Raw genomic sequence first — 434,001 nt, 5'->3', positions numbered from 1 at the left:
ATAGAAAGTCTTAGGAAACGGCCATGGGTTTTGGTTACTGTCTAGATAGAAACAGGCTGCATCACTGGGCCGGGCACAGTGGCTCACATCTGTAATCTCAGCACTTTGGGAGGCCGAGGTAAGAGGATCATCTGAGGCCAGGAGTTTGAGACCAGCCTGGGCAACATAGCAAGACACTGTCTCTATTTAAAAAACAAACAGGCCGGGATTGGTAGCTCACACCTGTAATCCCAGCACTTTGGGAGGCTGAGGCGGGCAGATCACTTGAGGTCAGGAGTTTGAGAGCAGCCTGGCCAACATGGTGAAACCCCATCTCTACTAAAAATACAAAAATGAGCCAGGCGTAGTGGTGCATGCCTGTAACCCCAGCTACTCAGGGGGCTGAGGCAGGAGACTCGCTTGAACCTGGGAGGCAGAGGTTGCAGTGAGCTGAGATTGTGCCACTGCACTCCAGCCTGGGTGACAGAATAAGAGTCTGTTTCAAAACAACAACAACAATGACAACAAAACTGTAAAAAACAAACAGGCTGTGTCTCCAGCAAAGGACAAATGGTTATGTAAACAGTGATGCAGCCATAAGGAGCACTTTTGTTTTTTGAGACAGGGTCTTGCTCTGTTGCCCAGGTTGGAGTGCAGTGATGCCATCACGGCTCACTGCAGCCTTGACTACCCAGGCTCAAGCAATTCTCCTACCTCAGCCTTTCTGAATAGTTGGGACCACAGGTGCTGCCACCACACCTGGCTAATTTTCAAATTATTTGTAGAGATGTGGTCTTACTATGTTGCCCAGGCTTGTCTCAAACTCCTGGCCTCAAGTGATCCTCCCGCCTCAGACTCCCAAAGTGCTGGGATTACTGGCATGGGCTACTGTGCCTGGCCTGGGGCACACTCTTATGTCCTAAGCAAGAACACTAGTTGTGAATATTTTGGAGCGATGTGGAAAATAAGGGACAAAAGTCAAGTGGGAAATTGTGCAAGTGCTGCCGGGCTTACAGCCAGGCAGGATGACGCGTGCCCCGGATAGAGGTAGGAGGGCTGCAGCGCACAGCCAGGTGGGGCTATGGCATCTTAGTCCAAAGCTGTTTCTCCCAGGGCTTTCTCATCCCAGCTCTGAAGCCACAAGCCTGCAAGTCATCTGAAATCCTGTCGTCACCACATCCTCTTGGCTCCCTTCACTTCTTGACATCCCCACAGTTCTCCCTCTGGCCCTAGGCACCTTCATCTCTCACCTCCTTTATCACAGAAGCCTCCCAAGGGGTGTCCTGATTTCCCAAGGCCATCTGTATTAGTCTGTTCTCACACCGCTATAAGGACATACCTGGGACTAGGTAATTTATAAAGGAAAGCAGTTTAATTGACTCACAGTTCAACACGGCTGGGGAGGCCTCAGGAAACTTATGATCATGGCAGAAGGAGAAGCAAACACATCCTTCTTCACATGGCAGCAGGAAAGAGAAGGGCCAAGCAAAAGGGGGAAAGCCCCTTATAAAACTATCAGATCTGTGAGAATTCATTCACTATCACGAGAACAGCACGGGGAAAACCGCCCCCATGATTCAATTACCTCCCACGGGGCCCCTCCCACCACACGTGGGGATTATGGGAACTACAATTCAAGCCGAGACTTGGGTGGAGACACCGTCAAACTGTATTACCATCCTTCTCCATCCTGGAATGCCTACGCTGTTCCCCACTTAAAGATTTGACTTCCTGGCTCCCCTGGCCTGGACGCTCCAGGCCTCTGTATGTCCGGTGGCTCCACAGACTACCCAGAGGGCCCTTCTTACAGTGCGGCCACCCCTCTTGCCCCCATTATTTACCACCTCAGCCTGCTTGTCTTTTTCACGGTTCTATCCCTCTCTGAAATCCTCACTGTTATTTGTTTATTCCCAATCTCCCCCACTAGCCAGCATTACTCAAGGGCTTACCACGTGCAGGACACTGCTTTAAGCATTTTACATAGAACCCATTTAGTGCACCTCAAAATCCTACCAGGTGAGTATAATCATGGTTCCTGTTTTACAGACGAGGAAAGTGGGGCACCGAGCTAAGCACCGTACTCCCACGTCACGTGGCTCCAAAATGGCAAAGCTGGGGTTTGAACTTGGGGGCTCCCAGCCCAGAGCCTGGACCCCTAATTACTAAATGATCCTACCTGAAACTACTGATGCACTAAAAACTGACTTTTTTTTGAGACAGCATCTTGCTCTGTCGCCCAGGTTGGAGTGCAGTGGTGCAATCTCGGCTCACTGCAACCTCCGCCTCCCGGGTTCAAGCTATTCTCGTGCCTCAGCCTCCTGAGTAGTTGGGATTACAGGTGTGAGCCACCACGTCCACCTGATTTTTGTATTTTTAGTAAAGACAGGATTATGCCATGTTGGCCAGGCTGGTCTTGAACTCCTGACCTCAGGTGATCCACCCTCCTCCATCTCCTAAAGTGCTGGGATTACAGGCGTGAGCCACCACACCTGGCCAAAAAACGGACATCTTACTTACTTTTTGAAGATTCAAATTGTCTTGAGGAGCAGCCAGTGTCCTGCTCACTCCAGTGCTGGGGAGCAGGACCCCGGGCACCCCTACCCCTACCAAGCTTTTATTGCCTTTAGTGATTTGGGGCATGCGTCTTGACCTGTTTTTCCCTGGACCTAGGATAAACCAGGCTGTTGTTAACAGAGTTCTGGTTTTTGTTGAAGCTCTCAAAATATCGAATCCATAAGCTTGTTTTCCTTATTTAATTCTCACCAGAGTCTCATGGCATGGAGACCCCCCTAGCTAGCACCGATGGCATTGAAACTGTGGCAGTGCCTCTGCTTGCAAAAAATAGGGGATCAGCGCCTATTTGGGTTCTATTTTTATTAAAACCACATTAGCTTGTTTCTATCGGGGCAATTAAAGTGTCGAGGCCTGATGCTCTGCAGGAGCTGTGGAGGAGGCGCTTTCTTGAGAGAAACTGTTCTCAGGCGGAGAACTTTCTTTTCAAAAGGATCCCTGGGGGCTGAAGTCTCAGGCTTATTCTCAGCCCCAGGTGGGTTTTCTTAGTGGATAATTTGGTAACATCCTCTGCAGCTGGGCTTGAGTTAATGCGGTTGAAGATCACCTAATTTTCCCCCTTCCTTTTTCTTTGTCTGATTTTGTAACTCACAGTCTAAAGGCTTCCAACCTGCTCCAGCAAATGTTAATTCGGTTCACACCTTGCCAAGTGTGAAATTTCACCCAGCACAGCTGTGCAGACGCATTTCTGTTTCTACCCTGGCACCTTCAAATCAGCTAAACCCACTCAAACTGGGCTCTGTCCTCGTTCCACGCCGGGATGGGCACAACCTGCTGGTTAGGGTGTGTCCCCACGACACGACCCTGTGCATCTTAACACGGCAGCACACTCTGGAACTTGACAGCTTGCAATTCGGAAGCCATGATTGGAGCATGTGTTAGGCTCCGTGCTCTGTGCTCTGGAGGACTCAGTAGGTCTGGGGTGGGTGCTGGAATCTGTAGTTCTAGCAAATTCACAGGTGGTGCTGATGCAGCTGGCCTGGGGACCACACCTTTGAGAACCACTGTGGTGGGGTTTATTTATTTATTTTTTTTGAGATGGAGTCTTGGTCTGTCGCCCAGGCTGGAGTGCAGTGGCATGATCTGGGCTCACTGCAACTCCACCTCCCGGGTTTAAGCGAGTCTCCTGCCTCAGCCTCCCGAGTAGCTGGGACTACAGGCCACGCCACCATGCCTGGCTATTTTTTGTATTTTTAGTGGAGACGGGGTTTTGCCATGTTGGCAAGGCTGGTCTCGAACTCCTGACCTCAAGTGATCCATCTTGGCCTCCCAAAGTGCTGGGATTACAGGCATGAGTCACTGTAGCCAGTTCCTGTTATGGACTTTTGCTTAAATGTGACCTTCCCTGGAGGCCCTCCAGTCACACACAGCCTGACTTGGAAGGTGGCCCTGCCAACGGCTCTCAAGGCAATGTGTATGGCCCATCCTGGGCTCACACTTGTGATGATCTAATAATGTCCTCCCACTCCCTGACCGTCAGCTCTACCCCTACGGCCAGCTCTATCATATTCACCCCTCAAAGGATCTGCTCTCTGCCTCCTCCCCACTCCCTCATCTCCTGTCACTCTCATCCACACCTCTGCCACCCAGGCCTGCTTTTGTTCCTTAAAGCAGGCCAACCAAGCCACACACTTCTCACCTTTTCCTGCCCCAGGACCTCCTCTCACTGCTCGGAATGATGACCTCCTCTGGGCTCTTCACCCAGCCAGCTCTGCATCTTTCCTCAGAGAGCCCCTCTTTGGACTCACTAAAGAAGGTCCCCGAAAGCCGGGCAAAGTGGCTCACACCTGTAATCCCAATGCTTTGGGAGGCTGAGGTGGGATGATTGCTTGAAGCCAGGAGTTCTAGACCAGCCTGGGCAACATAGTGAGACCTCCGTCTCTATAAAAATTAAGAATAAGAAAAATTAGCCAGATGTGGTGGCGCACACCAGTAGTACTAGCTACTTGGGAGGCTGAGGCGTGGAGATCGCTTGAGCCCAAGAGTTCAAAGCTGCAGTGAGCTAGGGTTGTGCCACTGCACTCAAGGCTGAGTGACAGAGCGAGACTCTGTCTTTATTTACACACGCCCTTTAATTCACCTCACAGATCTTATTGCAATCCCGTTTATAGTCCGCCTTGCCCTTTACAGGGTAAACTCCACAGGGCAGTGAGGGATGACCATTCCACTCCCGACTTCAGACCCTCACTGGAGGGGCGAATGAATGAGTGAATGAGTGGGATTAATTTCTGCTGTTAGTGAAATTCACAGAAGAAGAAGCCAGAAAACAGCCAAGCCTGCCCTGCAGGGGACTGGTTGAACTGTGTAGCCTCTGCTTTCTCGGATTCTCCCTTCCTCCGGACCAACCATGAGCCACCCATCACCTGTATTGAGCAAGGCAGTTGGGGGTGAGGCAGAGAGAAGGAGGCAAGAGAGTTTTTGCAACAGCCAGAGCTGCAGATTAGACACATGTAATCAATCCGGAGAGCCACACGGTGTTCTGCCAACTGAGATACACAGATTAAACAGACCGAGGGCCCCTGAGGCAAAATGCCATGCAAAATAACTTTTCAAAAATAGCAGCTTGCAATCTCGGGAATGAGCACGGGTTGTCAATGACATGAGCAGTCTTTTGAAACAGAAGGAGGAGTCCTGTTTTTACGGCAGATAATGGTGATATGACATAGGCATAGGTTGGGCCAATTTTGCCAAAGGAGACACTTAGAAGGGATAGCGAGTCCTATAGAAATGGTGTTGGAAGGACCAGGACTGAAGCGAGAGACGCCTGATAGTGCAGTGGGAACAGGGGATGGTGAGTCCTATAGAAATGGTGTTGGGAGGACCAGGACTGAAGCGAGAGACGCCTGATAGTGCGGTGGGAAGAGGCTGCCCTGGCCTGCTCTGTTGCTCATTGCACAGTGGAGCAGAGCAGAGAAGAGCCGGATCTCAGGATCAGCCCAACCTGGGTTCCAGCCCTGGGCCCAGCACTGGTTGCTGTGTGACCTTCGGCGCGCACTTAACCTCACGGAGTCTATTTCTTTCTCTGTAAAAGGGGGATAACAATAATTTATCTCTTAGGGTTTTTGTGGAAATTAAATGAGATAATACATATAAAATTAGCTGGGCATTGTGGCAGGCACCTGTAATCCCCGCTACTCAGGAGGCTGAGGCAGGAGAATGGCTAGAACCTGGAAGGCGTAGGTTGCAGTGAGCTGAGATGGTGCCACTGCACTCCAGTCTGGGTGACAGAGTGAGACTCTGTCTCCACAAAAAAAAAAAAAAGAACACCTGTAAATCAGTAAAAAGATAAACAATCCAGTAGAACAATGGGCAAAACATGTAAACAGGCATTTCACAAAAGAGGAAGCATAAATGGCCAACGAATATATTTTAAAACCAGGGCCTGTTGTGGGGTGGGGGGAGGGGGGAGGGAAAGCATTAGGAGATATACCTAATGTAAATGATGAGTTAATGGGTGTAGCACACCAACATGGCACATGTATACATACGTAACAAACCCGCACGTTGTGCACATGTACCCTAGAACTTAAAGTATAATAAAAAAGTAATAATACAGAAAAAAAAAAAATTTAGCCAGGTGTGGCGTTGCATGCCTGTAATCCCAGTGATTCAGGAGGCTGAGGCAGGAGGATCACTTGAGGCAAGGAGTTCAAGACTAGCCTGGGAAATACAGCAAGATCCTGTCTCTAAATAAGTAAAAGAAGTCAGGTGTGGTGGCATGTACCTATAGTCCCAGCTAGTCGGGAGGCTGAGGTGGGAGGACTGCTTGAGCCTAGGAGTTCAAGGCTGCAATGAGCTATGATCCCACAACTGCACTCCAGCCTGGGTGACACAGGGAGACCTTGTCTCTAAGGAAAAATTAAAAAAGATACTACAAAGAAAATTAAAAGACAAGCTACAGAATGGGAGAATTTTGCAACACAGATAACTGACAAAGGATTAGTATAAAGAACACCTATACTGGCCAGGCACAGTGGTTCATGCCTGTAACCCCAGCACTTTGGGAGGCCGAGGTGGGTGGATCACCCGAGGTCAGGAGTTTGTGACCAGCCTGGCCAACATGGTGAAACCCTGTCTCTACCAAAAATACAAAAATTAGCTGGGCATTGTGGCAGGCACCTGTAATCCCGGCTACTCAGGAGGCTGAGGCAGGAGAATCGCTAGAACCCTGAAGGCTTAGGTTGCAGTGAGCTGAGATGGCACCACTGCACTCCAGCCTGGGTGACAGAGCAAGACTCTGTCTCCAAAAAAAAAAAAAAAAAAGATCACCTATAAATCAGTAAAAAGATAAACAATCCAGTAGAACAATGGGCAAAACATGTAAACAGGCATTTCACAAAAGAGGAAGCATAAATGGCCAATGAATATATTTTAAAATGTGCAACTCATTAGTACTCAGAAAAATGCAAATCAGAATCACATTTATATATATAAATTCTTTTGTGATAGAGTCTCATTCTGTCACCCAGGCTGCAGTGCAGTGGTATGATCAAGGCTCACTGTAGTCCTGAGCTGCTATACTCAAGCAGTCCCCCTGCCTCAGCTTCCCATGTACCTGGGACCACAGGTGCATCCCACCATGCCTGGCTTTTTTTTTTTTTTAAAGTAAAGATGGGGGTCTTGCTATATTTCCCAGACTGGTCTCAAGCAATCCTCCCATTCTGGCTTCTTAAAGTAGTGAGATTATAGGTGTGAGCCACTGTGCTCGGCCACAGTGAGATATTTTTAAATACCCATTAAATTGGCAAAAAAAAAGAATTCTAATAATGGAAACTCTTATACACTGTTGATGGGTGAATAAAGTCGTGTGATTTGGCGGAAGCTTGTGAAGTAGAGCACTGGCAGACCCTATAAGCCAGCACTTTCACTTGGGTGTTCATCCCAGAGGAATGTGTGCTGTGTAAGAATCTGCACAGTGACAATGTTTGTAATAGAAAAAAAGCTTGGAAATGGACCAAATGTCTGCTGATAAGAGAACACTTATAGAAGTTGTGGCATGTTCCCACAATAGAATAATATACAGCAGTAAAAATGAGCTGCGATGACATGATTGAAAATTAAAATTGAGTGAAAGAAGCAAGATGCAGCTGACTGCATGCAACAGGAACTTAGTTTTACAAAGTTTGAAAAAAAACCAGGCCTGGCACGGTGGCTCACACCTGTAATCCCAGCACTTTGGGAGGCCAAGGCAGGTGGATCACCTGAGGTCAGGAGTTTGAGACCAGCCTGGCCAACATGGTGAAACCCTGTCTCTCCTAAAAATACAAAAATGAGCCAGGCGTGGTGACACACGCCTGTAATCTCAGCTACTTGGGAGGCTGAGGCAGGAGAATCGCTTGAACTCAGGAGGCAGAGATTGCAGTGGCCGAGATTGCGCCATTGCACTCCAGCCTAGGCAACAAGAGTGAAAATCTGTCTCAAAAACAAACAAACCAAAAAACAAAAAATCAGGCCAGGCACAGTGGCACATCCCTGTAATCCCAGCACTTCGGTAGGCCGAGGCAGGTAGATCATCTGAGATCAGGAGTTTGAGACCAGTCTGGCCAACATGGTGAAACCCTATCTCTACTAAAAATACAAAAATTAGCTGGGCGTGGTGGTGTGTGCCTGTAATCCCAGCTACTCGCGGGAGGCTGAGGCAGGAGAATCATTTGAACCCAGGAGGCAGAGCTTGCAGTGAGCCAAGATCATGCCACTGTACTCCAGTCTGTGTGACAGAGCAAGACTCCATTTCAAAACAAAACAAAACAAAAAAAAACCCACCAAAATAATATATTCACTAGATATAAAAACTAAGGAAGTAATAAACATAAAATCCAGGATAATGATTACTCTGGGGGTAGAGGGTAGCAGAGAAACTATGCAGGAGGCAATGATCATGTTCTCAACTTAAATTAGTGGAAGTTGGTGGGTGTTCATTGTATTACACCACTTCATAACATACAGATATGTTACATATATTCTTGGCATGTATCAAATGTAAAATAATAAAAAGTATATATATGTGTATATATATGTGTGTGTGTATATATGTATGTGTGTATGTGTGTCTGTGTGTATATATATACACATATATTTTAAGACCGAGTCTCACTCTGTCATCCAGGCTGGAGTGCAATGGCACAGTCTCGGCTCACTGCAACCTCTGCCAGCTGGATTCAAGCAAATCTCAAGCCTCAGCCTCCCAAGTAGCTGTGACTACAGGCGCAAGCCACCACGCCCAGCTAATTTTTGTATTTTTAGTAGAGACAGGGTTTCACCATGTTGGCCAGGCTAGTCTCGAACTCCTGACCTCAGGTGATCCATCTGCCTTGGCCTCCCAAAGTGCTGGGATTACATGAGCCACCGCGCCTGGCCAAAAAGTATACATATTTTTAACAGCCCTGGAATAGTTCATCCTTCTGGGCCCCTTCGACTCTAGGCTATGATTTCTGAGCCGCTGTGTAGCAGCTCCCAGTTTAGGGAGATTTGATAACATCTCCACAGCCTCCACCATGTGGCTACCCTTGTATTAGTTTATTTGATTTTGCAGCGAATGACTGTCAGGGGCTTGAAGATGTAACCTCTTTCCTGTGAGGTTTGCTCTGAGACGTGAGTCCCTGAGGAACCTTGCCACATCATGCGGATGACATGAGGAGGTGGGTATGCATGAGCTGTAATTAAGCAAAGCAATAGTTTCATCTTCATTTAACTCAGCTGAACACTTTGTTCTTTCCACAGATACGTATACAATAACCTGTGACACATTGTTCTTCTATTTTTTTTTCTATTTGAAGTGGCAGAAGAACCCTTTAAAATCACAAAGGCTCTTTAATTTTTTTTTTTTTTCAATTAGCCAGGCACGGTGGCACATGCCCGTAATCCCAGTGACTCCTGGAGGTTGAGGCAGGAGGATCCCTTGAGATCAGGAGTTCAAGACCAGCCTGGGTAATATAGCAAGACCCTGTCTCTAAATAAATAGAATAAGCCAGGCATGGTGGCATGCACCTGTAGTCCCAGCTAGTCGGGAGGCTGAGGTGGGAGGATTGCTTTGTCTATGAAAATTAGAGTCCTTGAAAATGGAGTGAGGTTTTAGTTTTTATCGATTTCTTTTGAAAAAATGCCTTAAACATTGGAGAACTGGATTTTCAATCCTGGCCATACACAAACATGATGTGTTATATGGCTCCCCACTCCCTAAAAATCTTTAAAATGATCTAGGAATTCAGGTGGTAGGATCCTCTGAAATGTTGATCAAGGTCTGAGCTGGCTCAAAACCTGAGAAAAGACTTCTTGGACTGCTGAACTATTTAAAAAGAAGCATGCTGGCACGTTGGCTCACGCCTGTGGTCCCAGCTATTCAGGAGGCTGAGACGAGAGAATCACTTGAACCTGGGAGGCAGAGGTTGCAGTGTGTCGAGATCGCGCCACTGCACTCCAGCCTGGGAAAGAGTGAGACTCCACCTCAAAAAAAAAAGTAAATAAATCAAAATAAATAAATAAATAAAAGAAGCACATTACTTCATGTTTACCTAGCATCTCGGATAAAGAAATCAGAGTGAACATGAAATGCTAAATTAGAAAACAAGTGTCCTTTGAAACAGTTTTTAAAATGTTCTGCTCCTGGACCAAAGAGATAGCTGAGTGCCAAGTCCTCTCAGTCCTGTTAAGATAAGGCCACTCTCTGGGAACAACCATTGTCATCTCTCTCCTCCATGACTGGCAATGCTGGTTTTTAATACCAGTGTCTGCCTCCAGTCTAACAAGTCTCAAAACAAATCCCAAGCACACTTTCCCTTCTTCTTCTTCTTTTTTTTTTTGAGACAAACTCTTCTTCACGCTGTGGCCCAGGCTGGAGTGCAGTAGTGTGATCTCTGCTCACTGCAGCCTCTGCCTTTCAGGTTCAAACAATTCTCGTGACCCAGACTCCCAAGTAGCTGGAACTACAGGCGCACGCCACCACACCTGGCTAATTTTTGTATTTTTAGTGGACACAGGGTTTCACCATGCTGGCTAGGTTGGTCTCAAACTCCTGACATCAAGTGATCCACCCACTTCAGCCTCCCAAAGTGCTGGGATTACAGGTGTGAGTCACCGCGCCTGGCTATTTTCCCTTCAATGAATGACACTTTCTTGTATGTGCCTCATTTGCTGCACTTGAATCTATACTCCTTAGCTACCTGTTTGCTTTCCTGTGTCCAAAGAAAAGAAAATGCCCTCAAGGAAGAATTTCTGTTGCACAAAAGGAGACATACAAGTCATGTGAGAATCAAATAAACTTTTTTTTTTAAACCTGGAAATAAACTTCTTTCTCAAGGGTGATACAGGATCAGAAAGTGTTGTAAAGGCTTGAAACTCTGGGTTCTTTCTTTTTTTCTTTCTCTGTTCCTTCCTTCCTCCCTTCCTCCCCCTTCCTTCTTTCCTTTCTTCCTTCCTTCCTTTCTCTCCTCCTTCCTCCCTTCCTCCCCCTTCCTTCCTTCCTTCTTCTTTCCCTCCCTCCTTCCTTCCCTTCTCTTTTTCTTTCTTCTTTCTCTCTCTCTTCCTCTTTCTTTCTCTCCCTTCCTTCCTTCTTTTTCTTTCTTCTTTCTTTTTTCTTTCCTTTCTTTCTTTCTTTTTTTTTTTTTTGAGACAGGGTCTTACTCCCTTCACTCAGGCTGGAGTTCAGTGGCGTTACCACTGCTCACTGTAGCCTCAACTTATCCGGGCTCAAGCAGTCCTCCCATCTTAGCCTCCTGAGTAGCTGGGACCACAGGCATGAGCCACCACGCTCAGCTAATTTTTTATTTTTTGTAGAGGCGAGGTCTTACCATGTTGGCCAGGCTGGTCTCAAACACCCAGGCTCAAGCTATCCTCCTGCTGCAGCCTCCCAAAGTGCTGGGATTATAGGCAGGAGCCACCTCACTCGGCCTGATTTTTTCTTTGTCCTGAGCCACGGGTGGGAGATGTTTGCAGGATGAGCTGATTCCATGTGCTCCATTATGAATTCTGAAACACTGGCGTTCCCAGGCACTATTTTCAGAGCTATGCTGACACTTAATCATGTTGGTGTAGAAAGCCGTGCTTGTTTTAAACTCATTTAGACACAGAGAAAATTAGCTAGAGAGCGCCAGAAGAGAAAGGGGGAGAAAATCAAGTTATTGCTGTCAAAGAGAAAGAATGCTAAAAGTTCTAAGTAAAATCAGAGGCCTTTTCCTGTCAGTCGCAAGTACTAGGGGAAAAGTAAAAAATTTCAATGAAAGGCAAATATTCGACCAGGCACAGTGCCTCACGCCTGTAATCCCAGCATTTTGGGAGGCCGAGGCGGGTGGATCACCTGAGGTCAGGAGTTCAAGACCAGCTTGGCCAAGATGGCGAAACCCTGTCTCTACTAATAATGTTAAAATTAGCCAGGCGTGGTGGCAGACACCTGTAATCTCAGCTACTCAGGAGTCTGAGGCAGGAGAATCGCTTGAACCCGGGAGGCAGAGGTTGCAGTGAGCTGAGATTGTGCCATTGCACTCCAGCCTAGGCAACAGAGCAAGACTCCATCTCAAAAAAATAAATAAATAAAAATAAAAAATTAAATTAAATTAAATTAAAAAGAAAGAAAAGCAAATATTCTTTCGCTTCTTGATGAGCTTACCAGTAGTTTCATCCTATGCAAGCTCCAACTGGCCCCAGTGCGCCTGCCTTAATGCAGTGAAACCTTTCCAATAAGCTGAACTACTGAATTAATGTAGCAAAGAGTCTGATGCAGTTTTGCTTTAAAAAATAATTGCCCTCTAAGTGCAATGTGGGACTTTGGATTGGATTCTGAAACAGGAAAAGGACATTTATGGAAAATCTGGTGAAATCTGCATAAAGCCCATGGTTTAGTTAAAAGTGTTGTAGCAATGTTAACTTCTTAGTGGTGATAAATGTACCATGATTATGTAAGACGTTAGGGAAAGCTGGGTGAAGGATATATGGGAACTCTCCGTCTTACCTTTACAACTGCTCTATAAATCTAAAATTATTTCTAAAATCAAAAGTTTGGCTGGGTGCAGTGGCTCATACCTGTAATTCCAGCACTTTGGGAGGTAAAGATGGATGGATCACTTGAGTTCAGGAGTTTGAGACCCACCTGGGCAACATAGCGAGACCCTGTCTCTGCAAAAAATAAAAAAAAAAATTAGCCGGTGTGGTGCTGCATGCCTGTAATTCCAGCTACTCCAGAGGCTGAGGTGGGAGAATCGCTTGAGCCTGGGAGTTAGAGGTCAGAGTGTGCTGAGATCGCACCACTGCACTCCAGCCTGGGTGACAGAGCGAGACACTGCCTCGAGAAAAAAAAAAAAAAGTTTAATGAATGATGCTTACTTTGTTGATTTGACTTTATCTTGAAAAGGCAGATACAGAAAGGAGACCTCTGTTTCTGGGTGTGTCCTCATTTGCAGCTTTCCCTAGACCACAAGGTTGGCAACGGGACAGCGTAGCCCGGGAGGAGAATGCTGCTATGCCAAAGTAAGGTTGCTTGGCAAGCAAGTTGTGTCTGGCTGCACTGTGTCTCCTTTGATTAACTAGGCAGAAAAGCAGAAGCCTAGAAGAACAAAATGAGCTCAAACAAAAGCAGGCTGGGCCTGTCACCTATATTAGTCATTTGCTCTCAGGAAAAGAGTGACTCTACTTTTTTCCAGACTTGTCCTTGATTCACTGTACATTTTATTTGTTACTATTAAGGATGAGAAATTTTCTCCTCCTCATTCAAAAGGATAATATCAAGAGTTAGCAAATGACACACACACACACACACACACACACAGACACAGACACAGATTTAGCAACAGAATTCCAGCTTTCAGATACCTTTCCTTAGGTTTAGAACATTGACTTTGTTATCTTTCAAACATATGTTTCTATGTGTACTCAATATTAAAAATTTATCAGCCAGGCACGGTGGCTCACGCCTGTAATCCGAGCACTCTGGGATGACAAGGCAGGTGGACTGATTGAGCTCAGGAGTTTGAGACCAGACTGGACTACATACTGAGACCTCGTCTCTACAAAAAATACAAAAATTAGCCAGGCATGGTGGCACATGCCTGTAATTCCAGTTACTTGGGGGGCTGAGGTGGGAGGATTGTTTAAGCCTGGGAGGTCAAGGCTGCAGTGAGCCGTGATTGGGCCACTGCACTCCAGCTTGGGTGGCAAAGTGATACCTTGTCTCAAAAATAAAATAAAATGACCTAAAAATCTGCCTTCACTAGATAAGGAATGTTGAAATTATACTTCTTAGACTAGTTCTTACAGTTGGCCTGGTGCGGTGGCTCATGCCTGTAATCCCAGCACTTTGGGAGGCTGAGGCGGGTGGATTATCAGGTCAGGAGATCGAGACCATCCTGGCTAACATGGTGAAACCTTGTCTCTATTAAAAATACAAAAATTAGCTGGATGTGGTGGCACACACCTGTAATCCCAGCTACTCAGGAGGCTGAGGCAGAACTGCTTGAACCCAGGAGGCAGAGGTTGCAGTGAGCTGAGATCACACCACTGCACTCCAGAGCAAGCTCTGTCTAACAAAAAAAAAAAAAAAAAAAAAAATCTTACAGTTAAGCATCTACCTTACATTTTATAGATTTTTCTCCTGAACACAAAAATATCTGTTTGAGAAATATATATACGGCCTCTGCAGTTATTTTCTTTTGCCAAGGTCAGTTTAAAATATTACATTTTCATGTAGACACAATTGTTTCGAGCATAAAGAACAAAAGCTCTCTTGGGGCCGGGCACGGTGGCTCACGCCTGTAATCCCAGCACTTTGGGAGGCCGAGGCGGGTGGATCACGAGGTCAGGAGATCAAGACCATCCTGGTTAACACGGTGAAACCCCGTCTCCACTAAAAATACAAAAAATTAGCAGGGTGCGGTGGCGGGCGCCTGTAGTCCCAGCTACTCGGGAGGCTGAGGCAGGAGAATGGCATGAACCCGGGAGGCCAAGCTTGCAGTGAGCAGAGATCGCGCCACTGCACTCCAGCCTGGGCAACAGAGCAAGACTCCGTCTCAAAAAAAAAAAAAAAAAGAAAAACAAAAAAAAGATCTCTTGGAGTTTCTTGAAGGATGGGAGGGGGACAGAACAGACAGACACAGAGTAGAACTGACTGCTTTTTGAACTTGAGTCACTCAGTGCTTCTGCATGCCAGTTTCACTAGTTCAGACACAGTATTCCAGAAACCTCGGGTTCAGAGGTGCTGAGAGATTAGTGAGCTCTGTAAGATGCTCAGAATTCTTAGGGAGAAGGTGGACTTTTTATTTAAAATAAGAAACAAATTATTTCTGCCATGCAAGCAATAAAGAAATTCAACATCAGATTAGCAGGGTAAAGATGACTTTTTTTTTTTTTTTTTTGAGATGGAGTCTTGCTCTGTCACCAAGCCTGGAGTGCAGTGGCGTGATCTCAGCTCACTGCAACCTCTGTCCCCTGGGTTCAAGTGATTCTCCTGCCTCAGCCTCCCGAGTAGCTGGGATTACAGGCGCCCACCATCATGCCTGGTTAATTTTTGTATTTTCAGTAGAGACAGGTTTCACTGTTGGCCAGACTGGTCTCAAACTTCTGACCTCAAGTTATCCACCTGCCTTGACCTCCCGAAGTGCTGGGATTACAGGCATGAGCCACCGCACCGGGCCCAAAGATTAGTTTTTAACAAAGTGTGCTGGGATAACTGGGTAGCCTTTTTCTCTGAGATGGGAGGGTCTTGAGCAGAGAATCGACAAGATTGGATATACTTTTTAACAAGAGCACTTTGGCTGCTATGGTGAGAAGAGTCTGAAGATGGAGTGCAGGGTGAATGCAGGGAGGCAGTTGGGGGTGACCCCAAAACTCCAGGAAAGAAACGGTAGGGGCCTGGCCCGAGTGACAGCACCACAGGTGATGGGGAGGGGGCCGGATGCTGCAAATGATTTGAGGTAAACCCAAAAGATATGGAGAGTGAGAAGAGGAAGGTCAGGGGGGACATAGCGTTTTTGTTCTGAGCAATAGGGAAGGATGGAGTTGTGAAAAATGGAGATGGGAAACATCAGAGGAGGAGCAGGCCGCGGGGAAGTGGAAACATCAAGCAGGGGATTGGATACAAGTCTGGAGTTGGAGGGAGCGATCTGAGGTGGAGATAGGAATTTGGGAACCATCAGTGTGGCGATGGGGAGGCATGGACAGCCCAGAGCCACCCAAATCCAGAGGTCACGAACAGCAGGAGGAATCAACAGAGACAGAGTCTTGCCCCACTGCTCCTGGCAGCCCACATTGTCCCTGGGAAAAACCTATATACGCTGAGGTCTTCTGTCTATAAGGCTATAGTCATGTGGGAACAGAGTGCTTCAGGGGAAAGGGCACAATCTTTACTCCCTGGAGTTTGACAGCAATTTGGTATTTGAGCCTATTTGTTGTGTTTTTTGAAAAATTAACCTCTTGAAGGGACCAAATCAAAATCTAAACGACCAACTGGAGGGCTGCTGGGGAGAGGGGAAGTCCGACAGGCTTGAAGGCAGATCTGTAATTGAAAATGGGTTCAAAAGCTACATGTAATATTATCTGTTCAAAATGTAAAATAGGGGCTAAATTTTGGACATGAATACCTACATATTCCTGACACATGGCCCCTGAGGAATTTCTTTTTTTTAGGAAGTAGGAAAAAAATGGCAGCAGACTTAGAGTTGACTTTAAATATAAAGCTATGTGTGAAAAGGATGATGCCAAACGTTAAATAATATGCTTTTCTTGCTCTATGAATGGTTTCTGGGGCCCTAGCTATATATAAATGCTGCAGTAGTAATGGAAATCTCATCTTCCTAGGACACAGCACCCTCCTACAGAGAATGTACCTCCTATTTATGTGTACCACACAAGCAAAAGAGCAGCTGCTAAAACATGGATTTGTGCATTACTGTCAAATATGATCAAAGATACAATTCTGATAGCTTTGATGATTATCTGTAGTACTAGTGTCAGAAAGAGCACTTGTACAGAACATATTCATGTACAAAGCCAATCATTTATTTAGCACTAAAATCAAATTATAAAAACATCAATTCCATCTTAAAACAGGCATTTTAAAAGCATTTCTGTGGTTCTAAGTTTGCATCAAGACAGTCTAAGTTTGCATCTGCACAATCTGGATACCCAAATCCCTCTATAATTTCCAAAGACAAAGACAATTTTTGCTAGTTGTGGGGTGTCGGGGGAAGCAGTGATGCCCTGCAAGCAGTCTAATGGGCCCAGGGAACACTGTTTCTTTCTCAACCTGAGGTTGCATCCTTGATCTCCAGGAAAAGAGATTAGTGCTTGCTTAACCAGGTTCCTAGTAAATGGTCAGGGATCTTCTATGCAATAATGTTGCAAAATTTACTGAAGAGGAAAAAAAAGCACAACGGAGGCTTCTTGCCCATTTACACTCGCAATGTTAGATTTCGAAAACAGGGCCCTTCATAGTCAGCAACCAAGTCCTGACTTCCGGATGTAATGCAGGCTGGTTAACACCCCTTAATAACTACTTTGCAATTCCAAATGACTCCCTGACAGCTTTTCTAGACAGGGAGTGGAATAAGTGTGCGGGTGCTTTTAGGCTCTCAGAGGCAAAAACAAGCTCAATTTAACCATTTCCCTTCCGGGTTGACTTCTGAGTTATGCAGATTCCAGTTCATTAAGCCCTGAGTACAGAGTATGAGGCCAACATCTTTTCTTTAGTAAAAGCCATGCCATTCATCTGCCTTTCCCTTTTTCTCCTTTATCTGGGCGACTGTTTTTGGAAACTGGGGTAACTCCCTGCAGGCAGGCAGCAGGAGATATCTCCAAGTCAGGCCGGCAAGGTGGGGTGCTATCCTCTGTACAACCATGAGGAAGATGAGGCAAATAAGATCAAGAGAGCATTTTGTGAACAGGCGATGACCCAGTTTGTTACCTGTGCTTTGTGGCTAGTGAAGGTGTCCAAACTCCCAGACACAAAGAATCCCAGTTGCAACTCTACTGTGATATATCATATAGCAATGATTCTTACTTAGGAAGGACTTTGATTTCTCCTTGGCCGTGGGTTTTTGGGTTAAAGGGCCTGGGCTGTGGGTCAGCAGGGTGGGACGGTCCTGGAAGACTCACAGAGCCAGGGACACCCACATCCTCCAGCATGTCCAGTTCCCTATAATTCTCTATGGCCACAGGAAATAAGTCATGAAATGGGGCAGGATTCTGGTTCTGTACAAGGTCTGCCAGCTCCTATCAAGGACACATGGAGGGATACGTCTACAAGGAGCCATTCTGTGTTCTTCCGGCCTTCAGTCTTCCATATCAGTGAATTTTCTCTTCTTGTAATTCTGAACGAGGTTGGAAGCTGTGATCTGAGAAGCCTGCCCCTTCTCCCAACACTGAAAGTCATTCAGTCCATTCTGCCCTATTTGAAATAAGCCCCTCTCCATCTCGTCTAGCCTGGCTACCAGGGCTGAAGTGTCTTCGTTGTAAGCGTTCTGTGACGAGTCCATGATGCGGCGAAAACGTCCAATAAAAGTCTGGAAAACAAGGGAGTGAGAAGTCAGGGTTGACCTTACACCCCACAAAGTCATATCCATTTTTATCTCAGAACATTTAAATGGCATGAAAAGAAAGAATGATGTGTAGGACTCAGAAGGAGGTCTGAATTCCCCCTAGCACCCAAGTAAGTTATCGCACATTGCTAAGCCTCAATTTCCTCGTCTGTGAAGTGGATTGTTACGAAAATCCAGTAAATTGTTAAGAAAACCAATGAATACATGTAATGCACCTAGCAAATGGCTAGCACACAGCAAGGTCCTTGAGAAGCATCACCTATTATTGTCATTAGTAGCAAATGCTTCTGTTCCAAGAGGCAGAAATGATGGTTTCTTCTAACAGTAACGGAATAAAAAATAATTACGAAAAATTAAAATAAGGTTATACCATAAAGGCTGGGAACAGATGTATAACATTGTTTTGTCCTGGAAAAGTAATAACAATATGAGTTATTGTTTATTACACAGCATTACATAGTTTTACCACAACTCTATAATTTTGGCATTATTATCATCTCCATCAATTCTTACAGGTGAATTGATGTCTAGAGAGGTCAAGTAGCTTGACCAAGTCATATTGCTAGTTCATGGCAGGGCCAAGCCCTAACCCCAGAACAAAGGAAGGAAACAACCCAATAACTCTTGTATTTCCAACAGGAACCCTCAGGCCAGGCCTGGGACTGTGTATCTAAGTGCCTGTCACCTGTAATGCACCATCGCCCTTTTTTTCTCTTTTTTCTTTTTAATAGAGATGGGATCTCACTATATTGCCCAGGTTGGTCTTGAACTCCTGGGCTCAGCGACCCTCCCACCTTGGCCTCCCAAAGTGCTGGGATTACAGGTGTGAGCCACCATGCCTGGCCATCATCACCCTTTCCTCATTTCCTAGAGTTCCTGCTGGCCTCAGCAAGCAAATATGAGGAGTGGCAGACAAGTCATATTAAAAAAAAGTAGATGTGTGTGTGTGTATATATATATGTGTATATATATATAATGGGCAGACAGTGTAACTGTAGGCTGACCTGGAATAATAAACTAAATTTACAAGTCATACACTGTCCTGGGTAAAAGTAGTATCTGTGGCTGGCTCTTGAGACAAGTGCAGCACCACAGGTTTTCACACCCATTACTTGCCTGCAGCAGAGACTGGGAAATGTCTGCATTCTCGGGACTGTCAAAATGCAGGAGTTGGGAGCCAAACCCGTAGAAATGGGGCCCCATTTTGTGGAGGTCCACCACATTGGGATCCGCACTGAACACAGTCCTCCAACCCTCTTGGTAGATCTTGGGGAGTTCCACAGAAAGGATCCGTCGCTTGTTGTCAAAAAGTCCTTTTGCCAGCCACAAGGGTAGTTCAAGCTTGGAACCCTGCAGCATGCACAAATGTAGATTTTAAAAACGGACAAGTAACATAGTAAATGTGTGTGACGAAAAGGAAATACACATCGCCTGCGCAATACTGCCTTTTCTCTTTAGGGGAGTGGCTGTCAAGCACAGAAGACCTGGTCGTGACTTGAAGCAATGAAGTGTGTGGGCTGAAGTTTTATGTGATGATGGAATGGAGAGAGAAAATGGATTTATATAACAAAAACATGGTGGAGAACAAAAATGTAGGATAAGTGAGAGTTTTCTAACTAACACATATAAAAATTGTCCAATTGTAGACACTTCAGAGCTATAGTAAACATTTCCTTTTTCTTTGAATATTCAATATTTATTCTAAATATCCACTTGCCGAGTGCCTGCTATGTACTAAGCACCCTATTGGATGCTAGGGGTCAGAAAGAAAAATAAGATCAACCTGAGCTTGGGTGGCAGCCCCTTTCCATCCCACTTCACAGCTTCAGAGATGACAGCACACATGTCTCTAGTTTTTAAAGCCTCAATAGAATTAGAAAACAAGATGAGGTGGTCATGACAGACCAGAAATTAAGAGTCATAAATCTCCAAAAAATCAAAGGCAAACAACTGGATTGAATGAAGCAATAAGAGCCGAAACTCTCACAAGGGAGAACTGTTGCAAAAAGATGGGAGCAGCTTTGTGGGTGTGGAAGCAGAGCTTTTGGCAAACTGCACAAGACTAGACAGACCAATATTGAGTTCAAGGCTGCCAACACCACCAGGACATGAGGGCCTAAGATCTGAGAAAGAAGGGAAGGAAGTAAGCCCACTATTTGACACCGAATAGCAGAGAAATCAGGCGCCAACTTTAAGATAAATTTAAAAATCAGATGGAAATTCCAGAACTGAAAAATACAATAATTGAACCTAAGAAGTCAATAGATTAAATCAAATTTAACATGTTTACTGGATTGGATTTGGATGAAGAGAGGGCTGTGAATGAGAAAAGGTCAATAGAAAATATTCAGACTAAAGTATCTAGAGAAAAAACAGAGAAGAGCCTAAGAGATGTATGAAATAAGGTGTAAAAGAAAGAAAAAGTTCAACGTGTATGTAATTTGATGGGGAGGAGGGACAGATTGAGGCAAAATAAATGTCTGAAGAGATAATAGCTATATATTATCCAAAATTAAAAAAAGGTATCAAACCACAGATTCAAGGAACATTATGAATAACAAGTATTAATAGAATAAATACTAATAAAATCACAACTAGGCATATATTACCTGAATTGTGAGACCAAAGACAGAGAAAATCTTAAAAACAGCTGTAGATGGGAGTGAGGAACACACTCCCTTTAAAGAAGGAACATTAAGAGTTAAACCCAACTTTTTGGCCAGGGCCGGTGGCTCACGCCTGTAATCCCAACGAAAGGTGAAGCCGGCTGGGCTTCTGGGTTGGGTGGGGACTTGGCGAACTCTTCTGTCTAGCCAAAGGATTGTAAATGCACCAATCAGTGCTCGGTATCTAGCTAAAGGTTTGTAAACACACAAATCAGCACTCTGTAAAAACAGACCAATCAGCACTCTGTAAAACGGACCAATCAGCACTCTGTAAAATGGACCATCAGCTCTCTGTAAAATGGACCAATCAGCAAGATGTGGGTGGGGCCAAATAAGGGAATAAAAGCAGGCCACCCAGCCACCAGCAGCAACCTGCTTGGGTCCCCTTCCACGCTGTGGAAACTTTGTTCTTTAGCTCTTCACGGTAAGTCTTGCTGCTGCTCACTCTTTGGATCCGCACTACCTTCATGAGCTGTAAACACTCACTGCAAAGGTCTGCAGCTTCACTCCTGAAGCCAGCGAGACCACGAACCCACCAGAAGGAAGAAACTCTGGACACATCTGAACATCTAAAGGAACAAACTCCGGACACACCACCTTTAAGAACCGTAACACTCACCACAAGGGTCTGCGGCTTCATTCTTGAAGTCAGCGAGACCAGCGAGACCAAGAACCCACCTGAAGGAACCAATTTCAGACACACCAATACTTTGGGAGGCCAAGGCGGGCAAATCACCTGGGCTTAGGGGTTCGAGACGGGCCTGACCAACATGGTGAAACCCCGTTTCTACTAAAAATACAAAAATTAGCCAGGCATAGTGGTGGGTGCCTGTAATCCTAGCTACTCAGGAGGCTGAGGCAGGAGACTCGCTTGAACCCAGGAGGCAGAGGTTACAGTGAGCCGAGATCACACCATTGTACTCCAACCTGGGCGACAGAGCAAGACTCCGTCTCAACAACAACAACAACAACAACAAAAAAAAAAAGCCAACTTCTTAACAGAAACTGTGGAAGCCGCAAAACAATGGAAATGGAATTTTTTTTTAATGTGCTAAAAGAACATAACTGCGAGTGTAAAATCTTATACCCAGTGAAAATATCCTTTAAAAGTAAAAGTGAAATAAAGGCATTTCCATAGAGAAAGTATGCAGGAAAGAGTTAACACAGTAGGCCTGAGACTGCTATCTTAGCAAGGCCTGCTTGCAAGGTTGGCCCTTGGTTGGCATTTGGGAACTTGGATTTCAGGAGGATTCTCATCCGTCCTAGAACTGATGAGAGTGTGCCTGAACTGTTTGTGCAAACAATGTGATTTATGTTGAACACCTGCTTTCCCTCTGGAAGTCTGAATTTTGGTCTGTGCTAGACAGAAAGTGCCACATGAACAGCCTCCAATAAAACCCTGAAGACTGAGTGTTTAACAAGCTTCCCTGGTAGACAGTATTTCAAACATTTTATCAGAATTCAAATTACTGGAGAATTTAAGTGCATCCTGTGTGACTCCACTAGGAGAGGACTCTTGGAAGCTTGTGCCTGGTCTCCTCCAGACTTTACTCCATGCAACCTTTCCCTCTGCTGATTCTGCTTTATATCCTTTTGATGTAATAAATCTTAACCATGAGTGTGACTATATGCTGAGTCCTTTGAGTCCTCTTAGTGAATCATCAAATCTGGGTTGGTCTTGGGCATCTGTGACACAGACAGAAACTGAGACTTATCACCAGAAGATCCAGAATAAGGGAATTCTGAAGAGAGAATGCAAACGATTCCAGAGAGAACTATGGAAATGCAAAAAGGAAAAACGAGTCATGAAAAGAATATATAAATGGGTATATAATAATAATGTTTTACAGGGGTTTTCAATGAGTCAAACTAGAATACATCACAATAACACAAGAGGAAAAATGTGTTTACGTGTTCTAAGATTCTAGTCATTTCTGTGAAGTCGTGAAAGTAGTAACTTATATAACATTCTTTTTAGTCAGAAATGATTGTGTAATATATTTAAGGCAGCCACTAAAATAACATAATATATAACTAAATAAACTAATAAAAAGGTAAATGAATAATAAATTTGATTAATGCAAAAGAAGTCAAGAAAGGACAGAAAAGGAAAGCTAAAACAGATGGGACATAAGAAAACAGTAAGAAGGTAAAAATGAACACAAATATGTCCATAATTAAATGTAAATGGATTAAATATAACAATTAAAAATCAGCACACTGAACACAAAACAAAACCCAACTATATGCTGCAGAAAAGAGACATACCTTAAATATGAAGACACAGAAAAATTAAAAATAGGATTAAAAATGTCATGTAAACACGAATCAAAAGACAGAAGCATTATTAAAGATAAAGAGAGACGTGGCAATAATAAAAGGGTCATTATGTCTACCAGAAAATTATTAATATTTGTCTAAATTAACAGAAGCAAAAGGATAAATAGACTAATCCATAATCATAATGGAGACTTTAACATTTTTTTTAATCAATTTTTTTTTTTTTTCAGAGAGGGGGTCTTCTTCTGTCACCCAGGCTGGAGTGCAGTGGTTTTCTAGGCTCAAGTAATCCTCTTGCCTCAGTCTCCTGAGTAGGTGGGACTATAGGCATGTGCCACCAGACTCAGCTAATTTTTCAATTTTTCCTACAGACAGGGTCTTGCTATGTTCCTTAGGCTGATCTCAAACTCCTGGCCTCGAGTGATGCTCTCACCTCCACCTCCCAAAGTGCTAGGGTTACAGGCAGGCGCCACCATGCCTGGTCCACATGTTTTTCAGGATAAAAAAAAAAGTAGAAAAAAAAATCGCAAGGATAGAGAATATCTCAACAAAACAATTAACAAATGAGCTAATTTACACATACAGATTATTTATTGCACACTATGACTTCCCATAGACATCTTTTCAAGTCCACACAGAATGGTTAAATTGGTCTTATGCTTTGCCATAGAGCAAGTCTCAGCAACTTTCAAGACTGAAATCATGCAGACTGTTTTCTGGCCACGGTGGAATTGAGCTAGAAATAAAAAATGTAAATGACCAAATCTCAAAATGTTTGAAATTAAGCACTAGTCTTCTAAATACCTACAGGTCAAAAAAGAAATCACAATAAAAATTAAACAGTATTTTAAAATTTTTATTTATTTATTTTTGAGACAGTATCTTGCTCTGTCACCTAGGCTGGAGTGCAGTGGTGTGATTACGGCTCACTGCAGTACTGACCCTCCAAGGCTTAAGTGATCCTCTTGCCTCAGCTTCCTGAGTAGCTGCGACCACAGGTGTGTGCCACCATGCTTGGCTTTTTAAAAAAAATTTTTTGTAGAGATGGGGACGCATTATGTTGCCTAGGCTGGTCTTGAACTCCTGGGCTCAAGTGATCCTCCTGCCTCTACCTCCCAGTGTTGGGTCTACAGGTGTGAGCCACCATGCCTGGCCTAAAAAGTATTTTTAGTTCATTGATAATGAAAATATAACACATCAAAACTTATGAAATGCAATTAAAGTTGTACTTAAAAGAAATGAATAGCTATGAATGTATAAAAGAAGATTGAAAAATTAATGACCTAGGTTTCCATCTCAAAATGTGTGTCTGTGTGTGGTGGGGGAATTAAGCCCAAATAAAGTAGAAGGGAAGAACTAATTAAGAAACTAATGACCTAAAAAACAAAGGTACAAAAGTGAAAACTAACAGAGTCCTAAGTTAGTTCTTTTAAAAGAATAAAAACATTGATAGACTCCTGGCAAGGGTAATCAAGAAAGGGAGAACACAATTTATTGATATTAAAAATAAAAATAAGGACACCACTGTAATCCTACTGACATTAAAAAAATAGTAAAGGAAATTCTGAACATTGTACTGATACCATTGAAAATTTAGACCAAAAAAAAAAAAAATTAGCTGGGCATGGTGGCATGTACCTGCAATCCCAGCCACGTAGGTGGCTGAGGTGGGAGGATCACTGGAGCCTAGGAGGTCAAGGCTGCAGTGAGCTGTATCACACCACTGCACTCCAGCCTGGGCAACAGAGCAAGACCCTGTCTCAAAAAAAAAATAGATAAGGTCAAAGTTTTGGTTAAAAACCAAATATACCAAAACTAACACAAGAAGAAATCAAGTCTGAATAATCCTATAAATGAAATTAAATGTCATACAAACTTTCCTACACAAATCTCCCATGCAGAAGGATTCTAAAGATTTAATGTAGACACTCTGCACTCAAAGAAGTGGAACATGACTCCCTACTCCTTCAGTGTGACAGTGATAATGACTTCCATGCAAAGAGTACAGTATGAAAAAGTGGAGAAACCTAATGAACATTACCTCTGCCAAGGTTCAAATGAACAGTAAAAAGTCCTGTTGATAGTAGGCACCCTTAATATGTGATGAAAATGGCATTTTACCTCTGTGGTCTTCCTCCCTAAAGCTGATAATCAAGTCTAATGCTGAGAAAAAAAGAATAAAAAACAAAAACAAAGAACGCTGGGTGAGGTGGCTTACGCCGGTAATCCCAGTACTTTGGGAGGCTGAGGTGGGTGGATCACTTGAAGTCAGGAGTTCCAGACCAGCCTGGCCAACCTGGTGAAACCTCGTCTCTACTAAAAATACAAAAATTAGCTGGGTGTGGTGGTGGGCGCCTGTAATCTCAGCTACTTGGGAGGCTGAGGCAGGAGAATCGTTTGAACCCAGGAGATGGAGGAGGCTGCAGTGAGCTGAGATTATGCCACTGCACTCTGGCCTGGATGACAGGGCAACTCCGTGTCAAAAAAACAAAAAAATCAAAACCAAAAACAAAACTACCCCCAAACCAAAGATTTCCAATTGAGGAACACTTTACGAAATACCTGACCACCGCTCCACAAAACCGTCGAGGTCATTAGAACAAGGAGGTCTGATTAACTGTCACAACCAAGAGAAGGCTAAGGAAACATGTCTACTAAATGCAGTATGGTATCCTAGGTGGAATCCTGGAATAGAAAAAGGACATTAACTAAAAACTAAGGAAATATGAATTAAGTATGGGCAGCATAGCGCCATGTTTACCAGTGTGTATGGGAACGAAATCCTAATCTGCTAGGATGAAAGTCAACAGATAATGTCTACATTAAAAAAAAAACAACCCAACAAGGTAAGTTTAAGAATATTATTTAGAAATATGAAGATGAATCTTGAAGACACCACTAAAAAAGGTACATGAGCCCTGTGGACTTGGAGGCGGAAGTGGGAAAAGGAAGGCAGGGCCTGCTATTTTTTCGTATAAATCTTTTGGTACTATTTGACTTTTTTTTTTCTTTTTTTTTTTTGCGATGGAGTCTCACTCTGTCGCCAGGCTGGAGTGCAGTGGCACAATCTCGGCTCACTGCAACCTCTGCCTCCTGGGTTCAAGAAATTCTCCTGCCTCAGCCTCCAGAGTAGCTGAGATTACAGGCGCCTGCCACCACACCCAGCTTTCTAGTAGAGATGGGGTTTCACGGTGTTGGCCAGGATGGTCTGGATCTCTTGACCTCAGGATCCGCCCGCCTCAGCCTCCCAAAGTGCTGGGATTACAGACGTGAGCCACCGCACCCGGCCTATTTGACTTTTAAAAAGTTGGTTATGTATTACTTTGATAAAAATTAATTTGAAACAGACCAAACAAAAAACATCGTTCTAAACAAAACTTAGGTGAAACAGGATATCCAAATTAATCATTACAAGCCATATTCCTGGGACAATTTTATATTTGAAGCCATACGGCCTTGGGTTCCGAATCCCAGCTCACCACTAACTGAAGCCCTGGCCGAGTGACCCAATCTTTCTGGTTGTTGAAGGATTAAAGGGAAAAGCTTACTCCCCACACCCAACCATGCTGCCACTACGTAAGCCCTCAGTAGGGCTTACTGATCCTGTCATCATTATGCAGGAATACGTTTAGCAACTTGGGGTTCCTACTTATCACATGCTCTTACAGAACCCAAAGCTGTTTTAAGGCAAACATGATCAGAACTCTAATTCTTAAGTATTCAGCTGGAGCCAATCTTTAAGCATTCAACACACGTTGGAGGGGGTAAGGAGAAGACACTAATTTCGACAGTTTCAAAAAAGAAATCAATGTTGGAGGCTGCCTGGCGACTTAGGATAAATGTAGTTTCACCACAGATGGCGAACAACAAGTCTGGAGACCACCCCAAGCGCGACGGGACCCCCGCGGAGTTTCCAAGAAGTCGTTAGCGCCTTCGGCCCTGGCTCCTCGAAAACTACAAATCCCAAAGGGCAGCGCGCCCCGACGCGGCGTCCCAGGGCCGCGGGGCCCGCCGGGAGCTGCAGTCTTTCCGGGCGGGACCCCGCACCAAAGGCTCACCTGTGGGACCGCGTTGTCAGTCTCGGCGCCTGCGCTCCGCTCCAGGAAGAAAGCGCCAAGGCGAGGCATGGCGGTCTCCGTGCGCACCGACAGCTTCTCGTGGGACATCAGGATGTCGTCCAAAGAAAGAAAGTTCTCCTCAGGCCCCAGCGCACCCGACTCCACTCGGAAATAAGCCTCCGACATGGCGGCCACTTGAGCTTCTCCGCTTCCACTCGCGTGATTCGGAGGAGCCTCAGGAGTTAGGTGTGTACAAGACGGGGAAGCGGAAACCGGGCAGATGGTTGGGGTCAGGAAAGTGGATTGAAACTCGTTTCCCGCGCCTGGGGACGCATCAGACAGGAGCAGTCGATTCGGGCGGTACCGCCCAGGCAGAAGCAATCGATCAAGTCTGCAGCTTTAGAGCAGCGGGACACGGCTGGGGAGCGGTAGGTGGGGGCGCCGGAAGTTCTCTTCCCTCCGCTTGTTGCACGGTGTGGGAACTTTACGAAGAAGCTGGAACGCTCGTTGAAGCTCCTGGACCCATTTGTACTGGATTGTGTTCATGTGATCCTTAACTATTTATATGAAATTAAAAACACTTTGCAACACTTTTAGGAGTTTAAAATAAAGGCATCTTGTGCCCTTCACTCCAGGCCTAAGTCCGACCCTTTCCTACAGTTTTTTTTCACTATGCAACTCCGTTAATCTTAGTATTTGAAATAAACGTTAAACAAACAAAAACTTCCAGCACTATCCCCAGCGAGTTATGGTCTAGATGATGAACTAGTGTGTTGTATTTTGTTAGTATTTTGGTGGGGGTTGGACGGGGTGGGTAGAGGGGTGGAGCACTAGACTGCATATGGCTTGCGAAGGTTGTGAGTATACTTCGGGGTGTCTTAGCTCATCATCAACTCACAATCTCCTTTTGTGGCTCTGAATTTAAATCCCTAAAAATGGAAATCCCATTGGTCCAGTTTATCGATTGGTCCAGGCAGGCCACAATGGTCATAGATCTCCAGCCACCCTATAGATGGGGGTGCCTGTGTTGGGTGCGATCACTCTCCAGTGACCAGGGGAAGGACCATGGTCGCATAGTACCAGGTTTGGTGGCTCTCCTCAGTCTGGGCTATGGGTGGCGGCAGATTGTTGAGAGATGCACTATAGAACTTACTTCGTCTAGAGCATTTCTGGGGCTACTGGAGCCGGGAGTAAAGGGTGTGTGTGAAGGGAGGTGTGTATTAACCATGGATTTTAGTTTCTGTTTTCTGTATTTGATGATGCTTTGACATCTTGGAGCCTTGGGGACCTGGGGAGGAATTGCCCCTTTCAGAGTTAGCTAATTCCTAGAGATAGCAAACAACTTGCTTGTCAACATCCCTTTCATATACAAACCAACCAACCCAAGCCTATATCCCCACACCATCTTTATCCATCTCACACACCAATATTTTCCCTGCCCCAAGTCACTGTAATAAACCACCCCATGGCCAAGTACCAGACAACTAAAATTCACCCCTATATCCCAGAGCTTGCCAACATTATTCAAATTATTCAATCCTAAGCTTGCTCAGACTTCCCTTCCCTGCCTCGCCCATTCCTTCCCACGGCAATAAAGGCTCTGGGCTTTCTCCTCGCTCCCTCTACCTCCTCATTGACCCTAATACTTTCTCGTGTGGCCATAGGCACAGCCCCTTCTCTTGAGAACTATAATAAAACTTTCAAAGGCATTGGCCACTAACTCATTGATTGTCATCACCCAGTCACCTTTATAAATGAAATTCTGAGGACAATGAAAACAAGGTGCAGTGGGGTGGAAAGGAATGTCCAAACTGTGGAAAATCTTGGTACCATTCTAAGGAGTTAGGCCATTCCATAGAAAATGGGAGGAAAATGTAAGGTTTGGGGGCAAATAATAACATAAATCTGGGCTTCAGGAAGAGAATTCCAGCAGTAGATAAAGAAGAGAGAGATTAGATTCTTGTAAGCTGTTCAGTGGGCAGTATTTGGCAAACAATTGGATATAGGAAGTGAAGTATACAGAGTAGTCAAAAGATTCAAGTTTTGAACGTGGTTGACCAGGTGGATGGACATGTCATGAATAGATACACAGAACACAGGAATAGGGGCAGCTGGAGGGAAGGGATGAGTTCAGTTTGGGACACATGGTGTCCAGGAGCTAGTAGACAGGAAGGTCTGCAGCCCAGTGGAGAAAGCAGCCTAGAAGCTTTAGCGAGGAGGCACACTGAGAGGCAGTTATATGAAGGTTTTTTCCTTTTTCATATTTTAAATGTTCAGTTTGTGATACAGTCCAATGTAAAAATAAACACAATCTGCAGTGATAATTTAGAATTTCTCTGATGACATGGATATACGGTACTGGATGTAGTTTGAGATAGAAATATAATTTGGCTAATTGAAGGCAATGTTATTTACTGCCAAGGAGAGTAAGCTATTTTTTATGCTGATATAATTAAAATAGATGCATACTGATTTACTGATGCCAAAGAAAGGCATTATTTTTGTACAAAGACCAGAATACTGGCTCCAAACTCAAATACCACTATTATTTTAATAATAAAGTAACAGGCCAATGTTTAACATAAAATCAGATTGCCTTGTTTGTCTTACTTAATGCCTTGGCTCATCGTGAAACTATCATTGTGTATATATTGTTACTCTATTCAAACTGTCCTCTCCTTGAACTAATAAACAAGTGAATAAATCAGAAAAAGGTGAAGTTAGCGAATGGTTCAGCTTATGATGCTGAACTGCATCAATTCATTTAACAAAAGTGGCATGTGGTTTTCAAGCATAGATATGTGTTAATAGCTTAAATCCTAAGAGCCAGGAGTATCTCTGTTCTCTGAGAAAGGTGTGTTCCTTGGCACCCAGCCAACCAATGTACCAGTATTATGCTGAACAGAATTGCATTATACTGATAATATTCACCATATATTTGATATATTTACAATATACAAAATTTAGTATTCTGAAAAGTGTCTGCTGGATCCTTGAAAACAGAGTATTTTTTTCATTGTAATCCTTTCAAGATTTCGGAATCATAGAACTGCAGTGTTTTAGAACTTAGAACAAGTGTTTTGGTGAACAGGGCAGGGGCCTCTTTAGCTTTTATGACTTGCCCTCAAAAGTCATAGCCTCCAAAGAACACATAGGCTTTAGATGAGCAAAACCTCAATCAGCTTTACATCTGTTCTTTTGAATACCAGTGCTTTCTAAATTTCTTTCATTGAGTGGGGAGGTTGTGGTGCAAGTGACAGAAATGCAAATCTGGGGGTGGGGAGAAAAAGAAGAAATATGAAAAACTGTACACATGGTTCATTGAAAGAAAAAAGAAATGTATTGGGCGCCATCCTTCCAGTTGCTTGGTCAGGTCAAAATTTGGGGGTTATCCTTGATCTCCTCCCCTAACCCTTACACTTTGTAATGGCCCGTCAGCTAAATGGCCCATCAGCAAATGTTGACTTAACATTCATATTTCTAGAATCTGACCATTTCTCATCATTCTGGTTTAAGCCACCATCATCTCTTGCTTGAATTTTTGCGTTAGCTCTCTAGTCTCCTTGCTTTTGCCCATGACCTCCCTATTGTTCCTTAAGCACCCCAGACACACTTGGTCCTCAGTGCTTTGCATTGTCTGTTCCACTACCTGAATTGTGTTTCTCTTGGATTTCCACATGGCTTGTCCCTTTCAGGTCTTTACTTAAAAGTCACTGTCTCGATGAGGTCTTCCCTGGCCACCCTATCTAAAATTTAAACTATTTAACAAAATTTTAACAACTCACACACTTGATGTCCCCTGCTATGGTTTGACTGTATCCCCCAAAATTCATGCGTTGGAAACTTAATCCCCAATACAATAATGTTGGGATGTGAGTTCTAATGGGAAGTGTTTAGATCATGAGGGCTTTACCCTCAAGAATGGATTGATGCCATTATAGAAAGGGATTGGGGGAGTGGGTTCTCTCTACACATGCCATGTGAGGACACAGAATTTGTCCCCCTATTGGCCCTTCTGACTTCCACCATGTGAGGACAGCAAGAAGGCCCTCATCAGTCGCTGGTGCCTTGATCTTGGACTTCCCAGCCTCCAGAATTAGAAGAGAATAAATTTCTGTTCTTTAGAAATTACCCAGTCTCAGCTATTCTGTTACAGCAGCACAGAATGGACTAAGACACCCCCTTTTCCCTTCAGTACTGATCAGTCTCTAACTATATATTTTACTTATCTTGTTTATTTTACTTTATTATTTTTCTTTTGAGGAGTTTCTCCCTTGTTGCCCAGGCTGGAGTGCAATGGCACAATCTCTGCTCACTGCAACCTCCACCACCAGGGTTCAAGTGATTCTCCTGCCTCAGCCTCCCGAGTAGCTGGGATTACAGGCATCAGCCACCATGCCCCGCTAACTTGTATTTTTAGTAGAGATGGGGTTTCACCATGTTGGCCAGGCTGGTCTCGAACTCCTGACCTCAAGTGATCTGCCCACCTCGGCCTCCCAAAGTGCTGGCATTACTGGTGTGAGCCACCTTGCCCGGCCTTTTATCTTGTTTATTGTCTGTCACCTCTACTAAAACATTAGCTCCATGAGGGTGGGGATATTTTTTAGTCTCTTTTTCACTGCTGTATCCCCACTGCCTAGTATGTATTAGGCACTTTGTAAATATTTATTGAGTGATTTAGTGTCTCTTTATTTAGAGCAGTGATATTAAATTTCCTTTAAAACATTAAGTAAATAATAGTACAGATGATATGTAAATATTAGAGTGGTTACAAAATGTAGCAGTAAAACACTGAAAATACTAAGTTAAAGTGACTAAAAAATAATTCGCCGGGCGCGTTGGCTCATGCCTGTAATTCCAGCATTTTGGGAGGCTGAGGCGGGTAGATCACAAGGTCAGGAGTTCAAGATCAGCCTGGCCAGCCTGGTGAAACCCCTCTCTACTAAATATACAAAAAATTAGCCGAGCATGGTAGTGCGCACCTGTAGTCCCAGCTACTCGGGAGGCTGAGGCAGGAGAATTGCTTGAACCCGGCAGGCGGAGGTTGCAGTGAGCTGAGGTCATGTCACTGCACTCCATCCTGGGCCACAGAGGGAGACTCTGTCTCAAAAAAAAAAAAAAAAAAAAAAAAAAAAAAAAAAAAAAAAAGATTGCCAAGGTACGTGTTAATCACAATATAATTCTGTAGATCCATGCATGAGCTTAAGTCATTAATATGATGAAAGTTCATTGATTGGGCTCCAGTAATGTAGATTTTGTTGAGTTTTGGTAGAACTGTACTGAATTTTACCTTTATATCAACTATAAAAAAGGAATGCTTAAGCAAATAAAATTTTAAATGGCTTAGTTCCCTACCTATGAAGAATTTCCAGCAGCCGTTTCTACTCAATTGCTGTGTTACTTCAGGAAGCCAACAGGCCTGAGTAGGGCCCAATTTTTACCACTTTAATTGGCTTTGTAACTTTGGGTGAGTTACCTCTCAGAAGCTTCTGTATCTGTAAAATGGAGAAAATGATAGTAGCTCACAGAGTTGTGGCGCAGGTGGGACAAATAAGCTAATACACAGTTGGCCCTTGAACAATGAGAAGGTCAGGGCACTGACCCCTACACAGTCAAAAATCTACATATAACATTTTAAATTAAAAAAATTATTTTTAAAATTTTTATAGAGGTGGGATCTTGCTATGTTGCCCAGGCTGGTCTCGAATGCCTGGCCTCAAGCAATCCTCCTACCTCAGCCTCCCAAAGTGCTGGGATTATAGGTGTGAGCCACTGCACCTGGCTTACATATAACTTTTGACTTCCCAAAAACTTAGCTACTACTAGCCTGCTGTTGACCAGAAGCCTTATTGATAACAGTTGATTAACAGATATTTTGCATGTTATATGTATTATATACAGAAGCCTTACTAAACAGTTGATTAACAGATTTTTTGCATGTTATATGTATTATATACCGTATTCTTACAATAAAGTAAGCCAAATAAAAGAAAATGTGAAGAAAACCATAAGGAAGAGGAAATACATTTACTATTCATTGAGTGGAAGTGAGTCATGATAAAGGCCTTCATCCTTGTCGTCTTCTTGTTGTGTAGACTGAGAAGGAGGAAGAAGAGGAAGGATTGATCTTGCTATCTCAGGGGTAGCCAAGGGAGAAGAAGTGGAGGATCTGCAAGGGGAGGCAGGAGAGTCAGACACATATGGTATAATTTTTTTTTTTTTTGAAATGGAGTCTCGCTCTGTTGCCCAGGCTGGGGTGCAGTGGCACAATCTCGGCTCACTGCAAGCTCCGCCTCCCGGGTTCACGCCATTCTCCTGCCTCAGCCTCTGGAGTAGCTGGGACTACAGGCGCCTGCCACCACGCCTGGCTAATTTTTTGTATTTTTAGTACAGACAGGGTTTCACTGTGGTCTCGATCTCCTGACCTTGTGATTTGCCCACCTCGGCCTCCCAAAGTGCTGGGATTGCAGGCATGAGCCACCGCATCCGGCCTAACCTTTGTATTTTTAGTAGAGACGGGGTTTTACCATGTTGGTAAGGCTGGTCTCAAACTCCTGACCTCATTATCCGCCCGCCTTGGCCTCCCAAAGTGCTGCGATTACAGGCGTGAGCCACCATGCCCGGCCCATGGTATAACTTTTATTGAAAAAAGCTTCACGTATAAGTGGGGACTCATGCAGTTCAAATCAACCAGTGTTATTCAAGGGTCAGCTGTACACACAGCACTGAGCTCAGGGCCTAGCCCACAATAAGAGCTCAATCAATGTCCTTCTTATCATCATTATTCATATGTTTGTTTAGTGCTGCATCCTCAGCACCTCAGAGAATACCTGGCACATAGCAAGCACTCAAGGAACATTTGTTAAATAGCTGTCATTATTGATGATCATCCTTGGTCTAGGCTTGGCTACACTTGTCTCCCCTTCAATTCCAGTTACCAAATATACCTGAAGCTGATAAAGTATTGTTCTCCAACTTTTTCCTGCAAAAAATCAGGTGGAATTTATCTCCTATGAGATCAAATTATTACAGTTTTTTGTGTGTTTTGAAATTACAGTACCATGTTTGAAATCTTACTATGTAAGATTAATAGATCTAAATCATTGGAGTTCATTTTTACATAATTTAAATGTTCTTTTAGTTGAGCTATTTCTTGAGCACTGCTCCAAAACGCCTTCCATGAGATCAAAATAAATTGATGGGCATGATGCGACCTTGTGTGTGGGTAGCACCAATTTTAGATTCTTCCCACAGTCTTCAGCAGCACTAACAGGAATTGTTAACCCATCTTATATATTGAGAGATATTGCATGTGTGTGTATGTGCGTGTGTGTGTGTGTCCCTCTTAACTTGCAAAGAAGTAGCGATTGCATCATTATAAGAGAGGTACCTGTTAATTCAACTTCATCAGGCAGGGCTGGTTTCTCTGAGGCCTCTCTCCTTGCATGCAGATGGCTGTTGTCTCGCTGCGTGCTCACATGGCTGTTCCTCTGTGTGCATGCATCCTTGGAGTCTTTCTCTTCTTCTAAAACACTGGTCATATTGGATTGGAGCTCCACCCTTATGATCTCATTTAACCTTAATTACCATTTTAAAGGACTCTGTATCCAAATTTGGTCACATTAAAGGTTAGGGCTTCAAACTATAAGTGTTGAGGGGACACAAAACACAGTTCATAACTATCTCGTCTCTATCTTCATGTTCTGAAACTTTTTTAAAGTTTATTTTTGAATTTTGAATTGGCAAATAATAATGATATATATACATACATATACATATATATGTATAGTGCAATGTGATAACTTGATACATGTGATATTTCTTCATCGTTGCCTTGAGACATAGTTTCCCAAGAGCAAAGGTTGGCTAGAGAGGTCTGACTGAAAACAAGCACACACACTACCTCCCTACTTCCTGCCTCAAATCTCCTTACACAATACATTCTGTCTGTCAGTGGGCATTTGATATGTACATATGAAACCCACAAAAACAGGAACACAATAAAGAGGGCCACCAGAAGACCAGAAGGGTACAGGAATTCCTGCAGGATAGAAAGCAGACAGATCCGATTGACAGAAAACCTGGAGCAAAGATGAACACAGCTTAACCAAAGGTAGGCAAATGACTACTAAGGAAGTGAGAGCAGTTTAGGGATATTCCCAGCTTAGTCAACAGATACCTGGAGCAGCAGCAGGTGCTGGCACAAGAGATGGAAGAGCTGTATTCACAAGAGCCAGGTCAGGACTTGCTTCCACCGTACAAACTAAAATGGGAAGGATAACGCGATGATTAGCACAGCCCCTGTACTAGAATGACATGAATTTGTGAGGAATTTTGCATTTTTCATAGTACCACCCCACAAATCCCATACAAATCACAAAGATCACAAAGGTGAAAATGTACATTTTTACAGTGGAGAGATCTGGGGTCACCACTCTATGCAAACAATGAAACCTAACCTGTTAATAACAGGATGACCTGACATGACGTACTTACAGATATCATGCAGTATGTATACTGAATCACCTAGGAAGTATTTGTGCCTAAATATTTAACCTGAATCCAATTAAGCATCAAAACCTAATTTTACATGGAATATGAAGGTAAGGGAGGGGGATTTGAGAAGAAGTTCAATGTCACCAAGAGGAAACAAGCACACAAAATCAGAATGTATTTTACAAGGGCAATGCTAGTAAAATACTATCTCAGGGAATCCATAACTGTAAGACCCTTGTTAATGACCTCAGAAAGACTTAGGATGGTGCTTTGCGCTCTCTTAGTTACACAAAGAGCTAAGAATCTAAAGGGCATGCCTCCTAGCACCTCTCAGCTAGACAGCAATGCTTCGAGGACTCCTGAGGGTGTAACTGTACAGCAGCTTCACAGGGAGCCCAAGAAGGGCAGATCTCAAAGAGCCCAGTCTGATGTCACAATGGGATAAGACTTCGGCAGAGTCTTGGAAAGGGGTGCATGTTTTGCATGTGAGAGAAAGGCAAATTATCGGTGGCCAGAGGGCAGACCATGGCAGTTTTAAAAACAGGCCGGATATGGTGGCTTATGCCTAATAATCCTAGCATTTTGTGAGGCAGAGGTGGGAGGATCGCTTGAGCCCTGGAGTTTGAGAACAGCCTGGGCAACATGGTGAGATCCTGTCTCTACAAAAAATCCAAAAATTAGCCAGGTATGGTGGTGTGTGTGCCTGTAGTCCCAGCTACTTGGGAGGCTGAGGTGGGAGGATCGCCTGACCCCAGAAGGTTGAGGCTGCAGTGAGCTGTGACTGTGCCACTGCGTTCCAGCCTGGGTGACAGAAAAACAACAACAAAAAACCCAAAAATCAAAAACATAGCTGCAAATTCTCTGAATCTGGGTGGGCTTTGTCACAGAGCATAATGGGAGCGACAACAGAGCCTGATGGAAGTGATGCTGTGTGACTCCTGATACTGGGTCATAAAAAGTAATGCAGCTCCTGTCCTGTTCAGAGTCAGGAGTCAGGATGTAAGAAAACTGACCACTCTGAGGCCATGCTAGCCAGGGAGGCTACATGGACATGCTCTGGTGGCCAGTCCCAGCTAATCACAGCCTTCCTGCCATCCCAACCAAAGTCTCAGACATAAGTGTACAGAAGCCATCTTGGAGCCTCCAGACCAGTTCATATGACAAGTGGATACCACCAAGTCACCCTGTCAATGTCATGTGAAAAAGAAGAATTGCTTAACTGGGCTCTGCCTGAATTCACGATCGACAAAATTGTAAAATATAATAAATAATCCTTTTAGACCAATAAAGTTTTGGAGTGTTTTTTTCCTTAAATCTTTATATAGACTTCTAGAACAGAATTTGGCTCTCCAAAAAGTCAATGTCATGGGTGGGGGATGGGGAAAATGGGGGGGGGTGGTGTCTGTTTAAAGTGCTGTAACAATCAAATGCAAGGATTTGGCCTTGATTGGCTTCTGGTTCAAAAAAGTAGATTACAGGTACTTTGGGGACAACTGAGGAGACTTGCACACAGACCATTACATAGTATTTTTAGGAAATTACTGTGAATTATGTATTAGCCTGTTTTTGCACTGCTATAAATAACTTCCCTGAGACTGGATAATTTATAAAGGAAAGAGGTTTAATTGACTCACAGTTGTGCATGGCTGGGGAGGCCTCAGGAAACTTACAATCATGACAGAGGGGGAAGCAGTCACCTTCTTCACAAGGCAGCAGGAGGGAGAAGAGAGAAGGAAAAAACTGTCACTTTTCACACCATCAGATCTTGTGAGAACTCACTCACTATCATGAGAGCAGCATGGGGGAAAACTGCCCCCATGATCCAATCACCTCCCTTCCTTGACCCATGGGGATTACAATTCAAGATGAGATTTGGGTGGGGACATAGAGCCAAACCATATCAATTATGTTAGATATGATCATGGTTTTATGGTCATGTAGAAAAATGTCTATTTGTAGGAGATACTGGTGTATATAGGTCAAGTGTCATTATGATTGCAACTTACTTTACAATGGATCAGCAAAACAATTATACACACACACGTACATGAAGCAAATATAGCAAAAAGCTAACAACTATTTGAATCTAGGTACTAAGTATACACATGTTCACTATGCCAGCCTTTCAACTTTTCTGTGGGTGAAGATTTTCATAATAAAAAGCTGAGAAAAAAAGATCAGAGAAAATTAACTCATAAAAATGTTTCCAAATTCAGTAGTCATGAAGACAATGTAAATTAAAACCCAAATTCAATACCACCCACCAGAATGGCTAAAATGAAAAGGACAGAAAAGCGTTGGCAAGGCTGTGAATCAAGTGGAACCTCCTCACGGAAGTGTAAAATGGTCCAACCACTGTGGAAAACTGTTGGCTGTGGCTACTAAAGCCAACATATGTAAACATATTGCATAATTATTATAGAGGTACTTGTTCATCCAAGTTTTGTTTTTCTGTGTTTTCAATCCCACAAAATTACCCTTTCCTACCATTCCTATATTTTCAGATTTTTCTGATAACTTGATAAGTAATTTATTCCCTGGCCTGATAGTGGGTTTCTCTCAGTCCAAATGAATGGGGTGGTGAGCAGATTCATTAGTTTGAGGAGAAAATGGGGGAAACAGCTTTTATTTACTCATCAAGATGTTTAGGTGCCTATTAGATGCATTGGGGCTGCAAACCTGTACATAAAGATGAGTATGATATGTCCTGGACTGTTAGGGAGGTCAGTCAGCACCCAGGGGAGAACCTGGTAACATGAGGTGACAAAAGCAACAATAGGCGGGTGTAGTGGCTCCTGCCTATAATCCCAGAACTTTGGGAGGCTGAGGCAGAAGGATCACTTGAGCCCAGGAGTTTGGGACCAACCTGGGCAACATAGCAAGATCCCATCTATAAAAATAATTTTTTAATAAAATTATCTGAGTGTGGTGATGCATGCCTGTAGTAGCAGCTGCTCAGGAGGTTGAGGTGGGAGGACCACTTGAACCCAGGAGGTTGAGGCTGCAATGAGCTGTGAACATGCCACACCACTACACTTCAGCTTGGGCAACAGAGCAAGACTTTAAAAAAAAGCAATGATAGAGCCATGTCCAAAATGTATGGAGGTTCAGAAGGCATGGTGAATTCTCAGCTGGATGTAAGAGGGGTTTACAATGTTTTAGAGGAAGGATCATCAGAATAGGGCCTTAGAGTATGAATAGGACTTTCCAGGCCCAAGGATCAACATCAAGCAAAGATGTGGGATTGTGCAAGTTCAGGACAAAGCATCTCTCCTTTCAAACCAGTCCCTCTTTTTGCTTTGCATTTCCTGGTTAATGGCTCCACCATCTACCCAATGACCTGTATCTATGAGACTGATGCGCTGCCTACTGTGCTAAAGAAGCAACTAACCTGTATCTTTATATGGCAAGTAACATAAAAATCCAATTTGAACTGGCTTAAAGAATAAGGGGGTTTCTAGGCTTTATAACAGGAGAGTCAAGGACTTCATGGTTGGTTGATCCAGTAGCCCAAGGATACCACTGGGGATCTATCCATGCTTTGGTCTGCTTAAGGTCAGCTCCAGTCTATGGCTTATTTTCCTGGGGCCTTGGGTCACAAGATGGTTGCCAATTAAGTCAGGTCTATCCACCTCCCTGTTCTTGTCAAGTGGGAAAGGGAACTTCAGTCCCAGTATTCCAATAAAGAGTTCTGGCATTCACTGATTGGCAGATTTAGATCACATTGTCACTCCTGAACCAAAAACTACAGTGACAGCCATGGAATGTGCTAATTAGTGTAAGTCAGTCCAGGCCCATCTCTAAAGCTAAGGCAGAGTTCAGTTTCTCCAAAGCACATGGGCTGTACAACAAGAGAGGTTGGGAGATTGTGTTGAGTGACAATCTGGAAGCTCTTAGGAAGAAGGAAGCTGGGTAGAAAACAAATAACTGTTCATTGCAGTTACTACATGCAATGAACAAATAAATGTTCATTTCGATTACTAGCTGCAATTCAGGAGCCTGGGAAGAATTTGGTATTTCTTACTCTCTTACCTCCCCACATCCAACCAGTCAACAAATTCTGCTGATTCTACCTTCTTGTTATTATATTATCTGCCCAACTGCCTTTGTTCAAGCCATCATAATTTCTCACTCATGCGCTTAAAATGCCTTCTAATTGGTGTCCCTGCCTCTACTGTCTCCTCGCTCCGGAGTTCCTTTGGACAACTCTGATAGTGATCTTCCTACTCCCAGGTTCTGATCCTGTTACTCCCCTGCTTATGACCCAAATGGCTTCCCACTGGTTACAGAATAAATTCTGAATTCCTGGATAAGTCAATTCCTGGGGGTCACGTCTTTCATGTTACATGTATTAGTCTGCTAGAGTCATAACAACGTATCACAGACTGAGTGGCTTAACAACAGAAATTAGTTTTCCCACAGTTCTGGAGGCTGGAAGTCCAATATCAAGGTGTCCACAGGGTTTGTTTCTGGTGAGGCCTCCCATCTTGGCTTGCAGATGGCCACCTTCTCGCTCCATCCTCACATAACCTTTCCTCTGTGCATGCTCTTCCATGGAGTCTCTTTCTCTTCTTTTAAGACACCAGTCACGTTGGGTTAGGGCTCCACCCTTATGATGTCATTTAACCTTAATTACCTTTTTAAGGATGCTATCTCCAAATATAGTCATTGGGAATTAGGGCTTCAAACTATGAATTTAGGGAGAGCATAATATAATCCATAACAACCGGGTTTCTATCTTCATCCTCTGATATTTATTTTTTATTTAATTTAAATTAAATTTATTTTTTTGAGACGGAGTCTCACTCCATCACCAAGGCTGGAGTGCAGTGGTGCACTCTGCTCACTGCAACTTCCACCACCTGGGTTCAAGCGATTCTCCTGCCTCAGCCTCCCAAGTAGCTGGGACTACAGGTGCATGTCACCACACCCAGCTATTTTTTTTTTTTGTATTTTTAGTAGAGACAGGGTTTCACCATGTTGGCCAGGCTGGTCTTGAGCTCCTGACCTCAAATGATCCACCTGTCTCGGCCTCCCAAAGTGCTGGGATTACAGGCATGAGCCACCATACCTGGCCCTTTTTAAAATTTTTAATTGACAAATAATAATGGTGTATATTTATGGGATACAATGTAATGATTTGATACATGTGACACTTCCTCATTTCTGCCCTGGGATATAGTTTCTCAAAAGCAAAGGTTGGCCAGAGATGTCTGACTGAACACAAGCACATACACTACCTCCCTACTTCCTGCCTCAAATCTCCTTACACAACACATTCTGTCTCTCTGTGAGTATTTCCTATGTACACATGAAACCCACAAAAACACATGAACAAAATAAAGAGGGCCACCAGAAGACAAGAAGGATACAGGAATTTCTGGAGGATAGAGAGCAGGTGAGATCTGATTGACAGCAAATCTGGAGCAAAGATGAACACGGCTTAACCAAAGGTAGGCAAAATGACCACCAAGGAGTGGGAGCCGTTCAGGGATATTTTAAGCCTAAGTCAACAGACATCTGGAGCAGGAGCAGGTGCTGGCACAAGAGATAGAAGAGCTGTATTTGAAGTTGTCCTCACAGGGTTAACAAGAGTTCTGGACAGAAATATAGTTATAATTAAGCATTAGTCAGGCTGCAATTTGACTCTTTTCCTTGTAGCCAAAATTCATGGAGCACTAGATATTGATCATTTGTATCCCCATTGTTTCTACAGATGAAATTTCTGATGTTAGAATCATAAGGGTTTTGTTTAAGAATGACTTAAATAGATTCTTAATTCTAGTGGAGTAGCTGGTGCCAACCAGTTCAAAGATCCCACAGAGGAACCCAATCAATGTACAGATACAGTTTCTTTATCTCCCTGCCCCATGATGTCACCCTGGACTCGCTGACCTATTGACCATCTCCACACTTTGGCCCATTCCAAAACCCTTGACATCCCTAGCCCCAAACTCCTCAGGGAGACAGATTTGGGATTTTCTCCTGTCTTATTATTTGGCGGCCCTATGATTAAACCTCTTTCTCTGCTGCAACACAACGTCTTAGCATATTGACTTACCACGTGCATCAGGCAAAAAACCGATTACAGTTACAAATTCACGAGAGCCAGGGCAGGACATGCATGCTTCCATAGCACAGACTAAAATTGGAAGGACGCCAATTGGATTAGCATGGTCCCTGCACAAGGATGACATGAATTTTTGAAGCATTTCGTATTTTTCCTGGTATCACCCCACAAATTCCATGACAATCACAAGGAAGAAAATGTACATTTTTACAATGGAGAGGCCTGGGGGTCACCACCATATGCAAGCGATGGAACCTAACGTATTAATAGTAGGACAACCTGACATGATATACCTATAGATATCATGCAGTATAATGTATTCAAAATCACCTACAAAGTATTCTTGCCAAAATATTCAACCTTAATCAAATCAAGCCTCTAGACCCAATTTTGCAGGAAATATGGAGGTGAGGGAAGGGGATTTGAAAAAAGTTAAATGACACCAAGAGGAAACAAGAAGACAAAATCAGAATGGGGAACATTCTGCAAGAGTAATACTAGGAAAATAGTCTCAGGAAGTCCAGTACCTAACTGTAAGACCCTTGTTAATGGCCTCAGAAAGACTTAAAATGGTGCTTTTTGTGTGTCCTCTTAGTTATATCCAAAATTCCTGAAGAATCCAAAGGGCATGCCTCTTAGCCCATGTCAGCTAGACAGTAACACTTCTAAGACTTCTACAGCAGCCTCACGGGGAGCCCATGATAAAGAACGGCGGATCTCAAATGGTCTGAGCCTGGTGTCCTAATGGAATGAGAGTCTGGAGGAATCTTGGAAAAAGGTGTTTGTTTTGCATGTGAGAAAAAGGCAAATTATTTGTGACTGAAGAACAGATCACTGCAGCTTTAAAAATGTAGCTGCAAATTCTTTGCATCTGGGTGGGCTTTGTGACTGCTTCAAACAACAGAGCCTGATGGAAGTGACACTGTGTGACTCCTGATACTGGGTCATAAAAGGTAGCGTGGCTCCTGTTCTGGTCTCCAAAACACTCGTCCTCAGAGCCAGGAGACAGGATGTAAGGAAACTGACAATTCTGAGGCCATGCTAGCCAGAGAGGCTACATGGACATGCTCTGGTGGACAGTCCCAGCTGATCATAGCCTTCCTGCCATCCCAACCAAGGTCTTGGACATGAGTGTGCAGAAGCCATCTTGGAGCCTCCAGACCAGTCTATATGACAAGTGGATACCACCAAGTGACCCTGTCAATGTCATGTGAAAAAGAAGAATCACTTGACTGGGCCCTGCCTGATTATGATCGACAAAATTGTAAAATATAATAAAATAATTGTTTTAAGCCACTAAGGTTTTGGGGTTTTAAAAAATTTTATATAGATAACTGGAACAGAATTTGGCTCTCCAAAAAACCAATGTCATGGGTGGGAGGTGGGGAAAATGAGGGATCTGTTAAAAGTGCTATAACAGTCAAATGCAAGGATTTGGCCTTGATTAGCTTCTGGTTCAAAAAAGTAGATTACAGGTACTTTGGGGACAACTGAGGAGACTTGCACACAGACTGTTACATAGTATTTTAAGGAAATTATTGTTAATTGTGTTATATATGATCATGGTTTTATGGTTATGTAGAAAAATATCTATTTCTAGGAGATACTGGTGTAATTATGAGTCAAGTGTAATTATGATTGCAACTTCCTTTACAATGGATCAGCAAAACAATTATATATATGTATGTGTGTGTATATATATATATATATATATACACACACACGCACAAGAAGCAAATATAGCAAAAGGCTAACAATTGTTTAAATCTAGGTACTAAGTATATGCATTTTCATTATGCCAGCCTTTCAACTTTTCTGTGTTTTAAGATTTTCATAATAAAAAGCTGAGAAAAAAAGAGCATAGAAAATTTGACTCATAAAAATGCCTCCAACTTCATTAGTCATGAAGAAAATTTAAATTAAAACCCAAATGCAATACCACCCACAAGAATGGCTAAAATGAAAAGGACAGAAAAGCGTTGGCAAGGCTGTGAATCAAGTGGAACACCCTCACAGAAGTGTAAAATGGTCCAATCACTGTAGAAAACTGTTGGCCATATCTTCTAAAGCCAACATGTAGCTACCCTATGACCCAACAACTCCCATTCCAAAAGAAGTCCATACATATGTTCATCAAAATATATGAGTAAGTACTACTAACAATAGCCTCAAGCTGAAAACTACCCAAATGTACATCAACAGGAAAAGGAATAGATAAATGTTTTTGTTCATAAAATGGAATGCTATACATCAACAAGCATGAAGAAACCACAACCACACAGAACAAGGTGGATTAATCTCACAAACACGCTACATGAAAGAAGTCAGATATGAAAGAATGATTCCATTGATAATATTTTAATAAAGTAGAGATAATATTTTAATCAAATAATATTTAATAAACCTACAGTAATAGATGTTAAGGCAATGATTACCCTTGGAGGTGCAGTGACTGGAAGGAGATGCAAGTCCCCCAGTTGTTCTGTTTCTTGATCTTGGTGCTGGTTATAAGGATGTGTTAACTTTGAGCAACTTTCCAATATATGCTACATTTTAATACAAAGTTAAGAAAAATAAAAGAAGAAGATCTTCTCCCACATATGCTGACTCAGAAGTTGTCATTACCTTCCCCACCCCCACCACCAGGATAAAGCCTTGAGTAGAGGTCTCTGAAATGGGACTTCTGAAACTGGGACCAAAGAAGGAGGGAGATATTTCAGGTAAGTTACAATGACCCTGAGAGCTCCTCTCACTCAGAAGGCAAACATATTATCCTTTCCTAATTTAGTGGTCTGTCATTAGGAGACCCAATATTTACTTTTGAACTACAAAATAGATAAATGATAGATGGACTGATATAGACAGATATTCAATTACAACTTCCAATGATAAGTATTAATAGATACCTAAGAATTATCAACAGTTGGGAAACACAACACACACACAAAAGCATCAAACTCAACAAATAGGAAAATGAGTATCCAAAAAACAGAATTCATAAAGCAATCAAGACTTTAAAATAATTATAATTAATATTATCAGAGAGAAGAAACTGCTAATAAATAAACCACTCTCTTTTTGGAAATTAAAAATATTAAAAATATTATCACCACCATAAAATAAACCCTCCACAACTTAATAGGTAGGGTACATAGCAGAATAGACTCAGCTGAAAATGAGCTAAAAGATCAAGTTGAGAGATTTTCCAACCTCCTGAATAGCTGGGATTACAAGCGTGTATCACCATGTCTGGCTAATTTTTGTATTTTTGGTAGAGATGGGGTTTCATCATGTTGGCCAGGCTGGTCTTGAACTCCTGGACTCAAGTGATCTGCCTGCCTTTGCCTCCCAAAGTGCTGGGATTACAGGCGTGAGCCACCGCACCTGGCCATTCCCCCCGAGTGTTGACGAAATCTTTTGAGACTGGGGACCATGTCTTTTTTCATCTTTGATTCTCCAGTTTGTGGCAGGGTGCTTAGCCCTTAGTAGTTATTCAATAGGTGTTGAATGAGTCATCTAGAGCAGTCAAATTCAGAGACAGAATGTGGAATGATGGTGGCTAGGGGATGGGTGGTGGAGGGGAGAATGGGGAATTATTTTTTAGGGAGTACAGAGTTTCAGCTTGGGAAGATTAAAAAGTCCTAGAGAAGGATGTTAGTAATAGTTGTACAATGTGAATGTACTTAATGCCACTGAACTCTACTCTTAAAATGGTTAAAATGGTAAATTTTATGTTATGCATCTTTTTACCACCATTACATTTTTTAAAAATGTTGAATAAATGATGGTGTGACAGGCAGAATAATTGTTCTCCCCAAAGATGTCCGAGTCATAGTTCCTGGAACCTGGGAATCTATTATGTTACCCATCAAAGGATAATTAAGGTTACAGATGGAATTAAAGTTGCTAATCAGTTGAGTTTGAGGTGAAGAGATTATACCGGGTCATTTGTGTCAGCCCAATGGACTCACACTGATTCTTCTAAGTGAAAGAGGGAGGCAAGAGCAGAAGACAGGGGTTTGGAGATGCAACATTGCTGGATTTGAAGATAGAGGAAGGGCCATGACCCAAGGAATGTAGGTGGCCTCTAGAAGGTGGAAACAGCAAGGAAATGGATTATCCAGAATCACGCAGCTCTGCTGACACCGTGATTTTAGCCCAGTGAGACCCATCTCAGACTTTTGCCCCCTAGAACTGTAAGATAATAAATTTATATAGTTGTAAACCACTAAGTGGGTGATAATTTGTTATTGCAATAATAAGAAATGAATACAAATGGCAATGACATGATTAGAAAAAGTTTTTATGTATAAGAACATTCCATTTTTATTATTATGAACTACTTCAGGCACACCAAAAAGGCATATTTATCTGAATGCCTATATATCCAGGTCTGCACAACACACAAAGAGTAAGCAATTAAAATGCAAACCTGACTCTTTTCTCCTTAAAACCATCAATCGTCCCTGCAGCCTGCAGGAGAGAGCCTAAATCTTTGCTTCTAACTGGGCTCCTGCCTACAGCTTTGGCCTAATCCTCTGCCTGCCCCTCTGGAAATGCTGAATTTCTGGCATTCTCACTCAAGTTTATTCATGCAGTTCCCTCTGCCTGGAGTGCCTTCACTCCTCAGCTCAGATGTTCTCTCCTCCTCAAGGCATTCTCTAACCTCCAGCTTCAACTAAATTCCTCTTCTCTCTATACTGTAGATACAGCATCTGCTCTAGATTGTTATCCTAGTACTTACTGCAATACAATGAAGTTATTTCAACTCTGTTGCTACACTGCAAGCTCCTTGAAGACAGGAGCAGTACTAGCATTTGGGGACTGTTTGCTAAAATGTCTCAACTGAAGCATTCCCTAGATACTTAAAAGAAATGTGAAATGAGCCCAATTTTGTTTTAAAAACACAGCCTGAAGAATTTGGTTGAATAAAAAATAGTAATATTATCTAACTTTGATACATAAAAAGATAATATAGTACTTTTCTATTTTTACAAAGCCACTTTTTAGTTCTATAAATTTGGTTTCATTTTAAGCAAAGTTTAAACTTATCTCAAAATTTAGCAACTATAACCAGAATATATTCTTTTTTCACCTTTCAGGCTAGCAATGATATTTAAAGTTTGAGAAGACAATATATTGGATAGGATTATAAATTGAGTCAAACTCTTTGGAGGGCAATTCAGCACTGTCAAAATGTTAAGTGAATATACTCTTTGATGCAGCAATTCTATTTCTAGAATTTTTTTCTGTAACACCCTGCACATGTGTGAAAAGATATGTATAAGGATATTCATTGAAGCATTGTTTCTAATAGCAAAAGATTGAAATCAACTAAAGGCCTATCAATAGGACACTAGCAAAATAAATTTTGGTGATTTTACTATGGAACACTACAAAGCCATTAAAAACATGAGGTTGATCTAAGTTGCTGTTCTGATATGACCCCCAGGTAATATATTAAGTGAGAAAAAACACTGTGATAAGTAAGAAAAAGAAATAGAAAGCATACAGTTTGAGAAGAAATAAAACTGTTCCTATTTGTAGGAGAAATAGTGACAACGCCAAATGCTGGTGAGGATGCAAAGAAACTGGATTGCTGATGGGAACATAAAATGGTACAATCACTCTGGAAAACAGATTGGTAATTTCTTATAAAATTAAATATGCAATTACTATATGACCTAGTAATTGTACTCTTGGGCATTAATCCCAGAGAAATGAGAACTTATGTTCATGCAAAAACTTGTACATGAATGCTCCTGGAAACTTTATTCATAATAATCCAAATCTGGAAACAACCTAGATGTCCTTCAACAGGTTGATGGCTAAACAAACTGTAGTACATTCATATCATGGAATATTATTCATCAATAAAAAGGAATAAGCTATTGCATGACTAATAGTTGTGCATTTATTATGCAACAACTTGGATGAATCTCCAGGAAATTGTGTTGGGAGAAAAAAAAGCCAATACCAAAAGATAATACACTGCATATTTTAATTTATATAACATTTCTGAAAAGACAAAATTTCGGAAATGGAGAATAGATTGGTGGTTTCCAGGGGGTTCAGGATGGGGGAAGGGACAGGGAAAAGCTGGGTATGGTTATAAAAGGGAAACATAAGAGATCCCTATTGGGATGGAACTGTTCTGAACTTTGACTGTGGTGGTGGATCCCAAACCTACGCATATGATAAAATTGTATAAAGATAAGTACATATATAAAAGAGTACCAGTAAAAGTGGGGAAATCTGAATAAGGTCAATGGATTATATCAACGTCAATATCCTGGTTGTGATATTGTACAACAGTTTTGCAAGATGTTACCATTGGGGGAAACTGGATAAAGAGTACCCAGGTCTCCCTATATTACAGTGAGTCCTTGAGTTACAATGGTTTGATACTATTTTTCCAACTTTACCATGCTGTGAAAGTGATACCTATTTAGTAGAAACCTACTTCAAATTTTGAATCTTGATCCTTTCTCGGGCTAGTGATATGCAGTATGATACTCTCTTTTGATGCTGGGCAAGGGGGAGTGAGCCGCAGCTCCCAGTCAGCTGTGCCACCATGAGGGTAACTAACCAATATTCTACAGGGTCTTGTCTTGCCAGATGATTTTGCCCAAATGTAGGCTAATGTAACTGCTCTAAGCATGTTTAAGGTAGGCTAGGCTAAGCCATGATGTTTAGTAGGTTAGGTGTATTAAAAGCATTTCTGACTTATTATATTTTCAACTCATGATGGGTCTACTGCGATGTAACCCCATCATAAGTCTACGAGTGTCTATATTTCTTTTTTTTCTTTTTTTTTTTTTTTTTGAGATGGAGTCTCGCTCCGTCGCCCAGGCTGGAGTGCAGTGGCACAATCTCGGCTCACTGCAAGCTCTGCCTCCCAGGTTCACGCCATTCTCCTGCCTCAGCCTCCCGAGTAGCTGGGACTACAGATGCCCACCGCCACGCCCAGCTAATTTTTTGTATTTTTAGTAGAGATGCGGTTTCACCGTATTAGCCAGGATGGTCTTGATCTCCTGACCTCGTGATACACCTGCCTTGGCCTCCCAAAGTACTGGGATTACAGGCGTGAGCCACTGCACCTGGCCAAGTGTCTGTATTTCTTATATTTGCAATATGAACCAACAAATACCTTTAAAAGTTTAATTTAAAAAATCAAGGTACAGAACAATGTGTGTAGCATACTACTACTTCTGTAAAAACGGGGGCTATATATTTATAACTGTGCTTGTATTAGCATATACTATTTCTAGAAATCTATTAATAAAAATGGTAATAGTGGCTTCCTCTAGGGAGGAGAACTAAGAACCTGAGGGTCAAGGGAGGAGGGAGACTTACTTTCCACTGTATTTTTTTTTTGCATGGTTTAACTTTTAAAACCTGTGCATGTATTGTTTTTACATTTAAAACTCGAAAAAACTGTAAAGCAAATGTGAAATTTAAATAATTTTTTGTAATGAATGCAAAGATGAGAGCTTACAAACCATCAGTTTATGTACCACAGTGATCCTACGCCCCTTTCGGTGGGGGACATCAGGGCTTTAATAGTAGGAGAAGGAACAGAACCCAGGCTAGTGCCAGCAATATGTACCTACCTCAGAAGGCCACCTGAATCTCCTGATTAATAAGTTTGGGGTGGGAAGGGGTGTCACTGTACCCCATGAAGTGACAAAGCACGGTTCCCCAACATTCTGCTACTGGATGTATAGATGGCTCTGTGACTCCACTATAAATCACCATGATTGAGCTCCAGGGGAGCTTTTATCTTCTGAAATATCATTACACATAATTTAAATTTTTAAATCATTAATTTCTGAAATATCATTACACATAATTTAAATTTTTAAATCATTAATCAGCCCAGCCACATAGGTGTTCTTATGCATTAACGTGTTGAGCTGGAGGGTGTGCTGTAGGTAAAGCAGACTCACGCTTCAGCAGGAATCAGGAATGCCCCCTGACAATTCTGATCCCTTGAAGTGAAGCTACTTATAGCTGTCTGATCCTGAGAAACAGGCCCGGTTGCCTGTTTGCTTTATTTATGACGATCAATATCACATCACTATCACTGAGTTCTTTCAACTTCCTTACAGCTTATCCTGTTCACCTAATATTTGTTGGTGAAACCTCTTTTTAGGAGATAAAGGTTTTTACTTAATGAAAATAGAAAAATTAACTAAAGAGTCTATAAAAATACGCTTAAAAAAATCCTGCATCCCACACTATCTCCATAAACGCAAGACAATGTAATGCAGTTGAAATTTAAAATGTGAGACTTAAAGTACAGAAAGTATAGTTTGATTCCATGCTAAACAGATTAAGCATGTATTTTAGAAAAAAGACACTTTTTCCCTCCACCCATCTCCAATGCCATGAAAGATCTAAAATATTTCAGACCTGAAATATGCTCAAATCTGTCAGCACTAGCAGTTGGAAAAGCAATGCAAATAGAACATTACACCTCCCCAAAACCTACTGTTCTCATTCTTACCACACAACAAACCTCGTTACAGACCATGAAAAACAGACGCCTTGTCAATTGTACTGATGCTAATACCAAAAAAAAAAAAAAAAGTGTTTAATGCCAGAAACTGAGCAATCTGTTTTCTTGTAAGCAATGCAGTGTGAAAAAAATATATAGAAAACTGGTACATTTGGCAGCTAGCGCATTTAAGAAATAGTGCACAAAAAACAGGAGGACTGGGCACGGTGGCTCATGCCTATAATCCAAGCACTTTGGGAGGGGGAGGCGGGTGAATACTTGAGCCCAGGAATTCGAGACCAGCCTGGGCAACATGGTGAAACCCCACCTCTATTTTTAAAAAATTAGCTGGGTGTGTGGCGCACACCTGTAGTACAAAAAACTCGGGAGGCTAAGATGGAAGGATTGCTTGAGCCTGGGAAGTTGAGGCTGCAGTGAGCTGTGATCACGCCACTGCACTCCAGCCTGGGCAATAGAGTGAGATCTTGTCTCAAAAAAACAAAAAACAAAAAAACAGGAGAGAAGAAACAGATCTCTGATTTACTGAAAAATGCATGATTTTTATAAGGTCTCTTGTGAATGGAAAACCTTCCCAGCTTTGTAGGAGTTAGATCATTGACGCACCTTGGTATTTAAGAATAAGGCCAGGCTTAGGCAAAACTGAATCCTGTGGACTGTGAGGATGTGTGTGTGTGAGAGGGTACTATGTTCAGTGTCCCATTTGGATAATGAATTCTGTCACTGAGAATTGGCTGCTCCATTAAAGATCTCTGATAACCGCCCCTCTTTAGCCTGCTTAATTCTCAGAGGCTGTGTGGGAAGAGTCATCTTTCCTGGGACACCAAAATCATGCCCTGTGCATGTGGAGTTTTCCTGGTGATGATGCCCTTGGCTGCTTGTGCTGGTGTCCTGGTTTTGGGGATGCTAGCTGGGTCTATGTGTGGGAAGAGTCATCTTTCCTGGGACACCAAAATCATGCCCTGTGCAGGTGGAGTTTCCCTGGTGATAATGCCCTTGGCTGCTTGTGCTGTGTCCTGGTTTTGGGGATGCTAGATGGGTCTATGTCTGGGATGACCAACTGTCCCAGTTTGCTCAGGACTGAGAAGTTTCTTGGGACACAAGACTTTTAGTGTTAAAATTGAGCCGTTCCCACCCACAATAGCCTAAAAGGCAGAACTAACTCAAGGGTCCATTGATGAATAAATGAGCAAACAAAATGTGGAATATTATTCAGCTTGCAAAAGGAAAGAAATTCTGACACATGCTACAACATAGAGGAACCCCGAGGACATTATGCTACATGAAATAAGCCAGTCACAAAAGGACAAATGCTATATGATTCCACCTATAGGAGGTACTTAGAGTAGTCAGATTTATAGAGGCAGAGAGGAGATGGTTGCCAGGGGCTGGGGAGAGGGGAAATGGGGAATTAGTGTATAATGTGTGCAGTTTTAGTTTGGAAAGATGAAAAGTTCTAGAGATTGATGGTGGTGATGTTTGCACAATGACACCACAGACCAGCATGCTTGAAAGCCATTAGAATGATAAATGTTATGACATATACGTTTCACTACTATTAAAAATTTAAACCTAGTCCCAGGCAAACTGGGACAGTTGGCCACTCATGTCTTACACCTGCCTGCCTTTTCTCCTCCATCCCTCCAACAGATAGATATAACTCGGGATGCTGCTTACTCAGTGTGGTCTCATCTGTGGCAGATTTCATGGTCTCAGCTCCCGTTATACGAAAGGGCAGGTTCTGAAGCATGGAATTCCACTTTCCCTCTAGCCCTGGACACAGCTGATTGGATGGGCAAACCCCTGTTCCAAGCAGAGCACAACTCATGGGCTTGGCTTGAAAGGATGAACTGAACCAATCAGAGTCCTCCCTTGAATACTGGTTGACACAAAGTACAGTTGCAGCTGACATGGACACTGGAGTGGAGAAACAGAAACAGGTTAGTGTGGTGGCTCACACCTGTAATCCCAGCACTTTGGGAGGCCGAGGGGGGCAGATCATCTGAGGTCAGGAGTTTTAGACCAGCCTGGCCAACATGGCGAAACCCCGTCTCTACTAAAAATACAAAAATTAGCCAGGCATGGTAGTGGGTGCCTGTAATCCAGCTACTTAGGAGGCTGAAGCAGGAGAATCACTTGAGCCCAGGAGGAGGAGGTTGCAGTGAGCCGAGATCGCAGGACTGCACTCCAGCCTGGGTGACAGGGTGAGACCCCATCTCCAAAAAAAAAAAAGATACAGTGGCTCAGGAAATATCCCTGTCATAGGTTTAGCAAAGCATAGAAAAGACTCTGGTGGTAACACGTAGTGTATATGTACGTGTAGATATATAATATATATAATATATATTATATATATATTATATATTATATATATAATATATATATAATATATATAATATATATTATATATATAATATATATTATACATAGATGCATATATAAAATATAGATGCATATATAAAATAACAATAGATGCATATATAATATATAGATGCATATATAAAATAACAATACTATTTGAAGCTTTGCTATACGATTTTTTTCCCCCAACAGAAGATCCATATACCTTGTTACCGCTCTGACTATCTCATTTTCTGTCAGTTTCCACCCACATCCTCTCCTCTCCAAGCTCAGCCACAGTTATTATTGCCCTTAGCCCTTTGTGCCTGGGGTTCACTTCCTAGCAGGGTCTCCCTGTTGGCCCCAGTGAATTGAATTTCATCTCATGCTCACTGAGCCTCTACTAGATGTCATATACTGTGCCAAGCACTGCATATGCATGACCTCATTTTCACCTGCATAACAACTCTCTGTGGTGGGTACTGTTATTTTCCTCATTTTACAAATTAGGAATTTACCTGCTATGATTTGAAAGTGTCCTACAAAGTTCATGTCTTGGAAGCTTAATCCTCAATGCAATAGTGTTAAGAGGCAGAAACTTTAAGAAGAGATTAGGTCATGAAGGCTCTGCCCTCATCTGTGGATTAACCCAGGAGAGTGGGTTTGTTATAAAAGCAAGTTCAGTCCTCTTCCTGTGTGCCTGGGTGCTCTTTTGCCCTTCCACCTTCTGCCATGGGATGACACAGCAAGAAGGCCCTCACCAGATACCAGCACCTTGATCTTGGACTTCCCAGCCTCCAGAACTGTGAGAAAATAAATTTCTGTTCTTTATAAATTACCCAGTCTCTGGTTACTCTGTTACAGCAGCACGAAATAGACTAAGATATTACCCAAGATCTCACAGCTCATAAGTGGTTGACCTTGGATTCAAAACACAAGTCTATTGAAGTTCATTACTTGTGCTCTTCATCACTACATCACACTGGTATCTGCTTAGAAGAATTAATGACTTGAACCAGTAAAAAAAAGTTCTATGGAATTAAATTAATACATTTTTCTTACAGAGGCTGTGATATGAAGAAAGATATGCTGTAAGTTTTCTGTATCTACTAATTGGATTTATAATCTCAAGGCATTTTGTAATTAAATACAAGTTCCCAAAATTTCCACAAAGAGAAACGTAACTTATATAGTTCTGAGCTGTTCTTCCAGCCATATACCAAAATGCAATCTTTCTAATCACTGTGTGACAATGCTTAAGCACTGCTTAGTAATATATTGTACCACATGGCTTTGTGTCAGCATTTCTGAGTCATGGCTGTGTACCTATAACAGTCAAGTGACATATGCTCTAATGGGGTCTGACTCACTTAAATAAGTGCATTAACTTGACAAGTTTGATTTTATAAAACTGAAGAGGACTCTCTGAGTTCTGAGTTTTTTTCACCTCTATATAAAACTATGGTATGAGTTCAAAAATATCCCTATGACGCTGTGTGGCCTTAACCATTGCTTAACTCCTCTCCTTTTTCATCTTGAATTAAATTTCTCAAACATATAGTGTGCCCTTGCTGTGTCCACCTCTTGCTCCACACTCACTTCTCCATCCCCTGAGACTGTATTCTGGCTTCTGCTCCCTCCATGTCACTGAACTTACCCACGACCTCCTACACCATTTTCAGATCTTACCTGACTTGGTTTCTCTGCAGAATTTGATGCGATTTGGCTCTCTATTCTTCCTGACATTTTCTCTCCTCTTGCATTCCACTATGGCATTCCACCTTGGTACTTCTCTTACCTTTTGCTAGTTTTTGGTCTCTCTTGCTGGTCACATTTTTTCTTCTCTTTTGGTGAGGATATAGTATCCTTACTCCCCTTTCTCTTTCTTGTCTACACACATCCCTAGATGATCTCATCAGCTGTCATGGCTTCCAATATGACCTACGTGGTGGTGACTCCCAGGTTGATGCCTCCTGAATTCACACCAACATTCCAATCACCCCTATATGGATGGCTAAGGCCACTTAAACTCTACCAAGTCCCAGAAGTGAATTTATTATCTTCCTTTATTCTTATGTCCATGAATGGTGCCATCTCCCTATTACCCACAATAAAACCTAAAAGTCCCTTTAGATGTTTTCTACTTTGTCCTCCACATCCAACCAGTCACCATGTCTTGTTGCTTCTAATTCCTAAACATCTGGGGACTCCATAATCTCCTTTCTGAGTATTGATCATGTTTCACCTGAAACATTGAGCTATCTCCATAAAGAGTCTCTTAATTGAACTCACCATCTGTCTCATTTCCATGAATCTATCCTCCACCCTTCTGCCTTGGGGATCTTTCTAATGTAACCTGAATAAGTCTTAGGATGCCCAATGCCCATCTGAACTTGATGTGGTATTCAAAGTACTATACCCCAATGACCAAAGGTAATTTAAAACACTTTCAATTTTCACTTATATATCTGGAAAAACATCAAAAGAGGTCCTATTCTTAGTCCTAGACACTGCCTCCCTAAATCCTTTTTCCCAGTTATGCATTAATTTAAAGAACAAGGTAAATTTATATACACTGGCCTGAAAAGCTAAAGTGATTGGTATACTCTTAAGTAAAAAACACAAGTTGGCTGGGTGTGGTGGCTCATGCCTGTAATCCCAGCACTTTGGGAGGCTGAGGCGGGCGGATCATGAGGTCAGGAGTTTCAGACCAGCCTGGCCAATATGGTGAAACCCCATCTCTACTAAAAATACAAAAAAACTAGCCAGTTGTGGTGGCTTGCACCTGTAGTCCCAGCTACTCAGGAGGCTGAGGCAGGAGAATTGCTTGAACCCAGGAGGCAGAGGTTGCAGTGAGCTGAGATTGCGCCACTGCACTCCAGCCTGGGCAGTAGAGGGAGACTCCAACTAAAAAAACGAACAAACAAACAAAAAACCAACAACAAAAACACAAGTTGAAGACAAAGATGTATATAAAAATTCCATTTTTGTTTTCCAAAAAGTGCATGTGGGCTGAGCGTGGTGGCTCATGCCTGTAATCCCAGCACTTTGGGAGGCTGAGGCAGGCAGATCACTTGAGCTCAGGAGTTGCAAGACCAGCCTGGCCAATATGGTGAAACCCTGTCTCTACTAAAAACATAAAAATTACCCAGGTGTGGTGGTGTGCGCCTGTATACCAGCTACTCGGGAGGCTGAGGCAAAAGAATCGCTTGAACCTGGGAGGCGGAGTTTGCAGTGAGCCGAGATTGTGCCACTGCACTCCAGCCTGGGCAACACAAGAACACTCTGTCTCAAGAAAAAAAATAAAATAAAAAGTGTATGTGGAATCCACCCCACCTGCTCACCACTGGGTGCCTGTGCACATTGTCCATTGGATGCCACCAGTGCCCCTGTGCATCACTGGGGAGACCTAAAGACAGCATGCCCCTCCTGCCACCAGCACCCATGCAGGGATTGACCCCTGCCACCTGCCACTGCTGATGTGCAGCATCCAGGGTCCTGAGGAGAAGCCCACCCCACCTGTTGCTGCTGGTACTAGTGTGCATTGTCTGAGGCCTGGGGATAGATCTGCTCCACCCACCACTACCGGCATATGCACACACCATCAGGGGACCTGAAGACAGTTGTGTTCCACCTGCCACTGGCATCCACACATGTTGTCTGGGAGCTTGTGCATTGACCCACCCTGCCCACTCCACTGGTATCTGTGCATGCCATGTAGGGGCCTGAGGACAGGCCCACCCTTACCCACCACCACAACAACTGGCACCTGAGAACTGGCCTGCTGGCTGTTTCTATTCCCAGCAAAGCCTCACCACAGCCTCTACTAACAACCATGGTCTAAGCCACTGAAGAACTCACAGATATCACTGATGCTGATTATAGTTTACAAAATCACATGGCAACTATACCACTGTGTCCATCCAGAATCACAGCCAAAGCACTCTACCCAACCAACACTATAGTTAAATCTATATGAAAAAGTCTTCGTATGACAGCCAATTCATAAAATTGGATGAAACAGCTATTACACCAGAAGCATAGACATCAACATAAGGACATAAGAAACATGAAAAGGCAAGAAAACATGACCACTGCAAAGGAAAGCAATAACTCTCCAGTAGTGGATCCCTCAAAAAAGGAAGTTTATGAAGTGCCTGAAAAAGAATTCAAGATAATGATATTAAAGAAACTCAGTGAGATATGAGAGAACACAGATAAACAATGCAAAGAAATCAGAAAAACAATTTATGATCTGAATTAGAAATTCAAAAAAGAGATAGATGTAATTTAAAAAAGAGAGAAAACAGAAATGCTGGGCTGAAGAATTTATTGAATAATATAAAAAATACAATTGAAAAACTTCAACAATAGACAAGATCAAACATAAGAATTTCTGATTTCAAAGACAGGCCTTTTGAAATAACCCAACCAGACAAAAAGAAAGAAATAAATAAGATAGAATAAAAAACAACAAAAACAAGCCTACATGATATATGGCATAACATAATGTGACCAAATATTTAATTTTTAGGAATTCCACAAGAAGAAAAGATAGGCAAAGTCATAGAAAGCCTATTTAACTAAATAAAAGCTGAAAACTTCCCAAGTCTTGCAAGACATATAGACATCTAGATATAGGAAGCTTGAAGATCACCAAATAGATTCAACCCAAAAAGGGTTTCTCCAAGACATATTATTGTCAAACTGTCAAACGTCAAAGACAAAACGAGATTTCAAAAAACAGCAAAAGCATCACATCACATATAAAGGAAATTCCTATCACACTAACAGTTGATTTCTCAGCAGAAACCTTACAGGCCAGGAGAGACTGGAATGATATATTCAAAGTGCTAAGAGAGGCAGAGATGGAGCAAGGTGGTGAAATAGAAGGCTCCACTGATTGTCCTTCCCACAAGGACATCAATTTAACAACTACCCATATACAAGAAACGAAAAAAAAACCTTCATAAGAACCAAAATCAGATGAGTGCTCATGGTACCTGATTTTAACTTTGTATCACTGAACAAGGCACTGAAGAGGTAGAAAAAAAAACAGTCTTAAATCTCTGACACCACCTCTCCTTAACTCCTGGTAGTAGCGGCGACGTGGTGTGGTCAGTGTTACTATGTGCTGGAGGAGGGACAGCACAGCAATTGTAAGGCACTAAACTCAGTGCTGTCCTGTTATGGCAGAAAGGAAAGCCAGACCAAACTCAGCTGATGCCCACCCAGGGAGGGAGCATTTAAACCAGCCCTAGCCAGAAGGGAATAGCTGATCCCAGTGGTCAGAACTTGAGTTCCTACAAACCCCACCACTGTGGGCTAAAGTACTCAAGAGCTCTAAATAAAGTTGAAAGGCAGTCTAGGCCACAAGAACTGCAACTTTTAGGTGAGTTCTAGTGCTAAACTTGGCCCACAGCCAGTAGACTGGGTGCAGGAGGGGGACACACAACCTATTGACACACCAGCTGGGGCGGCTAAGGGGGTGCTGGCACCACCCTTCCCCTAGCCCCAGGCTACACAGCTCTCCAAAAGAGATCCTCCCTTCTGCCTGAGGAGAGGAGAGGGAAGAGTGGGGAGGATTTTGTCTTGTATCTATCTTGGATACCAGCTCAGCCATGAGAGGATAGGGCACCAGAGTTGTGAGGCCCCAGTTCCAGGGCCTAGCTTCCAGATGATATTTCTAGACATATCCTGGGCCAAAGGGGAACCTACTGTCTTGAAGGGAAGGACCCAGTCATGGCAGCATTCATCACCTGCTAACTGAAGAGCCCTTGGGCCTTGAGTAACCACCGTGATACCCACATACTATGTCAAGGGCCTTGGGTAAGACTTTGAGACTTGCTGGCTTCAAGTGAGACTCAGCACATTCCCATGGTGGCTATGGGGCAATACTTCTGCTTGAGAAAAGCAGAGGAAAAAGTAAAGGGGACTTTGTCTTGCACTTTAAGTACCAGCTCAGCCACATTGGGGTGGAGCACCAAGCAGGTTCTTGGAGTCCCTGATTCCAGGACTAGGCTCTTGGATGACATTTCTGGACCTTTACTGGGCCAAAGAGAAGCCCACTGCCCTGAAGGGTGAGTCCCAGCCCAGGCAGCATTCACCACAAGCTGACTGAAGAGTGCTTGGGCGTTAAGGGAACATCAGCAGTAGTCTGGCAGTACTCCCCCACGGGCCTGTGGTAGTGGTGGCCATGGGATGAGGCTTCTCTGCTTTTGGAAAGGGGAGAGAAGAGTAGGAAGGACTATGTCTTGTAGTTTGAGTGCCAGCTCAGCTGCAGTGCGGTAGAACACCAGGTAGACTTCTAAGGTTTTTGACTCTAGTCCCTGGTTCCTGGACAGCACCTCTTGATCCACCTGGGGCCTGGGGGGACTCATTGCCCTGAAGGGAGGATCATAGGACTGGCTTTGCCACCTGCTGATTTTAGAGCCCCAGAGCCTTGAGCAAACATAAACAGTAGCCAGGGAGTATTTCCTTGGGCAAGACCCAGTGCTGTGCTGGCTTTAGGGCTGACCCAGCACAGTCACAGTGGTGGTGGCCATGGAGGTGCTTGTGTCACTCCACCTCCAGCTCTAGGTGGCTAAGAAGAGAGAGAGAGACTCTGTTTGGGAGAAAGTAAGGGAAGAGAATAAGAATCTCTGTTTGGTAATCCAGAGAATTCTCCTAGATCTTGTCCAAGACCATCAAGGCAGTGCCTCCACAAATCTGCAAGAACCACAGTGTTACTGGGCTTTGGGTGCCCCCTAAAGCAGATCCAGCTTAGATCACAACATCCAAGACCTTTTAAACATATGGAAAGCCCTCTCAAGAAAGATGGGTATGAACAAGCCCAAACTGTGAAGACTATAATAAATACCTAACTTTTCAATGCTCAGACACAGACACACATCTACAACTATCAAGATGATCCAGGAAAACATGACCTCACCAAATGAACTAAATAAGCCACCAGAGACCAATTCTGGAGAAAGAGAGAAAAGTGACCTTTCCGACAGAGAAATCAAAATAGCTATTTTGAGGAAACTCAACGAAATTAAAGATAACACAGAGAAGAAACTCAGAATTCTATCAGATAAATTTACCAAAGAGATTGAAATAATTAAAAAGAATTAAGCAGAAATTATTGAGCTGAACAACACAATTGGCATACTGAAGAATTCATCAGACTCTTTCAATAGCAGAATTAATCAAGCAGAAGGAAGAATTATTGAGCTTGAAGATAGGTTATTTGAAAATACAGCCAGAGGAGTTAAAGAAAAAAGAATAAAAAACAGTGAAGCACACCTACAGAATCTAGAATATAGCCTCAAAAGGGTAAATCTAAGGGTTATTGGCCTTAAAAAGAGGTTGAGAAAGAGATGGCATAGAAAGTTTATTCAAAGCAATAATAACAGAGAACTTCCCAAACCTATAGAAAGCTATCAAAGTGCTAAAGGAAAACAACAACACATCTGTCAACCAAGATTACTGTGGCAAGCAAAGCTGTTTTTCCCAGAGAAGCAAACATTGAGGGAATTTATTATCACTAGACCAGTCCTACAAGAAATGTTTAAGGGAGTCCTATATCTGGAAGTGAAGGACAATATCTACCACCATAAAAACACATGAACATGTAAAACTCGCAGGTAGAGCAGATATACAAATGAGAAAGAGAAAAGAGTCAAATGTTACCACTACAGAAAATTACAAAATCACAATCATAAACAATAACAGAGGAAGAAAGAAACAAAGGATATATAAAACAACCAGAAAACAATTAACAAAATGACAGGCATAAGTTCTCATCTATCAGTAATAACCTTGAATATAAATGGGTTGAATACCCCACTTAAAAGATACAGACTGCTGAATGGATTAAAAAAAGAATGACCTAAGTCTATGCTGCTGACAAGAAACTCACTTTACCCATATAGACACATATAGATTGAAAGTGACTTCACCCAAATAGACACATATAGACTGAAAGTGAAAGGATGGGAAAAGATATTCCTCAAAGACAGAAACCAAAAGCAAGTAAGAGTATCTATACTTACCTCAGATAAACAGACTTTAAGTCAATAACTGCAAAAAGAGCCAAACCAATTAGACAGGAGAAAGAAATAAAGGGCATCCGAATTGGTAAAGAGGAAGTCAAACTGTTACTGTTCACTGATAAAATGATTGTATACCTAGAAAATCCTAAAGGCTCATCCAAAAAGCTTCTAGATCTGATAAATGAATTCAGTAAAGTTTCAGGGTACAAAATCAATGTACACAAATCAGTAGCACTGGTATCCACCAACAATGACCAAGCTGAGAATCAAATCAAGAACTCAACCCCTTTTACAATAGCTGCAAAAAATTAAAATACTTAGGAATATACCTAACCAAGGGGGTGAAAAATCTATACAAGGAAAACAATAAAACACTGCTGAAAGAAATCATAAACAACACAAACAAATGGAAACACATCCCATGCTCATGGATGAGTAGAATCAATATTGTGAAAATGACCTTACTGCCAAAAGCAATCTACAAATTCAATGCAATTCCCATCAAAATACCATCATCATTCTTTACAGAACTAGAAAAAAAAATCCTAAAATTCATATGGAACCAAAAAAGAGCCTGCATAAATAAAGCAAGACTAAGCAAAAGGAACAAATCTGGAGGCATCACATTACCCAGCTTCAAACTATACTACAAGGCTATAGTCACCAAAACAGCATGTATAAAAATAGGCATGTAGACCAACAGAATATAATAGAGAACCCAGAAATAATGCCAAATACTTACAGCCAACTGATCTTTGACAAAGCAAACAAAAACATAAAGTGGGGAAAGGACATCCTATTCAACAAATGGTGCTGGGCTAATTGGCAAGCCACATGTAGAAGAATGAAGCTGAATCCTCATCTCTTACCTCATACAAAAATCCACTCAAGATGGATCAAAGACTTAAATCTTAGACCTGAAACCATAAAAATTCTAGAAGATAACATTGGAGAAATTCTTCTGGACATTGGCTTAGGCAAAGAGTTCATGATCAAGAAACAAAAAACAAATGCAACAAAACAAAGATAAATAGATGGAACCTAATTAAACTAAAAAGCTCCTGCACAGCAAAAGAAATAATCAGCAGAGTAAACAGACAACTTACAGAGTGGGAGAAAATATCCACAAACTATGCATCCAACAATATCCAGGAAATAGCCTCAAAAGGGCAAATCAAGATCCTGGATATTGTCCAGGATCTACAAGGAACTCAAACAAATCAGCAAGAAAAGAACAAATAATCCCATCAAAAAGTGAGCAAAGGAAGTGAATAGACAATTCTCAAAAGAAGATATACAAATGGACAACAAACATATGAAAAAATACTCAACATCACTAATTATCAGTGAAATGCAAATCAAAACCACAGTGAGATACCGCCTGACTCCTGCAAGAATGGCCATAATTAAAATATATATAAAAAATAGATGTTTGTGGATGTGGTGAAAAGGGAACACTTTTACACTCCTGGTAGAAATATAAACTAGTACAACCACTATGGAAAGCAGTATGGAGATTCTTTAAAGAACTAAAAGTAGAACTACCATTTGATCCAGCAATCCCACTAACAGGTATCTACCAAGAGGAAAATAAGTCATTTTATGAAAAAGACACTTGCACACACATGTTTATGGTGGCACAATTGCAAAAATATGGAACCAGCGTAAATGCCCATCAACCAACAAGTGGATAAAGAAAATGTGGTTTATATATACCATGGAATACTACTCGGCCATAAAAAGGAACAACTAGTGGGAACTAAGCTATGAGGATGCAAAGGCCTAACAATGATATAATGGACTCTGGGGACCCAGGGGGGAGAGTGGGAGGAGGGTGAGAGATAAAAGACTACATATTGGGTACAGTGTACACTGCTCAGGTGACGGGTGCAACAAAATCTCAGAAATCACCACTAAAGAACTTTTTCATGTAACCAAACACCACCTGTTCCACCAAAAACTATTGAAATTTTAAAAATAAAATTTAAAAATTAAAAAAACTGTAAAAAGAGCCAAAGAACATTATTATATAATGACAAAGAGATCAATTTAACAAGAGGATATAACAATTCTAAATATATATGCACCTAACCCTGGAGCAGCCAGATATACAAAGCAAATGTTATTCGATCTAAAGGGAGAGAGAAACCGGGCACAGTGGCTCTCGCCTGGGATCCCAGCACTTTGGGAGGCTGAGGTGAGGTGGGCGAATCACTTGAGGAGGCTGAGGAGTTTGAGACCAGCCTGGCCTACATAGTGAAACCCCATCTCTACTAAAAAATAAACTAAATAAACTGAAATAAAATAAAATAAAAGGAGAGATAGACTCTAATACAATAGTAGCTGGGAACTTCAACCCCACTCCCGTGTTGGACATATCATCTAGAAAAAAAAAATCAACAAGGAAATATTGTGTTTTTTGTTTTGTTTTGTTTTTCTGAGATGGAATCTTGTTCTGTCGCCCAGGCTGGAGTACAGTGGCATGATCTTGGCTGACTGCAACCTCCGCCTCCAGGGTTCAAGTGATTTCTGGCTAATTTTTGTATTTTTTAGTAGAGATGGGGTTTCACCATGTTGGCCAGGCTGGTTTCTAACTCCTGACCTCAATGATCCACCTGCCTCAGCTTCCCAAAGTGCTGGGATTACAGGTGTGAGCCACAGCGCCTGGCCTCAACAAACTTTTAAAAATCAAAATCTTGTCATGTATCTACTCAGACCACACTTGGAATAAAACTAGAAATCAATACCAAGAGGAACTCTGGAAACTGCACAAATACATGGAAATTAAACAACATGCTCCTGAATGACCACTGGGTTAATGAAGAAATTAAGAAGAAAAAAAAATTGAAATAAATGAAAATGGAAACACAACATACCTATGGGATACAGAAAAACAGTGCTAAGAGGGAAGTTTATAGTAATAAATGCCTACATCAACAAAAGTAGAAATATTTCAAATAAGCAATCTAAGGATGCACCTCAAGGAAGTGGAAAAACAAAAACAAACCAAATCCAAAATTAGAAGAAGGAAAGAAATAATGAAGAACAGAGCAGAAGTAAACAATATCAAGACAATATCAAGCAATACAATATCAAGCAATACAATCAACCAATGAAATGTAAAGCTGGTTTTTTGAAAGGATAAACAAAATGGATAAACTGCTAGCTAGACTAATCAAGAAAAATAAGAAAGAAGACCCAAAGAAACAAAATCAGGAATGAAAAAGGAGACATTGCAACGGATTACCACAGAAATAAGAAAGATCATTAGAGACTATTATGAACAACTATATGCTAACGAATTGGAAAAGCAAATTGTTTTGGGAGGAAGTGGATAAATTCCTGGACACATACAACTTACCAAGATTGAATAAGGAAGAAGTAGAAAACCTGAACAGACCAATAATGAGAAATGAGATCGAATCAATAATGAAAAGTCTCCTAAACAAAGCAAAGCACAGGACAAGATTGCTCTACTGCTGAATACTACCAAACTTATAGAGAACTAATACTAATACTTTTCAAACAATTTTTAAAAATTGAATGGGAGAAAATTATTCCTGACTCATTCTATGAGGCCAGCATTACCCTGATATCAAAACCAGATAGGGACACAACAAAATAAGAAAACTACAAGCCACTATCTCTGATGAATATAGATGCAAAAATCCTCAACAAAATACTAGCAAACTGAGTCCAACAGCACATCAAAAAGATAGTACAGTGATCAAGCCATATTTATTCAGGGATGCAAGAATGGTTTAACATGTGCCAATCAATAAATATGATATATCATGTCAACAGAACGAAGGACAAAAACCATATGATCATCTCACTAGATGCAGAGAACGCATTTGATAAAATTCAACATTCCCTCATGATGAAAACTCTTAACAAATTAGGCATAAAAGAAACATACTTCAACATAATGAAGGCCACATATGATAAACCCGTACCTAACATCCTACTGAAAGGAGAAAAGCTGACAGCCTTTCTCTGTGAACTGGAACAAGACAAGGATGCCCAGTTCCACCATATTATTCAACATGGCACTGGAAGTCCTTGCCAGAGCAATCAGACAAGAGAAAGGAATGAAGTGCATCCATTTGGAAAAAAGGAAGTCAAAATGTCCTTCTTTGCAGAAAGTACTCTTATATATAGAAAAACCCATCAAAAAACTCAGAATTGATAAACAAATTTAGTAAAGTTGCAGGATACAAAATCAACTTATAACAATCAGTAGCATTTCTGGCTGGGCATGGTGGCTCATGCCTGTAATCCCAGCACTTTGGGAGGCCAAGGTGGGTGGATCACCTGAAGTCAGGAGTTCAAGACCAGCCTGGCCAACGTGATGAAACTCTGTCTCTACAAAAATACAAAAATTAGCCAGGCATGATGGTGGGTGCCTATAATCCCAGCTACTCAGGAGGCTGAGGTGGAAGAATTACTTGAACCCAGGAGGTGGAGTTTTCAGTGAGCCAAGATTGTGTCATTGCACTCCAGACTGGGTGACAGAGTGAGATTACATTTCAAAAAAAAAAAAAAAAAATCAGCATTTCTAAACACCAATAATGAACTAGCTGAAAAAGAAATTGAGAAGCAATCCCCCATCTACAATAGCTACAAAAAAGTAAATAAAATACCTAGGAATAAATTTAACCAAGGAGGTGAAAGACCCCCACAATGACAACTACAAAACACTGATGAAAGAAATTGAAGAGAACACAAACAAATGGAAAGACATCATGTGCCCATGAATAAGAAGAATTTATATTATTAAAATAACTATACTACACAAAGCAATCTATAGATTCAATGCAATCCCTATAAAATACCAATAACATTCTTCACAGATATAGAAAGAAAATTGTAAATTTTTCTGGAACCACAAAAGAACTTGACCTTGAATATTCAAAGCAATCCTGAGTAAAAAGAACAAAGCTGGAGGCATCACACTACCTGACTTCAAAATATAGCACAAAGCTATAGTAAACAAAACAGCCTAATATTGGAATAAAAGCAGACACATAGGCCAAAGGAACACAATAGAATACCCAGAAATAAACCCACCTATTTACAGACAACTGATTTTCAACAAAGGTGTCAAAAACATACACTGGGGAAAGCACAGTCTCTTTAATAAATGGGAAATGCTGGGAAAACTGGATATCTATATGCACAAGAATGAAACTAGATCCCTGTCTCTCACTAGATATAAAAATTAACTAAGAAGGGATTAAAAACTTAAACATAAGACTCAAAACTATAAAACTACAAGAAGAAAACATAGAGAAAATGCGTTAGAACATTGGTCTAGAGCCTAGACAAAGGTTTTATGGCAAAGACTTCAAAAGCACAGGCAACAAAACCAAAAATAGGCAAATAGGACTATATTAAACTAAAAAGCTTCTGCACAGCAAAGAAAACAATCAACAGAGTGAAGAGACAACCTGTAGAATGGGAGAAAATGTTTTCAAAATATTCATCCAACAAGGAACTAATATCCAGAATATAGAAGGAACTCAAACAATCAACAATAAAAACAAAAACAAAACAAAATAATCCCATTAAAAATTGGACAAAGACATATGGAATAGACATTTCTCAAAAGAAGACATATGAATGGCCAACATATCTATGCAAAAATGCTCAACATCACTAATAATCAGAGAAATGCAAATCAAAACCACGATGAGAAAACAGCTCACCCCAGTTAGAATGGCTATTACCAAGAAGATGAAAAATAGCAAATGCTGGTGAGAATGCAGAGAAAAGGGAACTCTTATACACTGTTCATAGGAATGTAAATTAGTACAGCCATTACAGAAGACACTGAAAACTTCTTAAGAAACAAAAAATCGAACTACCATAAAATCCAGCAATCCCACTACTGGGCACTTACCCAAAGGAAAGGAAATCAGTATATCAAAGGGATACCTGCACCCTCATGTTTATTGCAGCACTATTCACAATAGCCAAGATATGGAATCAACCTCAGAGTTCATCAGTGGATGAATGGATAGACAAAATGTGATACATGCACACACACACACACACACACACACACACACACACACACACACACACACACACACACACACTGAAATACTGTTCAGCCATTTGCAGCAGCATGGATGAAACTGGAGGTTGTTATGCTAAGTGAAATAAGCCAGGCACAGAAAGACAGATATTGCATGTTCTCACTCATATGTGGGTGCTAAAAAAGTTCATCTCATGAAGGTAGAGAGTAGAATGACGGCTATTGTTGCGGGAAGTCAGAGACCCCGAACAGAGAGACTGGCTGAAGCCATGGCAGAAGAATGTAAATTTTGAAGATTTCATGAATATTTATTAGTTCCCCAAATTAATACTTTTATAATTTCTTACGCCTGTCCTTACTGCAATCTCTGAACATAAATTGTGAAGATTTCATGGACATTTATCACTTCCCCAATCAATACTCTTGTCATTTCCTATGCCTGTCTTTACTTTAATCTCCTAATCCTGTCGTCTTCATAAGCTGAGGATGTATGTTGCCTCAGGACCCTGTGATGATTGCATTAACTGCACAAATTGTTTAAACAATATGAAATCTGGGCACCTTGAGAAAAGAACAGGATAACAGCAGTGTTCAGGGAACAAGGGAGATAACCATTAGGTCTGGCTGCCTGAGAGCTGAGTGGAACAGAGCCATATTTCTCTTCTTTCAAAAGCAAATAGGAGAAATATCGCTGAATTCTTTTTCTCAGCAAGGAACAGCCCTGAGAAAGAGAATGCGTCCCTAGGGGGTAGGTCTCTGAAATGGCCGCTCTGGGAATGTCTGTCTTTTACAGTTGTAGATAAGGGATGAAATAAGCCCCGATCTCCGGTAGCGCTCCCAGGCCTATTAGGAAAAGGAAATTCATAATCCTATCTACTCAGAAGGCTAAGGCAGGAGAATTGCTTGAATCTGGGGGCGGAGGTTGTGGTGAACTGAGACTGTGCCACCCTACTCCAGCCTGGGCAACAGGTGCGAAAATGCATCTCAAAAATAAACAAAATAAAATAAAATAAGAAAGATAAGAGGAAACACATGCTGAATGCCTACTGTACAGGTGGGCATTGAGCTAGGTCAAGATGGTACCTGTCATAATCTTGGTGCTCCTCTCCTTGAAAACAGCTCTGCCCTAGTCCTGTGCAGAGGGATCAGTCACTTTCCACACTATGAAACTCCACTCCTGGACCACTGATGCCCCAACCAGGGATGAGAGCCAACTCCAGATCACCCCACCCCTGGAGGATCAGCAGGCTGTGAAAGGCCCCACTGAAAACGTTCCACCCAATCAGGGTTGATGGTGATTAGCTGGGCATATCAGATTCTCTGCAGAGAATTTTAACTCAAAAATACAAGGGGAGACAGGGTTAGCGGCAAAAGCAGAAGACAGAAAGATGCATGGCAGGAGCCCATCAGGCACAGATTGCCATGAATAAACAGAAGCAATGAAGTAGAGAAAGGTGCAGAGTGGAGAAGGAGGTTGGATGGGAAAGGGGTGAGGACTGACCCAAACAAGGGCAGCGAGAGGGAAGAGGGAGGCAAAATATTCTGCTCTCAGAGCCGGGCTGCACTCTTACTACTACATGGGTTGCCATCAGGCCCAGCTGTGGCTGTTTCTGTGCAGTCTGGTAGGCAGGACCTGGCTGGGTGTATCTGATCTTTCTGCTGCAGATGCCTTCATGATAAACCCCTAATAAATCACCTGATAAGCCTTCATGATAAGCTTCTTAAAGCTTCATGATAAGCCTTTATGTTAAGCTTCATAAGGCTTCATGATAAGCCTTCACATTAAACCCCAATAAATCGTCTTTGGTCCTCCAAAGCCTGCCTAATACAGGGGCTCCACTTTGCCACCTGGGTTAAAATTTTCTCAGGCACTTGGAGGTGCCCAGGAGTGAAATGGCCTACAAGGTGGTGGAGCTGGGCTGTGAACTCAGTTTCCAAAGCTCGTGTGGTGTGGCTCTGTTCATGGCATCCTAATGTCTAATGCCTTAATTGATAAGGCAATGAATAAAGCTAACTGAGTCAACTGCAGCCTCTTCCCAGGTTATGCAATGCAGGCTCTTATTCAATACAGGCTGTTTTTATAAATCATATGTTTCCCTTTGCAGAAGACTACAACTCTTCGGTAATCTTCAGGACGGTACCAGATGGTATCCCAACCCCTGTGTGTATGTAGCCAGCTCAGTTCAACTTGGTGACAGTGATATAGGAGGCAAGGAGGACAGAAAACGACTAGATTATATCTATGGTTTGGTATTGTATGATTAAGTCATCGTTTTGTCTGCCCTGAACCTCTTTCTCCCTCCTCTTTCTTGAAAATTAATGGTTTATTTATAATTGATGCATAATTGTATATATTTATGGGGTATCATTTGATGTTTCTGTGCATGTATACATTTGCACAATGATCAAATCAGGCTAATTGCCATATCCATCACTTTCAACATTTATCATTTCTTTGCGATGACAACATTCAAAATATTATCTTTTAGCTATCTTGAAATAGACACTACATTGTTTTTTGCTGTAGTCACCCTACTGTGTAATAGAACACCAGAACTTATTCTTCCTGTCTAACTGTAATTTTGTACCCATTGACCAACCTCTTCTGGTACCCCTCCTTCTCTCTACTCTCTCCAGCCTCTGGTAAGCACTATTCTACTCTCTACTTCTATTAAATCAACTATTTAAGATTCCACATATGAGTGAGATCATGCAGTGTCTGTGTTTTTGTGCCTGGCTTATTTCAGTTAACATAATGTCCTCTGGGTTAATTTATATTGCTGCAAATGACAGGATTTCCTTCTGTTTTGTGGCTGAATAGTATTCCATTGTGTATATCTAGCACATTTATTTTATCCATTCATCTCTTGATGTACACCCAGGTTGATTCCATATCATGGTCATTGTGAATAGTTCTGCAATAAACATGGGGGTGCAGATGTCTCTTCATTGCACTGATTTCCTTTCCTTTGGATAAATTCCCAGTAATAGGATTGCTGGATCATATGGTAGTTCTATTTTTAATTTTTTGAGGAACTTCCATACTTTTTTCCATAACGGCCATACTAATCTACATTCCGACCAACAGTGTATAAGCATTCCCTTTTCTCTGCATCCTCGCCAGCGTTTGCTATTTTTTGTCTTTTTTATAACAGCCATTTAACTGGGATGAAGTGATATTTCATCATGGTTTTGATTTGCACTTCTCTGATGATTAGTGATGTTGAGCATTTTTTCATATACCTGTTGGCCATTTGTGTGTCTCCTTTGGAGAAATGTCTATTCAGGTCTTTTTTCCATTTTAAAAATCACATTATTTGGGGATTTTTGCTTTGAGTTCCTTATATATTCTGGATATGAACCCCTCGTCAGATGTATAATTTGCAAGTTCTTTCTCCCAATCTGTAGGTTGTCTCTTCATTTTATGGTTTTCTTTGCTGTGCAGAAGCTTTTTAGCTTGAGGTAATCTCATTTGTCTGTTTTTGTTGCCTGTGCTTTTGAGGTTTTATTTTTTAAAAAAGCCTCGCCCAGTTCAATATCATGAAGAATTTCTTCTAGTAGTTTCTTCTAGTAGTTCCTGGTCTTACATTTAACACGCTAGTCCATTTAGAACTGATTTTTGCATGAAACATGCTTCTCTGTCCACACCAGCAATGTGGTTTGAATGGGAGCTGGCAATTGCAGACTCCAGACTCCTGGCTAGAGTTAAATTGGATCGGGAATGGGTATCTGCTCTTTCTTCTTTCCTACATCCTGGGAAAATAATGATAGCCCCATCCTATTCACCTTTCATTAGTCCAGGCATGGACCAGTCCAAGGCCAGGCCAATCAGAGCACTTCTCTGGGTTTGTCAACTTGGAGCTAATGAGGATGTTCAAACGTGTGGAGAATGTTCACTCCCTCCACTCCCTTCACTCCACTCCTTCCACCAAAAAAAAAAAAAAAAAAAAAGTGGAAAAATCAATTTGTAACATAAAATTAATATCTTAATCATTTTAGATGCATAATTCAGTAGTGCTAAGTTCTGATTGTTTCACGTTGCTGTGTAGACAATCTCCAGAACTCTTTTCAGCTTGCAAAATGGAAACTCTGTAGCCATTAAACATCTTCCCATTTCCCCTTCCCCTCAGTCCCTAGTAACCACCATTCTACTTTACTCTACGAATTTGACTATTCTAAGTACCTCATATGAGTGCAATCATACAAAATCCATAGTTTTGTAGTTCTCATTTACACTAAAAGAATGATTTTAAGAAAAGAAACTCTACTGAACTGAAATTGCTTACAGTTTATAAATTCTCCGAATATATTATAGTCTGATTATTTAACTGCTGTAGGATGATCAGTCCTATTTTACTTTTTGGAATTTCCCAAATGAGCCATGGTAGACAGCCTCTTCATTAATCTTCATAATGACTGTACCAGATGGTATCCTGAGTCCTATGTGGATGTAACCAGCTCAGTTTCAACTTAATTACAGTTCTGCTTCAGTGGCTGAATCTGTGCACTAGCCGTCCTTCAGTGAGGACAATTTGCCCCCGGGGGACACCTGGTAATGTTTGGAGACATTTTTGGCCATCATAACTGGGGGACGGTGCTGCTGAACATCCTGCTGTACTCTTCAGCAAGGAATTACCCAGTGAAAATGTCCACAGTATCACAGTTCAGAAATCCTGATCTACACTGTAGTGATGTTTCTCTGCTTCACACTGACCACGATTTTCCAATCAAGGAATCATAAGGAACATAATGGAACTGAAAAGCATCTGCTTGTCCCGAAAAGAGACCTAGGGAGGTTCTAACTGCTTCAGTCTACAACCAACAAAAAGATTTCTGAACGGTCCTTTTCCCTGTTTAGTGATTCCCAGACTTCACCTTAGGTGAAAGTTTTATAACCTTTTCCCACATCTTACTTTAAATTTGTGGCATTTTGTGAAAGAAACCACAAATTGTACCAGTATTCTGGTTTTTTTGGAGAGAACTTTTTGGTTAGAATTCCTTCTTTTAGTTATTATGCAAGATTCAAACTCTCCCTCTCAAGCGGTCTGGAAGATGAATATAATCCACAAATTTATTTCTTTGCAGCAAAAATATCTCCACATTAGTACTACCATGTAGCAATTAATCCAAAATATATAGTGCCCAGATAACTCTCTCTACTTGGTAGCCAACGTCTTGCAATAGAAATCTTCAAAATTCCAAGTACTAGTATTTCCCTGATTTCCCAGAAGAGGAAGTGAAACTAGGCATGTTAGATGTTATTTAACAGTCTAATTTAGAAGTAATCAAGAGAAGTCCCGGAATCTAATAAGCTAGTTAGCAACCAAATGAATCCCTGAGTTTAAGTTAGATACCTAGTGATGTAGTTAACTTTTCTGTATTGTTAAACAAAAATCCTGGGAGGCCACTGTTTTGGGCTGAGCTCCTACACTGTGACCCCAACAGACCAGACCAAACCAAAATGGAATCACTCATGCTAAATGCCAATAATTAAACTGAAACATTAAGGAAGCAGGGAGATTCCAAACAGACCAGTTTCTCCTGAAAACATGGGATTCCAGTCTATCTGAGTTAGCACAGTAGGAAGGTTTCCTCTGCTTCAACCCTTCCAAAAAAGTAACCAGAAGTGACCTGATGTTAACCAATCAGTCCTTTTTTTCTTTTCTTGAGACAGGGTCTCCTTCTGTCACCGAGGCTGAAATGCAATGGTGTGATCACGGTTCACTCCACCTCCCAGGCTCAAGTGATCCTCCCACCTCAGCCTCCTGAGTAGCTGGGACCACAGGCAGGTGCCATCATGCCCAGCTAATTTTTAAATTTTTCGTTAGAGACAGAGTTTCCTTATGTTGCCCAGGATGGTCTCGAACTCCTGGGATCCAGTCATCCTCCCTCCTTGTTCTCCCAAAGTGCTTGGATTACAGCATGAGCTACCATGCCCAGCCTCAGAGTGTTTTTATGATGTTTTGTTTCCTTGGTCTCCCTGTGACTTAGGGCAAGTACGGCTACCCCCTCTTAGGAGAGGACACTAAAGGCCTGAGTGTCCCGTCTGAGGTCCTCAGTCACTCCAGGACAGAGGCCCAAACAGAAGTCAGATCTTGGGCTGTTGAAGTTGCCCTTTGTTTATCCTGAGGGCACGACTGCTGTGTTTACAGATTATCACATAGGGATTTTAAGAAGTATAATGGGCTAAGTTTCTTCTTCAGATGCGTAAAAGAATCTGCCACCCAGGTGCCTGAAGGTGTGGTACCTGGGCAACTAAAGGGCTATGGGTAATCAATTTATTCCCAGAGTTAGGGTTGGAAAAGCTCGAAGAGTATGATGAAAATGTAAGTAGTGTGTGCTAGACTTCTAGACTGTGAAATCAGCAAAATCTCAGAAAAGCATAGAAAACATAAAGGACTTTAAAGAGGTGCATCCTCTCTGCTGTTGGTTTTCATCTGAGCTGTCATTCAAAGGCAGCCCTCTGTAGAGAAACGACCCTGGACTCAGTAAGTAGCAAGGTTTAGGGAAGCACACAGTCCCTGAATGATCAATCTGGCAGTCGCTTGCCTTGTATTCTTTTAGAAGTTAAAAATCTTTCTGAAAGGTGCTGGGTGAATTGTGCCTTTGTGATTTGTTTGGTGGTGCTCTGAAAATTCCTTGTCTCCGTTCCTAATTTTAGAGCCAGCAGCTGTCACTGCTTTGTTCTAACAAGTCAGTAATTTTCCATTCCCCTTGCTTCCTTGGATTTCCTTTCTATATCTAATCACTCACTCTGCAGGGGCTTCTAACTTGGTCTTCTCACTTAAAAATTTTTATTATTAATTTTTAAATTTATAATTGGACCTTGTCATTTTTTTTAACCCCAAAGAAGTATGTGCATGTCACATAGTCTGTCATTTGGTATTTTGTTATTTCTGTAAGTTAGTAATTGCTTTTATTTTATTTTATTTTTGTATTTTTAGTAGAGACGGGGTTTTGCCATGTTGGCCAGGCTGATCTCGAACTCCGGACCTCAAGTGATTCTCCCACCTCAACTTTCCAGTGTTGGGTTTACAGGCTTGCCCACCGTGCCAAGCCTAGTAATTGCTTTTAAAAAGTTAAAGTATTACCTTTTATTTTACCCGTATACACTGTACTTATATAAACCTTCTTACAGTGTGTGATAGACACAAAATTTTATCATGAAATGTTATGGCATTCAGTGTTTGTGTGTGTGTGTGTGTGTGTGTGTGTTTTGAGACGGAGTCTCACTCTATCGCCAGGCTGGAGTGCAGTGACGCGATCTCGGCTCACTGCAAACTCCTCCTCCTGGGTTCACGCCATTCTCCTGCCTCAGCCTCCCAAGTAGCTGGGACTACAGGCGCCCGCCACCGCACCTGGCTAATTTTTTTGTATTTTTAGTAGAGACGGGGTTTCACTGGTTTAGCCAGGATGGTTTCGATCTCCTGACCTCGTGATCCGCCCGTCTTGGCCTCCCAAAGTGCTAGGATTACAGGCGTGAGCCACCGTGCCCAGCCGGCATTCAGTGTTTTTTATCTTCATTGCAGCAGGGTTGCTTTTGTTTGTTTCTTATTTGACCATTTATTTATTTTTAGGATCACATGGGTACCAACAGAATTCCTTGAAGGTGTTTTGCAGGTGGTATCATAACTTTATTTTTCTATTTTAATTTTGCAGTAGTCTGGGATTTGCTTCAAATTAATCCAGATGGAGGGGAAGGGGATGTAGGTTAATGAAACAAGACTGGCCATGGTAACTGTTGACGTGGATCGTGGGAGCATGGTCGTTCGTTATGCTACTCTGTCTACCTTTGGGTATGCTGGAAGTTTTCCATTATAAAAAGCTCTGAAGATTTTTACATCAAGATTATTTCTAATAATCTTCCTTTAATTAAGATAAACTCATTGTACAAATATTGCCATCTATAGGTGGAAAATATATTTCTTTTGATTTGGATAGGCTGCAACATCAAAAAAAGGAAAAAAATTATTGTAATCTTAATCTCTAATCTGACTCTGAAATATTATTAATGTTACTACTCTTTTCTCAAAACTCGCCATTAATATGAATCACTAGGTATAACGCACATAAATTTCTTTATAATCTCTGTTCTATAGATCAGTAAAATTCATGTTTGAAAAAGGTCAAATTACATTTTAGCATAAAGGCTCAGGACTTCTTAAAAAATGACTTGTGATTTTTGAAGGTTTGAAAACTCCAAATTAGAATATAATTTAAAAATGTAGTTTTGACCCTTTACATATTTTTGATGACTTGAGAATGTATCTGTATTTTAAGTCTCATATTCATGTGAACTTGACATTTTCACACAGGTCCACAGAACAGAAAGTTGCTGCTTTCAAATTTGGGGAAAATATAAGAGAAACTTCTTTAAATCATATAGAGTAGACAAAGATACCTTATGAATACCAGAAACAAGTGACAAAAATAAATACCCTAGGGGTTAAGCAGAATGTTCTGGATATCGAACTTGAAGCTTATGAGCATTGTTTGTTTGTTTGTTTGTTTTTTGGTTTTTTTTTTAGATGGAGTCTCACTCTGTCACCCAGGCTGGAGTGCAGTGGCATGATCTCAGCTCGCTGCAACCTCCACCTCCCGGTTCAAGGGATTCTCCTGCCTGGGTTCAAGCGATTCTCGTGCCTCAGTCTCCTAAGTAGCTGGGACTACAGGTGCACGCCATCACACCTGGCTAACTTTTGTATTTTGAGTAGAGACAGGGTTTCACCACGTTGGCCAGGCTGGTATTGAAATCCTGACCTCAAGTGATCCGCCCACCTCGGCCTCCCGAGGTGCTGGGATTACAGGTGTGAGCCACCCCGCCTGCCCGGCCTAAAGCATGTGATCATTCTGATACCAAGATAAGCACAGAGTTGCCATTAGAGCATATTTCAGGCCTCCCTTCCTGTCCTGTGGTTACAGTTGCATGTTCACTCAATCCTCCATTGTATTTTGAAGAATAAATTGTACTCTACATAGTTGTTGTGCCTTTCAGATACAATTTATAATACAGTTAGGCCTATTAAAATTCCAAGAGTAACAACCTTTTCCAAGATGACCTTGCCCAACATTTTTGTGTTATTAATTGTGTCTGTAGGACCACATCTGCCCCCTTCTGCTCTGACAAGGTATTCTGAGAAGGACAGAGTTGCACTCAGTAATGAAAACATGTTACACGGATCCTGTAAGCCAAATCTATTGACCAGGAGAGTTGGGACACATACTTTCACATTTTCTGGAACAACTTGTACTTTCTGGAAAAACCTATATAACTGGCTGGCCCAGGCTCTCTTATTAGAATTTCTAATATTTTAGGGTGACAGCTCATTTTAAGGGACCGCATCACACTGTCAGACTGTCAGGGTCTTCTTGGATGTGATACCAACAGCACAGGCAACAAAGAAGAAACAGGTAAATTGGGCTAAAATAAAAATTTAAAACTTTTGTGCATCAAAGGATGCCATCAACAGAGTGAAAAGGAAATTAATGAAATGGGAGAAAATGTCTGCAAATCATGTATCTTAAAAGACGCTAATATCCAGAACACTTTTTAAAAACCACTATAACTCAACAACAACAAAAAAACCAAGTAACCAGATTTAAAAATGGACAAAGGACTTGAATCGATATTTATCTAAAGAAGACATAGACACGTACCCATTTAGCACATGAAAAGATGCTTGGTGTCATTAACCATTAGGGGGATGCAAATCAAAACCACAATGAGATACCACCTCACACCCATTAGGAAGTCTATTATAGAAAGAAAAGAAAACAGACAAACAAGCAAAAACCCAACACAGAATATAAGTGTTGATGAGGATGTGGAGAAATTGGAAGCCTTGTGGGCTGCTGGTGGGAGTGTGAAATGATGCAGCTGCTATGGAAAACAAGATGGCCGTTCCTCAAAAAATTAAACATAGATTTACCATATGACCCAGCAATTCCACTTCCGGGTATATACCCAAAAGAGCTGAAACAGATTGGGACTGGAACAGATATTTGTAAACCAATGTTCATAGCTGTAGTAATCACAAATAGCCGAAAGGTAGAAGCGACCCTAGTTGAATGAATGGATAAACTGAATGTGGTTTATAAGCACAATGGAACATTATTCAGCCTTAAAATAGAAGGAAATTCTGACACATACTATAACGTGGATAAACCTTCAGGATGTTATGCTAAGTGAAATAAGCCAATAACAAAAAGGCAAATAGTGTATGATTCCACTAACATAAGGTACCTAGTCTAATTCACAGAGACAAAAAGTAGGATGGTGGGTGCCAGGGGCTGGGGAGAGGGGGAATGAGGAGTTAGTGTTTAATAAATGCAGAATTTCAGTTTTGCAAGATTAAAAAGTTCTGGAGATGGATGGTGGTGATGACTGCACAATTCTGTGAATGTACTTAATGCTACTGAACTATACACTTAAGATGGTTAAAATGGTAAATTTCATGTCATGTAAATTTTACAACTAAAAATAAAATAAATTTAAAAACGTAAAATAAACTTGAACAAAATTTGCAAATAAAAAAATTGGTTGTTGAAAAAGGACTGATTTTTGAGACAGACAACTTCTAAAATAAATGTTACTTAATTTATTTTAGAAGTTAATAGTTATCATGTTAATTCTTATCAATTTTGAGACAATGCTTTTTAACAGCATCCTCAGAATTTCTCTATGTGCCTAGCAGTGTACCAGATACCGCTGTGGATGGTGTAGGTACATGAAAGATTAGCTTAGCCTTCCAGGAGAGACAATCTTGGTGGGAAAATAAGATGTGTATAAAAAAAGTGAGTAAACAGCAAAGACTGCATGACACTAAGCTTTATATGAGTGTTAGAGATAAGAAGTTTAAGAGAGAAGAGAAGGCTGGGGCCGATGGCTTACACCTATAATCCCAGCACTTTGGGAGGCCGGGGCAGGCGGATCACTTGAGGCCAGGAGTTCGAGACCAGCCTGGCCATCATGGCGAAACCCCATCTCTACTAAAAACACAAAAATTAGCCAGGTGTGAGGGCAGGTGCCTGTAATCCCATCTACTCTGGAGGCTGAGGCATGAGAATTGAGAATTGCTCGAACCCAGGAGGCAGAGGTTGCAGTGAGCCGAGATCACAACACTGCACTCCAGTCTGGGCATCAGAGTGAGACTGTCTCAAAAAAAAAAAAAAAAAAAGAAAGAAAGAAAGAAAGAAAAGAAAGAAAAAGAAAAAAAGTTCCACGGGGACAGGGCGGAGGGAATGAAGAGGGGCGGTGCTGTCTAGGGGTGAAAAGGACCTAAAATTGAGAAGTATGACAAATCTTGACATTGCTGTGAATTTATATAATGTAGTGCAGAAAATAACAAATACCATAGGAAAGCCAAGAAGTAATAAAGACAGCTAAACACTGGCACCTGAGTGGCCATGCAAATCAATGGGACAGACTAGAGGGCTCACAAAAACCCAAAAGATGATGTTTTTTGATAACATGGCGTTTCAAATCAGTAGGGAAAAGGTAGATTATTTAATAAGTGGGTTGGGAAATTTTTATGTTGAATTCCAATGTACTCTTCCCACCCAAATATGTTCCAAACAGAGCAAAAATTTCAATACCGTAAAACCATTAAAAGTACTTGAAAAAATGTTAGAAAAAAAGAGTGTTTTTAAAATCTTGAAGTCAGGAATATTTTTCCAAGCTAGATTGAAAATCAAGGAGCCTTAAAGAAAAAGACTGATAAATTTTACTATATAAAGGTTAAAACATATGCACGGGAAAAACTTACATCACAGATTTATGGTATAAACTATGTATTTATATATATTTAGAGACAAGGTCTCACTCTGTCACCCAGGCTGGTAGCCATACTCACTGCAGTGAGTTTGAGCTCATTGCAGCCTCAAACCCCTGGGCTCAAGCAATCCTCCCACCCCAGCCTCCTGAGTATCTTTGACTACAGGTGCATGCTAATGCGCTCGGCTAATTTTTAAAATTTTTTTCATTTTTATTTTAGAGAACAGGGTCTCAAACTCCTGAGATTACAGGGATGAGCCCCTTTACTTGGCGTTAATTAAACATTTTTTTTTAGGCTGGGCACAGTGGCTTACACCTATAATCCCAGCACTTTCGGGGGCCAGGGTGGGCAGATCGCCTGAGTCCAGAAGTTTGAGAATAGCCTGGGCAACATGGCAAAACCCTATCTCTATGAAAAATAAGAAAAGTTAGCTGGGTATGGTGGTGCAAGCCTGTAGCCCCAGCTATTCAGGAGGCTAAGGTGGGAGGATTGCTTGAGTCCAGGAGGTGGAGATTGCAGTGAGCCGTGACTGCACCACTGCACCCCAGCCTGGGTGATAGAGTGAGACCCTGTCTCAAAAATTAAATAAATAAATAAATTTTTTTAATGGCATGATCTATTTTAAAGGGTTTATTTAATACATAACCGGTTCCTGTTGATTAGTAAGTTCAACAAATCAGTAGAAAAATGGACAAAGTGCAAGAATAAGCAGCCCTAGAAAAAGAAGCAAAAATGGCTTATGATGTCTGACTGAAAAAAAAAGACTTATAAACTCTTACTGAAAGAAAAAAATAGCATTAATTTTTTTACGTACCAGAATGGCAAAGATAGAGACGTCAATGATACATGCATGAGGGGGACAAACACTCATATATTGACTGAAGAAACCAGTGGATTTGGGCTGTGGGTTGGGAAAGGTAGTTTAAATACAATTTTTTTTTTTTTTTTTTTGAGACGGAGTCTCTCTGTCGCCCAGGCTGGAGTTCAGTGGTGCGATCTTGGCTCACTGCAAGCTCCGCCTCCCGGGTTCACGCCATTCTCCTGCCTCAGCCTCCCGAGTAGCTGGGACTACAGGCGCCTGCCACCACGCCCGGCTAATTTTTTGTATTTTTAGTAGAGATGGGGTTTCACCGTGTTAGCCAGGATGGTCTCAATCTCCTGACCTCGTGATCCACCTGCCTCGGCCTCCCAAAGTGCTGGGATTACAGGCGTGAGCCACCGTGCCCAGCCTTTAATACCATTTTTAATATGAGACAGAGGAAGAAAGATTTTGAACGAGAGAAGTTCCAGCGCTGTGTGGAAGGAAGACAGTCACCTTACTTGGGTTAGTTGAGGGAGATATTGTAGGGATGTTGTGGGGGAAACATTTAACTGGGCCTGGAAAAATGGGAAGGTTTTGAAAAGAAGAGAGGAAGAGCCTTCTGAGTTTGAAACAATGTCTAACTTAAATTCTACATTTTCTTTTTCTTTTCATCCTTTTTTTTTTCCTGAGACAGTCTTGCTCTCTCACCCAGGCTGGAGTGCAGTGGTACGATCTTGGCTTACTGCAACCTCTGTCCCCCAGGTTCAAGTGATTCTCTTGCCTCAACCTCTCGAGTAGCTGAGATTACAGGCGCATTCCACCACACTCAGCTAATATTCGTATTTTAGTAGAGATAAGGTTTCACCATGTTGGCCAGGCCAGTCTTGAACTCCTGACCACAGGTGATCCGCCTGCCTCGGCCTCCTAAAGTGCTGGGATTACAGGCATGAGCCACTGCACCCGGCCTAAATTCTACATTTTCAAAAACTGAATCAAGCTGGGAGGTTGAAAAGCTCTTTTATTAAACAGAGTAGGGCCGTGGAAACAACAGAATATTCTAAAATCTCAACATTCTTTTGGCTTTCACATCACAAGAACTAAGTTCTGCGAGCAGCCAAAAAAAGAACTCTCTGGGGACTTGGTCATAAGAAGTTCCAAGGCAATTTCCGATGTGCGCCGTCCCTCCAGTCTTGATCCCTTGGGATGCAATGGGAAAAACTCCTAACTAAATACCAGATCAGCTGCCTCTAGCCACAGCTGTGCTACCAAAGGTGGTGCGGGCGACTCACCAACCCCTACTTCTGCAAACTGAGGGAACTGGACCATCCGAGCTCTGTCCTTTCCAATGCCAAAATTATCCATTGTGGCCTTGACCACCTGTTGTCAGGGCTAGAGCAGAAACAGTGACTGTGGTTTTCCCGGCGGCAACAATATGGAGCGCAGTCCAGGTTTGAGGAAAGGGAAGGAAAGGAGAGAAGGAGCCTTCTGCTGGCTATTATTCTTTTTTATTTTTTGAGACAGAGTCCCCAGGCTGGAGTGCAGTGGTGTAATCTCTGCTCACTGCAACCTCTGCCTCCCAGGTTCAAGCAATTCTTGTGCCTCAGCCTCCCAAGTAGCTGGGATTACAGGTGTATGCCACCAGGCCTAGCTAATTTTTGTATTTTTAGTGGAGAGGAGGTTTCGCCATGTTGGCCAGGCTGGTCTCGAACTCTTGACCTCAAGTAATCCTTCCACTTCGGCCTCCCTAAGTGCTAGGATTACAGGCATGAGACACCACACCCAGCCCACAAACTATTATTCTTTCTTTTTTTCTTTTTCTTTTCTTTTCTTTTCTTTTTTTTTTTTTTTTTTGAGATAGAATTTCACTCTTGTGGCCCTGGCTGGAGTACAATGGCACGATCTTGGCTCACTGCAACCTCCGCCTCCCGGGTTCAAGCGATTCTCCTGTCTCAGCCTCCCAAGTAGCTGGGATTACAGGTACCTGCCACCACATCCAGCTAAGTTTTTTATTTTATTTATTTTTTATTTTTTTATTTTTAGTAGAGACAGGATTTCATCATGTTGGCCAGGCTGGTCTCAAACTCCTGATCTCAGGTGATATGCCCACCTCGGCCTCCCAAAGTGCTGGGATTACAGGTATGAGCCACCGTGCCAGCCCACAGAATATTATTCTAAGTGAAATAACTCAGGAATGGAAAACTAAACATCGTATGTTCTCATTCAAAACTGGGAGCTAAGCTATGAGGATGCAAAGGCATAAGAATGATACAATGGACTTTGGGGACTCTGGGTAGTGGGGGAAGGGTGGGTTGGAGGTGAGGGATAAAAGACTACAAATTGGGTTCAGTGTATACTGCTCAGGTGGTGGGTGTGCCAAAATCTCACAAATCACTACTAAAGAACTTACTCATGTAACCAAATACCACCTGTTCCCCAAAAACATGAAAATAATTTTTCTCTTTCCACAGTGGGGAGTGGCCCCACCCTGCCCGTTAGGGAAGGACAAAATTCTCCCCTGGGAGAAAAGTCTGAATGAGACAAGCAGATGTCCATTGTCTGTTCACATGGAAATCCTTCTCCATCCAGGCATTTCCTCTGGCTCAAAACTGTTCTGTAACTTCATGCACATTGTGCAATCACATTGCCAGGTGTGCTCCTGAAAACTCATCTGTACTATAAGTAGTGAGGCCTATTTTCATCTTCCCAAACAAAAGAGTTTAGGGTCGTGTGTTGGTCATCTTTCAAAAATAGTTGTAGGCTGGGCACTGTGGCTCATGTCTATAATCCCAGCACTTTGGGAGGCCGAGGTGGGAGGATTGCTTGAGCCCAGGAGTTTGAGACCCCATCTCTACAAAAAATAAAAATAAAAGTAGCTGGGTGTGGTGGCACACACCTGTAGTCCTCACTCCTTGGGAGGCTGAGGTGGGAGGACTGCTTGAGGTAGGAATTCAAGGCTGCAGTGAGCCAAGATTGCACCGCTGCACTCCAGCCTGGGCAACAAAGCAAGACACTGTCTCTTTAAAAATTAGTAAATAATTATGATTACAGTTTTCCACTCTGAAGCTTGGATTTCTTGGACTTCCATTTAGAATTCAAGCTTACCAACACAAATTTTTGAGAACATCTTCAAATGGATTAATAAGGCTTAAACGCCATCTATGTCAAGAGCTTTATCTTTGTCAACTTGATTTATTTTTCAAGTCAAGAGACTTGGAGTTTAAATCCCAGCTGCCTCTCTGTGCCACCTGACGCCTCTGGGCCTCTGTAACATAGCAGTTTTAGAGGATTGGTTGGTTTACTTTTTTTTTTTTGAGACCTGGTCTCACTCTGTCTCCCAGGCTGGAGTGCAATAGCCTAATCTTGGCTCACTGCAACCTCCGCCTCCCAACTGCAATCTCCGCCTCCCAGGTTCAAGTGATTCTCCTGCCTCAGCCTCCCAAGGAACTAGGACTACAGGACTACAGGTGTGCACCACCACACCTGGCTAATTTTTTTTTTTTTTTTTTTTTTTAGTAGAGACAGGTTACCATGTTGGCCAGGCTGGTCTAGAACTCCTTGCCTCAAGTGATCCACCCGCCTTGGCCTCCCAAAGTGCTGGGATTACAGGTGTGAGCCACTGCGCCCGGCCTGGTTGGTTTGCTTTTAAAGCAACAGAGACTTTCCATTGCATGAAATCTTACCTTTGAGCTCCAAGACAAAACCGGTGCTAAGGCTGAAAAGGGCCTTGTTTAGTCTCCTGGGTTCACTCAGGTCTGTAAGAGGCTGCAAGGGAAGCCAGAGAATGGCTAGAAGCCCAAGTTTCAGAGATGAGGAAATAACGCTCCAAACACGGTCACCCAGCAACAGTGGCACCTCCTGCACGGCCCATCGGCTGTGACAGTTCATTTCACAGAGGGGATGAGTTTGCCACTTTGCCTCATTGGAAATGCGGCCGATGAAAAAGCCACCTGACATCAATGAAGAAAAGGCACCGAAACAAAACAGCTAACATGTTAATTAAAGTTTTAACATTTGCAACAAGTTGACAAAAACAAGCAGTTTTTTCTTTTTCTTTTCTACAGCAGTTACTCCTATAAACAGCGATCAGAAACCAGGGAAAGCGCTTCGGCTTTTGAGCACGTTTCTCTTGCTGTTTGCAAATAGCTTCTCCGCCAAGGAATCGTCAGCATAAAAACCTTTTACCTTAATTTTCTTGAGTGCCACGTTCAGGCGGCTTGAGGAAGCGTCAATATAGAATGCGGCGAGCAAGATTGCCCCCTGCCGGCAGAAATGATCGTCGCACGGAAGCACCAGTGTGGCATTTGGTTGACGGGGCTGCTTGGGGGAGGACAGAAATATTTAACTTTCTTGGGCGATGCATAGGTGACAACGTTTATGTGGTCACCACAGGAAACGAATGAGAGCTTCACATTCACCCAGTTGAGAAAAAAAATGTTCCCATGTCTACTGCAACTGTCCTGGAATTCTCTGTACCTCTGGAGTGAGGTGTGTTGTTCAGTGAATGATACTTTAAATAATAATATTTTTCTTATAATAAAATTTAAAATATTAAATTAAATATTAATGTTTAATAAAATAAATATTCTATCATATTATTATAAATAATATTTTAAATAATATATAAAACAACATTTTAAATAATATATTTTTAAGCTCATCGTCTTGTGAAATAGAAGCTCTAAAAAGACATTTTATTGGAGATCCACACCATCCTGGCTAACACGGTGAAACCCCGTCTCTACTAAAAATACAAAAACATTAGCCGGGCATGGTGGCGGGCGCTTGTAGTCCCAGCTACTCGGGAGGCTGAAGTAGGAGAATGGCGTGAACCTGGGAGGAGGAGCTTGCAGTGAGCCGAGATCGCGCCACTGCACTCCAGCCTGGGCAACAGAGTAAGACTCCGTCTCAGACAAAAAAAAAAAATACATTTTATTGATTTATGGTTTATTAAATTCTTTTTTTTTCGAGATGGAGTGTCACTCTGTCACCCAGGCTGGAGTGCAGTAGTGCAAGGTCAGCTCACTGCAACCTCCCCTCCCGGATTCAAGTGATTCACTGACTTAGCCTTTTGAGTAGCTGGGACTACAGGCGCGCGCCACCACACCCGGCTAATTTTCGTATTTAGTAGAGATGGAGTTTCACCATGTTGGCAAGGCTGGTCTCCAACTCCTGACCTCAAGTGATCTGCCCGCCTCGGCCTCCCAGAGTGCTGGGATTACAGGCGTGAGCCAATGCACCCGGTCTATGGTTTATTCAATTTTAAAGAGCAATCCAACACATAACTTCTTTTACAAAACATGTTGCTTTGAGGGCCACTGGAGTAACTAGCCCCCTCATATGGGAATAAGATGTCGATAATGGCCAGTTTTTACCCAGCATTGCTTCTACCCAGGGCCAGACTCGGTGTTGTGAATACAAGGATGTTCACCACGCCCCTCACCTTGGAGACTGCCAACCTAGTAGTTAGCTTATAGCATGTTCTTTCCATTTTTAAAACATGCCCGATGACTATCTCTTACATCCTTACCATTCTGAGAGATTGCAGCACTTATGCAGATCGGTAGGTCATTATTTTCCAACAGATGTTTTTTCTTTTTCTTTTTCTTTTTTCTTTTCTTTTCTTTCTTTTTCTTTTTTTTTTTTTTTTTTTTTTGAGACAGGGTCTCGTTCTGTTGCCCCAAGCTGGAGTGCAGTGGCGCTATCTCAGCTCACTGCAACCGCCGCCTCCCAGGTTCAAGCGATTCTCTGACTTAGCGTCCCAAGTAGCTGGGACTTCAGGTGCGCACCACCATGCGGGGCTAATTTTTGTATTTTTAGTAGAGATGGGGTCTTGCCATGTTGGCCAGGCTGGTCTCAAACACCTAATCTGAAGTGATCTGCCCGCCTCAGCCTCCCAAAGACCAACAGATGTTTTTTCAAGATATTTGTAATTGAGAACGCACACACTTTGAAGTCAGGCGTATCTGGATTTGCATCCCAGCTCCCCTGCTTACCGGCTGTGTGGCCTTGGGCACGTCATTTAAGCTCTCTAGGCCTCAGCTGCCTCATCTTTAACATTCTCCTCATATGGTTGTTGTGAGAATTAAATGGGTGACTATGTGTTAACACATTGAGTTCAGAGTTTGGCCCATAGGAAAAATAAATATTGGTATAAGTATTTCAATATTTAGATTAAGTGTATTTTTTTTTGAGACAGGGTCTCGCTCTGTGGTCCAGGCTGGAGTGCAGTGGTGCAATCTCAGCTCACTGCAGCCTCGACCTTCTGGACTCAAGTGATTCTCCCACCTTGGTCTCCTGAGTAACTGGGACCAAAGGCACATACCATCATGCCTGGCTTTTTTTTTTTTTTTTTTTTTTTTTTTAAGATGGAGTCTCTGTCACCCAGGCTGGAGTGCAGTGGCGCGATCTTAGTGCACCACAACCTTTGGCTCACTGCAACCTCTGCCTCCCAGGTTAAAGTGATTCTCCTGCCTCGACCTCCCGAGTAGCTAGGACTACAGGCATGCACCACCGCACCTGGCTAATTTTTTGTAATTTTGGTGGAAATGGGGTTTCACTGTGTTGGCCAGGCTGGTCTCGAACTCCTGGCCTCAAGTGATCTGTCTGCCTCAGCCTCCAAAGTGCTGGGATTACAGGTGTGAGCAACCATGCCTGGCCTATGCCTGGCTATTTTAAAAATTCCTTTTGTAGAGATGGGGTTCTCACTATTTTTCCCAGGCTGGTCTTGAACTCCTGAGCTCATGCGATCCTTCTGCCTTGGCCTCTCAAAGTGCTGGGACTACAGACATGAACCACCATGCCTGCCCGGATTAAATATATTAAACTGGCTTTGTTCCCTGACTTGTAGAATGGGACTTGGTTGTCACAAGAGTATTTCCAGAAGTTTTGCCTTTTATTGTGCAAGCTTTTTATAGCCACTTTGACCTTTCCTACTCAGGCAAACAAGTCTGCTTCATCCCGGTTTTCTAGTTCTCAAGTGAGGGAAGTGGCTACCTCACTCCTGGAGAGGTCACACCAGGTAAGTTTGTACACTCATAGAGGCCCCTCGATGTCCTTGAATTTGACACTGGTGCCAGAGTCTATACCATTTTGGTTTATCTAAATAACCAGTGCTCCATGGGCTCTAATTTTTCTGAGGCTGAGAAGGGCTATTTGAAAATTGTTGGCATAGCTCTTTCTGGATGTTAAGGGATTGCTTTTCTTTTTTTTTTTTTTTTTTTTTTTTGGTGAGATAGAGTCTTTTCTGTGTCATCCAGGCTGGAGTGCAGCGGCATGATCTCAGCTCACTGCAATCTCCGCCTCCCAGGTTCAAGCGATTCTCCTTCCTCAGCCTCCTGAGTAGCATGTGCCATAACGCCTGGCTAATTTTTGTATTTTTAGTAGAGAGGGGGTTTTGTCATGTTGGCCAGGCTGGTCTCAAACTCCTGACCTCAGTGATCTGCCCACCTCGGCCTCCCAAAGTGTTGGTGTTACAGGCATGAGCCACCATGCCCACCCAAGGGATCACTTTCGAAGCAGCTTCCTTTGCTTGGGGGAAAATCTACAGGATAGGCCCGTTAGTCACACAAATATAAAAGGTTCTTGGTAACAACTGTGTCGTGGCTCATAACCAGAATACCGATGCTTCAGACCAAGATATCCTGTCAAGCCACAAGAATGGTGGAGGCATCTTTAGCCTGACTGTGTCCTTACAGGGTTAGAGGGCGCTGGGCCTTAAAGATCCATTCAGGCTGCCCTGTCTCTAAACAGGTGATTTGTTCTTGGGGGATTTGGGTGCCCATGTCTGGCCCGCAGATCAGGAGCAGAGGCTGACCCAAGCAGGAAGAATGGGGGAGTGGAACCAGGCAGGGGTGCCAGGGGCCCTGAGCTGGGAGTGAGGGCCCTCTCTCTGGAGGGAAAGGGGGCTATTCTTGGCCTTCACAAGGGACATTGACCAAGGCACTCCTGCGGCTGATAGTTAGGCTGACCTGTCAATCAGGGAAGAGAGAGATTCAAGGAGAGACAGACCTCTGAGTCCACTAAAGCAGACTCTCCAGAGCCATAACTGGGAACCTAATTTCTCAAACCAGAGCCACAGGGTGGGGACATTGCTTGGACTGAGTGCTTCACAGCCTTGGCTGCATTTTAGAATCATTAGGGGAGCTTTAAAAAACACAGATGCAGCCGGGTGCCGTGGTTCACGCCTGTAATCCCAGCACTTTGGGAGGCCGAGGCAGGCGGATCACTTGAGGTCAGGAGTTCTAGACCAGTCTGCACAACATGGCGAGATACCTGTCTCTACTAAAACTACAAAAATTAGCCGGGCATGGTGGTGTGTGCCTGCAGCCTCAGCAGCTCAGGAGGCTAAGGCAGGGGAATCACTGGCACCGGGGAGATGGAGGATGCAGTGAGTGGAGATGGCACCACTGCACTCCAGCCTGGGCAAAAGAGCGAGACTCTGTCTCAAAAAACAAACAAAACAAGAAAACTACAGATGCCCAGTATATACCTCAAATGATAATGGAAAACAGATACCAAACATGTGTACACTCACGTTCATAGTGGCACTACTCACAATAGCCACAAAAGGCGGAAATAACCCTAATGTCCATCAACGAATGAATGAATAAAAAATTGTGGTGCACCCAATACTATTCACCTGTAAAAAGGAACGAAGGCTGACTCATGCTGCAACAAGGTGGAACCATGGAGCATTAAGCCAAGTAAAAGAAGCGATGGAAAAGGTCACATTTTTTATGATTCCTTTTCTATGAAATATCCAGCGTAGTTAAATCCACAAAGAGAGGACCGGGCGCGGTGGCTCACGCCTGTAATTCTAGCACTTTGGGAGGCCAAGGCAGGTGGATCACGAGGTCAGGAGATCAAGACCATCCTGGCTAACACGGTGAAACCCCATCTCTACTAAAAATACAAAAAATTAGCTGGGCGTGGTGTTGGACGCCTGTAGTCCCAGCTACTTGGGAGGCTGAGGCAGGAGAATGGCGTGAACCCAGGAGGCGGAGCCTGCAGTGAGCCGAGATCGTGCCACTGCACTCCAGCTTGGGAGACAGAGTGAGACTCTGTCTCAAAAAATAAATAAATAAATAAATAAAATAAAATAAAATAAATCCATAACAAGAGAAAGCAGATTTGTGGTCACCAGGGATTGGGGGAAGGTGGAATGGGCAGTGGCTGTTTAATGGGTACACAGGGTCTTATTTTGGGGGTGATAAAAATGTTTTGAAACCAAGTAGAGGGGGTGGTTGTGTGAATGTGCTAAATGCCACTGCATTGTTCACTTTAAAATGGTTAATTTTATGCTATGTGAATTTCACTTCAATTTTAAAATTTTACGCTATGTGAATTTCACTTCAATTTTAAAATTTTATGCTATGTGAATTTCACTTCAATTTAAAAAAATCATGATATTTTAAAAGCATATGAATGCCCAAGCCCCACTGTAGCCCCATGAAACCTGAGTCTCTGGGGGTGGAGCCAGACATGAAGGAATCTCCCAGGTGCAGCCAGGCTGAGAGCCACACTCACAGGGGATTTGTTGCAGATGGGCTCACACCTGCTCCTTTTTCAGGTCTTATTCAGGTGTCCTCTCCCTAGAAAGTTGTTTTCAAGGGAGCCCCCTCCTCCACCACCTCACCACTCAGCGGGGTGACACACCCCTTCCCCCCACACTTCATCACACCCAGGACAGGCTTCTTCCTGAGCACCCTGAACTCAGTTGCCACCATCTGTTACCCCTCACCCTCATCCCAGATCACAAGCTTTCTTAGGGCGGGCACCATCCTTCCTTCTATTTCAGTTTCTCCAGGACTTGGCACAGAGGGGAGCCTAAGAAATGTTGCGTGAATGACTGACTGAGTGAAGGAATAAATAACAGTGATAAATGACTTTGTGAGTGAATCGGTGAATGAATAAATGAATGAATGAGTGATTGAATGGAAGGTTCACAAGTACCTTGTAGCATTTCTTTCATCCATGTAGCTTGCCCAGAGCTTTCAAAACAACTTACGAAACATTCTTTTGGGAGCAGGACTTTGATTTCTGTTACATATTTATTTCTGCAAAATTGAGTAGCTTTACCGCTGGCAGATAGAAGGTGTTCCCAATTTCTTTTCTTTCTTTCTTTTCTTTTTCTTTTTTTTTTTTTTTGAAACAGAGTTTCACTCTTGTTGCCCAGGCTGGAGTGCAATGGCACGATCTCAGCTCACCACAACCTCCACCTCCCAGGTTCAAGCGATTCTCCTGCCTCTGCCTCCGGAGTAGCTGGGATTACAGGCATGTGCCACGACGCCCGGCTAATTTTGTATTTTTAGTAGAGATGGGGTTTCTCCATGTTGGTCAGGCTGGTCTTGAACTCCAGACCCCAGGTGATCTGCCTGCCTCGGCCTCCCAAAGTGCTGGGATTACAGGCGTGAGCCACTGCCTCCGGCCAGGTGTTCCCAATTTCTTAATCGTCAAGCATCTCTTGCCATGACATCCAGCCTCTGCACACTGGACTCACCTGGGGGGGTTTTAAAGCCATACTGATGCCTGGGTCTCACATCCAATGTCTGAGTCAATTAGTCTGGGGTAGTCAGAATGGCAGTTATTAAAAAGTCAAGAAACAACAGATGCTGGCAAAGCTGTGGAGAAATAGGAACGCTTTTACATTGTTGGTGGGAGTGTAAATTAATTCCACCACTGTGGACGGCAGTGTGGCTATTCCTCAAGGATCTAGAACCAGAAATATTTGACCCAGCAATCCCATTACTGGGTATATACCCAAAGGAATATAAATCATTATATTATAAAGATACATGCACATGTATGTTTATTGCAGCCCTATTCACAATAGCGAAGACTTGGAACAAACCCAAATGCCCATCAATGACAGACTGGATAAAGAAAACGTGGTACATATACACCATGGAATACTATGTAGCCATAAAAAGCAGTGAGATCATGTTCTTTGCAGTGACATAGATAAAGCTGGAAGCCATCATCCTCAGCAAACTAACACAGGAACAGAAAACCAAACACCTCTATATTCTCACTCATAAGTGGGAGATGAACAATGAGAATACATGGACACGGGGAGGGGAACAACACACACGGGGCCTGTTGATGGGGCAGGGGAGGGAGAGCGTCAGGACTAATAGCTAATGCATGCTGGGCTTAATACCCACATAATGGGTTGATGGGTACAGCAAACCACCATGGCACATGTTTACCTATGTAACAAACCTGCATGTTCTGCACATGTATCCCGGAACCTAAAATAAAATAAAATTTTTTTTAAAAAATTGGTCTTGGGTGTGACCATGGCATGGAAGATTCTAAAAGCCCTTAGATGACTCTAATGTGCCTCCAAGATCACAAACCACTGCATTAATGCTTGGTTGCAGTTTTCTTAGTTTTTTTTTTTTTTTAAATAGAGACTGGGTCTTGCTCTGTCACTCAGGCTAGAGTGCAGTGGCACAATCATGTTCACTGCAGCCTTGATCTCCTGGGCTCAAGCAATCCTCCCACCTCAGCCTCCAGAGTAGCTGGGACTACAGGCGTGTGCCACTACGCCTGGCTACTTTTATTTTTAAAGTCGCAAGCCATTCAGAAGCTGACTCTAATGTTCCCTTATGTGGAAACAGAAGGATATTCAGCACAACCATGGTAGATGCTTGATTTTGCTCTAGAATTTGATGCCATTTCTTTGAGTCTTATTATATTTGGGCCTGAAAGCTGGTAGCTTGTTGGGATTATAGGCGTGAGTCACACAGCCTGACCCCACTTGCTCTTGCACAATAGTTTAAGGCTGCCAAAGTGAGAAATTTTTAGGAGCTTGATAAAGCTGGAGGCTTATCTTTCTCTCTTTCCTAGTCTGTAAATAAACAGAGCAAGGTGAAGCCAGCATCATAATGTGACATTCCAAGCTTTTCATAGTCACTTAGATAACAATCTATTAAAATTTTATATTTATAGCTAAAACATCTTTTTTAGCTCCATGTGTTTGATTTGTTAAAATTATTATACCTTGCTTTTGAAGAAACAAAATGCCTAACCTCCATGTTTTGGTTAAATAAGCTTAAATATTTGTTGTTTTGGGTGATATTTTGTTGGCAATGTTTGTTGTTTCTCTTAGTACAATGTGACAAAGTAATCCACTTCAATATTCATGACTAATTCTTAAATTAGATATGGTTCTGTCTAATGACTTCACAAATACTAGCTTTCCTTAGTTTGGATTTTAAAAATTATTATGGTAAAAAACACATTACATAAAATCGATCATAACATAAAATCGACTACTTTATCATAGATTTTTTTATTTATTAAAAAAAAATTTTTTTTGAGACAGAGTCTCACTCTATTACCCAGGTTGGAGTGCAGTGGAGCGGTCTCAGTTCACTGCAGCTTCAACCTCCTGGACTCAAGCAATCCTCTCACCTCAGCCTCCCAAGTAGCTGGGACCACCATGCCTTGCTATTTATTTATTTATATTTTTTGTAGAGACAGGGTTTCACCATGTTGCCCAGACTGGTTAACCATTTTAAAGTGTATGACTTAGGCCTGTTAAATACATTCTCAATGTTTTGCAACTATCATCACTATCTAGCTCCAGAACTTTTTCATCACTCCTGTACCCCATTAAGCAGTCATTCTCCATTCTCTCTCCACAGGATTCCATTTATATAAAATTTCCAGAACAGGCAAATCCACAGATGCAGAAAGCAGATTAGTGGTTGCTGGCAGGGTGGGGATGGGGAGAAACAGGGAATGGCTGTTAATGGGGATGGGATTTTTTTATTTTCTTTTCCTTTTCTTTTCTTTTTTTCTTTTTTTGGAGACAGAGTCTCGTGCTGTCACCCAGGTTACAGTGCAGTGGCGCCATCTCGGCTAACTGCAACCTCCACCTCCTGGGCTCAAGCGATCCTCCCACCTCAGCCTCCCAAGTAGCCGGGACTACAGCTGTGCATCGGCACATCCGGCTAATTTTTGTATTTTTAGTAGAGATGGGATTTCATCATATTGGCCAGGCTGGTCTCAAACTCCTTACCTCAGGTGATCCTCCCACTTCAGCCTCCCAAAGTGCTGGGATTAAAGGCATGTGCCACCACCTGGCCAAGGGATGGAGTTTTTTCAATGGTAATAAAAATGTTCTGGCCAGGCATGGTGGCTCATGCCTGTAATCCCAGCACTTTGGGAAGCCAAGGTGGGCGGATCACCTGAGGTCAGGAGTTCGAGACCAGCCTGACCAACATTGAGAAACCCCATCTCTACCAAAAATACAAAATTAGCCAGGCATGGTGGTACATGCCTGTATTCCCAGCTACTCGGGAGGCTGAGGCAGGAGAATCACTTGAACCCAGGAGGCGGAGGTTGTGGTGAGCCGAGATCGAGCCACTGCACTCCAGCCCAGGCAACAAGAGCGAAACTCCGTCTCAAAAAATAAAAATAAAAATAAAATAAAAATGTTCTAAAACTGGTTATAGTGATGGATGCATCAACCTGTGAATATGGTAAAAAAAACACTCATTTTTGCACCTTAAGTGGGTAAATTGTATGGTGGGATGTGAATTATATCTCAGTATATCTGCTTTTTAACAAAACCAACAAAACACCTTATGTCTAACTTGTTGAGCTCCAAATAAGCCTTGGAGTTGTGATATTTATTGTTTTGCTAAAGTGTTTGACTCTGGGGAGTTTAACAAAATGGGCACCTCGCCTCAGGCAGCTCTCGAAGGGAAAACTAAGTTCCTCATCCCTACTTCTTGGGCAGACTTAATTGACTGCTGTATTTTATTTTTCTTACTCCCAGAGTGTTTTAAGAGTAGGCATTTTCCTCTGAGTAGAGCTCTAGTGTTATCCATGAGTTTTTATATGGAGTGTTTTTATTAGCATTATTTCCCAAATATCTTATAAATGTATTTTTGCTCTAGAGTAGTTCCATAGAAAGGTTTGACATTCTCAAACGTCTTTCTGCATCTACTTTTTCTTTTATTTTATTTGTTGCCAACTACAAAAGACATCCAATGCTTCTACTTTTAACTTATTTCTTGCATTCTTGCATTATGATCAGGAATATGACTGTACAATTTCCAATTTGTTATATACAATGGGCTTTCCTTTCTATTTTATCTCATTGTGTCAAGAACACTTAACATGAGAGCTACCCTCTTAATAGATTTTAAAGTGTACAACACAATACTGTTATTTATAGCTACATTGTTATACAGCGGATCTCTGGAACTTTTTCCTCTTGAATAACTGAAATTTTATATCCATTGACTAGCAGCTCCCCATTCCCTCCTCCCTCCAGCCTCTGGCAACCACCATTTTATTCTTTCTTTCTATGAGTTTTACATCATATAAGTAGAATCATGTATTTGTCCTTCTGTGATTCGCTTATTTCTCTTGGCATCCTGTTCTCCAGGTTCATCCATGTTGTCACATGACAGGATTTCTTTATTTTAAAGGCAGAATAATATTCCATTGTATGTATTATTCATTTACTTAGAGACAGGATCTTGCTCTGTCACCCAGGCTGGAGTGCAGTGGCGTGATCTCGGCACACTGCAACCTCTGCCTTCCAGGCTCAGGTGATCCTCCTGCCTCAGCCTCCCAAGTAGCTGGGACTACAGGTGCTCACCACCACACCTGGCTAATTTTTTGTATTTTTAGTAGAGACGGGGTTTCACCATGTTGGCCGGGCTGGTCTTGAACTCCTGGCCTCAAGTGATCCGCCCGACTTAGCCTCCCAAAGTGCTGGGATTACAGGCATGAACCACGACTCTGGCCTCCATTGTATGTATATACCACATTTGTTTACCCATTCATCAGTGGACACCGTTATACCTTTTTCCATTTAATTGAAAAGAAGTCTACTCTTTTCAAACATTCTAAATGTTCTACAGTTCAGAACATTTAGTCATTATATTCTCCTCCTGTGTAATATCCTTATTTTCTTTTCTCTATTTAGTCCAACAAAGACTGAAACAAGTGGGTGAAAGTCTACCACCACTGTTGTATTTTTATTAATTTGTCTTAGTTATTCCCTCCAATTTTACATATGGAACAGGATGCTAAAATGGGACTCTCGTTTTGGCTTCAGCTGAGACTCCAAAGTGGAGTGAGATCAGTGCAACAGATGCCAGGAACTCTACCTCCTAAATTGGGGAGCTAGATTGCCTATGTAGGACATGCTGACGGGCTGTAAAAATGACTAATCCCACAAGGCGGAGTAAATGAGATAAAGTACAAAGATAATTTATAGGAGATTTATATGGTAAAAATTTTCTGCCATTGTTAAAAGCTGTACTTTTGAAGAACAATAATATGCAAAAAAGATCGTAACATACTATTAATGGGAAAAAAGCACAGGACACAAAACTATATGCTTAATCCTAATTGTATGAAATACACGTACAGAAAAAAGACAGGAAACAAATAACCTAATTAGGACTTCAGGTACTTTTTCTTTTCTTCTTGACATTTGTCTGAATTTTAGAAATTTTCTGCAATAAATATGTGTTGGTTTCTTTTTAAAAATCTTTTTTTTTTTTTTTTTTTTTGAGATGGAGTCTCTCTCTGTCACCCAGGCCAGAGTGCAGTGGTGCGATCTCAGCTCACTGCAACCTCCGCGTCCGGGTTCAAGTGATTCTCTTGCCTCAGCCTCCCGAGTAGCTGGGATTACAGGCATATGCCACTGCTTCTGGCTAATTTTTGTATTTTTAGTAGAGATGAGGTTCCATCATGTTGGCCAGGCTGGTCTCAAATTCCTGACCTCAAGTGATCTGCCTGCCTCGGCCTCCCAAAGTGTTGGGATTACAGGCATGAGCCACTGTGCCTGGTCATTTTCAATCATTTTTGAGATTAGAAAAAAATACTTTTAAAAAGATAATTCAAATATCCAAATAATCACCTTTTTTTGCTACCTTTGCTCTCCAGCTTACAACCAATATATGAATGAAAAGCAATTGATTTGGGATCAGTCTTCCTCTTACGCAAAGTCCCAGAGGTAGGTTGGTGGGCCAACAACCTGGCTTCATTAGCAGCAGGTTTAACAGTAGCTTCTGTTGCTTGTTTTCCCAGTAAATGGCCAGAATATTCCAAAAGGATGCGTCAAGTTTGCCTACTTTGTTCTCGTATATTTATTTGCAGTTGATGCTGGGACCAATGCAGTAGTTGTAGCTTTATGTTTAATTACAGCTGAGAAATTCAGTTGCCATAGATACGGAGGGCTAGGATGATGTTACTGTTGCCATTTGCCTCACGAGATGGTTAAAATTGACCTTTAAAAATCTAAGCTTAATTATCTTTACTGCCATAGTAGGCCTCCTGGGGCTGTACCTTATGAAGTCATATTTTGACAATCATTTCCTTCTTTTTTCATCATTAAACCTTATCTTCTGGATATGCCATGAAATGCACATGGGGCCTCTCTAAATTGCACATTTTCCAAATTCACACAAGACTGAAAACTGTATTTGCATCCTGCCTTTTCCCTGGAGAAGAAGGAGCTGAAGGAGGTCCCAGGAAGACTTACTGGCTTATTTCCAACGGGCTCATCTGTCAGGGGCAAAAAAATGGGGGTAGGAGATTGGGGGTGGAGTGAAGATTTTGATGATCCTAGGTGCACCCCATCTCTTCCTCAACACAGCACTATCTTGTTATATACGTGCTCTGGAAAATAGGTTCTATAATGAAGTTTGCTGTGATTTGAAACATTAAGCATCCTCAGAAGTCAGGCGATGCACCAGCCATGCTCACACACTGCATGCCTGTGTGCACAGCTGCAGAGCCCCTGACTCCACCAGGAGCTTCTGCTGGTCCACAAGCAGTTGAATGCATGTCTTCATTCATTCATTCTTTGAACAAATGTCCTAGAAACTGAGGATATAGCAATGAACAAGAGAGACAAGGACACTAGCTTTATAGATCTGCTTTGAATGGGGGAGGCTGAACTAATACTCTCAGAAGCAACTCTACAATCTCCCTGGTAGGTGCTATGAGAGAAGAACACAGGGTGCCATAAGAACCTCTTTCTTTCCTTTCTCTTTCTCTCTTTTTTCTTTTCTTTCTTTCTTTCTTTTTCTTTCTTTCTTTCTTTCTTCCTTTCTGTCTCTCTCTCTTTCTTTTTTTTTTCTTTCTTTCTTTCTTTTTATTTGAGATGGAGTCTTGCTCTGTCACCCAGGCTGGAGTGCAGTGGTGCAATCTTGGCTCACTGCGACCTCTGCCTCCCAGGTTCAAGCAATTCTCCTGCCTCAGCCTTCCAAGTAGCTGTGATTACAGGCACCCGCCATCACGCCCAATTAATTTTTGTATTTTTAGTAAAGATGGGGTTTCACCATGCTGGCCAGGCTGGTCTTGAATTCCTGACCTCAGGTGATCTGCCCACCTCAGCCTCCCAAGGTGCTGGGATTATAGGTTTGAGCCACCGCGCCTGGCCAAGAACTTATTTCTGATCTATGGCATGAGTTATGGGTTTTAGGTGGCCTCTCCCAGGAGGTGACATTTCAATTAAGACCTGAATGATGGCACTCCAGATTTTCTATATAGGAGATGTTTCAGGACAGTATTCAGAGTAGATGAAAGGGGTTGAAGCTGTATGTCTTTGAGAAAACAACGATTACCATCAGGAAAGGAAGGTGATGGATAAGGGCTCCTCAGATACACCTTTATCTCAATACAGGGCATGACAAATAAGGTATTCAAAGAGCAAGTGCAAATGCCCTGAGGTCAGTCTCCTAGTGGGATATTTGGATAAAAGATCTAAAACCAAATTATCAACACTGTAAACCAGTGATTCTTCTTGGTCTCAGGACCCCTTTACTCTATACAAATTATTGAGAACTCCAAAGAACTTATATTTATACAGATTATATCTACCAAAAATAAAATACCTATTGGAAATTAAAACTGAGGCCAGGTGTGGAGGCTCACAACTGTAGTCCCAACACGTTGGGAGGAGGAGGCATAGGCAGGAGGATTGCTTGAGCCCAGTGATGGAGGCTGCAATGACCTATGATTGTATCACCGTGCTATAACCTGGTGGGGACAGAGTGAGACCCTGTGTCTTTAAAAAAAAAAAAAAAAGGCTGGGCACAGTGGCTCATACTTGTAATCCCAGACAGATCACTGGAGTTCGAGGCTAGCCTGGGCAGCATAGTGAGACCCTATCTCTCCAAAATATACCAAAAAAAAAAAAAAAAAAAAAAAGCTAGGCGTGGAGTTGTGGGGCTGTAGCCCCAGTTACTTGGGAAGCTGAGGTGAAGAGATCACTTGAGCCCGGGAGGCAGAGGCTGCTGTGAGCCCCTGCACTCCAGCCTGGGCTACAGCGCAAGACTCTTACCTCAAGGAAAAAATAAACTGAGAAAGTTTAAAAACCATTATTTATTAATTCTTCTAAAAATAATAAACCAACTACATATTAACACAACATTTTTTTGTGGAAAATACATTTTCCACAAAATATATTTTGGGCAAATAAATTTTGGGCAAAGTGTAGCATTATTTTACATTTTTATCAATATTCTAAATATCTGGCTTAATAGAAGACAACTGAATTCTTATATCGGCCTCTACATTTAACCTCTTGTAATATGTTATTATTTAGTTGAAGTATATTGTTACAGTCTGAATTATGTCCCCACTACCTCAGAATGTGACTGTATTTGGACATTGGGTCTTTACAGGTATAATTAAGTTGAAAATGAAAATATTAGGGTGGACCCTAATCCACTATGACTGGTGTCCTTATCAGAGGAGGATGTTTGGACCCCGGCACAGAGAGAAGACCACATACAGACACCAGAAGCATGCAGACATCAGAAGCCAACGAGGGAGGTCTCAGGAGAAACCAGCCCTTGGGATACCCTGATCTTGGACTTTCAGCCTCTAGAATTGTGAGAAAATAAATCTGTGCTCTTTAAGCTACCTGGTCTGTGGTACTTTGTTAGGGCAGCTCTATCAGGCTGATGTATACATGAAGAAAATTTGGCCTCATGCAGATAGGTGTAGTTGGAAAAGTTCAGATATTTTAATGGCCTTTTTAGATCATTGTAGACAGCCTTCTTTGAGTATACCCAAACTTTTTTTTTTTTTTTGAGATGGAGTCTTGCTCTATCTCCCGGGCTGGAGTGCAGTGGCACAATCTCAGCTCACCGCAACCTCCTCCTCCTGGGTTCAACCAATTCTCCTGCCTCAGCCTCCTGAGTAGCTGGGATTACAGATGCACACCACCATGACCGGCTAATTTTTGTATTTTTAGCAGAGGCAGGGTTTCACCATGTTGGCCAGGCTGGTCTTGAACTCCTGACCTCAGGTGATCTGTCCACCTCAGTTTCCCAAAGTGCTGGGATTATAGGCGTGAGCCACCATGCCCTGCCCGACCATACTGAAACTTGACAATTGATGCTTTATCTTATAGGTTAGCTGCATGTGGACTCTGAAGCCACGTCAATGACTTTTTCATATTCTCTTATATTAAAATCCATTATTTTGCTTTGCTTTCTTTTTTTGTCTTTTGAGACGGAGTCTCACTTTGTTGCCCAGGCTGGAGTGCAGTGGCGCAATCTCGGCTTACTGCAACCTCTGCCTCCCAGGCTTAAGCTACTCTCCTGCCTCAGCCTCCTGTGTAGCTGGGATTACAGGCCTGCACCACCATGCCTGGCTAATTTTTGTATTTTTAGTAGAGACAGGACTTCGCCATGCTGGCCAGGTTAGTCTCGGACTCCTGACCTCAGGTTATCCACCCTCCTCTGCCTCCCAACGTGCTGGGATTGCAGGCATGAGCCGCTGTACCCAGCCTGCACTTGCTCTTTCGATGGATCTTTACTCATGCATGGTTTTGTCACATTGTGTTTTGGTCATTTGGAAAATATCAGTTCGTGGAGTGATGCAGATTTTCCAAATGTTATACAAAATTTAAAACTCATGTTTGGTAATGTCACCACCAATCTCATCAGAAAAGTATGTAAAGTATTGGAAAGTGCCCACACTTACAGTGGTGGATACAAGTTTCCCAAATGCTAATTTTCATTTGAAAGCCCAACTTTTATCATTGCCAACAAATATTTCAGTTGTTCTCCTTGAAGTGACGGCTCATTCCTTTTATTTTCAAGAAAATGTCGACCAAATACCCAAGTCTGAGTAACCATGGTTTGTCTGTCAGTCATTCTTTTAAGTAAAAATGAAGTTCCATCACCAAGGGGGCTGGGAGGCTGGCAGCTCAGGCACAGAGTATGCTGCCTGGAGGTAACCATTGTCCTCCAATTTGCAGAAGGGCTTCCCATTTCATCACACAGAATATTAAAAAATCATGTACTCCAAAGTCAAGATGTCATAGAATTAATCATCTTAATGGTTTCATCACAGATATTTTTAAGTGTAACTGGCTTTTCCTCTCTCCATGAGGTGTACTGTGGTGAAAAAACAAGCCAAGTTCAGCTTTGGATTCCTGGCCTGTCTGTTTTACTTTCAAAATAGACCTTGAATCTGACCACTTCTCACTAAAACCCACTTTTGCCCCCCGGCTTGAGCCTCCACCATCTCCTCGGATTGCTGCAGAGGCTTTCAGACTGAAGTCCCCCCTCCACCACTGTAGCCCATTTCAAGCTATTCTCCACCCAGCAACCTCCTCCCCTGAACACCCTCTCCAAAACAGCACACACACACCATCCCTAGTCTGGCTTTAGTTTTCTTCCCAGAACTTTAGAAGGTGAGCTCCCTCAGGAAGGACTTTGTTTGGTGCATCTGTCTAGAGCCATGTCCGGCCCCTAGTAGTTGCTCAATAAACATTGGGTGAATGAAAAAGAGAATGCCCAAGAGTGCCAGTTCCCAGCAACACCTCCCCTAACTAAATGTGAAAAAGACTCCCCTCCTTTTGCTTTTCCTCTCTCCCTCCATCCTTGTGCTTTTGGGCCAGGTCTGGTGCTTGACCTTGGGAATATAAAGGCAAATAAAACACATAGCCCCTCCGTTCGGGAACCTCCTGTTCCAGTGCAGAGGACAGAACCAATTTTATCCACTGAGCCACAAGCTATTCTGATGTGATTCAGTGGATAAAATCCCAGGGCTTGGGGTGGCAGAAACCTGGCTTCAAAGCCTGGGTCTTAATCTTTCTGAGCCTCAGTTTCCTCATCTGTAAAACGGCAATAATTGTTCATTGTGAAAATTAAATAATAACATAATTAGATGTTTTGCATATTGATTATTAATGGTAGCTGTTTTTAAGTGGTGGAGGTGGAATTCATGTCTTGAGGACTAGATTTTTTTTTTTTTTTTTTTAGACAGGGTCTTGCTCTGTCACCCAGGCTGAAGTGCAGTGGTGCGATGTCAGCTCACTGCAACCTCCGCCTCCCGGGCCCAAGTGTTCTTCATGCCTCAGCCTCCTGAGTAGTTGGGACTTCAGACGTGCGCTACAATGTCCGGCTAATTTTTGTATTTTCAGTAGAGACAGGGTTTCCCCATGTTGGCCAGGCTAGTCTCAAACTCCTGAACTCAAGTAATCTGCCTGCTTTGGCCTCCCAAAGTACTGGGATTACAAGCATGAGCCACCGGGCCTGACTGAGGACTAGATTTTTTAAAAACACACCCAGAGAATTCACCAGAGAGGTGGGTACAGGGGTGGAGACAGGGTAGGAGAACTTCGGGGAGCAAGGCACGTGGGCCCATGTCTGGGGTCTTGCTGACATGGTGAAATGCAGTGTGGTGAGTGGCTGAGGTCCAGAGGGTCTGGGATGGTGCTAGACGGGTTGGCAGGAGCTGGTGACCAGGCCTAGGGGGCCTCTTGCCAGCAGGCAGGGAGGGGAGACCTAGGCAAAGCTGCCTGGAGCCAGATGTCTGGCAGCAAGGTGGAGGGTGGATTGGAGGAGGCAGGGAGACCAGTGAGGGGCAGGACCCACAGGATGCCATAAGGGTGAGGACAGGGGCAGGGTGGCAGACAAGGAGGCTGGGGAAGAAAACTGCACTGGGAAGAAACTCAAGCACCGTGCTGAGAACTGGGACACTCTTCCTGCCTTTCCCCCATCTCTTGCAACTGTCAATTGAGGTACACAGGGGTAAGCTCCAAGCCCCCCAGTGGATGCCTGAAACCATGAATAGTACCAAACTCCATAGAGACGAATATATAGCTTTGATAAAGTTAAATTTATAAATTAGACACAGTAAGAGATTAACAACAATAATAAAATAGAACAATTATCTGGACACAGCGGCTCACGCCTGTAATCCCAGCACTTTGGGAAGCCAATGCGGGTGGATCACTTGAGGTCAGGAGTTGGAGACCAGCTTGGCCAACATGGTGAAACCCCATGTCTACTAAAAATACAAAAATTAACCAGGCATGTGGCGCACATCTGTAATCCCAGCTACTCAGGAGGCTGAGGCAGGAGAATCGCTTGAACTTGGGAGGTGAAGGTTGCAGTGAGCTGAGATCGTGCCACTGCACTCCAGCCTGGGTGGCAGAGTGAGATTCTGTCTTAGAAAAATAAATAAATAAAATAGAGAAATTATAACAATATACTGTAATAAAAGTTATGTGAATGTGGACTGTCTCTCTCTCAAAATATCTTATTGTCCTGGACTTGCCCTTTTTCTTGTGATGAAGAAGGGGTGGAGCAGGGTGGTGCGAGATTTCGTTACTACTCAGAAGGATGCATCATTTCAAACTTACAAATTGTTTATTTCTGGAATTGTTCATTTAATAGTTTTGGACCATTGTTGACTGTGGGTAACTGAAACCATGGACAAGATGCGGTGGGGGGTGGCTACTGTATTTGTTGCCTGGAATTTCCTGTCCCTCCTGTCTATCTCAGTAAGATGATATGGGTAATCCAGGATGTCTATTTCTGCAATGAGGCAGAATATTTTAACAGCCAGTCTGACAGATGGGTCCCTGGTCTCTTAACGTTGCTTTATTTTACAGCGAGGGACACATGGAGCCCTTCGTTATTTAGTTAGTTTAGACGCATCACACTTGGTTCTAAAAAAATACCTCCTTCTAACTTTTATTCAATAAGTGCTTATTGGCAGATAAATGTTAAAGATATCGTATATTGTTTGAAACACAATAATCTTTGTTACTAATTATTTGTAATACAATGCTCTTAAAATTAACTGTGCTCCTCTGAGCTCCACAGAAAGGCCAGAAGCACTACAGCCTGCCTTCCGCAAATGTTCCTTATTGTATAAAAGTAACACATGCCTATGAAAGAAAGCACAAAATTAAATGGAGTCAAAAGTAAAAGATCTCTATCTCCTCCCCACCATCCCTGCATTCTTAACCCACCCCTCAGAGAGGAGGCTGTAGCCTGACAGACATTTTCTATGTATATCTTTTTATAATGTAGTTTTTAAAAAACCAGAAATGAGCTCACACTCTATTTCCTGTTTTGTAGCTTGCTTTTCTCTTCAACAATAGATCGCCTTTTGGAGGTCCAGGCATTGAATTGCACCCCATTCTATGTTTTGGCAGAAGAGTCCTCTCTATGCGGAGTTTTTTCTTACAGGGAAGGGTGGCCTTGAGCCCAGCCATCGTTAGTAGAAAAAGCAGACTTCAAATACACTAACTTAATTTGCAAGGGGATCCTTGGAAAAACGGCAGTTTTTGTCCTTTGTAGCGCATCAGCCTGTGGCTGGATATGTGCCTGGAACTCATGGAAACTCCAAGTGTCCCCAGGCAGCAAGGGGTCCCAGGAGGAACTGGGCAATGGCCAGCCCCAGAGAGCAGAAATGGGGTTTGTGGCTAGATCCGATTCTTACTGTAGGGGATCCTCAGAGCCCAAATAGAACATATTTAGATGCGTTTTCCATTTCCTCCAGGGCTTTCACCATTGATATCCGGAAATAGAATGGCAAGTTGATTTATGTCAAGGAAAAGTTCCTCCCAGGAAAACTCATTGTAGCATTCACTCAGCAGGCTCTAGCAAATATGTTTCTTTGGTGTAATAGGTTAGCTTGTGGAACACAAAGAAAATCCTTGTTGACAAAAAGAGTCAAAGTCTGTAGAATGTTTGATGAGATTTATTCTGAGCCAAATATGAGTGACCCTGAGAACATGTGTCCAAGGTGGTCAGGCTTGGTTTTATACATTTTAGCGAGATATAAGACATCAATTAATACACATAAGATGTATATTGCCCTGGTCCAGAAAGGCAGGACAACTAAGGGTTTCCAGGTCATAGGTGGATTCAAAGATTTTCAAATTGGCAATCAGTCGAAAGACTTACTATCTAGGACCAGGCACAGTGGCTCACGCCTGTAATCCCAGCATTTTGGGAGGCTGAGGTGGGTGGACCACTTGAGGCCAGGAGTTCAAGGTCAACCTGGCCAACACGGTGAAACCCCATGTCTACTGAAAATACAAAAATTAGCTGGGCATGGTGGCACATGCCTGTAATCCCAGCTACTCAGGAGGCAGAGACAGGAGAATCGTTTGAATCCAGGAGGCAGAGGTTGCAGTGAGCCGAGATCTCACCACTGCACTCCAGCCTGGGTGACAGAGTGAGACTAAGTCTAAAAAAAAAAAAAAAAATTTACTATCTACAGACCTGGAATCAATAGAAAGGAATGTCTGGGTTATAGTAAGGGATTGTAGAGACCAAGGTTTTATAATGTCATGCAGATAAAGCCTCCAGGTACTAGGCTTTGTAGAGAATAGATTGTGTTTCTTATCAGACTTAAAGAGTCTGTTCTGTCAGTCTTAAGGTCTGTGTTGATATTAATGCTGGTCAGCTGGGCCTGAATTCCAGAAGGGAGGAGGGTATAATGAAGCCTGTCAGCCTGTCTGATTCCCATCCATGGCCCAAGCTAGTTTTTCAGATTAACTTTGGAATGTCTTTAGCTGAAAGGAGGGGTCCATTCAGATGGTTGGGGGGCTTAGAATTTTACTTTTGGTTTACATTCTCCCCCTTCTGGCCAAAATTTGCCGGAGGCAACATCAATGGTGACCAAACTTTTATTTTGTCCCACAGTGTAGCCGGGTTGACATGGCTGCCCGCCCCAGGTCCATCTTGTCCCTTGGTGGGATCCCTATGGCCAAGGGACTTCAAGTCAAAAGACTTAACAGTCAATTTAAATGTTCTAGGCCAGATGAGAATGGACATGGACTGGCATTCATTAACCCTCACATTTTTTTTTCTTTTTTTTTGAGATGGAGTCTCGCTCTGTCGCCCAAGCTGGAGTGCAGCGGCGCGATCTCGGCTCACTGCAAGCTCTGCCCCCCCGGGTTCACGCCATTCTCCTGCCTCAGCCCCCTGAGCAGCTGGGACTACAGGTGCCCACCACCACGTCCGGCTAATTTTTTGTATTTTTAGTAGAGACAGGGTTTCACCTTGTTAGCCAGGATGGTCTGGATCTCCTGACCTCGTGATCCGCCTGCCTCGGCCTCCCAAAGTGCTGGGATTATAGGCGTGAGCCACCGCGCCCAGCCAATCCTCACATTTTTTAAAGTAATATAAAAGCCAACAAACAAAATGCCAAAGGCAGGGTTATAAAATTCACTTATCTTTAACTTCTGTGCATTGAGCTACTGTAATCTTGGTTTTAGTTAAACAATTAGCTATACAAAACACAAACATTGTTAAAATCTTTTAAGCTGGCCGGGCGTGGTGGCTCACGGCTGTAATCCCAGCACTTCGGGAGGCTGAGGCGGGTGGATCACAAGGTCAGGAGATAGAGACCATCCTGGCTAACATGGTGAAACCCCGTCTCTACTAAAAATACAAAAAATTAGCCAGGCGTGGTGGCGGGCACCTGTAGTCCGAGCTGACTCAGGAGGCTGAGACAGGAGAACGGCGTGAACCCGGGAGGCGGAGCTTGCAGTGAGCTGAGATCGTTACCAGTGCACTCCAGCCTGGGTGACAGAGTAAGACTCCGTCTCAAAAAAAAATAAAAACAAAAAACCTCCTAAGCTGAGGCATTTAGAGACTTTTGTTGTGCTACAATGCTTTTTTGTGATCTTTTAGTAATTTGTCCTAAGGTGGCTGATGTAAAAAATTTTTTAAATATATATCTATCTGCATAAACTCATAACTGGGTGTATTATACTCAGGAGGTGTTGTCATAAGGTATCTTTATATCCTTTTAGTAATAATTTTCTTTTAATTCTATAGGAAGCAGGAATTGTTTATGGTTGGGATGAATGAAAAGGTGCCATGAATCCAGTAACCCAGGAGGCAGAATCCCTTATTTTACCTGCTGTTTAGGCATCTGTGTACCCATCCTTGATTTGGAGGGTCTGAACTAACTCTATCCCTCAAAACCAGCCCTTACAATCTCATGATTTTGGAGGACCAGGCATTGAATTGGACCCCATTCCGTTTTGGTGGAACACCTCTTCCACGATAGTCCCTGGGACTAGAGGTGGTGTGCTGGTAGAGTTTTAGCAGTAGGGCATTTACAGTAAGAAACAAATGGGCCCCAGGGGGATTCCAAATAAGGGAGATTCACAGACTTTGTCCAATCATGTCTGGTCTTCAGAATCCCATGATTCTGGTTTTCCGGGAAGAAGCACAACTATGAGAGATAAATAACATTAATAATTTGACAATCAAAAGAGAATCCATGTGTCAGATCAGAAAAAAAGGAACCTATTTCATTAGGGTGCCAACTAAAAACATTTAGAAAATGATATCCTGATACTCTCTAGAGGATTACTGTAGCCAAGAAATAATTCACTGTTCAATCTTCACTCAAAAACAAATGTCAGGGCTGGAATCTAGTATCAGGTGTTATAATTTTTCTTTGAAACAATTTATCTTTCTCTAACCCTCCTTTTCTACTAAAGAGAAACTATAGTAAGACCAATTTGTGTGCAAAATAAGTTTTAGGCTTATTATACTTGGCCTGATTATTTACATAAAATGCAGCAATGATTGATTGGCCATATAGGCTCTTTTAAGGTTGGCTTTGCTGGAACTTTAACTAAAAATATGTTATTCTAGGCAAAGCGTTGGTAGAATAACCAACGTCTCCAATTGTTTTGTTTTACAAGAAAAAAGACTCTTACTAAACTTATGCAAATAACGATATTGATATAAAATCAGAATACTCATGAACAGTTTCCCAATTTTGGAGAACTCAGGTAGAGAGAAACGTAAATTTGCTCACAAAAATATTCTTTACCCAATTGCTCTAAACTATAAATAACTCAGAATAAAAAGATTTCCTTGACTCGCCTTTAACCAGAGCAGCAGGCTTCCAAACAAGATGTTGTTTGTTCACCTTGGAACTGCCATTCACAAGTCAAGCAGCTCTTGTCAGATGAGAGCTGTTTATCAGGCACTGTAAAATCTACCAGCTGCTTACATGGTTAGATCAGTCCTAGGGGAAAAAGAGGCTCCCTGCTCATGAATACCTCCACTTTGCATCCCCAGGTAGCAAGATCCTATATAAACCATTTTTTATCATGGAACTATTTTGGGCACCATTATTTTCATTAGCATACGGGAAGTTTTGGTTAACATCCCATAGCAAGGCAGTAAATGTCCCTCAAGTAGAAATTCTCTACTCCAGAGTCTCAGTAATTGTCATTGGGAGGTGCTCACAGCTTTTGCCATAAGCCCCAGTGAACACTCCACAAAGAGCTATCAGTGGAGGATTTGTCCCAACCAGTACTCCAGCTTTTACCCAATATTCTGTGGGCTCAGGCATTCTTACTAGTTCCCATTTAGTGTGTCCAATGAGCATTTCTCAAAGGGCAGTGATATGGTTTGGCTGTGTCCCCGCCCAAATCTCATCTTGAATTGTAGCTCCCATAATTCCTACATGTCGTGGGAGGGACATCGTGGGAGGTAATTGAATCATGGGGTGGGTCTTTCCCGTGCTGTTCTCTTGATAGTGAACAAGTCTCATGAGATCTGATGGTTTTATAAAGTGGAGTTCCCCTGCGCACATGCTCTTTGCCTGCTACCATGTAAGACATGACTTTGCTCCTCTTTCACCTTCTGCCATGATTGTGAGGCCTCCTGAGCCATGTGGAACTGTGAGTCCATTAAACCTCTTTCCTTTATAAATTATCCAGTCTTAGGTATGTCTTTATTAGTAGTGTGAGAACAGACTAATACAGGTACATTTACGTGCCTTCAGTTTTATAGTACTAGGTAGGAGAAACATCCCCCAGTCAGATACGATACCCATTTTCATAAGACATTTAGGTAAGGGAGTTGCAACTATATTACATAAAGCCTGTTTAAACATCTCAAATTTCATAATCCTATAAATCTTTACATTCTTATGTTCTGGAACCAGGGACTTTTCTTCTCCACCCCCAAACTATTTTACCTTTTCTGGTGAAAAAGGACTTGGGTTCCCAGCAGGGAGTTGAGCCAAGGGACTCAGACTCTTTTGTGAATTTTTTATCTTAATTTGTGTCAGTATTGCTTCAGGCAATGTCAGCTTTCTCATTATAACCTTTGCCTCTTGATTTTTCTCAAATCTCCCCAATCTGGGGCACATGCAGAAAACTAGTGTGGGGCCCTTGAATGTTGGTGTCACAGGCGTTTGAACCAGAGCTACTCCATCTTTAATAGGGGATGAGTAAAATTAGGCTGAGACCTGCTGGACTGCATTCTTAGGAGACTAAGGCATTCTTAGTCACAAGATGAGATAGGAGGTCAGCACAAGATACAGGTCATAAAGACCCTGCTGATAAAACAGGTTGCAGTAAAGAAGCCGGCTAAAACCCACCAAAACCAAGATGGTGACAAGAGTGACCGCTGGTCATCCTCACTGCTACACTCCCACCAGTGCCATGACAGTTTACAGGTGCCATGGCAACATCAGGAAGTTACCCTATGTGGTCTAAAAAGGGGAAGCATGAATAATCCACCCCTTGTATAGCATATCATCAAGAAATAACCATAAAAATGGGCAACCAACAGCCCTCGGGTCTGCTCTGACTGTGGTGTAGCCATTCTTTATTCCTTTACTTTCTTAATAAACTTGCTTTCACTTTACACTATGGACTCACCTCGAATTCTTTTTTGCATGGGATCCAAGAACCCCCTCTTGGGGTCTGGATCTGGACCCCTTTCCAGTAACATTGGGAGACCAGCAGTGGCTCCCTTTGGTTCACCCAAGCTTTGGTAAATGTTGTAAAGACCTTTGTTTTAACCTCCATCAATTTTCATTTTATTTATTTCATTTCTTAATGGCCATCTAAAGATTTTCACCCTTCTGGAACTAGTCTTTTGAGTCTCTTTTGCCTTTCCCATTTTTTTTGTTAATTAATGTTTTATTAGCATCTATAAGACCCATGAGGGACAGCAAATTTGGTAAGGCTTCTCAATCAGTCATTTGATTGTGCAGGAGTAATGTCACCTGGGGTTCCCATGTAGAAGGGGCCCCCTAACCATGGCATTTACCATGACCTGGGAAAGGCATATTCACTGGGAGAATATCCTGATCACCATAAAGCCAGGCCCACATGGTTTGCATATGAAGCATACCAGCTGCTTCATCTGGGGTGCTCCACTTGGCATTTTATAGAGAAAGTTAGGAAGTCCACTTCTCAGGGTAAACAGACCTTACAGTGGCATTTATCCAGTCTACTAGGCTGGTTGTTCTCTCAGGAATAACCTCCTATGTGTCTGAATCACATATACTCATCAGAGATTGTTCAATAGTGAGCTGTGGGTCCTGCATCAACCCAAACATGCTCTTTCATTCTGTAGCATTTGAAATTATAGATATGGTCCTTAAAGTAGTTATTTTTACAACCCATTACAGTAAAGGTTTCTCAGGAAACTGATGATACCAATCTACAAAGTGGAACAATTATTTTACATTATACCCTCCGATTTTCATAGTTACTTGGTTTTGCCCTTCCCCCACACTGACTATCATCTTGGTATAATAACTACAGGTCTCAGAGGTAACTTTTGTTGCCCTGGCTTAATCTTAACTTTCGTGGGTAGCTACGAGGCTAGTGGCCTGACCTGAGAGAGACCCACATCTGAGCTTGGTCCAGCCTTAAGGCCCAATTCAGCACTCTTTGACTTTCATTTTGGCTATTACAGATAACAACAATCAGTTGAATATTTTGTTTTTTCCTTATTAGTCTGCATTTCCTTATACGTCCAGTGAACTAACTTCCCGGGAGTAGGAGTATGATCCATCTCTAAATTCCACAGTAACCTTTACCTTTAGTAACTGAATGCAGCCCAGCTGCAGCCCCTAAAGATGGGTTGACCACATGGCCACCCAAGAGTCAAAGCTTTCTCATATCTCACCTTTAAAAATTTCTCTTTATTCATTTAGTTTTGTGTAGATAATTTTCCCTTTACTTAAATAGATAGCCTCTAAACTAAAAAAAAAAAAAAAATTACGTTTTCTTTAACAAAAGCCACATCCTGTGTTTTTATAAACTTCACCCAAAACACGTTTTATTTTTTAACTCTTAGTAGCCAAAATTCCCAATGAGAAAAAAAGAGGATTACTTAATTTAACATAATGTGACTTTAAGATTTTAAATTACTGAAGAAAATGTTTGAGATTATATTTACCAAATTAATCTTACCAAATATTACTAAAGTCATGTGAACTAAAAGGCATCTGAGCTAGCTGTTATTAGTCTGATAAACACTTATTTTAAGCCAACTGATTAGAGCTCTTTTTATAGTTTGGTAGTGAAATATTACTTCCACATGACATATATAAGCATATAGACACAGCAGACATACAAAGGCAGATCCCATAAGATTTTTCATTTGCCTGTTTCCAAAAATTATCTCCCTTACATTAGACTATTTAAAAAAATTATAGGAGCCAACAAAATTTGAAAGAGAGAGTCCGCATCTGAGGCCTTCCCAAAAGGGAGAAAGAGCTGAGGCAGTGGAGTATGGCAGAAGTTGAACTTGTGAGATATCAATCTGAAGAATTTTTAAAAAAAAACGGATTATGGAATTTAAAAATTTAAAACTTCTTGAATTAAGAATAAGTCAATATTTTAAATAAAATCTTATTCTAACCAATCCTTTAGTTTTGTATTGGCGTATTTTTGAATATCAAAGTCCAATTTCTAGAAAGACTGTTATATTTCCCTTTTTTTAATTTCAATTTTTATTTTTTGAGATGGAGTCTCACTCTGTCACCCAGGCTGGAGTGCAGTGGCATGATCTCGGCTCACTGCAACCTCCACCTCCAGGGTACAAGTGATTCTCCTGCCTCAGCCTCCCAAGTAGCTGGGATTACAGGCGACTGCCACCACGCCAAGCTAATTTTTGTATTTTTAGTAGAGATGGAGTTTCACCAGGTTTTGCAGGCTGGTCTCAAACTTCTGACCTCAGGTGATCCACCCACCTCGGCCTCCCAAAGTGCTGGGATTACAGGCGTGAGCCACCGCATCCAGCTATATATTACCCTTTTAATTATAGCCAACTTAATCATAACATTTTAAAAATAAATTCTTTTTTGGCTGGGTGCGGTGGCTCACACCTGTAATCCCAGCACTTTTGGAGGCCGAGGCAGGTGGATCACGAGGTCAGGAGATCAAGACCATCCTGGCTAACACGGTGAAACCCTGTCTCTACTAAAAAAATACAAAAAAAAATAGCTGGGTGTGGTGGCAGGCGCCTGTAGTCCCAGCTACTTGGGAGGCTGAGGCAGGAGAATGGCGTGAACCCGGGAGGCGGCGCTTACAGCGAGCCGAGATCGCGCCACGGCACTCCAGCCCAGGCAACAGAATGAGACTCCGTCTCAAAAAAAAAAAAATTCCTTTTTTACTAACCTTATTATAACTTACACGGATCATTCATAACATGCTTGGGCTTTCTGGTTTGTCCTAAACATCCCTCTTTCTTCTTTTTTTTTTTTTTTGAGATGGAGTCTGGCTCTGTCACCCAGGCTGGAATGCAGTGGCGCGACCTTGGCTCACTGCAACCTCCGCCTCTCGGGTTCAAGTGATTCTCATGTCTCATTCAAGTGATTCTCATGCCTCAGCCTCCTGAGTAGCTGGGATTACAGGCGCCCACCACCAAGACTGGCTAATTTTTGTATTTTTAGTAGAGAGAGGGTTTTGCCATGTTGGCCAGGCTGGTCTTGAACTTCTGACCTCAGTTGATCTGCCTGCCTCGGCCCCCTAAAGTGCTGGGATTACAGGCATGAGCCACTGTGCTTAGCCAACATCCCTCTTTTTTAAACAACCAGTCATTTTATTTTAAGACAAAAATTCGCAATATACAATTCTCTGTCATATAAAGTTATTTTTCTTTTAACCTTTCTTACCAAAAGTAGCTCTTTATATCTATAACTTTCTTTAAGTATCTTTTATTTTTCTGGTTCCTTTCATCTTGTTTTATATATAACCTTTAAATGACCTTTGAATTAGGCAGAAATTATTTACCTTTTAACAAGAGTACTTTCTTTAGAAAAAGGTTTTCCTATAATCTTTTACATTTGAAATTACTCAGACATTTAATGAATACCTATTTTTTAATATAACCTTAGATTCTACATTATATGATGTTTGTTTATAAGCATTTATTCCATTATATTTACCTGAGTACTTATTTTATTTTTAATAGTTTACCTAGATTATTTATGAAAGCTGTGATAGTCATCATTTAAAGTTATTTTTCTGTTAACAACCTTTATGGCCTGTGAATTTCACATGTTTATATAAGTAAGAAACTTAAGGTTAAATATATGGGCATTTTACCAATAACATAGGATTTAGTTGTTTTCACTGAACCAGTGATATTAAATGTCTTATTTATAAAAAATTACACAAGCAGGGCAGGTGTGGTGGCTCACACCTATAATCCCAGCACTTTGGGAGCCTGAGGCAGGTGGGTCACCTGAGGTCAGGAGTTTGAGACCAGCCTGGCCAACATCACAAAACCCTGTCTCTACTAAAAATACAACAATTAGCCAGGTGTGGTGGAGTGTGCCTGTAGTCCCAGCTACTCAGGAGGCTGAGGCAGGAGACGTTTGAACCTGGGAGGCTAAGGTTGCAGTGAGCCAAGATTGCACCACTGCACTCTAGCCTGGGCAACAGAGTGAGATTCTGTCTCAAAAAAAAAAAAAAAAAATTACACAAGCAAAGAATCATTCTGTCATGGGCTGGCTTCATACTTTTCTAGCCCTTATGTCAAATTTTGACACAGTATAGTGTTTAGCAGAGATAAGTATGAAACTGCTTAATAAACGCAAACAAAAAGTGCTGACAATTCTTAAGACATTCCTAATACTACTTTACCAATAATTTCAAAGCTTCAAGGTCATAGGCAGATTCAAAGATTTTCTGATTGGCAATTGGTTGAAAGAGTTATTATCTGAAGACCTGGAATCAATAGGAAGGAATGTCTGGGTTATAATAGGGGTTGTAGAGACGAAGGTTTTATGCAGATGAAGCCTCCAGGTAGCAGGCTTCAGAAAGAATAGATCGTAAATGTTTCTTACCAGACTTAAAGAGTCTGTTCTATCAGTCTTACGGTCTGTTGATATCAGTACTGGTCAGCTGAGTCTGAATTCCAAGAGAGAAAGGTATAATGAGGCCTGTCTGACTCCCCCTTCTCTTCATGGCCTGAGCTAGTTTTTCAGGTTAACTTTGGAATGTCCTGTTCATTCAGATGGTTAACAAGCTTAGAATTTTATTTTTGGTTTATATCCTTTACACTTGCATATGGATAATGGTACAACAATGTTTACTACAGGATTATTTGTTAATATTTTAGAAACTGGCAACAATGCAAATGTCCATGGGCAGGGGAATGAATCAATAAATTGAGGTGTGTTTATGGGATAGAATACTTGACAGCAATGAAAATGAATGGACCAGATCTTGAAATAATGATGAAAGAGCAAGCAGTAGGCCAGGCGTGGTGGCTCACAACTGTAATCCCAGCACTTTGGGAGGCCGGGGCAGGCGGATCATTTGAGGTCAGGAGTTTGAGACCAGCCTGGCCAACATGGTGAAACCCTATCTCTACTAAAAATACAAAAAATTAGCCAGGCGTGGTGGCAGGCACCTGTAATCCCAGCTACTTGGGAGGCTGAAGCAGGAAAATTGCTTGAACCTGGGAGGCAGAGGTTGCAGTGAGCCAATTTGCCACTGCACTCCAGCCTGGGTGACAGAGTGAGACGTCATCTCAAAAAAAAAAAAAGAAAAAAAGAAAAAAAAAAGAGCAAGCAGCAGAATGATATGTATGGTGTGAGCCCATTTTAAAAACACACACAATGCAGCATGTTGCTTATGGATACATGTAATTTGTAGTAAAAGTGTAAAAACAGCAGTGTTGTTGTTGTAGTCATGACCTTGGGGAGGGAGAAAGGAAAAATACGGCCTGTCTGGGCCATGCTAGAGACTTCACCTTCACCAATGATGTCAATTTCTTTCTTTTTTTTGAAATGTTAGAGGAATTTATTATATTATATTATTTATTAGAGTCTCCTTTTTTTTCCTTTTATTTTTTCTCAGCTTTATTGAGGTATAATTGACAAATGAAAATTGTGTATATTTGGCCAGGCATGGTAGCTCACGCTTGTAATCCCAGCATTTTGGGAGGCCAAGGCACGTGGCTCACCTGAGGTCAGGAGTTTGAGACCAGCCTGGCCAACATGGAGAAACCCCATCTCTACTAAAAATACAAAAATTAGCTGGACATGGTGGTGCGCTCCTGTAATCTCAGCTACTGGGGAGGCTGAGGCAGGAGAATCACTTGAACCAGGTAGGTGGAAGTTGCAGTGAGCCAGGAGATGGCGCCACTGTACTCCAGCCTGGTGACAGAGCAAGACTCCGTCTCAAAAAAAAAAATTGTGTATATTTACAGTGTACAATGTGATCTTTAAATATATGTATATGTTGTGAAATGATTATACCACAATTAAGTAAATTAACATATCCATGATCTCACATAGTTATCTTTGTGTGTGGTGAGAACATTCAATATCTCCTGTCTTAGTAATTTTCAATAACGTAATATATTATTATTAACTATAGCAACCATACTGTACAATAGATCTCCAGGTATTCATCCTGCCTAACTCAAATTTTTGTACTCTTTGAGCAACATCTCCCGAGGTCCCCACCCCCAGCCCCTGGCAACCACCATTCTGTTCTCTGCTCCTGAGTTTGATTTTTTTTAGATTCCACATATAAACAAGATCATGCAGCATTTGTCATTCTGTGTCTGGCTTATTTCATTTAGCATAATATCCTACAGATTCGTTCATGTAGTTGAAAATAAATTTTCTAAACCCATAGCCAACATTATACTTAATGGGAAAAGTTGAGAGCATTACCCCTGAGAACTGGAACAAGACAAGGGTGCACACTTTCACCACTTTTATTCAACACAGTACTGGAAGTTCTAGGCAGAGCAATCAGACAAGAGATGCTCTTTATTTCTTTAAAGGAGATATTTATTTCTTTATTTCTCTCCACTTCAAATCAGTAAAGTGGAAGTCAAACTGTCACTGTTTGCTGATGATATGATTATATACCTAGAAAACCCTAAAGACTCATCTAAAAACCTCCTAGAGCTAATAAATGAATTCAGTAAAGTTTCAGGATACAAAATTAATGTACACAAATTAGTAGCACTGCTATACACCAACAATGACCAAGCCGAGAATCAAATTAAGAACTCAACCCCTTTTTACAATAGCTATAATAGCTACAAAAAAACTAAAATACTTAGGAATATACCTAACCAAGGAGGCAAAAGACCTCTACAAGGAAAACTACAAAACACTGCTGAAAGAAATCATAGATGACACAAACAAATGGAAACATATCCCATACTCATGGATGGGTAGAATCAATACTGTGAAAATGACCAAACTGCCCAAAGCAATCTACAAATTTAATGCAATGCCCATGAGAATGCCACCATCATTCTTCACAGAACAGAAAAAAACAATCCTAAAACTCATATGGAACCAAAAAAGAGCCCACATAGCCAAAGCAAGACTAAGCAAAAAGAACAAACCTGGAGGCATCACATTACCCAGCTTCAAACTATACTATCAGGCTATAGTCACCAAAACAGCATGGTACTGGTATAAAAATAGGCACACAGACCAATGGAACAGAATAAAGAACCCAGAAACAAAGCCAAATACTTACAGCCAACTAATCTTCAACAAAGCCAATGAAAACATAAAGTGGAGAAAGGACATCCTATTCAACAAATGGTGCTGGGATAATTGGCAAGCCACATGTAGAAGAATGAAACTGCATCCTCATCTTTCACCTTATACAAAAGTCAACTCAATATGGATCAAAGACTTAAATATAAGACCTGAAACCATAAAAATCCTAGAAGATAACATCAGAAAAACCCTTCTAGACATTGTATTAGGCAAAGACTTCTTGAGCAAGAACCCAAAGCAAATGCAACAAAAACAAAGTTAAATAGATGGGACTTAATTAAACTAAAAAGCTTCTGCACAGCAAAATAATAATAATAATGACAATAATAATAATCAGCAGACTAAACAGACAACCCACAGAGTGAGAGAAAATCTTTGCAAGCTATGCATCTGACAAAGGACTAATATCCAGAATCTACAAGGAACTCAAACAAATCATCAAGAAAAAAACCAAACAATCCCATCAAAAAGTAGGCTAAGAACATGAACAGACAATTCTCAAAAGAAGGTATACAAACGACCAACAAACATATGAAAAAATGCTCAACATCACTAATTATCAGGGAAATGCAAATCAAAACCCACAATGCAATACCACCCTACTCCTGCAAGAATGGCCGTAATAAAAAAAATAAAAAATTAATAGATGTTGGCATGGATGTGATAAAAAGGGAACACTTTTACACTGTTGGTTGGAATGTAAACTTTCCACTATGGAAAGCAAAGTGAAGATTCCTTAAAGAACTAAAAGTAGATCTACCATTTGATCCAGCAATGCCACTACTGAGTATCTACCCAGAGGAAAAGAAGTCATTATACAAAAAAGATACTTGCACATGCATGTTTATAGCAGCACAATTTACAATTGCAAAAATATGGAACCAACCCAAATTTCCATCAATCAACAAGTGGATAAAGAAAATGTTATATACATATATATATGTATGTATATAAAATGTTATATATATACACATACATATATGTATATAAAATGTTATATATATGTACATACATATATATGTATATAAAATGTTATATATATACATACATATATATATATTATGAGTGGATAAAAAGGAAGGAAATAATGAGCATTCGCAGCAACCTGGATGGAATTGGAGACCATTATTCTAAGTGAAGTAATCAGGAATGGAAAACCAAACATCATATGTTCTCACTTATAACTGGGAGCTGATGTACGTGGATGCAAAGGCATAAGAATGACACAGGGGACTTTGGGGACTCAGGGAAAAGGGGCAGTGAGGGATAAAAGACTACACATTGGGTACAGTTCATACTGTTCAGGTGATGGGTGAACCAAAATCTCAGAAATCACCACTAAAGAACATATCCATGTTTAAAAAAAAGAAAGAAAATGAATTGTCTTCTTTCTTAAGGCTGAATAGCATTCTATTGTGTGTATATGTACTATTTTTTTTTTCCATTCATCCATTGATGAACACTTAGGTTGCTTTCATATCTTGGCTATTGTGAATAATACTGCAATGAACACAGGAGTGCAGATATCTCGTTGATACAGTGATTTCATTTGTATACACACCCAGAAGTGGGATTGCTGGATCATAGGGTAGTTCTATTTTTAATATTTTGAGGAACTTCCATATTTCTTCCCATAATGGGTTTTATATTCCCACCAATAGTGTACAAGGTTTCCTTTTTTTCCACATCCTTGCCAACACTTGTTAGTTTTTGTCTTTTTGATAGTAACAGGTATGAGGTGATTTATAGTTTTGATTTGCATTTCTCTGATGATTAGTGATGTTGAACATTTTTTCCATATACCTGTGGGCCATTTGTGTATCTTCTTTTGAGAAATGTCTATTTCAGGTTCTTTGTCAATTTTTTTTTTTTTTTTTTTTTTAGTGGAATTTCTGTTTATTTACTTTAAATCATCTTAGTAATTACTTGAATTTTACATTTCCAGAAGTCCTTCCAAGGTAGTTTAGATATTTTGCCTTATGTTAATGGATTGAAATTATTATCTGACCATTGTTCAGGCCTATCTGGTTCTTTCCAGATAACTCTCTATGCAGATAAGTGCCTGCTTATAGCCAATAGGATATATACCCCATAGCATTGTAAGTTAAAACTCGTGCCTCCTTTCTGTGCACTATCTACATTGAGTTTTGTTTTTTTTTTTTTTTTTTTTTTTCTTTTATTGTAATTATTATTATTATTATTATTATTATACTTTAGGTTTTATGGTACATGTGCCCAATGTGCAGTAAGTTACATATGTATACATGTGCCATGCTGGTGCACTGCACCCACCAACTCATCATCTAGCATTAGGTATATCTCCCAATGTTATCCCTCCCCCCTCCCCCCAACCCACAACAGTCCCTGAAGTGTGATGTTCCCCTTCCTGTGTCCATGTGTTCTCATTGTTCAATTCCCACCTATCAGTGAGAATATGCGGTGTTTGGTTTTTTGTTCTTGCGATAGTTTACTGAGAATGATGATTTCCAATTTCATCCATGTCCCTACAAAGGACATGAACTCATCATTTCTTATGGCTGCATAGTATTCCATGGTGTAGATGTGCCACATTTTCTTAATCCAGTCTATCATTGTTGGACATTTGGGTTGGTTCCAAGTCTTTGCTATTGTGAATAATGCCGCAATAAACATACGTGTGCATGTGTCTTTATAGCAGCATGATTTATAGTCCTTTGGGTATATACCCAGTAATGGGATGGCTGGGTCGAATGGAATTTCTAGTTCTAGATCCCTGAGGAATCGCCACACTGACTTCCACAAGGGTTGAACTAGTTTACAGTCCCACCAACAGTGTAAAAGTGTTCCTATTTCTCCACATCCTCTCCAGCACCTGTTGTTTCCTGACTTTTTAATGATCGCCATTCTAACTGGTGTGAGATGGTATCTCATTGTGGTTTTGATTTGCATTTCTCTGATGGCCAGTGATGGTGAGCATTTTTTCATGTGTCTTTTGGCTGCATAAATGTCTTCTTTTGAGAAGTGTCTGTTCATGTCCTTCGCCCACTTTTTGATGGGGTTGTTTGTTTTTTTCTTGTAAATTTGTTGGAGTTCATTGTAGATTCTGGATATTAGCCCTTTGTCAGATGAGTAGGTTGCGAAAATTTTCTCCCATTTTGTAGGTTGCCTGTTCACTCTGATGGTAGTTTCCTTTGCTGTGCAGAAGCTCTTTAGTTTAATTAGATCCCATTTGTCAATTTTGGCTTTTGTTGCCATTGCTTTTGGTGTTTTAGACATGAAGTCCTTGCCCATGCCTATGTCCTGAATGGTATTGCCTAGGTTTTCTTCTAGGGTTTTTATGGTTTTAGGTCTAACATTTAAGTCTTTAATCCATCTTGAATTGATTTTTGTATAAGGTGTAAGGAAGGGATCCAGTTTCAGCTTTCTACATATGGCTAGCCAGTTTTCCCAGCACCATTTATTAAATAGGGAATCCTTTCCCCATTTCTTGTTTTTCTCAGGTTTGTCAAAGATCAGATGGTTGTAGATATGTGGCATTATTTCTGACGGCTCTGTTCTGTTCCATTGATCTATATCTCTGTTTTGGTACCAGTACCATGCTGTTTTGGTTACTGTAGCCTTGTAGTATAGTTTGAAGTCAGGTAGCGTGATGCCTCCAGCTTTGTTCTTTTGGCTTAGGATTGACTTGGCGATGCGGGCTCTTTTTTGGTTCCATATGAACTTTAAAGTAGTTTTTTCCAATTCTGTGAAGAAAGTCATTGGTAGCTTGATGGGGATGGCATTGAATCTGTAAATTACCTTGGGAAGGATGGCCATTTTCATGATATTGATTCTTCCTACCCATGAGCATGGAATGTTCTTCCATTTGTTTGTATCCTCTTTTATTTCCTTGAGCAGTGGTTTGTAGTTCTCCTTGAAGAGGTCTTTCACATCCCTTGTAAGTTGGATTCCTAGGTATTTTATTCTCTTTGAAGCAATTGTGAATGGGAGTTCACTCATGATTTGGCTCTCTGTTTGTCTGTTATTGATGTATAAGAATGCTTGTGATTTTTGCACATTGATTTTGTATCCTGAGACTTTGCTGAAGTTGCTTATCAGCTTAAGGAGATTTTGGGCTGAGACAATGGGGTTTTCTAGATATACTATCATGTCATCTGCAAACAGGGACAATTTGACTTCCTCTTTTCCTAATTGAATACCCTTGATTTCCTTCTCCTGCCTAATTGCCCTGGCCAGAACTTCCAACACTATGTTGAATAGAAGTGGCGAGAGAGGGCATCCCTGTCTTGTGCCAGTTTTCAAAGGGAATGCTTTCAGTTTTTGCCCATTCAGTATGATATTGGCTGTGGGTTTGTCATAAATAGCTCTTATTATTTTGAGATACGTCCCATCAATTCCTAATTTATTGAGAGTTTTTAGCATGAAGGGTTGTTGAATTTTGTCAAAGGCCTTTTCTGCATCTATTGAGATAATCATGTGGTTTTTGTCTTTGGTTCTGTTTATATGCTGGATTACATTTATTGATTTGCGTATATTGAACCAGCCTTGCATCCCAGGGATGAAGCCCACTTGATCATGGTGGATAAGCTTTTTGATGTGCTGCTGGATTCTGTTTGCCAGTATTTTATTGAGGATTTTTGCATCAATGTTCATCAAGGATATTGGTCTAAAATTCTCTTTTTTTGTTGTGTCTCTGCCAGGCTTTGGTATCAGGATGATGCTGGCCTCATAAAATGAGTTAGGGAGGATTCCCTCTTTTTCTATTGATTGGAATAGTTTCAGAAGGAATGGTACCAGCTCCTCCTTGTACCTCTGGTAGAATTCGGCTGTGAACCCATCTGGTCCTGGACTTTTTTTGGTTGGTAAGCTATTGATTATTGCCATAATTTCAGCTCCTGTTATTGGTCTATTCAGAGATTGAACTTCTTCTTGGTTTAGTCTTGGGAGGGTGTATGTGTTGAGGAATTTATCCATTTCTTCTAGATTTTCTAGTTTATTTGCATAGAGGTGTTTGTAATATTCTCTGATGGTAGTTTGTATTTCTGTGGGATCGGTGGTGATATCCCCTTTATCATTTTTTATTGCATCTATTTGATTCTTCTCTCTTTTTTTCTTTATTAATCTTGCTAGCGGTCTATCAATTTTGTTGATCCTTTCAAAAAACCAGCTCCTGGATTCATTGATTTTTTGAAGGTTTTTTTGTGTCTCTATTTCCTTCAGTTCTGCTCTGATTTTAGTTATTTCTTGCCTTCTGCTAGCTTTTGAATGTGTTTGCTCTTGCTTTTCTAGTTCTTTTAATTGTGATGTTAGGGTGTCAATTTTGGATCTTTCCTGCTTTCTCTTGTGGGCATTTAGTGCTATAAATTTCCCTCTACACACTGCTTTGAATGCATCCCAGAGATTCTGGTATGTTGTGTCTTGGTTCTCGTTGGTTTCAAAGAACATCTTTATTTCTGCCTTCATTTCGTTATGTACCCAGTAGTCATTTAGGAGCAGGTTGTTCAGTTTCCACGTAGTTGAGCGGTTTTGAGTGAGATTCTTAATCCTGAGTTCTAGCTTGATTGCACTGTGATCTGAGAGACAGTTTGTTACAATTTCTGTTCTTTTACATTTATTGAGGAGAGCTTTACTTCCAAGGATATGGTCAATTTTGGAATAGGTGTGGTGTGGTGCTGAAAAAAATGTATATTCTGTTGATTTGGGGTGGAGAGTTCTGTAGATGTCTATTAGGTCTGCTTGGTGCAGAGCTGAGTTCAATTCCTGGGTATCCTTGCTGACTTTCTGTCTCGTTGATCTGTCTAATGTTGACAGTGGGGTGTTAAAGTCTCCCATTATTAATGTGTGGGAGTCTAAGTCTCTTTGTAGGTCACTCAGGACTTGCTTTATGAATCTGGGTGCTCCTGTATTGGGTGCATATATATTTAGGATAGTTAGCTCTTCTTGTTGAATTAATCCCTTTACCATTATGTAATGGCCTTCTTTGTCTCTTTTGATCTTTGTTGGTTTAAAGTCTGTTTTATCAGAGACTAGGATTGCAACCCCTGCCTTTTTTTGTTTTCCATTTGCTTGGTAGATCTTCCTCCATCCTTTTATTTTGAGCCTATGTGTGTCTCTGCACGTGAGATGGGTTTCCTGAATACAGCACACTGATGGGTCTTGAGTCTTTATCCAATTTGCCAGTCTGTGTCTTTTAATTGGACCATTTAGTCCATTTACATTTAAAGTTAATATTGTTATGTGTGAATTTGATCCTGTCATTATGATGTTAGCTCGATGTTTTGCTCGTTAGTTGATGCAGTCTCTTCCTAGTCTCGATGTTCTTTACATTTCGGTATGATTTTGCAGTGGCTGGTACCGGTTGTGCCTTTCCATGTTTAGCGCTTCCTTCAAGAGCTCTTTTAGGGCAGGCCTGGTGGTGACAAAATCTCTCAGCATTTGCTTGTCTGTAAAGTGTTTTATTTCTCCTTCACTTATGAAGCTTAGTTTGGCAGGATATGAAATTCTGGGTTGAAAATTCTTTTCTTTAAGAATGTTGAATATTGGCCCCCACTCTCTTCTGGCTTGTAGGGTTTCTGCCGAGAGATCCGCTGTTAGTCTGATGGGCTTCCCTTTGATGGTAACCCGTCCTTTCTCTCTGGCTGCCCTTAACATTTTTTCCTTCATTTCAACTTTGGTGAATCTGACAATTATGTGTCTTGGAGTTGCTCTTCTCGAAGAGTATCTTTGTGGCGTTCTCTGTATTTCCTGAATCTGAATGTTGGCCTGCCTTGCTAGATTGGGGAAGTTCTCCTGGATAATATCCTGCAGAGTGTTTTCCAACTTGTTTCCATTCTCCCCATCACTTTCAGGTACACCAATCAGACGTAGATTTGGTCTTTTCACATAGTCCCACATTTCTTGGAGGCTTTGCTCGTTTCTTTTTATTCTTTTTTCTCTAAACTTCCCTTCTCGCTTCATTTCATTCATTTCATCTTCCAGGGCTGATACCCTTTCTTCCATTTGATCGCATCGGCTCCTGAGGCTTCTGCATTCTTCACGTAGTTCTCGAGCCTTGGTTTTCAGCTCCATCAGCTCCTTTAAGCACTTCTCTGTATTGGTTATTCTAGTTATACATTCTTCTAAATTTTTTTCAAAGTTTTCAACTTCTTTGCCTTTGGATTGAATATCCTCCCGTAGCTCGGAGTAATTTGATCGTCTGAAGCCTTCTTCTCTCAGCTCGTCAAAGTCATTCTCCATCCAGCTTTGTTCCGTTGCTGGTGAGGAACTGCGTTCCTTTGGAGGAGGAGAGGTACTCTGGTTTTTAGAGTTTCCAGTTTTTCTGCTCTGTTTTTTCCCCATCTTTGTGGTTTTATCTACTTTTGGTCTTTGATGATGGTGATGTACAGATGGGTTTTTGGTGTGGATGTCCTTTCTGTTAGTTTTCCTTCTAACAGACAGAACCCTCAGCTGCAGGTCTGTTGGAGTACCTGGCCGGCCGTGTGAGGTGTCAGTCTGCCCCTGCTGGGGGGTGCCTCCCAGTTAGGCTGCTCGGGGGTCAGGGGTCAGGGACCCACTTGAGGAGGCAGTCAGCCCGTTCTCAGATCTCCAGCTGCGTGCTGGGAGAACCACTGCTCTCCTCACAGCTGTCAGACAGGGACATTTCAGTCTGCAGAGGTTACTGCTGTCTTTTTGTTTGTCTGTGCCCTGCCCCCAGAGGTGGAGCCTACAGAGGCAGGCAGGCCTCCTTGAGCTGTGGTGGGCTCCACCCAGTTCAAGCTTCCCGGCTGCTTTGTTTACCTAAATGAGCCTGGGCAATGGCGGGCGCCCCTCCCCCAGCCTCGCTGCCGACTTGCTGCTTGATCTCAGACTGCTGTGCTAGCAATCAGCGAGACTCCGTGGGCGTAGGACCCTCTGAGCCAGGTGCGGGCTATACTCTCCTGGGGCACCGTTTCCTAAGCCCGTCGGAAAAGCACAGTATTCGGGTGGGAGTGGCCCGATTTTCCAGGTGCCGTCTGTCACCCCTGGAAGGGGAACTCCCTGACCCCTTGCGCTTCCCCAGTGAGGCAATGCCTCGCCCCTGCTTCGGCTGGCGCACGGTGCGCTCACCCACTGACCTGCGCCCACTGTCTGGCACTCCCTAGTGAGATGAACACGGTACCTCAGATGGAAATGCAGAAATCACCCGTCTTCTGCGTCGCTCGCGCTGGGAGCTGTAGACCGGAGCTGTTCCTATTCGGCCATCTTTCTCTTTGTCAATTTTTTAATTGGGTGATTTATTTTCTCGTTATTGAGTTGTTTGAGTTTCTTATGTATTTTGGATATTAACCTCTTATCAGAATGTATGGTTTGAAAATATTTTTTCCCATTCCATAGTTGTCTCTTTACTCTGTTGGTTTTTTTATCTTTTTTATTTTATTATTATTTTTTTTTTGAGATGGAGTCTTCACTCTTGTTGCTCAGGCTGGAGTGCAATGGCGCAATCTCGGCTCACTGCAACCTTCGCCTCCCAGGTTCAAGCTATTCTCCTGCCTCAGCCTCCCGAGTAGCTGGGATTACAGGCATGCGCCACCACGCCCGGCTAATTTTGTATTTTTAGTAGAGACAGGCTTTCTCCATGTTGGTCAGGCTGGTCTTGAACTCCCAACCTCAGGTGATCCACCCACCTCGGCCTCCCAAAGTGCTGGGATTACAGGTGTGAGCCACCGTGCCCGGCCCTGTTTTGTTTTCTTTCTTGTGAAAAACAAACAAACAAACAAATAAACAAAAATGCTTTTTAGTTTGATGCAATCTCATTTGTCTATTTTGGCTTTTGTTGCCTGTGTTTTCAAGTCAAATCTAAAAAATCATCACCCAGGCCAATGTCAAGAAGTTTTCCTTTATGTTTTTGTCTAATAGTTTTATAGTTTAAGGTCTTAAGTTTAAGTCTCTAATCCATTTTGAATTTATTTTTATGTGGTATGAGATAATGGCCTAATTTTATTCTTCTACATGTGGACATCCAATTTTCCCAAGACCATTTATTGAAAAGACTATTCTTTTCCTATTGCATGTTCTTGCCACCTTTGTTGAAGATAAATTGACCATAAATGTATAAATTTATTCCTGGGTGCTCTATTCTGTTCTATTGGTCTATATGTCTATTTTATGGTACCATACATATATTTTGAAGTCAGATAGTGTGATGTCTCCAGTTTTGTTCTTTTTATTTAAGATTGCTTTGGCTATTCAGGGTCTTTTGTGGTTCCATATCAATTTCAGGATTTTTTTTCCATTTGTATGAAAAATGTCACTGGAGCTATCTCCTGATGCCATGTAAGACATGCCTTGCTTCCCCTTGGCCCTCCACCATGATTGTAAGTTTCCTGAGGCATCCCCAGCCATGCAGAACTGTGAGTCAATTAAACCTCTTTTGTTTATAAATTTAAAAAAAAGAAAAGAAAAATGTCATTGGAATTTTGATAGGGATTGCATTTGATCTATAGATTGCATGGAACTTTTAACAATATTAATTCTTTCAATCCATGAATATAGGGTATCTTTCCATTTATTTGTGTCTTCTTCATTTTTTTCAGCAACATTTTATAGTTTTTAGCGTACAGATCATTCACCTCCTTGGTTAAATTTATTCCTAAGTAATTTTTATGCTATTATACATGGGATTGTTTTCTTGATTTCTTTTTTAGATAGTTTATTGTTAGTGGACAGAAATGCTACTGGTTTTTGTATGTTGATTTTATATCCTGCCACTCTACTGAATTTGTTTATTAGTCCTAACAGGTTTTTTTTTTCTGCTTTCCTGAGGCTCAAACCTAACAGTTTTTTTGGTAGAATCTTTAGGGTTTTCTATATATATAAAGTCATGTCATCTTCCAACAGAGACAAACTTACTTCTTTCTTTCTGATCTGGATGCTTTTTATTTCTTTTTCTTGCCTAGTTTTTCTGGCTAGGACCTCCAGTACTATTAATATATTTAATTGAAATGGTAAAAGTGGGCATCCTTGTCTTGTTCCTGATCCTAGAGGAAAAGCTTTCAGCTTTTCACTGTTGAGTATGATATTAGTTGTGGACTTGATAAATAATATTATCTCATAATATGACTTTTATTATACTGAGCTATATTCCTTCTATACTTAATTTGTTGTGTTTTTTTAATCATGAAAGGGTGTTGAATTTTTTTGAATGCTTTTCTCCATGTATCAATATGATAACAATTTCTATGCTTCATTCTGTTAACGTGGTATATCAGATTTATAGACTTGTGGTTGATGAACCATCCTTGCATTCCAGAGGTAAATCCTACTAGATGATGGTGAATGAAAGAAACCTGTGCTGTTCTCCTTGGAGAAGAAGAGGAACATGATTGGGGAAGGACCAATAAGGGGCTTCATATATACTCCGTGGTGACATTCTAACATAATTCATAAACTGGGTTGCAGGTACCTCAGAATGTTGTTGCTTTTGTGTTTATGCTGTTTTTGATACACATTAAATGTATTCTTTTGTATATACAAAATGTTCCACAATGTGTTTTTATAAAAACTCTATGAACATTAACCATGATGAAACACAAGTTTACTCTAACAAATAATTGTTTTCCAATGACTGCTGCTGTTTTTATTGTTGAAAAGACCTTACTGGCACTAGTCATTGATCAGACTTGGAATTAAAATGCTTAGGCATGAAAGATACTCCAAGCGCAAGACCTGTGGATCAGTAAGGGTTTTTTTGGTCAGAAGCAACAGAAACTGTCTCTGACTAGCATGCGGAAAAGAAATGTGCTGATGGGATTTGAGATAGAACATAGAAGCTCCAACTCTCAGGGAGGAAGAGCTCCTGATGTGGCAGCAGAGCCAACAGAACCTGCTGTTGGCCTAGCGTGGCAGCTCCAGCTGTTACACTCTTTCTGTCCCCTGGCTCAAGACTCAAATCCAGAGATGAGGGAATCTGGCAGGGCTGGTTGCAGGTTTACCCTGGGCCTGTGGGACTATCAGGTCTGCATGGCATTATAGCTCCAACTCACAAAAATGAGGGGAAGGTTAAAAGAGGTTCAGTGAAGTGTAAAAACAGTGATGAAAAACAGAAGTGTAAATACCGTAACTCAGAAAAAGAGTGGCTGAAGACTCTAATGTGAATCACTTTCACTGGGACATATGAATCTGAGAGTAGGATGAGTTCAAGCAAGCAGCCAAAAACTTGAGTGAATAAAGCCAAACAATAGAAACCAAAAATCCAAAAGTACAAACAGTAAGCACAATGACTACCTGGAAATTATGTTTTGCTCGACTGGGCATCCATTAGTCCAGCTTTGAGTGTGTACTATATTGTGAGGCTCTGCCCCTTCAGCTTTGAGCATCACTGCAGACTAGGTGATCTGAGACGACCTCTCACTGCAAAACAGTGCAGAGGACACACTCTTTGAGTTATCCTTGCTCCCACTAACTTTAGGAGAAGATTCCGAGAAAAATGAGCTGCTAACCTCTGGGAGAGGAGGGGTTGCCTTAGGGGCAGCAGCACAGCTGTTAAAACACTTTACCAGCGGAGAGGGTAGGAAGCCAAGCCACAGTCCCTGGTTAGTGGCGCACTCTGGTGACCAGTAGAGGCAGAAGCAACTTCTGTCAGGAAGAAAATGTATCCAAGTTAGAGCCCTAGATTAGGAACAAAAAATGAATTCACAATTATTAGGAAGGCACACAGGAAATGCAAGCCACGTTGTGTGAGAGTAGATGAAACTAAAAACATTTGGAATCCTCCTCTCCCCCAAATAGCACATCTTGGAAATGTTGAATACCAAATATAAAGCAGATATATATGAAATGGTTGCAGAAATAATGGATGGAATGACACAGATGAGCTCCTGACAAGATGCAACCAGAAACAAACAGGGAGACTTAAAAACATGTCTTCTAGAAATAAAAAAATTGAATGTTGAATTTTTTAAAATCTCCAGAGGATGGTTGAACAGAAAATTAGACAAAGATGAAGAGAGAATTAATAAACTGGAAGATATGTCTATGGTAATCACCCAAAATACAACACAAAGTGATAAAAAATTAAAATATGAAGGCTTTGATGAGATATATGAAGGATAGAATGAGAAATTCTAACATATATCTATTTGAAATCCCAAAAGTATAGACAGCCTGAAGATGAGGCAATATTTGCAAAGATAAAGGCTGAGATTGTTTCAGAACTTATGAAAAAATATAAATACACAAAGCTAGAAAGTATAATATATCCTAAAATAATAAATTCAAAATAAATTAATGCTTAAAGTATCATAGTAAAACCATAGTACACCAAAAATGAAAGAAGTTCTTAACAGGGGCCAGAGGAAAAGGACAGAGCACCTATAATGGAAAAACAATTGGATTTCAGAGAGACCTTAAACAATGGTACTCAGAAGACAGAGAAAAAGCACCCCCAGAGAACTGACAGAAAATAACTCTTAACCTAGAGTTGTATACCCACAAAACTATTTTTCAGAAAGGGATACCAAAAAAAACATCTTTACATTAGGAAAAACAAAAACATTTGTCATCAAGAAGCTTGTACTAAAGAAATTTCTAAAGACTATTCAGGGAAGAGATATTCAAATCTAAATAATTATTATCTGAACAAAATGATAAAGTATAATGTATGGAACTAAAATATGGAATGAGAGCATGAGCAGAAGTTTAAAGTATTTTAAGTTTGTAGTATTATCATGAAAGAGTTAAGATAGTAATTAATGTTAGAGGTGATTAAGTTAAATGTGTATTTCGAATGTTCATTGCAGCACTATTCACAATAGCAAAGACATGGAGTCAACCTAAATGCCCATTAATGATAAATTGGATTTTTAAAATGTGGTACATATATACCATGGAATATACACAATGCAATACCATGTAACCATAAAAAAGAATGATACCATGTCTTTTGTAGAAACAAACATGGATGGAGCTGGAGGCCATTATCCTTAGCAAACCAATGCAGGAACAGAAAACCAAATACCGCATGTTCTCACTTATAAATGGGAGCTAAATGGTGAGAATACATGAACACCAAGAGGGGGGCAACAGACACTGGGGCCTTCTTGAGGGTGAGAGGTGGGAGGAGGGAGAGGAGCAGAAAAAATAAATCAATAATCCCAATAAACATAAGAGGAGTATGCGTATCAATTAAAAAGACAGAGGCCCGGCACGGTGGCTCACGCCTATAATGCCAGCACTGTGGAAGCCTGAGACAGGTGGATCGCTTGAGCTCAAGAGTTCAAGACCAGCCTGGGCAACATGGCAAAACCCTGACTCTCCAAAAAAAAAAAAAAAATTATCCAGGAGGATCACTTGAGCCCAGGAGGTTGAGGTTGCAGTGAGCCGAGATCGCATCATTGTACTCCATTTTATAAAACTGTTATGACCAGAGGCTTTCAGGAACCTACTCTTGTTATTTCCCCAAGGAACAAAAGTTCAGTACTCATTAATTCAGTGTTTGTCAGGACTTTATAAAACATAGCTACAGCGAATGATGAGAATCAACCGTAGTTCAATTTACCAAGAATAGTTGACAATTCTAAACTTGTGTATCTGGGCGAAAATAGCTTCAAAACACATAAAGCAAAAATTGCTATAACTATAGGGAGAAATGGGCAAATTCACTAGTATAATAGGAGGCACCTTTCTGAATGATCGATAGGTCAAGTAGACAAAAAATCAGGAATAATTCAGAAAATTTGAATAGCACAGTCAACAAGTTTGAGGATAATTGACAGATAGAGACAGTACATTTTCCTCAAGCAAACATGGTACAGGTACAACAATTCTTATCACATATTAGGCCACAAAGCACGTCTCAGAGATTTTGAAGATTTGTATTACACAGATCACATTCTCCAACCAACTGGGTTAGAAGTCTGTATCAAAAAGGTAAATAAAACTAGTCATATGTTTGGGAAATTTAAGAACACATTTGTAAGTAGCTCAAGAGTCAAACAATAATCACAATGGAAATATAAAAATAGAACTGAATGATTAGGAAATCACAAGGTATCAAAAGTTAAGAGCTACAGAGAAATGGTACTTAGGGGAAAAACAATGCCTTAAAGACTTATATTAGAAAGGAGGGCTAAAGTTAACACACTAAATGCCAGCTAAAAATTTTAGGAAAATAGGCCAGGCGTGGTGGCTCACGCCTATAATCCCAGCACTTTGGGAGGTCGAGGTGGGTGGATCATGAGGTCAACAGTTTGAGACCAATCTGATGAACATGGTGAAACCCTGTCTCTACTAAAAATACAAAAATTAGCCAGGAGGCTGAGGCGGGAGAATTGCTTGAATCTGGGAGGTGGAGGTCGCAGTGAGCCAAGATCACGCCACTGCACTCCCGCCTGGGCAACAGAGCGACACTCTGTCTAAAAAATAATAATAATAATAATAATTAGGAAAATAACACAAACTCAAAGAAGGTAGAATAAGTCAGACAATAAAAGATACGGGCAGAAAATAATAAACTAGAAAACTAAGTACCAAGAGAAGTTCAACAAAGAAATGTATACATTGATATGTGCTGGAGTCACATTGGAGACTTGTGACAAATGATGCTGGCATAACTAAGTATCCACACCATGCACAAAAAATGAATCCATACAGGTTGAGGACTCACATGTGAAAAACAAGACTTCAAGGGTTTGAGAAGAAGATAGAGTAGAATAGATCTCTGATGCTGAGCTACAGAAGAATTTCTTAAACAAGACACAAAGAGTCCTAACTGAATAAGACGAATACATGTGAGTTCATGAAAATTAAGACTTCTGGTCTTAAGTAGAGACGGGGTTTCACCGTGTTAGCCAGGATGGTCTCGATCTCCTGACCTCGTGATCCGCCCGTCTCGGCCTCCCAAAGTGCTGGGATTACAGGCGAGAGCCACCGCGCCTGGCCGGATACAGGTATTAAGCAAAGAACAACCAAATGAGAAACACATTCTGGGCCACCATGTTCTCACCTGGAAAGCTCAGGAAATGCCTTTGTCCTGCCAGGGTAACTGGGGATTGTGAGGGAGGAAACATATGGTAATGAAAGCTCTTTGAGGGCCGGGTGCAGTGGCTCATATCTATATAATTGCTAATGCTTTGGGAGGTTTAGGTGGGAGGATCACTTGAGCCCAAGAGTTCGAGACCAGTGTGGGCAACACAGTGAGACCCCATCTCTTCAAAAAAATATAATATGAAAAATTAGCCAGACCTGGTGGCACAGGCTTGTAGTTCCAGCTACTTGGGAGGCCGAGGCTGGAGGATCACTTGAGCCCAGGTGTTCGAGGCTGCAGTGAGCTATGATTGCACCACTGTACTTTAGCCTGGACAACAGAGCAAGATCCTGTCTCTAAAAATAATAAAAAATAAAAATTTAAAATACAGCTCTTTGAGACCTGTGATGTGCAACAAATTGAAGAATCAACTCCCACTTCTCCCACTGCCAAAAATTTTCTGTTCTTGTAGCAGAAGCCAATGCCCCCGCCCCCCTGCCCAGGGTTAAAGGTGAGGGAGGGTGGTGAAGCTGGCAGGACATCAGGGGAACATGGGGGAAGGAGGTAGCCACTCCCTTTGGACTCAGGCCTCACTTTATTATTATTATTATTTTGAGACAGGCTGTCACTCTGTCGCCCAGGCTGTAGTGCAGTGGTGCGATCTCAGCTCACTGCAACCTTCACCTCAGCTTCCCAAATACCTGGGACTATAGGCGTGTGCCACCACGCCTGGCTAAATTTTTGTATTTTTGGTAAAAGGCAGGGTCTCACCATGTTACCCAGGCTGGCCTCAAACTCCTGAGCTCAAGTAATTTGCCTGCCTCGGCTTCGTGAAGTGCTGGGATTATAGGCGTGAGCCACCGTGCCCAGCCAGGCTCCACTTTCTCACCAGCCTTCCTGCCTTCCACCAGCCATTCATCTACCCATCCAGTAAGGATCTTCTGAGCGTCTGCACCAGAGGCCTGCGCACCCACCCTCCCTCTGTGGCTTTGTGGAATTAACATCTTACCTCAACCTTGTCAACACTTCTCCAGTCCTGGCATTTGGGCTCAAACCAAAGCTGCTCACAGTGGCTGGAGTGGCAGACCCCATCTGGGCCTCTGGTTTGGCAGAGCCTGTCTGGTAGCTTAGATTGGACCCGGAAACTGAGAGGCTAAAGAAAACTGAGCTAAGTCTGAAAGAAACCACCCTGGGAGTGTAAGATGCTGACAGGGACTGGAAATTCCAAACCCACCCCAGTTGTGGGCTTCCTCAGTCCAGTCTGACAAGCATGTGTGGACACAGGGCGGGCGCTGAGTGGGGTAGACAGACCGTGGCCACGACCAGAGAGGACTTTGTAATCCAGCAAAAAGCTTGCCTTCTTAGACTAGGAGAGAGCCTGGCTTCCAGAAGAGCCCTGCCAAGGCTAAGCAACAAGGAGGCCTTTCATCCTAGCTCCTCCTAAGTCCCCATGTCCAGACAGTTGCTTGGTGGTGCCATGGTAACCGTGATGCCACAGTGGAACATTCTTCCCAAGGCAGTAGAAGAAATCCTTCTGTTGAACTCTACTGTGTCAGGCCAGCCTGAGTTCATTTCTCCTTGAGCAGGAACAGTTCATGGACGAACTCTGAGGACCATTCTGAGGACAAGAGGCATCCAGTGTCATGAGTGGAACATGGTGACTTAGAACTGTGCACATGGGTTCCTTGGGCTTCTGTGCATTGCTTGACAGCTGTGTGACCTTGGACTGGCTACTCGATGTCTCTGAGTATCAGTTTCTGAATCTGTAAAATGGTGATAACTAGAGTGTCTACTTCCTACCGCGGTGGTGCAAATGAACTAAGCTAAATGCTTGGGCTGTGCCTATGTAAAGATACAGGCTATTGGCAGGGCACGGTGGCTCACGCCGGTAATCCCAGCATTTTGGGAGACTGAGGCGGGTGGATCACCTGAGGTCAGAAGTTCGAGACCAGCCTGGCCAACATGGCGAAACCCCATCTGTACTAAAAATACAAAAATTAGCTGGGCGTGGTGGCACACATCTGTAGTCCCAGCTACTCAGGAAGCTGAGGCAGGAGAATCGCTTGAACCTGGGAGGCAGAGGTTGCCGTGAGCCGAGCTGGTGCCACTGCACTCCAGCCTGCCAATAGAGCGAGACTCAGTCTCAAAATAAAATAAAATAAAATAAAATAAACAGGCTGTTAACAGTTAACAGAAGCCCTAGCATTCTTTTAGCCAGCAGAGTTTAGAAGGGTAAAACCACAGCAGAAGCATTAATCCCAGGGTGGGCTTCCACTAAAACTCTACTTTTCTTTCAGCAGCATTTTATGGCTACAGAGTTAAGGCAAGGGTTGAATTCCACGAGTCAAAAAGCAGCCCTTTTCAGAGACCCAACTCTCTGGGGTGCTCAGGGGCTTGGGCTGGATTGAGAAGAAAACTGACAAGAGTAAGCTGCCTTCTCTTCTTGGGCCATCTCACAAACCACAGTGCGGGCCAACTGGTCCTGCCTCTTTACTACACAGAATCAAGCACTAGGGATGTGACAGGTCAGTGCCCTACATCTTGGAACCTTTGTTGGTGGAAAGAAGGGGAGCCTCCGATGTTTGGGAGGGAACATGTGTGTTTGGGAAAAGGATGGAAAAAAGAGGCTTAGAAAACTCCCCATGTGTTTGGGAAGAGGATGGAGTCATTGGGTTTTGTTTCCCCAGCTGCCCATGGTGTCCGCAGCGGGTCTCTCTGGGGATGGCAAGATGCGAGGGGTGCTCCTGGTGCTGCTCGGCCTTCTCTACTCTTCCACCAGTGAGTGTGCTGCTTTCCTCCCTCTGACCTTAGCTGCACATGTGGCACAGAAGGGGATCATCCAGGAAGATGAAGTGGTCCTTAACGTCCAAGGAGGGGCTCAGGGAAGATGACTCACGGCACTTTGCACTGGGCGGCCTGCATTGGTGGCAGGAACCAGGCAAAGAAGTGAATCATGGGATGTGGATGGAGGAAACTAAAGTCAGGGCCAATCCTTAGGGTGGGAGTGTGGTTAGGAAAATAAGGCCCTCTGGGTACAGGGGTGAGCGAGAAGCCTGCCTCTTCACTCGCAGCCCCTGCCCTGTCCTTCCTGGAGAATACTGCTCTTTTGCAAACTACAACCCCCAACTGCAGGGCTGGTCCCGGGAGCAGGGGGCTTCTACTGCTGCAGGTGTCTTGGAGGCGGCCACAGCCTCAGATGGCAGAAGTGGCAGCTGCGGTCACCTCCTCCCTTGACCTCTAGGCTGCCCAGGACTAAGAATTCCAGCCTACAGAGGGGAGGCGGAGAGGAGACAGCTAGCTAAAGTAGGCTGTGTCCCACCTTGCTGCCATCTCAGCCAGCCCTGCCCTGCCTGCCTGGAATTAGATGGGAGACATGAGAAAGTCCACACACACCCTCACACACACACGTGCACACACACACGCACACACATACTCACACACGCACAGACACACGCACACACATGCACACACACATGCACACACACTCACACACATACACGCGCACACACACATGCACACACACACACGCACACACACACATGCACACACATAGAGGGGAGTCCTCCAGCTCCCTCAGTCTCCTGCAGCTCTCTGTTTTCTTGCAGCCCCAGGGAGACCAGGAGATACCCAGAAAACACAGAAAGGTCCTCTCCCTCCTTAAAAACTCACAGCTAAGGGGCCAAGACAAGCATTTCATCTCTGGGTCAGATTTCCTCATTACATCTTGGCTTTCCAAGGGTTTTGTAAGGTCAGATAAACTAGCCAACTAGAGCTTTGAAAAAGCAAAAGTCATCACACACTTATAAGCTCTTGTGGGGTTAGGGAAGGTTGGTAAATGCCTTGCACCGTAGATTGCCAATGTCCCAAAAAGAAATCAGACCAAAGATAAGGAATCTTGTCTCTAGTGGTTCTGATGCACTTAGTGAACTTCCAGACATCTTGCTAAAATCAGTCTGTCATTGTTCCAGCAAAGTCACCAAGTGTCAATTAATGGAGATGTCTGGTCATATGATGCTCCATCATGGAGAGGTCCTTTAATGATAATTCTGTATGTTACAATCAGTTCTTAGGGTCATGGTTTGGAAACTGTTTTTGGTGCTCATATGCAAGGTTGCCCCCAGGGGGAAGCCCTCCGAGACTTTATGTCCTGGGCAGAATTCATGCCCCCTCCTCTTATACCTTGGGCACACTCCCTGTGTCACATATCCCTCTATATGGCCATCACTCTTCAGCATGTCACTCTGATGGGCTCCTGAAATCCATCCTTGGAATCCCAGGCCCTACCTCAGCACCTGCCAGGGCTGAGTGTGGTTGGATGCATGGCTGAAAAAGGAGTCACTGGTCGGGCGCGGTGGCTCACGCCTGTAATCCCAGCACTTTGGGAGGCCAAGGCAGGCAGATCACTTGAGGTGAGGAGTTCAAGACCAGCCTGGCCAACATGGCAAAACCTCATCTCTGCTAAAAATAGAAAAATTAGCTGGGCATTGTGCCGTGCGTCTATAATCCCAGCTACTCGGGAGGCTGAGGCGGGGAGTCGCTTGAACCCGGGAGGCAGAGGTTGCAGTGAGCCGAGATTGCACCATTGCACTCCAGCCGGGCAACAGAGTGAGACTCCATCTTAAAAATATATAAAAATAAAAAATAAAAAAGGGAATACACAAGGTCACACATACTACTAGCCATCACAGTGATGACATCCTGTAGCCTCTGGAAAATTCTACTGTACATTAATGAAGAGAGCAAAAATGCAAATAATGTCTTCACATTCTTATGAAAATAGTTTCAAAGCTGGGCGCAGTGGCTCATGCCTGTAATCCCAACACTTTGGGAGGCTGAGGAGGGAGGATCTCTTGAGCTAGGGGGCTCCGGATCATCCTGGGAACATAGCAAGACCTCATCTCTTCTAAAAATAAAAGGATTTAGCCGGGGGTGGTGGCAGGCGCCTGTAGTCACAACTACTCCAGAGGCTGAGGCAGGAGAATTGCTTGAACCCAGGAGGTTGAGGCCACAGGGAGCTATGATCCCACCACTGCACTCTAGCCTGGGCAACACAATGAGATCCTGTCTCAAAAAAGAAAAAAAAAAAAAAAAGAAAAGAAAAGAAAATGAAAATAGGTTTAACCTTGCAGATCCCAAAAGTGTGTTGAGGACTCCCAGGGGTCCCAGACTAGGCTTTGAGAACTGCTGATGAATACGAAAGGTGGCAGACACTGCCAAAGTGTACCATTATGTGTTCAATAGATGAGAGTTTTTATTTGTAGTCTAACATAATTTTGGGATTCAAAAATGTCACTAAGCATCTTTTAGGGTGAAGAAGACACACTAGGCAAAATAAAGAAAAGGGGTTGCAGATAGCGTTAGTGATGATCGAGACAGACAGCCCGCAGGAGAGAGGGTCCTGAGGTCTCCTTGCCCCGGCAGTGAGGCTCCGCACCTGCTCCTCAGGTTGTGGCGTCCAGAAAGCTTCTGTTTTCTACGGTCCTGACCCCAAGGAGGGCTTGGTCAGCAGCATGGAGTTCCCGTGGGTGGTGTCGCTGCAGGACTCCCAGTACACACACCTGGCTTTCGGCTGCATCCTGAGCGAGTTCTGGGTCCTCAGCATCGCATCCGCCATTCAGAACAGGCCAGTGCCCCTGCCTTTGGGGCCCGCAGCATCGCTGGGGGTGAGGGTGGGGGCGGCCCTGTTTCCTGCTCAGCCTGGGGAGGCCCTGAAAGGTGCATTCTGGGGGACAGGGCTTTTTACCAGCTCAGCACTTGCTCTGTTGTAAGCCCTAAATTCACCAGTTGCCAAGGCTGATCTCTGCTGTGAGGACTGCAGGCCTTGCAACGGAAAAATGAAATGATGAGTCCTCCATTCAATGCAGGTGGGATATTCTTTCTGATTTTACTGCTATCACAGAGGCACTGGCTCCTAACACTAGGGTCCCTACCACTTATCAACTGTTCAGCCAGTCAGTAGGAGCCCTTACCTTAAAACACGTGGGCCTTACAAACGTTACTGCCACAAATACATGTACACAGAGAAAAGCCTCGAAAAAAATACAGAAGCGCTTTTAAGAGTGCTTATCTCTGAATGCTCAGAACGCACGATTTCTACTTTCTTCTTTTAGCTTCTCTGTATTCTGCAAATTCTATAGTACAAATATGCATTCTTTTAAACCAGGGAAAATCATAAATATTATTAAAAGAATAATGTTTTTGGTAAATATTTCCCACTCTTTGACCCAGTGACTTCATTTTTGGGAATCAACATTAAGGAAATAATTTCAACCACTGGAAAATTTGTATGTACAAAGCTGTTCCTAGGATGGTTAATTACACACAAAACACTGAAAAGAAACCTAATGTCCCACTATTGCGATGAAATTATAATTTTTCATATATATACATGCTATACATATAACTATATATTATACATAATATATAGTGTATACTATACATGTAATTATATACTATACTCTATTATATGTAATATACATGATATTGTAATATATGTATATATGTATATGGAATATCTATGTATACAATATTATATGTAACATATAGTATATAATCTATAATTACGTATATACACACACAGAGTATTGGGGAGAGAGTATAATGACTATAATTGGCTAAATAAATTATAAATCCTCGATGGAATATTATGCAGCTGGTGAATAGTTTAACATAGGATTTGTATTTTTAATTAAAAATACATGTGCAGCCGGGTGCAGTGGCTCACACCTGTAATCCCAGCACTTTGGGAGGCTGAGATGGGCGGATCACTTGAGGTCAAGAGTTCCCGTGAGACCAGCCTGATCAACATGGCAAAAACCTGTCTCTACTAAAAAATACAAAAATTACCCGGGCATAGTGGCATACACCTGTAATCACAGCTACTCAGAAGGCCGAGACAGGAGAATCACTTGAACCTGGGAGGTGGAGGTTGCAGTGAGCTAAGATTGTGCCACTGCACTCCAGCCTGGGTGACAGAGTGAGACTCCATGTCAAAAAAAAAAGTATGTAGTAAAATGTTCACAAGAAACCAAAGAATGTACAGTGAAAAGCAGCTCCTTCCCTCCCCCGCCCCCTAGTTTTTCTCCCTTGAGCCACATTCTGTCACCAATTTCTTGCCTATTCCTTCTTAAATACTCAAAGCACTCATGGATATCTATGTACCTATAGGTCTGGCTATATTGATTCTTATATCTATTGACAGAGAATTTTCTTTTTCCTTGTATTAGTCTACTTAGGCTGCCATAACAAATACCACAGACTGGGTGGCTTAAACAAGAGACATTTATTTCTCACAGTTTTGGAGGCTGGAAGTCTGAGATCCAGGTGTCAGTAGATTTGGTTTCTCCTGAGGCCTCTCTCCTGGGCTTGCAGACGGCCACCTTCTCGCTGTGTCCTCACATGGCCTCCCCTCTGTGCCTGTGCACTCTTGGTGTCTCTTTCTCTTCTTATAGGGATACCAGTCCTCTTAGATTACAGCCCCAGCCTTATACCTCATTTAATCTTAATTATCTCCTTAAAGGCCCTATCTCCAAATATATGGTCAAATTGGGGGTTAGGACTTCAACCTACAGATTTTCAAGAGAACGCAATTAAGTTCATAACACACTCCTGACACACCCACAATGCAACTGGTAGCACATCATACACATTAATTCACTCACGGCCTTTTCTCACTTTATCATAAATTTTGGAGACCTTTTCTTATTGGCACGTAAAGGGCTAATGCATTCTTTTTTCAGCTGCACAATAGCCTGTTATGGAAGTAACATAACTACACAGTCCTCTGTTAATGGAAATTTAGGCTGTTTCCAATCTTTTACTACTGCCAAAAATGCTGCAACAGACATACTTGTACATGCATTATTTCACACACATGCAAGTGTACCATAGTGTAGACATCCCAGGAGTAGAAAGACTGGGCTAAAAAAGACATGCATTTAAAATCCTGAGAGCTACTGCCAACTAGCCCTCCATGGAAGTTCTGTTTTCTATGTAGTGTTTTCATTATGGCTATTTTCTATCTGGTCCATTCTTTTGGTTTTGATTTTCTCTTTGACTCAAGGGTTTTATTAAAGTCAGAGCTTTATATTTTAATTTTTTATAATTTAATTTTATTTTGAGACAATCTTGCTCTGTTGCCCAGGCTGCAGTACAGCAGTATGATCTCAGCTCACTGCAATCTCCGTCTCCTGGATTCAAGCAATCCTCTTGCCTCAGACTCCCGAGTAGCTGGGACTACAGGTGCATGCCACCATGCCCAGCTAATTTTTGTATTTTTAGTAGAGATGAAGTTTTGCCATGATGGCCAGGCTGGTCTCGAAATCCTGGTCTCAGGTGATCCACCCACCTTGGCATCCCAAAGTGCTGGGATTATAGACGTGAGCCATCATGTGTGGCCAAGACAGAGTTTTAAAATGTCCAGGTGCTAGGGTTTTTTGTTTTGTTTTCTAACATTATTGAATTATACCACGTGGTGATCTATTTAGGATTTGTTGAGGTTGTCCTGTCTGTCTACTATGGGTGGTCTATGTGAATATTTTCACAGGTAAATTAAAAAGTTCATTCTCCATGCTTGGTGTAAAATTCAATATATAAAATTGGACAAGGAAGTCTACTTGATCTGTCCTAGACTGTCAGAGGTGAATTAAGATCACCTACCAGCCAGGTGCAATAACTCACACCTGTAATGCCAGTACTTTGGTTAGACAATACAGCCAAACTTAATTAAGATGACCTAATCTTTGTTAGTCTGGATGTCCAAGGATTCCTTCTTTGTCACTCAAGTCCAGCAACTTTACTAGTTGTGCTGGATTTCCCCAACCTGCCCCTTCAGATCAACTCTACTCTTCTACCCTGCCAGGCCCCAGGAGGCTCACCTGTATGGGTTATACCAGTGGTCTTTCTTGCCTTCTGGATTCCAATTGGTTTTGGCCAACATGCATAAAAGAGGCAAGGGATCAGAGGGAGTTTGGAAAGTGAAGTCAGTGTCCTTATTCCTCTGAGGGCTACTGCATATTGGTTGCTGGTTGGCCGCTTTTACCAGCTAAGTGACCCACTCCACACAGCTCCGTCTGATCACATCCTCCCCTCACCTAGAGCCCAGGGACAGTGTCAGCACAGCGTTGTTACCTCAGCAGGAGCTGCCTATAGCATGCAGTGCCCAGCGCTGTCCTTGTGGTTTCCCTGCATCCTGCCAAGACCTTTGTAGAGTCCCTTTATTAAACTCACCCCAATTTATCTTGTTTGAGTAGAACATTTATTTCCTGTTGGGACCTGACCAGAACTATGTCTCAGTGTTAACTACTCCAAACTATAGAGATAGTGGACACTCAACACTACTGGAGATAGGTTAGCTGTCTCCAAACTATAGATTCAAGTCTTAGTTCTGAAAAGTTTTCTTAAATCATATCTTGAAATATTTTTCCTGTTTCATCATTTTGGTTACTTTCTTTGTGGTCAGCTGGTCCTCCTGTGCCTGCCTTATCTTTCATTTTCCTCTCAAGCCTTTAAAAATCTTTGTTAATTTTCATTTCATTTTGGTCACATTTCTCAATGCCCCTAATTGTGTTTTCTGTGGGCCCTATTCTCCTTTATGCTGCTTTTGATTTGGCCTTCATTTTGGTGATGGTCTTGTTTCTTTTCTTTTCGCTTCTTTGCGGAGAACATGCTCAGCAAGCTTTTTCTGAGCTCTGTGGCAGTCAGTGTCATCTATAACTCTTGCACTCCTGCCATCCTTCTTTTCATCAGCCCTTCCTTTGACTCTGAGATTTGGATTCTTTAGCGTCTCTTGGTTTTATGGTGTTTGTGTTTGTTCCTGATTCTCATAGTTTCTTGGGTGATTCCCAAGAGGAGAAAGGGAAAACACCCAACTCAATTCTATTGTTATTAGAACTTCAATTTCTCCAAAATGTATTTACAGAATATATAATAAGGAAAGATGCCTATTTTAAGTGTAAATACTAAAAGCAGGAGTCAAGATGACATCTTTGGTAGAACTGCAATTACTACTTTTGCAAACTACAATATGTAAAAAAAAAAAAAACCTATTCATAGAAAAAACATTAATCAGCAATAACATGTTAACAGATTTTCTTTAGTGGTGGGGCAAATGGTGTTAAGATTAAAGAATCTCCAGGATTCTGCAGGCTCACAAAAGAGGGCACAAGCCTAGGGGTTCATAAAAGATTTCCTAGAAACTTGAGTCCAAAGGGGTGAGGAAGAATTAACACAGGGAGTATGAGCTGGATGAGTGTTCCAGGCTGAAAAAACTTCAATGGGAAAACAGGGAAGTGTGAAGCTTCTTTGCTGTCTTGGCTTCTCAGGATTCCCTTGCTCTCTCTCCAGGAAGGACATTGTCGTTATAGTGGGTATAAGTAACATGGATCCCAGCAAGATTGCTCACACAGAGTATCCAGTCGATACCATCATCATCCATGAGGACTTTGATAACAACTCCATGAGCAACAACATAGCCCTCCTGAAGACAGACACAGCAATGCATTTTGGCAACCTGGTCCAGTCCATCTGCTTCCTCGGCAGAATGCTGCATACACCACCAGTCTTGCAGAACTGCTGGGTGTCAGGATGGAATCCCACATCTGCAGTTAAGGCATTCCTCCTCCCAGAGGAGGCTGCGTGTGTGCTGGCAGTGGGGGTGACCTGGATAATCCAATCTAGGGCCTATCTTAATTTAATAATGGAGCTTGCTTGAGGTTCTAGAGTTTGGCTGAAACCCTTACCTAATCAGTCAAGACTCCCAGGGCTTTCTCTTTCTGTGGCCATTCTTCTTTTTTTTTTTTTTTTGAGACAGGGTCTTTTCATGCAGTGGTGCCATCATGGCTCACTGCAGCCTTGAACTCCTGGGCTCAAGTGATCCTCCTGCCTCAGCCCCGAGTAGCTGGGACTACAGGCACATGTCACCATGCCTGGTTAATTGTTTTAAATTTATTTTTTGTGGAAATGGGGTCTTGCTATGTTGCCCAGGCTGTTATCGAACTCCTGGGCTCAAGCAAGTCTCCCACCTCGGCCTTCCAAAGTGTTGGGATTACAGGAGTGAGCCACTGCGCTCATCCAGTGGCCATTCTTACATCACGTTGGTCCTTTACCCTCTAGCCCTACACCAAAACTGGAAGTACAGAGGCAGTGGACACCCTGGAATGAGTACAAGGGTACAGAGAGGTGAGGGGATGTTAGTTCCCGAACTAGGGCTGATTGTCCTCTTGTCTAAGCCATCCTTGTTTTCTTTCATTTTGGGGAAAGAAAGAAACAAGGAAATGGATACTCTCTAGAAGAGGAGGAAGGGTGTTCTCTGCCTGTTTGCACATTCAAGTTCAAAGTGGAGGTAGTTTTCAATAAAAACTCAGTCACAGGTTCTTATTTCTATGAAAAAAAGGGATTTATAAGAACATTTCTGGCAGGGCACAGCGGCTCATGCCTGTAATCCCAGCACTTAGGGAAGCCAAGGCAGGTGGATCACTTGAGGTCAGGAGTTCGAGACCAGCCTGGCCAACATGGTGAAACTCCATCTCTATTAAAAATACCAAAATTAGCTGGGCGTTGTGGTGCATGCCTATAATCCCAGCTACTCCGGAAGCTGAGGCAGGAGAATTGCTTGAACCCGAAAGGCAGAAGTTGCAGTGAGCCAAGATCACACCACTGTACTCCAGCCTGCGTGGCAGAACAAGACTCCAACTCAAAAAAAAAAAAAATTCTCACTCTCATTTGGCTATATGAGTGGGAGTTGTGTTGACATAGGGGACTGCCTTCTCGTTAATAATCCCTGGGCTCTCTGTTGCATGGTCCAGACAGGAAATCACATGACGATGAGTGTCCTGAGAAAAATCTTCGTGAAAGATCTTGACATGTGTCCCCTACACAAACTCCAGAAGACAGAATGCGGCAGCCACACGAAAGAGGAAACCAAGACTGCCTGCTTGGTAAGAACATCATGGAGTAGAAGCTAAGTGTTGCGAGTAAGACTTGGTCACATCCAGGGAAGCCTCAGGACTCCCCCTCCCTAGATGGGGAGCTCTGTGAGGGCAGGGACTAGGACTTGGGATGAGTGGCTGTCTCTGGAGTGAATAGCACTTGGCAGACAGTATGCGCTCAATAAAAATCTGCTGAATGAACTAACCAGTCACGATTTTCAGTGTAACATGATGAAGCTTGTCTAAGTCACAGGTGCTTTTTAACTAGCCAAAAATTTGAAAGTCTGAGTCCAAACCACACAGGCCGATATGCTTGGAGCAGGTTTACAGTGTGGGGCTGCTGTATTCAGCTTCTAGGGAACCTAGACTCCCCTCTGATGCTATCAGTTATTGGGTTTTTCTTCTCTGAGAAGCCCTGCCCTCCACCCAGATGAGGGCTGTACAGATGTGGCTGTCCTACTGCCTCAAAAAAAAATGTGTAGAAGTCACACACACCTGGTTCAGGCCCCTTCATATCCAAATCTGGAGAAAGTGTGGCTTACTAGGGTCACACAGTCAATAAAAGTTACAGCAAAGACAAGGACCTAGGTCTACCAGATATCCAGATAGCGTTTATCTCCTCTACTCTACAATTGCTTTTCTAAGAGGCTTATCACACACTCTCCTCTAAATAACCTTCAGGACACCTGATGGGGAATTTTTTTTTTCCCCATAGGATCCAGAAAGGCAGGATTTTTAGAGCAAGGGGAAAAAATACATATATACAGATAATTTTTTTAAAAGGCATTTTATTGCAAAACACGAAGGACTGCCTCTCATTAAGAAATATGTTTGCCCTTCCAAAGTTCGTGTAACATCTATTGAGTGCCTACTTTGTACTGGGTCCTCTGCCAGGTGGGGGATCTTAACAATTTCTTAAATTAGATAATGTGTTAAAATACAGTGTAGATATAGCTTTTTAACAAAATTCTGCCCTTAACCATTCCATCAAACAAGTATCATACTTCCTCAGATCTAAGATGCTGCCAATTATAGAATGCACCACCATTTTTTGTAATCCCAAGAAAGAAAAAAATGCTGCCAGTTAAACTCTGACGTCAACTGATTAAAAGACACACCCTAATTTCAAAGATGTTGATTTCTAACTGTATCTTAGACGCAATGGAATATTCTAAGCTATTTCTACTCTAAGTGACCATCTTTTAAAATCTAACTGCAAAGTTCAGGTTGGTTTTTAACTGTGACACACCTCTAAACAGGCCTTCATTTTTGAACAGAATTATGCTTGCACACCATTTAATGGTGACCTGTCCCCGTAGAATCCTCTGTCTTGGAAATATGTTCTCATGTCCAGAGGTCTTCAAAGCCACAATTCCCACATGTAGAATCAACCACCAGGTTCAGAATCTGCCTATGGGTTTCCCTGAAACCCAACAAAAGCAGAATCACTCTGCACTCACCCATCCTGCCTTTATTCTACCAATGTTAGGGCTGTTGCTGAATGTCAAGGGAAGAGATCACACAATGAAAGACCCCACTCTGGGCTGTGGCCGCTCCCTTGGGAGATGAGGTAGGGTAGCTCCAGAGGGGCACCTGGAGCTGTTCGCCTCTGCCTCTTGTGCTTCAGAAGTCGCAGCCCCTACAGGATTATGGGGAAGAGAAAAAGCGTATATGCTGTGCCCAGGTGTGTGGAACAGTGACCTGCAAAACCACGCCATAGCTGAGGACATCTACCAATCACTCATCCAATCATTTGTCCTAAATCACATTCTTTTTCTTGCTCTGGCTATACCACTACAGTTAAGACAAACTGTGAATGGGACTGATGAAAGGGGGAACCACGTCATTCTTGGCCAGGGAGCCCCCATGACCTAGGCAGACATAGTGACGTGCACACAAGGGCCTGTTCACCAGTTAATTGAAAAGTCAAGAGTGCCACACTAAAGCACCCCCTTCCATCCAAGGAGAGGCACAGAATGAAGTCCTCAAGGCCTTCCTCACATGTCTGGCCTTGGCCTGCTGAGAGATCACCAGGGAATCATGGCAGCTTTGCAGCACGGCCTCCTCGCTGCCCTGCCCGCGGAGTTGCTCCTTTCTTTTCCCACTGGTCTTCATCTCTGTTCTGGTGGCTTCCTTGGAAAAGAGGAGCTTTATTGAAAGAGAATACCCCGCTGGGCATGGTGGCTCATGCCTAATCCCAGCACTTTGAGAGGCCGAGGCGGGCAGATCACCTGAAGTTAGAAGATTAAGACCAGCCTGGCCAACATCGTGAAACCCCATCTCTACTAAAAATACAGAAATTAGGCCAGGTGCAGTGGCTCACGCCTGTAATCCCAACACTTTGGGAGGCTGAGGCGGGTGGATCACGAGGTCAGGAGTTTGAGACCAGCCTGGCCAACATGGTGAAACCCCATCTCCACTAAAAATTAAAATTAGCCAGGTGTGGTGGTGGGCGCCTGTAATCCCAGCTACTGGGGAGGCTGAGGTAGGAGAATCGCTTGAACCCAGGAGGAGGAGGTTGCAGTGAGCCGAGATCATGTCACTGCACTCTAGCATGGGGGACAGAGCAAGACTCCATCTCAAAAAAAAAAAAAAAAAAAAAAATTAGCTGGGCATGGTGGTGCACAGCTGTAGCCCCAGCTAGTCGAGAGGTTGAGGTGGGAGAATTGCTTGAATCCCGGAGGTGGAGGTTGCAGTGAGCCAAGATTGCACCACTGCACTCCAGCCTTGGGGACAGAGAAAGAAAGAGAGAAAGAAAGAAAGAGAGAAAGAGAGAGAGAGAGAGAAATACCCAAGACAGACCACACACTCAGGCCTCGGATGTAAGGGGGTGAGGTGGCTGCTCTTCTGCCTTTCTGCTGCTCCTGGTTGAGTCTGTTCAAATTGTTTCCTGTTGTTAATTGCAGCCCCATTCTGTGTCTCAGTCCAAACCGCGAGAGCAACATGTCATTGCCCGGGCCTTTCAGCCAGGCAGGCCACACAGGTCAGAAGTGGCTGGCTAGCCGGGGGATGACCACCCCCTTCTCGGACCAAGATGGGCCACGGGAGGGGCACGAATTCCTTTGAGAGGAGACCTAGGGGTGTGGGGTCTGGGCAGGTAAGGTAAATGATACCTAGTAGTTGCCTTGTTGCTTTTCCCATTTTCCCCAACTTTTCAGAAAAATGATGGCCTTTATAGAGACATCCAGATGATGGTAGCTAATATTCTATGGAGTGTTTGCCGTGTGCCAGGCACTGTGCTGTGCTCAGCACGTGTTACAGGCATTAACTGTGTTCCCACTTTGGCTCAGAGAGGATTTGGTCACTTGCCAGGGTCCCATATCTAGCTAACGATGCCAAGCTTCTACTCCCTCACTTTAAGTTAGGTAAAGTGTATGTGGCAGAATTCCCAAGTCCCAGAGGACTGCTCCGTTGGGAGTAGGGAAGACCAAGAGCACGGCCAGCCAGGCTGGTGAGCAGCTGCCAGGTGGCAGGAAGTGGCTTAAACTAAGGGTCAAAGCAAGGCAGACAGGAGGAGGGAAAATGTGAGCATTTCAGGACAAAACAGAAACAAACACCAACATTTCAGGAATGAGAAGCCAGAAGAGAGGGAAGGTTTGGCCAAAGGACTGGAAAGGGGCAAGAAAATGAAATATGAACCAGGAAGCTATAGGCAATCAGCAGAAGTCCACAGCTAATTTGCATAATAAAAGGAAAAGTCATCTTGTTGGAATTTGTGGTGGTGGCTACCTAGATTTGAAATCGTATCCTATAATTTGCCCCATTTCCAGTGAGAACCAGCGTAAAACATTTCTAGAACAAACAGTATATTGCACAAGGATAGATTTACAACAAAAACTAGTTTTTCTAAGACTTGAAGCCTTCTGCCTTTTATCACAGGGGGACCCAGGAAGCCCAATGATGTGCCAGCTACAGCAGTTCGATCTGTGGGTTCTGAGAGGAGTCCTGAACTTCGGTGGTGAGACGTGCCCTGGCCTGTTTCTGTACACCAAGGTGGAAGACTACAGCAAATGGATCACATCCAAGGCTGAGAGGGCCGGCCCTCCCCTGTCCTCACTCCACCACTGGGAAAAGTTGACTTCTTTCTCCCACCATGGACCAAATGCCGCCATGACACAGAAGACATATTCTGATTCTGAACTGGGCCATGTTGGATCATACTTGCAGGGACAAAGAAGGACCATCACGCATTCACAACTAGGAAACAGCTCTAGAGATAGTCTAGATGTTAGGGAGAAGGGTGTAAAGGAATCAGGCAGGTCTCCTGAGGTGTCTGTACAACCCTTATACTATGACTATTACGGTGGGGAGGTGGGGGAAGGTAGGATTTTTGCAGGTCAGAACAGGTTGCATCAGCCCGAAGAAATCATCTTGGTTTCCTTTGTGCTTGTTTTCTTTTGCAGCAGTATCTAGTCTAGGAGCTACCCCACCAAACTGAAGAGTAAGCTCAGAATGCTGAGTGCCAGGCATTCACCATGCTGTTTTGGTGTCTGTTTTCGATAGTTGCACACTGGGGCTGCCACAGATAAGCCCACGGCATACACTGGGCTGGCTCTCCCTCCTCTGTCTCTTTCCCAGGTGTGGGAAGGTCACTTTCATTATGCTTGTGAACTAAATGCTGGCTAACAAGTGTCAAACCATTAGAGTGCTCTGTGGTTCTTTCAGTGGTTAACAGTTCCAAGGGCCAGGCTGTGAAAACACTCCCCATGGGCAGATGTGGCCCAGGAGATGATGCTCAGCCTGGCTGGGGTGTTGGGAACACCAGGCAGACAGGGAACAGTGAGAGAAGCCCGTGACTAGAAAGGAGCTGATTACTTTAATAGGTCATGTCATGGTCTGTAAGCCGTGGCCTGCCTCTGGCTACTTCCCAGCAAGGTAATCTGCCTGCAACTGCTCATTGGTTATTTTCATTCGATTCCAAGCCTTACAATAGCCTTTTAAGGACATCTGCAAAAAAAAAAAAAAAGAAAAAAAAAGAAAAAGACAAAGATAAAGGAGAGGGGGGAGAAGGTCACTTGGGGAAAACTGATTGTGGCTACTCAGAATGCAGCCCTCATCCAGCCCCGTGATGGTGCAGGCAACCCTGTGTGGGGCAGCATGTCCTTCATCCATGCTGCTGTGCAGGGGCCACCAACGGGCAGCACCCACCGGAAGATTTTTCTATGGAGCATGTTTCTTCTGTTCAGTAAAGTGAGAAGTTGCATGTTCCTGCCACGATTCTGCTACTTCTCAGCTTCGGATCTGAGGGGCCCAAGTTTGGATCCTAATTCACTCTCTGCTGCAAAATGGCCGCAGGAGACACAGGAGAAAGTAACATAGGAAATGGGAGCCAGGGTCTAGATGTGAAAACGCCAAGGTCCCAGTTTTCCAAGTGACCTGACTGGCTTTCTAAGCTACTCTGATGATGTCCTGCATGACCTCAGTTTGCAGCCTGGCCATGGCAGCCTAGGTGCTTGTCTTTCTTCTGACACCAGCATATGGTTTCCCATTGCCCATTTATCTCCCACAGCTCACAGGAGCAAGGGTGCTTCCTGTCACATGGTACCATATTCAAAGTCTGCGGGATTCGTTCAAAAGCAGAAAGATCCATGGCGACTGTGTACATGCATGGAATGAGGTCCTGAGTGATATTAAAAAATCCATCACTATCTCATTTTTAAAAAAACTGACTTCTCCATGTATAAAGTAGCAATCACTAAATTACCAGTGCAGAGGGATTCAGAAACTTCTAGAATTCATTAAGATAACAAGCAACTAAAAACACACTATTACTACAGAGTTTCTCCCTGAAAATGGAAAAGACACTGCCCCTAAAAATGCAAAAGGGGGAACTTTAAAAAAAAAAAAAATCATCCTTCATCTTGCTTTAATAGTTAAAGCAACTGCTGAGGTTTCTCCCAGAAATTACATATCCAAACATCTGTATTCTTAGCCCGAAGAACAAAATCCTAAATGAAAACGTTGAAGACATAAAAGACTGCCCATCTCGGGGCTCCCTGTGGCTCACCTCTGCTATCTCCACTTTCCTTTCCCACATCCTGATGCTCTTCTCCAGGTCCCCATTTAAGATCTTCTCCCGGACGTAAGTCATCACCTGTGGCGCCCGGAACTCGGCCAGCTGCTTCCGGAGCCTCTTGTTCACTGCCTCGGCTTTGGCCCGGTCCTGGGTTGGGAAGGACCAGTTACACCCAGGGAACCCCAGCCGCTCTTGCTTTGAGAACTCACTGGCCCTGCCATCTCTCCCCATTGTTCCAATAGAGTTCCAAAAATAATGTTTACATTTTCAAAGAGGTTAGGGAGGGGTGGGAATCACAAGATTCTGATTTTTTTCCCAAACATATTTTAAGCCAGTTCAGAAACACCTAGTGCAGTCTAAATAGTCTTGTTTCTTTCATTCCTTTCCCTTTTCCTTTCCTTTCCTTCCCTCCTTCCCCTTCCTCTCCTTTATTAAGGAATATGTTGTACTTATTTTGACTTCTTAGGGTTTTTCTGTGTGTGAAAAATTGTGTATTTAAGTATACATTGATCAGACTCAATTCACTTCCATGTCTTTTTTAATTATAAGATATATATATAACATAAAATTTATCATCTTAACCATTTTTAACTATACAGTTCTGTGGCATTAAGTACATTCACATTAAGTACATTCACCACCATCCATCTCCAGAACTCTTTTTGTCTTGTAAAACAGAAATTCTGTACCCATTATACAATCACTCCTCCTTCCCTCCTCTCCCAGCCCCTGGCACCCACCATTCCACTTTCTGTCTCTATGAATTTGACTACTCTGGGTACCTCATATAAGTAGAATCAAACAGTATTTGTCCTTTTGTAACTGGCTTATTTCACTTAGCATAATGTCCTTAAGTTTCCTACACATGGTAGTATGTGTCAGAATGTCCTTCCTTTCTAAGGTGGAATGATTTTCCGTTGTATGGCTATACCACATTTTATTTATTTTGTTTATCCATTCATCCATCGATAGACACTTGGGTTGCTTCCACTTCTTGGCTATTGTGAAGAATGGTGCTGTCAACATGGGTGTACAAAAATTTGTTCAATTCCCTTCTCAATTCTTTTGGGTATATTCTCAGATGCAGAATGGCTAGAACCTATGGTAATTCAATTTTGTGAGTAATTCTTGTCTTTTAAATATTTATTTAAAAAATTATCATACAGTAAAATTAATTAGCCCTTTTAATAGAATGCATTTTTTTTAAATTAACATCAGCTGGGGACAGTGGCTCACGCCTGTAATCCCAGCACTTTGGGAGGCTAAGGCGGGCGGATCACTTAAGGTCAGGAGTTTGAGACCAGCCTGGCCAACATGGTGAAACCCCGTCTCTACTAAAAATACAAAACTGAGTCGGGCATGGTAGCTTAGGCCTGTAAACCCAGCTACTTGGGAGGCTGAGGCAGGAGAATTGCTTGAACCCTGGAGGTGGAGGTTGCAGTGAGCTGAGATCACGACGCTGCACTCCAGCCTGAGTGATAGAGCGAAACTCTGTCTCAAAAAAAAAATTTTTTTTTAAAATTTAACATTATCCTTTTAACTTGTATTTTACTCATTCTTTTGTTTAGGCAATACATTCAGTTCAAATGATACACTGTGGCAAGCTCCCATCCCACTCCTGTCACCCCGTCAGGAAGGTCTCCTGCCCAGAAGCATACACTGTTTTTAGGTTTTGTGCATCCTTCCAGAAATCTAGGCTTATACAAACATGTTTCCTTTTTTTGACCTAAATAGTAGCATACTCTATTCACTTTTATTCATTCAGATGTTTTCACTCAATAAATCTTGAAGATCTTTGTGTATCAGCACATGAAGAATTTACTCATTCTTTTTAAGCTGCATAATTTTCCACATGGATGTATCATAATTTAACAATTCTCCCACAGTCACTTAACTGTTTAATCTCTTGCTATTACAATAAACAATGCTGTAATTACTAACTATCTGGGTATACATCATATTATCATTATGCAAGTGAATCAGTAGGATAAACTGCTAAAAGTGAAATTGCTTGTTCCAGGGCAGTGGTTCTCAACCAGAGGCAATTTTACCCCCAAGGGGACATTTGGCAATGCCTAAAGACATTTTTTTGGGAATTAGAGGGGTGCTGCTGTCATCTAGTAGGTAGAGGCCAGCGATGCTACTGAAAACCCTATGATACGCAAGACATCCCCCTACAAGAAAGAATTATCCAGCCCCAAATGTCAATAATGTGTTTAGGGTGCAAAACCCAGCCTTAAGCATATGTGCATGTTAATGTTTGGTAAGCCATGCTAAATTCCCCCTTATAATAATAAAGACAATTACACTTCTGCAGTAATGTTTGAGACTGCCGGTTTTCCCTCATTCTCTCACTACAGTTTTATCGACTCTTTGATCTTTATCAATCTAAGAGAAGGAAAATAATATCCCAGCATAGCTTTCTTTTGTATTCCTTGTATTTGAGTGAGGTAGAACATTTTTCACATTTCAGTTTTTTAGCTTTTCAGTAAACTCTTGACAACTTTTGTCCATTTTTTCTATTATTAGTTTTTTCTTGTTGATCTGTAGAAGTTATTTATTTGGAGTTATTAGCTCCTTGTGGTTTTAGATACATTTTTCCTTTTGACTTTGCTTATGATCATTTTTGCTATGCAAAAAACTTTCATTTTTATATAACTCACTTTATTGATGTCATGGTTTCTAGGTTTTATATTTTGAAAGACCTCTTCATTTCAAGATTATATTAAAAATTTTCCCAGTATTTATTTTAGGATTTTAATGGTTTTATTACTTACATTTAAATCTCTGATATACCTGAATTAATTTCAGCGTAAGATATAGTTCCAACTTAATTTTTTCCTTAATGGTTACCCAGTTACCCCAGTTACCCCATGTCATTTATTCAATAATCTGGCTGTCCCTTGATCAATGCCATGCCACTTTTATCATAAAGGTATCAATATCAAAGCTTTATCAAATATTTATATACTTATGTGATCTGTATCAGGGCTAATTATAGGACCTTATAAATTTTTCTTTGATCTTCCAGCCTATTCCTGAGCGTGTTTTAAATATTGTAACTTTGTAACTTATTTCACTATCTGATAGGGCTAGTCTTCTCATTTACTCATTCAGAATTTGGGGATACTCTTTTTTTTACCCCCCAAAGGAATTTTTGAGTCAGTTGATTTAGATCCTTAACAACAAACAAATAAAAAAACCTTCCTTAGTATTTTAATTGGAATATCATATTTCACAGATCAACTTAAAGAGAACTAACATTTTTATTATGTTGAATCTTCCCAATATGGTATTGTCTTTTAATTCCTTGCTTCACAAAGCACAATCTGTGGCACTAGAAACACTTGGGAGCTGCAGACTCCCAGGCTGCCTACCCTAGACTTAACCACTCAGAATCTGCATTTTAACAAGATCCCCAGGTAATTGGTTTGCACCTTCCATTGTTTCAATACACTATAAAACAAACCAATAATTTAATTTTTATTAACTTGTTTTCAGAATGCAATAAAAAATGGTCAAGTGTTCAGTGAATAGCTCCTGTCTATTTAGCCTAAACAAACAACTGTGGAGAGACCCAAAGATGTGGGCAGAACCATCAATGCATACTCCTGTCCAGATGGTGATTTGAGAATACCTAAGATAAATATAATGAAGTAGCAAGAACGAAGGCATTAAAACATAAGTACTACAGTTGTGCGGGACATGCTGAGAAGACCAGAGACTATGATCCCCACCCAGCAACCCACTTGTAAAGCAGCAATGTCACTACGGGAAAAGTTGTCCACTGTCCCACCCCAGTTCCAGGGCAGCAGTGCAGAAGTTTTGCCCAGGGAGAGAGGCTGTGTATTTGTCTGTTTTCACACTGCTATAAAGAATTACCCAAGACTGGACAATTTTATAAAGAAAAGAAGATTTGATTGACTCACAGTTCTGCATGGCTAGGGGGGCCTCAGGAAACTTACAATCATGGTGGAAAGTGAAGGAGAAGCAAGGCACATTTTCACAAGGTAGCAGGAGTGAGAGCACATGCAGGGGAAACTGTCACTTTAAAAACCATCAGATCTCGTGAGAACTCCCTCATTATCATGAGAACAGCATTGGGTAAACTGCCCCCATGATCCAATCACCTTCCACCAGGTCCCTCCTTTGACAAATGGGAATTACAATTTGAGATGAGACTTGTGTGGGGACACAGAGCCAAACAAAATCAGGCTGTAAATCAGAGGGCTCTGGAATGCTGCCCAAGGGGACTCACTTTATTTGGAAGAGAGATGGGGAGCTCATGCCTAAGAACTGTGTGGGAAACAATGGAGTTTTTTAAGGTAAGCAATTTAGAGGAGGCTGGTAGTTCCATAACATTAGTAGCAGCAAGTAAAATAATAAACCAGCTATATGTTTAACAGAACAGCAAAAGAGACCACTAAGAAGAGCCCTCTGAGAGTTGGAGCAAGCCTCAAAGACTGGCAACACCTTGCCCCTGCAAAGGGTCCTGACTTTAATTGGATCAGAATGTAAAACAATTAATGTCTCAGGGTATTGTTGAAAGCAATAGAGCAATTAGCTAACAATTAATGAAGGCTGATGGCCGAGTGTGATGCCAATAGAGAAGACCAGCTGTAAGCTTAGTAGGAAGATGCAGAGTCAAAGAGAACTCAGCAGAAGCAACAATTATCCCTGGTCATCAGGGTGATTGTATCCATGACTAAGGCTGTACCATGTGAGGAGAAACATTAGAGAGTACTAACAGCAGGGGAATAGATCTAGTTTACTGATCTAGTCCAGCCAAGTCACTAAACAAGTAACAAGCAAAAACAATGACAAGCCCAAGAAAGGGATGGGAGGGACCAATATCAAGAATTGCTATATCACCTAAAATATACAGCTTCCAACGAAAATTATGAGATAGGCAAAGAAATAGGAAAGCATGATCCACCCAGGGAAGGCAAAATAAACTGCCTTTGAGGGACAGCAGATGGTGGACTTAGCAGACAAAGTCTTCAGAGGAGCTATTCAAAGAACCAAAGGAAACCATGTTTAAAGAATTAAAGTAATAATGATAATGTCTCATCAAGTAAAGAAAATCAATAAAGAGGTAGAAATTCATTTTTTAAAACACAGAAAATCTGGAATCTTTTCAATATGATGACTAAAATGAAAAATTCACCACAGGAGATTGGCAGCAGATTTAAGCCAGTAGAATAAAGCATCAGTAAACTTGTAGATTGATAGAGATTATGCAGATTGGAGGAGCAGAGAGAAAAAAGAACTAAGAAAAATTAACAGTCTCAGAGAAATGTGGAACACCACTAAGTGTACCAACATACAGGTAATGGGAGTAACAGAGAGAGAAAAGAAAAAGGAGTAGAAAAAATTATTCAGATATAATGGCTGAAAATTTCCCTAATTTGTTGAAAAACAGTAAGCTACACATACAAAGGGCTCAGCAAACTCCAAACAGAAGAAATGCCAATAAATCCACACCCAGACTCATCATACTCAAAATGTTAAATGGCAAAGCAAAGAGAAAATATTGAAAACAGCAAGAGAAAACAATTCATTACATACAAGGGAAGCCCAACAAGATTAACAGCTGACTTCTCATCAGAAACAATGAAGGCTGGAAGGCAATGGGCTGAAAGAAAAAAAACCCTGCCACTCAAGAATATTATATCCTCAAAATGATCTTTCAAAATGAAAGCCAGCAATCAACACACTCAGATCTTGGTTTCCAATGTCATTCTCAAATAAAAGACACCAAGCCTCCTTGGAGAAATGGTGGATTCTAGGACTGAGGCAGAAAATATCTAAGATGAGCCTAGAGCATCTTCTGATGCCAGAAAGGAAGTGCTCAAAAAAAAAAAAAAAAAGCCATAAAGATGAAGAGAGTCAAAGGGACACCAAATTCAACTGAAAGAGCTCCCAATGGCCAACCTGGAACAATTTGAGCAACAAAATAAATAATGTAATACAGTCACATGCCACAGAAAACATTTCGGTCAACAATGAACCACTTAATGAAGATGGTCCCATAAGATTATAACGCCGTATCTTTACTGTACCTTTTCTATGTTTAGGTATGTTTGGATACACAAATACTTAGCATTGTATTATAATTTCCTACAGCATTCAGTACAATAACATGCTTTTGTACATAGCCTAGGTGTGTAGTAGGCTACACCATCTAGGTATACCATCATAGAGTACACTCTGTAGTGTTCACACAGTGATGAAATTGCCTAACAATGCATTTCTCAGAATGTATCCCCATCATTAAACAATGCATGGCTTATGATATTATAAGCCAACATACAAAACAAATATCTGGCCGGGCGTGGGGCTCACGCTTGTAATCCCAGCACTTTGGGAGGCTGAGGTGGGCGGATCATGAGGTCAGGAGATTGAGACCATCCTGGCTAACATGGTGAAACCCTGTGTCTACTAAAAATACAAAAAAATTAGCCAGGTGTGGTGGCAGGTGCCTGTAGTCCCAGCTACTCGGAGAGGCTGAGGCAGGAGAATGGCGTGAACCCAGGAAGTGGAGGTTGCAGTGAGCCGAGATCGCACCACTGCACTCCAGCCTGGGCAACAGAGCGAGACTCTGTCTCAAAAAATAAAAAAAAATAAAATAAAAATCTATGAGTGGAAACTGATATAAATAAATGATGTTAAAAATAAATAAATGGGGGAGAATAGATAAATCTCCTATACAGAAGAATTCCAAATAAATTATGTGGAGCATAAATCCCCACTCCTTAAGTATGGACTGTACATAATGACTTCCTTCTGAAGACTACAGTATGGAAAGGAGGGAGAGTAACTTCACAGTGAAGAAATCTGTAACATACTATCCATCTAGGTGATCAAGGTTCACATCAATGATGAGTCATGTTGACAGCAGACTCCCTTGATATGATGTGATGTGAATGGCACTTTATGTCTGTGGCCTTCCTCCTCAAAACACATAAACCCCAATGTAATTATGAGAAAAACATCAAACAAATCCCAGTGGAGGAACATTCTACAAAAACCTGACAAGTACTCCTCAAAACTGTCAAGGTCATCAACATCAAGGAAATTCCGAGAAACTGTCTCAGCCAAGAGGAGCTTAAGGAGACATAGCAGTAAATGTAATGTGGATATACTGGGTGGGATCCTGGAACAGTTAAAGGACGTCAGGTAAGAACTAAGGAAATGTGACAAAAGCACAGACTTTGGTTAATAATACTGTATCAATACTGGTTCATTAACTGTAATAAACACATTGTACTGAGGTAAGAGGTTAAAATAAGGGAAACTGGGTAGGAGGTATATGTTGGTTCTCTGTACTATCTTCACAATTTTCCTGTAAAGCTAAAATTTCTAAAATAAAAAGTTTATTTTTGAAAAAAAAAGGAAAAATAAAGACATTCCCAGATTAACAGAAACCTACAGAAGTCATTGCTGGCAGACCTGCCTTACAAGAAATACTACAGGAAGTTCTTCAAGCTGAAAACAAGTGATACCAGACAGGAATATGAAATTGACATTAAAAAAGTAGTGCAAATAAAATTAACTGTATAATAGGTAATTATAAAAGACAGTATAATTGCATATTTCTTCACTTAACTGATTTAAAAAGCAAATGTATAAAAATACATATTTAATTGTATTTGGGGAACTATAACATATAAACATGGAGTGTAATTGACAGTAACAGCACAAAGGAGGCAGGCTGAAACAAAGCTGTGTTTGCATAAGAAACACCAGATAGTAACTCAAATTCACAGGAAGAAATGTAAATAAAAAGGTTAATATGATAAACTCTGTGAACATATTTCATCTCCTTTCTTCTTTCAGCTTTTGAACTCCTCGCTCACACTACTTAAAAAATTAACTCAAAATCGATTATAAAACCTAAACATAAGAGCTAAAATTATAAAACTCTTAAAAGAAGACAGAGGAGTAAATCTTCATGATATTGGGTAAGGCAATGGTTTCTTATATATGACACCAAAAGCACAAGCTCAAAAGAAAAAAATGGATAAATTGCACTTGTATCAAAATTAAAAACGTTTGTGTTGCAGACAAAACTATCAAGAAAGTGAAAGAAAATCCACAGAATGGGAGAAAATATTTGTGAATCTTATACAGATGATCCTTGACTTACAATGGATCAACTTAAGTTTTTTTTTAATTTTAAGATAGTGCAAAAACAATACACATTCAGTAGAAACCATACTTCAAGTACCGATATAACCCTTCTGTTTTTCACTTTCAGTACAGTGTTTGATAAATTACATGAGACATTCAACATCCTATTATAAAACAGACTTTGTGTTCGATGATTTTTCCCAGTTGTAGGCTAATGTAAGTGTTGTGAGCACATTTAAGATAGGCTAGGCTAAGCTATAATGTTGAGTAGGTCAGGTATGTTAAATGCATTTTTAACTTATGATATTTTCAACTTACAATGGGTAAGTTAAAAAGATAAATAACCCAATTATAAACTAAGCAAAGGACTTGACTAGACATTTCTCAAACAAAGATAAGCACATGGCCAATAAGCACATGAAAAGATGCTCCACGTCATTAGGGAAATTCAAATAAAAACCACAACGAGCTATCACTTCATACCAAGTAGGATGGCCATTGTTTTAAAAAAACTGAGAATAACAAAGATGTACAGAAACTGGAACCCTCTCATACACTGTGGGAATACAAAATGGGGCAGCCACTTTCAAAAACAGGCTGGTAGTTTTTCTAGGTGTTAGACATAGAATTACCATGAATAACCCACAATTCCACTTTCAGGTGTATGTCCAAGAGAAAAGAAAACACGTCAAGGGAAAAGAAAATATGTATCCACAGAAAAACTTGTACCAGAATGTTCATATCAGGATGACTCATGAAAATCCCAAAGTGGAAACCCAAATGTCCACCAACTGATGAATGGATAAATAAAATGTGGTCTATCCACACAATGAAATGTTATTCAGCCATAAAAATAAACAAATGATACATGATACAAGTGAACCTTGAAATGTTATTCCAAGTGAAAAAAGCCACTCATAAAAGACCACATATTGTATAATCTCTTTTAAACGAAATGTCCAGAATAGGCAAATCCACAGAGGCAGAAAGTAGATTAGTGGCCACCAAGAGCTAGAGGGTGGGAGTGGAGTGTGGGGAATGGATAAGGATCTTTTCTTTCCTTTTTTCTTTTCTTTTCCTTTCCTTTCTTTCCCTCCTTCCTTCCTTCCTTTCCTTTCTTTCCTCTTTCCTTTCTTTCTTTCTTTCTTCTTTCTTTTTATAAATAAATGTATTTAAGTAGTTTTTTTGTTTTGTTTTGTTTTGTTTTGAGACAGAGTCTCGCTCTGTCGCTGAGGCTGGAGTGCAGTGGCGTGATCTTGGCTCACTGCAACCTCCACCTCCTGGGCTCAAGCAATTCTCCTGCCTCAGCCTCCCAAGTAGATGGGACTACAGGTGCCCACCACCACACCTGGCTAATTTTTGTATTTTCAGTAAGGCGGGGTTTCACCATGTTGGCCAGGCTGGTCTTGAACTCCTGACCTCAAATGATCTGCCTGCCTCAGCTTCCCAAAGTGCTAGGATTACAGGGTGAGCCACTGCACCTGTCCTGTGGGGAAGGATTTCTAATGGGTGCAGGGCTTTTTCTAGGATGATGAAAATGTCCTAAAATTATCGTGTTGATGGTTACACAACTCTGTGAATATATTATAATCCACTGAACTGTACACTTTAAATGGGTGATTATATGGTATATAAATTAAATCCCAATAAAGCTATTTTCAAAACGTTAACAAGAAAACTAAAATATACTAAGCAGTGAATGTCAGGCTTTAAAAAAAATCAATTTTAAGTTTTACTTGTAATCTAATAACTATCAACACAAGGAAAAAATAAATAAGGACCACAGCAATTCTGCATTAAGAGAGTTCACAGGTTTTTGCTTTAACTTTGCTACTTGCCACTCTGTACTGAGATTGGGGGTTTTTTTTCAGAAGGTATTGGTTCTCCATCGAGAAAATGATGTGCATGTTTTGACAAAACTTAGATGTGAATAATCCTGTGGCTTTGGGGCTACTGAAGGCAAATTTGGGGCCACACAAGACAATGACACTAATAATCATACAAACAGTTTTAGAGGTTGACAAGGCGTCATTATATGTGGTCCTCTCTAGCCACTGCAACAAGGGCAGTAGATCTGTTTCACAGATGTGGAAACAGTCCTGTCTTTTTAAAAGCTTGTTCAAGACGAGCAATTGGCAGCACCAAAACCTGATGCCAGGCCTTCTGATCACGAGTCCAGCACTCTTTCTCCTGCACCCTCCCCAAAAAGTTCTCTTTGCATCACATCCTATGTGCATTTAAGTTAGGGAAATTCAGCTGTCAATGCTCAGCAAAGTAATGAGGGAGGTAAATTGCAATTTACACAGGCAAGGAGCTCAGATGACTCCATTCACCTCTTCACACAGTGACCACAGGCCTTGGAGTGAGCCCAGGAGAGAGGTCACAGGTCTGCTGTCCTTCAGCTGGTTTCTGCTACAGGCTACTCAGGATGTTAAGTGTCCAGCCTGGGTATCAGGCGAGATGTCATATGGTTATGACCTCTCTCTCTCTCTCTTCCTCTCTCTCTTTCCTCTCTCTCTCTCTCTCTTCCTCTCTCTTTCCTCTCTCTCTCTGTCTCCCCTTTACATCAAACATTCTATTTTGGCACATGTACTTTTTTTCCTATCAGGTACATTACTACATGCATTAAACATTTTTCCTGGGGTTGTAGACATGAAACATTGAATACTGTACTTTATAGGTCACGTAAGGAATTCCCAAATGTTATTTGGACTCTACGAAATTTTTGTTTTCTGAGATGACTGTAGAACCCAACCCAGCAGTAAAATGCGACACACCTGGACCGTAGGTCTCCAGGTGCCACTTTGTGCTTTGATGTCCCAGAGCTATTTTGATTTTTATGGTCTAGGCTTTTCTAGATAAACCAGCAAGGTGGCTTAGATCTTGATGGACCTTGACTCAAGCCCTTATAAACACAAGGAGACAAACATCAGAAATACCACATTTTGCCCTCTCCTACCTCCTCTACTTGTAGTGTTTCTTTTTCAATTTTTTCAAGTAGTTCTTTTCTCAGCAAGATCTCCTTGTCCAGATTGATGTATATTTCCATTGCCTTGTGAAGCTTGCTCTGAAATATAATAACACAGCAAGTCTTGAGCTAAGATGACCTCTCAGAACCGCAGGAAGGGGAGACAGCTCTTTGTTAATGAACAGAAAAGCAGGACCATCCAGAAAGTCCAAATTGCCTTTCTCACGGTTGCCCAGATTTTCCAAATCCTGATGTCTGAGAACTGGTGGGGGAGGAGAGGACCTTGGAGTCTTGTCCTCAGCTGGAGAGGCAAAGAAGTCAGGCACACGGGGACCTAAATCCTGCCCCACTACTCACTAAGGAGATCTTTGGGGAGGTCCCAGAACCTCTCTAAACTTGGGTCCAGTCACCATGTAGGGTTGTGGAGAGGCTTACAGGAGACAGCCTGGTAGAGTGCTGAGCACAGTGCCTGGCACATGGAGAACATTTGACAAACAGCTGCCATGACTATCTCATGTGGACGGAGAGTGGGGAATACCCCTCATGAGGTGGGTGCTACTGCTATCTCCATTTATAGGTGAGAGAACTGACCTTTAGGGAGGTAAAACCATTTCCCCAAGGTCACAGAGACCCGGGGGAGCCGGGAATTGAGCCCATACAGTGAGATTCCACAGCCCACAGGCTCCACCACCGTCTCATCGCCTAACGAGGCTGGGCCTGCTAGTTTTAGAGGAGTCCTGCAGGAGCACAGCCTTGCAGATTCCCACTGCATCATCTGCCCTTCACCGGCTCCTGCAGGCCTCACCCCTGCTTCTTAGATTGGCCCCCTTTTGACCACTCTCTCTCAGTGGGGAAGAGTCAGCCAGAGGAGCTGGGATGTGCTTTGCTGGGCAGAGGAGTGGGCCAAGGGAAAGACGCAGTGATTTGGGGAGCTGGCTCAACAAACCCTGAAAACCCACCCACCAGGCGCCAGTCCCTGCACCAAGCACTGGTCAGCGAAGCAAACTAGGCTCTGCCACCAGAAGGCTGGCTCACAGCCCGGACAGTAGGGGAGGGGCAGTAAAATAATTTCAAGAAGAAATGTAAGACTGCAATTGTGCCAAGCTGTGAGAATGCCAGGACAGTGGTCAGAGAAGGTGTTCCTGAAAAAAAAAATGTATATATATATATATATATATATATATATATATATATATATGCTGGAAAGAGAGCTGAAAGGTTGAGTCAGTATGTCTAGGTGAAGAGGGAAGAGAACATTCCAAGCTAAGGAAAGAACCGAGGAGAGGAGGATCTAACAGGAGCTGGGAGAGTGGGTAGAGAGCAGCAGGGCCACAGTCAAAGTGAAGGCAGGAGGAGGGGGCAAGGGCATTGCCCCAGGGTGTCAAAACAGAGGAGCCTAGAACCACCTGCCCGGGGGACCTTCTGGCACCCAGGGGCCATTCTCTTCCCCACTCCTATTTTCAGGCCTCCCTTCTTTAAGGCTCATTTCCTGTTCCATGTCCTGCAGGAAAATTGCTCTGCTAAGGAAAGCAAAAGTGAATGAGACCACACTGACCGGGTCAGGTGTGGGGCCGGGGAGACGCAGCAGGACTTTGCTGCAAATCCAGCAATTCAGGTGGGAGGAAGGAGAGCGGAGGGAAGACAAGCGGTCACCAACTTAGAGCGGCAAGGCAGGAAGGAATGGAGGTACAAGAGCAGCAGCGAGGCCATCACTGGCTCTGCTGGGGCAGGTCTCCACGAAGGCTGATGAGAGCGAAATTGGTGACGCTGAGTCAAGATGTGGGTCCCTTGAGGAGGCCACTTCTGTAAAGGACTGCATTCACTTTCTATTGCTATGTAACAAATTACCACAGACTTTTGTGGCTTAGAGCCACACCCATTTATTATCTCACAGCTTCCATAGGCTGGAAGTCTGCGCACAGTGTGGCCGGATTCTCCCCTATGGTCGCATCTGGCTGAAATCAAGGTGTCCGCCAGGGCTGTGGTTCTTGTCAAGGGCTCAGGGTCCTCTTCCAAGCTCATTTATTGTTGGCAGAAGGCACTTCCTTGAAGCTGTAGGACCAAGGCCCTTGTTTTCTTTTGGGCTGTCAGCAGGAGGTCGCTCTCAGCTCCCAGAGGCCCTTCTTGAATCCCTTCCATGTGGCCCCTCTGTCTTCAAGCCCACAATGGAGAAGACCTCCTCCAGCCATTTCTCCTCATGCTTCACATCTATGACTTCCTCTTCCAGAGAAACTCTGTTCTTTCAAAGGACTCGTGTGATTAGGTCAGGCCCAAGTGGGTGATCTCCCTGTCTGTAGATCAACTGTGCCATACAGTATAACCGAATCATAGAACACAACAGAACTTAACCGAATCCATCATATTCACAGTCCTGGCCAGAGATTATACAGGGTGTAGACACCAAGGGCCAGGGAGTCTTGGGGACATCTTAGAATTCTACCTACAAGGCCCCAGATCACTAGTTTACAGGCAGTCTGGAGTGACTCATCACAGCTGTAGTCACATGCTTACATTTTACCAGACTCCACCAGGCAAGGCTTGAGGGCATAAAGTCAGAGAAAAAGCTGCCACCCTGACTCAGGCTCACACATGAAACTCACAGAAGAGAAAAGCTCATTTCTGCCTGGTGCTGTCTAAATGGTATACCCTTAGCACTCAGCCTGGTGCCTACCCTCGTGGAGGTATTGGTACTTTTGGTATAGAGGAAAATTATTCTGCATGTCTTTAACAAGGTTTCATACTTTGGTGTTTGATATTTATTTCTTTATTTTCATTTTCTGATTGCCGGGAGAATGAATGTTTCATATTTATATCAAAGTGGCCCCTCCTGTCACCCTCCCACCCCTACCAAATACACACCTGTTCTGCAAGCAGTTCATTCAACAATATTGGCTAAGCACCTGCTTTAGCCAGGCACTGTCCTTGATGCTGGGGACATAACACATACTAGACAGAGCACCATCCTGGTGACACAAAACTTGCCTCCAAGAGGTGAAGAATCTTGCCCAGATGAAGCACCTCCCGCAGCAGAGCCCCCATTCAAGCACAGGCAAGGTCTGACTCCACAACTCAGTTGTTCTGCCTCCATTTCCCCCAGGAATGGCTCTCACTCTGCCCACTGTGGCCTGTGCTGCTGATCTCGGATACTGCAAGCAGTCTGCACTGTGTGTTTAGACCCATCCCAAAGAGGTCAGTCCTTGCAACCTGGCAGTTTGATTTTAAAAATCAGTAGCTCCATTTCTAAAACCCTTGGCTTTTCCCCCACAAGACCAGGCAGGCCCTGTGCTGCTTAATTGATTCCAAAGGATAAGATCGAGGTCCAATGTGATCAAGTACAACCTGCTCTCCAGGCAGTGAGGGCCTGGGAGTCACAGGAATTGGCTTCTTCTATAAATAACAGTGATCAGATAAGCTAAAAACTGATGAGAGAAGCTAAAAGTAGAAGATCTGTTGGATGTTTATGGCACATAAATTTCAGAATGCCAGCACATTGTTTTCTACATACTTTATGCTGGAAAAGGCAGTTGAGTGGGATACACACTGAGTTAGGTGGGATGAATACTGGACTGGGAGTCCCAGCTCTGTCAGTAACTTGTTGCTTGAATTTGGCCGATACTCTGCATTTTTTTTTTTTTTTTTTTTTGAGACAGAGTCTTGTTCTGTTGCCCAGGCTGGAGTGCAATGGCATGATCTCAGCTCACTGCAACCTCTGCCCCCCGGGGGTTCAAGCAATCCTTATGCCTCAGCCTCCCAAGTAGCTGAGATTACAGGTGTGCACCATCACACCCAGATAATGTTTTGTATTTTTAGTAGAGACGGGGTTTTGCCATGTTGGCCAGGCTGGTCTTGAACTCCTGGCCTCAGGTGATGTGCCTGCCTAGGCCTCCCAAAGTGCTGGGATTGCAGGTGTGAGCTACTGTGCCCTGTCTACTCTGCATCTTTGACCCTCGGTTTTTTCATTTGTAAAAGGAAAATGTTGAACAAAATAAACCTGGTCTAAAGACATTCATATTCACATTTTTAAACTGTGTGGGCCAAATAAAGCCCACCTGCGAGCTACCTAAGCCCACAGCCACCGTTGCCACCTGGGCACTATGTGAGGGATCGGCAAAACTTTTCTGTAAGGACCAGATAGTAAATATTTTAGGTTTTGCAAGCCCAGAAGCAAAATTGTGGGTATTGTGTACCTATATTAACAAGAGAAAAAAATCCTACCAATATTTTATTGATTCAATTCAAAATATAATAACTGAGTACAATACTTTAGAATATAGGTCTACTAATGAAAGAAATGGAATTTCTGGGGAAGAAACCAATTTTGCTTCATTTAGTTTCAAGTTAGTGTTTTCTATAATCAAACTGGTTATAAAGGTTCTTCTGTAATATCATTCTTAGCTCACAGGGCAGTGGGTGGGGACACACTGGCCTGCAGTTGCTGAATACTGCATTAGATGGTCTCTAGTAGGGTGACCAGATGGCCTAGTCTGCTGGGGCCAGGCCCTTTGTGTGCCTATAGTCTCTGCTTAATTATTAATAGTGCCTCTTTTCCCTCCCAAAAGGGTTCTGTTTGGATGATAAATTATTTAGTAGTTTTCTGATTTATAGCTAAGACTGCTTTCCTTTGCAAGGTTTTAAGCAGGAAAGTGCTTATAATGTGCTCAAATTAAACAGGGCTCTAAATGTGGTTAGTTCTCAAAACTCACCATGCATAAAAATCACTTGGGGAATTAACAACAACAATAAAAAACAAAACAAAATAAATAAGAGGCATGGCCCTCACCTCCTAATTCAATTAGTCAGGGTGGGACTAGGCATCTATCTATCTATCTATCTATCTATCTATCTATCTATCTATCTATCTATATGTTTGCTTGTTTTTTAAAGAAAAACTCTGGTTCTCATGCACAGCCAGGGTTGTGGGAGCATTCAGGGAATTTTAGGACACATGGCTTGACAGCGAGGGGGCACCTAAGTGCTGTGTGAAACTGGAATGCACAAGAACCTCCCTGTGGCCAGAAAGGTGAGTGTGGAAAGCCTTGGGGGAGCCCTAGGCATCAGGGATGGCCTTACTTTGTAGGCATTGAGAACCTGCAGAGTGTTTCCAGATGACAGCTTTAGCTGGGTCAGTTCTTGATTCCTTGCCTCAATTGTCTCGAGAAATTGAGCGTTCTCTATCTTCAACTGCTGAAAATCAACATCATGAAGGGCCTCACCCACCTCTTCCTTCTAGAGCTCAGAAAGATGAAGGAAAAGATGATACGTCAGTTGTGATTCTGAATGTATGGCTCACATCTTGCAACTCTTGACAAGACTTTGGAGGTCAGTCATCATTCAGTCATTCAACAAACACATATTGGGCATCTGTTTGGTCCCAGGCATGGTGTTAGGCACTGGGTATAGAGATTTAAGTAAATACAATGTTCCCTGGCCCCAGGCAGTGCATATGAGGGTTTACCAACAAGCCATTGACTCAACAGTGTGGTGCAGTGGGATGTGTTGTTCAGGGGGAATGTGGGGGAGTGGGGGCAGAGGGCACACAGAAGTCCCTAAGCCAGGCCAGGGGAGGAAGAAAGACCGAGTCACGCACAGAGGGCATCCCACAGTGGCTGGTGCCTAAACAGGGCTATGAAGGAGGAGTAAGAATCAGGCCATTTAAAAGTTGTTTTTAACATGAAAAACCCAGGACAAGCAGCCCACAGATTTCCCCCTCCTTTGATCATCTGATATTTCTGCACTGCAGTGCATGAGTGTATAAGGTTCCCTCCCTGACCTGGCCCACCTTACCAGCCCTGCCAGGTCTATGCCATTTTATATCTGTGGTAGACAACGGCCCAACTTGGGAACTGCTGTTCCTCACTCCCACGCCTCACTCATGCTGTCTGTCTTGTCTCCTGAGATTCATCTTCTTCCCCTTCCCAAAACAACACAACTTCCTTAAGCCCCAATACAACCATTCCTCCAGCTCCAATGCTCCCAACCTGTTTTCCACACCAGAGGGTGATCCCTCTCTCTGCTGAGCCCCTGGAAGCTTTAGCTCTGTGGTCCTTGGTATGTAGCTTCTGTATACAATTACACATACACACCTTTTCTCATGACACTGCTGCCCACTAGTCTATGAGCTTGCAAGGGCAAGGCCCGTGTCTGTGTTATCTCTGTGTAGCAGCAGCATTAAGGTTAAAGATCATCCATCTACTCCCCATCTCCAGCTTAAAGCCCCTCTTCAAGATGCCCATGCTTGCACGAACCTCCAAGTACCAGGAACTGACAATCTGCAGACAGCTCCACTGGGACCAGTCACTGCAGAATTTTTTCTTGCACTGAACTCAAATCTCCTTCCATGACACCTCCATCCACAGCCCCAGCTCTGCTCTCCCTTCCTGCTGCAACGCTGAGCACTTGGAGACAGTGGCTGTGGCCCTCCTGGGCCCTCTCTCCTTGGGCACATCAGTCCCAGGCTCTTGGATATGGTTTCTATTCCTGACATCTGGCTTGCTCTCCAATGTGAACTCAGTTTACCAATTCTTTCAAGGGTAGGGCTCAGCCTGTGACACGACACTCCAGGTAGGGGCTGCTCAGACAGCGTAGAGAAAGGCTACCCTTTCCTTGGTCTGGGCACTGTGTTTCTATGAATGCAGCCTAGGCCATAGCATCACCACCACCTGAGCTGACTTTATCAGGTACTCTACGGCTAAGCCATCCTGTACCTGAGCAGATATTTTGGGGGGTCAAAAGTGCAGGGTGTTACACTTGTCCTTCGTCACTTCATGCTGTTAAATCTGTCCCAGCTTGCTGAGGTCTTTCTGGATCCCAAGTCACTCAAGCAATAGTCTCCCAACATGTTAATTCTTCTGCCCAGTTTTGTGTCCTTTTCAGTAGCCCCCTTTGATGAGCATGCCACCAGTGCCCAAATTCAAGTTAATAATAAAAATATTGAGCTAGGAAAGGATGGAACCATGTTTGCCTTACTGCCTTTCATCAGGAGCCATTAGGGTCAGCTGACGGCGATGCTAGACACACCAAAGCACATATAACTGTGCCACCAGGCCATATTCCCAGAAAGGGCCAACAAGTATGTCTTGAGGGTCTTTTAAATTCACGCCAACTCTGTCTACAGAAAACCTCTGATTTGCCTGCACAGTCATCGTATGAGTTTCCTATTGCTGCTGTAAAAAATCACCACAAACCTGGTGGTTTTAATGCAAATTTATTATCTTACAGTTCTGGAGGTCAGGAGTCTGAAATGGGTTGGGAGGCTCAAATCAGGATCTCAGCAGGGCTGCATTTCTCCCCAAGGCTCTAGGGGAGACTCTGTTTCCTTGTCATTTCCAGCTTCTACAGGCTGTCTGCAGTCCTTGACTCCTGGCCCCTTCTCCCTATCATGAAAGCTCATCACGCTGATCTCTGCTTCTGTTATCATAGCTTCTCCCACCCTCCTGCTTCCCACTGATAAGGAGGGAGATTATATAGGGCCCACCCAGGTAATTCAAGACCATCTCCCCATCTCAAGATCCTAAATTAGTCACATCTGCAAAATCCTTTTTGCCATGTAAGTTAATGTATTCACAGATTCCAGGAATTAGGATATGGATATTTTGGGGTGGGGGTGGGAACCTTATTCAGCCTACCACGGTAACCTTAAAAAGAAACAGAGAGAGAGAAAAAGGACCACATACTTGCCTCAATTGTAAAAGCATTTTTTTCCTCTGAACTTTGAGAGAAACATTTTTCAAACGTAATTTCTCCTTCATATTATCCTAAAACATAAAGGCATATTTTAATGCATTTAATCCATTTCTCTCCTTTTTCCCATTGGTTTGAAAAGTGGATGGTTCTGGGGCTACAAACCAAACCTTGAGCCCTAACATTCTGTCACTTATTTTAGGTCCTTTTACTTCTACTCAAGCTGGGGCTGGTATGAAATTTCATGACCAAGAAGCAGAGGACACTGGTTTTGCACCATGCAAATTTTATATTGTTTTCAAATTCAAGATTATTTGGGTGTATGCTACTGTAGGGGCCTTTCCTGACAAAATGATCTTACAATTTTTTGGTCTTGTATTCCCAAGGTAGTTTACATAATTTTTATTACTCTTAACATATTAGGGTTAGTAACCCTACCTTGTCTCCAGAATCTAAAGCTTGATGTGTTGTAAAAATCTCTGGAAATGAAGGTTACCCCCCGCCCCCAAATTCTCCTTTTTTCTCATAACTGCCCAAGGTCCATCTCCTGATAACAAAGGATCTCAAAGAGCTTGAGATTCATTCACCCTGTAATCCCAGCACTTTGGGAGGCCAAGGTGGGTGGACTGTTGGAGCCCAAGAGTTCAAGACCAGCCTGGGCAACACAGTTGAGACCTCATCTCTATAACAATTTTTTTAAAGGTTTTTTTTTAAATTTTGAAAAAGAGATTTACCTGTCCTACTCCACAGTTACCTCTCTAGACAGGCTGGACCAGACCGGTCTCATACCTTTCTCAAGAAAATATATCAGATCTTGAAACAAATAACAAAACAAAAAACAGAGATCAATCTGAGGTACTGTTAATATACCTCCTGCCTGGCTGGTGTTAGCCTTGATAAACACGCATTTATTTATTTATTTATTTTTTCTGAGACAGAGTCTTGCTCTGTTGCCCAGGCTGGAGTGCAATGGCGTGATCTCAGCTCACTGCAACCTCCGCCTCCCAGGTTCAAGCGATTCTCCTGCCTCAGCCTCCCGAGCAGCTGGGATTACAGGCACAAACACCTCGCCCAGCTAATTTCTGTATTTTTAGTAGAGATGGGGTTTTACCATGTTGGCCAGGCTGGTCCTCCAGCTCAGATGATCCGCCCACCTCAGCCTCCCAAAGTGCTGGGATTACAGGCGTGAGCCACTGCACCCAGCCATAAACATACATTTTAAAACATGCATATACACATACACTTTCGGGGATGCAAAGAAAATCCGCATATGTGGGCAACATTTATGGTGGACCAAAGGGAGCTAGGCTGCTTCACATGGATGATTTCCATAACATCCCTGTAAGAATGTTTTTTCCCTTTCTAAGCTCTGTCTGCCAACTCACCCTCCGGCGGTTCATGTCCTCAATGTATTTCATTACTTTCTGAGTGGCCAAAATACTCCCTTTCTTCTTGGATATGGCTTTTAGAATATCTTTTTCAAACTCATGCACTGCTCTCGAAACTTCACTCCATCGAATTTCAGCCTCCTCAATGATCGCCTGGGGGAGTCAGCACAAAGAGAGAAGAATGTTTCCAGCAATCTTCAAGGATGTGTCCTCTAAGAAAACCTAAGTTCCCAGGCCTCTTTGTGTCCCAAAATATTATGTTTCTTCTCAGTCTTAGGAACATATCCTTAAGATACAAACTTGACTATATCAATGTTATTAGTTAAAAGCATTCTTCAAAAAAATAGAATCCATAAAAAGAGAGCAAACAAAAACAGGTGTCAGGTATCTATCTTTTTTTTTTTTTGAGATGGAGTCTCACTCTATTGCCCAGGCTGGAGTGCAGTGACACAATCTCAGCTCACTGCAATCTCCGCCTCCTGGGTTCAAGCAATTCTCCTGCCTCGGCCTCCTGAGTAGCTGGGATTACAGGCACCCACCACCATGCCTGGCTAATTTATGTATTTTTAGTAGAGAAGGGGTTTCACCAAGTTGGCCCAGCTGGTCTTGAACTCCTCACCTCAGGTGATCCGCCCACCCGGGCCTCCAAAAGTGCTGGGACTACAGGCATGAGCCACCGGGCCTGGCCAAAGTATCTATCTAAATATGTACTTCCATATTTGAAATTACTTACCCATTAAAAGTATCTGGAAGGATGTACATCAAAACATGAACGACAGTTACATCTAGAGGGATGGATTAGTGGGGAAATAAAGAGGCACTCTTATTATACTTCTGTTAGTTAAAAAAAAAAAGACGTTATATTTCCAAGCCTGAGTATTGGGGGGAAAAATGGAAAAAAAAATAAAGAAGATATTATAAAGTCAGGTATGGTGCCTGTAGTCCCAGCTGCTCAGGAGGCTGAGGCAAGAGGATTGCTGGAGGCCAGAAGTTCGAGGCTGTAGTGTACTATGATTGCGACCGCGAATAGCCACTGCACTCCAGCCTGAGCAACACAGCGAGGCCCCATCTCTTAAAAATAAAAAAAAGATGTTATAAAATGAATATATGTATTGACATAAAGAGATGTTGTTAAGTGAAAAATACAGTTTACAAAATAACATGACACTATTTTTTAGAAGAAATTCATATATGCATAGAAAATTATCTAAACTGTAGGAGGTAAATGGAAAGTCAACAGAAATTACCTCTGAGTGGTAAATTGTGAAAGTTTTCAAATGTTCTTTTAGCTTAACTGTATTTTTCAACATTCTACAACATAGATTGCCTTGAAATAAGAACACGCACACACATACATATTACTATAAAAAATAAAATGGAATGGTATCTGTAGCCAGATTGCAAATCATCCTAGTTCAGACTTTTTTTCTGGACACCAAGAAGCAAAAGCATTTTCACTGGCTGGCCTCAGGCTCCAGCCTCTTCCCAGCCCCATCATCTCCACATGGTAGAACATCAATCCACCTGAAACACTGCTTTCAACACGTTGCTCTCCTACTCAAGTATCCTCAGTGGGGTCCAGCTTTCTAAGACATCAAAGATAAACTCCTTGGCATGGCTGTCAAGAAATCATTGCCTTACTCAACCTGACTTCCTAAAGCAGCCTCCAAAGTAGCCTCTTCTCTAATCACACCGGCCTCCTCAATGTCATGAGCTCATCATGCTTGTGCCCACCTCCACTGCCTTGCCCATGTCATTCTCCTTACCTGGGGTGCCCTTCTTTCCCTGTGCATTAAACAGATGCCATCATTCTTCAAGATCATGCCAAGTCCCTTTTAAGCCCTACCTCCTCAACAAATTCTTTTTGACCGCTCTAGCCCATACTGATCTCTGATCTCTGCACTTGATGCTTACATTGCACAACCTAGCGGGTCAGGATAATGCTACCACATCCCAAGCTCCTTTAACTTGCTAGAATTCAACAATGCATGTTTGGAAGGAGAGACAGGAGGGGTGAGAGAGCAGGATCAGTTGATGTGATACAGACAGTTGCATCAATGGGAGACATGCGTCTACTGACTGGTCCCTCTTGAGACGAGTGTGATTCTGTGAATGCCCACATTTAGAAACAGAAAAACAGAAAACTTTGGAAATAGAACAGAAGTATCTACTTTTCATACAACATGGCCCTCAAATGCAAGCCAACAACGTCATCCTGTGGGCAACCGAATTAACCATGATGTTTCTTCTCTGGAGGAAACCGACTGTATTGGACTCACTAAGAGACACTACTGTATTGGTCTGTAACAGGGCATGAACCGTGGGCACGTGTGCCGTATAGAAATGCTGACCTAGGGGCCGGGCGCGATGGCTCACGCCTGTAATCCCAGCACTTTGGGAGGCTGAGGCGGGTGGATCATGAGGTCAGGAAATCGAGGCCATCCTGGCTAATATGGTGAAACCCCATCTCTACTAAAAATACAAAAAAAAATTAGCCGGGTGTTGTGGCGGCAGGAGCCTGTAGTCCCAGCTACTAGGGAGGCTGAGGCAGGAGAATGGTGTGAATCTGGGAGGCGGAGCTGGGATCGCACCACTGCACTCCAGCCTGGGCAACTGAGCAAGACTCCGACTCAAAAAAAAAAAAAAAGAAAAGAAAGAAATGCTGACCTAGGGACTTTTTACTCAATTCACTGTGATGGTTAATATTAGGTGTCAACTGTCAACTTGACTGGATTCAGGATGCCTAGATGGCTGGTAAAGTATTGTTTCTGGGTGTGTCTGTGAGGATGTTGCCAGAAGAGACTGATATTTGAGTCAGTGGACGGTGGGGGAAGATCCACCCTCAATGTGGGTGGGCACCATCCAATTGGCTGCCAGAGCAGCTAGAGCAAAGCAGGTGGAAGAAGGTGGACAAGCTTGTGTACTGAGTCTTCTGGCTCTCCCTCTTCTTCCCATGCCCGACAATTGCTTCTGCTCCTCCTGCCCTCGGACATCAGACTCCAGGTTCTTTGCCTTTAGACCCTTGGACTTGTACCAGCGTCTTCCTGGGGGCTCTAGGGCCTTCGGCCATGGACTGAAGGCTGCACCGTTGGCTTCCCTGGTTTTGAAGCTTTCAGACTTGGACTGAGCCACTATCAGCTTCTCTCTTCTCCCAGCCTGCAGACAGCCGATCGATTGTGTGGGACTTTGCCTTGTAATCTCCCTAATTAACTCCCTTTCATATATACATGTATGCTCTTGGTTCTGTCCCTCTCAAGAACCCTAATACACTGACTTAAACCTCAAACCCCTTGTTTCATTAAGAAATTATTGTAGGCCCGGTGCAGTGGCTCATGCCTGTAATCCCAGCACTCTGGGAGGCCGAGGCAGGCAGATCATGAGGTCAGGAGATCAAGACCATCAGCTAATACGGTGAAAACCTCGTCTCTACCAAAAATACAAAAAAATTAGCTGGGTGTGGTGGTGGGCACCTGTAGTCCCAGCTACTCGGGAGGCTGAGGCAGGAGAATGGCGTGAACCCGGGAGGCGGAGCTTGCAGTGAGCTGAGATCACGCCACTGCACTCCAGCCTGGGCAACAGAGCGAGACTCCATCTCAAAAAAAAAAAAAAAGAAATTACTGTAAAATTTTAAGAGCATTTAGGGTTATCATGGTTATGTCTTCTAAAAGAATTCATATATTAAAGATATATACTGAAATATGTACAGAAATTCACTAGGATTTACTTCCTAGTAACCCAGCCAGATGAAGGGAAAGCTATCAACCAAAACAGGCCATATGTTGATGATCATTGCACCCAGGTGTCGAATACATAGGGGTTTGTTGTGCTAGCCTCTCTACATTCGTGTATTTTTGAAATTTCCCGTTAAAAAAATGTTCAAAAATGTGTTGTCCCCACAAGCAGGTGGTAAGTTCCTTGAAGATAGGCCCTGGATTCACTTCATCCTACTTGTGTTTCTTCCAAAGCCCCAACAATCACATGAACCCACTCTAGGTACCTCTCAATGGGGTAGAGGTGGGGAGCCCAGACAGGACAGGCTGCGCTGGGAGGAAGGTGTACCTCGTGATGCTGCAGGTCGCGTTCCGCATTTGCCCTCGTGTGTTGTAAGTCATCCTTCATGTCCTCCACCTCCTTTTGTACCAGCTCAAGTTTTTGGTCGGCAGTCAGGCCTACCCCACGGTCCATACCGGTCCGGGATTTGGATCTACGCCTGCCTCGAAACTGCAACCCAAGAGAAACAAAGCCATTGTCAAAGAGGAATTGGTAATGAACCAGCCCAAGATAGGCATCAGAATGATCCTCTGACCTGCTAGAAGTTCCCTAGAGTGACAGCCAGGGAGAACAAATTCGTGGTAAAAGGATGCTGGATATTAGGCCTGAGCTGACATTTATTTCTCAAGTCATCCTAAGCCCCTGCACTAAATACTTCAAAGGCCTATGTTTGACAATGAAGTGAAAATAAATAAGGGTAAACGTCTTGAAGGTGGAAAGGCTGTGAACCTGCTACAGACTAGCATTCAAGTCAAAGACAGGGGAAAGCTCAGAGGTACTTCCTGAGCTGAACACAGGAAAGAAACTGCATCCGTGGGGGACTGTGTTCAGCAAAACAGACAAACAAACATCTTGGACTTTCTATGCATTTAAGGCAAAGGTCAGAAGTGGGTGGTCCAGGGTACATATGGGTTTCCTTGGCCCTCAAAGGATAAGCCTACACAGATAACCCCTTTGAGACAAGGGCCTGTGCTAGGCCCACTTTCCTCATTTAGGTGGCTGGCTGGGCCTTGTAAACAGTTGAGTCCCTCAATTTAAATGAATTCTTTTTCTTTTTTTTTTAATTTTTTTGAGACAGAGTCTTGCTCTGTTTCCCAGGCTGGAGTGTAGCAGTGTGATCACAGCTCACTGCAGCCTCAAACTCCTGGGCTCAAGCAATCCTCCCACCTCAGCCTCCCAAGTAGCTAAAACTACAGGTGCATGTCACCACATCTGGCTAATTTAAGAATTTTCTTTTGTAAAGATGGGGTCTTGCAACATTGCCCAGGCAGGTCTCGAAATCCTGGTCTCATGTGATCCTCCCACCTTAGCTTCCCAAAGCACTGGGACAGGCCTGACCCACTGCACCTAGCCAAAGGGAATTCTTTCAAGTAAACTAAGATATGCTGGGAGAATCAATCCACTATTAACTGAACCCAATTTCTTTCACAGTCACTTGAAAGAGAAACCCTAGAGGGCAAAGAAAAATCAAAAGTAAAACAGGGAGAAGGTCCCATGGTCAATTGGCCACAGAGGGCGCACCAAAGGCAGATATACAAATACCACTTGCATTTAAGGTGACATACAAAAAAAGAATGATCTAGATCTCCATTGTGTACCTGTGCATAATCTGCTGCTGATATTTTAATTTCTGATAATCGTGGAGGTCGCTGATCCCTGGGCTCCAGTTTAGCGTAATATTTCTCAAACATCTCAGTCTCGGTTTTCAGAGCAGAGTTGACATAGCTGCAAGACAGGGTACCTGAGTAAGTTCTAGTAATAAGAGTTTAAACCTCAAATAACTAGTGTTTAATAACTAGTGGACCTGCAAAACCCCTTAGCCTCTTGGTGCCTTAGTTTCCTCACCTATAAAATGGGTATAAGAATAGCACTTAACTTTTAGGGTTCCAATAAGGAAGACAAAGCCTCTGGCACAGTGCCTGACACATAGTAAGTGCTATATATTTGATATTTTTATTAATATGTTTAATGAGCCACAAAATTCAGAACACTAGTATTACATTGAAAATTCTCATAGGTTTCATCTTCAAGTACCATTGAACCCATGTGGGAGATTATTTCTGAATTACTATATATTATATATACATATATATTTTTTTTTATTTGTTTAAGAGACAGGTTCTTACTCTGTTGCACTCATTGTAACCTTGAACTCCTGGGATCAAGCAATCCTCCTGCCTCAGCCTCCCAAGTAGCTAGGACTGCAGGTGCACAATGCCATGCCTGGCTAATTTAAAATTTTTTTTGTAGAGGTGGTATCTTGCTATGTTGTCAAGGCTGGTCATGAACTCCTGGCCTAAAGTGTTCCTCCCACTTGGTTTCCCAAAGTGCTGAGATTACAGGCAATAATAGCCACTGTGCCCAACCTGAATTACTATATTCTTGAAGTTAAACACACCCACAATCTTCAGATGTTTCCTTTGGTTTATGTTTTTCAGTTCTTTTATTTCCAGTACCCAATAGATGAAAAGTATCAACCGGAAGTTTATCATAAACTCTGGAAAACTTTGAACAGAGGAAGAGATAACATACCTAGTTTATCCTGTATATGCCAAGATTATAACCTTTTTAACTTCTTAACTTCTCATATGTGTGTATGTGTGTGTGTGTTACACACACATATGTATGTATATGTATATAAGAGAGAGAGAACAACTTTGATGTTTTCATGTGTTATTAATCTATTAGGTTGGTACAAAAGTAATTGCAGTTTTTGCTACTACTTTTAATAATTCCTGTTTGGCTGAATTTTAAGACTAGTGGGGCCAGGTGTGGTGGCTCACACCTGTAATCCCAGCACTTTGGGAAGCCGAGGCAGGTGGATCACCTGAGGTCAGGAGTTTGAGACCAGCCTGATCAACATTGTGAAACCCCATCTCTACTAAAAGTACAAAAATTAGCTGGGTGTGGTGGCAGGTGCCTGTAATCCCAGCTATTCGGGGGTCTCAGGCAGGAGAATCACTTGAACCTGGGAGGCGGAGGTTGCAGTGAGCCGAGATCATGCCATTGTACTTCAGCCTGGGCGACAGAGTGAGTGAGATTCCGTATCAAAAACAAAACAAAACAAAACAAACTAGTGGAAAAGCCTGAATGGAAAACACAATCTATCAAAGTAGCTTGCTTTTTCAGCATATATCATGCTCCAGGTGTACGTAGTCTGTGGAGTCACACCTGAGTTTGAATCCCAGCACTACCACTGACTAACTGTGTGAACTTAGGGAAGTGACTTCACCTCTGTGTCTTTGTTTCCTTACCCACTTCCTAGGGTTGCAGTGTCATCATATGAGATCATATATGTAAATGCATGGTACATAGAAACACTCAAAAATGAGAGCTATTAGTAATAATACCTCAGTTCTGACCTAAAGTATTTGTAGATGTATAGAAGTAACATCTAGTCAGCTGCTAGAGCTAGGATATTCTGTGCAAGACCAGTAAGTTGTACAACTAATCTTAACTACATCATGGAATCTTTATATCCAATTTACTTGCTATAGTAGTAGATATAAAGCAGACTGCAAAATAAAATAAAATAAAATAAACGCAGACTATTGGGCCATTCTTTACTGTCCATCTCCATGCTTATATCCAGGTTCAGGCACACATTGCCTCATACTAAAACCATCTCAATAGCTTGCTTTCTATTCTGCTGCCGTGTTAGTTTTATCATAGAATTTTTTTTTTTTTTTTTTTGAGGCTTAGTCACTTAGTCCCTCTCTTGCCCAGGCTGGGGTTCTCGGCTCACTGCAACCTCCCCCTCCCAAGTTCAAGTGATTCTCCTGCCTCAGCCTCCAGAGCAGATGGGATTACAGGCACGCGCCACCACGCCTGGCTAATTTATGTATCTTTAGTAGATATGCGGTTTCACCATGTTGGCCAGGCTGGTCTCGAACTCCTGACCTCAAGTGATCCGTCCGCCTCGGCCTCCTAAAGTGCTGAGATTACAGGCGTGAGCCACCGCGCCCGGCCTTATCACAGAATCTTAGCATCAGAAAAGGGCTTAGAAGTCACCTGGTCCAAATTGCCGCTGTAGAATTGTGGATCAGCTAAGCACACCGTCTGGCACGAGAGAGACTCATCCGGCTGAAATTCTCACTTCCCCAATTACCCTCTGGGCTTCCCACCACCGGCCTCATCCCCTCGCCCCACCACCAGGTTCTAGCTCCACCAACGGCTTGTCGGCTCAGTGGTGGTGGAGTAAAGAGTAAAGTCTCTTTACTCGCAGGAGTAAAGAGGCAAAGTCTCCCCAGTGCTCAGTGAGGGCTTGGATCTTGTCCATGCTGGTCCCCAGGTCCGAAGCCGCCCGGGAAGGAGGGCCCAGGAGGAAGAGGGGCGGCCCCCAGGCGCGGGCCGCGGTACCTGAGCTCCTCCACCAGCCCGCACAGCTGGATAACAGGCAGCTCCAGCTCCGACCCTTCATGGGAGTCGGAGAGGACGCTCTCGGACTCATCATCAGTCATCACTCTGCCGAAGCGGCCCCTGCCAATGCCGTGTGCCCAGGAGCTCCGAGTGCCGGCGGCCACGCGTCACTCCGGCTGCGACGCGGTGGCGAGTTGCCCGGGCGACCGGACGCGAGAAAAGGGGTGGGGCTTCTGGTGGCCCCTCCCCGCGCTGCCCCGCCCGTCTCCGTGCGGACCCAGCCAGGTTGCTGGCCCTGAGCGCACACCTAAGCGCGTTCAGTTTCACTTCTTTAACAATAACTCTTAAACTGATAGTAATAATAGCAGCTGCTGTTTCGCAGCACTTACTGTGTCCTTGGCAGCGTGTTAAGCATAGTTTATGAAAACCTTCGCCACAACCTTGTAATGGTATCTATCAATCTCTCCATTCTCCCAATAAGGAAACTGGGGCCCAGAAAATTAACACGTTTTATCAGAGTGTCCTTCTTCCTCTGTCCCACTGGGAGGCCCCTGCTCTGTTCACCACCTGGTGCTTCCTACATGCTAACAGCAGCTCCTTCTCAGATATTAACATCCTGCATTTCTGGAAGGAAAAAACGTGGCTGATAAAAATGGGTATACATTCAAGAGACATCCCTAAATAGTTACTGAATATCTACTGTGTCCTTAGTATCCTAGGGGGAATACCTGGGAAAGACCATTCTGATCCTCAAGGAGCTTCCAATTAAATGAGTGAAACAGCCTCTAAACAAGCCGCTGGAACCTGGGGTGCTGACAGCAACATCATGCGTCACACTGTGCATCGTAGTCATCTCCTTAAATCCTCAAAACAGTCTGGTACAATTGGTATTATCGCCGTCATCTTACAGATCAGAAAACCAAGGAATGGAGTAGCTTAGGTTCCATTCCACTCAAGAATGGAATCAAGCTCCGGTGGAACCCAAAGTCCATGCTGTTAACTTCTACGCTGATGTGGGACATGGTAAGGATCAGGGAGGCAACACGGGAGCTCTCTCTCTGCTCCCCATCGGGATGAAAGAGGACAGAGGGCAGGACGGGGAGACTTCTCCTAGGGAGGGTGAGCTCTGGATGTGCTTAGAAAGCAAGCTGTGATAAAGTGTTTGGGGTGCAGGTCAGCCCCCTTCCCCTGCAAGGGGCATGCATTAGCATTAACAGGCACTCCCTAGATCTGAGGGAGGGTTTTTGTTTTGCTGCTCAGGGTGCACAAGGTTGGAGCCAGAGTAGAATCACTGGAGATGACAGCAGAGAGCTGGAGCCCTACCACCTTCTCTCTGGCGGTAGGCCTCTTTAGGTTCTAGGGACAATGCAGACCACATTTAGCAATACTTAATATGTCCATATACAAGGTGACACAAATGGATGCTATCCCCAGGTGACATAAATAGATGCCAGCTCCAAGTGAACCCAGAGCAAGAACGGGCTCTGTAGCAAGTCGAGGCTATGATGCAAACAGCCCTGCCAACTGAGCTGTGTGATACAACAGACTCTATGGCATCGGGGGTGTCAGTGGTGGAAAAAGATGCAGCAGGAATTTTAAAGCAAGACCCAGCAGGAGAATCACAACAAAGGACCCAGGATTCTGAAACAAGACCATGCAATCCACAGCAGAGAATTGCGTGTCTTTTGAGAAATAACTCCTGGCCTGTTACTATACCCTGGTAGAGACAGAACACTGGATATATGGGGTACCAAGTGACCATGCATCCAGTCCTGCCCTCTACCAGCTGAGTTATTAAGTAGGACAGGCCCGGCCTCAGTCCATTGCAAATGGAAATGGTTAATCCAGGATTGGGCTCCAGCAGGACCAGAGAGCATGAGTAAGCTGCATGAGCAGGTAGCCCAGACCAACATGGCACTCACCGCATTTGCACCAGGATCCGTCCCCTAGCTCAAATTTATGACTATATTTGCAGGGGCTTGGGGAGTTCATGACCACCTGGAAGAGAAGGCAAAGGCTTGAGCTCAGTTTACAGATGGGGGCTGGCTTGGAAGCCAAAAACGGACAGTGGCTGCATTACAACCACTTCACGAAAGGTAGTGAAAGACAGTAGAGAGGGAAAGCTTCACAACTGGCAGAGTTGTAATTGGTGGTGCGGCTGGTCATCTATTTTGTGTGGAGAGAGAAATGGCCCCAGGGGACACATCTAATTGGAAACTTTGTTCTTCTCTTTTTTTTGGAAGGGAGAGTTTATTTTTACTTTTTTGAGACAGGATCACACTCTGCTGCCCAGGCTGGAGTGCGGTGCAGTGGCACGATCATAGATCAATGCAGCCTTGAACTCCTGGGCTCAATCGATCCTCCCACCTCAGCTTCCGGAGTAGCTGGGACTACAGAGGCATGCCACCATGCCTGGCTAATTTTTTTTTCTTTCTCTCTCTGTTTTTTGTTTTGTTTTGTTTTTTGTTTTTTGTTTTTCTGTAGAAATGGGGGTCTCGCTATGTTGCCCATGTTAGTCTGGAACTCTACCCTTCAGCGATCCTCCTGCCTCAGCCTCTCAAAGTGTTGGGATCACAGGCATTAGCCACTGTACCTGGCCTAATTGGCATCATGGACTCAAAGACTCCCGATCAGGCTGGCTGGAACTTTGTTAGCGCCGTGCTTTGATCTGGGATGCCTGCTCCCTGGCCCTCACCCCGTCCTCTCCCAGATGTCATCACAGTAGGAGGCTGTCCTTGTCTACTCCAGCTTCCTCTCCTTTGTCCATCACAGACGCTTTCCCCAAGAAAGAGATCTCTTCATGTCTAATTTTATCTTGGTTTGGAGGACTCAAACCAACACAAAGAATAAATTTCAATCTTAAAGATATTATTCTAATTTGGTAACATATTACATGTATGAACTAAAATTTGCATTTGCCAAACAAAAATATTGTTTGGATCACCTTGCTGGTCAGGCTGCTTTACATGTTTTAAAAATTGTGGTTAAAAAATAAATAACATGGCCGGGCGCAGGGGCTCACGCCTCTAAATCCCAGCACTTTGGGAGGCTGAGGCAGGTGAAAAGAAAAAGAAAAAAATAATAACATAAAATTTACCATCTTTTTTTTTTTAGATGGATTCTCACTCTTGTTGCCCAGGCTGGAGGGCAATGGCGTGATCTCAGCTCACTGCAACCTCCACCTCCTGGGTTCAGGCGATTCTCCTGCCCCAGCCTCCCGAGTAGCTGGGATTACAGGCACCTGCCACTATGCCTGAGTAATTTTTTGTATTTTTAGTAGAGATGGGGTTTCACCATGTTGGTCAGGCTGGTCTCAAACTCTTGACCTCGTGATCCACCCGCCTTGGCCTCCCGAAGTGCTGGGATTAGAGGCTTGAGCCACCACACCCGGCCTGTAAAATTTACCATCTTAACCACTTCTTTTTTTTTTTGAGATGGAGTCTCGCTCTGTCGCCCCGGCTGGAGTGCAGTGGTGCGATCTCGGCTCACTGCAAGCTCCCCCTTCCGGGTTCACACCATTCTCCTTCCTCAGCCTCCCGAGTAGCTGGGACTACAGGCACTCGCCACCACGCCCAGCTAATTTTTTGTATTTTTAGTAGAGACGGGGTTTCACCGTGTTAACCAGGATAGTCCCGATCTCCTGACCTCGTGATCCGCCGGCCTCGGCCTCCCAAAGTGCTGGGATTACAGGCGTGAGTCACAGCGCCCAGCCCATCTTAACCACTTCTAAATGTACAATACAGTAGTGTTAAGTATGTTCACATGGTTGTGCAACCAATCCCCAGAACTTTTTTGTCTTGCAAAATGGAAACTCTATATTCATTATAAAACTCTATACCTGCTTCCCCCTCCCTCCAGTTCCTGGCAACCACAGTTCTACTTTCTGTCTCTATGAATTTGACTACTCTAGGTACCTTACATTAGCAGGGTCATACACTGTCATCTTTTTGTGACTGGCTTATTTCACTTAGCATGTCTTTAAGGTTCATTTGTATGGCAGCATGTGTCAGAATTTCTTTTCTTTTTAAGGCTTAATAATATTCTGTTGTATAGATATACCACATTTTGTTTATCCATTCATCCGTTGATGGACACTTGAATTGCTTCCATCACTGCCTTAATTTTTTATTTATTTATTTATTTATTTTGTGAGATGGAGTCTCACTCTGTTGCCCAGGCTGGAATACAATGGCGCCATCTCGGCTCACTGCAACCTCTGCCTCCCGGGTTCAAGCGATTCTCCTGCCTCAGCCTCCTGAGTAGCTGGGATTACAGGCACATGCCACCACACCCAGCTAATTTTTGTATTTTTAGTAGAGACGGGGTTTCACCATGTTGGTCAGGCTGATCTCGAACTCCTGACTCGTGATCTGCCCGCCTTCGCCTACCAAACTGCTAGGATTACAGGCGTGAACCACCGCACCCGGCCACTGCCTTAGCTTTAAAACACAAATTAAAATTCCAAAAAAGTCACACAGAATAACAAAACTGAAGTAACTCAAGTTCCATTTCTTTGTCTTTGCAATCACTGTACTATCATCACTTATTTTGAACCATTGTTCAAATGCAAGAATATATTATACCACAGGAGCTGGAGATGAGAACTTTACCCAAAACAAGCCCAAACTTTTCCAAACCTATAGGAACTTATTCACAAAATAAATGAGTGTAAATGAGTCTGTGAGTTTCAGGGGATGATTGTATAGCAAGGAGTTCTCTGAATCGAAATATGCCAATTTGAAGCCAAAATGTGTATCATAAAAGCTCAACATTAACTGTAGCAGTTATTTAGGACTTAGACCCACACATGATTTTTGGGGGGAGGAGAATTTTGTTGCTGACATTGTTTAGAATTGCCAACACCTAGTAATAATTTTTAAAAGACCAACTTTTGGTTGATTTTATTATTGTTTTAAAGGTCTTTATGCACATTGCAATTCTAAATTATTTCCTACACCGTAGGTAGAACCTCCCGCTGCCCTGCTCTTAGTACACCATTGAGAAGTGACAACTCCTTTGGCGACAGCTGTCCTAGTACTGTGGACTTTCTCTGTAAGGAAAGGCATAGGAGGGGTTACTACAGGAGGGGTTTCACATACCAAATGAGGGGTCTCCAGACTGTCATCAGATGAGCTTATTGAGGCTCTGGAGTTTGGGGGCAAGGGGCTGACATCTGCCTTATGCCCCAAGAAGTTAAAAGTAGAGGCTGGAGGGATATGTACATCTGAGCGGGAGGCAGGGACAAGGGCTCCCAGGGAGCAGGCTGCTCTGACACCAAGACGGGGCAAGATAAAGGATTTTCACAGGTCAGATGTCTTCACAGAAAGAGGATGGAGGCATATTATAAAATGCAGAAGATCAAGAGGAATCTTAAGAAAAAACACTGTGGGATCAGGGAATCAGTGGGATTCATCAGTGGCAGAATCATTAGGGAACCCACAGTAGACCTTGGGAGTGAGAAGCTTTGGGGCACAAGCTGGTCACAAGAGCATAAGCCCGAAATCACTGCTGTCATGTGAGACCTCCTCTGCCTCTTAACGTCTCCCCTTGTTCTCTCGGGCTCTACCCTGGAAAATCCAGAGGCAACAGAGTGGAGAAGAGGAGGGGAGAAAAGCAAGATGGGAAAAGGAGACTGAGGCTGATCTGAGCTGGGTATCTCATCCAGTTATTAATCCTGAAAACCTCCATATCCCAGGGAGAGCTCCAGAGACGTGGATCTGAAAAAGGAAATAAACAGATCCTGGCTCAATCCTCAATCAGTAGAGTCTGTCACAGCTGAGCAACATATATTGCTTTAATCGATGTTAAGGAAGAATTGAGTTAGTAAGGAAGAGGGATATTTCAAATATTGGCAAACAAAAAAATAATAGTAATAACAGCCAACATTCGAGTGCTTTGTCCCCTAACCCTGTAAAATAAGTACTATTGTAACCAAGTATCCCAGCCTCAAAATGTGTTTTAAAACATTTTTCCCTTCTTGCTTCCAGCCTGGAAACATACTTTGAAACTTTTTGTTTTGCCTTTTCCCACCAGCCACTTCTATGAACAGTACTCACTTATCTAATTATGTGCTTGCTTAGAAATTCCAGGGATCGATTTTGAAACAAGCCAGGCAGAGAGACCCAGTTGCGGAACCCTCTGATTAGGGGGAGTTAGGAGCAGTTAGCCCACCACTACTGCAGTCAGGATGATGCAAACCGGTCCTCCAGACAGGCGATGACTCAAGATAACAGGACCTCCTGCTGCACCACTCCCGTGTGTTTCCCTCACCTTTTTCCTTCTTAAACCCCTTCACTCAGCTCAGAAAGTTAGAATGGTCTTTCAGAGGCATGGGCCTGGCCATTCCCCAACTGCTAGCATTTGAATAAAGTTGCTTTCCTTTCACCACAACTCGCTTCTCATGTTTTTGGCCTCCAAGCGGCGACCAGCTGGACTCGGCCAGTTACACTATTACTCACCTCATTTGTATAGGTGAGGAAGTGAAAGCCAGAGAGGCGATGTGAATTACTTAGTCAAACAGCAGGTGACATGCAGAGCTAGAGCCAAAAGCTTGTACCTTTAATCGTTACTCATTCCTTCCCATCCCAGTCCTTCTCCTATCCATCCAAAGCCATTCCCACTAAGGTATTGGAAGAGTTCATTGAGATTACATTTAACCATGTACCAGGCATGGAGCAAGCTCTGGGTTATTATTTTCCTAGATTAAAGGCCTGACTATGCAAATGTGCATGTCTAAAATGTAAGAAGCTTAGTACATTTTCCTTTGTACTGCCTTCTCTTGATATTTTCCTTTGTATTGTCTTTCCTTGATCCAGCTCATCTTCAGAAGTGAGGAGGAGACAGAAAAAATATTTGAAGAAATAATGGCTGAATTTTTCCACATTTGATGAAAATTACAAACCTATAGATCTAAGAAGCTCAACCAACCTCATATAACAATAAACATGAGGAAAATGACACCAAAGAAATCATAACTAAATTGCTTACAACTAGGGATAAACAGAAAACCTTAGAAGCAGCCAGGGAAAAAAAAAAAAGACACAGTATATACAAAGAATCAAAGATTAAAATGATAGCAGATTTCTTATAGGTAACAATTCAAGCTGGTAGAGTTCTGAAAGAAAAAAAAACACATGTCAAACTAGAATACTTTACACAGCAAAAATATCCTTTAAAAATAAAGACAAAATAAATATTTTTTTCAGATATTCAAAAGCTTGAAAGAATTTGTTGCCAGAAGAGCTTCACTATACAAGATATGTTAAAGGACGTCCTTCAGACAGGAAGAAGATGATACCAGATGGAAATCTGGATCAACACAAAGAAACGAGGAGCACTAGAAATGGTAATTAAGTGGATAAGTAAATATATTTCTCTCATTATTTAATTCTCTTTGAAAGATAAATAACTGTTTATATAACAAAAATTATGGCTTATAGAGTTTACAACATTTACATTGTAGCTAAGCATGGTGGCTCATGCCTGTAATCCCGGCACTTTGGGAGGCAGAGGCCAGTGGATCACTTGAGGTCAGGAGTTTGAGATCAGCCTGACCAACATGGTGAAACCTCGTCCGTACTAAAAAAAAATATGAAATTAGCCAGGCGTGGTGGCACATGCCTGTAATCTCAGCTACTTGGGAGTCTGAGGCAGGAGAATTGCTTGAACCCAGGAGGCAGAGGTTGCAGTGAGCCGCGATCGGGCCATTGCATTCCAGCTAGGGTGACAAGGGCAAAAAACTCCATCTCAAAAGAAAGAAAGAAAGAAAGAAAGAAAGAAAGAAAGAAAGAAAGAAAAAAAAAAAATTTACATTGTAGAGTTTATAAGTGAAATGTATGACAATGACAGTAGAGGAGAAATGGGAGTGTGACGGTATAAAGTTCTTACACTATACATAAAGTGGTATAATAACCCTTGAAGATAGACTGTACTAAGTTAAAGAAATGTACCATAAACCCCAAAGCAATGACAAAAATGACACAGCAAAGACATAAAACTAAAAGAGCAGCTTTAACTCTAGACTGAATGTCTAGACAACGTGGTAGACAGAATAATGGCCCACAAAGATATCCAGGTTCTAATCATTGGAACCTACGAATATTACCTTGTAAAGGGGGAAAAGGTCTTAACAATTTTAGCGATTAAGTTAAAGGTCTTAAAATGGAGTGGTTATCCTGGATTATGTAAGTGGGCCCTAAAAGCAATCACAAGTGTCCTTACAAGAGGGAGGCAGAAGGAGATTCCACTACAGAAGAGAGAAAGCAATGTGACAACCTCAGCAGACAGAGACTTGAAGATGCTGTGCTGTGGACTTTGAAGATGGAGGAGAGGGCCTAGGAGACAATGCAAGGAATGAAGCTCTAGAAACTGGAGAATTCTCCCCGTAAGCCTCTAGAGAAAATACAGCCCTGCTGAGTGAGACCCATTTTGGACTTCTGGCCTCTGGAACTATAAGAGAATAAATTTGTGTTGTTTTAAGCCACAAAGTTTGTGGCAATATATCACAATAGCCTATGAAACTAATACAGCTAAGTCAACAAAGGAGATAAAGTGGAATTATAAAATATTCGAATGGATCCAAAAGAAGGCAGAAAAAGGAAAACATAAACAAAAAGAACAAATAGAAGCAAAGCAATAAAGAAAAAATAGATAAGTTGGACTTGTTAAACACTTTTGTGCTTCATAGAACACCATCAAGAAAGTGAAAAGACAATCCATAGAATGAGAGAAAAATTGCAAATCATATATATGATGAGAGATTTATATCCAGGATACATAAAGAACTATTATTACAACTCAATAATTAAAAGATAAGCAAATAGGCCAGGCGCAGTGGCTCACGCCGGTAATCCCAGCATTTTGGGAGGCTGAGGCGGGCAGATCACTTGAGGTGAGGAGTTCAAAACCAGCCTGGCCAACATGGTGAAACCCTGTCTCTACTAAAAATACAAAATTTAGCCAGGTGTGGTGGCGGACATCACTTCAACCCGGGAGGCGGAAGTTGCAGTGAGCCGAGATCGCGCCATTGCATTCCAGCCTGGCATCAAGAGTGAAACTCCGTCTCAAAAAAGTAATAAATAAATAAGCAAATGATTTGAATGGACATTTCTCCAAAAAAGATATACAAGTGATCAATAAGCACATGAAAAGATGCCCAACATCATTAGTCATCATGGAAGCATAATATATAATAAAACATATATAATTAAAAAGACAGATAAAAACAAGTATCAGTAAGAATATGGAGAAATTGGAACCCTCATAAACTGCTGGTGGGAATGGAAAATGGTGCAGCTCCTTTGGAAAACAAAGTTTGGTCATTCCCAAAAGGCTAAACATAGAGTTACCATATGATCCACCAATTCTACTCCTAGGATCTACTCAAAAGAAATTAAAACACACATCCATGCATGAACTTGTACATGAATGTGCACAGTGGTATTATTTAAACTGACCAAAAAGTGGAAACAACACAAATGTCTATCAACTGATGAGCAGATGAACAAATGTTGTATCTATAAAATGTAATATTATTTGGCAATAAAAAACGAATGAAGTATGGATACATACAACAAGGACAAAGCGTGGAAACATTACGATAAGTAAAAAGAAAGAAAATCACAAAGGACCACATATTGTATGATTTTATGTATATGAAATGTCAAAAATAAGCAGATACGTGGAGACAAGAAATAGATTAGTGGTTGTTTATGGCTGGGGTAGGGAAAATGAGGGATAAGTGATGAATAAGGCATGTGGAGTTTCTTCTGGGGTAAGAAAAACGTTCTAAAATTGATTGGGGTGATAGATGCACAACTTTTGAATATAGTAACAGTCACTGAATTTACTCTTTAAGTGGGTGAATTGTTAAGTATGTGAATTATATATCAATAAAGCTGTTTTTAAAAAAGAATAAGTAGAAAATATCAAGATGGTAAATTAAAATCCAACCATATCAATAATTACATCAAACGTAATTGGTCTAAACATTCTAATTAAAAGGCAAAGCTTATCTGATTGAATGAAAAAGCAAAACCTAAATACATGCTGCCTATAAAAAATACACTTTAAATATAAAGACACAAGTGGGTTAAAAGTAAAAGGGAAAAAGATACAAACACTAGTCAAACAATAATACAAACACTAAAGAAAGGTGAAGTAATTATGTTAATATCAGACATAGTAGATTTCAGAACAAAGGATATTACCTGTAATAAAGAGGGTCAATTTATAATAATAAAGGGATAAATTCATAAAGACATGATATTTATGCATCCAATAAGAGAGCTTCAAAATCCATGAAGCAAAAACCAATAGAACTGCAAGAAGAAACAAACAGACGAATTCACAATTAAAGATTTCAAAGATATCAACACCAATCTCTCAAAAACTGATAGGCTAAATGGACATAAAAATAAGTAAGGAAATAGAAGACTTGAGCAGCTTTATTAACTGAAGTGTCCTAATGGACATTTCTAAAACACTCCACCCAACAACAGCAGAACTCACATTCTTTCCAAGTGCACACAGAACATTACTAAGAAGACAATATTTGTAAAACAATAAATTCAATACATTTAAAAGTACTTGCCATACAAAGTACGTTCTCTCACCGCAATAGAATTAAATTAGAAATGAAACAGAAAGACATTTGGAAAAACCTCTAATATTTAGAAACAAGATAACACACTCAAATCACAAATAGGTTAAAAAAACAATAAGGAAATTAGAAAGTACTTTAAATTGAATAAAAATTAAACACCATATATTAAAATCAATAGTACGCATCCAAAGCAGTATTTAGACACAAATTTAAAATGCTAAAATGCCTGTACTGCAGAGAGAGAGAGAGAGACCACCTTCATGGATCACAGCGCTAAATATTAAGCTATACAGTTATCCTGTAATTAATCTGTAGAGTCAATGCAATTGTAATTAAAATCCCATCAGACTTTATTTTTGTGAATTGATAAGCTGATTCTAACAGCCACACGGAAATTCAAAGAACAAAGAAAAAACAACTTTAGAAGAAAGAACAAAGGAAGAGGAAGAGCAAACTTGAATGACTTACATTACCTGACTGTAAGACTTGTTATAATGCTACAGTAATTGAGACAGCATGGCATTGGTGACAAATCAACAATAGATCAATGGAATAAAATAGAGTCCAGAAACAAATCCACACATATATATAAGCCATGGAATGCCATACATCATCCAAAAAAAAAAAAAGGGGGGAAAGGAATGAACTATGGACGCAGGCAAGAACATGCATAAATCTCAAAATAGTTTGAGTGAAAGAGGTCAGATTTTAGAAAGAGTATGTGCTGTACAATTCTATTTGTATAAAATTCTAGAAAGTGTAAACTAATTTACAATGATGAAAAGCAGATTAATGGCTGCTTGAGATATGGAGGGGGCAGGGAATATGGTGGAGGGGATCACACAGGGGCACAAGGAAACTTTTGGGAGTGATTTCATGGGTGTAAACACATATCAAAACTTATCATCCAGGTGTGGTGGCTCACGCCTGTAACCCCAGCACTTTGGGAGACCAAGGCAGGCAGATCACGAGGTCAAGAGATCTAGACCATCCTGGCCAACATGGTGAAACCCTGTCTCTACTAAAAATACAAAACTTAGCTGGGTGTGGTGGCATGCGCCTGTAGTCCCAGCTACTTGGGAGGCTAAGGCAGGAGAATCACTTGAACCAGGGAGGCAAAGGTTGCAGTAAGCCAAGATTGCACCACTGCACTCCAGCCTGGTGACAGAGCAAGACTCCCTCTCAAAAAAAAAAAAAAAAAAAAGCTTTATCAAGTTGTACACTGTGCAATATTTATATACCTGCAGTTGTTTTATTTCAATTACACCTCAATAAAGCTGTAAAGCAAAGAAATAAACATGTTGTCTTCTCTACTCCAGCCTTGTCTACATCTAACCACCTACTCAACATCTGTACTTGCATGTGTAATGGACACGTAAAACTTAACATACCTCCACTAAATTCATGACTTTTCCCCTCCCTCCAAACCCATTCTTCCCCATCTCAGTATCTGACAACTTCATCCTTCCAGGACAACTTCATTACTCCTTCCAACAAACCTGGGAGTAATCCTTGACTAACTCTTAACTCTCCTCTTTCTCTACCTCCACATCTGATCTATAAGCAGATCCCACTGGCCCAACCTTCAGAGTAAAGCTAGAACTTGACCTCTTCTTATTACTACAACCACCCCAGTCCAAGCCACCATCATCTTTTGTCTACATTATTGCAGTTATCTCCTCACTCTGCAGTTTGTTGTAGGTCAATAAAACCGCAAGACGAGGCCGGGCGCAATGGCTCATGCCTATAATCCCACCACTTTGGGAGGCCGAGGTGGGCAGATCACCTGAGGTCAGGAGTTCAAGACCAGCCTGACCAACATGGTGAAACCCCATCTCTACTAAAAATACAAAAATTAGCCAGGTATGGTGTCACATTTCTGTAATCCCAGGTACTTGGGAGGCTGAAGCAGGAGAATTGCTTGAACCAGGGAGGCAGAGGTTGCAGTGACCCAAGATCACGCCACTGCACTCCAGCCTGGGCAACAGAGTTAGCCTGTCTCAAAAAACAAAAAAACAAAAACAAAAACAAGAAACACCTGAAAGAAGAAAAAGAGGAGGGGAAGGGGGAGGAGAAGAAAAGGAAGAGTAAGAAGAGGGGAAGGGAAGGAAGGGAAAGAAAGGAAGAAGGAAGGAAGGAAAGAAGGAAGGAAGGGAGGGAGGGAAATGCTGCCAAATCCCAAATTCTCATCCCCTTTTGTTCTCACCTCCACCTCCTGTAGTGCATTCGCCACACAACAGCCAAAGGGATCCTGTTAAACCTAAGTTAGATTATGCCTCTTCCTAACAGAGCCTTCCAATGACTTCTCAACACATTCAGAGTAAAACCCAAAGTGCTTTACTGTGGCTGACCTTGTCTATCACCCAGCTATTTCCTCTCTGACCTCGTCTCCTACCCCGACCCCTTCACTTAGTCCTTTCTAGTCACACTGGTCTCCTGGCTGTTTCTCAGTCGTGACAGGCATCCTCCTGCCTCCCAGCCTTCATCCCGGCAGTTCCTCTGCCTGGACACTCTTCCCCCAGACAAACACATGGCTTATCCCTTCACCTCCTTCAGATTCAATTATCTTCCAAGGAGGTCTCCTCCTTTCTGCCCGCTTCTCGGTCCTGGCAACTTAGCAAGCAAAGTTGTTTGATTTTTAAAGCAAGCACCAAGAATACAAAGTCAGTATGTTTCCAGGCGTTCTGTTCCTAGCAGAAGAGTTCATACAAATATGGTTATCACCACATCAGCTCTTCGCCTGTGCTGCTGATTTTCCCTGTACCCCTTCAAATCACCACCCCACCCATCCGTGTGCTAGTGATGCTCCCTCCCTCAACCCCCTTCGCCATAATCCTGTCCCCCCCGCCCTAAGCCCTGGGAGGCTGGTTCCTGTGGACTCCATTTCCCAGGCTCCCTTGCGGCTGACTTTGGGTTGGTTTCAGCCAATAAGAGGCATCCAAGAAGACAGGAGGGCGGGAAGGGAGAGCTCCCTGTGTATTTCTTCTCTGCTTTCCCACCCCAGTTTTGGCGGCGCACAGCCTCTCCTTGATCATACCTCGTGTCTGGCTGTCCCTCACGCACAGTGCCAGCCGTGCTGGACTCTGGTTTTATTATCCCTCCCCTTCCCCGTCTCACCTAGAATTACCTGGAATGCTGCTGGTCCCTGGGTGCCACAACCATCTTCGCAGGTTCCCTTATTCACAGTCCCCTGTGAATGTAAACAGTCCCATCACTAAGGTCTCTTCAGCTGAACGGAGTAGGGTTCTGTTTCCTACAGGACCCCTACTAATAAATACACCTGGACTCCACCTACCTGAGGATTTCACGTCAGCTCCAAAAACTACCTGTTTGCCCTCTAGACAGAGGTTCACTGTGCAAATATCCCTCGAAAAGATGACTATTGAATATAAAGTCACTCTAAGCTGTAGGGTATCGGCTTCTTTTCTTGGAGCCAGGCTTTGTAAAGGGAGGTGGGTAGTAACAGGTGTCTCAAAGAAGTGGGAAAGGGGATGCCTTGGAGATAGGGGAGTCAGGAGCAGATCGTGTTTAAAGGGCCCAGGGTTCCAGCCCTGGCTTGGCTACTGGTAATTACTTTGGTAATAACTTAATGTTTTTGTGCCTTAGTGTCCACTTCTGTAAAGTGGGGATGACATTTTAAGCATTTACCCTATGCATGTTGCAAGGATATCATCAGGCTAATATACCATCAAATGGGATAAAGTAAGAAGAGGCAGCAGTTTGGAAAGTATGACACCAAGATGGGCACCCCAGCACCTCCTCCTCTGAGAGGAGCCACTGCCCCAGTTTGGCAGCAGTCTATAGTAGATTACTATCTGAGAAACTAAGTCAGCTTGCAGGCTTTAAGTGATAATAATGATAATTTAATTGTCATTGTTATTTCTTAATATATTTATTACCAATTAGGTAATATTATTATTGCTTAATAAAAAACACTTATAACAAGTGTTGTTTCAGGTACTATATTTCTCGAGTGCTAGCTGTGTGCCCAACGCTGTGCTAAGCACCTTCTGCACATTATCTCATTTCATCAGCATAATGATTCTGCGAGATACAGGTACCTGCATTAGCCTCGTTTTACTCATACGCAGACTGAGGTTCAGAGAAGTTAAGCAACTTGTCCAAGGTCACGTAGCCATTCGGGATGGGGCCAAAATTCAAATCCAGGCTTATCCCACATTGCTGTGTCTTTTCCACAAATCCGCACTGTTAGAGCAGGGGTTCTCAGTGAGTTGGCAAGAAAGATTTGGCCCCCTCCCCCCAGGCGACATTTGGCAATGTCTGAGGCATTTTTGTTTGTCCTAACTGAGGGGGTGAGATTGGCATTTCATGGGTGGAGCCAGAGATGCTGTGTGTATTAGTTTACTAGGGCTGCTGTAACGAATTACCATAAGAACAACAGAAATGTATCATCTCACAGTTCCGGAGGCCAGAAGTCTGGAGGCAAGGTGTCTGCATGGCCACTCTCCCTCTGAAGGCTCTAGGAGGAATCTTTTCTTGCCTCTTCCTAGCTTCTGGTGGCTCCTGGCAACCTTGTCATTCCTTAGATTGTAGCTACATCACTCCAATCTCTGCCTCCATCTTTGCATGGATTTCTTCCCTGTGGCTTTGTGTGTCCCCTCCTCTTCTTATAAGGACACCAGTCATAAGATTTATTTTTCTTTAATTGACAAATAATAATTGTACATCATTAGATTTACAGCCAACCCTAAACCCAGAATTCTTTCATCTTGAGATCCTTAGCTAATTGCATCTGCTAAGACCCTTGTTCCAGAGTCACAGTTACTATTTATTGAGTGCTAGCTGTATGCTCAACACTGTGCTAAGCACAGTCTATGCATTATCTCATTTCATTAGCCTGAGGATTCTGTGAAATTCAGGTACCTTCATTAACCTCCGTTTTACTCACAGGGAGGCTGAGGTTCCAAGAAATTAAGCAACTTGCTGAAGGTCACATAGCTATTCCCAGGGTGGGGCTGAAATCAGACCAGATGGGTATGAATTTTGGAAGAAAACTATTCAACTCGCTACACTGCTGAACACCCTTCAATACACAGAACAGCTCCCACAGCAAAGAATTATCTGGCCCCAAATGTCAGTAGTGCTGAGGTTGAGAAACCCTGCTTCAGAGCGGCATTTCTTCTCTGTCAAGCAATGAGAATTGCCTCTGCTTATCTCGACAGCTACAAACAGAAAGGGGCTCAGAGTGGGTGAGGCCGCCCTCTCTGAGTGAGTCCAGAGGCCACCCTTTCCTGCCCACTCAGTCCCTCCACCTTTCTGGGCCCATTTCCTCTGATTTAGCCTCCAGTATCTTTATGGGGATGTTGTTCCTGCCTGCATTTTTGCGGGATTTTATGTTTTGAACAATAGGGTCTGATCCATTCTAAGTATTAAGCTTCAACCATAAGTAAGAAGTACCTGGCCTCTTCTTTCCCAAATGGGAAGCTGCTCAAAAATCAGATAAAGGGACCAGGTGCAGTGGCTCATGCCTGTAATTCCAGCACTTTGGGAAGCCAAGGTGGCAGAAACACTTGACGTCAGAAGTTGGAGACCAGCCTGGGCAATAAAGTGAGACCTTGTCTCTACAAAAAAAAAAAAAAAATTTTAATCCACTGGCCATGGTGGCATGCACCTGTAGTCCCAGCTACTTGAGAGACTGAGGCAAGAGGATCACTCGAGTCCAGGAATTTGAAGCTGCAGTGAGCTATGATCACGCTACTGCACTCTAGCCTGGGCAACAGAGCAAGACCGTGTCTCTAAAAACAAACAAAAACAACACAATATCGGATAAATGAAATCAGGCTCACGGGCAAGTTGTGAAAATTATCATCTGATGGCTGCCAGAGACCCTGTCTCTACCAAAAATAAAATAAAGAAAAAGACTCGTTCAGTCTTCCAACAAATATTTATTGAGCAACTGCTATGTGCTTGGTCCTGGACATGCAGCAGTGAGCAGCAAAGCTGATGGTGTTCCTGCTCACATGGAGCTTCCACTCTGATATAGACCATTACAATTTAGGGTGATAAATGCTGTAATGGAAGAAGTTCAAGGTGTACCAGATTTCAAGGCACCAGGGAAGGTTTCCTGGAGTAAGTAAGGTCTTAGCTGAGATGTGAAGAGCGAGGTGAATTCAAATCCAGGTGAGCCAAACTCCACCACAACCTTAGCCCCCAAGCAAAGGCCAAGGGAAGAGTGGTATTTAGAAAGGGAAGAGCTTGTGCAAAGGCCCAGAGAGAAAAGAGAGCACATTTGAAGAATTGAAGGAAAGTCTGTCTATGCTTCACTATTTTATTTTATTATTTTATTTTATTTTATTTTTGAGACAGTGTCTCACTGTGTTGCCCAGGCTGGAGTGTAGTGGTGCAATCATAGCTCACTGTATCCTCGAACTCCTGGGTTCAAGTGATCTGCCCACCTCAGCCTCCCAAGTAGCTGAGATTACAGACGCACACCACCATGCCTGGCTAATTTTTGTTTTGTTTTTGTTTTGTTTTGTTTCGTAGAGACAGGGTCTTGCTATATTGCCCAGGCTAATCTCAAAATCCTAGCCTCAGGCGATCCTCTGGTCTTGGCCTCCCAAAGTGCTGGGATTACAGGTGTGAGCCACCACGTCCAGCTGATTCACCCTTTTAGAAAAAAAAAAAAAAAGCTGAGATGGTGATTACTAATATCTACCTTTTGGTTTTTCTCCCCGTTATCTGGGGGCTCCCTTTGACCTTCCTTTCTACTGTGAGCTGTTTGGATATTTTCTTTTCTTTTCTTTTCTTTTCTTTGAGACAGAGTCTTGCTCTGTTGCTCATGCTGGAGTGCAGTGGCGTGATCTCAGCTCACTGCAACCTCCACCTCCCAAGTTCAAGCAATTCTTGTGCCTCAGCCTCCCGAGTAGCTGGAATTGCAGGTGTGCACCACCATGCCCAGCTAAATTTTGCATTTTTTGTAGAGACAGGGTTTCACTATGTGGGCCAGGCTGGTCTTGAACTCCTGACCTCAAGTTATCCACCTGCCTCGGCCTCCCAAAGTGCTGGGGTTACAGGCATAAGCCACCGAGCCCAGCTGGATGGTTTCTCTTGGTGTTCATGTTGAACTTGGTTCTCTTTTTCCTGAAGTTACAGGGACTCATGTCTAGGCCTGACCTAGGCCAGGACAAAGCCTTTGGACCTCATTTAGAGAGGGACATCAGGCATCTTTGGTGTCTAGAAATTACTTAGTCCCAGCGAGGATGAGGCAGAGGTGCAAAGTCCCCAGAAAGCGTCGGAGCTGGGGCCTGTTCACTGACAAGGTAGTTCCTATTTTAAAAATCAGAATCAGAGACCAGGAGCCATAGTCGTTACCTGTGTCTCCTGTTTCCTCTGGATCTTAGAGGAACAAAGGGATGAGGAGCCTGGCCTTGGGAGTTTGGAGGTGACCTGCATTCAAATCCTGCCCCAGCCACTTATTAGTTGTGTGATGTGAAGCAAGTCACCTCACCTCTCCAACCTCATTCCTCATAACCATGATGCTGTCCCCTCAGGGTTATGCCTGTGTGTTACAGATGGGTCACTGGACCATTCTCCTAAGGGTTCAGCACAGGGCTTGGCACCCAAAAAGAGCCCAGTCCTTTGGGTTCATTTCTTTCTCATCTCTGAACCCAGCCTCCTCCTTCATCAGGTTTCCAGGGAGGCTCACTAGAGAAAGCAGGAAGTGGGAAAAGAGAACAGTTCTTCCGTTAGGGTATTCATTTTTTATTAAAGAATTACAGGCCGGGCATGGTGGCTCATGCCAGTAATCCCAGCACTTTGGGAGGCCGAAGAGGGCAGATCAGTTGAGGTCAGGAGTTCAAGACCAGCCTGGCCAACATGGTAAAACCCTGTCTCTACTAAAAATACAAAAATTAGCTGGGCATGGTGGTACGCACCTGTAGTCCAAGCTACTCGGGAGGCTGAGGCAGGAGAATCGCTTCAACCTAGGAGGCAGAGGTTGCAGTGAGCCGAGATCACACCACGGCACTCTAGCCTGGGCAACACAGTGAGACTCAATCTCAAAAAAAAAAAAAAAAAGAAAAAGAAAAAGAAAAAAAGAATTACGTACAAGAAGCTGCATGCAAATTATAAGTACAACTTGACATAATTTCAAAAACTGAGTGCACTGTGTAACCTGCATGTGGTTGAAGAAACAGAACATTGCCAGTGCCTCAGAAGCCCCTCAAATACTCCTTCACTGTCACCACCACCCCCAAGGGTGACCACTACCCTGACTTCTGAAGCGGACATTAGTGTTGCCTGCCTTTCTATTTATGATACCTAGAATCACGCAGTGCATTCTCCTTTGTGACTGGCTTCGTTCATTCAACATCATGTTAATGAGAGTTATCCACTTTGATGAAGGTTAATTATAGATCGTTCGTGCTTGTTGCTGTACAGTATTCCATTTTGTTTATCCGTTCCACTGTTGATGAGTATCTGGGGAGTTCCCAGTTTGGGGCTATTGCAGTAAGCACTGCTATGATGACTCCAGTGTGTGTGTGTATGTCTTTCAGTGAGCACACAGACACATCTCTGCTAGCTATACACTTAGGAGTAGAATTGCTAGGTCATAAAACGTTCCACTTTAGTAGCTGCTGCCAATAGTTGTCCAGGGTGATTATACCAGGCACTCACTTAAAAAAAAAAAAAAAAATCAGTGACGGGAGGCACTGTGCCCTCTTTCCCCAACAGTCAATCATTTGTTCAACCCATTTATGGAACTCCAATCTGTGCCAGGCCCAGGCCAGGGTGGGTAATTGGAATGCTCAGGTGGAAAGGCAGGGGCTAGTGCTGGCTTCATGTGCCCTGAGATCCATTCCTCACCCTTCTCCTCCCTTGTGTCTGTGAGTGTTGTGGTAGTGGGTGGGTGGGTGGATCAGGAGTCGAGGTTGGCGCCGAGCCCTTCAGGCTGGGTTTCCCAGGCCCCAGGGTCAGGTGGACGGTGCTGCCTAGAGCCCAGCAGGTAGGAGAATGGAAGAAGCTTACAGGCTGTGGCTGCGTCTCTTCCATGGGGTGCAGTAGCGTCACCTGTCTCCTTGTTCCTGCAGCCATGGGGGAGGGGAAGACAGCAGTGGCTTCCTACTGTCGTGCCTCTTTGGTTTCCCCACTCTTCCATCACCTGGGTATCCAATTTCCTACAATCACCGCCAGTTTTAGATGCTTTTAGAATAGTTTCTCTCTTTCTGATTAGACACTCACTGATCCTGGCAGGGACCACCAGGGCCAGTGGGGAGATCTCCAGGCAAAAGGCCAAGTCTCATTCACTAAGACCATTCCACTGGTGGTGGCAGACCCAGGGGGATGATGGAGGGCCTAGATAAGCTCTAGATTGCCTGGGGAATCACCAAAAGGATGGCTGCCAAATAAGTGCAGTAGCTCCTCTCAGACCAAGAAGCAATATGGGGAGGCCGCCTTCTGTCCTGCTGGCCAAGGCTGCTCCCTCCAAGGCATCCCTCTGTTTGGTTCTGTGGACCGGAGGTCCACGGGCCAGTCCTCAGTGTGAATTGCCTGGGATGGCTTCCTGGATAGACAGTAGCCCCAGGAGTGGAGAATGGCATCTTAGACCTCATGGTATTCCCAGTGCTTTATGCATAGTAGGTAATAACAATAATTCACATGTGAGCATTTACTATATGTAGGCACTGTTCTGAGCACTTAGCGTGTCTTAACTTATTAAGCATGTATTGTTGTCATCCCATTTTACAAATCAAAAAACTGGAGCACAAGGACTTAAAGTAACTGGTACCCAGTCAATATTTGTTGATGACAATAGCATCAATAATTAGTGTAGCAGAGAGCTTTAAAATACTGGCTTTGGAATTCCAAGGACAATGGTTCAAATCTGAGTTCTGTCCCTTGCTAGTGTGGAAACTTCTTTAGTTTCCTTCATTCTTGTAAAATAAAAATAATGATGCCCACCTGACCAGGTTCCTGGGAGGATTAAATAAGGAATGAGCATTAGTGAAGTAGTATGTGTGTGTGAGTGTGTGTGTTTGTACATACATATATACATGCACACACATAACACAAAATTGTCCTTTAACACATGTACGTTACACTTCAATTTTTTTCAGTTGTATACTTATTTGTTTATAATTAGTAATAACCTGAAAGCAAGTCATAACCTTCAGCTTTAACAAATTAACAATTAGCTCAATTTATCTGATAAAATAATATATATGATGAATTTGCCTATGATAATTTAGACCTTTGCCTCTAGTCATAAATTGCCCCTTTGGGGATCACATTAATAATCCCAATGTATGAAATATATTTTTAACACTGCATTATTTTTAACTTTTTATGTTGAAATAGTTTCAGGTGCAAAATAGAATAAAGAATTGCCATACACAGATTCTCCAAATTCCCCAAATGTTAACATTTCACTGCCTTTGTTATGTCATTCTTTCTCTGCTTCTCTCTCTGTTTTTTTCTGAAACATTGAAGAGTAACTTACAAATCCAATGGCTCTTTATTCCTAAATACTTTGGCGTATATTTCCTAGAAATGAGGACATTTTCTTAAAAGGTTATAAAAACCCAAGATATTAACATTGATATAATAGCATTATCTAATTAGATAACTTATTTAAATTTTGTCAGCTGGGCGCTGTGGCTCACACCTACGATCTCAACACTTTGGGAGGCCGAAGCAGGTGGATCACCTGAGGTCAGGAGTTTGAGACCAGCCTAGCCAACATGGTGAAACCGTGTCTCTACTAAAAATACAAATAAAAATAAAAATAAATAGCCAGGTGTGGTGGCACATGCCTGTAATCCCACCTACTCATCTACTGGGGAGGCTGAGACAGGAGAATCGCTTGCACCTGGGAGGCGGAGGTTCCAGTAAGCTGAGATTGCGCCATTGCATTCCAACCTGGGCAATGAGAGGACAAAACTCCATCTCAAAACAAAGAAAAAAAATTGTCAGTTGTCCTACTAATATCCTTTAGAGTACAATAAATGAATGGATTTTTCTGTTCCAGGATTTTGTTTCGTTGTCATGTCTTTTTAGCATTCTTTGATCTGGAGCAGTTCATTGGTCTTTGTCTTGTGACTCTGACATTTTTGAAGAGTAAAGGCCAGTTATTTTTGAACAGTGCTTCTCGATTTGGGCTTGTCTGATGCTTCCTCGTGATCTGAGTCAGGTTCTGCATTGTGGGCAGGAATACCACCAAAGTGAAGCATCATTCTCAGTGCAGTGCATCAGGAGGCATTTGATATCTATGTGGTGATTTTCACTTTGATCACTTGGTTAGATGGTGTCTGCCAGATTTCTCTACTGTAAAATTACTGTTTTTCCTTTGTAATTTATAAATATCTTGTGGGAAGACACTTTGAGTCTATGTAAATATCCTGTTTCTCATCGTACTTTCACCCACCTGTTTCAGCATTCATTGGTGATGCTTGCCTAAATACATTGTTACTATGACAGCTGTCAAATGATGATTTTTCTAATTCCATCATTCCTTTTACATTTCGTAGTCAGGATTCTACACTTATTTTTATCAGTATCGATAAAAAATTTTATGCTATAAGCTATAATCTCTTACTACCATTATTCCATTTGATGCTCAAATTGTGCCAAATTGGGCCAATGGGAGCCCCTTCAAGCTGGCTCCTGTGTCCTTTTGACATGTTCCCATCAATTTTTGTATACTCACTTACTTTTGGCAAGCTAGATGTGCATCTATATTTCCCTTATCCAAATCTGGAATCAGCCATTTCTCCAAACATTCCTGGTTCTTTTTGGTAGAGAATTTATACCTCAACTTTTAAAAAAGGAAGAAGCATGAGGAGGAGGAGGAAGAGGAAGAGGAGGAGGAGGACGAGGAGGAGGAGGAGGACGAGGAGAAGGAGGAGGAGGAGAAATGCCCAAATTAAGAATTATACACATTGCAGTATATTTTAAGTGTTTACATTTTATAAAACCAATGGTTTTTAACCACCACCCACAAAAAGTGATGCACGTATAATTGTGTTCCCCCATAAGATAGTTAAAAAAAGTCTATGTTTGAGGTTCTTCTTGAATGTTGGTTCGAATAACCTCTCTTCCTCCCCATCACACTCCATGATGGGCCTATCTTAGTGATACTCAAATGGGGAGGTATAGGGAATTCTGCAGTGTCACGGTGAACCTCAGGGAGCTCTGCTTGAGTTCTCTGAACCCTGACTTTGACCTCCAAATCCAGGCCAGCTTTAAAAAGGTATCTGTTTTATATATTGGTATATTGGGATTTTGAATTTTATTTAATTTATTTTTTGAGACAGGGTCTCACTGTGTCACCCCAGCTGGAGTGCAGTGGCACAATCATAGCTCACTGCAACCTTGGACTCTTGGGCTCAAGCAATTCTTCCACTGCAGCCTCCTGAGTAGCTGGAACTATAGGCACGTGCCACCACTCCCAGCCAATTTTTTAATTTTTATTTTGCAGAGATGGGGTCTTGCTATGTTGCCCAGGTTGGTCTCAAGGGAACCTCCTGGCCTCCTGACCTCAAGGGAACCTCCACCTCAGCCTTTCAGTCACTGGGATTATGGTCATGAGCCACCATGTCTGACCTGGTGTATTGGGATTTCACTTTGTTTTGCTTGGGGAAGTTTGCAGGGAGTGGGGTGGGGAAGGTGGTTAAGAAGGGCCAAGATATCTGATTTCAAATCTTGGCTCTGGCAAGTGACTTAACATCTCTATGGATCAGCCTCCTCATCTGTAAAATGGGGATGCGGTGCCTCCAGAGGATCTTGCAGAGGGTGACATTATTCAGTGCAGCCACTGGCACATAAAAGCTGTAGATATGATGTTGGTGGTTGTCATGACTTCACATAAAGGCTGTGGCCTTTGGAGACATCTACCCATTCTTAGATTCATTGCTTAAAATGATCCCTGAGAACCCCCACTACCCCCAGGGATTGTTGTTCACAAGTATCTCTCATGGCCCAGACCTGCAAGACCTCCATGCTGACCTGACGTTAGTCAAGCACCTGTATGCGTCTGTGCATCAGGCATCTGTGTCAGTCAGGACACTTTCTGGTGCAAATGACAGAATTCCAACGCCTGTCAAGTTAAACAAAACAAGGATCTATAGGCTCTTCCTTCACCTTCAGGCATGGCTGGATTCAGGGACACAATTAATGATATCACCAAGTTACCAACTCTCTTCATCTCTTCTGGACTCAGTTTTCCTCTGTGTTGGCTTCACCTTGAGGCAGGCTCTTGTGCGGCAGCAAGATGTTCGATGGCCACGGGCTCATATCCCACCAGCTGTGCAACCCCCAAAAGGAGAGAGTGGCTTTTTCCCGTCTGCAACTGTCTCAGGACTGATGCTTATTGGTCTGCTTGGGTCACGTGCCATCTCTGAACCAATCCCAGGTCATGTGCTGTGCTGGATCACTTCTGTTTGCCTCTCGATAGCCACTCTCCACCTTTTCCACCCTGCTCTGTGCCTTGGGAGGGTGACCCTTAGAGATGACAAAAATAAGCTCCCCTGCCTTCTGGGTTTAGGTTGGGTTCAGCAAATGGGAGGCACAGGAAGGAGACTGGAGGGCAAGAAGAATAAGGTCAGAGTGTGCGTTTTCCAGCTACTTCCCTCCCATGTCTCCATGCACTGGCTGTGTGTGTCCACTGAAGGTTGCAGCTCCTGCCAAGGTGCTTTCTTCATACAGCACCATGCTTCATGGGTCCAGTAATCCCTCCTTTCTTGCCCCTTCAGATTCGGGAGATGATGGCTTCCTGCTATTATTGCAAGACCCAAGACAGTGCACCAACTCTTGTTTGTTTCCCTAGATCCTGCCTTCACCTTAGTAAAGAGACCCTTTATAACACTCTCCTCAGTGACAGAGTTGAATGTGCCACCTATGTCCTGCTAATACAAATGCTCACTTCTGGAGAACAGGTGAGGTCTGCCTTAACGGACCACAAAAAGAAGAGACAGAACAGTGCTACCGGAAAGGGAGCATCAAAGTGCTTTGTAAACCTCCAAGCATCAGACCATGTTGTGGGTCAGTATGGAAAGTCAGAGTCCTTTTTTTTTTTTTTTGAAACAGAGTCTTACTCTGTCGCCCAGGCTGGAGTGCAGTGGCGTGATCTGGGCTCACTGCAACCTCTGCCTTCCGGGTTCAAGCAATTCTCCTGCCTCAGCCTCCCAAGTAGCTAGGACTACAGGCTTGTGCCACCACACCCAGCTAATTTCTGTATTTCTCTTTAGTAGATACGGGGTTTTACCATGTTGACCAGGCTGGTCTTGAACTCCCCACCTCATGATCCACCTACCTCGGCCTCCCAAAGTGCTGGGATTACAGGCATGAGCCACTGCATCCAGCCTCTTTTGTTTTTGTTTGTTTGTTTGGGGGTTTTTGTTTGTTTGTTTGTTTTGAGACACAGTCGCACTCTGCCGTCCAGGCTGGAGTGCAGTGGTATGATCTTAGCTCACTGCAACCTCTGCCACCCAGATTCAAGTGATTCTCCTGCCTCAGCCTCCCGAGTAACTGAAATTATAGGCACGCACCACCACACCAGCTAATTTTTTGTATTTTTGGTAGGGATGGGGTTTCACCATGTTGGCCAGGCTGGTCTCAAACTCCTGGCCTCAAGTGATCTCCCCACCTTAGCCTCCCAAAGTGCTGGGATTACAGGCGTGAGCCACCCAGCCTGGCCCAGAGTTCCTTTTAATCTTGGTTTCATCCTCCTTCCTCTGAGCTTCACCAAATGACGGAACAAGGAAGGAAACTGGGTTTGGAGTCCCCTCTCCTATCTCCCTCTCTCTTATATTTCCCACTAGCTGTGTGACCTGAGCAAGCTTTTCTGAGCCTCTCTTAAATGAAGAAGCATTGCCTGCTTCCCCCATATGGTTGTGAACAGAATGAGATAAAATGATGGCCATGGGGTAGGATGCTGGCATCTAGAGTTCCCTGGTCACTGTGTGTTAAAACCTCAGGACTTTGTGACACTCTCAGGTGTCCCCTTCCTCCTTGTTTGTGATTCCTCTTGTTTCCATTGTGGCTACGGAAGATTCTAGTCCTCTGCCAGCCACTTTCTGCATGACCTTAGAGAAGACCACCTATACCTCCCATCCACTACTTGCTGGTATGTTATGAAGATCAAAAGTGATGACACACTTTCACGGTCTTTCTGTCTCACCCCAACCTGCAGGAGGCCAAAAGCTCCTTGAAGGCAGGGATGTCATCTCTTTTGTCCCCTGTATTATCCCCCTGCCGAGGAGAGAGCAGCACAGACCAAGTGCCCAATAAGCAGGTACTGAATGAACCAAGCCAAACAGAAATCAAGAAAGACCTGGTCATTGCTGTTGTTTTACTCCTGGATATTAAAAAGCAAAATGGGCGGGACACGGTGGCTCAGCCTGTAATCCCAGCACTTTGGGAGGCCGAGGCGGGTGGATCATCTGAGGTCAGGAGATCGAGACCAGCCTGGCCAACATGGTGAAACCCCATCTCTACTAAAACAAAAATTAGCTGGGCATGGTGGCGCACACCTGTAATCCCAGCTACTCGGGAGGCTGAGACAGGAGGATCACTTGAACCCAGGAGGCGGAGGTTGCAGTGACCTGAGATTGCACCATTGCACTCCAGCCTGGGCAACAAGAGCAAAGCTCAGCCTCAAAAAAAAAAAAAGCAAAATGGAGAAATGTAAAAACAGGGTTACAAACTGCCCAAATGGCCAGCCTCGCTGTGGGTGATAATAATAATATCACCTACACTACAGGCTTGTTTCAAGATTGAAATGAGATCATGTACGGAAGGCAATGGGCACGGTACCACCCTGGAGCCAACATTGGGTGGATTCACTGGGAAGGAGTGACTTGGAAGACCAGCGCCTGGCTGACAGGCCAACATGGGCTGAGCATATCTCTGTCCCTGCCAGTCTGGCACTCGCTGCTGAGTTAATAGTGGATCTCAAGGAGGGAGGCTGTTGTTTTGGAGGAAGTTGTGTCTCTCTGTTTCCCTCAGGAGGGACACTGTGGCTGATAAAAAGGCAAAGAGAGGCTGGGTGTGGTGGCTTATGCCTGTAATCCCAGCACTTTGGGAGGCCAAGGTGGGAGAATCACTTGAGGTCAGGGGTTCGAGACCAGCCTGGCCAACATGGCAAAACCCCATCTCTACTGAAAATACAAAAATTAGCTGGCTGTGGTGGTGCATGCCTGTAATTTCAGCTATGCGGGAGGCTGAGGCAGGAGAATCACTTGAATCCGGGAGGTGGAAGTTGCAGTGAGCCAAGACTACACCGCTGCACTCCAACCTGGGTGACAGAGTGATACTCTGTCTCAAAAAAAAAAAAAAAAAAAAGCAAACAGAGACTGTGGGTTGGACTGAGAGGACACTAGACTCAGCTGCTACAGCATCTGATGAATGATCTAATCTGTCTGGGCCTCAGTCTCCTCATCTGGAAAATGGAGATATTTACAACAGTTCCATCTACTTCACAAGTCATCCTGGGGAGCAAATTTTAAAAATGGCTAGAATTAGGAGCTCCTGGAAAATATAAGGTCCCTAAAGAAGCTCAAGGGATCATTAAAACCTTTCCCTCCCTCCAAAACACACTTAGGCCCGAGGGCCCCCAGAGCCTCATTTCCAAGACACTTCCCCTACTCTCCGCCATCCCTTCCTCTCACCCTTTGCTCTAATCAATGAACCTTGCACAACTTCCCCAGGCTGGCTGCAAGAGAACTCTGTGCAAAGGCCTGGATTGAAATGTCCCTGGTTTCTATTGATCTGGAAGGGACTCCTCCTCTAGGATTGCTGAAACGGGGCACCCCGCAGGCGACAGCTCCGCAGGCAGCTCCTGTGAAGGGAGGAGAGGAGCCATCTCCACCCTCCTGGAAAGTGAGTCACCCTGTCAACATGCCCTTCTGACATCACAGCTGGTTCTACCAGATCCCCCTAGAGCTGAGGCCTGCTCTTGCCAAGCCGGCCCTTGCCAACCCTGGCCCTCCTCCCTTCTCTGGAATCAAGCAGAAGACACAAACGGACCAGGCCAGAACTACCAGGACCCCAGAACCCCATGCTATTCAAAAGTCTTCCCAATGATCACCTTTGTAAAACAAAAACAATGATTACTGAATAACACAGGGTAAAAAGAGAAAATTTCCCCTCCCTGCCCGCCATCCCGGTCCACCACCCAGAGAAACCATTATTAATAGCTCAGTGTGGAAACATTCCAGATTTTGTCTAATGCATATTCAATGTTTAAAATTAACATTTAATTTTGCAACTAATACAGAAATCTTTCTCTTTTGAGGAAAAAAAAAAATGAAGCATAGCAAAATCTGCTTTGACCTTTACCCACCACCTGAATCCACTCTTGCCACAGCCCGTGGGTTATCTCCACCTTTCTCTATGTGCTTTTATGTGCACATATGTCTATGTCCATGGGAAATAGAAAGCTGTATTTTGTGTACATGTGTTTTATATAAATGCTGACATATATCACACCTATTATTTGCCAGTCCCAGTCTTACCGAGTCTAAGGATCTCTTCAATGTTGGACATACACAGCTACCTTGTTCTAAGCATGTCAATGGTATTCTTTTACATGAATATATCAACATTTATTTATCCTTTTCTTATTGATAAATATTTAGGTTGTTTCCAATTTTTCTTACATCTTTTATAAAAAATTTTTTCAACTTTGACCAAATTCATTCATGTTCATGGTATTAATAAATCAAATAATACAAGGCTTATAGAAAAAAATCAGTAATCAACCCCCAATTACATCCACTGCTGAGTCCTGCTCTGGTAAGAAAACGACTTGCCACTTTCAGGCCAGGCATGGTGGCTTAAGCCTGTAATTCCAGCACTTTGGAAGGCCAAGGCAGGCGGATCACCTGAGGCCAGGAGCTCCAGACTAGTCTGGGCAACATGGTGAAACCCCACCTCTACTAAAAATACACACACACAAAAAAATTAGCCAGGCATGGAGGGGTGGGGGCGGGCACCTGTAGTCCCAACTATTCCAGAAGCTGAGGCAGGAGAATTGCTTGAACTCAGAAAGTGGAGGCTGCAGTGAGCCCAGATCGCACCACTGCACTCTAGCCTGGGGGACAGAGCCAGACCCTATCTCAAAAAAAAAAAAAAGAAAAGAAAAAAAAGGGAAAGGAAAATGACTTGCCACTTTCAGCTGTTTCTTCTGGTACTTACCTCCATATTTACAAATACGATGCTAATATATCTTTCTTGATTTCTCAACCTTAGGCATGATTGACTGCCTTCCTATTGTGGTGGAAGTGGATTTAATGCTTTACATTCACCACCCCACCAACTTGTCTCCCCTCTCTCAATTATTCCCATATAATAGTTTTCTAGTTAAATCAGTATCCCCTGTTTACATTATTGTAACCATAGAACTACTTTTTCCTGCCAAACAGTGGTTCTCTACTTTAACTGCACATTGAACCACACAGGGAGTTTTAAACAATCTCAGAGCCCAGCCCACACCCTAGATCTAGTCAACCAGGCTGTCTGGGAGTGGGGTCCAGGTATTAGGATGTTTTGACACTCCCAAAGGGATTCCAATGTTCAGCCAAGAGCAAGAACCACTGTTGCTAAGCCACGTATGATTACGTTGTTTTCTTTGTTTAATATTTCCTCTGGGAAGTATTTTTTTACACCTGCTTATATTTCTATGTTTCTATCACAAATTATTTTAAAACTCTCCAACAGAAGTGTAAAATCCCTCTAGATGTTATTGTCTACACTGTCAAGCACGACGTCATTTAGAAATTCCATTTCCCACAAGGATGCTCTGGGGCCATCCTACTCCACTACAGTAAGCTTATTCTGTCTGTGTGGCCCTCCCACAGCTCTCTCTCTTTCTTCTGTGTTGCTTTCTGTATTTCCTGGGTCTCTTGTCTTTCTCTTTCTTGATACTCTCTTCTTTTTGGTAGAGCAGATCCTCTAGTAGCTTTCTGAGAAAGGGTGCATGGGAGTATATTTTTTGAGACCTTGTATGTCTGAAAATGTTTTTATGCTACCCTCAAACTTGATGGACTGAGGCTTCGGCTTGGAATTCTAGAATTCTAGAGTTGAAAATTCTAGAGTTGGAAATTATTTTTTCTAAGAATTTTTGAAACCATTACATTTGGGCTCCCATTGTGTATTTGGAGAAGTCCAATGCCATTCTCATTCCTGATCTTGTGTGTAAATTCTGTATTGTCTTTATAGAAGTTCTTGGGCTGTTCTCTTTAATTTGTGTAGTCTGAAGTTTTGTGATGATATGACTCTATTTTATTCATTTTTCTGGGCACTTGATAGTTCCTTTCAACCTGAAAGTCATGTTCTTGAAAAATTGTTTTTAGACAGTGTCTCACTCTGTCACCCAGGCTGAAGTGCAGTGGCACAATCACAGCTCACTGAAACCTCCACCTCCTGGGCTCAGATGATCCTACTATATCAGCCTCCTGAGTAGCTGGGACTACAGATGTGTGCTACCATGCCTGGCTAATTTTTATTATTTTTAGTAAAGATGGGTTTTTGCCATGTTGCCCAGGCTGGTCTTGAACTCCTGGGCTCAAGCCATCTGCCTATTTTAGCCTCCCAAAGTGCTGGGATTACAGGTGTGAGAAAAAATTTTTATGAATTAGTCTTATAACAATTTTCTGTACCCCCTATTTTCTTTTTCTGAAATTTCTATTAGTTGTATCTTGGACCTCTTGGATATTTTTCTTTTCTATTTTTATCTCTTTCTATCTCTCTTCTTATCCTACTTTTGAAGGATTTCTTTAACTTTTCCTGCCTCAAAGTCCCATGGAATGTTTTATTTCTACTTTCACATTTTTCATTTACAAGAACTCTTTCTTGTCTTTGATTGCTTGTTGTAGCAGACATTGTTGGTGCCCTATCCACAAATCCTTGCCATTAGCTCCTGCATACAGCCCAAGGCTATTTTCTGTAAATATCTATGACTGTCTGCACAAGGGCTGTTTTCTTCCAAGTAGCATCCTCAGCCTGAGTACAGGACAAGCTGGAAGAAAGTAAGGTCAATTCCCTTAGAAGCAGTTGGTGGATTTTTGCCCATTGATTGGGATGCTTCTGCAGCAAGTTCTACACCATCTCTTGGAGTTTCCTAGTAAGATTAAGCTCCAACTGTCCACACGCTAACTGGCTGGATAGCACACCTTTCATTGGCTTCCCTCACTTCCCTATCTCACTTCCCCAATCCTCAACTTGTATTTTCTGGGAATACCGGCCAAAATTTACTTATATTGGAATCATTGTCTCAGAGTCTGCTGCTGGGGAAACTCAAACCAAGATACCCTGATATGGTTTGGATGTGTGTCCCCATCCAAATCTCATGTAGAATTGTAATCCCCAGTGTTGAAGGTGGGGCCGGGAGGGAAGTGACTGGATCATGGGGGCTGATTTCCCCGCTTGGTACTGTATAGTGAGTGAGTTCTCATGAGATCTGGTTGTTTAAAGTGTGTAGCATCTCCCCCATCTCTCTCTTGCTCCTTGCTCTGGCCATGAAATATGTCCCTGCTTTCCCTTCGCCTACCACCATGATTATAATCTTCCCAAGGCCTTCCCAGAAGCAGAAGCCCCTATGCTACCAGTATAACCTGCAGAACTCTGAGCCAATTAAACCTCTTTTCTTTATAAATTACCCATATCAGGTATTTCTTTATAGCAGTGCAAGAATGGCTGCCCCTCCTTTTTAAAAGTAAAATCTTATTCTTGTCTTATGGATGCAATAGCTCATTATTTCTGTAAGGATATGAATTATAGTGAGATCTAGCTTTTTTTTTTTTTTTTTTTTTTTTTGAGACAGAGTCTCACTCTGTTGCCCAGGCTGGAGTGCAGTGGCGCAATCTCGGCTCACTGCGAGCTCCACCTACCGGGTTCACACCATTCTCCTGCCTCAGCCTCCTGAGTAGCTGGGACTACAGGTGCCCGCCACCACACCCGGCTAATTTTTTGTGTTTTTTAGTAGAGACAGGGTTTCACAGTGTTAGCCAGGATGGTCTCGATCTCCTGACCTGGTGATGCACCCACCACAGCCTCCCAAAGTGCTAGGATTACAGGAGATCTAACTTTTTAAAAAGGCACACACCTGCTTCTATGTGGGGAACTTAACTTGGCCCATAATATCTAGGCTAATATTCTGAGTCTTCTCTAGTGATAATTCTCCAGTCTCCTGCTGAGGAAGGATATGTGCCTGGCTGGCAGCATCCTTAGAGCCAAGGAAGGGCTAGGGTTCACACAGACTTTCACATATCATCCCCGTTTTTAGTATAGTGTCCCCCCTCCCTTCTTCCATGTCTAGTGTCTTATTTTTTTGAGATGACGTTTCTCTCTTGTTGCTCAGGCTGGAGTGCAATGGCACCATATCGGCTCACTGCAACCTCTACCTCCCAGGTTCAAGTGATTCTCTTGCCTCAGCCTCACAGGTAGCTGGGATTACAGGTGCCTGCCACCACGCCTGGCTAATTTTTTGTATTTTTAGTAGAGATGGGGTTTCACCATGTTGACCAGGCTGGTCTCAAACTCCTGACCTCAAGTGATCCACCCGCCTTGGCTTCCCAAAGTGTTGGGATTACAGGCATGAGCCACTGCACCCAGCCTCTAGTGTCCTTAAGTCTCATTCTTCTGTAGAACAAATTTCTGGCAAGGTCAGGAAGGGGTAGTTGCCCGGCTGCCCCAGATTTGAAAGGGGATCCAAGTGGTTATTCCAGCTATAATTGCTATGCAAAAAATCACCCCAAACTAATTAAAATAAAAACACTGATTCTACTGTCTCATACTTTCTGTGGCTGAAGAATTTGGGAAGGGCTCAGCTGGGTGGTTCTAGTTTTGGATCTCTCATGCTGTTGCAGCCAAACAATGATTGAAGCTGGATTAGCATGCCACTGGCAAAGCATCTATCTCTCTTTCTCTGAAGTTTCAGGTCTTCTCCATGTGGTTCCTCCATATGAGCTATTTTAAGCTTCCTTACAGTATGGCAGTGTCAGGGCAGTCAAACTGTTCACATGGAGGTTTATAGTTTTAGCACGAGAGTTCCAGCCTTGGAAATTATGCACCACCACTTCCACTGAATTCTATTGTTATAAATGAGTCAGTTGAATTGAGCCTACCTCAACTCAAGGGGAGGGGACCTAGACTATATCTCTCAAGAGGAGGAATGTCACAGTCACACTGTGGAATAGCATGTGGAATGGGAGATATTTGTAGTGGCTAACTCTGGAAAACATAATCTCCACAGTGGTCTCACCACCTCTTATATGGCGTTCCTAGTCATACTTCTGTTTTCAAGCCCATTCCACCTCTGTCTTAGTCCATTTTGTATTGCAAAAGCAGAATACTATAGACTTGGTAATTCATAAAGAAAATAAATGTATTTAGCTCACAGTTCTGGAGGCTGGGAAGTCCAAGAGCATGGTGCAAGCATCTAGTGAGGGCCTTTGGGCACCATCATCCGTGACAGAAGGCGAAAAGGCAAGACAGTATGAGAGCAAGAGGGGGACAAACTAGATTTTACAACAAGCTCACTTTTGTAGTAATGAACCCACCCCTGTGACAATAACACAATCCATTCATAAGAGCAGAGAGTCCTCATAACCTAATCACCTCTGATTAGACCCCACCTCCCAACACTGTTGCACTGGGGATTAAGTTTCCAACACAAGGTCTTTGGGGGACACATTTAAATCATAACAACCTCCAACACATCATCCTGACTAAATTTCTGGCATTTGGGGTTTTAGTCCATAGATCTTTCTATTTCTTGTGGGGAGACCCCTTGTACAGGTGTGCAGGTTGGGCAGCACATGGTGGAACCATATCTTAGGGGTGCCATTCACCTTGTAAACATTTTTCCTTTGTCGACTTATTATGATAATGTTCCAGCAGGTAGCAGTAAAGGGTGGGAGGAACAGCATATTATATCACTTTCCCACTAGATGGATGTCAAGCATCTAGAGGAAAGGAAGACACTTCTCCATGCAAAGACTACAGGCTAACAGGTACACTGACTGCTGGTTGACATTTCCTTCTGCAGGCATTTTCAGCTCTACCAAACTCACCTGCTTTCCACCTTCCAAAAATTTGTTTAAAATGCTCATCTGCGGCCAGGCACGGTGGCTTACGCCTGTAATCCCAGCACTTTGGGAGGCCAAGGAGGGCGGATCATGAGGTCAGGAGATCAAGACCATCCTGGCTAACATGGTGAAACCCCGTCTCTACTAAAAATACAAAAAATTAGCTGGGCATGGTGGTGGGCACCTGTAGTCCCAGCTACTCGGGAGGCTGAGACAGGAGAATGGCGTGAATCCGGGAGGCGGAGCTTGCAGTGAGACGAGATCGTGTCACTGCACTCCAGCCTGGGCGACAGAGAGAGACTCCGTCTCAAAAAAAAAAAACCCAAAAACAAAACTCTCATCTGCTATTTTCCTGGCTCTGCTTCATTTTGTTTCTTTTGTGAATTTATACCTTTTTAGTTCATTGACTCTGATTTTGGTTGGGCTTTGGGAGGGGGCAGACAAAAATGAATGCCTTCAATCTATGAAGTGAAAGTGCGATGTTTTCCATTTTTCCCCCAGTGTAGATTGCTGCAATGATGCTTCCCTACACATGTGAGTATTCATACACCTTTGTACAGTTTACGTTTACAAAAATGGATTGTGCTGTGTACATATCATTGGACAATTCGCTTTTTTTCACTTAATATATTCTGGACATCTTTCAATGTCAGCATATACAGATTTATCTTATTCTTTATGAAAGCTGCATAATGTTCCAAGGTAGGGACAGAAATCCTATTCCAGAGGAGAGAAAAAAGAAAAAAATACCCGTTCATCATTCCTTATCCCCCAGTGGGTGGGGATGACAGCAGGGCAGGCATCTCTGCTGTCAAGGAGCAGGATTTGGTGGGTGGGAATGGGTTGCACATAGTTTTAATCATATCTTTGCCTCTGTATTTACATAATTAGAGTTATAGTGTGGACACCTCAGATTCTGATTTTTTCCCTTTGGCTTTTTTCCTATAAACCATGATTTCTCAACTGTGGCACTGTTGACATTTTGGACCAGATAATTCTTTGTTGCAGAAGCTGTCCCGTGCATTACAGGAAGTTTAGTACATCATGGCCTCCACCAGTAGATACCCACCACTTTCCCATTGGTGACAATAAAAAATGTCTCGATTCATTGCTTAATGTGCCCCAGGGAAACAAATCACCCCCTATTGAAAACCACTGCTATAAACTGATCTGAAGACCTCTTAGCAATCTACAATGCAGTTAGTAAAAACCCAGTTTTTACTTCTTGTGTTTCTGTCACAACTAGTTATTTATTAATTGGGGAGAACATACTTTCTCAGCACTCTATTCCTCTGTGCGCTCAGATAAGGGGTTCATTTCTCTTAACTTACTCTTGAGTTTTGTTTCCTGTCAAATTTATTTGGTGGCTTTCTTTCAAAGAATGTCAAAAAACTCAAATGTAATACATATTTATTGTGGAAAATTGGAAGATACAGACAAGCTCAGGGAAGAAAACTTTAAAATGTCCTTAAACCCCCTTGAGATAACCACTGATAACATAATTTTGGTCATTATTCTTGTTTTTTTTTTTTTAGACAGAGTTTCACTCTTGTCACCCAGGCTGGAGTGCAATGGCACAATCTTGGCTCACTGCAACCTCAGCCTCCCAGATTCAAGCAATTCTCCTGCCTCAGCCTCCCGAGTAGCTAGGATTACAGGTGCCCGCCACCACACGCAGCTAATGTTTGTATTTTTAGTAGAGACAGAGTTTCACCATGTTGGCCAGACTGGTCTTGAACTCCTGACCTCAGGTCGTCTGCCCTCCTTGGCCTCCCAAAGTGCTGAGATTACAGGCGTGAACCACCGCTCCCGGCCCCATTATTCCTGTTTTTTAAGAGATGGGGTCTTTCCATGTTGCCCAAGCTGAAGGGCAGTGGCTATTCACAAGCACGATCATGGCACACTATAACCTCAAACTCCTGGCCTCAAGCAGTCCTCCCACCTCAGCCTCTCAAGTAGCTGAGACTATAGGCACATGCCACCGCACCTGGCTATGTGATTATTTTTGTAGCCTTTTAGTTTTTTTCTCTCTCTTCTTCTGTGTAGAATGTAAGCATCCATGTATACACACACACACACATTTGTATAAAATTTTAAGGAAAACCCTTCTTCTCCAGGTCCTAACATTGTAATGTCTCCCCCTGCTTTAAGTTCCCAGAGTACTTTGCAATCCCTTCTCATTTGTGCATCCAGGTGTCTCCACCTTATAGCTCAAGTTCTGGTGTCTATGGTGATTAAGGCCATCACTTATTGGTATCTTTTTTTTGAGACATAGTCGCACTCTGTCGTCCAGGCTAGAGTGCAGTGGCGTAATCTTGGCTCACTGTGACCTCCACGTCCCAGGTTCATGTGATTCTCCTGCCTCAGTCTCCCAAGTAGCTGGGATTACAGGCGCCTGCCACCATGCCCGGCCAAGTTTTGTATTTTTAGTAGAGACAGGGTTTCATCATGTTGGCCAGGCTGGTCTTGAACTGCTGACCTCAAGTGATCCACCTGCCTCGGCCTCCCAAAGTGCTGGGATTACAGGCATGATTATTGGTATCATTTTTGAAATACAGCAAATAACTCCTGTTCCCTTTCAAAGTATAACTTTAAGAACATTAAAAATGCAACTGTTATATAAGTAAGCATGCACCCAAGATATATATAACTTGTTAATGGGGGACCCAGCAGGATGGTAAAGATTAGTGCAAAAGAGAATTAGAGGGAAAAGGGTTATATAGTCCATCAAGAAAGACACACTAAAATCAGTTTGTTAGGTTAGAGACAAAACTGATTAATAGCCAACAGGGCAAATAAAACAGTAATCTTTGGGGTTCTCTTTTCTGCTAGACAAAAATCATTTGCATCTCTATCAAACAAAATTCTACAAATTAGCACATAACTTTATAGAATCTGGGCCCCAGTCAACAGTAAAGTTGAAGTCCAACAAAGGTACGTCCCTCAGATTATGAAACAATCCAGGAGTGGTCTGTTAAGCAATGCCCAGCATGCACTGAAGCGACACGCAGTCTTCTTCTTGCCTTATTTGCCACGTTTGGGATCATTTTTCTCAATATCCCCTAGTTCCCCAAGCACATTCTGCACAGTATTTCCCTAAGGGAAAGTGGACAAGATTTCTGTGGTTCCTTGTCATCTCTCATTTTCCTCTCCTCTACCCACACTCTAAGAAGGTGAGACCAGTCCCCAGGGACCTGGGTATTTCCAATTAGTTACTGCACCTGGCCTGGCTTCCTCTTCCATATGGCCTTCCTTCCTTCCTTCGTTTTGCTTTCCTTCCTTCCTTCTTTCCTTCCCTCCTTTTCATTTCTCTCTCCCTCCCACCTTTCCTTTCCTTCCCTCCCTTCCTCCCTCCCTCCCTTCCTTCTCTCCTTCCCTCCTTCCCTTCCACCTTTTCTTTCCTCCCTAACTCCCTTCCTTCCTATCTTTCTTTTCTCTATCCTTCCCTTTTTCCTTCCTTCTTTCTTCCCCTCTTCCCTCATTTCCTCCCTCCCTTTCTTCCTCCTCTCCCTTCCTTTCTTTTCTTCCTCCTTCATTCTTCCCTCCCTCCCCTCACTCCCCTCCCTCCTTCTTTCTTTTTTTTTTTTTTTGGTGGACTGTGGCTCTGTCACCCAGGCTGTAGTGCAGTGGCACAATCTCAGCTCACCACAACCTCTGCCTCCTGGGTTCAAGCAATTCTCATGCCTCAGCCTCCAGAATAGCTGGGATTACAGGTGCATACCCCAACACCCAGCTGATTTTTGTATGTTTAGTAGAGATGGGGTTTCACCATGTTGGCCAGGCTGGTCTTGAACTCCTGACCTCAAGTGATCTGCCCGCCTCAGCCTCCAAGTGCTGAGATTACAGGTGTGAGCCACCACACTGGCCCCTCCTTCCTCCTTCGTGTTCTTTCCTTTCTTCCTCCTACCTTCTTCCTTCTCTCCCCCTCTGTCTCCCTCCCTGCCTTCCTTTCTTCCTTCTTCCCTTCTTGCTTTCATTTTTATGAATGTATAACTTTTATGGAGATATAATTCACATACCAAAGTGTACAATTCAATGGGTTTTTTTAAGTATATTCACAGAGTTGCACAATCAGTTTTAAAACATATTCATCACCCTAAAAAGAAACTCTATACCCAATACAGTCAGTCCCCATTTCTGCCCAGTCCGCAGCAACCTATAATCCACATTCTGTCCCTGTGGATTTGTCTATTCTGTCCATTCTGTATAAATGGAACCATACAACATGTGGGCCTTTTGTGTCTGGTTTCTTTCACTTAGCACAATATTTTCAAGGTTCATCCATGTCATAGAATGGATCAGTACTTCATTCCTTTTTATTGTCATGTAATAGTCTAGAGGATAGATATACCAGGTTTTACGTATCCATTAATTAGTTGATGGGCATATGAGTTGTTTTCACTCTTTGGCTATTTTGAAAAATCCTGCTATAAACATAAATTACAAGTTTTGGAGGGGACTTAAGTTTTAATTTCTCTTGAGTATAATATACCTAGGGTGAAGTTTCTGGCCCATGTGGTAACTGTGTTTAACCTTTCTAGGAACTACCAAGCTGTTTTCCAAAGTGGCTGCACCATTTTGCATCCCCACCAGCCCTGAATGTATAAGGGTTCTAATTTCTCCACATCTTGTTAACACTTGTTACTATCTATCTTTTTTATTACAGCCATCCTAGTGGGCTAGAAGTGATATCTCATTGTGGTTTTGTGGCCTTGCTTCTTAAACCAATCTTGCACAGACACCAATTTTGCACACAATCAGAGGCACCCAGCACCGTGGCATCAGGTTATAAATTTCCATTCATGGATTAAGTCTGATCAATGAGTGAAGACTGCCTTTCTGAGCCATCCCACAGGTGGGGGGTCTCAAAGGGGTACGGCCGCTACACCAAGCCCTGCCCACCATGGGGAGAGAATCTAGAATGATGCTCTTTTGGCCACATCAGGATCAAGTTCTTGCAGTAAATAGCAGCAGTAAGTGCCACGGTTTGTAACATGAGGCAGGAGACAGAGGAATGCAGCCTGGCCCTGGGCTGGGCCCCCTCGAGGAGGTCCGAGACCTCCCTATGTCATTTGAGGCCTGCCCAAAACAAAATGACCTCCTTCACCACCCTGCCATACTGTCAGAGATTCCACCACATTCCCAGAGGTAAGTAAATAAGTTGCCACCTTTTAAAAATGTGAATCCTTCTGGGAGGGGTAAGTATCTTGCAAGAAGTCCATACCTTATTGTGAATTAGCTTATCAGATGCCAACCCACACCCTGCAGGGACAGGACTCAGAGGAAGTGGGAGTTTTGAGTCATTGGGAAGGGTGGGAACAGGATATGAGGGAGCTCTGGTAGAAAAGGGGCAGCAATGCTCAAGAGGTGACATTTCAGGATGCCAAGATGGGGCCAGAATTGGGTCAATGGGGCTCAGGGAAGGTTTTCATCTTCATTCATCAATGGACAGTGGTAATGATTCATTTATTATATGTCACACATTGTGCTAAGTGCTTTGCATACAATTTTTCTATTTTATTTATTTAACAAACACTTATATAGCACCATGTGCCACCACCTACCTCTCAAACCCCACATGCCACATCTTGTTAGCTTCCCCTAAAATATGATTCCCGAATCTGAGCATTTCTCACCACCTTCCCAACCATCCTCCTCACTTTCCTGGTTTCCTGCAGGTCTCCCGGCTGGTGACTCTGCTTCCACATTTGCAGTTAGAGCAATCTTTTATAAAGCAATATCTCTCCTGCATTTAACATGTGCCAATGGCTTCCTATCTTGATCACTACTGTAGTCCTCACAATAGGGTGCTACTTGAACCATCCCTCTTACCTGGCTGACATTATTTGCCTACTGGCTCAGCCACAGGACACCTCCTGTTCCTCCAACACACCAGCATGCTTCTTGCAGGGCCATTGCAATTACTATCGTGTTCTCCCTAGAACATTCTTCCCCCAGAATCTGCCTTGCTGATGCCTTCACTTCTTCAAGTCTCAGCTTAAATGTCACCTTCTCAGAGAGACCTTTCTTAACACTGCCTCCTCCATCTCAAAGAGTCCTGTATTGCCAGCTTGCTCACTGTCAGAAAAGAGGGTTACAAATATAGAAAGGAAGAAAACTAGAATGAGTTCTATGGTGTTAGATTGGAATTGGAGGCATGAAATGTACTCATAGTTTTCAATATACACAAATACAGAAATAAATAGATGTATAAATGTGTGTCTGCGTGTGTATGTTATTGAATGTATACATACATATATTCTCTAGCTCAGCCTGGGAGCAGCAATAGTTCAATAACAATGAGCACACTCATGCCCTGATGTTGGCTTCTAAACACTAGTCTCCACTAAAAGGAATCAGGATCCCTTTGAGCAATGGTTGATTCCAGGGCTGGAACAGGAAAAGTACAAGATGAACCAGGAGCAAATTTTGTGCCAAAAACAAGAAAGCGATCAGAGGACGATAGGACAGGTAAAATGGATTCAGGAACCAGTTGGAAAGGGCTCCCACCAGCAAATAGAAATGATTTGAGCATCAAAATAACTCATGATAATAATGGATTATAACTCATTGAATAAAATAGGCATCCATGAGTCCATAATAATATAAATAACTGCTGGGCCTGGTGGCTCACCTCTGCAATCCCAGCACTTTGGGAGGACAAGGTGGGTGGATTACTTGAGCCCAGGAGTTCAAGACCAGCCTGTGCAACATACAAAGACCCCCATAGCTACAAACAATTTTTTAAAATTTAGCCGGGCATAGTGGCAAGCGCCTGTGGTTCCAGCTACTTGGGAGGCTGAGGTGGGAGGATCGCTTGAGCTTGGGAGGTCAAGGCTGTAGTGAACAGTGATCGTGTCACTGCACTCCAGGCTGGGCAACAGAGCAAGTCTCTGTCTCAAAAAACAAACAAAAGGCTGGGTGCTGTGGCTCACGCCTGTAATCCCACACTTTGGGAGGCCAAGGCAGGCGGATCACGAGGTCAGGAGATTGAGACCATCCTGGCTAACACGGTGAAACCCCGTCTCTACTAAAAAAATACAAAAAAATTAATCAGGTGTGGTGGCAGGCACCTGTAGTCCCAGCTACTTGGGAGGCTGAGGTAGGAGAATGGTGTGAATCCAGGAGGCAGAGCTTGCAGTGAGCCGAGATTGCGCCACTGCACTCCAGCCTGGGCGACAGAGCAAGACTCCATCTCAAAAAAAATAAAAAGGAAACAACAACAACAAAAAACCAATAATATAAATAATTAAACAGAAAGTTTGATGAGGACTAGGATAATTACATAGTTTTCAAAATGCCTTAACCCTTCTTTTCTAGGTCTTTGTAGTCAGAATTTTTTTAATAAAAAAAAATTAAACAAAGAAAATACCTCAGTCCCAAATATGTGTTCATTAAAAACATAAAAGGGCCAGGCACAGTGGCTCACGCCTGTAATCCCAGCACTGTGGAAGGCCGAGGAGGGCGGATCACAAGGTGAGGAGTTCGAGACCAGCCTGGCCAACATGGTGAAACCCCGTCTCTACTAAAAATACAAAAAAAATTAGCTGGGTGTGGTGGCAGGCACCTGTAATCCCAGCTACTTGAGAGGCTGAGGCAGGAGAATTGCTTGAACCTGGGAGGCGGAGGTTGCAGTGAGCTGAGATCGCACCACTGCACTCCAGCCCGGGTGACAGTACGAGACTCTGTTAAAAAAAAAAAAAAAAAAAAAAAAAAAACATAAAAAGAGTCACTTTACAGTAAAGAAATCTGGCATACACTACCCTGATAATCAACTAATTGAAGTTAATATCTTCAGTAATGGGACCAAGAAAACTGTATGCCACCTGGTAGGATGCAATGAGAAGAACACAGCTTTATTTCTGTGATATTTCTGCCAGAGATGCATAATCTGAATCTAATTATGAAGAAACATCAGATAACCCCATTCAGGAATATATCACAAAATAACTCACAAATAATCCTCAAAAAGACACTAAAAAGCTGTCATAAATGAAAAGAGATTTTAAAAAATGACCACTAAATGGTGCATGTGGTTACTAAGGGGATCTTTTTGCTCCAAAGCAGTGGTCCCCAACCTTTTTGGCACCAGGGACTGGGTTTGTAGAAGACAATTTGGGGGTGGGGGGATGATTTGGGGATGAAACTGTTCCACCTCAGATCATCAGGCATTAGTTAGATTCCCTTAAGAAGGCTGGGCATGGTAACTCATGCCTATAATCTCAGCACTTTGGGAGGCCGAGGTGGGTGGATCACCTGAGGTCAGGAGTTCGAGACCAGCCTGGCCAACATGGTGAAACCCCGTTTCTACTAATAATACAAAAATTGGCTGAGGGTGGTGGTGCACACCTGTAATCCCAGCTACTCAAGAGGCTGAGGCAGCAGAATCGCTTGAACCTGGGAGGCGGAGGTTGCGGTGAGCTGAGATCACGCCACTGCACTCCAGCCTGGATGACAGAGTGAGACTCCATCTCAAAAAAAGAAAAAATCCCATAAGGAGCATGCAACCTAGATCCCTTGCATGTGCGGTTCACAGTAGGGTTCGAGTTCCTATGAGAATCTAATGCACCATGATCTAACAGGAGGCGGAACTTAGGTGGTAATGTTTGCTCACCTACCGCTCACCTCCTGCTGTGCAGCCTGGTTCCTAACAGGCCATGGACTGGTACCGATCCACAGCCCTGGGGTTAGGGACCCCTCCTCTAAAGGACATTATTTAGGCAAATGACAAACTAGGATAGACTCTAAGGATTAGATGGTCATAATGTATAGGTGTTGACAGAATGACACAATTCTGCCAATCAGGACAAGCTCCTGCTTCACTGAAAGATGAATCTCTCAATGACACTGATGTCCAATGTGGTGGCAACCACTGCCGTCTTTTCCTAATTGTCTTTCTCTACTGTCATCTCTGTCTCTTCCACTTTCTCTATGGAGGGATTGATCATACCTTAGGCGTGTAGAGTTTTGATCTTCTTGGGATTGATTGTGTTTTCTGATCATCCATGGGAACTTCTGCTATACTCTGTGCTCTTGTGGGCATCAGAGCTGACAAAGGGCCCATCACTAATGTAGCAGGATGAGCCGCGGACAAAACCCCTCAGACACTGGGTTAAAGAAAGTGGCTTTATTCGGCTGGGAGTTTCCTCCCTGGCTTGGGAACAGGCAGGACTAGGATCCGAGGTTTCCATGTCATCCTCTAGTCAAACAGGAAGACTTCTACAAGCATCCAGAATGGTGTGCTTCCTAAAACAAAAAGTAGAGCTTGCATGTGCAACTTCGTTTAGTTTCATTTAGTTTTTCTTCAGGATAGAGAAGCTAGTGTCTGTTGGGGGATATTAAATGTCACCAAATCCCAGGCTCAGAGTCTTCTGAACAGAAGGCCTAAGGGGAGGAAGAGTACGGGCTGGAACACAGGAGGAAAAGTCCAAACTCAAGAGGAGTCCTCCACATTTTTTTTGCCTGCAACAATCAGAGCAGCTAGCCTTTCTGGGGAGCAAATTTTCCTGCTTCAAAATAACAGCAACTGTAATGTGACTAGCACATGTCTGATTTCCACTGGTGACAAAGTCACAGGTACTGCTAATACTGCCATGTTTTGTTTTGTATTGTATTTTTTTTTTTACTATATCCATAATGGGAGAGAGGAAATGCTAAATTTTATTTAGAGGTTGGTGAATAATGACGTAATTTTTTTGTGTCTGAATTTATGAACCCACTGAGTTCTCACTACTGACCTAGGTTGAGGACCTCTGGGTTAGTGTGTGCTGAGTCTAAAAGCCCAGAGATCACTGTAGGAAAGACCCCTGGGGGAAAATCCAGGGAGGAGCTGGCTTAACTCAGGACAAAGGCTGTGGGCACCCAGACAAGAGTGTAGATGGGAGTGGCCATCTGGAGAGGAAGCCAGTTGCACTTGGTTGGGGTTGGGGAGTGGTGGGGGGGGATGTGGGAGCTGTTGGTGATTCTGGGAAATTTGGTTGGGATAAGAGATACTGTGGGCCGGGTGCAGAGGCTCATGCTTATAATACCAGCACTTTGGGAGGCCAAAGCAGGAGGATCACTTGAGCCCAGGAGTTTGAGACCAGCCCGGGCAACATGGCAAAACTGTCTCTGCATAAATTGGCTGGGCATGATGATGTGCACCTGTAGTCTCAGTTACTTGGGAGGCTGAGGTGGGAGGATCACTTGAGTCTGGGAGATTGAGGCTGCAGTGAGCCATGATCGAGCTACTGCACTCCAGCCTAGGTGACAGAGCAAGATCCTGTCTCATAAAAATAAATAGATAGATAAATACATAAATAAAATAAAGAGATACTATGGAAGAGCAGTTTGGCAGGAAAATGATGAGTGTTTTTGAAGTTTGATGGCTTTGCCAGGGTCTATGGGAGACTGTCACTGCAGCGTCAGCCCACACCCCTCCAAATGCCCACTCCAACCAGGCAGAAGTGGGTGTGTCCATCAGGAAAGTACTGTTTGCCCTTCAAAGTAGCCCCTCCACTTTTGTATCTCTTGAAACTCCAGGATTAAGGCTGCATTCACCAGACTTCTTACTTCTTTTCCTGTTTAAGATTTAAATCCCTTTGCAATAGCTGTTAGTTAAATTTTAGTCTAAAGAGATTAATTCATCCTTCCCTGAGAATATTAGAGTTTCAGTTCACTGAGTTTCATTGCAGGGGTGGGGGGTGGGCAGGAGTGCTAAAATGTGCCCTTTTCTCCAGCCAGGCAAGACTGAATAAGAGGGGTCCCCCACAGGAGCACCAGCAGAAAATTCCCATTCCTCTGGCTCTGTTGCCCAGGACAGGCTCTGGCACATTCCCACCACCCCCCTCAGGGGCATTCTCTGGTTGGAGGACAGAGTGGGTCACACAGTAAGGATGACTAGGACAAAAAAGAATAAGAAAGTGATATTCCTAAGGAATTTACGTGCACATGTACCCTGGGGGAGTGCAGCCAATTTGGCCTTAATATATATATTTTATTCACCTGTCTGGTGCCTCAGAGAAACCCAAAGGTAAGAGTCCAGCACTCTAGTAAATTAAACTAAATTTGGCCTGCGGACATCTCCGTACTTGAGTCTTTATATAATGAACTGCAACCTACTTTGTAGGTAAACCGACTGAAATCCTAACTTAGGAGTCTACTATTGTAACAAACAGCTGAGTCTCAGCCAATCACAGCAGCCAAGCTTCAGTCAATCACAGGCGCCCCACTGATCAGACCACGTTCAAATAAGGCAAGAGCTGAGCTGCAACCAACCCAACTGCTTGTGTACCTCATTTGTTTTCTGTCCATAAATGTTGCCTGACCACGGTCAGGTCAGAGTTCTCTATACCTATTCTGGTTCTAAGGGCTCCCTGATTCTAGAATCGTTCTTTCCTCCATTAAACTCTGCTAAATTTAATTTGTCTAAAGTTTTTCTCTTAGCAATTCCCCATAAACTCCTTGGATTACAGAGAGAACTCAAGACCCTACGTCCCTACCCTCTGTCCTTTCCTAGCTGGTGTAAAGCCCCCATTAACCCACAAGTTATTGAGGGGAGGGTTAGGATGGTCAACAGCCTGAAAACCTTGGTTTGTTTCCCCCCAATTATGAAAGTAAAATCTATGCTTCCAAGACCCCTAAGCATGTAATGCATTTCCTTCCAGTTCTTTTCGTATGCATTTGTTACATACCTGAAATTTTATCTAAGTGTAGGTATAGGCTGGGCGCGGTGGCTCAGGCCTGTAATTCCAGCACTTTGGGAGGCTGAGGCTGGCAGATCACCTGAGGTCAGGAGTTCAAGACCAGCCTGGCCAATGTGGTGAAAACCCTGTCTCTACTAAAAATACAAAAATTAGCCGCGCATGGTGGCAGGCTCCTGTAGTCCCAGCTACTTGGGAGACTGAGGCAGGAGACTCGCTTGAACCCGGGAGGCGGAGGTTGCAGTGAGCCAAGATTGTGCCATTGCACTCCAGCCTGGGCAACAGAACAAGACTCCGTCTCAAAAAACAAACAAACAAACAAAACACACAAACAAGCAAAAAAACTATAGGTATGCACTGGTGTCCTGCTTTGAAACAAAGCAAAGCAAAACAAAATAATAGGTTGTATCATCTATTCTTATTGCATAGAAAAAGGCCTGGAAGGATACAAACCAAACTGTGGAAATGTGGAAGGCAAAGAAGGACAAGTTTCACTTTTTACCTGACTGACTCTTGAATTTCTTGAAAAATATTAATTTTTAAGAAAAAATTATTCATGGCACTTTTGTTAAAGAGGGTAAGGCAGACTTTATCCAAATGAGGGTCATGGCGACAGGTATAGGGACCACTGCAAGGAGTTTTGCAGTGAGTGACAGAGACCATACTCAACAGCTACTCCAACAAGAACACGTAGGCATTTATAACTAAGGAACAGAGTCGGGGTCAGTGGACAGAAAGTTACTAAGAGGATACATCAGGGACAAGGGGTTTCTGGCTAAATTGACTTGATAGAATTATTGCTGAAGGCAGGCCAGGGTAATAGGATATCGAAGGTGATCAGATGGCAAAGGTAGTGATTTGTTGCTCAACCGATTAACAGCATTCTTGCTCAAAGTAGATTCAACAAGGACGAGAGGGAAGTCCAAGATCAAGCTTATTATAAAGGACTCAGGAGCCTGAGTAAAGTTTTCATCAAAGGAGACAGTCTTTGTTATTAACCACGCACTACTGCAGGAGTTTCCCATTGCTGCTGTAGCAAATTGCCACAAACTTAGCGGCTTTAAGCAACACAAATTTATTCCAAACGGGTCTCGTTGGACTACAATCAAAGTGTTGGCAGGGCTACAGTGCTCCTCTACGGGAGAATCCGTTTTCTTGCCTTTTTCAGCTTCTAGAGGTGGTCTATGTTTCTTGGCACCACCCCCCTTCCATCTTCAAAGCCAGCAATCACATCATTCTGACCACCGCTTCATCAACACATCTACTTCTCTGACATCCCGCCTCTCTCTTTCACTTTATGGGGACCCTCGTGAGTGTATTAAATCAACCTGGATGCTCCGTGATGATTTTCTATCTCAAAATCCTTAATTTAAGCACATCTGCAAAGTTTGTTTTTCCATGTAAGGTAACATATTTACAGATTCTGGGGAAGAGTAAATGTACATCTTTTTTTTTTTTTTTTTTTTTGAAATGGAGCCTCATTCTGTCTCCCAGGCTGGAGTGCAATGGCACAATCTTGGCTCACTACAATCTCCACCTCCCAGGTTCAAACAATTCTCCTGCCTCAGCTTCCCAAGTAGCTGGAATTATAGGTGCATGCCACCACACTCAGCAAATTTCTGTATTTTTAGTAGAGACAGGGTTTCACTATGTTGTCCAGGCTGGTCTCGAACTCCTGACTTCAGGTGATCCACCCACCTCAGCATCCCAAAGTGCTGGGATTACAGGCATGAGCCACTGTGCCCAGCCATAAGTGTGTATCTTTGAGGTAGGGGAAGGACATTATTCTGCTTACCACAATTACCTGTACAATTTTTTTTTTTGAGACGGAGTTTCACTCTTGTGGCCCAGGCTGAAGTGCAATGGTGCAATCTCAGCTCACTGCAACCTCCGCCTCCTGGGTTCAAGCGATTCTTCTGCCTCAGCCTCCCAAGTAGCTGTGGTTACAGGCATGCTTCCACCATGCCCAGCTAATTTTTTGTATTTTTAATAGAGATGGGGTTTCACCATGTTGGCCTCAGGTGATCCACCCATCTCAGCCTCCCAAAGTGCTGGGATTACAGGCGTGAACCACCACACCTGGCCACAAATTTTTAACACTTATTTATTTATCTATTTATTTTTGGAGACAGGAGCTTGCTCTGTGATTCAGGCTGGAGTGCAATGGCATGACCATAGCTCACTGCAGCCTCGAACTCCTGGGCTCAAACAATCCACCGGTTTCAGCCTCCTGAGTAGCTAAGACTATAGGCTTGCACCAACATGCCCAGCTAATTTTTTAAATTTTATTGTAGAGATGGGGTCTCTCAATGTTGCCCAGGCTGGTTTCAAACTCCTGGCCTCAAGAGATCCTCCCACCTCGGCCTCCCAAAGTGCTGGGATTACAGGCATGAACCACCATACCCAGCTCTCCTATTTAAAAATCTTGTATCCTAGAATTTTTCCACTGCTAAAAATTCCTCATAATCACGCTTTTTAGTAATGCCTAATATTTCACTGTAGAGAATGTATCACAATTTATTTAGCTGGTCCCCCAGCTTGTGATAATTACATCATTTTACATTTTCATGATTAAAGATAATGATTATCATGCGGAATGTCTGTGGGCCTTTGCAGGACATACTGAATCAGAAAAGGGTTAAGGAAAGTGACTTGGTGGTCAGAAAGATCAGAGCTCAAATCCAGGCTCTGCCTCAGTTGATCATTGTCATTGGAGTCTTGGTTTCCTCCTCTGCACAAAGGGGACCCTTACAAGAGCTCCAACCTCATAGATTTCTAAAAACAGCTATGTTGAGATAAAATTCACATAAGATAAATCCATCCATTTGAAGTCTAAATTCAATGATTTTTAGCCACATACAGTTTTGGCAGGATTCAATGATGTAGAATCATTATGTGTGTGATGAACACACAAATTGCCATCACGATTAATAATTCTTTGTTCGTAATTTTCATTTTTTTTTTAGGCTAAGTTCTTGAGAAGTATCAATGCAGGATAAAAGCCTATAAACTTCTCAAATGTTTTGAAAGTAGGCTTGTGAAGATAGGTGGCCTTCAGTGGGATTTTAAAATGTGCTTTTGTTTTTTGGATTTTTGGTGTTTGGACAGAATTTGGGGGCATTGGAGGTGGTATGAAAGTGTTGAGTTATTTGATTCAAAATACCCTCTTTCATTCCCTTTTGTTGCACCACTGAATTATACTCACCCTCAAACTGCACACACAGAGTACTGAGGGGAAGTCACTTCTAATTCACGGACCCTCCCTGCCTGGCACCTCCCCCGCAGAGTCACCACCCTATCCCTCTTCATATCCAAGTGAGACTCCTTCAGTGAGGGTTGCATGAGTACCATTTCCAATTGCCCACCTTAACTCAAGCCAAGCCAGTTTCATGGCGGATGGGCAAAGAAATGAGAGGCAGGGGTCTCTGCCAATTCTATGGGGTGCCCACCCAACCACCCAGCAAACCACAGAAACATTCCATTTGGCCATGGGTGGACTGACTGCAGGTTTTAGGGCTAAGTTAGTATGGCGTCAGCCAAATCCAGGAGTGTGTTGCACCAGAGTGGTGTGTGGGTGAATCCTCAGGCATCCCGCAGGTGTGGGAGCTGGTTATGTGAGATGGGTGTGGGCTACATGCTGAGGGATGAGAGGAAGGTGCACGGAGGGTGGGTGAGGTCAGAGGTGGGCGAGGGTGGAGGTGAGGAATGAGGCCCCAGCCGAGGTTGGACATAGTAGTTAAACCAGTGGTTTGGAATCATTTTTGGGTCATGGCCTCCTTTGAGAATCTGATATATGCTAAGGAAAGAATGGACACACACACACACGCACATGCTCACACACACACACACACACACACACACATAAACCCACAAATTCTGCATATTGTGTCAGGGGTTCCCAGAACTCGGGAAATTCATCCAAGGACTGGAATTAAGAATCTCTGGTCTGGTCTAGTTCACAGGGACTTGTCAGAAACAAATCCTAAAGCTGCATTAAGAGCTTGAGGATATTTATGTATTCTAGAGTGAAAGAGATTTAGAAAGGTTTGCAGGTTCAGGAATTAAATTCCAAAGTCCACTTTTTCCATTAATTTTTTTTTCTAGTTTTTATTTTGAAAATTTTCAAACTGTACCAAAAAGTTGCAAGCTCATGTACTCTTCAACTACATCCACTAATTATCAAAATTTTCCCCCAGTTCCTCCTCAGTCTATGCATCCTTATGCCCTCAGAAACCCACATTTTTCTGGAGAACAATTTGAGACTAAGTTGCAAATATTGATTCTTCATCTCTACACACTTGGCATTTAACTCCTAAAATTATGGGATTCTCCTGCATAACTAAATACAATGATCATACTCACAAAATTTAACATTGATACAATATAACATTGTGTAATATACATTAACATTGTGTAATATACATCCTATATTCAAATTTCCCCTGCAGTACCCTTCTATTAGGTTGGTGCAAAAGTAATTGTGGTTTTCGCCATTACTTTCAATTGAATTTCAATAACTTTTGCGCCAGCCCAATATGAGCTGTATTCTTTCTCTTTCCCTCCTTTCCTTTCTACTTTAAAAAAAATCCAGACTCTAATTCAGAATCATACACTTCATCTAGTTATATCTCTCAGTCTTCAGTAATCAAGAATACGAATCCAGGGTTTCGTTTGGTTTTGTTTCTCCTAGTGACATTGACATTTTTGAAGAACCCAGGCTAGCTGTTTGGCAGAATGTCGCCCAGCTTGGATTTTCTGATGGTGTCCTTATTATTAGATTCAGGTTAAATGTTTTGGCAGGAGTACCACATGGGGGAGGTGTCCCTTCTCAGTGCATCACATCAGAGGATCAGTTGGTTCCCTACTGATGAGAAGTTTGGACCATGGGTAAGGTGGTGACCTCGCTTCCCCTTGGTAATTCCTAAGTCATCTGTGGGGTAGCACTGTATTCACTGAAGATCTCTGACTGCGGCAAATGCTGGGAGAGTCAGTGGTGAGCGCCCACACTCTGTCCTTGCTCTTGTGCTGTTTTTACAAGGGAGGGGACAGACAATAAACCAGGAAACAAATAATGACAAGATATGCAGTTTTATGAAGGATGTGGATAGGGTGCTGAGATAGAGAAGTATCAACTCTAGAGAAAGTGATCTTTAAGGTGAGACTTGAGCTGGGGGCATGCCTGTAGTCCCAAATCCTCGGGAGGCTGAGGTGGGAAGATCGTTTGAGCCCAGGAGTTCTGGGCTGTAGTACGCAATGCCAATCAGGTGTCCACACTAAGTTTGGCATCAACTATGATGACCTCCTGGGGCTGGGGGACCACGGTTGCCAGGTGGCAAACAGCACGTCAAAACTCCCGTGTGGATCAGTAGTGGGATCACGCCTGTGAATAGCCACCGCACTCCAGCCTGGGCAATATAGAGACACCCTATTTCTAAAAAAATACTACTAATAAAGAAAAAGGTGAAATTTGAATAGGAAAAAGGAGTTGCCCTTGGGAAGGTGGCATGGAGGAGTCAGGGGTGGCTCCTAGTTAAGCTTGGAGGATGGAAGGAACCAAAAGATGGATGCACGGTGGTCTCAGGGAGGGACGAATGATCAGAGAAAGGCCCTGGGCCTGGGAATAATCATATTGAACACATAGTATCTTAATAGTGAACACCATCCTAAGTGTTTCACATGGTTTACCTTGTTTAATTCTCCTTGCAGCCCTGTGAAGTGAGTGTTATTACTGGTTTTATGCTGTAGCATCTGTGACACAGAGAGGTTGCGTAATTGCCCTAAGGTCACACAGCTTCTAAGTAGCAGCGCTGGATAGATCTGACTCCACAGACTGTGCTCTTAGCTGTGTCAAGGAGGAAGGCCCAGGGTTTCATCCAGAAAACAGAATGTGAAAAAGGACTGGAATGAAAGCAACCTGTACTGGGTGCAGAGGTGCTGTCGACAAAGGATGAGGGATGGGAAAGGAAGACAGAATAAAGGCCTAGAAGATCAAAGGAGAAGGGTGTTCAGGGCTGCAGGCAGCACTGGAAGCCAGGCCAGCTCAGCTGACCGCCTACTCTCGGTACATCCCCAACCCCAGCCTGTCCCTTCAGGTCGGATTTGCAATTCTCCTGCTCTCCCTCCTCCTAAACGCAAACCAGAGATTTACACTCTCAAAGTCTCTCCCCACAAATGACTTATTAATCACAAAGGGAAAAATTGTAACTTTGCAGTAGCACAACCTGGCCAACGCCAGCTTAACCAAGTGACTAAAGTGGATATTCAGGGAAGGCTCTGGAAGGGCATTTGGGAGAAGTGTAGAAAGGTTTTGTGAGGAGGACTCTGAATGACGGGGGTAGGAAGCCTTGGGGACTGAGGAGTCTACCCTAACAGGGCAGGGTCCAGAGAGGGAGCGGGGTATGTCTCGGGGGAAGGGAGAAGTATTGAGGTGGGGGAGGTTCTGAGGTTTGAGTGAGGCCCTGGGGAGGGACTTGACAGTTTGGGTGACAGGAGGGTCAGAATAGGGTCAGTATGGGAGGTGTTGGGTGGGTAAAAGCTGGGTGAGTGCAGGGCTGGGGGTAGGGTCTCCAAGGACAGTGAAAGAGTCGGGACTCGCGGGCGAGGGCTCTAGGGCAACGGCCAGTGGAAGGGGGGCTCCTGTGGCATGAAGTCAGGCCAGCCCGAGGGTGAGGCGATTTGGACAGTCCGACCTGTGGCGGGCGGGAGGGCGAGGGTGGCGGAGGGCGCGAGGTAGGCGGTGGGGCGTGCCGGGGCGGGGCCAGGGCGGGGCCGGCACCGCCCGGCGGGTCCCCCCGCGCTCCAGGGGGCGCTGTGAGCCTGGGCGGCCCCAGGCCGGGCGGCGGCCGCTCCCAGTGAGCGCGGCCCCTTTTCCGGGTTTCCTCCGCCTCCTCCTCCTCTCCTCCTTCTTCTCCGCTGCCGCCGCCGCTGCCCCTTTCCCGGCCGGTGGCTGCCGCTGCCGGTGCCGCCGCCGCCGCCTCCTGGGGGCCGCGAGCCGAGCGGAGACCGCCGCGGAGCGCGAGCGCCGCCCGCCCCGCCGCCCCACCGGCCGCTCCAGGGCCCGGCCGGCTCGGCCGGCGCCCCCCGCGCCCCCAGCCCGCCCGCCCCCGCGGGCCCGGCCTGGCGCGGCCGCCCGCCGCCGCGCTCCTCCTCCTCCTCCTCCAGTGCCCGGCGGCCCGCTGCCTCCTCCGCCCGCCGCCCCGCGTCCCCCGCCGCGCCGCCGCCGCCACCCTCTGCGCCCCGCGCCGCCCCCCGGTCCCGCCCGCCATGCCTGGCCCGGCCGCGGGCAGCAGGGCCCGGGTCTACGCCGAGGTGAACAGCCTGAGGAGCCGCGAGTACTGGGACTACGAGGCTCACGTCCCAAGCTGGGGGTAAAGCCGCCGCCGCCCCCCGCCGGGCCCGCTGACCCCTGCCCCCGCCCGGCCACCCCCTGCGAACCGCACTCGGGCCGGGTGGTGTCTCCCGCCGACCCCTCCGCGGGCTCACAGGGAAGCAGAGGTCCCGCTCTCGCACATGTCCTCATGTTCCTCTTCCCTCTCCTTTACCCCCGTTTCGTCCCTTTCTCCCCGCTTTGCGCACCCCTTTCCCCCAAGGAATGCTTTTTTACTCGGGGAGACTTGTGGGGTCCAGGGATCGACGCCGGGTGGAAGTGAGGGAGCAGCCCTTCCTCACACTTCTGGGTTTCCACTGGGGTGGGAAGTCAACAGCTGTCCTTTGGAGCTATTAAAATGCCCTGCCTTTTAGGTTTTCTGAGATGAGGTGGTGGAAGGAAATTTTTTAAAGACGTCCAGATTTTTAAAACAGGCACTCTCTACCTTCAAGATGTGAAACGGGAAGCAGGTGCTGGGGAGCCGCGGGGCACAGGGGGCACCCTCTAGGCCTTCAGGACGGGTGCTTTGCTCGCCCCTCTGGATTGGCTCAGAGCGTTGCCTTCCTGCCCCATCTTCCCAAGTTGGGAGAGACCAATTAGGTTAGGAGCTCTGCAGAGTGAAGGGAGCCAAGATTACGTCGTGGCTTTCATTTAGGGAATGAGTTGTGACGTGATGTATAGACACTTCCAAGTGTTTGCCTGGTGGAAGCGGCTGAATGACGTGTACAGTGGGCATAGGCTTGGTTAACCCCCAGTCCTGGCATTTATGTGTGTCTCTTCCTTTTACAGTAATCAAGATGATTACCAACTGGTTCGAAAACTTGGTCGGGGAAAATATAGTGAAGTATTTGAGGCCATTAATATCACCAACAATGAGAGAGTGGTTGTAAAAATCCTGAAGGTGAGTGTCCTATGAGTGGTATGTAACATTTTTCTCCCCACAGGGCAAAAGGTTGTAAGGTACCCCAGTCACATTCTATAATGGGCAATGCAAGCTTGAATTTAATTTAATTTATTTGTTTAGAGTCAGAGTCTCACTCTGTCACCCAGGCTGGAGTGCAGATCATAGTTCACTGCAGCCTTCAACTCCTGGGCTCAAGTGATCCATCTCAGCCTCCCAAGTAGCTGGGACTACAGGTGAATGCCACCACGCCCAGCTATTTTTAAAATTTTTTTGTAGAGTCAGGGTCTGGTCATGTTGCTCAGGCTGGTCTTAAACTCCTGAGCTCAAGCAGTCCTCCAAAAGGACTCCTTGCAGGCCTCCTATAGTTGCTGGGATTAGAGGCGTGAGCCACTGTGCCCAGCCCACGCTCAAATTTTATTTATCTGATGTCCCTTCATTACTTCTTTTTCCACCCCATTTTCCTGTGAACTTTCAAGAAAATGTGCAGACATCACAAATCTAAGTTCAATTCTAAGTTCAGTAAAGTGTTTGTTCTAAAATGTAAATTCCCTAAAGCAAAAATTCCAAAAGGGCTCCATTTGTTAGAAAATAAATAGGTATTCAAAAGACAGAAAAGCCATTCTCAATTTAAGGGCTCCCTGAGCACTGTGTTTGTTACTCTTGGTGCGTGTTCTATGTTATTCCAGAAAGAAAGTTGGAAAAAATTGGAGCGACTTCAGAAATGTATTTCAAGCCCAAGTGGAAGGAAATTCTTTAGCGGATAATCACTTGTTTTTTTCCTTTGGCAGTAAAGTTTCAGGTGGGATGGATATAGTGCACCAGTAGTGCTGAGAAGCCTTGTTGGGAAGCCAGAGAGCCATTGTTGCTCATCAGCTAGTAAAAATGTGGAAGAGTTCATGTATAATTACTAAAGTAATAATTGGAACAAAACTATCTTAATACATGGTTTAGCAATGAGTTTAATAATGATACGCCTTTTGTTATCTATTTGATGAAGATGATTTTAATGAGCATGAAGGGTCGGCTAAGTTTTCCTTCTGGTAACTGATTGTGTAGCTTTAATAATGTTTTATAGGGTATAGTAAAAAGTAGTTCTTAGAATCTGTGATGGGTCCTCGTTATTGCCAGATCATTTCATGTGGGTACATGTCATTTAGTGAGAGATTGAGAAGACGGAAGAGTGATGTAAGCACTTTGCATACATGTGATTTCCAGTGTGGCCCTTTTGCAGAGGTTCTGTGGACTAAGAATGTGGTATTGAAAAGCTGTTTATGTGTGTTAGGGCAGCTGGTATAGGTAATCCCTGTTTAATGTGAGGGGTCAGGCTTATGCTTTCTGGTAACCATCTTTCAGAAAAAATGATTAACTCCATCACTCAAAACATCCTAGCCTAGTGATGAAGGAGCAGAATTGCAGTAAAGAGAAATAGACAAAGTTATTTGTGTTCTCAGACACACTGGGGCTGAGAAGTGAGGAACTGATGTTGAAGATACTGAGTGTGACTCCTCTCTTCCCTGAATATGAATTGCATTTATGAAGTCACAAGGTGGTTTGTTTGTTTTTTTAAGTCACAGGGAAATTACCTTAGAAAGCCATACATTAGCTTTATGTATATAAGCATAAGTTTTCAATAAGCTGCTTCAAATCTAAGAAATAAGCAAAACGTAAATTAAAATTAGGAATATCCATATTCCACTGCTGTATATTCAGAAGAATGAATTGCTGACTCTAAAGCAATTCCAGAAAAATGTCTGAACTTCTGTGCTATGGCAGCATTTTTAGAGTAAGTGTACGATTTTCTGTGGTGCTTTTTTTTTTTTAAAGGAACAGCATTCAGGTGTATGTATAAATACCAGCATGTTCATTTAGGAGAGCATCACATTGCTGCTTCATCATCCAAAGAGCTTCATAGGCTCTAGCTTTCCCCCTATTCTAAAGATTCTTGGCATATGTTAGGAAACCCAGTATGTAAGCTGCTGCAGGTTATCTTTACAAATGGGAGACCTAGGCACAAAGGAACCTACCTAGTGTCATTATGTTGAATGACCATTAGCCAGAACTCCTGTTTCCTATTTCTTCATATCTCTTACTGTTCATTTTAGCATTGGATTGTAGGATCTGAACGTTGAGCACAGGAACAGGTACCAGTGTCCTGGAATCAGACTTGGGAGGCCCCTAGTTAATGAAATGTTTCTTGTTTCTTCTTGACGTTGTTTGTTTTCACAGTGCAGCCTAAACCGCTAGTGAAAACTAGACTCACTTCTTTATGTTTTTTAAAGCCCAGTGGCATTTCTATCCAGGTTTTGTTCCTGTCTGAAGGATGGGGTAATATATCACTAATGGCATTATTGTGGTTTTCTTGTTTTGTGAATTAAAAGTATTACTTTTTAAAAAGAACAGGGGAACAGGGTCTTTAGCCAAAGTTGTGTTTCTTTATTCAAATAAGTTGAAGTTATGACTAATAGCTACTATTGTGGTGCTTGGTCGTAGGAAATTAGGTCCTTAACAGACTACCTGCTGCTCATAACTTGGAAGAATCTAGAACAGCCTTCCTTTTTGTATAAGCTGTATTTTAGCTGCAGGATTGTATTATGCGCACAGTGACCAAGATAGAGGGTGCCTTTCTTGAGGACAGGCGGTCTTTCTTTTGTAGTCAGTAACGTTTCGTATCAGTTCTTTGCAATATGTGAGAACGGGTGGATGATGAGTGACTACAGAGGAATTTTATATCATTTAATTTGCATTAGTAGATTTCCAGGTATTGATCAAAAAATGAGCTACTAAGAAGTTTTAGGAATTTAGAAACTGGTGAGCAAAATTTTACTGTCTGTCCCCAAGTGGTATTCTGTGGCTAAAATCTTAAAACTTTCCAATCAATAGAGAGGTTGTATCTTTTTTTGACAAATTGTTTTGAGGAGGAGAGAAAAAGGAGGAGGAAAATGGTAAGAGTTTATATGGCAGGGCAGAAAGCTACATTAGTGCCAAAAGTTTCATCTTTTGATTTTGAAAAAATCAATTCTTCATTTCCTTTGTAGTACCTCTTAGAAAAGTGTACACAGAAGTAAAAGTGGCCACCTTTGACAACTTTTAGTATTTTATGAACACTGCCTGTGTGTGTAGATTTCAGTACTTCTTGGGGTCCTTGGGATCTTTCAAATTAAAGTGCTATTTCTTGAATAAAAGTTAAGAGCAACACTATTTTTAAAAAACAGCATTTTGAACCAGTGCTAAAATGACTTGGAAATTCCCATATAAGGCTTCCTCTTAGAGGTCTTATTTTGTAAACAGATTGACTATCCATTTTCCCCCAGATATTAATTATTTAGCTTTAAACAAAGGATGGCGGTATTAAAATTTTGCTTTTTAAGCATGTTTAGCATATTTGCAGATATTTTTTAAGTTCTGTGTTGTCAGTAGGTAGTGTTAAAAAGGATGGGCATTGGTTATACATCTTTGTTAGTAGCTTCATCGTGAGTTGGTGATCTTTATATTATATCAGAATGGTGCTTTCCTCTTTATTTCCTCTTTACTTCTCCTGTGGTAAGTTTTTTACCCTCCTAAATTTAGGCGTGTGTATGAAGACATCTTCCTGAAACAACACATTAGTGGTATTCGGCTAAGTTTTTGGTACATTCTAATTTTCACTAATGTCTCATGGTATAAAAGTAGTGAAAACAGTATTACTAAAGTATTGCTAACATTAAAAATAATGTTAAAAATTGTATGTGAACTAGGCTGTTTCCAGCATTGTAGTGGGGAGTCACAGATTAAGAGTGCAGTTAACCTGTGTCAAACAGAATCGCAGAATGCGGGCACTTAGAAACCATTAGAACCCAGGCCCTTTTTACAAATCAACCAAGACCCAGAGAAAGGATGTATACGCTCAGCGTCATGTAGTCAGGGATTGGAAGCACTCTGTGTAGGACGCTGTGTACCTGTCCTGAAGTCTTGGTAGATGCAAGGAGCATAATTAGGACATTAGCTGGGATGTTTGAATTTGTGATGTACTGATCTGTACTGGAAGAATTGAGGAGCACTCACCAGGAGTCAAATGGAGTTACTTCGTTTCTAATGATTTTTGGAGTTATTTTTCTCAAAGGAAGTGTTTGACTTTGGTAAGTTGCTAGTTGAAGTGTGGAATCCAAGAGTCCTAGAGGGCTGTAGGGACCCAGGCAGGCGTTGTCTATGGTTAGTATCCACAGCAGCATGTTTAATGCTTAAATAAAATGCTACTTTATTCTCTTGAAGCCTCAATAAATAGTGTTTTTATGCTTTTTTTTTTTTTTTTTTTAACCCATAGAGTTCCTCCAAGTCTCAGCATGATCACTTGGCAGATTTGGAGATTAATAGTTTAATAGTTTTATCCCTTTAATATATGAGTTTATTTGAGAGCAAACCACGTGTGAAAAGAATACCTTGATATAGTGTGCCCATTTTCATGTATAAAGCAGGGCTCCAGATAGTTTCTAGAGTTTAATTTCAGGATCTGCCATCTCATCATCAGGGTGGTGTAGTGTAAGAAGTGCTGTAAATGAGAGGGCAGAAGGCTTGAGTTCCAGAACTAGCTTCTTCATTGATACCCACTTGACTGTTTTCTCATCTATGAAATAAGCATACATTTCCTGCTTAAGTCACAGGGTTGTTAGGAAAGTCAGATAAACTGTAGACAGATAGGTAGAGAGATTGATTGTCATGTTTTACTTATCTACAAAATGCTTTTCTTTCCTGAGAGAGTATGGCCTAGGAAGTGGTCTGCCTGGTTTCAGGTGTTAGTTCCAACTGTAGATGCTCTGTGACGTCGAACAATTACTTCTCTGTGCCTTGGTGTCCTTCCTCAAGTAAAACTGTTAATAGTGCTCATCTAAGATGATTAAATGTGCTTAAAACAGTGCCTGGCCTGAGAGATCAATAAAGTATAGTGGTAATAACAATATTACATTTGGGTCATGCGAGTGATTTTAGAGGCAGAAACAATAGTAGAAAGGGTTATAGTGTTCTCCTGATGAGATTCAAAGGGTCTGCTCTATGCCTTGCCTTTAAAAAAAAAAATTGTGTGAAAATACATATAACATAGGGTAGGCACGGTGCCTCACATCTGTAATCCCAGCCCTTTGGTAGGCCGAGGCAGGCGGATCACCTGAGGTCAGGAGTTCGAGACCAGCCTGGCCAACCTGGTGTAACTCCGTCTCTACTAAAAATACAAAAAATTAGCTGGGCATCGTGGCGGGCGCCTGTAATCCCAGCTACTCAGGAAGCTAAGGCAGGAGAATCGCTTGAACCTGGGAGGCAGAGGTTGCAGTTGGCCGAGATTGCACCATTGCACTCCAGCCTGGGCAACAAGAGTGAAACTCGTCTAAAAAAAATAATATAACATAAAATTTACCATCTTAACCATTCTTAAGTGTGCAGTTCAGTGGGTAATGTTGTGCAACCATCACTACCATCCATCTCCATAACTCTTCATCTTGTAAGATGGAAACTATCCATTAAACAATAACTACCTATTTCTCCCTTCCCCATTTCCTGGCAACAACCATCTTACTGTTTCTATGAATTTGACTACTCCAGGTACCTCATAGAAGTGGAATTGTACAGTATTTATCCTTTTGTGGCTGTATGATTTTGCACAGCATAATGTCCTCCAGGTTTATCACGGTTGCATGCGTCAGAATTTCCTTCCACTTTAAGGCTACGTAATTTTCCATTGTATGTATATACCACATTTTGTTAGCCATTCATCCATCAGTGGATGGGTTGCTTCCATGTTTTAGCTATTGTGAATAATGCTGCTTTGAATGTGAGTGTACAAATATCTCCTGAAGACCCTGCTTCACTTCTTTTGGGTATAGACCAAGAAGTGGAATTGCTGGATCATAAGGTAATTCTATGTTTAATGTTTTGAGGAACTTTCCATAGTGGCTATACCATTTTACATTCTGACTGCAGTGTACAAGTGTGGCTGTTTCTCCACATCCTCGCCAACGCTTCTTTTCTGTTTTTTTTGATAGCAGCTATCCTGACTTGGGTGAGGTAGTATCTGATTATCATTTTGAATTTATGCCTTGTCTTTTAAAATAATTTTTAACTCCTGAGAGTAAACAATTACCCTCAAGGAGTAGATCATGTAATTGGGGTGATGAAACTTGAAAGAGGAAAAGTTTTCTGTGATGAAATAACATTGCTCAGATAATATTTTTATTTAGGTCAAGTGCAGTGGGTTTTAGGGATGCCACCAGGGTAGTGAATTACATGCCATCATCCAGGCTGAACTTTCTTTTTACTCTGTCCTTCTGCATTCCTGGCAACCATTGTTCATTGCAGGTGATGAATTTAATATCTTGGTGGAGCAGTTGTTAGTTTGGTAGTAGAGTAAAAGTAACCCCAAATTTCAGAGCTAGGAACTGTAGATATGTTCCTGCCTGTCTTGAATTTGTCAGTTCAGTTGTTCTTTTTTTCACCACTTTGTCTATTAGACTTCAAGTTAACAAAAAATTTTTTTTATTGGTTTGGACAATAGCTAAACTGATTGAGTTTGAATCTTTTAAACAGTCTCTGAATTGGAATAAATGAACCCCAGATGGAGACTTTTTCTAGCATGCAGAGTGAAATTGTGAGATCGTTGTGGAAATATATGTATTTTCTCCATTTTGTGTAACTGGTGGTGAACGGCTACAGGCTCTGGACAGGAGAGTCAAGGCATCCTTATTTCTGTAAAACTAGGTTTATTTTCCTTAGGATACCAACAATCCTCCCTTATAAATCCTAACTTTTTATCTCTGATTCACATTAAAAGGATCACTTTCAGCTCCTCAGAGCTCATTGGTTTAGTTTCTCGAGCATCTCTCCAGTTCAGAGGAATAAACTGAGGCTGAAGGGATCTACCTGTAGCTTAGTTTTTGATGGTTTGGAGGGAAGTGTCCTGGACTGTGGGTCTGTCACCTTCCTTTTTTATCATTTCTTGGTCTTTTGTCAGCATGTGAGGACTCTAGCTGCCTTTGTGACTTGGGACTCCTTTGTGCCACCTTCAGAGTTGCCCTGCTATTCCCAGTCTCTAGTTTGGGAAGTTTAAGTTAGACACCTGGTGGGCAGCAAAATATGCTTCAGTTGCTATGCCAGATACCTTTAGATGTATTGAGAGATAGGGTCATCTTAACTGGGTTGTCCAGGCCTGACCTGTTGCTGAATAACCGGAGAGCAATGCAAGACTTTACATGGGGCAGCGTCATAAAGGCAACTAATGGGTTGTCCCTGTAAGGAGTTAGGAGTACTGTTAGGATTAGAGGGTTTTTGGTGGATATAGGCCTCTGGCTGCGGGTTTTTTTCCTCTCTGTTACCGCTCTTAAAAATCTATAGCTGCTTTCCAGTATTGGATGACAAATCTAGAATTTTCTTACATTGAAAGGCATTGACTAAACTGGTAGCATTGGCTGAATTTATAAGTATAAGATAGCCAGCTTTGGCCGGGCGCAGTCGCTCACGCCTGTAATCCCAGCACTTTTGGAGGCTGAGGCAGGGGGGATCACCTGAGGTCAGGAGGAGATCACCCTGGCCAACATGGTGAAACCCCGTCTCTACTAAAAATACAAAAAAATTAGCTGGGCTTGGGGGCGCACACCTGTAGTCCCAGCTACTTGGGAGGCTGAGGCAGGAGAATTGTTTGAACCTGTGAGGCGGAGGGTGCAGTGAGCTGAGATTGCGCCACTGTGCTCCAGCCTGGGCCACGGAGTGAGACTCCGTCTCAAAAAAAAAAAAAAAAAAAAGCCAGTTTTTATGTTTCTTTTAACTTCTTAACATAATTTTGGACTTAAAAAAAGTTGCAGGAATTCCCATATCTGTTTCACCCAGACTCCTCAAATGTTAACATTTGCTTTATCCTTCTCTTTCTCTCTCATATACACACACATATATGTACATATATACACACCTATATAATAACATTTATGTTGTGTATTTCTTCCTGACGTGCTTGAGAGTAAATCATAGTCATCCCTAAATACTTCGGTATGCATTTCCTAAAAATAGAATTTCTTACATAACCCTACAATGCCATAATAAAAAATTAGAAGATAACCATTGATGCATTGCTGTTAGCTAATCTACAGCTCTCATTCACATTTGCCAGCTATCCTTATAATGTTCTTTATAGCAAAGGAAAATCCCAGATTACATGATTATATTCAGTTGTAGTCATGTGTTACATTCAGTTGTCACATTTTAAAAGTCTGAAACAGTTGCTCAGTTTGTTTCATGAATGGCATTGACATGTTTGATCTTACAGGCCAGTTATTTTGTAGTGTGTCCTTCCCTGGCTATTTTTTAATCGGATTGTACAGTGCTTTTTTTCCCCAAAGTTTCGAGCTCCCTCGTTAATGAAAAAGGGACTAAGGAGTAAGGTTTCTAAGTGGAGTTGGGGAACATACACAGCAGCCACATCTGCTCTCCTGGGAACCCTGGCACAGCGGGCGGAGAGCGGGTATCATCAGGGCAGCTGGCTCACAAGGACGCAGCGAGAGCCCAGCCTGTCAGTCGAGCCCCCTGTTATAGGTGATGCAAGTGCTCTTGTTTCATAGTCCTCTCCTTGTCTGTTTTGTTATGTGTTCAAAGCTGTATCTTAGTGACCAACAAAAGATGAAGGTTTCTCTGGCATGTGTGTATGTTATATTTTCCCCCTCCCCTCCCCTTCCCCACCCCACACACAGGCAAAAAAAGTCTTGCTTTATTATTTCTTGGCAAATCCATTGGCCTCTCTTTGCCTCTGCTATTATAACAGTGTCTCAGTGATAAAATACTCTTTTTTCCTTAGTTACGTTTCTCCCGTTAGCCACACTTGGGAAACAAAAGCACTGTGGCAAGAGTATAGCATGCAGTCAGACTGCCCAGCTTCCAGCTTTGATTCCTGCCCCTCTCTGCCGTGGGCTCTGTGATCTTGGGCAGATAGCTCACCTCTGCTACATAAGGACTTTGTGAGGATTCACAATGACTTATTAAATAATAAATTACTAAAAATATGAAAATAACACTATCATTTATTAGGTGCTTACTGTGTTCTGGTCACCATTCTGAGTGCCTTATAAAGCATACTTGATTATGATAGACTTACTTTTTCAGAACTGTTTCTATTCTTCAAACTCTTTAGCTCATTTAAGACAAGGAGTAATATGTATAATGAGAGTAATTATTTTTAAAGCCTTTAATCTTTCCAGCAGACTGAAAAGTTAGATAGAAGTGTTCAGTCACTGTTGTATCAGATTGATTTCTCCTTTCCTGATTCAACATTTCTTTCTTCAGGAATGGGATCTGTTGGGAAACATTAACTGGCTCTGTGCGGATTTCAGATTCTAGATATTAAGGAAATGGGAGTGGTGACAGGAAATGAGAGCCAGCAGCTGGGAAGCAAGTTTGTAACCTGATGTCAGTGAACTGGTCTTTCACTCCTGAAAGACAAAATTACATGTAACTCATTGGAAGAGCAGGTGTCTCACCATTTTGTTTCAGTTTTTCCATTTGTGAGTGCATGATATACAGCTGTTCAGAGCTATATTTTCCACTTGGCAGTTATCTAGTAAGCACAAGTTTTATTTTTAAAGTGTGATATGGGTATTCAAAATTTTTAAGTGCCCTCAATGTAACTACTTAAAGATCTTGACACATAAGCTGTATGAGTCTGTAAATTATTTAACTTAATGTTAAAGGTTCTTATGGGCAAGCCCATTCTATTTCAGTTTTTTCTCTTCAAATTTAGGCACACTCTTTAACACAACAGAATGTACAAGATAGCATACTATCCATCTGATTGGCTAACATTGTTTTAAAGTTTTATTTATTACTTCAAAAGGAGTCTCACTTCTGATTACTCTTGTGTATTTAAGCCAGTGAAGAAAAAGAAGATAAAACGAGAGGTTAAGATTCTGGAGAACCTTCGTGGTGGAACAAATATCATTAAGCTGATTGACACTGTAAAGGACCCCGTGGTAGGTGCCAAATGGTTGGGGGAGTATACTAGTAGACTGGGGTGTGGATATGGGGGGTTGTTTAACACACAGAACCTCACGTAATGATACAGTGGGGGTGGTGGTGTTTGTCTTAACTACTGACTGGTTTGAAAACCAGAAAAAAGTCATGGTGGCCCAGTGATAAAACAGCTACCACCACTGCGATGGAACCTTAAAGTGTACAGAGAAAAATCCCTTTTCTGGGTTTGTACTTCACTATTTTGATTCAGCCCACAAATGTTTGCTGAATGTCTCCTTTAAGCCCCAGCCTTTTTCCAGTTTTGAAAGTTCGTTACTGCCAATTTGTGTTACTTTACCTCATTTAAGTAAGCATGACATTTGAAAATCTGGGTTTACACAAGGAAAGAATGAATATCTCCACGTGGACGCCTGGCATAAAGGTCTGAGCAGGTCCCAGCTCCACTGACCCTTTGAAGAAGTCTTCTTCTTTCCCTTAAATCAGCATATGCCATTAGGGCTCACGTTGCATATGTAGATAGACTAAAATATTTTTGTCAGTGCTTAGTTTGTAGCCATTTTAAATGTGCTGTTTAATTTTGTTTTCTCTCCCTAGGGAGTAACTTAACCTTAGGTGTTTTTGATTAGCTAAGGTTGGAGACACCTCACCTCCCCACTTTTGTACCCCTTCTTGTCCCGTTGCCGTTCTCCACCTGCTCTACCTCAGATATTTCCCTGTTATCCTCCCACGATAGTTTTGTTTATTAAAGAAATAGGTTTTTGCTTCTGGCTGCTAAAGACATCCTGATAATAATATAATAGCTAACATGCATTGAGTGCTTACTATGTGCTGGGCACATTCCAAGTGCCCAACTGTGCCATGTCACTCACATGTCTTCACAACAGCCCATTGGGGTGGGTGGGTACCATTTATTGTTTACATTGTACAGATGAGAAAACCGTAGTTTGCAGAGGTGAAAAAATTCACTCAAGATTACACAGTATTGTTGAAGCGTAAGGAAAGTTTTTCCTTCTGGACCCTGAGAAGACTGAGAAAGGAAGGGATGGTTGTATACCAGATTGTAACTAATTGGCCTTTAAGATATCCTGTCCTTTTAGCACAAATTGATTTTATAATGACTAGTTCTGGACTGCCTCATGTTTGAAAATGGGCTACATTAGAAATGAGTACCCATTGAAAAATGAGCACCATGTAAAAATAGGAATTTCAGAATAATTTTTAAAATGTGAGTCAGTATGTGGTATACCAGGAGCATCTTTGTTTTGCTTTTTCTTTAAGTTAGCAGAACTTAATTTGTTAAAGTATGTGTATGTTTTACATGATATGTAAGACAAGTAAGTTGAAGATGACAAAAATCAACAGGGCCCCCTTGTCTATTAGAAGGTCAGGCTTACTCCACAGCCTGTAGAGAGAAGTGGTAATATTGATGAAACCCTTACAGCTTTGGGCTGGTGAAGAATTTTTAATCATGGTTGCTACTGGGGCTGCTGTTTGGACTCTTGAGTTGTCCTCGCAGAGATCTGCATGCTGCCCTGTGGCCTGTTTCCTAGGTAACTTTCACATGGTTCTTGAGCAAAAGATTTCTAGGTGATTTTTTTTTCTATAACCCCTTAAGTCCCTACTTTCTCCCAATTTTGAAAGCTTATTACTGCCAATTAGCGTTATTTTACTTCAATTAAGGAATCCTGTTATTTGAAAATCTAGATTTACATAAGATGATATTGAACATTTTTGTACTCATTGGATTAAAGATTATAGTGCTTTAAAAATACTTGATTATATATGAGTTTTTAGGAACAGGTCTGCTTGATGAGACAATCTTTAATGGTCTCTAGCCAAGGCAATAATATTATAGTATAGCTTATTGATAATATCACGGATGGTTATATTTTCCTTTTGGACCCCCAAAAGACCTATGATACATTCCCACAACCTATGATAATTCTGTCAAGTGCAATTCTGGCTTGCTTAACTAAGATGAAAATGTGTCACTTTTTTTGTATATGGCAGACTGGAACACTGCAGGGTATAAATCCTCACATAACCTTTGAAGATTGGTTAAGGCCATTGGTAGGTTATTCGGAGAATACATTCCTCTTAAAACTTTTTATTATGAAATTTTCAACCATTTTCAAAAGTCAATGAAAAATGTAATGAACTTCCTTCACACACGACCCAACTTGAGCAGTTAATCAGCTGTGGCCGACCTTGTTTCACCTACACTCCCACCACTTCCCACCTCCCACTATGCCCAGTTATTTTGAAGCAAATTCTGGAAATCATAACATTTCAAGAGAATACTTTTCTTGACAGGCTGTCCCTGATGAGTGAATCCCTGTGTTATCTAAGTAGGATTTGGGGATGGGCCATTTTGGCAGAAGCAGATTACATTGATTATTGTTTGGGTACTTAAAAAGCATTAATATTCTCTTTTACAGTCAAAGACACCAGCTTTGGTATTTGAATATATCAATAATACAGATTTTAAGGTGCGTATGCTTTTCTTTCTGGCATGGGGTTAACGGGGTGAGGGGGAGCTGGTGATAAATACTGTGTACTCCAGAACCCAAGGGGCCAGGGCTGTCATTGGTGAGAGGAGGAAATAACAAATTGGGTTCCTTAAAGCATGAGTGCAGGATGCAGAAAGTGGCTAGGGTTCTTGCATTAGATGAAATTACTTAATCACCCTTTGCCTTGCCTACTCCAGGAGTAGCTGCTCGGCTGGGTCTAAAGCTAATGCCTCATCTGTAACACTCCTGTTTTAGACAGCATAGCTTTAGTTGTATGTTAACTTTGACTTTTGTACGAAATCTTACTTTGCCTAGGGGAAGGGATAGACTGATTCAACGCCCTTGTGAAAAGAAGCAATGCATTGGATTCAGTGCTGTCAAATAACGAGTGTGTGTTTGTGCACGTGACATACAAAGAAATGATTCAGAAAAACCAGAGTCAGTGCTTTAGAAGAGCCCTATCGGGTTTTTTACATTTTCTTATAAAGTAAATTATTTTAGACATTGAAGTGTTCTTTTAAAATCATGGTTTTAAACTCGTTTTTCACAAAATTTATTGTTCAAACATTAAAACCTTAATATCAAGTTTTTTGGGGTTAGGCGTACTAGACATGGTGGAAACCCTTTTTTAGTGTGTAATTTAAAAACCAATATACAAACAAAATAGTAGTGTTGATTTTCAGGGGCATTTGGAAGACTTGTAGTTGATTTTAACTCTGTCAGTGAATAAGAGACTTGTGATTTTGTTGTGACAGGAGCTAGAGACAAAACTAAATCAGCAGTTGAAAGATGTTGGTATCAGGACGGATGGTTCTGGATGAAAGTAAGAGAACCTTATTCTCACACTTCTTTTTTTTTTTTGAGATGGAGTTTCGCTCTTGTCACCCAGGCTGGAGTGCAGTGGTGTGATCTCGGCTCACTGCAACCTCTATCTCCCAGGTTCAAGCGATTCTCCTGCGTCAGCCTCCCAAGTAGCTGAGATTACAGGCATGCACTACTACCCCCAGCTATTTTTTTTTTTTTTTTTTTTTTTTTTTTTTTTTAAGTAGAGATGGGGTTTCACCATGTTGGCCAGGCTAGTCTCGAACTCCTGACCTCAGGTGATCCACCCGCCTCGGCCTCCCAGAGGGCTGGGATTATAGGTGTGAGCCACTATCACGCCCGGCCTAATTTTTCTTAATCACTCTAAAATGACTAAAACAAGGTTAATTAGTGAAAAGTAAGCAAAAGAAGATATTTTGACTTATAAAACAATAAGGAAGTTTTATGTGTAGTATAGCACTTCCCACATGTGACAGATTTTCTTGTTAATGTGACTCCTTACAGGTGAAATTAGCAGTGAACTCTGAAAAGCAGGGTGTAAATTTTTTCATTCAGTAGCATAACAGCGCTTAGCTGGTAGGGTACTATGCTGTTAGGTGTAGCTGATCCTATGAATCACCCAGGTTTATCCAGGTATATGTGAGTGGGAATGTGTGTGCATGTCTTAGAAAACCAGATGGGCTTTAATGAAACCAAATATTTTCCTAGTGCAAAAGTTGAAAGGCTTATCTGAATGGAACTTCGTAGTGTAATTCCCCAAGTTTTAAATGCCTGGGCTTCATTAATGAGTTTTTACCAATTGTCTAGCTACATGTGTAAAATTTCACCTCAGCATTTTGTGGGGTTTTTTTTGTTTTGTTTTTTTGAGATGGAGCCTCGCTCCGTCGCCTAGGCTGGAGTGCAATAGTGCGATCTCGGCTCACTGCAACCTCCCCCTCCCAGGTTCAATCAATTCTCCTGCTTCGGCCTCCCAAGTAGCTGGGACTACAGGCGTGCACCACCACACCTGGCTAATTTTTTTTTTATTTTTTTATTTTTTTATTTTTTTTTTGTATATTTAGTAGAAACGGGGTTTTACCATGTTAGCCAGGATGGTCTCGATGGCTTACCTCGTGATCCACCTGCCTTGGCCTCCCAAAGTGCTGGGATTACAGGCGTGAGCCACCGCGCCTAGCCCATTTTCTGTTTCTTAAAGTGACATCTGCTCTGTTGATTTAACAACTGCTGAAGATCAGTTAGTGGGAATTCTGATTTCTTAGAGAAGTTCTCTCTGGGATCTTAGCCCTCAAAGGGGGTGTTTCATACATTCTCTCGTAGCTTTCTTTAAAGGGATTATGGGAAATTAATGTTTTTTTGAAGCTTGTATATCTGAAGTCATTTTTATTTTGTCCTGCCAATTAATGTATTTGCTAGGGTATAGAATTTTAGGTTATAATTCATAATTTCCTTGATTTTGAAGAGATTGTTCCAGTATTACCACTGAAGCCATTCTAGTTTCATCTTATTTGACGGTTTTGTTTTTGTTTTTTTCCTCTGGAAGCTTTTAGGATTTTCTCATTTCCAGTCTTCTGAAATTTCACAATGACGTGCCTTCGTATGGGTCCCTTTTATCTTTTGTTCTGCATACTTGCTGGGCTTTTTCCCCTGTGTTTTGGAAAAATATTTTTAATGTTCTTTGATTTTTCTCCCCTTTCTTCTTTGTTCTCACTTTCCAGAACTCATTCAAATGTTAGACTTCACATCTTACAGCTCCATTTTGGTCTCGGAACTTTTTAAAATAGTATCCTGTTCTTTTATGTTTTATGTAATACCTTCTATTTTCTCACTAAGAATATTGTATTTTTTCCCTTCATACTTTTTCTCTATTTTTCTTTGTGTGTGAGTTTTTGTTATTTTGTTATTCTGTCTCTGAAATATCATGGTTTTTGAATGTCTGCTCATTGCTCTAAAGAACCATCAGCCCCTGTCTCAAGGATGCAGGCTTGGCTGCTGGTATCTTAGCCTCACGTTGAGGAGAACCATGGAGAGTGTTGTGCAGACTTCACCTAATTCTCCAGTTTTCAGTGTGGCATCTTATATTCATTTTCCTGTTTCCAGTGCACTCTGTTTCCTCTCTTAGACCAACATTGGAGGTCCCCTGTCCTGAACCTTTCTGAGGTTGTTCAGTTTGCAGCTGTTTGCTTTTGGCCCCGCTTTCGCTGTTGGCAGAGACATGTTTTCTAGCTTCACAATGTTGTTTCTCCTATCCTCTTAGTTCTTACGATTTAATCTCCCTGCTCCTTTTACGGTTATTTTAGAGGAGTTTCAGGTAGAGCAGAGGTGTTTGATCTGCCTTGTTTAACTGGAGGTCCCCTTCGAATGTTCAAGCCATGACATTTTAATCAAGAGATCATTAAATATCAGATGGCAGATGCGTATTTTTGAAGAGCAAATCATGGCAGGAAAATTATATTCTTTTCCAGATAGTGTGGCAGGCCACAAACAGAAAATCATTTAGTTCATTGTCGTGATGTCTTTAGTCTTTTTGTTTTGTCCTGTGTCCATCTTATTAGGAAAGTTTGTGTTTTTTGTCTTTTTTAATTTTAGTGTAAAGTATATTAATAACTGGTTTTAAGGTTATCACCCAGAGAGTGTTCGTCCCTCATTAATACCAGGGTACATTAACAGTGATGCAGCCCGCAGCCCATTCTTTTCAGTATTTTATATTTGTGCAATGGATTATAAATTTTGATCTATAATTTTATTTTGTCATAGGGTCCTTCTCTAAGTTTGTTATCAAGGTTATACTATATAAGATAGATTGGGTAGCTTTTCCTCTTCCTATTCTCTGAAAGTTTATTTAAGATAGGTATTATATGGGTAGATGTCTTTCAAGGATGGGAGGAAGACTTTGAACTATACTTTCCTTTTTAAAACATAGGTTAAAGTTTATCCCGGTTTTCTGTCTCTTCTTGAGTCTATTTGGATAATGTATATTTTATTCACTTTCAATTTGATTGACAAAGAATTCTCTTAGGACTTAAAAACTATACTGTTGACTGGTCACAAAAAAAAAAACTCTGGAGTATCTGTAGTTATCCTTTCCTTCACATTTTCAAGTAGTATTTGTGCCTTTACTCCTTTTGTTTTTAAATCAGTCTTGCTAGAGATCTGTCGTTAATCTTTTAAAAGAACCAGCTTTTTGGTTTTATTGCTCAGTTATTGTTTTTGTTTTTCTCTTTCTGCTCCTATCTTATTTTTCTTCTTCCTTCCTTCAACTTTATTGGGCTTTCAGTGGTTTTCTTCTTCATTTCTTGAGTTGAATTAAACTCATTGGATTCTGTTTCTCTTTTTCTTTTTTTTTTGAGACGGAGTCTCGCTCCATTGCCCAGGCTGGAGTGCAGTGGCGCAGTCTTGGCTCACTGCAACCTCTGTCTCCTGGGTTCAAGTGATTCTCCTGCCTCAGCCTCCTGAGTAGCTGGGATTACAGGCGTGTGCCACCATGCCCGGCTAATTTTTGTATTTTTAGTACAGACGAGGTTTCACCATGTTGGTCAGGCTGGTCTTGAACTGCTGACCTCATGATCCACCCGCCTTGGCCTCCCAAAGTGCTGGGATTACAGGTGTGGGCCACCACGCCTGGCCTTGATTTTGTTTTTCTTGACAATACATGTGCTTAAGTTTGTACAACCCTAAGCATCATTTTACCTGTATCCCATGGTTATGGAACTCACTTCTGGATAGTTTTCAAACTAGAAGTGCAAACTGCAACATTGTGAATTTGCATTTTTCTCCGAAGACTTTTTACTTGGAAAATTGGAAAGAGTAGCACAATCAGTATATATCCTTCACCTAGATTTACCGGTTGTTACTGTTTTGCCACATTTGCAGTTATTTCTCTCCCTGTCCCCTAACTCTCTCTTCTCTTTCTTTTTTTTTTCTTTTTGAGACGGAGTCTCGATCTCTAACCCAGGCTGGAGTGCAGTGACCTGATCTTGGCTCACTGTAACCTCCGCCTCCTGGGTTCAAGCGTTTCTCCTGCCTCAGCCTCCTGAGTAGCTGGGACTACAGGCGTGCACCACCACACCCAGCTAATTTTTTGTATTTTTAGTAGAGACAGGGTTCCACCATGTTGACCAGGCTGGTCTTGAAACCCTTAACCTCAGGTGATCTGCCCACCTTGGCCTCCCAAAATGCTGGGATTACAGGCGTGAGCCACCATGCCCAGCCTCTCCTTTCTATTTCTATTTTATCTTTTTGCTGAGTCATTTTTAATTAAGTTGCAGACATCATTATGATACGTCACTTGGAAATACGCTAGCACTGAAACCAGGCTGTTTTCCTATGCAAACGGCAATACTCTTAGTATAGCAAAGAAATTTAATATTTACACAATAATGCCATCTAAGATAAGTTCATACTCAAAAGTTTCTCTATAATTATTGTTTCAGTAATGTTCTTTATAGCTGTGTGTTTGTGAATGTATGATCCAGGATCCAGTTGAATTTTTTAAAAATTTGATTGCACTATGTTCAGAGAACATGACCTATATAATGTTAATTATTTGGAATTTGTTGATGGTTGCTTTGTAACTTCAGTACATGATCATTTTTTATATTAAGTGTGTTAATTTAGTTCAGAATTATGGCCTACTAATTTTTTTCTTTGTATTTCACTTTATGGTAGAGGTATTGGTTTGGTCAGTTTCTCCTTAAAATCAGCAGTTTTTATGCTTCATATATGCCAAAACCGTAATCAAGATATTTTAGAACAAGACAAAACTTCGAAACGAATGAATGAGAAAAGTCAGTCTCTAAGAGTTGGAATTAATAATTGTAGCAACCTCCCATACTTAAAAGTGTCTCAGGCTGGGTGCGGTGGCTCATGCCTGTAATCCCAGCACTTTGGGAGGCCAAAGCAGGCAGATCACCTGAGGTCAGGAGTTAGAGACCAGCCTGGCCAACATGGCGAAACCCCATCTCTACTAAAAATACAAAAAAATTCGGCGGGCCGTTGTGCACGCCTGTAGTCCCAGCTACTCAGGAGGCGGAGGTAGGAGAATCACTTGAACCCGAGGGGGCGGAGGTTGCAGTGAGCAGAGATCTTGCCATTGCACTCCAGCCTGGGCAACAGAATGAGACTCCATCTCAATTGAAAGAAAAAAAAAGCGTCTCAAGAGAAGCTAAGGTACTATTTTGAAATACAAAAAAAAAAGAAAAGGCGGGGTGGGGGGAGCAGGGAGGGATAGCATTGGGAGATATACCTAATGCTAGATGACGAGTTAGTGGGTACAGCGCACCAGCATGACACATGTATACATATGTAACTAACCTGCACGTTGCGCACATGTATCCTAAAACCTAAAGTATAATAATAATAAATAAAAAAAAAAAAAAAAGATTTCGATAAGACATTCCAAATGGGCTCCATCCTAAGAAGCTGGTAGAATCATATTGATATTTGGAGAATTTCTAAATCACTCACATAGAGGTAAATCACCACTTAGTAAATAATGTGAGGCCTTGTTAATTCTGTTAGAGGTTGAGTTTACAGACTAAATAGTTTCCTTAATTGGAGAAACAAATTGTACTTTTATATTATGTCATGTATGTTACTATAGGTTGTTAACATTATTTTGTCATTTCCTTGTAGGAAAATAAGTGACATTTTCAGGGGATTTGTAATAACTTTGATCTGCTTGATTAAAGATTTATTCTACTTCCTTAAATTTCTAAAAACATTGACCTCGGTTTTATTCTGAAACTTAGAGGTTACATGTAAACAATTCTTAAACCTGATGACTGCCACAGTAAATACCTCTTTTGCTTGGACTTTATATATCCCACCACTTTTTCTTTTTTCTGCACGTGACAGGGATTTATGGGCATAGACTGAGCTGTGTATATCAGGGAATGTGCACACACTGTGTGGCTTGAGAGTTTGGTGTGTCGGTGATTCCCACATCTGGCAGGTGACCAGAGCTGCCTGGGAAGCTGTCTTATAAAAGTGTGAATCTTCCTGAAGGTCATGGTTGGGCATGGGGTCTTCGAATCTATGGCTCATGGTGATGCAGCTGAATCGCACTTGGAGTCTGAACAGCTGTGTGTATGCCTACGGTAGCAGTGAGGCCCACCTGTGGCCATGCCTTTGTGGGTGTCTGTGGTTTTACACCATGGAGGCCCTGAGTCTGATGACCAAATTACAATTTCTGCCATGCTCCTCCTCAGACTTTTTGGAGCTAATTAAAAGGCCCAGGAAATTTCCACCTTTTAAGTCATTTATTTTTTGAAAATGTAACCAAAGCTGACTTCCTGCCAGCATTTTGCAGTGGATTGTTTAATAATGTTCTCCCCATGGCTGGCTAAGAAGAAGGGAGAGAAAGTGTGGTTCTTGTGACGTTTCTCTTTCTAATGTGTCATGGACTCTTGGTACTTCTGTTTCTTGGAAGAGTGCTTCTGTTTTGTTCCATTGGCTGTGAACATTGTAAAAACATGTATGCAAGACAGAGCTGCCATACATGGTGTTTGGTGTATGAAGCACTTTTCTGCTGTGTGAGGACTTCATATGTGGTTGGAGTTCAGTGTAGGAAATGGGTGTGGTACTGAGTGAGTTGTTCAGTGGGCCCTTGGCATACTTGGGTGGTGGGGAGAGTTCAGAGATCTTTTATCACCAAATCTGATGACTCTGCCACCAGCCACTGTACCCATTTCTCCCTGTTGTGTATGCCACAAAGCACACAGCAGAATGAGGAGTCACCCTGAGAACCTGAGGTTACCACCAGTCCCTGTGTGAGGAATGTTAACTCTGGGGACGCTGTGTTCTTAATGGTGTCCTGTGCACAGCCACGTTGGGAGAGTCAGTGGCATGGAGATAGAGAAGGGAGATATCATTGTCAGCTATGTAGAAAGCAGACAGGTTGGTTTTGGCTTCACAGGCTAAGGTGGAGTGGGGCTAGAGAGGGAAGAGTGGAGGCAGCAAACACGGGCTTGTTTTGTCAGAGTTGGGGACTCCTGGGGGTACAGTGAAGAACAGAGCTACAAAAGTCGGAGGAAGCCAGACTGTGGACCCTGCATAGTCTTGAATTTTAGGTCCAGGCGGTTAAATGTTACAGATGTAATTTGGTCTCCTCCTACCCAGAGATCCTGAGAAGTGAGGGTGAATGGCAGCCAGTCACTTGGGTCTTTGTAATATCTTAGTCCTAAACACCAGTGTACAACTGGTGTCTTTTGAATTAAATTGTTAATGGTTTTTGTAGCTAGAAATACTGTGTTGGCAGTCCAGAGACATTTATTTTTATGGCTTACACCATTTATACAGATGCATGGTGTAGGTACCACATGATGAGGAAAGCCTTCCACAGATAAAAGTCCTAATGAGATAGCCCATGTTAGTTTTCTGGAAATAAAATATTCCAGCCCTCTAAGGGTTAGAAAATTAGATCTTTTCTCTTTCATAGCGTATTTATTGACTTGAAGTTCAATTTAGCATAGTCTCTGTGAGTGATTTCCTTAACTCACAGAGGAGGAGCTGCTTTGACAACCAAGAGATGGCATCTTAAGCCTCTGTCTTTACATTCAAGCTGTCAGTGTGCAGCCAAGTCCTGGCTAAGAAGCCTTCTTGCAGCAGAGCTGGGAGAAGAACAAAAAGCTTGGGTGTGTGTTACATAGCTGAAGCTCTCCTGAGCAGAAGTGGTGGCTTGTTGGCGTTGTTCTGCCTGAATGGGGATCAGCTGTAGCCAGGGCCAGCTACCCAACCCCACAACACCATGTACTGGCCTGTGCATTTCATTCCCTGCGCTGCCCTGAGGTTGATGAAATCAAATATTTTTCCTAAGCTGGAAGGGGGAATTACTCTTACCTAAAGGGGGAAACTTGAGAAAGCAAAGACCTGGTATTCTTAGAAAATGTTAAATTTGGTTCTTGGCAAATTTGATGTTTTTATTAAATTTTTTTGAACATTATATGTGGATCAAAAATATAAAATGGTAGACAGTGAAAAGTCTCTTTTATTCCCCTGTATTCCAGCTGCCTATTCCTTTACACATATATACGTGAAACCAGTTTTTATTACTTCTGTATCATTTTTGCAGATACAGAAAATATGGATGTATAGTTTTATTTTCCCCCTTATTACACAGACACATTATATACACTGTTCTGTGTTCCCTGGAGAGATTCCCTACATTGCTTGAGTCTCTCTTCCAATAGAAGAACAAGAGAAGTTTAATAAAGGTGTGTTTCTTAATTTTATAGAAAGCATGGCTTGGATTGATGAGAAAACAGATTTACATGGATTTGATTGGATATCAAAGATAATGAGAGTTCCTGACAAGGGTTTATGATGCTTTTAATGAAGCTTGTAGCATTAATGTATTCTGACTCTTAGAAATTTTTTAAAAACTCCCAGTGAGTGGGTCTTTGGATTATCAATAATGAAAACTTCCATTTGCCTATCAGTTTTGCCAGTGATCATTTTTGATACCCCTGTCTTTTTTCACTCCTAAGACATCGGTTGTTGCCTGTGAAATGTTCTTTTTTTCCCGCCTGGAGTTGGTTTCCAGGGAGCAGAGGGTATAGATTTTTTTGTAAGCTCTTGCCATCTGCAAATGCTGTAGCACCTCCTTTTTCCTTTTTTTTTTTTTTTTTTGGAGAACAGCCTGTGTCGCCACTGTTTTACCACAGTAGCCCATGAAGTTCTTCAGAGCTCTGCCATCCACTCAGAACCCACTTCTCTAGAGTATACTGTGGTGTTACAGTGGGGTTAGTTTTCTTGATGTTCAGTAAGAATGTGAAGACAGACAACTTAGACTTCACAGTGGTGTAATGGTGGTTAGTAATTGTAATTGGCAAAATCACAGAGCATTAAATAGGAAAGATCTGAGTTGGCTTAAATGTTTTTCTCCCTTGAAATTCCTTCCTTTTTTTTTTTTTTCTTCTCTTCTGATGATTAAAATATAAAACCTTCATCTTTAGTCTTCCCATTTATTTCAGATCAGGTAGTAAAAAAGTCATGGTATTCCTTAGTCACTTAAGTATCAGATAAGCTTAGAGAATGGCCTGCACTTAGGATGACAAGATGCAGTGAGACTAAATTAACTTTGTTTTCTGGAATCTGTTTCAGCAACTCTACCAGATCCTGACAGACTTTGATATCCGGTTTTATATGTATGAACTACTTAAAGTAAGTGGTATTCATAAACCGTTAATTTTTTTCAGGCCTGTTCATTAAAAGATAAGTTTTTGAGAGAACAAAGAGAACTCAAGCAGAATGTTTCTTGATACCCAGAGGATTTAGTGAAGTTTTTAAACTTATATTGAGGCCTCCATTGAGGAATCTTCACATAGAAACTTTCCAGTGGAACTGGGAAAAAAGTGGCCAAGTCAAGGGGTACCAGGGACATTATACCTTAGAACCTCCCATAGCTCTTGTTGGTCCGTATGTTTTCTCTTTGCTGCTTTATTAATACCTACTGTGAATGTAACAAATCACCCCAAACTTAATGACTTTTAAAAAATGATTATTGTTTCTTATAATTGAGTTAGCCAGGTGATGCTTTAGGTCTCAGTTGACTTGACTGGGGCAGGATGGTCCAGGATGGCCTCATTCACAATCTAGGACCACAGCTGGGGCAGCAGGGATAGTTGAGGTCTCATCCTCCAGCCCGTGAAGTTCATGCTGCTTCCCATGGTGGTCCTCCTGGGGTTCCTAGCAGCAGAGAGAGGGAAACCTCAATGTATAGGCACTTTTCAATCCTCTACCTGTGTCACATTTGCTAATAACCCTGTTGGCCAAAGCAAATCACATGGCCAAGCCTAGCTTCAAAGCGTGGAAAAACCGACTCCACTCTTGATGGGAAAAGCATTGAATATGTAGGCATATTATAGAGAGACATGCCTACAGGGGTGGCAGGCATTTGCAGCCATCTTTCCTTGCCATGTGTCGTCATCCCCTTCTTGCATGAGTCTTCCTACCCTACCCCTGTAGCCCTGGCTCGTTAATGCAAGGAGAAGTGATGGGGAGAATGTCTAAGAGACTTACTAATCCCAAGCACAGTGAAATTTGAAGAATTACTGGTTGGTGGAGGAATGATCATTTTGTTTGTCTAGATAAGCACTTAAAGGAATGCTTAGTTTGTAAAATGGAATACACCCATGGGTCCTAGATTTTTGTGTCCTGGATCACTAAGAACCTAATGAAAACTATGAACTGCCTCCAAAAATGCATGTATTAATATGCAGTCTTGTGAAAAGTTTTAGGGTAGTTGTAGATCTTAAGAACAGTTCTATGAAATGAATGTGTTTTAATAAGAACTTGTACGCACCACTTTTTATTAGAGAAAGCTGAGGTGGTGGATTTAAGGTTCACTCTTATGACTAATGGGTCTTCCTTTTTGTCAGTAAGATCAGAAAGATGAAAAAGGTCGAGCTTGATTTATCCCACGTTTCTCCATGTCTTCTCTAGACTAAAATTGAAGCATTGGTGTGGATAAAATTTGCAGTGCCATGATCCTGTGAACTGTCAGGCTAGCTCCTTTCCTGGAGGTGCTTCCCAAGTACTCCCATGCACTCTCACCCCATGAGAGCTACAGTTCAAATCTCACAGTTGGTTATTTTTAAGTAAGATGGTTTGAGATTTTGTGTTATTTAACCATCAGCCAAAGCTAAAGTTGTATAAGCTAGCCTGCCCTCAGGTCCCATAAAGACATCCAGCTAATGCAGGTCTTCCCAGGTGGACATGTGGATGTCACTCAATGTCTGATGTCCTTTCTGCTTTCTGGAGGTAGCAGCTAGGCAGTAAGGACATACACACTTATTTTTGCTAATGAGACGTAGAATCCCAGATGAAACTTGAAAAACGTCTTTCATGCTTAATGGTCAGAAACTGTACCAGATTTTAAAACTGAAATAATTCCCCAAAGAATTTCAAAGCATGTCAGTAACTCCATAGGGAGTCCGACTAGGAAACTTGGCAAAAGAATTAATTACCTTACTGTATTTGTTCAGTCTTTGCTTTCATTGAGTATTTTTCACATGCCAGGTATTGTGGTCTTAATTAGTTTATTCCTTTGGACAAAGAGTAGGCAATATAGCAGAATCAACACTTGGTAAATTTTCTCTTTGAAAAGAAAAAATAAGAGTGGGGAAGACTAAATATTTAACTCCTTTGAAAATGTAGAGGCAACTGAGGGCTGCAGTGTGATGACTCAGTGACTCAACCTGATCTCCTGATTCAGATTCAAGGAGGTCTGCCCTCACAACCCCTGGTTTCATAAAGCACTGCCACAAAGGCACTTTGGAATCTTGCTACAGTTATTGTAAAACAGAGGGAAAAAATTGAAGTAGAATGTAAGTGAAGTGAATAAATCTTAAACATAGTCTTTTGGATGTTTGTGTATGTAAGACTTTCACCCAGATTTACACAGGACAATGATATCCAGTATAGTTAGTAACCACTGCCCATAGGTAGCTATTTAAATTAAGTGAAATTCAAAATTTAGTTGCTGGCCAGACTTGGTGGCTCACGCCTATAAATCCCAATGCTTTGGGAGGCCAAGGCAGGTTGATTGCTTGAGCTCAGGAGTTCCAGACCAGCCTGGGCAACATGGCAAAGCCCCGTAGCTATCAAAAAATATATATATACGTATATATATATATACGTATATATATATATGCATGCGCCAGGTGTAGTGGTGCATGCCTATGGTTCCAGCTACTCAGGAGGTGGAGGTGGGAGGATCCACTTGAGCCTGCGAGGCAGAGGTTGCAGTGAGCTGAGATCATGCCACTGTACTCTAGCCTGGGCAACAGAGCAAGGCCCTGTACAAAAAAATAAAATAATAAAATAAAATTTAGTTCCCTAGTCACACTAGGCACATTTCAAGTGCTCAGTGGCCTCATGTGGCTAGTGGCTACCATATTATAGAGTGCAGGAATAGAATATTTCCGTCATTGCAGAAAGTTGTATTGGACAGGGCTGGTAGAGGATATTGTGAACATCCTGCAGGGCTCTCTTGTGTTCTTCTGTTCAGTGTCTCCTCTGAAGATTATATCTTTATATGTATCCCCCATAGTTTAGTAGTGCCTGTTCTTGATCTTCAAATAACAAGCATTCTTTCTTTTTTTTTTTTTTTTTTTTTTTTTTTGGAGACAGAGTTTATGTCGCCCAGGCTGGAGTGCGGTGGCACGATCTCGGCTCACTGCAACCTCCACCTCCCAGGTTCAAGCAATTCTCCTGCCTCGGCCTCCTGAGTAGTTGGGATTACAGGCATGCACCACCACACCTGGCTAATTTTTGTATTTGTAGTAGAAACGGGGTTTCACCCTGTTGGTCAGGCTGGTCTCAAAACTCCTGACCTCGTGATCTGCCCGCCTCAGCCTCCCAAACTGCTGGGATTACAGGCGTGAGCCACCGTGCCTGTCCATTACAAGCATTCTATATTGTATACTCTTGGTTCAGGGAAAAGCACAGATCGAGGGAGCTTATTCCTGGAATGCTAATCCTAGGGCTCATTCTCTGCCTTGTATACTCCTCCAGCATGAAGAAGTCCATTCCAGTGTCCTCGAGAGTCTAGTTTATTGCTTCTCATCCAGGTCAAGCTTGTCCCCCAGGGGACATTGGGCAAAATCTGGAACCATTTTTGGTTGTTAAAACTGGAGGGGGGCTCTACTGGTAGGTAGAGGAGAGGACAGGGATTCTAGTTGAGGAGTATTTCATTGACCTTGTGTAGGATTCAGGTGCTTGTTAAGATTAGCCAAAGGTCCTGAATTTGAAGTTTATGAATATAGTTATTATGTTAGGCAAGGGAGATTTAGAAGCAAATTTTTACATTTAAAAAAATGGAGCTTAACAATCTAATAAATGATTGAAAGATTTGAATCAGCATTTCTCCAAAGAAGATTTAGAATGGCCAGTAGACACATAAAAAGATGTTCCACTTCATCACTCATTATGGAAATAAAAATCAAAACCACATGGAGATACCACTTTACACCCACCAGAAAAGCTATAATCAAAAAGTTGAACAATGACAGGTGTTGATGAGAATGTGGAGAAACTTAAACCCTCAGGTTGCTGGTGGGAGTAAGTGATGCAGCCACTTTGGAAGATAATTAGGCAGTTTCTTAAAAGTTTAAACACAAACTTAGCATACAACCCAGCACTTCCACCCCTAGGAATCTACCCAAGGCAAATGAAAGCATGAGTGGAAACAACCCAAATGTCCATCAACTAGTAGTGGAATACTACTCAGCAAGGAAAAACAACTTGGATGAATCTCAGAAACAGTATACTGAGTGAAAGAAGGTAGACAAAGCACTATGTATGTATGATTTCGTTTTGTGAATGTACAGAAAAGGCAATTCTCTACCAGCAAATAGCAGGTCAGTGGTTGTGGGCAGGGCACGGAGGGGTTGGGAGAAGTTAGGAGAGGGGATTGACTATAGACAAGCTCAAGAAAAATTTTAGGAGTGATGGAGATGTTCTAAAACTGGATTGTGGTAATGGTTGCACAGCTCTTTAAATTTATGAAAAACCATTATATACGTAAAATCTTATCTGCATATCAGCCATCTTATACAAAGCAATTTTCTCCCTTGGAATAATAACGTAATGATAATTCTTTTTTTTTTTTTTTTTTTTTTTTTTGTGAGACCCGCTTTGTTGCCCAGGCTGAAGTGCAATGGCTCCATCTCGGCTCACTGCAACCTCCGCCTCTCAGGTTCAGGCAATTCTCGTGCCTTAGCCCCATAAGTAGCTGGGACTAGAGGTGCCCACCTCCTCACCTGGCTAATTTTTTGTATTTTTAGTAGAGATGGAGTTTCGCCATGTTGGCCAGGCTGGTCTTGAATTCCTGACCTGAAGTGATCTGCCTGCCTCCAAAAGTTCTGGGATTACAGGCATGAGCACCATGCCTGGCCTCATAATGATAATTCTTAAAGGCTAGCTGGCTCAGGGATTATATTAAGGAAAATACTAATGCTTGGTCATCTGGAAAACCCACGTGGGACCCTTGTGTACAAAATAAGCCATACTGAAAGATATATTTGAATGTCATTCTTCATGTCCACATAGATGCTGGTCTGTCCTTTGAACCATTATGAGAGGTGACTCCAGTGAGGTTCCAAAGTCTAGTTTATCATTTCACACGCACACCACCCCTCTTCCCACTGCCCGTCTTTTTTGCCCAGGCTGGAGTGCAGTGGCACCATCTCAGCTCACTGCAGTCTCCACCTCCCAGGTTCAAGCAGTTCTTCTGCCTCAGCCCAGTCGAGTAGCTGGGATTACAGGCGCGCACCACCACGCCCGGCTAACTTTTGTATTTTTAGTATAGCCGTATTGCCCAAGCTAGCTTCGAACTCCTGACCTCAAGTGATCCACCTGCCTCGGCCTCCCAAAGTGCTGGGATTACAGGCATGAGTCACTGTGCCTGGCCTCATCCCCCCGCCCCTTTTAAAGAAATCTTCCTCGGCTAGGCACAGTGGCTCACACCTGTAATCCCAGTACTTTGGGAGGCTGAGGCGGGCGGATCACGAGGTCGGGAGATGGAGATCATCCTGGCTAACACGGTGAAACCCCGTCTCTACTAAAAATACAAAAAATTAGCCAGGCGTGGTGGCAGGCACTTGTAGTCCTAGCTACTCGGGAGGCTGAGGCAGGAGAATGGCATGAACCCGCGAGGCGGAGCTTGCAGTGAGCCGAGATTGCACCACTGCACTCCAGCCTGGGCAACAGAGTGAAACTCCATCTCAAAAAAAAAAGAAGAAAGAAATCTTCCTCATAGCCCTTGCCATTCCCTTCATACCCTCTTTCCAGCAGCTGTAGTGTGTGGAGAGAGCAAGGGGTGCCTTCTGAAGCACGCTTTTTTTCTCTTTCATTACAGGCAGCAAGCTGCCCCTTGGGGGACTGTATTCAAGTCAAGGTGTCACAAACAATAAGACTATGCTTGTGTTGGGGGATGGTAGAGGGGTTGCTTACTATTATCTGTGCTTTCTTACCTAATAGGCTCTGGATTACTGCCACAGCAAGGGAATCATGCACAGGGATGTGAAACCTCACAATGTCATGATAGATCACCAACAGAAAAAGGTACCATTACAGCCAGGCAGCAACAAGCTTGATTAAAAGGCTTAGAGCAGACCAAAAAGCTGTCCAGTGCCATGATGCTTTCTGTAGACTCATGGTGGGTTTTTTGGCCAACTTTCGTTACTGTGATTTCTCCCATCTCCATTGTGGATTTCTACTTTGTATAGCGTAGTACACAAGGAAAGTAGACGGTTTAACTATAGTGACTAACTATAGTCACTTGTTTATTTTGGTCATAGTTTTCTGGAGGGCCTCAGAAAGAAAGCACAGCCAGTGGTTTCTGCTTCATTTCTTGACGACCCGCAGACCAATCTGCCTGGCCTTAAAAGAACACTTGGGTCCTTCCTCTTTTTGATATCCAGCTCTGCTGGCCCTAATCAGTGAGTAAATGGATCATCTAGTATTAGACAAATAAATCATTAGAGCAGTGCTTCAGTCCTGGAGTGAGATGTGTGTCCCCAGCCCTTTCACTGACGCCTGGAGCTTACAACGAAAAGCTATGAATGATGGGAGAATGTGTTACCAAGTGTAACTGCCTACAGTTTCTGAATGTAGGCAGAAAAAAAGGTTGAGCTCTGTTGATCTAGAGAGAGGGATGAACCAGGATAATTTAAATTTTTTTCAAAAAGCATTTCAAGTGTTCTGCTCCAAAAATGAACTCTTGCACGGTTGCTGAAAATGTAATTTTTAAGCCAGTGCACCTGCTCACATTTTTTGTGTGGCCAAATGATTGTTACCTAATGTGATGTGGCCTTGTTCTAAGGCATAGGCGTCTAGAAACACTCCTTTCACATGTTTTTTTCTGTCCTATTTGTAGCTGCGACTGATAGATTGGGGTCTGGCAGAATTCTATCATCCTGCTCAGGAGTACAATGTTCGTGTAGCCTCAAGGTACTTCAAGGGACCAGAGCTCCTCGTGGACTATCAGGTAAACTTGTTAGCAGAGCTGTTCTGGGTGATTTATACTTGCTTGGGGCTTTTCTGGTTTGCTGTTTATCTAGTCAGTTTGGATACACTCAAAACCCAGCCATTATTTCACCCTAAAATGCTGATTTTAGTTTTTTCTCAGCTAGTTTTTTGGGAGGACAGAGAAGTTTTTAAATCTAAAATATCTGCGAAGGTTAAATGAAGACTAGAAATTCAGATCATAGTCTAGGAGCCAGGAAGTTAAAAAAAATTTTTTTTTTAAATAAATTGTGGCCATACCACCCTAAACACGCCCAATCTCGTCTAAAAAAGAAATTTATGTCAGAAAAATGGATTTCTAATACCCTTGGCTAATGGGTTGTCCTTATTGCCTCAGATGTATGATTATAGCTTGGACATGTGGAGTTTGGGCTGTATGTTAGCAAGCATGATCTTTCGAAGGGAACCGTTCTTCCATGGACAGGACAACTATGACCAGGTGAGCAAACGCTATCTGGTTCTTATTTATTTGGGGGTGAATGCCAAAAAAATAGCATCCTTAGATAGGAATACTGTCTTTGAGCCACTAAATGTCACTCAGTGTCTGCATATGAGCTTTTCTTCAAGATAAAGATCGCACAGAATTTTGTGCTTACCAGGTCCGCAGAAGTAGAGGCAGATAATGCTATCTATGCCAAACTTCCAAAGTGAATCTGTGAAGAAGTCAGGCACCTCCTTGTCTGATAAAACTAGATTTGAGTCATTAGATTGTGATGCCCTGTACTGGTCCACCTCTAGAAGATTATTATCATAAGTCGTATTATTTTAAAGGCAGTTTGGAAATTTGCATTCATGTGAACTTCTTGTCCTTGGGTCTGTCTGCCTGCCCTGGACTCAGGTTTGTATCTCGTTCCTAGAGGTTTAGTGGTGTGGAAGTCTTCTGATTCCTTGGTGCAGTGTCCTCACGGGCTCACAGTGTGTTCTGTGCTCAGTGATTTGGTCAGTTTGTTTTGTGTTTCAGCTTGTTCGCATTGCCAAGGTTCTGGGTACAGAAGAACTGTATGGGTATCTGAAGAAATATCACATAGACCTAGATCCACACTTCAACGATATCCTGGGACAGTAAGTAAGAGAGAGAGAGAGAGAGAGTACTTTACCTTACCCCGTTTCAGAAGTGGAAAGGTTAGCCAAAATCACTTTCTTTTCCTGTTCTAATTATAGTAAAATGGAAATAGCCGTCTTTTTTCCTATGCATATTTTCTTTTAACTTACTGAGATATTTGGACTTTATGTCTTTTAATCATTTTACTTCTCTGAGAGATAACCTATTAATAGAAAAGGTAAAACAAAAATCATAATGTTACAGAAAAAAGTTTTCTGGTACAGCATAAGCTTATTTTTAATGGCCAAACTTGGAGAGCGATGATTCTTTGAGTAAGAGACTTAGTTTGTTTTTTATTATATTTTATTTTATTTACTTCATACCTCTTCAAGATGGAGAGACTTACAATTTCTTCTTGTTCTCTGGAATGGATTTTCTATACAATAGCAAATTTTAAAGCACATTGAGTTTTCAGGTACAGTGCAATAATGTTGAGAAGTAAACATTTTGTTAACAGTTTTCAAACAGTATTTTATGGAACCTCCCTGTTTCTGAGGCTAGCCCTGGGAAATATATCTGCTGACCAATAAAAATTACCCACTCTTCTGCATGCCACCCAGAATTGGCTAAAAGTCTACAGCATAAAAAATAATTAGAAAGGTTCCACATATTCTAAATCAGATATAGAAGTTTTACCTAGTTGTGTTTTTCTAATCACAGAGCACCATTGTGTTTCAGGATGCTATGCTGTAACTATGGGGCAGTAGGGCAGGCACCAGTTAGAGATTTAACAAGCTTGTAATCAGTACATTCTGAGATTTTGTTGGCGTTAGCCCTAGTAGATAAGGATTCTTGTTGAATTTAGTCTCTGATTACTAATGCTTCATTTTTCTTCTCAGACATTCACGGAAACGCTGGGAAAACTTTATCCATAGTGAGAACAGACACCTCGTCAGCCCTGAGGCCCTAGATCTTCTGGACAAACTTCTGCGATACGACCATCAACAGAGACTGACTGCCAAAGAGGCCATGGAGCACCCATACTTCTGTGAGTCTCCAGGGACTGTGTTCAGGGAGTAATTCATTCAAGAGAACATATCTTCCACTCTTTGTCTTTGAGACCAGTCAGGAGAAGTCTAGGGTATTTGGATTGGATTATTCCTAGAATTTGGCCTCATTTATTGTAGATGATTGAGACAACTTTGCAGATCCGTTTCTTGATCACCAAAGGTGTTTGCTTATTCACTGAATGTATCTCCCTGGAGTTCAAGCTGTTTGACTACTCCCCGTTACCCTGAGTTAATAGATCGCAAGTTTCTAAAATTTGTTTTCAAACATACATATATTTGTGTGGAAACCTAATTGAAGATTATTTCTCCCCTCAGAAAACTAGTAATTAGTTAAAAGTAGTAAGATAACTATCGTATGTTTTGAAAGAAGGAGATGAACAGATGGATGGACGAAAGGAATTTGAGGAAAGGGAAGTAGGTGTGGAGAGGCCTCACTGAAATCTTGCCTGAGCTGCTCACTTAGGAGTGTGTGCGGATTCACTTTGTCTGGTTGCTTATTGTTCTGCGTGTCTTTCCACTGATAACGTGTGTTTCAAATAAACTTCCTGCTATTATCAGTCTCCTTCCTGGGAGCAGGGAGGTTGAGAGGCTTACCTCAGTTCGCTTTCTGAATCAAGATGGAAACGTTCAACCCTTAAAGTCGTTGTCTCTGGCTTAACAAACATGCTGTCTTTCCCTCTCCTTTGATTTCCTCTGGAAATGAACTAAATTCTTGCCTGAAGAATGTGTCGCTGTGGTCTTGAGCCTGTGGCCCGTATGCATAAGGGAGACCGCAAATGGAAAAGCCTTCAGCCTTCTAGACCTCAGCCCCAGGGAACTCAGATGTCCCCGCCCCAGTGTCTGGCACAGAAAGCTGTTTTTACCCGAGTTAGATCAAATTAGGAATACTGATGTTTATGACATGTCATTAATGATCTTTCTGCTTTTCTGAATATATGTCATACTTCAATTAAAAAAATTTCAAACTATGGTTGCTTAAAATGGATAGGTCTTCTGATGGCTCTTTTTACTCACCTTTCCTTTGAAGTGCTTGTTATTCTACATGTTTTGAAGAAATTAGGGGTTAGAGATGATATTAATATTGAAAGAAAATAAATGTAGAAATTTGAACAGTGGGAATTAGGGTTTCTATGCCTCTTAGCAGTTGAGTCTGTACTCCGAGGAAGTGTAAGAGTTGACTGCAATAACAATTTCCCTGATCATTTTTCAGTGTTTGGTTTTTATACGGCTGGAATTCCGTGATTTCCGTCTCTCCTGTTGCCCCCCTGACCCTGGCTTGCCCATCAGTCTGTCTCTCTTTCAGTTGAAAGGGTGGGTGGGTTTGCCATGGGCTTCTCTCAGCACTCACCACCCTGATTGCCTGACTTTCCTCCTGCTTTCTTGCAGACCCTGTGGTGAAGGAGCAGTCCCAGCCTTGTGCAGACAATGCTGTGCTTTCCAGTGGTCTCACGGCAGCACGATGAAGACTGGAAAGCGACGGGTAATGCGGCATTGATGCTTGCCAATAAAACCAACCAACCAAACACAAACCTTGAAGGAAAACTACAGTGTGATAAAAAGAAATTCTTATCATTCCTTCTAAATGCAAAGAAGAGTAAAGACCTAAAAGTCTGTCAAAAAGCAAGAAAGAAACTCCCCAGTGCTAGTCTCCAGGGAGCTGTCACTGTGGCAGCATGGGGATGCACCTAGTTCAGGATCTGAAGGAGCTCTGCCTTTGGAATGCATGGGAGATAGAGACTCGGAGTTGTTGTACATATACCTTTGTTTAACAGGGCACCACTGTTGAATTAACCCATTCAGTCAACAAGCTCTGAATGTCTGACTTCCTATCTATTCCATTGTGGTCTGGGTTTCCTTTGGTGAAATTCAGGCTCAAGTCTTAGCGAAATGTCAGCAGTCTATACTGACACACCAGCCTCATTTACAAAAAGGAGATATTAAAACAGTGACAGTATTTTTTTTTTAAGCTCTTTACAAATCCATGTTTTATGTATTTTTTAATGACATGAGCTCTCCAGGAAATGTACCTCATCCCCGCAGTTTTCCTCCAAGTGGATTCATTTGGGAGCAAACTGCAGTCACTTTCACAAGAGTCCTCTTTGATGTCAGGAGGGATCACGAAACCTTGCAATGCCATGAACTGGTTGGTCCATGGTTATCATCAAAAGTTCCATGCTAAGTGCATAACTTGGAGCTCACTATAACCTTTGTTGATTTGCCTAACCATAAAATCTTGTTGCTATTTTTTTGTTGCTTTTTCTTTTTTTTTTTTTTTTTTTTTTGGCAGGCTTGTAAGGAGAACTTCACCATTTCCCAGCACATCCCTATGTGTGCGCCTATTTTAATGCACCTCTCTGAAACAGACCTTTTTGTTCACAACCATAACTAAAGCTGGAAAGTCAGTCTTCAGGCAAGGCGAGGGAGGAAAACATCCCATTAGAATTTTTTCAGGAAAGACTTACCGAAAAAAATCTCTCTCTCCCACCTCCTTTTATCCCCATGAGACACAGTTTCCCACTGTAATCAGGGTAATATGCATTTGTAAGTTCTGATATGTGCTACATTTATGTGATGGCAAAGATAAGTCTGTCTTGCATGCAGGTACTAGAGTTGTGTGGGCAGGGCCATCTGAAACTCAAGCAACTGAGAGGAATATACAAGGGGCTTGGGGAAGAAAATGGTGCTCCCAGAGCAAGTGTTGGATCCATTGTGCAAACCTTCATGTTAGCAGAGAAAGCTAGAATTTGTTTAAACAAAAATAGGGCTGATTTCATTTTGGGGACTCAGCAGCAACATGGTTTATAGGCAGTCCCCTCACCCCAGCTGCAGGGCCATGCCACAGCTCTGGGGACTTCACACACCTAGGCTAGAACTAGAGGTGTCTACCACATCACCCTTTAGGATTTCTTTATTAACTATTTAATAATGCCATACATTTTTATAAGGTTAGATGTTTGTTCGAAACATTTGTTTACATTCCATATTCCAATAAAATCTTATTGGTATTGGTAGCAGGTCCTATCTCTAAATGTAGATTCTATTTTTGTCGTTTGGTCTGTGGGAACTTAAAATACAAATGAAACTCCTCTTATTATAGAGTTGAGTTTATAGAGTAAAAAATAAATAAGATCCCAAAGCCAAGAAATGCATTCAGTTAAGGTTCTCATACCAGTGCTGCCTGCTTGCATTGCACATTCTGTATACTAATGTAAACATTTGTTCTACCTGAAAATCAAAAGCAAGATGTGAGCTCTTGGCTAAACCTATATTGATATGTCAGGCAGCAAAACTCAGCGTTTGAGATTATCAAAAGCCTTCTAATGTGCCCTTATAGGCAATCCTGAAGCATTGGTTATCATCAGGGAGATGTGCCACTGCGTGTCTTTCCTGCTCCCCCTCCAATCTCCTTTATCACCCCACTCCTCAGCCCTCCCTTTTTTTTTTTTAAGTTGCCTGTCTGGACCAGGCAAGAGGAGCCTACTAGAGGGTCTTGGTGAAGCGGTAACTCCATTCCTTTCCCTTGGGTCCCCCAAAGGTAATAAAAGTACCTGGAGGAGAAGAGTCAGGTGATTGACCTCTCCCTGTCTCTCTGACGGTGATGTAGGTGCAGACACCGCCTGCCTGCCTTGTCCTGGGGTTTTGTAACTGCAGCTTTGACACAGGCATTCTTCCTTTGAAGCACACAGCTTGCTTTTCCAGCACCTAGACTTTTACCTCTCTTCATGCCTTAGACTTAGACCATAACTGGGCTTGAAATGCTCACCCCTTCCTGGGTCTGGTCTTGGCACCTAGGCCATTCTTTTCCAAACTGAAGTGAGTCCAGTTTCAGACCGTCTCTTTTCCTGTCTCCAAAAACCATTTTTGTTTCCAAACCTAGCTCCCCCGAAATTTTAAGACTATTTACGTAGATTCAGAGATGGTCTTGGAGAGTTCCAAAAGGGGTGTGTATGTGTCTGTGTGTGTGTCTGAGTGTCTAATATTTAGACTAAACCATGGTAAATGTATGCACCCAGTATCCTTTTCAGTTAGCATATTCTTTCTTAAACTCATCTCAGTACTTTTCATTTGTTTGCTTCATTATCTTAAACAGGTTAAAAGTGCCTATGATAAGGACTTAATTATTTCCTAAAGAAAAGCAAAAAATGTGGGGAACAGGGTAGTGTTATACTATCATCTCAGGTACTGCCTATGTTCAAGAACATAGACCTGGTATGGTGAGAACAAAAGGTTCCTATGCCAAATCCAGATGGCTATATCATTTGTTGGCTACAAGTGAGCCTGACTGCAAGGTTTGCTTCTGCCGAGAAATCCCATGGTGAGAGTAGAACTCATGAAGTGCTGAGTCATATTTGCACCTCTGGTGTGGTGGCAGTTCACTCTCCCCTGGATGCTGTCAGCTGGCCTTGCTTTCGTCCTATCCCTGTAGGCAGGGTAGGTGGCTGGGTAGGAGAAGCTATTGAGTGTATGATGCAGACCAAGCTTTCCTGGGCCTTCTCACCAACTAGAGAAGCGCTGATGTCGTTCATTGAGGCACTTAAACACCAGTCACTCAGCCAGGCCTCCTCCCAGACATTCTGTAACATGTCAGCACTCACAAGGTTTAAAGCAAATGTGTTCCCTTGCAGAGAGGAAGGTGCCCTCAGACTGATAGATTAGAGGAGACAGACAAACTCATAATCCTTGGGGACTTGAAGAGAGTGGCTAGGGGAGGGGCTGTTAAAAGAAAAGGGACCAATAAGAAAAACCATCTAAAAGTAGCTCTTGAGGAGGAAATTTACTTCTTGAGGGGATAAATTAGAGGGTACCAAGTTTATGTTCTGGAATGTACCCTGGGGAGGGCGCTGCCTGCTGGATTGGTCCCAGTGGACTGAAAGGTGGTGCTCTCGAGTCAGGTGCTGAGTCCTGGAGAGAGCTGGGTGCCTCGGGGCTAATGGTCTGTGCCTACTCAGGGAAATGACAGGTTCTCCCAGGTGCTCTGTTGATAAGGATGGAAGCAGAACTACTTTGAGACACAAGCAGCGATTGGAAGAGTTTTTTTATATGAACTGAAATAGATCTAAGAGAGCCCAGTTAACAGTTTCCTTTAATGCCAGTTCAGATTAAATGGTTACTTTAGGAACCTGTGTTACTGTGTGAGCACCCACAGGAACAAGCAAACTTATTTCCTACAAATAAATGATGGGATAATAACTGATCAGAGTCACAGTCGTTTCAATATAAACCCTTCCGAAAGCAAAAGCAGGGACCACATGAGCACACAAGAAGCCAAAGTTTGTCAGTGATCTTAATAAATTAAGACTGAGTAACATCCTGCCTTTAGAAAAAAATAACCCTGAGGTGGAGACCAGGGCAGGGGAGGTGGCGGAGAAGCATCGGGCCAGATCAACCGCTAATAACATGCTTCTGAGCTATGTGGATGTGTAAATGAAAACACCCCCAACTAGGTATTGTAGAGGCTGGAAAAAGATGTGATGGGATTATACAGGTGATGCATATTTTTGTGTTGAGACTCAACAATGCTACAAATGTGATACTTAACCCTGAACTGCATGTATTGGGGATTGTTTTTTAAAAAGAAAAACAACAACTTTGAATCAATAAATTAACAGTTTTTCACTTGCTGGCTCTTCTTGCTGTAAATGGTGACTAAGAGGTTGGGACAGAAATCTTGACAACTAGTGGAAAACTTGGATAATCTTCAAGGACCATGGAGCCTTCTGTTTCCTTCTGTTTGCAGAAAAGCAACACTGCCTGGGTTGTGATCCTTTACAAGTGACTACTTCAGACACAATTGGCCACCTCTGTATCACTGGATGACTGATGTATGATTTATGTGCTGCTGCCCTTAGAGGGAAGAAAAATGCCATGTTAAATCCTGTTTTCTTAAATAAAAATGTTGACAATAACCAGCCTTCCCAAGTGGGAGACAAACCATTGCTATGAGGACCTTAACTTGTATTTCCTGTCTCTTTGGGGAGAGGGGAGGGATAAACCTTGAACTGCAAAGATGTGTGTTGCACCTTGATGTGAAAACTTTCCTTTGGCAGAAGTGGGGCTAGAGTGGTGTCCTGTTGGAAGTGTTCCGTTTTTATGTACTTGCTTCTGAGTCACGCCACTCAGACACCTGCCTCTTGAGATTGACTGTTTTAGTGCATGACTTTAACCTTGTGGCCCGGTGCTCTGCATTTGTGAAACACTGTCCCTAGCCCCATTCCTTGTAGTACATGCTATTATTTGGCAGGTGGTGGTATCTTTAATTAGTGTGCTTTCTTCTCACTGAGCCTCTGAAGTTGGGTGCTTGGAATCAGCTGAAGTGTTTAAAGGCAAATATAGTCATTTCTTTCTTAACCTTATGCACCATGCAGCCCTTCTCAAATCAAATACTACGCAGTGGAACCCTTCCTTTACCCAAAGAAAGTTTTCATGAAATGATTTTGTGTGTGTGACAGCTTCCCAGGTGCATAGTCCTTCCTGAGTACTGTAGTGCTGTTCTGGGAGGCACTGCTTCTAGAATTCCGCTGCCGGCATCTCACCACCCACTTGCTATGCTGGACCTGGAAGGAGAAATGAGGTTTTCAGGCCATGCCAGGCAGCTAGCTGTTTCCAGGGGAGAGTTAAAAATATTTGAGTTCACTTACTGCTCTTTATTAGTGGACTCAGCCCTTTTTCTGAGTAAATACAGACCCCGTCTTAGTCCTAAGACACCTCAGATAAATCAGGTCAGGTCTGAGGGGGACCTAGAACTGACTGCTGAATTTCTAGCTTGACTGGCACAGAATGGTCAAGAGTCTCCGAGGCTTCTCCATCAGCACCCTGGACCCGAGGGATGGGGTAGGGTTGAAGACCTGGTCACAACACACGTGGTGCCCAGAGCACCCGTCCTGTGACAGAAGGCCGTGCTAGAGACCATCTCTGTCATGATAATCAGAAAAGGAAGGCAGAGGGTACTGATGGAAACCTGAACTCAGCAAGTTCTCACAGGGTTCTCCACCAAGTGGCATGGGAGGGCCGAGCTTGCATTCTAGCACAGGCCCTCCTACACGTGGAGGCCTCCCCTCGCCCGCTCAGGTTGATTAATGACGTCTTTCCCTCCTCCCGTCTCTTTCCCCAGGTCTGTTGCGGTTCTCCCACTTTTCCATAAGCAGAACAAGAACCAAATCAAACGTCTTAACGCGTATAGAGAGATCACGTTCCGTGAGCAGACACAAAACGGTGGCAGGTTTGGCGAGCACGAACTAGACCAAGCGAAGGGCAGCCCACCACCGTATATCAAACCTCACTTCCGAATGTAAAAGGCTCACTTGCCTTTGGCTTCCTGTTGACTTCTTCCCGACCCAGAAAGCATGGGGAATGTGAAGGGTATGCAGAATGTTGGTTACTGTTGCTCCCCGAGCCCCTCAACTCGTCCCGTGGCCGCCTGTTTTTCCAGCAAACCACGCTAACTAGCTGACCACAGACTCCACAGTGGGGGGACGGGGGCAGTATGTGGCATGGCGGCAGTTACATATTATTATTTTAAAAGTATATATTATTGAATAAAAGGTTTTAAAAGAAACGTATGGAGAGTTTTCAGTATGGAAAGGGCCATGAACTGAGACCTGTGACTCAGGATGAGACAAAAACGCATTCGTGCCAGGTTCTAACCAGACAAAGCAGGGGAGGTCCCTGGGGCAAGGCGGGCCAGTTTTCATTTTTGTTTTTAAACAGTCTTGCTCTGTCATGGAGGCTGGAGTGCAGTGGCGCAACCATAACTCACTACAGCCTCGGCCTCCTGGCCTCAAGTGATCCTCCTGCTTCAGCCTCCTGAGTAGCTGGGATTACAGGTGCATGCCACCACACCTGACAAGTTTTCTTAAGTTTTTTTTTTTGTAGAAATGGTCTCGCCATGTGGCCCAGGCTGGTCTCAAACTCCTGACTCAAGTGATCCTCTCTCCTAGTCCCCCTAAAGTGCTGGGACTACATAGAGGTGTGAGCCACCACACAGCCAAGGAGGGCCCGTTTGTAAGGACTCTTCCAGAGCTGAGTGGTGTTAAGAGGTACACAGTGAACCAGTCCTAGGAATGGGGACACATGGATAGCTGAAACAGACTCAGCCAGGAAAGTGGGGCTTTGCCTTGAACACATTCCAACTGGCCAGCATCTCCCTGGCCTCTCCTTCAAATGAGAGTTGCCTCCTGTGAATGCAGGAAGATGCCTTGGCCCTTTCTTGGTTGCCCCTTTGCTCCCGTCTCCACATTTCATCCCATCTCAATCCTGTCTTCTCAGCACCCGCTACTGAAGAAAGGCCCCATCTTGGAGGCTGGTTGAGTCTGCTGTCCTGAGGCAGGAGAGGGGTCTGGGTGTCTGATCTGAGGGCTGCTTTTGACCACACATTCGGAAGCACCCATGAACTGGAAGGAAAAGCGGACACTCAGCGAGCTAGAACAGAAGCACTGGTTGTATTTGTTAAATGGGAGAAACCCAGTGCTACAAATGAGACTTCGCTGGCTCCCATGGTCCTCAGCTCAAGACAGTGATGCCAGGGCAGGTGAAAGCAATGGCCATGACCTTGTCCTGGCTGCTGGTTTGTGTCCTCCCACTGCCTGTAGGACAGCAGAAGCTATGGGCAGATCTAGACACCCAAGCCACTGGATGGCGCGCCAGTTAGGTCTCCACAAAAGCAACTTGGTCCACACAACATTTTCTGTCCTCTGCAGCTAGTTCTGGCCCATGGTGGGAACCCAAGTGCAGATGTTCAGTTTTTGAAGTGACTATGGAAGAAAGCAAAGGCCCCTTTCAGGGCCACCACAGCATCGTGGTGTCCTTTGGACCAGCTTCTGTGGCATCTAAGCTGTTGCTCAGGTGTGGGAGCTTGAGACTGTGCATTCCCCCAGACACCAGCAGGTGAGGACCTATAGGCCACCACCTGTAGGACACTGAGCAGATAGACTTGGTGCTTTCCAGCGCCATCACTGGCCTAATTTTCTCAAGCTGGATGTCTCGTGGGGCTCTTTGTGACTCAAGGTTGTGCAAAATTCTGTGAGTCTCCCAGATCTCTGGGATGGCATCAAAATACCTTGTTATTTTGTTGTACCTTGTACGTTGTTGTACCTAGGAACATGCTTTGTGAGTGCATGTTTATCTGCACAGCACGTATCTGTGCTACTTAGCGTGACTTACTGCCATTTCAGGTCTTTTCCGGACATGGAGGGTCTTATTCGAGTAGAATCATTTGATTGGCTTGATCTTTAGATGTCATGTAGAACTTGGAACCATAACTCCCTCCTCCAGTTTCCCCCTCAATCAAGGCTCTCTTTAACTGCTCCGTGTGGAAATCATGTTTCACAAATAATTTTCAGTTTTGTGGGTGATTATGGTTGGGTTGAGAAAGTATGTGGTTGTAGAAAGAAGGGAAAGGAGGTGATTTTTGAGTAGGTTGTTTTGACTTTTGAAAGCAGGGGACATGTCCTAACACCTGCTACCACAAAAACCATCTTCAGCTCCTCCTCAATGTGCTTGGAGATTCAGAACATCAGCTCTCATCTCCCAGTGGTCCTGGTTGTGTTCTAAACAATATTGATTGCATTTTCCTGATTACCAAAATAATACATGTTTGTGGTAAAAAAAAAAAAAAAAAATTCAAATGCTTACAGAGAAGTAAATAACGAAAGCCCTGGCCCCCAGCCATACACACACACAGACACACACACACACACACACACACCATGCTCACACGAAAGCCTCTTCCTCTCTTCCTCTCTTAGAGATAATCACCATTAAATTTTGTGTATATCTTCCCGTTTTTTTCCTATGCACTTACTATTTTAAAACTATAATTTTCATTTTTACGTAAATGGTAATCAGACTATGCATTCTTATTCTGCAACTTGTATTTCCACTTAGTTGTGAAAATCTTACTGCATTAGCATGTATAAATCTACCTCACCCCTTCTCGTGGCTGCATGGTTTACCATTGCGTGATACACCACAGTTGAATCAATCTGTTATTCACAGACTTTGGATTGTTCCTGATTTTTCAGTATTACCAGTATTGCTGCAATAAACAAATTTGCACATACATTTTTGGACAGTACGTATGTGGAATGAAATCTTTAAAAATAATTATGCTATATGATGTTTTTGGAAAGGGTATTCTTATGATTCTAGAAAGCAGCCTCCCATCCCTTCCCTCACTGGTGCAGGCTGGAACTGTGATGACTTTGGCCATGGGATTCTTGCAGGCCTCTATCAAGCACGTGGGGCACAGGCACAGTATCTGCAGTCTCTCAGCTTTCTAGAGGACTACAGAAATGTTTGAGACCTGAATAAAGAAAAAGCGTTGGCTCTAACCTAAGAAAGTTGAAAGTAAATATTAATAAGTGGAATTAAACGTCTTAATGTACAACCTTGTGAACGTCACTCATTAAATTCAATAATTGATTTTTAAAATATTTTTCTCATAAATTAGTGAAGAGTCACAGAATTGTCAGATAATCTCAAAAGCAAATTCTAAGGATTCTTCTCAAAAATCACAGAAGAAAAAAACATAAATATGAAAAATGGGTGCATTTTAATGTATTTGAAATGCCATGGGAAAGAATTCATAAGCAAGCACAATGGCAGGGCGCGGTGGCTCATGACTGTAGTCCCAGCACTTTGGGAGTCCGAGGTGGGAGGATCGCTTAAGGCCAGGAGTTTGAGGTTGCAGTGAGCTATGATCACGCCACCACACTCCAGCCTGGGTGACAGAGTGAGTCCCTGCTTTAAAAAAAAAAAAAAAAAAAAAAGCATGCTGAGGACCAGCATGTTTTAAAATAGCTCTGGCTGTAAGGGGCCAGGTGTTAGAATGGATGAACAGTCTTTTTCAGAATATTATTCTACAGGCTGTTAAAATAATGTGCATCTTAAATGCATTGTGCTAAGCGAAGAAGCCAGATCCATGTAGAACAGATCTGTGGTTGCCAAGGGTTAGGGATGGCTACAAAACATGAGTATGAGGTAATTTTGGGGGATGATGGAATTGTTCTGTGTCCTAAATGTGGTGGTGGTTATATGACTTGGTGCCCTTGTCAAAACTTCACACCTAAAGAAGAGTACATTTTATTGTATGTACACTTAAAAGTTCATTTTGGGACAGGGTCTTACTCTGTTGCCCAGGCTGGAGTGCAGTGGTGAAATCATAGATCACTGCAGTTCAACCTCCTGGGCTTAAATGATCCTCCCACCTCAGACTCCTGAGTAGCTGGGACCACAAGCACACACCACCACGCCTGGCTAATTTTTTTAAAGTTTTTAATAGAGACAAGGGCTTGCTATGTTTCGCAGTCTAGTCTCAAACTCCTGGGCTCAAGCGATCTTCCTGCCTCCCCCTCCCAAAATGTTGGAATTACAGGTGTGAGTCACTGGGTCCAGCCTAAAATTCATTTTTTTAATAATAACATGCAGGGCCTCACAGACTCCATTTAGACTCCATTCTCCAATGAACAGGAACCTCATCTGCCCACCGTGACTCTACCTGATGGGCTCGATGGCTATCACTGCTGGGGCTGGGATACAGTTGTCCTTTGCCAGCTAGACACTCCAGTCATTCAGGGCACCCTTCCATCTTTGCTCCCAGCTAAGGGATACAGTTCCTCACCTCACTGCTATACCTCCGCATCCCCATCCCCATCAGAAAAGAGATGCGGGGAGTCAACTCTACCTTCCAGTGTGTGGCAAGCCCCTCGTGTCTCCAGGGCAGATGTTCTGAATTTCTGGGCTTGGACTAACATGAAGAGGCACTGTCCACTGGGTGTTGGCATCTGACTAGGGCTTTTGTGCACTGAAAGGGATGCTTACAGTTACTAGTGTTTTAAACAATAGTTATTAAAGCTGTACATTTAATTTGCCTCATGTCTTAATCAGTTTATAAATCTAGCTACAACTAGCTACAAACAAGTTGATTTTGTATATAGATAGAAATGCTTAATCTTTAATGTTCAATTAGTTCAAAACTTAATGAGTTAAAATGAAAAAATTGCTTGCACGCCTAATTTAGTTTCTTTGGCCATTTTAAACTCAATTACACATTTAAACTTTGATTTGCACACACTTCCAGTAACTAACATGAAAGACCTAAAATCTGATGAAATCTTCCTGAGCATTCAAATACTAACCTAAATCTACGCTCATAAATTTAATACATTAAGGTCTTGTAAACATTATTTATCAACTTGTTAAAATTTTCTTTCTTTCTTTTTTTTTTTTTTTTGAGAGGAGTCTCGCTCTGTCGCCCAGGCTGGAGTGCAGTGGTGTGATCTCGGCTCACTGCAAGCTCCGCCTCCCAGGTTCACGCCATCCTGCCTCAGCCTCCGGAGTAGCTGGGACTACAGGCGCCCACCACCACGCCCAGCTAATTTTTTTGTATTTTTAGTACAGACGGGGTTTCACCGTGTTAGCCAGGATGGTCTCAATCTCCTGACCTCGTGATCCACCCATCTCGGCCTCTCAAAGTGCTGGGATTACAGGCATGAGCCACTGAGCCCGGCCTCAACTTGTTAAATTTTCTTAGACATTTTAAAATTAAAACCACAGATCTAATTTCAAATTCCTTTAAGCATTTTGAATTAAATTCCAAGTGTCTGATCCTCTAAGACATTAGGTCCTCTTAAATATTTCAAATATCTTAACAGTATCACCATAATCGGAAACATTCTTCAGTGTAACCCAGATTACTGAGATCATGGGTTGGATTTACTTACCACAATCTCTGTGTGTTTTAGCACTCGCCCCACCAAGGTGACATACTCTGCCTCAGCTCAGCACTGCAATATGTTAATGGTTAGAGATTCTGGGCCAGGCACAGGACTTGATACTGCTTCTGTAATGGTTCTCCCCAAGCTGGAAGCTAAACATCTTGGAGTAATGGTTTTTTTTTTTCTTTTCTTTTTTTTTTTTTTTGAGACAGGGTCTCACTCTGTCGCCCAGATTGGAATGCAGTGGCGCAATCTCAGCTCACTACTGCGTTCAGCTCCGAGGCTCAAGCGATCTTCTTGCCTCAGCCTCCTGAGTAGCTGAGGCCACAGGCATGTGCCACCCCGCCCAGCTAATTTTTTGTATTTTTGGTAGAGAGAGGGTTTCCCCATGTTGCCCAGGCTGGTCTTGAACACCTGGCCTCATGTGATCCACCAGCCTCAGCCTCCCAAAGTGCTGGGATTACAGGTGTGAGTCACGGCACCTGGCCAGTAATGGGATTCTTAAGACAACTTGTATCTTGCTTCTGGTGCATTACTTTACCTTTTGCACAACTTTTAACTGCCTGATTTGCATCAGTTGAGCTTCTGCACCCACTGCCCAGGTTGCTCTTACTTTACTGCCTCATTCGATTTTCCTCCCTTTTTATTATTATTTTTGTCTGACTATGCCGTTCTTTTAAAAATTATTTTCGACCAGACGCAGTGGCTCACACCTGTAATCCCAGCACTTTGAGAGGCCAAGGCGGGCGGATCACGAGGTCAGGAGATCGAGACCATCCTGGCTAACACTGTGAAACCTCGCCTCTACTAAAAATACAAAAAATTAGCCGGGCTTGGTGGCGGGCACCTATAATCCCAGCTACTTGGGAGGCTGAGGCAGGAGAATGGCATGAACCCGGGAGGCGGAGCTTACGGTGAGCTGAGATTGTGCCACTGCACTCTAGCCTGGGCGACAGAACAAGACTCTGTCTCAAAAAAAAAATATATATTTTCATGTAAATTTTTTTTCTTGTCACTCAATTGGATGGCTAATCCATTCTAATAGTGACAGCAGCAATTTATTTTTTATCTTTTATTTTTGGAGACAGGTCCTCACTCTGTCACCCAGGCTGGAGTGCAGTGGTACAATCATGGTTCACTGCAGCTTCGACCTCCCAGGCTCAGATGATTTTCAACCTCAGCCTTCCAGGTAGCTGGGACTACAGGCGTGTGCCACCACACCCAGCTAATTTTTTGGGTTTTTGTTTTTTGTTTTTCGAGATGGAGTTTCACTCTTGTTGCCCAGGCTGGAGTGCAGTGGCGCGATCTCGGCTCACTGCAACCTTCGCCTCCCGGGTTCAAGCGATTCTCCTGCTTCAGGCTCCTGAGTAGCTGGTATTCTAGTCATGCATCACCACTCCCAGTTTAACGAATTTTGTATTTTTAGTGCAGACGGGGTTTCTCCATGTTGGTGAGGCTGGTCTTGAACTTCCAACCTCAGGTGATCCACCTGCCTTGGCCTCCCAAAGTGCTGGGATTACAGGCGTGAGCCACCACGCCCGGCCCTGTATTTTTTTTATTTTTAAGAAACCATGTTGCCCAGGCTCGTCTCGAATTCCTGGCTTCAAGCAATCCTCCTGCCTTGGCCTCCCAAAGGGCTGGCATTATAAGCATGAGCCATCACGCCTGGCCTGACAGCAGCAGTTTACTAGCAAGGTTTTTCTTGTACAAAGGAACTTCAAAAAGTTTGTGAAAAATTGAATTAAAAGATAAAAATTAAAAATATGAATTTTATTTCTCAACAGAAACTTCATCAAGACAATTTTGTAAGTGATATCAGGCATTTAATTCCTCCTTAAAGAACTGAGGGAAGCTGCGCACTGTTGCTCATGCCTGTAATCCCAGCACTTTGGGAGGCTGAGGCAGGTGGATTACTTGAGGTCAGGAGTTCGAGACCAGCCTGGCCAATATGGTGAAACCCCGCCTCTATACAAATACAAAAAAATTAGTCGGTGTGGTGGCACGTGCCTGTAATCCCAGCTACTCAGGAGGCTGAGGCAGGAGAATCACTTGAACCTGGGGGGTGGAGGTTGCAGTGTTGAATCTGGGGGGCGGAGGTTGCAGTGAGCCGAGATTGCACCACTGCACTCCAGCTTGGGCGACACAGTGAGACTCTGTCTCAAAAAAAACAACAAAAACTCAGGGTCCTGAGGATTTAACCATGCCAATGTAGTCTTGCTTGCTTGCTTGATTTATTTATTTAGAGACGGAGTCTCCCTCTGTTGCCCAGGCTGGAGTGCACTGGCATGATTTTGGCCCACTGCAACCTCTGCCACCCGAGTTCAAGCGATTCTCCTGCCTCAGCCTCCCAAGCGCTGGGATTACAGACGTGTGCCACCATGCCTTTTGTATTTTTAGTAGAGACAGGGTTTCGCCATGTTGGCCAGGCTGGTCTTGAACTCCTGACCTTAGATGATCCACCCACCTTGGCCTCCCAAAATGCTGGGATTACAGGCATGAGCCACTGTGCCCAGCCTCATTATTAACTGAAGAAAAATGGATGCCCTTTAAAGAATTTATCAGATTAGGAAACAAGAAGTCAGAAGGAGCTAAATCAGGACTGTAAGATGGATGCCTAATGATTTCTTGTTGAAATTCTGCAAAATTGCCCTCGTTTTTCATGAGGAGTGAGCAGGAGCATTGTGGTGGAGAAGGAGTCTCTGGTGAAGCTTTCTCAGGCATTTTTCTGCTAAAGTTCTGGGTAACCTACTCAAAACACTCTCATAGGAAGCAAATGTTATCATTCTTTGGCCTTCCAGAAAGTTGACAGCAAAATGCTTTGAGCATCCCAAAAAACTGTTGCCATGACCTTCGACTGGTCTACTTTTGCTTTGGCCAGACCACTTCCACCTCTCGGTAGCCACTGCTTTGTGCTTTGTCTTCTGGATCGTACTGGTGAACCCATGTGTCATCTCCTGTTACAGTTTTTTTTTGAAGAAAGGCTTCAGATTCTTGATCCCACTTATTTAAAATTGCCATTGAAAGCTCTGTTCTCTATAGTTGATCTGGGCACAGCAGTTTTAGCACCCAACAAATGGAAAGTTTGCTTAACTTTATTTTTCGTAATTTCTTAATTTTTTAAAATTGTGTAAGCCGAACCAATTGAGATGTTTGTGCTGTTGACTATTGTTTGTTTGTTTGTTTGTTTTTGACGGAGTCTTGTTCTGTTGCCTAGAAGAGTGCAGCAGCACGATCTCGGCTCACTGCAACTCTGCCTCCTGGGTTCAAGCAATTCTCCTGCCTCAGCCTCCTGAGTAGCTGGGACTACAGGCGCCTGCCACCGCGCCCGGCTGATTTTTGAATTTTTAGTAAAGACAGAGTTCCACCATCTTGGCCAGGCTGGTCTCGAACTCCTGACCTTGTGATCCACCCGCCTCGGCCTCCCAAAGTGCTGGGATTACAGGCGTGAGCCACTGCGCCCAGGCTCTTTTTTTTCTTTTTTGAGACAGAGTCTTACTCTGTCACCCAGGCTGGAGTGCAGTGACAAGGTCTCAGTTCACTACAGCCTCCGCCTCCCAGGCTCAGGTGATCTTTCCACCTTAGTCCCCTGACTAGCTGGGACTACAGGAGGCGTGCGTCACCATGCCAGGCTAATTTTTATTTTTTTGTAGATACAAGGTCTCATTATATTGACTAGGCTGGTCTCAAACCCCTGGGCTCAAGCAATCCTCCCGTTTTGGCTTCCCAAAGTGCTGGGATTACAGGTGTGAGCCACTGTGCCCAGCTGTGTTTTCATTTTAATTGGGGAAAATGCATAGTTACTGAGAGAAAGTTACAAACACAATGCAATAAGAGACCACAGAGCTTTTGTGGGCAGGCAAATGGGCTCAGTGAGCCTGGATTCCAAGCTGAGGGTCTCTACAGACTGGGTGGGTCTGGAGCTGCAGAGACCAGGAGACACAGAGCCTGTGCTGCACCTTCAGTGGTCAGGAGCCCCAAGCCTGTGATTCTGATTCACTGATTCAACACATACTGCATACACACTTAAAAATGCAAGCACTAGGCTTGAGTACTGGGAATACATCTATAAGCCAGACAGACCAAATTCTTTCTCCCAGAAGCTCAGAACTGAGTGATGGGCAAGACAGATAATAAGCAAATAACTATTTAGACTGTCAAGTGGTAATGAGTGCAAAGAAAAAGAATCAGGCAGAGCAGTGGGAACACAAGTGTCGGTTGGGTGTGGAGGGGGTGCTGTTTTTAAGACTGGGTTGTCAAAGACATCCTCTCCAGTAAAGCAGTATTGTGGGCTGAGTAATATCCCCCCAAAATTCATGTCCACCCAGAACCTCAGAATGTGACCTTATTTGGAAAGAAGGTTTTTTGCAGATGTAATTAGTCAAAGATCTCAAGATGATGTCATGCTGGATTCAGGGTGTGCCCTAAATCCAATGCTGAGTATCCTTATAACGAGAGGAGAGGACACAGAGAAAAGGCGGCCACATGGAGATGAAGGCAGAAATTGGAATGACGCTGCCACAAGCCAACCAGATTGGAATGCCTGGGGGCCACCAGAAGCCAGGGAGAAGCAAGGAAGGACCCTGCCCCAGAGCCTTCAGAGGGAGCATGGCCCAGTCAACACCTTGATTTTGGACTTCTTAGCTTCCTGCACTGTGAGAGATTACATTGCTGTTATTTTACATTTAAATTTTATTTTGAATTAATTTTACTTTAATTTTATTTTGTTCAATTGCCACCATACCCAGGTTGTGGTCATTTGTCGTGGCATCCCTAGGCAGCTAATACAGACAGCACCTGAGTGGAGCTCCGACTGAGGAAAGGAGTGAGCCAGCAGAGCAGGACCAGCCGGGGCAGGGACAGAGGCAGAGGGAAGCCGGTGAGAGAGGGGTGCAGGGTGCAGGCAGCACTGAGGGAGGAGTGTGTGAAGAGAAGGATGTAGGAGAGAAGGCCAAAGTGGTTTCAGGGAACAAAATGGAGGAGACCAGAGTAAGGGCTTTTTTTAATGTGTGTATATGTGTGTGTGTGTGTGTGTGTGTGTGTGTGTATTTATGTATATATACACACATATATATTTTTTATATTTATATACTTTAAAAAAATATTTTTTATATTTTATATACACACTTTTTAAATATATATATTTCTCACTCTGTCACCCAGGCTGGAGTGCAGTGGCACAATCTTGACTTACTGCAACCTCTGCCTCCTTGGTTCAAGTGACTCTTGTGCCTCAGCCTCCCGAGTAGCTGGCATTACAGGTGTGCACCACCGTGCCTGGCTAACTTTTGCATTTTTTTGTAGAGACGGAGTCTTGCCATGTTGCCCAGGCTGGTCTCAAACTCCTGGGCTCAAGCAATCTGCTCACCTTGGCCTCCCAAAGTGCTGGGATTATAGGTGTGAGCCTTAGTTTTATTCTTAGCAAAATGAGTAGCTATTAGAGCAAAGAGCCACTAAGAGGATGCTTCTGGCTGCCATGTGGAGAGTGGACTACAGGATGGCAAGAGTAGTTGTAAGCAATCAGGAGGAGGCTGTCTCGGGTGTACAGGAGAGAGGGGCTGCATTAGCCCTTCTTGTGTTGCTATAAAGAAATGCCTGAGGCTGGTTAATTTATACGGAATGGAGGTTTAATTGGCTCACAGTTCTGCAGGCTGTACCAGCATGGCTCCAGCATATGCTTCTGGTGAGGCCTCAGGAACCTTACAATCATTGCACAAGGAAAAGGGGAACAGGTGCGCCACATGGCAGGAGAGGGAGCAAGAGAGTGAGGGGGAAAGTGTCACACATTTTTTTTTTTTTTTGAGAAAGGGTCTCACTCTGTTGCCCAGGCTGGAGTGCAGTGGTATGATCTCAGCTCACTGCAACCTCCACATCCTGGGTTCAAGTGATTCTCGTACCTCAGCCTCCCAAGTAATTGGGACTACAGGCACGCACCACCACGCCCATCTAATTTTTGACATTTTTAGTAGAGATGGGTTTCACCATGTTGGCCAGGCTGGTCTTGAACTTCTGGCCTCAAGTGATCTGCCCACCTCAGCCTCCCAAAGTGCCGGGATTACAAATGTGAGCCACTGCGCCCAGCCAGTGCCACACACTTTTAAACAACCAGATCTCACGTGAACTCAGACCAAGAACTCATTATCACAAGGACAGCACCAAGCTATTCATGAGTGAGGGATCTGCCCCCTGACCCAAATACCTTCCACCAGGCCCCACCTCCAACACTGAAGATCACATTTCAACATGAGATGTGGACGGGACAAACATTGAAACCATATCAGGGGTTGATGTTTGGACCAGGGCAGCACCCATAAAGGTAGGGATGTGATTAGATTGGGGAGATATTTTGAAGGTAGAGCTATAGGATTTGCTGATGTGGGCTGTGAGAAAAAGTGGAGCTCGAACCGACTCCAAGGTGTTGGGTCTGAGCAAGGAATCAAGCTGTCATTTACCAAAATGGGCAAGACTTGGGGTGGAGCAGGCTTGGGTAAGGGCTGCATGCATGTGGGATGTGTGTGAGGGGAGAGGGTGGAGAAATGTAAAGCTCTGTTTGGGCTATGTTAAGATCCAAATGCCCATGATACCTCCCAGGGGAGAAGTCAAATAGATGGTTGGATATATGAAAACGGAGCCCAATGGGGCAGTGGGAGTAGAGATAGACTTTGGGAATAGGGGTGGAAAGAATCAGCTTATATATAGGGAGGTATTAAAGCCATGAGACTAGCTGATATTGGAGGGAGTGGATTTTGGGAAGAGTGCAGTTTGCAGACGGCACCTGGAGCCCTGTGAAGCTTAGACGTGGAGGAGATGAGGATGGACTAGCAAAGAAGACAAAGAAGGAATGACTGGTGAAAAGAAAAAACGGGGAAACCAGAAGAGTATGATGCCTGGAAGTCAGGGAAAAAATGTAGTTCAAGAAGATGGAAGCAATGACTGGTTGCTGAAAAATCAAGTCATATGAAGTGTGAGAATTGGCCACTGCGTTTGCCAACATGGCGGTCACTTGTGAGCATAAGGAGTGAGCTTGCAGAGTGGTATGGCAAAGTGGGATTGGAATGGATTGAGGTAGGGACAGGAGAAAAAGAAGTGGGGACTATAAGACAACTCTTGAGAAGCTTTGCTATAAAAGGCAGCAGAGAAATTGAGCTATAGGGGGAAAGAGGTAGTGCCAAGGGAAGGGATTTATTTTTAGATGGGAATATTACAGCTGTTCATAGACTTATGGAAATGATCCTCTGCAGAGGGAAAATTGATGGTGTGGGAGCATGAGGGCATTGTTGCAGGAATAACATCTGTGACGAGTCAGTGGCTTTGGGACCTGGTGCCCAGGTACAAGGGCTGGCCTTAAATAGCACAGGTGGTTCTCCTGTGTAATGGGAGGGAAAGCACAATACCTGGACGTGTACACATCTGGGTTGTGTATTTCACAGAAGGGACCTATGGAAGCCCTATTCTGATTGCTTCAGTTTTCTCAGTGAAATAGAAGCAAGGTTATACTTCCTTAATGGGTACAGAGCTCCTGTTTGAAATAATTAAAAAGATTTGAAGATAGTGGTGATGGGGAAGAAGGAGAAGAAGAAGAAGAGGAGGAGGAAGATGGTATTTATCTAAAAGGCACTGGGTTTGGAAATGTTGAAAGTTGAGGAGAAGAGGGGAAGGTGATAAAAGGAGTGTTACGGTTTGGTTGTGTCCCCACCCAAATCTCATCTTGAATTGTAGCTCCCATAATTCCCATGTGTTGTAGGAGGGACCCGGTGGGAGATAATTGAATCATGGTGGGTGGTTTCCCCCATACTGTTCTCATGGTAGTGAATAAGTCTCACAAGATCTGATGGTTTTATAAGGGGAAACCCTTTTGCTTGGCTCTCATTTCTCTCTTGTCTGCCGCCACGTAAAATGTGCTTTTCACCTTCCACCATGATTGTGAGGCCTCCTCAGCCACGTGGAACTGTGAGTCCATTAAACCTCTTTTTCTTTATACATTACCCAGTCTCAGGTATGTGTTTATCAGCAGCATGAGAACAGACTAATACAGAAGAGCAAGTGCCCAGGAAATGTTAGAGAATTGCTGAGCTGCACCAGGTGTCCACTGGAGGTCCATGGTTATGAATTTGATGCAAGATGAGTCCTCATGGCTGTGAACCTTTCTCCAGCCACATCTAACTGCCTGGGGATAAACAGACTAGACCCAACCACATTTAACCTGGCTTGGGTTTTGCCACATGAATCCATGTGCATACCAGGAGGAGAGGGTGAAAATGTTGTGGAGGATGTACTCAAACCAATGAGTTAATAATGGGCTGTGAAATCTAAGCCAGGACAAAGGAAAGTGAGGATGTGACAGAAGTGAGGGAGCATCCAACATAAGAGAGTAGTATGTTCAAAGTCCCAGTGATGTTGCATAACTTGAGGACTCAAGGACTCAGAACATGAGAAGAAGGCAGCCTGAATAATAGGAAGAGGTAGTGGAGTGGGATGCTTGAGAGAGAGGTCTTTCCACAGGAGCAGGTAGCTGGGGTGGAGTGAAGTCCTGGATCATCAAAAACAATGATAGGAGCTGGTGATGATGTGGAGAAATTGTAACTGTCATACATTGCTAGTGGAACTGGAAAATGATGCAGTCACTTTGGAAAACAATTTGGTAGTTTCTCAAAATGTTAAACAGAATTGCTATAGGACCCAGTAATTTCACTCTTAGGTGTATATGTCATCATAAAGACTTACATGTGAATGTTCATAGCAGCCTTATTTATTTATTTGTTGAGACAGAGTTTTGCTCTTGTCACCCAGGCTGGAGTGCAGTGGCACGATCTCAGCTCACTGCAACCTCTGCCTCCCAAGTTCAAGTGATTCTCCTGCCTCAGCCTCCCAAGTAGTTGGGATTACAGGCACACACCACCATGCCTGGCTAATTTTTGTATTTTTAGTAGAAACAGGCTTTCACCATGTTGACCAGGTTGGTCTCGAACTCCTGGCCTCAGGTGATCCACCCGCCTCAGCCTCCCAAAGTGCTGGGATTAGAGGCATGAGCCACCACACCCAGCCTCATAAGAGCCTTATTCTTTACAGTTAAAAAGTAGAAATGGGCCATATGTTTGTCAACTGATGAATGGATAAACAAAAATGTGGTACATTCATACAATGGAATGCCCTTTAACAACAAAAATGAACAGAGTCCTGATTGCTGCAGTGTAGATGAACCTTCCAAACATTATGCTAAGTGAAAGAAGGCAGGCACAAAAGACCACATTTTGTACAATTCTATTTAGATAAAATATTCAGAAAAGGCAAATCTATGCAGACAGAAGCTAGATGAGAGACTCTTTTTCAAGTGATGAAAGTTATGGAAAATTTGTGATGGTGTTTGCAGAATTCAGTAAATACAAGAAAAATCATTTTGCACTTAAAATGGGTGAGTTTTCTAGTAAGTAAATTACATCTCAATGAAGCTGTTGCACACATATCAGAAATAGTTATTCATGAGAGCCATAGAGAGAGACAATGGGCCAGGCATTAAATATTCAAGAGATGACCCAGGGATCTGAGATGGCTGCAATGAGGGAGGGGTAGTGGGTAGCAGAGGCTGATGGTATGAGTTTCAAAGGAGCTGGGGGTTTTTGGAATGAGAGAAAGGCAATGGTCTGGGAGGAGATTTGAAGAAAAAGGAGGACCTACATCCCACCTCTAGACCTAGTGGTTGAGGGGTACAAAGGAGAGCCTACCTCACTTTTTTTTTTTTTTTTTTTTGAGACGGAGTTTTGCTCTCCTTGCCCAGGCTGGAGTGCAATGGCACAATCTCAGCTCACCGCAACCTCCGCCTCCTGGGTTCAAGCGATTCTCCTGCCTCAGCCTCCTGAGTAGCTGGGATTACATGTGCCACCACACCCAGCTAATTTCGTATTTTTAGTCAAGATGGGGTTTCTCCATGTTGGTCAGGCTGGTCTTGAACTCCTGACCTCAGGTGATCCTCCTGCCTCAGCCTTCCAAAGTGCTGGGATTACAGGCGTGAGCCACCTCACCCCGCCGCCTACCTCACTTTAAGAGGGTTGAAGGGAAAGCCATGCCTTCTGGGAATAAGCAGACAAGATGGAGGAGGGAATGGTATGGGCAGGAAATGAGGTGGGAAAGTGCTTATTTATGGGAAATGGCAAAGACCAACCTGGCTGAATAGAGTATCAGTAAGGGAATGATATGAGGGAAGCAGAGACATATTCATCCAGAAGAAACTGAAACTTCAGGGACCCTCACTTGCCGGGCCCCTTCCAAGCACTTGGGAGGTGACTTAGTGATTTATTCAAGTGGTCCACATGGTTTTGTAAAATTTGTAAAGGTAAGCAGAGGATTTGGGTCTCAACAAAGCTGAGCTGGTGAATCTCTTCATAGGGTATTTTTTTTTAAAAGCTGAGTCAAAATGGAACTTCCCTCCCATCAGAAATAAAGGCAATAGTACAGAGTATATAGTGATAGCTGGGCGTGGTGACTCACGCCTGTAATCCCAGTACTTTGGGAGGCCAAGGTAGGTGGATTGCTTGAGCCCAGGAGTTCAAGACCAGCCCAGGCAACATAGCAAAACTCTCTATCTACAAAAATACAAGAATTAGCTGGATGTGGTATGTGCACCTGTAGCCCCATCTACTGGGGAGGCTGAGGTGGGAGGATCGCTTGAGTCAAGGAGGAAAAAAAAAAGGACTTTTCTTTTCCCTCTTTTAAAACAGGACTCAAACACAATAGAATTAATCAGGATTTGGAAGGCACAAACAAGTGGCAGTACCACCAATAGCAGCACATATTCGGCAAAGTTATTGTAGGGAGAATATTTACTATTTTCATTGTTATATATAATTTCATTGAATAAATATATGAAAATTTATCCATTCCAATGTTGATGGACATTTGGGATGTTTCCAATTTGGAGCTATTATAAATGCTGTTGCTATGAACATTCTTTTTTTTTTTTTTTTTTGAGATGGGGTCTTGCTCTGTCACCCAGGCTGGAGTGCAGTGGCACGATCTCAGCTCGCTGCAAGCACCACCTCCTGGGTTCATGCCATTCTCCTGCCTCAGCCTCCTGAGTAGCTGGGACTACAGGCGCCCGCCACCACGCCCGGCTAATTTTTTGTATTTTTAGTAGAGATGGAGTTTCACCGTGTTAGCCAGGATGGTCTCGATCTCCTGACCTTGTGATCTGCCCACCTCGACCTCCCAAAGTGCTGGGATTACAGGCGTGAGCCACCGCGCCCAGCCATGCTATGAACATTCTTGTGCAGGTATTTTATGGATATAAATATTTTTGTTTGAATATACCCAGGATTAGAATTTCTCAGTCACAAAGTATGCATATGTCTAACTTTAGTAGATGTTGTCAGTTTGCCCAAACAGCTATATCAGTTTAGACTCTCACCAAGAAAGTATGAAAATTCCAGTTGTTCCACATCCTCTGCAGCACTTGATATTGTCAGTTCTTAAATTTTAGCCGTGCTGGTAGAGGTGTAATAATATATCCTGATTTAAATTTGCCCCTCTCTGATAACCAGATATGATGAGTACCTTTCCATATGCTTACTGGCCATTTGAATATTCTCTTTTGTACAGCGCCTGTTTGTCTTTTACCAGTGTTTCGAAATTGGAATTTGTCTTTTTTGTATTAATTTATGGGAGTTCTTTATATATTTGGGAAACAAGATTTTTTTAAATGTATATATTGCAAACATCTTCTCCTAAGTTGTGGTTTGCCTTTTTACTCTGATAATGTTGTCTTTTAATTAACCAATTTTTAAAATGATAACAATTGTGCTTCCACCATCTTTCCAGCCCAGTCATATTGGCGTGGAGATGCTTCTGGAAGCAACATGATGATGGCTGCCCAAGGAGAGCCCCAAGTCCAGTTCAAACTTGTACTGGTTAGCGATGTTGGTGCTGGAAAAACTACACCCATGAAACATCATTTGGCTGGTGAATCTGAGAAGCATAGAGCTACCTTGGGTGTTGAGGTTTATCTGCTTGTGTTTCACACCAACAGAGGACCTTTTAAATTTAATGTATAGGCCAGGCACAGTGGCTCATGCCTGTAATCCCGGCACTTTGGGGGGCCAAGTTGGGAGGATCACCTGAGGTCAGGAGTTCGAGACCAGCCTGGCCAACATGGTGAAACCCCGTCTTTACTAAAAATACAAAAATTAGCTGAGTGTGGTGGCAGGTGCCTGTAATCCCAGTTACTCGAGAGGCTGAAGCAGGAGAATCGCTTGAACCTGGGAGGCGGAGGTTGCAGTTAGCCGAGATCATGCCATTGCACTCCAGCTTGGGCAACAAGAGCAAAACTCTGTCCCCTCCAAAAATATAAATATAAATATATACATACATACATACAACTGGCCAGGAGAAATTAGGTGGACTGAGAGATGGCTATGATATCCAGTCCCAATGTGCCATTATAATGTTTGATGTAACATCAAGAGTTACTTACAAGAATGTGCCCAACTAGCACAGAGATCTGGTATGAGTGTGTGAAAACATCCCCATCATGCTGTGTGGCAACAAAGTGGATATTAAGGATAGAAAAGTGAAGGCAAAATCTATTGTCTTCCACCAAAAGAACAATGTTCAGTACTATGACATTTCTACCAAAAGTAACTACAACTTTGTTTTTTGGGTTTTTTGTTTTGTTTTTTACTTTTTTTTTTTTTTTTGAGACAGGGTCTGAGTCTGTCATCCAGGCTAGAGTGTAGTGGTGTGATCTCTGCTCACTGCAACCTCTGCCTCCTGGGCTCAAGTGATCCTCCCACCTCAGCCTCCTGAGTAGCTGGGACTACAGGTGCTCCACCACACACAGCTACTTTGCATTTTTTGTAGAGACAGTGTTTTACCGTGTTGGCCGGCCTGGTCTCAAACTCCTAGGCTCAAGCAATCCACCTGCCTTGGCCTCCCAAAGTGCTGGAATTACAGGCATGAGCCACTGCACCTAGCCAAAAAGTTACTACAACTTTGAAAAGCCCTCCTCTGGTTTGCTAGGAAGCTCTTTGGAGACCTTAAGTTGGAGTTGGTTGCCATGCCTGCTCTTGCCCTACCATGGGCTGTCATGGACCCAGCTGTGGCAGTACAATATGAGCACAAATTAGAGGTTGCTCAGACACCTGCTCTCCTGGATGAGGATGGTGGACGACCTGTGAGGATGAAGCTGGAGCTCAGCGTCAGAGTCTGGTTTTATAGGAAGCTGTCCTGCGATGTCAGTGGTGCAGTGTGTGTGCCACTTTATTATCACCTGTGGGATGCCGAAGGACATGAATAGGCTTTGGAGTAAATGTGGCAGTTCAGAAAATACCTTCATTGTTTGGACCTGCATCTTTCACTGTTTCGGAACACAGTTGATTTCTTCTTGAGTTTCAAATATGAGACACTACAGTCACACCACGATATTCAGTGGTGAAATCTTGTCTGTTACTATCATTCCCATTCCTTTTCGTTTAGAATCAGAAGAAAGTTGTATTTCAAATATCTAAAAAGAAATTATAATAAAATCAAAATTTTCAATATTTTCTTTTAAGTTAGTGGGTTTATTGTCCTATTTAAGCAATCTTGGTTGGACGTGGTAGCTCACACCTGTAATCTCAGCACTTTGGGAGGCCAAGGCAGGAAGGTCACTTGGGGCCAGGAGTTTGAGACCAACCTGGGCAACATATCGAGACCCTGCCTCTATTTAAAATACAAAAGGAAAGAAAGAAATCTTTATCTACCTCAAGGCTTTGAAGATATTTCTCTAGGTTTTTATCTAGAACTTTATTATTTACTTTTCACCTTCAAGTCCACCCTCTACCTAGAATTAATTTTGTGCATGTTATAAGGTAAGAATCAAGCTTTAATTTTTTACAATATGGATATCAGCACCGCTTATTGAAAAGATTATCATTTTTCCTACTGAATTTCTTTAGCAACTTTGTCATAAATCACATAGGTTGGTTTCTAGTTTTTGTTTTTTTTTTTGAGATGAAGTCTCACTCTTGTCGCCCAGGCTGGAGTGCAGTGGTGCCATCTCGGCTCGTTGCAACCTCTGCCTCCCAGGTTCAAGCAGTTCTCCTGCCTCAGCCTCCGAGTAGCTGGGATTACAGGCGCCTGCCACCATACTCGGCTAATTTTTGTATTTTTAATAGAAATGGGGTTTCATCGTGTTGGCCAGGCTGGTCTCTATCTCCTGACCCCAGGTGATCTGCCCGATCCCAGAGTGCTGGGATTACAGGCATGAGCCACTGCGCCTGGCCAGTTTCTAGATTTTCCTCCGTCAGCCTATTTGTTTATCCTTGTGTTATCCTTAAAACTAACTGTATTAAGTTTTAATATCTGAAAGTGTAAGTCTCCAGTTTTGTTAACTGTCTTGAAGATTGCCTTGGCTATTCCGGGTCCTTTGCATTTACATGTAAAATTTAGAATCATCTTGTCAGTTTTCACCAAAAATCCCATGGCGATTTCAATTGGAATTGCATTAAATTTATAGATCAATTTGTTAACATCTTAATACTTGCTCTGTCACTCTAAGCATATAGCATATTCTTCCATTTATTTACATCTTCTTTAATTTATCTCAGCAATATTTTGTAGTTTTCAATGGAGAAATCTTACCAAACTTTCATTAGGTTTATTTCCAGGAATTTGATATTTTGGTTCTATTTGTAAGTGGTGTCTTTTTTAAATTTCATTTTCTAATTGTTTGTTGCTGTTACATAAAAAATATAATTGATATTTTGTATATTGATTTTATATCCATTGAACTACCTAAATTCATTATTATTAATTTTAACCAATTTAATAATAATAATATTATTAATATTAACCATTTGATTGTAGTTCTCTATACTCATAATAATGTCATCTACAAATAATGACTCTAACATTTTTTTTTTTTTTTTGAGGCGGAGTCTCGCTCTGTTGCCCAGGCTGGAGTGCAGTGGCATGATCTCAGCTCACTGCAAGCTCCGCCTCCCAGGTTCACATCATTCTCCTGCTTCAGCCTCCCAAGTAGCTGGGACTACAGGTGCCCACCACCATGCCTGGCTAATTTTTTGCATTTTTAGTAGAGATGCGGTTTCACTGTGTTAGCCAGGATGATCTCGATCTCCTGGCCTCGTGATCCATCTGCCTTGGCTTCCCAAAGTGCTGGGATTACAGGCGTGAGCCACCACGCCCGGCCGACTCTAACTTTTTTCTTTCCAATTTTATACCTAATAATTCTTTTTCTTACCTTATTGCACTGGCTATGACCTCCAGTACAATGTTGAATAGAAGTGATTAGAGTGAACATCCCTATCCATCTTCCAGCCCCAGGGGGAATGTGCTCAATTTCACCATTAAATGTGATGCTAGCTGAGATAGTTTTGTAAATAGCCTTCTTCAGAATAAGAAAGAAACTGAAACTGGGTATGGTGGCATACACCTGTAGTCCCAGCTACTCTAGAGGCTGGGGCAGGAGGATCCCTTTAGACCAGGAGTTCAGGCTATAGTGTACAGCATGATTGCATCTAGGAGTAGCCACTGTACTCTAGTCTGAGCAACATAGCAAGATCCTGTCTTGGATCTTGCTATCCAAGATAGCAAGGAAGGAAGGAAGGAAGGAGGGAGGGAGGGAAGAAGGGAGGGAAGGAGGGAAAGAAGGAAAGAAGGAGTTTGCTGAAAGTTGTTTCTTTTTCTTTCTTTTTTTTTTTTTTTAAGAGATGATGCCTTGCTCTGTCACCCAGGCTGGAATGCAGTGGTACCATCATAGCTCACTGTGGCCTCAAACTTCTGGGCTCAAGAGATTCTCCTGCCTCAGCTTCCTGAGTAGCTAAGATTACAGGTACAAGCCACCACACCCAGTTCTTTTATTATTTTAAGTCATAAATGAACATTTAAGTTTTTTTCCTACATCTCCTAAGGTAATTATATTATCTCCTTTATTCTGTTAATGTGGTAAATTACACTGACTGATTTTAATGTGTAAAGCCAACCTTGCATTCCTAGAGTAATTCCTACTTGTTCATGATATATTATCCTTTATTTATATTTCGCTGAACTTGGTTGCTAGTCTCTTATTTGGAATTTTTGCATCTATGTTCATGAGAAATATTGACTTGTAATTTTGTTTTCTTGTGATTATTTTGTTAAGTTTTGGTATCAGGGTTATATTGATTGGTAGAAGAAATTGGGGCCAGGCCTGGTGGCTTATGCCTGTAATCTCAGCACTTTGGGAGGCTGAGGTGGGAGGATTGCCTGAGTCCAGGAGTTTGAGACTAGGCTGGGAAACATAGCAAGACCTTGTCTCTAGAAAAAAATAAAAAAATTTAGCTGGACATGGTGGCATGTGCCTGTAGTCCTTGCTACTAGGAAGGCTGAGGTGGGAGGATCACTTGAGCCCAGGAAGTCGAGGATGCAGTGAGCTATAATCATGCCACTGCACTCTAGTCTGGGTGATAAAGCAAGACCCTGTCTCAATTTAAAAAGGAAGGAAAGGAGGAAGGGAGGAAGGGATGGAAGGAGGGAGGAAAGGAGGAAGGAAGGAAAGAAGGAGGGAAGGATGGAGGGGGGAGAGAAGGAAGGAAAGAGGGAAGGAAGGAAGGAAAGAAGGGAGGGAGGAAGAAAAAGAAATTGGAAAATATTTTCTATAAGAGAATGTGAAGATAGTATTATTTCTTCTTTAAATATATGGAAGAATTTAATAGTAAAGCCACCTGAACCAGAAGGGTTCTTTGTGGGAAGGATTTTTATTTTGCATTTAATTTCTTTAGCACATTTGGACAATTCAGGTTTTCTATTTCTCCTTGTAAGTTGTGTTACTAGGTACATACACATTTATAATTGTATCTTCTTAAAGAATTGACTGTTTTGTCATTATGAAATGTCCCTGTTTATCTATGGTAATATTTCTGTGTTGAAGTAACCTTAGCTGACTAATAATACAGACACACCAGCTTCCTTATGAGTAGTATCTGCATAATATATCTTTTTAGAATTCTTTTACTTCCAACTATTGTGTATCTTATATTTAAAGTATGTTTTTTATTTTTCAAAAAAAAGAAACATATAGTTGAATCTTATTTTGTTTTAATCCATTCCGCCAATCTAGATATTTTAACTGCATATATAGTTCATTTACACTTAATGGAATTGCTGGCATAATTGAGTTTAAGTCTATTATCTTGCTGTATGTTCTGTTTTATCCCATTTCTTCTTTGTTCCTTTGTTCCTCCTTTCCTGCCTTCTTTTAGTTTAATCAAGTGTTTTAAATCTATTTTGTTTCTCTCTTATCTCTTTAGTTATACCTATGTTTGCATTTTCTTTTAGTAGTTATTCTAGGTTGCTATGTGCATGTTTAATTTATTATAATCTACAGATGTTCCTCAACTTATGATGGGGTTATGTCCCAATATGCCCACTGTAAGCCGAAAATATTGTTAAGTTGAAAATGCATTTAATCATCCCAATGAACTCATTGTAAAGTTGAAAAACTGTAAGTCAAACCACTGTAATCAGGGACTGTCAGTGCTTTGATTTAGTATTTCACCACATCTTATACAATGTGTAAAATGTCTAAAACCTTACAATAATGTCTTAGTCCTTTTGTGTTGCGTGAAAGAATATCTGAGGCTGGGTAATTTATAAAGAAAAAGGTTTATTTGGCTCACAGTTCTGCAGGCTCTCCAAGAAGCATGGCGCTAGCATTTGCTTCTGGTGAGGACCTCAGTCTGTTTCCACACATTGCAGAAGGTGAAGCTAGGCTAGCAAGTGCAGAGCTCACATGGTGAGAGGAAGCAAGAGAAGAGGAGGGAGGTGCCATGCTCTTTCTAACAACCAGCTCTCACAGGAACTAATAAGAGCTCCCCAGTCCCAAGAGGGCATTACTCTACTCATGAGGGAATCCCCCAACCATGATCATAGTACCTCCCATTAGGCCTCACCTCCAACATTGGGGATCAAATTTCACCATGAGGTTTAGGGGAACAAACATCCAAACTATAGCAAATGATATAATTCTATGCCCCCCATTATGCTATTGTTATCATGTAATTTTACTTTTATTATGTTATAATTATCACAATTATTGTTGACTTAAACATATAGTTTAGTCTTAAATAATTTTACATTTACCTTTACCAGTGCTCTTCATTTCTTCTTACAGATCTGTTTCTCTTTAGATCATTTTCCTTCAGTGTGGAGAACGTCCTTTAGTATTCCTTGTAGTGTGAATCTGCTGGAAATGAATTAACTTTTATTTGTGTGAAAATGTGTTTATCTTCTTTAGCTATCAAACGTTTGAAACCCTTTTGTCTCAGTATAAAATTCTGGGCTGTAATTTGTTTTTCAGTATTTGAAAGATGTTATTCCATTGTTTTTTGGTTTCCATTGTTGCTGTTGAAGAGTAAGCTATAATTTTTCTTATTTGTTCCTGTGAATTTAATGTGCTTTTTCCCTTTAGCTGCTTATAAGGTTTTTTTTTTTGGTTGTCTTAGGTTTTCAGCAGCTTGACAATACCTAGGTGTTCTCTCTCTCGCTTTCTCTCTCTTTTTCAAATCTGCTTGAGGGCTTCTTGAATCTGTAGGTTAACATTTGTAATCAATTTTGGAAAATTCTCAGTATCTTCTCAAATATTTTTTTCTGCCTTATTCTCTCCTCATGGAACTCAAACTACAGATATGTTAGACATTTTGCACATGTCTCTCACACATTGTTCTTATTTTTTTTCTTTGTGCTTTAGTTTTCAAAATTTTTATTGACATGTTTTAGAGCAGCAGTCCCCAACCTTTTTGGCACTAGGGAATGGTTTCGTGGAAGACAATTTTTCCATGGACTGGGGACAACAGGGGCGGGGATTGATGGTTTCAGAATGATACAAGCTCATTACATGATGAGGGATGAGAAAGGAATTCAATTACATATTTTTCCATATGGTTGTTCAGTTATCCCAATACCTTATTAGCAAGTCCCTTGCCCCATTTTTTCTTATTGTTTATTCTTAGTAAGATGAAAGCTGGCCTGGTGTGGTGGCTCACACCTGTAATCCCAGCACTTTGGGAGGCTGAGGCGGGTGGATCATGAGGTCAGGAGATCGAGACCATCTTGGCTAATATGGCGAAACCCTATCTCTGCTAAAAATACAAAAAAAAAAAATTAGCCGGGCATGGTGGTGAGCGCCTGTAGTCCCAGCTACTTGGGAGGCTGAGGCAGGAGAATGGTGTGAACCCGGGAGGCGGAGCTTGCAGTGAGCAGAGATCACGCCACTGTACTCCAGCCTGGGCGACAGAGTGAGACTCTGTTTCAAAAAAAAAAAAAAAGATGAAAGCTATTGATTTCAGTGTATTATTTTTATATTGATACTTTATTATCTATTTATAGAAATTTCCTATTTTTTCTGTTGAGTTTTCCAGTTATATGATTATATCATCTGCAAATACAGTTTTACCTTTTCTTTTCCAATTCTTATAACTCTAATTGCTTTTTCTTCTGTAATTGAATTAGCTGACACCTCAAATACAATCAATATCTATTCATGATAAACATTTCTGTTGTTGCAAACTAGAAGTAGAAAGTAACTCCTTCTTTTCACCAAAGGTTATATACCAGAATCCCAAAGGAAGCATCATATTTAGTGGGGAAACCTTAGAAGCATTTCATTAGAAGGAATAAGGCAAAGATGCCAACCATTACCCCTAATGTTTAACATAGTCTTGAGGATACTGGCCAATGCAGTAAGGACACCAAATAAGAGGTATGAGCATTCAGAGAAAAAGGATATAGCGGCCAGGCACGGTTGCTCATGCCTGTAATCGTAGCACTTTGGGAGGCCAAGGAAGGCAGATCACCTGAGGTCAGCAGTTTGAGACCAGCCTGGCCAAGATGGTGAAACCCCGTATCTACTAAAAATACAAAAATTAGCCAGGCATGGTGGTACACACTTGTAGCCCCAGCTACTCAGGAGGCTGAGACAGGAGAATTGCTTGAACCTGGCAGGCGGAGGTTGCAGTGAGCTGAGATCACACCAGTGCACTGCAGCCTGGATGACAGACTGAGACTATCTCAAAAAAAAAAAAAAAAAAGGAAAAGGGATATAGCTTTTATTTTGTGCAGTGATCTGATCATCTACTTAGAAAAATCAAGAAATCACAAACTATTAAAACTAATAATTTAAAATTTCAACAAGATGCCTGGATACAAGATTAACTTTGAAAAATCAGTGGTAGTTTTCAACACCAGCAATAACCAACTAGAAAATATAATTTAAAATAAGATATTATTCCAAATATCAACAAAAATTTATATCTAAAAAAGTAGGTATAAAATATATCTAAGAAGACAGATATAAGAAGATATAAAAAGTAGATATAAAAATATCTAAGAAACAATTTAATATAAGACCTCTATGGAGTAAGTTTTAAAGCATAAAGACAGATGATGACCTTAATAAGAAATGGAGAGGGCCAAACACGGTGGCTCACACCTGTAATCCCAGAACTTTGGGAGGCCGAGGTGGGCAGATCACGAGGTTAGGAGTTCAAGTCCAGCCTGACCAACATGTTGAAACCCTGTCTCTACTAAAAATACAAAAATTAGCTGGGCATGGTGGCACATGCCTGTAATCCCAGCTACTCAGGAGGCTGAGGCAGGAGAATCGCTTGAACCCGGGAGGCAGAGGTTGCAGTGTGCTGAGATCGCGCCACTGCACTCCAGCCTGGGTGACAGAGCGAGACTCTGTCTCAAAAAAAAAAAAAAAAAAAAAAAAAGAAATGGAGAGATAGTACATATTTTTTTCGTAGGGATGACAATATTATAAAGATGTTAATTCTTCCTAAACTAATTTATAATTACAATGCAATCACAATCAAAACTAGTTAAATATTTTTGAGAAAGTCAGGAAACTTACCGTAAAATCTAAATGGAAGAATCAGGTCTGTGAAAATTAGCCAAATTAGACTTGAGAAAAAAGAGAGAGATTCGCCTGTCAGATATTAAGACACACTATAGGCCAGTCGTGGTGGCTCACGCCTGTAATCCCAGCACTTTGGGAGGCTGAGGTGAATGGATCACCCAAGGTCAGGAGTTTGAGACCAGCCTGGGCAACATGGCAAAACCCCATCTCTACCAAAAATCACAAAAATTAACTGGGCGTGGTGGGGTGCACCTGTAGTCCCAGCTACTCAGGACGCTGAGGTGGGAGGATCACTTGAGACGGGTAGACAGAGGTTGCAGTGAGCCAAGAGCACACCACTGCACTCCAGACTGGGTGACAGAGTGAGACTCTGTTTAAAAAAAAAAAAAGATACACTACAAAACAATACTAATAAAATTAATAATCTGGGTCTTATTTGTGTAAGAACTTTTAGATAGACCAGTGGACTGGTAGAGAGTTCAAGAATAGATACATCGTATATATGGAAACTTAATATAAAATAAAGGTGGCTTCATAAACCATTCAGGAAAAAATAGTTTACATATGACATTAATGAAACTGGCTTACTCTAAGGAGAAAAATAAAACTGATTTCCTACATGCCACATGCAAATACTATCTTTGGAAGGATTGAAACATAAATGCGTAATATAAATCTATGCAGTTAATATGCAGAGGTGGCCTAAGGGTGGGCAATAACTTCTTTAAACCTCTAAGCACAAACCATAACACCAAAAAGAAAGGAAACAATTAAATAAAAATTAAGACTTCTGTTCAGTGAAGACATTGATAAATGAAATTAACAATTGACAGACTGGGAAAAGATGTTTGCAGTGTCTAAAACCAATGAGGGATTTTTAATACCTAGACATACTATTTACTATTGCAAATCAATAAGAAAAAGAAAGGTACCTCAATAGAGACTTGGGCAAAGGATACCAAACGGCAATTTTAAAATAAAGAATGGGTGGGCGCTGTGGCTCATGCCTGTTATGCCAGCACTTTGGGAGGCCGAGGCGGGCAGATCACTTGAGGTCAGGAGTTTGAGACCAGTCTGGCCAATATGGTGAAACCCAATCTCTACTAAAACATACAAAAACTCGCTGGGCGTGGTAGCTCATGCCTGTAATCCCAGCTACTCAGGAGGCTGAGGCAGCCGAATCGCTTGAACTCAGGAGGCTGGAGGTTGTGGTAAGCCGAGATCACGCCACTGCACTCCAGTCTGGGCAACAAGAGCAAAACTCCATCTCAAAAAAAAAAGTACAAAAATTAGCCAGGCATGGTGGTGGGCACCTGTAATCTCAGCTACTTGGGAGGCTGAGGCAAGAGAATCATTTGAACCTGGGAGGCGGAGGTTGCAGTGAGCTGAGATTGCACCATTGCACTCCAGCCTGGATGACAGAGCAAGACTCTGTCTCCAAATAAAATAAAAATTAAATTAAATTAAATACCTATGAGGAGATAAGCCAGCATGTTAGTAAGCAGACAAATGATAAATAAAATGAATTATCATTGTATACCTATCAGACTGGCAAAGTTCAGAAAGTGAAATAACATCCATTATTGGTGGCTGGATGTGACTGCAGAGATCCTCATGCACTGCTGATGTGAGTGTAAATGGGTACACTATTTTGGAGAGCCATTTAGTCACATTACACATGGTATATGCATAGATGAACACCTAGAAATTCTGTTACTGCATGTGTATGCAAAAGAAATTCTCAGCCAGGCGCAGTGGCTCACGCCTGTAATCCCAGCACTTTGGGAGGCCACAATGGGTGAATTACCTGAGGTCAGGAGTTCGAGCCTGACCAATATAGAGAAACCCCGTCTGTACTAAAATACAAAATTAGCTGGGCATGGTGGCACATGCCTGTAATCCCAGCTACTCTGGAGGCTGAAGCAGGATAATCGCTTGAACCCAGGAGGCGAAGGTTGCAGTGAGCCAAGATTGTGCCATTGCACCTTGCACTCCAGCCTGGGCAACAAGAGTGAAACTCTGTAGAAAGAAAGAAAGAGAGAGAGAGAGAGAAAGAAAGGAAGGAAGGAAGGAAGGAAGAAAAGAAAGAAAGAGAAAGAAAGGAAGGAAGGAGAGAGAAAAAGAAAAAAAGAAAGAAAGAAAAGGAAAGGAAGAAAGAAGAGAAGGAAGGAAGGAGAGAGAGAGAAAGAAAGAAAGAAGGAAAGAAGGAAAGAAAGAAAGAAAGAGAGAAAGAGAGAAAGAAAATTCTCATATAGGTCCTTAAGAGGACAGGTATAAGGATGTCCATTACTGTAGGCATGGACAAATAAAATGTGGTTGGGGCACACCTGGAAAACTGAGCAGCAGTTACAAGCAATGGACTAGATGCACACTGGTACAATGGATGGATCCTAAAAGCCACAGTGCTAAAGAATGTGCTCAGTATGTGTCTATTGTATCTTTATATATATATATATATATATATAAATATTAGAGATGGGCTAGAGTGCAGTAGCTATTCACCATCTCCATTATAGCAGCACTGCAGCCTCTACCTCCTAGGTTCATGCGATCCTCCTGCTTCAGCCTCCCCAGTAGCTAGGACTACAAGTGAGCCCTGTGCTGGGCTTTTTTTTTTTTTTTTTTTTTTTGAGTCAGAGTCTTGCTCTGTCACCCAGGCTGGAGTGCAGTGGCACATCTTGGCTCACTGCAACCTCCACTTCTCAGGTTCAAGTGAGTCTCCTGCCTCAGTCTCCCTAGAAGCTGGGACTACAGATGCCCACCACCACACCTGGCTAATTTTTGTATTTTTAGTAGAGGCAGGGTTTCACCATGTTGACCAGGCTGGTCTCGAACTCCTGACCTCAAATGATCCACCCACCTCGGCCTCCCAAAGTGCTGGGATTGCAGGTGTGAGCCACTGCACCCAGCCGGTATTTTTTTTTTCTTTGTAAAATGTGTGCTGCTTATTTTTATTTTATCTTACTTTTTTGAGACAAGTCCCACTATGTTGCCCAGGCTGGTCTCAACCTCCCAGGCTCAGGCGATCCTCCTGCCTCAGCCTCCCAGTTAGCTGAGACTTACAGGTGCCGCCACTGCACCTGGCTGTGTCTATCTTACAACAAAACTTCTATGAATGTCTGTATGTATTTTTAAATAATTGGATGAGGAAGGGGAATGAATTAAGTCAAATGGATGGGTGAGGATGGCAAGACAGGAAGACATGAACAGACAATACACAAAAGTACACAATTATTTCTGAATAATGGCATTATGAGTGATCATAATGTTATTTTGCACAGTTTCCTCAATGAACTTAATATTACATTACATTAATCAGAAAAAAAGTAAACTTGGCCGGCCGTGGTGGCTCACGCCTGTAATACCAGCTCTTTGGGAGTTGGAGGGTCACGAGGTCAAGAGTTCGAGACCAGCCTGGCCAAGATAGTGAAACCCGGTCTCTACTAAAAATACAAAAAATTAGCTGGGCATGGTGGCGGGCGCCTGTAGTGCCAGCTACTCAGGAGGCAGAGGCAGGAGAATTGCTTGAACCCAGGAAGCGGAGGTTGCGGTGAGCCGAGATCGCACCATTGCACTCCAGCCCGGGCGACAGTATAAGACTCCATCTCAAAAAAAAAAAAAAAAAAGAGAAAAGAAAAGGAAAAAAAAGTAAACTCACATAAAGTAATTAGACTCAGAACCTTTCTGAAGGGGAGCAATCACAACCTTTATTTTCCTGTATGATTATTGTTTATTTGGTTTTCTAGTTCTAGACCCAAAATTGATCACTTTTTTCCTAGAAAATAATTTATCTCATATAGATTTCCAAGTGGGTAAAGTTGTGTGTAGTATCTGAATAATCATCATAATAACTCTTCTATAGTCAATTCTTTCTTTAATGTGTCTGCTTTTCTTAACTGGAATTTTTGCCTAAGATATTTTTAACAATTTAATAATAATCAAGGAATACATTGTTCATCAGTCTAAGGTATAGCCTCTCCAGAAATCATCCAAAAATGACAGTTTCATATAAAAAGTTTTTTACTTTCTACAGTAATAAGATTCATATATTTTCTCACTATGTCCAGAAGTTCTGGCTGGATTATTTAGGGGGCTGATGTGAGGACTGAATGAGTTAATACATGCTAAGGTGTTAATATATAGTGCCTGACACATAGTAAATGTTCACTCACTTACTGCTATAATGGACAAAAACTGCTAATAATGATGATATTAGCTACAGACCCTTTTTCTATCAGCCATACCACCCAGCACAGGCCTAGGCACAAAATACAATATTTAGGTAGATGCTCAGTGACTAATGTATGTCAACATTTGAGATTTCCCTTTACACTCAAAATGTAGCTTACTTTATGTGTTTTCTAAAATATTCTAGGTATTAATTAATTAATTTATTTATTTATTTTGAGACGGAGTCTCACTTTCACCCAGGCCGGAGTGCAGTGGCGCGATCTCAGCTCACTGCCAGCTCCGCCTCCCGGGTTCACGTCATTCTCCTGCCTCAGCCTCCCGAGTACCTGGGACTACAGGCGCCCGCCACCAGGCCCAGCTAATTTTTTGTATTTTCAGTAGAGACGGGGTTTCACCGTGTTAGCCAGGATGGTCTCGATCTCTTGACCTCGTGATCCGCCTGCCTCAGCCTCCCAAAGTGCTGGGATTGCAGGCGTGAGCCACCGCGCCCAGCCGTATTAATTTTTATTTTTATTCTGCAAAGACTGTGTTGCCCAGGCTGGAGTGTAGACCGGCCTGAGTTTGAGACCAGCCTGAGCAACATAGTGCAACGCTGCCTCTACAAAAACAAAAAATTAGGCAGCCATGGTGACCCACGCTTGTAGTCAGCTACTCTGGAGGCTGGGGTGGAAGGATAGGCTGAGCAGGGGAGGTCGAGGCTGCAGTGAGCCATGATCGTGCCACTGTACTCCAGCCTAGGTGACAGAGCGAGATCCTGTCTCAAAAATAAATAAATAAATAATTAAAAAAAATCAGCTGTTGGTTCAACTCAACTTTCTTAATTTTGTTTATGAATTTCTGCGTTTATCTTAATGTTCAGGATTATTTGTTTATTTATTTGAGACCGGGTCTCGCTCTGTCACCCAGGCTGGAGTGCAGTGGCGTGGTCTCGGCTCACTGCAGCCTCCGCCTCCCGGGCTCAAGGGGTCATCCCACCTCAGCCCCCCAAGTAGCTGGGATTACAGGCGCGCGCCACCACGCCCGGCTAATTTTTGTATTTTTTTGTAGAGGAAGGGTCTCGCTTTTTTGCCCAGGCTGGTCTTGAACTCCTGGACTCAAGCGATCCGCCTGCCTCGGCCTCCCAAAGTGCAGGGATTTCGGGCGTGAGCCACCGCGCCCGGCCTAGTAATGTTCGGGCTTTCTTATTTTCTAATCAATGTATTTAAGGCGATACATTTTCCTCAGAGTGTCGCTTTGACTGCATGCCACAATGTGAATAATGACAGGCAGGGATGTATATTAGGCGCTCATCACAGTTAGTGCTGAATATTGGCTAGTTCCCTTTAACCTTATCCTGTACTTGGCCGACAAGCATTTGCTGGGCGTCCGCCCGACGCCAAGAAGCTCTTTTTCAAAGCCACTTTCCCTGCTTAGCCCCTTTTCTCTCGCGCGGGCAACTCCTCCCGGCCTGGCCGTCACGCCCCCTCACGTCACTCACCGCCCCGCCACGTTTCCATGACACCACGCAGGCGCCAGCAACAAACCCCAGAACCCTCCGTGCCCTTCCGCTTTTCCAAAGGCATCTCTCCGACGACGGCAAGAAAAATAGTACCTTGACAACTGAGCTCTTTTCAGGAGGGGGTGGGACCAGGCGGGGCTTACAGGCGGAACGAAACGGAAGTCCGTGGTCCTTGTAACGGGATTGGTCCCCGCCCTCCCGGGGGGCGGGCTCAGATGGGCGGAGGGATTCATTTTAAGCAACGGGCGGCCCTCCGCCTCCATTGAAGGCGGGGAAATAGCGCGGCGCGGGCGGTAGTTGCTGTGGTTTCCGTTCTGAGCTCGCAGCTGAAGATCGCGGCCTTAGCGTTCCCGCGTCCGAGTCCGGCCATCAGTGGCTGCAGATCCGGAGGCCAGGAGCTCAACCACCCTTCTTCGGAACAGGGTCGGCCCGCTGCTGTGCCTTCGACGCTCGGTGCCTATATCTACTCCGGGGCCTAGGTCGGCTCCGGGGGCGGCTTAGGAGAAGGCCGTCGGCGAGATGTTCAAAAACACGTTCCAGAGCGGCTTCCTCTCCATCCTCTACAGCATCGGCAGCAAGCCTCTGCAAATCTGGGACAAAAAGGTCGGGCTAGGGGCGGCGACGGGGCGGGGTGGAGGGGCTGCACCCCCTCCTCCTCCGGGGGCTGGGGACGGGGAATGGTTGTGTCGAATTGGGGCCTGGGAGAGGCCGAGAGGACGCCGCTGTGCCTTGTCCCCAGCCTGGCGGGACTGGGGCGCGAGGTGGGGGCGTCGTGTAAGCAGCGGAGGAGGTGGGGGGGCGGTGCATGTGGGTGGGCGTGGCTGAGATCTAAGTGTCCCGCAGCTGTGGTGTGGTTAGGGCCACGACCCTCGCTGCTGACTTGACTTGGTCAGTCAGTCCATTCTTTTGAGCCACTGTTTCCCCACCAATATAATGGGGTTGATGGTGCCCATCTCCTAGCATGAAATGCACGAACTTATTTGAGGGAGCTTTGGGGATGTAAAGATGAAAAGACCTGCTATTCACGGATTCCAAATATTTACTGATATCCGTTTTTGTGCCAGGCACGGTGCTGGGCACTAGACACAGAGCCTTTGTTCAGTCACCCTTACAGAGGCGCAGACAGAAAGCCTCCGGCCAAGCCAGTGATGTTTAAATTGCATTCATTTGCTCCCTTCCTCCCACTGATCCCAAATAAGTCAGAATTCAGTGGCCCTTGGCCCCTGCTCCACACTCACTGTGACTTGCCTGTACTATGCCCTCGGTGCCTGATTTCTCCATCAGGAAAACTGCAGAATGCTGACAGTCAAAGTCTTGTTTGGATTAATAAACTCAGAGCCAAGTACAGGCCTCATCTTTATTCAGGCATCCACTAGATGATACTGTGTTTGGCCCCAAGAGATGATGAATCTGTTTTTTGCAGATGTGAAGAAAGATCTAGCTGTCTATGAATTGGTCTGCATTTTATTACTTTTGTATTTCGTTCTTCATGCAAATTCCCAGGCAATCAGCTGTAGTATTTCTTGAATATAAGTTACGGGAGGCACTCCAATGTGGAATTTAAGTCATATTCTTAGTACTGCTCTCTGGGAGAATGGCGAGTGTGGGTATGCTGAATGCTGCTTTTTATAGAGATGCATGTGGAATAATCTCAGCAGGATTTATTGGTAATGAAGCCAAGAATTTTGAATTTTATCTCGGAACACGTCTCTGTATTCCCTTATCCACAGATGAGAGCTCTGGGCCACATAAAGTTGGGAGAGAACATGAGTAGCTTTCTGCCTGTCACCACTAGGGAACTCTGCGTTCTGAGGGCAGCTTTTAGGATGGTGTGTCCATAGTGTTACTTTCATAAGATAGTTGAAAAATCTGAATATAATGAAGTTGGGCCTTTGTGTATGTAAAATCTGCCCATCTCTTCTCTTTCAGATGATTCTATCCACAAGCTAGAGCTAGTGCCAGAGTACAGGAAAGCAGTTCCTTAACGTTGCTGCGTTACTGAGGTTTTTAGTTTCATGTATTTTTTCACAGTGGAATAAAGCATTGTAAACTGTAAATTGCATCTGTACAAAGAGAGCCCAGGGTGCCTGGGAACTCTGTAAGGAGGTTGGCTTCCCAGCTGTCACTTGACTCAGTTATGGGCTGTCAGAAGGCATGAAGTGAGGCGGGCCCTCTGTGCCAGTGGAATTTGGAAACTGAATTGTAACGAAGTGTCAGTATAAGGCAATTGAAATCGAGAATGGGACTTGACCTAGGAGGAGAGGTTTTCAGAGCAGATAGAGAACTTACTAAAGCTGAAAGAATTCCAGTAGTAGGGAGGCCTCAGAATTTCTGTTACGAAACTTGTATCAGTTTTCCATTTTAACCCTTCTGGGCTTGATCTTGTGTGCTGTGTTTTATTTTTCAAATGCGGCTTTTTGAATAGTCGACATGTTTACCCAAGAATATAAAAGCATGGTAACCATGGTGCACTGTGTCCCTTAACAACGCCACTAGAGGTCGGATGGTACCCTAATGACATAAACACGTGTGAAAACATTGTTAAATCGATTGGCACGGTTACTTGGAGTAAATTAAACAGACATTTTGCCAAAACCTTTAGAACACTCATTTCAAGCAAAATCTTCACAATGGTAAAAGCTAATTTTGTGTTTCTAACTCTTCTTATTTAGACTCAGTTGAAAAATGTTTAGGATTGAGGATTTTTCCCCTCTTGGGGCAAGGGAAGGAAAGAGAAGAAGGGAAAGTTTGGGGCCATATCCCTCACCTTTGTCGTGTGTGCTTTTTTTCAGCTATAAGTCCGCATAAAGTGCTGGAAATTCAATCCAATAGGGGGAACACTGGGAATTGATGTACTTATCAAAGATTTATTGAGCAACAGCTGAGTGACAGGCTTTGCGTAGACTTGGGAAGATAGAGAAAACATTTTTCCTGCTGCCAGGGACTAAGGCAAAGTTGTAATAAGGACAGAGTTTGTGGGGAGGTGAGGACTGTCTACATTTATCTAGACATGACCTTGACTTTTGCCAGTAGGTATATATTGACTGTGGTGCCTATTTATAGTTATTTTTATTTCAGAAAACTTTACTGTTTTCTTTCCTGAGTATATATAGAGAGAATTTCTGTTCGGTTTCTATGAAGAATCTTGAGAAATTTGGTTTGACTTTTGTTTAGGCTCTGTCTGCATAGAAGTGAAGGCCGTATTCACAGTACCAGTGAATTTGCAAGCTTCTCTTTTGTGAGGATGGCTTGTCCGTTACTGTTTGTAACACCGGCAATTTATTTGACTCTCTGAAGCTCACAGCCCCTCCGCTCCATCTCATCCTTCCGATCTCAACTTAAACATTCTTTTCATTGAGAACTTGAGTTAAGCCTCATGGGTGCGCCTGTGGCTGGCGATTTTCTATTGTAGATCGTCCACTGGACTGCAGGTTCCTTAAGCGGAAAAACAGTATCTTACCTAAAAACCTCAGTGCTAGGGCGTGGTCAGACACCTTGGATTTGCATCCTGGCTGTGCTGTGTTCCAGTTGTGTGACCTTAGCTATGTCCTTAACCATTCAGTTTTCTCATCTATTTCTCATGGTTATGAAGATTCAATGAAGCTGTATATAAAGTCCTTAACAACAGATATAGTATATGCAGTCATGCACCACATGATGGCGTTTCAGTCAACGACAGACCTTACACATGACAGTGGTGCCATAAGATTATCATGGAGCTGAAAAATTCCTGCCACTTAGTGACATAATAGTTGTTCGTTAAGTCAAGTGCATTACTCGTGTTTGTGAGTAGGTATAAACCAACCTACTGCACTGCCAGTCATGTAAAAGTATAGCATATACAATGATGTTCAGTGCCTAACACTTGATGATAAATGACTATGTTGCTGGTTTATGTATTTACTATACTCTTTATCATTATTTTATTGTATTTTATTTTTCTGAGACAAGGTCTTGCCGTTGCCCAGGCTGGAATGCAGTAGTGCAATCAGGGCTCACTACAGTCTCCATCTCCTGGGCTCAAGCAGTCCTCCCACCTCAACCTGCCAAGTAGCTGGGACTACGGGCCCTCACCACCACACCTCACTAATTTTTGTATTTTTGTAGAGACGGAGTTTCTCCATGTTGCCCAGGCTGGTCTTGAATTCCTATGCTCAAGCAGTCCTCCTGCCTCAGCCTCCCAAAGTGCTAGAATTACAAGCATGAGTTCCCGTGCCTGGCCTTATCATAATTTTAGAATGTACTCCTACTTACAAGAACAAAAAGTTAACCTTAGGCAGGTCCTTCAGGAGATATTTCAGAAGAAGGCAGTGTTGTCGTAGGAGATGACAGCGCCATGTGCGTTATTGCTTCTGCAGACCTTCCAGTGGGACAGCATGTGGAGGTGGAGACTGTGATTAATGTTAATGATCCTGACCCTGTGCGGGCCTGGGCTCATGTGTGTTTGTGTCTTAGTTTTTAAAAAAAAGTTTAAAAAGTTAAAAAAAGAAATAGGAACAACCTTATGGAATAAAGATATATAGAAAGAAAATATTTTTGTGCAGTTGAACATTGTGTTTTAAGCTAAGTGTTATTACAAAATAGTCTAAAAGTTTTTTAAATTTTTAAAGTTTATAAAGTAAAAAAGTTCCAGTAAGCCAAGGTTAATTTATTACTGATGAAAGAAAAATATTTTTAATAAATTTAGTGTAGTCTGGCCAGGCACAGTGGCTCATGCCTGTAATCCCAGCACTAACTGAATAACTAAATAAAATAAATGTAGTGTAGCATAAGTGTATTGTGTTTACAAAGTGTTCAGTAATGTCCTAGGCCTTCACGTTCACTCACCACTCACTCAGTGACTCAACCCAGAGCAACTTCCAGTGCTGCATGCTCCACTCATGGCCAGTGCCCTATCCAGTTGTATCACTTTTTATCGTTTATACAGTACTTTACTGTACCTCTTCTATGTTTAGACACAAAAATACTTACCATTATGTTACAGTTGCCTACAGTATTCAGTACAGTAGTATGCTGTACAGATTGTAGCCTAGGGGCAATAGGCTATACCCTATGGCCCAGGTGTGTAGGATGTTGTACTGTCGAAGTTTGTGTAAGTACACTCTGATATTCACACAGCCATGGAACTGCCTAATGAGGCATTTCTCAGAACGTAACCCCATCCTTAAGCAATGCATGACTGTAGTTAGTACTTTATAAGTAATGACATATAGTATTAAATATGGCAAGGACTGAGGAATTTGCTCAAAACTAAAATAAGATGTTTGAACTGAGCCCACCATCCAGATTTCTAGGAATAGGAAGTACTGTAAAACCAGACTTCTGAAATGAGAAGAATTTAGTTGTTGCACCATGGCTCGCCCAGCCCTAAGCCCTTAATGTGGCTCTAAGGCCACATAACCCATGCTCTGGCACCTGCTTCACTCGTTCTCTAGGCGGGGCTCACTTCACCCGGTTCCGCCTCTTAGTAGTAGCCTCCTACTGAATTGAAGGAAGTCCTGTTCTCTCACCTTCAAGCTTTTGCACTTCCTGGTCCCTCTGCTGGGTGCTGCCCCTCACCACCCCACAAGCCTCACTCCCATCTTTTCATTAGTCTCCAGTCACAGTTCAAAGGCCTTTCTCAGAGTGACCTTCCTTGACTCTTCAGGGTAAGTTAATTTACTTCTTTTTACTTCTTTCTTATCACACGTGACATTATTAGCTTCTTAAGGTCTGTATTTCTGGCTATACAGTTTCCTGATAGAAGCTTTTGTAAGTTTCTAAACCAACAGCTTAGAAGAAATTAGGGTTTTCTTTAATGTTACCTTGACATCTGGGACCAGCAAATCTTATATTTATTAAAAGACTCTTATGTTTAATGTAAACATTACTTCTGGTTGTAAGGAAAATACCAGGAGGTTCTGTTCCCACTTATACTTGTGTAAAACATGCTATAATTTACAGTATTTTTTTTTTTTTTTTTTTTTGAGACAGAGTCTTGCTCTGTCCCCCACGCTGGAGTGCAGTGGCACGATCTCGGCTCACTGCAAGCTCCACCTCCCAGGTTCACGCCATTCTCCTGCCTCAGCCTCCGGAGTAGCTGGGACTACAGGCGCCTGCCACCATGCCCAGCTAATTTTTTGCATTTTTAGTAAAGATGGGTTTTCACCGTGTTAGCCAGGATGGTCTCGATCTCCTGACCTCGTGATCCGCCTGCCTTGGCCTCCCAAAGTGTTGGGATTATAGGCGTGAGCCACCGCGCCCAGCCAATTTTCAGTCGTAATGGTAGTATCCTGGCCAGGCGCAGTGGCTCACGCCTGTAATCCCAGCACTTTGCGAGGCCAAGGTGGGCTGAGGTCAGGAGTTCAAGACCAGCCTGACCAACATGAAGAAATCCCGTCTCTACTAAAAATATAAAAGTTAGCTGGGCATGGTGGCACGTGCCTGTAATTCCAGCTACTCGGGAGGCTGAGGCAGGAGAATCACTTGAACCCGGGAGGTGGAGGTTGCGGTCAGCCGAGATGGTGCCATTGCACTCCAGCCTGGGCAACAAGAGCAAAACTTTGTCTCAAAAAAAAACAAGATAGTATCCTAAAAGTACATGAGATGAGATTGCATTAATTCATGAAAACGCCTTTGTCTGTCTTTCCTGTCACCTTGTCTTTCTCTCAGCTGCTGCTGTTTCTCCCATACTCCAAGACTAAATATTAAACCAGAGTCTTCTGCTGTTGTTGCTGGATAGTGTTAGATTCCCATGTCCTGTTCTAATTTTAAAAATAAAGTCTCTCTTCAGAAAAAATTTCCTACATTCTAGTTTTTAGTTAGCACGCCTTGTTGATAAAAATTAAATTGGTGCCGTTTTCAGTAGTAGAATTGAGTGTATTTGGACATAAAGGTAGTAAAACTTTTTTTCTGACTTGGAGAATGTTCTTCATTATTCTGAGTCAGGTTTTACTGTAATTGAACGAAGACATGGTTTTTTGGTTTTTTTTTTTTTTTTGGAAACAGAGTCTCGCTCTGTCACCCAGGCTGGAGTACAATGGCACAATCTTGGCTTACTGCAACCTCCTCCTTCTGGATTCAAGCAATTCTCCTGCCTCAGCCTCCTGAGTAGCTGGGATTACAGGCATGCGCTACCATGCCCAGCTAATTTTTTTGTATTTTTAGTAGAGATGGGGTTTCATATGTTGCCCAGGCTGGTCTCAAACTCCTGATCTCAGGTGATCTGCCCACCTCAGCCTCCAAAAGTGCTGGGATTACAGGCGTGAGCCACCACGCCCGTCCGAAGGCATGGGTTTTAATTACTCTTGCCTTTTCTTAGCTGTGCACATAATTGTCCTTACGCTAACTTAGGGGTTGTTGGTGTATGCCCAGAGTTGCTTGTCTGCTGTCTGGATAGCCCCTGTCAAGTACAGCAAAGGGAGTGAAGCCTTTGACCCCTGGAGCCTGGGAGTCTGAGTCAGAGCTATGCCCAGTTCTCCCCACAGGGGTCTCCCTCTGCCTAATTTCTGTCTGGGAACCCAGCCCTTAACCCAGTGCAGGAACTTTCCTGCTGAAATGGACAGCTCTAATGGCTTAATGTAAATTAGAGCGTGTGTCATTAAAGCTAGGATGCCAGATGGCTGAGGGTTCAGCTGCCTGCCAGGCTGAGTGGGTGGGGCCAGAAAAATGAAAGTTGGGGGAGGGAATGGATACAACTCGTGTTATTTTTAAAGCAATCATAGAAATATACAGCATCCACCAGCTCCCTCCCTATCCCAGTAGTAGTATTTTTTTTTTCCCTCAGCTTGACCCACCTCCCTGAGGCTTACATTGTGGGGAGGGAGAGAAATCGGTGTTCTTTATTAGTTGCCCTAGCAACCATGGAAAGCCTGGGAGAGTGATTGTAAGACTGGCCTGAAGCTTTGGTCACCTCTGTTGTCTGCAGAGGCAGAGAACCATTACAATCTGTAATTGCCGGTAACTGGGTTCTGAAGCTCTTTGAGTATCTCCAGCTCATGGGAAGGGGAGGGGAAATTAATGAAATAAAACAATATTGGCTTTAGATTTTTATTTTTTATTTTTATTTTTTGAGGAATAAAGCACTCATAGGCCACACTTTGATAGTGGGAATGTGTCATGAATGAAAAAGAATTAACAAATCAAAAACAGTCGGCTCTTTGTGATCTAGAGAGGGACAGAACATGTTAAAACGTGCTTCCGCCATGAGCAATAAATGCTGAGCAGTTCATTTTATCTTCATCCCAAAGCCACGCCTGCCTAGCGACCTCTGAACTGGAAGGAGCTAAGGAAAGGACGTTGATACTTTCTGAGACATATATCTTCCTGTATGCTGTTGTCAGAAGCTGGTTTTAGGAGGGGGTTGCTTTCCTGGAAGACCTTTATAATATTAGGCAATGACAGCCACATGGCCAGGGTGGTGGGGAGCCTTTGCCCCAAATTGCCTGTCGCCTCTCCCCTTTGATTCTAGTTTTAGAGCCTAGAGAAGAGGCTTTGGGAAATTACCCTCTAATGCACATATCTGATTGATCGCCCTTACCACCTCCACCCTACTCTTTCCCAGTGAGTTTGTATTTGCAGCCCTTTAAACTTAATAAAGGAGAAAAATCATAATTCACTAACAAATCCACTTAATTTTATTTCAAACCTCTGGAGACTTGTCACATGGGGATACTTGTGTTTTTCTTCGTTGGGGGGTTAAACAGTCTCTTGGGGAAAAGCTCTGTTTAGTTTGTCTTACCACCAGCCAGGTTCAAACTCTAGAGAGACTGATGGGCATTCCTTCAACAAAGTTGCCTTGACCCCTCTAAGTTCCCTTGTTTTGTGGAATACATTCATTCATTTTGTAAAACTTAAATTTGTGAGTGTGTTTGTTATCTAGTAACACTGGGAGAAAAAGAAATCTCTTTAGTAATTTATTGAAAATCCAACTAAAAGTTAGCTTGCCTCTGGGCAGAAGTGTAGGAATACTACAGTCTATCCGGCTTCCAGCCTGCATTGGCTTCTGTGTGCATTGTACAGCTTTGTTTTCTTCTGTAAAGACCTGAATAGGTCATATCTGCTGGAGTTCCAGGGAAGTCGTAAACTTTGAGATGGGCAGAAGGCAGATTCCCTAACATTTTCTCCCTGTGAGATCTAGCTGGTCTTTCTGGAACTGAGGGAGGCCTCTTGTTGACTCTGGCCAGAGAGAGCTTGAGGGATGTGAAATTTGAGGGCATGCTTTAAATAAGGGTGGATCAATAGCAACACGTTGCTTTTTAGCAATAGCAGTTTTCAGGCCTAAGTTACTTCTTAATCCTGTCAATTTAACTGTCTATTTGATCTTTGCAGTTTGTCCCGTTTTAAAGAATGTTTATGTTATTGAGAATAATTAGTGGTGTGTTATAAAAGTAGTGTTTGCATCTTGTTGGAATACTGCCAGCTCTTATCAGTAGGGCTGCTCGCATTAATTGGAAATGATTTCTTCATTAATTCCTTCTTCACTGAATCTGCCTGGTTTTCCACAGAAAATATAGGAGGAATATTGCCACTTAGGTTGGGAACATTAGATGGCGAATGAGGTGGGCAGTGGTGGCATGTTCTGCACAGACCCAAGCCTTTGTGCTCTTAATCTCCTTGGAAAGGGGCCCAGAATTCAAAGCAGGAGGGCATTGAACATTGCCAGCTTTGTTTGAGAATCATTTCAATGTGACGTTTTGTGTCTTGAGAGCCTAAGAAATGCTCCATTGGCAGGGATTGGGGTCCCGTCTAGCCCAGCATTCTGTCTCTGACAATGGGCACCCATTTGTGGAAGTATTCTTCATGCTGGCTGCCCTGTGGGCTTTGTGATATGCCCCAGCATCTCTGGCTTCCTATAATAGTCCATGGGGGATGTGTTATCCAGGAATTTTTAAAACCCTCCTTGAACCTATTCATATGTGCCAACTCTTAGGGTGACAGATTCCAGAAGTCAGCAAATATTTGAACACTTAGTTTATGGCTAGCACTGTGCTAAGCATTGTCGAAGATAGAAATGATGCTTCATAACTGGTCTTGTCTCTTGCTTGAGCTTATTCTTTTTTAAGGAGACAAGACTTGGTTGCAGTTGTGAAAAAGGTGGGCAGTGACATCAGATGTCACCTTTAGAACACGAGGCAGACCATGAGTGGATCAGACTCACAGTGACAGAGCTCACAGAGACTAATGTCTAAAAACAGAAACATTTGATTAATAATTTATGTTGAAAAATAAAACTACCAGACTCAACACTGATTTCTCCCCATATGCAAGTCTAATAGCCAAATCGTAATCAGAAGGCTGATGAGTGAACAAGAGGAGCTTTAGTCAGTGTGATTGAGTCATTGATTATGGCAGCCTAACACAGCCCTTTCCACAATGCCTAAAGAAAGACCGTGGGTTTGTCTTTCTGATGTCTCCTGTTCTAAACCTAGTTGATCTTTTTCATCTGTTATTCCATTCAGCCTTAATAGTCCAGCCTTGTTTTTTTGTTTATTTGTTCATTTTTGAGACAGGATCTCACTCTGTCGCCCAGGCTTGAGTACAGTGGCACAATCACAGCTCACTGCAGCCTCGACCTCCCAGGCTCAGGCTGTCCTCCCACCTCAGCCTCCCGAGGAGCTGAGACTACAAGCACGTGCCACTACACCTGGCTAATTTTTTGTAGAGATGGGGTTTCACCATGTTGTCCAGATGGGTCTTGAACTCCTGAGCTCAAGCAATCCTCTCGCCTTGGCCTCCCAAAGTGCTGGGATTACAAGCGTGAACCACCATGCCTGACCCCAGCCATGTTTTTTTGGTTTTGTTTTGTTTTGAGATAGGGTCTTGCTCTGTCACCTACTCATCTAGGCTGGAGTGCAGTGGCACAATCACAGCTCACTGCAGCCTGGACCTCCTGGGCTCAAGTGATCCTCCCACCTTAGCCTCCCAAGTAGTTGGGACTATAGGCGGCACTACAGGTGCACGCCACCATACCTGGCTAATTTTTTATATAAACAATGTCTTACTATGTTGCCCAAGCTGATCTGGAACTCTTGAGCTCAAGCTATCTTCCTGCCTCGGCCTCCCAAAGTGCTGGGATTACAGGCATGAGCCACTGTGCCTGACCCCAGCCCTGTTTTGAAAGTGCCTTTGCATATCTCTGTTCTGTTTATATTAGTTGCTTAAAAGTTTAATGCTTGAAGATAACTGTTCTTTCCTAAATATTTTGAGAGGAGGAATCTGTATTGAGTATTGATTCCTCCCCATCATCTACCTCCTACATATGCAGCAAACAATACAAAACAATGTAGGATGAGGTGCTAAATTATGTCGTCTAGACAACATGAGCCAGAAAAACAAATCAGAGAAAAGAGAGGTCAGTGTGGGCTGAAAATGCTAAAGAAGGCGTCTGTGTGTGGCACAGATGAGAATTGAATTCCTGCTTTAAAAAGTAGAAAATTAGGGAAAAGCAGATAGGGAAGCATGAAGCAGGATAACTCCAGGGGAGGAATGCTTTCACTTTTTGTTGCTGCCCTCCTCAGTAACACTCAGCTTTTCTTTGGCTTTTCTGGCCAAAGAAATATACAAGGCAGGACGGGCGAGGTGGCCCATGCCTATAATTCCAGCACTTTGGGAGGCCAAGGCAGGTGGATCACAAGGTCAGGAGTTCGAGACCAGCCTGGCCAACATGGTGAAACCCCGTCCCTACTAAAGATACAAAAAAAAAAAAATTAGCTGGGCGTGGTGCCGCATGCTTATAATCCCAGCTACTCAGGAGGCTGAGGCAGGAGAATCGCTTGAACCTGGAAGGCAGAGGTTGCGGTGAGCCAAGATCGCGCCATTGCACTCCAGCCTGGGTGACAGGGCGAGACTCCATCTCAAAAAAAAGAAAAAAGAAAGAGAAAGAAAGAAATCTACGAGGCAGTATGAGGCAGTGGAAAGGCTGCTGAATCCTTAGTCTCCTACTTAGGGTTTGGCATTTGCAGTTCTGGGGTGCCAATGTCCACATTTGTAAAATGGAAACAGTATCACCTGCCTTGTTGTTTTTATTGTGTGAGGCTTAAGTGAGAAGGGAATGTGTGTGATATTTCTGGTGCGTAGTAGGCATTCAGTAGATATTAGCTGAATCTAAATTGAGTTGATGTATTTGGGGAGAAGTTTCCCCTGATTTAGGGATTGCCAAATTACCTGGGATTCCCATGGTGGTTGATGTGACCCTGTCTAGAAGTAATAGCATGGCTTACTTACATATAAGCTTCAGTGTACTGTGTCACAAATTTCTTTGTATGCCTCTTAGGCTACCGTGGTTTTCTTTAAATAGTCCTATTCAGCCTTGTCGGATATTTCAGTACTAATCGAATTTTCTTTCTTGTAGGTACGGAATGGCCACATCAAAAGAATCACTGATAATGATATCCAGTCCCTCGTGCTAGAGATTGAAGGGACAAATGTAAGGTAGGTTGCCACCTCTGTTCTCCCAGAGACATCATATACTAGGGAGGCAGTATGTCACAGAGGTTAATAGCACAGACTGCGGAGTCAGAGTGCCGGATGTGAGTCCATCTCTGCCACTTAGGGCTTACCATGGGCAAGTTACTGAATCCCCCAGACCTTAGCATACTCATCTGTACAATGGGCAGAATAATAGTACATTTTCCTTATAGGGTTATTGCGAGGAGTAAATAAATGAATATATAAAAAACACTTAAAGCCTTGCTTAGCACACAGTAAGCACTATGTCAGTATTAGCTATATTATTAACCAAAGTATGTGTCGGGGTGGGGAGTGGGCAGTGTTGTACAGCTCATCCAGTGAGTGGACAGTGTGGTTTTCAGTGCCATAGAGGTCTCAGTTTTGGTTTTCTGTCATTCGATGGCTCCCTGGACCAGAATTGAGGTCTTCTCTCACTGGAGGAGCTTCTAAGATCCACTGTCTGGCTTTGTTTTTCAGATATTTTATTGCTGCTGTCTAGTCCTGTGTTAAGCTTTTGTTTCTGGGTCCAGCGTTTGTTAAAGCATCCGCTGACTTAGGGCTGACGGATTCACTGGGTGGCGTGTCTGAATCTTTTAGATCTGCTTTCCAGTGTATCCTCTTGGACTATGTGTTATTGTTGTGCATACCACAAAGGAAGAGAGTCCAGGAGTGTGTTTATTAGTATTTCCTCTCTCTACAGCACCACATATATCACATGCCCTGCAGACCCCAAGAAGACACTGGGAATTAAACTTCCTTTCCTTGTCATGATTATCAAAAACCTGAAGAAGTATTTTACCTTCGAAGTGCAGGTAAGTATGTGTACATGAATGTGTCCACTCTTGGCTATACCAGAGAGATAGCCTTTGAACTGATGGGAAGAAGTGGCCCTACAAAAGTATCTTTATCCTTTTGCGTGTATTCTTTTCTGCTTCTAGTATAAGCCCAATGCAGTCCTTGTTATGTAAATTTGATATTAGTAATAAAATTTAATGCCAGGTTTTTAAAGAAACAGTAAGCACCTAGAAAATCTAGTAATTTCCATGTGTCAGAGTTAGCGTGGTATCCATTTGGGGAGTGATTATTTAATAGTGGGTGGCTGTTCTGTTTTAGTATTTCTGATTTTTCAAAAGGAAGAACATTTATATACTCTGTGGTCTGAGAGCCTGCTGACTGTGTTATATGTCATAAGCAGCTGGTGTTGTCTTGGCAACAAACAAGATAAACCGGCTACTTCCGGGCCATCTGCATGCAGCGTATGACCTGTGTCTGGTCTGTTTATTTTCCTCTAAGTCTCAGCCTTGGGAAAGCAAGCTGTGGGAATTCAGGTCCTTGTCTGGACAAGGTTGTGTGCTTCTTCCAAGACAGAGCTAGTGTGACGCTTCTTCTCTGTGTTTCACAGGTACTAGATGACAAGAATGTGCGTCGTCGCTTTCGGGCAAGTAACTACCAGAGCACCACCCGGGTCAAACCCTTCATCTGCACCATGCCCATGCGGCTGGATGACGGCTGGAACCAGATTCAGTTCAACTTACTCGACTTCACGAGGCGAGCATACGGCACCAATTACATTGAGACCCTCAGAGTGCAGGTACTGCTCCTTTCCCAGATAGAGCCCTGGGTTGGGGATAGGGCACACTGCGTCTAATATTGGCTTGTGGCCCACGTAGCAGAACAGTGTGGGTTTCTGGCTTCAGTTGCCACACTGTCCAGGGAGCTTTGGCCTCACAGAGGTCCAAGAAGTATTCAGAAGTCGGGTCAGGTATAGAGGTGAATGCAGCAAGTAAGACCTCCCTCTTGCCAGAATCCATCCCTAAGACAAGCCAAGGAGACGCCGGAGATGAAGCGTTCCCAGTCCTAGAAGAGGGCCTCTAGAAGATTCAGGAAAAGGGGGAGAAGAGTCACATTTAGCCTCTCAAAAGAAGCATTGCCTTGACAGATCCATGCAAATTGTCGCATCCGACGGGTTTACTTCTCAGACAGACTCTACTCAGAAGATGAGCTGCCGGCAGAGTTCAAACTGTATCTCCCAGTTCAGAACAAGGCAAAGGTAAGCCAGTCTTCCCCAGAAGAAGGCCCACCAGTGAGTGGGGGGAGCTGTGTTCCTGGAAGGTGCTCTGGTCTAAGAATTCAGCTGCAGAGCCTCTCTGTGTTGACACTTTGGGGTGCCTTTATATCGCAAGATCTTAGGTCTCCTTCCAGCATCAGCACTGAATCAGGAATGCTCCTGTGAAATATTCGGTTACTGCTGTCTCCCCTCTCCACGGTGAGAGGGGATGAGGCACTTCCTACTACTGGCTCCCAGAACTTCAGAAAATATCTTCCATCTTAACTTTTTTTTTTTTTTTTTTTTTTTTTTGAGATGGAGTCTTGCGCTGCTGCCCAGGCTAGAGTGCAGTGGCATGATCTCAGCTCACTGCAACCTCTGCCTCCCAGGTTCAAGGGATTCTTGTGCCTCGGGCTCCTGAGTAGCTGGGATTACAGGCATCCGCCACCATGCCCAACTAATTTTTAATTTTTATAGAGACGGGGTTTCACCATGTTGGCCAGGCTGGTCTCAAACTCCTGACCTCAAGTGATCCGCCTGCCTCGGCCTCCCAAACTGCTGGGATTACAGGCATGAGCCACCGTGCCCAGCGCCATCTTAACTCTTAATCAGCCCAAAAGTATTATCAGCTGATAGGTCCCTGCTAACACAAGGGTGGGTGCTTCCCTGCCTGTGTGCTGCAGATGTGTGTCCATTCTCCACAGTCACTGTCCACTCAAGTGTCACCAGACGCAGGGGGCCTGTGACACTGACCATCTGTTTTCTAGTAACTTAAACTGATGCCTCTTCTGTGTTTTTTCCCTTCAGCAATAACTGGAATTGTGACTCAAGGGATAGACCCTGGATGTGACTCTTCTTTTTAAAAGGAAACTATGTGGAGGACGATGCAAAAACATATTTATCTTAGTTCGCTGTGCTGTAGTTCTGTTATTTATACTTGGTGTTGCTTGTCATGGACACCGGTGACCATGCCGTAACTCTGTGACTGCATTGTAAGTGCAGAGGGGGTAAGCAGTCCTGTGAGTGGCGCATGAATGCTGGAGCTTATTCCACCGCCTGCCCCAGTGTAGGGGGAGATACCTTTACCGTGAACTTACAGAATTAAAGATGGCCCATAAGGAATTCCAGACCAATATTTCTTCCTGCGGTTTATTCTATGTTTTATATATTATCTAAATATATGTATATGCTGTGTCATACTCATAATCTGGAAATGAATAAAATGATATATTCCTGGTTTGTAAATTTGTTCCTAGTTTGTCTTTTTTCATGGTGATGTTTCTGTTTCCTTTGTGATATGAAAAGAGAACTATTTCCATTGAACATCTTGTACATTTCATGCTGTGAAATGTCTTGTATTACGTATCTAAAGAACAAGACATATTATGCAGCTGACCCTTGAACAACACAGGTTGGAACTGTGCGGGTCCATTTATATGAGGATTTTCTTCCACCTCTGCCACACCTGAGACAACAGACCAGTCCCTCCTCCTCTCCCTCCACCTCCTCCTCTTCCCCTCCTCATCAATGTGAAAACAACAATGATGAAGACCTTTATGATGATCCACTTAATGAATAGTAAATATATTTTCTCTTCTTTATGATTTTCTTAATAACGTTTTCTTTTCTGTAGCCTACCTTATTGTGAGAATACAAAATACAGTATGTCATTCATACAAAATATGTGTTGAATGGCTATTTATATTATCAGTAAGGGTTCTAGTCAACAGAAGGCTATAGTAGTTAAGCTTTGGGAGAGTCAAAAGTTATACATAGATTTTTGCATAAGGGGGTCGGTGCCTCTAACCTCTGAGTTGTTCAAGGGTCAACTGTATAAACTGGTTCAGAACAACTTTAAAGACTAAATGGGGAAAAAAAAATAGTGTGTGACCAGTGGAATCATCTTGCTAGGGGTTGGGTCCTAGGTTGAGCTTAAGACAGAATGACATAGTCTAAATTGCACCTAAAGCATTGGAACAGATCACCATTTCTCTATTTGAGCTCCCGCTGAAGTACTACTGGCCTTGAATGTAGAGACTTAAAAGAAAAATGTTTCTTTTTTTGAAACGGAGTCTCTGTCGCCCAGGCTGGAGTGCAGTGGCAACATCTCAGCTCACTGCAAGCTCCTCCTCCTGGGTTCACACCATTCTCCTGCCTCAGCCTCCCGAGTAGCTGGGATTACAGGCGCCCGCCACCACGCCCGGCTAATTTTTTTCTATTTTTAGTAGAGACGGAGTGTCACGGTGTTAACCAGGATGGTCTTGATCTCCTGACCTCATGATCCACCCGCCTTGGCCTCCCAAAGTGCTGGGATTACAGGCGTGAGCCACTGCGCCCGGCCAGAAAAATGTTTCTTTAAACGCTGGAATTGCATGAGAGAACTGGAACCTTACACCACTTTTCCCACTGCGCTTATTCTGGGCAGATGCCTGTTGAGTGGAATGACACTGGCACTATTGCCTGCTTTTTTCTTTTTTCTTTTTTTTCTTTTTTTTTTTTTTTTGGTTAGGCACAGATGAATTTGCAAAAGTTAAGCACTGTATATGATGCAACTCTACCACATGCAACATTTCTGAGGGGAAAGCAATTTGAGGGCAGAGAAAAGCACATATCAGCATCCCCCTATTAGGTGGTATCCTATATGATCTTGAAGGACACGCAACTAATACAGTGATTACCTGGGCAGAATGATTTTGTTGTGTTTTTTTTAATCACTTGTATACTTCTACTATTAAAAAAAACAATGTTTTTGGCCAGGCGTGGTGGCTCACGCCTATAATCCCAACACTTTGGGAGGCCAAGGCAGGCAGATCACTTGAGGTCAGGAGTTTGAGGCCAGCCTGGCCAACATGGTGAAACCCCGTCTCTACCAAATATAAAAAATTAGCTGGGTGTGGTGGCGCGCTTCTGTAATCCCAGCTACTTGGGAGGCTGAGGCAGGAGAATTGCTTGAACCTGGGAGGCAGAGGTTGCAGTGAGCTGAGATTGTGCCACTGTACTCCAGCCTGGGTAACGGCAAGACTCCATCTCAAACAAAAATTTTTTTTTGGAAAGACATTTTTGTAATAAAAATTTCAAAGTTAATGCAAGAGCAAAAGGCTGTTCCAGATTCTGTGCCCTCGCCAGTCACTCCCCGGGGTTTGCTGTCATTGCAGACTGGAATTGTGGGCACCTGCCATTTTGACTTTGGTTACAGGTAAAAACATTTAAGTTCTGGGATTTGTCATTACCATTGCTGCCTTCTGAGAAGTTAAATGGCAGGAAGCACGCTTTCCCCACATCCGTATCCTCCAGAGTATGCTGTGGGGAAGCATGGCCAAGTCTCTGAGGAGGCAGGGGCTACAGGAGGGGGAGAAGTGGAGGGGAGGGTGCTCCACAGCTACCTGATGAGACAGTTGTCAAGTGCCTGAAACTCAGGTGGGTGCAGTTAAGACAACTTTCCCCTTTCTCCTGCCAGTGACCAGCCTGGAGCCACCTTCTGGAGGATGCTGCCCCTCTCCTTTGAGTCACTAGTTGTCAGCATCACAGAACACCCCCTCAGCCCAGGTGACAGAGCCTGCTCTTGCAGGGCCAACTCCGGTCAAAACTGAATGTCGTCCTGCTTCCCTGTCCTTAGCATGTCAGCATCCCTCTGTTAGGCAGTGTTCCTGTCTCCTTCACTTTCTTGGTTACAATAGGAATCCTCAAATGGCTGAGTGGGTGGAGGGGTGGGCAGTGACCAACAGAGTGTCTAGCCTTTGGGCACTCTCTAGTGAAATCTTCCCTACAATCCAGACTCGATTATGGCATGAAAGATGCTTTTGTGGTGACAAGAAAACCGGGTTAACTTCTCATCTCTTCTGGGTGCCAGGATATCAGTGAAGTGCTCCTGGGGGTTCAGGGCAACACAGCGAGGCACTCTCCTCCACACAGAGCCTCTTTCACCCCAGGCACTTGTCAGACCACGTCTGGGGATTACCTCACCACCCTCTTTGGGGTGGTAGGCGGCGACTTCCCAGATGCCTCACATACCCATCCCAGAGGAAGAAGGAAGCGAGGGGCCTCGGGGGTGATGAGAGGTATTATCTGAGCTGGCCCCAGGCCAGGGTGAATAGTGGTGTCATGACCGCACAGCCCCTTGCCTGCGGCTTTCCAGCTCACCAGGAAGACGACAACCTCCAGTGAGGCTGAGGGAAGAGGGAATGACAGGCTGCTGGGCTGAGGCGCCCTCATGGAGTTTGGGCCCGGGTGATGTCGGATCACGGTAATTGGAGCAGGCAGAATTGCATTATCCAGCTCCTTGGAAGTCATGGTGTGTTTTAGAAGGAATTGCCCTCTAAATGAGAGAGTGTTAGTTAATTGGCATGAACTTGGAATAGCACACAGCCGTTACCAACAGGGCTGATTCTGGGGGAGAGTAGATTTACTCTGGCCCTTAATTGCCCCCGGCCCGTTGGTTGCTTCCTCTACAGCCAGGCTAGAAGACTGGCCGGCGCCACACAGTCCCCTCCTGGGGCATTTCTGAAGGTTGCAAGAATCCCAGAGAACAACCCCAAACCGATGTCCCTAGCCCCTCAGCGGCTTCAGCCAGAAGCCCTAAGTGTCAGGAAATTCACTGAAAAAGATCTTGGAGCTCTTGTCTGCATCCCCATCCCCCTCATTTTACTGATCAGGACACTGAAGCCCAGAGAGGGATGGGCTAGCCCCTCTAGAAACAACGGGGTGGAACGAGGACCCCATGCACCTGATGAGACCCATATGCCATCCCTGTCCTCTTTTGTGTTGGCATCCCCTTGCCTCAAGCACTGGAGTCAGCTCTGCCTCAGCAGTGAGGGCTGGCCTGGCCAGTAACTATGTGGTCACATATTAGTTGAACACCAGGGTCTAAGGCTGACAGTAAAAACCTCATTTGTGTTTAACCAGGGAATCATAAAAGTAATACATGCCCATGGTACATTCATGAGCCCATGGTCCAAAGAATATGAAGGGCTAGGCACGCCTGTAATCCCAGCACTTTGGGAGGTCGAGGCAGGTGGATCACTTGAGATCAGGAGTTTGAGACCAGCCTGGCCAACAGGGTGAAAGCCCATCTGTACTAAAATACAAAAAAATTAGCCGGGCATGGTGGCGCGCACTGCTAATCCTAGCTACTCGGAAGGCAGAGGCGGGAGAATCGCTGGAACTTGGGAGGCGGAGGTTGCAGTGAGCTGAGATCGCACCACTGCACTCCAGCCTGGGCAACAAGGGTGAAACTCCGTCTCAAAAAAAAAAAAAAGAATATAGAGTAAGATATAAGTCCCACTTCCCATTTCTGAAATGACAGCACCCGAATGTATTAACAGAATGTAGTTGCCCTTTCTTCCTGCACCCAGCCACCTAGCATGAACAGCTTTTTCAGTTTCCTGATCCCTGTCATGTTCCCTCAGGAGCCTGGGAAGGCCTGGCACTGCAGGTGACTTCTAAGGAAGATGGAGACCCACGCAGTACATGGCAGTGCTTTTCAGAAGGCAGCATGCTTTCATAGCCGTTGCATGTGGTGCCCTTGGGATCCTGTCCGGAAGGTTATATGTGGCGCTACCCCCATCTATGGACAAGCACAGAAGTTAAATAGCTCACAGGGGCTGCATGGCTCACATGGGCCAGAGCTGGGAATAAAGCCTAGGGCTTCCTGCTAGAAGATCAGGCTCCTGCTATTGAGCACAAGTGTCTGCTCATAAGGCATCTAGAATAGACTTGAAAAGGCCGGGCACAGTGGCTCATGCCTGTAATCCCAGCACTTTGGGAGGCCGAGGCGAAAAGATCAACTGAAGTCAGAAGTTTGAAACCAGCCTGGCCAACATGGCGAAACCCCGTCTGTACTAAAAATGTAAAAATTAGCTGGGCATGGTGGGCACCTGTAATCCCAGCTACTCAGGAGGCTGAGGCAGGAAAATCACTTGAACCCGGGAGGCATAGGTTGCAGTAAGCCAAGATTGTGCCACTGCACTCCAGCCTGGGCAACAGAGCAAGACTGTCTCTAAATAAATAAGGATAGACCTGATTGGGGGGGGTGGTGCACAATGTACCTTTCCCACAGGAAGATGAATCTGCTGAATTTTAATTCATATTCTTAAGTTATGTTGCTGGGCCAGGCACAGTGGTTCATGCCTGTAATCCCAGCACTTTGGGAAGCCAAGGCGGGATGATCACCTGGGGCCAGGAATTTAAGACCAGCCCAGGCAACATACCGAGACCCCATCTCTACAGAAAATAAAAAACTTAGCCAGGCATAGTGGCATGCATCTGTAGTCTCAGCTACTGGGGAGTCTGAGGTGGGAGGATCACTTGAGTCGGGGAAGTGGAGGCTGCAGCGAGCTATGATTGCACCACTGCACTCCAGCCTGGGTAATAGAGCAACACTCTAAAAAAATAAATAAATAAAAATCCAGCAAATTCAGAGTCCTTGGCCCTGTCCTATTTAAAATGCATATTTCTGGGACCCAGCTTATTAAAATGACAATTGTCCCCACCCCAAGAGATAACATTTTTATTCTCTCTCTCTGTCTAAAGCCAACCCAGAAATCTGCATCTTAATACCTTCTCCTGGTGTTTTTTGGTGATTCTGTCATCTGAAAGTGGCTCCACATTGGAGTGAGCGGGTGGATATGATACATCTGAGCGTAGAGAGGTCAGACACTGCTGGGAGAGAAAAGAAACATGAAACACTGCCCTCCCCGCCCCCACCCGCCACCCAGGCACATCTGCAGATTGCAACCTCCTCCTACCAAAAACAAACAAACAAAAAAACCCTTAAGTTCCTCCTTTTATACAGAATTCTAATACCTCATTGACGTCTCCATACATTTTCCATAACCTGAAAGTGTGAGGTCCTGTAATGCAAACCACGAGTGCCTCTGGGCAGTGATAGTGGCACTCCAAATTGTAAATCCACAAGACGTTGAACATCTGGATAGAACATGAGCCTTGGAAAAATCTTGCCTCTTGGTATCCATGGTGTCTGAAGCAAAGCAAAACAGTGTGCAAGGGGTGGATATGGAAAGGGATTGAACAGAACCCCTTGTTAAAGGGGTACAAAAGGTCACCAAGCGCCTCTACTCTTCTATTGAATGACAGCAATAAATATCAATATAAGCCTCCATGGGTTCTCTCATCACTTGGGTATCCCCCAGCCCCTGCTTCCATAAAGTCTTAAATTGTAAATCCTGGTATTTTGGAGGGAATGCAGTAAAATCAATAAATACAGTAAAATCGGGCCATAAATACACTAGCCTTTGGGTTCCAAGTCACTCTCCAAAGCTTCTTCCCATCCTCCAAGACCGTCCTCATGTTTACTTGAACCTAAAGCCTCTTTACAAGCCCGAGACCTCTTTTCTTGGTATTACAAACTGACCTAAGCCCCCAGCAGTAAAAGGCAGGGAGACCTGTAGTTCTCATTCCCACCACCTGACCTATGGTAGTGTGCTACAGTGAAAGCAAATCTCAGCCCACAAGGAAGGAGAAAAAAAATTATTAGTGAGCATGCAAAATAGGTTCATGCCACCTACACCTAAAGCTCAGTGGAAGTGCATGTTTTAGGATGTATGATGATATGGTTTGGCTGTGTCTCCACCCAAGTCTCAAATTGTAGCTTCCATAATTCCCCTGTGTTGTGGGAGGGACCTGGTGGCGGGTCTTTCCCATGCTGTTCTCGTGATAGTGAATAAGTCTCGTGAGATCTGATGGTTTTATTTATTATTATTATTATTATTATCATTATTATTATTGAGACAGAGTCTTGCTCTGTCACCCAAGCTGGAGCGCACTGGCATGATCTTAGCTCACTGAAACCTCTGCCTCCCAGGAGTGATTCTCCTGCCTCAGCCTCTGGAGTAGCTGGGATTACAGGTGCACACCACCATGCCTGGCTAACTTTTTTTGTAGTTTTAGTAAAGATGAGGCTTCACCATTTTGGCATGGCTGATCTAAAACTTCTGACCTCAGGTGATCCACCAGACTTGGCCTCCCAAAGTGCTGGGATTACAGGCGTGAGCCACCATGCCCTGCTGGTCTGATGGTTTTAGAAAGGAGAGTTCCATCTGGGCGCAGTGGCTCACACCTGTAATCTTAGCACTTTGGGAGGCCAAGGCAGATGGATCACCTGAGGTCAGGAGTTCAAGAGCGTCCTGACCAATATGGTGAAACCCCGTCTCTACTAAAAATACAAAAATTAGCCAGGCGTGGTGGCGGGCGCCTATAGTCCCAGCTACTCAGGACGCTGAGACAGGAGAATTGCTTGAACCCAGGAGGCAGAAGTTGCAGTGAGCTGAGATCGTGGCATTGCACTCCAGCCTGGGTGACAGAGCAAGACTCTGTCTCAAAAAAAAAAAAAAAAAAGAGAGTTCCCTGCACGTGCTCTCTCTTGCTGGCCACCATGCAAGATGTGACTTTGCTCCTCCTTTGCCTTCCGCCATGATTGTGAGGCCTCCCCAGCCATGTGGAACTGTGAATCAATTAAACCTCTTTCCTTTATAAATTACTCAGTCTCGGGTATGTCTTTATTAGCAGCATGAGAACAGACTAATACACATGGACAGCAGGATGGGATGAGAGAGCAGTACCAGGCAGGAATTCCTTCTTAAGTGTGTGGGTGGGTGGGAGCGAGGGGTGAGTCCTGCAGGAGTTCTGCACTAAGATGTCCCAAAGCTTTTACAAGCCTGGGCTCACCCAATTCTTATGCCCCATTTTAATGGCAACAGAGGTACCTATATAACATTTCTAGCCAGCCATTTATTTTGAATTTGACTCATTTCACTAATGGAAAGGTATTGCTGAGATCCCTGTACTAATGATAGGGGAGCAGAGATTCATTCCCAGAAGGCTGTGATCACTGGTCAGCGTGCTGGCAGGGGAGCAGGAGGGAGAGAGATGCTCTGCACCCAAAGCCCCTTTCCTAACTCCACCCCAAGGCCACCACCATCCCAGGAAATCCCAGCAACCTCAAATAAGGATGTGGAGGAGGTGGAGCTTCCTGAGGCTCCATGGCACTCAGTGACACAATCTTTCCTGCCTTGTCTGTAAAACCGTTAACAAGGAGTACAGGGGCCATGCAAGTCCCCCTGCAGACACAGGAGGGGCCAGGCTGCTGGCAATTTTCTTCCTTTCTTCTTTTCTTCCTTTCCTCCTTTCTTTTTTCTTTCTTTTCTTTCTTTCTTTCTTTTTTTGAGACAGAGTCTCACCCTGTTGCCCAGGCTGCAGTGCAATGGCGTGATCTCAGCTCACTGCAACCTTCACCTCCCGGGTTCAAGTGATTCTCCTGCCTCAGCCTCCTGAGTAGCTGGGATTAGAGGTGCGCACCATGCCTCTAATTTTTTGTATCTTTAGTAGAGATGAGGTTTCACCATGTTGGCCAGGCTGGTCTCGAACTCCTGACCTCATGATCTGCCTGCCTCAGCCTCCCAAAATGTTGGGGTTACAGGCATGAGCCACCGCACCCAAGCGGTTTATGAGCCATTAAAACACAAAGTAGTTTTTTTTTTTTTTTGAGACAGAGTCTCGCTCTTGTCACCCAGGCTGGAGTGCAGTGGTGCCATCTCGGCTCACTGCAACCTCCACCTCCTGGGTTCAAGTGATTCTCTTGCCTCAGCCTCCCAAGTAGCTGGGACTACAGGCGCTCACCACCACGCCCAGGTAATTTTTTGCATTTTTAGTAGAGACAGGGTTTCACCATGTTGGCCAGGATGGTCTTGATCTCTTGACCTTGTGATCTGCCTGCCTCGGCCTCCCAAAGTGCTGGGATTACAGGAATGAGCCACCACGCCCGGCCAAAACACAAAGTAGATTTTTAATTCATGCCGTCTAATATGGTAGCCATTAGCTGTGTGGCTACTTAAATTAAAATTTATTTTCATTTATTTATTTATTGGAGATGCAGTCTTGCTCTGTCACCCAGGCTGGAGTGCAGGGGCATGATCTCGGCTCATGGCAACCTCTGCCTCCTGGGCTCAAGCGATTCTCCTGCCTCAGCCTCCTGAGTAACTGGGTTTACAGGCGCCAGCCACCATACCCAGCTAATTTTTGTATTTTTAATGGAGACGTGGTTTCACGATGTTGGCCAGGCTGGTCTCAAACTCCTGACCTCAGGTGATCCTCCCACCTTGTCCTGTCAGTGCTGGGATTACAGGCGTGAGCCACTGTGCCCAGCCTTAAATTCAGATTTTATTAATTAACTTTAAATAAAATTTAAGATTCAGTTCTATCATACTAGACACATTTCAAGTGTTCTGTAGTTACACATGGCTGGCGACCTCCACATTGGCCAGTGCAGGTAAAGGCAATTTCTACTGGACAATGCTGTTTTAGATGCTTGCATTGAACAAAATGAGATGTTATCACTACCACCAAAAAAATGCAATATAGTATAATGGTGACCTTAATAAGCTGATTTGAGCAGGCTTCTCAAACATTAATGTGCACAGGAATCACCTAGGGATGTTATTAAAATGCAAATTCTTCTTTTTTTTTTTTTTTTTGAGATGGGGTCTCACCCTGTTGCCCAGGCTGTAGTGCAATGGCATGATCTTGGCTCACCGCAACCTCCGCCTCCCAGGTTCAAGCAATTCTCCTGCCTCAGCCTCCTGAATAGCTGGGATTACAGGTGCCTGCCACCACGACTGGCTAATTTTTTGTATTTTTAATAGAGACAGGTTTCACCATATTACCCAGGCTGGTCTCGAACTACTGGCCTCAAGCGATCCACCCTCCTCGGCCTCCCAAAGTGTTGGGATTACAGGTGTGCGCCACCACGCCTGGCCTTAAAATACAAATTCTGACTCAGCAGGTCTGAGGTGAGACCCTAGATTCTGCATTTTTAATAAGCTCACAGGTCATACCCACGCTGCTGGTCCATGGACCACTCTTTAGAAGGAAGAGATTAGAAGATTCATTGAAAAACAAGAGAGCCAGGCATGGTGGCACATGCCTGTGGTCCCAGCTACTCAGGAGGCTGAGATGGGAGGATCACTTGAGCCCAGGAGTTTGAGGCTGCAGTGAGCTCTGATTGTGCCACGGCACTCTAGCCTGGGTCATAGAGTGAGACCTCATCTCTAAAAAAATCAAAACAGGCCAGGAGCGGTAGCTCACACCTGTTATCCCAGCACTTTGGGAGGCTGAGGCAGGTGGATCACCTGAGGTCAGGAGTTCGAGACCAGCCTGGCCAACATGGCTAAAATGTTGGCCATCTCTACTAAAAATATAAAAATTAGCCAGGTGTGGTGGCACGTGCCTGTAATGCCAGCTACTTGGAAGACTGAGGCAGAAGAATCGCTTGAATCTGGGAGGTAGAGGTTGCAGTGAGCCAAGATCACGCCACTGCACTCCAGCCTGGGCGGCAGAGTGAGACTCTATCTCAAAAATAAATAAATAAATAAATAGATAACACTTAAGGTGCATTATAGGCATTGAGCCTCAGGAATGGGGCCCGAGTTGAGACCTATGTGACAAGTGACGCACATTACCTTCTTTGGCTTTGACAGGATGCCTTGGCCACTGAGTAACCTCACTCAGACACGATGTCTCATGTCAGGCCTGTTGTGAATGACAGGCCCAGCACAAGGGCCCCTTTGCCACCCTGATAGGCCCTGACAGTCAGGGACAGCTCCCTGCCCTCTCCCACGTTGGGGCCTCAGGAGGCCTGGGGACCGAGGGGGCCTGCTGTGACAGCTGCCTGAGACAGCTCTGCTCAGACGCTGAGCTGGATGCCTTGTTTCAGCCTCCCCTTTATTTCCTGTCTTTTTTCAAATGTAAAAATAGGAAAGCACAAAGTACCCTTATTCCCACGGCCCCAAATTACCATTGTTAGAATTTTTCATGCACCGCTCAGTTCTGTGTATGTCACTATAGTCTGTCAATTTGTTGACCCCCAATGAATGCAGCCTGTTAGTATTCATGTCTCGCCTTATGTATTTCCCCTTGAGCTTGGGCTGGCCCCATGACATGCTTAACTACAGAACGTGGCAGAAGTGACATTCCGTGCCAGGTCCCAGCCTAAGCCATCAGGAGGCCTAGCAGCTCCTGCTTTTGTGTTCTCAGAAGCCCTGAGCAGCCACATCAGAAGTCTGGCTAGCATAAGCCGGGCATGGTGGCTCGCACCTGTAATCCTAGCACTGTGGGAGGCCAAGGCCGGAGGATCACTTGAGCCCAGAAGTTTGACACCATCCTGGGCAACATAGGGAGACCCCTGTCTCTACAAATAATTTTTAAAATTATTATTTTTTTTTACAAAAATTAGCCGGGTGTGGTGGTGCACTCCTGTGAGCCCAGCTACTAGGGAAGCTGAGGCATGGGAATCGCTTAAACACGGGAGGCAGAGGTTGCAGTGAGCTGAGATCACTCCACTGTACTCCAACCTGGGTGACAGAATGAGACTCTGTCTCAAAAAAAAAAAAAAAAAAAAAAAAAAAAAAAAGGGCCGGGCGCGGTGGCTCATGCCTGTAATCCCAGCACTTTGGGAAGCCAAGGCGGGCTGATCACGAGGTCAGGAGATCAAGACAATGCTGGCTAACATGGTGAAACCTCGTCTTTACTAAAAATACAAAAAATTAGCCGGGCACGGTGGTGGGCGCCTGTAGCCCCAGCTACTCGGGAGGCTGAGGCAGGAGAATGGCATGAACCCGGGAGGCGGAGCTTGCAGTGAGCCGAGATTGTGCCACTGCACTTCAGCCTGGGCGACAGAGCAAGACTCTGTCTCAAAAAAAAAAAAAAAAAAGTTAGCCAGGTGTGGTGGCATGCACCTGTAGACCCAACTACTTTGGAGGCTGAGGTGGGAGGATCACTTCAGCCTAGGAGGTTAAAGCTGCAGCGAGCCGTGATCGTGCCACTGCACCCCAGTCTAAACGACAGAGTGAGACCCTGTGTCTAAAACAAACAAACAAACAAAAAAGGAAGTCTGGCTACCTTAGACTTACCCTAGAGATCATGTCAGGTGACCACAGGGAGAGGCATGTGGAGAAGAAGAGGGAGGAACGGCTTCAGCTATCCGTGAACACAGGTACATAGGTGGTCACCAGCCAGCCCAGCAGAAGGACTGTCCAGAGAGTTCAGCCAAAAGGGAACTGGGCATGGTGGCTCACGACTGTAATCCCAGCACTTTGGGAGGCTGAGGCGGGTAGATCACTTGAGATCAGGAGTTCGAGACCAGCCTGGCCAACATGATGAAACCTCATCTCTATTAAAAAATATATATATACAAAAATCAGCTGGGCATGGTGGTGCATGTCTGTAATCCCAGCTACTCAGGAGGCTGAGGCAGGAGAATCGCTTGAACCTGGGCAGCAGAGGTTTACAGTGAGCCGAGATTGCACCACTGCACTCCAGCCTGGGTGACAGAGTGAGACTCCATCTCAAAAAAAAAAACAAAACAACAACAACAACAAAAAAAAACAAGGCCGGGTGCGGTGGCTCACACCTGTCATCCCAGCGCTTTGGGGAGGCCGAGGTGGGCAGATCACCTGAGGTCAGGAGATTGAGACCAGAGCCAACATGATGAAACCCCGTCTCTACTAAAAATACAAAAATTAGCCGGGCATGGCGGATTGCGCCTGTAATCCCAGCTACTTGGGAGGCTGAGACGGGAGAATTGCTTGAATCTCGGAGGCGGAGATTGCAGTGAGCCGAGATTGTGCCACTGCACTCCAGCCTGGGCAACAAGAGCGAAACTCTGTTTCAAAAAAAAAGGGAAGAATTGGCAGCAAATACGATGGTGGTGGTTTTAAGCCATGAAGTTTCAGGTGGTTCCTCAGATGGCAGCTGATTACAAAAACCTGAGTGGCTCAGGTCCTAGAGGAGCACCCACTCGCCCCATCTCAGTACCTGCCCCTTCTCCTCAGACCCCAAGTGCCCTTGAGCAAGGAGAGGAAAAGATACATTAAGGCACAGTCTGGAGAAAGCAGGTAATATTTATTCATTTATTAATGTGTATCTCATCTCAGTTCCTAAAAGGATATGAGGTTCACCAAAAGTGCATATAATGTGAAGTTTTCCTTTTTTAGAGACAGGGTCTTGCTCTGTCACCTAGGCTAGAGTGCAGTGGCACAATCACAGCTCATTGCAGCCTCAATCTCCTAGGCTCAAGCGATCCTCCCACCTCAGCTTCATGAGTAGCTGGGACTACAGTCATGCACCACCATACTTGGCCAAGTTTTTTAAATTTTTTTGTAGAGATGAGGTCTTGCTATGTTGACCAGGTTGGTCGCAATCCTCCTACTTCGCCCTCCTAAAGGGCTTTGATTATAAGCAGGAGCCACGTCGCCCAGCTGATGTGTTCTTAAAGCTAGAAGGATGAGGGAGAGGAAAAAGGCTCTGTAAAGGAAGGAAGGTCAAGGGCTACCTGCCAGGTGGAGGTCTGTTTTTTGATGCCACCTCTCTTTATATGTGCTTGGGAGGTGGCCTGAAAATGTGGCCCCGAAAACCCTCGTGACCCGGAGGGAGAAAGTGATCAAGCTTTCCCAGGAAAGGGACAAGGGTATCATCCTCACCCAGGGAACTGTTCCCCTCTAGAAATACAGTTAGAGAGAGTGTGGGGGTGAGTAAACTGTGTGATACTGGACTTTGGGTGGTGGTGTGGAGGAAGGCTTTGTGGAGGAAGGACTAGGAGGTGTGGCACCAGGCTGTTGGGGGGAAGGAGAACCAAGTGGAGCGAATCAAGAGGCCCAGGCTTGGGACAGCCAGCTTTTGGGTAAGCAGGAGCAGGTGGTTCCCTCCCATTGATTTCCAGGCTGCAGCCCCAGGCTTGGAGGCGGGCAGGTTCCAGCCACACGTGGGCCAGGCTGGGGTGCTAGGGTAGGGGAGGCTGCACCCTCCAGATCCCCTCTTTCACCTTCTCCAGCTCCAAGGGGGAGAGGACTTGTTCCAGAAGACAGGGCAGCCCTAGATGCAGGCTCCTCACCCCATGCTGCTGCCACCTGCTCCAGCTCCGTGGGCTTGGGGCTGTGGGTGGGGGGTTCTCTCCTTCCTGTCCCCAGCTCTAATCCCTTGCAGCTGTTGTCCTTCTGGGGAAGACAGTTGTGTCAGAGTGGAGGGGAGTAGTTATTTTGAGTTGATCACTAGCTTCCAGCTGGGACACATGGATGGCCTTGTCGGGCCCGGCAGTGGGGTGAGCCTGACGAGGGCAGCCCACATAGCCACAGGGGGTGCTGGGGAGCAGGATGGCGCGCCCTGGCTGCAATGGGGGCTGCAGAGGATAGAGACGGGCCAGGGAGGCCAGAGGCCAGAGGTGGGGGGTGCAGGAAATAGAGCTGGTGTCCTGAGCATAGGACAGTAAAGTGGGCACAGCTCCCCGCACTGGCCCCTGTGCCACTGGCAACAGTGGAGAAGGAAAAGAGGTCCCTGAGACTGAGGCTGGGCTGCTGGGGTAGGGTAGTATCTCTCCTCATAAGGGGCTGGGTAGGCAAGGGTGGTGATTGTCCCCCTCTTCCAGGCAGGCCCTGCCCAACACCTTCTTCCATCCAGAAGGCAGGCTTAATGGAGGCCTTACACCTCTGATAGTGCAGGATCATTGCAGGGCAATGAACCAATGGATGTGCCCTTCTGAGTGGGAAAAACCAAGTGGCTCAGTGGCTCAGCCCTTCTCTTCAGGGTGTGATGACTTGGACTAAACCTGGCTCCAGTGCTTACCAACCTGAGCTCTGAGACCTGAGGATGTGACATTAACCTCACTGTTTCACAGAAATGGGAATAATAACAGCCACGTGCACCTTCCTAGGGCATGGCGGGGATTCACTGATAGCAGATGGAACAGGCTTGAGGCAGGACTCAGCCCACGGTAAGTGTTGTCATGGTAACCGTAGTTGTCATTGTCTTAGGGTCCTCATGTGGTCCTTGTGGTTGGCCTCCTTCTTGGGCCCCCAACTGTGTCTCAGCTGCATAGAAGGGTTTTGTGGCGAGGAGAGGAGAAATGAAGAAATCTTCACCAGGTAGGAAGACTGAGGCTCCTAGAAATGTGGGGAGGAGAGAACAGTCTCCCTGGACTGTCTGCCCCGGGAGGGCAGGGCCCCATCTATTTCTTCCCCGCTGGATCCCCTGCCCCTAGGACAGTGCCTGGCACAGGGATGAAAGAATGAGTGGATTTCTGAGTGAATCACCCTGGGGTGTGGACGTGCCCTGGGCTGCTGGCTGAAGATGATTGCATGATGATCTCCTGGGCCGGCCAGTGCCAGGCCACGGCTGTTGGATTCCTCTCTCTGGAATTTGAAGAGGAAAATAGAGAGTGAAGAAGAGGTGAGCCGCAAGGGCTCTGGAGCAGAAGTGAGAAAGAGTCTGATGAGCAGAGGGTGGAGTAGGCCTTTCCAAGGGGAGGCCACAGACAGGGCGAGAGTGGCAGCTCCTGCCCCTCTCAGTCTCCCTTCCAGCTCCGCAGCACCTGGAGTGGCCAGAGGAGGGAGTGGGAGAGGAGGGGGTTCGCACCTGCTCTCATCCTGGAGCCCCTCCACCGTGAGTGTCCATTCCTTGTTGTTCACTGGTCCCCTCTGTGAGCAAAGAGTGGGCCACTGCTGTGTACCGGCTGTGCTGCTAGGATCTGGGGCTGAGCCATGGGGCCTGCAGAGTAGCTTTCCTGTTGAGTGGGAGTCCAGAGAGGGGTTTGTAACCCCACTTTCATGGGGGCAGGTGAGAGGAAAGAGGGAGCGCTTCTCGGAGGAAGCCATGTCTACTGTCTGCACTGAGAGCTGAGGGATGGGTACAAGCTGACCAGGTAAAGGAGGAGAAACACATTTCTAGGCAAAAGAAACACCATGGACAAAGGCCTGAAGGGGCGGGGTGCTGTAGCTCGTGCCTTTAATCCCAACACTTTGGGAGGCCAAGGCAGGTGGATCGCTTTAGCCCAGGAGTTCGAGACCAGCCTGGGCAACATGGTGAAACCCCATCTCTACAAAAAATAAAATAATTAGCTGGGTGTGGTGGCGCGCCTGTAGTCCCAGCTATTTGGGAGGCTGAGGCGGGAAGATCGCTTGAGCCTGGGAGGTCAAGGCTGCATAAGCGGTGATCACGCCACTGCACTCTCCAGCCTTGGTGACAGAGCAAGACCCTGTCTCAAAAAAAGAAAAAAAAAGAAAGAAAGAAAGAAAGAAGAAAAGAAAAGAAAGAAAAAAGAAACGAAAAGGCCTGGAGCTGGAGAGGCTGGAGACAGCCTGGCCAGTTTGAGGGAACTGCAAGAAGTTCCTGTGGCTGGACCAACGGGTGGGTGGCGGCTGGTGAGAGATTGGGTGAAACGGGGCAATGAATGGTGTCCCCACTCTGGCGTCAGAGCCTGCCTGTGCCAGAGGGTCCAACCCAGCAGCACAGGGGGCGGATGCACCTGAGTGAGTTGTCTTCAGGGCAGAGCCAAGCCCCAGCTGGGCCCCATCTCCAGCCCTGCCACTAGCTGGCCTTGCAGACCCAGGCAGCTCAGTGCTGCCCCCTGTGGCGATCTCCCCATCTGCACCGGGAAGGGGCTGTCTTGCTATTTTCTGAAGTCCTGTTCTTGGCTCAGAAGGGCCCTTTGGGCACTGTGGGGGCTGCCGGAGGATAGGGGTGGCAGGATGGAAGGGGCCATGCCAAGTAGTCTGAGAGAAGGGGGTAGGCAGCCCCCAAGGGGGCACCAAGCTTGGCCTTTGTAAGGAAATCCCCTTTTCCAGGGGCCAGTGCAGTCCAGCCAGCTGCTGTCAGCATCACTCTAGACCCTTCCATAGGCTTGGGAGAGATGAATTCCACATGGCTCCTGGCCTGGGTGGCTTTGCTGTTCTCCAGGGAGACCCTCCCCACCCATGGAGGAGGACCTGGGCCCCCTGCCTGGCTTTTCAGGGGAGGCTGACTTATGGCCTTGGTGGCTCCTGGCTCAGCCTTTTCTTCCAGCTTTGGGGGAGCGGGGCAGGGGTGAGCTCTTTTCTGGCATTCCCATTCCTCACTTCCTGCCTGCTTCCAGCCTTGGCAGCGGGGCAGGGCTGACACTTATGCCTGCAGCTTTGCAGCTCAGGTCCTGGGAGCCCCTTCCTGTACATTCTCACCTGTTCCTCACAGATGCATCTGCTGGACAGGTGGTACTACCCTATTTGACAGGTGAGGTGCTGAGGTTGCAGAGAGTCGAAGCCTGGCCTGCTGGTACGAAGCTTGGTAGTGTCAGGCTTGCAGGGGTGAGGATGGGGAGGGATGCGGCTGCTCTCCTGTTCTCCTAGGAAGGGAAGGTTGTAGGTTGGGCTCTGCCTGAGGACCTGGGGTTGGGATCCTTTCACCCTGCAAGGGAGGGATTGGGTGGTCCTGAACTTCAGAGCTGCCTCTGATAGGTACCCTTGGGAACATTCCTTAAGGGACGAGCCCTTCTATCTTTGGAGCCTAGCCAGGCAGGGGGGCGTGGTGTGTGTCCTGGCTGTCACCAGAGAGGTAGGAAGCACATTGGTGAAAGCCATGTGGGGTGGGGGGGAAGACAGCCCCAAATCTGAATCCCAATTCTAGCTCTTTCTCACTGTGTAACTTGGGAAACATCCTTCAGTTCCCAGAGCCTTTGTCTGTAAATGAATCATTGTGCCTCCATCTCGGGGTGGGAGAAAGGATTAATTAAATGACATGATCTATTTGTTAATTCAGACAAATGTTCACTGGGAACCCACTGGATGTCAGGCCCTGGGACATGAAATAAGTGAATGGAATTTCCCTCATTGAACTTCTAGATGGGGGATGAGAGGCTAGGCATGATCTATGATATGGTAGGCTGGAAGGTGATAGGGCAATGGAAAGAGCCAGCAGGGGGCATCGGATGGGGAGTGGGATGAGCAGGCCCGTTTGAGAAGGTAATGAGCAACTCCAACATCTCAGAGAATAGCATTCTAAGTAGAAAAAACAGCATTTGCAAAGTCGCTGGGGGTGGGCATGTGCCAGCTGATTCAAGAAACAGAGAAAAAGTCCATTGCAGTGGCACTTGCCTGTAGTCCCTGCTACTCAGGAGGCTGAGGTGGGAGGATCACTTGAGCCCGGGAATTCGAGGCTGCAGTGAGCTGTGATTGTGCCACTGCACTCCAGTAAGACTCTGTCTCTTAAAAACAAAAACAAAAGCAAAAACAAACAGCATGGACGAACGTGGTGGCTCATGCCTGTAATCCCAGCACTTTGGGAGGCTGAGGTGGGAGGATTGGTTGAGCTCAGGAGTTCAAGACCAGCCTGGGCAACATAGCGAGACCCCATCTTTAGAAAAACAAACAAACAACGAAACACAGTGGTGAGGGAAGCGTAGGTGAGAAGGAGGTGGGGTGGGCATCGCCTCCTGTGTGACCAGTTCCATAAGGAACTCACTCTGCAGTAGCTGCTGAGAGACCAGGGCTGGTTTGGACCCAGGCACAGCAAGTCTAACCCCACTACTACATGCTGTGGGGGGCATGTCCTCTCTCATTTCCTGCCGTCAGATGGCCTCTTCCTCAGGTCTTAAGGCTCAGAGGCCTCCCCAGCCATGGCCTGTGACCTCACCCGGACAGAGCCCCCCCAGCTGTCTGCCACCACCCCCAACTTGGGGAGGGCTCTGTGTCAGCCCTGGCCAGACTTGGGGAGCCTTACAAAGAGTCCTTTCACCAGAGGTCATCCTGGGGGGACCAGGAGGGGAGTGGTGCCCTTCTGCCTGTGGGCATAAAGACCCCCTTTCTCTTCTGCAGCACCGGCTCCTTCTGGCAGGGGCCGAATGCAGGGAGATTATCGTCCTTCTCTTTCAGTGTATGGGCAAGATGGTCCAGACAACGGTGGAGACTACAGGCTACCAGCCTCGGACTGCCTGCGGGGTGGCCCAAACAGCAGCGGCGCTTCCGCCTCAGGGAGTGCCCCACAGCAAATAGCCCAGCACCCGTGGGTCTAGGGGTGCCTGCCTAGGATCCTGGGATAGGAGATAAGCCTCCCCAGCTGGGGTGTGAAGGGGCTGGGCTTGTAATGTCAGAGACCTCCCCAGCTCTGCTCTTCTGGGGTTCCACATTGGTGGCCTCTTCTTGGCTCTGTTAGGGATTCCTCCTGGCCAGTCTTTACCTGGATTTTTAAATTATTATTTATTTACTTATTTTTAGAAACAGGGTCTCTCTCTGTTGCCCAGGCTGGAGTACAATGATCATAGCTTACTGCAACTGCCACCTCCTGGGCTCAAGTGATCCTTCTACCTCACCCTCCCGAGAAGCTGGGACTACAGGTGTGCACCAGCGCACACAGTTAATTTTTTTTTTCTTTTTTCTTTTTGGTAGGGATGAGGCTTGCTATGTTGCCCAGGCTGGACCCGAACTCCTGGCTTCAAGTGATCTTCCTGCCTCAGCCTCCCAAAGCACTGAGGTTACAGGCATGAGTCACTGAGCCTGGCCTTTACTTGGATTTCTTACTTCTAACCTGGGCCAAGTCCCTCACACTGCAGTGTGACATTCTATGCTGGACAGGGACCTGCCCTTGGAGGGAAGCGGGCAGGAAACGGGGAGCACAGAGGGACAACCCAGTGGCTATTGAGAGGGGAAGCTCATGGTCCGCCGAGTTGCCTGGGACAGAGTGTGTGCCTATGACAGGGGTGAGAGGAGGGACAGGGCTTCCCAGGCAGAGCAGGCAGCATGTGCAGAGGCCCTGGGGAGGCCAGGCCCTACCACAGACATGCGGGAGTGATGAGGATGCTTGGCTGGGTGGGGAGGGACCAACAGGTCTTGGTCCAGAGCAGGGGCTTTATCCAGAAAGCACCAGGCCCTCACCCAAGGTCCCATGTCGGCCCTTAGGAGGTGATTTTTGGGGAAGATGGGAGCCAGGAGCAGGGGCAGGAAGAAAGCAGTCAGCTGAGACCTGGGGAAGGTGAGGAGGTGGATGAGCCTGGCCAGTAATGGGTCCAAGGGTTGAGTCAACTGACCAGCTCAGGATGAACCCTGGGTTCTGACTTGAGCAACGGAGGGGGCTGGAGGAGACACCAATGGGGCTGGGAGCACTTGGGGAGGAGCAGGGTGGCTGGGGGGCAGTCTAAGGAGCTGGTGGAACAACTTGGGGAGATGCCCACAGGATGAGTATGAGGCTAGGAGTACTGGAGAGCCTGGGGAGAGAGTGGGACGAGGGTGGGAGGAAAGGAGGAGGAAAAGTAAGGGGAGATGGAGGAAAGGAGAGAGAGAGAAAGAGAAGAGAGAAGAGAGCAAGAAAGAAAAGGAGAGGTTGGGCACAGTGGCTCACGTCTGTAATCCCAGCACTTTGGGAGGCTGAGGTGCGCAGATCACGAGGTCAGGAGTTTGAGACCAGCCTGCCCAACATAATGAAACCTCATCTCTACTAAAACTACAAAACTTAGCTGGGCATGGTGGCGCACACCTGTAATCCCAGCTACTTGGAAGGCTGAGGCAGGAGAATCACCTGAACCTGGGAGGCGGAGGTTGCAGTGAGCCGAGATTGTGCCATTACACTCCAGCCTGGGCAGCAGAGCAAGATTCTGTCTCAAAAAAAAAAAAAAAAAAAAAAGCAATGGAAAAAGTGAAGGAAAGTGAGGCCAGGCGCGATGGCTCACACCTGTAATCCCAGCACTTTGGGAGGCAAAAGCGGGCAGATCACAAGGTCAGGGGTTTGAGACCAGCCTGGCCGATGTGGTGAAACCCTGTCTCTACTAAAAATACAAAAATTAGCTGGGTGTGGTAGCGGGAGTCTGTAGTTCCAGCTACTCAGGAGGCTGAGGCAGGAAAATCGCTTGAACCTGGAAGGCGGAGGTTGCAGTGAGCCAAGATCGCGCCATTGCACTCCAGCCTGGGCGACAGAGTGAGATGCAAGACTCTGTCTCAAAAAAAAAAAAAAAAAAAAAAAAAACCAAAGGGAAAAGTGCTGGAGCTCTGCGCGTGGCCCCTGCTTTCTGCGTGAGAGGAAAAGATGCTAGAACCACAGGAGAATGGCATGATTGACCTACCTGATTATGAGCGTGTAGAAGATGAAACTTTTCCTCCTTTCCCACCTCCAATCTCTCCAGAGAGACAAGATGATGAAGGGGCTGAACCTGATGAAGAGTCAGGAAGCAGAGTCCCGTACCTCCAAAGAGAACAGTTAAAAGAAGTATACCCAAGCTGGATGCTCAGAGATTAATTTCAGAGAGAGGACTTCCAGCCTTAAGGCATGTATTTGATAAGGCAAAATTCAAAGGTAAAGGTCATGAGGCTGAAGATTTGAAGACTCTAATCAGACACATGGAGCACTGGGCACACAGGCTCTTCCCTAAACTGCAGTTTGAGGATTTTATTGACAGAGTTGAATATCTGGGAAATGAAAAGGAAGTTCAGGCTTGTTTAAAACAAATTCAACTTGATCTCCCTATTTTACCTGAAGATTTTATTAGCAATAATGATGAAGTTGTGGAAAATAATGGACATGATGTGACCGCTACTGAATTAGATCCCTTTCTGACAAACTCTTCTGAAAGTGAGATAGTTGCTTCTGAGTCAAGTAGAAGCCTAACAGAAGAGCGACAACAAAAAATTGAGAGAAATAAACAACTGGCCTTAGAAAGAAGGCAGGCAAAGCTGCTAAGTAATAGTCCCTAGGAAATGATACGTTAATGAATGCACCCAGGGCATAGACAGTTGAGGTTAATACTTGATGAGGATCAAAAGGAGGAGTCAATTGTATTAAGGGAAGACATGCTAGACAATCCACGTAATGATGCTCCTGCTAATACTTTAAATGAAGAGGAGGAATTAAAATTAGAGGACACACTGCTGGATCAGTCTTTCACAAATGTGCAACAGTAACTTGAAGCTTCATCCAGAAATGTTACTGAATGCTACATGAGTTTCCATTAAGATAAAATGTATCTGTTAGCTCACCATCCTGCAAGCTTGGTGTTACTATGGTTTTTTTTGTTTGTTTGTTTGTTTGTTTTTTTGAGATGGAGTTTCGCTCTTGTTACCCAGGCTGGAGTGAAATGGTACCATCTCTGCTCACTGCAGCCTCCACCTCCCTGGTTCAAGCGATTCTCCTGCATCAGTCTCCTGAGTAGCTAGGATTACAGGCGTCTGCCACCACGCCTGGCTAATTTTTTGTATTTTTAATAGAGATGGGGTTTCACTATGTTGGCCAGGCTGGTCTCAAAATCCTGACCTCAGGTGATCCACCTGCCTCAGCCTCCCAAAGTGCTGGGATTACAGGCATGAGCTACCGTGCCTGGCCATATTTTTTTCTTCTTTGAGCAAAAATCTTTAGGTAGTAAAACTTTTACAGATTCTTGTTTAAAATCTGGTATTTATTTATAATTATTCTTGTCACTTTAGTTAGATCTATTTATTCTCTTTAGTGTTTGTTTTTATATAGATATGACTTTATAAAATGATTAGGGCTGGGCGCGGTGGATCACGCCTGTAGTCCCAGCACTTTGGGAGGCCAAGGCGGGCGGATCACTAGATTAGGAGATCAAGACCATCCTGGCTAACATGGTGAAATCTGGTCTCTACTAAAAATACAAAAAACTAGCTGGGCGCGGTGGCAGGTGCGGTGGCGGGTGCTGCTAGCCCCAGCTATTCAGGAGGCTGAGGCAGGAGAATGGCGTGAACCCGGGAGGCAGAGCTTGTAGTGAGCTGAGATCGCGCCACTGCACTCCAGCCTGGGTGACAGAGCGAGATTCTGTCCCCGCCTCAAAAAAATAAAATAAAATAAAAATAAAATGATTAGTAGGTAATAAGCAATTTCTGCTGATGATCTATCATTGAATGCCTTGTTTTCACTAAGTTGGAGGTTTTGTTTGTTTGTTTAGATGGAGTCTCACTCTGTTGCCCAGGCTTGAGTGCAGTGGTGAAATCTCGGCTCACTGCAACCTCTGCCTCTGGGTTGAAGCAATTCTCCTGCCTCAGCTTCTCGAGTAGCTGGGATTATAGGCACGAGCCACCACGCCCAGCTACTTTTTTTTTGTATTATTATTATTATTATTATGAAGTATTTATTGATGATTCTTGGGTGTTTCTCGGAGAGGGGGATATGGCAGGGTCATAGGATAATCGTGGAGAGAAGGTCAGGAGATAAACACATGAACAAAGGTCTCTGGTTTTCCTAGGCAGAGGTCCCTGCGGCCTTCTGCAGTGTTTGTGCCCCTGGGTACTTGAGATTAGGGAGTGGTGATGACTCTTAAAGAGCATGCTGCCTTCAAGCATGTGTTTAACAAAGCACATCTTGCACCGCCCTTAATCCATTTAACCCTGAGTTGACACAGCACATGTTTCAGAGAGCACAGGGCTGGGGGAAAGGCCATAGATCAACAGCATCCCAAGGCAGAAGAATTTCTCCTAGTCAGGACAAAATGGAGTCTCCTATGCTCACCTCTTTCTACACAGACACAGCAACAATCTGATCTCTCCTTTCTTTCCCCACACTTCCCCCCCTTCTTTTCAACAAAACCGCCATTGTCCTCATGGCCCGCTCCCGATGGTCGCTGTCTCTTCCGAGCTGTTGGGTACACCTCCCAGACAGGGCGGCCGGGCAGAGGCACTCCTTACCTCCCAGACAGAGCGGCCGGGCAGAGGCGCTCCTCACTTCCCAGATGGCCGCGGGGCAGAGACGCTCCTCACCTCCCAGAGGGGGCGGCCAGGCAGAGGCGCTCCTCACCTCCCAGACAGGGCGGCCGGGCAGAGGCGCTCCTCACATCCCAGACGATGGGCGGCTGGGTAGAGGCACTCCTCTCCTCCCAGACGGGGCGGCCGGGCAGAGGCGCTCCTCACTTCCCAGAGGGGGCGGCCAGGCAGAAGCGCTCCTCACCTCCCAGACGGGGTGGCCAGGCAGAGGCGCTCCTCACTTCCCAGACGGGGTGGCGGCCGGGCAGAGGCGCTCCTCACCTCCCAGACGGGGTGGCCGGGCAGAGGTGCTCCTCACTTCCCAGACGATGGGCAGCCGGGCAGAGGCGCTCCTCACCTCCCAGATGGGGTGGCCAGCCAGAGGCGCTCCTCACTTCCCAGACGGGGTGGCGGCCGGGCAGAGGCACTCCTCTCCTCCCAGAGGAGGCTGCCGGGCAGAGGCGCTCCTCACTTCCTCCCAGAGGGGGTGGCAGCCAGGCAGAGGCGCTCCTCACCTCCCAGACGGGGCGGCCAGGCAGAGGTGCTCCTCATCTCCCAGATGGGGCAGCCAGGCAGAGGTGCTCCTCACTTCCTCCCAGACGGGGTGGCGGCCGGGCAGAGGCACTCCTCACTTCCCAGACGGGGCGGCCAGGCAGAGGCGCTCCTCATCTCCCAGACGGGGCGGCCGGGCAGAGGCGCTCCTCACATCCCAGATGATGGGTGGCCGGGCAGAGACGCTCCTCACTTCCTATACGGGATGGCGGCCGGGCAGAGGCGCTCCTCACTTCCCAGACGGGGCAGCTGGGCAGAGGGGCTCCTCACATCCCAGACAATGGGCGGCCAGGCAGAGACGCTCCTCACTTCCTAGACGGGGTGAGGGCAGGGCAGAGGCTGTAATCTTAGCACTTTAGGAGGCCAAGGCAGGCGGCTGGGAGGTGGAGGTTGTAGCGAGCCGAGATCTCGCCACTGCACTCCAGCCTGAGCAACATTGAGCATTGAGTGAGCGAGACTCCCTCTGCAATCCCAGCACCTCGGGAGGCTGAGGCGGGCAGATCACTCGAGCCCAGGAGCTGGAGACCAGCCCGGTCAACATGGCGAAACCCCGTCTCCACCAAAAATACAAAAACCATTCAGGCGTGGCGGCGCGCGCCTGCAATCCCAGGCGCTCAGCAGGCCGAGGCAGGAGAATCACAGGAGCGCGAGGCAGGGAGGTTGCAGCCAGCCGAGATCACTGCAGTACAGTCCAGCTTCAGCAACAGAGGGAGACTGAAAAAAGAAGGAGAGGGAGACCGAAAAAAGAAGGAGAGGGAGACCGAAGAAGGAGAGGGAGAGGGAGAGGGAGAGGGATTATTATTTTTTTATTATACTTTAAGTTCTAGGGTACATGTGCACAACGTGCAGGTTTGTTACATATGTATACGTGTCCCATGTTGGTGTGCTGCACACATTAACTCGTCATTTACATTAGGTATATCTCCTAATGCTATCCCTCCCCACTACCCAACCCCATGACAGGCCCCGGTGTGTAATGTTCCCCATCCTGTGTCCAAGTGTTCTCATTGTTCAGTTCCCACCTATGAGTGAGAACATGCAGTGTTTGGTTTTCTGTCCTTGTGATAGTTTGCTCAAAATGATGGTTTCCAGGTTCATCCCTGTCCCTACAAAGGACATGAACTCATCTTTTTTTATGGCTGCATAGTATTCCATGGTGTATATGTGCCACATTTTCTTCATCCAGTCTACCATTGATGGACATTTGGGTTGGTTCCAAGTCTTTGCTATTGTGAATAGTGCCGCAATAAACATATGTGTGCATGTGTCTTTATAGCAGCATGATTTATGATCCTTTGGGTATATACCCAGTAATGGGGTGGCTGGGTCAAATGGTATTTCTAGTTCTAGATCCCTGAGGAATCACCACACCGACTTCCACAATGGTTGAACTAGTTTACAGTCCCACCAACAGTGTAAAAGTGTTCCTATTTCTCCACATCCTCTCCAGCATCTGTTGTTTCCTGACTTTTTAATGATCGCCATTCTAACTGGTGTGAGACGGTATCTCATTGTGGTTTTGATTTGCATTTCTCTGATGGCCAGTGATGATGAGCCTTTTTTCCTATGTCTGTTGGCTTCATAAATGTCTTCTTTTGAGAAGTGTCTGTTCATATCCTTCACCCACTTTTTGATGGGGTTGTTTGATTTTTTCTTGTAAATTTGTTTAAATTCTTTGTAGATTCTGGATATTAGCCCTTTGTCAGATGGGTAGATTGCAAAAATTTTCTCCCATTCCGTAGGTTGCCTGTTCACTCTGATGGTAGTTTCTTTTGCTGTGCAGAAGCTCTTTAGTTTAATTAGATCCCATTTATCAATTTTGGCTTTTGTTACCATTGCTTTTGGTGTTTTAGACATGAAGTCCTTGCCCATGCCTATGTCCTGAATGGTATTGCCTAGATTTTCTTCTAGGGTTTTTATGGTTTTAGGTCTAACATTTAAGTCTTTAATCCATCTTGAATTAATTTTTGTATAAAGTCTAAGGACAGGATCCAGTTTCAGCTTTCTACATATGGCTAGCCAGTTCTCCCAGCACCATTTTTTAAATAGGGATCCTTTCCCCATTGCTTGTTTTTGTCAGGTTTGTCAACGATCAGATGGTTGTAGATGTGTGGTATTATTTCTGAGGACTCTGTTCTGTTCCACTGGTCTATATCTCTGTTTTGGTACCAGTATCATGCTGTTTTGGTTACTGTAGCCTTGTAGTATAGTTTGAAGTCAGGTAGCGTGATGCCTCCAGCTTTGTTCTTTTGGCTTAGGATTGTCTTGGCAATGCGCACTCCCAGCTAATTTTTGTATTTTTAGTGGACACGTGGTTTTGCCATGTTGGCCAGGCTAGTCTCAAACTCCTGACCTCAGGTGAGCCACCCACCTCGGTCTCCCAAAGTGCTGGGATTACAGGCATGAGGGACTGTGCCCAGTGTTTTGGTTTTTACTTCTCCTTGCAGAGCAGGGTTAACCCATGGACAGTGCGCCCAGAGTAGCCTGGGTGAAGTTTTAAGATGTACATGTATATTAAATATTAATGGCCGGGCGCAGTGGCTCACGCCTGTAATCCCAGCACTTTGGGAGGCTGAGGCGGACAGATCACGAGGTCAGGAGATCAAGACCATCCTGGCTAACACGGTGAAACCCCGTCTCTACTAAACATATAAAAAATTAGCCGGGTGTGGTGGCGGGCGCCTGTAGTCCCAGCTACTCCGGAGGCTGAGGCAGGAGAATGGCATGAACCCGGGAGGCAGAGCTCGCAGTGAGCCGAGATGGTGCCACTGCACTCCAGCCTGGGCAACAGAGTGAGACTCCGTCTCAAAAAAAAAAAAAAAAAAAAAAAGTGAAAGCCCTAGACAGAGGAGAGAGAGCGAGGACAGAAGAGGAGAAAGCAACGGAGAGAACATGGAAGAGGAAAGGAGCTAGAGGAAGCAGGAGGGGAGGGAGAGGAAGAAGGGATGAGAAAGCCTAGGCTAGAGCCAGGCAGAGCACAAGGCAGGGGCCTTCTCCCCAGTTCTCCCACTGCCCTGTCCCGCACGTACGAACCAGGCTCACAGGCCAGGGAGGGCGGCTGGGACAGGCCTCCTGCGGGTCTGTTTCCCACCTTGCAGAAGAGAAAGTGGGGATGAGCCACAGCCAGGAGACCTGGTTGGACACAGCAGGAACTTCTCGATTAAACAGCAGAGCATGGGCTGGGTGCCGTGGCTCACGCCTGTACTCACACTCATCCTGGCACTTTGGGAGGTTGAGGCAGGAGGATTGCTTAAGCCCGTGAGTTTAAGACCAGCCTGGGCAACATAATGAGATCCTGTCTCTACAAAAATAAAATAAAATAAGCAGCAGAACAGTCCCACAGGGAAGGGCCTCCTCCTAGGAGCCCTGGCCCTACCCGAGGCAAGGGACTGGCCACCATGACCTCTCAAAGGGCACAGGGTGCATGGTGTTTCTCGGGGTTGATGGAACCCCATGGGGAAGATGGGTTTTCTGCTCTGTGCCTCAGTTTCCCTCCATAAGGCACAGTTGTGGTTAATGGCCTGGGTTCAATGACAGGGCAGGGTGGGGGCTCTGTAGCCCAAGGCTGGCTGGCGATGTCGCTGCGTGTCCATGTCAAGGTGGGCCCTGGGGCCTCCTCCTCCCCACCCCCAGCCTTTGTTCCAGGAAAGGCAGGAAAAGGCAGCTGGAGGAGAGGGGTGGAGGGCTGGAGCCCGCAGAGTGTTTCCAGGGAAAAAGTGATCCTTCCACAGAACAGCCAGCCAGTGCCACCTCCCCTACTCCACCCCACTCCCACCCTTCCCCCTCCCACCGCTGCCTCCATTTCTTCCTCCCTCACTTTCTGGCAGAAGGAGCCCAGCAGCTGGAAAAACCATGCTCTGCTCCCACCTCCCATCCTTAGCATTGCCCAACCCCAGGCGCCTGCAGGCGGGGCAGGGGTGCGTGAGGGTGTATGTGTGCAAGTGCATGAAAGTGTGTGTGTGTGAATGTGTGAGTATGTGTGTTTGAGAGTGTATGAGTGTGTGTGCATGCGTCAGAGTAAATGTGTGTGCGTGAATGTGTGTTTGTATGTGAGTGAATGTGTGTGTGGTGTGTGAGTGCATGATTGTGTGTGCATGTGTGCGTGGATGTGTGAGAATGTGCATATGTGAGCATGTTTGTGTGTGCACGGGCAGTGTAGTTTGTGTGTGCAGTTGCGAGTGTGTGCATGGGTGTGACTGTTAGTATGAGCATGCATGTGTGAACATGTTTGTGTGTACGTGTGTTCGAATGAGGATGCATATGTGTTAGAGTGAGTGTACATGTGTTCGAGTATGTGCATGTGTTCATGTGAGTGTGCATGTGTGTTTGAGTATGCATGTGTGTGAGTGCATGCATTTGTGTTTGAGTGTGAGTGTGCACGTGTGTTCGAGTGTGCACGTGTGTGTTCAAGTGTGATTGTGCATGTGTGTGAATGTTAGAGTGTATGTGTTCGAGTGTGTGCGTGTGTTCAAATGCGAGGATACGTGTGTGTTTGTGAATGTGTGTTAGAGTGAGTATGCATGTGCACGTGTTCGAGTGTGAGTGTGCATGTTTGAGTGAGTGCATGTGTGTGAGTGTGCATGTGTGCGAGTGTGTTGAAGTGTGATTGTGTGTGAATGTGTTAGAGTGTGAGTGTGCATGTGTGTGTTCAAGTGTGTTTGTGTTCAAATGTGAGGGTGCATGTGGGTGAGTGAATGTGTTACAGCATGCATGTGCGTGTGTTTGAATGTGAGTGTGCATGTGTTTGAATGTGTGTTCGAGTGTGCGTATGCATGTGTTTGAGTGTGTGTTTGAGTGTGAATGTGTGTGTTCGAGTGTGAGTGCATGTGTGTCAATGTGTGTTCTAGTGTGAGTGTGCATGTGTTTGAGTGTGTGCGTGTGTGTTTGAGTGTGAGTGTGCTTGTGTGTTTGTATGTACATGTGTTTGAATGAATGTGCGTGTGTGTTTGAGTGTGAGTGTACGTGTGTTTGAGTGTGAGTGTGCGTGTGTTTGAGTGTGTGTACGTGTTTCAGTGTGAGTGTGCGTGTGTGTTTGAGTGTGAGTGTGTGTACATGTGTTTGAATGTGAGTGTGCGTGTGTGTTTGAGTGTGCATGTGCACGCATGGCTGCCGCTGACGTAACCCAGGTGCATGTGAGGACATGGGAGTAGCGTGGCCATCACCTGTAGTGGCTGCTGGAGAGAAGCAGGGTGCATAAAGGGGGAAAGAAACCGGCCTGAATCGACCCCCTGGAGCCTCAGTTTTGCCACCTGCATGTGGGGTGGCACTGGCCCTGCTTTCCCTAGGGCTGATGTGTCACAGAGAAGCCAACGTGGAAAGGGGCAGGAACATGTCTCGGTTCTCTTAGCTACCAATTGCGCTCATAGCAACCTTTGAGGCAGGTGCTGCTATTGTCCCCGCATCCCACGTGGGGAGCCCAAGGCTCAGGGGTGTAAAGTGGCTTGCAGCTGGCAAGTAGCTGACTTGAGACCAGAACCCAGGTCTGCCTCACTTCAGGGCATCTCCCCCAACCCTGTGCTGCTGCCCCACGTCACACCGAGGCTTGGCCACCTCATTCTCCCTCCAGGCTCTGGGACTCAGTTCCTGTCCCCGGGGCAACTAGCTGCTCCTCCTCTGCCTATAGGACCTGAGGCCCTTCCTTGCCTCAGGGATGTTCAGTAGGTTGTTCCAGGCCAAAGAATCCTATCAAGTCACCTGGTCCAACCCTTTGTCATTCATTTGGTGAGCCCGAGGCCCCAGGCCTAGTGCTTAAGGTTGCAAAACACATCCGGCCAGAGCTGGGGCTCCAGCCCCCTGCCTGGTGGTCCAGGAATGGGCTGTTTTTCTCTCTTCCTACTCCCAGGCAGATTGGCTCCTGGAGGGGCTATCAGCACAGACACACCCCTCTTCCTCTCTCTCCTCCGACGTCCCTAAGCCCCACTGCCATTTCCCTGCCCTCCTTAAATGGGGGGCTCAGCTGCGGGGAGAAGCTGAGGTTTTCGGACATCCCTCCCTGCCCCTGGGCATGGATCCCTGTTCGGATTCATGGATTTCCACGGGCTGCTCAGAAGGACTCAGGCCTTCCCCAGCCCCCATCTCTGCCCGCTCCTCCCAGTATAAACACCACGGGTAATAATGTATATTTGCCCAGGGGCACGCAGCCTCTCAACAGCAAGCCCATAACTTCCAACCAGCGCCACACAGAGGGTGTCAGAGGACCGCCAGGACATTAGTGCCTGCGCCTGACACGGGCCTCACGGGCCAGCACGCCCCAGGTGGGCCAGCCTCACTGCCTCACACGGCCACAGCAGGTCCACCTACATTTATGGTGTATGGTTGTAAAAATGGGTGACCCAGAAAAACTCCTTTTAGACTATTTTGAAACTTCTAATGTTGAGGCTCCTGCATACACCGTCTTCTATCGTGTAAACCTAGGTACCTGAAACCAGCCCCCCGGTTGGTCTGGCTGGAGGCCAACCCAGCACCACTAGGGGTCGGGGGGATGCTGGGCCAGCAGGAAGTGGCAAGAACAGTGGTGCCCCAGGGCCAGGTGCGGTGGCTCACGCCTGTAATCTCAGCATTTTGGGAGGCCGAGGCGGGCGGATCACGAGGTCAGGAGTTCGAGACCAGCCTGGCCAACAGAGCGAAACCCCATCTCTACTAAAAATACCAAAAAAAAAAAAAAAAAAATCAGCCAGACGTGGTGGCAGGTGCCTGTAATTCCAGCTACTCAGGAGGCTGAGGCAGAAGAATTGCTTGAACCTGGGAGGTGGAGGTTGCAGTGAGCCGAGATTGCTCCATTGCACTCCAGCCTGGCGACAGTGCAAGACTCGGTGCAAGCCCATGTAACAACCGGCCAGCACCACACAGATTGTGTCAGAGGATGCTGGGCAGTTGCTGCCCCCGCCCGACACCAGCCTCACAGGCCAACACGCCCTAGGTGGGCCGGCCTCACCACCTCGCGTGGCCACAGCAGGGCTATCTACCTTTGCAGTGTATGGTTGTAAAAATGGGTGACCCAGAAAAAAGCCTTTTAAACTATTTTGAAGCTTCTAATATTGAGGCTCCTGCATACACATAGTCTTCTATGGTGTAAACCCTAACGCTGTCACTGGGGTGGGAAATGGAGCTGAGCGTTCCCTGGGCTGAGCCAGTCTGGGGAGGCTCAGGAAGAGGGGTTTTGGAAGCTGTGTGCCAGTCTAGAGGTGACTTGTTTAGGGATGATGCCTAAGGCAGGGAGGGGAGTGGAAGGTGGCTGGGTCCGGGGAAAGATCCCAAACCAGAACATCTGCCCAGATGCCCACCGCCTTCCCAGAGCCTGCTGGACACCCAGCCAGGCTGGCCAGCACAACCAAGGGCAGGGAGGATGGGTCGGAGCCACAAGATGAGGCCCCAGGCTTGCTGGGAAGGTACTAGGGTGGAACGGGGCCTCCACCAGCCACAGAGTCAGCCAATACTGTAACTGCCCAAGGGGTCCACCTTGGCTGCTGCCTAGACAGAGCTGATTGCAATAGAGAAAGAATAATTCACACAGAGCCAGCTGTGCGGGAAATCAGGATTTTATTATTACTCAAATCAGTCTCCCCGAGCATTAGGGAAGCAGAGTTCTTAAGGATAACTTGGTGGGTGGGGGGAAGCCAGTGAGCCAGGAGTGCTGACTGGCCAGGGATGAAATCATAGCGATCAGATCAGATGAGCCAGTTTATTGATCTGGGTGGTGCCAATTGATCCATCAAGTACAGAGTCTGCAAAATATCTCAAGCACTGAGAAGATTAGGGAAGGTCAGAATCTTGTCAGAATCTCCAGCTGCGTGACTCCTAAACCATAATTTCTAATCTTGTGGCTAATGTTAGTCCCACAAAGGCAATCTAGTCCCCAGGCAAGAAGGAGGTCTGTTTTGGGAAAGTGCTGTTACCGTCTTTGTTTAAACTATAAACTATGAACTAAGTTTCTCCCAAAGTTAGTTCAGCCTGTGCCCAGGAATGAACAAGTACAGCTTGGAGGTTAGAAGCAAGATGGAGTCAGTTAAGTTAGATCTGTTTCACTGTCTCAGTCATAATTTTGCAAAGGCAGTTTCAATAGCAGCCCGGAAGCTGTTGCCCTCCCTGGACTCAGCTTAGCTCATCAGACGCTAAACTCTGTGCTTTCTGGTGCCCAGTCTGAGCTCTGCGAACACCATACCTGCCCTGGGGAGTTGACACTTGGCAGGGACATGGACACTGCCCCCAGCTCCCCGGGTTGGTGCCGCCTTCCCTCAGCCGCTGCAGCTGCGAGCTGCCAGGAGCTAGATGCTCTCCAGAGGATGCCTTTGGCTGTTGGGAGCCATGCTACTGGACCTGCCTGGAGCTAGATGCTCTCCAGAGGATGCCTTTGGCTATTGGGAGCCATGCTACTGGACCTGCACAGGAGGTTATGAGTGATGGTTGAAGGCCAGCAGCGTGGGTTGGGTGGGAGTGCGGGGTGGGGGTGTAGAGCAACCCAGTCCCCTTGCCTCTTGATTTCACAGCCTCTTTGGTGCCATTTGTGCCCTGAAACTCCCCTTCATATCAGGCTGGGGCAAGATTTCTCCCAAAACCACATCTTGGCCCAGCCCTGCCCTGCTTCTCACTCTCACAGTTTTCTTGAGATCTCAGTAAAACTCGTGCACAAGATTTCCCATCTCTGGCTCTGCTTCTTGGGGAGCTCGATGCCCACAAACTTGGCGATCTCTCCCACTGAAAGTACATCAGAGATGGGGGGGAGTGGCCGGGCGCGGTGGCTCATGCCTGTAATCCCAGGACTTTGGGAGGCCAAGGCAGGTGGATCACGAGGTCAGGAGATCAAGACCATCCTGGCTAACATGGTGCAACCCTGTCTCTACTAAAAATACAAAAAAAATTAGCTGGGCGTGGTGGCGGGCACCTGTAGTCCCAGCTACTCGGGAGGCTGAGGCACGAGGATGGCATGAACTCGGGAGTCGGAGCTTGCAGTGAGCCAAAATCACGCCACTACACTCCAGCCTGGGTAACTGAGCAAGACTCCGTCTCAAAAAAAAAAAGAGATGCGGGGGGCAGGGGGGAGTGTGACCCAATCTTGAGGGCACAGGAAAGCCTCCCAGAAAAGGTGACATTTGAATTGGGGTCTTGCAGGTTCAGTAAGAATTGCCCAGTTGGCTGATCCAAGTCCAGTGGTGTTTACAACTAATCGATCACAACCAGTAGCAGATTTCTTTGTTCCTTCTCTACTCTCACTGCTTCTCCTGACCAGCTTTAAAAAAAAAAAAAAAAAAAAAAGGCCAGGTGCGGCGGTTCAGGCCTGTAATCCCAGCACTTTGGGAGGCTGAGGTGGGTGGATCACCTGAGGTTGGGAGTTCAAGACCAGCCTGACCAACATGAAGAAACCCCGTCTCTACTAAAAATACAAAATTAGCTGTGCTTGGGGGCTCATGCCTGTAATCCCAGCTACTTGGGAGGCTGAGGCAGGAGAATCGCTTGAACCCTGAGAGCCGAGATCGTGCCATTGCACTCCAGTCTGGGCAACAAGAGCGAAACTCCATCTCGGAAAAAAAAAAAAAAAAAAGGAATTGCTCAGTTGAAAGTTGCCTGCTGCGTTAGATAAAGCTGCCTGCTGTAATGCTGAAGATGAGGGGAAGGACAGGTTAGGAAAAGGAGCAGCATGAGCAAAGGGCCTGAGGCAGGGAGAGGCAGGGCACAGACAGGAAGAGATTGGACCTATGGCTGGAGGGCAGGGATATGGAAGGGAGGCAGGAGATGAGATTAGAAAGGAATTTAGGCCGGACACTGTGGCTCAAGCCAGTAATCCCAGCACTTTGGGAGGCTGAGGTGGGTGGATCACTTAAGGCCAAGAGTTGAGATGAGCTTGGTCAATATAGTGAAACCCTGTCTCTACTAAAAAATACAAAAATTAGGCCGGGCATGGTGGCTCACACCTGGAATCCCAGCACTTTGGGAGGCTGAGGTGGGTGGATCACTTGAGGTCAGGAGTTTTGAGACCACCCTGGCCAACATGGGGAAACCCCATCTCTACTAAAAATACAAAAATTAGCCAGGTGTGTGTCAGCCTGTAGTCCTAGCTACTCAGGAGGCTAAGGCAGGAGAATCGCTTGAACCAGGGAGGTGGAGGTTGCAGTGAGCCGAGATCACGCCACTGCACTCCAGCCTGGGTGACAGAGCGAGACTCTGTCTCAAAAATAAGGAAAGAAAGGAATTTAGTGTCAGCACAGAGAGAGATCCCTGTCACCATGTAAGCCAGGGGCTGTGAGTTCACACCACCCACCACCCCTCTGTCTTGCACACACACGGTCACAGCTGATGGACTGTCACACTCTTTCTTGTAGAGCCCAGACAGAGCCTCAGAATCCTCAATGTTGCGCCTTGGCAGGTTCTATCTACTATCTACTGATGGAATTACCACATGAGGTGACACCCATTGACTATCCCTGCCCCGGGCTAAGCCCAGGCTGGACCTGTGAGATGTGGGTCAGTCCAGAGGCCTCCTGAGAATGGGCCTGAGTACAGTAGGGGTCTCCCTGGGGAAGCAACCATTGTGGCCCATAAATAGGTTAGGCGGTCAGGAAACGGGAAATCCTGAAACACAATGAGCCCTGCTGCGCAGGGGTTTCCTCCGGGCCGAGGGCCGGACTGAGGATGCTTCTTGGGCCAAAAGCCTTGCTGAAGCAAGACTCCTGTTTGCTGGCCCCAGGCACTGGTTCTTCCCCCGGCTCTCAGGGGGACTCAAGGCCCAGCCTCACCCCACCCAGCCCAGCGAGGGCAGCTCAGGACAGCCTAGGATGAGCCAGGACAGGCAGTGTTCCACTGAGGGGACAGCGATTATCTGCCCGGCTCCCAGCTGAGCCCTGGCACTAGGCGCTGGTGGGGGCTGCCGCCGTAGCCAGGTGGGGGCCAGGGAATGGACGAACCCCCTCCAGGGTCAGTGAGTGCTTCTGCCAGGCCTTCCAAGCCTGGGGGCCCGCACACCTCTAATATCTGTGTCTGTGGACCTGTCTCCAACCAGGCCTCCCCAAGGGCACAGTAAGCCCCAAGCTGCCCCTCCCTGGACCCCAACAACAGAGACATAATGTAGTCCCTCAAAAGAGAATCAGGTAGCCTGTAAAACTATGCTCTAGAAAAATTCTATTAAGTAGGCAAGTAACAAAATACAAAATCTTACAGGATCCCAATGCTGTTAAAATGCAAACAGCAGGCCAGGTGTGGTGGCTCACGCCTATAACCCCAGCACTTTGGGAGGCCAAGGTGGGCGGATCACAAGGTCAGGAGTTCGAGACCAGCCTGGCCAATATGGTGAAACCCTGACTGTACTAAAAAATACCAAAAAAATTAGCCGGGCTTGGTGGCAAATGCCTGTAATCTCAGCTATTCAGGAGGCTGAGGCAGGAGAATTGCTTGAACCTGGGAGGCAGAGGTTGCAATGAGCCGAGATCACGCCACTGCATTCCAGCCTGGATGACAGAGTGAGACTCCGTCTCAAAAAAAAGAAAAAAAATAGTACAAACAGCAATCTGTGTTCGTGTGTGTCCACATGCATGTACATGGAAAAGGCAGGAAGGAGAACCATCACATGTCAAGGTGGTGGGGATTTTTATTTTCTTCTTTGTGCTTTTCTGGACTTCCTAAATTTTCTACAGTGAATTTTGTAATCATTTAAATAAAGGAAAAAAAAAAAAGTCTGGGTGTGCTGAGGTGCGCCTGTAGTCCTGGCTACTTGGGAGGCTGAGGTGGGAGGATCACTTGAGCCCAGGAGATAGAGGCTGCAGTGAGCTACGATCATGCTACTGCATTCCAGCCTAAGCAACAGAGCAAGAGTGTCTCGTAAAAAAAAAAAAAAAAAAAAAAATTAAGTTTTTAAAGAAAAAAACAACACCCAGATCCTACAGTACCTGTTTTCTTTTAAGTACCATGTTTACAAAGAATTTTTAAAGCAGTGGGGAGATAAATACTGATAGAGACTGTAACACTGAGGGGAAAACAGGATGCGATATTGTATACATGGTATGTAAAGCAGGGGATGCTCAGGACAGGAGGGGACAGGAAGGAAGAACACAAGATTAGAGCTGCTGACTTTAGTGGGGCCATCGCCACAGGCCCCGTCATCTATAGTATAGGACAATGCCCACAACCTTGCATACACTGCATACCACTAGTTTTTAACAGTTTTGGCAATCCAGTGCATGGAACATAGTGTCTTGTAATTTGCACGTCCTTGATCACTGAGCCTCGTGTTTCTTCTCAATGCTTCATTATAAAAATTTTCAGCATATAGAAAAGTGGAAAGAATTGTACAATGGGCCGGGCGCAGTGGCTCACACCTGTAATCTCAGCACTTCGGGAGGCTGAGGCAGGTGGATCATGTGAGCCCACAAGTTCGAGACCAGCATGGGCAATGTGGCAAAGCCCTGTCTCTATTAAAAACACAAAAAATTAGCCAGGAGTGGTGGTGTGTTCCTGTAGTCCCAGCTACCAGGGAGGCTGCGGTAGGAGAATCATCTGAGCCTGGGGAGTTGAGGCTGCAGTGAGCCGTGATCACACCACTGCACTCCAGCCTGAGCGATGGGAGTGAGACTCTGTCTCAAAAAAAAAAAAAAATTGCACAGTGAACACCCATCTACCACCACATGGGTTCTGCAATTAATATTTTACTAGACTTGCTTTAGCACATATCTATCTATCCATCCATGACTACTTTTTAAATGTATATTTCACTGTAAATTACAGACATCAGATACTTCATCCCTAAACACTTGGGCATGTGTATTATTCACTAGAATTGAATATTTGTTCATAGTTTTTCCCCCACCCCAGGTAAAATTTACATACGGTAATGTAACATTTTTTTTTCTTTTTTCTTTTTTTTTTTGAGACGGGATCTCACTATGTTGCCCAGGTTGGTCTTGAACTTTTGGCCTCAAGCAATCCTCCCCCCTTGGCCTCCCAAAGTGCTGGGATTACAGGCATGAGTCACTACGCCTGGTCTGGTAATGCAACAATCTTAAGTGTGTCATTTGATTAGTGATGACAAATGCATACACCTGTGTAACCCAGTTCCCTGTCATGATATAGAACGTGACCCCCAGAAAACTGCATCCCCACCACCCGCTACCTAGTCAATATCTAACCCTCCACTCTCCTGAGGCAAGCAGGAATGCCTGATTGCTCTTACGTTTTCATCATAGATTAGTTTTGCCTATTCGGAAACTTCCTATAAATGGAATCACTCCACTTGTGCCTGTTTGTGTCTGGCTTCTTTCATTCAACATTATGTCTGTGGGGTTTATCCATTTGTGATGGTCATTGCAATAGTTAACTACTATTGTTAAACAGTGCTTCACTGTATAGATAGACCGTTGTTTATTCATTCTCTTGTCGATAGACACCTAGTCTGCTTACATTTTTACTTATTATTAATAAAGCTGCTATAAGCACATTCGTATACAAGTCTTTTTGTGAGCACATGTTTTTGTATCTCTTGGAATGCAATTTCTCTAGGAATGTAATTGAGCCAGCCTCTTTTCTTTCTTTCTTTTTTTTTTTTGAGACAGAGTCTCGCTCTGTTGCCCAGGCTGGAGTGCAGTGGCGCCATCTCAGCTCACTGCAAACTCCGTCTCCCGGGTTCACGCCTTTCTCCTGCCTCAGCCTCTTGAGTAGCTGGGGCTACAGACACCCGCCACCACGCCCGGCTAATTTTTTTGTATTTTAATAGAGACGGGGTTTCACCGTGTTAGCCGGGATGGTCTCGATCTCCTGACCTCGTGATCCGCCCACCTCAGCCTCCCAAAGTGCTGGGATTACAGGCGTGAGCCACCTCGCCCAGCCGAGCCAGCCTCTTTTCATGTTTGCTAGACACTTGAATTTCTTTTTCTTTTGCCTATTTTTTTTTCTTATTGATTTGTAGGAGCTCTTTGATTGTTAGTGTTGGACTGTAAGGATGCAAAAGAAAAAATCTTAAGGCATAGCCCCTGCCCTCAGAGCATCCATGGGTTAGCAGGGTAGACAGACGGGGACGTAACTGGGATGTGATGGGATGGCTGCTGTGGGCTCATTTATTCCTTTGTTTATTTAAACTGAAAGTCCAACTGTGTCACTCATCTGCCGCACCTCACTCCAGGTAAAAGCCAACAAGGCTCTACAGGATCTCACATCATCTGGTCCCTGGCAGCCCCTCCGACCTCACTCCCTGCCACTGTCCCCATTCAATCGGCTCCAGCTGCTGTGGCTTCTTGCTTTTCCATAACTCACCAAGCACAATCCCTGCCTCAGGGCCTCTGGCCGTGCCAGTCCCTCTTCCTGGAACATTCCTCACCAGAGGGCCACATTATTTTCTTCCTGTATTAGTCTCCCACGGCTGCCATAACAAATGACACAAACGTGGTGGCTCAAACAAAAGAATTTCATTCTCGTACAGTTCTGGAGGCCAAAGGTCCAAAATCACTCCCCTTCCAAAGGCTCCAAGGGAGAATTCCAGCATCTTCCAGCTTCTGGTGGCTCCATGTTCTTTGGCTTTTGGCTGCCTCTGTCTTCACATGGCCCTCTCCTCTCCATCTGTCTTCCTTTGTGTGTTTCTTATAATGATACTTGTTGTTGGATTAGGGTCCACCTGGATAATCTACCATCTAGACATCCTTACTGCAAGAACTCTTTTCCCAAATAAGGTTACATTCACAGATTTTGGGGACTAGGACACTGACATATCTTTTTGGGGGCCACCATCCAACCCACCACAGTCCATTCTCAAGTGCCCCCAAATTAATGAGTGAAACACATTGACCCCATCACAATATCCCCTAAGTCTCCATCCATTAGTTTGTTGTTGTTGTTGTTTTCAGATGAAGTTTCACTCTTGTTTCCCAGGCTGGAGTGCGGTGGCATGATCTCAGCTCACTACAAACTCCGCCTCCCAGGTTCAAGTGATTCTCCTGCCTCAGTCTCCTAAGTAGCTGAGATTACAGGCACGTGCCACCATACCCAGCTAATTTTTGTATTCGTAGTAGTGACGGAGTTTCACCATGTTGGCCAGGCTGGTCTCAAACTTCTGACCTCAGGTGATCCACCAGCCTTGGCCTCCCAAACTGCTGGGATTACAGGCGTGAGCCACCACATGCGGGCCCACTACAGTATTAACTCAAAATCCAAAATTTCATCTAAAGATAACTGTCTCAAAAAAGTCCCATATCTCATTAGGAAATTAGGAATGGGTGAGAACTGGGATATGTTCCATCCTAAGGCAAAATTCCTCTCCACCTATGGACGTATGAAACTAGCAAAAAAATTACATGCTTCCAAAATATCATGGGGGACAGGCATAGGACAGATATTTCCATTCCAAAATGGAGAAAGCAGAAGGAATATATGGGTTATGAGTCCCAAGCAAGTCCAAAATCCATCAGGGCCAATTCCGATAGGTTCCAAGGCCTGAGGCTGATTCTCTTTGGCTCAATGATCCACTCTCAGCAGCCCTGTCCAGCCCAGCTGCTGTCTGTAGAATTTTGCAGGTCCGATAGCCTTCTTTCATTTTGCCTTGTCTCCATCCCTTTCGATCTAAGCTGGCAGTGTTTCTGCTGGTATAATACTTTCAAAAACCTTGTGGGTCTCCCATGTATTTAACAGGGATTCATGCCATTAGACAAGAGGCACCTCCACATATATTTTGTGGTTGAGTTCATCTCTATTTTATCCCTGGCTTCTGTGAAAATGATTGAGTAAATCCATGCATAAGTCACACACCTAATCTCTTCAGCACAAAGTTGTCTAGATATATTTTTGTTTCTCTCTCCACAGCATGCTTTTCCAACAGTAAATTTCCTCATTTTAACATCCTTTGCAATCTGGATAGGCCAAGACAATTTTAAATCCACAAGCACTGGTTCCTTTTTGCTTAACAGTTCCTTCCTCAGTTTATTTCTTTCATCTCATATTTTACTATAAGCCACAAAGAGAAATCAGGCCATACCTTTAACACTTTGCTTGGAATTCTCCTCACTAAATATCTAAGTTCATTGCTTAACAAGTTCTACTTCCCACGCAACAGTAAAACACACTTCAGCCAAGTTTTCTGTCACCATATAACCAGGATCTCCTTTTCTCCAGTTTTCAATAACATGTTCCTCATTTCTTAGCTGGGCACAGTGGCTCTAGCCTGTAATCCCAGCACTTTGGGTGGCCAAGGTGGGAAGATTGCTTGAGGCCAGGAGTTCAAGACCAGCCTGGGCAAAATAGGGAGACTCTCTCTACAAAAAATAAAAAATTAGCCAGGCATGGTGGTTTGTGACTGTAGTCCCAGCTACTCAGGAGGCCGAGGTGGGAGGATTGCTTGAGCCCAGGAGGTTGAGGCTGCAGTGAGCTGCGATTATACCACTGTACTCCAGCCTGGACAACAGAGCAAGACTCTGTCTCAAAAATAAAACAAAACAAAACAGAACAAAACCATGTTCCTCTTTTCCTTCTGAACTCTCACCAGAAATGCCTTTAATGTTCATATTTCTACCAACATTCTGTTCATAACTATATATTATTTAAGTTTATGGAAGTTTTCTCTTCCATGCTCCTAATTTCCTTCTGAGCCCTTAACATCAGCATCTGTTTTTTTTTTTTTTTTTTTGAGATGGAGTCTAGCTCTGGCACCCAGGATGGAGTGTAGTGGCTCCATCTCAGCTCACTGCAACCTCCACCTCCCGGGTTCAAGTGATTCTCCTACCTCAGCCGCCCAAGTAGCTGGGATTACAGGCACCCACTACCACGCCCAGCTAATTTTTTGTATTTTTAGTAGAGATGGGGTTTCACTGTGTTGGTCAGGCTGGTCTTGAACTGCTGACCTTGTGGTCTCCCCACCTCGGCCTCCCAAAGTGCTGGGATTACAAGTGTGAGCCACTGCGCCCACCCAGCAACTTTATTTATTTATTTTTATTTTATTTTATTTTGGAGACAAAGTCTCGCTCTGTCGCCCAGGCTGGAGTGCAGTGGTGTGATATCAGCCTCTGCCTCAGCCTCCCCAGTAGCTGGGATTACATGTGCCCCCACCATGCCCAGCTAATTTTTGTATTTTTAGTAGAGATGTGGTTTCACCATGTTGCCCAGGCTGGTCTTGAACTCCTGGACTCAATTGATCCACCTGCCTCGGCCTCCCAAAGTGTTGAGATTACAGGCATGAGTCACCACGCAGGCTGAATTTGCCTATTCTAGGTAGTTCTCACAATATTTGTTCTTTTGTGTCTGGTGTATTTCCCTCAGCATGTTTTCAAGGTTCATCCATGTTGTAGCATGTATCAGAACTTCATCACTTTTATGGCTGAATCATATTCCATTATATAGCTAGATCACATTTTATCTGTTCATCTGTTCATGGACACTTGAATTGTTTTTACCTTTTACCTAATTTAGTCTGTTTTTTGTTTGTTTGTTTGTTTGTTTTGAGTCAGAGTCTCGCTCTGTCGCCCAGGCTGGAATGCAGTTGCATGAACTCGGCTCACTGCAACCTCCGCCTCCCAGGTTCAAGCGATTCTCCTGCCTCAGCCTCCTGAGTAGCTGGGATTACAGGCACCTGCCACCATGCCTGGCTAATTTTTGTATTTTTAGTAGAGATGGGGTTTCACCATGTTGGTCAGGCTGGTCTCGAACTCCTGGCCTGAAGTGATCCATCCGGCTTGGCTTCCCAAAGTGCTGGGATTGACAAGCATAAGACACTATGCCTGGCCTAAAGTACCACTTTCAAAGTAATCTTTAAAGGACTTGTTTACAGTGTTATTTAACACTTGCAATTGTGAAGTCATATCCCCAGGAAAAATTACTAAATCTGCATTAAATTTGCCTCTTTTTCACCCCAACTAATTCTTTTGGATGACTGCCATAAACATCCCAAATTAGAATTCTCTGAGGTCATTTCAGGCTATTGTGTCTTCCCCAAATAGTACTTCCTTGTTTAAAATAATCAGAAAACATCAGGTAATGCAAGACCTTTTATGAGAACTCGTACATACAGGGACTCTATCTTTTCTGAGTAATTATTTTGGAAGGGAGAAAAAAAGCATGCCTAATATTCAGGAATAGCTGGTCTGTACAGAAGTATTCGTTGTTCCATTGTTGTAATAGAAAACGATTGGAAATGCCCAAATATCCTAATTGAGTTATTTGATTCAATGGAATACTAAAGAGCAATTTAACAAAATCAAGGTGAATTTCTGCATAAGACTATAGACTTAATAAGTATGCATCTCTTTTTGTATATACACAATCTATTTGGAAGGAATTGTAGTCAGTGATGGGAAAGGGAGGGGTTGCAGTCGTGGGAGGGAGAGTTATCTAGCTTTGCAGATAATTTGGGGCTTTCAAAACATGTTTTTACCCACATACATTTATTATTTATTCCAAAAAAATACTAATTTAAAATGTAAGACTGGACATGGTGGCTTACACCTTAATCCCAGCACTTTGGGAGGTCAAGGCAGGAGGATTGCTTGAGCCCAGGAGTTTGAGACCAGCCTGGGCAACAAAGTGAGCCCTCATCTCTACAAAAAAATTTTAAAAAATTAGCCAGGCATGGTGGCACGTGCCTGTAGTCCCAGCTTCCTGGGAGGCTGAGGTGGGAGGATCGATTGAGCCCAGGACTTCAAGACCACAGTGAGCTGTGATCATGCTGCTGCACCCTAGCCTGGGTTACACAGGGAGACCCTGTCTCAAAACTTTTTTTTAATTATGAAATATAGGCATTTGAAAAAGAATTAAAATTTTCATCCCAAGGATTGTATGCAATCATTTTGTCTAAGCCCTTAATGGTTCCCCTCAAAGCTGTCAAAATTTTTCCCTGCCCTCTACTATTGGGATAAGGACTAAGGAGAGGGGGTAACCACAGTGGGTGTCTCCTTTGGGGGCTCTATTCTCAGCAATGGGAGTTTCCCTGTGTGACAAACTCAGGGCTCACTTCTCCATGAGGCCCAGCAGGCCCAGTGCCTAGGGCCTACGATATTTCTAGGAACCCACAAACATGTTGTAATTTTTTTTTTTTTTTTTGAGACTGAGTCTCGCTTTATCACCCAGGCTGGAGTGCAATGGCATGATCTCGGTTCACTGGAAACTCCGCCTCCCTGGTTCAAGCGATTCTCCTGCCAAGTAGCTGGGATTACAGGCACAAATTACCATGCCTGGCTGATTTTTGTATTTTTAGTAGAGACGGGGTTTCACCATGTTGGCCAAGCTGGTCTCGAGCCCCTGACCCCAAGTGATCTGTCCACCTCGGCCTCCCAAAGTGCGGGGATTATAGGCGTGAGCCACCACTGTGCCCAGCCTGTAATGTTTTTTTAATCAGCCAAAAAAAAAGAATCCAGCCGGGCACAGTGGCTCATGCCTGTAATTCCAGCACTTTGGGAGGCCGAGGCAGGCTGATCACGAGGTCAAGCAATCAAGACCATCCTGGCCAACATGGTGAAACCCCGTCTCTCCTAAAAATTAAAAAATTAGCTGGGCATGGTAGCACACGCTTGTAGTCCCAGCTACTCAGGAGGCTGAGGCAGGAGAATTGCTTGAACTTGGAAGGCGGAGGTTGCGGTGAGTGAGCCGAGATTGCGCCACTGCACTCCAACTTGGTGACAGAGTGAGACTCTGTCTCAAAAAAACAAAACAAAACAAGGAAGAATCCAATCCAGCCTGTAATTTTTTTTTTTTTTTTTGAGACAGAGTGTCTTATTCTGTCACTCAGGCTGGAATGCAGTGGCACGATCTCGGCTCACTACAACCTTCGCCTCCCAGTTTCAAGCAATTATCCTGGTTCAGCCCCCTGAGTAGCTGGGATTACAGGCACGCACCACCATGCCCAGAGAATTTTTGTATTTTTAGTAGAGACAAAGTTTCACCATGTTGGCCAAGCTGGTCTCGAACTCCTGACCTCAAATGATCCACCTGCCTTGGCTTCCCAAAGTGCTGGGATTACAGATGTGAGCCACTGTGCCTGGCCTGGGTTGTATTTGTTTTGATATCAACACAGTTATAACATATAATTTTGTTCGTATATGCATACAAAAATTATACAAATTGTAAATACTTATATATATATATATATTTTTTTTTTCTTTATTTGAGACAGAGTCTCGCTCTGTCGCCCAGGCTGGAGTGCAGTGGCACAATCTCAGCTTACTGCAACCTCCACCTCCCAGGTTCAAGCGATTCTCCTGCTTCAGCCTTTCGGGTAGCTGGGACTACAAGGTGCCCACCACCATACCCGGCTAATTTTTTTTTTGTATTTTTAGTAGAGATAGGGTTTCACCATGTTACCCAGGATGGTCTCGATCTCCTGATCTCGTGATCTGCCCGCCTCGGCCTCCCAAAGTGCTGGGATTACAGGCGTGAGCCACCGCGCCTGGCCGTAGTTATTTATAATTTAAAAATTATACAATTATACATATAACATATATTACATATATTTGTAATTTTTTTTTCACAAAAAGGGCTCATGAAGACAAAATGGCCTAGAAAATCATAATGTGGTTCATGGGCAAATTTTTTTTGCAAAGAGACAGATAATAAATTTTCAGGCTTGAGAGCCAAATGGTCTCTGCTGCAACTCAGCTCTGCCCTTGTAGCAGAAAGCTGCTATAGACAATACACAAATGGGTGGGAGTGATTGTGCTTCAATAAAACTTTATAAAAGCAGACGGCTGAGTGTGCTGACTCACGCCTGTAATCCCAGCGCTTTGGGAGGCCAAGGTGGGCGGATCACGAGGTCAAGAGCTCGAGACCACCCTGGCCAACATGGTGAAACCCCGTCTCTACTAAAAATACAAAAATTAGCTGGGCGTGGTGGCGCGTGCCTGTATTCCCAGCTACTCGGGAGGCCGAGACAGGAGAATCGCTTGACCTGGGAGGCAGAGGTTGCAGTGAGCCGAGATCACACCACTGCACTCCAGCCTGGGTGACAGAGTGAGACTCCGTCTCAAAAAAAAATTAATAAAATAAAATTAATTAATTAAAAATAAAAATAAAAAAATAAAAGCAGACAGTGGGCCCAGTTTGGTCAGAGGGCCATAGTTTGCAGCCTCTGCAGCTGGTACTCAGTAAATGCCAAAACAGTATTTGCTGAATGCATGAAGGAACTGGAGAGAGAGATTGATCCCTGTCGGGTGGCTGAGTTAGGGGAGGGAGGAGAATAACAGGGAGGGGCTACTGGGCTGGAGGTCAGTTTTCTTTGTGTTTCTTCAGCCCCTAATTTGCTCTGTGACCTTGGGCAAGCTGTTGCCCCTTAGTGGGCCTCCGCCTCTGTCTATGGGATGAGGGCAGCACCTCTCATTTGCTGGACTGTGTGAAGGGGATGAAATGTCACGGAGGATGTGGAAGTGCTTGGAATAGGAAGAGGAGATTCCCTGTCGGCAGCACAGGGCAGGAACTGCCCGCTTCCTGGAGGCCTGGCAGCCTGGGGAATGTCAATTTGGCAGAGGAAAGAAGGGGGTGGGGGCAGCCAACAGTGTGACCCGAAACGCAAACAGTCCCCAGAGAGGGGCCGAAACTCTCAGGTTGGTGAAAACACCCTTGTCAGGTTTCTCTCCTGCGTCTGAGCAGGACAGGGGAAGGTGCCTGGTGCCCCAGTGTGAGAACTGTTGATTGGCCCGAACACCCGCTTAAAGCTGGAGTTTGCTTCTTAGCAGCCAGAGTTCCAGCCCCGTGGAGGAAGCCCCATGTCCCCATCTCACTGCAGGGCCACCCAATGACCTGGTCAGGCGAGCTGTATTGTGCCCTGGATGGGCAACCTGGAAGCATGTATTGAAATTGACAACACACCAATGTCAGGTGTATTACTTAGATCCCTGGCAAGTTACACAATTCACTCCAGGTGGGCCAAATAAACAGTAGAGTTTTCATGACTTGTGTGGTGTAGGCAGCATCACCAGACCCTGCAAAGGTTGTCAAGGTACCCACCCCCGCAATAAGCACAGCGGGGTGCCATTTTCACCCCAGGCTTAGAGGGCAAGTGGAGGGGAGACCCCAGTGGGAGCTGCAGTTGGCTGTGGGCTAGGGTCTGCCTGCTTGGAGCTGTACTCATGGAAGGCACAGCCACTGCCAGACTCCACAGGGAAGCAGTGATGACCTCCCTCTCCAGCCTTCCAGTCTCCTGCTGGGACTTCCCACTGGTAGAACCCAACAGAAGCCAGAGGGCAAGGGAGCTGACAGGATAATGCAGCCCACAGGGGCCAGGCCTCCAGGATGGTGGAGCAGGGCGGAGATGCATGCAGGGATGTAAATGGAAAAAAAACTAGAGAAAGGCGCTTGAGAATGCATGAGGAGGCACAGACAGGAAGATTACTTGTACCACTGTCTGTAATGGTAACAGGAGCAACCAATTGGTGAAAGGAACTGTTTGAAAAAACGATTACACCCAAAACTGTGTCCGTCAGGATAGACAAGGTTAAACTGCAGAAACAACTTAACTCTGAAATCTCCATGGTGTAACATACAAAGTTGTGTTTAGCTCAGGCTATGTATCCAGCTCAGGCTGAGGCAGTCTCTTCTATCTTATAATGACCCACCATCTCAACAAGAGGCTTTAGGGATAAGGAGACGGGAAAAGCCTCAGGGGAAGAGGAGGGGCTTGAAACTTTCGTGTGTGTGTGTGTGTGTGTGTGTGTGTGTGTGTGTGTGTGTGTGTATGTGTGACGGAGTCTTGCTCTGTCGCCCAGACTGCATGGAGTGCAGTGGTGCAATCTGGGCTCACTACAAGCTCCACCTCCCGGGTTCACACCATTCTCCTGCCTCAGTCTCCCAGTAGCTGGGATTACAGGCACCTGCCACCACACCTGGCTAATTTTTTTTTTTTTTTTTTAGACAGAACCTCGCTGTGTCAACCAGGCTGGAGTGCAGTGGCGCGATCTCGGCTCACTGCAAGCTCCACCTCCCGGGCTCATGCCATTCTCCTGCCTCAGCCTCCTGAGTAGCTGGGACTACAGGCGCCTGCCACCATGCCTGGCTTGTTTTTTGTATTTTTAGTAGAGGCGGGGTTTCACCATGTTAGCCAGGATGGTCTCAGTCTCCTGACCTTGTGATCCACCCGCCTCGGCCTTCCAAAGTGCTGGGATTATGGGCGTAAACCACCGCACCCGGCCTAATTTTTTTGTATTTTTAGTAGAGACGGGGTTTCACCATGTGTTAGCCAGGATGGTCTCGATCTCCTGATCTCGTGATCCACCTGCCTTGGCCTCCCAAAGTGCTGGGATTACAGGCGTGAGCCACCATACCTGGCCATAAACTTGCCTTTCTTTTAACTGCCTTTCACTAGAAGCGACCCTTGTCACTTCTGCTGGTAGCCCATTGGCCAGATGTAGTCATTTAGCCCCCTACAAAGGAGGTGGGATGCCTTCCTGTGTACTCAGGGAGGGAGAAGAACTTGCTACATTTATCCCTAGTAATCTATTGCACAAAACAGATAGCAGCTAAAAACAGTAAGGTAGGGGCTGGACATGGTGGCTCACGCCTGTTATCACAATGCTTTGGGAGGCCGAGGCAGGTAGATCTCCTGAGGTCAGGAGTTCAAGACCAGCCTGGCCAAGATGGTGAAACTTTGTCTCTACTAAAAGTATAAAAATTAGCTGGGTGTGGTGGTGCACACCTGTAATCCCAGCCACTCAGGAGGCTGAGGCAGAATTGCTTGAACCCGGCAGGCGGAGGTTGCAGTAAGCCAAGATCATGCCACTGCACTCCAGCTTGACGAGAGAGCGAGACTCTATCTCAAAACAAACAACAACAAATACAATGAGGTAGATCTTTAGGTGCTGACATGGAAAGATATCCAGAATAAAATATTGGGTGAAAAGATAAGTTGCAGAATGCTGCACACAATGATAACATTTCTGTTAAGCAAAAAATTCAGTCACAAAACAAATGCTATGTACGTTATGAATATATAGATACATAATATTTAATGAATAGACAGGGTCTGGAATGATGTATTGCAAACTGAAAAAGGGGTTACTTCTGGTGAGTGAAAGGGGATCTGGGTTTCAGCCTTCTCTGTAATGTATTAACTTTATTTTTATTTACTTTTATTTTTTTGAGATGGAGTCTCACTGTGTTGCCTAGACTGGTGTGCAGTGGCACAATTTTGGCTCACTGCAACCTCTGTCTCCTGGGTTCAAGTGATTCTTCTGCATCAGCCCCCTGCATAGCTGGGATTACAGGCGCCCGCCACCAGACCTGGCTAATATTTGTATTTTCAGTAGAGATGGGGTTTTGCCAGGCTGGTCTCGAACTCCTGACCTCAAGTGATCCACCCGCCTCAGCCTCCCACAGTGCTGGGATTACAGGTGTGAGCCACCGCACCCAGCCTCTGTAATGTCTTCACTTTAGACACACAGAATGTATGCATATACTGCACTTGAGTAAGGAAGAGCGGCAGGTGCACCCTCCTCGGGGCCAGAGACCAAGTCTGAATCTAACTCTGCCACTCACTTTCTGAGTGACCCTGGGAAAGTCATGGGCCCCTTTTGGACCTCAGTTTGCCCAATTAAGAAAGTGGACCAGGTGCTCTCGAAGGTCCCTTTCCACTTAGAGCCCCTGTGGCGCTCATTTCCCATCTCCTCTCCCCTCTGTCCTCTGTTAGTCGCCAGCAGAGCCCTCCTGCCCTGGTGACCACTTGGCATCACACAGCCCAAGCACCAAGCACCAAGCACCACTGTGGGACTGTCTGGGATGGGCCTTCACCTGGCCCACTCCTGCAAGACCCTGGGGTCTCCCTCCCTCCCAGTCTGTCTCCTTGGCTGTTCAGGGAGTGAGCCCCAATCAGGGCTGTGCTGCACACTTCTGAAAATGCAGGTGGAGCCGGGCGCAGTGGCTCACGCCTGTAATCACGCCTGTAATCCCAGCACTTTGGGAGGCCGAGGCGGGCGGATCACGAGGTCAGGAGATAGGGACCATCCTGGCTAACACGGTGAAACCCCATCCCTACTAAAAAATACAAAAAATTAGCCAGGCGTGGTGGCGGGCACCTGTAGTCCCAGCTACTCAGGAGGCTGAGGCAGGAGAATGGCGTGAACCCAGGAGGTGGAGTTTGCAGTGAGCCGAGATCGCGCCACTGCACTCCAGCCTGGGCGACACAGCAAGACTTCGTCTCAAAAAAAAAAAAAAAAAGAAAATGCAGGTGGGAGTGGCTGGGGGCTGGCACAGCCTTGAAGACCCTGAGTACTTTGGCCTAACTTTACATGTCCCAAAGTGCCTCTGATACACCCACAGCATGAGCACTGGGTCACATGCAGCCAGGCTGCAGATCCCCCATTCATTCCTGCCGCCACGCACTGATGTGTGCCATTCTTCTACCCATCTTGCCTTTCTCCTTAACCTTCCAGATCCTTCCACCCTGTAAGACTGAGGCCATGAAGCCCTTTTCTAGGGCTTTCTCACACCAAAAACCTCCAACTTGACGGCCTGAAGCACAGATTGACCGCCCTGAGAACTTTGGTCTTCAGTTACATCTATACTGATCAGTCTTTTTGTTTTATTTAGATTTATATATCAAAGTATTTATGCTGTCTTGTTCCATGAAAGAATTGAAGCATCACTTTGCTGATATGTCTGTATGAAAGGCCTAATTATTACTAAAAAATGAAACAAGTGGACTTTTTCCATAGTAAAAGCAGCAAAAGCACATTATTAATAGTTTGGAAAAGATCAAAGAGAGAAGAAAAGCCACGCATTATCCCAGCACATCTAATACAAAATCTAACACTGCCAGCAATTTTTCTTCCCAATCTTTATCCTGCTCATTTGCACTTTAAAGACCACCATTGTTCAATTTCTAGCCTGCTTTTTTTGCTTAAAGTTGTATCAAATTTATTTCCATGTTGTTGCATGAACTAATTCCAGAATCACCATCTAAAAATTGTTGTATGGGGTCAGGCAAGGTGGCTCATGCCTGTAATCCCGGCTCTTTGGGAGGCTGAGGCCAGTGGATCACCTGAGATCAGGAGTTCAAGACCAGCCTGGCCAATATGGTGTAACCCTGTCTCTACAAAAATACAACAATTAGCTGGGCGTGATGGCAGGTGCCTATAATCCCAGCTACTTGGGAGGCTGAGGCGGGAGAATTGCTTGAACCTGAGAGGTGGGGGTTGCAATGAGCCAAGATCGTGCCATTGCACTCAAGCCTGGGTGGTAGAGTGAGACTCCATCTCAAAAATAAATAAATAAATAAATATTATTGTATGGTATTTCTTTCCTTTTTTTTTTTTTTTTTTTTTTTTGAGACAGGGTCTCACTCTGTTGCCCAGGCTGGAGTGCAGGTGGCACAGTCATGGCTCACTGCAGCCTCAACCTCCCAGGCTCAAGTAATCCTCCCACCTACCTCAGCCTATTGAGTAGCTGGCACTACAGGTGTGAGCCACCACGCCCAGCTAATTTTTGTAGAGACGAGGTTTCACCATGTTGCTGAAGCTGGTCTCTAACTCCTGGGCTCAAGTGATTCACCTGCCTCGGCCTCCCAAAGTGTTGGGATTACAGGGGTGAGCCACCGCACCCGACCTGTGGTATATTTCATCAAAGAATATGCTGCAACTTGTTTAGCCAGTGTCCCGTTATTGGGCTGGTGGCTTCCAGTTACTGCCATTGCAAATAAAGCTGAATGAACAGTTTGGTACACAAAGTTTTTCCCATGTTTTGGAAATATGCTTTCTTAATATTGATTTCTAAACTCTGCAGGATTGGTTTATGAAACGGAACAAGACATGTGTTTGCAAAGCTGTTTGTTAACTTGCAAGTTCACATGGGTGCTAGGGAGAGTGGATGCAGTTGCATGTTGTGTAACTCAGCAGACCCCAGTGGGCAAGGCAATGTGGCTGGAATGGGAGTTTCTGCACTTCTAGAGCCCTAGCTCTGATGCTAACTTGCTATGTGACCTGGGACAGGTCTGTTGCCCTCCTTGAGCCTCAGACTTGGGTGACGAAATGCAAGGATCTGATTAAGTGACAATTGCATTTTGTATTTTTTTCAGTTACAAATTAAAGAAATTCCAACTCAACCCTTTGGATTGACCAAAGAGATGGTATTTATTGGCTCTTGCAAACGTGTAAGGGATGTTGACTTCAGGTCTGGCTGTATCCAGGGGCTGAAACAATGTCATCTTTCTGTCTTGTGCCTCTGTTCTTTTGTGTGGTGCTCACTTTAAGATGGACAAAGGCTAGAGATGATTTGTACCCCTGCCCACCCCTGGTAGGAATAGATTTGGGGATAGGGAACTGACTCCACCTGGGCCCCACTTGCCCTTGAAGCTGAGGAGAGAGGCAACATTTCTGCAACTCATGAACTCAGAGTTGAAGGAGTGGCAGCTCCAACAGGAAAATCAAGGTGTGTAGCCAAGAGATGGGAAGATGGGTGCTGGGCAGCCAGTGGAACCTCATGTCTGCACATACTTAAGCCCATCTTTTCACTGATTCTTAGCACCATTGGGATCCTCATCTTATAACACAGGAAGCAGAGGCTGAAAGCTCAAGTAAGTTGCACAAACAGAGCTGGACTCTGACCCAGGATTTCTGAGCCCTGATCCAGGACTTAGATTCACCCACTGCCTCTTCTCTGACGCTCCTTTAATGTCCAAAGCCTGCTCCTGCAGCCCTGCACCACCTTGAACCGATTGCTGGCATAGGCATGTGTGCATGCAGCAAGCCTCCTAATCACATTCTGTACCCCCTCCTGTTATCTGGGTACGAGGAGAGGACAGCTCATCCCCACCCCAGGAAACAAAGCTCTGCTTTCAGAAGCCCATTCCTCCACGGGAGGCATCTGCACACAGACCCAGTTGTCTGCAGAATGTCTTCCCCTCCACTAGAAACTGAATAAGAGGCTGTAGTGGGAAACTCGGGGCGGGGGCAGAGAAAGAGCCCTACAGACACCAGGAGGGCGTAGAGGAAGGGACAGGCTCTCTCACGTAATGAATGAAGTTGACAGAGGGTTCTTACTGGAGCCAGCATGGTTCCAGAGAACTGACCGAACTGACCAGAGCCAATACCCGTTCTTGTCTGTGCCTCAGTTTCCCTATCTGTACATGTTGCACAAGGAGCCCAGGAGCTTGGGCTAAGAACTTTCTAGCCCTAAAATTCATTGATTAACAAAGGGTCAATTTCCTCACACTACAGAGAGTGCTTACAAATCAATAAGAAGAAACATCCCAAAAGGCAATTGGGCAATGGTGATGAGTAGGCCATTATCCCCTCCCCCTACCAAAAAACCCCCCAAAACCCTCAAACCCAAAAGGGTTAACAACGAACATAGGCAAAAATATTCAGATTCAGTGGTAATCAAAGAACTGCAAATAAAGCCAACAAAGCATTATTTTTAGCAGTCTCACCAGTTATGTTGATAAAGGTGATCTCACAGCTAGTGGAGAGGATAGGCACTCAGCCACTTCAGGGAGGAATAGAAACAGGTGCTATTTTCTTTCTGGGAGTAATTTGTTGGTATTAAGCCTTGGAACACTGTGGGCTGGCAATTCCACTTCTCCGACTCTCTCTGAAGGCAAGGATTGTGGATGTTTGCAAAAGTCATTTAGCAAAACAAAAAACAATGTATCCTTTTTTTTTCTTTTTTTTTTTTTTGAGACCAATTCTTGCTCTGTCTCCCAGGCTGGAGTGCAGTTGTGTGATCTCGGCTCACTGCAACCTCTGCTTCTGGAGTTCAAATGATTTTAGTGCCTCAGCCTCCCGAGTAGCTGGGATTACAAGTGCGTGCCCCCATGCCCTGCTAATTTTTGTATTTTTAGTAGAGACAGGGTTTCACCATGTTGGCCAGGATGGTCTCGAACTCCTGACCTCAAGTGATCCGCCCGCCTTGGCCTCCCAAAGTGTTGGGATTACAGGCGTGAGCCACCACACCTGGCCAGGATGTGTTATTAAAATTATGAATCGGGCCGGGCGCGGTGGCTCACGCCTATAATCCCAGCACTTTGGGAGGCCAAGGCGGGTGGATCATGAGGTCAGGAGATCAAGACCATCCTGGCTAAGACGGTGAAACCCCGTCTCTACCAAAAATACAAAAAATTAGCCGGGCGTGATGGTGGATGCCTGTAGTCCCAGCTGATTGGGAGGCTGAGAGAGGAGAATGGCGTGGACCCGGGAGGCGGAGCTTGCAGTGAGCCGAGATCATGCCACTGCACTCAAGCCTGGGCGACAGAGCGAGACTCCGTCTCACAAAAAAAAAAAAAAAAAAAAAAAAAAATTATGAATCAGATCATGTCAGCTTCCCCCTGCCCCTTAGAATACTCCCAGGGTTTCTCTTCATCAGGCTTAGAACAACTCTGACTCTACCATGTAGCCTGGTCCTGCTCCCTTCCTCCCACCTCCACCCCCTTCACCCACTGCCTGTCTTCTTTCTGGTCCTCAAACCAGAAAGGCCAGGCCTGGTCTAGCCTCAGGATCTTTGTGCTTGCTCCTCCCTCTGCCTGGAATGCTCACCTCCCTAGAATGTGACCTCAGTAAGGAGGGTCTCTATGTTTTTTGTTTTGTTTTGTTTTTTTCTGAGATGGAATTTCACTCTTGTTGCCCAGGCTGGAGTGCAATGGCGCGATCTCGGCTCACTGCAACCTCCGCCTCCCGGGTTCAAGTGATTCTCCTGCCTCAGCCTCCCAAGTAGCTGGGATTACAGGCGCGTGCCACCATGCCGAGGTAATTTCTGTATTTTTAGTAGAGACGGGGTTTCTCCATGTTGTTCAGGCTGGTCTCGAGCTCCTGACCTCAGGTTATCCACCCATCTCAGCCTCCCAAAGTGCTGAGATTACAGGTGTGAGCCACTGCGCCTGGCCGAGGGTCTCTATGTTATTCACTGCTAGACCCCTGGCCTGATCCCCGACATCAGTAGATGTTCACTGAATACATGAAAGGTTAAGAGCAAGAGCTTTGGGGTCAGAAGCAGGTGTGGGCTTGAGTCCCAGTTCCAGCACTGGTTAGCTGTGTGTCCTTTTGTAAGTTCCTTCACCTCTCTGAGCCTTGGGCTCCTCTGCTGTGAAGTACAAGCAGAAGAACTCCCTCAACAGGGATGCAGAAGCGTATGAAGTCTGGTGCAGTGTGAGCCCTGGAGGATCATTTGTGATAATTACAGGCCTCTCTGCGTTTTATCTGTAATTGTGCTGCCATGGATTGAGGAACTCCAGACATCCATAGAGTGGATCCACCAAAAGGATGTAGTAGGAAATGATCTACGGGCCGGGCGCGGTGGCTCAGCACTGTAGCAGGCTGAGGTGGGTGGATCCCTTGAGCCCAGGAGTTTGAGACCAGCCTGGCCAACATGATGAAACCCTGTCTCTAAAAAAATTACAAAAATTATCCAGGCATGTTGGTGTGCATCTGTAATCCCAGCTACTCAGGAGGCTGAGCTGAGAGGATTGCTTGAGCCCAGGAGGTGGAGGTTGCAGTGAGCCGAGATCGCACGACAGCACTCCAGCCTGGGAGACAGAGTTGAAGTATACAGTGAGTCCTTAACGTTGCCAATAGGTTCCTGGAAACTGAGACTTTAAGTGAAAGGAGGAACTACATGCTATAGGAACTTAACTCTTGTTTATACCAATTAACCTACGGTAAAATTGGTTTTGTTATACATTCTGTTGTTTCCGCTTAACAGTTGAAGTTTCCAACAACCTATCGACAACGTTAAGTGAAGACTCACTGCACCGTTTACTTGCTTATTTTATCATCATGGGCATATGATGCATGCTCATAAAAATTCAAGCAATGAATCAACTACAAAGTGAAAGTCTCCTACATCCCACAATTTCTCATCCAAATTTCATGCTATATTAAATGAAAAAGGCAGATTAAAAAAACCCCAATATGCACAGTACAAACTCACATACACAATAAAATATGGCTGGGCGCAGTGGCTCACGCCTGTACTCCCAGCACTTTGGGAGGCCAAGGTCAGGAGTTCGAGACCAGCCTGGCCAATATGGTGACACCCTGTCTCTACTAAAAATACAAAAATCAGCTGGGTGTGGTGACACGCGCCTGTAGTCCCAGCTACTCAGGAGGCTGAGGCAGAAGAATTGCTTGAACCCAGGAGGCGGAGGTTGCAGTGAGCCGAGATGGTGTTACTGCATGCCAGCCTGGGTGACAGAGCGAGACTCTCTCTCTCTCTCTCTCTCTCTCTCTCTATATATATATATATACATATATATATATACATATATATATACACACACATATATACACACACACAAACACACACACACATATTATATATAATATATACGCATATATAATATATATACATATATTATATATATGCGTATATATTATATATATACGCATATATATAATATATATATATATACATTAGTATATCCTCACAAGGAAAAGCCTGGAGGATTTACATTGAAGTGTCAAGGATGTTTGGTGGGAGAGTAGAGATTGCTCGCGTTTTTCATGGTCTTTTTTGCCTTTTCTTTTTTGAGACAGGGGGTCTTGCTGTGTTGCCCAGGCTGGAGTGCAGTGGCGCAATCACAGCTCACCACAAACTCAAACTCCTGGACTCACGTGATTCTCCCACTTTAGCCTCCCGAGTAGCTGGGACTACAGACACATGGCATCATGCCCAGCTAATTTAAAATATTTTTTTTTTGTAGAGATGGCGTTTCGCCATGTTGCTCAGGCTGGTCTTGAACACCTAGGCTCAAGGGTTTCTCCCGCCTCAGCCTCCCATAGTGCTGGGGTTACAGACATGAGTCACGCCTGGCCATTTCTGGCTTTTTTGTGGCTTCCTCGCTGTCTGTGATGGCCGACCACGTATTAACTTATGTAATCTGAAAAAGTCCATGTGGCCGGGCGCGGTGGCTCACGCCTGTAATCCCGGCACTTTGGGAGGCCGAGGCGGACGGATCACGAGGTCAGGAGATCGAGACCACCCTGGCTAACACGGTGAAACCCCGTCTCTAATGAAAATACAAAAAAATTAGCCGGGCGTGGTGGCGGGTGCCTGTAGTCCCAGCTACTGGGAGGCTGAGGCAGGAGAATGGCATAAACCCGGGAGGCAGAGCCTGCAGTGAGCAGAGATCGCACCACTGCACTCCAGCCTGGGAGACAGAGCAAGACTCTGTGTCAAAACAAACAAACAAAAAAGCCCACATAACAGTTAACTTGAGGTCTCCTGCCTCGCCCCACCCCCTACCTTGATCCCCAGGGGCTCTTGGGAAGAGCAACTGTGGGGTTGTGCCAGAGACCCCAGAGGGAGCCCTGGTTCTCAGTATACTTTTGACGGATGAAGAGATGGGCGCTTTGTGGTCCTGGAGTTTGGCAAGCTCCTGAGGAGTCCTAGGTGGCCAATAAAAATGCACGAAGGGAGGCATGAATTTGGGACTCAAGCTACCCTAGGACATCGTCAAGGCAAAAATTTAAAAACCAAACCAAACTGGGGCCAGGCATGGTAGCTCACACCTGTAATCCCAGCAATTTGGGAGTTTGAGGCCGGCAGATCACTTGAGGTCAGGAGTTCGAGACCAGCCTGGCCAACATGGTAAAGCCCTGTCTCTATTAAAAATACAAAAAAAAAACAAAAAAAAAAAAGGAAAAAAAAAAGAAAGAAATAAAATTAGCCAGGTGGGCATGGTGGCGCGTGACTGTAGTCCCAGCTACGTGGGAGGCTGAGGCAGGATAATCACTCGAACCTGGGAGGTGGAGGCTGCAGTGAGCCGAGATCGTGCCACTGCACCCCAGCCTGGGCAATAGAGTGAGACTCCATCTCAAACAAACAAAAAACCAACCAACAAACAAAAAAACTAAACCAAACCAGAACCTGACAGCTCACACTGGCTTCAGAAATAAAGTGAGTTGATCAGTACATGAAACTGCAAAGTCGGGCCGCGAGCCCTTAGGCACGGCTGGATCCAGGTGCTCAGATGATCCCTTTCCACAGTTCTGTGCCACTTCAAGGCTCTGTTTTCCTCTGTACTGGCTTCGCTCCGGGGCAGGCTCTCTCCCTGTGGGGGCAAGATGACCTGTCGAGGGCTTCAGGCTCACATCCCAGGAGCTCAGCAATCCCAGTGGACACAGGTTTCTCTCTCCCAGGGGCTCTAGGAAAAATCCCAGGGAGGCCCTGATGGCTAGGCTTGGGTTTCCTGCCCACCCCTGCACCAGGCACTCGGGGGCTGCTGGCTGGTCCTGGGGTACAAGCCCATCCAGCCACCACTGGGTGACCAGTCAGCTCTGCCAGAGTCCATCCACTGAGAGGGAGGAGGGGTTGTTCTTACAGGACAACGCAGGGGTCACTGGCAGAGGGAGCGGAAGCCAAGCAGAGCTCCTCCTCACTAGCCGCTGGAAAGTCGTGCTCCAGGAAGCACAGAACTGCCCTTTATCAGGAAAGCTGAATTAATCACAACCCCCTGCCCTTGGTTCTGCAGAAGAGCAGATGCGGGGGGGTCCTCCATGGGGGTGGGGAGGTGGGGGTGTAAGATAGGGGAGGGTGGGAGGAGAGTCCTGCCTGGGGATCAGAAGACACAGTTCAAACAGTAGGTGACTATAGCCTAATCAACCCCCTCTCCAGGCCTCAGTATCCCCATTTGTAAAGAGAGATTGGGCTGGAGTCTACAGGTTGTATGATAGTGCTGTGTCACTGGCTCAGAGGAATTCCTTCCTTCCCTCCTTCCTTCCTTCTTCCCTCCCTCCCGCCTTCCTTCCTTCTTTATTTCCTCCCTCCCTCCCACCTTCCCTTCCTCCCTTCCTTCTTTCCCTCCTCCCTCCCCTTCTCCCTCTTTCCCTTCTTCCTTCTTTCCTTCCCTCTCTCTCTCCCTCCCTTCCTTTCTTCCTTCTTCCTTTCCTCTCTGTCTCCCTCCCTTCCTTTCTTCCTCCTTCCTTTCTTCCACCAAAAATGAAATTCTAAGCCCCCTCCCCCCAGTCATCTGAATGGGCTCCCTCCTTTTGGCCAAAGGCACTCCAAAGTTAACCTGAAAAACTGCTAAAGGCCATGACGGAAAGGGTGGGGGGTCGGACATGCCTCCTTATACCCTTTTCCCTTTTGGAATTCAGGAAAAGCCAACCAGCATTTAGCATCAACACAGATCTCAAGTCTGATTAAAAAAAAAAAGTTTACAATCCATTGTCTCGGAAAGACTGCTACCTGTAGGCTTCATCTGCATGATGAAACCTTGGTTTCCACAACCCTTTATCGCATCCCAGACATTCCTTTGTATCGATAATAACTCTTTCAACAAATTGCCAAGCAGTAAAATTTAAAATCTACGTATAACTTGGAAACCCCCACTTTGAGCTGTCTTGCCTTTCTGGACCAAACCGACGTTTATCTTAACTGTATTTGATTGATGTTGCATGTCTCCCCAAAATGCATACAAATAAGCTGTGCCCTGACCACCTTGGGCACATGTTCTCAGGGTCTCCTGAGAGTTGTGTCACAGGCCATTGGTCACTCATATTTGGCTCAGAATAAATCTCTTTCAAATATTTTTAGTTTGACTTTTTTTTATAAGACAGTCTTGCTCTGTCACATAGGCTGGAGTGCAGTGGTGAGATCTAGGCTCGCCGCAACCTCCACCTCCCGGGTTCAAGCAATTCTCCTTTACTCAGCTTCCTGAGCAGCTGGGATTACAGGCACCTACCACCACACCCAGCTAATTTTTTTATTTTTAGTAGAGACTGGGTTTCACCATGTTGGACAGGCTGGTCTTGAACTCCTGACCTCAGGTGATCCACCCGCCTCGGCCTCCCAAAGTGCTGGGATTACAGGCGTGAGCCACCACGCCCAGCCTTTCTCTCTCTCTTTTCTTTTTATCTCTCTCTCTTTTTTTTTTTTTTTTTTTAAGAGTCGAGGTCTTGCTCTGTCACTCAAGCGGGAGTGCAATGGCATGGTCATAGCTCACCGTAGCCTCGAATTCCTGCCTCAGCCTCCTGAGTAGCTGGGACTACAGGCATGCACCACCTTGCCCTGTTTCTGAACAGTTTTAAATGGAATCCAGTTGATCCCATTAAGAAATCATGCTGTGACCCGTGTCGAGAAGGGAGTAATATTATTTGTCCAAGAGAGGCCTCTGAGCTTGACTGTCAGTGGAGGGGAGTTGCAAGGCTATTTCTGGCGAAGACTGGCGTGGGTGAAAGATGTGGGGATGGGAGGTGTCAGAGGTGCTTGGAGAGGAAACCTGAGCCTGGGGCTTGGAGCCCAGAGTCTGGGGAGAAGGGCAAGTGCTTCGGTGAGGGAGGAGCTGGGGCAGGGCAGCCCTGTCCCCAGGGCCCAGTGGGGTGAGGCCTCAGCAGCTGGGAGGGAAGCGGGTGGGACAGGAATGTCCCTCTTCCCAGGCACCTGTCCTCAGGCTGGCCGACCTGTGACCCCATCCCACAGGCAGGAAACAGACACCACCCCAGTGACCACCAGGTACCTGCACTTAAGAGTAAGGATATTGGTAATGAACCATCGAGAGCCTTTCGCAAGCCAGGAGCTGTTCTACGTGTTCCTAAGCATCAGCTCCACCAAGCCACATGATGGAATAGGCATGGAATAGGCATGGCCATGTGCCCATTGTACCGGTGTGGAATCAGCTCAGTGAGGTAGAGGTACTTGCCCAAGGACGCACCCCCACCCTGTGAGTTATGGAGCCATGGTCAGTGTCTGGGTGCCTGGAACAAGGGGCAAGCTGGGCTCAGAGCCGAAGAGATCCACGTGCTGTGGAGCCAGAGGCAGAAGGAAAACAACCACCTTGAGGAAGGCAGGCAGGAATCTGGGAGGGGGAAGCCACAGACTGGGTCTTGAAGGGTCTATGCCATTTGCACAGGATGAGATGTACAGGGAAAAGTTTTCCAGGGGAGGGAACGGTGTAAGGAAAGGCATAGAGGCAGGCAAGTGCAGGGGACATTTGAGACAGGGCGAGAAGCCTGGCAGGGGCCTCTGCCAGCACTTTGTGGGTCATGAGGCCACTTGAGAAGTCAGCTGAGGGTGGAACTGCTGCATCTTGAAAGTGCTGTGAGGCTTAAAATTCCCGGCATTTACCGAGGTAGCTGAGGCGGGCTATCCCCTACCTCCCTGTGTGGTTCCTCAAATTGTCAAGGGTAAGGAGGAAAGTCCGGGAGCCAAAGTCCCCAGAGGCAGGGCTGGAGGGTGTGGAGGGGCTCCTCTGGGACCTACACGCAGGACTCCACTGTGGCCTGGGCACTGTGGATGCGCAGGAAGCCGGCATTCCTTCCCGTGAGCCGGAGGAGAATGGTCTCTGTGTGAGCCACAACAAAAAGGCTTTTCTGCCAAGTTGAAGGGGGAGGAAGCAGCCAATTCAGCCCTTGCCCCAGCCTGAAAGAAGGCTCTGTTGGTGGCCCTGGGGTCTTCGATGCATAGAATTGTGCGGGGAGGAAGGCTGATGGGCAGGGGCCACCTTGCCCCTGTCCCAATGCTCCGGCAGCACCAGGGTCGGGTAGAGCTGGGCTGTGGTGCAAGTTGGTCCAGCTGGGTCCTAATCCTGGCATGGCCATTTCCTAGCTGTGTGACCTTGGCCAAGTCACTTCACCTCTCTGAGCCTCTGTTCTCCTGAGTAAAATGTAGATGGGGAGCTTGTGAGCCTTGGCGTCACAATCACACATTTAGCATGTGCCCGGTGCCAGGCCCTTGCCTGCAAGGTTGCCAACATCTTGCAGCCACCCAGCATCCTCTGTCCACCTCCCACAGGCTGCAGCACCAGGGCTCAGGCACCGGTTGTTTTAGACTCTAAAACTCCAAGCTGTGCAAATGCAGGAAAATAAAGTTATAAGGAAACATGTCAAATTGTCAACACAGGCTGAGAGATTATGGCAACTGAGACTTTTCTTCTTTTTGCTTATCTTTAATGTCTTAGTTTTCACAGCTGGGAATTAGTAAAAATGTAAAGGAAAAAAGGGTGCTGAGGGAATGGGGGCTGTGAGGGGCCCAAGGTGAGTTTAGGTTACGGTCACATTAAAAAACAAACAAACAAACAAAATGATTTAAAGGTGCAGGCTCCTGTTTAATCCTAGGGAGAAGGGGTGGGGGTTAGGCCTCAGGCAGGCCTGGGCTCTGGGCTCTCTGGACGTGGGGGAGACAGGGCCTAGCTGCCCCGCCCACCCCTCCTCATGCAAAGCCCCCCGCAAGGCTAGATAGGGCTCTCGGATGGGCCGTGCCTTCAGCCACTGGGCCTCTGAGATTTTAGCAGCGAGCTTGGGGGAGGAAGGCTCTTTAGGCAGTTTCCTGAGGAGCTGAGGCCTCTGCCAACTTCTCCCCTGGCCTTGGCTCTGAGGAAGGGCTTGACTCAAGGCCTTTCAAACTCTCCTCTCATCCCTGGGCCCCCACATTGCCCTCCACCTGCCCGGTGACCTCTGGGCTTTTGGGGGACCCTAGGGACTCAGGTAGGAGGCAGACCTGGGAGGGACCCCGTGGCTTCTGCCACAGGAAAGCTGACAAGATGGCGGCTGCTTGGAATCCCCCCCCTGCTGCTGCCAAGGCCCCTGTGGTGGGGGAGCTCACCGGCTGTTTCCTAGATGAGCCCGAGAGGCCTTCGAGGTTTCCAAGGGCCAGCACTTCCTACTCTCCCCAGCCAGTTTCAACACAAAGAGAGGAAGGGGCGGGACGGGATGGGACTGGTTGTGGGGGTGGGAGCTGGGCCTGGAACAGGCGGAACGACCCTGCCTGAGGACTTGCAGAGGCCTGGCCTGCTCCATGGTGGGGGTGCGACCCCTACTGCAGCAAATCATCACATTCCTGAGGGCCCAGGCTAGTACCTAAGAGGTTTAGCTAAGAGCATGGATGTGGGGGCTAAGGAAGACCTCCCGGGTCCACAGCCATGCTCAGACTCAAGGGATGGTGACGCCTCAGTCTCCTGCCCTCCTGGGGTATCACCTGCAACCTGCACAGGCCTGGGTGGGATTTTCTGCTTCTCAAAGATGAAAGGGCAGGTTTTGGGTGCCCACCACTCTGAGCAGCATGTGTGAGGAAGGGAACTTTTGGAATCAAAGTGCTACCATTTCCCATCTCTCTCTGTGCCCGGCTCTGGGCTCCCGTCAGTGCTCAGAACTCAGCCTGGGAGGACTGGCCTGACTCTTCCTCCACTCCTAGACGGGGAGGGCTTGTGGCAAACTCAGTTGTCTTTTCTCAGCATGAACAAACGGCAAACTAACTCCATGCCCCTCCCTGCCCCACCCCGGCAGGGTGACCCCAGGTGCCCTGCCTCTCCCTCTTCTGGACTCTTGAGGGCAGCCCTAAGCTCTGCCCCTCCCAGGGCCTAGTTTCCAAGGGCCATCGGGAAGGAGCCCCCGTGGAATTGGAACAAGGTCTCCCTGGCATTGAGGTCAAGTCCCCTAACCCTAGCATGGGCTGGACCCCCACCACCTGCACGCCCTTCCAGCTGGAGGCTCCAGCCCAAGGCCTTACAAACAAGGACACATTTGCCAGCTGTACAATTTATTCAGTGCACATTATTTACAGAAATAAATGTATGGGGGTGGACACGGAACCCCTGCAGCCCCACCCCTTGGCTGGCTCTCCGGTTCTGCAGGGGGCAGAAGCTGCCGGACCTGCACTTGGTGCCAGTGCACAAGAAACCACTGGCAGAGGCCAGCAGAACCCTTCACCCTCAAAGCGCCTCAGGGACCCTGGGTGGCAGACCCCACTCGCTCAGGGCCATGCGGAAGTAGAGCCAGCTGTACAGTACCATTTCCCACAGCAGCCACGGCCTCCTGCTTGCTTTGGGAAGGAAAAGAGGAAGGAGGCATCTGTCCTCAGGGCTGAGCACAGGAGGGCAGCCTCTTAGGCCACAATGGGCTCCTTCGTGGGGTTCACAGTCTGATGCGCGGCTGGCCTATCCCCACCAGTGTCTCTCCTCCCAGGACCCTGGGGGCACAGGTAGCTGGAGGGGAGGAACTCCTCATGCCCAGTGCCTAGCACTGTGGGCACCCATTCACGGCCACTGCCCAGGCTTAGGCACCCACCAGCCCCCTCTCCCTGGGGCTCAGGACACTGGCAGCTGAAGCCCAAGGGAGCTGGAGCTCAGACCCCTGAGGCTAGTGGTGTGAGTGGGAGAGGGAGGGAGGTGGTGCAGGGAAGGAACAGAGGGTTCTAGCTAAGGGAGGCATCTCTGCTAGGGGCGAGGCTGCTGCTTCCCTGGGGAGAGGGGCCCTGGCAGACTCCCTTTGGTCCGTGGTGAGGCAGGCCCAGGGCCCTTTCTCCAGAGAGGGAAGGAGGTGTGGGCCCAAGGGGAGGAGGGAGCTGGGAGCTGCTGCCGGGGGTGGGCTGGGTTCTCTGGCACAAGGAGCCAGGGTCGCTGAGGCTGTCAGAAGTGGATTGGGAAGTCCACTGGATTGGGAAGGAACCAAGCCTCAACAGGGACTCAAGGGCCACGGCCCACCTCCCTTCTCCCTTCCAGGTCCCCTTTGGCCTGGGGCTGCTCCTGGGTGGAAGGCTCTTCCTAAGGCCCAGAGAGACTCACTTGGGAGGGAGGGGACTAGGGGGGCCAGACAGTCTCCAACTGGGCAAAGAGAGCCTGGCAGTTACAGCCCTGGGGCTCAGGCTGAGGAGGTGCTGCTCTTCCAATGTGGGCCTCTGCTCCTCTGCTTCCCTGGCTGTGGCCAAGCCCGAAGACGATGGGGGCCTAATTCCCTGTCTGGAGCAGAACTACATTGAGAAAATTCTTAACACCCTGCCCCGGTCAGGGAAACAGAAACAAATGGTCAAGTAAGGTGCCAAAAACAAAACAAAACAAACACCTGGGCATAAATAATGAGGGCGGGGCAGACAGGGTGTGTGAGGGCTGAGAGGGGCCCCTACCTGGGGGCGGAGGGAGCCCCTGGGAGCCATCTCAGAACCACAGGCGCCCCCTGAGCACCGTTAGCAGGAGCGCTGGGTGGTCAGACCCACTCCTGCAGCGAGCGCTTGCAGTAGAGCAGTACGCGTGGTGCACCCTTGCGCTGCATCTGCACCAGCGCATAGGTGAGGCCCAGGACGCAGAGCAGCAGCAGCAGTGGCACCAGCACCATCACCACATTCACCGTCCGTGCCACCTCCTCCATCTGCACCACCACGCGGCTGCCCCCGTCCTTGTTGACCCCGGCCCCAAAGTCCCCATCCCCATCCCCCACGTCGCCCTCTGCGCTGTCCGCCCCGGGCTCTGCACCCCCGTGGGGGTTGAAGGGCGGCCGGGCCACGTCGGGCCATCGGGGGCCTGGCTCCACGTGCTCCTGGCAACCCATGAAGTCCCGCAGGATGGACTTGGGGTAGCCGGGCTCCATGCGCAGGCGCTCATTGTCGAATTTCCAGTATTTGGTGCCCTTGTAGAAGTAGGTGTAGGCTGCAGGGGCAAGGAGGCCAGAGTGGCTTCAGGTTGAGCCGAACCACCAGTGAGAACAATCAAAGGCCAGGACATGCTGAGGGCTTCAAAACACCCTTCTTCTCATTTGCTTCCCTGAGTATTTTCAAATCTGCCCCTTCTCAACTTGCAGGAGCCAGACTGAGGCTCAGAGGGCTTTGGGCTAAGGGTACGACTAGAACCCTGGGCTTCCTGACCAGACTGACATTAGCTGGGGCAGGGCCTGGAAGGGTCCTATAGCCTGCTGGGTTGGGGGCTGCAGTCAGGGATCCTGCTGCCCCTTCCCAGAACTGGCTTCACCTCACACCACAGAGGTTCGGGGTCTTGCTCAAGGCCACACAGCACCCCACAGTTGTTCTAGAGCGGAAGGAACCTGGTGCTGCCTTGGGCTGGCTCTCTGGCCTTGGGCACCTTGCCAGCATCCCATCAATACCAGGCAGGGCCAGGTTTCAATCGAGGGGTGAGCACAAGACATCAGAGCGGCTGCAGAGTGCCAAGCTCACGTACAGAAGCTGTGTAACCGGCCTGAGCACTGGCAAAGCAGGCAGGGTTCCCCGAGTCACCCAGGCTGGAATATAGTGGCGTGATCACGGTTCACTGCAGCCTTGACCTCCCAGACTCAAGCAATCCTCCCACCACAGCCTCCTAAATAACTGGGACATAGGTGCAAGCCACCACACCTGGCTGATTTAAAATATTTTTTTGTAGAGATAGAGTCTCACTATGTTATCCAGGCTGGTCTCAAACTCCTGTACTCAAGCGATCCTCTTGCATCGGCTTCTCCAAGAGTTGGGATTACAGGCATGAGCCACTACACCTGGCTGGTTTTTCTTAAATGCACTAGAGACCTTGCTAGAGAAACAAGAGGCACAGCTCCCTATCTCTTGGTTTTAATGACAGAGACAGGGCTTTCCTTCTAGGTAGATGAGTGATACCCTGGGAGGGTTTTCACCCCTAACACTCTGAGCCCAGCCTGCCCCACTCAGGCTCAAGGCTCCCCTAGGATTGCCTGGGGGCGGCTGGACTCTGTGGGCATCAGGGCAGTTCCGAGCTCCAGCTCCGGACACAGGCAGGACTGGCCTGGAATCCTGACTCCGCACCTTCCTGGCTGTGGGATTTGGGGTACTCTGCTCGAGGTCTCTGGTTTATTAGTTTGCCTGTCTGTAAAAAGGGAATTTTAACTATGCAGGAAGGACCAGGGTGTCAAGCTAGGTAAGCTCCCAGCCCAGAGCGTGACACAGCGTGTCCCCCATACACACCATCACAGTGCCAGGTGACCTTGGGCAAGCCCTGCCCCGTGGTGTGTGTAGCAGGGGGTATTAGGTGCTGGGCAAACTGGGAGGGACTGGCCAGGTACCTGCATCATTGCTCAGGAAGGCCCCTTTAGGGGAGGCAGGGATCCCCTGCCAGACACTGATGGGCTTGGGGTACCCAGGGTCTCCACGCTGTGTTTCCTCGTTGAAGCGCCAGTACCTGTGAACAAAAGCACCAGGCTGCGGACCTAGAGACCCTGCTTGGGCCAGGACCCATTCCCCACAGGCAGTGGATTCTTTCTGGGTAGGCCTGAGGTTGAGGGGGGCCTAGCTGGGGCCTTCTCCCCTTAGGGGAGGGGCACACTGCTCACCTGTCCTGTTGGAAGAAGAAGGTGTGGCCTGTGGGCTCCCACCAGATGGCCATGTCAATGCGGTCATAGGGGATGCCCAGGCCATAGCTGGTCAGCGGCTGTGGGTAGCCGGGCTCCAGGTTCGCTTCTCGAAAAAGCCAGTAGCGGTCACCTGCAGGAGGGGCGGCAGGCACAGTGAGGACAGGCCTGGGGCTGAGGGGTGTGTGCGGGAAAAGAATGCTCTTCTGGGCCCACAAAATCACACTCACACCCCTCTACATATCCATGACAACATACAATGAGGTCACCCGCGCATCACATGCTGCACTCACAGACACCTGAGGCACACTCGTTCCCATGAGCAAGAGTCACCCGCTCACACCCATACACGCCACATGCCACCCACAGCCCTCGCTTCCATGTGCACATCCACCCCCGCACATATAGTTCTTGTATGGGGAGGGGGCTGCCTGGCCTCTGGGTCTGGGGGCTGTGTCCCTGGAGCACACCTGCAGCCCTCACAGTGTGTGGCCCAGGGCTCCCTGCTTTTCGTGTGGGGCCAGCCCTGTCCTCAGGGAGCTCCTGCCTCGCTGAAGCTCAGGACAGTGGGATTAGAGCCCCAGTGGATCCATCAAGGGGCGCTGCCCTGCAAGACCTCGTCTCTGCAGACAGACCACAGAAATCTGGCCCCGGAGTGGGCTGGGGGCACCTGTTCTTATGAGGATGGGGCTGCAGGAGGCAAAGAGGCAAGGACAGAGGGAAGCAGGGCTGAGCCCTGTGCTGCACAAGTTGGCCAGGCGCTTCCAGGTTGCAGGTCCAACCCTGCCCTGGCCTCTATCTTCCTCCTGTCCCACCTTGCTGGCGTGTCCCCATCCTCCTAGAGTGAGCCCACAGTGGGGGCACAGGACCAGACATGCAATGCAGCCCTTCACCTCCTCTTCTCTCGGACCCAGCAGGGTCAGAGGTCATGGCAGGAAGGGTGCCCAACCCCCTAACCCTACCCCTGCTCACCTTTGAAAAAGACAAAACGACCGTCTTGGCGCTCGTAGGCAGCACTGATGTCACCGGGCAGACCACGCCAGAAGTGCCCGATGGGCATGGGATAGTTGTCCAGGACGCGGTTGTGCCGGACTCGCCAGAACCAGCGGCCCTGGGGAGGGCGTGGTGTGAGCGGGCAGCGCAGGCAAGCTGCCTTGGCCAGGAGAGGTGCCATCCTCAAACCACCCCTTCCCAGGTGAGGGTGGGCCCAAGGGGAGGACACTGAGATACTGAGGCAGGCAGTGGTTTGGAAAGCCAGGGCTGCACAGAAACAGAGCCCTGAGCTGGGGAGCTGGCACCAGGGCTTGCTGTGTGACCCTGGGAAAGTCCCTCAACCTCTTGGGCTGGATTCCTCGCCATCTAGAGCTGAGGGCTTAATGGCTCCCCGGGGCCTGCTGAGTGAGGGTGGGACAGGGGGCCCAGAGCAGCCAGGGAAAAGGCTCAGGGACAGGCATGGGAGGCGGGGACAGACCTTGAACACGAACATCTCCCCGCGAAGCATGGCCACTGTGTCAAAGTCCCCATCGCAGATGTTGGGGCCATACTGGTCAGGCCGCTCTGTGGCTCGGGGCTGGACTGGGGGGCCCGGCTTTGGGGGCCGCTCTGGCTTCCCACCTGGGGGTGGTGGCTGGGGAGGCCGGGGCGGCCGGTGGTCAGGCCGGCCTGGCCGCCGTGGTGTCACAGTGGGGAGAGGCTGGGTAGGCTGTGGCTGACCGTCTGGGGTACCTGCAGAGAGGCAGGGGTTCAGAAGTGAGGTCTGTGTTCCTGCTCACAACCCTGGGTCCCGGGGCCCCCAGCACAGGCCCACCCAGGCATAAAGTAAAATCCTGTCCATCTACAGCAGACCCCTCCCCAACACCTGCCTCCATCCTCAGTGGGACCTGGGTCCTCCTCCTTCTAGCCCCTCCTCGACCTCCCCACACTGACCTTGGGTCACTGTGCTCCTGAGGGTGTCTGCCTGCATGTCCCCTTGGGGACATTCCCCTTGGGATGCCAGCCTGCTCCAGCAGAGGCTCCAGGCCCTGGCTTCAGGCGTTTTGGACTCTGCATTTCCAAGTTGCTGGGGATGCAGCAAGGGGTGCCCGTCAAGTGCCCAGCACGGCAGGAGCTGCCAGCCCCGAGTAGGGCTCGGTGTGGGCACAGAGTGCAGGCCTTGGCCCACTGAATTGGCCCAGGGGACCTCACTGCTGGAGACTTTCTTGGGTGGGCCCTGGGTGGGGGGGTGGCACTTCCTCAAAGCCACTGGGAAATGACAAACCAGCAGCACTGGGGACAGAGCGGTGACAGGCTCAGGCTGGGAGTGACGGTGGGAGGGGGCAGGTCCTGGGATCCCCCAGGCACTTGTGGTCTAGTAAGAATACCGCCAAGGGTGAGGAGGCGAGGAGGGTCATGAAGAACCTGTGTCCCCTCAAGGCCTCTAGCCTGTAGCCACAGCCTCGAGTGAGGCCCAGGCCCTGGAGGCAGCCTACCCTGGGTTTCATTTCCAGTACCACAACCATTTATTCCCCAAATGATGTGGGCAAGTCACTAATCCTCACTGGGCCTTGGGTTCCTCATCTACAAAATGGGGATGGCAGCAATGCCTACTCCTCATTGGACAGGGACTTGAGAGCGGCATGCAGAGCCCGCTGGTCACAGCCCACGCACCGTAGAGCTGCTGGATGCCACGGAGATCGTCCTCGGGCAGCTTGAAGTTGTCGACGTCCTTCCACTGGTAGAACGGTGCCATGATGGCATTGGGGTTGCTGGAGTGCTCCAGCCCCAGCGCGTGGCCCAGCTCATGCACTGCCACCAGGAAGAGGTTGTTTCCTTTTGGGGAGAGAAGGGGGGCAGCACAGTCAGCTCTGGCCAGTCCCAGGACCCAATCACCCTGGACCCTCCAGGCTGAGGCTGCCAGAGAGCCTGCCCTTGCTTCCCTCTTGAAGAGGCTGAGCTCTTTCGGCCTACAACAACCCCATCTGAGAAATGGGTACAATCATCCTTTCTCGCCTCCCCTTGGAGATGGTGGGACAACAGACTGAAATCGAGTGTAGCGATCCGGAGACAAACACAGGGGAACTCTCTCCTCCCAGCCCCGCGGCTGCTGAACCCAGTCAGCAGGGTGTTATTGCCCAGCTCCAGGGCCACCTGCCCTGTCCCTCACCCTGGCCAGCTGTCCTCACCATGCAGGTCAGTGCTGGAGAAGGTCCAGGGCTCATCTGCATCAAAATGGGTGTCCCCGCCCAGGCCAGGGCCAGGGAAATAGGCGTGAGCCAGAAAGCCACCGGTGCCATCAAACGGCGAGCTGTCGCCATGGAAGCCAGAGGCAAAGAGTACCATGATGTCGGCCTCCTTCTGTCGCCGCAGCCGGATGTCCTCATAGGGCACCTCCTGGAAGACCAGGGGCGTGGCCTGCTCCCACACGCGGAAGGCCCTGCGCACTGCCTCCATCGAGTGGTACCAGCCCAACTTCTCCGTGTAGTTCTGGATGCTGGGGGTGGGTGGGAGATGAGTGAGCGGATGCAGGGCCAAGGGCCTACTATCCTCTGCTGGCATGTTCCTGAGAGTGCACGCAAGGTCACCAACAAGCCCGTCATTATCAATTGGCAGTTTGCTTTGATGTAAATCATAATTTGAATTTGTCAAATCCAGGAGATCAGGAAGATATCATTAAATTAAGATTGCATTGTGGCAAATAAACTGATTTTAAGTAAGAGAGACATTAAGTAAACTAAAATACTGGTGCTATGTGGCTGGGGGAAAGACCTAGACAATGGGATGCAAATGGGTGAGGTTTGGGAAACAGGCTGAGCAGTTCTCAATGTTGAGCTCCAGGGTCAGGCAGACCTGAGTTCAAGGCCTGGCTCTAACAGTATCTGTGTGACCTTGGGTAAGTGACTCTCTGATTTCCAGTTTCTTTTTCTTTCTTTCTTTCTTTTTGAGACGGAGTCTTGCTCTGTCGCCCGGGCTGGAGTGCAGTGGTGCAATCTTGGCTCACTGCAACCTCCACCTCCTGGGTTCAAGTGCGTCTCCTGCCTCGGCCTCCCAAGTAGCTGGGATTACAGGCACGCACCACCACACCTGGCTAATTTTGTATTTTTAGTAGAGACAGGGTTTTTCCATGTTGGTCAGGCTGGTCTCGAACTCTCGACCTCAGCTGATCCACCCGTCTTGGCCTCCCAAAGTGCTGGAATTACAGGCGTGAGCCACTGTGCCTGGCCGATTTCCAGTTTATCTGTTAAGTTAGAAAAGAGTGTGTGTGTGTGTGTGTGTGTGTGTGTGTGTGTGTGTGTGTGGTACTTTCTTCACAGGGTTCCAGTGAGGATTAGAGGAAGTAAGTTGTAGCCAGAGACTGCATTTGATGACATATGGTGAGGCCTGCTCTTAGCTATATAACTCAGATTCAGCTCTGTGTGCTAGAGAGGCTTCCATTAAACCTGAAGGGAATATTTCAGCTGGCTGGACCTTGAATTCACTCTGGGGGCTTGAGGTCTAAGTGACCATGGGAACCACTCTTCCTTGGGAGATGGAGCTCGGAGTCGGGACAGAGCCAGACTGGAACAAGAAGTGAAGCCCTTGGAGACGACCACGTGGCTCAAGGCACACTTGGCTGGGGGGTTTTCTTGCTCAAGAACTCAGCAAAAAGGATGAGGGTCCCTGATCCAAGGATTCTGCAGGCGACTTGCTGCCTGTTCACTTGATGGATGCCTGGATTTCTGCACCCCAGCCATCCCCCACCCCTCGCCGCAGTCTGTGCTGGGGCGGTAGCCCAGCTGTGCCCAGTAAGGCCAGCCCCTGCCAGCAGGGAAGTGGGAGGTGGGGAAGGACAGGGTGGAAGTAGCTTGAAGGGTCTTGACCTTCCCTCGAGGGAGACTGCCTGGCGTGTGTGGCTGGTGTCATCAGCGTGAAAGTGGGCTGGACTATTGAGGCTGGGCGCCCTGAGGTGGGCTCTGGGAAAGGAGGCCTGAGGCTCAGCCTGCCGAGGGGCAGATGGCCCCCTGGGCAGCTGAGCCCCCTACCTGAAGGTCAGATGGTGGTTGTTCCACTTCCTCCCGGTGAGGGCGTAGCGCTTCCGCCGCCGCCGCAGATTGGCTTTCACTCGTACCCCGAACTGGTCCGGCACCCCACAGCGGGGCCGCTTCATCCACCTGGGACATGGACACAGAGGGGTAAGCACGGAGCCTCCCCTCCACACACCTGCCTGTTCTGGCACGGCCACTTCCAGGCTTCCCAGCTGCCCCTCCTATGACATGGTGGGGATGGGGGACTCTCAGCTTCAACTTCCGGTAAAATGGGCAAAATGCCTGTATTGGAAGACTGAATGCCCAGGAGTGGCTCAGTCAAGGTGAGTCCTTCTCTCCTTATCACCCAGTAATGGAGGGTCGCTCAAGGCCTTCTGTCCTGGATATGTTATGCTCTGTGCATTCTTTTCAGGGACATGGCTTTAGGTCATGTCACTTGTTAGATTCATAGCCATGCCTAGCTACGATTTCCCTTCCACAGCTCCTGTACTGTACCTCCACACTCCCCTGGCCATGTCAGACATCACTAATCAATCACTGTGCTCCTTACTGCCAAGGCCTGGATTCTGCCCCTGGAGCTTTCTCAATACAAGGCTTTGGGCAGCCACTCCAACCAATCAGAAGTGACATGGAGGACCAAACCATTTGGCATCTCTTATCTAGGCCACTCTTTTCTGGAAACTCCACATGCTGAGCCCTCTTGAGAGCAGGCCAGACGGAAGGCAGGTGCCTGTGGGGTCTGGATGGTGGGGGGAACTCACTCCTTGGTCTCTTCGTCGAGCACACCGGTGACTGGTATCCCGTAGAAGCGCTGCATTTCTGCAAGGGCTGAGGCCAAGATCTGGGCGGAACGCATGGTGGACATATGGCGGCTGGGCTGGGGCAGGTAGCCATAGAGCCGCAGCCAGTTCTGCAAAGAAGCCGCAACTCCGTCAGCAGGTCCTGGCACTGCTACCTCCGAACATGCACAGCCTGTGCCGACCGCTTCCCATCACCTCCACCACTGCTGCCCTGTCTGAGCCGTCATCACCTCCTGCCCAGGTGACCGTGTGAGCCTCAGCACCCTCCTCCCTGTCATCTCTCCTCACATAAGAGCCAGAACAAAGGCCAGGTCAGGTCTGGTCAATCCTCTGCTTAGAACCCTCTGAAGATTTTTTTTTTTTTTTTTTTTTTTTGAGACGGAGTCTTGCTCTGTCGCCCAGGCTGGAGTGCAGTGGCGCGATCTCAGCTCACTGCAAGCTCCGCCTCCCGGGTTCACGCCATTCTCTTGCCTCAGCCTCCTGAGTAGCTGGGACTACAGGCACCCGCCACCACGCCCGGCTGATTTTTTAGTGGAGACGGGGTTTCACCGTGTTAGCTAGGATGGTCTCGATCTCCTGACCTTGTGATCCACCCGCTTTGGCCTCCCAAAGTGCTAGGATTACAGGCGCGAGCCACCGCGCCCGGCCTGGAACCCTCTGAAGATTTCCCATTGCAAAGGAAAAGCCATTTGTACAAGAGCCACAAGGCCCTCACTCTGTCACCCCACCTTAGCTGGACCTCACCACCATCCACCCAAGCCGGGCATGCTCCTGCCGCAGGGCCTTTGCACTTGCTGCCCCTGCTGCCTGATGCACTCTCCCGCCAGACAACTGTGTGGCTTTCATCCTCATTTTCTTCAGGTCACTGTTTCAATACCACCTTATCTAAGAGGTGTTCTCTGACATGTTAAAAAGGCCCCATCGGCTATACCCTGCAGCCGCCTCCTTCCTCCCATGCTTATTACCCATCTGATGTACTGTACATTTCAATTAGGTGTTTGCTATTTGTCTTCCCCCATTAGGACAGAAGCTGTGTCCACAGCAGCTGACAACTGCACTGGCCCCTCTAGGGTGGGCCCCTACCAGGCCAAGGACTCAAAAGGATTCAGGACCTCTTGAGGCCTTACTCTTTGGCACTGCTCCCCAAAGACCTTAAATCTCCTGGAAGGAGTGGACAGATGCAGGTACCCACCCAGGCTCAAGGGTAGGACAGAAGCCTGAAGCCCAGTCCCTGCTCTGCTACGAACTCTTTATTCTCCCTGGGACCCAGCTTCCTCACCTATAGAATGGGGAACCATGGGCTGTTGAGGGGTGAGGTTTGAGGAAAACAGCCTTAGAAAAAGCTGGTACACAATGGGTGTGCCCTTCCCTTTCTAGGGCTTGCTTGGCAAGTCTTCTCATCCATCCACCACCCACCCTGCCAGATGTTTCTGAACACTCTCTGTGCCAGCTAGGGGCCATGGGAAGACTAGGCTGAGGCATCCTGGCCTTCAGGAACATTACAGTCTCCCTGGGAGGCCCAGCATACCTATAAAGCAAGGAACCCACACCCCACAGGTTGCACGGCCAAGCCAGAGGGCAGAGCCAGGCTGAGCTGTGGTAGAGAGGGGATTCTGCCCTGCCTGCTTCATGTCCTCAAGCCCTCAAGAGCACGGTGACCACCATGGGAGGCAGTGAGCAGAGGCCAGGGGCTGCCCTGGACCTTGGACACTGCAAGTGTCTGTGTCTGACTTGTCTGGGTCTCTGGGGGTCTCCAGAGTGATAAGCCCTTAAGGCCGGCACTCTGAGTGCTCTGGGAGGTGAGGGCTGCACCCTGAGGGCCCAGGGAGCAGGGCAGTAGCTGGACACGGTGGTTGCTTTAGGCTGACAGCCATATTGGCTGGCCAGGTCACACTCACATATCTGCCTGCCACCAACGTTACATCTAATACCTCAGGCACTTGCTTTCCGGTACCATCCACCAGCCCAGCCCTGGCACGCGGCCAGGTCCCTGGTGTGGCTGGGCAGGCCAGCTCAGTGGTACCCAGGCTGCTGATAGACGGAGCAGCTGCTGACCCAAGGAGGCGCAGCATGGAGAAGCTGCCAGGGTTGCAGACTGGATGCACAGCCACAGCTTTGAGGCCTCTCAGGACCTGGGAAACAGCCCCAGAGCAATGAGGTGGAAATGCAGAGCTGAGAAACCACCACCAGCTCTGGGGACAGGCAGAGCTAGGCAGACCCTGGCTTGGCTATTTCCAAGGTGTGACTCCACCTCCTTATCTCCCAGTTGGCCATCAGTAAAAGGGGGGTTGCACCAGGACCTGCCTCATCTCCTGGGTTTCTGTGAGGAGGAAATGTAAAGTGCACACTAGTGTCTGACACCACTCTGGGCAGCAGATGGTGCTCGACAAACGTGCAAATGACAGAGACCAGAGGCCTGTGTGGTTGTCCCTGGGGCAAGCAGCCTTCGGCCTCCTCGACCCATCATTGACCAAGATGGCTGATGGGTCTGGACTTCCCAAGACTGGTGATGGGCCAGGCTCCACCAGGACCCCAGAGTGGAGGGAGGCAGGAGGCCCCCAGGACCCCTCCACTAGCACTCCTCACCTCTGGCCCAGGGCGCATTCCCACAGCTCAATAAGATACTGGCAATGTCGTGGGTACCCCTCCCTGTTCTTCCCAAGCATGGAAACCTCTCCCAAGGCTCCTGTGCTGGAAGGTGTGGAGCAGCAGATCCACCATCCTTAAAGGACAGTTTCCCTGAAGGTGCTTGGGGAGATCTAGAAGGCGAGGCCATGATGCTCAGCCAGCTCTAACGGCAAAGGGAATGCAGCTGGAGGCCAGGGGAGTGGCGGGGGACTGGCTGCTGGCAGATGAGGGCACCTCTACATCACCTATTTGCATAAGGTAAAAATATCTCTGGGAGCGCAATCATGGGCCACGGAGGGGCTGATTAGCGGTATCTGCGGAGCGACAGGAGGGGAAGGTGGGGGAGGATCAGGCTGGGGCCCTGGGGAGGAAAGCGAGGGAGCTGGCCTGTCTGTAGTGAAGAGCTCAGAGACAGGCAGAGGGGCCCCTTCAACCCTGGGGCCAGCTCAGGGGCTGCCAGGAGGGTCCCAAGGGCACTATGGACCCTCCACACAGAGAAACAGTATTGAGTTCCAGGGAAGTCAAGAGCTTCCATCTTGCTATCAGCCAAGCTTGAACCCTCAGCCACCTGGGGTGAAGAGCCAGAGGCTGAGGATGGGGGCACTCCTTGGGCAGTGATTGGGGGAGTTGGGGGGTGGTTGGCAGAAACGGCCTTGGCGCAGACCACCCAAACCTCTGGATAACAAGGCGAAGCTGACAGAGCGTGCCTGACCGGTGAAAGTGTGCTCAGGGTGGCTGAATGCCAAGTGCCCATAAATCTGCCCGGGTGGCAGCAATACCACCCATAGGACTGTAAGCTTCCTCCTTTCCCCAGGGTCCAGGAAGAAGTTTCCCGGCACCTTCCTGCCACACTAAGTGGGACAAGCTCAGGAGAACACAGGAGGGAAGAGACAGCAGGGGGTGGGGACGCAGGGGCGGGGCCAGAGGTGCTGCTGCCTCCAGGTGGGCAACGTGGGGAGCTTGCTGAACTGCTCTGCTGCCACTGGGCAAAAGGCGCAGATGAGTCCCCAGGTCATGACTCGCAGTACCAGTGTTCAAGCCCTTGCTGCTCCTCCTGGTGACTGTAAAAACTGTCCCTAATACAAGGAACCTCTTCCTGTCACCTAGAGTCACAGGTGGGGTAAGCCAAGTGGGTGAAGCTTTGCTTCTCAAGTGAGGAAACTGAGGCTCAGAAAGTCTTGTAAGTGGCCGAGTAGGGCAGGATTTGAAGCAGGACTTGGTTTCTTCTGCCACCAAGGCCACTGTCCAATGGGAGGGCTCTGGGGCTGTGAGGGCTGCTGTGGGGGGCACCGGCCACTGTGATTCTCTCAGCCATTTCTTTTCTTTTTTTGAGACGGAGTCTCGCTCTGTCACCCAGGATGGAGTGCAGTGGCGTGATCTCAGTTCACTGCAACTTCTGCCTCCTGAGTTCAAGCGATTCTTCTGCCTCAGCCTCCTGAATATCTGGGACTGCAGGCATGCGCCACCATGCCCAGCTAATTTTTCTATTTTTGGTAGAGACACGGTTTCACTATGGTGGCCAGGCTGGTCTCGAACTCCTGACCTCAGGTGATCCGCCCACCTTGGCCTCCCAAATTGCTGGGATTACAGGCTGAGCCACCATGCCTGGCTAATTTCTTTCTTGACTTCCGGACCCCATCCCATTAGTATGTATTGACACTTCGGGTGAGTGGAAAGGAGATATGGGCCACCAGGAGTCAGAAGGGGGGTTCCTGGCCCCTGGCACACAGGAGAGGTCATAACCACAGCACCTGAGTCTGGCATGGGCCAGCCACCCATTCCAACCCCCACTGAAGGCTCACAGCCACTCCTGGAGGGTAGATTTGTGATCATTCCCATAATACAGACAGCAAGGTTCAGAGATAGTGAGTGCCTCACCCAGGGTCCCAGAGCTGATCTGGGCTGGAGCTGGGGCTATCGGACCAGGCTGCTTCTGAAGCATCACCAGCTCCTCTTGGCCTCAGGCTGGGGACACTGGGCCTTTCGCAGGAGCAGTGCCCAGCACAGCACGGGGAAGGGGGCCTAATCCTCCCCACACCCAACATCTCCGGCCGGGTCTGGGCGCTGGGCCATCTCAGTCCACCCTCCCCCACAGGCTGCCGAGAGGGCTGGTGTAAGAAGCCGCTAGATCAATACTGTGCAGTGAGCAGCCGCCACGGTGGGGGAGTGGGGTGGGGGAGGGGGCGAGCGTCTGCTGCCGCCACCCCAGCCGGCCCTTCCAGCTCCTCCAGCACTCAGATCTGTGGAGCTGGCCGGCAGCCCCCTCCCCGGGGCCCTTATCAGACCCCAGGCGATAAGGACACTTTCTACTGGGCTCTGCTTTGCCTCTGTCACCCAGGTTCTGTCTGCAATCTGAGCAGACCCAGGCAGAGTTGCCCAGCCAGGCACAAAAGAAGCCTTGTCAAGGCTGCCAGCGATGGATCCGGCCCCCAGACCTTTTGTGGCCTTGTGAGGTCCTCACCATGCCCATCTCCCCTACCCTGTAGTCTTGGTATTGAGGGCTCTAGGGAGCAGGCCAAGGCTGTGCCCAGCTCTGTACTCCCAGCCACTAGGCACAGAGCCTGTGCTGAGTGGGACGAGTCCTGGAGGAGCCAGGGAGCTTGCAGAAGGCAGGGTGCGCACTCCAGGCCCTCAGGGCCCACCTGGATCAGCGGACCTGAGCCTAGAGTCCACTCCCCAGCTGGGTGGCCCCAATACCATCAAGCTCAGCCACCCGCCAGGCCTCCACAGACTACAGCTGGCCAAAAACTCATCCAGCCTGCATCCTGCAGACAGGGGGCGCTCACTGCCACTCAAGGCAGCCCATTCTCTCTCTGGACAGCAACAACTGTTAACTCTTCTCAGGCTGAGCAGAAGTCAGCCCCCGAAGGCTGCCCCTTGGTCCCGACTGCTAGTCCACGTAACAGGCCTCCCAGCAACGGAAGACGACTAGGATAACTTTTCTGAGCCTTAGTTCCCTCCTCTGCAAAATAGGGCCAAGATCATCACTCCAACCCACTAAGCGGGGTTGAGAGCACCAATGGCGCAACTACCCCCAAGGCCAGTAAAGAAAGGTGGCATGGGCAGGGCATGGCAGCTCACGCCTGTAATCCCAGCACTTTGGGAGGCTGAGGCGGGCAGATCACGAGGTCAGGAGACTGAGACAATCCTGGCTAACACAGTGAAACCCTGTCTCTACTAAAAATACAGAAAATTAGCCAGGCGTGGTGGCGGCGCCTGTAGTCTCAGCTACTCGGGTGGCTGAAGCAGGAGAATCGCCTGAACCCGGGAGGCGGAGGTTGCAGTGAGCCGAGATCATGCCACTGCACTCCAGCCTGGGCCACAAGAGCGAGACTCTGTCTCAAAAAAAAAAAAAAAAAAAAAAAAAAAAAAAAAAAAAAGCGGCATTGAGCCAGGTCCTCCTTGGTGGATTGCTCACTACCTTTAGAGGCAGCATGGTCCACATTTCAGCAGTTCTAGGACACATATGTTTTGTTTGGGCTTAAATCTGCTCCCTCCCATGGGTCTTAAAGCGAGTTGCAGGTGGGGGCTGGGACTCTGGGTGATGGGGAAGTCCAACAGGAGAAGCAGGAAGGAGGAAGAGTCTTGAGGTCTGACCACTTCTTTACCCAGCAGCCTTCCAGCCTGCCCCACACTCCTTAACTTGGAGGAAAAAACCGGGTTCCCTGGCCAGTGGGTGGGGTGAAGAGGCCTCTGTTAGCCAGGAGTTTTGGGCCTGGCTGGGGCCCGGCCTTGGGTCCTCACCTGGAAACCTCCCTGCAGGTGCTGACTCCTAGACAGGGCTGTCCACGGGGCAGAGCTTGGGTGGCTGGACAGATGGGGGCAAGGCTGGGTGGGCCGGGGGAGGGCTTTTGGCTCACACAGCTCAGGCAGCTCTGGCTCCACCTCAGAAACCTCTTTCCCACCAGATCTGGCCCAGCAGAATTCTGCCTGGTGGAACTTCCACAGGATGGCACCCTAGGCTCTGACCTGTAGCCTTTAACCCCGCATGGGGGTTGGGAACTTGGGCTCCAGGCCAGACTGAGCTGGGTTCAAATCCAAGCTCTGCCACTCCCTGGCTATGGAATGCGGGGGTCATTTCTCTCAACTCACAGTATTAGTTTCCTCTTTTGTAGACTGGGTAATGACAGCATCTACACTTGAAGAGTTAATACAAGGATTAAATGTGAAAATGCTTACAAAACATCCCTAGTCTGTGTCCACAACAGACACAAGTATGTTGAAGGTGCTCAAAAATAACACCTGTGCCTCCTTAGGCCCCCTGTGCCAGGCACTGTGCATAGCGTTTAGTGTTTTGCACATAAATGCAATGAATCTCCCCGTAACTCCATCAAGCAGATATACCATTGCTGTTCCCTTTTTATAGAGATCCTGAAGTTCATACAGGTTCAGTGACTTGCCCAACAGTAAATGCCATTCGCTTCTGTCACTGTTTTGCACTATTTTGCCAGGGAGGCTCTGGACACAGGGTGTAGGCCACCATGTTGTGCACTATTTTGCACTATGTATCAAGTGCCATACTCATAAATGCTGAATGCGGAGTTGGACTCTCACCCCTACAGGGTGACAGTCACTCCTAGAGGAAGGACAAGGTAGTGCCAGTGCCAGTGCCCTGGAGAGGTGATCTAGACCTTGGCCTGCATCACCACCAGCCGATGGCAGCAGGATGGGGGGCATCTCCAGGGGCTGGCTAATGGCTGGTACCCAGCCATTATCCACCTGCCCTGACACCAGAGGCTGAGTTGGGTCTCTTCCCACTTTTTCTTCCATTCCCACGAGGGCCATGGGATTAGGGAAGAGGCATCCCTCTTTGCCTCTGGGATCCAGGCCCAGCTCCATGGCCTCTGGTCTCAGGAATCCCTGGAACCTGTCTGACTGTGGAGCAGCCCTATCTGAGCCATCACTCAGGGCTGTCCAGCCAGATGGTGCCTACTGTGTCTCAGGTCTGGAGCATTCAGCCGCCTTCAGGGTCCCGGTCCTCACACTCAATGGTGGGCTTCTCCCAGGACCCTCTTTGTAAAGGAGAAAGATAGGAGCAGAATCTGCAACCCCTCTGTCTTTGCTGACTCAGAAAACACATCTCCAGGACCAAAGCATTGCTCCTGCTGGAGTGTCCAAGACAGGAGCCACCTAAGTCTTGGGATGATATGGAGGATACCCATTCTGATCTGATCTGGAAAGTAGTGGTTCTCATAGCAACCACCACAGCTAGCCTGAGGCAGAGGTCAAACTCCCAGCAGGGCAGAGGTGATGATGGCAGGGAACATCTGGACCAAACAACAAAAGGGCCACAGAGGGACAGCAGAACAAACCGCTCGGCAGGGAGGGGCTTTTCCACGCCTGCAGTGTGGCCATCCTGAATGGGCATAAGAGATAGCAGTGGGCACTGGGCTTTTGGGGAAAGTCTTCTTTTGGAGGTGGGGATAGCGTGTATTTCCATGTTGCTCCTCTCCACATTCATGGATATCTTTTAAGTATCAACATCCCTTGGAGTGGGGCAAAGGAGGTATTTATGTTCAGAGGTCACAATGGGAAGGTCAGGCCAATACACTGCTCAGACAAGGAGCTTACACTGGGCTGTTCTCTGCAAGGAGACAGATGACTGGCTGGACCCAAGGGCAGCCCCAACTTGGAAACATGGCAAGGGCTGGGTGTGAAGGGCATGGCCCAATGAGATCTAGGTCCCTGGCTGTGCCAATCAGACCAGTTCTCTCTGGGTCTTGGCAGAGCATCGAGAGGAGTGATTTGCTACTAGCAAGAAAACAGAGTAAAAAGCAGAGACAAGAGGGGAGGGGGAGAAGATTCAGCTTCTGTAGATTCCCAATGACAAGGCCCCGCTATTAACCCCCTTTTCTTAGCTGGTGGGCACAGATGGCATCTGTAGTTTTGCTCTGTTTAGAAGAAAGAGGGGACCAGTGGGGCCCCCCCGGAGCCAGCATGGAAGTGCTAGTAGAGACTGCAGCGCAGGAAGCCTGAGACTGTGGCTCACCTGAAGGTCAAAATGGTAATTCACGCTGACCCCCTCCCAACGCCCCTACCCCCGCTACCTCATCTGCTCAGTGGCTGGGTAGGGGCTAGGAAGATACTGGTGGGCCTGTTCAGGAAAGGTGGCTGGATCTGTTTTGGCGGTGGTGGCACCACACCTGTGAATTCTGGCAGCCTGAGTCACCTCCACAGAGCAGGCTGAGGGCCTGAATTGTGCCTGGGAGGAGGCGGTAGGGGGAGGCAGGTGAGATAAGAGCTCCCCTGGTGAACCTGGAGACTCTCGGCCCTGCAGGGCAGGAACAACAGTGGGCACCTCAGCCAGGTGGGGATCTGGCCCGGAATGGCTACAGACTGGGACCGGACATCCAAGGGAGAATGTGGGGTAGGACAGGGCAGCTCAGTGGTGGGCTAGGGCCTGGCAGGTTGCAGGTGTTTGTCAGTTCCTAGCACATGCCAGGCTCCTTGATGTCTCAGCCTTGTGAAACTCCTGTGGCTTCCACCCTGGGAGGGGAGAGAGGAAGTGGAGAGGGGCTGACCCTGGCTCAACTGCCAAGCTGCTCCAAGAAGGTCCCAGCCGTGACCCAACTGGAGGCCTGAAGCTGTATGGATGCTGGGGTGAGGATGAGAGAGCTAGCCCTTCTCCAAGGAAGGGAGGCTCGACACAGGGTGTAGGCCAGGCCCAGGAGTCTGAGGCCACAGCCCCCGGCAGATGGGCTGGCTGCTGAGGCCATTTGACTCTTTGGGCCCACATGTGGCCAGACCTGATGGGACTCTAGAAGCAGCCTGTACCCAAAGCCAACTGTAGGAGCTGGGACACTCCACTTGTCTCTAGCCCTCTACCTGCATGGCTGCCAACATTCAGGGCTCCCTAAACCTTCCAGGGTCTCTTCCAGTCACTGCCCAGGTCCAACCCAAGTGTTTCCCCAGGAGTAGGGCTCCAGGACAGTCACAACCTCCAGATCAGGAGCACGGTTTGTGATAATGCAACCATGGCTTCTTCCCTGGCGGCATCGAGCTGTGGGCACTCCCTGAGCTGGGGAGTTGGGGTAGGGGTGAGACGGAACTGGAAAAGCAGAAGAGAGAGAGAGTGAAGCCCCTCCAACTACAGGTCCCTGCACCCTTGAGCTCCTGGCCAGCTAGGATGCCATTAGCAATGCACGGCCATTGAATTCCATCACTGCTTCCTATGTACAGACGCCATCCCTAAGTAGATTAGAAACTCAAGGGTGGGACTGTGACTTGAAATTCTTTGGCACTCCAGCCCAGAGTGGCAGGTGGGCCCAAATGGCACTCTCCGCCCAGTACTTGGGTCACAGGCGGAGGGGTAATCCTCACCAACAGGAGCCCCCTAAAGCTCCTGCCTGCCTGTGTGAATGGGGTGGGGGAGGGTGGCCAGACTGGGTCGGGGCGGGGCTCCTATCCTGCCTCCTGCCAGGGCCTGGCTACCTTCAGCTCTCCCTGGCCAGGCCAGGGAGGGAGGGCAGAGCAGGTGGGGAAATGGCTGGGAGGTGTAACTCGAGCCCAGGAGGAATTCCCTGCCCTTCCTCTATGCTTTTATTAAAGTAGGGCGGGGAAGGGCAAGCTTCCATCGGAAAAATCTCCCAGGCAGCCCGGGGAGGTGGGAAAGCCGCCGTGGGCCAGGGAGGGAGCACCAGCCCAGCTGCAAATAGAAACGGCGCTCAGGCCCGCAGCCCGGGCAGCCCAAGGGCACCAAGGCCTGAGCACCGTGCAGAAGCGGCTCCGGGCTGGTTCTTTCTCCCTACTCCCCGCCCAATCCTCTCCCCGCCTATCTGGGGCAGAGCGCAGGTCTTAGAAGTCGGGGAAGAGTGGACCCTGCTCTTGCTTTGGGGTAAGAAAGCTGGCGCCTTTCAGTGTCCTCGCTCGGGAGACACCATGAAGCTGGGGCGCTGGCTGGACTCGGCTCTACGCCGGGATGCCGCACCTGGTCACCCGCGGGACCCATCCAGAGCGGGGCCCCAGGAGGGACGCCAAGCGGGCTCCTAGCGAAAAGAGGAGCGGGGTCCACCCTCTCCAACCCGGGGCCTCGGCGTAGGGGCGCTGTTGGGAGGAAGCGCTGTGGGAGGCAGGGTCCGTCCTTAGGACCCCGCCCGGGCGTGGCTAGGCTTCCTCGCAGGAGCGCAGAAAGTCGCCAAAGCGCCCCCGCAACCCGAGTCCGCTGCCTCAGCTGTTTGCACCCATCCCCCCGCCTCCATCCCGGCCCGCCGTGCGCGGCTCGGTATCACCCAGACGAGAGGCCACCTGGGCAGGAGCGCTGTTGCCCAGCCGCCCAGCTCCTGCTCCGCCTGTGGCTGTCCCCGAGAGCAGCCCCCTTCCCACTCGCAAAGAGCGCCACTGCGCGCCAGCCGGGCTCTCGAGGAATCGGCTGCCCTGGAGGGAAGGAAGGAGGGGAGGCAAGGGCTGGGGGCGGCGGAAGCTGCTCCCGGGACACAGGCTGAATGTAAGGAGGTCGGGGTGGGGGCTCAGTGCCCAGAACAGGGCTGTTGGAGTAGCGCGGAGGCGCGAGGCCCTGCGCCCTCCAGGGTTTGGGAAGAGGTGCGCTGCAGAGGGCAAGCTGGGGAGGGGCAGACTGCCAAGTCCGCTTTCTTCCCCGCCACGGCCCAGAACAGGGGGCGCGTCTCCGCTCCCTCCACCTCCAAGTCCCAGGCTGCGGACGTGGCGCCTCTCCCTCCAAGCCCCCAGCCCGCAGCCAAAGGGCAGGGCGGGGGTCTTACCTCGGCATGGACCTCTGCGTCTTCGGCCGCTACGCCAAGGCCCAGGCAGCCCAGAAGCACCAGGAGCAGCGGCAGCAGTCGCGGTCGCGCCGCCTCCTCCCGGTCGCCGAGGAGGCTGCCCGTCCAGCCCGGCCGTCCGGGCGCGCTCCGGTCGCTGCCCATTCTCTCGGCGCCCAGCCCAGCCCGGAACACTGCACGCCGGATCCTCGCACGCGCCTTGGAAACTTGCGACGCTCCCTGGCTCCTGGCCCGGCAGGCGCGCCGCGGACCTCGGGCTCCCGGTCCCCGCCGGAGCCGCCTAGGTCGCCTCGGCAAATTCCCAAGCCCGAGGAGAAGCGGGCAGGGCAGGTCCGGGAGCTCGGAACCAGCCGGCAGGAAAGGGGGCCGGCCGGAGCTGTCCCCCGCGAGGTCCCGCAGCCTCGGCGCCCAGCGCCTGGGCCCCGGCTCCCGAGAGCGAGCGCAACTCCGGAGCCTTTGTCTGGCTCAGCGCTCCGGCCGTCCGGTTCCGCGGCGCCCCCTGCGCGCCCAGCTCCCTCTGTCCATGCCCGGGGCCGGGCGCTGCCCGGAGCGCGCGCCTCCTGCACGGGGATTCTGCTCGCCGCCGCGCCCGACCGGGCCCGGGTCCCGAAGCAGTCCCGGGAGGAGGCGCAGGAAGCCGACCCGAGAGAGCGAGCGAGAGAGCGAGCGAGCCAGCCAAGGAGCGGGCGTCCGACGTCCCCGGCGAGTTCAGCGCGGCTCTAGGCGCTCCCAGCCCTCCTCCCCGCGCGCCGCGGCCGCCGCGCTCTTAAAGGGCCAGTGTGCTCCCAGTGCGCGGACCCGGGCGGGGACCGGGGGCGGTGCCCCAGCCGGAGGCTTCTCACTAGCAGGTGCGGGTGGCCGAGGCCTGGCAGGTGGGCGGTCCGTTTACGCTTCCCAGAGGGCGGGAAACCTCTCCAGCCCACCCCGCGTCACTCCCAACCCAGCGTCTAGGGGGCGGGGGTGACCTCCAACGCGACCCCCCGCGGAGGGAGGAAGCAGGGAAGGCGTGGTCTCTCCGCCTGGGAGGAATGAAGACTCCTCCTTCTCATACCTGGTAGGGGATACTGAGGCCGAGGCGGACGGGAAGGAGGTCTTAGGGGAGGGACCAAAGAGTCGTTTTAGGTTTAAACATTTTATATATATATATATATATATATATATATATATATATATATATATATATATATGGATATTTGTCAGCCTGAAACCTCTTTTCAAAAGCCCCAGGGTGTCTCTGGCCATTGAATAACTTTCCTCAGTAGCAAAGTGAGGGTTTTGTGCGCGTCGAGGGCGCGTTGCGGCGGACAAGGGGCAGGTTTAGGAGGGACACGGTTCAAGTTCCGCGTCCGCCCCTTAGCTGCCGCTTGCACGTGGGCAAATTAACCTCTCCGAGCCTCCGTGTTGTTATCGGGAACGTGGGGCAAAGAGTTGGTGTGAGGGCGAGGTAAGGCTTCCGGTTCCTGGCCTGGCGCAATAGGTGCCCAAGCACTTTGGCCACTGGCTGGTGAGAGTGAAGTGCGACAGTGCGGCCTGACTCAGCGCGGGGCGGGTGGACACACCTCCCAGCGAAGCTTAACGAGCTGGATTTCATTCTATTCCGGAAGCAGCTTGAGGTCGGGGAGGGGTGGATGCAGGAGGCCAGAGCTGGGAGGCCCGGGTCGAAGGTTCACCGAGACCCGGGGACCAGGCCAAGGGCAGCCCTGGCGCGGCGGAGTGGCCGGCGTGGTCAGTGGGTGAGGGTTGCAGGCAGGAGGGCGGAGACCAAAGATAAGCTATTCCTTATCTTCAGACCCGGAAATGGAAGCCATCCTCACCTGAGGGCGGTTTTCTCTAGAGCAGGCCCTCGGGGCACCCTAGCCGGCCTCACCTCCCGGAAACTGGAAATCAGGAGACCTGGCAGAGCGCCTTAGAGAGGGCGCGTTTGAACCCTCCTGGGATGTCCTTGGGGAAAGCAAGTCAGAGTTTAGAGAAAGGAACCGGGCAATTTCATCATTTCCACGGACTCACTTCTCTGTGGGATCCTTCATCTGGGAAGTGGGTTTCTAAATTCTCCACTTTGAAATTTGCTTTTGGGAAATGTGCAGTGGTCTTCAGACACGGACAACAGGGTTGTCCTTGTTTAACCGACCACGTTGCACTCTTTCATGATATTTAGTCCCGATTAGCCAATTTTAAATAGTTTGGGGCTAGGTAAAGTGGCTCAAGCCTGTAATCCCAGCATTTTGGGAGGCCGAAGTGGGAGGATTGCTTTAGCCTAGGAATTCAAGACCAGCCTAGGCAACATGACAAGACCACCTCTCTACAAAGAATACAAAAATTAGCCAGGTGTGGTGGTGTACGGCTATAGGCCCAACTACTTGGGAGGCTGAGGTGGGAGGATCACTTGAACCCAGGAGGTTGAGGCTGCAGTGAGCTATGATCATGTCGCTGCCCTTCAACCCAGCTGACTGAGCGAGACCCTGTCTCAAAAAAAAAAAAAAAAAAAAAAGGTTGGGGTTTAAGGGGCTAGCTGTTAGTGAGAGGAGCCCAGGAATGAATGGAGCAACATTCTTTGAGGCCTCCGTTGGTCAAGTCTGGTGATTTTCTCTCTGTTGGAGGTTCCTCTCTTGGGGTCCAGTCCTGCCTTAAGGAAATGACATCCCCTGTGACCAGATCTTGAACCTCCCAATTATTGGTTCTGGCTCCTATAGGTACTTTGGGAATCCAAGGTGGATTTGCACCTACATCCAATCCAAGATAGCTGGGTTTCTACTGGGTCTGGCCAGCACCCAAAGCCTGAAAGTACTAGTCAGTGGGACTGAGATGTGTGAACTCCAGCCCTTCCATCAAGTAGCTTTAAACCTTATCCATATTTTGCCAATACCGTTTAATCTATGCCCTGACACCCCCGCCCACCACCACACACCTTTTTTTCTTGGTCTTTTGAACGAAAGCCCAGACATGGTGTTTCAGAGCAGTTTCATTTAGAGGTGCTGATGTGGTGTGAGGGGTTGTAAAAAGCTCTGGATCAGAAGCCAGGTCCCTGGGTTTTTGCCTCAGCTGTAATTTACTGGGCAATCTGAGCAAGTTATTCCCCTCTTTGGGTTTGTTTCCTCATTTGCAAAAGGAGAGTTCTGAGGTTGTAGGGGAGGTCTCCTGTTCAGTGAAGGAAAGTAGCTGTGGGATGGAACTAGGCCCAGGACACCCCCTCCCCCCAGCTCTCCTCTCCAGGGGCCCCTTGGGCGATGCACCCACCCGACACACCATCAAAGGTGAAGCAGGCCTTGGGACTCTTGGTGCCAAGACAAGGAATAAACAAACAAGCGAAGGTAATTTCCCTCTCCCTTGGAAACAAAGCTGGGGTGGTCTGGAGAGGCGCTGGAGAGTGCCAGGTGGAAATCGGCCAAACAGGCGTGAAATGATTTCCCTGCCCTGCGGGGAACATCTGAGGACACCGAGGCCAGATGTGTTGATTTTATACTCTCCCTGGTGCGATAAAATCCTCATCAAGAGCATTTCTTTGGGCCAGCCTGCCTGAGGGGGACCGCAGCCTGCTCTGGTCTTCCCTCTGTCTCAAGTTGTCTCCCATGTTTCTCCTCTTATGGAGAATCTCCTCTTATGGAAGAGCCCCGGCTCCTTCTGCACTGTCAGCGGGAGCGCTCGCTCAACGGGCTTACTCTGCTCCAGAGGCACACTCAGTGTCTGGGTGCCCGCCAAGCTCCTGCCGCCAGCCTCCTCCTCAGGCCCAGCCTGCCCACCCCTCCCCCTCAGCGAGGCTCCTATTTCCTTCCTCCATTGCCACCTTCCATTCTCCATTGAGGAGCCGGTTATTGATCTTGGCCCATTTCTCAAAGTTGCTGCACTCAAATTCCATCCTCAGCACAGACGGATTCCCCAGCCACATCCTCCCCCAGGGGAATGGCCCAGTCCCTCTTCCTGGGCTTGTTGATGGAGGCCCTACCTCACACCTGCCCCCCTCCCAGTAAGAGCCAGCACCCAAGTCTGGGGAAGTGCCATGTTGAGGATGGGGATTCTTTTCTGTGCTCCCTGCCTGCTCAGCCCTGCTGTGAGCACCCAGAGGGCAGACCTAGTCTGGTTCACCAAGTGCCCAGTTCAGGACCTGGCACAGGGCAGGTGTCAGTTAACTGCAGGCTGCACAGCCAGAGTTGCCATGTTGCTTACAAGCCAGAAAGTGTGCCCGGCATCCTCCTCCTCTCCAGAAGAACCAACCTAATGATGAGTTGGAGTCAGCAGATCAATGCGGTGGGGAGCAGGAACAAGGCACAGAATGTGCCTGGGTCTTTCAGTGCAGTGGCTGGGAGGCTGCCCCTTTCAGGAAAGGTGGGGTTGCAGGGGCCACCATGGGAGCCTGGGCAACAGGCCCCTCTCCCCACACCTTTCCCTCAAGCCCTATGTCCCCACCCAGATGCCAGGTCTGACCACCAGGTGGTGTGCAGCGCTGGATCAGGGCCACCCCAGCACAGGACCTGAGGTTAGGGCTGAGTACGGCCCTATTTCTCATGCAAGCAAGTCACTTAACCTGTTCTTGTAGCAGAGGACTAGACATTCCCACCCTGTTTACCTTTCAGGGGGATACTGGGAGGAAGACACGAGAAGGTTCTGAGAAGTGCTCAGTGTCACAGCAGTATGAGGCGTCAATGTCTGCCTATGTGGGTGAGGGATGAGGGTGGTGACCCCCGCCACCTAGCTCCAGGCTAGATGTGCTATGTGAGAACTCTGTGTGTAGACCTGGCAGGCCGGGTGACCCCTCCCTACCCTTATTTTACCAAAGCATCATTAATGCCTCTCAAGGCCACCTTGGAAGTCACAGCAGAGACTTCCAAGAATCCTCCCAAACTGTGAGACACAGCTGGACAGGGTAGGGGAAGGTGACAGTCATCTTTTCACTGGGTTAAATACAAGTAGTCCAAAAAGATCCAAAATAAAAAAATGCAATTTTTATTTGTTGAACATAATTTAAAACTGTAACATAAAAAGATTTCTCTCTCCATCACCAGAAATCCAGAAGACACCTGAAGAGGACTGACTGTTTCTTTGCCATGGGGAAGGTTTGATGAAAAAATTAAAATCCCATACATCCCTGGCCCTTCCTCCACGTTGCCCCTCAGAATGCCTGCAGCTGCAGCAGGCAGGAGGCAGCAGGAGAACCCGGGCTGTGGAAGGCCCCTCTGCCTCTCTGGGAAAGCTGCTGGGGAAGCCAAAGGTCACAGTGCATTGGAGGCCTGGCTTTCAGCCACTGGCCAGGCCAAGATGAAACATCTGCTCAAGTCTCCCCAGGCACCTTGCTGGGGGTGAGTGGGAGAAAGAAGTGGAGAAAACTGATGCTGGACCACAAGTTATCACCCTGTACCTTGGCTTTGAAGTGGCCCCTGCTGGCACAGGAGCAGGGTGAGAGTAAAAGTAAATAAATAAAAGCGACATGCTTCAAGGAGAGAGGGTGACAGACCCACTGAAGCACCCCGTGTCCTGGCTTGACCAGGGATAAGCCAGGGCGTGATGATTTAAAACACTCTGATCTGAGGCCAATGGCATCAAAATACAAATTGCTGAAGTGGGAGAAGGAGTGAAGGGCTGTTTGTTAGGGGGACTACAGTGGAGATTCTGGCAAGTGTGGGTGGGCTCGCCAGTGACCCCAATATTTTCTTTGTGTAACAACCAGAGTAAGAATTAGGATGCCCAGGCTGCCCTCTACTGGTAGTTTCTGGGAAGGACCACAACACAGCAGCACCCAACCTGCAACCCACAACAGCCGAGACAGGAGAGAGAGAAGAAACGAAGAGAGAGAGAGGAGAGGAAGAAAGAGAGAGGAGAGGAAGAGAGAGAGGAGAGGAGGAGAGAGAGGAGAGGAGGAGAGAGAGGAGAGGAGGAGAGAGAGGAGAGGAGGAGAGAGAGGAGAGGAGGAGAGAGAGGAGAGGAGGAGAGAGAGGAGAGGAGGAGAGAGAGGAGAGGAAGAGAGGAGAAGAAGAGAGAAGAGAGGGAGAGAGAGAGAGGAGAGGAAGAGAGACAGGAGGGGAAGAGAGAAGAGAGGGAGAGAGAGGAGAGGAAGAGAGAGGAGAGGAAGAGAGAGGAGAGGAAGAGAGAGGAGAGGAAGAGAGGAGAGGAAGAGAGAGGAGAGGAAGAGAGAGGAGAGGAAGAGGAAGAGAAAGGAGAGGAAGAGAGAGGAGAGGAGAGAGAAAGAAGAGGAAGAGAAAGAGAGAGAGAGAGAGAGAATATCAGCACTCAGGGAGGATGAGGAGTGGCTACACCTCCTGCCAGGTTGAAGGCATGGCTGGGGCCTCCTACTGGGAGGCTAGAAGCATCTCCATCAATTTTAGCAGGTTCCTCCATCTCAGCCTGGTCTGCAGAGGGCCCTGGAGGAGGAAGGCCTCTGGTGCTCACTTCAAAGGCATCGAGAAGAACTTGTTCCCAGACTTGCAGCGGACTTGCTCAGTGTGCACACGCAGCAGCACCTCAGCATCTTCAAACCCATCCACGATTGCCTTAAAACAGCAGCCAGGGGAGGACAGTCACATTAAGGGGCATCTGGGACCCAGAGGGCACTGCAAACAAAACCAGCTCACCCAAATTCAGAGGCTGGGCAAGGCTGAGGCTGCAGGCTCCCAGGCTCTGCATTGGTGATCTTGTCTGATCACTTCTGTAATCTCTGAGGTTGGTCCTATCATCTCAACTTTAAAGATGAGACACAGATGCTCAGAGCCCTGGATCACAGAAACCAATAAAACCAGGCCTGGGACCCAGGTCTGCCGGAGCTCAAACTAGAGCTCTTTGCCACCTCCAGCAACAACAGGCCAAGAGCAAGGTGGCTCCTTAATGAGGGACCACAGCTGCATCCAGCCTGCACATGTTTGGTTTGGCTTGCAAAATGTTTTTTAAACATCCAAATTAGTTGCTGACATTTGAAAACTGACAGATTACATGTAAAAATCTAGGTTTCTGGCTTCTCTTATGAAGCAGAAGTGCTGGCAACTCTAGGCCAACCTTCCCGCATGGCCACACTCCTACTGTCTCCCCAAGCAGGGCTGGAGTATCGCCGCCACTCACCACTTCATGTAACGTGCTGGTTCTCCTCCAAGGGCGCAGATGGGGAAGTGGAATCTTTCAGCTACTTATCAAAATTTGATAGACTCTGGGGGCTGGATGTTCCTTACACCTGGTACATTTCACCCATTTTCAGTGCCAGGCCCAAGCCTCTGACCTCTGGGCAAGCAGCTAGGACTTCAGGGGAAGCCTGCAGCCTCCTCACAGATCAGTGTTCTAGGGCAGTGCTCCCTAGAACTGTAATGTGCACACAAATCCCCAGAGATCTTGTTAAAATGTAATTCTGATTTCTTAGGTCTTGGTGGAGGTGGGGGCAAAGATCTGTATTGTTAATAAGCTTCAGGTGACACTGAAGCTGCCAGTCCAGGGGCCACACGTTGAGTCGCAAGGGAAGGTGTTGGGGCCTCCTGCCATGTCATTTGTTTCCCAGGGATTCAGGTTTGGGTGCCTCATCCTCCCGCTCTCCAGCATCTGTCCTGTCATTTCTGGAGTTCAGCGCCCTCTGTGCTCCCACCCTGGAAATTCACCTGTAGTTCCTGCAGGCACTGCCCCTCCAGCTGGAGATGTGCATCACCCACACACCAGGCCAGGCTGAGGTGGAAAGAAGGGTCCTGGGGAGGGAAACGAGAGGCAGGCGGTCACCCGGACGCCTTGGCAGGCCCTGCCATCACAGCAGGTCTGTGACAGAGCTGTCGTGACATCCTTGCTGGATCCCTGGCCTGCCCAGTGGGAGACAAGATCCTCAGTGTTGATCCAAAGCACCCTCCACAGACAGACAAAACAGCACAGGACTGGTCCTTGCTATGGACTGAATCGTGTCCCCTCCCCCAAATTCATGTAGCCCTAACCCCCAATGTGATAGTATGTAAAGATGGGGCCTTTGAGGGGTAATTAGGGTTAGATGAGGTCATGAGGGCAGGACCCTCATGATTAGTGCCCTTTAATCACAGAGAGCTTGGGCACTGCTCTCTCTCCCTGCGGCCCCCAACCCCTGCCCCACCATGTGAAGGTAGCCATCTATAAGCCAGGAAGAACCCTCACCAGAAACCGATCACGCTTGGCCGGGTGCAGTGCTCAAACCTGTAATCCTAGCACTTTGAGAGGCCAAGGCAGGCAGATCACCTGAGGTCAGGAGTTTGAGACCAGCCTGGCCAACATGGTGAAGCCCCATCTCTACTAAAAATACAAAAATTAGCTGGGTGTGGTGTTGCACACATGTAGTCCCAGCTACTTGGGAGACTGAGGCAGAATTGCTTGAACATGGGAGGCGGAGGTTGCAGGGAGCTGAGATTGCGCCACTGCACTCCAGCATGGGCGACAGAGTGAGACTCTGTCTCCAAAAAGAAAAAAAAAAAAAAAAAGACATCAACCACGCTGTCACCTTGATCTTGGACTTCTAGCCTCCAGAACTGTGTAAAAATAAATTTCTGTTATTTAGGCCACCCAGTCTATGGTATTTTGTTATGACAGCCTGAGCTAAGACAGTCATATTCACAGAGGCTTTCCTTGAAGTATCATAGAGGGTCATTACATCTGTGACGTGAAAGAAAATCCACCCTCTATTCTGATCTAGGACATTCCAGTATATACCATACTTTTCAGATGACATGAACAAAATCCCCAAAGTCTCCAGTTTTGAAGCAACAATAATTGTCTTCATTCAAATTCATACTTATCTCCCTCAGCACAGTTTAAAAACATATATCAAATAAAATGAATGGCCCTTCAAAGCCCTGACAGTCGACTTAGAGTCCAAGTGCCCTTGGAGGGCCTGGGCAAGGTGCAGGAAGGTGTATGAAGCTACAACTCTTCTCTGAGGGTCAAGCTGACCAAAAATTATTAGGGACATCTACTTAAAAAAGGTGAAAACAACATGGGAACATTATGGAGCAGAAGGTACAAATCTCGGGCATATTTAGGATATAAAGCAAGATTTCTAAGAAATGTCGGACTTTGGGTGGGCTGCATCTGACTACACCTCAAAGCCCTCACCTCCCGAGGTGTGCATCCTCAGAAGGCTGGCATTCGGAGCACCGACACAGGAGGTTCTGAAGGGTCTTTGGTTTGCCTCTTACGAGGGCTTCTTTAAAGACAGTTTTATTCTCGTTAGAAATGGGTCAATGGAGAAGCAGCAGCCCCATTCATTACCTGGTAGAAAGTGGTGAGGTCGAATTCCTCCATGACTCTGTCCACCTCTGAAACCAGGTCCAGGAACTGGGCATGCCCTGAAGTGACCTCAAGCCCAATAAAGGTCCTGGGGAGAGGAAGACAACGCAGGCATGAGATGCAGCCTCTGAGAACACCAGCCATCTGCGCAGCCGAGGAGGAGCCAGGCAGAAGGCCAAGAGGCCTGGGCTGTGGGTCTCACCATCTCCCTGGTACACTCACTTTCCTGCTCCATGAGCCAACTCTCTCAGTCCTCAGATTCTCTGTCTGTAAATCTTCCTTTCCCAGTTCTCACCCACACAGCTCTCCTCCCTCCCCTGGATCTAATAACCCTTCCAGGAACGCCTTCACCCACCACTGCCAAGTCACAAACCCAGAAGCTTCTGCACCCCCATTCTCCATCATCGTTCCAATTGCAAACGACTCCTGTCCTCAACGAGGCCTCTTCTCAAGGACTTTGCTCCCTGGCATCTGCCACGCCTCCCACAAGCACTCAGCCACGCTCTCTCTCATCTTTAAAAACTCTCCCCTGAACCCACGGTTTCAGCCAGTCCCCATCCCATTCTCAGTGAAACTTCTCAAAAAGACGATTTGTCCACCATCACTATCTCTTTCTCACCTCCCATCTTCAACCCACTTTGCTGGAAGTGCTCTTGTCAAAGTTGCCAACAACCTCCATGTTACCAAATCCAAGGGACACTTCGCGTCCGCCTTGTACCCGCCCAGCAGTATCTCACACAGTGGACTCTTCCATCCTTGAAACCCTTTTCTCTCTTGGCTCCCAAGACATCACCTGCCATGCAGTCCTGGTTTAATCCTGCCTCCCGTCTCCCGATTCAGTGTCCTCTGCCACCCTCTCTCCTCTCCAGCCTCCCCATGGTGAAGATCACTGGATCTTCTCCATCTGCACTCTCCAGGAGGCTGATCTCACCCAGCCCCGCTTCCCACACAGGCCAACACTGCCCACATTTCTATCTCCAGCTGGTCCCTCTCCTGAACACCCAGTTGTATACGTGACATTTCCACCTAGGGGTCCAATAGACAGCAAAACCTAACAGGTACAAACAAACAGGTACAAAGCAGAACTTTTGCTTTTTATCCCACCAGTGTCTCTTATCACAGAAAACGGGGCCAGTTGTTCCAGCCTCAAACCCAGGAATCAATGTTCGTCTTCCCCTTGCTTCACATAAATCCAACCCATTGGTAATTTGGGTGCTTCTGCCTCTAGTGTATCCCCAGTGTGTCCACCTCTTGGTCTTCCATGGCCATCACCCTAATCTAGGCCACCAATGGTCCCTCACCTGGACAATGACACCTGGCTCCTCTCTGGTTTCCCTGCATCCACTCTTGCTCCCTTCTATCATGCCCCCAGACTCCATGGCCACAGACACACCATCTAGCCAGACTGACATCCCCAGATATAGATCAGATCATGCCTCTCCTCTGTTCAAATCCCTCCAGTGGCTTCCGTTATACTGAAAATTCAAACTCCTTGCTTGACCTTGCAGCCCCTGGATGGGCTAACCCTGCCCATCTCATCTCCTATCATTCTCCCACGTGCTTTCTGGGGTCTGCCTCACTGGCCTCCTCAAACATGCTGAAATCTTCCCTGCCTCGGAGTCACTTAGTTTGCTATGTCCTCTGCTTGAAGCTCTTGCAACAGCTCTTCCCAAGGCTGGCTTCTCATTTTCAGGTCACCATCAAATGTCATCTCCCTGGCCACTTTCCTGGTACCCTCCTGGACTACCCACTCCTGACCATCAGATCATACCAGTTATTAACAAACACTCTCATTACTTGTTTATTATGTCTCCCCTCCGAATATGAGATTGAAAAGAGCAGGGGCCGTTTCTACCTCTTCACTGATGAATCCTTAGCGTACAGCAAATGCCTGGCACAAGTGGGTGCTTAACAAACTTGTGCAGCATGGAATAAATGAACGAATAAATGAGGCCCCTTTCAGAAGTGCTCAGAGAAGGTGGCCCAGTGAGTGCATCAGACAGGGAGGCTCGCTTTGAAGGCAGCATAATCATTTCTTCTTATGTTCATCTAACACTTTAATACTTTTAACTTTTCAAAGGCCTTGGGGCTCATTTGAGCCTTACAACTGCCTAACAATGGATGTTGAGGCGTGTGCCAGTGTGAAAACGAAAGGTCACAGAGATGAAGACACGGACCAAACACCACAACTGGGATGGAGCTGGGCAGAAACAGGTTTTCTGACTTTGACAGGTTTTTACTAAACCAAGATGTTTCTCTCAATCTCTGTGCACCACCCCCCACATGCTCCTCCAGTCATTTTTTATTTATTTATTTATTTATTTTTGAGACAGAGTTTCACTCTTGTCGCCAAGGATAGAGTGCAGTGGCGTGATCTTGGCTCACTGCAACCTCCTCCTCTAGGGTTCAAGCGATTCTCCTGCCTCAGCCTCTCGAGTAGCTGGGATTACAGGCGCCTGCCACCACACCCAGCTAATTTTTTGTATTTTTAGTAGAGATGGGGTTTCGCCATGTCAGGCAGGCTGGTCTCGAACTCCTGACCTCAGGTGATCTGCCCGCCTTGGCCTCTCAAAGTGCTGGGATTACAAGCGTGAGCCACCGCACCTGGCCTTTTTATTTTTTTTTTTGAGACAGGGTCTCACTCTGTTGCCCAGGCTGGAGTGCAGTGGTGCAATCTTGGCTCACTGCAGCCTCGACCTCCAGGGCTCAAGCGATCCTCCCATCTCAGTCTCCCAAGTAGCTGGAACTACAGGCACACACTACGATGCTCAGCTAATTTTTGTATTTTTCATAGAGACAGGGTTTGGCCATGTTGCCCAGGCTGGTCTGGAACTCCTGAGCTCAAGCTATCCACCTGCTTCAGCCTCCCAAAGTGCTGGGATTACAGGCATGTGCTACTGTGCCTGGGATCTCCCAGTTATTTTTCTTAAAGAAAGGTTCAGATTTGGGGATAGCTGCCTTTATAGTCATAGAGTTGGTTAAAAGCAAACAAACAACGGGACAAACAAGTCCAGAAACAAAGCACTCAATTTTTGCACCAAAGAATCTTCCTCTAATGGTGACTGGGGGTTGGAAGGACCCACCTGGTTTTCTCTTGATTGGTGTAAATCTTTACCTGGTTGGCAGTAAAGAAGAATCTGAAATTTAGAAGACCACATTTCAGGAAAAATCGTAAGAAAAAAGGCAGAAAAAATAGCTTATGTTAAAAAAAAAACAGCACTTTGAAAATACAGTTAACTCATTTTGCACTTAATGTTATCACCCCATTATGCAGGTGGTATACTGAACCCTAAAACATTAGAGCTGGACAAGACCTTGAAATCACCCAGCCCGAGTAACACACAACATCATCCAGGTGCTAGTAAAAATTTTACTTTGTTAATAGCAGTTCATTTTGATAAACAATTTGAGACTATCTCAACTTTACTGATGGGAACTGAGAAAGCCTTATTGATCAAGTAGGTGATAATGGACCACTTAACAGCTGATTCATTTCTTGCAGTTTTTTAAAAAACAGACGACTCCGATTTCATCTAAGCAATCACGAGAACATTTCTTCACGTGTCAGGGCTGAGCTCAAGCCTTTGCACACTCCGTTTCTCGAATCCTCACACAACTCTGTGAGCAGGCCTACAATTATGCCCATTTTACAGACAAAGAAATGGAGGCATGGTGAAGCTGAATTTGGTGAGCCAGGATTTGAACAGTCAGTCTGCCTGTTTCCAGAGTCCTTGTTGTCACCTATGACCCTTTAGTGAGGGGAATAGGTCTGCTGGTGTGAAATCGAGACAGATGCCCCCACCCACCCACCCCTCAGATCAATAGCACGGGAAGAGTCAGGCTCAGCTAGGTAAGTGCTTTGACTTGGACTGGTTCTGTCCTTTGTTCTCTGAGACACTAGCAATCTCACCGTGGAAAGTCTCGTCACAGAAACAGATCATTTTACAGCCCCCAGGCCAAGGGTCTCACCCCCATCTGAGGGAACATAATATACCAGCATGCTGGGTAGAGCCTCACAATCTGCCCAAGGGCAAAAGTCAGTCAGCCAACTCTCTGCCTCCGGAGAAAATGTGAGGGATCACACAACCACCAGGAGCTCGGTTAAGTGCAGCTTTTAGGAAGAGTTCTCAAGGTGTCTCCCAAACATCCTGGAGTGGACATTGGATGTCTGTGCCCAACCAAAACTCCTTCTCCTGGTAACCTCATGTTGCAGGATGGCTCTCCACTCCTACTCCAGAGGCAGGCTGCCCAGGCCTGGCCAAACAGAGCTTAGCATTTCCTCAGTCACAGCAACAGAATCAGGGGTGCACCGCTCACTCTTCGTCACCTTAGGCTCAACCAGGTGATCAAAGTTGAAGAGACCACACCTGCCCGGGCTTCACTCATGACACAGATCCTTTCCTCAGAGGGAACCAGCCCAGGTGTCCAGGTGCTGTTTTCTAGTCTCTCAGTGAGCAAGGGAAACAGCCACATATACATCCCACAGGGATCAGTATTTCTTGCAATGGACTTTAGGCAGAGTTTTCCTAAGTCCCAGCAAGGGACTCATGCCCAATTAAGGAACCACTGTATGCAGCGGAGCCCAGGTCGTGGCTTCCCTGGAGGGGTGCAGTTCATGCCGTCTTCCTAGCGCAAGTGCAGTGTGCCAGTCATCAGCACTAACATAGCCGCTCTCCTCCTTCATCCAGGGGCAGAGCTTCCGCAGGATAAGGGAAGCACTCTGTGTGGAAGGGGCAAGGGCCTGTTAACTCTTTACTCCCAAAGAAAGCACACAGGAGCCGGGTCAGACCAGGCAGTCATTCCTGTGACTTATGCTGAAGCCAATCAGAGAGGGAGGCTGTCTTTCCAGGCTGGTACACCATTAGCCAGGAGATACGGTGGCTTCGTCATTGTGACAAAGGAAGGGGACAGAGCTGAGATGGTGAACAGTCTGCCTGTGGTGGTGACAGTCAGGTGCCATCTGATATCTTGTCACCCCGGTCCACTCATGCATGAGCCAGTGCTACCTCTGAATCTTTTAGTTATACCAGCCTATAAATTTCTCTTTGGTTTAAGCCACTTTGGGTTGGGCTTCTGGCACCTGTGGTTAAGAGAGTCCTGATAATATACAATCAATCAATTTGATAATGACAATCCAAAGAGGGGGAGGGCTGGACTAGGTTGAGAGATGAGTTTCAGTCCTGATTCCCTGGCTGAGTGACTGGATTGGGACAAATCCTGTCCTCCTCTGGCCCTCAGAAGGGGTTCAGCTAACTGAGCAGTTTCCCAGTTGGGCAGTGACATCCTATGGAATTCCTGGGCCTATGGCCCCCTGAACTGTGGGAATGGGGCTTTGGCTAGAAGACTGTTTATTTCTGTTTTACACAGCCACACATCAGGCTTTTGTGCAACACCTCATTTGAAAAAAGGCTCTGCTGATAAAGGCAGGATCAGAAAACCACCAGCCGGGCAGCTTCTTAGGCTCCTTCTAGTATCAACAGTAGAGGATCCAGAAAGATATTCTCTGGACTCCTTCATTCCTGCTCCATGACTCAGCAGGCATCTATTTGATGTCTACTGTGAGCAGAGCACTTGGAAAAAAGCTGTGGGGTAATTCAGAGAGAAGCCACAGTCCTGGCCTGGAGGAACGTGGGCTCCAGGAAGGAAGATGGACCCAGGAATGACTGCATATGAGGGTGAGTGAAATGACCACCGGGGGTCAAGAACCACAGGACCGACTGATCTCTAGACGGAGGGGTCACCTGTGAAACAACCACAGGACGGACTGCTCTCTGGACGGAGGGATTCTGCAGGATATGCCAACTGGGAGAGCCTCAGTGAAAGAGCAGGGTTTTGATCTGGACCAGTCTAGCAGGAGATGCATTTCTGGTAGGAAAAGAGTTATGAAATAATGCAATAGGTAAGGGGAAAAAAAAAAAGCCCCAGGCTGGCAGATAAAACCAGAAGCGGGGTCTGGTACTAACCCTTCACCCAAGTGCTGTGCTGAGGGCACCCATGATCTCCTTTCACCCCCATAGGCCCCCATGAGGTAGCTCCCACCATTACCATGGCCTGTTTGACCTATCATTGTGAAATGATAACATATGTGTTGGTCTCAGCCTCCAGTTCCTGACACAGAGATCCTAAAACCTGTGTCATTTCCTAAGCAGTGGGGGTGCTAGGAGCATCTTTTGTTCTATTATCTGGTCTGTGACCCTGGCTCCTGACACAGAGCTCCTAAATCCTTTGGAATTTCCTGGGTGACAGGGGCATCTTTGGTTCCAATGAGGCAACTCTTGGTGGGGTCCTGGATGGGGGCTGATCACAGAAAGAGCAAGGCATGATTAGAAGCTGGGAACTTTCAGCTCCACCCCCTACTCTCCTGGGATGGGAAGGAAGCTAGGGACTGAGTTCATAATCCATCGTGCCTACATGATGAAGCCTCCGTAAAAATTTGGAACTACAGGGTTTGAGGAGCTTCCCTTGGTGAATAAGAACGCACCCATGTGCTGGGAGGGTGGCTCACTCCCAACTCCACAGGGTCAGAAGCTCCCATGCTCAGGACCCTTCCAGACCTCACCCTACCTATCTCTTCATCTGGCTGTTCATGTGTATCCTTTAATACATCTTTTGTAATAAACTGGCGACCTAGTAAGTGGACTGTTTGCCTGAATTCTGTGAGCCATTCTAGCAAATGATCAAACCTGAGGAGGGGGTCCATAGAACCTCTGATTTGTAGTGAAATGAGACAGATGTTGTGTGTAACCTGAGAGCTCAACACTGCAGATGGTGTCTGACATGGAGCGCAGTCTTGTGGGACTGAGCCCTTAACCTATGAAGTCTGCACTAACCCTGGGTTATTAGTGTCAGAATTGAGTTCGATTATAGGACACCCAGTGGGTGTCTGGAGAGTTGGATAATTTGTTGGTGTGGAAAAAAACTCTACACATCTGGTCACAGAAGTGCGGGAAATACTGAGCGAGAGCTTACAGAAAAACAGCTGGCTTTTCCTATAGAGCAGATAAGGCATCAGGGGTGTCAAGAGCTTCCACGGCATACCCAAGGTCACGGAGGACGAGAAGTAGAGCAGGCAGCCCCGGGAGAGGGGCTGTGTTCTATCTTTAGGTCTGGCCTGCCTGCTGGGGTAATGCCCGCAGTAGCTCAGGAGAGGAGGAGAAGCCGTGGAGGGGAGGGAGCAGAGAGGCAGAGGGAAGCACTCACCTCTGGAAGGAGGTCATACGGGCTTTCAGAGCCTGCACGAAGGGGAGGATCCAGTGGTGGCGCAGAACCACACTCTGGGACAGGCTGAGGTGGAACGCCTCCATCCTTACCAGCCGGGGGACATATGTCTGGGCATGCGGCAGCAACACATCAAGCAGATCCAGGAACTCCTCCTTGGCTTCATCTGGAGAGGAAGAGTAAAGAGGGCGGGCCGTTCTCTCAGCCAAGGTGCCATGGCTGAATTAAGAAGCCCAGAAGGCAGAGGGAGGTCCTTATTACTCTCGGTTTGGGGAGAAAATTACTTGGACAGCAGCCTATGTCTATGTCTTCTAATAGAATTTTATTTTTATTTATTTATTTATTTATTTATTTTGAGAAGGAGTCTCGCTCTGTCACCCAGGCTGGAGTGCAGTGGCGGGATCTCAGCTCACTGCAAGCTCCGCCTCCCGGGTTCATGCCATTCTCCTGCCTCAGCCTCCCGAGTAGCTGGGACTACAGGCGCCCGCCACCATGCCCGGATAATTTTTTTTTTTTTTTTTGTATTTTTAGTAGAGACGGGGTTTCACTGTGTTAGCCAGGATGGTCTCGATCTCCTGACCTCGTGATCCGCCCGCCTCGGCCTCCCAAAGTGCTGGGACTACAGGCGTGAGCCACCGCGCCTGGCCTCCAGTTTTTCTTAACAAGGTCTACCCTCAGGAGAAACTTACTGAATTACAGCCTAACCTGAAAGTGTTTTATCAGACTCTTAACTGACCTGGGGGAAGTGAAATACCAAACTGCAGCACCTTCTGGCCATCCTGTCCCACCTAGGAGGGGGAAAATTCTGAGAAGCGTGTGGGAAGTTCCCAGTCCAGAGGAACCGGCTCACCAAAAGACTGACACCCAATCACAGGACTACAGAAGGATTCTTGTCCCCCACCACCTCATCACCACATCGTACAGGCCTGTTTACCACAGTTCCTTTTACATAGTACTTCATGTCCAGCTATCGAGGAAAAATTACAAGACATACTAGAGGGCAAAAATACAATCTGAAGAAAAATAGTAAGCATCAGAACCCCTTAAATATAAAAGACTAGAAACCAATGTCTGATCTCAGGTCACAATGAAATTAGACTAAAAGTCTATAACAGAAATGTAGCTGGAAAATCCGCAAATACTTGGAGATTAAACAACACACTTCTAAATAACACACAGATCAAAGAAGAAATCTCCAGAAAACTTTATAAATATTTTGAACAAAATAAAAATGAAAACATAACATCAAAACTTGTGGAATGCAGCAAAAGGTGCTTGGAAGAATATTTATAGCATCAAATGCATATATTAGAAAAGAAGATCTAGGCCGGGTATGGTGGCTCACGCCTGTAATTCCAGCACTTTGGGAGGCTGAGGCAGGTGGATCACTGGAGGTCAGGAGTTCGAGACCAGCCTGACCAATATGGTGACACTCCGTCTCTACTAAAAATAGAAAAATTAGCTGGGCATGGTGGTGCGTGCCTATAGTCCTAGCTACTTGGGAGGCTGAGACAGGAGAACCGCTTGAACCTGGGAGGCGGAGGTTGCAGTGAGCTGAGATTGCACCACTGTACTCCAGCCTGGGCGACGGATCGAGCCTCCCTCAAAAAAAAAAAAAAAAGAAAAAGAAAAAAGAAAAAGATCTAAAGTCAATCATCCGAGTTCCATCTTAGGAAAGTAGAAAAAGAATAGCAAATTTAATCCAAAGTAAGCAGAAGTAAAGAAATAATTAAAATTAGAGCAGAAATCAATAAAATTGAAGACAAGAAATCAATAAAGAAAATCAATAAAACCAAAAGCTGGTTGTTTGAAAAGATCAGGAAATCAACAAGTTTCTAGCCAGGCTAACTAAGAAAAATAGAGAGGGCACACAAATTACTAAAATCAGGAATGAAAGATGGGACGTCATTACAGATCCCATGGATAATAAAAGGATAATCAAAGAATACCATGAATAACTTTATGTCCACAAATTTGATAACCTAGATGAACTGGAACAATTCCTTGAAAGACCCAATCTGCTAAAACTCACAAAAGAAGAAATAATCTAAATAGGCCTAAATCTATTAAACAAATTGAATAAATAATTTTTTTTTTTTTTGAGACAGAGTCTCGCTCTTTTGCCCAGGATGGAGTACAGTGGTGCAATCTCGGTTCACTGCAACCTCCGCCTCCCAGGCTCAAGCGATTCTCCTGTCTCAGTCTCCCGAGTAGCTGGGATTACAGGCACCCGCCACCACGCACGGCTAATTTTTTTGTATTTTTTTAGTAAAGACAGGGTTTCACCATGTTGCCCAGGCTGGTCTCAAACTCAGGCAATCCGCCCGCATTGGCCTCCCAAAGTGCTGGGATGACAGGCGTGAGCCACTGCACCCAGCCTGAATAAATAATTAATTACCTTCCAGCTGGGCTCTGTGGCTCATACCTGTCATCCCGGCACTTTGGGAGGCCAAGGCGGGTGGTTCACCTGAGGTCAGGAGTTTGAGAACAGCCTGGCCAACATGGCGAAACCGCGTCTTTACTAAAAATACAAAAATTAGCCAGGCGTGGTGGTAGCTGCCTGTAATCCCAGCTACTCAGGAGGCTGAGGCAGGAGAATAGCTTGAACCTGGGAGGCAGAGGTTGCAGTGAGCCGAGATCATGCCAGTGCACTCCATCCTGGGCAACAGAGTGAGACTCTGTCTCCGAAAAAAAAAAACCAAAAAAAACCAAACACAAAAAACTACCTTCCAAAACAGAAGGCACCAGGCCCAGATGGATTCGGTTCACTAGAGAATCCCACCAAACATTTAAGGAAAAAATTAAACCGATTATCTATAATCTTTCAGAAAACAAAAGCAGAGAGAATACTTCCTGACTTATTCCATGAGGCCAGCATTATCCTCATACCAATACCAGAAAAAGACATTACAAGAAAACTACAGAGATCCAAGATTTTTGGACAGAGATGCAAGATTTTCAAGAAAATATTAGCAAATTGAATCCAACAACATATAAAAAGAATAATGCTCCACAACTATATGGGATTTATCCCAGGTATTCAAAGCAGGCTCAACATTCAAAAATCAATTAATGTAATCCATCCAATCAATAGGCTAAAGGAGAAAAATCAAATGATCCTATCAATAGATACAGAAAAAGTATTTGACAAAATCCAATGCCCATTCAAGATAAAAACTCTCAGAAAACTAGGAATAGAGGGGAACTTTGTTAACTTGATAGAGAATGTCTAAAAATACCTATAGCTAACTGATAGGAAACTCCAAAGGCTTTCCCATTAAGATCAGGAACAAGGTAATGATGCCTCCTCTCACTATTGCTTTTCAACTCATACTGGAAGTCCTAGCTAACGCAATAAGACAAGAAAAGGAAATAAAAGGTATACAGACTGGCAAAGAAGAAATAAGCCTGTTTTTCTTTTTTCTTCCCCATGACAGAGTCTTGCTCTGTCGCCCAGGCTGGAGTGCAGTGGTGCACTCTCTGCTCACTGCAACCTCCACTTCCTGGGTTCAAGCAATTCTCCTGCCTCAGCCTCCTGAGTAGCTGGGATTACAGGCATGTGCCACCGTGCCCAGCTAATTTTTGTATTTTTAGTAGAGATGGGGTTTCGCCATGTTGGCCAGGCTGGTCTTGAACTCCTGACCTTGTGATCTGCCCGCCTTGGCCTCCCGAAGTGCTGGGATTACAGGTGTGAGCCACTGTGTCTGTTTTTTTGTTTTTTTTTTTTTGAAACGAAGTTTCGCTCTTGTTGCCCAGGCCGGAGTGCAATGGTGCAATCTTGGCTCACCACAACCATCACCTCCTGGGTTCAAGTGATTCTCCTGCCTCAGCCTCCCAAGTAGCTGGGATTACAGGCATATGCCACCACGGCTGGCTAATTTTGTGTTTTTAGTAGAAACAGGGTTTCTCCATGTTGGTCAGGCTGGTCTTGAACTCCCAACCTCAGGTGATCTGTCCACCTTGACCTCCCAAAGTGCTGGGATTACAGGTGTGAGCCACCACACCCAGCGTGTTTTTCTTCATAGATGACATGATTGTCTATGGAGAAAATCCAAAAGAACTGACAAAAAAATCTCCTGGAAGTAATAAATGATATAGCAAGGTTGCAGTGTACAAAGTTAACATACAAAAGTCAACTTCTGTATATTTGCTTTCCTATACACCAGCAACGAACAAGTAAGATTTGAAATTAAAGACACAGGGTTTACCTTAGCAACCCCCCCCAAAATGAAATACTTAAGTATAAATCTAACAAAATAAGTATAAGATCTATATGAGGAAAACTATAAAACTCTGATGAAAGAAATCAAAGAAGAACTAAGTGGAGAGATATTGTGCGTGGCAAGCCATCCAGGTGCCGAGGCAAGAGACTGAGGGCACGAGTTGTTCCAGTATAATAAAATATATAAAACTACAAGTTATACTAGATCTAGATCATAGACATGATTATATATGAATATCATTAATCATCAGTTTGTAGCAATTACTCCTTAGTCCAATATTATAATAATCCTTGCTCTATAATCATGACCTAGGAAAAACCAGGCCATACAGAGATAGGAGCTGAGGGGACATAGTGAGAAGTGACCAGAAGACAAGAGTGCGAGCCTCTGTCACACCCGGACAGGGCCACCAGAGGGCTCCTTGGTCTAGCGGTAACACCAGCGTCTGGGAAGACGCCCGTTTCCAAGCGGACCGTGGTCTAGCGGTAGCGTCAGTGCCAAGGGAAAACATCCGCTACTTAGCAGACCGGGAAAGGGAGTCTCCCTTTCCCCGGGGGAGTTTAGAGAAGACTCTACTCCTCCATCTCTTGTGGAGTGCCTGACATCAATCAGGCCTGCCCACATTTATCTGGAGGACTAACTGTCTCCCTGTGATGCTGTGTTTCAGTGGTCATGCTCCTAGTCCGCCTTCATGTTCCATCCTGCACACTTGGCTCTGCCTTTTAGATAGTGTAGCAAAATTAGTGAAAGTACTAAAAGTCTCTGATATGCAGAAATAATGGCGTAAGCTGTCCTCTCTCTCCCCTCTCTCTCTCTGCCTTGGCTGCCAGGCAGGGAAGGGCCCCCTGTCCAGTGGCGTGATTCACGTAACCTTGTCAATCATTGGAGATGGCTCATACTCCTTACCCCTTTGTCTTGATCCAGTAAATATCAGCGCAGCCTGGCATTCGAGGCCACTACCGGTCTCCGTGTCTTGGTGGTAGTGGTTCCCCGGGCCCAGCTGTCTTTCTTCTTATCTCTTTGTCTTGTGTCTTTATTTCTACAATCTCTCGTCTCCGCACATGGGGAGAAAACCCACCGACCCAGTGGGGCTGGTGGATATCAGTGGGGCTGATATCTTGAGGCCTACAAGATATTCCATGTTTATAGACAGAAAGATTCAATATTGTAAAGATGTCAGTTCTTCCCAACTTGATCTACAGATTCAATGCAATCCCAATCAAAATCCCGGCAAGTTATTTTGTGATACTGACAAACGGATTCTAAGGTGTACATGGAGAGGTAAAAACCCAAAATAGGCCAAGTGCTGTGGCTCATCCCTGTAATCCAAGCACTTTGGGAGGCTGAGGCGAGAGGATTGCTTGAGCCCAGGAATTCAAGACCAGCTTGGGCAATATAGTGAGACCCTATCTCTAAAAAAAACCAACCCCCCCCCAAAAAAACCCAGAATAGTCAACACACTACTGAAGGAGAAGAACAAAGTTGGAGGACTGAAACTACCCAACTTCGAGACTTACTATGTAATGTTACAGCAATCAAGACAGTTCACCAATGGTATTGGTGAACAAATAGATGAATGGAATAGAATTGAGAACCCAGAAATAGACCCACATCAATACAGTCAACTGATCTTTGGCAAAGGAGCAAAAGCAATACAATGTGAAAAAGAGAGTCTCTTCAACCAATGGTGCTGGAATAACTGGATATCCATATATAAGAAAAGGAATCTAGACACAGACCTTCCACCTTTCACAAAAATTAACTCAAAATGGACACAGAACTAAATGTAAGATGCAAAACTGTAAGATTCCTGAAAGATAACATAGGAGAAAAATGTAGATGATCTTGGGTTTGGTGACAACTTTTTAGATATGACACCAAAGGCAAGATCCATGAAAGAAATAATTGATAAGCTGGACTTTATTAAACTTAAAAACTTCGGCTCTGTGAAGGACAACGTCAAGAGAATGAAAAGACAAGCCACTGGCTGGGAAAAAAATGTATTTGCAAAAGACATATCTGATAAAGGACTATTATTCCAAATATAAAGAACTCTTAAAACTCAATATTTTAAGACCCAATATTAGACCCACATCATATTAATAAACAAAAGTGATTAAAATTTATTAATAGACAAACATGATTAATATTAATAAACAATATTCATAAACAAAAATGATTAAAAAGTGGGCAAAAGACCTTAACAGACACCTCACTGAGGAAGATACACAGATGGCAAAAAGCATATGAAAAGATCATCCGGATCATATGTCATCAGGGAAATGCAAATTAACAGACAACAGTGACATATCACTACACACCTATTAGAATGGCTAGACTCCAGAACACTGTTAATACAAATGCTGGTGAGGATGTGGAGCAACAGGTACTCTTATTCATTGCTGATGGGAAGCAAAATGGTACAACCACTGTGGAAGACAGTTTGGTGGTTTCTTACAAAAAGAGTATGTTTATACTCTTATCATAAAATCCAGCAATTACAGTCCTTGGTTTTTGTCCAAAGGAGTTAATGTTCAGGCCAGTTGTGGTGGCTCACGCCTGTACTCTCAGCACTTTGGGAGGCCAAGGTGGGTGGATCACAAGGTCAGGAGTTCGAGACCAGCCTGGCCAATATGGTGAAACTGCATCTCTATTAAAAATATAAAAATCAGCCGGGCATGGTGGTGCGTGCCTGTGGTCCCAGCTGCTCGGGAGGCTGAGGCAGAAGAATTGCTTGAACCTGGGAGGCAGAGGTTGTGGTGAGCCGAGATCGCGCCACTGCACTCCAGCCTGGGCAACAGAGTGAGACTCCGTCTCAAACAAAACAAAACAAAACAAAAAACTTATGTCTACACAAAAACCCACACATGGATATCTTTATTATGATGTGGGTCTATTTCTGGGTTCTCAATTCTGTTCCATTCATCTATTTGTTCATCAATACCACACTGTTTTGATTGCTTTATTCATAATTTCCAAAATTTGGAAGCAATCGAAATGTCCTTCAGTAAGTGAATGAATAAACTGTGGTACATCCAGACAATGGAATATTATTCAGCAATAAAAGGAAGTGAGCTATCAAGCCATGACGAGACATGGAGGAACCTTAAATGTATCTTACTAAGAGAAGGAAGCCAATCTGAAAATGCTACATACTGTATGCTTCTAAATATATGATATTCTGGAAAAGGCAAAACTGCCACCAGGGTAAACAGAGCAGTGGCTGCCAGGAGTTAAAAGGAGGGAAGGATGAATAGGCAGGGCACAGAGGATTCTTAGGGCAGTGGAACTACTTTGCATGGTCCTATAATGGTGGATGCATATCTTTATAATATTGCCCAAACTCACAGAATATACAACACCAAGAGTGAACCCTAATATAAACTATGGACTTTAGGTGATTATGATGTGTCAATGTAGGTTCATCAGTTGTGACAAATGTACCAATCTGGTGGGGGGTGTTGATAAAAAGAGAGACTACATCTGTGTGGGGGCACGGGGTATAGAGGAAATCTCTGTACCTTCTGCTCCATTTTGCTATGAATCTAAAACTACTTTAAAAAATAAGGTTGAGGCTGGGCACGGTGGCTGATGCCTGTAATCCTAGCACTTTGGGAGGCGGAGGTGGGTGGATTGGCTGAACTCAGGAGTTTGAGACCAGCCTGGGCAACATGGTGAAACCCCATCTCCACTAAAATACAAAAAATTAGCTGGGCATGGTGGTGCGTGCCTGTAGTCCCAGCTACTCAGGAGGCTGAGGCAGGAGAATCGCTTGAACCTGGAAGGCAGAGGTAGCAGTTAGCCGAGATTGTGCCACTGCACTCCAGCCTGGGTGACAGAGCAAGACTCTGAGTCAAACAAATAAATTAAGTCTATTAAGACAAAAAAATGTTTAAAAAAATGCAAAGGAAAAAAGCAGGAGCCCTTGAAATTCTGTCACCTAAAGCAATGGTCTCTAAACTACTGTGATCACACAGCCCATTAGTAAAACAAGTTTGCACGTATATGCTAATAAATATATATTTATAAATTACAAGTGTGTGCTACTCTGTAAAATTGTGTTATAAAATGTGCACTCTCAAAAACAGAAATCTAAAAAGATGTGATAAAAATACATTTAAAAGTTCTAATAATTTTCTCCTACATCCTAAAGTATGGGATCATCTTGACCTCTCCCCTAGGGGCATATACCCCACTTTCAACACCAACTACTCTAGAGATAAAGACTGTTAAACTGTGATGCCTATTTCCATATGCATACAGTAATTTATATATCTTATTTGTTTAAAAAAAAAGAGAGAGTATACCATTTAAACAGTTCTGGAACTAGTTTCTACATATAACATTACATGTTGGACATCTTTCCCCTCAGTATAGAGAGGTCAAGTTCATTATTATAGTTCCATAGTAATCTATTAATCAGAATAGATTAGCATTTCTCTAATCAGTCTACTATTGACAGACATTTAGCATGATTCCAGTTTTTCACAAAGAATACCACAATGACCACCTTTGTATGTTCACATATTATTATTTTTTTTACCAAATATGTGACTGCAGCTGCATGATTAACAGAGTCTTCTCAGCCGGGTGTGGTGGCTCACGCCTGTAATCCCAACACTTTGGGAGGCCGAAGCGGGTGGATCACCTAAGGTCAGCAGTTCGAGACCAGCCTGGCCAACATGGTTAAACATCGTCTCTACTAAAAATACAAAAATAAATCAGGTGTAGTGGTGGGCACCTGTAATCCCAGCTATTCGGGAGGTTGAGGCAGGAGAATCGCTTGAACCCGGGAGGTGGAGGTTGCGGTGAGCCGAGATTGCACCATTGCACTCCAGCTGGGCGACAAGAGCGAAATTCCGTCTCAAAAAACAAACAAAAAAACACCAGAGTCTTCTCACACCCAGTATACTATTCAATTTGCCCAAATCCCCTGGTGGATAGGCAGCAGACAGAATCATCTCATCCTCCTTGTGCAGATGGGGAAATGGAGGTTTCAAGACCTAAACTTACTCTGTGTACTTTGCTAAGAACTTAACATAGATTATCTGATTTAATCTTCATGAAAGTCCTAGAAGACTGGTATTACTACTCTCCCCATTTTATCTATTTATTTTTATTTTATTTTATTTGAGATGGAGTCTCACTCTGGCACCCAGGCTGGAGTGCAGTGGAGTGATCTTGGCACACCACAATCTCTACCTCCCAGGGTCAGGCAATCCTCCTACCTCAGCCTCTCAAGTAGTGGGGACCATAGGCATGTGCCACCATGCCTGGCTAACTTTTTTGTATTTTTGGTAGAAACAGGGTTTCTACCTGTTGCCCAGCTGGTCTCAAACGCCTGGGCTCAAGTGATCTGCCTGCCTCCACCTCCCAAAGTGCTGGGATTATAGGTGTGAGCCACCTGGCCTAGCCAGTGCTACCCCCATTTTAGATTTGAAGAAACTGAAGCTCTGAGAAGTCTAGTATCTTATAAAGGGCACCCAGAGTAGTGGGCAGTGGAGTGAGGTCTGACTCTGAAGCCTGGGCATTTTTTGCCTGCCACCTGCTGATCAGAGCTAGGGTGGGATTTGAACCTTGCACACCCAGTGTACCCAGGGCCCTCTCAGAAATAAAGTGCCTGGACCTTGACACCCTGCTCCAGATTCTCCTTTGGTCACCTCCTCATGAACAGGGAGAATATCATACCCAGAGGTAATACATATTTTAGGCTATGAATTCAAAACCAAGATGACAGAAAAATCCCCAGTTCTTGAAACCTGCTCTTTCTCTGCTAAGTCAATGACTTTCCCACCACCAGTGTTAGAGGTTTCTGGTTTCTTCCTTCTAGTTGGGGCCAGATTCTGCCCTTCATGAGGCACCTATGGGTCTATGGGTCTTGGCAACTTGCCTTTCACACATCACTCACATGGTACATAAACGTGGGTGGCCCAGTTGCCGCGCTCGTGCGGGAAGGTGCGCACCCGTCCCCAATGTTTTGTGCTGTCATCTTCAGGCCCCTCCTCGGTGCCCGGGAACATGTTCAGCACACTGTCAGGTACTGGAAATCTCTGCCTGGGAAGGGGGCTCTGGCCACTGCAAAAGAAAAAAAGAAAAATGAGCACATGTATCCTCTTAGCATTCTCTACCTTTATACATACCACAAAAGTTGTAACCCCTTATATATGGTGGCTCTGAGTGTGTGTTTCCAGCCTGGTGCTGGAAGCAGCTTCTAGATGGCAAAATTGTTTCTCCAGTATTGTCTCATTGGGGTCTCCAACTCTGGGGCACGAGGTCCCCATGGGAAACAAAGGGGCATGCAGCAATGTGGTTCGGGGTCACATTCCCAAGCTGGACAGGCTGCAGCTGGAGTAGCACTTTCTAGCTCCGTGATCTTGGGCAAGTCATGTCCCCTTTCTGGGCCTCAAATGCCTCATCTGAAAGTATATGTCTACCTGATAGAGCAATTGTTAGATCAACTGAGCTACTGCTTGTAAAGCACTCAGCAAAGATAAGGCCTAGCATTTAAGAATCTAAGCCCCAGGAAGTAAGGCCGATGGTTTTGTTCACTGCTGAATTCCCAGACCCCAGCCTGGCAGGGAGTGGGTGCTCAGTGACTATTTACTGGATGAATGAAAAGGCTCTCCCTACGCTTTAGCAAGTATTACTATCGCAATTGTGTTCAAATCAGGAAACGGACCTAGGATGGTACAGGGATGTGTGCCAGGCGATAGACTGGGCCAGCGCGAGGCTGGGCCCGAACCCAGGTCTGGCCTCCCAACTTGGCCCTAGCCAGGTGGGGCCACTCTGAGGCTTTGTCTGGGGGTATCTTCTGAATCCTCCTTTCTCCCTGCGTCCCCTTTTCCTTCCCGGAGCCGCCCCGCGCCCTCTCTCCCCACTCCACCCCCAGACATTCGGGTCGGGTCTGGGTCTAGGGTGAAAGCGCGCGCCCTCCGGAGAGACTTCCTACTCCTCACCGACGGTGGCTCCCATCCCCCGGCCTGGTCCGCATCCCGTCCTCGGACTCATCCTCGGAGCCGCTGCTGCTGTAGCCCACCAGGGGCGCCGCGCTCATTGGGGCCTCATCCAAGACCACCAGAGCAGGTCCACCAGCAACCTCAACCGGCACCCGGAGTTCCGCTGTGCCGGAAGCGCCCTCCCAGGGGCGGGGCCTGGGCTGGCACCGCCTCGGGGCGGGGCCGGGAGGGGCGGAACCCGGCAGGACAGTGGTGAAGATTCAGCCCACCGGCTCCACGCTGCCTGCCGGCTGCGCACGCGGCTCTGGCCACCGGCAGCCTCCCGGCACTCCCCTGGGACCTCCCCAGCCTTCGGGTACCCATTTCACATATCGTTCAGGGCCCTCACCTTTCTGCCCGCTGCTCTGTCTGCAGCCACCCGGGACCAGACATCCCAGACACGACAGTCCCGGGTCAGCGCACTAGACCCAGCGGAGACCCCTGCCTGCCCCGAGCCCGACCAGGATCAGAGGTCCTGGAACCCTCTCCTCAAACCAGCCCAAAGTCCGAGCCCCTAAAAGCCAAGCTGAGCAGTTAGGGGCGGGTCAATTGTGGCAGACCAGAGCCTCTAGGAGGCCCCTTCTCTCCTGCGCAGAGCCGGGCCGAGGGCGGTCACCCGGAGCCCCCTCCCCTAAGCCCGAGCGGGGTGGCCGGAAGCAGAGCGCCCTTCCTCGGTTAGTCGAGGCGCCCAGGCCTGGCGACTCGAAAACCGCCCGGAGCACCCGGCTTGTCCGACCTGGCCTGGCCGCGGGGTCCCCGGCAGGGGGCGGCCTCGCTCCGTGCCGCCCGCTCCTCCCGCATTCGCCGCCGCCGCCCGGGATGCCGCTCCTCCCCCGGCCCCGCCTCCCTGGCCCCCGCGCCGCCCGCCTGTCCGCCCGTCTCCGCAAGGCCATCGGTCCGTCCGCCCGCCCTCTCGGCGCTCCTCGCCCCGGCCCCGCTACTCCGGCAGCGCGCGTCGCTTCCTCCGTTCCGGCCGCCGCTAGCCCGTCCCCCGCCCCCGGTCCGGCCGCCGCCGCTACGCGAGGCCGGGGATTGGCAGCGCGCGTAGGCCGCGCCGCCGCGGATGGAGCCGGAATAAAGGGGCGGCCGAGAGAGCAGCTGGTCGCCGCTCGCCCCGCGCCTGCCCTGCAGGAGGCCTGGAGCAGGTGAGCGGCGGGGCGCCCGGGGCCGCATCTGGGGGCCACCCCCGCGCCCGCCGCACCCCTTCCTCTGCCGGCCCGGCCGCCCCCCCGCGCCCCTCCGCCGCGACCTGGCGGCCTCTTGAGCTTCTGGGCGGCCCAGGCCGGGCCTCGAGGCGCAGCCGCTTCTTGGGCCCGGCCTGTAGCCCTGGGGCCTTTCTCCAGCCCGGCCGCCCTCGGAGCTCGCCCTCGGGTCGCAGCGGCCGGGCCATCCCGGACGAGGGCTGACAGGACGCAGCCCAGCTGGGCCTGCAGGCAGGGCCGGCGGGAGGTGATCGGCTTTCATTCGTTTTCTCAGGGAGGAGGAAGAGCCGGGGTGGGGCGCAGGTGGGGGGCCTCCCCTGCCTCTCCTTGCCTCCTCTCTCCCCTTTGCGGAGTGATCACAGAGGCTTCCTGGCTGCACCTTACTGGAGGAGGGCCAGGGTGGGCAGGGGGTGCTGCAGGCCAAGCCAGGGGACACTGACAGCCATTCATGCCAGAAAAAGCAAACAAAACAGTGGGTTGGTGCAGCGGACCTACAGGCGCTCAGAGAAGCCCACCTTCCTCCTCTCTGTCCCGGGAAGGCTTAGAGTGGTACCTGCTTGCTCAAGCAACCTGCTGCCTCCACCCAGAGCAGCCGCTCCTCTCCTCCGTCCCTTCCGGAAGATGCTGAGGATGACAGCTTTTAGCCTGACTCTTACATTTCTTTGGCAGAGCAGTTAGCGGCCAGGCTGGCCTGTGAAGGCTTCTCCTTCCTTCTTCCTCTGCTCAGGAGAAAACTTACAAACTTTTAAATGTAAGAGGCAGATGAGCTGGGAACCTGGAAGTGGGTTGCATCTGACTCTGAAAGTTCCTCCTTCTCGCTGGCATTACCTTATGCTGCCACAAAGTGGTGAGTTAGAGATTTGCCTGGGCTGGGTGGGCTTTACCTTCCAACAATTACCCAGAACTTTATAGGCTTGGAGTAAGAGAATGAAGTTGTCTCTAGAGAGGTGATGAGAAATGCTCTGTGGTTAGCATGCTGCATCCTGCATTGCCAAGGCAGGCCAGTGCAGTTTCTTACATTTTCCTTCAGGCCTTGACACTATGAGATTCAGAGGATTTAGGACTTTGTGTGTGTGTGTGTGAGTTCTGGGAGAGAACCAGAGTGAGGAAGTTCTGCTGTGTGGACATCAAGCCTGGGTGGTTCTGTGGCCCTCTCATCTAGCCCCCATCACCTATGGGCTCTGGTTCCTGTAGGGCCACCCATCCTGTCACGCGGAGAGAGAATGGGCCTGTGGTCAGGGATAGTTGAGGGGGTGTGGTCAGTCCCTCATAGGTGAGAGTTTTTGAAATGGTCCTTGGTTCCATGTAGTTGTCCTAAATATTGACTGTCAGAGGCCATTTGCCACTGGGCTCTCAGACCTGGGAGGTCTGGCCTCCTTAGCCCTAAGTGGTGGTGGCCCGTATTGAGACTCAGGGTAGTGAAAGAGAGGAGCCGCGGGCCTTAAGGAGGATTCTGTATTGTAGGCAGATAACCCTGGACTCTCACCTGTGAGTCCCAGCTAAAGGGTTGGCAGGAAGCCGGAGGGGACTTGTGGAGGCTGGGATGTCCTGGCCCAGGGGCGGGGCACTGAGGTGGGTGGGGGTGGAGGCCGCTGCCATTTCCTCTGCCTGGAGGAGCTGAGCTGGCTGCAGACCTCTCTGATTGCCTAAGAAGGGAGGAGTCCTGCAGCCCTGAGCACCTCTGCCTTCCCTGATGTGTGGTTTGTGATGGTGTGGTGAGTGCGGGCAGGACAGGGAGAGGGCCCAGGAAACTGCTGCTTGTTCCTTCCTCGAGCTCATACTTTCTCTCTTCTCTACAGAACGGATCACTGGGGAAGGCAGAGCCTCCCCGGCACTGCTGGGACCCTCCCTTGAAGAGCCTCCATGTCCTGTAGGCAGAGCCTTGTAGTCTGTCCGCTTGGTTACTGACTTGGGCTGTCTGACCAGCCCCTCTTCTGTGCCTTGTCTGAGGTCCTTGTCCATCTCTGTGATCGGGCAGCTTCTCTCTCTGGATTGGGTCACGTGAAGTGGGAAACTGAAGCCATTACTCTCCAAACCCTGTTTCATCTTCCCAAGCATGTCGGAAAGCTGGCAACAGCCGCCACAGACGCAGCCGCAGCAGCCACAGCCACCGCAGCCTCAGCACCATGCAGAGCCACCGCCAGCCCTGGCAGAGCACACACTGCCCCCGGGTACGGCGGAGAACCCCCTGGGCTGTGCCGTCTATGGCATCCTCCTGCAGCCAGACCCGGGCCTGCAGCCCCCACAACACGCACCCCTGCAGGCAGCAGGAGAGCCAGGCCCCAAATGTGGCGTGTGTGGTCATGACCTGGCGCACCTGTCCAGTCCGCATGAGCACCAGTGTCTGGCGGGCCATGACCGCTCATTCCAGTGCACACAGTGTCTCAAGATCTTCCACCAGGCCACTGACCTGCTGGAGCACCAGTGCGTGCAGGCTGAGCAGAAGCCCTTCGTCTGTGGGGTCTGCAAGATGGGCTTCTCACTACTCACCTCACTGGCACAGCACCACAGCTCCCACAGTGGCCTGGTGAAGTGTTCCATCTGTGAAAAGACCTACAAGCCAGCCGAGGCAGCGGAGCCGGCCACCACTGCCGCCCCGTCGCTTCCCGCAGCACCCCCGCCTTCCACTGTCACCCCTGCTGAACAGGCGGACAAGCCCTACAGCTGCCCCATCTGCCAAAAGCCCTTCAAGCACCTGTCGGAGCTCTCTCGGCATGAGCGGATCCACACCGGTGAGAAGCCCTACAAGTGCACGCTGTGTGACAAAAGCTTCAGCCAGTCGTCGCACCTGGTGCACCACAAGCGCACGCACAGCTCCGAGCGGCCCTACAAGTGCGCAGTCTGTGAGAAGACCTTCAAGCACCGCTCTCACCTGGTGCGCCACATGTACGCGCACTCGGGCGAGCACCACCTGTTCCGCTGCAACGTGTGCGAGTTGCATTTCAAGGAGTCGTCGGAGCTGCTGCAGCACCCGTGCACGCCAAGTGGGGAGCGGCCCTTCCGCTGCGGCGAGTGCCAGAAGGCCTTCAAGCGGCCCTCGGACCTGCGGCAGCATGAGCGCACACACAGCGCCGAGCGGCCCTTCAAGTGCGACCTGTGCCCCATGGGCTTCAAGCAGCAGTATGCACTGATGCGCCACCGGCGCACGCACAAGACTGAGGAACCCTTCAAATGCGGCCTGTGTGAGAAGGGCTTTGGGCAGCCCAGCCACCTGCTCTACCACCAGCACGTGCACACCCTCGAGACTCTCTTCAAGTGCCCCGTGTGCCAGAAGGGCTTTGACCAATCTGCCGAGCTGCTGCGGCACAAGTGCCTGCCCGGCGCGGCCGAGCGGCCCTTCAAGTGCCCTGTGTGCAACAAGGCCTACAAGCGCGCGTCGGCCCTGCAGAAGCACCAGCTGGCCCACTGTGCGGCGGCAGAGAAGCCCCTGCGCTGCACACTGTGCGAACGCCGCTTCTTCTCCTCTTCCGAGTTCGTGCAGCACCGCTGCGATCCGGCCCGCGAGAAGCCACTCAAGTGCCCAGACTGTGAGAAACGCTTCAAGTACGCGTCAGACCTGCAGCGGCACCGGCGGGTACACACGGGCGAGAAGCCCTACAAGTGCCCCAACTGCGACAAGGCCTTCAAGCAGCGGGAGCATCTCAACAAGCACCAGGGCGTGCACGCCCGCGAGCAGCAGTTCAAGTGCGTATGGTGCGGGGAGCGCTTCCTAGACGTGGCCTTGTTGCAGGAGCACAGCGCGCAGCATAGTGCCGCCGCCGCGGCAGCGGAGGGCGCCTACCAGGTAGCCGCCTGCCTGCCCTGACTCCGCGGCTGTGGCCCCTACCGGCCTGACCTGAGTCGGCGCCGTGGGCCCAGCAGGCCTCGCGCAGCCTAGCTCCTCACAGCTGCCTTGCACCAAGGGCCCCACCCAGCTCGGTGTTCTGAGACCTCGGGAGTGAGGACACAGGGGTATGAGGCAGGGAGAGGGTGTGGTGCTCGTACTCCTGGCACCAGCGGGCAGTGCGGGCAGCCAGATTGCTGTGGCCCATCCTGATTCCACAAACCTCTTTCCCATCACAAGATTCGCTTTCTTGAGAGCCATCAGCCCCCCTTATTTCCGGGGCACTGGAACCAGGCTGGAAGTCAAGTGGCTTCTCCCTGCCCTAAGGAGGGTGTGATGCCAGCCCAGCCTTCCCATATCTTTCAACCTAGCAGCCACATAGGTTAGGAAAGCGGAGGCTCATGGTGGGGCTGGGGCCCCAGAGGTGGGCTAGGTGTAAGGCATCAGTTGCCATATGGGGGAGAAGGCTAGCTCTAAGACGTAGTCCTGGGGACTGGAGGGCAGAGGGTGAGTCACAGCCCTCTCTCTCTGCTCTAGCCAGGGGCGACGTGTCCCCAGGTTTCTGGCAGGGGAGATGTGCAGAGTGGGTCTTGGGGCTGGGTCTGCCTGGAGACCAGTGGGCCCGGGGGAAGGGGGAAGCTGAGAAGTTCATGTGACACCCTCAGCCAAGGGACAGTGCCATCCCTGGGGACAGGAGGAAAAGCAGCCTGTCTGTGCTAAGGGCAAATCCTCGGGTTTTGGAAGCGCCTCTCCCACCTTTGTAGTGCAGTTCCTAGGTGTGGTGGGGAATGTGCTGTGCTCTCAGCAGACAGAACTGCTGGTGTGAAAGGCAGGGATCGTTAGCCCACCTGAGGCTAGGAGGAAGCAGGACCAGGCCTAGGATCTCCCCAGCAGATGCAAACAAGTGTTCTCCCCTGAACTGCGTGAACCAAAGCGTCAGGGGCTTGGGGCACAGCCCCAGTGACCTCACCCCAGTCCTGCTTCAGAGCCAAGACCAGGCCAGGGTGGGGACCCCGCCAGTACCCTCCCTACATCAGTGTGGCTGCTGGCCTGGACCCCAGGGGTCTGGTACAGCCAAGATGTTCTGGACAACATCCAGCTACTTCAAAGGCCAGAGTGTCCTTTGGGTCCTCCTAGAGTCCCCCTAGGTCTCTGGCTGCCCATGAGGCTCGTGAAGCAGAGGGTATCCCAGTCATAGGGAGCAGAAAGAGCAAGTGGGTTAAGGAAGCCTGCGGGGGACCTGGCGGATGGAGGTGACCAACATCGCTGGGTGGCTACGGTCCTCCTTAGGAAGCCCAGAAAGACCTTTATTATTAAAATAATCATTTTGAACCCTGCTCTATCCCCTGCCCTCTTCCAGCCCCACCCCTCCCTGGTCTTGAAAGAAGACTAATCAGTGGGCACACCAAGGGCCCCGAGGGGCAGGGAGATGCCACCATGCTTCTCTGTCACCGTAAGAAGGCTGACCAGCCACGCCCGCCTCCTCTGTCTGACTGAGTTCCTTCCTGTGGCCAGAGGGAGGGGCTGGTCCTTCCCCTCGGTGCTGGCTCTCTGTCACAATGCCTCAAAAGACATGGAGCCCAGGCCTACAACCGTCCCAACTGCGAATTCTTTTCCTTTCATTTTGCTTTCTGAAAGCAGTTTGTTATACTATTCATAACATCGTAGAGTTTAATTTCATGTCATTTTGGATCTTATATAAAAATGTGAGAATTTGGATTTTTAAAAAGAATGACTCCATTTTAGGTAGCCACTTTTGATGTTAATATATAGTGAGTCCAATGTATGCTTTAGAAGTAAAGACATTGACCGTCACAGACCACTGCACTGCTTGTTCTGCTCCTTCTTCCACAGGGGGAATGATGGACATGGAGAGGCAGAGAGGAGCACAGGCCCGAGTGGCGGCTTGGAGACTGGGGCATAGGGCTGGGTTTGAATCCTGAGCTTTGAACGTTCTGGCTGTGTGGCCTTGGGAACCTCTTTGGGATTCAGTTGCCTCATCTGTAAAATGGGGAGGTTCACCTTGCCTTGCTTGGTTGTTG

General features: G+C 45.3%; 8 protein-coding genes and 4 pseudogenes across 22 annotated transcripts; 8 read left to right on the top strand and 4 right to left on the bottom strand.

Moving 5' to 3' along the window:
* Positions 1–16,508: 16,508 nt before the first annotated feature.
* GINS3 (GINS complex subunit 3) lies at positions 16,509–131,637 on the bottom strand. Of its 3 annotated transcripts, none has more exons than XM_054455112.2 (10): positions 131,183–131,637; positions 112,521–112,584; positions 37,203–37,268; positions 35,252–35,335; positions 34,463–34,714; positions 33,104–33,241; positions 32,428–32,567; positions 27,073–27,629; positions 19,185–19,418; positions 16,509–18,032 (listed from the first exon to the last, which is right to left on the bottom strand). In XM_054455112.2, the coding sequence occupies exons 8-10, from the start codon at positions 27,256–27,258 to the stop codon at positions 17,802–17,804; spliced, it is 651 nt and encodes a 216-aa protein (XP_054311087.2). In that variant the 5' UTR covers positions 27,259–27,629; positions 32,428–32,567; positions 33,104–33,241; positions 34,463–34,714; positions 35,252–35,335; positions 37,203–37,268; positions 112,521–112,584; positions 131,183–131,637; the 3' UTR covers positions 16,509–17,801. The 3 variants fall into 3 exon arrangements, with proteins under 3 accessions (XP_054311087.2, XP_054311086.2, XP_054311088.2); XM_054455111.2 differs by lacking the exons at positions 112,521–112,584; positions 131,183–131,637 and adding exons at positions 51,834–52,073; positions 54,186–54,394; XM_054455113.2 differs by lacking the exons at positions 112,521–112,584; positions 131,183–131,637 and adding an exon at positions 51,834–52,073 and having other exon boundaries at positions 34,463–34,650.
* LOC129016475 (U6 spliceosomal RNA) lies at positions 35,316–35,416 on the top strand (annotated as a pseudogene).
* Positions 41,691–41,791, top strand: LOC129016474 (U6 spliceosomal RNA; annotated as a pseudogene).
* A 30-nt stretch (positions 131,638–131,667) lies between the features above and the next one.
* On the top strand, positions 131,668–146,740 carry PRSS54 (serine protease 54). 4 transcript variants are annotated; one of them, XM_054455100.2, is made up of 7 exons: positions 131,668–131,830; positions 132,474–132,698; positions 132,861–132,951; positions 135,619–135,796; positions 140,518–140,776; positions 141,978–142,109; positions 145,980–146,740. In XM_054455100.2, exons 3-7 carry the CDS (start codon positions 132,867–132,869, stop codon positions 146,511–146,513), a joined length of 1,188 nt encoding a protein of 395 aa, XP_054311075.2. In that variant the 5' UTR covers positions 131,668–131,830; positions 132,474–132,698; positions 132,861–132,866; the 3' UTR covers positions 146,514–146,740. The 4 variants fall into 4 exon arrangements, with proteins under 4 accessions (XP_054311075.2, XP_054311076.2, XP_054311077.2 ...); XM_054455101.2 differs by having other exon boundaries at positions 132,471–132,698; XM_054455102.2 differs by lacking the exon at positions 132,861–132,951 and having other exon boundaries at positions 145,980–146,738.
* CFAP263 (cilia and flagella associated protein 263) lies at positions 142,879–229,735 on the bottom strand. 3 transcript variants are annotated; one of them, XM_054455106.2, is made up of 11 exons: positions 229,556–229,735; positions 191,437–191,678; positions 190,146–190,208; positions 173,655–173,781; positions 172,345–172,506; positions 168,283–168,438; positions 166,891–166,971; positions 164,288–164,443; positions 159,209–159,316; positions 148,108–148,263; positions 146,900–147,047 (listed from the first exon to the last, which is right to left on the bottom strand). In XM_054455106.2, exons 3-11 carry the CDS (start codon positions 190,178–190,180, stop codon positions 146,961–146,963), a joined length of 1,068 nt encoding a protein of 355 aa, XP_054311081.2. In that variant the 5' UTR covers positions 190,181–190,208; positions 191,437–191,678; positions 229,556–229,735; the 3' UTR covers positions 146,900–146,960. The 3 variants fall into 3 exon arrangements, with proteins under 3 accessions (XP_063510386.1, XP_054311081.2, XP_054311080.2); XM_063654316.1 differs by lacking the exons at positions 146,900–147,047; positions 190,146–190,208; positions 191,437–191,678; positions 229,556–229,735 and adding exons at positions 142,879–144,233; positions 176,416–176,595; XM_054455105.2 differs by lacking the exons at positions 190,146–190,208; positions 191,437–191,678; positions 229,556–229,735 and adding an exon at positions 176,416–176,626.
* Positions 228,612–269,011, top strand: CSNK2A2 (casein kinase 2 alpha 2). Of its 2 annotated transcripts, none has more exons than XM_063654317.1 (12): positions 228,612–229,111; positions 229,900–230,011; positions 239,884–239,985; positions 242,425–242,475; positions 252,418–252,477; positions 258,298–258,381; positions 259,196–259,306; positions 259,682–259,783; positions 260,306–260,406; positions 261,286–261,434; positions 262,843–262,936; positions 267,194–267,408. In XM_063654317.1, the coding sequence occupies exons 1-11, from the start codon at positions 229,008–229,010 to the stop codon at positions 262,917–262,919; spliced, it is 1,053 nt and encodes a 350-aa protein (XP_063510387.1). In that variant the 5' UTR covers positions 228,612–229,007; the 3' UTR covers positions 262,920–262,936; positions 267,194–267,408. The 2 variants fall into 2 exon arrangements, with proteins under 2 accessions (XP_063510387.1, XP_054311083.1); XM_054455108.2 differs by lacking the exon at positions 267,194–267,408 and adding an exon at positions 268,568–269,011 and having other exon boundaries at positions 228,613–229,111.
* Positions 269,012–286,021: 17,010 nt separating this feature from the next.
* Positions 286,022–301,218, top strand: LOC129015166 (GTP-binding nuclear protein Ran-like; annotated as a pseudogene).
* Positions 300,775–316,460, top strand: CFAP20 (cilia and flagella associated protein 20). Of its 2 annotated transcripts, XM_054455109.2 has the most exons (6): positions 300,775–301,342; positions 313,071–313,150; positions 313,869–313,980; positions 314,571–314,759; positions 315,108–315,218; positions 316,023–316,460. In XM_054455109.2, the coding sequence occupies exons 1-6, from the start codon at positions 301,259–301,261 to the stop codon at positions 316,026–316,028; spliced, it is 582 nt and encodes a 193-aa protein (XP_054311084.1). In that variant the 5' UTR covers positions 300,775–301,258; the 3' UTR covers positions 316,029–316,460. The 2 variants fall into 2 exon arrangements, with proteins under 2 accessions (XP_054311084.1, XP_054311085.1); XM_054455110.2 differs by lacking the exons at positions 315,108–315,218; positions 316,023–316,460 and adding an exon at positions 314,973–315,085 and having other exon boundaries at positions 300,793–301,342.
* A 20,580-nt stretch (positions 316,461–337,040) lies between these two features.
* On the top strand, positions 337,041–337,963 carry LOC129015165 (TIMELESS-interacting protein-like; annotated as a pseudogene).
* A 40,609-nt stretch (positions 337,964–378,572) lies between these two features.
* On the bottom strand, positions 378,573–400,084 carry MMP15 (matrix metallopeptidase 15). The gene is made up of 10 exons (XM_054455099.2): positions 399,277–400,084; positions 387,893–388,041; positions 387,129–387,257; positions 385,293–385,600; positions 384,778–384,939; positions 383,603–383,856; positions 383,104–383,242; positions 382,114–382,264; positions 381,847–381,962; positions 378,573–380,471 (listed from the first exon to the last, which is right to left on the bottom strand). The coding sequence occupies exons 1-10, from the start codon at positions 399,436–399,438 to the stop codon at positions 380,032–380,034; spliced, it is 2,010 nt and encodes a 669-aa protein (XP_054311074.2). The 5' UTR covers positions 399,439–400,084; the 3' UTR covers positions 378,573–380,031.
* A 4,125-nt stretch (positions 400,085–404,209) lies between these two features.
* USB1 (U6 snRNA biogenesis phosphodiesterase 1) lies at positions 404,210–427,733 on the bottom strand. 2 transcript variants are annotated; one of them, XM_054455097.2, is made up of 7 exons: positions 426,896–427,733; positions 425,848–426,014; positions 415,699–415,882; positions 411,582–411,635; positions 408,481–408,586; positions 406,860–406,943; positions 404,210–405,773 (listed from the first exon to the last, which is right to left on the bottom strand). In XM_054455097.2, the coding sequence occupies exons 1-7, from the start codon at positions 426,991–426,993 to the stop codon at positions 405,669–405,671; spliced, it is 798 nt and encodes a 265-aa protein (XP_054311072.2). In that variant the 5' UTR covers positions 426,994–427,733; the 3' UTR covers positions 404,210–405,668. The 2 variants fall into 2 exon arrangements, with proteins under 2 accessions (XP_054311072.2, XP_063511255.1); XM_063655185.1 differs by lacking the exon at positions 426,896–427,733 and adding an exon at positions 424,681–424,777 and having other exon boundaries at positions 425,848–425,969.
* Positions 427,734–427,768: 35 nt separating this feature from the next.
* Positions 427,769–433,776, top strand: ZNF319 (zinc finger protein 319). 5 transcript variants are annotated; one of them, XM_054455095.2, is made up of 3 exons: positions 427,769–428,079; positions 428,811–428,983; positions 429,936–433,776. In XM_054455095.2, the coding sequence occupies exon 3, from the start codon at positions 430,193–430,195 to the stop codon at positions 431,939–431,941; it is 1,749 nt and encodes a 582-aa protein (XP_054311070.1). In that variant the 5' UTR covers positions 427,769–428,079; positions 428,811–428,983; positions 429,936–430,192; the 3' UTR covers positions 431,942–433,776. The 5 variants fall into 5 exon arrangements, with proteins under 5 accessions (XP_054311070.1, XP_054311069.1, XP_054311071.1 ...); XM_054455094.2 differs by having other exon boundaries at positions 427,784–428,079; positions 428,806–428,983; XM_063655183.1 differs by lacking the exon at positions 427,769–428,079 and adding an exon at positions 428,291–428,383.
* The last annotated feature ends 225 nt before the right edge of the window (positions 433,777–434,001 follow it).

This window comes from Pongo pygmaeus, chromosome 18 (assembly GCF_028885625.2).
Source record: "Pongo pygmaeus isolate AG05252 chromosome 18, NHGRI_mPonPyg2-v2.0_pri, whole genome shotgun sequence".
Lineage (NCBI taxonomy): Eukaryota > Metazoa > Chordata > Mammalia > Primates > Hominidae > Pongo > Pongo pygmaeus.
This window is presented reverse-complemented; position numbering and strand designations above follow the sequence as displayed.

What these genes read in the sequence shown, in the direction of transcription:
- GINS3 (XM_054455112.2), bottom strand. Translation starts at nt 27,258, where the DNA reads ATGTCGGAGGCTTATTTCCGAGTGGAGTCGGGTGCGCTGGGGCCTGAG. An exon ending in CTGACAACGCGGTCCCACAG is followed by an intron (nt 19,419 to 27,072) that starts GTGAGCCTTTGG and finishes TGCATGCTGCAG; the next exon opens with GGTTCCAAGCTTGAACTACC. An exon ending in TTTCCCAGTCTCTGCTGCAG is followed by an intron (nt 18,033 to 19,184) that starts GCAAGTAATGGG and finishes CTTGTTTTCCAG; the next exon opens with ACTTTTATTGGACGTTTTCG.
- USB1 (XM_054455097.2), bottom strand. Translation starts at nt 426,993, where the DNA reads ATGAGCGCGGCGCCCCTGGTGGGCTACAGCAGCAGCGGCTCCGAGGAT. An exon ending in GGGGATGGGAGCCACCGTCG is followed by an intron (nt 426,015 to 426,895) that starts GTGAGGAGTAGG and finishes TTTCTTTTGCAG; the next exon opens with TGGCCAGAGCCCCCTTCCCA. An exon ending in CGTATGACCTCCTTCCAGAG is followed by an intron (nt 411,636 to 415,698) that starts GTGAGTGCTTCC and finishes TCTAAATTTCAG; the next exon opens with ATTCTTCTTTACTGCCAACC.
- PRSS54 (XM_054455100.2), top strand. Translation starts at nt 132,867, where the DNA reads ATGGTGTCCGCAGCGGGTCTCTCTGGGGATGGCAAGATGCGAGGGGTG. An exon ending in CCTTCTCTACTCTTCCACCA is followed by an intron (nt 132,952 to 135,618) that starts GTGAGTGTGCTG and finishes CCTGCTCCTCAG; the next exon opens with GTTGTGGCGTCCAGAAAGCT. An exon ending in GCATCCGCCATTCAGAACAG is followed by an intron (nt 135,797 to 140,517) that starts GCCAGTGCCCCT and finishes CTCTCTCTCCAG; the next exon opens with GAAGGACATTGTCGTTATAG.
- MMP15 (XM_054455099.2), bottom strand. Translation starts at nt 399,438, where the DNA reads ATGGGCAGCGACCGGAGCGCGCCCGGACGGCCGGGCTGGACGGGCAGC. An exon ending in ACGCAGAGGTCCATGCCGAG is followed by an intron (nt 388,042 to 399,276) that starts GTAAGACCCCCG and finishes GCTTCTTTGCAG; the next exon opens with AACTGGCTGCGGCTCTATGG. An exon ending in TGGCATCCAGCAGCTCTACG is followed by an intron (nt 383,857 to 384,777) that starts GTGCGTGGGCTG and finishes GCCTCTCTGCAG; the next exon opens with GTACCCCAGACGGTCAGCCA.
- ZNF319 (XM_054455095.2), top strand. Translation starts at nt 430,193, where the DNA reads ATGTCGGAAAGCTGGCAACAGCCGCCACAGACGCAGCCGCAGCAGCCA.
- CSNK2A2 (XM_054455108.2), top strand. Translation starts at nt 229,008, where the DNA reads ATGCCTGGCCCGGCCGCGGGCAGCAGGGCCCGGGTCTACGCCGAGGTG. An exon ending in ATATGTATGAACTACTTAAA is followed by an intron (nt 252,478 to 258,297) that starts GTAAGTGGTATT and finishes CTTACCTAATAG; the next exon opens with GCTCTGGATTACTGCCACAG. An exon ending in AGCTCCTCGTGGACTATCAG is followed by an intron (nt 259,307 to 259,681) that starts GTAAACTTGTTA and finishes TTATTGCCTCAG; the next exon opens with ATGTATGATTATAGCTTGGA.
- CFAP20 (XM_054455109.2), top strand. Translation starts at nt 301,259, where the DNA reads ATGTTCAAAAACACGTTCCAGAGCGGCTTCCTCTCCATCCTCTACAGC. An exon ending in TGCAAATCTGGGACAAAAAG is followed by an intron (nt 301,343 to 313,070) that starts GTCGGGCTAGGG and finishes TCTTTCTTGTAG; the next exon opens with GTACGGAATGGCCACATCAA. An exon ending in ATTGAAGGGACAAATGTAAG is followed by an intron (nt 313,151 to 313,868) that starts GTAGGTTGCCAC and finishes CTCTCTCTACAG; the next exon opens with CACCACATATATCACATGCC.
- CFAP263 (XM_063654316.1), bottom strand. Translation starts at nt 176,516, where the DNA reads ATGACTGATGATGAGTCCGAGAGCGTCCTCTCCGACTCCCATGAAGGG. An exon ending in TGCTTTTACAATTGAGGCAA is followed by an intron (nt 164,444 to 166,890) that starts GTATGTGGTCCT and finishes TCTGAGCTCTAG; the next exon opens with AAGGAAGAGGTGGGTGAGGC. An exon ending in AGGTTCTCAATGCCTACAAA is followed by an intron (nt 159,317 to 164,287) that starts GTAAGGCCATCC and finishes ATTATATTTCAG; the next exon opens with AGCAAGCTTCACAAGGCAAT.